The following is a 515,364-nucleotide window of genomic DNA, read 5'->3' as shown; positions in this document are numbered from 1 at the left end:
AGTCAGGTGCACAGTTTGCCGGAGATCTGCTAAAGGGTCGAAACCTAAAACAGGCTGCAAAACAGAGAGCAATTGAAGCTGGGAAGAATATAGGTCGAAATGTACTTTCCTCGGTTCAGGAAATGTCTCAGGGTAATACAAAGGCTTCTAATAAAAAGAGGAAAGCAAAGACTTCTGCATCCAGTCTGAGACAGGCGAAGCGACGGAGAAGATCAACAAAATCGTCGGCAGACATATTTGAATAAGACTGTCAAAATGATCAGTGTTGGATCCTGTGAGTGCACAAAATCCGAACTGGAACTATTTTCCCTCCCACCAACGCTGACTAGCATTGAAAAAGCGCAGCATGTTGAATATCTACCTTTGGGGTCATTAGATGATGATACGCCAATAGAATTTTTCATCTCTAATCGTGGTGATGAGTACATCGATTTGGCTAAAACGTACCTTTATCTGGAGGTGAAAGTCACCAAAAGCGATGGCACTAACTTGGATGAAAATGAAAAGGTTGGACCAGTCAACTATTTTTTTCATTCCTTATTTAGTCAGATTGACCTGTCATTAAATGGTCAATTAGTCACGTCCTCTAACAACACTTACCCATACAGAGCCTACATAGAAACCTTATTATCGTACGGTCTAGAGGCAAAGAGGAGTCAGCTACAATCGGCACTTTGGTTTGCCGATGACCCTGGCAAATTTGAGAAAAACGACCCAGCCGGAGCAGACACTAATGGCGGTTTCAAAACAAGAGCAAAATTTATAGCGAAAAGCAGACAGTTAGACATGTTTGGAAGGTTACACCTTGATTTATGTCATCAGAGTCGTTACTTGCTGAATGGTGTAGATTTGAAATTAAGATTGAATCGTACAAAGAATAATTTCAACCTCATGTCTGATGTAGGCACTGAAGTGACAAAAATAAAGAAAGCTGTTCTTCTTGTTCAACAAGTCAAGCCTAACCCTGCTGTATTAACCGCCCATGCAAAAGCTCTTAATACCAGTAATGCTAAGTACCCCATTAGAAGAGTTGAGGTGAAAACATTCTCAGTTAATGCGGGCACGCAAACTGTGACTCGAGATAACGTATATTTAGGTCAAGTACCAAGGCGAGTAATTGTTTTCATGACAGATAATGCTGCATTGGTGGGTGCAAAGAATAAAAATCCATTCAATCTTAAACACAATAATCTTAATTTCATAAGCGTTGAAGCAAATAGTCGCACATATCCTGCACAACCATTGACACCATCTTTTGGAACAAATAATAGATACATCAGATCATACATGACATTGTTTACAGATACTGGAAAGGTTCACGACGATATTGGCAACGATATTACAAGAGAAAGTTTCAGAAAAGGGTACAGTCTTTGGGTTTTTGACTTGTCACCAGATAAAGAGGATGGTGATCATGTTCATCTAGTAAAAGAGGGAAACCTTCGACTAGATCTGAAATTTGAGGAGGCTTTGACAGAAACTACATCCGTTTATGTCTATGCCGAATTCGATAACGTAATAGAAATTGATCGTGCAAGAAATATCATCAAGGATTTCCAATGAATACTTTAGATTTGATTAAAGTAGCAAAATTACACCCGAAATTGCGAAAATATTTCAAAGGTGTGTATGCCCTAGATCAGATACCTACATTTGCTGATAGTTATCCTTCAGCATACATAATTAATACACATCCAATGAGAAAAGAAGGTGAACACTGGTTAGCTATATGGTTCGATGGTAAGTGCAAGGCAACATTCTTTGATTCGTATGGTTTACCGCCAAGAAGTAAACTCATCGTTAAATTTTTAAAGAGAAATACTTCCTGGTGGACATACTCCAGCAAAGTTTTACAATATCCTTTCTCATTGCTTTGCGGTCAATACTGTCTGTACTTCTTGGTGAAAAAATCACTAGGTTACTCTCTAAAGAACATCTTATCCGGATTTCGAAATGATCTTGAAATTAATGATAAAAATGTTGTAAGGTTTCTAAAGAGAACATTTGCATAATTCTGTTATCAACAACCAATCAAAGCAAAGAAATGCTTATGAAAATTATATAAAATGAATATGTCTGTTGATAGTTGGATATTAGGCACTAGGTCATGGCACAAGCTCAGTTAACTTGGAACGATAAACGCTCAGTTGAAGTGATGATGGAGGAAGAACAACATAATGATGGGAAAAAGAAACAGAAAGCTGAGGCCAGGTCTAAACAGAAGTCCGCAAGTATGGTTTTGTACTTAACACCGAAGATCATCCTCGCAATTTGGAAGGAAAAGGAGCAAATAAGGATTCAGATCGATGATGGTGAAAAAAAGATAAACATACCACCTGAAGTTTGGAGGATTCTTCATTTATCGGCAGAAGCCATAACATTGCTTCTAAGTTTTGTAGAAGGACAAGGTGGAATTGCTGAATATTATGATTCGTATTACAGGACATGTCAACAAGGACAAAACCCTGATCATAAAATCTCCTCAGAACTTAGGAATCAGTTATCGATTGCAACTAGTGTGAAATAGTTTCAAGGTCAAGGACTTATATGAATGAGGTCAATCTTTGTTCTACTGACCTCATTAACAGCAACCAATCACAATTCGTTACCCGAATGACGTCGACCAATCACAATCACTCTTTCATCAGTCACGTGCAATATATAAGGACAAAACGCCATGAGTGCTCACATTCACTTCAAAACCTGCAAGTGCAAGAGAATGGAGAACCAAACTACCAACAAAAACCACAAAAACAACGCTGAAATGGATAAAGTAACGTCCACCCAGACCAAGTCACCTGCGAAGAATGAAACAATCATGGAAACTCCGAAAGTAACCAGGCGAAGAGGGGTACGGTCTACAGTCCTCGATCTCTCAAACGCTCCTAGTGCACCAAAGAAGGCAAGGAAAGCTGCAGCGCGTACTCCGTTCAATGAGAGGGAAAAAGAAATGCTGCCACAATGCTCGAGTCGTGTAGAACAAGAGACTGAATTGCGGATCCGATCCGATGAAAGAGGTGTTACATTCTCCTATGGTACAAAATGGATCCGTCTCAGTAAAACGGGTTTCCTGAATCTGAAGAATCTCGTGGATACCATCGATAAAAGGATCGTCGAAAGTCATGAGGAACGTTGGACTCTGGAGGACCACATATTTGTTCAAACGAGGTTCTTTAACAATAAAATGAATGTTGACATTCGCCGTTTTTTCATCAGCAATGACAACGATCCTGAGAAAGATTCCGAAAAATCGCAAGCAACTCTTTTCAGGCCGACTAAATGTGGTGTGTTCCTGAGCGTCCCTCAATGGAGGGAAATGTCGAGCAAGTTTAAAGAACACACATGTGAGGATTCATTGAAAATAACTCCACTCGGTCGACTCACTATTCAGGTACTAGGGCTGTACCTTTCAAAGATCGGTCAAGGTTTCGTGGATCTTGAGTGTGATGGATGCCTGAATGATTGGCCTAGTCAAACAGATCATGTTTGCTGCATGCAGGAAGACTTTGCTGAATGTCAGAAACAGATTCGAAGGAATCATCTAGACAACCTGAAAAAGAGCACCAGTATTCTTTATTTCACCCTTCGCCTGGCAGAAACCGCACTGGGGTTGGGCATTGAAATAAACCGCACGCCAAGATATCTGTTGAATAGAGCTTTTAACGATTGGACTGATGAACTTATCGCTGAAATTAAGTCGATTGAAAAGGCTGACGATGACGATGATGGTATTGTTGCTGATGAGGAGGAGGAGGAAGGAGAAGAAGACAAAGAGAATGCCATTGTTGCATCGGGAGGATTTAAAACGGACCACATTCAGTAAGACTATATATGGATATGTGCGTATGAAACATTCAAAAAGGTGTACAGTACTGTTTTTTCAACATAAAGGATTGCAGAGTGAAATTTGTTAGCACTTCATACAGACTTGCATGGGATTACTTAGACTATCATGTAAATATTTACCTGTGGACAATGCCTACACAATGCATTTGGAAGACTATTTAGCTCTTGATCATATATTGACTAGTATCGGAATATTATTAATATCACTTTTGTGCATGATAGGAAAAGAGAAGCAAGTTGGAATATACTTTTCCTCTTTTTGGTTTGTATAATATGTTTAAAATATGCATGCTGTGCTATGGTTATTTGTTTTTACTAATGCCATTTTTATTATTTTATATCATGTACAATGCTTTAACAAAAAATAAAAAACAGTAGCATGGGCTACTTGGGGAAGAATTGTGAACGATTGAACTAGTTGCAACACTGATCTTCAAACTCTACTTTGATGATGTGACCATGACCTCTACATACCCTATTTTGGATATTTTAACGTTACTCCAATATGGGCCATGGTCATAACCCACTTTGGATATTTCACTATATCCAAAGTAGGTTACTAGGCCATGACCCACTCTGGAGATTTTACACCATATCCAAACTAGGTCACTAGGTCAGGTCAACTTTCAAACTTCTCATACACAAAGTAGGTCAGTAGGTCAGTAGGTCACTAGGTCAAAAGTTCATAATTTTCCCCAAGTAGCCCATATACTACTGTAGTACCCTCTTATCTAGCTCGCACAAAATCACTGATAACCAACTGTGGGTCGTGGTCCCGCTCTCACGATCATGGCAGAGAGAGGTCAAGATTTTCCTCCTCCCAGCAACTCGACTTCGTAACCTAGGAAACCATAGGCGCTTGGCTGATTAGCTCAACACTACGCATGCGTCAAGTACCTTGAGTGCGCACTACGCGTGCGTGGAGGGTTGTTGTGAGAAGTACGCATGCGTAAGTGTGCCTAGATTGTGGGAACTGGCCACAAGTTGTCCATGGATCAGAGAATAAACCAACAGAGTTTGATCCCTCAGTGCTGCGTTATCACATTTCCAGAGATAGAGCATGGACGACTCTGTTGAAAGTCACTTGAAGCGCGCTGATAACGTTTTACTTTCAGCCGCAGTCCGGAAAATTTGGCATAAGGGCATCCCGGATGGGCTATTCCGCAATAAAAATATGCACCCAAATACTCATACCAGTTTATCACAATGGTTTTTCTTCCCAAGTCCGAGAGCGTGATTCATCATAGATTCTATATAGATTCATCATAGATTCTATGATGAATAATTCCATCACCGAATCTATGATGGACAGGCCGTCATAGATTCTATAATGGAATCCGCTAAAAAATCTATGACAGGCGGCCATTTTTTTTAATTTACACTAGAATCTGTGAATTTAATCTTATTTTCAAGTATTTTGAAGACTGTCACTTGAGTGGTTTATATACTTGTACTTTCACAGTACATGGATTTATAATATTTACACGCACTGTGATATAACCTACAGTATAGAAATCTATGACTGAATTCGCATGGAATCTGTACATGGGCATCATAGAATCTGTGATGAGAGATTCGATTTATAACGTGGTTTGTGATAGCCAATCCATACACTCTGCGAGGGAAACTTTTGCCTGTGATCGTAATCGTATGCTGAGACCTGAATGAAGTTGAGAAGGTACCTGTCTGTTCTTGGCAACGCCCGTAAGTAGTTAAATACCCTTTTCTGCGACACGTGGCCGTCTTGAATATTCAAAAATGAATATAGGATTAAAGAAGTGGTACATTCGACAAAACTGCAATTAGAATTACTGCCCAAGGCCGGAATATGGCCACAGGCGGCCATTTTCTCTATGTGCCACGTGATCTTTTGATGGCAATATGGCCGCGGGCCGGATGTGGCTTACCCGGGGCGTGGCCACCTGCAATATTGGCGAAGTTTTGTTTTCACACCGGCCATGATTACTCATTAGTAACATGACAGTGGTCATTTGACGATCATTAAAAAGGAATATTTTCTTGACAGTACACAGGTTTTTGAGTACTCATATCAATATAACGGCGACACATAGCAATAGTATCAAAGGTCAAAATATAACAGTATTCTATTGTAAAACACGCGGATAAAACATCGTCAGGGAGAAGTATGCATGTACATGTAACGTACATTGAGGAGGGATGTTCTCCTAGATGGAGGTGGCACAGTTCAAACAATTTTTGAAAAATGACCACCAATTTCATCTTGCGGGGTGTTTCACTCGCATCCAAGTCGGCTTCAATAGCACGACAACCAGGTTTCTCTGACTGAGTATTTAAAACACGGTGTAAAATGATGGTTTTGTCGATTTTGTCCTCATTTTGAAAGGAAGCGAAGTGGTTCCTTTCAGAAGTGAAATCATACCAATCAGTTTTCTACAGGTTAATATTCTTGACGCTGCAAATTCACTGGAAAAGAACGGTTATTATTTACCTGACTATGACTACTTAGAATGATATTTTGTATATTTTTCGTTATTAATCCATCTTTGTTCATTTTTAAAAAGCAATAAGCGACGACACGAAAATAACGTCACTCACCCAACACGTCCTGTGAAGTCGTTGGACTCAACATTTTGAACGGGCCGCGACAGAACTCCAGATTGAAAACGGGGTCTTTCCTCTCGATTGTGTATCCTTCCCTCGCGCTTCGACCCTGTTACAAGTCTGACTTTTGATATGTTGTCTCGTGCGGTGAAAAGTGACGGACCAGGACCGAGAGCCGCCAATAAGTTCCGTCACCATCACATACCTCGTCTCCAGGTGCTTGAGTGAACAACTCGGTCCATCAAAGTTAAAAGATACCAGGAAAACAACAAAACCTTACAATTTCATAACTCATGATCGGAATCATCCACATTATTTACAAACATATTTCATTTCTCATTCAAAATTGTATGTTTTGTGCAACTTCTTCTGCACTTTGTACACTTTGTATGACGATCATGGAGGCGAGGTCTACGTGGGAAAAAACAGCTGTGGGCGCGAGCCGATCGCGGATGCTGATTGGCTATTCAGATGACAAGCAGACGATATTCGGATTGTTGACGTGCGTTTCGCGGCTATGGGAGGCAGCGTTGCCTTGTTTTGTGAGCAACTAATTCAAGTGCTCCTCCATAAAGAGACCGGGATGGACAAATGCACAGCCAAAGTGCCGCTGAAGTTAGCGCGTTAAGAATTCATGACAATTTAAAGCAGCGATTGAACGCTCACAGGTTGAACAATAGCTGCAGTGTTCAAGAACGGTGTAGATATCAGGCCAAATGCTGCTTGGCATCGATTTCGGAACAAATTACTAGCATAGGACTTGTAATTGTCAGCAGTTTTTAATGTTTGAATTGTCCGGTGTAGGTTCCGGTGTAACTCAAATCCCGACCCCTGGTATCTCGCGGTCGAGGGAGTCATTGCAGGGGGCTGATTATCCAGGATGTTTTACGTTTTCGGGTCGTGTACCAAACGTAGAATGGAAGATGCAACCTAAAACGGAAGAGCCCGTTTTTACACCCTTGACAAGTGGCCAGAAGATTCCGAATGTACATTTATTTTCCAACTTAAAGTGGTGAATAGAAAATTGTTCTTAGTGTGAAATACTTCTGCCCGTGAGTCAGTTGAACCTGCTATTAAAGAATCACCCAAACCGGTTTCTCACAAAAGATCTACCGAAATTGAAACTCTTCAAACCTGTTCCAGCTCTCCGCCTCTTTCTCAATTCTGTTCTAATTGGTGTTCATTTAACCTAATAACCATTGAATAACCATTGAGCGCGACATAATGCCCTCTCACTTGATATTGTAATCACACGGTTAGAGCCGTGGTGATGGTAACACTATCTCCAGCCTCTTCCGTGACCGCTGGTGTATCCATTCAACGATCAGCGCGGGTATCAAACAGGTTTCTGGGGTAAGGGAAGTCTACCGCCGGAATAAGTTAGAAATTGCCCCGTGGAATGGCTTTTTCTTGATAAGTCGATCCCAAGTTATGTTCAAGTAGGTTATACACTCGGTAAATAATAAAATAGCCAGTCGCAACATACTGTCACTTTCAAAATATGAAATCTCCAGATGAGGTAAACAGAAATATGAAAAAAAGTTGGTACAATGTATTTCATATACAAAATGTATAATTTATTGCTGGCAGGTCCTCCATCAAAGTGGCAACCATAAAAAAAATTATCAACGAATTCAACATCATGGTGATCTGAAGCTTGTGTGAAATAAAAATGTCGCTCTATTTCACACAAGGTTGATATCGCCACAGCTTGGCTATTGCAGGCAAAGAAAATCTCCACCCCAACACCAGCTTAAAAACAATGTAGCTTTCAACATGAAAAGGTGGATTTTCTAAAATCCTCCTCTTCTTCGCTCTTCCCTTGATCCACTCATGTTGCGGCGGTCTTTGACAAAATGCAAACGATGTGTGGAAATTTGCGTGGACCGACATGTGTTTATCACTCGCGGTCCTCATTTTCGGACTTTTTTTTCGCGGATACTCGGCTGTGTAAATGCCCGGTATTTAATTGTCTCGCTAGTATTTGATACGATAATTGCATAGTTTGGTGCAGGCCAGGCGAAACTCAAGAGGATAAAGGGAATGTGAGAACAGGATAGTCAGCACAGCCACAGGTCAATGAGTAAACCGTTAGTCAGAAATCTTTGTCATGATCAAGATCGGAAATACGATTTGTAGTCGAAAGTAAAGCAAATGAGCATATACTAACGACAGTCGAACGACATTTGTACTGTTCACGCTTTGGTGTTTTTTTTAATTCTTGAGTTGAGTAAAGTATAAACTTGAGTAAAGTTTCAAACGTTTAGGATGGGTTTGCTTTGCTTTTAACATGTTTAATATAGTATCTTCAACTTCTGTCAGTGCTTTACGAAGCTATACTTCCGTATCGTTCTTTGCTTTCAAACTATTCTTTAGTTCAATTTCTTCAATTCCACGTCCATTGGATTCATGGCCGAGTGCAATGTAAAGACAAAGACTATAGACAACAGATGCCAATCTTTAACGGTATTCCTAACCAAATGAGATACTTAGTAGCATGCGGCTGGTCAAGGGCCTGAGGACACAGCTTACGGCTTCATGTGGGTAAAGATCCCGCCCCCAGGGTAAACCCTTGTACCCTTACCTTGATTTTATCCCCGAGGTATTGCCAACGGGCCGAAGGACAATCATAGACATTGCCGTTCTGTCCAAATCTGGCCTCCGGGATGCCAAGTGTTCTGTTTGTTTATTCACAAATTTCAATCCAGCTTCATTAGCGATTTTTAATTGTGTGGTTGGGGAGGAATCATCTGTCGTGGTCAGATATAACGATCGAGATACCTTCGACCCTTTCTTCGCAAACACATGAAGTATCATTGCTTTGAAGAAATTACAATACACATGTATACATACATGAACTTCATCTGTAAATTTCAATTTTAGATGATACTTTGAAGAATAGATGTAAGTACCAAACACACATGTATGGCAAAAAATGCTACCAACTCCAAATCACCAATTTGGGAAAGTTGCCCTCGTGCGTCTCATTTAGAGATTAAGTATAGTATTCGCCTTTTCAATACTAATAAATCTTCGTCGTTATCGTTATCGTCGTATAAATTGGTCTCGGTTTATTTTTAAAAATTATCAAAAATACAATGTTAGTTAAGGTAACCTTGGAATACAATTTTAAAAGACATACTTGGGCTTTCTGGATGTCCATGTATTTGGACTTATCTCCATCTTGTATGTTCTACATGCGCGCATGCGTATGTAAAGGATATCGCAGAACGATCGAGATTCGCCCTCATGACTTCATCACAAATTGCCGATAATTTCAAAGTGTCCTCCCATTAATTTTGATTTGATAAACAAAACCAATTGAAATTCCAATATCTCTTCCCTCATCACCTGCACGATCCCCGCGCTCATTCCTCGCACTTGAATGGTGAGATGGTTTAAGTGGATGGCCCGAGGATGCGTGATGTCCTCGTCGCGGGCGTGCTTGCGGTTGGGTGCCCGCTGCCCGTCGAGACTGTGGCGTCCGGAGCCTCGGGAATCGGGCTTGCGGTTGGAGCTCGTATGTTCAAGCACCCGTTGCATTTAACTCTAAGAGGGAACCCAATGATCCTGTCACGAAACACTCCCAAATTCGTAATTTACCAAACATTTAAATAAATAGAAATTGGTTAGATTGCGGTTTTACAATGAAATCTACTATTCCCCGGACTTTATTCGTGAGATAGAATAACTTTTACACCTCCTTACATTCAGGGAATTGTTCCGCCGGAGTACCTTTTTGCGATAAGGCAAGGCATCATCTTGAACGTATCGCTCAGAGCAACTCCCCAACCGTCCACCACGTAAATGACAACGCCCATGGCCTTTAAATGGCCATCGGACAATGTACTCAAACGGCATTTTTTGAGAGAACAAAGCTATAAATGAATTAAGATCTCAGGCTATGCCTTCAGCAACTTTGACGCGTCTTTTTAAGTGGCTTTTAAATGTAGTAATTCTTAATTATGCAATGGCAATTAAACGAAACCTATCACCAACCACAAAAAATGCCAAACCGCTTCCTGCCGTCTCCTGGGGAGTTTTCGGCCCTGCAGTCATTTTGATGGCAAGCAGTAGTTTGACGCGTTTCCTGGGGTTAGGTCTGTGACTGGAACGGGCCGGACAATAGCTTAAATAAAATTTTAATCACTGATCTCAAGATTGCGGCCACGGGGTTTATCCGTGGTGGTGATTCTGTCTCCGGGACGAGCGTAGTTACCAGAGGGTGCGGTGATCCGCGCCTGCGGTTTTTGGAAACCTCCACTTTGTACATGTATCAATTCCTTAAACAATATCATACATGTACATGTATTTCGTTTACAATCGACATCATTAAGCATTCTGGAAATTTGTTTTGCAAAAACACCGGTGTTATTACCAACTTTAAAGTTACCTAGTGCCATCAAGTACCTCTTTGCTTTGCTACATCAACTTGCCGACTTCAAACGAACAAACTCTCTGGCGTTCACTCTCGCAAGACGCACTCCGCCCCGCGACAATGTCTACTTGGAGCTCCTAGAAACTCTTGTTCTCTCACTGTGACTTCCGTGAAGGAGGCCAGTTGGTGTCGCTCCCAGGATAAACCGATACGGAAGCTATTCACCTGAAGTTCTAACCTAACTTGATACTTGCCGGGACTCCTGCTCCCTCCTCGAGCCTCCTCGGTGTTTGTCAGTGAGATGCTGAGGTTTACTCAACGACTTGAGAACATCGATTAGGCGCTTTCCCCGGGGCATGGACGGTAGCTTTATTCACTTTTCTGAATTTAAAGAAAATGAATACTCCCAAGAACGGAACAGCAAGATATGAAAAGATATTCAAACACACCTAAGGTTCTTCATAGCACCACGAATCCATGGTTGCTACATATAGTGATGGTGTATTTGGGGATTGGGATGGGGTACATGTGCGATCATTCAAAGGAAAGTACCCGGCGTGTGGAAATTCTTTGGCTACAAACTACATTTAAGAATGTTGGGCCGCTTGTATGCAATACATGTATGTAATACATGTAGCTGCTATTTGGAACATGACACACAAGACTCAGAGCTCGAAAAGACAGCATTTCCGTAACTGTGTTTCAACCCATCAAATAAATGTGTATGTAAGCATATTTTAACTATCCTGAAACTGTCTCTAGCGACATTAAATAGTTGCGATGGGAACCACAGCCTCATCCCGGGACGACTTGCGGCCGGTCTCTCGCTCCTTGAGATTTCATACGAGTCAGCCCCCTCCCTCTTGTGTCTTCGATCGTCGATGAGGGAAGAAGTTCCTGGTATGTTTACCTTACCCGGTGTGAATTACACTCTCTGCTGAAACGTACCCGGTTTCCGATGCGACTTGGAGTCGTGAAGATGTGCTTAAGGTGCGAGATGAGATGGGAACGTCTTTGAATGAGATGGTGGCAAGGAGTGGATCATGTTCAGCGAAGAATAATTCTGCTCCGCTGCTGTAATGTTTTCGAGTGTTTCCCTTTACGAGTTGTTTGGGAATGTTGTAAGTAAAATATAGATTGACATGTTTTTCTGTGTTTACCCCCATTAAAAAGTCATATAGTGCCAGTGGTCGCTGCATGACGTCATGAGGTTGGCGAAGGACGCAACAAAGACTTTGATATCTCTTGAATGGAAACGCTGTATCAATATGGGGAACAACCACTGACAAATGTTACACTGGTGTGGAAGTTTAAAATGTCCGCAGATATTATGTCCGGGGAACAAAGGATTTTATTTTGCGCTCATCTCTGAGCTATTGACGTTCGTGGCCTCCTTCGTCGCGATCTCCTTTTTCACTTTGTTCTGGGGTTTGGCAATCATGAACTATGGAATCATATTGTGCGCGGACTAACTCTCGCCGTACATGTAAGACACTTCAAGAACTGATCAGAAACTCTCAGGACTAAGACACGACCATAATCAACCAACTCTGTGATCCTCTTTCGTCACTAAACAGTCAAGCAAATCATTGCTCATCTGCAGTCAATGGACTGATTATTGGTGACAATCTCATTTTATCTTTCAATGCCACTCTTATGCTGTCAAGGGCTGATTAGAAACTGAGGACTCAAACAGTAAAACCAATTCGAACAACTTCGTCACATTTACACGGCGTTGTATATCATTCAACGGCCCTACATATGTACACACCGGCAACGTCCGCTGGTGTCCACCAACATCAATCTTGCAAGATTCGCCGGGCACAGATTTGCTTACATAGATATATAAGTATTTTAGGAGATAGCTGCATCATAATACATTCACTATGAAACCGCAAAAAGATGGACTTCTTCCCTAAATCTATTCTTCAATGCTCTTAAGAAAAAAATAAACGAAAAAAAGTAGGCTGCGATCGCGTTGGGCGACTTCGATGGTGAGTGAATGACAGCTTTCACCAGAAGAGCCCAAGCCGATAGTCTCGCTGAGAATGCGAACCGGGCCAGTCAAGTGTCGCCAAGGGTTCTTGACATGCGCTCTCGGGCCGGATATGGAAGTGCACTCTCGTGTAAACTGGCGAGATCGAACCATCGCGAGATGTAAACGGGCTCCTTGAAAAGTGATCGAAGTCATGGATGGAATTAATTTGTGGGTTTAAGGTTGAGGGGCTATCGAAGACTGGGGAAGGTAGTTTGCTTAGCAGATCAGAGCTCGGATCAGAGTTGCGGTGTTTGCAAGTTCGACCCGTTGTTGGAATTAACAAGAAGAGTTTGCGCCTGGTTTGTCGATGGTCTACAGAGTGTCTTTACCAGCCCGTATTCTTTCGATGAATCTTCTCATTGACCGTGTTTGGTTAGCCAGACCACCCACAGTCCGGAGATGGAGAGTCTTGCGTGACATCTCTAAACACGACACGCCTTCTCTCCCCTCCCATTATCTCACCTGCCCCGGCTAATTGATGTGGTTTTCGATAGTCTCACCTATAATCAGCTCTTTCACGCGCTAATGAGTCCATACGAATATCTTTGATAGTTTCTTCTCACCGAATGTACCTTCTGTGGACGCACGCGACACTCAATTCCTAGACGTTTATAGCAACGTTGCCAGACGCCTTCGGCGTCGCTGGAACACCTTGGTATCGTCCGTTGCGCGCGGAGAACTTGAATTATCTATTTTACTGGGCCTGGAGCGTTTCATGCTTTGGTATCATCCTTCCATATTGCGTGGTACCAGGCCAGGTGATATTGAACCCGGGTAGTTGTCACGAGCTCTGAACTTAACATTCGTAAATAAATAGCTTCCCACTTCAACAGGGTCACATTTGCAGAAGTGACGTTGTCAGGAAGTCGTCGATACGGCAGTCCCGCAGGAAAAAAATATCAAAATGATCACCATGTTCTTTTTGGCTCACCGCATGGGGGTCTATACAACAGCGCAGTGTCCGTCGTCGTCCGTCGTCGTACTCAGACTGACATTATCTTCCATGTCATCGAGACATTTTTCAAAATTTTTTGATATTTTGAGAGCATGTCCAAGTTGTCATTTCGTGATATTTGGAAGAATAAATGGTTAATTAGCATTGATATCGATATTTCGCTTTAGCATCAATCAGATTATGTATCTATTATTACGTTCCAAAATTTTCACCATCTTAGTGTCGCTCGTGTTTGCCCTGAACATCCATCCAAAAATGACCCAAAATGATATACAATGCATTGTTATAATTGATATCTAGACATGTCAGAACCAATAAAACACTGCCAGTGTAGTTGTTGATGTCGTACAGATGCTGCCTGCAAAAATCAGCTCAAAATTCCAACCGCTTCATGGTTTTTCAAATATTTGGTAAATTTTTGCAAAATTCTGCCATCAAACTCAAAAAGGGGCCTTGGATCCAGGGCCTATGTGACCATCCATGAGCATGAATGTATAGGACTGAAAAGCCTGTAAGACCTGGGTACAAGGTATTTTTAAAGTCGTCTGCATCCGCAAACTGTGCGAGATATAACGCTGAAAATGCGGGATATTGATGATACATACATAATCTGATAGATGTTAAAGCGAAATTTTTATATCAATGCTGGTTTGGCAGTAATTCTTCAAAATATCACGAAAACGATATTCCCTCTCAATCAACTAGACATTGATATTTTCACCCCAAATCTTGGTTCAGTACTCAGACCGACATTGTCTTCCACGTCCTCAAGATATTTTTCAAAATTTTTTGATATTTTGAGAGCATGTCCAAGTTGTCATTTCGTGATATTTGGAAGAATAAATGGTTAATTAGCATTGATATCGATATTTCGCTTTAGCATCAATCAGATTATGTATCTATCATTACGTTCCAAAATTTTCAGCATCTTAGTGTCGCTCGTGTTTGCCCTGAAAATCCATCCAAAAATGACCCAAAATGATATACAATGAATTGTTATAATTGATATCTAGACATGTCAGAACCAATAAAACACTGCCAATGTAGTTGTTGATGTCGTACAGATGCTGCATGCAAAAATCAACTCAAAATTCCAACCGCTTCATGGTTTTTCAAATATTAGATAAATTTTTGCAAAATTTTGCCATCAAACTCAAAAAGGGGCCTTGGATCCAGGGCCTTTATGACCATCCATGAGCATGAATGTATAGGACTGAAAGCCTGTAAGACCTGGGTACAAGGTATTTTTAAAGTCGTCTGCATCCGCAAACTGTGCGTGATATAACGCTGAAAATGCGAGATATTGATGATAGATACATAATCTGATAGATGTTAAAGCGAAATTTTTATATCAATGCTGGTTTGGCAGTAATTCTTCAAAATATCACGAAAACGATATTCCCTCTCAATCAACTAGACTTTGATATTTTCACCCCAAATCTTGGTTCAGTACTCAGACTGACATTGTCTTCCATGTCGTCAAGAAATTTTTTCAAAAAATTTAGATATTTTGAGAACGTGTCCAAGTTGTCATTTCGTGATATTTGGAAGAATAAATGGTTAATTAGCATTGATATCGATATTTCGCTTTAGCATCAATCAGATTATGTATCTATCATTACGTTCCAAAATGTTCAGCATTTTAGTGTCGCTCGTGTTTGCCCTGAACATCCATCCAAAAATGACCCATAATTATATACAATGTATTGTTATAACTGATATCTAGACATGTCAGAACCAATAAAACACTGCCAGTGTAGTTGTTGATGTCGTGCAGATGCTGCATGCAAAAATCAACTCAAAATTCCAACCGCTTCATGGTTTTTCAAATATTAGGTAAATTTTTGCAAAATTCTGCCATCAAACTCAAAAAGGGGCCTTGGATCCAGGGCCTATATGCCCATCCATGAGCATGAATGTATAGGACTGGAAAGCCTGTAAGACCTGGGTACAAGGTATTTTTAAAGTGGTGTGCATCCGCAAACTGTGCGTGATATAACGCTGAAAATGCGAGATATTGATGACAGATACATAATCTGATAGATGTTAAAGCGAAATTTTTATATCAATGCTGGTTTGGCAGTAATTCTTCAAAATATCACGAAAACGATATTCCCTCTCAATCAACTAGACTTTGATATTTTCACCCCAAATCTTGGTTCAGTACTCAGACTGACATTGTCTTCCATGTCGTCAAGAAATTTTTTCAAAAACTTTAGATATTTTGAGAACGTGTCCAAGTTGTCATTTCGTGATATTTGGAAGAATAAATGGTTAATTAGCATTGATATCGATATTTCGCTTTAGCATCAATCAGATTATGTATCTATCATTACGTTCCAAAATGTTCAGCATTTTAGTGTCGCTCGTGTTTGCCCTGAACATCCATTCAAAAATGACCCATAATTATATACAATGTATTGTTATAATTGATATCTAGACATGTCAGAACCAATAAAACACTGCCAGTGTAGTTGTTGATGTCGTACAGATGCTGCATGCAAAAATCAGCTCAAAATTCCAACCGCTTCATGGTTTTTCAAATATTTGGTAAATTTTTGCAAAATTCTGCCATCAAACTCAAAAAGGGGCCTTGGATCCAGGGTCTATATGACCATCCATGAGCATGAATGTATAGGACTGAAAAGCCTGTAAGACCTGGGTACAAGGTATTTTTAAAGTGGTCTGCATCCGCAAACTGTGCGTGATATAACGCTAAAAATGCGAGATATTGATGATAGATACATAATCTGATAGATGTTAAAGCGAAGTTTTTATATCAATGCTGGTTTGGCAGTAATTCTTCAAAATATCACGAAAACGATATTCCCTCTCAATCAACTAGACTTTTATATTTTCACCCCAAATCTTGGTTCAGTACTCAGACTGACATTATCTTCCATGTCATCGAGACATTTTTCAAAATTTTTTGATATTTTGAGAGCATGTCCAAATTGTCATTTCGTGAAATTTGGAAGAATAAATGGTTAATTAGCATTGATATCGATATTTCGCTTTAGCATCAATCAGATTATGTATCTATTATTACGTTCCAAAATTTTCACCATCTTAGTGTCGCTCGTGTTTGCCCTGAACATCCATCCAAAAATGACCCAAAATGATATACAATGCATTGTTATAATTGATATCTAGACATGTCAGAACCAATAAAACACTGCCAGTGTAGTTGTTGATGTCGTACAGATGCTGCATGCAAAAATCAACTCAAAATTCCAACCGCTTCATGGTTTTTCAAATATTAGATAAATTTTTGCAAAATTCTGCCATCAAACTCAAAAAGGGGCCTTGGATCCAGGGCCTATATGCCCATCCATGAGCATGAATGTATAGGACTGGAAAGCCTGTAAGACCTGGGTACAAGGTATTTTTAAAGTGGTGTGCATCCGCAAACTGTGCGTGATATAACGCTGAAAATGCGAGATATTGATGACAGATACATAATCTGATAGATGTTAAAGCGAAATTTTTATATCAATGCTGGTTTGGCAGTAATTCTTCATAATATCACGAAAACGATATTCCCTCTCAATCAACTAGACTTTGATATTTTCACCCCAAATCTTGGTTCAGTACTCAGACTGACATTGTCTTCCATGTCGTCAAGAAACTTTTTCAAAAACTTTAGATATTTTGAGAACGTGTCCAAGTTGTCATTTCGTGATATTTGGAAGAATAAATGGTTAATTAGCATTGATATCGATATTTCGCTTTAGCATCAATCAGATTATGTATCTATCATTACGTTCCAAAATTTTCACCATTTTAGTGTCGCTCGTGTTTGCCCTGAACATCCATCCAAAAATGACCCATAATTATATACAATGTATTGTTATAATTGATATGTAGACATGTCAGAACCAATAAAACACTGCCAGTGTAGTTGTTGATGTCGTACAGATGCTGCATGCAAAAATCAACTCAAAATTCCAACCGCTTCATGGTTTTTCAAATATTAGGTAAATTTTTGCAAAATTCTGCCATCAAACTCAAAAAGGGGCCTTGGATCCAGGGCCTATATGCCCATCCATGAGCATGAATGTATAGGACTGGAAAGCCTGTAAGACCTGGGTACAAGGTATTTTTAAAGTGGTGTGCATCCGCAAACTGTGCGTGATATAACGCTGAAAATGCGAGATATTGATGACAGATACATAATCTGATAGATGTTAAAGCGAAATTTTTATATCAATGCTGGTTTGGCAGTAATTCTTCATAATATCACGAAAACGATATTCCCTCTCAATCAACTAGACTTTGATATTTTCACCCCAAATCTTGGTTCAGTACTCAGACTGACATTGTCTTCCATGTCGTCAAGAAACTTTTTCAAAAACTTTAGATATTTTGAGAACGTGTCCAAGTTGTCATTTCGTGATATTTGGAAGAATAAATGGTTAATTAGCATTGATATCGATATTTTGCTTTAGCATCAATCAGATTATGTATCTATCATTACGTTCCAAAATGTTCAGCATTTTAGTGTCGCTCGTGTTTGCCCTGAACATCCATCCAAAAATGACCCATAATTATATACAATGTATTGTTATAATTGATATGTAGACATGTCAGAACCAATAAAACACTGCCAGTGTAGTTGTTGATGTCGTACAGATGCTGCATGCAAAAATCAACTCAAAATTCCAACCGCTTCATGGTTTTTCAAATATTAGGTAAATTTTTGCAAAATTCTGCCATCAAACTCAAAAAGGGGCCTTGGATCCAGGGCCTATATGCCCATCCATGAGCATGAATGTATAGGACTGGAAAGCCTGTAAGACCTGGGTACAAGGTATTTTTAAAGTGGTGTGCATCCGCAAACTGTGCGTGATATAACGCTGAAAATGCGAGATATTGATGACAGATACATAATCTGATAGATGTTAAAGCGAAATTTTTATATCAATGCTGGTTTGGCAGTAATTCTTCATAATATCACGAAAACGATATTCCCTCTCAATCAACTAGACTTTGATATTTTCACCCCAAATCTTGGTTCAGTACTCAGACTGACATTGTCTTCCATGTCGTCAAGAAACTTTTTCAAAAACTTTAGATATTTTGAGAACGTGTCCAAGTTGTCATTTCGTGATATTTGGAAGAATAAATGGTTAATTAGCATTGATATCGATATTTCGCTTTAGCATCAATCAGATTATGTATCTATCATTACGTTCCAAAATGTTCAGCATTTTAGTGTCGCTCGTGTTTGCCCTGAACATCCATCCAAAAATGACCCATAATTATATACAATGTATTGTTATAATTGATATCTAGACATGTCAGAACCAATAAAACACTGCCAGTGTAGTTGTTGATGGCGTACAGATGCTGCATGCAAAAATCAGCTCAAAATTCCAACCGCTTCATGGTTTTTCAACTATTTGGTAAATTTTTGCAAAATTTTGCCATCAAACTCAAAAAGGGGCCTTGGATCCAGGGCCTTTATGACCATCCATGAGCATGAATGTATAGGACTGAAAGCCTGTAAGACCTGGGTACAAGGTATTTTTAAAGTCGTCTGCATCCGCAAACTGTGCGTGATATAACGCTGAAAATGCGAGATATTGATGATAGATACATAATCTGATAGATGTTAAAGCGAAATTTTTATATCAATGCTGGTTTGGCAGTAATTCTTCAAAATATCACGAAAACGATATTCCCTCTCAATCAACTAGACTTTGATATTTTCACCCCAAATCTTGGTTCAGTACTCAGACTGACATTGTCTTCCATGTCGTCAAGAAATTTTTTCAAAAAATTTAGATATTTTGAGAACGTGTCCAAGTTGTCATTTCGTGATATTTGGAAGAATAAATGGTTAATTAGCATTGATATCGATATTTCGCTTTAGCATCAATCAGATTATGTATCTATCATTACGTTCCAAAATGTTCAGCATTTTAGTGTCGCTCGTGTTTGCCCTGAACATCCATCCAAAAATGACCCATAATTATATACAATGTATTGTTATAACTGATATCTAGACATGTCAGAACCAATAAAACACTGCCAGTGTAGTTGTTGATGTCGTACAGATGCTGCATGCAAAAATCAACTCAAAATTCCAACCGCTTCATGGTTTTTCAAATATTAGGTAAATTTTTGCAAAATTCTGCCATCAAACTCAAAAAGGGGCCTTGGATCCAGGGCCTATATGCCCATCCATGAGCATGAATGTATAGGACTGGAAAGCCTGTAAGACCTGGGTACAAGGTATTTTTAAAGTGGTGTGCATCCGCAAACTGTGCGTGATATAACGCTGAAAATGCGAGATATTGATGACAGATACATAATCTGATAGATGTTAAAGCGAAATTTTTATATCAATGCTGGTTTGGCAGTAATTCTTCATAATATCACGAAAACGATATTCCCTCTCAATCAACTAGACTTTGATATTTTCACCCCAAATCTTGGTTCAGTACTCAGACTGACATTGTCTTCCATGTCGTCAAGAAACTTTTTCAAAAACTTTAGATATTTTGAGAACGTGTCCAAGTTGTCATTTCGTGATATTTGGAAGAATAAATGGTTAATTAGCATTGATATCGATATTTTGCTTTAGCATCAATCAGATTATGTATCTATCATTACGTTCCAAAATGTTCAGCATTTTAGTGTCGCTCGTGTTTGCCCTGAACATCCATCCAAAAATGACCCATAATTATATACAATGTATTGTTATAATTGATATGTAGACATGTCAGAACCAATAAAACACTGCCAGTGTAGTTGTTGATGTCGTACAGATGCTGCATGCAAAAATCAACTCAAAATTCCAACCGCTTCATGGTTTTTCAAATATTAGGTAAATTTTTGCAAAATTCTGCCATCAAACTCAAAAAGGGGCCTTGGATCCAGGGCCTATATGCCCATCCATGAGCATGAATGTATAGGACTGGAAAGCCTGTAAGACCTGGGTACAAGGTATTTTTAAAGTGGTGTGCATCCGCAAACTGTGCGTGATATAACGCTGAAAATGCGAGATATTGATGACAGATACATAATCTGATAGATGTTAAAGCGAAATTTTTATATCAATGCTGGTTTGGCAGTAATTCTTCATAATATCACGAAAACGATATTCCCTCTCAATCAACTAGACTTTGATATTTTCACCCCAAATCTTGGTTCAGTACTCAGACTGACATTGTCTTCCATGTCGTCAAGAAACTTTTTCAAAAACTTTAGATATTTTGAGAACGTGTCCAAGTTGTCATTTCGTGATATTTGGAAGAATAAATGGTTAATTAGCATTGATATCGATATTTCGCTTTAGCATCAATCAGATTATGTATCTATCATTACGTTCCAAAATGTTCAGCATTTTAGTGTCGCTCGTGTTTGCCCTGAACATCCATCCAAAAATGACCCATAATTATATACAATGTATTGTTATAATTGATATCTAGACATGTCAGAACCAATAAAACACTGCCAGTGTAGTTGTTGATGTCGTACAGATGCTGCATGCAAAAATCAGCTCAAAATTCCAACCGCTTCATGGTTTTTCAAATATTTGGTAAATTTTTGCAAAATTCTGCCATCAAACTCAAAAAGGGGCCTTGGATCCAGGGTCTATATGACCATCCATGAGCATGAATGTATAGGACTGAAAAGCCTGTAAGACCTGGGTACAAGGTATTTTTAAAGTGGTCTGCATCCGCAAACTGTGCGTGATATAACGCTGAAAATGCGAGATATTGATGACAGATACATAATCTGATAGATGTTAAAGCGAAATTTTTATATCAATGCTGGTTTGGCAGTAATTCTTCAAAATATCACGAAAACGATATTCCCTCTCAATCAACTAGACTTTGATATTTTCACCCCAAATCTTGGTTCAGTACTCAGACTGACATTATCTTCCATGTCATCGAGACATTTTTCAAAATTTTTTGATATTTTGAGAGCATGTCCAAATTGTCATTTCGTGATATTTGGAAGAATAAATGGTTAATTAGCATCGATATCGATATTTCGCTTTAGCATCAATCAGATTATGTATCTATTATTACGTTCCAAAATTTTCAGCATCTTAGTGTCGCTCGTGTTTGCCCTGAACATCCATCCAAAAATGACCCAAAATGATATACAATGCATTGTTATAATTGATATCTAGACATGTCAGAACCAATAAAACACTGCCAGTGTAGTTGTTGATGGCGTACAGATGCTGCATGCAAAAATCAGCTCAAAATTCCAACCGCTTCATGGTTTTTCAACTATTTGGTAAATTTTTGCAAAATTTTGCCATCAAACTCAAAAAGGGGCCTTGGATCCAGGGCCTTTATGACCATCCATGAGCATGAATGTATAGGACTGAAAGCCTGTAAGACCTGGGTACAAGGTATTTTTAAAGTCGTCTGCATCCGCAAACTGTGCGTGATATAACGCTGAAAATGCGAGATATTGATGATAGATACATAATCTGATAGATGTTAAAGCGAAATTTTTATATCAATGCTGGTTTGGCAGTAATTCTTCAAAATATCACGAAAACGATATTCCCTCTCAATCAACTAGACTTTGATATTTTCACCCCAAATCTTGGTTCAGTACTCAGACTGACATTGTCTTCCATGTCGTCAAGAAATTTTTTCAAAAAATTTAGATATTTTGAGAACGTGTCCAAGTTGTCATTTCGTGATATTTGGAAGAATAAATGGTTAATTAGCATTGATATCGATATTTCGCTTTAGCATCAATCAGATTATGTATCTATTATTACGTTCCAAAATGTTCAGCATTTTAGTGTCGCTCGTGTTTGCCCTGAACATCCATCCAAAAATGACCCATAATTATATACAATGTATTGTTATAACTGATATCTAGACATGTCAGAACCAATAAAACACTGCCAGTGTAGTTGTTGATGTCGTACAGATGCTGCATGCAAAAATCAACTCAAAATTCCAACCGCTTCATGGTTTTTCAAATATTAGGTAAATTTTTGCAAAATTCTGCCATCAAACTCAAAAAGGGGCCTTGGATCCAGGGCCTATATGCCCATCCATGAGCATGAATGTATAGGACTGGAAAGCCTGTAAGACCTGGGTACAAGGTATTTTTAAAGTGGTGTGCATCCGCAAACTGTGCGTGATATAACGCTGAAAATGCGAGATATTGATGACAGATACATAATCTGATAGATGTTAAAGCGAAATTTTTATATCAATGCTGGTTTGGCAGTAATTCTTCATAATATCACGAAAACGATATTCCCTCTCAATCAACTAGACTTTGATATTTTCACCCCAAATCTTGGTTCAGTACTCAGACTGACATTGTCTTCCATGTCGTCAAGAAATTTTTTCAAAAACTTTAGATATTTTGAGAACGTGTCCAAGTTGTCATTTCGTGATATTTGGAAGAATAAATGGTTAATTAGCATTGATATCGATATTTCGCTTTAGCATCAATCAGATTATGTATCTATCATTACGTTCCAAAATGTTCAGCATTTTAGTGTCGCTCGTGTTTGCCCTGAACATCCATTCAAAAATGACCCATAATTATATACAATGTATTGTTATAATTGATATCTAGACATGTCAGAACCAATAAAACACTGCCAGTGTAGTTGTTGATGTCGTACAGATGCTGCATGCAAAAATCAGCTCAAAATTCCAACCGCTTCATGGTTTTTCAAATATTTGGTAAATTTTTGCAAAATTCTGCCATCAAACTCAAAAAGGGGCCTTGGATCCAGGGTCTATATGACCATCCATGAGCATGAATGTATAGGACTGAAAAGCCTGTAAGACCTGGGTACAAGGTATTTTTAAAGTGGTCTGCATCCGCAAACTGTGCGTGATATAACGCTAAAAATGCGAGATATTGATGATAGATACATAATCTGATAGATGTTAAAGCGAAATTTTTATATCAATGCTGGTTTGGCAGTAATTCTTCAAAATATCACGAAAACGATATTCCCTCTCAATCAACTAGACTTTTATATTTTCACCCCAAATCTTGGTTCAGTACTCAGACTGACATTATCTTCCATGTCATCGAGACATTTTTCAAATTTTTTTGATATTTTGAGAGCATGTCCAAATTGTCATTTCGTGATATTTGGAAGAATAAATGGTTAATTAGCATTGATATCGATATTTCGCTTTAGCATCAATCAGATTATGTATCTATTATTACGTTCCAAAATTTTCACCATCTTAGTGTCGCTCGTGTTTGCCCTGAACATCCATCCAAAAATGACCCAAAATGATATACAATGCATTGTTATAATTGATATCTAGACATGTCAGAACCAATAAAACACTGCCAGTGTAGTTGTTGATGGCGTACAGATGCTGCATGCAAAAATCAGCTCAAAATTCCAACCGCTTCATGGTTTTTCAACTATTTGGTAAATTTTTGCAAAATTTTGCCATCAAACTCAAAAAGGGGCCTTGGATCCAGGGCCTTTATGACCATCCATGAGCATGAATGTATAGGACTGAAAGCCTGTAAGACCTGGGTACAAGGTATTTTTAAAGTCGTCTGCATCCGCAAACTGTGCGAGATATAACGCTGAAAATGCGGGATATTGATGATAGATACATAATCTGATAGATGTTAAAGCGAAATTTTTATATCAATGCTGGTTTGGCAGTAATTCTTCAAAATATCACGAAAACGATATTCCCTCTCAATCAACTAGACATTGATATTTTCACCCCAAATCTTGGTTCAGTACTCAGACCGACATTGTCTTCCGCGTCCTCAAGATATTTTTCAAAATTTTTTGATATTTTGAGAGCATGTCCAAGTTGTTATTTCGTGATATTTGGAAGAATAAATGGTTAATTAGCATTGATATCGATATTTCGCTTTAGCATCAATCAGATTATGTATCTATCATTACGTTCCAAAATTTTCAACATCTTAGTGTCGCTCGTGTTTGCCCTGAACATCCATCCAAAAATGACCCAAAATGATATACAATGTATTGTTATAATTGATATGTAGACATGTCAGAACCAAGAAGACACTGCTAAAGGGATATTGATGATAGATACATAATCTGATAGATGTTAAAGCGAAATTTTTATATCAGTGCTGGTTAATTGGTAGTAATTCTTCAAAATATCAGATCTGGTCATTGTCATTTGGGTGTAGGCACAGGTGTAGCATAGCGGTCAACGAATCCGCAGCCTTCCCCCTGAGAGTTTTCAGTGTCCGTTCAGTTTATCATACAGCTGTTCAGACCAGAGGAGTCATGATAATTGGGTTCGGTAGATCATCTCCCACCAGACAGCTATCCCGGCAGGAGACTACAACTCCTCCCCAAACAGAAAATCACAACAAAACATACCAAACTAGTATTTTCACAATATCATATGAATAGTGTGCTTGGTTACCCACCCCAATATTGATCTTCGATTCCTTCTTTCTATGCACCCCAGGGCTGAGAAGACACCAAGTGTCTTGAACAAAGACGCCCCCTGTTGAGCACCGCCGCGGGGATTTACGCCGGGAAAATAACACCGGATCGAAAATATCATGAATGAAACGTCGCGCATTATGAGGTATACTGTCATTAAGTTCGGACAAAACAAAATACGTACACAACTATTATTAAATACATGAAAGATATGAAGGAATCGTTGGTGTCATTTTTTGTTTTGTGTTCCCATGATTCGTCAGACAATATCGCGGAATCATGGGGTCAATTACACCGTGAATGTCAACACCTGTTTTGGGTCCAGGGTTTTTGATATATCGTGACGCGAAGCGACAAATACTTCGCCGCGGGCGAGATGTGTTGTCGCAAATTAAAATTTCCTCATGGATGTTTTATCGAAAAGCCGCAAGTTTAATCGTAAACACTTGGAAACTATCAATGGCGCACCGCTGCCATGTTTAGAGGTGGACTCATACATTTGGAAGCTGAATTAAGTTAAAAACAATAAACTGAATTGAAAAAAAAGAACGACAAAAGTCTGGTGTTGGTTTAATAACGCACACTGTTATTAAGTGTATCAACTTTTTCCTATGAATTATCCGTCCACTTATGACTCGATGCGCTCGAATCAGACAATAATTAAGATCTTAATGATTATCGATTAATACATCAGAGTGATTTTTCGTTACTTGGCGTGTGTTTGGAGTGCTCACCACCCTTTAATGATCCGGTCACCACTTGTGTTAATTAGTGGTCAGATAATGGCGTGGCCTGAAGAACATCTATATACATGTAGCTCGAACGATAATCGAAGAATTTGCGTGAGGCGGGAGAAGCCTTTAATCCATTTTTTTACCCCAATTAACGACGGACGACAAAGGTACAGTAGCGTACCTTATGGTGGCTCTAATCAGCTTCGTCTTTTTACGGGACCTGTCGAGCCTTCGAGGACTTTACGCCGTTCGTTGGGAAAATACACCACCTTCAAAAGGTCGACAATCTCATCGAGCTCTACTCGCGAAGTAATTTTTTTAAGTCAGCAAAAAAAACAATTTCGGAACCATCCAGGTGACTGCATAGGAACACGCGATATTTTAGGCTAGGCTAATTGAGTCGGTCATCTCTATTTAGGAGAAATCAAGTCAACATTGTAAGCTAAATTGACTTTATTACGACTTCATTTTGAAATGATATGCCAATAGAACAGAGTGCCAAAGCAAACACGGGGAGCCACATAAAATATTTATAGGAATTGATTCGCAGCCGCGGCTCCCCAGCTCGTGATATTTCAGCGACTCATGTCCGATGGAAATAGAGGGACCCTCAAATACGAAACTAGCCCTCGAATGAACGGCTTATGATCGATCACGAGGCTAATTAGTCACCATCGATCTTTCATCAGTTAAAGACACCTGCTGGATTCCCAGTCATTGTTTCGACTCAAATAGGCGGATCGGTATTTTTCGTCCTGTTTTGTTTGAATGCACTTGATGGTTACTGGTCTCGTCGCTAGGATACCACGTGAAGTGATCTCGTGAGAGGGTGACATGATGACTGGGTCAACATGGTTACCAGCCATAGTCAACAACTCCTTGACAATGTTCGTGTCAATTAAACTGCACCGTTCGACTTTATTGAAAATCGTGTTCGACGCTGATGATAATGAATCATTAAGGTCTTGATTAGAATGGTTATGTTAATTTCGACTTTTAAAAATCAACGACACATATCCTAAATGATCAGTCGACGATCGATAGGGTTATGCCAGTACAATGTCTGATTACATCACAGGGGATTTTTGCCGCCGCGGAAAAAACAACCGATACCCGATGAGGCTCCAGGGTTTTTGACGCAATTCGAATTACCTGCTGCGTGATTAGTATAAACTGCAACCTTAGGAAAACGGGGGTTTAATGTTCGCTTTCTGGCGCTGCACACTGTGTGTGTGCTGGGCCAGGGAGGCGAACATTTACCTCAGGATGGATTCAGTCTCCTTAAAAGATGCCAGCCGCATCCGGGTTATAGTAAAACAACGCTTGGGACGAGCCAATACCGCAGCGGGAAAACGCTCCACCTGAACATGAAGCGAAATGAGGCCTAAATGTTTTCATCACTGGTCACGATATGAGGTATCCTCTTGGCCCCACGGACGGAATACCAGGCGTTCTTAAGGCAACTTGTACCTGCTGCGCATGAAGTCATAAAAGATGCCCCACCCCCGGAACAATACTTAGTTCGAGCCTAGTTTTCTGCGGCGGATATACCGCAGCGGGAAAACGCTCCTCGTGAAGTATAACGAGGCCTCAATTTTTTCATCTCAGGATCAGGAAGAGGTTATGTTGTGAAGTTCGCCCTTTACCCTACAAACGGAGTACCGCTGAAAGTTCAGAATGTGAAGTAGGTGGTACCTTTTCACAGCCGACAAAAAAGAGCGCCGAAAAATCTTATCGGAGACGTTGAGCACGTGAACGCGCGTACGTGTACGCGACGTCTATAAGTAATGAATCTACAGAGTTCAATCTAAGTAATGAATCTACAGAGTTCAATCTAACCACGCCAATGTTGTCCAGGGACAAAACAAAAACAGCTTTTCTTCCTTGCTAATCTATCATTGCCTTAAGTGTGCCTATGGTTGGGAGTGCATGGGCCTGTGGCTAGATATTTTCAGGCTTTCAATGGAATTTTAGGCCCTCCCATAGGCCTACATATCATGTATATACATGGACATACATTTAGTGATTGCTACTTCAGCAAAACTTTGCTTTTTCTTGAGCGCCATAATAGTTTCAATTATTCTGTATGATTCTCCCATTAGGTTCTGTCGAGTAAGTAATGTGTTGTCTACTCTAAACACGTAGAACTTTCCAGTGTGCAATGTGTAAGAACACTAGACTTTTCCCCATTTCGTGCAAGAACTGTCTATTCTGTGGAGTCACAATTACTCATTCGAACGAGTAGGAAATACGTTTTAGTCTCCATATTCACCGAAGAGACAGGACCAAACCGACCTTGAACGCATAAGACGTCCAGGGTAGATACGTAGTGTCGTCATCAACAGTGAAGTGGGTGTGACGTAATGATTCCCTGCAAGGTGCGCGGCGGAGATAAAATTCGTGATTTTCAAGGGACTTTATAGTACTGCCAACATCAGTTTGGCCACAAATCTTCTTGAGCAGAAAATGTGTAGAGAGGCTGAACTGACTGTCAAAGGGAAGACGGTCCACTTGAGGAATCGTCTGAGTGACCTGGAACACCGCGCGAAAGCCGTGGAGAAAAGCTTTGAAAAGCTCTCTGAGCAGACGAATGCGCTGGAGGGTGTGTTCTCAGCGTTCGAGGACCAAATAAAGGAGAAAAGAATGGCGCAGCGCGTCATGGATGTATTCGTTGAACATCGGTATTTTATGAAGTTGTGGGTACGATACGCCCAAACATTTATCTGGCATTACTTAGCTCGCGTTCAGGAAAGATGCGAGACAGAGTCGGTGAAAAATGGTACCTTGAATAATCTTCTGAACCGCCGCAACCAGAATTCATATTTGCAGACGACATGTGATGACGTGGCGGCTGCGTGCGGTTTGACGCCGACAATGCTGGAATATTTGAGGATAGTCGAAGATCTATTCTGTTCTCAGGCGAAATTCGATGTAGAGCTTTTGAAATTTGAAGATGCAAGTAACCATTGTGAGGTTCTAGAAAGACTTGTTGACGATTTTGACATTCGTACCGTGCTGCAGGCAGTCATTCTCTACGAGTACAAACTCCATCCGCCCGTGTTGGACTCCGGCGACGCACAGCCGGATGAGGGGCGGACCATCGACATTAATGACGAAGAAGACGGGTTCATCTCGGATGATTATCTGGTATAAAAACATGACATTGACCTCGCGTTTTGGATTTGGTAACAGCCCAAGGTGCCATGCCGATCTACCGTCGTTGTGAGTACTATCCATGAGGAGACTTTAGGATAGATGTGCACCGCCGGCAAGTCGGCATGGAGGTTGCAAAAGAAGCTTGCTCCATTTACCCGATATTCTGTTTCACGACAAAATGGTACCGATTATCAGGTATAAATATATACATGATTTTGTTCAACTCGTTGACACAATCCTGGCTATAAAAGTGTTCCTCCCATCTTGGGGTAGAGAACCAGGACACGCAAGATACATCCGGACATGCAAAGAATGTCCTCTCATTGCGCTGAACAACAGGGAGAGGTCACATGCTGGCTTTGAAAGTGTTCTTCCTATCTTGGCTGGGGGAAGACAACAAGGACAAGCAAGGGACACCCGGATATGCAAGGAACGTCCGTTCATTGCCCGCGCTGAACAACAAGGACAGGTCACATCCCGGCTTTGAAAGTTTCTTTCCATCTTGGGGTCAGACAACAAGGACAAGCAAGAGACATGCGGACATGCAAAGAATGTCCGTTCATTGCGCTGAACAACAGATACAGGTCACATCCGGATATCCAGGCCCTGAAGGAAGAAGACAAGGACAAGCAAGGGACATCTAAACATGCAAAGGATGTCCTTTCATTCGGCTGAACAACAGAGACAGGTCACATCCTGGCTTGGAAAGTGTTCCTCCCACCCTGGGCTAGACAGCAAGGACAAGCAAGGGACATCCGCACATGCAGATATTTAATTGACAACATGCTGTAAACTCGGCTAAGAGCAGTCATTCAAAACCCTGGTGTAAAACGCGTGCAGAAAAATGGATGAGAAAATGTCGCTTAAATATTCATGTTTTGCAAAAATAACTAGTTCATCGGAGCCTTGGGATGTTAGCCCATTCGCTCTACAATACATTTACGATATATTTAGCGATTTTAAAGAGGATTAATACGATTCAATTCTTTATTAAATAAAACAAGCCACGGCGTGCGTTTGCTTCGGATTAGTTCGGATTCTCCGAATAATGCCGAACATAGTTTTTGTTTTTCCCACTATTGATAAGAGCGGGACGGGGCAAAATCTATCTAATGCCTCTTTTAGGACCCCTCTCACAGTGACATGCCACTGATTTCAAAAACCTCTTCTGTAAGACTGGCACAAGCAAGGCGCGTTGCCTGAACTGGGTGGGAAAGGGACTTTCAGCAGGTCGAAATTTTAAAGAATGTACATGTATCTCAATAGACAATACAACTACGTGCACTTCCACACTGCGATCTGTCGAAGTATCACAACCGGAATTAGAGCTATAAATCCGCATTAATTTGGTACCAGCTCACTCCGTTTATGAATGATCATACACGCAACAAGACTTTAAAATATTTACATGAGTCCGGCCACGAGAAAAACTAAAACTATCGAGAGGAAAATATGTGGGCCTAAAGAGAAATGAAATAGCAGACGATGCCAATCGGTGCGCCCCCTATTGGAAAAGGTTAGCACGTGATATTATATCTAAATTTAGATTGGATTGTTTGATTGTGACCTTGAGCAAGTCACTTACTCAATGTGACACAAGCTGTGTCGTGTGCCCTCTCAACGGTGTTCTCATCCTTGGATTCTCATCCTTGGATAACACTTAGCCATTTGTGTTAATAACTATTGGGCTGCTCTGGAAAATGTCCTTTTCAGAAAGTTATACTAGCCTAAGCCTACATGAACACACATTGACACTAATTGAAGAGATTTTCTTGCCACCTGTGCGTTGGCCGGACGACCAGAGCAGCTGGGAAGGAATAATTCCTGGAATCCGACCCTGAACCGAGGACGACCCTCTGCGAATGATGGAGGTGTTGATTCTCTAGAGTAGCCTAAGCAAAGGGACCAAAGAACACAAGGGAAGATATCACACAAAGAAAAAGACACAGATCATCTAAATTTATGTTACATCTTTATTTTCACTGAAATTGTCGATAATTTAAATCTACCATTTTTATAGACCATAGGCTAGTTATGCAGGGCAGTGCAGTGCGCATCATAGTGAGATTGGGACATTCATAAACTATGGGCTGTATGTAAGAAATGGAAGTGAGCCCCAAATGACTTTTTGCATTTAAATATTCGATCATACCCCATAATGAACATGTAGTAAGGACAATCCTCATTCAAATTGAAAACCAAATAGATCAAGAACATTTGATGCCAGCAGCATAAGTTTTCCCAAAGACATTCATGAAGAGGTAAATCTATTCATGTTCTTTCAATTGTATTAACTGACTGATCAAAGATAAGAAGTGTCATATGATCAGATTTTCCAAAGTATTGCCATCAGATTCCAAAATATTTCATACAACAAAATAGACATAAGTTGAAGTGGTACAATCATAGCCCGTTATAATTAGCCTCTGTGTGCACTAATGTGCTTTTTCTACACTTATGGGGCTATTATTGTAAGGAGGCTATAATTGCACCACTTTACCTTACCCAAAATTGCCCCAGCAGAATTCCACAAACTGTATTAACCAAATTTCATTCAAACCCCATTCAAACCTGAAGAGGTTTGAAATGCATACCCAATGTGCTAGCCAGCATATTTTATGAATGTCCCATTTTAGTGAGTATTTCTACATGATGAAGACAAGCCTATACAACAGGAAGACCCCATGGATCAAGTTTGTACAGAACAGAGAAAAGATACAGAATTGGTCAAACATTGGCAACTAAGAACCAGTGCTGCCATCTATTGGATTACTGAGGAACATCCTTTTGGTTCCAGATTTCACCAGAACGGAATCAAGGCATCCGTGAATCGAGCGACCACACAACTCTTATGGCGGTATAATCAATTCTGTGACCAGAATACTCCACTTACCATGCAGTCGCTGCTTTCATAGCAGACAAATCACTAGATGGCAGCACCTGAACACAATGGCCATGCACCGGTTTGCAGTAGCTCAAACCCTAAACATGATCATGACTTCATGTTCCATTAGATACTACACCTGGTACCCTTTTAGTTTTTGCGGCCACATTTTGTCCAAAGAAACATCCTTTTCATATTTAGGTTTCATTAATTACGCAAATTGGTGCATTCTTCAACCCAAAACCATCTTTTGCAGAAAAATTCAAAATTTTTTTTCCATGCAAGTCTCTTAAAGGCCAGGGTATCAATATTCATTGTTTATATTTGGCCCACTGATACTAGTAATTAGACCTTAACATGGCTGTAGTACAGTTACTGGACACACCAGCATGATGAAACTTGGAATGTGTAGTGCTTTTATATTGGTGGACAGCTTAGCTTTGTTGAAATGTATTTGCAGGGCGTACTGTATTTACATAATTTGAAGTCTCAAATCCAATTTCAAATTTGTGAACAAATGAATCTGGCCTTTAATTTACAGAAATGTGACTGTTGTGGCAAAGAATGTTATGGCAAATAACGGTGTTTTTTCCCAAATTGTTATAACTCTCCATCTTCCTTCCAAATACCATACTTACATAAAGCAATCCTACTGCCTGACCAAGCACCACCGAAGTTACTGATCCTACTCAACAGAAATGATAATAAACAAAATGACAAATAGCATCACATTTAACCACAGAAACGGAGATATAGTTATAGAGGAACTGATGCTAGTGACACACAAACATGGTCAAGTGCTTTGTCCAAGACTACAACACTTGGGCAATTATTGGTATGAAAATGTGATCGGCAGCTTTTAAATGACTAGAAAACTTTCGATTTTAGTTTGTCACTTTAACACTCACGTTATCCTCACTGAAAGCGTTGATCAATTGTCAACTGCACATGTTGCAATATTTGTTGTATGAAAATTGCAGGATCAACTTTGCACACTGATTTATCACTGCACATGTTTCAAGTTTCGTCAACAAAAAAAACTCCAGTGTATCTGGCAGTAGCCCGCATCATCCCTCGCTTTAACTGTCCCCTCGCTATCAGGGATCTTTTCCTTGGATTGCAAGGAGTCGTTACAGCGAGGTTGATCCGTAAAAAGGATGTTGGGGAATTAAAGCTGCACTGCCACTTAATATATCAACTCATAATCCCCCGAGGATTACCAAGGCCAACAATGAAGTATGTACATTAATCAATGCCCCCCCCCCCCCCCCAGTCTCAGTCAAATTGCAAGCTACATCTATGCTGTAGCGAATGTTAACTTCTTTCAACCCATCTCAAAAAATCGGGCTGAAATAAATGCAAAGATGAGTCTTTAATCCAGCAATACACAACTAAAATCCCCCTCCCCCTCATCATGATAAAAACAAAAGGGGACCAATAACTTTCTGGGTTGCACCTACACTCTTGAATATAGAATTATACCTCCGTCAATCTGCAGGTGCTTTCACCATGTTGGAAAGTACCGGCAAGGGCAGCTTCATAATGATGTCACAGTAATTTGATTCAAAATGTACACAAAAACCCAATTTGTCAAATGTTTCTTCATCTCTGGTAAACTACACCCACCAGGAGCAAAGGGCTAAACACAGACAAGTCATGAATTCGTTTTTTATGTACACATGGTCGTGTTTAAGTATACATTACAATTGTACAAAGTCACATACAAGATTTCATCATCAGACCAGGCTTTGGAACAACAATTGTATAGGAATTTATGTCAATAACAAATACATTCGTCACAGTGCCTAGTTGATGATGATGATGATGATGATGCTGATGATTGTAAGTCCATAAAGAAACACCCAAGTTTTTCATTATCAACCCCTCTGCACTCTCGGGGTTAAATTATTACTGATCTGGAGAGTCGATCCACCCAGTTGTTTTGTACTTCTTGCATTTTTGAATTGCCAATAGAGGTCACCATCAGTCCCTCACCCCACATCTCACAGCATACGCAGTTGAATACAAGGAAATGAACAACCATACCCCATACCAAGCAAAGGTTATAGAGAATGTCACACGTTGTACATTTGCCCAAATGTACAATGAGCTGTTCAAAACGTGACTATGCAGTGATAAAAGTCTATTCGGTGTTTTATACAAATTGTGCATAATTTACATCATGGTAAACCATATACTTCCACCTCAGCATATAAAGGGCAGGTGCAAATCCAGGGCGGAGGCAAGCCCCTTTGATTTCAGAAAAATTTTGAAAAAACATCGACATCAGTGACCGTGGCAGAATATGACTTACCACAGCAATATGGATGATTGACACTGTGATTTGGACAACATGACAGTAATAAGGATAGGACCACAAGGCAGGGGCCTTTACGCAAGGTTTAGAGTTTTCCAGACGAATGGCAAGAAAAAGCGAATTTACGTGTTTTCAATAAGAGCACAGTTGACTAGAGGCAGTGTCCCCAACTGACCGACCAAAGGAAAAGATACACCTTGCCAGTTCTATAAGTCGCAGCAGTTCTGCCCAGATTGCTGCGCACTGAAACTTATGGTTTTCTCTCCGACCAAATCAACACACAAGTGCTAAAAGCCTGGCATATTGACTCAAAATTGAAGCTGATCTTGCAAATTGACAGATTCAGGGACCTGCTGCAAGTATAGAATGATATGGGGGGGGGGGGGGGGCTGATAGACAAGAAATCATGTCTCTAATGAACAGTTGCTAATGAATAAAATCTTTGGCAATGAATTCGCTTCATATCCCCTTAATGGACTATTTGTCGAGTCATATCAACTATCTGGGCAGGCCTTAGACTGGGAAACTCGCAGTCTAAATTTACCCCAACACTACACAGTCAAGCAGCAAAAGATTAAGAGCCATCACAAAGCATTATTCTCCGCAAACAAAACTGATATTCTGGAGAAATATCCCAGAACATTTTGGTTAAAAAAATTGGTCCAAAAACCGAGTAAGCCTATTGAAATTCAAAGAGATCAAATGAAATGGTCATAAGTAGAACTACGTTTGATTATAAACATAACTCCAATGTTATTTATATAATTCTGCTCATGGTAATAAGATTTCATCACATTGGCCTTGTTATTAAATATCATTAATAAATACCCATCATATTCACAAGCCATTATAAATAATTATATGCAACTAATGGTGCCATATAATGTTACCCTCAGTACATTTCATAAATGTTATGGTACCATCATATTTTTACACAGCATCTGCAGGGTCAATTTTGATGAGATGGCGTTATAGGTATAGTACATGATACAATTTAATTCAAGACAGAGGTTTTTTAAACTAATGTCAAAATGGGTCCTAACAGATCTTCCAGCATGATGATATCCAACATATTACGTCAACAAAATCATTCCGACGAGGGTCAATCAATTTACCAAAAGTATGAATTACCATTTGTATGAAATAGTACCATCCAATACATAATGTAGTGGTACTAAGTTAATACCATAGTTGTACCATCACGTCATGATGTTAACAGTATAATGTAATGGTACCAACATCATACCATAATGGCACCATTATTTACAGGTACCAATTGCAGCATTGTGGAACCTTTTGTCACCAAATGTACTACATAATGTTGAGTGTACCACAATATCATGTTACCATGTTACCATGAGATGTCACAATGGTACCGACCATATACATAATGGTACCATGAGGTGGAAGTATCAACTGTTAAATGATATGAGACCGCCATTACATTGTACCATAACTGTAACATCATGACATGGTGCAAATTGAAACCCAATGGCACAATCATATGTTATAGGAGCATATGTACCAACTGCATAACATAATGGTGCCAACTGCAAGATATATTGGTACCATCATTAGTACCAAATGTATAACATCACAGCATTATCATGTCATGGTACCAACTGCGTAACAAATTGGTAGCATCATGGCATGGGACCATTGTAACCCATTCATCCCACTAGATGCACGGTACCAATTGTAACCAATTGTAACAAAATGGTGCCATTATGAACCAACTGTATAACATAATGGTACCATCATGTCATGGTATCAATTTTAACCAAATATCATCATCCACACCATGGAACACAATAATGACACACTATCATGAGTCATGAGACCAATGCAATATTATGGTACCATCAGCCTAGCCTATAGCAAACCAGCCCTTAAAATAGTGATACAAATGGTACCATTACATCAAACAGTACCATGATCACATATTGCACAATTACATCAAAACGTTGCCGCTAAAATTGGGTACACTATTACATTATTTTCATGGAACTGTTCCATGGCATTACAAAGAGTATGTACACTGGAAATGTCTCAATATACAAGTACACATATGCACACATCCAGGACACAAAAACATTCATGTACATTTTCCGGTTTGAGTTCCAAAAACGATGCATTTTGGGGGAAACAAATACCCAAAATGCAACATAATTGGCAAATATGCAGCATAACGCATATCTCTCTGTTAATGCAACATTTGTTACATAGTTTAGAGGAATTCCATGAAGTTATGAATTTCCTAAAGAATAAATAAGGGTAAGGATTCCATAATTTTGAATAGGAATTTTCATGAATATATAGCAGACGGGTAAGAGAAGGAGGTTCTCAGTAGTTTCTTGGCCCCGAGACCCTAATCTTTCAGAAAAGCCCAAGGGAACTATTATTTGGAGCGGTAATTCTCAGAATACATTATCATGATTGGAATTTTTACTGAATACAGCTGGTTTTAACTTCAGGATTCAAACATAAAAATAAATATACATGCATGTATGATTTGGAATAATATACAGTTGGGGAAATTTGTTCAAACAGAACGTGGTGTATACAGCCATAGCAGACCATTATTGCAAACATTTTGGTTCTTAATTGCTCAAGATGATGCTGATAACACCATTGCTATATGACTAGAGGATACTGACTAGAGTTAAATGAATAGAACGGTGTAGAACTGTTGAAGGAAATAGGCGGGGTCTTATAGCAATTGGCTGATAGTCCAGATTGAGAAAAGAAACTGGCTCATGTAACTGGCTTTTTAAAGTCTCATTAGTGAGTTTCCACATCACTCATGAATTGTAAACGTTTTAATCTGTTCGATTACAAAGAATTTGTAATTCCTAATTGTAGTTTGTTACCATGCAGAAGCTCACTATTAACTGCCTCACATGCCTCTGCACACGTACACGTAGGCATACCTCTATACTCTGAGTTTGCCCTGTCACAAGATTTCAACAGGCACTGGATATTAGCCAATGCTTTGAACGTACCATAGTAATATGAACACATACAGTGCCTGTGGAACTTGAGCAACAATATAACTGAGGTCTAAAAAGCATTTATTACACAAATTTTGATTCGAAAGTAATTTCTCCTGGCTGCATAAAATAGACAAAGGAAATATATAAGGAGCCCATTTTTTACGAAAAGAAATTAATTACTGTGAGGAATAAGAAATAATACCTCAGTTCTGCAAAGCTTACTAAACAGACAGACGACTAGAGCGAGTTTCTAGAGTAATGTACATAAAGTCAATGTCACCAGTATGGTTACTGCATCCGAACAAGGAGCTGAAATTTATCTGACAGGGTATAAAAAGTTTAAATTTCTTGTAAACACAGCATTGGTTATGCTTTGATTGCTGATTTTTTTCTTCTTCATTGGTAAAACATTGAAATAGGAGTGCTTATTGCATACTACTGATTTGAAATGATACATGTAGGTTTCAGAAGTTTTCAAAACATTAGCATTTTGACAAAAGTGTGCAGGATTTTTTATACCCGGTCAATGAGGAACCCACATCTTGACACCAAACCAGGTGCTGTATTTCTTGTTCACGACAACCCATAATGATTTTCTTCTTAACAAAATATTCAGTCGTTGTTTTTCCATTTTGATGTCTTGCGGTCTAGTGTAGATCAGTAAAGGGTAGTATATGTATGTCATCGGTGATCAAAATGCAGGTTCCTCATTCCTTACTATAAACAGGGATAGTATTTCAGCTACAAATCGATGTCTGGCTCCACGACATGAGCTGGTCCATGTTTTGAGTGATCAGATTCAGTACCTTATCTTCCTGGTTCACCTGGAAAGGGTTAATGCAAAGAAATCATAGAAGGGAATTAAAGGAAACGTACGGGATCTCGAAAGCGAAATCATAAATACCAAGCAATAGAATACAAAGATTGATACCCTGTTCCATTGAATCACAAACTGCATATTCAAACGCTGATTGAGTACCATGTGATGTGCTCCACATATTATCTAGCGAGCCTGTTGGATATCAAATTTTACGAATGGATGATACCATCAGGGTGAGCAATGAGAGCCTAAATTTATTTCGATTTTAACTCTGACGCAATGTAACCAAAGCAGGACTGTCAGAGAGTCTCCATCATGGAATCATTGATGGTCATAGATTACTTTTGCCTGTGTATCATAAGTGTACACAAAAGCTCGGCACCAACAGCCACAGGTACCCAAAATAAACGCATTGGTTCGAATGCACACTAAATTCTAAGTTATTCTGGATCGGAAAAGTATTCATTTATTGCCTTCCGAAGGAAGCTGGCATCTTTCTTTATCTGTTTGGAGTTGATGTCGATCTTCTCCAATTCACGATTAAGTCTCTGCAAAACAATTTTACAAAAATGTCACATGACCACACAAACTTGGCAATTAAGTTTTTTGGAGAATGTGCCTATTGCTTTAATATGTCTGAGAGAGTACATCATCTTGACATGGTTATGATCTTAAAACCAAAACAGAATGTTTTTCTTATCTGATCTTGATCAGGATTTTTTTCTGATGAATTTCAAAGCTCATGGTTTCAAGTATAGGTGGTTTCTAGAGAATGTATGGATGTATAGTGTAGTGCAGTCTGCATTTGTTATATGCAATTAATCCAATTCAATGTGATGGCTCACATATTTTGCCATATTTTAGTACATGTAGTTAGCAAATCTTCCTGATAGTTTAGGTGAGAAAGCAGCCTTTGCTGAATCAATATTAAGAAGATGGTTTGAGCATCATTACCTGTACTTGTAAATAAAGTAATTAATCATTATTTTGGCAATTTCGAATGAAAATAATTAGCATCTGCGTTTACAGTTAGATGATAAATATTAGTAAATATCTATAAGAAGATATGAATATGACCAATAAAGACAGCTAGAGAGTTGGTAGGGGGACACAGAGTGAGGTGGAGAGGACCAGTGAATTAGTACCTACGTGTAACAAACTATTTGGGAAAATGCGCCGTCATGAAGCCAAGTTGTGTCAGGTCATGCAACATTGATGCAAAATTAGTAACTACCTCAAAATCTGAGGTTCGTTGGAAAAGAAAAAAAACGTTCAATCAGGAATGAAGCTCAGCCCAAAAAGCGGGTATCACTAAATCTAAAGCGGGATCCAAATTTGTCAAAGTTTAGATTTTCCGCTTTTACCACTATTTTTCCGAACTGCTATCACTAAATCTAAAGTTGGATCCAAATTTGTCACAGTTAAGATTTTCCACTTTTACCACTATTTTTCTGAACTGCTATCACTAAATCTAAAGCGGGATCCAAATTTGTCAAAGTTTAGATTTTCCGCTTCTACCATTATTTTTCCTAACTGGCCACATGGGATATACCCTAAGTTATAAAACAGCTATTAGTATTTGAATAACATGAACCAGGAATGTGACAGGTACCAGAGTAAAAAACTAAATAAGTTTCCATTTGGAAAATGTGCTCTGAAATGCTTATTTTTGGTCCAATTTCGAAGAATCAAAAAAAAGTTCTACACAGAGCTGAAGTACAGATTGTTCTGCTTCTGCTGTCAAATTGACCCTTCTCCAGAGGAGAATTGGAATCAGAATCAGAAATGTCACATCCTGGAAAAACCTGTAAGTTAGATTAGACGACATGTAACATGAGTTCCATTGGACGACATCGACGGTGCAGCTGGATCCTATCAAATCAAAGGTAATTAGCAGGCCGGACAAACAAGCGTTTTTGTTGCTGCAACCCACGATTATAATCGCTGCTGCGATGTGCAAAAACGATTTTCCGCCAGTGGGTAAAACTTACTGCGATCACTGACTCTTGGTGCAGACGCCTGCAATGACCACCGCACACAAGCAATAATTGTCGCATGTGATCATGATTGCAGGTTTCAGCAACAAAAATTGCTCGTTTGCAGGGAACTTCAGTGTAAAAACCACCAAAAGAAACTAAAAAAAAAACATGCTGGTGTTCTCCCAATACCCCTCGGCCCAAAAGGCTCAACCTAAGACATGGTTACATGACAAAGACAAGGCGACAAGGTACAAACAATACAAGCAGTTGCCAGCCACCTGAAAATGATCAAAATCTATGAGAGTAGGTCGTGTGGTGGGATATCAGAATAAGGGCCAATGAGGCACGATACTTTATACACCAAAAGTTGTCGTGAGTTAACTGGTCCAGTCTTGGAGTCCAGGTGAAAATGAGCTCAACTATTGACACGTTCCTACACTCAACTTGACTAACATTAATGTCCCTTTCAAATTAAAACCAAACAAACATTCGGGAGTGATGTGACATACGTTGGCTATAGGGCATGGCAGCTACCACCGGGTCCTACAGGGCTGCATTCTAGAGCCACATTTACATGTGCTGTGCAAATGCCCTAACATCAAGGATTTTAACCTACAGGTAGAAACAGTTTTCCTTTTGCCCCCAATTTATTTTTCATTTTTGCCCTCAATGCAAAAAATGTCTTGCTGTAGCAAGCACTAATATCAAATGGCAAAGCAAACACCTAAATTAACCAGCATCTGCAAGTCAAATTATGTCAGGCAAACATTGAAAGCCAAGCAAATTTCTCACCAGCTGTTTGTGGAAAGCACATTTGCAGAGTATTATCTCGAAAGTTTTGAAGTTTTGCTGCAATTTGTGACATCCCCTTTACATTTTACCTCCATTTCCAACCATGGTCGCAGTGTATCATTCTGCATTCTATAAGGCATCAATTCTGTCCCAATTTCATACTTATTTCCAACTAGGTGATAAAGCAAATGTTGCAGCACATGTAAATGAGGCATCTACTACAATATCTTATGGGTAAGGATACAATGTGCCCACTCACTGTGTGTATAGATGTATTAGTGCTCTCTTCACGTATCAAGGGGTTTCTGAAAAATAAGACAAAGAGGTCAGCGACAGGTTTTGAGAATAACGTCATTCTGATGAGAATATGATAGAAGTGAAAATGGCAAACCGTGAAGATAAGGCATTGGTATTGAAGATGAACCAAAAACAGCCTCATTACGGGGTTTATTTTGAGAACATTTCATTCAGACTATTGAGATTCTCACCCAAAGGAAAGCCTACTGTAACAATAAAATTGACATTACAAGAAAGGCCTGATCCAGCTAATAGTCAGGTTTCCACCAACAAGGGATCATAGGGCACATTATACACCTTGAGAAATTACAGACTGATGATTTAAGTCCCTAATAACCACTAAAACTAGCGCTGGTCCTTGTGCCCCTCCCCCTCCCCTGCCGAGGCGCCATCTGTACATTAACATTCCCACTATACATTGAACTAAGCCTATTTGCTACATACGAATATGCAGCATTCGGTAATTGTCAGACGTGGTCGTTGCTGTGTCCCCCGTTCGGCGTCGTCGGTGTGCTACTCTCCGTGAACGATTGCTTCGACGATGACTGTGATTGCGATTGTTTCGAACGGCCGTTGGCTATCACCCGTTGTTGTTGTTGTTGTTGTTGCTCGGGTCGCCGTGGCGACACCGGCGGTTTCCGTTCGCGCTCGAAGACCTGTAAGGATAAGATCTGTAAGTTCATAAAGTCAGCAGACCCAAAAATCTGGTGAAGATCTACAAACTACTCACAACATGTACATTTCAACTCCCCCTCATCGCTGTCAACATGGTCAATATGTGATTGTTGGCCCATGTCGTTCTAGCTACACTCTCACCTTGGAGAGGTGGGAGACCACTTCTGTTTACAACTCTTGGCAGCATTTTTCACACTCAAAGCTATATCTCCTTAAGAGACGAGGGTAACCCTCAAACAACTGGACCACAGTGCCCTCTATTAGATACTTACTTCATCATCTCCGGCCAGACTCGGTGAGCGCTCTGAACCGTACGAGGAAGCGGAACTGGTGCTAAGATCAGAACTGATCTTGCGATGGCTGATCTGCGATACGGACCGCGCGTTTAAAAGTGATTGAATCAGTTCACACACTCTCTTAAATCGCCTCACCGGACCTGGAAAGGGATCAAAATTATTGTCAAAATCATTAGGGAATGTCAACAAATGACACAAACATAAGAATATAGAATATATATATACAGATACAGTTCTAGATATTCAACTAGTCTTCAATGAGTCTTGATTCTATCAATATCAAAACTCGGTGGTATGGCTCAAGATGTCTTACCTGATAATAATATAAAGTTAACACAGTAGACCTCCTGGTCGTCCCCATGTTCCACATGTGCATGGATAATGTCAACTTGGAACTTGACGTTCCGTGAGAACATGGACGTGCCGCCCGCCCGACGATACTCTGCCCGAAATGATGCGGGCGATATGACACTGTGGATAAGATCAGGGGTCTGGAAAAAGATGTAAGAAATGTACGTCTTTTTGGTTATTTTTACATGATTATATCTTAAACTGGGTTAAAGAAGTGGTTGATACATGTTCCTAAAGCAGCTTCTTAACTACTAGAAACCTCAATACTGCATGGACTTCATGCAGCTTTTGATTCTTTGGAGTATATAACTCTATGAAACAAATTTCAACGATGAGTTACTTTTTTAACACACGGCAGAGGTTATCATCCTACTACATGTTTTTAAATCATGCCCCCTAAAATAAGTTTTCTAAGTGATATGACAGTTGGGGGCACTGGACCCTTGCTGTTCTGATAATGAGTCCGACAACTTTACCACTGGACCACACCATTCGCCCCTTGACACAGTGTGCCAATACGAGTCTCGCGACTTACGTTCAAGGCCCAATTGTGTTTTCTGGACCAATAAACATCTGGCTCGTGACAAATCGAGTGTGCGTGACCAGACATGTTTTCAACTACCGGTAAGTTATCAATTTTTTTAAAAGAGAATTTAATCCTAACATTGCCAACCTGTTTACTCACTGATAAGAATGCATGGACTAGATCAGCCTTGATTTGACTGATGGGTTTTCCTTTGATCATGATGAAGTGATGTTCATCCCGATCAGTTCCCATGAGAGCACCGAACCATGACCGCTTTGTTAATCTGAAATAAAGCATGATTTGTTTTAGTTTGTCAAGTGATATACTAAATTTGTTAAAGATTTTTCTTGATATTTCTACATGGTTATATCTTAAACTGGGTTTAAAAAGTGGTTGATACATGTTCCTAAATCAGCTTCTTAACTACTTGAAACCTCAGTACTGCATGGACTTCATACAGCTTTTGATTCTTTTGATTATCTCACTTTATGAAACAAATTTCATTCCGCAAAAGGAACTTGACCACAAGGTGGCATCAAGCTTGCAAGTCTGGATCCCTAACATTCATTTTTCATTTATCCTAATGCCCCCATCTTATGAGTTTGACTTGCTGCAGCGAATTTGTGGGCGACCAGCTTAGGCCCCGAGTTTTAAGATGTTACTCACTCTGGTGATGAATCTGGTGTCAAAGTGATGTCTTCCACCACAGGAACTGAAGATAGAAAACAAAGAGTAAAATTCAGGAGTCACTTTGATAGAAATAGGAACCGTGAGAGGGGAATCCTACATGGCTTAGGGGCAGTGTTCATAGGGGAAGTACATACCTTGCATCTTCCTCCGATGGAACCTTGGTGATCCTAGGAAGCTATTCTTGATTGTATTGAGCCGTGTCTTCCACGGTGTTGGTTGCTGGACGCCCGGCGAGCCTGGTGGCGTCTGCTGTGGGCTGTCACTTGGCGTGCTCAGACCGCGCACAGGCATCTTGGGACTATTGAGCGGTGATGCTGACGGTGTGCTATTAACTGATGACAAACTGTTCTTCCTCCTGAAGTCAAAATGAATATGAAATGTTAGGATGTGGTTTTATATTTTCATCAAAAACCATCATAGTTAGAGTTGCTGACATCATTTAGAATGAAAGTAATTTCACTTTGAATTCAAAATCGTATTAGGAGCCTCGTGCAATGCAGACATAGCAATATCATAACATGGACATGTAATGATGATTTCTTCAATGGGCAATAACAAATCCACAAATCAATGCAGGCTGGTAAGACCCCCCGCCCCCCGAGTGTGCTACCACCACCAGCATGCGCAACTTGGCTTCAAAGATCTTGTTATAAGACCAAAGTCATGCGTTAGTGGAAATTATATTAGAAACAAGGGGTTGCTTGAGAATCAGGGCTTCACCATAAACTTTTGTAGATCAGGTCATCGACAACTTGGCACTGATTCATCTCAATTTTATGTTGTCACTGTGAATGAGTAGGTTTCTTGCTTAGATTACTTCAGCCTTGAGTAGCCGAGTCAAGCTTTGACAGAGTTTTTTCACGTTCAGCACCTCGGGTCTCCCACAGCTTTGACTCAAACTTGCAGTACTTGACTTGAGTCCCAGTCCTTGTAGAGTTTAGAATAACTCAGTCTCGAGCAGATGAGTAATGAGCCTTCAGTTGTACCTGTAGTGTCAGCAGTTCCCTCAGCAAAGCCGACTCAACCTCACCCCCAGTTATATGGCACGACTTAACCCGCCGGCCATGGATAATGGTAGGTCCGTTGGCACGTGTTCAATACACTGAGTACTGGAATCTGAGTTTATGGTAAAGCCCTGCTGTGTGTTAGATGCTTACGCTTGTTGTACAGCGAGAGTCCTCCTAGAAGCCACAGGAGAGCCTTCACTTATGCTTCCTAATGAGAGCCGGCTGCAGGAATGCGGAGAGAGAAAGCGCATTAGATAGAAGAGGGTTAAATCACGGCGCCCAATCGATACGAACATACTGCGTCCGGGAGTAGATTCCAGGAAACTGTAGACTAGCTTTCTGGGACTGGTGAAATTGAAAAGTGTTAGGCGTGCATTTCACCCGACTAAGATTCTTTTGAGAAGTGATTTGGTCGAGTCTGTTTTGGGCTGTAACAAGTATATTCCCTCCATTGGGCACCGTGTATAAAATGATGCAAGTTAGTTATGGCGAAAAAATGACTTGGGCATTAGTTCTATGAGGGTGACGATAATGAAATAGACAGTCAAAGTAGGAAAACTGCAACCTGAATTTTCACATTAGCTAGCAAAGCACTGCCGACTCTGAATGAGCACATGCCCCATAAGCATGCAAGAATCTTTCGACTCACTCTAATATCAGACTCAAATATTGTTCATTCAATTTCCGTGACCTAAGAAGTTAAGTTTTATCTTTTACTACATATATATCATTGTGTCATAACATGCAATCTTAGTGTTGTTACAGCACTGGTCACAATTAATATACTGCAAGCAGCCTACACTTCCTTCACATGCAGGATGTGTTTAACCTCCATGTGTACTAAGCGCAGCCTGCTCAAATGTCGTTGTAGTTCCAAGATTTGACTGATATGACCCCTATTGTCTTCACCTAGATGTAGGTAATGCTCAAAATGGATATCCGGTACATGAGCTTCGAGCTTTGTGTAGGCCGGGAGCATGCTGCTTACAATGTGCACAAACTGAGGTATGTCAATTGTGACCTGTACTGTACATAGTCAAGGAAAGGTTAAAAGGTTAACTAATGCCAAGTCCCCATTCAACAGGCAACTGGGGACACGGGAGCCACTTCACTAACCTTGGTGATCCGTTAAGCTGAACTGAATCTATCCGCTTTCTCGGCGGGTCCACTGTAATAGAAGATGTGACTGTAATGGTCACACAGAGAGAGAGGGCGAGAATTACTAAAGACACAAAACAGAAAGCTCAACTGAAAGAAAGACACGTCAACACAGGTGGGACATGAGAATGTAGCAAACTATGTGCAGAATTGTTTGGTGAGGTAGCGCTATGTTGGCCAACGACTTCGAATGATGGAAAAAAGGCACCACGTAACTTATGATATTGTCGCTACCGGTATAACTATAACTCAGAGTAACACTCTAGTTTCGAGAAACTTGTACCAATAGACACCAAACTTCCATCTGGTCAAACTGGGACGATCGCACCAATCTTAACTAACTGTCAGTTATAACTAGCTAAGCTTATACATCAATAGATTATCTGCAACGTTCAGCAAAAAATTGTGAAAATGTCTTAAAAAATTGTGAGAAAAAAATGATCACCTTTTACTTCTCGACTATTTGGTATGGAATGAACTGTGCTGTCTTAGGAAAACAATGGAACAGATGTCACTGAACCGGTGACGGTTTGAAGGTTTGGGTGAGGGGATCCGAGGGCAGAACACCAATAGAGTTACTACAAATTTACTGTAATAGCACTTTAGGGCAAATGCCCAAAGAAGTCAAAAGCCAACAAAATCGACGAGAAAGCAGAAAATTAGCTGTGGGAGCACTCAACATTGACAATATTTTACGAATTACTTGTCACTTATTCCAACTTGTATAGCGAGACCAACAGAAAGATACACTCACTGCAGGTCTCACTACAATCTTTATTGGTCCTGGCGTCACGACCAATTTCTCAATCAAGGAACTGAGCTCGGAAGCAGAGTAACCAAAAGACCAAAGAGAAAGTCCTAGCTCGTAAGGAAATTCTCAAAGGCTGGTTGGTTAGAAGTGTTGGGGTCTGCAGCCCCACAAGTTGAACTCAAGCTCTCTAGAACAGAGCTAGAGGAACTCTAGCTCTCTCGGAACTCTAGCTCTGGCTCTCTAAGAACTCTAGCTCTCTGGAAGATGCCTGGGAACTAGATAGGGCAATGCACTGAGATTCCAGTCAGTAGGGTAACACAGGCTGTGTGTTCATTTATTCAAATTCTGATCAGACACAGGATTTCACTTGATACAGAAGACAAATGGATGAGCACACAAACAAATTTAGGCCTAAAAACGACAGATTGGAACAGAACGGGACTATAATGTTACCAAACTCATTGCGACAACACAGAACTTCCCAAAGCATTCCGAAATGAAAAGATGCGAATGTTGACACTGGGCAGGACAAGGATATGGATATGTGGTGCATGCCAAGGAAATAATATCATATAAATTATAATATCATATCCTTGCAAAAACCTAAATCTCAAATTTGTCTCCAAGTTGAAGCAGTCGAATGCAAAAAGAAGTCTTGAGAATTCGGAACGTTTTAATGATCAGTTCATTTCAAAAGATGTCTGCTTTTGAACGCAACATTTCTTAGATTGAAGATGAAGTTTTCGAGCATTCGTGTAAACTATACTGTAGTTCGTGGTGATGCACGAGGACAGCGCATCCATCTCATGGCGAGGTCATCAACAACACTCATTTGTTGTTGATCTTATTGAATGCAGGTAATGCCTTCATCCAAGGGAACTACCAATGATATGCAATACCAATTACATGATATTTTCCGCACTACCAATCAATCAGTTAACTGGTTCTGTTAGTGATATATTCAGTTCATTTTCCGTCGTGATTATTTACCTGTCTCTGATTTGCTCCGGATCTCTTCTGAATCTTCATGACAGGGATTTCGTAATTTTCTATCTAACAGCAGGAAGTAAACCACTTTTTCTGTATTATGACTGCAAAAGGGAGCAAAAATAAAAGAATGTATATATATAAAAGTAATCTATACGTGATGCGATATTGGATTGCAACTGCGAGAGCATGGATGGCAAAAGAATGGAGTAACATCAGTGAACCAGGAGTTGTGAAAAAGCTTGGATATTCTGGAACAACTGATGACATCACTGCATTCATAATGTGTAGATTCGCCAAGAACTAGCTCATATGAAGAACATCACAATGAGTAGGGCCCTTAAGTCGAAGTCACAAGTCTCGATACTTACACTGGACCTAACAGCTCCGATATCAATTTATCTTTATCTTTGAAACACTGCAGTGAGTTCATTGTGCTTAATACATCAGGATCCAAGTCCTCTACACCAGGAATAACAGAAGTCTGAAACAAACAAATCAAAAACATCTTCTCAAGCAGTCAAAATTGCAAGTAAGGACAGCATCAGATTTCCTTTGTGGTACCGGTTTTCTCCTACAATACGATACACTTTTTATTCTCTTCCAGTATCACTGAAGGTGGCAATGTGTATAACTGCAGCGGGTCCATAAAGACTCCAAGTGTCTTGAGTCCTATTCCCTCTGACAAATTTTTAATTGATGAGAAGGCCTACTTTCAGACAAGCTAATCTTAAATAACCATCTGCAATGCAACTGGGACACACAGAACCCAGTGGAACACCTCAAACCTACACTGGGGTGACCAAACTGAAGACATGCTAGGTTCAGAGATGCCGCCCCCATCACTGCACACATAGACTTCCCACATTCATTTATAGCAAAACCTAGAACGCTCTTATAGAAGACAGCAAGGGGCCCTTACTGCTCACTCGCCCTGCTATCTCACTCAACGTTCTACTCAAAGCAGTTCTCCTGTCTTAACAGCTCTCTATAACCCCTGAAAGAGCTCTGCGCTCTAACATACCTGTACAACTTGCGTCATTGGAAGTTCTAACTCTACATCACTTCTTGTGTCACTGGAAATGAAACCAGATGGGTTATCAAAGGAAATCAGATTGTTACAAGTCCTTTTCCAGGATAGTTTGACTAAACCGCTAGATCTATTATTATTCAGATATGTCTTACCAAGTGTGTGTCATACAGTCAAGAAGCTGTTCCACAAAGTGAAGGAGCAACAGGTTGGACATACATGTAAGAGAGTGTAACAACTTGGAGTATGATTTCATACTATTTGGTAATTTCTCCAGGCCCTTGCATATAGGTAGGCATGGTGATAATTTTGACATATCATCACAGATATCACTTGTGTTATCATTTGCACACAATAATCTGACCCTTGGCCCGATCCGGACCTCCGCTTGCAAGCCTCGTACTGTACAGGTACAGGTCACAACTGACACATATTGGACTTGTGACAGTCTACCCATAGGTTGTGTACAGCCTTCATGCAACCAACAGCAGCAGTACAGCACAGGTTGCACATAAGCCTATACATAAACTGCATTTAGGTTGCGCAGAACCTTACAGCTGATGATGTGCAACCAGTGCATAGACCACATGCATTATCTTGTGACAGATGCCCATAGGCTACATGTACAAGTAACTTAAGCGAAAGTGAACCGTTTCCTTCTACCTGATATAGCAAAAATGAGGGATAAAACGGTTTTGGGGATGGCTACATCTCTACATAATCATCAATCTCATAGCAATGTTGATAGACTAAAGAAGCTCTAGGCAGTTTTGACAGAATTACAACATTTCAAAGCGTTAGTTGGGAGTGCCACCTGGTGAGAAACAAACACAACATGAAGATGTAGTATAACAACACTCGAGGCACGTCCATAGACTGGTCAGCCAGACGGTAGATGACGGGCAGACGACATCGTCGCTGGGACAGCAAACATGTGGCCTTGCACTGACATCAAAGCGATGTCATTAATACGTCAATATGACAGCACTGGACTTTGTGACGTCATATACCAAATATAGCGGCACTGTCACCGATTCATGGTTTTGCTGTCCATGGTGACAAGTTTGCCGTCATAGAAGATGGCACTGCTGAACTAATTTGCCGTCATCAGCAACTGTACAGAGCGTACCACATGTACATGAAGATCAAAACTCCAGTCCAACCGACAACACTCATAAAATTTTGGGTCTTCATGTAGCTGTGAGCATATTTTTTACCAGCCAACACAGAACTATGAACAAACCTCAATGAAGAAACAAGTCAGGAACATTTTGAGGCAAACCAATGCCTTTTGATCTTTCAGTGAGTCCTGCTGAATGCTTCAGAGGGCAGGTGGGGTTTATTAGTGGCATGATTTTATCTAAATATCAAGCAACAGTATGACAAGAATTGGAAGACACTGATCAGACAGAAAATGGTCGAGGGGAAAGGTGTCGTTATAAGTGCATAGATAGTATAACTCGAACATTATTATATTGTTGATTTGGGTGTGATCTCTATTGAAATTAATTACGGCTGTCATGCTACTGTGATACATGAAGAGTGATAAAAGGGAACAGGGAGCTGCCCATCCATTGATCGTGGCCAGCACTATTTGAATTGATGGGCTATTTTCATAAGCTGTGTGAAAAAAACGGGATGGGGGACCAACTTGGTTAGAAGTTTCAGTATTTCACAGGTAACCATCATCAACATTTGATTAGGATTACAATGGTTGATTTGAAATAGTTAACACTTTATCAGGGCTGAGGGCAATCTATGGCATTATGAAATGATCCCAAAAAAGAATGCTCAAAGATTATTCGGCAAAAAATTCAAAACCAGCATTTGGTCATTGCTGCAGAAGGAAGTTTGGGTGAGCTATTTTGGAAACTAAATTTGGTACGTTCACCCATGCCAAGTGTACCAACAGCCCTTCTTTAGTTAGATTGTTAAGTTGAACAGGAAATCTTTGATTTAGTAGATATTTACTCTCCACAAGCCTGCGCAGCCAACAGCAGGGGAATAACACACTGCAGTGACCTAGATTTCCTGCAGAAGACGATGAAAATAAGGTATGGTGGTTTTTTTCAGATGCGGATGCTGCATCTCCGAAAGAGAGGGAAAACAAAGATACAGTTGATATGGCAATGTTATCATTTCACAAGTGACGTTCATGAAATGATAACCGTGCCACATCATACATAATCATAGCCAAAGAACTAATCTGTGATAGCTGGACAGTTTAAGTCATTCAGATTCACTTTAAAAAAACATCGCTGCTCACCTATGGAATAAGTTAGATGAGAAGGGCACAGGCTGGTTAGTCCGCCACCTATGGGAGAGATAAAAACTATATCGACTGTACTCTTCTTAAGCGAGACAAATACTTTGCACACTAGCACTAAGTCTAACCATACATGCTTCTGTGCAGTTATTTTAAAGCAGCCAGACAGACTTTTCATGCATGCTTTTTTATACCCTATCATCTTGAGAGTCCTTAAGCCAACATTACTAATAAGCCAATAATATGGTTGGCTCTATCCTAGAATTTACATGAGGCGTACTGGGCTAAAAATCTGTTTCACTGGCCTATCTTTATCATCAGCATTCTTCAGAAATCATTTCGCAAATTATTTCACACAAATATAATTGTGCAACACCGAGGTGAATACAAATATCGCTTTTGGCATAGATTTCAATTGCAGCAGGTAAAACGATGAAGTGAAATGCACAAAGCAGAAATATTGAAGAAAGTGGCATAAAATGGAGAAAACTATCATTAAAACTGGGTAAATAGTTAGTGAAATGGTTGATATTGGAGTCAGTAGCCTTTGTCGTGCTGAGTGCCTGTGCTGATTCCATTGAACGTCTGCCGGTGTACAAAGGTAAACAAACATTTCAAATGACCTTGACCTTCACTAGGGTGAACAAGCATTTCATATGACCTTGACCTCAAGCATTACTACTGCAGTCTACCACAATAAGTTACAGCGCCCCAGACGGTACATCACACATCAGCACAGTGATCCTACCAATATGTACAGACTGCATGGAGTAAGCGAGGGTGAGGGTTGGGGAGGTTGGCAGAGGGGGTCACTTACCCTAAAACCCAGGGGTGCTTGTGTATATCTTCAAGCTGAAATGTAAGGAAATGCCAAATACAAAGTGCCTTGCGGAAGAAAAACTATCAGTTACTTCATCTGAACCGGCCAAATTGAGCTGAAAATGCTCTATGCTGTTGGTCATGTAGACCTGGACCCAAACTATGGAATTCCAGGGGTAAGCAATGGATTTCCACTGGTAACCAGTGGCCTTCCAGTGGTTTCCATTGGTAACCAGTGGCATTCCAGTCTAGTGGTAACAAGTTGAGTTCCAGGTATATCCAGCCGACTTCCAATGGTAACAAGTGGCTTTCCATTAAGTCCTAATCCCAAAGACTATTTCATCTGAATTCCCTCATATCCTCTTTTCCTCACATCTCGCAGAGTGATTGGATAACCAGCTGGTAGAGTCTTACTTCAGCCTGCAGTCTGACTTACTTTCAGCCTTTTCTTTGGGTCGACCTCTATCATCCCCCGTAATAAGTTTTGACACTCCGGGGGCACGAAGTGAGGTATGTGGAACACTCCTTTCTTGACTTTCTCTAAAAGTTGTCTGAGGTTGTCATCATCGAATGGCAAGGCGCCCTGGAACAGGAAAACACACATTGAGATGGCACACCAAGCAAACCAGACGCAGCCAGGAAGAAGCTCCCTCTCTGGTCGTACCGATTTTCAGGGGCGCATCAAAGAGACTAACCAAGGGAAGGCACCATTGAGAAGGAGGGACACCCTGGTAGCTTTTAGGGTCAATGATACCAAAGTTTGTGCCCATCACTCTGCATCTCCCCTGGATCCGCTACACAGCTCCTTACCAAACATTTTGGCATTAAGTTACATGTTTTGCAAATTATAAGATTTGAGTTGAGACATAGGCTGTCCCCACATAACTGTCAACTGTGTATCCCCCTCTCTGGCATTCTGTTGCAGAAACCAAGTCTCAGTTAATAAATCATTACACCAGGGTTGCCATTATCGCAAACAACACAATTGCCGCTTCAATTTCCCCAAACCCATTAGAGCAAAATAGTGCCACACGAACTCAATCTTTTGTCGTGTAATACACCGCTCGATTACCATGTACGTGCCTCCCCGCAAGCAGTCCAATGAGTCATCCATTAGACACTGTATGCAGCATCCTATATTACCGCGGCAACCGTACAGATCCTCGGCAATCACCTGCAAATCCGTGCAATCACGATCTCAAACAACCGAAAGCGCAGCCGACATTCACCTCTGAAAATCCAGACTTCTTTCTGTATTCCCGAGAGGAAATTATTCTGAATTGATATTACTCAGAAACGTGGTTCTTGTTAGTTGTTCATTAACCCTGACAGATGAGGCAGGTTGACGAGGCAAATGACTCGCTCAATATCAGTGACAGCAGAGCGCAGGGGCAAAGAAGAAGTACTGCACTGAACCTGGGACAAATGGATTCAACCAAACAGAGTTGTCTTGGGCCCTGTGGACGAGTGGTTAGCGTCCTAGACTGCCGATTGACAATCGGTCCCATTGCCGTGTGATCCCCACTTGGATACATTCTTCACCAGTGCCGCTCAACTGGTTAACTCACCACTAAAAGGGCATATAATATAACACCACAACTCCAGACATCTGCCTTCCTACCGTCATACTTGTCGCCCTGAAACAAGACAAAAATTGAGACATTAAACGAATTTAGAGGAACGTGTCAGATTTTTTATTTCTTGCTCTGCATCTGGAACTGATCGATCTCACTAACATGTCATACAACAGTTTTCTCCTGGTTCTTGAGACTTTTTTCTATTAGGATGACTTGTCAGAGACATAATCGCAACAGGGGCCAGTCCACCTCTTGTACAAGTACAACCAAAGTGATGAGCTTTTGGTACAACATAAATAACCTCATGGGCATCACTGGAATTGTGTGTGCATTTTCGCAAGCTGGAGTTTCATATCTGGGCTGAGCCAAGGAACACATCTATTTGAGATGTAGGAACGTGCAATTGGAATCTAGCCAAGAAACAAAGAGATGAGAGCAAAAACTCTCTTTTCTCCAGAACATGGACAGAAGTATAGACTCTGTCGCATAGAGGCATTGAGTAGCAAGAGGAGATCCTATTTTTTCACTGCACACGCTGACAGCAGGTTATCTTAAGAAACCATCATAAAAGGCCAATCTGTTATGATGCCCATATGCCATATTCACAGCTTCCTTCGTATTTATAAAGTTACCATGGCAACAAGCAATTTCTTAAAATGACAAGCTCAATCAAAGATGGACAGATATCAGCTTGGTTGCAGTTCCAACTGTAAATGTCAGGGGGCTCTGAAACAACTATGAAACTCGGATCATGCTGTCTGATTGGAAATCAATTAAATTTTCACAAAATTTTATGTTTGGGGTACAGACGTTGTCGTTCCTCAAGTTTAAACCTGAAGACAAATGCATACATCAGAACACTGAGCACACACCATGCTAGAAAACAAGGAAATATCAAAACAACGAGCTAAGATTGTGACAAAATCTTTATTACTGACCAATTAACCCTTCTTTCAATATTCATCTACATGTATGTCTATAACACGTTGTCAGAATAGCATGAGAGCATGAGAGCAATATTCATCTATGTCTATAACACGTTGTCAGAATAGCATGAGAGGAGCTAGTCCTGTATTCAGCCCTTAATGATTAAACATGGTATTTTCTAAATGCATTCTCTGCGACGTTTCTATTTTGCTCTGCAGTCATGTACGGTTCCTGCATCAGAAGTGATGCTCCAAGGCACCGTGAGCCACTCCGTCATTTCCATTTGGTACATCACCGTCGCTGCCTCTGGCAGGCAGCAATTATCATCACCAGACTGGTATCAGAGGCAATCACGACCCTCATCAAGCCCGCTGCCCGTAGCCAACCTAGCATAAGACCCACCAGGAAATGTACATGATACAAAAAGTGGCTTATGTTCAACTGGTGGTATAGACTACATTTCGTCTTCTGTAAAAATTGTTAACGCGCAAAAAATTAAGTGGTCACGAATAATTCCTTCTGGTCAATAGCATCCTTTCTTCCCTCATGCCCAGAAATATCGTACTGCTAATGTCAGTCCTAACCTGAAGCCCATATCAGAATTGGTGAAGGAACGAAGATGGCAATGGTTGGGCCATGTGCTCTGAATGCCTGCAAACGCATTGCCAAGGAGAGCACTCACATGGACACCACAGGGGAGACGGAATAGAGGCAGACCAAGAGAGACCTGGCGGCGTTCCATGGCAAAGGAACTTCAAGAGAAGGGCCTAACGTGGGAGGCAGCCAGACAGCGAGCAGCCCTGGCGGCGTTCCATGGCAAAGGAACTTCAAGAGAAGGGCCTAACGTGGGAGGCAGCCAGACAGCGAGCAGCCAACAGACTTGAGTGGAGGACCCTGGGGAACGCCCCATGTGCCACCTAGGGCACGAAGGGTTCTAGGTAAGTAAGTAAAGTCAGTCCTGGCCGTTCTCTCATAGGTTCATGCAACAGGCGACTTTTGAGTTAGCCTATTTTGTGCATACAACAAAATCTCTTTGGTTAACTCGGTAAATGTACAGAGTACCAGTGGGCATCTCTCACCTCTCCTACTTCAAAGTAAATGTGCACAGTCAATTATTGATTTTAAGAATAATGAAGAAATTTGCACAACAATCAAATCAACAAAGCATGCAAAACTAAAAGTAAGACAACAGTGGTAGTGAAAATCAAAATAACGATAACGATAAGAATGATAACTGTGAAAATGAAATTTAACACTGCAATAGTATGAAATAAGGCCACAAGGGGGCTCTCTTACCCGTATCACTTCTGGGCAAGCATAATGTGGAGACCTGTGTGGAAAATATAGTCGGTTACGTCAAGGCAACAGCAAATCTGAGGGGACTTTATGAGGTCAATGTAATGGTATTCAGTTGGGGTTATCAAAGAAAGGCTAAGCGTCCTGCCCCCGATGAATGATTAAAATCTCACTCGTCTGCAGTTAACCCCTAATCACTGAGTTTTGATCGCAGTAATCACTGATCTTGTCACACATATCACCGCATTGACAATCACAAACAAGAGATTTTTGTCCCATGCGATTATGAACATATAGGTCGCAGTGATGAAAATAGCTCATTTGTGCGGTTGGAAATGGGACCAATAATGAATTGTATCCATTAAGTTCCCCTCAAGCTATAAACAATTAACTCTTGGTATAACTCTGTCAAGAACCACGTATGTTGTGCCACCTTTAGCAATTCCGTATACTCACCCACAACTCGTTTCTAACATGGACCCTTCGACTTGTAACGACGCCATTCCAAAGTCTGCAACCCTGATATTATTCTTTTCGTCCAGTAGTAAATTTTCTGGTTTTAAGTCCCTATGACTGAAAGGAGGAGTAAAGAACCATCAAAGTACACCACACAAATCTGCAGCAGCTTTTATATACCAGGCAGTCATTTTGGTACTTGCCACGAATCCGTAACAAATACGTTTGATGTTCTCAGTCTACAAAAGTTAATCATTACTTCAGCAAAAGAGCGCATGTTATTGTCAAGATGCCAGTAACTCAATCTCCTTCCCACAAAAAAAAGTCTTGAGCAGGCGATCGGATGCATGCGCTTATGCACAGAGTGACAATGAGCGGATTAGCATTCATTTGACTACTGACGGCAAATGGTGGTTGCTACGGTAATTGCAATGAACTCTAGGGTCTAGCCTACAGAGGTATGTTTATGACACTTGCCCCGGATGCTAATGTCATGGTTTTGAGATAACAACAGGTTATAATGCACTGTAGAATATTATTGTTGATTCACACTTTGAAGGGCAAAAGCTTCATATCGCGTGGCCAAAAGCATTTCATTTCAAATTGGACAAATGAATTATGCATTCTGTATAGTTTGGAAGGTCTGTTTATAATGATGACACTATTATGGCCTTGAGATGAAAATAGGTTATAATGCACTCTGGCAGATTATTGATTTCACTTTGAAGGGGAAAAGGCTTATCAATATGTGTGCACTGAGTTCGATATCAGGCGGGCCAAAAACACTTCATATTTCACATTGGGTTAACTAACTAGACTTGAGTCACTGAGATATAATTTATCAAGTGGTATAGAGTGCGGATGCAGACGCAGACGCGGGATACAGAGAATTTCCTTTTTGCCACTTACCATATGGAATGACTATGACAAAAATCTAACGCTGATATAATTTGTTTGAAGAATCGACGTGATTCCTTCGGCGTCAGTCGACCCTTTTTTACTAAATAGTCAAATAATTCACCACCGGAGACATGTTCTAGGATTAAATATCTGAAAAGGAAGGAAATATTGGTTAAATATGTTCAAGATATGGATGGATAAGATTGTCAGTATCGACTGCCTCCCTCACCATATCATGGTTTTAAAGTGTCACACCTAATGCAAGGGCTAGCCAGAATGGCTTATGAGACACTACTTCCAAACTCCTATCTCTAATGCCAGGCACCTGACAAGAAGGCAGTTTGTACCCTATATCAATCTAGCTAGCGGCCGCATCGGAAGGTGGTTACCTTGAACCTTCGACTTCGCAAGGGCTAGCCAGAATGGCTTATGAGACGCTACTTCCAAACTCCTATCTCTAATGCCAGGCACCTGACAAGAAGGCAGTCTATACCCTATATCAATCTAGCTAGCGGCCGCATCGGAAGGTGGTTACCTTGAACCTTCGACTTCGCAAGGGCTAGCCAGAATGGCTTATGAGACGCTACTTCCAAACTCCTATCTCTAATGCCAGGCACCTGGCAAGAAGGCAGTTTGTACCCTATATCAATCTAGCTAGCGGCCACATCGGAAAGAGGTGACCTCGAACCTTCGACCTTCCGTTCAGAAGGCGGACACCCTAACCACTTGGCCATCGAGATCAGCATTATTGTATGAACAGGATGATATTATTATTATTATTATTATTATTATTATTATTATTATTATAAAACATTTCTATAGCGCTCTATTCATAAAAACAATGCTCTAAGGCGCTTTACATTTAAAACATTCATTCATCACAGACATGACATACGAAATATAAAAACACAGCTCCGAAAGTTAAGAAATACAATAATGTTGTCTAAAAAGATGTGTCTTTAAACGATATATATGCATGCATCAATCCAAGCTGCCATCCATAGTCATCTGGCCTGGCTGTAATTATCACAGCCCTCAACAGTCGACACAGCATCTACTCAAGCAATGATCCTTGGCGTCCATGCAACGCGACGACATCACGAAGGTCGGCGATCAGATGCCATTGGTTGCAATCGATATATTATCGACCGTAACAAATTCTACTGCCTCGTTCTTTGATCGGCTGCGGAGTGTGTGGAGATATGAGGACACAAAGACAGGGATAGAATGTCAAGGGTTCATAGCGAAAGGAGGACGCAATACGATTTTGATATCAGTGCACTCAAGCAACCCTTTCACTAATATAATTTGACTTGTTAAAGGGGGACTATAGGCAGGAGCTAGCCAGGAGATCAAAATAATAGCTTTGAGGTGACGCCATGCGAAGTTAGGGCCCTGGTTTGTAAACAATTCTACAATGATTATACATCATTTACTTCGACTAACGATGTAGCATGATTCCCTCTAAAACACTTACAAATATTTGCCGACAAAATCCACGCATACTCACAAATATTTCTTGTTTTCGTAAACATCGAAGAGTCCAAGTACATGTGGATGTTCGATGAGTTTCATTATGGCTATCTCCCGCTCGACCTGAAAATATATACAGTAAAGGCGTGTAAGAGATTATGCCCCTACCTATCTACTCTTGATCCTAACCTGAAAATATCAACATGAAAATCGAGGGCGTATAATTATTGTGGATATAAACAGTGTATGGTAGCCCAAGTAGATGTGGATGTTTGATGAATTTCGTTTTGGTTATTGCAACTCGACTGGAAAATATACACTAAAGCGTGTTATCGACCAAGAGGCACTATGTCACTATATTTTCGTCTACCTTCAAACCTAGCGTTGGCAATGAGATCTTATGGCGGTAATAAATCATTATTTCAGCTGAGGTTTTGATTCCGAAACAAAAGTAGTGATATTTACAAACAGCAATTTTTGGTGGTTGCTCAGGGTTTGTGAGAGTTTACGTGTGTACGTGTGGAAAAAAGGTCTTGGTAGGTCTTGGACACAGCTCACAATCTTGCTTTTAAATGGAGTAAAACCAGCTGTGCCGAATTCAACAGGCGTATGTCCGATCATCAAACCTTAATCATCTCCATATTGAAGCAAGTGGAGATCCTATTTAGACATCTTTGATGTGAATGATATCTTTTAGGTGAGAGTTGACACATGTAAGTGTGGAAAAAAGGTATTGGTTGGTCTTGGACACAGCTCGCAATCTTGCTTTCAAATGGAGTAAAACCAGCTGTGCCGAATTCAACAGGCGTATGTCCGATCATCAAACCTTAATCATCTCCACATTGAAGCAAGTGGAGATCCAATTTAGACATCTTTGATGTGAATGATATCATTTAGGTGACGGAATTTACGGAGAGTTGAGTGGCCGTGCATGTAAGTATGTGTATTGATTGGTGCATGGTTGGATGCATTATTCGATCAAATGTGTAATTTTCCGCGACAACACAAGGTGTATATATCTATAGCCCAATAACCAATACGGAATATCACCAGTTGGGTATCTAAAGGTCTGAGCACCAAATTACTATGATATTTCTCAATCTGTTTATCTGTGGGCCAGTGAGAAAATTACTGGGCAGGGAAAATGGCAGAATCCCAGCTGAGTTCAACATCTATGGAAAGTCAGAAGTCAATTCCCTCGGTCTGTTTAGAAAGCACTAAGATAATTGTGGCCAATACTAATTAATGTAAATAACATGCTCGATCAATCAATTTACGTGACAGATCACCAATCAAAATCGACTCAGTCATGTCCCCGGTCGTTCATTTAGACGTCAACCTACAATGATATCATGATGAAAATAGGAACAGTCAAGCTTACTGTGGAGTGTGCTAGCTAGGGAAGGAAAAGCCTTGGAGAGCATGTGAAACCAGCACGTGATCATCAGTCGTGACATAATCATGATTGATGAAACTTCCAGGAGGAATGAAGGCTTTCTGTGGTATATGCTCTCAAATCAAATTCTGCCTTGAAAAAACAGTCTTAAGTTTCATTGATATCCCTGTACAGGGTTATCATCCAAGTGTGAGCCTGTCCCTAATCAGCTGACAAACGCAAAGTTCGTCACCCGACTGATACTCAAGGGAATCTTGGGCACCTGGTGTTTCAACTACATTAAGCAAAAGATTGGTTGAACATCTGCATGAAAATTGTTGATTTGGCACTCACTCGATCACTCTCTCCTGCAATTTGACATTTCAATGTCAACTGCGCAACCACATCCCGGTGGGCAATATGAACCTGAGTGTGTCTGTGTCAACACCTCCCGCAACTCCAGCGCTCTCTGCTCTAGGGCTACAACATCCATCTCAGCACATGAATTACACGGCGTATCTGGCATCGTTGATTCGGCTAAGACTTTCAAAAACTAGAACAGGCCCTACTAGCACAACACTGTCCTCAATCAGCCGAGAAAATGCAAATTCCGTCACCCGACAGATACTCGGGGCAATCTCTGGCGAGTCAATCACAACCAATCAGCTTGGTAATAACATACCCTAACCAGCTACTGACAAATGTATATATTCCGTCGTTGTGGAAAATTGCTCGAGCAATATGATTCGATGAGCAAATTACCGACAATGCCAACTTCATGCATATCTGCTGGTTACGACCTGAGACGGAATGATCACACTTGACTTTAGTCAATCAATTGGAGGCAGAGAAGTCATGAATCACCCGCCTGGTCACTGACTATTGGACTGAATGGCGAGTACAGAACAGCATGGACTCCTGGCGACTCACTCATGATGTGATTGGTTCGGTACTCGCCAAAGCCACATCACTTGAGACCTTGGGATAGTAATTTTACTTCAATTAACCATGACTTTGGTATGAGACACCAAACGGAATTCCTTTTGCTTGGGGCCTCTGCCATGGCAAATGAAAGACCTGAAACCTAACTGTCAGATGGCTCATCAGACACTCCTCCATAGAACCTTTCATTTTGCCCAAAAACTTGGCCACCCCATCTATTTTGACCTAAATTTTTGCTCTGCTCTTGCAGTGTTTGCATGGTGAGACAACAAATACCTCTAGTTTGATATCAATTCCTTCATTCAAACACCAACAAGTCACATTTATCACACAGATGATTCTGTCATGTGTTTCTCTCATGAATTGGTAAACTGAAGAATTGGGAAGTAAGTACAGGGGCAGCATTTACACAACATAAAATTGGCACCGAAGGAATATTTGCGTGAAGGGAAAAAAACACTTTAAACGGAGGGTTTCTAACTCGTACAACTCTGTTCAGATTCTTATTCAAGAATCATCGCATTGCACGGTTGATAACGACACTTCTTCACATCGAGTGACTCCTTCAATCAAAATGACTTGTCGAGTTAAAGCATACTAGAATCGGATGCAATTCAAACAGCGTGGGGAATGTAATCAGTTCAGGCAGCATCGTGTTAACAAGTGTCAATCTAATATCAGTAGAGACACTTCACCGAGACAGATGGGCTCTCTACATCATTTCCTTTTATACGTATTCAAATTACTGGCGTAGCTCTGGACATTTTCAATACTGTCAACCACTTTATTTTCCCGGCCAAGACCAGAAAAGTGCTGCAGAAGTGCCTCAGTAGCTTTGACAGTAGTCACTAAACTGGAGGCGACCATAAATAAGACAACCACGACCATACAAGCAAATCACATCACTCGATTCTCACATCACTTGATTCCCACATCACTTGATTCTTCGTTTTACCCCGAGGGCGACTGAGAAGTCGTGATGCCGGCCACTACCATCATCTTGATGGAGCGAGATGACTGGCCTAATGAGTGGGAGGTAATCTCCTCAGTGGTTGCATGTCCAGAATGGTAATAGCGTCGTAGTATAGGGTGGATGGGCCATCAGCGCAAAATTTTGGTCCCTAGCTTCATCTACAGGGTTAGGCATGAACACAGCTATGTTGCATCTGAAACTTCCAATTTGCTCAAAAGGGCCGCACGCAAAAGCAATTTTAGATGCTGTGACCTGCAACGGAGCCATATTTGCCCTCCAATGTCGCAGCGCTGCCGAGATCTTGTCGTATTGCCGTCCAAAACATCATCTTTAGACGCAGCCTCTTTCTGGGCAAGCAGCAGATTAGATCAAATCCAATTTTCACAACACCCAACACATAAAGATCTGAGAAGGCAAATGAAAATTGGATTAGGTTTGGCTTTACACCTTTTCACCACACTTTGACTGCCCGTGACAAGAATGCTGATCTTCTGCCAGAAATGTGCAGCCCTTTTACACCTCTCTCTTCCTCTTATCAAAGTGTAAAAGCGCTGCGCAAGCAAATGTTTTACTCGCTTTAATCAGTGACGGTGCATGACAACATGATGAATGTGGTCGGCATGCAGCTGCCGATTGGTTGAATTGCAATCAGTTGTAATGTCTTCATGGCTCCGTCTTATATCACAGCAATGAAATCATTTGTTTGTACAGAGCAGTAGTATATGGGCTACTTGGGGAAAATTATGAACTTTTGACCTAGTGACCTAGTGACCTACTGACCTACTTTGTGTATGAGAAGTTTGAAAGTTGACCTGACCTAGTGACCTAGTTTGGATATGGTGTAAAATCTCCAGAGTGGGTCATGGCCTAGTAACCTACTTTGGACCTGACCTAGTGACCTAGTTTGGATATGGTGTAAAATCTCCAGAGTGGGAAAGTTATGAACTTTTGACCTAGTGACCTACTGACCTACTGACCTACTTTGTGTATGAGAAGTTTGAAAGTTGACCTGACCTAGTGACCTAGTTTGGATATGGTGTAAAATCTCCAGAGTGGGTCATGGCCTAGTAACCTACTTTGGACCTGACCTAGTGACCTAGTTTGGATATGATGTAAAATCTCCAGAGTGGGAAAGTTATGAACTTTTGACCTAGTGACCTATTGACCTGTTGACCTACTTTCTGTGTGAGAAGTTTTCAAAGTTGACCTGACCTAGTGACCTAGTGACCTAGTTTTGATATGGTGTAAAATCTCCAGAGTGGGTCATGGCCCACTGACCTACTGACATACTTGAGATATCCGAAGTTTAGACGACCTTGACTTGGTAAACCAGTTTGTGGATATTGTGAAAAATAACCAATTTGGGTTATAGCCTAGTGACATGGTGACATAGTAGACCTAACTTGAAGATACTGAAAAGAATAAGAGCGAGTCAGCACATATAATACTAAGGGTGTTGTAAAATATCTAAGAATACCACGTCAAGTTCATGTACAGCATTCAAAAGCAGCTTTGATAAGGAACAACTATAGCATTACAAACATAGATGAAGTATTTATATATTATGCTAACCACAAGGAGGAAGACTTCATATGGCAATTGGCCACTCTGTTCTCTTTGGAACAAAAAGCGTTATTACATGGTACACCTATCACCATTCATAAGGAACAACTGTAGCATGACATGCATAGATGAAGTATTTACATATTACACCAACCACAAGAGGGCAGACTTCATACTGCAATTGATCAATCTGTTCTCTTTGAAACATGAAGCGATATCATAAGGTACCCCAAGCAACAGCTTTGATAAGGAACAACTACAGTATGACAGACATAGATGAACTATTTATATATTACATCAACCTCAAGGAGGAAGACTTCATATTACAATTGGCCACTCTTTTTCCCTTTGGACCAAAAAGCGTTAGTACATGGTATGCCATTCAATATTTTTCTATTTCATGCAACAGAGTCTGCTAAAACAATATTCAGAAAAATATCACATTCAAAGTTTCACCAACTCTGTACAGACTAAAGTCAACTGCCTAGAACTTTTCACAAAGCACTCTACTAAAATGCATGTATGACATTATGCAAATGATGATTGGTGCAATTCACCAAATGGTAGTTTGGGTATTATGTATAATTTTTTGTAATTTTTGTCCTAATCAGGTCATAAACGATGGAACAACATAATTGTGATGATCGACCTAAATGCTGCTACCGTTTTATTTAATGACCCTAATTTGACCATAAGTACTGGTAATTATTTTTTTCCCTTTGTTACATACAGATATTTTTCAACAACTTGTGTGATTCTTGTTTAAGATCAGGATTATATTATTGTTTAATCATTCTGTTACTCATAGTCTTTTGAGACGGATGTCTATTGTGTTGTGGCTTTGGTGATATCAGGAGAATCTCATACCCAGAAACTTCACGGATATTAAACTAAGGTAAGAATTTTTGATCTATTATTCCTTATTGTAGGCCTACAATGAGATTTATTTTTGGAGGTATATTTGGCCCTGAAAGGACCGTTTTTCCTGATGCCCCTGGGTGAAAAGTTTATGATGATGGTGTCAAACTTCTATGGTATATGATTGAAGCTTCCTCCAAGTCTAGGAATTCCCTCTCTTCATCAATTGTTCCACATGTACATAAACATGGACATGAATGTGCACACATATGGTTATTCAAAATTAGGTCCTTTTGAACATTTTTCATGAAGCAGTGTGTACATCTCTTTGCTTCACAGTTTGTACACTTGATGTGGTAGTCTTGGAAATGGTGATCTCCCAGAATACAGTCATCACACACACTGCCGTGCATAATTTCCAATCTTGTGCCAAATATAACTACGTTTGGTAGTTGTAGTGCTTTCCGCACACTTGCTTGCAGTTGTTCATATGTAGACATTGTGGTGCACTAATCTCAAATGAACTCTGATAGATGCTGTCCATTCTTTATCTACTATGTGATATTTGTGAGTGAATCTGATTGGATATGAGTGTGTGATTATGAGAGGTCACATGCTAAAGAACAATGACAAACTTGACCTTGAGCAAACTTCATTTGAATTTATCCTCAAAACACACCAAACACATTTTGGTTATCCATTTGGACCGAGATCGTCAACATGGAAGGACCGCTCCCCAAAACTGTGCTTGCAACTCTGAATTTCTGTCTGCATCAGGCATTCTATCCTGAAGGAAAGGATCCTGTTCATGGAGTTTTTGTAGTTGGGGAGAAGCTCTTTGATGAGCTGCTTGAGGGAAATGAAGAAAGAAAAATAATTTCTCATGGAAATGTCATGATAAATGATAATCTCTATGTACTTAATCGTACTATTCCAGCGAGGCAAAAATATGGCCCTTTTACCATGTATGAAATATTCAAGATGGAGAGAACTAATGTGTTCACTGCTCCAGAATGTTTAGAGATACTTGCTAAATACAAATCAATTCATGTGTTATCAAACAGCAATGGCTGGAAGTTGTGTCCAAATGGCGAGATTGTATCAAACATGCATCCTCCTGAATATGTGAGAAGATCATTTCAGTTCACTTTTTCAACATACATCCCAGAATTAAAGAACTGTGAAGGTGTTATAATTGTTCCAAGTACAATTTCACGAGAGCAAGTACAGGATCCGAGAATCACAGTGATAAAAAGGGACACATTTCACATAACAAAAGTAGAAACTGCTCCTGGAAAATGGTTCATTTTGCAAAGCTGCCGTACAGCTTATTATGAAAATGACCCCTGTTTTTATTTAGCATTTAATGACTCAATCTACTGATACCACGATAGGCATTGCATTTGCTCTCAACACATATGAAAAGGTTTGTGTTTTGGTTGTGCGCAATCTGATAATTTTTCGCCAAACTTGCCAAAGTCACAACTCTTTTGGCTCCTGTCATTGAAATGGAGTCGTATTTTTATTTGCTATACAATGAGTCAGAATCATTACCTGTATGCAGCAATGACATGCATTCATTTATCAACTCTTTCTATGACATGAACTCGTCAAACACAAAACTTCGCAACAAACACTTCTCTATTCCTGTATATTACTTATTTTCAGTTATAATAATGGAAAAGAAGACAATGGAACGGTCATGTGCAGCAGCAGCTGCTGTTAGTAATAAAAAATTGACATATGCCAATGTGGTTGCTGGAAAAAAGCCTCTTCCTATTCTTGGTAAGTTTTTCTTTCTTATTCTTCTTCATGCTTTATTTTTTAATGCTATAACAAAAAAGAACCCAACTTTACGAAGTTAATGTAATTTCATAATAGAGTACTGTCTTTTTTCTTTTCAGACGGACCTGATTCCGAGGAGGAGTTCACTTCTAAACCACATGAATGGGTAAAAGTGGAAAGGAAGAGGCCTAAAGAGGCAAAGAAAGGTGTGTAGTAAATAAATAAATTTGTAAATGTCTTGATATATGCCAAAAAAAGCCATATATATGCGTATATATATATATATATATTTATGCTTAATTTATTGAATGTGTATGATCTAATGATTACACCTTTTTTTTCTTCACAGGCCATTTGAAGCTCTATCTAAAAAAGAGGTCATTTAAAACTCAACTGTCAACTCCAAGAATGACAACAAAAAAAACGAGTAAGTGTGTTCATAACTGTTCGAGATCCTGATTTGTAATTTTTTTTCTAATTTTACATAGTCTTAAAATGAAAAAAAAATCTCTTGTTATCTAAATCACAGCAATAACATGATCTACACTATTGATAATAGCAACAACAACAACTGAGAAGGATGTTTGATATAAACTTTTTTACATTGTCCTGAATTGAAACAAAACTTTTTTTTATTTAGAAGTTACAAAAACGCCACCAGAAGAACCAACACCCTCACCACCATCACCATCAAGAACAACAACAACCCCTGGAAATGATGAAGAAAGAAAAGTTGGAAGAATATCCCCGCCACTCCCACCACCTGTAACGCAGTCAACAACAACAACAATGGGCGAAAGAACATACAGTGATTTTATAGACATTTTAAACGATTGGGTTTTGAAGAGAGCAGGTGTTGGGAAGATGTACCTCCCAAAATATTATGAAGGGAAGGAACGTAAGGAATTTCTTGAGGTAATGATGCCTTATTTAAATCCTACACTCTTTTTTTTACCATCGTCATCTGATGCTGGTTGTCAGGAAAATGTTGTGCAGGAAACGCCTCCTTCACCACCTCATCAATCTGTCATAGTGGTGACTGATCAACCGCATACGGTACGGGATAGTCCTCATTTAAGGGATCTGCTGCAACGATCCAGCAATATCGATTTGGATCATGAGGAAGAAAAAATACCTCCTTCACAAATTTATCGTCCCGATGGTAAAGACCTGAATGAGGTGTTTTTTGTTCCTGAATTTCATCAGTGTGTTGCTGGAGATCAGGAGGCGTTGGAACAAGAACATCTGACAACTGAAATGCCTCAACCATCTGATGAGGATGTTGTTCTTGTTCCAGACTCTCCTGATCTAGTGAAACAGATGCCTGTCCGGGAAGATAGCAAAGAAAAAATACCTCCCCTAAACAGAGAATTGGAGTGGGTGCCATGCACACCAGAGGATCTTGCTTTGCTAGACTTCTCGGACTTGCTATATTATGAAGAAAATAGGAAGTGCCATTCAAAAAGAGACAAATTACCAAACGGATTGCCTATGACAGAAAATTCGTCAGATGGGGACGTCCTGAAATATCTTTCAGGATCGTTTCCAGATAATGAATCAAATGTAACAGGCAACCAATCAGAATCACCACTCTGTACACCAATTGTAAACGTGGATTCTGATTCTCCTCTTCGAGGTCAAATAGTTCATAATCTCTTTGATGAGATTACGAATGGCAAAGTGCAACTTGAGGGGTTGCAATCATCACAACTTGGGCAGGATGTCCAACTCCAGCAGTTTCTGGAGTCGAACATCCTCACCAAGGCTGAGGAGCGTTCATCACTTACAACTAACAAGATGCAAGAGGTGAATGAACCTCATACCTCTCAAGTTGCATCGACATCCTCCGCTTATATCAGGTCTGATCCTACTAAGCGGAAGCTTGACCTCGATGGGGGGAATTCAAAGAAGCGACAGAGGAGGCAGGACAGGGACCCTGTCTTGAGATCACTTTTGAAAAGTCCCAATGAAAGGAGACCTCCTCATGCAATTGGTGTTCTACCGGGTGGTGATGTTGGAAATGGTGTACCCCAGAAAGACAATCCCAACATCCGGGCAATTTTAAGTGGCACACATTCTGTGGTACACCCTTTCCAGGATACCAAGATGGCGACGTCTTTTTTAGGGCTTCGTCAAAAGACGACAAAAAAAACGTAGCCAATACTCAGATTGGTGGTCACCAGGTCATCAACCAAAATGGCCCTTCTTCTTTTTCTTCTTCTTCTCCTTCCGATGATGATGATGATGATGATGATGATGATGATGATGATGATGAAAATGTTGACGAGTCGGACAATGAGATACATGGGCAAGCACATAACCATCCTCATGCACAGCCTGTTTTTCAAATTATCTCGCTCAAGGACATTAAAATAAGAAAATATGGCACGATGGGTCAAGATTTGAAAATCAAAGTAACTGGAATGGAGCGAGGTACCTCTTTCAATGATATCTTATTTCACATATCAAATGTTTTCGGAGAACTTTTGAATCGTCTCCTTCAGGATGTGCAGCCCCAAGACAGAGTCCGACTTGTCATATCTGGTCAAGGACTTAGACATATCAGCATTCCATTCATTTCACCAGATCAACTCACAGTCGAAAAGATCATGAGTGAAATCGAGAGAGTTACTCAATCAAATGACTCATGGCTTTTCGAGGGTGAGTTTTTCGTCAATTTCATACACGCCCCTCTTCCCATTGGCGGTTTGTATGCAAGAGGGATTGCCTCTCTTCATCAAAAAGTCCGCGAAAAGTCATGCTTCATCGAAATTCAAAACAAAGATGACGAATTATGTTTAGCCAGAGCCATCATCGTTAGTAAAACTCGTATAGATAACCATCCACAACACCAGTCAATCAGACATCCCAATAGTAAAAAACAAGGTGAAATGGCGGCCGAGCTTCATGAAAATGCGGGTGTTCCAAAATCCAAATGCACCCTCAAAGACGTCGCTAAATTTCAAGCACACCTTTCACCCGATTATCAGCTCGTGGTATATTCTAGTTTATATTTCAACTGCATGTGTTACAGAGGACCCCCTGCACCGCACCGCATAAATCTGTACCACTATGATGAGCATTTTGCTCCAATCATGTCTATGACAGGGTTCTTTGAGAGGTCTTATTATTGTCCGCACTGCGACAAAGGTTACCAAAACGATAAAACCCATGTCTGCGAAGCTACGTGTGCATGTTGTAAAACAGACACCGGTTGTGATATAGTTAAATGGACAAACTGTCCCAAATGTAGACGTCTTTTCAAAAGTCAAGCGTGCTATGAAAGACACCTTGTAAAAAATGATGCCGCTCATTCCGTTTGTGAACTTTTCATAAAATGCTTGAAATGTGATAAATCATATGATAAACGAAACAAACACCAATGTTTTACAACGTATTGCCATATTTGTGGTATGAATAAACCACATGACCACAGATGTTTCATCAAAAAACCAAAGCAGAAGAAGAAGGGTGCAATGAGAGATTTTATGAAATTTGTATTTTACGACTTTGAATCCACCCAAGAAAAAATTCTAGAAAATGGTGAACGAGAGCACATTCCAAACCTGTGTATTGCACATCGTTGCTGCCTCTTTTGTGGAATAGAGGAAAGTGCTAAGAATGATGATGAATTAAAATGTATTTTGTGTGGTGATGAACGAGAAGAGAAAGTATTCCGTGGGGAAAATACTGTCGTAGATTTTTGCGAGTGGCTATTCAACGGTTCAAATATAGGTAAAGTGGCAGTGGCACACAACAACAGGGGTTACGATGCCTTTTTCATTATTCAATACCTTCATAGTGTAGGGATCAAACCAACAGATGTTATTCAAGTTGGCCAGAAAATTCTTTCATTCGAAGCAGCTGGAGTGAAATTTCTCGATTCTCTTAGTTTTCTGAACATGCCTCTTAGCAACTTTCCCAAAACCTTTAATTTCAATGAGATGAAAAAAGGCTACTTTCCACACCATTTCAATACAAAAGCAAATGAAAAATATATCGGAGAAATCCCCGACATTAGATATTTCGACCCCGACAGTATGACCGTGGAAGGGAGAAAAAAGTTTCTTCTGTGGTATAATGGCCAACTTGGAAAACCCTATGATTTACAAGAGGAACTGGAATCCTATTGTCAGAGTGACGTCACCATTTTAAGAAGGTGTTGTGTTCGCTTTGTGGACTCATTCGAATGCTTGCTAAAGGTGAATCCTTTTAAAGAAAGCGTAACTATAGCATCAGCTTGTAGTAGAGTGTTTCGACAAAACTTCATGACCCCCTCTTCAATTGCTGTTCTGCCACCTCATGGTTACACATTTGACAAGCAGTCCAACATTGGAATAAAATGGTTGGAATGGTTGATGTTCAAAGATAAAGATATCAACATATGTCATGCCGGCAATGGGGGTGAAAAATCCATTGCCAATTACAAAGTGGATGGTTTCGACGAACAGAATAATGTCATTTATGAATTTGATGGTTGTTTCTGGCATGGATGTGAAAAATGCTTTCCGCACAAGGACACTATGAACCCCCGCATTGGTACAACTATGGGAGAACTTCGTGAAACCACAACGTTTCGGCGAAATTTCCTGAAAGGTTGTGGTTTCACAGTCATTACGAAGTGTGAATGTGATTTTAGAGAAGACATTAAAAACGACCCCCAACTTGCTCAATTTACAAAAGACATCATCATCAGCGAGCCCTTGAATCCCAGAGAAGCTTTTTTTGGCGGTCGCACAAATGCTGTCAAACTTCATCACAAATGTACAGAAAACGAAAGTATAAAATATGTAGATTTCACATCTCTTTATCCTTGGGTCAACAAATACCAACACTATCCACTAGATCACCCCAAAGTTTTTAGAGGTGAAAATATTCGGAAAATAGACCCAATGAAATGCGAAGGCCTCATAAAGTGCAAAATATTACCGCCAAAGAAACTCTATTTCCCTGTATTGCCTATGCGTAGAGACAAGAAATTGAAATTCTCTCTTTGTGCCAAATGCGCTCTTGAATCCTCCAAAATATGCAACCATTCTGATGAAGACCGAGCACTTGTGGGTACTTGGGTTATTTTTGAAGTAAAAAAGGCCATTGAAAAAGGCTATAAACTTCTAGAGACTTTTGAAATTTGGCATTTCGAAAAAACAACCAAGTATGATAAGGTTGAGAAGGAGGGGGGTATATTTGCGGGTTACATCAATCATTTCTTGAAGCAAAAGCAGGAGGCAAGCGGTTGGCCAGAATGGTGTCGTACAGAGGAGGATAAAAACAAATACATTGACGATTATGAGAAAAACGAGGGAATCCAATTGGACAGGGGGTTAATTGGTGTTAATCCAGGACTACGAAGTATCGCTAAAATCTGTTTGAATTCGCTCTGGGGAAAATTTGGGCAGAGATCTAACTTCACAAAGACATTATATACAGATAATCCAGAAGAGTATGTCAAAAAGTTGACTGACGACAGTGTTGAAGTAACTGATGTTCAACTTGTGAACGAAGAGTTTGTTCTGATGAAATTCAGAGAGAAGGATGACTTCATCGAACCATGTCCATACACGAATTGTGTTATTGCTGCATATACCACCGCTCATGCACGCTTAAAACTGTACTCTGAGTTAGAGAAGCTGGAGCGACAGGTATTATATTTTGATACGGATAGCATTATATATGTCGTTGATGAAACAAACGAACAACATTACAATCCACCCTTGGGTGACTACCTTGGTGACTTTAAAGATGAATTAGAGGGTAAAACTATAGAAGAATTCATATCCGGCGGTCCCAAAAACTACGGTTACAGAATTAAAGGTAGCGGAGAGACTGTCTGTAAAGTCCGGGGATTTACCTTGAACTATGCAAATAGTCAAAACATAAATTTTGACTCCATGAAGAAACTTGTGGAAGCATTGAACTTTTCGGACAAGATTACGATCACAAATCCTTTCAAAATCAAAAGGCGAAAGGACTTCAAAATTGTAACGGTACAAGAGGAAAAGAAATATGGCTTGGTTTATGACAAACGTTACCTCGTTGATGATTTTTACACCCTCCCATTTGGATATTGATTCTTCACCTCTTTGTTATAATAATAAGATTAATTTTGTTGTACCTATATTCTTGAAAACGACACTGATATCAACCATAGATTGATTTGAATTAAAATTTGCAAGGGCATATATCTGTGATAAAATGTTTATACTGGCATATTTTATGGTGATAAAACAATGTGATATTTATTTCATTCTGTGCATTGAAACTGTAAATATATGGTGATAATAATAATAATAATAATAATAATAATAATATGAATATGAATATGAATATGAATATGAATAATAACATTAACAACTGTAATAATGTTGATATTTTATGAGTTTAATCTTCGTCATTACATCATCATCATCATCATCATCATCATCATCATCATCATCATCATCATCATCATCATCATCATCCTGATTGACAAATAGCTTTTTCTTTCTCTAATCGAATCTCAAGAAATTCCATCCCACCTGCTCTCTCAAAGAAAAATTGTATGATATTTAAATATTTTTGCATATAAATGTATATTAATCTGTGTACGCGTATAGATGATGTATATATTTTGTAAATTTTCAATTAATTCATTCAAAGGATTGCTGTTTATGTTTGTGAGTATTGATGTATATGTTTGTAAATATTCGATTAATCAATTGGTTAATTAATTGCAAGGATCACCATTATGATATTTATTAAACTCGGTATAAAATCTTATTTTGTTCTTGTGTCAATCATTGTGTTCTGATGTTTCAACATGGATATTTCAAGCGATGACCTTCTTTTGAAGCATCCATTCACATGTCTTGTGGCTGGTCCAACGATGTGTGGAAAGTCTTTCTTTGTACAAAAACTTATTTCCTATGCAAGAGATATTATCCATCCACCCCCTCAAAGAGTTGTGTGGTGTTATGGAGGCGAATGGCAGGAGTCATTTGCAAATTTTCCAAATGTTGAATTTATCTCTGGACTACAGTTCACAGATAATTCATCAGGTGCACGTACCCTACTCATTATAGATGACTTAATGTGTGAAACAGATGAAAAGGTTACCAAAATATTCACAAGGGGTTGTCATCATCAAAATATGAGTGTAGTCTATATAATCCAGAATTTATTTCACCAAGGCAGAGAACAACGCACCATTAGCTTGAACTCGAATTATCTTGTTATCTTTAAAAATCCAAGAGATGTTTCTCAGATAGCACATTTGGCAAAGCAAATTTCTCCCGGCAACACCAAAGCCCTAAATGAGGCATTTAAAGATGCGACAAAGCCTCCTTTTGGTTACTTATTTTTAGATTTTAAACCTTCAACTTCGGAAGATTTACGATTGAGGACTAATATCTTTCCAGATGAAAACCGAATTGTATACTTAAACAAATGAAATACGAATATGACATCAGTTGTTGAATATTCACAGACACAGCCACATCACATAGAAATGGCAAAATATCACATAAAAAATTATGTCCACCAGCTTAAAAAGCTGAAAACTGCTCGAGCTAAAAATAGGAGAAAGATTTTAGAATCAGCTGATAATGGCCTGTTCAAAGCAGTTGGTGAGTCTGCAAAGAACTGTTTAAAAGGCAATGTCGCCCTGAATAAGAAACAGTTCAGCTGTTTGAGGAAACACAGACACTCTATTCGCAAGCTGGCCAACAAGAAAACATCGTTTAAGGAACGTAAAAGAATCATACAGCAAGGTGGATTTCTTGGTGCACTGCTAGGTCCAGTCATAAAAGCCATAGGGAGTATATTCGGTGTTTGATATTCAAAAGCAGACAGACAGTCTTATTCCAAAGATGAGTCAAATAAGGAAAATGTCTCTAATTCCTCATGAAATGGTGGACAAATATTTGTCTCAACAACGATACAAAGAGGACACAAAACCAGTGGCAACCCATGCAATGAGTATTGACAGAGAAATGCAGGAAGTGCTATCGAGGAAGGATATGAATGAGTATGACAAAGCTTTAGCATATTCACAGTTACTTCGAAAGTATTTAGGAGCAATTCACTCAGAAGGCTCAGATTTAACTAAACCTATTCCCACTAGTGTTCGCGCGACAACAGCCACAGCTGCAAACCAACCTGTTGTACAAGAAAGAGAGCCAGAGGCGGTTGTTGCAAGTGGAACCACACCACCTGCAACCTCTCCACTTAATCAGAAAACAATAGTCAACAATATACCGAACTACTCCAAAGCAAAGGCAAAAAAACTAGTCAATGCATTAATGAATGATCCTAAATTCCAGTGGGATGGAAAAGGTGAAATTTCAATAAACGGTGAGCCCATCAAAGGGAGCAATATAAGAACTATTGTTCAGAATGCCTCATCCAACAAGAGGCAGTCCTTTGCACCGGTTGGAATAGAACCTGTCCTGTCCTATTTGAACAAAACAGGTGGCATATCGGCTGATATGGTAACGAATAGGCAATGGAAAAAAGAACTCGGGGTGGGTGAAATGCCAAAATCAGTGAATAAAACGCCCAGGGCAAGAACCAGAAGTCCATTGGCCTTCTGGAATTCGAATTCACCTGTCTCTTCTCCGGGTTTTACCACACCAAGGAGACATGGTAAAAGCAATGACGAGTGGGAAGACTGGTAGTAAGAAATCGAATGAGTTATTGAAAAGAATATATTATGAACCAAATCATAGTGCTAGTTTTGGCGGGATAAATGCTTTAAAGAGAGCAGTTGGTAAGAGGATATCAACTTCTAACATAAAAAAATGGCTCCAGTCTCAAGACACATACACACTTCACAAACCAGTTAGGCACCACTTTATACGAAGACGTATCGTGGTTTCTGATATTGACGAACAATGGGAGGCCGATCTTGTTGATTTATCGAAAATTGTCAGGTATAATAAACCCTTTAAATATCTTCTCACTGTAATTGATACCCTGTCAAAATATGCCTGGGTTGTGGGTCTAAAATCAAAAAAAGGTGACGAACAGGTGACTGCATTTAAAAAGATAATTTCTTCCTCTAAGAGAAAGCCTAAGAATCTGAGAACTGATAAAGGGGGTGAGTTTGTGAACAAAAAATTTCAAGCCTATCTGAAAAAAGAAAATATTCACTTCTTTACCTCGAATAATGAAGTTAAAGCGGCAATAGTTGAACGATTTAATAGGACCCTTAAAAGTAAAATGTGGAAATATTTCACAGAGAGAAATACCGTATTTTCCGGATTATCCCCCGCACTGCCCTATGACCCGCACCCCCTTTGACCATTACCTAAAGCCACGCAAGACCCGCACCTGATTATGACCCGCACTGCTCCAAGACCCGCATTCTCCAAAAATAGTAAGCCATTCATTGATGTTGACATCCTAGAACCGCCATGTTTTTTTTAATTGTTAACCAAAGTGGATCAATTCCAGCATGGCCGTAACTATTTTCCCTAGCGGAGACATTACAAACTATGCGATCATGGCGGAAATATTGGTTGAAAACAATGCGAAAACGATGGACATAAATCCTTATCAAGTAACCAGTTTGGTCCCCTTTTTTTTCTTTGGGGTTGGGGCTTATCCCTCTCAGAATCCACGCAAGACCCGCACCTTTGTATTACCCGCACCCCCACTTTTTGGGCCTGTTTGAGGGCAAAAAGCCGCGGGTCATACGCCGGAAAATACGGTACTCTCTCATACGTGCCTGTTCTCCAAAAACTTGTGCACTCGTATAACAACACATGGCATCGGAGTATTAAGATGAAACCAAGTGAAGTGAACGAAGACAATGCTTCAGATGTTTGGCACACTCTCTACTCAAAAGAAAACCTGTCTCTGAAGAACATCAAATTCAAATTTCAAATTGGTGAAAAAGTGAGAATAAGCAAGGTCAAGATGACATTTGAGAAATCTTATCTACCCAACTGGACCATGGAAATATTCACCGTAAAAAAACAAATAAAAAGTAGGCCCCCTTTGTACGTGATTGAAGACGATGACGGAGACACCATTCAAGGGAGTTTCTATGAAACAGAATTACAGAAAGTACGCATAAGCCCTGATAAAACCTATAAAATAGAAAGAATACTTGCAGAAAGAGGACGTGGTAAGAGAAAGGAATACTTTGTTAAATGGGAGGGTTATCCATCAAAATTCAACAGTTGGGTTAGTCACTCGGACGTTGAACGTCGATGAAGATATCTTGCCTAAAAAAATGTCAATTGAACTTTCCGATGGAAATATAGAAAGAAATACACCTCTGTCTGAAGTAGAAAGAGAAGACGAAGTAGACAAGGGTGAAGATCGACAATCGGTGACTTCACGGCACAAAAACTGGATTATTTTTGGGCATAATGTTCCAAAACCAGAAATAATATTCTTTACTCAAGTTGTGATCATTTATATCGTTGTCATCACAGCTCTTTTTAACATTGCATTTGCAAATGGTGAGAGTAACCTGTGGATATCTCTTCTATGCAGCTGTCTAGGCTATCTGTTACCAAACCCGTCGTTTCCTACTGAAAATAATCATCATCCTCTGCAAAGGAATACCTTTTCCAATTGAAATAACATGGCAGCTTTTACGAATGACCACTTCTATGTTTCATTACCCTGCAATAGTTCGTTAAAGTATTTCCCTGATAATACAATTGGACACTACACTACAAAGCTGAGCACTGCTATACGATTAGATTCAACTGAAAATTGGGAAGTAGGATTAGCCGAGTTTCAATATCCACACACGTGGAGTAATATCAACCTTTCCAACAACAATTTTCGTATTTACATCCCTTCCAGTGACGATCCTGACCCCAAGACTGGAAAAATACCCATGACATGGAAAACATTAACAGTTCCAATCAAATACTATAATGACATCAACAAATTGGTAATGGAAATGAATCTCAAAATTCAAAGTGCACTCACTAGCGTTCAACAAGATACACATTTTTTTCTCAACTATGACAGGGTTGCAAAAAAAGTTAGTTTTGTACTCCCAGAAGGTAGACTGATACTATTACCATCACCACTGTCTCATATGTTAGGCTTTCATCAAGACAATATTGCCCTTAACGAGAACACAACCGCTCCCTATCAAGCAGATATACTCAGACATTTTCATGATATGTACGTGTATAGCGATGTATTACAATATCAACTGGTGGGAGATGTATTGACACCTTTACTCAGAACTGTATGTGCTGAAGGTAAAGAGGATGAGAGTATTCGCAAGTCATATAAAAATATTCATTATTTCTCTGTCAGCAAGTCTACATTTGAGACAATCGAAATAGATATAAGGAGTGACACAGGTGACTCCATACCATTTGAGAAAGGCAGAGTTGATGTTCTACTTCACTTCAGGCGCAAACAAAAAATATGAGAAAGGTTTATATTTGTGACCCTCATTGTTATGATGCACATTACACCCAAAAAGGTAGTGGTGGATTCCCTGTGTTTATGGGTGCCCCTGTACAGCGAGGACATGGCATAGGGGGTTTATTCTCAGGTCTGGCAAAAATGGCCATACCAATGCTTAAATCAGCTGCCAAATCGGCAGGAAAATCTCTCCTTCAGTCAGGTGCACAGTTTGCCGGAGATCTGCTAAAGGGTCGAAACCTAAAACAGGCTGCAAAACAGAGAGCAATTGAAGCTGGGAAGAATATAGGTCGAAATGTACTTTCCTCGGTTCAGGAAATGTCTCAGGGTAATACAAAGGCTTCTAATAAAAAGAGGAAAGCAAAGACTTCTGCATCCAGTCTGAGACAGGCGAAGCGACGGAGAAGATCAACAAAATCGTCGGCAGACATATTTGAATAAGACTGTCAAAATGATCAGTGTTGGATCCTGTGAGTGCACAAAATCCGAACTGGAACTATTTTCCCTCCCACCAACGCTGACTAGCATTGAAAAAGCGCAGCATGTTGAATATCTACCTTTGGGGTCATTAGATGATGATACGCCAATAGAATTTTTCATCTCTAATCGTGGTGATGAGTACATCGATTTGGCTAAAACGTACCTTTATCTGGAGGTGAAAGTCACCAAAAGCGATGGCACTAACTTGGATGAAAATGAAAAGGTTGGACCAGTCAACTATTTTTTTCATTCCTTATTTAGTCAGATTGACCTGTCATTAAATGGTCAATTAGTCACGTCCTCTAACAACACTTACCCATACAGAGCCTACATAGAAACCTTATTATCGTACGGTCTAGAGGCAAAGAGGAGTCAGCTACAATCGGCACTTTGGTTTGCCGATGACCCTGGCAAATTTGAGAAAAACGACCCAGCCGGAGCAGACACTAATGGCGGTTTCAAAACAAGAGCAAAGTTTATAGCGAAAAGCAGACAGTTAGACATGTTTGGAAGGTTACACCTTGATTTATGTCATCAGAGTCGTTACTTGCTGAATGGTGTAGATTTGAAATTAAGATTGAATCGTACAAAGAATAATTTCAACCTCATGTCTGATGTAGGCACTGAAGTGACAAAAATAAAGAAAGCTGTTCTTCTTGTTCAACAAGTCAAGCCTAACCCTGCTGTATTAACCGCCCATGCAAAAGCTCTTAATACCAGTAATGCTAAGTACCCCATTAGAAGAGTTGAGGTGAAAACATTCTCAGTTAATGCGGGCACGCAAACTGTGACTCGAGATAACGTATATTTAGGTCAAGTACCAAGGCGAGTAATTGTTTTCATGACAGATAATGCTGCATTGGTGGGTGCAAAGAATAAAAATCCATTCAATCTTAAACACAATAATCTTAATTTCATAAGCGTTGAAGCAAATAGTCGCACATATCCTGCACAACCATTGACACCATCTTTTGGAACAAATAATAGATACATCAGATCATACATGACATTGTTTACAGATACTGGGAAGGTTCACGACGATATTGGCAACGATATTACAAGAGAAAGTTTCAGAAAAGGGTACAGTCTTTGGGTTTTTGACTTGTCACCAGATAAAGAGGATGGTGATCATGTTCATCTAGTAAAAGAGGGAAACCTTCGACTAGATCTGAAATTTGAGGAGGCTTTGACAGAAACTACATCCGTTTATGTCTATGCCGAATTCGATAACGTAATAGAAATTGATCGTGCAAGAAATATCATCAAGGATTTCCAATGAATACTTTAGAATTGATTAAAGTAGCAAAATTACACCCGAAATTGCGAAAATATTTCAAAGGTGTGTATGCCCTAGATCAGATACCTACATTTGTTGATAGTTATCCTTCAGCATACATAATTAATACACATCCAATGAGAAAAGAAGGTGAACACTGGTTAGCTATATGGTTCGATGGTAAGTGCAAGGCAACATTCTTTGATTCGTATGGTTTACCGCCAAGAAGTAAAATCATCGTTAAATTTTTAAAGAGAAATACTTCCTGGTGGACATACTCCAGCAAAGTTTTACAATATCCTTTCTCATTGCTTTGCGGTCAATACTGTCTGTACTTCTTGGTGAAAAAATCACTAGGTTACTCTCTAAAGAACATCTTATCCGGATTTCGAAATGATCTTGAAATTAATGATAAAAAGGTTGTAAGGTTTCTAAAGAGAACATTTGCATAATTCTGTTATCAACAACCAATCAAAGCAAAGAAATGCTTATGAAAATTATATAAAATGAATATGTCTGTTGATAGTTGGATATTAGGCACTAGGTCATGGCACAAGCTCAGTTAACTTGGAACGATAAACGCTCAGTCGAAGTGATGATGGAGGAAGAACAACATAATGATGGGAAAAAGAAACAGAAAGCTGAGGCCAGGTCTAAACAGAAGTCCGCAAGTATGGTTTTGTACTTAACACCGAAGATCATCCTCGCAATTTGGAAGGAAAAGGAGCAAATAAGGATTCAGATCGATGATGGTGAAAAAAAGATAAACATACCACCTGAAGTTTGGAGGATTCTTCATTTATCGGCAGAAGCCATAACATTGCTTCTAAGTTTTGTAGAAGGACAAGGTGGAATTGCTGAATATTATGATTCGTATTACAGGACATGTCAACAAGGACAAAACCCTGATCATAAAATCTCCTCAGAACTTAGGAATCAGTTATCGATTGCAACTAGTGTGAAATAGTTTCAAGGTCAAGGACATATATGAATGAGGTCAATCTTTGTTCTACTGACCTCATTAACAGCAACCAATCACAATTCGTTACCCGAATGACGTCGACCAATCACAATCACTCTTTCATCAGTCACGTGCAATATATAAGGACAAAACGCCATGAGTGCTCACATTCACTTCAAAACCTGCAAGTGCAAGAGAATGGAGAACGAAACTACCAACAAAAACCACAAAAACAACGCTGAAATGGATAAAGTAACGTCCACCCAGACCAAGTCACCTGCGAAGAATGAAACAATCATGGAAACTCCGAAAGTAACCAGGCGAAGAGGGGTACGGTCTACAGTCCTCGATCTCTCAAACGCTCCTAGTGCACCAAAGAAGGCAAGGAAAGCTGCAGCGCGTACTCCGTTCAATGAGAGGGAAAAAGAAATGCTGCCACAATGCTCGAGTCGTGTAGAACAAGAGACTGAATTGCGGATCCGATCCGATGAAAGAGGTGTTACATTCTCCTATGGTACAAAATGGATCCGTCTCAGTAAAACGGGTTTCCTGAATCTGAAGAATCTCGTGGATACCATCGATAAAAGGATCGTCGAAAGTCATGAGGAACGTTGGACTCTGGAGGACCACATATTTGTTCAAACGAGATTCTTTAACAATAAAATGAATGTTGACATTCGCCGTTTTTTCATCAGCAATGACAACGAACCTGAGAAAGATTCCGAAAAATCGCAAGCAACTCTTTTCAGGCCGACTAAATGTGGTGTGTTCCTGAGCGTCCCTCAATGGAGGGAAATGTCGAGCAAGTTTAAAGAACACACATGTGAGGATTCATTGAAAATAACTCCACTCGGTCGACTCACTATTCAGGTACTAGGGCTGTACCTTTCAAAGATCGGTCAAGGTTTCGTGGATCTTGAGTGTGATGGATGCCTGAATGATTGGCCTAGTCAAACAGATCATGTTTGCTGCATGCAGGAAGACTTTGCTGAATGTCAGAAACAGATTCGAAGGAATCATCTAGACAACCTGAAAAAGAGCACCAGTATTCTTTATTTCACCCTTCGCCTGGCAGAAACCGCACTGGGGTTGGGCATTGAAATGAACCGCACGCCAAGATATCTGTTGAATAGAGCTTTTAACGATTGGACTGATGAACTTATCGCTGAAATTAAGTCGATTGAAAAGGCTGACGATGACGATGATGGTATTGTTGCTGATGAGGAGGAGGAGGAAGGAGAAGAAGACAAAGAGAATGCCATTGTTGCATCGGGAGGATTTAAAACGGACCACATTCAGTAAGACTATATATGGATATGTGCGTATGAAACATTCAAAAAGGTGTACAGTACTGTTTTTCCAACATAAAGGATTGCAGAGTGAAATTTGTTAGCACTTCATACAGACTTGCATGGGATTACTTAGACTATCATGTAAATATTTACCTGTGGACAATGCCTACACAATGCATTTGGAAGACTATTTAGCTCTTGATCATATATGGACTAGTATCGGAATATTATTAATATCACTTTTGTGCATGATAGGAAAAGAGAAGCAAGTTGGAATATACTTTTCCTCTTTTTGGTTTGTATAATATGTTTAAAATATGCATGCTGTGCTATGGTTATTTGTTTTTACTAATGCCATTTTTATTATTTTATATCATGTACAATGCTTTAACAAAAAATAAAAAACAGTAGCATGGGCTACTTGGGGAAGAATTGTGAACGATTGAACTAGTTGCAACACTGATCTTCAAACTCTACTTTGATGATGTGACCATGACCTCTACATACCCTATTTTGGATATTTTAACGTTACTCCAATATGGGCCATGGTCATAACCCACTTTGGATATTTCACTATATCCAAAGTAGGTTACTAGGCCATGACCCACTCTGGAGATTTTACACCATATCCAAACTAGGTCACTAGGTCAGGTCAACTTTCAAACTTCTCATACACAAAGTAGGTCAGTAGGTCAGTAGGTCACTAGGTCAAAAGTTCATAATTTTCCCCAAGTAGCCCATATACTACTCAGAGCTTTATTGAGGTGCTTCTGATGAAATCAGTCAACAGACAGTCCAACAATCCATCCCTTATTGGACGCCTGGATCACCGACAAGGCGACCTATGATCTTTAGCACGCCACCGGCAGTCCTAACAAATGCAATACACTGTCGGCCACAAATGACGTCCCAAGAGTCCAATTCGCATGTTGCACATAGCCATTTACTAGTGTACACCGTTGTTCTAATGCGTAGCTTGCACCCAGCACATGCGCTCGATACTGTAAACCTACAAATTTGTGGCATATACTTGGCTGCTGACCAGAACTGCAGTGATACACGTGCAAGAGGAATTGAACGATGACATATAATCACATCATTTGTGAGACTAAATCCAACGGCAAATCCTCATTACTCTTATTGCTCATTCCTACCAGTGGAATCGTATTCGCCAAACAAATCATAATCATGATTATCAGCGTGCTTTTTATGGTCCTTTTCATTTGGTTGAATTCCCCCCGGCACAGAGCGGAGTCAGAAGACTCCGTCATTTCCCTTGTGAATACAGGATCATGCCGTCAGCAATTAACTACAGGCTTACTGTGACTAGTGAAATTCATTTCAAGTTCTGTATGCAGAAAATCCGTTCTCTGGCGTGAAGAGAGTCTTGAATGATAGGGGAATATGCTTTTGATGGATGCATTGGTATTTTATGGTAGCACTTGAATTCATAAGTACACTCTGCGAAAAAAGGCTTTTTTTGCCTTTGGTCTTTAAGAGAGCTGGCTTACCTTCATGAGAACTGATTCACTGAGCTTTTCTCTGTTGACGATTTTGACAGCAACTTTCTTCCCTGAGATGCAATGGACACCGAGCTTTACAAGACCTGCAATGAAACGAGGGTATAAACTTTGTCAAATGTGGCAAAGAAAGAATGAAAATATTCCGACATAAAAAAAAATGCACACAATATACATTTTGAAGCTTCATTTGCTGAGAACTTTTGCCACATCGCTGACTGTGTATACCTAGAAGGAGAAAAGTTGAATTTCGAACTTCATCTGGCGAGCATTTCCCACAAAATTGTTCCAGAAGGGAAGGATTGTTAGAAATGAGACCTGATGTCATGCAATACTCGGACCAGAAGTTTAGCAGAACCAAAGATGCTATATTTTGAGACCGAGTAACGCTGCGGTGGAACAAAAGTGGCAGGTCCTATATTGAAAGCTAAATAAGACTCTCAGACATAAACAGAACTGTTTACAGCTCATCGGGATGACCGCATCTCATACTGATTGTGACATGACATTTAGTCAACAATGCGCATGCATGGAGATGATAAGCTGGTGACATTTGCCTCATCTTTATTAGTTCTAATATGACAGAGTATGCCTGCAGTCAGATCATTGGAACAATGGTATCACGGATACAAGAGACAAGTCACAAGTATAGGATAAGGATTGAGTTGTACTTATTCCCGAACTCCAAGGCATTTGATGATGCTGTCTTTGAGTTCTATTCTATCACAGACTAGGTCTTGGGAGGGGGAATCATGGTACACTGGCTTCATCTCCTATCATTCTTATATCATTGCCCTGAACTGTGTCGTGTATCAAAGTTGCGAGCGTCATGGCAGCCAGTGGAATGGTTAAGTCATACATGTATTTTGAAGTGATTGTCACCCTCGCAGTGGTGTGTACTTCTACAGGAGGTTGAATGCTATAAAGAAAGCACTGAGACAATGACCTGCTACATACAGACAAACGACTTCACCATCGTTCGAAATCACCGGAAAATTCTCCTTTAACTGGCATGAGTGGCTTCAAATTCTGTATGGCTTCATTTTAATGATCACAAATCCTTGTTTATTGCGGTGGATGGTAATCTACATAATGTGACAGCCATTTCAACGGCTTAGGCTGGATTAGGATGGTTTGGCATCCGGAAAACGCAGCGGGACTCCGGCACGGTCATGAGGATGTATTGATTGTTGTAGTTATGCCAGACCAAATCACGCAGTTGCAGTTAATAGTGGGCCAGTCCTGTTGGCCTGATTCCTCGAGCAAGACACTTGTCTGTTGGCTCTACCGTGGAATGTTTAAGAAACTCTCCTGAAACAGACTCTTGGGAATTCCTCTCCTGAAAAACATACTGATATATATCGTTTGTTGATTTTGATGCTGGGACATCTTAATCCGAAATGAGAATGTGAAATCAAACTAGACATGTGTTGTCTTCCTAATAATCGAGATAATAACACATTGAGAAGGAGGAAACCGGAGACCACGGAGAAGACCTACACTCTATCACATGAGTACACCAAGACCTACTGGGAATCGAACCGTGGACGTCAGAGGTGAAAAGCGCTGCTGTTTCCACCAATCAACACCGATCACCCTGCAGCAGCAGAGACAAGAAGTTCCACCATTTGTCACTAGGTGTCTCACATGCATCTTATTGATTTGAATTTTCATTCCTTCATGATTGTATGGAAAGAGCATGTACATGTACATGTACATGTACATTTTGCATATGGTGACTTTGATATTCACCATACTTCACGTAGAATTGAAGTTAATTGCTCCAGTCCATTCAGTACACTCCCAAGTAGAACGATTTTGCCTTCTCGAGGACATTTCTTGTTGCTGATTATTAACAGTGACAACCACAGCAAACCAATAATTCATTGCATGTAATAATTATTGCAGGTTGCAGAGCCGGAAATTGCTTTAGTTACTGGTTGGCTAATTCAGTTCGACTAGATGGCCAAAGCCAACACGTATTCGAGTGAACAGTGCAAACACACATAGTGTGTCCGCACATTCATTATTGGGACTCATGATCAGACTTTTTAGTTCCATCCAACACTGCAGCACTTACAAAGCCCGGCGTCATCCGCCAGCTACAACCTGTCCGTCTTAGGACACATGCCCATATTCCACCTGCCCATCTGTGCCGGCGGATGATCATAATAATCGAGATAATGGCTGCCTCAGACGAAAAATTCTCGTCCATTGTTCCAGGTCGTCTTATCTTACCAAAGTTGGTTTATCTATGAAAGCGGAATACTTCTTTCAATTTATTTGAAGAGAGTGGGTTTCGTTGAGAAAGTGAAAGAAATAATGCAATGCATGTCCGGAGGATTCACAACAAACTCAATATCTCTGGTGCGAAGTCTGACATTTAATATCAATGGAGGCATCCAAATTTCACACAAAGAAACTGTTTTTTTAACTCCCTCTGTCAATAAACAAGACCAAAGCGGCAGAACAAACTCTGTCGGCGAAATGTAATTTGCCAAAGAAATGACAAGACGTCATATCTGAATAAAAATACGACGGAAAAATAATAATCCAGACAGCATCTGTCATGTCTGATCTACAGACGTAGGAACGGCCCATAGAAAATCTGGTCCAGGATATTTTATGTGTTCTCAACAGCGGCAAAAAGAGCATTACGGTATTGAATAGGGCAACAGATAAAGGGATTTGTACAAGATTTGCGGGGCCGTATCATAATGAAACAAAGAAAGCCTGCTGTGATTTGTCAATGAATGACACATGAACATCGATGATGTGTGTAAAAGTGCAGCACACGGGCGACTGAATCAAGAGCAACTGTCGGGGAACTGGAAACTTGTTTGCGGAGACGATTTTAGAGGCAATCAGAGAACGCAGATGCAGTGACGAAAACCTGCATGATGTATAACCAATGTACACATGTACACTACCTGCCCCATCAATTCTGAACTTATAATTTTGTAGCGCCGCCAAACGTATCTACAAAACCCTGACAACATGACTGACATCACAAAGGCGTAATCCAATAATTTTCTTTACGTAATCTTGCGTTTTGACTTCGCCGACATTCTGAAGTTATCGCTGCCATTTTGCCGCCAGCGTACATTGGTGACTATACAATGTATCCTAGCGTATATACGTACAAACTCCTCTACATTGTGTATTGATCTTTCCAGCATAGGGAGTCTGTACAGACATAGCAACGGAATGCGCTAGTGCTCCTAGCGTCAATATATTATCTCAGATGAATTATACAGTTGTCTCATCGGACAAACTCTGTCTCCTTCCTCATCATTATAAGCGACTTGGACCACGGGCTAAATAGATTACCACGGAATCGTCGCATTTTTCACATAAGCCGTTTCTGAATCAATTCTGATAAGAAGCATTCAGAGAGCCTAAAATGCTACTTGATTCTGATGACATCGAGAGGTATAAAGATTATCTGTCAAAATGACCTTATGCCAAAACATCCTTGCTTTAGAGTCAACCATCAAAGTAATGTTTCCTTATGTATCTATATAAAATTTTTAAACTTATGTTTTCACTCCATAATATTTCTTGCCAAACAGAACAACCACGTATTTAATCCTTTCCAATTATCAATTTTGATGTAAATAAAGAACACCTCTGAGTAGAACCTCAGAAGTGATGTTTTAAAACCTAAAATTGAGGATGTTGTGACTCTTGCAAACCCAGGAACGTTTTGACCTGAGGACAATTTGATGAGACACCGGTATACACCAATCGTGGTGAAATCAAGCTTCTCAGCAGGTTGGAACAGGAGTAGGAGAGCCGGCCCTGCTTTGATGACATCCACATCTGAGCTCAGAGAGGTAATCATGTTATGTTATGTTGTTATGCTGTACCACTCCAGTCAGCTCTCAGCTAAGTAGTCTGAAGCAACTTTTTTGATGCCATATAGACCCTTTTTACTCGAGCAAAAACAGTGCAAATCCATTAGGTAATAGAGAAATTCTAAAGGTTCAGCGCAGTGCAGCCCGCTGATTTTTTGTAGAGAGCGACATGCAAAAATTTTGTTGTTGACAGACGCCTTCTTCTCTCTCCTCTCTCACAGAACATTAGAACAACTCGCACTTTTATCATCTCCCATAATCTTTTTATCATTCTGTTGAACCAGACCCACTTCCCTTAAAGGGACAACATGGGTGTGGGATTTACCAAGCCAGGAGGATAATACCCCTGCTTGCCACCATGCACCGCCACTAGAATCAGATATCCAATAACTATTTTCGCTGGGCAGTCGTTCAACACGGCTTGTGAATTTCAGACAGGCCTGATCTAGTACTCGGCTGGTATTTTTCAATTATACTATTTGGGGAAGTCGCGGTCCTGATGGGAGCCATTTTTGTATCAAAAACCAACATGTTGTCCCTTTAACTGTGCTGAATACTGGTCACCTGAGATGATGGGATCTCATAGCTCATGCGAATATGTTCCGTTTTCAAACAGTTCAAAAACTAACACCAGCCCCCATACTGTAGCTCCAGACAATGACGACATAGGGTGAACATAGCCTAAGGGCGTCTTTTAATGCGTTGGGAGTATGAAAAAAGTGAATGAATCATTCTGTTATAAAACTACCTTGTACTGTAGTGTCAGCACAAAGAGTTACAAGCTCTTTTCAGTTCATGGTGGCAGAAAGGGACTTGGTTTAAGGGGCATCGTCTTTGGCTTACTGTTCACGAAGAACTAAGCAATTTGGGCCAAAATCCTGACCTAACCACTACTTGTCACAAATCCGGCTAAAATATAACAAATATTTGTAAACCTGACAGCAATTATCAACCCATCCCTGCGGTTTTCAGAAAAAATCATTCCCCTTTATTGGAAGTAACGGAAACAATAACTCAATGAGAACAATGACACTAAATCAGGACTTGTCTCATCCCACTTCATTTCGCGGGAATATCCAATGTTGCGGTCATCATCGTCATGATCTTTTGTACTCAATAACACAGTTATTCTCTCCACCCACCACCAAAATACAGACGTTGTTTTGTCAGATGCGGCAGCAAAATATCAACCAGAATCCATTACGGGAAACTTCTAGTCATAGAGCATTGTATGGTCTTTTCAGGATGATGGCATGGGCCAAAATATCTGTCCAAGGTTCTAATACCAATGCTAGCGGGATGAGCAGTGCAGTGTGTTGGAATTGGCAAACATGATTCTGATATTCGAAAGACAAATCTCTCTGGCCGTTTTATTAGGTGACATTCTTTACTTTACTTTTCTTGCAACAATTCACTCAAATGAGCATCTTAACACAAACTTTTTGCATCTTATCAATATTCTATGAATTCAATATAATCTTGGGGGGGGGGGGGGGGGGGGGGTAAGACCATGAGGGTCAGGATGTCTAATCTTAAGAGCCAGGCCATAAATGCTAAGAAGGGCAAATGCAAAACAAGACAAAGAACGGCAATTAGAAGATCAAGAATGTCATCTCAGATAGACAAAGATAAAATAACCGTCACCTGCATCCTGTAAGATCTCTTCACACCTTCTAATTAATTCAGTTAAGATAATTGTCTTCTGCAACTAATGTACCAACTGTCATCTCCACAATGACGGATGATGAGTCAGCAGTTTAACTTCAGTGTGTCAAGGTCGCCATGGTCAATGGGACAAAGAACACCATGGTTACCACCATCCCTGGGGCACAGTGTTACAGTATCAAAGTCAATATTCAATATTTCCTTGAGACTACAGAAAGACCCTCCAATATCGCAGTAGCGAGCGGAGATTTCAATGATCTGTGGTAAATTGGTTGCACTCCACTGAAACATCTAAAATTATTTTGTTCAAATTGTTTTGACTACAGTCTTAAAGTGAATTGAACAAGCTACCAGACACAACAAATTTGTTTTCATGAGACATAATTCTAAAGGCATTTTGTAATTATGGCCTGTCTGTGGGTAATGCTACACTGATATGCCTTGTGGGGTAAATCTTTTCCCCAGATGCGAAACACACCAGAGTTCTATTCCCTTTGACTTCTTTGAGGCTCCTTCTCAGATTCCTGGAAGAAAACTGCATGAGTGGCAGATCCATGCACAAATCGCTCAAGATGATATCCTCCGGCCTGAACGCTCAATATTGTCAGTCAGTACATTTAACTTTGACATTCACCTGACCTTCACTCAGGTATCCCATTGTCCCCATGCAATGAAAGACCTGCTGACTCAGCGCATAATCCTCCAGCGCAATACACGGGATGAAACGGCTCATGCTACTTTTGTCTCTGATGGTTAAAACGTAATGCACTTACTGCGTCCACAAGGATGCTGACTTCATTCAACAAAGCTTCTGTCCACCTTACCTCCTCCAGTTAAGCCCATTGGACTTGGCAAGTTGAGGGTTTGCAATCCCAAGTTGGTGACTTACTTCTTTTGACCAACCAGGCCAAGGAATGCCCCTAAACGCGCTTACATTATCAGCCCACTGTAGACATCAACACCATCTGCACCGTAAGTTAGGAAGTCAAGACGTCTATTCATGCAACATCGTACCACTGACTTTCGACAAAATCGAGACAAGACGGCTACACTCAGCGGCCCTAAGGGAGCAATTCTGACAAGGAAATTGTGACCAGCATACTACGAAAGAGACTGGCATTCTTATCTCGTAAAAAATGTCCACCTGAGATTACAGAAGAGGTGGAGATAACTCTACATTTGAAGAGGTGGAGATAACTCAACAATTGCCACTCAGGATCTGCCTGCATTTACAGAATACAGCCTCAAGAGACACGACCATCTCAGTCAAATTTCTGCAAGTTGCAAACCTGCTGAAAACAGATGACAGACGATGAAAATAACCAACACATCGACTGATTTCTTTGGAAAATTGATACAGTTTCGATCAGAAATGCATCGAACATCAAATTACAGCTTTGAACTCTTTTGTTTTATATTTGTCATCCTAATTGATGCTACATCAATGTAGCCTCCACTTTGATCTTATGCATCTTCTCTAGCAATGACCTTTACATCACCTCTAGTTATTTTTGATTCATATAATTGATTACTGATTGATAGATTGCATACAAACGGATAAATGTTATATATATCCAACTTCATCATCGCTGACATTATACAACAGCACACCCCCGAACCAGGGACGGTAGATAAATGGCTGAGTCAAAAACATTACGTCATTTGCTAACTCTGTTGGCTGATTGCTCTTTATGGTTGTGCTATTGCAATCCAGCACAGGTGGCGACTGTCGTTTACATCCAGCAGCTTTTTTAACAGTCCAGGACCCTGCCATAGTGGTAAATGTCAATACTCAATAATACTATTTCCCTGAAACTGGCTGTCATCCAAAATCATCCAACTTCAAAACACCAACTGAAATCTCTAAGGTTGCATTCCTACCCAATGTAGAAAACATACAGCATTATATTATATCGGTTTGAGATACAAAACATCCCCAATATATACCAAAATTAGAAACCAATGACGTCAAAGAATGCAATATACCCCCCATACAAATTGCATGTATCAGTTTGCAATATGAAAATCTGTCATTAAAATTAGAATCATTCGCTAGCGGCGTTTACACGGGTTACAACCAGGACAAGTAACGGTGTCAGGTGTTTCGACAACCAATCAAAATAGATGCCAGGCCTGAAGGGAGAATTACAGAAGATACACAGCGCATTCTTTTCAACGCAACGTATCATCACAACCGAACCTCGGGTAGGATTTTCAATCATCATATTTGGGAAACGGTATCATCTTTGTGATAGAAGCTCCTTCATAAACTGACCTGCGTGGGCGTTATGTATACATGTACTGGTGGGTGTGTTTTGGTAGATCGAAGACCAGAACCTGATATTTATAGTTATAGAAACTTGATCACAACAAGCTCGGGAAATCTATGCGCACATCAGCGCTAGAAATAGATGCCCAATATGTTGGCTATATGCACTGAGAAGACCTGAAAATCCAATCCAGACCACCTGGAATGACCTGTGTTGGCTATCTGCAGAAGACTAGACAATCCAATCAAAACTCCACAGAATGATCCATGTTGGCTATGCAGAAGACCAGACGATCCAATTCAGACCATCAATAATGATCTGTGTTGGCAATGCAGAATACCAGCTGACAATCCAATCCAGACCATCGAGAATGATCTGTGTTGGCAATGCAGAATACCGGCTGACAATCCAATCCAGACCATCTAGAATGATCTGTGTCGGCAATGCAGAAGACCAGCTGACAATCCAATCCAGACCATCTAGAATGATCTGTGTTGGCAATGCAGAAGACCAGCTGACAATCCAATCCAGACCATCTAGAATGATCCATGTTGGCAATGCAAAAGACCAGACGATCCAATCCAGACCATCTAGAATGATCTGTGTCGGCAATGCAGAAGACCAGCTGACAATCCAATCCAGACCATCTAGAATGATCTGTGTTGGCAATGCAGAAGACCGGCTGACAATCCAATCCAGACCATCTAGAATGATCTGTGTTGGCAATGCAGAAGACCGGCTGACAATCCAATCCAGACCATCTAGAATGATCTGTGTTGGCAATGCAGAAGACCAGCTGACAATCCAATCCAGACCATCTAGAATGATCTGTGTTGGCAATGCAGAAGACCGGCTGACAATCCAATCCAGACCATCTAGAATGATCTGTGTTGGCAATGCAGAAGACCAGCTGACAATCCAATCCAGACCATCTAGAATGATCTGTGTTGGCAATGCAGAATACCAGCTGACAATCCAATCCAGACCATCTAGAATGATTCGTGTTGGCTATGAAGAAGACCAATCCAAATCGTGCCTTCCCAAGACATGTGATAAGATTATCCTAATCTTGTATAAGAGGTTATCTAGAAAGATGGACCAAGTGCCTGATCTCGTATCTCTGAATTCCGCCACACCTTGCAGTGGTTATATCGTATTGGCATCCTGAGCAAATCCAGGGTTAACGTTCGCTTCTGGGGGCCAGCACCCAAAACACTGTGACGTTTCTCCTCTTTGGCTGAAATAGATTAACACCCCCCCCCTCCCCCATTACCCCAGGATGGTATAGTGACCACCTGTCTAGCCTGCCTCCACCTGAGCAGCTACATTCCAGTCCTTATTATCTCACCTGGCCAGCGTGTTTAGAAAGCAGTCTGATTAGTTCCAGAGCTTATTAGTTCCAGATCATTAGAGCTTCTGGTAGGTTTGATTTGCCTTGGGGTATGATAGGCCAGTCTTGAAGCCAATAAAACACTTTCCACATCAACATCGTGAGGTGAAGATTCTGATCTTGCAGCAATTCAAATCACTCATTCACAGGGCACTTAACCCGTAACATTTGGATCACCTGTCATTTACCTTCTAACCCACAAGACACGGAACAAAATTTTATTAATAAGTTCTTATTTGATTTCTTATAGTCATATTATAATCGAACCACACCACATCTCAACAATTCTTTGATGTATCAGTGGCCGTCTCACCTGACAAGGCATTCTATGTGTAACTCCCCTGGGTAGTGCAAGTCTTCCGCATTCTATGTGTAACTCCCCTGGGTAGTGAAAGTCTTCGGCATTCTATGTGTAACTCCCCTGGGTAGTGCAAGTCTTCGGCATTCTATGTGTAACTCCCCTGGGTAGTGCAAGTCTTCCCAAGCCTGGTGATATTCTTTGTCATGGTTTTGACGCACAAGGCTTACACTGTAATCACCTTATCTTCTTTCTCAGTGTTGGAAGGTATAACATGAATAAGATGAGAAATCCAATAACATCCTGAAGTATATATGTGGAGGCTAGAATGAGATAAGAACACAATCTGACGTGAGATTGTCTATTGGGACTTTCTATGAAAAGAACAACTTCGGCAGGGGATTCAGGTGACCAAGAGGATAATTCCTTTGGCTCTGACACTGTGTAAGAAGAAAAGTGGTGACCTTGCAAGGTCAACATCAGTGACCTCCAGGTCAAAGGTCTTACAATGTGGTGGAAAATGTATAATATTCCATTAATATTCAAACTCTCCACTCCGTCAAAGCTCCTTAGGGTTAGTTGTATATAGCGCAGAGACGTGATGAAATCAATAACCGACTATACATCCATTCTACATAGCTACTCGCGCTATGACTCCCAAGCCGCCACTCTATATACCCGGTGTAACATGAGTATATAATGTTAGCCACTGCTAAGTTTTATGTAGTGAATACCATGTACTCTACTAAAACAAAATGTGTCAGGTTATACCAGCAGTAACTTTATGCACCATCTAAGACAAAGATTAGCCCAGTATCTGTATCAACTCAGTATTATTATTCCACACCGATTCAATTCTCAAGGGGAACCCATTCCCCAATGAAAGATATGACTTCCCAGTCCCATGGGTACATAGAACGGGGAACACGTGTTCGAGGACAGCCTCTCAAGTATAAGGACCTACTAAATGCATCCCGAGTGTCTCAAGATCCTCATGCAGCCTCAGCTCTGGTGACGCTGTAGTTATCTAAACTCGGGTGAGGGCAGAGCATGGAACTGACACACATGTCCAACTGCAAGGACAGCTTCTTGAGGAGTCTAAGGGCATACTTGATGTGTCTCCAACACATCAACATCCTCAGCTTCAGCACTTGGTACGTACCTTGCGACTGGCACATCTTCACGGGGCAGAATGAATCCACCCTCCCCACAACCCAACCTACCGCAGCCACAATTTTAGGTTCATTCCATACCCCTGGAAGACTGATTACACTACTAATCTGTCGAAGGAGACGACACCGCCATTTCGGTATTCCTGAGGTTGGAGGATATCGATAAGAGGAAGCATATGTTTTTCTGGCCTTCTGGCCCAGGGGTAACAGCATAGGGAAGATACCATCTCTCAGTATACATTATATTTGGTGACTTTCTTGACCCTTCCTTCCCTACATTCAATACTGACACCCTCCATGGTCCCTCACTAAAAAATATTCCTAGCAGAAACACACGACAAGTCTAGATGTAAGGAAGTAAGTCATATCAATGTAATACCTCAAGGGTGTGACCTAGCCATGTTTTCATGAAGGCGTGATACCCAATCTGCCTGAATGATGCCTTACAATCACACATCTATCACAGTGTACAATATTATCAGCCAATATTGATGTTTCTAATCCAGTAACGGTACAGATGATTTGTAGAACATCAACAGTATCCAGAGTCGTTTATAGTGGGGGGTCGTTTATGGGTATGCCTTGTGTTTCCCTCCAAAGGTCAAGGAGAGGTGAAGAAAACCTTCTTGTCCCGAAGACATGACTATGACATAAGATGCGTTGTGATGTCATAGCCTTGTAAGATGCTGAATGCCCTCATGTACCAGCTGGAGACCACTTGATAAACTCTCATCCATCCATCCATCCATGACCGATTATCCCCGCTGCATGCATCATCATTTGCAGAATCTGCACAGCAGAGTACATCCAAAGCACTGACAGATCCGTCTCCATTCAAAGTGATGCCTGTTGCTAAGGAAACACGTCTCCAAGGTGATTTAATTCAAAATTGATACAATTTGAGCTCGTGACTCAATCCGTAATGCAGGTTATGATTGTTTTGATGCCCAGGCAAATAACTCAATGCAAACAGACGAGTTTGAAAGCACTCAATCCGGGTGGGACTGCTACCTTTTTCATGTCAACATCTTGGACACTGGCAAATCTAAGGTGATTTCTGTAGATTATAGCTGCTGAATATCAAAGTCACACCTTGTCTAAAAGTACATATCAGAATAGCAGGAGATTAGTGGCATATTGTGTTATCAACTTCCCACCATTATCGTTATTATCAAATGTCACTTTCAGTGACAAAACAAGGGTGTCCATTAATTCTTTTTATATTATGGCACATCCTATGACAGACAATATATTTTTTAAACCAGGGAGTCAGATAAACTAATTCTGACAGCCCAGTCAGAGGTATATTGCCCTGGCCTGTACTGGTATTGATATCTCCAGACTAAATCAGTGGTGTTCTTGTGACTTCAGCGCCAAATCAAATATGGCGCCCTGTATATTGCGTCTCCGAGATTGCCCAAAATAAAGTAATTTTTCCATCGTTCTTGTCAGAGTTCAGAGTTAGGCAGTGATATATTTTGCCATCAAAGCTCCCTCCCCAATGCATAATTGATCGCCAATACCCCTCATCCACAGAGCGCAGGATGCCTTTGAATCTATTCAAAAATCAATTGAATCGATAGTCTGCGCTCGTAGAGTAAGTTATGTCCTACTACACGTACAGAGTCAGATGATCAATGGTTTGATCAAAGGGGTGAGAGAGCGTGTGGCATTCCAGACTGCGATGGGATCGATAGGTTACCTGCGAATTAGCAAAACATCCAAGTCCATCATTCTCGAGAACACCCAGTATGAACCCGCAGTGGACTTGCTATAGTATCCTTAGGGGATCATCCCACCATTTCATCAGCTGCTAAAGAATTCCGAACAGCCTATAGCCTACTGTTGGCTGCAACCAGTAGGTAGAAAATACCAAGTGGCCCGATCATCACTTGGTTGTTTTTTCGAGCAAGTACCTGACAGGTACTGGTATGACTAAATCAAAAGTTTTTTTGCAAAATCCAATTTTTTCACCAGCATTGGTATTTCTGTCATGACGTTAGCTCCATGTACATCGTATATCTTGTTTTCATGATAAATAAGTTTTTATTGATTGAGAAAACTTAGGCGCACTATTTATATCAGTACCAAATCATTACAAAATCTATTTGACTTTTTTCCCAATATCGAATATTATGATCTCCATATTCAATTCCCTATTCACGTACCACACGGGACCAGATATCCGCCATCCTAATTCTTGCATCCACTACCACGCTGTCAATATATTCAAACAGGAAGCGTCCTCGCTCGCTGTCCCTTGGTGACCAGCTATTCATGAAAATGAGGTTCAAACTAATTGAAATTGTTGACATTGGCTGTACTCTCTATTAGCCATCGCCTATGAGGTTGAGCAGATGAACAGAATGACAGAAGTTCACACTGGGCTTGGACAATTAAATGTCGATATCTGACAATGGGGGGAAAAATATGAAATATTCATCCTCCTAAAACCTGCTGTTAGCTATTTCCGATAAATTTTGTTGCTTTGACCAACAAAATCTGTGAAAAATGCCTGTTTGGGGAGAGGGGGGAGGGGGGTGGCTATACTTTGCTACTACGCAATTTATTTCTTTATTAACTACCAATGTCTGATCTTACTACTGTGAATCTATACGTTTGTTTTCCTCCCTATTGAGGTTCTTCACTGACGTCACATGATGACGTTGCCAATTGTTTTGCACTGCCATATTGGCCGTCACACGTGGTCACGATGTAAAGGAAATGCATTGGCAGGTGGCTGTCAAAACGTCACGTGAAGAACCTCCATAGAGTGTGCGTACAGATGTGGGAGTTAATATTGCTGTAACATTTTCTGTCCACCAAACAGCATATTGCAGGAACTCGGTAAGGCACTTTTGTCCTGGGGTCAACCAGACACCGGTAATTCTCTCTTTTCAAGGGTTCTGCCAGACTGTACTGTACATGTATGTCACTAAACCTGGTGAGGACCTGACATCCACTGTACTCATCAAGTTATAAACAAGCTTCACTATAGGTCAGGAGGAGACATGTGGTGGTCATATACACTTAAAATATACTATGCCTGATGAGTGAGACTGAATTCCAAGTACTCATCGTCTTTCATTGATATGAAAAAGAAGTAATTCACTCAAGTCAGCCAAAAACTGGACATGTTCTTCAAAACCTAGCTTTCCACACCAACCTTATCTATCAATATCTGATGAATGTTTTTGATCACCATGGCAACTGAGATGGATCAATGATAATTACACGATGTCCATTGTCAGATCAGACCAGCAGCTATCTAGACGCCGCACGGGAGTTTTTAGAATGAGATGGTGAGCTTGATGAGAAGCAAAGGAGACGTGAATAGTTATCCACCTTCTTGGTGGATATGAACATAGCTTCCACTCACTCAGATCAGCTGAAGACTAGACACTCTCTTTATGGGATGTCTAGACAGCATGACCATGTGCCCTCAGGTACGATCACACTTATCAATATCTTGAGGACAGAATCTGCCTGGTTCATACTTTCGTATAGGAAATGGTCACAATTTTAAGGCTGGGAATGACCATCTACATTTGCGAGCCTAATATTTTCGCAAGAGGGGGTACAATCACAACTTAAGAGGACAATTCTGTTTTTCTTTGGGCAGTAAATTACACAAAATGGTCCAGAATCCGACTCCTTTACAATGTTCGTTAATACTTGTTACATAGTTATTGAATACTTTTTATAACTTAATTATAACGTTTGCCAAGCCAGGTACACAGACATTTTCAGCCGAGTTTTTTACCAGGTGCCCGGCTATCATCGACGAACCTGGAACAGTCATCAAACCTTATTTATGCATAATTGGAGGAGAGACCTAGCTATTATTTGCAAATATTGATAAAAGTCTCATCATTTCATAAGAAAAATATTGCAGAGGGAGACAGCCACCCATCGATGGACCATTTATTGACAAAATCATCCTCAGGTACAATTGCAGACCAATATCTCGATGATGGTAACTGTCTACTCCATCAGCTCGGTGCAACCTACCCTATAATTACCTGGAGTAAAATCAATAACTGAGTCACCCTCATTACGTCTGCTTCCAACTCCACCCTTCTCGTTTTTTAAAATATCGAAGTATGTCTACCACCAAGGTACGGGTTCTAATTTATGTAGTGTGCACGATTTTTGTGAAAAAAATCTTGTCTCGTGACATTGATGGATGAAATTAAATTAAGTAGCAGTCAAGTCCAACAATGTAATTTTGTATAAAATTATTTTCTTTCCACAGGCTGCAGCAATATCCGACAAGTTGTTCTACAGTAAACATTTTAACTGCCATTTTTAAAGTGGTTGGTGTGTGTTTGTCAAGCCGTCATTATAAACCCTGGTTTGACAGGCATTCTTGGACATCTACCCTGGTTTTGTCATTCGTTCTTCCATATCTTCTAGGACTGGTTGCCGGCTAAGGCTGAGGGAGCCACTCTCCTCCAGATTCCCAAACAAACACCATGTTATTTCATGACCATCGTTAGTCATGACATATACAGCTGAACCTGCTTGACCACAGCAGTCAGAAACCACTACACCAATACACCGGCAGAAATATTGATACCTTGTGTAAATGGGACAACAATGATTATTCCTGTACCGTAGCCACATCAAATATTCATGGCAAACGATATTCGACTGGCACCACATCTGGAGAGGATCTACTCAAACCAAGAGACCACCGTCAAATATTGATTACCTTCACTTCAATATATGCTGGCCTGGTCTTGCAGTCCAGCTTTGAACACCTCTTCGGACCCCCCATGGTGACGCCCAGGTGATACTTATGAATACTACAGTGGAGTCACCATTAGCAGACTCGTCTGTTAGCAGTTGGACACCCTCTCCATTAGGGACACTGCTTTCATCCCAAGTGGGTCGTTTCAATTCAATTTGACCTCTGTAATCAGGACACCTCTCTATCAATGACATTATCTGTCAGTCCCGAGGGTGTTCTTGATAAAGAGATTCTACATGGTATTTGAAAAAATGGCTTTCGTAGATTTAAGGTTTGAAGAAGTACCTCATTTGTATTCATCTCATTTTGCATTATCATACAGTCACATTGCTTATCGAAGCAATTTGAAATAGAGCCATCCTCCATCATCATATAATTACCGGAGCCATCCCCGAAAGGTCAAGGCTGGTGATAGATTAGAGTACATGACGGCAGCCAATATTGGCAAAGACATCACGATAATACAAGCGGCCATAGGACCTGTGTGAGATGCAATGATAATGGGAGGGGAAACAAACATAGGAAGCCAAATGATCGATGAAACCTTGCTGCTGGCGATGTTTATTGGTGAGGTGATCGCTGACGGGACGAATGATTAGAACTCAACGATCTGGGTACATGCTTTTTCTCAGGATGATCATCAAGCATAACCTCTGATGTTTCTCCTGTTCAGTTCCGAAATCTATCTCCTCGACCATAGCAACAACATCTCCAAGTCCCTTTGCCTCTCTTAATCATATCAAAAACCAGCCTCCTCAGATCATTTCAAAGGTGTGTTGCCAAGACCATTTCAAAGAAACAATTCCTAGGCAGCTGTCTCATCATTTCCAAGACCTTTCTGAACCCTTATGGTCCTTAACGTTATAGCAAACTTGGGCAGCACTATTTCATTTTACCCGAAGAAACTACTACTACTAGTAGCCAATTTCATTTCATATTTATAGTGACTTTAAATGATATTGTCATAGCAACTGTTGCCAATGGTAGCAGTGTCAAATTGTGCTACAGAGACCGTTACCCATCTCCCCAAACACATCACCCTCAAGTAGTGGCTGTTGCGTGTTGTCTAATGGCTGAGTAATCCACCAAGACTAGCTTTTTTACAAGGCAATTTGCATCGATGATGAGAAGACCGTGACGCATTTGATGCAGAGTTGTTACTGAGGGCCTCATGCCAGGCATGGACATGTCAGCACCCAGCATGCAAGAAAAGGCTGAGCTGCTATGATGGAGGAAACTATGCAGAAGGTTGTGTGTTTATTCGAGTGCTCTAAGAAATATTTCAGGACGTTGTCCTTAAAACTGGCGTCACTACGTCCATGGACAACAGTGGCGTGTCCAGAATTTTGGGTAATGGGGCGCAGTCCAGTCAACACAGAGCTTTAAAATGATGGTCTGAGGGCACTCCCTGAGAGATCCACCACTTTGGGCAAGAACTTTACCACACACGTTGCTTCTCTCCACCATGGAATACAATCAAGTGGGGTATGTAGTCATGCCAGTAGTCCTGCATCCTGTTTTTGATTCGCTCTAAACCAGGAGCACCCAGAATGGGTACAATTAGGCCAGATTGTTTATTTTGACCCCATGAGTTTTGTTGACGACAGTATACTTTTAGTACATCATACAAAGCAACGAAGGAGTATTTGAAAAACCTGAATAAAGACACCAGAGTTCTATCCCTCAGACAGTTTTGCCAACCCGGCTTGTGATATTACCACTTTGCTAGTAACCCGCACGTGTCTCTCTATCGGGTCATGACATGTACAGCAACTTGTTTGCAGCGAGCGCAATCTTGATTTGAGATGCAGAATAATAGAATCATTCATGCAACAAGCGTGATTCATCCGACATGATTCACAACCAGTAGCTCTCTCAATCATTCACCCCTTCCTCCTTATAGCAGAATGAATAATTCAATGATGCAGTCTGATAGCTGTATATCAACTGGCAGTAACTGTCAGGGAGGACAACTTTTAGGCCCATGCAATCACCTGCTATATCACTCATGTCAGTATGAAAATAAAGAAGATATGATTTTAAACTTAATAAATAAGCAAAATCAGCAATATTCTGACATGAATTTCTCAAAGGCATTGGTAAAGGCTATCATCAATGACACAGCGGAAATACATTAAGCCCAGGTTCTTGGTCCGCAACCAAGAGCCAGTGCGTTTCATTTGATGGCAAATGTTCATTGTGAGACCTTTTAGATTAGAAAGGAACACCTTGCTAAAGTTCCTTGGTTGACAGACCTCAAACTTCTGCTAGTGCCTTGGGTTTTAGTCTACATTTTTAGTCTCCACTAGCAGTCTTGATTTTAGACAACCAAGGACTGCCAGTTTGGTATTTTTATAACACAAGTACCTGAATATCAAACCAAACAGGAAAAATACTGTGAATGTTTGTACCACCTTCGGTTGGTGATTTGCCAGAAGTGCCAATAACCAACAGGAATGCCAGTTGGCCTCAAGTTCAACTTCATCAGGTACATTTTGTAGTTATGATGATGATTACAGCACTGATCATCCCTGGGAATTTTGGTATCCCAATTATTGTATGCCATATCCCCATAAAAAGTGATGGATCTCACATCAGCAAGGTTGACTCATGGTGGATAGGGGAGACCCCAAGATAGACGTTGCATGGACGCTTCAAAGTATAAACCTGCAAAAATCTCAACGGAAGTTTTCCCAGATTATGACTCCAACTACTCAAGTAGGGAAAGCAAACCTCTTGGACCCTATGGCCCACCCACAACATTACAAAGAATTATAAGTAAGAATGATAATATTGTGACAGACCAATCAACACAATTAATATTGACAGCATCAATGATGCAACACCCTCTGCATTGGTACAGAGCCACATGCCAATACCAATTACCATGCAGTCATACCCGAGCACGGAGCGAAGTTAAAATTTTTTATATCATATCCAGTGTGGTGATTAAAATTACTACATTATACACGGACTGGTTATGACCTGCCAGAAATTAACAATAGAATAGCAGGACTGGCCTTTTCTTTAATCATTGTCATCAGTTGGGCAGTTTTGTACCACGCATGGGTATAGACCGACTTTAATAGAGAGGTTCTAATGTACATGATAGACAGTTCTGAACGATGATGTGCTCTGGCATATTCCCCAGCAGCAATAATTCAGGCTACACATCTTATCGTGGACAGCGATGAATCATCCTCATCAACACCATGGAGAGCGCCCGCTAGCAGCGAGGTCGAGGAATCAATGAATAAAAAAAATCATTAACATCACTTTCGACTTCATTCAATAAAAGCATAATGATATCTGTGAATTATTCTTATTATGAATTTAACAATGCAATTTTAAACAATTTCAATACATGCATACAAAGAGAATTATCTTGACATTAGCTCCATGTAGCATTACACACAGTGTACATATTGACATAGCAGAATACAGTGTATACAGCTATTGACTATCAGATGATTTGGGTGTTTTTACCTGTCTGCCCTTTTCCAAGCGTCTTCTCCAGCCGATAAGGCCCAATATATTGTTCGTCTTTATGATGAGACATTTTTCCAGGTTATAATCCCTATGCACGTTAGACGTTAAGGCAAAACCATGCGAAATTGTCCCGAAATTATCATTATAATCCGTCATGAAAATAAATTTTGAGATGTCAATCCGCCATGATGTTTATTGCGGTGCGGCACCTGGTGTGAAAAGATGGAACTGATCAACATTTTTCCTTCTCAAAACCAAAAGCAACCACAGATTATATATCCATCACATCTATTCAGGACTGAAGAATTGAAATGAAGCCAGGAATCTCAATGATTATCATCAATGTGGGGATGCACATATATATAATATCATCCTCACAGCAGGTCAAAAATATGCCTCCTTCTGAGTTGAAAATGTGCATGAATTGATTGACAGGCGACAGTTTTGGCATGTCCAGCTTGACAGTGAAGGCAGAAGACCAATAATAACAAGAGACAAATATTGACTTAATATCTTTATCATACAGATTACATATACAAAAGTAACAAACTGAGTCCAAGGACATGCATGACTGCATGCAAAGTCATAAACTCAATATACAGTAGATGACCTATTTATTCATAACAAAAGACTGTATTGTTGGGACCTCAAGTCAAAAGCCTTGTTTCAAGAGCAAATGTATTGTTCATTAGCAATGATCATAAATTCTCAACATTGCAATTCCAGCTGTAAATCTCACTCAGAACTCTTCTATAGATGGCGCCCTGTATCCCTGGAGTGCCTCATGGTGGCGGTTCGTCGAGAGTAACCGCAAAGCCATGGTATCAATGCCTTCGTCCAGACAGCCTTCAGTTACAATCTCTACATTGTAGTTGTTTGCCTGAAGAAAAAATCACTTTTACTAACTAAATACACAGTCCATTCGACATGAATGAAAACAGCTCATAGCAGAAATTGCAGATGCAGAGAAGTTGTCTTCTTCTAAACAGCTGGAGTGTACTCCAGTCTCTTAACTCAGGAACATGAATAGGTAGCAGCTGAAGTGTATGTATGTAACTCTTAAATCGGTAACTGGGAACTCCAAATTCGTTGACCCGCGACTGCTTCATTCAGGAAGCATGACGTCATGTCTATCGGAAAACTTGATGTCATCATCTCATTGGTTATTAAACTTTAAAATGCTGAACGGCATCGAGTGACAATTTGAATAATAACTTTGACTGGCACGTTCAGAAATGATCTTAGATTGGTGAAATTAGAGTATTTGATGAAAAGCATTGAACCCTGCAAAGTTGTTCTCCAAAAACCTTTCACAGCATACTGTAAACAAAGAACTTACCAGCTGCAGAGTAGCAGCAAACAACCGACACACATCTGGAACGTTCTTCCCCTGCGCAATATAACGGAACGGCATTTTTTCGTCTTCTCCAAAAGGCGAGTCGTCCTCACAGAAGGAGTCCAAGACGGATGACCCGTAACGATGGATGTCGAACACACCGTTCTCCTCCTAGAGAAATGGAACATAAAAGTTTTAACGACGATGCCAAAGAAACAGGGGGAGACACTGCTCTGTGCACTGATAAAAGTGAAAGCTGGATATACATTTGTGTGAGAATGATGGTATAAATGACGGAATTGGAATTTTCAACAATTTTTGTTCAAAAGCTCACCTCCTGTTCTAATTTTGGTAATATTTTTTCTTCCCACTCACTGACTCGCCGAGACAGCTCTGTAATCTGGGCATATTGCTGAGCACTGCTGATATAACTCTCCTGAAAGATGATGGAAAAAAATGTGAAAATTGTTTAAAAGGTTTGTTTGAATTCCTTTACCATATTGTTATAGCTTGAAATATGAAATCACCAAAGAATACTCAAATACATACCACGTGTTGTCTGACCAAATCTTCATATGTCTTTACCAAGGATGTATTCTGTGTAGCTGAATACTCAAACCCTGAAAGCAAAACAGAGAATATTATCTGCTTTTAAGCTTAACCCAGTAGTTTTTCCATCAGTGCTCAATAAAGAGACACAGATCTGGAAAAAAAGTGAAAAGTTTGTATACTTTTGCTTGCCCCGACGCAGACATCAGCTTGAAATCCACGCTTGTTCATCCAGAAATACAATCCTAGGTTCCCCCGAGCCCTACTATGTGGTAGCAAGCAGTCTCAACCAATACGCTATGAGGCTCCAGTAACTGTCAGTTGAACTGCACCAACTTACCTGATCCCTTGACAGCATCCTCATACTCTGGCCCGTCATCCAAAAGGCCGAGGACATCATCAGGGAATGGATCGACTGGTTGGTCGAATCCATAGTTATCGTTGTCATCATCATCATCTGCAGCTCCATCTCCGAGTCCTGGCTGTGGTGCGATATCCTCATCTTCCAAGTCTTCAAGTTCGTCGAATCGGCCTTGTTGAACCTGAAAGAAATCATTATCCCAGTGAATGGTTGGTTGGCTCGCAGTCTTTAAAATGAATTTATCAATGAGGTTTTTAAACATTTCATAATGCAATGTACAACATAATGCATCAGGTTTATTCACGTCATTGCAAATGATGCTGTAGAAAGCCACAACCAACTAAACAATGTCAAAGAACTTCTCGTAGTACAGTGGTTAATGGCTCAAAATGCGTGACTGACAAAAAAGTTATATCGAGATCAGTTGCACCCAAGACACCTACCAACATCTTTGCTTCTTTTCTGTGCATGGTCTGTCTTTTCTTGTATTCTTCCCAGTAGAGAGTCTCAAACTCTGGGTAGGATGGAACCTTCAGAGGATTTCTTGGGAACTTGGAGGAGTGAGAGAAGACTAGAAAAGAAAGACACAATGATTGAAATTGGCCCTCATCACATTGCCTTCAGAGAAAAACACCAAGCTTGTATACAACGCTCAACTAGACAGGGTGAGACAAGGTAAGAAGGTCCCCGCCAGGGCTTCCGTTAGACGCTCGCAAACTTGGACTTGAACAGGCCCCACATCATTTTTGGGAAAGTGAAGATTCCAAGTCCTTTATGTGTACTTACATGCAGTTGCAACAAATTCTCCTAGTGGTGGCAGTTTGTTTTCCTTGGCAGGAAGAGCCGGCGTCTTTTTACGTTTTCGTTTGGCAGTATCCTGAGCCAGTTCCGGCGGCACTTTGATCGTTTTAGACTTTTTGTTAAATTTTTTCTCTTGGACAATATCCGAGTGGGGATTCTGGTTGTCCCAGTGATTATGGACAATTTTTAGTGGCCGTCGTTCCTCAAATAATACAACTTGTTTTTTTGTCCTTTCGGATCTGCGCATCATTTGCTCTTGTCCTTCCTATAAAAGAGACGAGAAAATGGTATACCAGGATATTCAAAGGAAAGAATTAATGGATTTCATGTTGTAATGATGGAATCGTGGTTAAGCACAGTACTGGAAGAGCTTCTCCCCTGAGATCAAATGCCTCTAATCAGACATCTCATATAGACTATTTGAATGCCATCTATGAGAATATAGACGACGTCAAACATTAGGGTCAGTACGCTGAAGTGGCAATAGTCCAAACATCTTGAAAAACAGAAGGCCAACATCATGATTCTAACCTCACCAGATGATCGTTTTAAATTAAAACTATCATGCATTGTGCAGGTAAAACCCACAGTCTGTAAAGGATATGATAGTGTACCTGCTTTTCATCTGTGACAACGTTTGCCACCAGAACTATCGGATTTTCCTCTGCAATGCCATCAACATCGTCAAAGCCTCCAAGGTCATCGCCGCATGCACTGTCTGCAATGAATGAGCATGTTAAAATGAAAGACATACAATGACACATTTTAGTGCACCTGTAACTCTCAGTTATGAAACAGAATTCTTTTCCCAAACAAGAGAGTACAAGAAAATGTAGAGAGAACCTTTAGCAGGCAAATAGCAAAACATCTGTGCAGGTATATCTACAGATAACAAGTGGGGGTGCCCTATAGTTTTTAGGGACAATTTCCCAAAGATTACTACAAATAAAGGAGGGCCAACTCTCTGGCACGCTAACACTATCACTGCTATGGTAATTACCGTTTTGAGCATCCATGGGTTCTATGGTCGGATCACCTAGCAACACATCCATATCTATCGCTCCACTCCGGTTTATCTCCTGATCTTCTTGTAATAACGTCTGCGGCGTTGTAAACGTGTGTCGTATGGTAGCCTCCAGGAGAGCAAGGTGTGTCAAGTCTAACATCATGGTGCCAGTCATGTGAAGGTTGGAAGTATTCATCTTGAAGTCATTCTTATTGCCTAAAACTTCACCTTTTCGACTGAAGAAAAGTGTAAAATCTAGTATGAGGAGGATTGAAAGAAATAGTTTGTGTCATAAAGGAGTGGTTTTTTAAAAATGTACCCTTCAGGTGTCCCGAAAACGCACACCAAATTGGCCAATTTTTATATCATTCAGTAATGGTAGATGCCCGAGTCGACATATTTCAAGGGAAAATATGTCCATATCATGCCCCATCATGCCCTAAGGACGGATGTCTCCCTCCAACACACACTACAACTTATGTAGAATAAATATCATTAGAAATCATTCTCCTATGACAATAGTAGTGTCAGCATGGGCTGTGTATGTGTGGTCTGATGTAATTCATCTGCGTTCTATAGTTGTGGTAAAATGTGATAGAGAAAATAACAAATTTCATCGGTTGGCCAAATCTAGGCAGGCAGGGACAAGAATCAATTTGTCAATTTTCCTTGGCCTTATGAAAGAAAGAGTCATACCAACCTTAGTAATGAATTCTCTCCCTTCATATCAGCATCCAGCTTGATTAGAACCAAAGGTGTATTCGGCAAGTCTTGAATTGTCTGTGAAAGTCAACAATTTATTATCGTTACAATACATCGCTGAAGGTACAGTATAATTTGGGGGCATACCACCAGGCTGGGTTGATTTTTGCTTCATGAATTCAAAGCATTGAACATCCCCCAGAAGTAGCCTCTTATATTTCTTGGACGTCACAGAAAACAGTATCTGTTTGAACACTCTTAAACAGAAAAGGCCAACTTACCGCTTTCCCATCGATGCCTCTCTTGAGGTCTGTATTGCCATGTTCTGTGATGTCATCAAGAGATAAGAAGTCCTCCTCCACATCATTACGGAATGTTGTGTCCTTATCATTTCCTTGCCTATCAACAGATGCCTTCTGGTTTAGTTTTCTGTAAACGGGATTGGTGTGCGTAAGAAAGAGCATAAACATCCATTGGAAATAAGCAAGTCATTTAAGTTTAAAATTCCTTGTGGGAGTTTAAACTTTGAAACAGCTGACAAAATCAAGGACTTGATATGCCAAGGAGTGCAGCATTCAGGTACTAATTGTAACTGAACTTAAAACTTACTTTTTACAGCTGACAAGGTCGAGGACTTGGTACGCCAGGGAGTACAGGTACTCGACCTTCTTGCTGTAGACACACGCAGAACCCTGGACAAGCAGTGCTGCCTCAGCAAAGTTCATGATGGTTGAGCCGCCATCGAAGGATATACTGATTTGATCGACCTGCAAGTGAGACCGAATTAGTAAAACGACAAGGCTACAGCAGAAACCAAAGCACTTGTCAGGGAATCCTACATCATATCACTTTCAGTTTGGCATCCAAGTGACATCTCTACTACAGTTCAACATTCTCACTGAATACATCGTAAATAATTCATCTTCTGTGGACACTCTTCTTGTGACAGGGTGAGTGTTAAGTAACCAGCACTTTTAGGCTGAATGAGCCAGTCCCTGACAAGTGGTTTTTCCAAATGAAGTCAGTAGTGACAGGTATGCATCATGGTCACAAATGTGATACGATAGTACATGAATATTAGGATAAAGTTGTTCGAAGCAAACATCTTTACCAATTAGTCAGCCCCCCTCCCTCCCAATCAAAGAGTTTTTCTTACCTCATCTAAGAAATCCTCCAGTTCATGCGCAATGTCCACATTCCAATTTTTTGCCAAGTCTCGGATAGGACGAAGAAGATAAGAAAATCTGTGATCTGTGTCACCCTGTCCTTGTGAAGCCTGGGAGGCTGGTATCACCATTTCGATAAGTATTCAGCCTTTTTGGAGGGCTCTACTCTTTGATTTTTTTGAAAAGAAGAGAGTCTTTTACCTGCAAACAAAATACTGGGTATGAAGTTATTTTAAACATGTAACAACATGTAGAGAAGATGAAAATATAGGATTTCAACATTATTCACTGAGAAATAAAAGACAAATCCCGATGCTACTTTAGTACTTTATTATTGTTAGTTTTAATTAATGCTCATAGACATGGCGTCAGCTGAAGCATTCCCTTCGATCCTTGGCCTTGTCAGCCTTTGGTCTTACATAACAGCCGATACCCAACGGTCAGGCATATTGATTGTACCGGTCTGGTACTCACTCACTGGCGGAAGACCACCTACTTTCCGTAAAACGTACATGCGTGGGGAATAACAAATGGACAATCATGTCCATGCACAGCATGATGCGCTGTCAAGACGCATAAATGTTTGTTGTTACCCGCTCGTCGACTTTCGGACATGGTCTATTGTTAGTCAATGATTGTGAGTGTCCGATAATAAACGCATCCGAAATTCGGCATTACGTATACGTATATCACATATTTTCCACATGAAAAATAAAAGGAGACTTAGGCCTACTGACATAAATATCTAACGGAAAACATAAAGTACTCCAATTTAAAACAATTTACCAACCTCAAAAGTTGTTTGGCAATCTTATTGTCTCAAAGGTGGTTTGATTACGTGAAAAATCAAGAACATTTGGGACCAGTTTTTACTTTTTTTGTTTTTCGGCCATTTTGAATCAGGCGCAATTTTCTTAAAATGACAGAACCCTAGCGGCAAATCGAAGAACCAGAATATTATATATTGTGGTCTCGGGACTTATTGGGGGGGGGGGGGGGGGCAAATGTGGCAAATGGAAGCACTGGTTTACTTCTGCAAAAGTATTTTCAATTCAAAGTGTTGCATACTTCTGCCACATCTACTAAAAACTGGCACTATTGAATTACACATAACTGTGACGACGACGACGGACGACGACTGCAGTTTTTCAAAATTTTCAAAATCCAAAAAATTTGGGGACTGTAGTTAAAACGGCATGTGGGCGGTGGACGATAAACCGGATTATTCATTCCCATGGCCTTATGTTGTCAACTGTCCTCTTCCAGCAAGTTAATGAAGATAATGCCATTCTTCATGCACTCGCTCACGTAGGGTTAATACTGTCCTGGTAGTCAATAACCTTCATGGCATTGTGATATTCTACCCTACTCTTCTCCCACTTCTGGCATTTGACCAATAATTCTGAGTAAATAATCAAATCTTGGCTCTGGAATGGATTCTATGAATGACAACTGTCAATGGCAAATTCAACAGTCTTGGAATGTGACACAGCGATTGGCAACACCACCAATGAAAATACAATATCCAGATAAACCCTCTGTGTCAGATCTATGTCTTTATATAGTTTTCAGACAATCAAGTAAAAAGCACAAATTGAATGACAAAAACAACTTCAGATTTTCAATGCAATTAAAATTGTTTATTTTAGTTTCCGATTATAAAAATATTCCATATAATGGAAATGATAGACAAATCCAAGCATTAGACAGTACTATAAAACTCCACTAACCACTGTCAAGCCGAAAATCCACCTGTGTCGATCACGTCAGTTTATAGCTAATGTAGGTCAAGAACCGCATCTGCATTGTTGACTTGCCTGTTACTGTAGTGCAATAACAACATTTACATGGGCAGGGCTATTTAACTTTGTCACAAACACCTGGCTTATGCATACATGTACTGTACATGTATATCTTTTGCATGACGCAATGTTGGAGATGGCCTAACTTTGCAACAGAGTGCCATGCCATTCGGCATAAAACCGTGACATACAGCAGTGTATCATAAAGAATTTCTTCATGTATCTAGTTTAAAATCAACTTTTTTTCCTTTTTCCTTGTTTTATTTGTCGTAAAATGGGCATATTCTAACCTCCAGAAGTATAGTAAAACTGTTTGAATATTTTGTAAGTATTAGTATTAAGCAGAGTTACAAAACAAGGTGTTTAAAACTGGAATGTAAACAGCCAAATGAAGTCGAATTTTAAAAGTTTTATATAAGAGAAAGCCAATTAGGATCCCTGTACCAATAATTCGCTTTGTTAAATTCACCTATTACATCAGCTTCCAATAGACTATCTCAATATAACTATCAAAATCAGCACAAAAAAACTACCATAAACAATAATCGATTATTGTTTCTTTTTGAAAACAGTATCACGCAGATGATGAAACTTCATTGATGCGAGGTGATGCAACTGGCTTCAGATATCATGTCTACGCCTCAGGGTAAATAGTAGCAGTAGAGTTTGTGTTGCTAGGCTACGTATAAACTGAGTGAAAACGTAACACATGTGTATGCCGAGGCATTCACTGTAAGTCAACAAGAAATTGATTCTCAATTGGACGACAAAAACTTGGGAACTTTCTACAGATTTTTCGATATTGCCAAATCATTCAAAGTTGTGCACGAATATCATATCAGGAAATATACATAAAGTCGATTATTTTCACAGTAACTAAGATTTGTAGGCCAGGATCACCTGAAGACCAGCTTATTTTCCCAACTTTTAAATCAGTCTTTCGTTTTTCTTATTTTGACCTGTATGCTGGAAAAAAAGTATGCCAACATGTCATGCTCCGACACACTTCTTTGTTGTTGGCCTCTGCAAATATTATTAGCCAAATAAATCACAAATATCTTGAGTACATGTAGTACGATCACAGTGAGTCATACCCATTACCATGACTGGATTCCCAAATCAGAGAACCTCATGATTGACCAATCATATGAGTAAGCCAACTGTTTACGCTGTGAAAGTGGATTGCTCAATTTTAAAAAGGAAAGCAAATCGCATAGCTTTTCAAAAGTCCACCTGAGGACGTTCTAACCCACTTTAAAACAATGCCCGGTACCCACAAACATGTATAGGGTCTCGCAGACCTGATTGCAAGCCTGCTGGTAAACCATAAAATATATACAGAATCAATAAAATTACACATCAAAATGTATTCTAGCACATTTTGAATCGCGAAACACTTTACACCGATTTAAAGTTCATGCGCAAGCATTGTCCACATAAAACCGGTCATAGATCCGCTTACGGTGTTCAGACTGAAACACGTAACCAATGTTGCACTCCACGTCTGCGATACGTCTCTCAAAACGATGGCGATCCCGCGCCAACTCTTCCCATGGTCCTTTGCGAGCTTCTTGAAATGCCTGAGCGAGTGCCTCTTCCTCCTCGATGATCTTGGTGAGCTCTTCCACAGCGAAGGAGACCTGCAAGAAACAAAATGAAGGATGACTTTGGAATCATATGTATACCTGTAGCACCAAGAATCATGTAATGTCATTGATTATGTTCTAAGAATTATTATCCACATTATTATTTTCGAGCGATAGTGAGTCAAAGCCAACAAATGTTTTGGAAAGTCATTATTTCGCGTTTCAAATTGATTTTTATACTCTTTTGCAAACTGCTGCTCTCTGCATTAACTGGATTTGTGCCTCAAGGCCAAAGGAGAAAAATACTTTTCAAAACACACATGACATACAAGATTTTCCAATTAATATCAATGAAGTGATCATGTGTAAAAATGGATTAGATTTATTGATTTTACAGAGTACTGAAATGATGCAATATCCTTGTTGTTGACTGATTTTGGTACAATGTATTGATGGTAATTTCTCAGAGTTTCAATATACGTGTAGAGTAGACTGTAGTGTATTGTTATTTTTCATGAAACTGAGCAGTCTTTGATAAAAAAAACCCATGGTCTTCCAGTTCCATCTCTCTTGAATGCCTCGATCCGACCCAGAGAAAAGCTCCAATCAATTGCCCCTGGTACTTTCTTTTGAATTTTCAATTAAAAGAATGCTTTGAGGGGTAGGGGTACCTACTCTATGCCTGCTGGGGTCCAGTGCCCTCTTGATAGTGACATCAAAGGCAAATGCATTCGGTGGTGACATCTCGGGGGAAGAGGCCGACTTCTTCACTGGGATACTCGTACACTGCAGCTGGAAACTGAATGGACTGTAAGGATCTCTGATGCAGAACGAATCCAGAAGAACATCTTGGGCCCAATCGGTACAATTTTCATCAGATTCAAAGTCAGAGTCTGATCCCGATTCATCTTCACTCTCCGATTCAGAGCTCAGCAGATTAAATTGCAACTTGGGACAGGATTTCGGTGGCGAATTTTGAGGTGATTTGACAAACTCAACATCAAAGTCATCGCTCTCAGAGTCCGAACCCAGAATAAATGACACAGTCCGAAAACGTCCCTTGGCGGGAGAGTTTGGGATTTTTGTTGCAGAACTGTCATTCTCACAAACATCCAAGTCTGATTCGTCTTCTGTCAATTTCTCTGAAATGTCACAAATACTGACGTTGATAACTCCCTTCTTTTGCTTCATACGTTTTCGCTTTTTAGCGGATGGACGGCTTTTCTTTTTCTGCTTAGCACCAAGGTTACAAGATGCACTGTTTTCTCCTCGAGGTCGGGACATTGACGGGGTTTCGTCCCGACAATCAATAGGTTGAGCAGCATCATCAGATTTGTGGCAGTGATGGCCATCTTTATCAAAATGTTCCAACTCTGTAACATGAACAGAAAATGAGCGAGCACAGTCTGACAAATTGAGGGAGTCTTTTGACACAAGTTCGTCGGTGGTGCCACCTGTTTCATAAATGGCCATATTATACGCACAGATAAAGCTATCTTGCTCATCATTTTTAATGATGACAAAGTCTGATGCGGCACAACTGCCGGCGGAAGGGTTAGAATTCTTTTCATCTTTACTGCAAAATTTCTCAGGCACAATATCAAAATCTGCAAGTTCTGATTCTATCTGCTTTGATGGCGAGTCACCAAGTTTGAGTTCTCCAGTTTCATCATCCGAACAATTTTCAACATGGACACTTGGCTTAGTTTGGTTGTCAGAAAAACCACTATCAAAATCATTAACGTCACTGGGCACATATTTGTCCTCAGAACAATTGGCATTACTCCCCAGAAAGGTGACTGGGTCACAATGTTCTACAGCTTTGGCAGATTGCCCAGCAGTGACCTTTGACACACCACAATTAAGATTAGCTGGACATTGTTTATCCGATTGCACACTAATTTCATCAGAAATTTCAGTGCTGACAAAATCATTTCCTGAACTAACACCCAGCACACAGTTTTCGTCATTGTGACTTTCAACACAATCCTCACAATGTTTTGGCACCATCTCAAAATTGACATTTTGTTGGCCAATTTCATTATCAATATCAGCATTTCTATTATCACAACACAATGAGCCTTCATGATCCAAATTTGATGAGCACGTTGTCCTTTTTAGTCCAAGACATTTCTCCTCCTTCCCCACAATGACCTTTTGAAGGGACTCGGCCAATTTACCAACATCAGAGCTCCTGCACCTTTTCTTAGCCTTTTCCTTACGCCGAGACCTAGCTCTAGGCCTAGACCATGCATCTTCTTTAGGGTTGTGAGGCCTGCCCTGGAAATGACTTGCATCTCTCCCTGGCATAAATGGATAGGCTTGGTAAAATAGTGAAGGGTTCACAGGACACTGTTGTACCCAGTGCTGTGGTGGGTGGTAAGAAAAATATGGCAAGTCTGATGGGTATCCACACACTGGTGCTCGGAAACGTGACGTGCCCAAGGGCATCAGGGCAGCGTTGGGTGGATAAGTCATTGGGTTGAATTGATGAAATGGGTAACCTGTTTGAGAATGATGTGAGCTACGAACTGGCGAGTAATGGGGAGAACAGTTGCCGTAACCTGAAACGTAGTTCGTCATGAGACTATTCCCAGGAAAAAAGCCTCTATTTCTAAGTGCTCTACTCCTATTATTCGACGAACTGTGTCCTGCGTGAAATCGATTATTTCCACATCTCGTAGGTGTGGGACTGCGGTCAAGCCGGTTGGGGTGTTGCTGCTGTTGCATATTTTGCGTGATGTACTGCACACCAGACTGAGAACGATTCTGATTTTGAGGCGGCATCTTGTACCAATGTTCACCCGAATCAATCGTTTCTCCTGTACTATCTAATCGTAGAAGTCCTGGTTTCCCTTGAGAAACAAAATTAGATGATTCCAACTCGTCACTCTCTACCTTCTTGAAAAGTCTTGTCATACCAGTGGAATATCCACTCGTTGCAGTTGCACTATTACTATTGGAGCTTCCTCCTACACCGAGTAATGAACATATGGGACGATCATTTTCGGGAATGAAATTATTTTTGCCATGCATCTTGGCAAAATTGAAATGTAGAAATAAACTAAAGTTTAAAAGAGTTTGTCGACTACAGAAAGATGACACGAATATCTGTAAAATGTCTACATCGCGTCCATGTTGGGCGTACTAACACATCGCTGGGCGGTCAGTCATCTCTGCCATGTCTGCCAAAGCGGCGTAGCTGTTCCATGCGTAGCAGGTGTGTGTACATTTCCATGCATTGGCTTCCATGGATTCAGAAAATCGTCAACATCAGGAACGGATCCGTCAGGAAAAGTTCTCATTTTCGCAGAAATAAAGTCAATATAATGATAAAGGTGACATTCAACACAGCCTTGGGAGCATTTCATTTCAATATAACAATCATCGCGTATCCTCGTTGATTCCATTCTCGAGTAAATCAGATCTGAATCGTCTTATGTCGGTTGTCTTTCATGAATTTTGAGAATATGATATTCACGGAGGATTTCCCCACATCCGCTTTAAGGACATTGACGTCATTATCGCGTGGTCGCATCCGACCCTTCACTGCCAACGTAGTTCAAAAAAATTCCTCGGTTGATCATTACTTAATTAGAATTTATCCTTACAATGACACTATAGTAAAGCAAGTTAATGGTAATCAGTAGTTTTTGAGAAAGAAAAATAATGGATTAAAGCTACATTCTGCACAATCTCCCGGGCGACTAAACGAGGCCGATCCACTGCATCTGGAGTGTAATCACCAGGCGCAGTATGCGCCAATGCCATCTGATGGGACAAGTTGGTACCAATCTAAGAGAAGAGGGGGGCGTCTCATAGGCCATGCCGACTTGGGAGCAGTGAATGTCAAGTAATCATTGTCAACCTTAGACACGTCCCATTATGACCATTGTTGGCCAGCGATTGTTACCATTGTTGAGAGGTGACTGGCGAGCCAACTGTGGGAGAGGCAGTAAGTCGAGTGAGACAGGCTTGTGATCGATGATCACCATTGTTGAGAGATGACTGGCGAGCCAACTGAGGAGAGATAGTAGGTCGAGTGAGACAGGCTTGGCAACGATGATCACCATTGACGACGCTTGGAGATTGCATTCTGCATTGCGCATTATTACGGGTGAAGTCAAGGTATTCCCTGAACTACTTTTTGTTACTATATATAGAGTTTCCGCGAATGCGAAGGTATTGCATCAGAAAATCTTTAAGCAAACTTTCACACCCATGTCGACATGCATGTGGTCACATTTGGCGGTCCTTTTGAAATCCTTTCAAATATCCAGATTTTTTCCCGAAATATCTCGAGCGATGGACTTATTAGCTCAGTGTCTCAATCGATCAAAAATTATTACCTTTGATTGATGATAGATAATTATCTCGATCACCCATGGCCATGCCATGCAGTAGGCCTATGATGTAAAAGGAACTGGCTTTCGAACCGCCACGGTGCATGGGGCCATTTTTTCCGGTCTTATTCACACCGTCAGAAACACGTTACGGTGAAAGGTACCGCACCGTGATGGTGCAAATAATACGGAGTGAATAATGGTGGGTAAGGAAAGTAGGCCTATCATGATTGAGGTGGTGTTTGTTTGTGACGAGTGTTGGAAGTGCCTTTACTCCTGGCTCCGGGTGTGGGTAGGGTCCTTGACTTCTAGCCAGGCCAGCCAGCCCTGTCAAGGTACGAATAGCCACGGCCTATTTAAAATCTTGATTGAGCGAGAGTCAGTCGATCGAGATAATCTCTCGGTCTTCTCCGGGAACAGGTTGGGACACGATTCCCCATGTAGAGCTACAAATCTTCATTCCCTTCACAGATTGCTAACAACGCAAGAAATTTTGCTCTGAGATTATTGGAACTAAAACACCAACTTGAATTTCTCTAGAATAGTTTATTCATTTATACTATATTATTGTTGCACATTGCACGCGTCCTCGAGATTAGGACCTCTTATGAAAGCACCAATCAGCAAGGTACAAACGCCCCTTGTTAAACCCCAAACATCGACACCCAAGAGAAAATAGACCTATACACTATATTCAATTGCCTTATACACAAGAATCTCAGAAAGTTGGATAATACAATGTAATGTACAAAGAGACTTGGGACATTCAGATGTACACATAGGAAGGGGAATATACAGTGTGACAATGGTTTTGTCCAACTTCAGTTACAACAAGAAATACAGACAGCCATCGCCATGTTGTGTAAGCAGCCTCATTTTATGAATCCTATCCGGTCTCCAGCAGAAATCAAACTTGAATGTGAGCGTTACTCCGAATGAGAGTCTTGTGTTGATATTAACAGATCAGATGCTATTAATTCCCATAATTAATCTGGCTACACAGGCTAAAGCTCATTAAACTGTAGTTCAAAACAGCGACTTCAAAGATGGTCAGTGTAAAGCATTTTGCATACCACATGGACCCCAATTTCATCGGTAGCCAAAGAAAAGTGAAGCACCTTTAACGTGAAGAGAATGTACATGTAGAACCATCTCATTACTGGTAATTCCAACGCATCCAATTCATAATTGGTCTCATCACTATAAGCGAAAGACAGCAATTCAGAATATTTTGTTCATATCGACATATAGGCCTACAGGACAGTGAAGACTAGATGTGAGCATGCCAAGATCCGACCTCCTATTTGGGATTAGAATAATATTACAGGCTGCAGACTGCAAGCAAATCAGGTGAAATCATAGCAGTGACAAACTTTTCTTTATTCAAAATGCCACCAAACTTTAAAAGCGGCTTCAATAGGTGGATCAGTAATATAGTGGTTATAGTTGCAGGATCATAATCAGGAGGTCACGGGTTCAGCTATTGGCAGGATCACCACCCTTTTGTTTTAGTGTCCTTGAGGAAGACGCCTCACTCCAATTTGTTTCATCTAAAATGAGACGTGTAACCAAGGTTCCTTGCACCCAATGCCTTTGCCAGGGCATGCACCACACCTCACTGAATGAGCAACATACAAAGCTTTGACACATGCTCACGCCAAAGACGGAGTAACTACGCCAGTAAGCCCAAATGGCACCTAACGGTAGTGGCACACAAAATGCTTGTACCCTTTGGGAGGAATACTCCTTGGCAAAAATGCCGCGCATATGCTCAACTAGCTTCTATGATCGCACCCATTTTGATTGCGCAGCTGCAGCAGGATTCAATTTTTACATTCACACTACAGTACAGGTAGTATCAAGACAAAAGACAATCTCTACTCATATAATTTAGTATCTCGTACCGGTACTATAATACAACTGGTCAAACCAAATGTATGCCACCAAACACAAGACTAATTGGAGGCAGCTAATGTAATGAAATCTCATGATACTGGATCTCGCGTAGTATAATATTCTATTACCACAGTGAAGGCCGAACACCACGGTAGACTTCTGCGGCTGCATTCATTCAATCATGGGCCTGTATTATTGGTGAAAAAGGCACACTTTAAATAAAGACTCAATCTACAAGACCTTTGACCCCCCACATCCTATATTTACAGAATATACTCTTGATACCACCGATATAAAATATATACATATTTGGTCTGAAGGTGCCAGTATAGGACATCTGGCTTCTACCAACATGAATACAGTAAACTGGGACATTTTCATTGCACTTTTTCTTCCAGAAAGTTTTGAAGAAAACTTTTTCTGCCAATTTGTAGATTTCTGATGAACCATAAGGAAGTTCCTTTGAAACAATTATTGTCCATTAGGTTGTCACAAAAAGCTCTTGAATAGTTCCAGGTTTACAGTACTGTGTCCTTATCATTTCACAGCCTAGCAAATAAAAACCTTTTAGAGTTTTAATCTTGGCGCACAACGGGAAGTTCTCAAGTTTAATCTTTTCACCGAGGGCATATGACAACTTTACACACTGAGAGGAGGGTGCAGGATTACAATCTTCCTTCGGTTTTGTTTGTTACATGTATGACTCGGAGAATATGTTATTCAAACATAATTTGTCCATGGCTATAGGTGGCGTCACACAGTGCTGCTGCTACGTTCCACCTGCACTATTGCTGCCTCGACATGTGCTGAGCGAGCGTTTGAAGTCTTGGAAAATCTGGAAGTGGAGGTAAATAATTATAAAAGATCTATAGGAAAGTATCAAGTTTCTGGTCAGATACACTTTACCATGTAAGGCTGAAGCTACAAAGGGTTTGGTACACTTATATTTGCAACTTATCTCATCTTGCTATCTTCACTTCGCTCGTAAAAATGATCGTTACTTTGTACTGTTGGCCCTCTGGTGGCTTGGCATATAGTACATGTACATACCTTGAGCACCCAGTTTCTATTTTGTAAACACTGATCCAGTATTTCGTGACCCTTCACCTCCGGGTTTTCTTCTTTGATTAAATCAACCTGAAAAGAGGACAGAATTCCATATACATTCTGGATTTCCAAGTTCACCAACCTCTCAACGGAGAACAAAACCTTCGACTGAAGGATGGTGTGGACATTTGATCAGAAACGAGAAGGATGAGACCTGTATTTTTACCAGAATGGGCTCTCTTGATGCTTGGCATCTCACCTCAATCTATCATTGTAGTTGGCACGTCTGCAAAGATTCTACGTTTGTTGCATTTGGTGCCCAAGGTTTGACAATTTCTTAATACATGCCACTTTCGACTTTTTTACAGTATTATTAGTTTCAGCCATTGGCATTGCATATGTGGCACTTCAGCTTGGTTTCGGATTTGACGTGGAATGGGAAACTCACCTTAGCTGTACACCTCTTGAATGTGGAGAACTTGAAATGATGAAGCCCATGATACGTTGATAAATAAGTGGCAGTAAGTTCACCAATCAGAAACTCCTGAAAATGACAAAACGCCTGTCATAATGCACAGTCAAAGGATATAATAGGTCAATGCTATTCTGGTATGTCTATGTCAGGTAAAAACAATGCCAGACCAAATCAATGCAATATTAAGCCTCAACTCTAAACTGCCAAATTTCATGCTGGTTCATCTTTATAATTCACAAATATCTTTACAATTTTCATTTTGGACGATTGCAAATGTTTTTCTTCATTCTTCAATTTTTAAGTTTCTAACAAGAATCCATGTCTTTTTCTACTCACATCTGATGGTGGACATTGTACATAATCAAGAGTATCTAATGTATGTAGATTGTATGGTGTCCCGTACAACTCCACGGATTTGATGGCCGGTTGTGAGTGATCTTGACACGCCTGACAAGCCTTGCTCAGCCCGAGCCTATCAACACAATTCATGTAAGGCCGCCGTTCAACAGATTCCTGTAATGCAAGGAAGACAACAAGTTTATAAGCAAGAGGCCACATATATCAAATGAGGCGGCACAGACTTTACTTGTTAGATATCTTTAAGTGGCCTCTACACATGAAAACCTACCCTGAATTTTTCGGTCCAATTGACTCTTCCTAAAATGCTCTCTTTATTTTTCTCAATTAAGGCGTCAACTTTCTGCAAAGGCTGAAGGTAAAAGTCCTCTCCCTCTTCCTGCACGACCTGCAGGAAACTCGCCTCCAGCGCTCGACTGATGAGTATTTGCATGTAGACGTTGAAGTCCTCCAAGAGAGGGTCGTCAGGCACCTGGCCGTTTGGTTGAGATTTTTGGATTATTTGAACAAGTTCATATGAATCGCTTTGTATGGTTTGCACTTGTATAGCTTTGTACTGATCCTTGAGCTCAGGGGACCAACTTGAGTACTGAAAATAAGATGAAGAACAGTTAACGATCTTAAATTGTTCCACTGGTACTGGGGGTACCGAAATGTCACTTCTTGAAATTTTTCAGCCAAAAAAAAGATGGTCAAAAGCACATTTTCAGGTGAAGTTAGGAGCACATAGGTATTTGTTCCTCTCTGATATTTCAGTCCATCTTGCTAAGCGGTTATCTAGCTAGTTCAAGCCAGATACAAATCAAGGTTCTTCCTCAATTCGATAGCAGGCCCAAGGAGACCAAGTCAGCCGAGAGTAAATTTTCTCCTTCGTCATTGTACTTACTGTAGAAAGCCCCTTATGGCACTTGATTCCCATATAGTCAAACGGTTCAAACTTCTGCAGTAAGCGGCCAGCATCGATCTTCCACACGGGGTAACTATTCCCTACTAACACCTTGTTCTCAACAACAAAGTCTCCTTTCTGAAAAAAAGAGCCATGTACTCAATGGTAAACTGAGAAACTAAAATCGAAACATGCACATTTAAAGACGTAGAATATTGTGCACGGAAGTGGAAGGACCCGGTATAGTCCGTTGATAGATTGACTTGGCGGCCTATTTACCAACTGTTAGAAATAGAATACAGTCATCTTACATGTAGAGGTATATTTTTGTTTTGATCAGCACAGGTTGGTCCACAGGTATGATGGACTCCTTTCGAGTCAATCATAAGCCAAAGGATGGGAGGACACTTTGATACACACACCAACTCATCCATACATGAGAATGACCTCACTAATTCAGGATATATTTGATCAAAGAGCGACTCACCTGAAACTTATGCGAGGCTCCATCTCTTGCTGCAAGCACACCACCAATCGTATTAATCACACCAACATTTTTGTAAGTCTTTGATCGTTTACTGAAAGTAAATAAACACAGATGAAAAGCAATTCTACTTCCCATATCAAGCAAGACAGCGTCATAATAAGATTTTCACTATGCAGCCCAAGGATTCCCTGAACACAGTGTAGCAAAATAATTCTGAAACAAGACAGACGAAGTCACTAAGAGGGTTTGACCCCTCTCCTCCAAGAAAGACACCTTGGATTCAGCCAAGCCGACATTGCATCTTTATTGGTTCCAGAAAGACAGTTTGGAGATCCCTCCCCTTGGCTAACTAAGCGACTGTCTTTCTAGATTCCAATTCATTTTGCACCGCTCTTTTAAAATATCAACTCATATTCTGGAGAGGGCTATCAGATGACCGCTGACTTTTATTAAGTGGTTTCACAGAGCTCTGGCGGTGCTTGGAGGAGACTGGTTGTGCCCATCTCTCGCTTCAACAATCACAGACAATTGCTTTGAATGAAGCACAACTCAACTCGTCCAAAGCACTTAATGCACTTGAAGATACAAGAGGGCTGGGCATGAGTGGAGAGAATTTCTCACACGTAGTTACCTGCTTTTACTTGATGAAGATTTACGATCTTTTTTATTCTTTCTACCCTTGTTGTCGTTATCAGAGTCGGAGCTGGGACGTCTTTTTGTTCCTTCCTGAAATGTCAAATGGACCATTTAGTGTTTCGATTTCTCAAGAGAAAGCAAGAATCAAATATAACACCTTGTTCTTGCGCGAACGGTCCCAATTTCTGATCGAGATTTTGTAATTGATGGCGTGATCTGGTGCACGTGCCGTGTTGGGTGTTGTTCCTAAAAGCTCACTTACCGTTTCAAAAGGCATCCACACTGGATCCTTATCCGAATCGTAACCCTTTTCAGAATCAGATGAACCACTGGTGTCACTTCCTTGCCACTTCTTTTTTCGCTTCTCTGAAAAGAATCATGTACATGTAGCAGTTTGCAGTGCTTCACTCCACCGCTGAACAATGATGTCATGGCCAAGTTCTTCCCAAAGATATACACACAACATACAGGAGGAGTTGGTCTACCTCAGGTTTCTACATTGAAAGGAGAATTGGGTTTACTTTTAGCTTCTTGCCATGACGCAATTTATCTATCACCTCAACACAATTTGGATAAAAATAAAGGGAATAAGTCCATTTTGGCAACCACAATACCTCGTGAAATATTAAGTGAGTCAACAATATTCTTCTCTTATACAAATATGCACAAGTTAAAGGAGGATCTGGCTTACTTTTATGTTTCTTTGCCTTGACTTTCTTTTCTTTGGTTTTCCTAGCTGCCAATATTCGTTTTTCCATCAACATGTCATCCTCATTGACGACCACATCATTACTTGGAAGAAAATCTGCATCATTATCGACAACAGTTTTTGGCTTTGTTGCCTTAGGCACAGGAGGGTTAATGGCAACACTCTTGCCCGCACCAGAACTCGCATGTTCCGTAGCTAAAAATGAGAATTGCTGCGAAGTCTCTGAAGTGGGATTATTCAGCACCTGTTCACTTTTAGAGTCATCGCTCAGATTTGATATAACATTTTGTACAGTATTACTGAACGCCATAGAGTTATCCTCGTCATCTGAGAATGTCACCGCAGGCACATCAATCGATTTATCCAGTGCTTTCATCTTCAGATCAGACTCAGCTATTAAGAGATTCGGAGACGCCTCGAACGTGTCCGGTTGAAGTCGAGGCGCCTCCGGTGTGAAGTTTTTTGGCAGCGTGATAGGTTTTTTACTGACTACACTATTTGTGATACACGATAACGTCTCCTGTTTGTTGCCTTGAAGGAAGCTGAGAAATGAGGACTGGAACGACGAGACACCAGTTCCCTTTTTCGGCACAACTGTTTGTTTGGGCCCCTCATTCAGAGGATCCCGCTGCAGGTGTGTGAACTCATCATCTTGGATTATCTCCGCCTGCTGGGGGACTTGGAAGCCTCGCTGCTGCACCGGCATCTCCTGCGGTGCCATGAAATACGCGCCAGGCATCTCCTTCTGTTCAGCTTTTGTTCGATTACGTTTTTGCTTTTGTTGTTTCTGAAACACTAGTTCGTTCTGATAAGTCATTGTGTCTAAATTGTGCAATGCGCCATGACCGAACCCCGTGTCCATTAACGCATTGGGATCTATTGTCTGTATGCTATCAACCGGTGACTCCAAGTCGTGGTGCATAGGATGATGTTCCAATACAAGAGGGGATGTATCAGTCCCATGTGCGGACAATGGCATCATGGCATCCCCCAATAATTGAGAAGGCGACATGAACGTTTCTTCATAACTGTTGGCCATATACATGGAAGTATCCGATTCAGACATGGAGTAGCGATCGTTCGGTTCGGACAACATATGGGTTGTAGTCATCGAATGATGGGGAGTTAACTGCTGATGGGATGTCATAGGATGTGGAGAAGTGAGAGGTGGAGGCGGTCCGGGATACATCATCTTCAGATCAGGCGTTTTTTCCTTCTTCTTACGGTTACGTGATCGTTTTGGCTTCGTCGTTGAATCAGCAACAGCTTGGACTGGGATGGGTACAGGCGGGACAGACGAACTGGCCATCTGGGGACTGGCCATTTGACCACTCATATGATTATGAGGACTGGCCATAGGAACTTGTGGACTGCCAACACTAATCGGGGAAGGCTGCATGGGACTAGGAGTACTTGCGACACCTCCCATGCCCTGGATCTTATTTTGAACCCTGATTGGGGAGGAACTAGCCATGTGGCTCTGAGCATCCGTGAGGTGCAACTTATCTTGGTTGCTCATGTTTGTAAACTCTTGTAATGACAAGCCAAAGTTATGAGTGTTCGAGTTATGTGATCGAGAGTTTGGAAGATTTGAAGGCGGGCTGACAGGATCATACGTTAATGGCTCAATATTGGATCCACTGGTGTAAGTGACAGTGTTACTTGGTGCAGAACTGAACCCTGATGATGCAGGATAGTAAGGGTTGTATTCGCTGATGCTATGTTGAGAATGCGACACCTGTGGCTTGCGCATGTGCGGCGAACTTGGATACGTAGATGGATTGGAGACTTGTGGAGATGACGGGTATGATGAGTGCCGGGGAAGGCTCGACTGGGACTGATTCATGGCTGGCTGCATCCCATGACCAGTAGTCCGTGGTACAGAGTTCATTAAACTCTGCGAATGTCCGCTACTCGTTCTTGACTTCTTAGCTGCAGACTGGTATTCAGACTTGACATGACTACGAGACTGAAACTCCTGTTTTGAGGGAAATTCAGGCTGCCGATAATCCGGTTTTACACTTGGAGCATGATATTCTTGTTTAGGAGGGAATTCAGAGCGATATTCTGGTTTTAGATGAAAGTCAGAATTATTAGGCCTACTTGATTGATAATCGCTCCTTGAACTGTGTTCAGTTCTGACAGGAAAATCACTCTTTGGTTGAAAATCGTTTTTCGGCTGATATTCTGGTTTCTGGTATGGGTTCCGCTGTATAGTGCTTGGGCGAGACCCCGAATGCGCAGGAGGTGGTTCTGGGGTCAGACTAAAAACTGACGTGGGCGATTCTGAAATGCTTCCAAATGGATTTGACGGTGGAGGCACAAAGTTTGATAATCCCCATGATGATTTGGCATCTGACGGTGTGGACACTGTGCCATAAGCCCCCGCCTCGGATGCAGTTTCCTTCATAGTATGAGGGTCCGTGTTAAACAAGGACTGTTTTGTCATCTGACTGTCCCCCAGTTGGTCGGGCAAGAAAATAGATTCGGGTAATCCATACATGTGCTGACTCGTGGGAGGCAAGGACTTGTAGGTTGGTGCGTTCGGAAAACCCTGTCCAAGCGAGTTCATTGTATCGAGAAGCTGGCTCATGGAACTGTGTACAGGGTGTCCATAGTTGAGATTAGGCAAACCGGGCATTCCCCTCGCTGGGCTGAGGGTGTGGGCTGGACCAAGTGAGGGTGACAGGGTGCCGAGACCTGACATACCTGGAAAAGAAGAGGAGACATATAAAGATGCCTTCAGTTTGTATCACAAATCTTTCTGCATATTGAACTTTCATAGGTATCAGATCTTTTCTGTGCCAGCATTTTTGAAAATGGATCAAGAGCTGTCATGGCAAACCATTAGTTCTGATGCCACTCATTAAGCTTACAGTTTAAGAGTTCAACAGACTTGGCTCAACACAACACATCTACCTTGTTCTTTGTGAGAACTTCTCACCACACAGCAAGTGATGGCAATACCACACTGGGCCATACAGTGACCATGCACCCAATGAAACAAATCCTGAACTGATTTGACCGATTTCCTATACTCACCTGGTGTCCCAATGCCCGACTGATCCAACAAACCCAGGTCGTATCTGTTGAGAGGTGCCGAGCCTCCTGCCATGCTAGCACCAGATGCGAGGCGACCATAAGCCTGGTTGTACTGGTTCCAGTGGTTTGGGTCCATTCTGGAGGACTTATCAAGCTGTACACAAGGTACTTAAGAGTATCTTCAACAAAAGCATCTGAAAAGATACAAAAGTAACGGTGAATTCCACACATAGTCACACGTGGATAGTTATGGTAGTAGGCCCTAGTGCTGTACTGGGTAATTGAGATGGCTGGCAGTCGGGTTGCGGTGGGATAATGATCGTTGAGTGACGGCGGAATGTTTATAGGCGATATCTACGGCTGTGTTTGTGTAACTATTGGTTTGGATTTAAGCATGGCGGAGGTGAATTTTAAGAGGGCGGCTGCAAATTTAACAGGGCGGGCTAATTTTAGACGGGGCGCATTTTCACTGCTCAAATTTAAACGGGGCACCAGCGCCCCATTTAAATGGCCTGGCGAGAACACTGATAGACGTTCTCATTGTACAATTTATCTCCCCAAGGGATGGCAACCAGTGACTTGAAAACGAACAGCAAACCTATACACTATCGAGAAAAACCTTATTTAGAATTCGGGCACGTCGGGAGAGAGACTGACCAATGAGTAACACCTCATCACATGGCAGACTTTTGTAATTCTGATAGTCTAAATGTTCCGGTTACATTCGAAAATGTGATTACATTCTATAGTAACTGATGAAGTCTTAACAATCAAGTCACAAACATGCCTCCTCCCTTCCAGATCCTAGTGGAACTGCACCGCACTTAAGAGTTATTCCGTGCACGCAATATCATATCAATTCAATATGGTAATTGACTAACAGCATACAGGCTACAACATAAACACTTGACATGTTCACAGCCGAAGCAGTCCCACTTGCATGACGAAGAGGGATCACTTGTCAACATGCTTGTCATCAGCATTCTTTTGCAAGGGAATTGCAAGTGCCAGCCAGCCGCATTTACTGAATACTGAAGTCGCATACAGATACTGTTGCTTGGGTAACTTTCAGAAGAGAGAGGGAATATGATTCTTACATGATGAGAGGTCACAATGTGATACCTGATGTAAATGTATGATAATTACATGTATGATGTATGATGTTCATGTACTTTAATAACTAAATTGCCCATGAAATTCTGAATTAGTAACTACATATAAATGAATATTTAATTAATATGTAGGTTGGATACTAAAATTAATTCTGCAAAGAATATTAAAATAGGCCTAAATATGTATTGTACGACATAATGGTTTGTAATTTAAGTACGCATAGTTCATGAGGGTACATTGTGGCGGTTTTAATTTAGAAATAGTGGAGAAATGATAATACATGTAAGTAACTATAAAGAACAACGCATGATTGATACATGTTGTCCTGACATAACCAGTGATATTCCACCTCTTGATATTCATATTTGTATACGAGGTAGGAGTATCAAAAAGATGGATACATGATTGATAAATTCATGAAAGACCACTATACACATGTGATGTCAGTTGTCACCAAATCAAAACTAGGCAGAAAAGATAGACACAAACAGTTTTTGCATCTGTCCATTCACAGACAGTAGATCTTAAAGATATCCAAACACTGAGAAAAAATACGATAGAACATCCAAACTTGTCTTACCACTACCAATGGCAATACCAGACGATGTATCGTCCCCCCCTAGTCAAAAGTAAAAGAAATCGGAGCACTCCTTACTCTAGACGGGCCAGTGAAAAGAATCCCAGCATCCAAATCAAGTGGCTTGATGTAAAACGTTTGATGATGAAAAAGATACGAGCAAATGTAGCTTTCAGGCTCAACTAAAATCATCCACACCAACCATGAGAACTCTGGCACTGAGAAATCAGTGGATGAAACACATTGTGAGTGAAGGACCTAATCCCAATTCACCAGCAGTATGCAAATATATCGGAGGATAATGGCTGTACATTTCAGCATTCAGACAGATTGAATTATACATCATACGGGGATGGGGAGTGCATGATGCCCAGAGCTGGTTGTGAATGGTGCTGGAGTGATGACTGGAACCAGTATTGACTGGTGCTGTTGGATTAATTTAATACAATCAATGCTTGTACATGTATTTTTGTGTTCGAGCAAACACGATGAGCAATGCAGATAAGTTTACAACATGTTGGGTCTGTTAACTGTGAGTTGGTTGTGTCATCTTTTGAGGTTTGGTAACGGAGAGCACCCGCAACAAGTTGGTTGTCAGAGGAGAGGGGAAGGACATGTGTAAGATGGCTTGATGCAGTGAAGCAGGATGATGGCAGCTCTTGGTGAATACTTGATGGAAACTGCCAGGGACAGCAGACAATGGTGAAGGTCCCTCGCACTTTTGTTGGCTTAAACTATCATGTTGCAGTTAACTAAATAAGGAATGGCAAGGCAGAACAAGAGAAGAAATATGTCTGAAATCTGCGTTTTAGTTTTGCAAGACAAGGAAATAAACAACAACACTCACATATACACTTTCAATTCCAGATTCAGGCAATGCCAGCTAAGCCCACAGACAGATACTAAAATACGACAAAATCGGATGAAATATCAACCCAATTCATTCAAACAAAACAAAGTGCTCAAGTGAAGTGGTAATGACAGATGGACTCTTCTCTGTGGGTGTATAGCCTGGAATGTTCATGTGCAGCACAGGTGGTGATGGTCGATGACGATAATAAAACGCCAGCTTACTGTTGGCGTTACCCCTATGCATGCAATGATGATTGACGATGCTGGGCATGATAATTGGTACCATGGAGATATTGTAACTAACAGACATAAGCCCTTCAAACAGACAGACATTGATGACTCACTCAGTCTCAGTCAACAGACATTCTTTCCATGTCTTTTCCCAAGACGTTATGTTACCTTCTTTCCCTGATACATTCGAATTTTCCCTCACAGACACAGGATTACAACTGCAGCACTAGTATCATAGTCGAGTGAACACTGTGCACTCCTATGTACTGATGTTCTGTACTGTTCTACATTGTACAGGTGGGACAATGACTCAATGAATCAACCACTCAACAGGCACAGCCACGTTTCCATGGTTATGTATTACTTTCCGGGTACATTCATACATGAAGAAATGTCAGATTAATTGTCGGCTTTCATCAATAACAAAACGTAGGTCGTATAACTTGATAGACGGGCTTGAACATTTGAAATTTTATTGTATAATTCTATGCCAGAATGCATTCAGGGAAAAGTCATACTCTACCAGTAGTCCAAAACTATCTCTGCTACTGTCTGTTATTCTGTTAAATATAGTTCATCATACAACTGCAATAGTTCAGAGCAATGGGATCTTAAGCCAATGATGGTCAAACAAGGTTTACAATTTCAGTCAATCAGTGGCTACGAATCCAACTTATATTCTCACCTCCATCAACAGATCAATTATTGAGACAGCATTTAGACAATCAAACATAGTAAAAAAAGCCCTTCAGGTACATCAAAAATGTCCTGCCTCTTTGCGAAATGGCACCAGATAAGATGTTGCCATGGCAACCCATCAATTACCATTTATGATTCAAATAATTGTAAAACATCTTAAGACTAAGAGTAAAGCTTTGTAGTTGCCATCGCCACAGCAAATCGCCACGACGACGAGAACATCGACATAAAAGGAAGACATAATGATGGGCATGGTGAAGAAATCGGCAGTATGTTGAGTATAGAACATCATGAAAGATGGATAGGAAGCCCTGAATGCAGAAGTGAAGCCCCATTTACTCGACTGTTGAATGGTGTGCGCAGTATTGCGGCTGTGTAAAGGTTTTAGATAATGGCAGAACTAACATTAGTCTTTATGCAAATGATTTACAGATGGCAATTGACATTGCACTTGCAGGTAGAATATGAGTAGATGTAATTTATGCATAAAATTAAAAATTGCCAATTGCCAATGTCATTGTCAGACAACAGACTCAGAGGCTGAGTAAATCTTTACTTCATACTGAATGACCGAAGCTGAGTTGTGTTGCAAAAGATTATAAAGTACAACAATTGCAGTTATTTTTGGTTGTGATCAGTGCAAGAAGGTATTTGCCACGCCCAAGGAGCGAAACCGTCACGTGACGTTGCTGAACCAACCCACTTGTTCCTTATTTGGCAATCGTGGTGACTGAGGTGATGGCTAGGACTTCAATGCCAGTTAGATGTAGACCTTGTTAGGGACTAGTGACTTGACTCAGCCTGGAGTCATCATGCTTTACTCTTGTAGATGTACATGTAGATAGTGTTTTTTTGAGATGAAAATAGAAGAGTGGAGCACCGAGCCCCTCTACATTGTAATTTGCATTAAGTGCTCCCTGACTTTTCAGAACAACTGACTGAATAGCGCATTTTCTATTACAGATGCTCTTTTTGTGAGTTCACCCTGTCCTTTTCTTTGCTCACTCCCAAAATCCCTGCACTTCCAAATTTCAGGATGAAACCTATGTAGGTCAAGAAAGTTGAAAAAAATTTGGATGTTATGAAGCCTTTCTATCTTCACTCATTTCTTGTTGTCCTAAGTCGAAACTCACCCAAAATCAATTCCGTCTGAGACAGGTATTAGGGTGGGTATTAATCATGCTTGATTGATCACAAAGTTTCATCGTGATTAATGCAAAACTGTTCCCTACAGTTTTAACACGACTACACACAACATGAAGACGTGGCAGCAGAAGCACTGAATTACACATAAAGCCAATCTGAAAGGTCTTGGTCACAGGATATAAATGAAAAACATGTTAATCAACTAATTTTAGTCACACTGTTCTTTGGTATAAGTCATCAGAGTTCTCCACTCCATGGATGCTTTTTGTCCAGGTACAGAAACCGGGAAAGCAATCACTTTTTCCATTTTAGCACCCAGACAAAGGTAGATGTCACCATCTTAAAATGGCGATGGCAAATGGGATGACATCCACTCTGGTGAAGCCTTTTTACAGTGTTTCCTCCAGAGGGAGGCCGGAGGAGGGCGGGGTTTGTCCCTCCTTTCAAAAAGTCAAAGGATGGAAATTTTGTGATTATGACTGGAAAATTGCATAGTTTGCCAATTGGCAGTTTCACCACTGACTCAGTGACTGTCACCCAATGGAATTTATACCTTTTACTTTTAGGATTAGGAAATACGTGATGATGAGGGTTAGGAGACGTGACATAGGCCTACCTCACCTGGGCTAGAGTAGGCTTGGTAAATGACGTCCGACTGTTTTAAAATTACGCAGTCGTACATACATTGGGGTAACCGGTAACAACGTATAAGATGCAAGCGCCAAGCCGAACGGGAACAACCTAAGTGACGAAGCGTTGAACATTTGGCAAATTGTTCTGACAACTCAACTGGCACTGCCGTGACAGTTTCACTAGTTCTCTTTTATTCATCCAACCTGACACTACACAGATTGGGCCTACAGATGAAAAGCAGTTTTACATACATTCTGTCAGTGTCACTTTTCAGGTCTGTGAAGTACAACCGTGATGTACATTCTACGTTATACACAGTATACACAGTGCATGTCATGATGTAGACCTACGATGTACGCAGGTGCCCTTCACCGTCTCGACAGACTGATCATGAGGGACCTGGAATTTCACTCTTTTCGACAGGATGCAGAATGTTTAAACATATAAATTTTGTTGATATTGAAAGATGAATAGATACTGCAGCGAACCGGGCTGGTATAGAAGATATAAATAGCTGGCAAATAGTATAATTTTAATGAAATGTTAAAGCAAAACAAACCTTATTTTCGGAGCGTGAAACGCCATATTGGATTTAATTACCCACAATTCCACAGGATTGAGCGCCTCATGAATAATCGGAAAGGAGCGAAAGAAGCTTCAAAAAGGAAGAAAATACCATTCAAGTGTATTGAATATGAGTAACTGACACCTTAGGTATATTTCACTCGACTTTAAGAGGCCTAAAGTGCCCTATAAAGTTGTATTTCACCTGTTTTCGAACCCGCCGGTCGATCGGAAAAACTCGGGAACTTCCGGAATTTCAAAAGTAACAAAGCTGTACTGACGGAACTCAAACCACACATGGAAGGTGAGGGTCTTACAGGGTTAATTTCCAAGTCGTATGTCAATAAGAGATGATGTAAAACGTACCATCTCAAAGTTAAGAACCCCGATTTTCATAATAACACAACTTTTTAACGCAAAATGCCTGTTTTCTCTTCAGAACTCCAATCGTGGTGGGAGGTGCCGAGCATTGCTCACTTTTGTTCACTTTTCCGTGAGGCATTCAGTCTGCTGGATTTTGACATTGAGGTGAGCTCATTTGGACCATCTTTACCCACTAATTTCATATCTGTATTTTTCAGATTCACACCTTGAATCCTATGCTCGCTGATCAATATGATTATTATGTGGTAACAGCTGAGAATAAGCTACATTTGCACTGATAATTTACACCAAGTTTTATAGATTTATTTTCAAGATAGGCCAACCGTAGGCCTATAGCGTCGGCGTACCGTACCGGTAGGGGGTAGGCCTATGTCATTTGAATCTGATTCTCGCCATCATATCGACATCAGTTGAACTCTCCTGTGTTTTGAACAAAGATAGGCTGTAATGATAGGCCTACTGCTAGAGGAGATGCTGATGATATATCGTATCTGATAGGCCTACATGTCACAGAGATATGGATGGTCATCGTGCAATGTACATCGGTGCAGAGCGTCGTGGACGTGTTGCGTGAAAAGTCAAAAGATCTGAAACAGAATATGTTGCTAATTCTTACAATAGCAGCCTGATAGTCACGATACTTCCAGATGAGTAGTTAGTTTAGGCGCTGTGCAGTTTTCAATGATTCATGACGATTATGAGTGTCCTATCTGCATCATCCCCCAAACCATAAAGTAAAATATATTTGATCTTCTTTTTCAGCATTTGGAAGATGCCTTTCTCAACTCTGATGGTGAGAATCAACTTGTGTTGGAGCTTATGTGTCGACTCCTGGCCGGCTGCTATGGAAGGCAGGAAATCAGGTGGGTACTTGACCTCCCAAGTCCATCATCAAGGTCGAAATCTCTGCCCAGGTTGTCGATGGTTGTTAGCTCACTGACATGAAAGGCCTTAATATCCAACAGTTGTTAGAAGGTCTCGGTCATGTCATGTTTGCCTACTGTCCACTGAGTCTGTTAGTGTTGTGGGCTTAGAACTTCTATTTAATTTAAAAAATATGTAACTGTCGACTGTATTTCAGCCCTGAACAGTCAGAACAATACCTGAAGGACATAATCAATGCCAGGTATGAGGAGGTGGGAAGAGAGAACCCCCTAAAAGGAGAGGTGAAATATTCTGAGCTCCCTCTCAGGACCAAGGTGGAGGTCCTCTATGCCTTGACAGAGTATAGGCTTGATGCTGAGGATGTCCTGGAGGAGCTGAAGGTAAGATTGTGTTGCACTTTCCTTTTCTATAAGTTATAACTACCATTACCAAGACCTGGATTCACACTCAAAAACATGATAGAAAATTCTACATTTTCTGTAAATGCTCGCAGCTGGTGAGCCTTTGTTCTCTATGATAATGACCTGTGTAGTGCATGACACCTGGCACAGCCATCCGACTGGTTAACGCTTTTAATGTGGAAGGAGAAGAGATTAGTTGAATGATAGTTGGATTGATTTTAGATTTAATTCCGAATTCGTTTTTCTCCAGGGCTTGGAGTCTGATGGTATGCGTTTGGAACCATTTGGTGAGGATTCCAATGGCGCTGTCTATTGGTACTTCTATGGAACAAGACTGTATCGTGAAGATCCACTACCACGTCCTCCTTCAAAACCTAAAACGAAGAAACCAACGTAAGTATTGTGCTTTGATTGCCACAGTTGAGTTTAGAACATCAGGTAAGCTTAAGACAAAGCCCAATTCCAAATCAAACAGAATCCAGTAGTGTTTGTTTTGTATAGTGCTCTCTCTGTCTTGGTCTTCAAGTAAAATTATAAATTCTGAACATGTCTGATTGCAGTACCAGAAATCGTGGTAGGCGAGGAAGGAAAAGGCGGAGTGTTGCCAAAGTAAGGAAGAAGAGACGTGGACGACCTGCCGTGAAGGCCAAAGCCCAGACATCACCACCAGAACCTGAACTTGAGAATGGAAAGAATAGAGGTCAACCTCTACAGCAATCTGGTACACCCGTAAAAGATCAAAGGTGAGAGTTCTTTCTTTGGAAGGTTCATTTGAATGTTGATTTTTACGGATTACAGTAATACGCCATGAGAACTATGCGCTTGTACACCAGTTTGGTTTATTGGCCTGGTAACTCTGTCTTTGGCCAGGGTGCTGAGTCCATTTTACCTATTAAATGTTTTTGCCTGTTGAAACAAAGTACAGGTTTTATGCCTGTCAGAAGATCTTTTTGGTACCCTGTCATTTGTTTTTTATTGTTTATTTTTTTCAGTGACGATTCTGAAGACACTGATGTGTCTGAGAATGTTGCCAAGAAAGATCTTCAGCCTAGTAAAGAGGATGCCAAGACTAACCCTACAACAGAAGAAGGGTAAGCTGGGGTCTTGCTTAGGGAGCCCTCAATTTAGATATAGAATGTGATGCAGACAACTGTTTGATGTTGTAGCCTACATCTTGTAGTGAGGTGTCAGTATGACCCCAGAAGCATATTTCAAATATGTAAGGAGTAATCACATGTGTTGTGTGAAATAGGTTGGACAAGGGTGAGACCATTCTTGGCTGACCCAAGTCCGTGATTGCTGTGGTAGTCACTCTCAAACAGCATTGTGAAACTGGTCAAGTATTTTCTAAGTGCTTCTGATCTGTAAAAAAACCCAGAGCTTTGTCTCTCTCAAAGCATCTGCACACTTGCCTCTCATTTCCCTAGAAAGCAATCTCACCTATGAAATTAGGAAAATGCTACCATGGGACATGTATCTATGCCAACCTGTCTTAATCTTTGTTTGCCTTGGCAGAGAAAAAGCTGAAGGTGAAGAGTCTGATATGCCTGTCCCTGAGCCAGAGAATGGACCGAGGCGGAGCAGCCGAATCAAGACAGTAGCCATCAAGAAAATGTTAGAGGAGGAAGAGGAATCATCGAGGTAGTCCATCGACCATTGTATTTTTCTCAAGGACTCATAATTGGTTGATACCAATCATAACAGTGGTCCACACCATTGCTTTGTATGACCGTGGCACTGACTTAGTATGCAGATAATCGTCTGTTCAACCCAAACTTTTGTGACAATAACCAGTAAAAACTACTCTGTTGTAAAAACTGCTAAATTTCACACCAACATTTTAGTCCCGCTCCGCTGTCGCAATACACAATTGTTTAATAATGATGTTAATTTTGTCTCTATTTCAAAGTGAGGAATCTAGCGAAGAGGAGTCTGAGAGTTCTTCAGAAGAGGAAGAGGAAGAATATGATATCCCCCTGCCAGTGACACCAGGAGATGAAAACAAACAACGTTGGTTCGTACAATGTACAACGATAGAAGACTGGGAGGAACTAGCGCAGAAATTTGTCGGAAGCAAGATCAAATGTGAGCGAGAGTTATATTTGAGTATAACTGAGGACTTCATGCCAGAGTTGATCAAGTTGTTTGAAGATAAGGAGAAGGAATATCAGAAGAAATTGCTGGAGTTTTTGCCGCGGCGGACATCAAATCGTTTGGAGAAGAAACAGGCGAAGATGGCAGCTGATGAGAAGCTGCTGCAGACTTATGAGGATGAGGACCAGAAGTTCAAGAGGGAGAATGATAAGGAGATGGAAGAGCGTCGCCGTTTGATGTGGGAGACACAGAGGGAGGAGCGTGAGAAATTCCAGGCAATGGAAAGACAAAAGTTGAAGGAAGGTGAGGCATCTGTAAAGGATTTCGCAGAAGCGTTTTGCATTTAAAAGTTAAAGGTAGCATGCACAGCTTTGGCAATCATGATGAAAGACCTACTCCAGAGGGTGTTAAGGAAGGAAGAAACTGCTGAGTACATCATCATCAAGAGTTCAAGCCAAAGCAGGGTTTGCTTCTTCTGTTTTCATTGGTTCTGTGTCTTTGTTCTGTATTTCGGACTGTCGTAATAATCCCTATCCTCTATTTCTTACAGAGCGTGCCCGACGAGTTCAGCTGCGCGAGGAACGTGCCCAGCTTATCGCAGAAGGAAAGGAGATACCACCAGAGCTGATGTCAACACCAGTTTCAGGGTTTGTCAGGAAGAGGCGTGGTAGCGATGAGAGCGTCAGGTCGAGAGATTTAGACGAAGATGTTTTCATGGAGCTTTTTAAAGGTGAGTGTACTGTCTTTGAGGTGATGGTTTCTGGAAAGGATAATGTAGTGGAATTCTCTTCTGCCTTTGACAGCTCTGTAATTTGTTTCCAACCATTTCATACCGACTTGGCATCTTGAAATACACGGCCCATTTGACTGATACTCCATTGTTGTAGACCTCAATTCCCTCCAATGCATTCAACTGATGTTTTCAACATTATGTTTTTTCTCTTCCAGTGCTTGATATTGTGAAGAAGCATGATGATGCCTGGCTGTTTGCTGAACCAGTGAAAGAGGAATTCGCCCCAGGATATTTTGACGTGATTGATGTAAGATTTTTTATGAGGTTTTGAATGAATTTTGCAGTTCTCTTATCTGCTCAATTCTTTCTCTCTCTCCCAAGTTCTTAGAATTGCATGCCTTAGATATTTTCTTCTCAATAAGCTGAAACTATTTTCTTCGATTGACGCACTTAGTTTTTAAAAGCCAGTGTGTTACATTGACATTCTTTTTTCATCCTCAGGAGCCAATGGATTTCACGATGATCGAGAGGAAGTTGAATGAGCGAGATTATGGAAGCCAGGAGGAATTCATGAACGACTTCAGACTCATGTTTAAAAATTGTGCCAAATATAATGGATCTGACTCTGGTAAGATTTGTCTCATGATAATATCATGAGTAGACGTGGTTGATTTGAAGACTTACATATTGTGCCATCGTTGAGGTCCTGAAAGAAACTTGCATTGTCTGCAAATATTTCTGTCCCTCTCTCCCACCTTTTGTTGTTGTGCACGTTTGATATCTTGGTATGGAAAGAGTTCAAGTATCGAGTAGGTCATAATTGGCTCTGCATATCATATTGGGCCAAAACTATGAGTAGGAGGAAACTGGAGCCTATTTACTACATTAGGCAGAGGGGGAATGCCCTTACTCCAATCCCAAAGGCCTAGTGGTTAAGGTGTCAGCGTTTTGAACAGAAGATCGAAGGTTTGCTCTCTTTGTAGCTCTTTCCAATGCGGCCAGTTGGTTAGCTGCAAGCTAGTTGGGTAAATATAGGATACAAAAACTGTCTCTCGCCAGGCACGTGGGATTAGAGATAGGAGTTTGGTAGTAAAGAGTCTCAAAAACCAAAGCCTGGTTGGCCCTCTCATTATGGGCAACACTGAAATGAGCAGACTGTACTTTTACTATCATTGCAGTGACTTGTTTTGATGTTAGTTCCTCTTTGATCTAAGAATTAGCCATTTTGTGTGAAGTGTTTCAAGAGTTGGAGTAGATATGAGTTAAAGTCTGGTTTCGCTCAATTTGCAGTGTGTTACGACATGGCCAAGAGAATTGAGCGGTGCATGCGAAACGCTATGAAGAAATTCCTTCCAAAAGAGGAGCCGGAGGTGCCAAAGGAGGACAAAGACGACAAAGAGTTCAAAACACGGGCAAAGACAGCTGCGAAAAAGTTCCGTCCAAAACGAGTAGCAAGTACGAAGGCGCTCGAAAAGATGCAAGAGTTCACGTCGGTTGAGGAGATACAGGGGGTCACTTCAAGCGCATTCTTTAGGAAATATGTTTCAGTAAGGTTTCAGCATTCTAGAATGGATAACGTTTTTGAATGTTCCCTATATCTCAAAAATCCATCCAACAGAATTCAGTGGCGGAAGCCCTTCTCTTACTTGTAGTAAGATGTGTGATTCTGCTTATGTTTTTCTGCACTGGTGAGCAGGCAACTGGGAAAATTTACTATATTGTTTCCTTTTTATATAGCAATTTTTTATGTTTTCTTATTCTCTTTCAGCGGGAAGATTCTAATTTACGTGATTTGAAAAGACTGAACACGATTGATGGCAAAGACGAGGAGGAAATGATCGCTGAACCAATGGCAGTCGCGCCTAAAAACATTGCATGCTACAATCGCCAACGAACCAAAATTGAGAACAATGTCAAAAAGAGTGAGCCTCTGACAGCACGCATACTGGCTCAATATACTGCGCAGAATGGTGGGAGCAGTATGTTGAATGAAGTGAAACCGCCGTTGTCTATGCCAAACGGTGTGACTCAGCCCCTGACAGCAGCCCAGATTGCCCTCCAGTCCCAGCAGGACACAGCTGCCACATCTGCAGCGTCGAGTGCTACCCAATCTGCGTCAAAAAATCTTATGTCGCGGCAATACACTGTGCAAACGCCGTATGGTTCAGTAATGAGGTTCAGTAAGACAAAAGCGGCGCCCTGTTCTCGGAGTAGGACTTCCACCAAGACTTCTGTTAGTTCTGTGAGCGCAGCGCGTATCGCTGTCCAACAAGCACAACAAACGCAGCAAGTTCATAGTATTCGAATGACTGGTCCTCAGTTGAGTGCATTCTTGGCACAGAATCCTGGTCTTCAGAGTCGTATTATTGTTCAACAGACTGGAAGTGGAATGGCAACCGTTGTGCAGCCGACGACAGGAGGAATCAAACCATCGATTGTTGCGACGCCGGCTGCGGAGAGTGCGCCAGTTGCTGGCAGTATTGTGGCGTCTGTTTCAAACGAAGAGAATGCGGACACTTCCCAAAATCAGTCTAGTGCACTGAATGTTCAGCCTGTTGTCACCTCAGTTGATATGTCTCTCCAGCGAGTTATTGCCAGTATACAATCTCATGCTCTGTCTCAGAGTCGCCTTGCCACGTCCCCAGAGGAGGCTCACGCAAATATTCCTGCTGGGGGAAGCCGCGAAATCCCTATGAGTAACGTTATTGATGGGGCCATTTCTGCATCTTCATCAAGGTCATCTACTCCCCAGTTCTTACAAGAGGGACTTGTTCCCTCGGTGTCGGAGCTTCTAGAGGAGGGCCTTCTGTCTGCGCAGCCAAATTCGACAATCCGTGTTGGATCTCCACCGAACCCTACACAAGCGACTATACATCATCACCCTCCTGTCACAAACCAATCAAACGTGGATTTGACGGACTCAACAAGTCCGTACTTGCATGGTTCCATGTCGGCGGCAAAAATATTGACAATTTCTCGAGCAAGTGGTGAGGGTCAGACATCTGGATCGACATCGGGTGCTAGTATTGTTACATTACCTACGACTGGTCAGTTACAGACAATTCCTACCGTCACCACAAACCAAAGCTCGGGTTTAGATAAAGTCACAAGACTAAATACCAGGCCGGCGACCATCTCATACTTGCCGACTAGTTCCAGTACGACAGCTGTCCCAGTGACAATTGCCCCAAAAAGTACATTTACCCCTGGCGACAGTGATGCATTTTTAGGGGAATTTCTTAACTTTGCTCAGTCGCAACAAAGCAAACAGCGGTTTGGAACATTGAAACGAACAGCCGTAACAAATATACACGCGCCCACAACGGCGAAGGTTATTCGTCAAAGTGTTCCAGCTACTGTGACTGCTGTTAGCGCCGCGCCTCGTCTCCCTGTCGTTAGTGCCATGTCATCCACGGACATACAGGCACAGTCTGTGAACTGTTTGAATACTGTTGTGGCCGGCCTTGATGAAGGTGAAGCAAACTCTGACAATATGGCGACCGTTTCTAGTGTTGATGACCAAAATATATCAAATTATTTGGCGGATATCGGTGAGAATAGTGCTGATAGTGACAGTATTCGAGATGATATTCTTGGCCAGGCACTGAGTTTGAGTGAAATTGAACCAATGTCTCCATTGGATGGAAATGAATTTGCTACATTGGATGGGACAGACCTTGGTGCAAACACGGCTCCACTTTTGGATTCAATATCGACGAATACATTAGGTATCGGACAACAGACTAGTTTTAATTCTGTGATCACAACTGTTGCACAACCGCAGACGGTGCTTGGTGGCGATTTGCGTCTTATTCAAGGAACAAATGGACAGATCTTCGCATCGAATATCTCCTCTGGTCATGTGATCTCAACTCCTGGCAGTGCTGTTGCGACGTCGCTGCCACACATTCTCACACAAGGGGGCATTCAGCAACAATATGTGATCAGTGGACAACCTGTCCAAGGAATTCAGCAGATTCAACAAGTCATGAATCCCGGTGCGGTGCAACATGTTGTGAACTCTGGTGCTGTGCAGATGACACAGGGCATTCATTTACCCCAAGGAACATTACTTCAGTCCATTGCCACAATGAACGCACAACCTTCAATGCAAATTGTGGCGAACACTGGCCAAGTTCAGCAACCTGTTCAGCAACCTGTTCAGCAAGTTGCCAACATCAACAATGACAATCCTTCCATTCAAGCGTTATTACAGGTAAAACTGACTTATCCTTCTCTCTTGAACTCGGCAAGTAGGGGAACCCAGCTGTGACGTAATTCTCAGAGGGAGTTTTCAGTTAAATTAGCTCCTCTTTGAAACCACAAAGTTTTCTGTGGTGACCGGGATATTAATAACTGTCAAAAGGCTTTGCAAGGTTCTGCCACTGGATTGGAATTAAACTTGATGAATTCTGATTCCTTTGATAAAATCATTTTTAGGTATCTGGGGCGAGTATTGCACATGTACATGTAGCGCTCTTGTTTTCTTCAGAATGCACAGAGTGTGTCCAGTGCCCCGGGTGTGAATGTGCAGCATGTCACGATCAGTCCGGACATGTACCAGCATTTATTCGGCCAGCAGTTACAGCAGCAAGTACAGAGACAGGTTAGTTGTGTGGACCACTTATTAGGTTGTCAAGGTTTCAGGCTACTACATCATAACTTCACGTCATACATCAACTTTTCTGATGGAAATAGTATGTAGGGGATAGCAATTCGAGTCCAATATTGTAATGGGAATATTTTTCTGAACATGAGAATGCATCAATTTAATTACTTGTGTTTCTTTTGAATGTGCACCTTGATTTTTTTTTACTCCCTCCCTGCTTCTTTCTTCTTGTAGCTTAGTTAAGTCGCTCACATTACATGTACATGTATGTATGTCGTGTACATAAACTACAGTCACTTGGAAATATTCTATTTCCAATTTCTTATTTGATTCCACTAAAAAATGCATGCACCGAGCCCTGCTGGAATGAAAACAAAGTGTTCATTCATGTCTACTGAAATTTTCTAACTTTCCAGTTGGCGACATTTCTGTAACCAACATGATTATTGGCTGCCAATAGAAGAGATTTTACCTCTTTCTAGATTTTCCAATTCAACTTGTGCGACCCCGGCACTTCATGCATTTGAAAATTTATTTCGTACATTGTAGATATTGTCCATCGCTTTGCGTGTTCGCCAAACCTTAATCGTTGTGACTTTTTGTTTTCATCTGTGATGTTGTGGTTTCAGTTTCTTACCCCAGGGGGCATAGTTAGCTCCAAAGTGATGCCCAACACCCCGAGAACTGTTACACCTATAGTCCCAGCCGGGTACCAGATTGTTCAAAATGGTGCTACTGCAACCTTGCATAATTACGGTATGTATGAAATATTATCAGCAGAGTGGCGATCCGTTCCTCTATTGCATTTTGGTTTGTAGAACATTTATGGAAAACTTAGAAATGGGGGAAAAGTGGCATGAAATAAACCATGGTGAAACAAAACTTTATGAGTTCACAGAATTGCCCTCTGCATTGGTTTACAACAGGGGACCAAACCCTTGCTCCAGGAGTTGTGGTCAGTACCCAAAATAGTGATGGGTGAGTGAGAAAGTTTGATGATGACAAGAGCTCTGAAGTATGCATAATTGTCTAAAGTGTTGCTAGAAAAAGGCCACTAGATGAGAGAACTTCTTTAGATACGGCCTCTGTAGATGCGGACTCCCACCCTCAATAACGGCCAGGATGAATTGTCTAGAATTGATTTTATCATTGTTGCCTGGTGTGTTTTCCATCAGCTGTGTTTGGTGCATGGTCTGCTGTGCATGCCCTCGCCTTGCGATGGCTTTCTAAAGAAAATCTCAGCCTTGTTGTGATTGACAAAATATGAGGCACTTATCATTGTAGCATAAAGTGGCAGTAGATCTGTCAGCAAGCCCAAATTTGTTTTGAAATGAAGCATGTCCCATGTTATAATGAAATAGTACATTGTATCTGTGTTTCACCTTTATTTTTTATTCTTCTGTAAATAATGTTCTCTTCATTTGAATGAAGATGGTTTCTCTTGTGTGTTGTTCTAAGTTGTTTTATTGCACCGTGCTTTAGCATAGCACACGTAATTTCTATCTTTTATTGAAAGAGAAGCATGACTTTTCATCATCATCTCTAGTGTGTAGTTCCATCATAGCTGTAGCTGTAGCACACATTGTGATTTCCATCTTTTAATGGAAGAGTAGCATGACTTCTGTTCGTCATTTCTACATGTAGTGTCAGTTATTGCAGGATTCATAGGATCACAAAATGTACACAAAACTGCTACTAACTACATTTGAATGCTCTCGGCATTCACTGCACAGGATCCCTGTAAATAAATGCGAGATGTGGTGCAAGTTGCCATGATCTGTCCATTTAACATCATGCAGAAAATAGGTCCTGGCTTCTCAGAGATATTCAGTAATGAGTACACCGACATGTACTTGTATTACATTTGCAGCAAAAGTGGACACTTTGCTGGCCTAAATTTGGCGTGTTTCCCAATGAAATTATACCGACTGATGACAAGTCCCCTGATTTCCGATCAGACTTCTTTTGTCATTGTATCATTTCGAACTGATGCTTGATGATTTTATTTGTCACTTTCCAGGAGTCCAGCAAAGACCAACCGGGCCATGAGGGCAAGTACATGGTCTACCAGTTGGTGAACCAGACCAATAGCCAAGTCACTACAGAAGATCCTGAGCCAGAGGCGGTCCAACCAGAAGAAGAGTCTAGTCAGCTCAATGGATTCGATACAGCTGAGGTACTTGAGGCCCTAGGACTTGCTGATGCTGCAATTTGAAATTCTCAAGATTTCAGTTGCTGCTGGTGAGATGACGGGGACCTGACTTGCTGAAGTTAGGTACCAGGCAGGAGAGGTGCTCGTGGTCTGAGAACGATGCTTTCGGTTCTAGGTTGTGCAGTTGTTGCTAAGTGAATGATGTGAAAGACTCGTTGGCATTGAAATTTTTTTTATCACTGCCAAAAGAATCAGTTCCGTGTGGCCAACTTCTGGTCCCGATTTTACTTAGTTCAAAACACTGTTAATTCATTGACTCCATGTTTGCACTTTCTTGGTTATGGCTGAGTGTATGTAATCCAGTGGACTTGTGAAATGTTGTTCAGAGGTCCAAACTGGTCATTTCCTGGAGGGAAATTCCGTTTACAAACCATCCCAGGCTTTCACAGAACAAATGTGAGAGTAAAATTATCTGTATTTCCTGAGCTGGTTCTTTGGAATTAAGTTGTGGACCTGATGTGATGGGTTTTTTCTATAAGAATTACACCGTTCTTGGAAAGTGATCACATATGAGTGTAATTGTATGTTTTTGGTTCAACTTCAATATAATAATTGGCATTGGATTAATTGCAAAGTCTTGTAGTCAGTTTCAGAATGGCCAATTTCTTGTACATGTATGAGATTATTATTTTGTATTTATACAGGTATGTGAATATGGCCATCCTTTCATGAATTATTTCTGGTTCATGATCTTGGTCGCAAGACATAAATGATTTATATTTGTCGGGGTTTCCGATTTATGCCGGAGACTCAACAGACTACCGGTACTATACTGGTAAACTGGATATCCTGACGCATTTACTATAGTTCTTGTTTCATTTCTGGAGAAGACCACAACAATCAATCTGAAGATAATTATTGTTATTATTTTTTAAATTCCTTATTTCGTTTGATTATTCTAAGTCTAGACTTGCTCGACTATGACAATGATGCCATTTTTCGCGACTGCGAAACCAAAGGTTTATGTTGCTGTTTTCAAGTTGTCAATACTCCTCCAGTCTCGTTTTACCAGTAGTCATCATTGCATCTATTGGTTCATTACTCTTGCCTTAGTTAATTTCTGACCGTCTTTGGTAGACCCCCTGGTGGTGGGGGTAAGTTCATGCAGTCGTCTCCATAGCCTGGTCTTCAGTTCTGCTCCCTCTGGCCTTGTATTTAGCTGGTGGGCCGAGAAGAAAGGCAATCCTATGGTATGTGAGTATGGAGTTTGGATGGTATTCCCACACTGGCTCAGTGCCGTGTCTATCACCTCCAGTCTCTTGACCACAGTGTCCAGAACGGGCGATTTGGTTATCAAAATGGCATTTACTTTATAAGATGGTATAGCTGGGTCTTTTGACCTAAAAACACACTGTTTGGTATCTTGATTCTGCAGCACTGATGGGGTAATGTAGATGAATACATCACATTGGCACTGGCATGCATCAAGATGCTGGTATTTCATTTCGACAGGTCATCATGCCATGTTTTAGGTTCAATGGAAACATCCCATCTGGCATCCTGATATGGTAATTTTCAGCTGAATACATTCGCCTGGGGGTCAGGACTAGCATTAAGGTAGTGGTGTTTCACTTGAACAAGCAAGCATGCCATTTTAGTCCAACATTCTGAATGTTTGTCTTGCACTTATCAGGATAATATAAATGTCATTTTTGTGCAATCAAAGTATTATGTCTTGGTCTTGTTTGTACAATGTGCATGTACATGTAAGTGATAAAACTTATTATTTTTGTAAAAGAGTGAAAAATCATGTTTTAAAGCGAACTTCATATATTGTTTATACTGTGAACCTGAAATTGTATATGCTGGAAAAATTCCTAAAAATGTAAATTCTTGCTACCTTTTATTTTTGGTGGACAATGATAATTCTTCTGGTTTTTCCAGTAAATTTTCGCAAATCAATAATAATCATGAAATCTGCAAAAATCTGGTCATGCGACTGTGAAAATTGGATGGTTTACGGTGAAGTGGAGTTCATGCAATCCTGGTAAATTTGCTTCAGTATTTCCAGTATTTTCACTCGTAAATGTTTCTGAAAAACAAAAGTCAATACATACAACGCGTCACTGGGCCCAGTTGCTCGATAGGTGTTAGCAAGTCCTAACGGTACTTTTATATGTTAAGTTTACTTAACGAGATAACTCTTAGTTTAGCTAATCCTGGTGTTTGTCTCTTGTGCGATTCCAGCAACTGGGCCCTGGAGATCTGGCTTGTTTAAAAGCCATTCAGACATGGCTGCAGCTGTGAAAATATTCCAAACCCGACATTTTCATGGCCATGTTTATACCCCGTTAGCAATGAGTTGCCCAAAGACCATCTCAAAATTATATGATTCTGTGAAAGACTAGTCTTAGATATATGTTAATCTGAGGAAGGGCTTGGTGTTGTCAGCTAAGGTATTGCTGACAAACCTTCCTCAGTCTTTTGAGGAAGACCGATTGGGAGAAAGACTAAACACCAAAAAAACCCAACTCTGTTGTCCTACCACCTGGTTTGAAATCAAATTTCACTATGTTACCCTGGTAATTGTTTTCGGGTTTTCTGTATAACTTAATCTGGTTGCCATGGTAACTTGTTTCATGTTTGATTTCCATAGCAATGAGCTAGTGTTGCTGAGATCTGGTTTGGTTTGTTCAGAACCATATCAAAATTACTTCATGCTGAAACTCTCTCGTGGCCCTAAAGATTTTGTTTTAAAACATAGGAGGCATATTGGTGCCATGGGTTTCAGTTCCTGATATCAAGGAAGTAATTTTGAGATGGTTAGCAACCATCATTATTTTGGTAGTCGGAGAGGGAACTTTAGTTTTGTATGGTAGTCATGGAAACAAGACTGTCTGGGTTAAGAAATATGGTTGTCATGGTAACACTGTTTCCGTTTAGATCTATGGTTGTCCTGGAAACAACATGTTTTCTGATGGCAGTCATGAAGTGACATAATGTACTCTGTGAAGATTTAATTCTGGGATGGGATTTTTATGAAAAGGATGGTCATTGTGTCTTCCTTGTTTTCATGATACTGTAACAATAAAGTGATAATGTCTATTCATCTTAGATGCTTGTTTTTCTTTTCCTACTCTTGTGTTGGGGCATCTTGCTCCAGGTGCTGGCCTTGCTAGGCACAGGACCTGGTTGCATAATCAGCGTTAGAAGTTATGGTGTTAAGTCCGTCGCTATACAGAGTTACAGAAACGAGAACCAGATCTATTGGCAGCAACCTGGTGAGAATTCACTTGGTTGAAGACTTGTCGGAAGCTGCCAGTGACAGAAACCGATGGCGAGGGTCCCTCGCACTTTTGATGGCTTAATCCATCATGTTACATAAAAGAAGAAGATGAATCCATATCCAATCGCTCAGATGATCACATTCCATTGCATTGAATGGTTTATCACCAGTATGAATCTAACAAGCCCAATGCTGCGGGGTCACAAGTTACACAACTCGCCAATAGGGGTCAGGGACGTTGCAGGTCAAATGTCTGTGCTGCCATCTATAACTATATTAGTCCCCTCGATGTGTACATCGAGGATGTAACAAATCGCCTGCAATGTTCTGCAAATGAAAAAAAAGCAGACAGTTTACCACGTTGCTGAGTGTTTGGTCAATCGTTAAGGCATCCAAAATGGGTACCAACCCACTAACCAAGGATCTGTTTCTCTGGTTCATGTCAGTTATTTACCTTTTTGCATTTGCGTCCCTCTATGTGCAAATTCCAGGTGAGGATCCAATCAATGCAGCAATGCTTTGCTGCTATACTATTCTATTAGATTACTAGACCACGTCAGTGAATTGGAATTGATTATATATGTACATATAAACTCACTGCATAGACTATGTATAGAGATTCTTCACTGACGTCACGTGATGACGTTGCCAATTGTTTTGCACTGCCATATTGGCCGTCACACGTGGTCACGACGTAAAGGAAATGCATTTGCGAGTGGCCGTCAAAACGTCACGTCGTAACGACAACGTCACGTGAAGGACCTCTACTACATGATGTATAGGCCCTTTGTCAGATACACCGGTACCACCTAGGGTCAGACCAACAAACCATCTTTACAATATAGATCTTCACGGTAAAAGACCCTAGGCCGAGGTGGTACAGGCGTATCTGGAAAAGGGCCTATTCATATTGCTGAAGGTTATGTCTTGTGTCTACTAGTAGTACTACACTGTTAATAGTATTGCTGGGTGTCGCTGACCCCGTAATTTTGATATATATACTTGCACAATTAAGTCTTCGTGACTAAACTGTAATAAAATTATATCCTGCAGTATATCTTCCTCTATTGAGTATTGTACTGTACGTCTTGTCTTTATCTGTCTGCAGCATACGCACTAGTTTATTGTATTTCATCCGAAATAGATGATTGTATTTTTATAAGGTTCAATAAACTTAATTTGATTTTGAATTTGTCTTTGTCTTCTGTTCTACATACTACATCATTCATTTTATGCCACTTTGATGGTTACCCTACCCATCGGACCTAGCTTGCATGAGAGCGTTCGTCTTCAATTAAATACAGGGCTTGCGATTCAATGGGTGATATGAATAAAGACTAGCAAATGCTTTTATCTAAAACTCCATGTACATTTACACTAGGCCTTTCTGTACAAAATTGAAGTAAAAGCATTTGCTAGTCTTTATTCATATCACCCATTACATGTATCGAGACGTGAGATCTCGTTACGGTGCTCTTTCCAAAGTACATATGGTGCCAGTATTGCAGTGATCAATCGCACTGATGGGCTAAATGAAATTTCCTGTGACGTCACTTTATTGATGAATCGTCCCTGATGACCGTGCTGTGTCAGTGTTTTGTGTCCGTCTGGTCATGTTTCCTGGTCCAGGCTTTTGTAGTACTGTTAATAGTGTTATTAGTAATCTCATTATTTCTTGCTCGTAATCAGAGGGGCATAACAGCGTGCTCTGAGTTACGTCCTGCTAACCAAGACAAAGAGGCTTAATGGAGTCGATTGTATAATTTGCAGAGTAGGCCTAGAGAAGAGATGGTCATCTCCTTTTGTTATTCAGGTGAATAATCAAATCTTGTGGGTAGGATAACATCTGATTATCTTATTCCTGTTTTCAGGATTGTATGGTGATAATGGAATTCTGCCAGCAAAACTAGTCATCAAGGATGGTAAGGTTGTGATCTGCATGACAAAAATATGTTACATTTTAATCTTGTAAACTGTTGGGCCTGGCTAATAATTTCATTCATCAATCAAAATGTAAACATGGCAGTTATAATTATAATAGAAAAAACATGCTCTTCTACACCTTAAATAATCATACATTACAAGAAAAAAGCTGCCTTAATAGTTTTGAACCAAGCCATGACCGACAGTAGTAAGATGTGGAACTTACAATTTATTTGAAGAGATTCAGTTCACGTGGAGTGGCTGGGGAGACAGATATTTTCTAAATTGATACCGGTCCGATTGTGGAATTCATTCCAAGTCCAATAGAAGTTTAATAAATGTATTTTTCAGAGCCCAAGAATACAGAGGCTTTCTTCAAGGAGCAGGCGTCCTTACTACGACTGATGCCTTTTCTGAATCTAGATGTCCAAACTGGGATGGATCTGCTATGTGTGCTCGGAATCCTTGTATCCTTTCTGTGTTTCGTTCACCGGGGATCCAGAGACATGCTCTCTTTTTCTATTCTCTGGATACTGTACTACTCACTATTCCAGGTAAGTACTGGTTGACAATCTTGAAGTAGATGAAATTTCATCCAATAGCTTCTCGGGTGTCTTGTCAAATGTATTATGTTTTAGCCGGGAATGGTTTATAGTAATGAAATTGTAATTTCCATTCTCAAATTTTCCCATGCTAATTTTGAAAATGATCTCAAATGTACATTGATGTATTTCAGGTTGGTCAAACATTCCTTTGGTTCCAATGGTGAGTACTCTTTGTGAGGTTCATTTGGAGAAATTCTTGCCTATTTCCTTGTGGCTGAAAAAGGAGCTTTGCCCAAGCTTTGTACATCTTGAATCTGTTATAAATCAACACTCGGTCCCAGTCTATGTGTGAGGCAACAGATAGGGGGATGTTTTAAACCTGACTTTGATCTATTCTGTTGGGGGTCCAAGTGTTAAGCCAACCACCATTCTTTAAGGTCTTGCACTCGTTCTTTTACAGGGATATTCTACTGCTGGAGACCGGCTTCCTGTGTATCCTTGTGGCCCCGCTCCAACTGAGGCTACTGTGGTATCAGACATCTGCTTACAACAACCATGATACCATCACCATGTACCTGGTCAAGTGGCTACTCTTCCGGCTCATGTTTGCCTCTGGGGTGGTCAAGCTGACCAGTCAGTGTCAGACCTGGTGGGGTCTCACAGGTGAGCTGAAATTTCTTCATCCAATGAGGAAATGGTACCTGACTATTTTGTAGATCTAATTCCAAACTATTGGCCATGCCGGAGTGTAAGGCAGAGTGTTGTTCCATGTAAAAGACTGCTCACATTTTCGGGGAAGACTTTTGCATCCAGGCTGTCAGAAGGTGGCTCTCACATGACTTCAGTGCATCGCCAGTTGCAAGAAAGGGCGGAACACTAAATATTACTTTATGTGAAAGCGCCTGTGAACAGGACACTTGGATTTGGCAACATACATGACACTATTAAATGTTCTTAACTTTAGTTTACTTTTTGACAGCATTACCAAACGGCTGGAGTTTTATTTTAACTGCTGCCACCTTTGGTTTATACCCTTGTTCCCTTGTTTCAGCTCTGAACTGGCATTTTGAGTCTCAGTGTCTCCCGACTCCGCTGGCCTGGTTCTATCATCAGATGCCCGAGTGGTTCCTCCGACTCAGCACAGTGATAACATTTGTGATTGAAATGATCATACCATTCCTGTTCTTTGCTCCGATACGATCCATGAGGTTCTTTGCATTTTATGCTCAGGTGAGTCAATTTTCATTTGTCCAGGAGGGCAATTTTTCCCATGACATGGATTTTGTGCTATAAAAAGTGAAGACAATGCTGTGTTATCAAAAATCACTGATTTATTCAAGCATAAGGCAAAAGCCCAAATTTGGACGATGACACATAATTTATGATCATGACCATCAGAATGTCTAATTCCTAAATATCATAGCTATGTAGGATTTAATCAGTAGTTCTCTTCCTGTAACATCTAATTTTGCTTAAAGTGCCCTGCTACAGATATTCCTTTACTCCTAGTCGCACTAGTTTTTCATAAGTAGCTCATATGAAATTTCAAAAAAGCAGCAATATTGTCCTAACCTTCTGCTATCACAGCTTTTGACTTTGAAAATAAATTATACACTTATATACAAATTCTACACATGTATCTGCAAAAACGCTCTTTTCACATGAGAAAGGTCATTTGATCTTAAACATGAAAACCTCCTTTACAAGCATTAACTGTAGTGCTATTGGTTCAGCCACCATCAACATGAGACCTGGTAGTGGTACTCCTCAAACCAGTTTCTTCATTGAGAAAGATAATGAAAAGGGCAAGGCACTAAAGAGAAGTATTTTCCACTGACCTTCAAGTGAAAGGAGAGTACATTATCCATTGTAGCTTTTTGGTAAGTTCTGTCCACTTACTGAATCTTCCAAAATTATCAAAGGTACCTTACTTGACCCCCTAGTTTAATCGTCACTCAAAAGTCATCAGTTCCAAAGTTCGCAATTACCATCTGCAGGCGAACAGTATTAGAGTGTCAATCCTTCATTTGTTTAAAAAATGGCCTTCTAGGGTGCCGTGAAAAGGTAAGCAAGTGACGTCTCCCAGCAGATTTGTTAATCAACCCCGTCATTGCAGCCTGAACACAAATACAATGCCTACCCCTGTATTCATAGTTGCACGATTTCCTGCGGGAAACACACCTCCAGTGGAGAACTTGTGTTTGATATTTCGAACCTCTCGACCCAGAGCAACCCATGGAGTGCCTCTAGAATCTGCTTCATGTGGCTGTACAACTGACCAATCAGTGCCCGCCCTGCCTCTAACTCTCCGCGCACAGAAATAATGATCTGGAGATCGTAAGTTTTAGTATCAAGCGATCTCTGCACTAGGATGCTCTCTCCTTCAGTTGTGGCATACAGCATGTCCTGCCAGTCAATTCGACTGATTATGTGACTTTGTAAGCGCACGGAAAACTTCTCGAAGATTGACTCCGGGTAGTGAACGGGGAATGTGTACTTGATTCGCATTTCTGTTTGGCTGTTAGGGACTTTATCTGGCCAGAGGTCACTGATGTCCTTGGGTTGAACGTCCTTATTGTACCAGGGCATGACCACCAATGCTTCACGGTAAGAGTGCGATGATGGTATATCTGGTTGCGGGATATAATAAAACAAGTCTAACTTGGGCACAAGTTGCACCATATCTGCAAATTCGTCGTAGGTTATTTTGACATAGAACCACAAACATCTGAGTAGAGGGCGCGAAATCTGACCAGATTGAAAGAAATCTTCTTTAGCTTGGTCAAAGGTTTCCGAGTTGAACATCCCCCTGCTGTTGAACACCCGGTTCGTCTCATAGTCCATGTAATCTTTGAGGTCATGTCGGTACAGGCACTGGATGAGCTCGACCAGGTAGCCAGGTACGTGGAATACAATGTCTTGGAGAGTGGGGCTCTTGGCAAACCAGATGATATCACCAGTATCACGGAAGAATTGCAAGCTGGCCTGCAGCTCTTTTGGATCTGTGATTTGGAAATTGTGAGCAAGTTGTCGAACGGTGTCCATCGTGACGTAACGGCCTGGGTGCATGTTGAGTTTGGCGCGGAATCTCGTCCAGTGATTCGGGATAACACGCTGGGCATCTGGGAAGAGATTTTTGTTGATGACCATCGTTTCCAAGTCATTGATGATGTCCTCGATTCCAGGGGTACCCTCGTTGGAGTGGGTGATTGTAACATTTGACACAATCTTCAACTGGTTCTTCACGATCATCTCCGCCTTTTTCTTTTGGACTTTGAGTTGTTTACGTGAATGCCCAGAGGTGGTGCCCTCACTTCTTTCCTCTGCCATCATGGACTTGGCGGTTTCTCGCATCGTCTTCACTCGGGTCCGATGTTCCCGCAGATGATTTTCCAAATCATTTTTGACACTTTCCTCATTCTTCGCATAGAAATCATCGCAGCACAAATCACTCTGCGTCCCGACGATCTTCACGACAGCACCTGGCACATGCATTTGGAGCATGTCAATCCACTGACCAATCGTGCGCTGAAAGTTTGAGGAGTTGTAGAAGCGATGGTCGTAAATGATGATGTACAACGCCTTCTCATCCAGGAAGAGGGGATGAATGATGCGGTAGTTGGTATCCCCGCCAAGTTCAAGCACGATGAATTCGACATTATTGGCGGTTTTCCAGCGTCTTTCGCTCATCACTGCTGTCGAATCTTTGACGGATGTTGTCAAGACCGACTTCCCGAGTACCAGCGCGTTGATAAAGCTTGTTTTACCAGCTTGGTAATCACCCAAAACGATGATCTTCTGTCGTTGAAGATTCTCGGTCTGGATGATCTGCTGGCGGCGCAGGTGCGTCCAGATCTTCTGTGGGTTTTCGGTTTTCCAGATTTGTTCTGGCGGATTCTTTAGTGGGTTCTTGTGCAGCCACAAGCCGCTTTTCTCGTAGTGATTATACGTGTGAGCCGTCTTTAACCCCGTCATCTTGAACATGTCAAGAGGTAAGGATTTCAATTCGTTCTCCGTGAGATCAAAAGTCTCAAGCAAGCTCAAGTTACTAATGTTTTCAGGCAGCTCTTTGATTTTATTCTGATTGACAAATAACCTGCGGAGATTTTTCAACTCGCTGATCTCTGGGAGCAGTTTAGTTATCTTGTTGTTTCCAACCCGAAAATCAATCAAGTTTTGTAGATTCTTGATCGTCGTCGGGATTTTTGCAATCTGGTTATTGTCGAACTTGAGCGTCTCGATGTTAACTAAGGAATCGATGGCGGTCGGTATCTCTGTTAAGAAATTACTTGAAAGATTCAATGTACGCATGTTGACCATTTCCAAAATGGCAGACGGGAATGAATGAAAAAAGTTCTTCTGTAATAGGAACTCCTTCAGGGATGTTTGGCATTTCTGCGGAATATTATTGATCAGACACTCCTCGAGGTCAATCCGCTCTAACTGTGGGATCTCGTACAGTACCTGTGGTATGTGTTCCGACTGGATCTGACCCTTACTGAGTAAATTCTCCATGTACGCGTCCTGGACGACCAGCTGTGCGAAGCTGCGGTTGTTGATCTTCATGGTGTGCAGTTTATGTAACTCAAGCATAGTCTCAGGAAGGCTCTCCATGGAGTTTCCCCACAATAACAACTCAGCGAGCGCCTCGCAGTAAACGATCTCTATCGGCAACGTGACGATATTAGTCTGCTGCAAATTTAGCACTTCTAAATTGAAGAGATTTCCCACATCGGGTGGCAGCACATGTATCTTATTCCGGCTAATATCGAGATATCTTAAACTCGGGATTTTCCAGATGACCGGCGGAACATAGCGGAAGTTACACTCGGATGCACACAGCTGTTGTAGATTAGTTAGTTGCTGCATCTCTAGGGGGAGCCCCCCGAAGTCGTTCGGACTGTTGCTACGTATTCCGTTCTTGCTGATGTCGATTTTCACGAGGTTGGTCAGCTTTTTGATTTCAGGTTGGATGAACCTGATGTTGTTCCCGCTCATCAGCAGCTCCTGAATGCCGTCTTTGGCTGGAAGGAAAAGAAAATTGTTCATGATTACAGTAGGGTTTTTCTCACAAGCAAGAGGAAATGCACCTTGATAAATGTTAAATCTCACTGGCAAGTATCTATCATAATGTTTCAATCAGTCAATTTGACCGAGTTGTCAATGTGCTCTTACATTTAAAAAGCTGTGGCGGCAGTGATGTTATCCCATGACTCGTGTAGTCGGCCTTCCTCCATTCCGAAGAGTCCGTTGGCAGTTGAATCCCAACTTTCTTACTCTTCGATGAGCCTTCGGATTTTGCCGGTGACTTTGAGCGCGGGCGTTGCTTTCCTTTAATCATGGCTTCTAACTTTGTTTCGATCCTTTTCATATTCTTGAGGGGCGTACCAGACACCGCCATTGCCTGCACGATTTCCTGAAAGGAGAAAGTGTAGATTTGCATGAGTTGTGGACAGGTCTTTCTGATCTTAGAGTCTCAAAAGTGGTAAAAATGTTTATATTTTGGAGCAGGTGTTTTGATATCTCCTTTAGAAATACTCAATGTATTCATATATCAGGTTGAAATGCTCTTGATGAACGTTTTGAAAAAAATTATCAAGGTATTTTCATGAAATGCCTGGTTAATGGGTTATAATGATAATTCCTGTCTTGCCTGTAGGTTAAGATTATACAGCAATCTTCATTGAAATAGAATGAAAGAGACAACCAAAGAAGTTTCTAGTGAAATATTTTAAACCATTTGTAAAGGTTTTAGTGCTGTAGTTTTACTTAGCCATGGCAGTTTTGGAAGGTTTGCTCTTCAGTAAGATAGCATAGTAGTACATTCAAGGCTAGAAATTATAGGAGTTAAATGTTTATTGGAAATATGTCCAGGTCAGGTGACATCCAGTCTGTTCAAGACCCTCAAGTTGGAGTCAGTAAAGTACTTAAAGCCACCAAAGGCACATCCTCAACTAATGAACGGATGACCAAGTCTCAAATGTGTGTCGATGTATTGAGAACATGATAGGAAAGGATAGTAATCCAATTGCTGAAAAGAAAGTGTGAATGGCTTGACTACCAGTCAAGAGAACCAGTGACCAGCACCATGCCAGCAGGCCTTCAGATCGCAACCACAGGGGGAATGATGACCAGGTAGACCCCTCATCTCATGTGATGATTGGGGCCCCCTCCTTCCCCGCGAATCCAAGCAACCAACGCAAAAAAAACAAAAGCAAACCCAAGAATGTGCACTCACCTCAATCACAGTGATATTTGGTGAACCAGGCATATCAACCGAATCCATGTTTGATCGGTAATTCAATAACTAGTTAATAAGTAATGAGCTTAAGCAATAATTACAACACAATTGCACCCATTACACAGACTCTTGGAGAAAGTTTATGACCAACCCAGCAGGGTTCTTAATCTGACTCCAAGAAAAAATGCCTCAAAATAGTGAATCTATCCGTGTGGTTACCGAAATAGTCCCAACTTGTCATGCTTGTGACAGTATTCTAACGGGACATGAGATTAGGCTGTAATCCTTGCCACAGTTAGCCATACACCCAAAGGGGTATTAATAACAATATGCATTATAATGCGGATTAATATGAATAACTACATTTCTGTGTTTGGGACTTTTACCATGGTAGATAAGGCCGGGGATTAGAGGGTGACCCCATACTTTCACTTGTGTATTGATGTAAGCCTGATAATACTTTTAATTTTACTTCTGATATTAGGACAAGACGGAGCATGTTCATTTTTTATCACAGATAATATTCGAAGGAGCCGCATAGCCCAATACTGCTGGTTTCCACGGCACTAGGCATCCAACGAAGTCCAACCTTCAAAGACCATAGTTGAGGAAAAAAGAATCGATGAATGTAGCCGATAGAAATTGCTAAGTGATTGATTAAGTTTCTCAGGAAATATCGTGACTGCTGGGTAAATCAATGTTGAAAAGAAAGTCATGACTCAAGGTTGCTACTTAACTTAACTATAAAGACATAGTCTCCACATGCTTTACATACCGGATCTGCAAAATTTTAGAAGCTGTGCATGTTAGAAAGTTTCCAGAATTTCTTTGAAATAATCGTTTTTTTCGAATCATGATTGTCTTTACTATTCGAAAAGTGTGCACAAGTAGTGCAAGCATGCAGACTTTCTTTATACAAAATGGACTTATGAATAATTGATGACCAGTTGTTTTACAAATAGATTGATGGCTGTAACTACCGTAAACTGATCAATAGTTTTAATGGACCAACGTCATGGTTATGCATGCACATATTCTCTTTGAACTACATGTAAATGTTTTTTGAGCTGTTTTTTGGCCAACACAATATAAAAATAGAGGATTTTCAGAATTTCATTCCACCGAAAAACTTGTGTAAGCCTTTTCAGAAGCTTAAAAAATGTATTTCTAAGGGAATACCAAAGTCCAGGGCCTTTCTGTACATAAGGTTTTATCATCGATAGAATTTAAAAGAAAATAGTATAAACAGTTTTATTCACCTCGCCCTCCATATTCCGGATGTCTCCCATAGTTATGAAGAAACGCACACACCCATTTTCATATAAATCCAATTGGGAGAATGTGTTCCTGACTGGCTAGAGTATATTTGTAGGACAAAAGCAAGTGGCATCCGGTAACATGCATGGAGCACGGTTTGAAAGTTCCTTTTAGTATCAAGTCGAATCAATTTTTCGTATTGTAAATTTTTTTATCGGAATTCATGGGCTCCTGGCACCATAAGAATGACTCAAGTACATGTAGGTTGTATTCCTTGCGAGTTGTTTTCTAGTAATTGTATGGCCTGTGCGCCCTCGGGACATAGAAACATGGCTCTCTCACTAAAAATGTATAAGGCAGGCAATAATGGTCTGGACATGTGTTTGTTGGGATAAAGTACACCACTTGTATTGATGTGCAGGGTCATGATTGCATGACACCAAAACTGGTTACACTTGTTTCCAACTTATTTATCCTAACTGTGAAATACTTTGCGATTAGCATAGTTATATTATATGATTGTTTCACATGTATCTGTGGGATAATGATGTAAATATTGATGACAATTGTGCATGTTAGCGGGGTGTGTTTGGGTCTGGACTTGGATAATTACAATGTGCGAGATGATTGAGATCTTTCACCTTTTCTGCTTAAAGCTGGACCTACAGTAGATACTACCAAGTGATGGCTCATCCAAGTGATGGCTCATCCAAGTGATGGCTCATCCAAGTGATGGCTCATCCAAGTGATGGCTCATCCAAGTGATGGCTCATCCAAGTGATGGCTCATCTAAGTGATGGCTCATGATGTACAAGGAGAACCTCTCTACCCGGTGCTGAAGGAATAAAAGACAGGTGATCTGTGCAGAGTCTCCTTTTATAGTAAAGGCCCAGGTTCAACTTGAGACCATCCCTTGAAGGAAACGTTGTGAGAGTGGCTCACATCACTGCTCTTTTGTAAAGCCTTCATGTAATAAAGGAGATTTATAGGATGCATCAGAAAATGTCCACAATGTTTACAAGAGCTTACTTCTCCTCACTAACGTTTGTTGCACCCCAAACATAGAGCCAAAGTCCCTCTAAAACACCTGTTTCATTACAGATCGACCATGTTATTCTGAATGAATAATTTATTATTTTTTGGATTCGCATTAAGCCTTTGAGCAGTTAATCACATTTTACCAAAATAAATGAGCTGTGTGATTTTGTTTGTTAGTTCATTCAAAGCTAAGTTCAGTCCATTATGCTAAAGGGTATTTTATTGATACGTGCCTGCACATCTTGCGTAGCTGCATTGACTCAAAGGGCTCAGAGTGAACACTAGCCATCATATTCAAATTTCCATAACAGTAATTGCTACCGGTATTCCGTGACCGAGGCCTTTTAGAATATTGTCCCGTAAAGGTTTAAGCCTAGTTTTGTCGGTAAGGGAGTTACCCAGCAGGGTCCCCAATCAGATTATTATTGAACTCACTAAATCAGATCATTGCTGTACACAAGCTGTTTTGTCTGGACATGAACTTAACTGTAAGTCTATTTCATTGTTTGACCCTTTGTTGCCCCCTTAAAGGGAAAGTCCTCCTGCCTCAGATACTTTTAAAACGTGGCGCAGTGTAAAATACATTGATAACAACCAGGGTGTTCTAGAATGTCACATTATAGCTGTCATGAGTTTGATGCCTGTTCAGATTGGACTCTAGCACGTGATGGAGAGGACCACTTTCAACCTCTGCCACAGGAGCGCTATCGTGTCTATTTGTTTCGACTCCTGCAGAAAGTCTAGTAATCCTGGCCTTTTCAATAGAAGCCAAATGTGTGTTTGGTGTCATCCAGGACAGAGACCTGTGGAGCGACCACCTCAATTTCCAACTACAACGAGTGATGTCAGAACTCTGTGACAGAGATTGGTCTATCAGACAATATTCTGGGAGCAGCAGTTTCCTCCTACATGAGTTTTAGTAATTTCAACAGATGATGAAATGAATCACATGTTACTTTTTCATGTTTTGAGTGAATTTTGCATCGCATTATAGTGTCCCACCATTTCCTGTGCCACAGTTGGTATCAAAGCAGTTGATGCATCCAGTCATTACTATGGAATTCCCATAAACAAGTTTCTCAATGGAACCAAATTCATCCACATGATCAGCAGGCCGAATCTTACTTAAAGTGTTCTGTGTCAGAGAGAGAAGGTCCATTTTGTGGCTGGTGAAAGAGTATGGTAATAGGCAAAAACACTGATTGTGGGATATATAGTAAAGTATGACCAAAAACCAAAGAGTTACCCGAATGATCAAAACTTGATAAGAATCTTGAGTCGAGAGGTAAAATTTATGTAGTCCTTAGTTATTACCCCCCCCCCCCCCCCCCATCAAAAAAGAAGGTAAAAAGGGAGTATACTTACATTTTTGTCGGGAGGAGTAACTACTGTTATGATAAACCACTGGCACTACTGTTAATCCTCTGAACTGATCTCAGTTTATTTGCCCCACGACTCCTCGATACCAAATCATCAAATATTCTATTCTGATTAAATATTTGCTGTTGTATTTGCCAAAGATATTAACGGGAGCTTAAGCCACCCGGGCCAGTAGGCCTCTGACACTGCAGAACGAAAGAAACCATAAATCGTTGTCAAAATCAAATATATACTGTCCTGTTATGTTAACTTAGACATGGACTAGGCCTATTCCTAACAGGGACTAGGCCGCCTGGTTACCAAACAAAAGCTAGAGGTTTAGAATGTAATTGGACTCGTAAATGTTTTTATTACAGTTTCATAGACTTTCGTCTTAAGGTCGCGATATGTCTGTTGGGGGATATATAATTGACAGGATCGTTATTTATTAAATCCACATTCATTATTTTAGAGTCTTTAAAGGAAATGAATGGGTTTTCTTGCAAGATAAAGAGATATATGTGAAAAGCTATTGAGAGCTTTTGAAAAGGAAATCTCAAACTTACGGATAAGTTATTCCGGTCAGGCATTGAAGTGGCTCAGTATTAAACGACATCTTCTTTGAAAGTAAATCTTTTCAAAGGATAGTTCAATCCTCTGATCAGAAGAGCGCATTGTGTCATTCACATAAAACCTCTGACCTCACCTCGCTAGCTATTACAGATGTTTTAGTTACAGTTTTGCCAGAAAATTGTTGCCTTCCCCAGGACTGATATAATCATAGGGTTTTACAGTGATGAAACCAAGATATATACATTCTAGACAAAGTACAATGCCAGACACCCACATGTAATATGGTCCAGTCACATGAATATGGCTGATATTTTAGTTCCACTATCTTGGGTATGTATGTCGCATACTGTAAATTCTTCATACAGCAGAGATTCTCTTTCAACCAAACTTCCGCAAACTTCTCACGTCATGTGGTGTCATGAAGAGAAATTCCAGACCGTTAAGGGATAAAACCAATTATGTGTTCCGCACAATTTCAGGGGTAAAAATGGCACAGTCTGATGATTGCGGTTCCCTATTGGGCCGAGTGCTGGCAGGAACCCACCGTGACAGTTATAGACTGGTGAATTATATGAAAAACTTTGATGTTATTTCATGCTTGAAAAGCTACCTACAAGATTTGGCGTCCTCGGGACAATCTTTTATATCAGCCCATGTTGTGATGTCAGAGATAATGTTTTTGGCTTCAGTGGTCTCCATTCTCTCCACCTGTGTAGTCTTTTTAGACTGGAGGTAGTGCAATTGTAGTTTTGCCTGTTCTAAAATGTTCTCACTTGCTTATTACAAAAAGTTTTACTGAATCTCTACTCACCTCATCCGAGTCGCCAGCCTCGCTGAATGTGGAGATGCTCCATTCACCGTCGTCCAAGAAGCCGACAACTCGTTGATCCATCGCCATCCACTCCTCATCAACCTCGTCATCACCTCCGTACGGTATCCGCACAATCACCGGCTTCTTCATCACTTCCTCGTCACGCTCTGTCAGCTGAACGTTGTCCTCACTGCGTTCATCCGCACTGTCAACTTCACCTATCTGCGCAAGTCGCCCTGTATTCGAGTCAGAATCATGTCCAACTTCTACTCTTCGATTTTCAGCAAGTCCTGTTTCAATTTTGCCAACCTTAGCAAAGTATTCCATTTCACTGTTGTCAACCTCAGCTGTTTCTCTGTTGCCAACCTTAACCATTTTGCTGTCTCTAACCTTATCCATTTCATTGTCGCCATCCATGTCCTCACCTCCTCCATTTGACCGTTCTGTTGCATTTATCCCTACATCGACCTCGCTTTTCTCTCCCGTTCTGCTAATGGACTCATATTGATCCTCGGCGATTGTTCTCGTGTGTAACTCATCTGTATTTATCGCTACAGCGGTTTCTTTATTTGATACAATATTTGATTGATGGCTGCTATCGGGCGATGCAGGCGAATCAGATATTACGCCAATATCTTTTGAACTGTTCTCTGCACCTTTGATTGGCTCATGGCCTTCATCAATATCGACTGCTCGTCCCTTCCCATCCCGATTGGAATCCTGTGTGGACTTGCCCGACTGGTCAGGGAAATCTGAGGCACTTTCGGTCCCATCTTTCAGTGTCTCCGGAAGTGTCTGTGTGGCAGTGGTTTTCTTCTTGGTTGGGTCTGACTTCACCATCTTGTAGCGTTGTGTTTATATCCTATTAAAGTTTTAATGCATCCTAGGCGGCCGATTTCGAATTGAACTTCATGTGGTTTCTGCAAGAAGAAAAGTTGGAGTAAAGCTTAAGGATTGAGAATAGGTTGGAGTTAAGATTAATGATTGAGATTAGGTTGGTGTTAAGCTTCATGATTGAGATTAAGATGGTGTTAGCATGATAAGATTTTTACTGAAACCTTAACAGAATGCGACAATACCTTTTGAGTGGTACTGCATTGGCTGAGATATCAATGTTAGATCTTGAGAAATTTCTTTAAGTGGCTATCCCTGGTCTTGCCTTGAAAGCCACTGGTTTACAACAAACAAAGTGTTCACTATATCTTTCATTAGTTAATTCCACTAGTTTTGTAACTCTGAGTTGAACAAATTTGCTGTTTTACCTTTTTCTGTTTTACAGGTTTGTTAGTTTTGATAATATTTATGTTCATAATAGCCACAGTGCCTTTGATATAAAGCCTGTTGGGCTATGATTTTCAATACAATGTTTTACATGAAAATGTCACTAATGCTGTGCTTGTAAGAAATGACTTGTTGGCCTTTTGTTATTTTGTTTACTTTTGAAGACCACTGAATTGATTTTATGTTGACAGGCTTTAGGACGTGTTTGATTCGAAATCCAGTGCAAATATTCACACTTTAGTCACAGAAATTTAAAAATTGTTGCATTTCCATATTTGATAGAAAAACTGAATCGGTTGTCTGAGATTTTCATTACTTTTGACTGGCCCCAAGGTTTTCAACAAAGATGTTCAAATTTCTTTCACTGTTTACAGTTGCTTTCACTTCCAGTTTCGCAGAAGGCAATGTACCTGTTAGATATCTGCTGAGGGTATGGGCTGGGTTGTGAGCATATCCATTCTGCTCCCCAAGTATAAACTCATGACAACTTCTTTGGTATTTCTGTACCCACGTTCCATAATAATCCTCTTAATTCTGTAAAATTCTGTTAAGTTACCACATTTTGTAGTGGTTAAAGCCTTTGGCTTTTGTCTGCAAAATAGCCTTTTTTCTATGTATCATTCTATTAGCTAGTAAATAAATCACCCATTTGTAAAAACTTCTTTGGTAGCAGTAGAGCATTATCCAGACCCTTGGATGGGCTAGCATAGGCAATCATTACTTACTCAACAAGCATCAGGTATGAGTTGATAACACAAGCGCTTTATCTATCAATGTATCACAGAACTTTTGTGCCAATCCAAATGATGTTGCCCTGGACAAATAATAGAATTGCCTCTTCTGAATTATCTCCATCAGTTGTCGCATAAATCCGGAAAATAATCCAAAAATCAACACGGTTGTCAGTACGAGACAGTGTCTGCTTTGTTGCTATATTGGTGCTAGCATTTCTAACCTGTTATACCTGTTGCAAGGTGCCATCAGTGCATTAGTAACGTTTGTTATTCTGACAAGCCCGATATTTGTTCATCGTCACATAACTGATTGATTCTCAATACTCATGTTTGATACATCGGCAAACTCCTACAATGCAATATTCCAATGTCTTCAGGGCATATCTGTATTGGGAGCATTGCAGGAATAATAAAAATGTATACATTTAATATCTTATTCTGGTGTGCTATCTACCGTAATAGGGTTATGATGGGCAATTCTGAGTTGACAATTACCTGCCATTAACAGTGTATAGCTAATATGGCAGAACTCCTGGAGTTAAATGACATTGTTAGCAAGTTTACCTTCTTACCTGGGAAAGAAATATTAAATTTACCTGAGTTGTGATTTCGAAAGTGTAGCCTATGGATACATCCCTCAATCTGTCTTCTGTATGTGACTATCTGTGATACTCCTTTCACTGTCTGCATACAACATAAAATTGGGGAAAAAACCACACAAACACGTATGCGTTACATTGTCACGAAATGCTAACATAACATGCAAATATTGTGAGAAGACTTGGCCACTTGGATATCTAATGCCACCCAATTGTTAAAAGTATGTCAAAAACTCTTCAATTATCATGATCAGTTCTCATCTCTGCTTGGACACATTTTCATTTTACGAGGACAATCAAGGATGATATATTGTTCACGGTTCATGAGACCCAATTTAGGCGTTATCTCACTAGGCCTTTTTGGTGCTGCTCAGATTGCTGTCCGAATGCTATCTTATTTTCTGAATAGCAGTATTCAGGATGTTTTTTGGCTCCCCTCGTGAGCCTATGCGATGACGTGGCCTCCATCATCGTCGTCCAAACGTAACCATGATTGGTCGGTCCTGTCTGTGCTTGGACATGTTGGACACAATTCGTTCGGGACAACTGAAGGTGATTGTTAATGGTTCAGGGGACCCTCCTCAGGGGTTATCATCTCAATAGGCCTGGTATATCAATCTGGCACTGCTCAGATCGCTGTCAGAATGCAATCATACTTGATAAAATTTGGGTAAACAACCAGGGTGTTGTAAAAAATCAGGAAACTGAGATAAGTTTTAAGAAGAAATTCATCTTATAAGGACAATAAAGCTGAACACTGGTAAGTTAACAGTACAGATGCCCTCTGATTCATTTTTACCTGTTTTCAACAAGGAAATAACAAACTATATATGCCTCTGGCCTCATATCTTCCAGATCCTCCTTCAAGTTTTAATCATTCTGACGGGTAACTACAACTTCTTCAACCTGCTGACAATGGCGCTGTGTATATCGCTGCTGGATGATGGCTTCCTGCTGGCCTGCAGTTACAAACGTTCTCCGAGTAAGTCGACTTACCGTGGCAGAGGAATTGACTGGCGTTGTAGTTGATGGGACTTGCAGCAAATTGTAATTGTGAACCTATAACATCATTGTAGAAAATTTGTTTAACGATGCAAAATGGTAACTTCTGAAATGCCAAACCTGAGTATAAACTGTCATACTTCTTAAATGATTTCTTCCTCCAAAAAATGCTGAGTTGACAGAAAAAGAGACATTCAAGTGACTGATATATCATGGCTATTCTGTTCAATCAGGGATCAGCAAGAAAAGCAAAGTATGGATTATTCAAAATTTCTTTTTAAACCGCATATTCTCTTCGTTCAGAGTCCGAGACGAGCACATTGGAATCAATACCATACCTTGGCTTCATCCTGCGAATGTTCAAGAAGTTCTTCATGATCTCCACCTATGTCTACATTATTATTAACACGATCAGACACTTCAATTTGAAAGTGAACCGCGAAGACTATGCCATCGAGTCAAAGATAGGTAAGACTTGTTTGTGTCAGGTCTTGGGTTCGAAAGAGACGGAAAGCCTGTCTCTCTCATCATCTAATCAGCTTGAAAGTAGGCAAATTAAATTGATTTATTGTTAACGCCATTGTCAAATGATCTTGTGCGGGTGGGTTGGGACAGGAAACAAGAAAATGATTTCACTCGGCCTTGTAAAGTCAAATGATACAACATTTCCTTTTCAGCTTTCACCAAAGATGATTTCAACAAATTCTTGGAAAAAGTAGTGCCGTTCACAATCTATATTGGAGCAATTGGACTTGGTGTTGAGATTATTCAAGCAGTCCTAAGGTAGGTGTGATGCGCAGAATCGATATTGGACCAACTGGTCTTGGTGTACTGTAGGGATATACTGACAGTCATAAGTTAGGTGTTTACAGAGCATCCTGAGGAATTCCAGTGCCTTGCTCCATGGACATTAAATGAAAATGATGAGCTTTACTCTTCTTGAACGTGCATTTGACTACTGTTCCATTGTAGACATTGATTCTCCCAGTCACTTAGAGAGAACTTAAGTTGACGGTTTAGATTATAAGGCAGTTTGATCAATGTGTATGAGCAACTGTTTAACACTAAGACAACAAAATTGAAATGTGGACTTTAGTCACAACAAGCGAACAGTGTCAAATATACCGTAACTAACTTTCATATCTCATCTTTTTGCTTTTCTCTACACATAGGTGTTGGAGAGAGGATGGCATGCTGAAGAAACTCTGGTCGTTTTGTGGCTGCGTGGTGTTTGGATTTGCTGCCGCTGGAATGTTTGCGCTCAGTTTGGTACGTAAGGATGACCAAAGCATGTTAGGTGATCAACTCTTCTCAAAGCTTTGTGATCACTTGATAATGTCCATAATAATTAGTTCTACTCATCATTTATGTGAAAGATGGCTTGTTCTTGCTTTACAGTCTGGTAATTTTTCCGGGATCAGTGCTTAATTTGAAAATTCTTCTCAAACATATACTTTCTAAAGTTCTAATGATTCTCTAGGTTTGAAGGAGCTGTCTATGGTGTAGTTATCAATCAAATCCCCTTAGGTCGTAATTTGTCCAAGAAATTTACTGACCATCACTTGTTTGTCAGGTTCCATATGCCCCAGCTTTACACAAGAAATCAAAAGAGATCGTACATCCGTCTGTCCGGGATTTATTTGCGAGAACTCGTCAGTTCCGCCTGACAAGTTCTTACGGACTGTTTAGAAGGTAGCTTGTTGTTCAGGAGAGTTTTAGATAGATCATAAGTTGAGAGCTTTTTGCCAAGGTAAATCCAAGAAATTAGATAGAGTTGAACAGTGGTGAGGTTGCCTTGGATCAAAGGTTTCCTTTCACAGTTCAGATGATCCTCTGAAAAAAAATTTCTCTGATGGAGTCATTTTTGCCTCAGCTCCTGTATGTTAGAAAAAAATTACCCCAGTGAACATTATTTACTTGACAAACATTATGTTCAGGGCTATGAAACTCTCAACTCTTGTGAAGTCTTAGACGTACTACATTTCTCAATTGGTAGTTGTTGCATGCTTGCTTGCTTTCCTGCAGAATTCTTTTTCTCTTATGGACTGGTTTGGTGGGTTCTTTTTTCGTTCTGTTTATCAGTTTCTATGCCATTTGGTTTATACTATCTTGAGCACTGACCAGTCGCCTTTGCATCATAAAAAGGAATATTTCTACCGACTCATTTAAGCCGGACTAACCAAATTGCACCTTAAGTATTATGTACTTAGGGAAGCACACATACTCCTGATATCCAATCTTCTTTTGATTGAATAGCCAACCGGAATCTTTTTGTCTCCATGTTTTATGTTTTGTTTATCCTTCCTCTATTCTAGGTGCCTTACTCCTACATAGAAGCTAAAACCTACCACAGTCTTTCGCCCTCTGTCGTAAACTGGTATGAAAAAACTGAACGTTTTGAAATAACCAGCCACTACGGACTATTCAGATCGTAAGGGCAGCTTTCGTTTCGCTATAATCAACTTGATTGAGATTTGGATGAAAATGCTTTGATTAAAGCTTTTAGTGCGTGTTCTCTGGTCGACAAAAGGTTATAATTGTGTTAGACGCTTTGATTAGATTAGAGTAGAAACTCGATGAGGTGATATGTTTTAAGAAGTAGATGCATGTGCTGCTTGGTGTGGCTTGTACTAGCTGTGTCGTGTTGGGACGTTGGAGCTTCCTAGTTACTGTAAACTGCCAAATCTTTGCTAGTATTTTATTTTTGCAAATGATCTCCATTCACGAAGATTGAAATCGCATGTCTATTCTCAAAAAATAAATAAAGACTATTTTTATGAATTCGTGCTGTTATGTTATGTACGTGTCTTTGTATAGTACTTTATGGTGGTTTTAGTTATTTGTTTTCATTTTTCCTTAAAGGTCTATTCTGTTCATAAGAAATTTGAAAATTGAACTTGAATTTGAAAAGTTCTAATTAAATACAGACTGATTATGAATTTCAACAACTCTGTTGTGTGGACTGTTATACAAATACAAATATTAACTTAGGCTTAATAGTTTTAGCGACTTTGCATGCGTAATAACTGTGTGATGGCAAAGTATATTGTGAATTTGTGATGCACTAACCACTCATGACCGTTTCACCAATCCTATCATTGAAGAAGATCTTCCAACTTCATTTTTCAGAATGACTGGTGTCGGTGGGCGACCTGAGGTGGTGTTTGAGGGTAGCAATAGCATGAAAAGCGGTTGGAAGGAATATGAATTCCTCTACAAACCTGGCAATGTGTCCAGGAAACTTCCCATAGTGGGTAGGTAAACCCGGAGGTAGTTTATTCCAGAATGGCTGATGGCAGCACAGACAATATAGCAATTTGCCAAGGAATATTCAAGTTCTATCCACGCATTTTTTCATATTTCAATATTTTCATTGAATTTGTGTAACTCGATGCATAGCACTTCACCTTATGTGAATGATTATGTGCTGGACTTAATCATATTGATTAAAGTTTTGAATACCTTGAGTTGTGAAATCTGACAATGGATGCAGAATAGAGCAACATTGTAATAAAATGAGATTTGCCGAACTGAGTTGACAGATATTAGCAGCAACACATCTATTTACATACTTTTTCATATTTCATTGACTTTGTGCCACTCATTTGAATGATTACGTGTATGTGTTTGACTTAACTTCTGTTTTACCTTGAGTTGCAAAAACACGATTTTAGCAGCATGTAAGCCTCCAATTTGAGCACATGTTCATGGATTTGAGGTGAAATGTTCACAATTTGGTCTCTTTGCAGCGCCCCACCAGCCTAGACTTGACTGGCAGATGTGGTTTGCCTCTTTAGGCAGCTATCAAGAGAATCTCTGGTTTGTGAACCTCGCCTATAGGATACTGACTGGACAGCCGGAAGGTAAGAAACTCCACCGCAGCTGGGAATTGGTGAAATCGTCATCGAACTGCCAGCGCATGAGTGCCTCTTTGTGCTAACGTCGAAAGTTATCCTTCAATGATTGTGAAAGAGAAAAGGTTGCCAGGAATAAAGTCGTTGTTTCGGCCAAAACCTCAGCGAAATCCTGTGGCTTTTACCTACACAAGTGAGGGACGAATGTTTTGCAGTCTGTCCATGCCAAGGTTTATGGCACCCCTCAGTCTGTGTTCAATTAGTATTGCAGGACGCAGGCAGATTGGGTCAACCTGTTCTGCTGAATTCTTTAAGCAGCTAAAGCCAGGATAGAACTATTGTGAGTGGCCCACAGCTCCGTATAGTTTATAATTTTTCTGTATATTTCTGTTTATTTCAGTGATGGAGCTGATAGACCATAACCCATTCCCGGAGAAACCTCCAAAGTTTCTGCGAGCTCATCTCTATCATTACCATTTCACGTCTATAGACCCTTCTCATAAAAAGTAAGTACCGGTATATGATACCCTATCTAGGGCCCAGAAACGATTTCACTGATTCCCAGTTTGTCCCTAATAAAGGGCTCTTATTTGATAAAATGATGTGACTGGATGATATTCCATTGCAGGCATTCGCGTACCGACTGGTGGTGGAGAGAGAAGAAGGGTGAATATCTGCCCATTCTGACCAAGGATGAACCGACGCTGCTTAATTATCTCAGGCACCAGAAAATCTTTGGGGTAGGTAATAAACAAGAATTCAGACAAATTCAGTCGCAGACTTTCATAATAGCACCTTTGCCTGAATCATAGTTCTGGTTATCCCAACAGAGTTTAATTTGTTGTCTGACGTGTGGTCTTCTTTTCCAGGGGAAGCCCACCAAACCGCCTGGAGAAAACTTCTTGGCCAAGTACATCCATCTTCTACGTGACCACCTTGGCCAAATGGAAGGGTTTAACTTCGTTATATCGCTGTTCTTGGCCGGTCTGGTTGTGCGGTACATGATGTCTATCATCTGGTGATGAGACAGTGGAACCTCGGTTTAAATTGCGGACACCTCCATTTACAGGACACTACCTCTAAAGGACAACACTTACATGTATTCTGCATTCACCCCTGCCTGTACTATATCTTGATGAAGTTGCTTGTCCGTTTGAGGTCTTACTCTGTTCCCCACTGTTTTCTGTATCTGTGTGCCAGAATTGTCCTCACATATCCTGGTGTAGGGGACAGTATTGAAGGATGTGTACTGGTGTCTGCACTTCTCTCTGGCATTGGCATTATCCTGTAAAGAACAACACCTATTTTGTCCAAGATTTGTCATCTGTATTCGATTGGACCTCTATAACAAGGACACCTCTCGATTCAGAACAGCCTTTGTTAGTACCAAGAGTGTACTTAAAAGAGAAGTTCCTCAGTTGTTGATTTATTTAAGTGTGACGGGATATGTTTCAGTCGCAGATATTTTGATAGGGTACATGTAGATAAAGACTGGAAGTGTTATTTATTTGTTGAAAAAGTTTACCGAATTTTAACACTTTTCCCTCATATATAATAGTAGGGGTGCCAAGGCCACCCAGTCCACAAAAACTGGGTCACGTCATGACATACTTTTGTTTCTAACATTTTTTTGTAGAGTGGATCATTCTGCATCAGATTCCAGAGGCCTGCTCGGGCAAATCATCCGCGAAACTAATTTTTCAGCCTACTTTTGTATTTTCGGAGCAGTGGAAAATCGCCCCCAAATTTAGGGGTAGGGCAAATGTTATTGCATTTTTCAAAGGGTTCCGCATAAATGTTTCCATCATATTTGGTATCTGTGGAAAGCTTATAAGGTGTGCTACATTTTGAGATCAATTGTTTTCTAATTGGGTCAATTTGGGGTCAACTAGAGGTCAAAAGGTCATGGGCGGAAGGGGTAAGTCAAAATCCACGGCTCTCTAAACTCTATGCCATGCTGTGCCCAAGTGAGTTAGACTATTGGAAGCCAACTAATGCAGAATTCTAGAGCACTCCAGTGGGTAGTTTTTTGATACCTAACTAAGCAACAGGGGTAAAGGACTTTTATATTAACCCCTTCAGTTTTGGGGCAAAATTTTGAAAATTGCTAAAAAATGAGCACCTTTCACTAATTAAACTTAATGGTGCAGTTATTGATCACAATCACTTTCTATTCACAATAATGAACACTGGCAACTTTAATTCTATCATTTTTCACTTTATTAGACTAGTAATTCTTGTCACAGTTTTTGCAAATTTAACCCCTTATGCCCTCTTCAGGTTCAAAGACTTGCCTAAGTCAAAATTGACGACAGAAAGATCATCTCACGATCAATAAAAACTTGACAGTGCATGATATAGTATATTTGTTTCATATGAAAGCAACAAATGGTTATGTATTTATACATGTATATGTATAGCAGAGTATTATATACCAGCAGGACATGAACTTCTATCATCATAGTGGAACCAAAGTTTACAGCAATGGCAGATAAGAACAGTTAGCCTTGTTCTAAGAGTCAAGATACTCCTGGTCAATTTCACTTGTAGGCCTATTGTCACAGTTGCGAGGGTCTCCACAGCACCTGCATGCAAGAGTGCAAGCGACTCTTGGTTGTGCTTTTCTACAAGGACAGTTAGACCTGCATCTTCCCTTCTGACAATTGCATTTTGTGCTCTGTAGAGACGGCTTCGGAGCTTTTGTCATCAAGCAGGCCATGAGAGCGCCACCGTGAAGTGTTCTCCCAAAGTCAGTCGCAGTGGGAAGCATTGGTGATGCAAAGGAAGCCCTTTTCCAAACCAAAGCCTGGTATAAAGCCCTCCTCAGATGCAAGTTGAATGCGTCACTCGTTGGTGGCAATGACCTTATGTCTGACTTCTTCGTTTGAAAGAGGTGGCAGCGCAGTTCATCAATTGACCCAGAGAAGTTCTTCTTTCCATACAGAGCACAGATAAACTTCCGCGAGGCCTCTTGTACATCATCACTGATTTCAATCCCAGATTCAGGCATCCCAAATTGGGCAAGTGGTTTCAAACTCTCGTTGCATTCTAGAGTAACTTTCAAGGCGCGTTTCTTTCCACATCTGAAGATGTAGCTTACACTGTCACAACCAGTCATTGCATACGTGGTGAGCATAGTCGAAGTGGTAAGATCTGTGTAGTTAGTTGCGAGAAACACTGAAATCCAGTGACATGGTATGTAAGTATCATCTTGCTTTCTAAACTATAGTTCGGTGAGACCATCAATTCTGGAAACATGGTAAATGGCTAACAACAGCACATCAGTGTCAGTTGCTGAGATGATTGCTCTCTTGCACCCTTCATTCTGAGCCGAGTAGGCAATATGTGCGAATAACCTTGTGTCTGCCTCCTCGTGTTCATCACATACCAAGTCCTCCAGTTCTGTGGCACCTGCATTGGACACTTTCATAGCTGCTCCCTGAGACAGGCCTCCAAGAATAAGAGTACAGCCGCTGGGAATTTGCTGCCAATTGTCCGACCATGCCTTGCAGAGATATTCTTCAAGATTCTGTTTGTTCTGCTGGTTTGACACCAATATCTTCCAGTTTGGAAGCTTCAGATTATCATGCGGAATGTATATTTTGGAACTTTGAGCCTTTTTCTGCCTGCGTAACCTCTCTTCCATTTTCAAACTCTTCGTCGGGTCCATGTCATACCTATCACCTACTATATGCACTACTTCACAGTCTTTCGGCTTGATCATCATAATTTTATGAAGGTACTTGTTTGACAGCTCAAGAAAGGTTGTGCTGCTGCAGTCCTGGTACCGTTGGATGAATGCCATAAAATCAACAAAAAAAACTGTCTTCATCGAAGCTCCTGGCTCTGGTTCACTTCGTTCCTTCCATTCATCAGCCATTGCTGTCTTTAGCATCGTGGAATAGTCAGCCTTGTTCCCCTTTCTCATCGCAAAACCAGTGGGATGCTCCGTGTCTGGTTCAAATAGGGAGCTTGGGTATTTTGTCCATTCATGAGAAAATTGGTCAATCTTTTCCTTGTGGTCCAGATTCTCAGCAAAGCAAAGGTTACGCACTACCTGTCGCTCCTCGGCATAGAGCTCCTTGACTTGGGCCTGCTTCGGCTTCTTTGTTGTTTTTTCAACAAAGGTTTTCAACCTAACCGGAACTACCTTCTCTACGTTGCAATCTTGAGCCTTACCCAATGCATCCAAGCCTCTCTGCTTTGCTTCTACGAGTTCCTTCGATTGAGTGGCCTGTCCAGATGAGATGTTAACCAGATCATCACTAGATGGTGAAAAGGGATCCACCATAGCTTCTTTTATTAACGCCTTTTTGACTTGCATCAACTTTCTGTCTCTTTCTGATTCACTGGACTCTGAACGCTTTTGCTCGCCTCCCATGTGCGCCATTTCTAGGGTCTTCTCTGAAACTGATGTCAGTGATGGTAACGCTCGCAAATACTTAGCAATAGTGTCTTTTCTCTGGGAAATTCCCTGCAGCAATTTTGTTTTGGCATCCTTGTTGTAGGTTTGTTCTAGGGCCATGTCGGACCACACACCATTGAATTTCCCCTGCTGTCGCCGGACTGTGAAGTTGCCCTTCTGGAACTGTAATTGCACTGCAGTTGGAAGATTCCTCATAGATTCAAGGTAGTGAGGAAGACAAGCTGTGTACTTATTATGGCCAGCAGCCACAATATATGGCATCATTTCTTCAGTTGCTTGGATGTGCAGGTCCCAAACTCCTGCCCTTTCAGCTGCTATGAATTTATTCAGGATTTGCATCATGTCCAAGTACATCAGCCATAGTTTAGCAGTCGGCGAATCGATTGCTTTGGCGAAGGCATCCAATCTGTTCCTCATTCTCTCAAGTACGTCAGTGAAGTTTTCCGAAAAAGCTACATGCTCCCCATCAGCTAGTGCTCTGTTCACATCATCCAAGTGGGTGGACAGAGAAGAAAAGTCATCCAATTCCTGGTCTTCTGCACTAACCCATGATTCAAACGACTCCCAAAGCAGTGTGAAAACTGCTTTCTCAATCACAGCATGCGCATGTATCATAGCGTAGTAATCTTTTCCATCAAGTAACTTGTTTGCCGTACCCGTCTGGCATATGCCAGCCTCAACCATGATATCCTCTATACCTGACCCTTTCATCATATGACCAACAGCGCCAAGGAAATTCATGGCAATGTGGAAACCACCCATGCGCAGGATGATATGTCCGTATTTATCAGGGTGCTTCTTTTGAAGTGCCAAGACTATTTCATAGATAGCTTGGTCACAGGTAATGATACAGTGCTCTTGTCCAAGCTGTTTTGCAACTGCTGTGCAGTAATTGACGGATTCCACAATGACATCAGGATTAGTGGGCGACTCGGGGAAGAAAGGACCATAGCCAATGATAGTTTTCTCTTCATTTTCCCATACCATTGATTCATGGAACCTCCTCCAAGTGGTAGGCTTTGAGTCATCTACATCCAACAGCTCTGTGGAACCTAGTTGACACAGGTTGAATATGAAGTTACGTCTGGCTACTTCACTGTCATCTGCTTTCACATCTGGAACAAGCTTCATTCCCGCTAGAGACCGACTTTTTTGACGATCCTTCAATGTTAACATGCTTGGTTTGGTTTGGAATGAGTCTGCAGTGGGAAGAGACATCCTCCTTGGCTTCTTTAGTGGAATGGTGCATGATGTGTTAAAACTTTCAGCCTGGTCCTCTGCATATTGGTAGATTATGTGAGTGGTCCCATGGGTGGTTTTTCCGTCAAGCGTATTTTCATGGAAGTCCAGATTATCAAATGCGAAGTGGGAAAATAATCCTGGCTGGATATTTTCGGGAATGAAGAAACCGTTCTCCGACATTTGATCATCTGCTCTCTGTGCCATAGATGTGATGTACCGTTGAGCATCATAGTAACTGATAAGAATTACTAGTCTAATAAAGTGAAAAATGATAGAATTAAAGTTGCCAGTGTTCATTATTGTGAATAGAAAGTGATTGTGATCAATAACTGCACCATTAAGTTTAATTAGTGAAAGGTGCTCATTTTTTAGCAATTTTCAAAATTTTGCCCCACAACTGAAGGGGTTAATATAAAGGTCCTTTACCCCTGTTGCTTAGTTAGGTATCAAAAAACTACCCACTGGAGTGCTCTAGAATTCTGCATTAGTTGGCTTCCAATAGTCTAACTCACTTGGGCACAGCATGGCATAGAGTTTAGAGAGCCGTGGATTTTGACTTACCCCTTCCGCCCATGACCTTTTGACCTCTAGTTGACCCCAAATTGACCCAATTAGAAAACAATTGATCTCAAAATGTAGCACACCTTATAAGCTTTCCACAGATACCAAATATGATGGAAACATTTATGTGGAACCCTTTGAAAAATGCAATAACATTTGCCCTACCCCTAAATTTGGGGGCGATTTTCCAATGCTCCGAAAATACAAAAGTAGGCTGAAAAATTAGTTTCGCGGATGATTTGCCCGAGCAGGCCTCTGGAATCTGATGCAGAATGATCCACTCTACAAAAAAATGTTAGAAACAAAAGTATGTCATGACGTGACCCAGTTGCTCCTGTTTTATGCACATTTCTGAGGTCTGGCACCCCTACTATAAGGTCCTCATTTTTACATGTCTGGTTACTACCTAAAGGGATAAAACTGTCATATCAACTGTGAGCTTCATCAATTAAGAGTAGTTTGCCTTAATATTTGTGGCTAACTATTTTATAGAATGCTGTTCTGGGCAAATGGGTTGAACATGGAGTTTAGAAAATTCAACAAACTTCATTTGTGTTCATATCAGTGCCATGGTCGTGTAAGGCCAAATAATTTTTCTCAAATCATGTGACAATATATATCTAATATCAATATACTGTGAAGATACTTTTAAGCATGTTTAGCACGTTTGCTATAGGCTTTTTGTTCCGGCGCTATTCAACTAGTTACTTAGCGTCTACAAAGTCAATATAGTGTCAAAGGAGATGATTCAATATGGCTCAAATACTTCTAGATTAGAGACAGGTTAAGATGAAATTTACACCTCTTGACCCACCTTTCAGACTGAATTTCAAATTTTGAAAGAACAACACTGGTTTTTAACTCATCCAGTGTTGCACAGGTTTCTTCTTGGAGAGGATATAATGTGACTTATCCATATCATTTCTTAATTGATGTTTTCGAGAATAAATACAAACTAGTCTTTATTTCTTCTTTGATGTTTTTCATGATTTGACATAACTTTCTGGTCTTATGCTCTATTTTATGATGTATTTTCTAGTGTTTTAATTTACATATTCATGTCAATCTTTATGCCGTTCTATCGTCATTGTGCGTATATCCATCCTTCAAAGGAGAAGACTTTAGGATTGATGTTCACCGCCAGCAAGTCAGACTTTCATGTGATTGTGTTTCTGGTTTGTAATTTTAGGAGTCTGGAGGTATCGCACCATCAGACTCCCACTCCGACTTATGCACAGGTCAAATCTGACATTGAGGAGATTTTGTACATGTGTACAAGCAGTTTATCAACCTGAAAACTTTTGTCACTTCACTTTAATCGACAATATCAGATTCTGATGACCTCAGAAATTCATAGTTTGGCACTTTTGTCACAGATGGCATCTGTCAAAACAGCAACACAAGACAAGACAACTAGATGATTATTATTGGTAAATACATATACATGTACATGTACAGGTGCACAGTTTGATGTTGAATAGATAAACTAATCCCACTGACCTATTGGTAAAGGTGACTGCCTCGGAATTGAAAATGAAAGGTTTTAAGCCTTGTTAGTAGCTCTTTCTGATGTGGCCGGTTGGTTTGCTACTTATATTAGTTAAATATAGGGCACGGACAACTGGCATTGATTATTAAAGAAAAAGAGTGTTTTATGAACGAAATCTGGCTGGCCCTTTCGTTTATAAGGGTGACACTTTAATAAACAAGAGTCTATTCTACATGTTCTATATATGTATGTTACCAAAAATAGATTTACATGGACATTTTGGCGACTGTTTAGGCACACTTACAGGTGTGTAGCATTTAATGACAGTGCCCTCTGCAAAGAAACTATGTACACTACATTTGTGCGAGCCCAGCATTACCTAATGATGCGCCTCTAAAAACAGATTCACTCATAGCAAGAGATGTTGGATAAAACTTATTGATTGTATGTGTGATTTGTTTAAATTTGATATAAAATATAATATTGTAGACCTTTTTTTCTCAAATTCAAATCTTTGTTTTGTTTTCTTCTTCATGGCTGGCATGAGTATAACATCTTGTGAAAGCAAGAATGCTACAATTGAAACAAATTTCCTGATTGAAAAGCTGTTGTTTTTAAAAGGACAATACAGGCAGCAGCTAGGCAGGCAAGATAAAGTTACACAATGTCGCCAGTAGGGGTCTCTCACCACTCACAGTAGGTCGAAATGATTCCCTTCTTCCTCTAAACCAAAGAAAGACTGTTCCTTCTTCCCCTAAAGAAAGACTCTTCCTTCTTCCTCTAAACCAAAGATAGGCTGTCCCTTCTTCCTCTAAACCAAAGAAAGACTGTTCCTTCTTCCCCTAAAGAAAGACTCTTCCTTCTTCCTCTAAACCAAAGATAGGCTGTCCCTTCTTCCTCTAAACCAAAGAAAGACTGTTCTTTCTCTCCCTAAACCAAAGAAAGACTGTTCATTCTTCCCTTAAACCAAACAAAGACTGTTCTACTTGTCCTAAATGTTGACTCTGATGTAAACCAAAGGAAGACTGTCTCCTCTTCAAGACTCGACCCTCTAAACCAAAGAAAGACTCTTCCTTCTTCCTCTAAACCAAAGATAGGCTGTCCCTTCTTCCTCTAAATCAAAGAAAGACTGTCCCTTCTTCCTCTCGGTTCTTCCTATGAATGAAAGAAATCATGCCAATTCTTCCTCAAAAGCAAAGAAAGGCACTCGGTTCTTCCTATGAATGAAAGAAATCATGCCAATTCTTCCTCAAAAGCAAAGAAAGGCACTCGGTTCTTCCTATAATTGAAAGAAATCATGCCAATTCTTCCTCAAAAGTAAAGAAAGGCACTCGGTTCTTCCTATGAATGAAAGAAATCATGCCAATTCTTCCTCAAAAGCAAAGAAAGGCACTCGGTTCTTCCTATGAATGAAAGAAATCATGCCAATTCTTCCTCAAAAGCAAAGAAAGGCACTCGCTTCTTCCTATGAATGAAAGAAATCATGCCAATTCTTCCTCAAAAGCAAAGAAAGGCACTCGCTTCTTCCTATGAATGAAAGAAATCATGCCAATTCTTCCTCAAAAGCAAAGAAAGGCACTCGGTTCTTCCTATGAATGAAAGAAATCATGCCAATTCTTCCTCAAAAGCAAAGAAAGGCACTCGGTTCTTCCTATGAATGAAAGAAATCATGCCAATTCTTCCTCAAAAGCAAAGAAAGGCACTCGGTTCTTCCTATGAATGAAAGAAATCATGCCAATTCTTCCTCAAAAGCAACGAAGGGCACTCGCTTCTTCCTATGAATGAAAGAAATCATGCCAATTCTTCCTCAAAAGCAAAGAAAGGCACTCGCTTCTTCCTATGAATGAAAGAAATCATGCCAATTCTTCCTCAAAAGCAAAGAAAGGCACTCGCTTCTTCCTATGAATGAAAGAAATCATGCCAATTCTTCCTCAAAAGCAAAGAAAGGCACTCGGTTCTTCCTATGAATGAAAGAAATCATGCCAATTCTTCCTCAAAAGCAAAGAAAGGCACTCGGTTCTTCCTATGAATGAAAGAAATCATGCCAATTCTTCCTCAAAAGCAAAGAAAGGCACTCGGTTCTTCCTATGAATGAAAGAACCATGCCAATTCTTCCTCAAAAGCAAAGAAAGGCACTCGGTTCTTCCTATGAATGAAAGAAATCATGCCAATTCTTCCTCAAAAGCAAAGAAAGGCACTCGGTTCTTCCTATGAATGAAAGAAATCATGCCAATTCTTCCTCAAAAGCAAAGAAAGGCACTCGGTTCTTCCTATGAATGAAAGAAATCATGCCAATTCTTCCTCAAAAGCAAAGAAAGGCACTCGGTTCTTCCTATGAATGAAAGAAATCATGCCAATTCTTCCTCAAAAGCAAAGAAAGGCACTCGGTTCTTCCTATGAATGAAAGAACCATGCCAATTCTTCCTCAAAAGCAAAGAAAGGCACTCGGTTCTTCCTATGAATGAAAGAAATCATGCCAATTCTTCCTCAAAAGCAAAGAAAGGCACTCGGTTCTTCCTATGAATGAAAGAAATCATGCCAATTCTTCCTCAAAAGCAAAGAAAGGCACTCGGTTCTTCCTATGAATGAAAGAAATCATGCCAATTCTTCCTCAAAAGCAAAGAAAGGCACTCGGTTCTTCCTATGAATGAAAGAAATCATGCCAATTCTTCCTCAAAAGCAAAGAAAGGCACTCGGTTCTTCCTATGAATGAAAGAAATCATGCCAATTCTTCCTCAAAAGCAAAGAAAGGCACTCGGTTCTTCCTATGAATGAAAGAAATCATGCCAATTCTTCCTCTAAACCAAAGGAAGATTGTTCCTTCTTCCTCAAAACCAAAGAAAGGCTGTCCCTTCTTCCTTTAAACCAAAGAAAGACTGTTCTTTCTTCCTCTAAACCAAAGAAAGACTGTTCCTTCTTCCCCTAAACCAAAGAAAGACTGTTCCTTCTTCCTCTAAACCAAAGATAAGCTGTCCCTTCTTCCTCTAAACCAAAGAAAGACTCTTCCTTCTTCCTCTTAACCAAAGATAGGCTGTCTCTTCTTCCTCTAAACCAAAGAAAGACTGTTCTTTCTTCCTCTAAACCAAAGAAAGACTGTCCCTTCTTCCTCTAAACCAAAGAAAGACTCTTCCTTCTTCCTCTAAACTAAAGAAAGACTGTCCCTTCTTCCTCTAAACCAAAGAGAGACTGTTCCTTCTTCCTCTAAACCAAAGAGAGACTGTTCCTTCTTCCTCTAAACCAAAGAAAGACTGTTCCTTCTTCCCCTACACCAAAGAAAGACTGTTCCTTCTTCCCCTAAACCAAAGAAAGACTGTTCCTTCTTCCTCTAAACCAAAGAAAGACTGTTCCTTCTTCCTCCAAACCAAAGAAAGACTGTTCTTTCTTCCCCTAAACCAAAGAAAGACTGTTCTTTCTTCCTCTAAACCAAAGAAAGACTGTCCCTTCTTCCCCTAAACCAAAGAAAGACTGTTCTTTCTTCCTCTAAACCAAAGAAAGACTGTCCCTTCTTCCCCTAAACCAAAGAAAGACTGTTCTTTCTTCCTCTAAACCAAAGAAAGACTGTCCCTTCTTCCCCTAAACCAAAGAAAGACTGTCCTTTCTTCCCCTAAACCAAAGAAAGACTGTTCTTTCTTCCTCTAAACCAAAGAAAGACTGTCCCTTCTTCCCCTAAACCAAAGAAAGACTGTTCTTTCTTCCTCTAAACCAAAGAAAGACTGTCCCTTCTTCCCCTAAACCAAAGAAAGACTGTCCCTTCTTCCCCTAAACCAAAGAAAGACTGTTCCTTCTTCCCCTAAACCAAAGATAGGCTGTCCCTTCTTCCACTAAACCAAAGAAAGACTGTTCCTTCTTCCTCTAAACCAAAGAGAGACTGTTCCTTCTTCCCCTAAACCAAAGAAAGACTGTTCCTTCTTCCCCTAAACCAAAGAAAGACGGTTCCTTCTTCCTCTAAACCAAAGAAAGACTGTCCCTTCTTCCTCTAAACCAAAGAAAGACTCTTCCTTCTTCCTCTAAACTAAAGAAAGACTGTCCCTTCTTCCCCTAACCAAAGAAAGACTGTTCTTTCTTCCTCTAAACCAAAGAAAGACTGTTCCTTCTTCCTCTAAACCAAAGAAAGACTGTTCCTTCTTCCCCTACACCAAAGAAAGACTGTTCCTTCTTCCCCTAAACCAAAGAAAGACGGTTCCTTCTTCCTCTAAACCAAAGAAAGACTGTCCCTTCTTCCTCTAAACCAAAGAAAGACTCTTCCTTCTTCCTCTAAACTAAAGAAAGACTGTTCCTTCTTCCCCTAAACCAAAGAAAGACTGTTCTTTCTTCCTCTAAACCAAAGAAAGACTGTCCCTTCTTCCTCTAAACCAAAGAAAGACTCTTCCTTCTTCCTCTAAACTAAAGAAAGACTGTCCCTTCTTCCTCTAAACCAAAGAGAGACTGTTCCTTCTTCCTCTAAACCAAAGAAAGACTGTTCCTTCTTCCCCTACACCAAAGAAAGACTGTTCCTTCTTCCCCTAAACCAAAGAAAGACTGTTCCTTCTTCCTCTAAACCAAAGAAAGACTGTTCCTTCTTCCTCCAAACCAAAGAAAGACTGTTCTTTCTTCCTCTAAACCAAAGAAAGACTGTTCCTTCTTCCTCTAAACCAAAGAAAGACTGTCCCTTCTTCCTCTAAACCAAAGAAAAACTATTCCTTCTTCCTCTAAACCAATGAAAGACTGTCTCTTCTTCCTCTAAACCAAAGAAAGACTGTTCCTTCTTCCCCTAAACCAAAGAAGACTGTCCCTTCTTCAAGACTCGACCTTCTCCTTCTAAACTGAAGAAAGACTATCCCTTCTTCCTTTAAACCAAAGAAAGACTGTGTCTTTTTCCTCTAAACCAAAGATAGGCTGTCCCTTCTTCCCCTTAACCAAAGTATGACTGCCCTTCCTCTAAACCAGAAAACGACTGGCCCTTCTGCAACTAAACCTAGGAAAGACTCGTTTCTACCTCTGAACTAAAGAAAGGCTATCCTTTCTTCCTCTAAACCAAAGAAGTCTGTCCCTTCTTTCCTCTTAAACCAAAGAAAGACTGTCCCTTCTTCCTCAATATCACCCAAAGAAAGACTGCCGTTTCTTTCTCTGAACTAAAGAAAGACTGTAATTTCAGCCATCCAAACGAAGAAAGACTGTCCCTTCCTCTAAACCAAAGAAGACTGTCGTGTCTTCCTCTAAATTAAAGAAAGGCAGTCCCTTCTTCCTCCAAACAAAGGAAATGTTGTCGTTTCTTCCTCTAAACCCCTTCTTTTTCTTAAACACTGTCATTTCTTCCTCCAACCAAAGGAAGGCTGTCCTTTCTTCTTCTGGACGAGCAGAACGCTGTCTGTTCTTCCTCTAAAGCAAAGAGAGACGGTCCTTTCTTCAACTATAACAAAGAAAAACTTGTTCCATTTAAGATAATATGACCATTTTGGCAAAGTTCACTAAGACAAAGCTAGATCGGGATACAATCAGCTCATCGAGGGTCCTTCGAACAGAGGGCTGGAAGCCAAATGGAGTTCGGGGTGACGAGAAGTTTACACCAAGGAGGACCTGGGCAGCAGCGAGCTTTTCTTCCTCTGCTGAGATCCTGGGATGGCGAAAGGTGAAATAACTTTATTTGCTCTTTAAATGCATCAGTCGAAATATAAGGAAGGAGACAGTGACAGTTATAGAGAAAAGTGACTGGGGAAATGACCCCAGTCTCTTTCCATTCGAATGGTTCCAACCTGAGAAAATGACCCAAGTCTGTTTCCGTTTGATGGATTCCGAACGAAAGAGATGAATACAATATTACGCGAACCTTTTATTATTCAACACTTAGGCCTACACCACAAAATCTTGGGTGGGACCATCAGTCGATATGGAACGTACTTAGAAAGGTATTGGAGGCCGTGTTTTTGTTGTTTCGGTAGGAGTTGCAGACGACTGCATTTCAAGAAGCAGACGATACTTGTGCAAAATGGTCGAGTCTGTTGAATTCGTTCCCGATCTTCTTGTCAAGGGTCTTGACGGAAAGGTGTCATCTTACAGCACTTTCAGGTAAGATCTTCTCTTTTGAGTGGTTTGTGAATGTGAATTCGGCTTTGCTTGGTATATGGAACTATCCAATATCACCCATTACTGTGCGACAAACATTGGTCCTTTCTAAACAGTCGAACTTTCCTGCAAACCTTACATATACAAAATACTATAAAACGTTTTTTGAACCACCTACATCCCCACATCACTTGAGCCAGTGGATTGTCTGATGATGAAATTACATAAACACCGCATACATCATGTATATCAATACTATGTGAGTCCTTGAGTAAATGAGTATGAGTATCGAGGAAATAAAGGATGCTCTTGTGCTGCTTTCTGATTTTTTGACTGTCATGGTCTCTATAGAATAGCAAACCTTAATCCCTTGCCATACAATAGAAGTGACGGACACTTTTTTCAGAGGGTCATTTTAGACTGCTGCATTAGTACTCATCAATCATCAATAATTTGAAATTTCATGATATTTTTCAGCACTTTGATTGAGAGGGCAAACCATTGGCTTCGCCAGAATACCACCGCCAATGTGATCAACTGCGAGACGTTAGCCCTGAAACCCCGGAACGGCCAGGCGCGTAACGCTCACTTCGACCCTAACTGGACCGGCTCGTCAGAGTACATGGGAGGCACAAATGATGCCATTAGGTCTCCCGAGTTGAAGGCTCTAAGGTGAAGATCCTATTTAGCTAAATATTGGGACTGAATCTCTGATTCGTCGCTTTCACAGCTGCCGTTCGATAGGTCCGAAGGGGATGGTCAGCTCAGAGCTGCTCAGATGTTGTATGTCAAGCATTATGTAACTGCAACAGTTCAAGGGCTTATTTACAAAGCGAGTCATCAACCACTGAAAGAAACCTGTTGAAATTTGATAAGAAAATAGGCAACAGGCGAGTAAGTGTCTCTGCCCAGATGATAGACCGGAGCTGGGGGTTAATGGTAATATACTGGTGACTATAATTATCATGCACAGTGAGTTGAAGAACTTAGTCTGTGGTTGCCAGTGATAATGTTACTTCCTATAGCGTTGATTTCCTTCCTTTTTCAACTAATTAGATGCAATTGTTGTAGGCTATGGTATCGAAACACTAACGCCGGGAACGCTCAGAAGATAGGCGCCACACTGGTTGTGCCGCGGCTGACTGGCGTCGAGGATGGAACCCAGAGACCGGAGTACGAGACACTCCAAGACACGCTCAGCTCCGTCAACAGGTCCCTTGGCCACCATGCTATGCCAGGTAGGTAGGCCGGTGACGGTGACCCGAGACCGGTGAAACAGTTTTAACCCCCCCCCCCCCCCGGAAAGAGTGTCCTACCCTATTGTACAATGTATGACTGATGAAGATATGGTTTCATAGAGACCACAGACTTTCAATCTCAGTGATTAAGAGATTTCCTTTCTGATAATAAGGAAGGTAAGTAACCAGAGAATAGTGCTATACTATACTATGATATAGCAGTGAAACCTATCGACGACTTAGTGTAACGCAATCTGGCCGCCTGGCTTCTACCTATAGTATCCCTTTAACATTTTATTCCAGGTTCGCTGCTGGCGACAGAGACCGTCCGCCTCTTCGTTAACAAGGGGAGCAAGGACATTGATCCTGAGCTCACGTACAAGGTTTTTCCCGGAGATAGAGAAGAGGAGAAGATTTTTGACATAAACTGTCTGCGGCTTTGGTTCAGGGAGGGCGCACCACAGAAGGTCAACATTGGTAAGCTGATTCAACGCGATAAAACTCCGGTCGGCTCGAGCGTGGAAGACCAACTTGTCGGCTGGTAAAATCATTTCATTGGGATGGGCTTTCACACAAGAGATGATAGCTGATTCGGACTCGATTGGTGGAGACTTGTTTAAATAGAAGTGCTTAAAAATCATGTCTATTGTAAAACAAATGTTGGAAAACTCGTGTTACGGATTAACGACTTTCGATAACTGTTTCAGAACAAACAGTTTCTTCACAATTTCATGCAGTGGCGTCCTCAGGTGTACAGAATAAACTAAAGTTGTACACACAAAACAAAACAAAACAAAACATGCTTGATAATATCCTTGTGAGCGTTTGGTGATGTATTTTGCTGCCTTTTTGCAGTTATAAATTATCTACTTCTTCTTAAGGTTACGAAGACTTCGTGCCAGTTCTTAGCGCGAGGCGCACCCCACTCAGTCCCGTCTACGAGGACTACGTAGGCGTCTGGAGCAGAATGGAGAAGTGGGTCTACGAGAAAACCGACATCATGCTCACCAATATTCAGTCCCTTATTGTGGAGGAACTCAACGACGAAGGTAGGTGCCACAACACAGTGCTTTAGACTCCTATGCAGTCCATGTCATCCTAGTCGTCTTTCCTTCCTGTCTACCGAGCGAGGCGACAGGACGAGGCAGGTCCACTACATGCGTCCCGAGCGCAAGTGCACGTCGTCACTGTGTTTGTTTGTCAGTTTCCATACATGATACAGGGTGCCGCTTGGCCTAGGTTTCCTGTGGAGATCCCTACAACCCAGTCCATAAGTTACATTCCATGGCGTTGGCACAATTACCTCTTCAATCGCGTCTGTGTGGCGCTGAAACCCGCTAGAGAGGCAATTGTGCATACTTCTATACATTGTCGCGCCAATCGGCGCTCGAAGCAGTCCAGTCCACGAGCAAGAGACGGCTACGGTCTTTGTGACAACCGTTTCATAACTGGATCAAATCCTTCATTATTACAGGATCCGCGGCAGTAGCGACCTCTCACGTCAGTTTCCAAAAACAGTTCCGAGACCCCCACGTGCGCATCTTCCGTTTATGGTACCTGAACGACACGACCAAGCTGTACCGCCCGCCTATCAGGCTCCACGTCACCACCCTGCAGAGCAAGCTAGTCAACAAGCAGGCCATGTTCGAGATACGCTACGAAAATCATCACGATTTGGTGGACAGGATTGAGGAAACGGCAAACAAGATCTTCAGTTTGGGTAAAGGCCTTTTCCATACACGTTCCCTTCCTATTGTTCTTTCACGTGAGACACAACCTTTCGCGGAACATCAAAGAGGAGATCAATAGGGTAAAACCGGTACTTGCTGTGTTTGATATAAATCGCAGGTAGCAGTGACAACAGATTCATGTCGTAGGTCCTGCGATCGCAAGATATGCAATGAAACCACTTTCCGTCCAATAGTGGATGAATAACTCTGCAAAATACGCTATTCCGCTATCCTCCTTGGTGAAACGGAACATTTTGCAATCGCGTTTAGTGCGTTTAAAGAGTATATTTACCGCGAATTTCCCTTTCAGATCAAAACTGGGCTTTCCTGAACTTGCAGACGAACACAATCGAATGCACCAGTGCCGGCAACACTAATCTTAGGGAAATGAAAAGCCAGCATCTCCCTTTCGGCCGCAAATTCATCAGCGCGTTCTTCGTGATTCAGGAAGATGGAATGGAGTGTGAGGAGGAGTGGACTGCCAGGGTGAGTTGTTGGTTTGCCATATTAAATACAATAAACATAAATGTCTCACACCAATATCAGGAAAACTGACTTTCGTAAAACAGTCAGTCAAATCGCTATTGCTCTTTTTCCGTTTGGATTTGTGCTTCACAGCTTCCAGTAATTTATACGTTTATGGCGCCCTGTAAAGATATTATATTCTCAAAGAACTTTAGTTAACTTCTAAGGCATTCAATATTCTAAATTTTATTCTAGATTTTTCCTTTAAATTTGTCTTTAATCAGCTCTTAATGGATCTCGGCGTGTTTCGGGGCTGTCAATCTTAGGTCGCTTTGCACGCTTGCCGAACAGCATTGAAAATAAAACCCGGTTTGGCAAGCCCCGGCTTCCTTTCCCTTTAATACAGGTCCAAAGCGAAGAGGAAGCGGCCGAGGAAGCTCGAGTCATGGCCTCCATCCCTCCTCCTTCCCAAGAGAACAGCTCTATCTTGCGGACCATCAAGAGGTACGCTACAAACCTCCTGCCCGGGATGAAGAGAGCCCCAGCTTACAGGGATTTCGTTCCGGCGATGAATGATGATGAGGAATTTGAGTCTTTCAGGTAAGTTTGATTGTCTGTTTCTTAACTATATTTGCGTTCAATGAGACCGCAGTATACCCGCCAAGGTTGCAAGATATCCCGCCTCCGTCGATTCCTGTCAAAGATGTTCTTCCAAGCGCGAAGACTGAAAGATATTTCTTCAATGGGTATAAGCTACCATAACCATACATGTAGGTTGAGTCATCCATTTAGTCCAGTCAGTTCATGAAAAACAATATTGACTGCGTGGACTTAGAATGAGCCTGGGCGACAACATCTCGGATCAGAGATTGCGTTGAATCGGTTTTGCAGTTGAAGGTGCTGGTGCTTTACGGCTCACCCTTTTCATACGTCCATTAATTTTGATTGCTTCCCAGGGGCAAGAGCAGACTAATGGTATACGGCTTGCTAATTGTTTCATGTGCTAATGTTTTTACTGGGCATCGCTCTAATATTCCAGTTCCATCGTCGAGGAAGCCAATGTTTGGTTGTCCGCCAACCGCCAGGTCAAGGTCGTTAATGTGGAAACTAGGAATCTCCGGCCCTGGGGAGGCCGCGCGGGCACCAAGCCCACTTTCAATGGAGAGTGGACCATGTCGACAGACTGGGTGACCGTCAAGGCGGGGACCGCCGTCAGGCACAACAGGGCTCCAATCTTGAAAGCAATCAGGTAAGGTATCAGAAGCTAACCAAAACAAAATGATGGCTCCAATAATTTCTTCTTTTTTCCGGCTTTCCCGTTTGATCATTCGACCACACATAATTTAACACCAGTCCTCTATAAATGCAGAGTTTGGTACAGCATGGAAAACGAAGGCCCTCCCTTCCTCCTCAGGCAGACCCTCCTTCAGCCGGTCAAGGAGGGCGAGCACCCGGACCATACGCCAATCTATGAATCATTTGAGGAGACAGTCGATCGCTTCAACGAAAATACTCCAAGCTGGCCCATTGAAGGTACGACTTCTTGAAGAGGTGACGACAGTAAATGAAAATACGGCAAATTATAGTAAAGGAAGGATGTACGCCCTTCCTGGTCAGTCCGTTGTTTAGGAACTAAGCTAAAGTGGTTTCCTCTTTTACAGGTCCGATCCTAAACTGCGAGGTCGATCGCGTCTTCGTTGGACACCACGCGTGGGACCTTGACGCTCAGAAGACGTATGAACCCTTCTCCCACCGGAGGTTGGATGTCTACTGCATCAGGGTCTGGCATCTGGCGGGAGGATATCGTTATGAGACAATCGGTAAGAAGGGGATGGCCGATCGATCCCGGAAATCGACCCAACTCGTGATTCTTCGATTCACTTTAAAAGGAGTCCTTGCTTGTGGCAAAAGGAAGTAAGAACTCTCCCTTTGTGTGAAACGGAAATTTCAAACTTTCACAGTCGCTTCTACACCAACAAAAAATATTTCCTTGCAGGCTACGAAGACTTTCCTCCCATGAAGTGGGAGGATGAAACATTTGAGTCCGTATCAGCCACACTTCGGAGGGCCAGCAGGTGGGCGGCAACGAAAGAGGAGATTATCATCACCAACGCCCAGGTGGTTAGCATCAATGCCGGCAAAGGTAGGCATCCCTTTGAAGCATGCAAGTTGTCGGGTCTGCGCCCCGCGAAGTTGGGCGTCAACCTTTGACCAAAATCCCATGCAGTTACTATTAAAGTAATGCGTCTGAAAAAGGTAGTGAGAAACTGAAACGGGAATCAGACTTCTGAACGGAAAGACGAGCCAAAGGATCTGGGTTAAACATACTTTTATAGATACAAAAATATTTATGCGACACTTTTAGATGAAAGCATCATGACCTGGGATACAGCAAGCCGAGGTCCTGTCTCATCCGTGTCTGGTACAAGCACTCGGGCCCATTGCCAAGGCAGACGGATCAGCCAACATCTCTTCATGAAAAGCACTGTGCTTTAAACATTTTTTGGTTGACAAAATATTATATAGTATTTTAAACTGCAATTTTTTCAGATGAAAAACTCAAACTTGAAGAACCCGTCCTCTCACTCGAACACAACAACCCCTGGTCCCGTATCATTCGTGTCTGGTACAAGCGCCCAATGGCCCTGGCAGATGAGGTCCAAATCAAACCCATGTTCATTAACAGCACCGTGTTCATCCCCAACAAGAAGAAGGAAGATAACGAGATGGCAGAGATCAAGTACGACACTTTCGAGGAAACCATGTGGCGAGTGCACGAGTGGATTCGGGTGCAGAATGGGAAACAGGGTGAGTGAGCTGTGTGTTTTGCCGTAGCGCCCACGTTTGGTCATTCCAAGTATTTCCTTTTTCCGCTTGCTTACGAAACTACACTTGGCTTCATCAGCGCATACGTGTATTTAAGGTGTTGTCAGAATATAGTCCATAAGGACGTTAGTGTCAGATTTCCCTCTTCCCATGCTTACTATAAGGCAGTTTAGCGGGGAAATCTCTATTCCTCCTTACTGTCGTCTTGGAAAAAACACAGTTTCTTACGACTAAGGGCCTCACTAGCCAATACAAATAAGGAAATCAATGCAACTCAATATCTGTCATTCAATATCCCCACATATACTGTATCTGCTTTTTTCGATTTTAAGATCAAAACTTGTCGCTCTCACTCCAAACTGTCATGATACCATCCAACCAAGAAGGCGAGGTCGACCCAGAGGACCCATTTGCAGCATCCCACCACCACGCCCGGGCCTGTGTCACGCTTTTCCACGGATCATTCAAAGAACACACAGACGAAGAGGTCGCCGAAGAGGGTTGTACCATTCTATAACGTTGCTAAAACACTCACGGTCAGTTCTTCGGTGTGGCAAAAGACAACCTGATTACGAACAGTTGCAAGGGACATTTTGGACATTTCAAAGCATGGCATGAGATGCTTGGCCAAAGAATGATTTCCCCCAGTCATCTATTGTAAAAAATGATAGTCTTTTCAATGATGACAAGACTTTTCCGCTCGTTGCCATTTTCATGTCTTTTGTCGCGAACTGAAGCAGGTACATACCCGTTGTTTGCATCGGCGACACGTAAATTTGATAATTTTTTCTTCCAAAATCATAGTCAAAAACACAGTTTTTTATGCTTTCACAGGGCATTTGCCCCCTGCTCTCCCCTTCTAGCTGTATATGCGCCTGAATGTCAAAACATTAAGGGTCAAGTGGCAGTACCGAGTGAATGGTCTTCATACTAAGAAAAGTCCAGGACAACTCAAATGAAGGAACCAAGAATTCCAATCTCCTTTTTCTTTCCTCATTTGTATCAACCCTGATAAAAACAACGGGAAAAATTGTGCCCATAATTAAACTGTGTAAGACATTCACGAACTGGTAAAACTGTAGCAACAGAGACCAATAAAAACGAATGAAAAAGTCAATTATCAATCTCTGTCTGACAATCGATTTATCGTCAAAAGTGACAATTTTCTTTCAATGTACTTTTGTAGGAGTGAGATCAATACTCAGGGGTAAAGTTGGATTGCGGCGGAATTGCGGTATTAAAGTTTGCCGACTGGTCTACTGAAGCCATGAGACAGCTAAATGTACAACCAGACCGAATTTGGCCTGGTTGCTAAGCCGTGTCACCGTGGAGGTGAGAGGGATGAGACAGCCACAAAAAGCCAGACCTAATCAGACCTGGCATCTTGACCGTCTTTCCGCCACGCAGAGAATAAACATATTGAGCTGAGCATGATAGCTCTACCGTATTGTCGACTTGGAGAAAAACATGCGACTGTCACACCCAGACGAAAGTGAGCCTGGCACATCCTCCATCTTTCCAGATGGGCCATAGACGGTAATCCATCAGAATTAAAAATTGCTGGAGAATTTCCCAGGGAGACATTTTCTACTTCTACACCGTGAGGCTAGGTGACTTGTTTACAACCATACCAAATTGAACCAAATTGGAAAAGATGAGACATTCAAAACCATACCATATTGGGCTTATAGCAACAAAGTCGTGTCACCAACCCTGTGAGAAACCTTCGACAGACGAGACCGAATCTGATTTGTTGGCTCCACCGTGTTGCTGGACGATGAGGAAGATAAGACTGCCACAACCTGGGCCGAATCAGAACTGGTAATCTACCCTGTCGCCGACAAAAGGAGAGAGATGAGAGCGCAACAACCGGGCTGAATCGGTCCTGGCATCTCAACCTTGTTGCCAGCCTTCAAAAATTGACATGTGGAAGTAAATTTAGCCCCAAACCTCCTGAGCCAGGCCCTCCTACCACGGCCACTTGTCCCCAGGTTGTGACAATGTTTGTGATTGTGACTTTGTGTTGCTCGGATGTCAGTTGGCAAGTTATGAACGTACTGGTGTGACACTTAATACAGTCCCTAGTCTTGTGTCCCTGTTGCACCCATGTGGAAGGATTTTGGATTAAGGTAACAAATCATCTTGTAAGATAGCAAAGTATTCGACCTCTCGAGCCTTGAATATCCAGGTAATTTAACAACTGCGTACTGCCAACGGCCTGAGTGAGAAAGAGAATGATGTCCCAATGTTCATTCCAAAGCTGTGTCTTAAAGACAAGTCACCACCATGTCGGGACAGTTGCTGATGTTTCGCCGGACAAATTATGCAACTACATGTATTATATTGGCAAGTTTTGGGGGCCAAGATCTTGAGTTGATGGGGTGGGGCCGATAGCACAGTATGGCCAAGGAAATAAAGCTAAGTCGCGCGACGATTATGCATACTTTGGTCAAATTAGGGAGTGGACGTATTTCATTGCTTCAATAGACTTTTTGATAGGCCTATTATTTCTTTCAACTGATATTTGGATGGATGCGATACCCGCATGGCTTAGCCAACCCGCATGGGTTTCATTGCGGTCTCAGATGGGAGTCACATGGCTGAAAGTGATTCGGGTGTGTATGTCTATCGAGTTACCTCATGATGTTCGTTACAAAATAACTACCCCTGATTGGTCAATGATATGGCGCAGTGTCACATGATATGATTCGAGTGTGTCTATCGAGTTACCTCATGATGTTCGTTACAAAATAACTACCTCTGATTGGTCAATGATATGGTGCAGGGTCGCATGATATGACGTCAGAAGACATAGGCCAACGTGGCAAACAACGAACCCTGGACTTTGGCGGCGGCCATCAACTTCTTGAACACAAAATGCCGATTTCTCACAAATTTTGCGAAGAATATCAATAAATTCTGGTAAGTGTTTATAATTCTTTTATTTATTTACGACTTGACGCGAAGTACATCCCTGTCTTCACCTTTATCAAGGTGAAAGTTGATATCTTTCCAACATAACCCTTCTCAAAAATGCTTCACGAGGGTGTCTCTGTAAGACGAAGAATCCCGACGCTCTCCAAACTTCGATAGAGAAGCCTTGTCACAACTTTTACTATGAAGGACGTACGCCTGCAGACGTTGAAATGATTTAAATGTATTTTCGACAAATCGCAATGTCGGCATTTCCCGGTTTATTTTGAGACCACGTAAAATTTTCAGCTTTGGACAAGAAGGTTGACCGCCATTTTGTTGTCCGTGATATATAGCTTTGTACGCTAATCCGCGTAAAAGACGCCATACAATGGCGAGAGGCACAGTTTTCTAATGGCTTTTTTCTCTCCATATTTCGAAACAGAGATGGTTTGTATAGTCTGGATGCTGTAAACGAGATGCAGTCAGACCATCATAGGAAATGCTGAAACGAAAGGACGATGGGCGGTTCATTCAACATCAGACTCGAGGCGTTCAATAGGACCATATGAAAAGGACTGACAGAGCACCATTTGCATGGTAAGTGGTTCATTTCGGACAAACTCCAGCTTTGCTTCCCTCATCGAATTGACGGAATAAACTGAACGGAATGCCGCGGATCGACATAGTTACTGTTCAGATGACACCACTTTCGCGGACATATACGCCCCGCAATGAAAGAATGTATCGTAGAATGGTCCCGTTCTGCAAATATAGCTTTGCACGCTTGTTGTTCCTGACCGAGTTTACAGTAACTCTGATCCAAAATAATCTGTCGTTGATCTCGAAACTTCTTGGAACAAATATAGCTTTGTATGCATATCGCTAAAACTGTTGCATGTAGCTATCGTAGGTATCGCAGCCATTCAAATAGAAAACAAAGCTCTTGATGGATGTTTCAAATGTCTGTGGTCGTCAAGTCGATCATTTTCACCACGATTTCTAATGGGTATTCGATTTCTTTTTTCCATATTTTGCAACTGAGATGGGCTTTGCTGTAAGGCGTTCAATAGGGCCATATGTATAGGACGGGCCCGGCAGAGCACCATTTGCGTGGTAAGTAGTTCATTTCGGACAAACTCCAAGTTTTTTGGCCTCCTAGAATTGTTCAGATAACAGCACTTTCTCGGACGTCCTGCGATGAACAAATGTGTAGAATGGTCCCGTTCTGCAAATATAGCTTTGTACGCTTGTTGTTCCTGACCGATTTTACAGTAAAGCTCATCCAAAGTAATATGTCGTTGATCTCGAAACTTCTTGAAAGAAAATTCAGCTTTGTACGCATATCGCTCGTTGGATGCTGCCGTCGCAGCCGTGTTAAAATTCTGATAGATGTTTCTGACTGTTAAGTCGATCCTTTTCACCACAGATTTCTAATGGCTATTTGATTTCTTTTTTCCATATTACGCAACTGAGATGGGCTGTATAGTGAGAATGCTGTAAAAGCGCTGCGGAAAAGGAAACGCTCGAACGAAACGACGATGGTCTTTGATGACGGTTAACATCAGACTCAATACGTGCAATAGGACCATATGAATAGGACGGGCACAGCACCATTTACGTGTGGTAAGTAAATCATTCCATTTCGGACCAACTCCTATTTGCTGCTGGCCTCGTTGAATTAACGGAACTGATTGCCTGACTGACACTATTAATGATAGTATAGAGTTACTGTTCAAGTGGCAGCACTTATAGTATCCATTTATCTTGTGAACAATAATTGTATTCCTGCACTTCTATGGGCGGTTATTACCGCAAATAAAGACAAACCAAAACAAAGACACCTGTGTAGCATATCAAGGACACGTAGATTGATACTCCTGGGCGGTTATTACCGCAAATAAAGACAAACCAAAGCAAAGACACTTGTGTAGCATATCAAGGACACGTAGATTGATACTCCTGGGCGGTTATTACCGCAAATAAAGACAAACCAAAGCAAAGACACTTGTGTAGCATATCAAGGACACGTAGATTGATACTCCTGGGCGGTCATTACCGCAAATAAAGACAAACCAAAGCAAAGACACCTGTGTAGCATATCAAGGACACGTAGATTGATACTCCTATGTGTGCCACATCAAAGACATCTGGACCATACACCACATCAAAGATAACGATGCGAAGTCAACAGGCGGCGCCACCGTCTTGGGACAAGTAAAAACGATTTCGACAACTATAGGTTTTTGTTGATATAAGCGACTATTTTTATTTTTATAATCATTTTTTTCTCGCAGTGAAATTTTTATTAATTGATTCAACTTCAATAAGTTAAATGAGAAGAAAAATAAATATCTCGACTTGAAAAAAAAAATTTAATTTCAAATTTTTTTTCTTGACATGAAAAAAAATATCTTGACTAGAAAAAAATCATTTCGACTAGAAAAAAAATCATTTCGACTTTTTGAAGCAAACGGCTTGCCATAGGAGAGAGGTGGCAAATAACAACAACGTCAACAGGCAGCGTACGGCCGCCAGCAATCTACAGTGGCGCCGCCTGTTGACTTCGCATCGTTATCTTTGACGTGGTGTATGGTCCAGATGTCTTTGATGTGGCACACACAGGAGTATCAATCTACATGTCCTTGATATGCTACACAAGTGTCTTTGCTTTGGTTTGTCTTTATTTGCGGTAATAACCGCCCAGGAGTATCAATCTACGTGTCCTTGATATGCTACACAAGTGTCTTTGCTTTGGTTTGTCTTTATTTGCGGTAATAACCGCCCATACACTTCGTGCCAACCTACGGATGTATGTCTGGCGCCCTCTCCACAGAAGCCACGTCATCATCTCCCGCTGGTCCTCCCTTTGGAAAACATCTTCACAACTGTTTTAAATTTTATCATGTTCCATCATATTCCGTTCATTCCGTTCTGTTTCGTCAATTCAATGAGGCAGTATTCTTTCAGTCAATGCTTTAAGGCACGAAAGTAACACCTTTCAAAAAGCAAATGTGTTGTCTCAACAAAGCGTAGCCCCTCACAAGCGTCTATGCCCCCCCCCCCCCATCCTCTTTGGATCCCGAGGGAAAGAATCCATCGGAGATAGCTCAATAAGGTTTTGCTATCGCTTCCCAATGCAAGACCAGAGCTTAATGAATCAACAGAGGCAGATAAATATGCTCCCTAGGTGTATTTTATTTTTTAACGACCTCCTTTTCAGCACTCCCCCACTACCCACTCTCCAAAAACCTCACGAAGTCATCTGAGTGAACGCATTGAAGGAATCAGTTCTTTCATTACCCTGAAGATGGCGTTTAAAGCCTTCAGAAGAGACAATTTCTGCTGTTGTGATATTACAGTATATACTCTAAAACCTCGAATACAAGGTCTGAGGCTCCGCCTCCATTCATTACAATGGAGGAGGATGTTGTTCAAGGTGCAAGTCATGATGAAATTAATTTTCCCCAATATCAATTATAAAGAAACGACACAATGGGTCTCTTTTATTAGAAGAAATGGTCCTACTATAACAAGTTATGTTGATTTCGTTTCACTGTCCATGTCAGCCAAGGTCAGCGCGTGATTATAATACATGCGACTCCATTGGCATTGATAAAAGAATAATACCTGACTATTGGCCCATCTCCATTCAAAACCATTGTAATGAATGGGACCTCATACCTTGTATTCGAGGTTTTAGAGTACATCTTCATGTCCATTATGTACAATGTATCAAAATTTTGTGTACATGTATCGTTTGAGTTTGAATCGAACTGGCTGAAAATGCTTTGTAAAAAGTCCTTATAATTAACTTATAAGAAGTACTTCTCCATACATGTTCCCTTCTGCTTACTTAATTGACGTCCTATATAATGAATAACCTCCTTCGCGATAGGAGTGACCTTCTATCGTTACCAGTCGGGCAATGATTAACTTGGAGAAAAAAATGATTGACTGACCATGTGACCAAGATGTGGTACAGCAGTGGTACAGCTATTTTAATTGAGTTACTTATTAACAAAGACAAAACAATGATTGGTTGATCCTGCTGGCTAGACGTCAGATAGCTCTGATAATTAAGATACAAATTAACAAGCGCAAGGAAATCATTTGCACACCCTATTGCTCAGATGTCGTATGATTGGCTGATCCTGTTACCCAGGTCTGGTACAGCAGTGGTACAGACATTTTAATTGAGTTATTAATTAACTAGAAGAAATAATGATTTGCACACCCTATTGCTCAGATGTCGTATGATTGGCTGATCCTGTGACCCAGATCTGGTACAGCAGTGGTACAGAGATTTTAATAGAGTTACTAATTAACTGGAAGAAATAATGATTGGTTGTCCCTGTTACCCATCAGATGTGGTACACAAAGACAAGATACACATTTACAAGGGCCAAGAAATGATTTGCACACCCTATTGCTCCGATGTCGTATGATTGGCTGATCCTGTTACCCAGATCTGGTACAGCAGTGGTAAAGAGATTTTAATAGAGTTACTAATTAACTGGAAGAAATAATGATTGGTTGTCCCTGTTACCCATCAGATGTGGTACACAAAGACAAGATACACATTTACAAGGGCCAAGAAATGATTTGCACACCCTATTGCTCAGATGTCGTATGATTGGCTGATCCTGTTGCCCAGATCTGCTACAGCAGTGGTACAGAGATTTTAATAGAGTTATTAATTAACTAGAAGAAATATTGATTGACACATTAACAAGGGCCAAGAAATGATTTGCACACCCTATTGCTCAGATGTCGTATGATTGGCCGATCCTGTTACCCAGATCTGGTACAGCAGTGGTAAAGAGATTTTAATAGAGTTACTAGTTAACTAGAAGAAGTAATGATTGGTTGTCCCTGTTACCCATCAGATGTGGTACAGCAGTGGTACACAAAGACAAGATACACATTTACAAGGGCCAAGAAATGATTTGCACACCCTATTGCTCAGATGTCGTATGATTGGCTGATCCTGTTACCCAGATCTGCTACAGCAATGGTACAGAGATTTTGATTTTTAATTTTTTGATTAACTGGAAGAAGTAATGATTGGTTGTCCCTGTTACCCATCAGATGTGGTACAGCAGTGGTACACAAAGACAAGATGCACATTAACAATGGCCAAGAAATGATTTGCACACCCTATTGCTCAGATGTCGTATGATTGGCTGAAACTGTTACCAGTGGTACAGACATTTTAATTGAGTTATTAATTAACTAGAAGAAATAATGATTTGCACACCCTATTGCTCAGATGTCGTATGATTGGCTGATCCTGTTACCCAGATCTGGTACAGCAGTGGTAAAGAGAGTTTAATAGAGTTACTAATTAACTGGAAGAAATAATGATTGGTTGTCCCTGTTACACAAAGACAAGATACACATTTACAAGGGCCAAGAAATGATTTGCACACCCTTTTGCTCAGATGTCGTATGATTGGCTGATCCTGTTACCCAGATCTGCTACAGCAGTGGTACAGAGATTTTAATAGAGTTACTAGTTAACTAGAAGAAGTAATGATTGGCTGTCCCTGTTAGCCATCAGCTGTGGTACACATTTAGAAGGGCCAAGAAATAATTTGCTCAGATGTCGTATGATTGGCTGATCCTGTTACCCAGGTCTGGTACAGCGATTTTAATAGAGTTATTAATTAACTAGAAGAAATAATGATTGGCTGTCCTCGTTACCCAGCAGATGTGGTACACAAAGACAAGATACACATTAACAAGGGGCAAGAAATGATTTGCATGCCCTTTTGCTCAGATGTCGTATGATTGGCTAATCCTGTTACCCAGATCTGGTACAGCAGTGGTACAGAGATTTTGACAGAGTTATTAATTAACTAGAAGAAAGAAATTATTGGCTGTTCTTGTTGCCCATGAGATATGGTACACAAAGACAAGATACACATTTACAAGGGCCAAGAAATGATTTGCACACCCTTTTGCTCAGATGTCGTATGATTGGCTGAGACTGTTACCAGATCTGGTACAGCAGTGGTACAGACATTTTAATTGAGTTATTAATTAACTGGAAGAAATAATGATTGGTTGTCCCTGTTACCCATTAGATCTGGTACAGCAGTGGTACATAAAGACAAGATACACATCAACAAGGGGCAAGAAATGATTTGCTTATCCTATTGCCCAGATGTCGTAGAGCAGTGGTATACATAGATTTTAATCGAGATGCTAAAGAAGTGGGACAAAGAAGTTATTGTCTCATCCTGCTGTCAGACAGCAGCAGTATGGTGATTTGTATTCGAGTCAATCAACTAACAACAAATAAATAATTGGCTGATCCAGCTGGCTAGAGGGTAGCGACCTTATTGGCTCACCCCCATGCTGCGCCGATAAAAGACAGCAGTGGTACAGAGATTTTAATCAAGTTACTAATTAACTAGAAGAAAGAAATGATTGGCTGTCCCTGTTACCCAGATGTGGTACAGCAGTGGTACACAAAGACAAAACAATCATTAGCTGATCCTGCTGGCTATAGACGTCAGATAGCTGTGATTTAGGTATGGTAATTAAGATACAAATTAATGATATGTTCACCCTATTGCCCAGATGTCGTACAGCAATAGAGTTGATAATGAAGTGGGACAAAGAAGTTATTGTCTCATCCTGCTGTCCAGATGTCAGACAGCAGAATGGTGATATAAATCGAGTTAATCAACAAAGGACAAAGAAATGATTGGCTGGTCAAGCTGGTGAGAGCACTGGTTTCAGGATGTACTATTTAACGAGGCCTTATTGGCTCACCCCCATGCTGCCCCGATAAAGGACAGCAGTGGTACAGAGATTTTATTCAAGTCATTAATTAACTAGAAGAAATGATTGGCTGTCCCTGTTACAGCAGTGGTGCACAAAGACAAAACAATCATTAGCTGATCCTGCTGACCATAGAGGTCAGATAGCTGTGATTTAGGCATGGTAATTAAGATACAAATTAATGATTTGCTCAGATGTCGTAGAGCAGTGGTATACATAGATTTTAATCGAGTTGCTAATGAAGTGGGACAAAGAAGGTATTGTCTCATCCTGCTGCCAGTATGGTGATTTTATTGCTAATGAAGTTATTGTCCTATCCTGCTGTCAGACAGCAGTATGGTGATTGTGTTCGAGTTAATCAACTAACAACAAATAAATGATTGCCTGATCCAGCTGGCTCGAGGGTAGCGACCTTGATGGTTCACCACATGCTGCGCCAATAAAGGACAGCAGTGGTACAGAGATTTTAATCGAGTTACTAATTAACTAGAAGAAAGAACTGATTGGCTGTCCCTGTTATAGCAGTGGTACAGAGATTTTAATTGAGTTACTTATTAAGTAGAGGAGAAAGAAATGATTGTCACCCAAATGTGGTACAGCAGTTCCTCCCTTGACCCCCATAGATTTGTCTCCATTGATGCACCGTATGGCCATGTGTCCCTCAGTGGGAAGTTGCGGAGCACATGCTCTGGTGTCTGAGTTGCTGTGGCACCTTCCATCCATGTAGATCCTCTTTAAGTCTGCAGTGGCCTGACGGAAGACGAAAGATGGTAGTCGCCTTTTTTCTGTCTACATCTAGGAGAAGTTGCATTTTTGGTCCCCTCTTCTCTCTTGTCAGGTGTTTTTGTCAGTGACTTGTGGCATTATCTGTTGGCCTTGAGGGTTGACCATAGGCACCACCATTTCGGCTAGAACTTGAAGCAATCAGAACTTCTTCAAAATGGTGTGAATGGCGATTTCAAGGGTATGAGTCTGTTTTCTGTTAAACAAAGAACTGACTTTCATCCTTGATTTTGGCATTCACTTCGAAAGAGTAACTTAATTGCTTTTATCGAATTTCAAGTTCTAGCCAAAATCGTGGATCCTATGTTCAACCCTTATTTTGAAACAAAAAAACAAAAATGATCACCGGAAAAATTTAAAAAAAGATCTCAGTTTATTTTGACCTTCATTGATTGCAAACCGCGTACGGGGTTCGAACTCACGACTTCGAGCAATAAAAGGCTCGCATTCGTCCGCTCTAACCACTAGGCCACGAAGCCCTCCGTTAGGTAGGGCCATGTCTTTCAGACTGATTCTTGGACAATAACCATAGACGTACGTCATCAACACTTGCACGGGCCTAGTGAAAGAAATGATTACGTGTGCCATTCATGTCTGCATGCTTGGGTTGAGCGATGGTTAAATCTCATGTCCAGGTTGCCCCTTAAAGTTAATATCAGTTAACCATTATACAGAAGACTGACTGGAATGGTCAAGATTGACTCCACTAGTCTGAAAGTCCATACTTAACAGTGAGGTGTTAAAATATGACTTGTCTCATATGGTCCATCTTCAACAGTGATGACTCAGTGGGGCTTAGGGATCACCATTTCGGCTAGAATTTGAAGCAATCAGAACTTCTTCAAAATGATGTGAATGGCGGTTTTTGGTCAAGATTGACTCCACTAGTCTGAAAGTCCATACTTAACAGTGAGGTGTTAAAATAGGACTTGTCTCATATGGTCCATCTTCAACAGTGATGACTCAGTGGGGCTTAGGGATCGCCATTTTGGCTAGAATTTGAAGTCCTGCGAAATGATGTGAATGGTGGTTTTTACTCAAATCAAGTAAAGATAAACTGACATTATCTTTTTTTAATATTTTTTTCGCCGATCAACATATTGTGTCAAAATAAGGGTTGACCATAGGTATCACCATTTCGGCTGGAATTTGAAGTTCTGAAGCAATGTGAACTTCTTCAAAATAATGTGAATGGCAGTTTCATCCACTTCGTTTTGAAGGAGTTTTACTAATTGCTTTAGAATTTCAAGTTTCAGTCAAAATAGTGGAGCCTATGTTCAAGTTTTATTTTGAAACAATATGTTGATTGGAGAAAAAAATATTAAAAGAAGATAATGTCAGTTTATCTTTACTTGATTTGAGTAAAAACCGCCTGTCTTGATTGGAAACCGCGTATGGTGTTCGAACTCGCGACATTGAGCTAAAAAACGCTCGCAATCGTCCGCCCTAACCACCAGGCCACTACGCGCTACGAAAAATAGGGGCATTTCTTTCTGACCAATTCTTGGACAATTACCATAGACGTACGTCATCAAGTCTTGTGAAAGAAGTGATTACGTGCGCCATTCATGTCGGCCAAGTGACACAATAGTTCTCATTATATATCAAAAGCCTTTGAACTGTATGCTTGGGTTGAGCTTGGAGTAATTATCTTGACTCCAAGGGTTGAGCGATGGTTATATTACTCGCACAAACATTATAATAGTTTCGATATACTGTGAGATAGGAGCGACCCGCTATCGACGACTTCATTTAAATGGCCATATGATGATAACGACCAAGCTTGCCACAGTAATTGCTGAAATCTGATAACAATATTTGGTTTCAGGGAGGACTATTGTTACACCCCGTTCTAGAACAATATTTTATAGTTGCAGTTGAAGGTGTTTTCCATTATCCTTTTTTAAAGGAAGGCAATTTTGAAACACTAAGATTTCTCATGTCCAATGTGCCAAAGAAATCAAGGTCTACCTGCAGGAAGAAGATACCAAGTTCCCAGCATATTTGAATTGACCATGTCAGCAATAAAAAATGTCTAAAGTTTCTTAATGTTACGATTTCCAGGTGACGTCTTCGCTTGGTCTCGGCAGATGAACACTCGACCAGTTTCGGGCAAGAGGAACAATTCGTGAATCTAATACGTGTCATACTCGATCTTGAACAGCGAACGGTTAACAGATAGGACACACTTGTCTCGTATGCTACATCTCGACCAGTTTCGGGAAAGAGGAACAATTCGTGAAAGTAATACGTGTGATACTCGACCGTGAACGGTTAACAGATAGGACACACTTGTCTCGTATGCTAAATCATCGACAGTGAGGCATTAAGGGATCACCATTTCGGCTAGAATTTGAAGTCCTGCAAAATGATGTGAATGGTGGTTTTTACTCAAATCAAGTAAAGATAAACTGACATTATCTTTTTTTAATATTTTTTTCGCCGATCAATATATATTGTTTCAAGGGTTGACCATAGGTATCACCATTTCGGCTGGAATTTGAGGTCCTGAAGCAATGCGAACTTCTTCAAAATGATGTGAATGGTAGTTTCATCCACTTCGTTTTGAATGAGTTTGATTAATTGCTTTAGAATTTCAAGTTTCAGTCAAAATGGTGGAGCCTATGTTCAAGTTTTATTTTGAAACAATATGTTGATTGGAGAAAAAAATATTAAAAGAAGATAATGTCAGTTTATCTTTACTTGATTTGAGTAAAAACCGCCTGCCTTGATTGGAAACCGCGTATGGGGTTCGAACTCGCGACATTGAGCTAAAAAACGCTCGCAATCGTCCGCCCTAACCACCAGGCCACTACGCGCTACGAAAAACAGGGGCATTTCTTTCTGACCAATTCTTGGACAATTGCCATAGACGTACGTCATCAAGCCTTGTGAAAGAAGTGATTACGTGCGCCATTATAGTTCTCATTGTATATCAAAAGCCTTTGAACTGTTTGGTCCTTTGTCAAAAATAAAAGTTGATGCTTGAAATGTGATCGTAATATATTTTGGTGTTAGAACCGAACAGAAAAATATAGCATGCGAGGCCCACAGGAAAGCAGTAAACTTGTGGAAATCATTCACACTTTTTCAACCCTTAGTGGCAGTTGCCCCCCCCCCCCCCCCCCCCCCCGGTAATAGGAACAACTTGTGTCATCCATGCCCCAGGTTGAACTTGTGTAGGAGTCCAAAGATGTATGAGTGGCTCAGAACAATAGTGTCATGTTTTTTTGTTTTGAGGAAATTGACTTTGAAATAAATTGTAAAATTATTGATATTGGACTAGAATGTTCTGAGCCCCTGATATATCCTTTGGCTGTTACATTCATCCATGTTCAAAACTATTGCAGGTTGATGGGTACATGTTGACATCCATGCCAGGCTTCGTTGAACTTGTCCAGGACTCGAGAGACATATGAGTGGCTCAGAACAATAGTCTAATATTGGACTAGAATGTTCTGAGCCACTGATATATCCTTTGGCACAGTTTCGATTGAACATGGATGAATGTTGAGAACAAAGACTATTGCAGGAATATCCTGGGTCATTCATGCCAGGCTCTGTTCAACTTGTCCACTTGTGCTTGAGAACAATGTTTCTTTTGACTTTTAATTGATTGACATTTGAATATTCCTGGGTCATTCATGCCAGGCTCTGTTCAACTTGTCCACTTGTGGTTGAGAACAATGTTTCTTTAATTGATATTGGGCTTGAAGAATATCCTGGGTCATTCATGCCAGGCTCTGTTCACTTGTGGTTGAGATCAATGTTTCTTTAATTGATATTGGACTTGAAGAATATCCTGGGTCATTCATGCCAGGCTCTGTTCACTTGTGGTTGAGATCAATGTTTCTTTAATTGATAATGGACTTGAAGAATATCCTGGGTCATTCATGCCAGGCTCTGTTCCACTTGTGGTTGAGAACAATGTTTCTTTTGACTTTTAATTGATTGACATTGGACTTGAGGAATATCCTGGGTCATTCATACCGCTCTGTTCAACTTGTGGTTCAGAACAATGTTTCTTTTGACTTTTAATTGAGATTGGACTTGAGAGGAATATCCTGGGTCATTCATGCCAGGCTCTGTTCAACTTGTCCACTTTTGGTTGAGAACAATGTTTCTTTTGACCTTTAATTGATCTTGAGAGGAATATCCTGGGTCATTCATGCCAGGCTCTGTCCACTTGTGGTTGAGAACAATGTTTCTTTAATTGATAATGGACTTGAAGAATATCCTGGGTCATTCATGCCAGGCTCTGTTCAACTTGTGGTTGAGAACAATGTTTCTTTTGACTTTTAATTGATTGACATTGGAATTGAGAGGAATATCCTGGGTCATTCATGCCAGGCTCTGTCCACTTGTCGTTGAGAACAATGTTTCTTTAATTGATAATGGACTTGAAGAATATCCTGGGTCATTCATGCCAGGCTCTGTTCAACTTGTCCACTTGTGGTTGAGATCAATGTTTCTTTTGACTTTTAATTGATTGACATTGGAATTGAGAGGAATATCCTGGGTCTGTTCACTTGTGGTTGAGATCAATGTTTCTTTAATTGATAATGGACTTGAAGAATATCCTGGGTCATTTATGCCAGGCTCTGTTGAACTTGTGGTGGTTCAGAACAATGGTGTAATGTTTCTTTTAATTGACATTGGACTTGAAGAAATATGAGTTGTTTAGAAGAATAGGCGACAGGTAATTAGAACATCCTGGGTTATCCATGCAATTATTGTTGTAATGAATTAATAAAGTGTGTCTTTTTAAGTATATTGTATGGTTGTCTCCTGTGGAGAGGATATGTGTTGGATGCTGTGGACGGGTCCGTGATGGAGGAAGTGAACGGGATAGGAGGAGAAATTTTTTGGTGGATTTGCAGAGTATATATGTGTTGGCACCTGCCAAAAAAAATTTTTGCGTGGATTCGCTCCGTAACTTTTGCAAGTATTTCGAAGTAACGAGGGGGTGGTTAGAGGGTTTGGTAGAGGAAGAGAGGAATGGGGAGGGGGTTAGAGGGTTGGGATGAGGAAGAGAGGAATGGGGAGGGGGTTAGAGGGTTGGGTAGAGGAAGAGAGGAATGGGGAGGGGGTTAGAGGGTTGGGTAGAGGGAGAGAGGAATGGGGAGGGGGTTAGAGGGGTGGGTAGAGGAAGAGGGTGATGGGGAGGGGGTTAGAGGGTTTGGTAGAGGGAGAGAGGAATGGGGAGGGGGTTAGAGGGGTGGGTAGAGGAAGAGGGTGATGGGAGGGGGTTAGAGGGTTGGGTAGAGGAAGAGAGGAATGGGGAGGGGGTTAGAGGGGTGGGTAGAGGAAGAGGGTGATGGGGAGGGGGTTAGGAGCAGGGGTAGAGGGGGAGGGGGAGGGGAGGGGAGAGGGAGGGGAGGGTGGAGGAAGGGGAAAGAAATGAAGACTATTTTAATTCATGATGTTTAATGGAAATCATACAGAAATTGGAAATTGGAAATCGGGCTGCAAATCATACGACATCTGTCGCGAGGGTGAGGACGTCACCCTAGGGGGTTGGTTGGACCTGAAACGACACAAAGAAAAACAGACTTTAAGTTCAGGCAAAGTAAAACCGAGCAGCGAATGAACCAAAAAAACTATTATAAGTATGTTGAAACTCGCTAATGTTTAAAGCCAATTCAAAAAATCTCTTGTATGACCTATCCGTATCGAGTTTGCGTATAATGAAGGAAATTTGTGACGCTAAACAATTAGAGAGGTTCAGATTTTGATCCGAGAGCGAGAACGAGAGCGAGAACGAGAGCGAGAACGACAGAAATCTAGGAAAGGGCACATTCTTCCATGACCAGTGCACATCTTGGCTCTTATGAACGGATATCCAACATTCGATGATTCAATTCAATTCAGTTCATTTCAATGTATTAAAATCCAAGATCAACTATAAAAGGCCTATTACAGAAAGGTATACAAACTCATTTTGTTTATTATGCAACTGCAGTTAACCATTACATAAAATATTTTCGAGGACAGAACCTTACATCATGCAAATCACCTATTGAATTGTCAACTTACCATCTATAACCAAAGAGAGAGACGTTCCCCATCTTCAACAACTCCTAGCTAGACTCCAGGGGCAGTACATTGCGTCACCCGAGTCATCCTAATTGAGTATCCCTCGATCCACACGCACTGCGCCCGGCAATTAATGTCCTTAATAAGCGACAGCACTTCCCCGATCCACTGCGCCCGGCAATTAATGTCCTTAATAAGCGACAGCACGGGGCTAGTCCACTATGTCCGGAGTGTACTCATCATATTTGAGTCTCCTTAATTGGCAACAGCACTGAGTCCGGAGTGTACACATCCTAATTGAGTCTCCTTATTCGGCGATAGCACGAGGCCGATCAACTGCGTCCGGAGTGTCCTCTTCGCAAGACAAAGTTTTTAGACGTCTCAGTATATACAGTGGTCGTCGGTATGATATCGTCCCTGAAAAGAAATCGACAGAGATCTTTAATGACATGACTAGAAAGTGACATGGATTTAATCACAACTATCAAAATTACGCCATTTTGTCATGCCCTTGACAAGCATGTTGATTACATAAAGGTAATTTTTTTCTAAATATCAGTAACATTGGAAAGGATGGACAGCTTCAAGTAAATCGCTTTATATTGCAAAATCTTGGTAAACTATACGTTGCGTGAGAAAAGGGGTTAACAAAATAGCCGAAAGATATTTTAGCTTTTTTCCGATTTATGACTCCAAAAAGTGGAGCTATTTTCCTTTTTGATTTTAGGTCGTAATGCGGCGTTTTGACAAAGCCCAACTTACTGAACCAGGAATGTCGCACTTCGGGCAAGTTTTTTTTAGCTTGGGCAGGAAGGGTGCAACGGGTAGACATACGGACATGTTTGGAGGAGAAACGGCCATGACACCCATCGACGAAAAAAAATTCAAAAAGCAAGTTTCACAGACTTTACTTGGCGAATTGCCATTGGGTTCAATTCATCCTCAAGTCGAACATAATAGTTAACTTAATGATAAAGACTTACCACTGCAGCTGCAAGCTTTTCCGAGATATTTTGGATTTGAACAGATTCAACACACGTGGAGCTTCGTGTCCGATGGCCGACTTTTTACTCCTGACGTCGCGTCATGTGACCAGGGACAATGACAGAATGTTTGAGCGGTAACGAACATGGGTGACATTCACTTAGGCCTACAGCCCACATGCAGAAGAAGCGTCGATTTCGAGCAGTGAAACCTTTTTAATCACAAGTTTAAATTCAACAAAGGGAAAGCTACATGTTTTGAATGGGATGGGGGCAATAGGGTGATCATTTTCACGCATCCAGCCAACCCAGTTAAGGCACTTGAAAAATACAACATAATAATGATTTGAATAGTCCTATCCTGAATTTGCATGAGCATACTGAATGCCGTCTCTGAGCCGTCTCTGAGAAGATGCGATCATTTTTTGAACAATGCGTCCATGTTGTCTTTCCCAAGAACGTACGTTGTTGGGCTTTTTCACAGCAGTCTTTCCTAATAAAGGTGCTGTACTCCCGCGCAGGGACAACCAAATGAACCTCAAGTGACCCATCAGGGGTGACCCTGAACATCCCTAACGAGGTATCCATGAAAACCTTGCTTATGAAAGAGGTTGCAAGAAAAACGCTCGGCTGTGCAAGTGTTGTCCACGTCACAGCTTATCAATATTACTATTGATCCTTGGACTCTGCCAATTGTTTTAATAGGGCTATCCCGGTCTATTAAGCGCATTTGAATGAACATACTGCAAGACCGTCTGTGAGCCGTCGAGAAGCAAATTCGCACTTGCTGGGAATTTCTTTTTGCGCCCGTGTGTGTCCATGCTGTCTCTACCGTACAGTTCGACGATCTCATAGCAGTCTGTCCCCAATAAAGGTGCTACCCCTCGCAGGGACAACCAAATGATCCTGCCAGAGGGGAAGGCAAGCGGATGGGTGGGGATCTTCGAATTTGCCACTGAAAATCCCAAGTGCTGAAAGAATGAGGTTTCCATAATAACTTTGCCCATGAATGAAGTTGACGCCCGACCCCCGTCAAGAACGCGCCTGTCCTACACTCCGGACGCTGTGGACCGGCGGACCGACCTCGTCTTGTCAGGACGATCAGGATGACGATATGGACAAGTCTAGCCTACCCTTGCATTTGGTGGTGAACCCCCGCCATATCAAACCCTCCCATACCCTCCCACTCCCATTCAGATGGCCCTGAACTTGGCTGTGACTGTTACAACACTGTGACTGACATGCACATGTCCTTGGTATCTCTGTACCCTCCTACTCCCACTCAGATGGTTATGGACTTGGCTGTGACTGTCACAACAGTGCGACTGACATGCACATGTCCTTGGTATCTCTGTACCCTCCCACTCCCACTCAGATGGTTATGGACTTGACTGTGACTGTCACATTAGTGCGACTGACATGCACATGTCCTTGGTATCTCTGTACCCTACCACTCCCACTCAGATGGTTATGGACTTGGCTGTGACTGTCACAACAGTGCGACTGACATGCACATGTCCTTGGTATCTCTGTACCCTACCACTCCCACTCAGATGGTTATGGACTTGGTTGTGACTGTCACAACAGTGCGACTAACATGCACATGTCCCGGGTATCTCTGTACCCTCCAACTCCCACTCAGATGGTTATGGACTTGGTTGTGACTGTCACAACAGTGCGACTGACATGCACATGTCCTCGGTATCTCTGTACCCTCCAACTCCCACTCAGATTGTCCTGGAGTTGGCTGAGACTGTCACAACAGTGCGACTGACATGCACATGTCCTCGGTATCTCTGTACCCTCCCACTCCCACTCAGATGGTTACGGACTTGGCTATGACTGTCACAACAGTGCGACTGACATGAACATGTCCTAGGTATCTCTGTACCCTCCCACTCCCACTCAGATGGTTATGGACTTGGCTATGACTGTCACAACAGTGCGACTGACATGCACATGTCCTTGGTATCTCTGTACTCTGCCACTCCCACTCAGATGGTTATGGACTTGGCTGTGACTGTCACAACAGTGCGACTGAAATGAACATGTCCTTGGTATCTCTGTACCCTCCAACTCCCACTCAGATGGTTATGGACTTGGCTGTGACTGTCACAACATCGGACTGACATGCACATGTCCTAGGTGTCTATGTACCCTGCCACTCCCACTCAGATGGTTATGGACTTGGCTGTGCCTTTCACAACAGTCTGACTGACAAGCACATGTCCTAGGTATGTATGTACCTTGTCACTCCCACTCAAGACTGCCCTTGGCTGTGCCTGTCACAACAGTCTGACCGACATGCACATGTCCTTGGTATCTCTGTACCCTCCAACTCCCACTCAGATGGTTATGGACTTGGCTGTGACTGTCACAACAGTCTGACCGACATGCACATGTCCTAGGTATGTATGTACCTTGTCACTCCCACTCAAGACTGCCCTTGACTGTGACTGTCACGAACAGTGCGGCTGACAAGCAAATCTCTTCAGTATCTCTGCACTCACCACTCCCACTCAGACGGCCCTCTCATTTGCTGCGACTGTCACAACAGCGTGACTGACATTCTAGCAAGGCAAGGTGCCAAACATCATTGTGAAGGACTGATTGTGGATGTACCATCTCCTACTGATTTCTTCATGTTTTAGAATCGGGACAATATCAAAATTTCCTTCTTACAAAATGACTTTATTAATTTTATTCTCCTGCCTTATACATAACCGTATCATACTCTATTCAAACAGGAGTCATTAGACCGATACAACATAGAGAGTGCAATCTTCAGAGACGCACATCCATGGAAACTTTGGCAGAGGAAACGCACAATAAGTTCATACACCTGTTAAAGGAGGATGCAGACATAAGAACACATTCGAAACAGACTATACAGTTTGGGATGTACATGAAACAGTCCATTTTTTTAGTTGATACTTTTATAGTTGGTCAAGCTGAAAACAGCACACTTAGATGTAAACATATCAAATAACTAGTGGCTGAAGCCAATTTCTGCACTTTGATAGAGAACTGCTTTTTTTAGATAACGATTATTTTACTGTTTTATTTGATGATAAACTGCTCTTTACTGGATCTTTTCTTGATCTTGCAGGTGGTGGAAATTTAAGCGCCCAGACACTTTTGGGCATAATGCATTACATTTTTCAGTATCCATTTCTAATACTCTTACCTCAGAAGGAGGGGCGAGCAACTCAGACGTCTGTGGTACATCGCCAAGACGTATTAAATCTGACAGCACATATTACAACGAGAGTTTTTTATAAAATTTCCAAATACAACGACACATTGTACATGAAATATATGGCTACAGTTAAGAATGTGATGCCAGAGCTACAAATACATTTATGATTGTCCTCAACCAGTGGTTTGTATCAAAAATCGCTCTCGGAATAGAATGTTAGTCTCATCTCAATTTATCAGAAAGTCAAATTGTTTATCATTTCATAGAGAAATGTTACCAATATTTGGTGCAGGGACTAAGTGGTTCAAAAGCACGAAATTCTTACCTATGTTATGATAAATAATTCCTTAAAATAAAATTACAATCTCTTATTGATTATTTACTTCTTCATACTGGTCCCAACATTATCTAGTCTGGCAATTCCTTAGCTGTCAAATAATCTCATCATCGCAAAAATTCAAGGGAGTTCTATTAGAGTTCGTGTAAAACAGGTGAAGTTGAAATACATAATTCCTTAAGTTTATACATAACATTTTAATTTGTTAATCTAATACTTTAACTGGACACCCAGATTTACATTAATTAATGATCCATGATATCAAGTATGGATTAATCTATACTTGATGATATTAACAAAATCTAGAATCTTAACAGATTAAACAACTTTGGTCATGTCCTTTCATAGAATAATTCAACACTTAAAGGAGGAGTGTATCTAAATAAGGTCGGGTCAGCACTTGAATTAACTAATCACAGAGTTACTGTTTAGGGGGCCAGGAAGATAGAGTTTCTGTTCAGAGAATGGGACAGATAGAGTAACTGTTTAAAGGAGGTGACAGATACACTCAAGAAAATTGTGCAAGAACAGTTATCAGATTGTGGACATCTAATGACACATCCCATTGCCGCGCTCTATGCAAGAACTTCAGTTAATTTGATAACTTCTGGCCCATTATTATGATGCGATACACCCCTCCTTTAATTTGAAACAAGTCTGACTCAACTCAACACTCGGTAAAACTGAAAACATTGAAACAGTAATTTTGAAATTCATCAAATTTGTAATAGACTTTAATTTCTTCTTGACCAGTGATAACATCCAATTTTTCTAATCAATCATTCTAATCAATAACAAACTCATGAGAACTCATCTTACCAAAATCAATAAAATGAACTTTTGGCCTCAAACATTTTCGAACGACACATTATTCTGACAACATCCAATGACACTGATTTTGTGATCGACAAAATCACGATGTTTTGGTGCAGCCTGAATTTGTACACGGAGGCATTTGCTCCGTTAAACAATCACAAATAGTCATAGTCATTTCGATCAAGCAAGTAAGTTTGATTTAAGGGGCATGCAAACATTTTGAGGGGGTCTCAATGCCAACAAGACCATTTTTGTGAATTATACAGGTATTGGGAATTAGTCACAAAAATTGCCAAAAGAAACATAAACTTTCGGAGTCAGAAAATTTGTCACTTGCTTTGAGGTTGCAGAAGGTCAGGTTAAGGTCATGTGCTTTGAAGTGCAGCTGAACAATAAACTCTTTCGACTAAACTATATTCATAATAAATACACTAGGAAAACACCAAGCCTCTTCTTAAATGGCTTTATAGCCCCTTAAAGGACCAATAGAGTTATTAGAGGAATTATTAGCATGTTTTCAGTAGCCCAGTCACCTTTCACTGTAACATCCGATATCAACAACAGTACAGGTTATCATCCAACTTTAACCCTTGCACATGAATCTGGATTAAAAATAAAGGACTAAATGCCAGGCTGGGATTGGCAGCTTCTTGTGAAATAAGTTGACATGATCAATGGGCACAGCTGTCAGCCTAAGTCTCCTAATTCAGCCCTCAAAGAGTAGGCGCTGTGTTTTCCTATTGTGGGAAACCTATCAACAGGATAACATGCAACAGGACATCATACTGTATAAAACCCCGCCAAATTTTTGCTGGCGTTTTATTTTTGGGTTCACAGTACACTCAAAACAAAGTTTTAGTTTCAGAAGAAATCATTTCTATATCAACTTTACGATATCACAATAACAAAAGATCTGGTGCTGAACTCATACCACAGGGTGTCCAAGAAAAGACGCAAAGTCATTTCCATCACGGCCAGATATCTGTCAAGGCCTAGCCCCACATAAGCTTCTAATGCTGCATGTCGAGCACGCCACAATGCCTTTGTTAATAGGCAATGTGGTGTAAAATATAAGAGTGTGGTATGTGAAGACAGGCCTTTAAGACATGGAGACGTAAGATGTTTCGCTGTTTAAATTGGAAATACCTTGCCTCAATACAATTTAGATCTGACGGTGACTTGTATTTTCTGGGACATCCTGTAGTGTTACATCCAGCTAACCAAATTGATAAAACTTCTAGTACTCTGATGTACTTGCTGAGTAAAATAATTACAATACCTTGGTAGTCACAATTGGTCCAACAAGAGGAGTGTGCGTCTCTAATTAAAGCTTCAATAATTATCTAATTAATTAATTTACCTATTATTTAATTACTATAGTAACCAATCCGCAGATTCTCAACTCCAAAAGCGGAGGGAAGCAATCGGACAAAACCTTGGGAATAAATTAAGACATCATTTAAGTTAAATGCAGTAACAAGTTATACACCTTATGTCCTTGTCAAAATAATTAGGCAAAAATCATTTCACAATCTCGTGATATGGTCAAATTTGATTGTGTGTTTGATTTTCACCAAATTCTAGTAACCAGACAACATTATCCAAATGATAATATTTCACAAAAGTTTGCTGTTTATTGAAAATGATCTAGCATGCATTATATTATATAGGTATTCTTTTGGTATATTTTCAATATTTATGAGGGGTATATGGCCGACATGCAATTTGAGAGATTATTTACAGTCCTTATGATTGCTAAGTTTGAAGGAATGGTCCTATATTTATTGGATTGGTGGCAGGATTTCTTGCTTATCCATTAAATGACCTCACCATCACTTCGTGCATTGATTCATGATTCTGTTCTGCTGGTCAGGTTTTTTGGTGGGATCTTCCATCCAGATGCTCTGAACTGGATTGTGAAAAATTGGAACATTCTGGTACGGGGCGATGATGTGATGATGCAGATCGGGCACTACCTGCTGGCGACATACCTGCGGGTATATAAATGTTTTTACATTTCTAACGGGATATTTTCAGTCGACTGCATTTTCTACAGTGTCGCCCTTGGCAATGACGTAATGCCATGAATTGCATCTTGACATCATTCGACTGAAATATCGGTCGCGGAGAAGTGTTTTACCCGGATTGCAAGAAACTGGCTAAATCATGCTGAATAAATAATTATGATGATATGACTTATAACTGGTACTGACACAAATTAAAGGATTTCTAGGGGCCTGGTCACCGTATCAAACTAGTTGCTACATCTACATTAGGCCTACTTATGATAGAAACAAGGCTTTTTAATCACAAGAGTCATAATCATTGGTATTCCCTCAGATTTCTTTGTGGGAAATTTGTAAGAAAGGACTATCATTTTGTTTTTAGGATTTGTTGGGGCTTTTTGATGTTGATATTTTTTTACACGCTACACCTTTATACATGTACTTGCTCTGTCTTAAGTGTTGGTTGCTTATTTGGAGAAAGGACGTACTTCTTATTATTTTATTCCATCTTATTTACAAAGTGCCCTACTTTTTCAACTGGGAATATCCAGCGTCACTCAATATTGGCAAGAACTAGAAGCAAAAATAACAGCAGGCTTGGGTAGGAGACATTCAGAGAGGTATGAGAGGGTTATGTTCAGAGTTGATAACAAACTGTAACAGTTAGACTTTGAGCCACGTCCAGTCAATCAAGGAAGTCGTAAATCTTGCCTGATTCTGACCGCACTTGCTACTACACCAATCTTATTTTTTGTGGACGCATGCCGACAGTGGCAGCTAAATTAGCTAAATTACCGCCCCGACACCCAGTATTTTTTTTTCCCAATTACAAAGAACAAATCTTAAATAAAAGAAAGACACCTCCCTGACGTCTCCTATATCAATCTAACATAAAATAAACAAATTAAAATACAAAATACAAAATAAAAACTAAAATGTGAATTGAGCCAACAAGAAGTAACATAATGTTCCTACATTAAGTTGGGAACTTGTCATGGTATAACAGCATGTTTCACTCTCACAAGAACCGACATATGTCTACTACCATTGTACGAAATGTACAGTCATATAAGCACTAGTTGAGGTGAAACATGCTGAGCGATTTCACAACGTTTGAATCAGCTGCACGTGATGGCGACAATGTACAAAGCTGTTTGTGCCACAGTAGTGCAAGCCTGCCACAGAGATTTCTTCCCCTTCGAATGACGAACGCCCACTTAAACCAATTTTTGAACTTTTGTCTAATACAGTAGTTTCCAAATTTATATTTTATTTTAAAGTTTTTCATAAATTTAACTTGTGGATCATTCTTTCTGATTTTAATATTTCCAAGGAAACAGCGCTCTCTGACCCCTTCTTCTGCGGCAGGCTTCATGAGTATGCGTGCAATAACATGATTTTAAAGCTCATTACTAGAATCTGTAAGTGCTACACAGCATCAGTGCATCTGCTACAGTGACGCCACCTAGCATCAGATCCTAAGTCCGCAATCGTTATAATAACTGCATAAAGTAAACATAAATAAATGAAAATTCTACGCAGAAAAAATGAGCAAATCTAACAAAATAAAGAAAAATTCAGACAAACTATTGCCAATATTTAAGAGGCGTGTCATATATGCGACAGACCGAAGTAGCAGCCCACTACAACACAGTTTTGTACATTTTACACAAATTTTCATTTTCATGATTGCTTTAATACTAATAATTAGCATTTTGTTCGTTAATGGCAAGATTACGTGAATACTAATTAATTAATTAACCTCCAAGTGGCAGTGCCTTGGTATCACAACTAATCACACTAAAGCTTGTCAGGATTACAGATTCTCGACTTTCACGATTTCGAATGACGCATATCTTGCTTGACCCCCGAGTTTCGGTGACCAATTTCAGACTCTAGAATTCTAGAAATAATCTAAACGTGTAAAATTTAACATGGTGCCCTCATCACAAGTTTGTTACACAACACCTAGCAGGTAAGACTGTCGGCTTTAATGGAAATCGAAATTTTTTCAAACGTCAGATATTTGAAACAAAATCATTCAAATTACCAAGTCAATAGAGAAGTTTATGGCAAACACCTCATCCTGGGGATACAATGCCTTTATGATGGTACATGTACTAATAATTGTGTTTTTGAACAGGCTACACTTTTAATATGCGGCAATTTTAAAAGTTATTTTTAACAAGGATTTCTCGGTCCCCTCCCAATTTTGAATTCATTAATTTCAATCCATTAAAGACATCAACCGTATCTGACAATTTCTTCCTACCAACATCTTAAATTATAACCATAATTACACAATAGACCAATCAATCGTCAATTACACAGTCAATTAATTACACTAATCAATAACACTTAATTAAATCATGATATGATGCAATGATATCTCATATCGACGAGCTCGAATGAAGAATTCATCTAAAATCTCTTCATAGTCAACTCTAACATTGAACTAATTCTCAAAAGTTATTTTATCACAAAATTACTACAATTGGGAAACTTCCCCATAAAAATCTATCAAAACGTCAATTCGTTGTTGTGTTTTTTTACAAAAAAAGAAATAATTATAGAACCGGGTGTATAATTAAGTACAGGTGGTCAAATAATTACAATTGGCCCTTAAGACCAGGAAGATTGAAATCAGATATATTTGCAAATTTCCAGTATTCACTTTGTTTCATTTCACTGGAACATCAGTTGATAAGAATGTTCAAATCTTACCAAAAAATCCAATTCCTTGTATACAGAATCTGATTACGGCAATCTGATCTAAAAGGGTTGATCTAACATATTAACAGGCTACACCACAAATTGACAGGCCAAAGGTCAATTGAGTTCGTTGTCTGAGAAACCTGGAAGCAACTAACTATGAACACCCTGGGTGCGTGTAAATTCTGGAAGCTCCGAAACGGCACACGTCATCTGGAAGCCACCAATTCTAAAATACTACCAAAAATTTTGGTCGACATTCAACCAATCATCGAATTACTAATATCTACACTACTAATTACAAATTACAGATTCAGCCCAAGTAGGTTAAAATAACTAGCACATTTTAACTCCTAATTGTACTTAAATACAGAGTGCGCTCTCAAACCTACATGAGAGATGGACTTTTTTCGTCCTTCTTGAAAGCATAAATATTACAGCTGCAAGCGATAACGCCAGGTGGAAACGTAACGCCACCTGGCTTGTAAAAACATAATTAATCTGGCCCCTTGTAGCCATGGTCCGTTTTAGACAGAATGTGTTGAAAACAACATAATGGTTGCACCCAGAGTAGAAATTCATTTCCTCAAACATAGGATATATCCTTGAACCAATTACAGCTTCTTGAAAAGGATTGAAAATACGAAACCAAATTAATAACCACTTCAATTAAGAGTTTTGCATAAGATTTCCATTGACAAAACTCCAATTAGATTCCTCATAAGATTTCCAAAGACCATTCTCCAATAAGAGTTCTTCATAGATTTCCAATGACCACTCTAATTAGAGTTCTGTATAAGATTTCAAATGACCACTCTACTTAGAGTTATGTATAAGATTTCAAATGACCACTCTAATTAGAGTTCGTTATAAGATTTCCAATGACCACTCTAATTAGAGTTCGGTATATGATTTCAAATGACCACTCTATAATTAGAGTTCTGTAGAAGATTTCAAATGACCACCCCATTTAGAGTTCGTCATAAAATTTCAATGACAACTCCAATTCGAATTCTCCAAAAGATTTCTACTGACAACTCCAATCTCTACATAGGGTGCAGCCATAATGAATATACATATCATCTAGACCTCAACTATGCAGTGTCACACTGCTAACATCAGCGCGCATCACCTTGTAAACACACTCGTTAAAATCTCTGAATGTTTTTAACTAAATTGTCAAGCGTACACAGCCAACGGAAGTATAGTCATGTCCTGACTTCAAAAACACAATGAACCCTCTGATCAATTTATCATGCACTGTTATAAATAGTCAAATGTATGTATGTACACGCCTTATGGCCGCCTGTCGACAGCGCACATGTCTAAATCGTCACCGCTATAAAAATGACACTATTTCTACGACTACAGCAACCGTGGTGTTGTTTCATTGTCGAGACGAAGCTGATTTTCATCGTCAAGACAATGCTGAAGAACTCTACACAACCAGTTTCCACATCCAGATGATACATCGAGATGACACCCTGATAAATGTTCCAGTTGTTCCATGCCCAAGGAAGATGACAGAGCCCCCTTACAAGTTCTCGGAAAGATGTACACCATTCTCACTTGACACAAAATGCGAAAATCCAAGATGGTCACTCCATAGGGCATCTCTCCTGCTCCATCGCTAACAGAAATATACTACAGCTAACTTTGGTCATTGTGGCTGGTTACAGGACTGTCCATTCAGAAGCTCGGAGGTCCCATTGGTGTCTGAAAAATAGGGTTGATATGATAAATATACCTAACTATGATGGTACATTAGGTCCAGTGTTTGCCTGTTTTCCTTAAACTAGTGTCAAATGTTGTCTAACTATCCTTGGGATTAGCTGCAAGAGTCAAATTCTCAGATAACTCACAGGCAAGGGTCCAACTGGAAGAGACGTAGGACCTGGAGAAAAGAACACCAGCTGGAAGAGTCATAAGGACCTGGAGAATTGATAACAAGCTTTACGCACCTCTGTTCGGCGATTTCTCATGAGATTCTTGTATTCGGAGATCCGTAACTTCTTGCCGTCAACAATGCATGTACGCTTCGGTCGTGGCCTGAAGAGACAAAATCAGGACAGCTTTAGGAAATGAAAACGGCAGAATTTTATTTTAGAACATTAGAAGATTTCTACAATTTTCACCCAATATACAAGGTCCCACTCTCCTACAGTGAAATCTCGATCGAAATCCTCAAATGTATGAAGGATTTTCCATTGACAGAGCCAGGTTGGTTGGTTGGGACGTGATATCTGGCCTGAAACACTGACATTTCTTTCAAGCTATAAGGCTATAAAACATGATAAGCAAAGCACAAGAAGGAGATAAAATACAGCAGATTTGACAACGTGTGTTACAAACACCTTTCAAATTTGATAAAACATTCCCATTACCTTGAAGAAGAAGTAACATCTCAAACACAGGCAATGTTTAAGACTTGCTTAAGCCAGCACATGCTTGATTTTCAGGAGGAATATGGGCAAGGTTCTTGGGTGCCGCAGAATATTGTATTGAGTCTATAGGGTACCGAACATGCCTACATTCCCCCTTCGAAATAGTGTAGTGGTACGTCCTACCTTACTGTTACATGTTCTTCAATGAATGTTTCCTTGATCTCAATGCACGTTTCTGGAACACTGTCCATTGGGATTTTTTTTATTTCTGGATTCCCTAAAGCGAACTGTTGTAGGTGTTCCCCTGGACATGGTTAAGAAACATACAGAGGACCATTGGTATCCTAGCTAATCAGCACTCTCACAAACCGCGGAGGGCCCAATGGGAAGACAAGGGGCCTATGTAACAACCAACGCTTTCAAATACCAAAAATGCTTGAAATATATGAGTAAGTTTCTTCATTGATCAATTGTTCGATGTAATGACTTCAAAAGACCTGTCCGCACATTGTGGGAGTGCTGATGAGCTGGGGTGTTGTCGCCGAAGAAGAAATGTCTGACTAAAGGATGCATTTCCTGCATGCTGGAATACCAACCTGTACCTATAGTCCGGATGCTTCTCCATGTGAAGCTTACTCAACCGCGACTGCTCCTCGTAAAATGGCTGCTTCTCAGAATTAGACATCGACTTCCATTTGGCTCCTGAAGTAAACGATGAAATAGATTAAAACTAAATTTGTCATATTTTTAGAAATTTCCAATAGCCAAGTGAAAGTGTTAAAGCCACACTGAATTTTTGTAACTGCACATGCGCAACCACCTCTCATTTGTCTCAGGTAAAAACCGGAAGTTTTCTTTCCATTAGCACTTATGCCCCCAGACTTGAAAACCATTATCACTGAGGAAGTTTCTGCACACTTTGATCATCCCATCACGAGAAGTCGGCAACATCTTCTAACTTTTCAATCAATCAATAACAAACAACAAAATCGATCTCACCTAATATTTTACTTATGTTTGAATTGTGCATATCTGGACATGCTTTTAAGATTTTTCTCCTCTCCTCCCGGGCCCACACCATGAAGGCATTCATCGGCCGCTTGACGTGGGGCTTTTGGGGGTCCGGCTTCTCCTTGTGGGCACGGATGATTTTGGCACCAAACATCTTACCGGATACCACTGAAACCAAACAAAAAGGATGAGTTGATGCAAAACAATCTATATTTTACCCAAACATCCCCCTTGGAGGTGAAAAAGATTATCACCCCAGTCAATATACAATTTATCTGACCGACATCCGTCCTTGGAAAAGCATTGCTATGAATTTCCCCCCTGGCACGCTCTTTGTGGGGCAGAATATTTCACCATCAAATAACAACCAAATGGTTATCATCACAACAATCATATAATCCAGAGCATCACCCTAACACGTCCTTTGTAGATGCAAAAATTATCACCCCAGTCCATTGTATTATCACCAATTATCAATCATATCACCCCCTTCCTTTTAGTGAACGGAGCCTTATTGTGAATCAAATCCATTCTGCTTACTTTGTAAATGTTGCATGTAGCTTGCATTCGCCGAGCCGTCCGGTGACATTTCCGGTGATTCCTTCATAGGTGGGGTAAGCTGTGCTGCCTGTGACATCGATACGGGGGTGTACATCATGGGAACGTGTGACATAAGCGGACCGGCCAGACTATGGGGTGGGAGAGAACGCACCATGGCTTCTTGGACAAGTTTTTCCTAAAAGGAGAGAAATAAAATAATGCTTTATTCTGATCTTCGAAGTCATGCTTTACCTATTCTGACCTTCAAAATAATGCTTCACCTATTCTCTGATCTATGATCACTCTCTGAAGTGAGTCGATCCCACCCAAGGATTTTGTAAACCATGCAGCTCCTGCCCTTATATTTAATAACTCTAAGACAACAGATCACAATCGGCAGGTATAAAACAATGAATTGCTTGCACCTGAGCCAACGAATTTACGAGTAACAAGAGATACGATTGTATTTTTGGAAAAACAATACACTTGACTCAAATTTCTCCTGAGTAGCTGCCCTGTTTTTCTATATCTTAACATTGTTTCACAAAAAAAATCACGGCCAGGTGGTTATAAGAGTAAGGGTGGAACCAAGCGTGGCTACAAGTTCACTTGGATTATGATTACATGTAAAACAATTGTCTTTCTATTACTGAGGGTGTACATTTCAATTGATCTCTCATATATATCAGCTATTGTTTTTATTCACACCTGTAAGAATGGTTTCAGCTTCTTTTGAAAATATGGTTATCTGCACCTGATATTGTCATAGAAATTATAGCTGGAGTTTAAAGGTTCTTGAGATCTAGCTCTACATATTTGCTTATACTCAATGATAGACGTATAAACAGGTTAGGGAGTGTAACTGTTTTTAAGGTGTTCTTCTCATTTTGTTAAGATCTTTTAAAGCTGCATTTGGAATTAAGAAACCATGCGGAAATCTGCAAGACCTTTCAGACATCATACATGACCGACACTAGCTCGAAAATGAACTCGTGCAGGGAAAATATTTGGAAGAAAGAAGATGATAAAGTATGACCAAACTTACTGAGATTCCCGATCTGTACATCATGGGTAACGACATGAGATCTGAAGTATTAAATGCCCGGTGGGGGAAAGATTGTCCTGGACTGTCCTGGTCACTGTCATCCTGCAAGCAAGAACAAGAAGACTTAGAGGAAAGATTTACAAATTATACTGATTTAATCATACAAGGCTGAGTGGCTCATTCTTACCAGGCTGGGACATATCATAGTTTGTCTTGGCCCAAAGTAGCTGATGGAGATGAAATGTGTGGACATATCAACCTCTGTCAAATTGTGGTCCAAAACCATTTCATTATGGTGGCATTTGCAGTTCAGTGCACAACACACATGGTACACAATGCATTAAGTCATTAGACAAATTATGCGTCAGTTGTAGCATTAAATATTGTAGCAAAATGCTCCAAAAGTGGTAAAGTGAGTTTGATCTCTCCATGCATTGCTAGTTGACCTGATAATAAAGATGACGTACCTTGTCCAATGGACCAGGGGATGGTTTCCCAGTGGAATGAGGGCCGATTGGAACACTGGTGGGAGGTCGAATCTGAAGCGGCAGGCCCGTGTAAGGATTATTAACGTACGGTGGTACGATACTATATGCGGACTTGGCGGTCTGCGGGTCGTATGGAACAGTTGGATGGAAGCCGTTACGAGGGTGATTAGAATGTGCTGGAGGTGGCGCCGTTTGTCCGTCCTTAGATTTCCCGGAAGACTTGTTTTCGTGGCGTGATTTTGGGTCTGATCTTGGTTTGGTCAGATTTAGTGGTGCGTCTTGGTCGACTGGGATGGGTGTGTACATTTCTCGCATCCATGCTGCCACCTGGTGGTGCGGGGAGGCAAGGACAGCGTGTGGCGATGGCAGTGGCGACGGGTGGAGCAATGGTGGAGACGTTAGGCGGGGTGACGTGCTCAATGGAGCTGGCGATGAGGCTTTGGAAGATGAGGCGCATGATTGGTGGCCGTTTGGTCCAGAGGTACCTAGAATGAATAAGAGAGAGAAGATCATTCGGTACATGTTAGTTTCGACTGAATACGGCCGTATCCCTTCACCAATGAGGAGGGAGCATAACAGGACTCACCAATACATCCACTTGATTAAGTTTACTTCCCAACAAAGGGTATTTTACTGATCACAGCTAATAATCATCAATAGCATTTATTTCTACAGATCGGTTTACAGCTCAAAGTTGCATTAGGATTTGCTTTTTCAGCATCCGTTGCAATCGACAAACATCACCAGTTCACACGTCATACAACAGGTGGCAGCACCTAAAATCAATTGACCAGCGATCATTGATTCTATTGTCTGGATTGTTCTGATTTGCCACCGGCAATGCACACAACTTTTATGAGTAATCAATCGTTCCATGCAGTGCTGCCACCTATGCTCGTGGGATACGCGAGATGAACTGGGTTTTCCGTTGCAGAGACTTGCGTGGAGAAATGTCAGAATTTTGAACAGGATGAGTTGGCGCTAACAAGTCGGCAAGGATATGTAATATCTGGTGGACTGGACTTGACCATCCTTTAAACCTATTGAAATCATCAAAAGTTATTTTGACTTACCATGGATTTCAGTGTCCATGTCTTCATGCACTGAGGAGGCATCACTGCTCTGAAAAAACAAATTACAAGCATATGGTAATTTCAGATGATTTTTAATAAACCGAATTCATAATTTTCTGAAATATGATAAATTTGTAGACAAGTCGTTCATTCTAAATCCTGAAGAACAAGAAATCTGGAATAGATTAAACGATGAATTAGTTTGACCATTGTTATATTCATGTTTCATATCTCCTCCATTCTGCGCATGGACCGCAAATGGAAGTACACACGGTTTGATTACGTCAAAAATATTATTGAGAACAAAACACAACAACACTCTCTGAAGTTTGTTTACATTCAACAATACCGTTCTCAAAAGTGGTCTAAAAATCTGAGCGGCATTCCGCAAAGTGGGGCTGCAGCTATGATTAGCGGGTTAGCCGTCCCACTTCAGCCGCCCAGCCTCCTTTATCCCCAACACTTGAAGATAAAAGAACAATCTAGAACAATCCATCGCAGTTTACAGCTGGGTTTCTTCCACAGTCTCTTTATTACTCATTTCATATCTGCCCGCTTAGCATTTTTAGTTCCGTCGGGGCTAAATTCTGAAAAATCACTGTTTCCCAAAGTTAAGCTCAAGTTAACATGTATTTGGGATGTGGAGACAAACATGGGATACCGAAAAAGGTCCGACATTCAGGTTTGCTTTTGCTACAGGGCCATAGCTATAGAGGGGCAGGTCAAACGTAACCTGGGGGTCACCTTTAACACAGATTTTGGCCTAGTTCTTGTCTCTCAAATGATGGCGCTCTGGCTTTGGCACTGCACATCTGTACTGCCTGTGATGAGGAAGTCTCACAGTCACACTCTCCCATTTTCGTAAGTGGTAGATTTTTGTCGCAACCATTGGGCCTAGGGCCCCACACTCACTTCAGAGTGCATTATTAATGGGCTTCAGCTCCATGAAGCTTTCATCAGTGCACCCAGCCCCTGTGGATTTCATGTTCCCAAGGTAAGTATACGTACATTGCCACGTCATTTAGTTCTTGTCTCTCAATGGAAAAATAAGTATTTTGTCCACCTACCAAAATGAGTGTTGATGTCGAGCCCGACACCCCCAAAGAAATACAACTAACAAACCCTCCCAATTACATTTCTTCAATATGAGTTCATCAAGTAACCGAAGACGGATTCTTTTTGAAGTAAGAAACTTAGAAATCAATTCCTTCGCCTCGATTTATCAGCTGAGTAGTGATAATGGTGGATTGTAGTGCAGCCCTGGACAGCGCTGAAGAGAACCTTGAACTGATTTTGATGACTCATTGTCGGCTCTGAGTCCTCTGGAATCTCGCTGCTTCAACGGCTGCGGTAATTTGCCTGCAGATTCAGATGCTGGCATCGATAATTTGATAGATCTGTTGATTTGAAATCAAACGCAGGCCTCAGTATTATTCACCTATGTGAACCATCCAGCTCGGTGTTGTTTTTGTGCGAGGGAATATTGAGTATCGGATGTAGCTATACAATGGTACCCAATTAAAGTTAAAGGGGCGATGAATCCCTTTCCTTAGGGACTGATGTTGACATCTGCCAAGCAATGAAGACAGAAATTGTCCAAAAAAGTGTATGTTGGCAAAACTGACACGACTTGAGGGTACCTATCCCATAATACAAAAGGACCTCATCCTAATTCCTGATGAGCAATTTTGATCAAATCCCGAAGCAATCCACTACTCATCTTGAATTTTGTAAAAATGAGAGTGTCTTCTGTTGAATTAAACTGCAATAATCTGATACTGATACTTATACTGATCGTGGTCTAACACGACCATTTTCAGAAAAATCCTCATAATATCCCAAAGAAATTCTGAGTAAATAAGAAACTGGTTTGGAGACAAACCCACCCAAGCGAATGTAGCAACAAACGGTTGAACTGGTTTTCTTCATTATTCGAATAAAAACCAATATGGTATCCTGAGTCGACTGAACAATTTTTAGATTGAATAGTTTTAAATTTTGATAGGAAAATCTACCGTTGCCCAATCTCGCGATATCATATTGAATGGGACACGTCCACACCTTCTGGGTTCGCAGATAAATCAACAACCAGTGGCCATATTGAATTATTGCGCGAACAAATCATACGTCACTAATTAAAAATCTTTAAACAATTGAAGCAAATATTTTTGTGAAAGTAGTTTATCTGGTTTTTGATATCTGAATTCAATAGCAACAATATTTCTGAGGAGGTTGAATGCATTTTTTAATCTGAAACAAATAATCTGTCTCTCTTGGGACATTTAAAACTTAAGTTGAAAACTTTCTACATGAACCTTTAAAGTATTTTTTTCTAAATTAAATCAATGACTTTCTAAACACTAGCCAATCATGAACAATTTTGGCGAAGTTCCACGCAACCAGAATTCATCGGAGGTCAACTCATATTTGGATTCACAACTTCGTAAATGGCGATAAATTTCCAGCGTACTGAGAACTATTCAGAGTATGGTAACCCTTCTGATTCATCAGCAGTTCCTAGCTTCATCAATATCCCACCCTTCAGACCCTCGAACACACAGATTACACCCTCTTCCTCACCCCCAGGATCTAAATCCATCGATTGCACATCTACACCCTGCCAGATGCTGCAGCGTACATCATACGGAGATGATTTGCTACAGGCGTGATTTCGTGTGTTGGATCATCAGCGACGACCTCACTCAAGAATTAGTCAGAATTCCTCAACGTTTATTATCGCTTCATAGCGCTCTGTTGAGCAGTGCTCGTCGAATGATTGGAAATTTCGAGTTTCATTGTCAGAACCTAGATTCAGTGACCTCTATTGTCAGCTCAGGATATCAAATGACCTAGAGGAGAAATCACAGATTCTATAGGTCCGGGATCAAAAATATGATTAGAGTCGCGAATTGATGTTAAAGACTGTGATTATAGTTTAATTCACAAATCAAACAGACTTGTGGATCTGCATGTTGGGAGGCCAGACTCGGGCTTGAAATCGATAAATCTGACTTAATTATGTCTTATGTCCTCGTTGAATGGCATCTCTCTGAGAACAATCAGAAATCTTATTTCCCGAGCGCCAACGTTTGTATTGTGCCTCGGAGCACGCCATTGTGCTCCCACTTCGCTCAACAATAGTGCGATAATTCCGTCCCCGCGTTTTTTGTCTGCGTGTCGATAAATACATTAAGACTAAAGGTCACTTCTTTCCAGTAAATGACGATATTCAATCAAACATTCGTCACTGCGTACTTAATTTCACCCCAAATGGCGGCTCGCAAAGAGAATAATTTGCCCGTCGATTCAGAATCATCAAGAACAAGACACTAATTCTCAGTGATTGTGTCGCACAGCGCTCACTTTCCACCTCCGTCGCTATCTGGGAAATGCCACTACTGTGCACCAATTTGATATTGGGATAAAAGTCCATTCTTGTGAGTGTCAATCTGACAGTGTTTCTGTTGAGGAGTAATTATCGTTAAGACCATTTTGACAGTTGCAGTAATTAGTTTATAGAATAAACAATGAAATGTCACAATAAGCTCATCCAGTTCGTATAGATTTTTCCGCCGCCATTCCGAAGGAAATGATCAAAAGTTTGACCTTGGTAAGCAACTGAGTTGCTCTAATTGAACATGTGGCTCATCCTGAGCGCCGAATTATAACTGGTACCCTGATATTCTGAAGGAAAAATGTCAGTTTACTTTCTCACCATCAAACGCACCAACAGTACAATGATATGTCCTCCTCCCAGAACTGCAACCCCACTGTTCAATTAGACCAACTTATAAAGTAGAAAAATGGGCTTCTCAAATGTTTTTGTTCATTTTAGAAATAGGAATCATTGAAATAACATCATTGTTGCTTTTCTACACTCTCTGTAAAAAAAAGAACACAAGCCTTATTGCTTTTAACACAAATCTTGTCTCCATTTTCAGAGCTGGTCTTTTGGAAACTTTCGTTGTTCACAGCCTGTGACACGTACCTAATTATTGCATGAATGTACGAATCAGACTATCACAAAGTGGAATCAAGAACATTTCGAAATAATGATCTGATCATATATTTTTCACTTTGAATAATAAAACAGCCAGCTTTGTTACTGGCTGAGCCCGTGTTATGCGACAACAATCATGAATTGTCATAACTTCGACACCTTTTGTGCCAATCCCTTGACATGTTGCAATTCTCAGGCCCTAATTATCGCACTCCACTCATGGGGTGCTACAGTATAAGCACATTTTTTGATATCGTAAAATAAACCAAAATTTTTTTATACAACTCATGCCGTAAGCAGCAAAGGCAAGGTGTAATTCAACTTTTGTTTCTTTTTTTTCTCACTAGAGCATGTACTCCAGAACTGCCCACTCTAGGACACAGAGAGTCTGGCCACACCTCCCCCCACCCGCCCCCCACAAACAAAACTTATATATGGGCCTGGTAAACAATAAACAAGTTGCTTTTCGACCGATTCAAATCATCCAAATTTTGTGAGTTTTGTTACGGTAGAAGCAGCCGACGATTGACCATCAGACCCCAGCTCATTATAATTCCATTACACCCGGCTCTCCCGTGTCTTGTTCCCATCATTACAGATAATGGTCTTTTGTTTTACTTGATTTACCGCGCCTGGTGCTGGGGGCACGCGCTGGGAGTCCGCCGACACCGCCATAATGGGATATGCTCGTTTGGCTTTGGGTCATGTTGATGCCAGCAGATATGTAATTCTCGATCAATGATTAGTGATCAGCGACCACAGGCATTCATATTTGCATTATGCGATATTGCGTACTTGATATTTCCAATGCATTGATATTCCAAATGCAAAATAATAAGGTTAATTCAGTTTTTTGTCCGGCTAGAGGACTACAGGCAGGAGCAAGGGGTCCACTCTCCAGGTGACTGATGTCTACGGTTGGGGATTTTATGGTTACAAACATTTCTTAAATCTCTGAAAACTGTCAAATGTGATGTTTGACAGCATGAAGGATAGACCTTTTAGGCTTGAGGGGTACCGTCAATGTGACAATTTAGAATTTCACTTGGAAATTTTGCCTGCAACCAAATGCGTCAACTCACACTCCATTTCCTCAACAAGGCCTGGTTATAATTCAATGGTGTTGGTCTCTTTTGGTCCAATCTCGGCTCGTATCTCTGCTTGAAATCCAACCTTCGCGGCAAGCAAATGCTCTCATCGAGGGAGTAGCATATTCGAATCATTTCGTTTCTCTGGTCTACAATCTTATAACTCTCTTGCTCTGATGTCAAGCATATAAGGAAGGTCTCTGTTAACAATGACATCAACATAGGAATCACTGGACAAAGCTGCATAAAGTTCAACAAAAGGAGTTCAATTGCTTAAAAGCCTGTTAAAATTGTCATTGTTTCTGCCAGAGGAGCTTTCGGGTTGAGTACATGTTTGCATAATATTTGAAAAATAGTTCTAAACTTCACCTCAAATCTTTGTACAAGGGAACCAGGAAGAACCATTGCTAAGTAAGGTCTGGTTAGAATGGAATGATTGGAAATCATTGCGATTGTTCAATGGGAGGAAGGGACAATACACTTGAGCTCAAAAGACACCAAACTTCACTAAATATTGTTCTTTGTAAGAAAAGTGGACAAATTTCACCAATAGCAAATGATGCCCTTTTGTTACACAATGGCTTATTCACAAAGTAGACTTTGTTGAAATTGAAAACAGCCAGATCAAGCTTCCTTTTTGTTGAAGTCATTGTCACATTTGTTGCTTTTCCATCCCTTTGACAATTCAATTTCAAATGTAAAACATAATTTAATATCCATTCAGAAATCAGAAAACACATAGGAAGTCCAGGAAATCCTACTTAGTAACTATTTATAGTTGATACTTTGGAAATCCAAAGTTATTTCCAATATTTCATGAGATATTGATATTTCTTGGAAAAGGGGAAATTCTTCGCAAGTTTCTTGACTTTACATTTCCTATCATAAAAGCCTCTGTTTATAACCTTAAAACCTCTGATAAGAACAACAATAGGAAGCAGTTAGGTCTTATAAACATAAGGTATGTGCATCCTGAAGCCATTCATGACTCAACAGACAAGTAGGTACAGTAGCTTTGAGCAGAATTGCTTTTTTATTCATTGATGGATGCTGTATACCTGATTATGTAATACAAGGTATAGGTTATCCCTTTGTATTGCTCTGTTGATCACATGATTCATAAGAAACAGATTTTTATTTCTCCTGGTGATGGCCAAGCGATATCAAGTAGCCATTATGATGATGATAATAACTCTGAGATAACCCCTTCAGCATTTTGAATCCAAATGTCTGAACAGATTACACCCAGAAGGCAGCCTTTATTCCTGTATTATCATTTGTCCATTTCACTCAACAAATTACACAATCAAGGTATGCCCTCTTTCCTTTGTATATCTATTTTTATCACTACCAAGCAATTCTTCATTGAGATAAACACAACCTGAGAACCTTGCATTATTTCTTACATAATCTCACTCAAAACAAAATTCAACTCAACCTTAACAAACCTCAGTGCATTTTTGTACACATCAATGTACACGAATGTACACTAGATGTCGGCCATCTTTGATGACATCAATTTTACTGAGTCATGATTGAAATCATCAGGAACAGACTTGAGGAGGTCTGGTTGTAATCTTTGTTTAATCTGAACATAGGATGCTGCAAGAGATGATTGCCTTTGTTTGATGAAGGTTCAGACATAGAAAAACACAGGTGCAATGCATTTTGTTCCTCAACAAGTTTATAATAGGAAAAGGGCTTCAACAGATTAGGCTACACAACTTACAGCAGAAATTGGCAGTAGCACTGCTAGGATTAGGAAGGCTAATGAAATCGACATCCTGGGAGAGGCAAATATCAAAGCACAGAGGGCAAGGTTAAACCCTCATCCAAATTGTTGACAATTTTCCAATGCCTCACCAAGTTTTCTGGTGCTTTCGCACAGGCCATTGAACTGATTTCAGATAGTTTGTATTTCACCAGAAAATCGTGGTCTTACTGATGATGAAAGATAAGAGTTCAAGGAAAACCCTTTCCTGAATTTGGCAGACAAGAATCAGAGAACCAAATGTCATTGGCCTTAATCCCCTCCACTTTCTTTGTTTCTCCCTCCAACTGGGCGCAGGATACAGAGAACAGAGAACATCTGGTTTGGTTATAATAACAATTGGACTGTATGATGTGTATATAAGATCTAACATGGCTTTATAATCCCTACTCCTGCCTAGACATTAGTGCACCTGATGAACTGGTGAAATGCTCATGAAACAACATTACAAATGAAAACATCCTTAGTTTTTGAGTTTGCCACAGTCTTGCCTCAGAGAGTGAGGTATCCAAAAGAAGGGACAAGGAGAAAACAAAGCGTAAAATGACACTAAAATCGAAATGAAATGTGATTCTGCCGATGGTAAACATATGATTTTGATGGTACAAATCCACAATGAGACGCCATGGTTATCCTCAAATCATCACGAGATTCACTTATAAATCAAGAGATCTGTGACTCAAAAACTTGACAATAAATTACAAGTATCCTCAAAGAAGGCAAAAGTACTAAAATGGATCATAACAAGAAACCAAGTGTCTTGTTTCAAACCAAAACTGACAACCTATAGCCACATAAAGCATAAAACCACAGCTTTAAAGATTTTCAGATTTCGTTCTCGCCAGTTGCTACGACTTAAAACAGTGTTCGTTAAACCTCAAACCGTCCCAAGTTTTTAATTAGTACTTCCCTTTATTGTTTTGATTCTAATTCTCGCTGTTCTTCCGGTTGTCAGAATGGCAGAGAGATTCCACATGATGCATCTACGGAAGTGAGCTTTTTTTCGCTTGGGCTATCAGTGTCTTAATTCACTCAGTTTTTACAGCTTCAATTTCTGTATGATGTTGAAAGAATTAAATTGTCTATTTGAGTAATTCAGCTGCTCTGCTCTGTTAGACCGTGATTCATTTTTTTCTCGAGTTAAATGGCAGTTTAACGAAATCTAAAACGATCTGTATAGTCATACAAGTAGAGACTTCCTCCTGTCCATTGCTGTAGGAAGATGTGCTCAATCTTCCTCAGGTTTTTAAACTGGAAACTGTTTTGACTAAATGAAAAAAACACCTATTTTCCTTTGTATTTATGAGTTGTCTTCCGGCAACAATCTATTGTACTCAAATGACTCCATCCTTTCTCACGTTTAGCTGTCTTAACCTCAAATGCTGCAGAGTATCAATAGAAGAACTTGGCGAGGTAGGACAGGGGAAGAGCGGAGAATCCAGGACTTGGCAAGCCAGGAGGACAGGGGAGATGGCAGAGCAGAGGAAGAGGTGTTTCCCCCCCCCGGCCTGAGATTGAGAAGAACTATAGCAACTGATCCTACTCTTGTAAACCATGTTGCTGCATCAATTTCTTCTGCCGCTTACTGGGGTCAGATTTGTAGTCTAAGCAATTGCAGGTTCTCTGTATTTTTTCATCTGATATAGATATCCACCAACTTTTTCATCGAATGCTGTTTGGTTGGTTTAATGTGTAGGTTAAATTTAGTTTCCTCACATTGTTAAGCGATTAACTCCTCTGACACGGATGATATTTAGTGGATCATTGGAAGGTCAAGGTCAAAATAGGTAGAGGTCAGGGTCAGAATCATCTGATATAAAGCATGCTTTCAGGGGAAATGTTCAGCTAACAGAAGAGCAATTCTTTCATGTTCTTTACCATTTCCTTGTAGTATTCCAAGCAACTTTTGGTTCAACCTGATGTTATAATATGTTAGATATCAATTGCATACCTCAACCAGCACCATCCATCTCCACAACAGCTGACACATGCCGAATTCCAACTTTCATTCAGAACAACTCTGATCAATCTCAGCCCCAGGTGAAGACTTACACACGATAAGGACCAAATTTCGCACTACATATTTACCCTGGAGGACAGGCTGAAGGGCAAAGGCAAAAAGCCAAGGTTTTTCCATTCACCTTATATTACTATGTTAGTACAATTTCCAGGTTTCCTACTACGATGTGAAAAAAAGAAAAATGCATCGACAGGAAGAATTTGCAACTGTTCTGATGATGATATTGCTGGTGGTGATCATGATGATCATGAAAATAAAGATGATGATAATGATCGAAGTTGGTGACCCCTTACCATGCGCGTATAAAATGATATTGTAATAACGTGGATTACTGACTGACTCACGAAAACACCATCAGCAAAATGATTCAGAGATAGTAACAAAACACAAACGTTTCAAAAGGCTTCAACACTCACTGTTTGGCTGATTACGAAAAAAGCTGATGGCAACAGAAAGATGTTACAACTGATAATAGAAAATTCAGAAACAGCGAGCATCCCGGTAACAGACAAGGAAGTGTAACTTGCGGCTGAGCTATTTTAGCCTACGCTATCTTCTCCGCGGCTATTGCAGGATAGTAAACACAGAGTGCCAGAGTATGAACGACAAACGAGGTACTGAACTTGTTGAATTTACGGCTACAAATGCCAGATACGCGCTCTTAAATGCAAACAAAGAATTTTGTGTTATCTTCTGAAAATATCATCCTGGTTCAACTCAAGTTCGCCCAGACTTTCATGAGCAATTTCAAACGAGTATGCACTTGATCATGCAGACTTGATTATTACGTCGTAATGGTACGGACTTTACTTTGTTTTCTAGTTACCTACGCTTTATCTGAAAGTTGTAAATTGTTGAAAAGAACACTCTCGGCAAGCATTCTAAATTATCTTTGAAGTTTGTTGGTAACGAGCACTTCTTTCCCTATACATTTAGGTGGATTCCAACTTATCTTCGACAAGCCTGGAGGTCTGCAAACACCATTCTCACTGGCTATTGTCATTTTCTATCATTTACTATTTTCATGTTGTACTAGTTTAGAAATACATGTACTATAATTGCCTTGCCTTAGAAATTAGTTGATATCTTTGACATCTCCCCAAAGTAGGTCGAAGGGAGGAATTCAACTGCCCCTTCCACCCTTTCTCTGGAGGATGGCATGTAGTGTTCTAATGCCTCTCTTGACCTTGATGGTGACCTTTATTGTGACCCTCTCAAGGTTATATAAAGGAGGTCACCAGCCTTATCTCATGAGTATGATATCTGTAAACTATAAAATTAAGAGTCAAGCAGTATAACCAGCAATGTTAAAATAAGTTGCAGGTGTAAAACTTCACTTCCGAATGAATACTCATTATAGTTTGCAGGATTCTTCATATAATCTGGGATTGTTTTTACTGTAAAATCTACTTATTACCTTAAGGCAAAGGTTAACCCCTGCCTTGCTATTTGATCTTATCCATACATTAAATGTTATGAGATTAGGAATGGATGGTTTTTCAAAGAGATATTGAAAAGCCTGATGTCAATGTATGTGTGGCTTTTCCACCAGTATCACCTGCTGTAATCCATCATATTTGCTGGCATAAAAATACAACTGGTCAGCATAAACAAAGAGGGTTGAAGTACATAATGAATGGACGAAAGAACATAAGGATATATAATAAATTATGGTTGCTATCTCTGAATGGTGGCTGTTAAAGCTAACATCTAGGAATAATTTTCAGGAAACCTCCAGATGCACTTTAGCCTGGCGGCGCCATTAATCAGAACAGAACAGAAGGCTGACCAGCACAAGTTGATTAACTGGTTGCTTCTTGTTCAAGGGAATGGACATCTGAAACAGGCCATGCGTTATACCAGTCAGGCAAGCCTATAAAACTATAAAAGTGACATTCGGGGGGGGGGGGGGCGGATCCAAGACTCCGAGATGGCGTAGGCATATGGCCCTCACTTATAAGAAGTTCATGGGTCACAATTTCCACATACACGCACAAGTAAAATCACAGCAACTAAAGACTTGCAAGATATTGTCCAAGTGGGGAGGTCTGCTTATTCTGGAATGTTGATTAGAGGATCTCGTTCAAGCCAGCAGTTAATTATCTTATAGTTGTTCCCAGCACGTGGTCGAGGCACGTTTCACGCACAATGCCGGCTAATAACAATCCCCTGCAATTATTCTCCGAGAATAATAGACTCTCTGCTCCTAGAGGGGGCAGTTTTGACCTTTGTTGCTGGCATCCTGTGCTCCGTGATGAAAAGTCACTCAGCAATAACAGTTGGAGGTAATCACGATTCTGCTAATTATCAAAGTCTATTGTGGGTCTGTTTGTTTATATTGTTGGCAAGATGGAAAACAATACAAAGCGTACTATGGCGTCGTAATGATTTTTTCCTACGATGAAGAATGCGATTCATTGAACGTAACAACTGGGCAAGCTATTGCGGAATGTTTGTTTACAACGTTGTCATGAGCGAAAGAAAAGGAGGAATTATTGCTTATGAATTTCTGATAACACACTGGAGTACGCGATCGTACAATTTTTTATCATCAAAGATTCATGTGAGAAGTTCGTAGATGTTCTGGACAATTACCCCTCATGCAACATTATTGGCGTATGCTAATTATTTACACTCACTCCATTGTGAGAAAACGTCCGCTTTGTTTTCTTCTTTGCAATAATTGGCGTATAGTACAATTTCTTACAGTGACATTGATGAACTTATCGATATGTAGTAGTTATTTTGCTGGTAAATCAATGTCGGATTCAGGGTTACAGCGACTCTGATGTCACTCTTGCAGGCAAAACAGGCCAATTACAAAGGAAATCCTCATTTTATGCACTCAGATGCACTAGTTTCCTTCAAGACGGTTTAACAAACCAATTAGGAAAAAAATATATGATTCATTCACTTAAGTACTCAATAGGTATTCTCAATGATGCATTTCAGGTATAATCTACCGATAAAACATTTAAGCCCAAGTGAAATCCGAGTAATTATTTTAAGTGGAGAGTTTTTGGTTTCCTTTTCCCGCCTTGACAGAAGGCAGTGGCACCAGGTTGGCTTGCCTTATCTCTCTTCTTACTGTTTCAGGTGCCTTTGTTAGTCATGTTTAGCCATAAAAACAATGGGTTACTGATAATGAGATACAAACAGTGAAAACAAAGACGCGTCTGCCTGATTGTTACTACTACGAGTAGAACCAAACCCCATCATGATGCCAGACCATTTAACACATGCATAGTCCTGGTCAAAAGTAACATCCTTTCATCAGCAACCATACAGTCTGAGTCAAAAGTAACATAAATCCATAAGGAAAGCACCACGCCTATCAGTAAGATACTATCTACCATAAGGGAATGAGACACCTCTTCAATTGATATAGCAAAACCAAGGGGGTATCCCCTTTGATCTTTTGAGGGGGGGCATGACCTCCTCCCCCATGAAGCATACGCTACAGAATGCCTTATTTTTCATACGGCTTGGTATTCCTGTACTCTATGACAAGATTCCATCACTGATCTTTTCACTCACCTTATCCTGCGTAATCACATTAGAGAAGCCGTGGATTACCGTGAATGCTACGTTTGAGTGTGAGTCATCCTGCGAGGCCTCACAAAATAGAAGGGTTTAACACTTTGACCGTTACACCAGAGACCCTTTTTTGAGTCGAAAGAAATGCTAGGCACCCTCTCAATCATAAGCGTACATATTGTAGCACACCAGAGCAGTTACTTTTGACTAGAACTGTAGTGAGGATGGACTAAACTGCAAGGTTAAATATGGTGCAGCACACAGAGCAGTTTACTGTTTACTATTCTGTTACTTTTGGCGAAAACTGTATGAATGATGGCAGCACAAAGACGTAAACATTTCACCCTAATGAATATCTGAAAAAGTACCGACACTGCATAATGTATAGTTTTTTGTCTTGATCGACTGAAGGGAATGATTCATTGTTACAGGTAGAACGACTTGCACCTGAATGTGCGAGAGCTCAAGGAGTGAGCGTGCAAGACTCGCCGCTGTGCGCTGTCGTGCAAGACAAGGCCGCAGAAATCCTGATGCAATTAATTGGCGATGACTGTGCGCCGGGTGTTCCTTGCAAACAGTTGCCTCAGAATAGATACAGTTGTGCATGTTTTATCCGGTAAAGGAGAGTAGATGGTAATGTAAAGGAATTCGCATTACGACACACAAGGCTCTGAGACCCAAGGTATCTTCTGCAGTCTTTAGGGTGGGGATGGACTCGTGGGGGTGGGGTTAGAGTGGGAATGACAGGCCTTTCGGGGTGTAAGGAACTGCTTTTGAAAATAACCGTCCCAAAAGTAGCTATGAGTTTTTAATGACAGTTTGCAACTCGTGTTTTTAAAGGGAAGAGTCCCTTTGTGTCTTAGTGGTAGACTATGGTAAGTTCACTTTTTGCCAGATCCCTCCTCCCTCCCCCTAATATAGTTGGTAGGCCCATCGCAATTCTGAACGCAAGGGCCACATTACTGATTTCATTACTGGCAACAACACAAGGCAGCACAAAGGAATTCATAAAAAGAGCAAAGATGAAATGCAAAAGCCAAATGAAAAGAAAATATTATTCCACCAGAAACCAGCCATAATCAACAATGAACCAACAGTTAATGAAAAACAGATGCAACTCCCACTAAACAATGGGATCTGTTCCCGCAAACAAACAGCATGAGAGACTTTTCTTACAACAATGGCCCATTGTGAAAGGCAATTTGGTGCCTAGCCAGGTGAAAGAGACTGGCACCATAGTGAATCCTTGCACTAACACTTGGAGTGGAGTCTGGGGTCCATTCAGCTTTGTTTGTCTATTACTGATTACTATTAGGCCAAGCAATTTTCACTGTTTCTTGGATAAAACATTTCAAAAGCCTTATTTCGACCAGCTGGTTGTTGTTGATATAATCAGTTAGGAGATGATCAACTGCATTGATATGGTGGGGGTGGAAAAATTAGGCTTACTCACTTTTCAAAAGATTTTGAGACTTTTTTCGACTTGACAAGAAACAAACATAAAAGTATCATCAACTTGAGGGTTTCGTTTCACAGGAGCCCGAAATAGCTGCAGAGTGAGTGGAACAATGAAAAGCACATTGTGTTGTGTCAAGAATGAATGGGTCATTACAGAAGTGAGGTGGCTACCTGGATTGTTTCAGGGGGGACATCTCACAAATCATAGGGAACATGTGAGACTGAACGAATCAATAGACTTAGTGATACTGGAGTCTTGTCTGTCAAGATGCTTTCTAATGGCATATCAGATGGCTTGTTGATAACCCCCTCAGCCCCCTTTACCTGTTTTTGATACTTGTGTCATCCCGCCAAGTAGGATGGCCATCAAAATTAAGAATTAGCAGACCTATCTTCTGATTTCATTGTGAAATTGAAACTGCGAAATCTTGAAATGTTGTTTTCCTGTTTATCAAATGCTGTTTTCCGTTATCAACTTTTGACCTCCTAAAAGCCTCCACAAGAAACACTTTGCCCACAGGTTGTTTACCATGAGATCCTCACAGCTTCCTGTATTCCACTAAACAATGGCCATATTTTATAACCAACACCTCTGTGGTTCAATAGAAACCAAGATCAGTGTCAGTGCACGTGAACAAATCTAAAGCAGCAAATAGCTTGATTTTTCAAGATGGCTGCCATGGCAGCCATATTGAGAATAAGATCATGCTGATTTTTAAGAGGAACCTTAACCTAATGACTTGCAACACAACCATGAAATATTGGCTCCCTCAGGGGAAACTTTCTCCGTAAAATTGACTTAAAAAATTTTAAGATGGCTGCCATGGCAGCCATATCAAATAGCCAGAGTATATCAAAATGATCAAGAGAAAAGATGGAAGCCCATAAAACAAGAGGACAGAAATTATTCCATGTCGAAGTTCACTTCTGCATCCATCAAGTTCATGAGTCAACTGAACCATTAGTAGGGGGCTGTGACACTAGCATCTCAAGGGACAGATAAACGGTGTCATTTAAAGGCAACAAATTGTACAAAATACCCAACATGAACGAAGCAACCCTTGACATTAAGTTATTACCCTCTCTGGGTTAAAATGATGCTGATTCATGCTTGAGTAAGTAAAAGGGATGGAGCAGTTTTTTTCTTCAAATTGTTGAATTGCACATAAGAGGCAAAAGTAATCATCAGACGAACAATTTTACTTCAGATACAGTATGAATACTGACGGCATGGCAAATCTCACGTGCCGACACAACGCCGACAGCAATTGTTTTCTTCTCCGTTGGCAAGAGAACGACCAGTGACAGTGCGTGTTTTGAAATTGTTGCTTGACAATAACGTTGACAAGATTCCCAGAATCATATGCTGGGCAGTTCAATCCCGATTGCTGCAATGTGTCTAAAGGCTGCCCTTCTCTCCAGGGGTATGAAATAACGAGAGGCAAGGTATACCGAAAAACCCTTGTATTATGGGCTGCAGACTACCCTTGAGGGGGTGAAGGAGTATCACAGGTCAACCAAGATTTTCCCAAGGCTGAACCTGCTGACCAAATTTTGTGTCAAACCAATTTTCCATACTCTAAAAACATGTCTAGAGGAGAACACTATCTAAAATGATTTATGACATCAGCTTACCTTACTACTTTTTGGAACTAACGATTCCTTCAGACTTTGTAGATGTGCGATCATCTCCGAAATCTTTCGTTCTTTCTCTTCTATAGATTCCTCAGGAGTGGTTATAGAGTCCAACGCCTTTTGCGGACTTTCTAACTTCAAGTTCAATTTGTGTAAAACGGAGTCCATGGATTTTCTGTGAGGTTTATTATTGTTATTTGAGATATCAGAGTCTTCAGATTCATTCCCGTTCATAACACTTTGTAAAATTCGTTGTTTTTTACTTTTTGGTTTGTCCGAGGCTAAACTGTCTGCCTCGCTCAGTTCGTGATCGTCCGTGAGGTCCATGGAGTTGTTCATTGTGTGTAATTTCAAATTTGTTCTCAAATCTGTCTCCGAATCACTTTCGATTGGACTATCTGTATCCCGTTCGTCGTCACTCAAGTTTGAGTGAGCGTACATGTCATCCTTCGCTAATTTCGTTGGTGTGTTTTTGCGCTTTGATGACATCGCTCTGAAAGATATCATGAGAAGAATGTTAAGGTCTTTGTTAGAAAATCAGCTTCAAATTGGCATAACCTCTGGGCATCGTATGTGAACTGGTTCTGTGGGAAAGATGGCATTTCACGAGAATCTGAAAATAAGAGGAATATGAGAATCCTTGACATCGAAAAAAAACCTTGTTATTTGAAAAGACAGCAATCACAAGTAACATCACAGTATAAAAGTAGAGGTCAACCTTGTACCCTTGATTATCATATCTGGGTACAGGGTCTTACACCTTAGTCCTTGCACATGGTGTTGTCCAGGTAATTAAGTTGTTGACACCATGCATGCATTGTGATAATTCATGTTGCTTGGCAAATAACCAATATTTTGGAGAAAGTCATTTTTTTGCATTTATTCAGGAGACACAAATATTTTGACTCTCAAACACTATGGCGACTGTTACCATAAAGATGCTGGCATGGAGAAGGGTGTCATATGTTTAGTTTCTTTTTCAATTGGGTTTTCTCCAATACGTGGATACACAATAAACAGGTCATATCAAAGAAGATATGACACACTCAGAGATGGCCAATGAAAGTGAAGGACTATGAGTGATTCAATTAAAACACATCCTGGATTTGAAAACAATGGTTTATTCTTCTCGAGAAACATGAGGTGGCCACTAACAACAACAACTCAATTTTCCTCTGGAATTTCCAATTTCCAAATCATGGAAAGACTGGTAAAATTCCCTTCTACACAAGGATCCAAGATCTATATGTGGCCTGTCGGAGTAAAACCAAACCCAGGGGCACACAGCAGATGAGCATTTATTTTTCAAGTGATGGGCGCAGCAATGTTACTTCGGATGTTAATTACTTCGTACCAGCGCATAAAAACAATCGACAACAAAACCAGTTGAAATCAAAGGAATAATTGACCTATTTCAATAATTCCACAGAACAATTCAAAGTTGGGTGGCCGCAAGACAGAAGCAAGCAAATGCAATTTGAGAGGAAAGAATTCCAAAAAGTTATTGTATGGTGTAAACATTCATTTAAACTGGCAAGACCAAAAAAACCTATGATTTGTGGCTTTCAGCAGCACAGGTAGAATAGAAAACAAACAAAAGAAGCGTGGGGTTAGTCATTGTTAGAGTAGAATATGGGGGTTTAATTAAAATTCCATGAAAATGTGGGAGTGTCCCGTTAACACTTTGAGGGTAGGCTTATCTTGAGGAAGTAAATTATTTCACCTGAAAATTTACAACTGTATTTTAAAACTTATTTTTAAAAATATCAGAAAATTCTCATCAGGAGCAAGGTTACCTTATGACGAAAATATATACATGTTGAAAATTTGCTATTTTTGAAGGACAAATTCTGAGTGGTTGTAGATGTCACATTTAGTTGTATATCAAACATCATTTCAAAATAAACACTATCAAACAAAGTCAAATGTCATCATTTAGGGTTGAACCCAGGCACCAAAATTAATGAAGATGAGGGATGGCCATAAACATAATGTCTGAGCAGACTGAGAGTGTCAGTCATGACAGCTAGTGCCAATTTCAGGCCTGTTCAAAGGTGGCAAAACGTTAATTCGAAACGGCTACCCCATTATGTCAGGAACAATGGAAATCACTGACATCTCACCAATTGGTATTGTGATGCACACAGAGTTTTTGGAAAAAGCTTTCCGTTTCTCAGTAGCCTGTAATTCAATCTTTTTCAATCTCATTGAAGACAGCCCTGATGAGGCGATAACGCAATAGGAATATCCACAAACTGAAACAAATGCAAAATGTAAATTTACAAGTTGCTCGATAAAAATCGGATCAGATCAGTCAGGAGACTGCTGAATTTCGATACATGCCAGTGATCTCATCTGATCGATGCTAGATGCCGGCACTGCTGCAACATTGGAATGATGTTGAGCAGCAGTATACTGATCAAATAGCTCATGCTATTGAACTGTGCAGAACTGGACATGGATTTTACAGACATACATACTTGTAAACTGTTCAACAGTTTTCAACACCAAGACACCAGAAATTGAATACATCAACCAAGACAAGATAGATTTTGATGAAAACTTCCCTGAATTTTGACAAAACACTGACACAGATTCCCAAACAAACGTGACAACACTGCTTTAGATGATAATCGACCAGCTGATGAACACTGTTCAATGCCAGTAGTTATTGCTTAATGTCCAATCAGTCATAAATGCTAGCTTCATGCCAGTGGCAGCAAGGAAGATGAAATCAAAGTCAACAGATTTAGATATAGCCTCTGACAATGATCAACATTGTAAGACTGTTTCATGCCAGTGGCAGCAAGGAAGATGAAATCAAAGTCAACAGATTTAGACAGAGCCTCTGACAATGATCAACATTGTAAGACTGTTTCAACGCTAAAGTATATACCCAGCCAGCCGCAAAAACTGGCTGGCTATACTTTAAAGTCAAAGTTCAACAGATTTTGACAGAAATATCTCCCTAAATTAGGATAATCTGAAGGAGACAAATTTCCTAAACACGATGACACCACTTCTGTTTGATGAACAACACTATTCAATGCTACTAGTTGGTACAGTCATCCAGTTACAACGCTTAGCCGCTATGCTAGCAACAGTAGTGCAGCGCTGATCAATCAACAGCCCGGCAAACCAAGACCTGAGAAATTGACAAAATCATGAATTAAATCTCTCAAACAAACGCCCGAAATGTGAATAAAGCTTGCCTACCTGGTTGGTGCCAAAGGACTATAAAGTATCCAAGGACTGTGTTCAATCATTCCAGTAAAATAGCGAGAAAAACGATGACACTATACTGGCACGCTCCTGTTAGCACGATAGCTACACATACACTGACGGGATGCTGGGGCTGGGGGATTACTCACGCTGGTGATGGATTCTTCTCCAACCAATCAATGAGGCTGTTGCTGCTCTGGGTGAATGGACGTTATCTTTATAGTTGTAATGTATGATGTATGAGATCCCCGAGTGAAGTTGTTGCAATAAAATCGAAGAATTTGTAGCTTTGTGTCTGCGAATTGCCTAACTTTAAAGATTTCTGTTTCTTTTAAATCTTAGAACTGATTCCTAATCTGAAGCACCAGCAATCCCTAGGATTGGAACAATGGAGCTGATCTGCTCCTCCTGCTCAAGCACCCGATGTGTAATAGCCTACCTTCCTTGATAGAAAATCTGGTAATGAGCATCAGGCCAACCTCTCCATGGGGTCTTATGGGCTCAGCTCATTAACATATTGTATGACATAACATCTCTTGAAGGGGGTCACCTCGGCAGTACTTGTAGGCAGCCAACTTTTTTCCTTTTTACATGATATTTTATCTTATTATATACTCTTTTGAGAAGGGCAGAAGCTGGAACAAAATTTCCAGATTATGTAATCACTGACACATGCGCATGAATCTGTTCATAATTCTGTCGAAATCCATGATAATTTTTTCAAATTAGCACATTAACAAATGTCACTTTGATATTTCTTGATTTTCAAGAGAATAATCGAATGAATTATAGCGCGGTGATTTAAGTCATTATACCTAAATATAAGTGGAAATTATGTCAAATTTATGTTTCCTTGTAAAATGTGCAGGAAGACAATACGTCGAACATGCCGTTGTGAATTCATTGCAAGAATTAAAGTGACATAAAACCTTTATTGCGGATGATTCTAATTCATTCTGTTTAATAAAGAAAGATTAGCTAATCTATCTCAGTTTTAAAGGGGGACTATCGGTAAGAGTTGGGGGGGATCAAACCGGTCCTCTTCTGGTGACTAAACGTAAACGTAAACCATAAACGTCTCGGTTGGGGGACAAGCTACAGTTCTACAATCGATTCATCAGCAATCAGGAACTCTAAGACTGCAAATATTTCAACTCTAACATGTGTAACACATTGACTATTAAATCCCAGCAGCAAACGCAATATTTAGTCTACCGCCAAGTGAAAATGAGCAAATTATCCGATTAGCCAACTTTAAGCTTCTCAAAAATGTCACAGTTTTCATAATAACAATCACATCAGCACAGGATAAAGAATAAGGTAAACATTTCTAACCAGGAAAACATTTGACAAAGTGATTTCCTGTCAAATAAACAACCAAATAAACCCATCCTTGGTTGTTTTATGATCGGCAGCAAAAAACAGCCATCCAAATTTAGCACAACAGAAATTTATAATTCATCGAAACGTCCACATTAATTCAATAAAAGCGCAATAAAGCTGATTGTTCTTATTGGATGATGAATGAGTCTTCATTACATGCGTCGGAGGAAACTCAACAATTTTAATCAGCGAGTAAAATTCCCAGGAACGACTTTGAGGAACTTGCTTGTGCCAAAATTGGAACCGGGGGATGAAACGGATAAAATTGCCTATGAGTTATCGCGACCTTCAAACTCTTCGGAATTCTTGATGAACTGTATTGATGAGAGTATTTGGAACAAAGCCTCGGAGAGCTAGACGATATCGCCGCGTGATTAATAATCGCGCCGGACTACAAAATCATGTCCTGATCATTCATCATAATAATTTCTTTTAAAACTTTGATAAATGAAGCGATCACTTTGTGGTCGTAAAACAATGTCAAAATTTCCAAAGGGTTTTTATGATAAATTCTCCACCCGAGACGACTAGGGCTATTATTTTACGTCACAGTGAAGGAGACGCCATTGTTCTGTGTTTATTGCTCTGGGATTGGCGGGCGACACTGCTCTTAAATCAACCGAGTCCGCAGTTGGTAGATATCTTGGCCACTAGGCGGCAGAGATGACTTGTTTTTGAGCGTTAAGAAAATGAAAGGGACCTTTAATTTGACCATACAGGGTTAAAATGCTAAGCCGGTAATTGATTACTGAACAAACCTCTCCACATTATCCCTAATTAAATTCGAGGGTATTATTGGATTTAAAACAATTGCCATCCTGTTCGGTTTGATCTTGGCCATTATAGGCCTTGAAATATTCATGCAAATGAGTTTTGAACTGTCAGAGTGTTTACCCCGCGCGAAAGGCCCATCCATTATCTTGAGCGTGGACAACTATTTCATTAAAAATTTACGCTAACAAAGTCAATTCACAAGACAAAACCATCAGAAAATCGACTTGCAGGTTTTCAGATTTCATTTGGTCTGAGACGGTCATGTCAGGGTTACTTCACGGTAAAGAAGTCACTAAATCACGGCGTAACAAGCGAATTGAGTTGCCGCGACCTGAGAGAGAGCCATGGCAACATACAAATGTTGTCAACGCGACCACTGATTGATTCAATTGCAATCACTCGTTATGTTGTCTTGACTCCATCGAAGATGACTAAAATCACTTGTCTGCATGGCGCTTTATGACAGGGGATATGGAAGGATGGCATTTTAATGCAACATCATAATCCTTTTGTGTGAAAATAGGCGTAAGATGCGTCTATTTGGCACAATCTTTTTTATTTCTCGCCAACTTTCTGTGTATCGATTTTATCCTTGCCCACAATAGTCGCAGCTAACATAACAATAGAGCAATAAGAGACGAATAGATTGACACAAATTCACGCTGCTCTTACTCAATACTGCTCATAAATTGTTAAAATCTGGGATGATTTTGATCGTTTAAGTTAGCGGGAATCCAAATTGGGTGTCGAACAGTTGATTATCACCCTTCAGCCATTGGGTTTTCTTCGATTCAACAAAATAACCATGTCCCCCACCCCAGAGGCGACGGGATGCAGGACAATATCAGCCACAAAAAAGCGGGTAAAAGATTGTATTGGGTGTATTCAAAGTTTGGGATTTACGATAATGTGTTGCTGATTGTTCAATAGACCAAATCTTCCTCCGGAGGCATGATCTTGTCGCTGTAAAAAGTTCAATCATGCATCTCTTTATAGTATATGATTTATATTCAGTATGTATTTATAAAGAGACGATTGGACATTTTTTAATTTAAGTTCAATTTTCAGATCATTTAACAAATGGAGTAGGCCTTTACAGGGTTAATGAGGATGACACACCTGTATTGCAATGCAACAATCACAGACAACAAACACCATTATCTACTCATTACTGAGATTTAATTAAAATTGTATTCTCCGCTCATTGCGTGCTTTGTCAAGTCGTGATCGAATAATGGCGGACATGGCAATGTGAGATCAGCCCGTTCTCGGATGCAGCGCTAGCATTGTCCATTTCATTGATGGAATGCATTGACCGTGGTTGGTTAATTAATGTGATCTATTTCTCCTTCAAGTGAAATTGGAGATAGCTTTGTGAAATTTTTTCAGAATTTTGAGCTTATGACCCACACCCTAAAGAAAGTTCTTTGTCATTGAAAAATTTTTCAGAATTTTGAATTTATGAAAAAATTTCTAAGTCAAAATATTTTTTTCACTTTTTTTTTCTGCTCAAAATGAACCAACGTCATCACTCCCAAAATTTGTTTGTCTTTTGAAAATTTTTTAGAATTTTTAACTTATGAAAAATTTCAACTCTGAATGATGGTGAATACAGATTTTACCATGGTGAAGCTAACTTCACAAATCTGAATTCACCATGGTAAATCATCATTTCACCATGGTGAATTGGGATTCATTTACGTAAGGGATATACAACATGGCATTAATGACCAGGCATCCCATGAGCCCTAATAATCATTCATAGCAAAAACTACTGGTCCTCACAAATCGCCATTATCAGGAAACCCATCTGCCTAAAAAAAAACCTAAAAGAAACCAAATCATTGAAGATCAGAAAAGCAATTAACTTGGTTAAACTAAGCTCATTATGATGGTTCATTAGTCTCACCCTGACCAGTGGCAACTCTCAGACTTTCACCGTTCTTTTGGCAATTTCTATCACTTGATAATCAACCCTGGAACTAAACTAGTCACCTGTCTCACAACACTAATTGTATTATGGATTGAGAAAGCTAACAAGATTAGCCCCAATTAGTTCGCTCGGCCATTGCTTTTTTGTGGTGTCAACAAAGATGAAGGATAGTTACGTGACGGGGCAGATTTAGATATTGTTATCCGAAGGGGTCAGACTTTTTCATGTGACTTGCAACATATCCCACGGGGTTGGCCAACTTCACAGGGTCTTCATAAAATGTGGTAGTCCCCCAGGGCGGGAGTGTCCCCTCTTATGTAAGTCATAGGCGCAAATTTGTGGGGCAAGAATGGAATCCTTACACTGAACTGCTACATTTCTGTGGGTGATGTGCATCATGCCCTACTATAGCTTTAATTCGTCAGCACAAGGCCCCCCTAAACAAGCCGTACACACTCGGAAAACATTAGTTTGATCCAAATGCTATAGATGGCGGTGCTTCGGATATGATTTGCCCATTCAGATAACAATAAGCACCACAATCCTGGTGCAGACCAAATATCAGCTGATCTGTACTGTATGCACAATTTACGCACTTTTAGTAACGAGAACACTGACAATGTACTTGAGCCTGCTCTGCCAAATCTCGAGCTAAGTGCATGGCAGTCATTAGCATACAGTACCTTGATGATAGTACCCTATAGCCAGCACAAAGCCTAGCCTGTTTAAGCTAACAACACCATGCTAGCCGAGGGTAAATTATCACTGATTGCTATTTATATGAAAAGTCTTGATGAGAGAAGGAGGGTTTAATAAAAGGTTATCAATGTTTGTCCTGTATTTCATTGCGCAGATTCTAGCCGATTAGACGATGGGTTCCACATGCTGGTTGCAAGATACCGGGATACCGCTGATAAGGGGTATTGTTCACCTAGCTGAGTGAATGAATGAGTTGGCCATAGGTTGTTTCCCGATCATCCCACTTGACTGAAGCAAACAGCACTGATTGGTCCAGAAAGACATGGGAAATTCCTGGCCCAGGCCCTGACACTTTTGACCATTTCATGCACCAATGTCCACATTCTTTTTCAGCAGTGCTAGGGTAGTGGTCTATCCATGAGTCCTCGGGCTAAAAGTTGAAACATTCCACCTGGTATTCTATCCAAGACTGTGGTGGCCCACCTACAAAGTTGCAGCAAACAGGCAGAGAGCATCAATGGAGATAATGGACAGGGAAAAGATACAACCTATCACATGAGATAGGGACGACAAACAAACACAAACCACAGCCACAGAGATAATGGGAAAAACAAAGATAATTGTCTGATAGAATGTATCAAAGACTGTCCATGACACTCAGAGAGCCAAAGATAAAACAGTGAGTTGAGAGCTGAGCATCTAAGGACATTTATATCAGCTCCAGATTATACCATTTGTATCAGCTCGTGATTGGACAATATGAAATGTTAAGTAGGTGGAAACCGGAGACCCAGATGAAAGCTAAGCTGTCAAAGAGAGTCGACCTCCCTATCACACAAGTACATATGTGAACTTCTCCTGTGAGCACTTCAAGTGGGTCATACAAACAGCAGAAAGCATAGACAAGGAAAAAATACAACTTATCACAGCAGATAGATACTGACCACAGCTGCAGTGATAAAACTGGCAAAACAATGATAAATCTGCTGATACAGTGCGCACCAAAAAGTAATCTGTCTTGAAACTCAGAGTGCAAGCCAGGACACTTTGAATGCTCCTTCAAAGGTCACAGAATAAACTTGTCTACCCTGCTATAAACTGTTGCCTCCGAACCAACAGCAGATCAGCCTGAAGTGTCCTCACACCCGAGCATGACCTCTGTCTCAATTGCTCTCCAAACAACCCTCATACAGATATTGTATGCTCTTTTTGAGATCACTTGAAATGTTTCATTTCGCTACCGACGCCTTTGTGTCTTGTTTATTTCCCGACCTGGTCGATAAGTCCTCACATTCCGCCAATATTTCTGACAATCGCGCATGAACAATTCGCTATAGTTTCCAATTATTTTTCACAATTGCTCGATGACAATATGGTAAACATTCTCCCGCTTGAAAGAGCTTCTAGAAATGCTTGTGTGCATTTTGAAGGATGATATTAAAGTGTGGTGTAGTACAAGAGGCTCGATCTTACGTTTTGGAGATATTAGGGTTGAACTTTGTCAGTACATTCTTAATAGCTTTTTCTTTAATCTTTAAATTCTTCGGAGACCAAAAGTGCCTTGAGCAGTTGGCCCTTTAACATCCAAATTAATGGCTGACAGAGTACACCCACTCTCCGGCTTCGAAGAGTTTGCATCATAACACATATCCCTTGTACCACAAATATCAAGGCGATTATAAAACCACAGCAAAGTTTCACATTTATATTTCAATACTATTTTATTTTATTAATATCATCTGGCTGTGACGCTAGTTAAAAATATGGACTAGATCGATTAGTCTGCGTATATAGTTGTTGCTGCGATGATGAATGGTTTCTTATTATACTGTCATTTGGTATTATCTTGCGGAATAATTATGGCCAAAGTTAGGATTCTCGGTGTTGTATATAGAAAACAAATGATGACAACTTCAATCCTCGCACAAATCAAGAAAAGTCCTCTTGTGTTAAGAGAACGCACTCTCACATTGGAAAATGCTTTGGAAAAGGGAAGTTCAGTTCCATCTTCATGACACTGTATATGCTTGGGTTTTATGTTGGCACCAACACTGGCCAAGCAGTATGGTCAAGGCCTTGGAAATTTCAGGGCTTTAACGTGTACAAGTGTACTGCGAACCGCCAAATTTTTCGCTCTTCTGCCACGACAACCTTACAAATCCACAGACTTGACTTATATCGGATTGACAAACCATTTGCTTTTCAAAGAGTTGGTTTTTAGCAGACATCAGTATTAACAGTAAAAACATCATCCCAAATCAAGCAGAGTTACCTTCACAAATGAGACCGGTAGCCTTTCGCTCCTTACTTTCGATACTTTCACTTGTACTCAACAAATAACGTATTATTTTTCTAATACCATTTCGAGTCCCGCTGTCCGAAGACTTCTTAAGTATTGACCCAAGTCACAACTATAATGACAAAACCTCTTCAACTTTGGTTAAAATTCATCTGATGAGGATTAGACGTAAAGTCAGCCACACATTTGTCATCGAAGCTGACAAGAGTCATCCCGGGATTTTTCATTGGGCTTTGACAGTCCTCTCATTTTGATTTGATGCGTTTTTCATCCCGATTCAAAGCGCGTTATAATGTGTGAAAAGCACCGAGATTACTATTCATATCTCAGTGTTTATAATGGACCACTAATACCATCTAACAGGCCATCTCGAATGAGGTGAAGTTAACAGGCCATCTCAGGAATGAGGTGACATTGAGATGTGCCAATGTTTTAGTTGATCATAGGGTCACTATTTCAAACAACAACCCAATGAAACATCATAACCTATAAAGATAATTGTAGCAAAATAGGAAATGCTGTAAACTTGGTAATGTTCACGAATTTGATCATTTTATCAATCTTGGTGGACTAAATTCTGCATTTGCTGTCAAATCTAATATTTTATGCATTAGGAGTTAATATAAAAGCAAGTTTGAATTTCGCGTTTGCCACCAGAACCGCAAAAATGAAATGGTTGCAAACATTATCCAGTCTATAGTTAGCTTAACAAAACCTTGACTAGAACAATTAAATCTACCCAGCAAAAGCATCTGGTTTACAGAACATTGCAATCGTGCGCTATTCTGGTTTGACTGCGCGGGGTTACCAGATGGCATCGGACTACTCATGGTCAGGAAGATAGCCGCGATGGCATTAATTCTCGCTGAATGGCCCAAACAACTGCTTCTCGCTCTCAACATGATAGCGTACTCTGTTATCTGGCGATAAAAGTTGAATGGACGGGTTACAATGAGGTGTATCCTGGTCGACTGGAAGGTGTGGGTAAACAAGTGCAGGATGGAGAATATACTGTGTTGACATCTTTAAGCTAGTAGAGAGGGCGCTTGTATAAAAGTCTTAATAGGCCTGTGTGTAACAGATACACCTTCACTGGCTTAAAGGTGTTGGCACAGCATCTCCTGTTTGGTTACTGTAAACCTTGAAATGTTTGTTAGCCATTCATTTTTGTGATATTTTAAGTTTTTTGTGGCATTTAAGATATTTCCTCCTTTCTCTACTAACCTGTTTCCCCCTGTTGTTATCAACATTTATTTTGTTATTCGAACATTAGCCATGGTTTCAATGTTCTCAGTGAATTAGATTTGTAATTGAAGCCAATTGTGATTGAATTGGTTGTACTGAGGATGTACTTCATGGCCCAGATGTCCTGCTGACCAGAACCTCGACTTGGTCTGGATCCCACTTGCGAGTCTGTTCACCATCTGAAGGAAACAATCACTTCTTCAGTCTGGCTTATGCTGCTAACAGTAGTTTACAATATTATCACCCCAACTACTGATCAGCCATACATTCACCAAAGCTTTGTTAAACACTACTACTATTGACTATGATAATTTAGACACAATATAAAGACTCCCAGAGGATGTAAATGTTCAACTATTTCAAATGAAAATGCATAGTAATTTACTGCAATTCCCTGTAGAGCGGTGATGAATCGAATTTGGACACTGAACGCTGCCGGCTCGAAGAACAATACTTAGTGATTTTGACAAGGAAATGTTGATGGCTTAGAGTGGTCTCCAATGGTGAATGTCTAAGTATGGCAATGTGAGTCTTAAATGTTTTGAATATATGATGATAACAAACTGAAGCATTTTCTACTTTTCCTTTATTTTCCACAGAATCCTTTGCTTTTTGATTGTCTCACAAACTGTCCAATGCAACAGGAGGTAAAAACATCGGACATTTAATCAAATTATGATACATTCGTTTTATAAGTATTCCACCGTGGCGTAAATCAAATTCATAGGCTGTGAAATCATTCCAATATGTTATGAATAAAACATACGTCAGTACACCAGTACATAAAACGTTTAAAATCATAAGTATAAGAAATCGGCCGATGGTCGCCGAAAACATTGTGGACAGCTTAGACAGTTGAAGCTCTTCACCTAAATCTGTGGAAAGGAGAAATACAGTCATCATCTCAAAGATTGCGTTTGCTCCAAGAAAGTACTTCCATACGGTCAAGAAACTTTGCCACCAGAAGCCATTAAAACTAACAATTAAGAGGTGTTTTATTGATATGCATTCTTAGCTAAAAGCTATCCACCACTTCAGTGCGTCTTAATACATTTTACCGAATCTTGCCGGAAACGGTGCAAATAATGATGATTTTCAGTTCAAATGTGACTCTTCCGGCCCACAACACTTACCAAACGCTTAATTGTAAATGTATCGCTGCTTTGGTTCAGGACAGGGTTATTGACCGCAACCCTTGAAATCTCATACAAGTGTATCCCACTCTTTTAGGAGGTAGGAAATGTATAGAGAATGTACATGGGATGTATTGCCATTTTCGCTCTCCTGATTTGGAATGACTATAGGCAACAATATGAAAAGGTTTAATTCAAAGATAATGTGGCTAACTTCCGTTTCTGATATGAAGATGGGACACACTTCCTTTTAACTCCTATCTCTCGCATCCTTGAACGGATAGATGGCAATTTGATCTTGTTCTTAGAGAGTTATTTACAACCCTTCAGCTCTGCTGGGTCATTCCTTAATTTGTTTTAAGAAAGCCATTCAAACGTTGGACAAAAGTGCATGGTCAAATTACAGGGTGTACCAAAAGGAACCTTTGGTTGTATTATGTGTGGTAATCATCAGCATTTCACTGGGGTCCAAAAATATTGGCTCAACGTACTGGCAGAACCGGTACTATAAGTAAGTTCTGGTAAAGTACTGCTTATTTTCAGGATATGAAACCGAAACAGCTCAAGAAACTGAACCCCAACACGGTACACTTAGACGGCAGATCAATCGAACCCCCCAACCTCATCAACGTAAAAGGGTCGACCATTAACACACGGCTTTCAACAACAATAGAATCACATTTCTTTACAGCCACCTCATGCGCAAGGAATCCAGAAGAAATCTACAATTGTCAAGAGCATCTCGAAGATGTTTGTCGAGACCTCGCGGCAATCCCTACGACCTGAACCAATCACGTAAATTGTCAAAGGACAATGGCATGCCACTACGCAGACAATAGCCACTTTCGTACAAGCACTGTGACTCCGTTCAAGACCTTGCTCTTAACAATGCGAAAATCATCATGCCTAATGTACTACTATCAAGAGCTGACAGATTCCGATTGAGCAGTGCAATTTACTTTGAATAGAATCGTCGAAAAATTATAGGCCATAAGAAGAGTGGGCATTGATTGCGCGCAATCACGGTTGCTGAGACAATATAAGAATGGGTTGGAGAAACCCCGAGATAACGAATGTGGAATGCGGAGTCGTATATGGCATGCAGCGCTACTGGGCCGACGGCACAAGTCTGTCATTCTAAATCTCGTTTGTCATTAAGAAGCCTTTCATTTGGAAAGACGTCTATTGGAATCTGATTGGAAATAGAATAATGTTTAATAAATTCAATTTTTGATAACAGAATGTTTGATAACACGTTGATGTAGTTTTGTGTTGTGCCTTTATTGTGTCCCTGGAGACTTGAAGGCGTACTTGGGGGGCCGGGCTGTGCCATGGAGTACTGTGTCAAAGATGTGGCTCGAACTTTGGGGACATGAGGAATAATAGCTGTGCTTGAAACAGGGGCTACGCTGCTAAATGTGGTAGACATTCAAAGGCCAGGAAAAGTGCCATTATTTTGCCTTCAGACTCCGGTTCTTGAATGCTCGGAAAATACTCTCGATTTCAAAGCTCGATAAAACAAATAACCAACGCCACAACAAAAATACTGGCGAGGCGAATAACCCCATCAATCTCATAATACACGATTATGCAAAAATGATGACAGATTAACACATGCATAATGGAGACTCGAAAATGGACTATTTTCACAATGCTTCGTTTAAAATACCTAATGAGACTTTTAGTACCGATTAGAGCTCGGCCATGGTAACAGTTTAACACATTACGGTACTTTGTTCACCACTTTTAGAGCAGTAAACACGTGAATAATTCAATATGAAAAGTTTGCTACAATTCTGTTGATACAGAACTATAAATTTTTCATTGAAATTGAATAAAGAAAGGTGTTAACTTCTTTTTGCACTCTTTTTGGGGCAATTTTTCATGACACCTTTGAGATGAATATTGTATGTACTTTATATTTTCATATCTTGTCTGGATGCGATGAGATGAGTTGGTTGAACGATGATGTGTGTCTTCTACCAGAAGCCCTTATCATGCAAACATTTTCCATCTTTTATCAATTAGACACAATTTGATTTCAAAGTTGAAATTCACAATTTGTATCAGAAGAATCAAAAGCTTTCAAAAAGTGGTTAAGAGAAATTTTAAGCCACTTTGAATAAAATATCAGAAACAGAACACAAGATGAATGAGAAAGTTATATTGTCTTCAAACGTTTCTGATATCAGCTTCCCTTAGTTAATCCCTTATCTTGTTCTGAGAGACACTGTGTCATCCCATCAAGAACTGCGCATAGATAGGCTAGCTTCCCTCGCAGCGGTATCTAAACGTCCTGACAGCGCCACTCATACCATATTGTCTAAAATTGCGCCGAAGCCGAGAAATGAATAATTCCATTCAGCAGTGGCGTTACCGGTATCACATTGTCCGATCCTGTCCATGGAATAGGCGATACATTTTTGTACAAATCCCTCGATACTTATGACAGCCACTTTCTAAACGATAGTTATGAAACAGTGTCAAGAGTCAAAGATATGAATAATCCCTCATCGTCGTTGGATATTTCTGCATTGTGATATTGTAGTTGGTTATCAATAGCGACGGGCAACTGGGGTTTCTACTTGACAGCTCGGTAAACACGCTTCACACCATCGTCAGATAGCGCATGTCATTATTCTTCAACAGTCGAGAGATAGTGTCTTATTCTTCATACCGACATTAACACTGATGCCTGTTAATTGTTATTCGATATCAAAAGTCAGGAAGCCGCTGTAAACGCCAACGAGAAATTTGAAAACACGCTGACAATACTGCGATTGGCCGCAAAAATATGAATAAGTAATATTTGCGATAACAGTGATGTCAGACTTGAGCGTTATCAAAAATGTAACTTCAGATACTCATGGTGGAAAAAGCCTGGACACTTCTATTTGTCCCGGGAAACTTTCACGTGAAAAGAACTTGACATGGAGGAAATTGTGTTTTATTTTGTTCATGTTCATAAAAGGACTTGTCGGGTGCCGTGCAAAGTTGTTATTAATATGCGGAGAAAACTTTGAGAAGTATATGAAGGTTTCTCTCCTGTGCTACGTCAATATCGCTGGGTACTCATGATAAACTGGACAGTAGTTATAAGAGCTGTCTTTTGTCCAAGGATGACAGTTGTTTAGTACACTTCTGTTTTATTACTTTCATTTGAGCACAAGTTTTCGGTGTTTTCATTTATTTCTTCATATACCAAGTGTCAATTTTGTATTGTTGACTTTCTCGCAGTGCTCCAGGCAATATAACTATTTGTCGCAACTGTTGATATACTCTGTAACGACCTCAGAATACAAGGGCCTCGATTCCTAAAGAAATTCTTTTCGAAATACTCTAAAGTATGTTAAGTCAAATGCGAAACCACAGACCTCAGCTGAAGCAACAAAGTTCTTTCTTCATCTGGGACCACGATGTGACGAAGACAACACTGAGAATGTTGATAGCCAAACCAAAGATGGAACCCCTCAGGATTAAATTGTGGCAATAACTTGAGTTTTAGAGAATTATATCGCCAAATAGTGCCATATCCTGATGATCGACTATCACAATAAATGTGTGATACAATCATACATAGAATGACTTGACGAATCTATCATGCTAAGATATTGTAAAACGCGAATTGACAAAACTTAAATTGCTATTTCATACCTTTCCATTCAGTGCTAAACCACTTAGTTCTATTTCATCTTAAGATGTCGCACTAACAGTACATTGACCCCCACGGTCTACACATGAGAATGTGCAATCTCACATGAATTGGACCACAGCAATACTACCCCCAGGGGCGAAACATAACATTTCAAAATGACGGCATTTTCAAATCCAATTTCGTCAATTGAAGAATTGTTAGATATATCATTACTCAAGTGTCTGGTTTCTTACGATGACAAGTGACTTGGCCAAGAATTCAGATCAGTGTCCTTTATGAAGAAACGTAGCCCCTCATTGCTCCATCCCTTAAATGAGGCCAAAAACCAAGGCTACTTAAAACTGGTGCCTTAGCGAGATGAACAAAACAACACCCATCCAAATGGATGGAGCAGTTAAGCTCAAGATGGAGTCGCCCATGCCCAACTGTAGCACCACTTAGCCATTTATCAGTATGTTTTCTTGGGGAAAAGAATGTGTTGCAACAATTGGAATTGCCACAAAATTTTTGCAATTCTTCATGTTTTGAGAAAAAAAGATGTTTTGCAGTCCTAAAGAGTAAAAGTTATGAAATCCTGTCAAACGCTTGGATAATTTTCATCAGTTCCAAAAGAAGTGAACTGCGAACAAATGAACTGTTTCCCCAACAAGAAAACACGACTCAGTTGAAAACAGTCTCAATAGAAAACACACAGCCTTTGTAATAAAAAAACGATCTTACTTCGACTGGATGGCTGTCAATACGAAATCGACCGACCGAAACTAATAATTTTACATCGAGAATACTTTTCATAAGAAACGCGAAATTCTTTGTTTGTGAAAAACGTGATCTGGTAGGAGTTGACGGAATTTCAAACCCTTGCCATGGAAGCTGTCTAATGCATGGATTGTCCAATAACACATGGCTGTGACAAAGTAAACGCTACTCAAAAGTAACATGTTTTTTTCTCTCGAAGATTACTGATATTGTTTCGCGTTTCTGAGATGTTGGTAGTGGTGTAGTTGCTAGTGAAAGTTGTATGTCAACTCCTGATTTAACGGGGGGGGGGGGGGGGGGGCACTGTCGGTGCGATTGATATTCTTCAGGTGACCAATGATAAGCGACCCAGACCGCTTCCCACGACTCCTTATTTCTAGGGGAACATTCGACCTAACCAAGTTGATTACAGACGGATCTTGGCACTGCAGCCTTCAAAGGCGTGCACAACAACTTGATCATCTAAACATACGCTAGACTATAAAAGAAACATAACTTCCCAAGACCACGAACTTAGGACATGTAGAACGTCTCACGGTCAAAACAAAATGCAACCAAAAAGTTGTTGCCAGTTATCCAAGCTTCAGAAACGCCATATATCGTGAGGTCTACAGGTATTTAAATACCGCCTTTTGACAGATCATTGACAAGCCATTGATATAGGCAATGAGGCATTAGCCACAGAGCAGAGGGGTTATCGCGACTTATTGTGATGATGCCGATATGATCTTTTCTCGAAAATGAATCTATGTATCAGCGATAAGGCCAAAGTCAGAACGCGCTCGTTGAGGGTAGATCCATCATCTATCGGACGTTTATATGAATTGGTCTATGATGATGAATACGAAGTTGAGTCGTTAGGGAATTAGATGATAAAACACTAGTTAACTGTTGCAAAATATGCCAGCTTAATTTACCATTTTCTGTATGAGTTATATTAGTCTGTTGATTTTTCGGAAGTTTTTTTGTTTGAGAATTGAAGTGATGTGACACATCAATTTGGGCAGAAGCCTCCTGCAGATTGTGGATTGATTCATGGGTAGTTTGGTTCCCATACCACTCTCCGGCACGCAATGGTCGTGGCATGAACGGAAGGGATGTTACTTTGATCAGAACTAAGGACAAGGAGGAAAAGTTAGAAATCCTTCGACCTACAAACGAATTAATGAATAAAGAAACAGAAAAAGATACCCATGGATTTGTTTTTTTATTTCGAGAAGTGTATAATCGCTTGGTCAGATGGCATATTTTGTTTCACAGTGTCGAAAAGATTATGCATATCTGATGAACAAAAACACCTTCTTAGTTTTTTTGAAAGATGATAATTTTGTGAAATGAATCTATTCATAAGAGAAAACGATAATATGTCACTTTTGGAAAGAACCCTCAAGGTTTTTAGAGAATTGTATTAACTCTTTGTGACCAAAGATATGTGGTGGTTTTGTTCAAAAGTTATCTTTTGTAACAACTTATTTGCATTTTTTCCTTAAGCGTAAACGCCTTGCGGCAAAAAGGAACGATTAGTATTTCTTGCCGCTTTCCAAGTTTTACGTCCATTCCTGTCAACTGATATAGCACCAGAATGGCGCAGTCAGCCTTCATATCATCCATGGCTGCCACATCAGATGTGACCAAGAACAAAGCCCTGCCCGAGGGCCGAAACATTGGAGAACAGACTCGTATGAGATAAATATCCTTACTTTGTCCAAGTTCTATTATTAATAGAGAATTCTTCTATTACAGATGAGATCGGATTTAAATTGTCTTCTCGCATGCATCAGTTTGTGAAATTTTAAATCTTTGTGAAATATTACAAATCTGGTTGGAACGGTACTAGATTTCAAATAGAATCGAATACTGCCTCGACTGAGATGTGCAATTTTCTTCTCATAAGATATTCGATAGTATTACGGGAATTCCAATGTAACAAGCTATCGTTGTTCTAAGGTATCTTCAAAGAGACTGCATCATTGAAGACAACAAGGCCAATGCATCAACTTGAGTAAGCCTAGCTGAAAATTGGTGGTTCCACTTAAACCTAGGGCCTCTACTATAAAAGCGGGTGTGCATATCGCCTGTCATTCTTTCCTTCAGCACCAGGTAGAGAGGTTCTCCTAGTGCATCAGGTAATGCACTATAATGCAATAGTAGGCTACCTGGATGAGTCATCATTTGGCATGATCTATCGTGGGCCCAGGTCAGTGGAATATGATGTTGAAATGTGAGGAAAGGCAACCAGCTCATCAAGTTGTCATACCATGACTTCTTCAACTGGTGGATTAATTTAACAGTCCTTTATGATATCAGATTGTAATTTCAGCTTTGTCTCCGATGCTGCATCAAAGATGTGGATGACTAGACCCTCCTGCAGCAACATTCCGGTATGACTCACAGCCCAATGTGACAATTATCTTGGATCCTTAAATTGCCAGACCGTGTCAGGCTGGATATAGCAGCTTACTGAGCATGCCAAAGATGGAGGAACAGGAGCAAGAATTTGACAAATGCTTTCACAAATCTATGACTGCCTCCGAATATTCCAAAAATTGGAGATGCAATTGCACATGGTTGTTGATACCTTTCAAAATGTTCAATTCAGCGACTACCATCCATCACAACAGACTTTCCACTGCCTGTGCAACTTTTGGTACCTATGAGACGCACAGCGCAGTGAGCCCAAGATTGCCAGAAGCGACGACACAAACAAGATGCTGACCGCAACGTGACTAAACCCTCAATCGCATGGAATCCCTTGCTCATGACTGTCGCATCAGGCACTGAGTCATTCCATTCTGGATGTTGCTTCAGAATGGTGGTCTCGGTCTGTGAAAGTTTCCTGTCAAATTTCATTTCGTTTCCAACTTTTACATCCATGTAAAAGTGCATCCACCATTTTAAAACAGAATTCGCACGATAGGGCCAAATTAGACACCTGAAGAAGTAGGCCAAAGCTCATACTTGTGCAGTTACTAAATGAGTGCATGGTAGTGATGAAATTATCACTCACCTTGGGGTAAAATCACAGCATTAGCTTAATCATGGTGGGGATGATCAACTATTTGGTGGGAAAAGGCTGTCCCATGGTTTGGATTTTTTTAAACGTTCCAGACACTTTTTGATGGCGACATGTTAAATTTCCAATTCATGGCCCAGCATCTCAGTGTGAAAACGCAGCGCCATTAAAACAGTCGGGGTGAATTTCAACAAGTTTAATTTCCTACCATGAGAGAAGAACAGGTTGGAAAATACTCCACGCTCTTGTCGGAAGATTATTGTCTGTTTGGACAGGATTTCGGGACAATGTGGGTAAAGATCTGCCGATGCTAAGACAGTTTGAAATCAGTTGATCGTTTCTCCAAATATTTGCGTTGGGTTTTTCTCGGGCATGATTTCCATGTCTTTGTTGGTAGACATTAGGATGCCACCTTTGCGATACTAGGGCAACAAAATTTAACATCTCGTCTTTAGAAGATACCGGGAGTTGCTGATGGAGAAAACACGTTTGTCGTGTGATCTTCGGAAAATGAACGCAAGAACTGATCAGAGCGTCAGATTGGGAGATAATTCTGTTGTACCCGAAAGTAACAGTAGAAAAGGCAACAAGGACTAAGGGCCTTAAAGTTAGAACAAATACAACGGTTCACAATGTCACTGATTTGTTTTCAGCGATTCTGTTTTGCCTCTGAACCTGCGGATCCAGATTCGCTGAGATGTAAAAAGCAAATTTGCAGTTGAGAATCGCGTTGTGAATTTGGAATTTTCGTTGCTCGATGATTGAACAAAGTGTCGGAGATTTATTTGTCTTGTTCATTGTGAGCTTGATGAGATTAGCCTTTCTCTACCAGGGTAAATAATCGAAGGTGAGGCACTGGAAGGGTGGGCACTCTGGTTAACCCTTTATCTTCCTTGCCCAAGGTAAATAGTGGACGAGGCCGCTAAAGGGAGGACAGACTGCTTTTAAACGTTTCTTGAACTTGTGTCATGAATAAGTTTATCATTTGGGCATAAATCGTACATTCATTTCTCAATTCTTTGCCAAAACAGATAATCCTCATTCATGACAAGAATGCCATTAAAGTAAGCGAACAGGTTTATCACAAGGATTTTAAACTCTCTCTCTCAAAACTAAACTGAGAAGAATTCTAAGACCCGTAATGCAAAGACCTTCTGATACCCTGATTACTTTGCCCCCTCCTTCCGCTCCCAGAATTACAAAACGGCTTTGACACAAAAGCTTCATGTTATCCTATTAGCTGATGTCCTCGTTATCTAATCAAAGTATTCCATTCATCAAAACAGGCGATACTTCAAACAAACAAATATTACCATTAACTTGTAAATCCGCCCAAAGCGCTAGCCCATTTACGCAGAAAAAAATCACCAGTCTGTATCAGCGCCAAATTAGGCGGAGAAAAAACGCCACAAGAACTTGGATTAAGGTGATAACTGCAGTGTCACCGCCTCAAGCACAAATAGACAATGTCTAGGATTACAAAAGCTAACTGTGGAACCCGCCTCATTTTCCAATTGGATGTTTGGAAGAAATTCTTCTACAGTCGACGAAGGTTCGGTTTCAAATCTACTGAACTGGCCTTATTTACAGAAGTTTTGGTAATCTTTATTATGTTGCCGGGCAAATCTGTTATGATTTTGGTAATGTAAAGAGGCTTCCCATGTCTCTGATATCCCTCCCGTTGTGCCAGATTCCGTTTTTCTCAGACAAGTTCGGGTCATATTACCACCGAATCGAAAACACGACTAATTGTCTGAAATTAGCTTGGCAAGTGGACGACAGTAAATGAGAATTACAGAGTCAAAGAACTACTCTGGTTGTACAAACAAAGATGGCAACTTTTCAAAGATAATTAGGATAGCGTCGACTCTGACAATTTTCTCGACAATTTGCACGACTTATTCGTTGATGTCGTCTTGTTATAAAGGGGGTGTCAGCTGTCATGTGATGTAGACCATAATGGCTCAGTTACGTGGATGCGACTCGCCTTTATAGTGTGAATGGGTTTGGGAAAGTGACAACTGAAACACTTGGGACAATTTGCCATCTTTGACATCGGGCACTAACGTCTTGCTCTGTGAATGGTTTCTCTGACTTGATTATATTGGTATTTCTTGGCAATTTGCTCTTGTGACGAAACTTGGACAAGTGCTACGCTGCGATGAGCTGTCAGGATGGTTGCTTTGATATAGTTTAGAGACCGAGTTGGGCATTAGCATCATTCATTATGATGTTGCTTTTGATGTGACTGAGGAAACTACAGATGGAAATGGCCAAACATCAGCAGCCTCAACGTGCAGTCACCTTTGATTTTGAACTTATGGGGACTGAGTTATCAGGAACACAGTGGAGCGCAGTGGCGTACTGGTTTAGATGTCCGACTCTCAACCCAAGGTTGTGGATTCACACCCTGGTTTAGTCACGGAGCTCAGATGTGTGCTGAAATGATGGCTGCTGCTGGTACCCATGGGTGCTTCTGTGGAGACCTATGACACGTATGATAGTGGTAGTTCTGAAACGCTATGTTACAGATCCTGGTCAGTTGAAAGTGCTTTATAAAAACTGGCATATCATTACCATACACGCACACTACTGGGCCAAACCTCGCCAAAGAATTTTGATAAGTCCAAATATAAGATGTGTTACATTATCACCTTTGTCTCTGCACCTGACGTGCTCCTCTTGTCACCTTGCAAGATCCCCTCTTCACCTCGTCACATAACGAACCCTCGCCTCTAATAATCACCATTGTGATTGGTGACAATCTTGGCTATCGTACCCCACCACAAAGCACTTTGTCCAAGATTACCATTGTTGGGGCGTGAGCACGACAAACGCTCGCTCGATTAAATAAGAACAGTAAAGGCTTTGTAACAAGTTGAAAGCGAGCGAGGATTTTTCGATGGAGGATGATAATTGTGGCAGGGCCTGCCTGGTTGGCTGCAATTGAACACGGTTTCTCCCTTGTTCTTGGTTCTAAGAAGTCCATAGATTGTAGCTTCTGTTAGTGTCTTCTTTAGAGACTCTCATCAGTTATTGTGACACTCTCTTACTTTTTCCTTCTGTTGCAACAGAGAGACCAACTGGTAACTCCAAGAAATAGGTTCGATTTACATGCATGTGGACGGTTTTCCACATTAAAATCACAGCTCGACTGTCCTCCCCAAGCACTTTAAGATCCCCTCCCATATTTTCCTTTAAAATTCTCGAGATAATTATTCAAGTCTCATCCAGTGTACGTGAAATGTTGATCAGATAATGAACATTCAGATTATTTGATTAATTTACGTGAAATTCACGATGTGTCCATAAGAATTACTACGATTGTCAAAATCATAATTGCTTTCAAAGACATGAATTTCTATTAGGGCGGCCATAGAAAATGGAAGTCGTGACAAACTCGTGTCGAGAATTTTAAACACTGTGTCTGAATGCAACAGAATGGCGAATAATTCTATTGAACTCTCCATGGATGAAATTAATGAAACCAGCTGAAAAGTTTGATAACAAAATTTCCCGCCAGATTACCGATTGTCAGCATTCATTTCAAGGTAGTTTCCCGTGTGATTGTTGATCCGCTGGAATCTACGAAGTGGTGACGGAGAGTAATTTAAAACACGTCCAAATAATTCCAAGTCAGATGTCAGCGGTGTTGGGAATTTTAAAACTGGAACCACGAGACACCCTTGCATTTGTATTATATTCTGACTGATTAGTATTCTGGTCAGTTTCTTGATCTGATTTGAAGTTTGATAGAATTTTGGGAAGTTTCAAATCTCAATGTTGCTTTCAGCGGTATCACTTTGAATTTAACAGCAGATTTGCAGGTATAGGCCAGATGAATACTGCCTCTAATTCAGCATTGATTACTTGTCTAGTCCCAGACAACCCAGCTCCTCATTAGAGCAGTGAGGCGTACCTTACTCCATCCAGACCATTTACGGCGGTCGCGAGCTAGCTCAAGAATATCCCAATGGGTCAGCATTAGACGCTTTTATAAGCATTGATGGCATCCCTTTATCCTGTGCATTATTGAATTGAACCAGTGCCATTATCTGGCACTCCGACCGTGAAAATTGTGCGCGTCGAGAGTGCAGAACAAATGCTGTTACATTAAAAGCACGATTTATTGAACTATTGTTTCTCTGTATGACAAGGGTCGGCCATAGAGAGGCTATCGACGCAATTACGCCTGATATCAGCTCAACGACATATGTCACTCTCGAGCAATGCGATCACAATGGCATGCAGAATGCAGAGCTTTAGAGTGCTCTGGCCCGTCATGATGAGATACCTTTTGGATTGCTGGGTTATAGGATTTCCATGTATAACTCGAGTAGCGTAAGTGACGAGATATCGGGAGGGTGCGACTTCACAGCTATAGATATGGGACTTGACAATGGGAAACGATTGTCAATACATTTAGTGATAATAGCTTGGCAATCTCTGTATCGATAGGTTAGACGCTAAAAGGGTTTCATTATACTGCAGGGCTGTTGTTCTAGGTGTATAGGTGCATCATTCATTGTATTCACTCCTTTCATTTCATTTCAAGATATTCAAATCTTTTAAACACTTGATATAGAAATACGACGAGACAATGCAACATTTCTGTTTAGAAGATCTCACTAAACTCAAGAGTCTGTGTTCATAAAGCAGTGGAGCACGTCTGTGTATTCTGCACAATTTCAAAATGTTTCATATTATTCCACTAAAATCTCTTTGATTTAAGTTGCCAGTGAGACAAAATATTAAAGTTTTATTATCAGACAGATCCCACAATACGCATTTTTATAAACGTGACTGTCTTCCATTTAAATCAAATTACACTCACAGTGACAGAATACACAGACTGACTTGATCCATTTATCTCATTCTGTTATATTTTGCACAAATTATGTTTTTGTTTCTCGTCTGAACTTGAACTGAAATAGTAGTGGTCAAATGAAACAATCGTATGGACACATTGTTCAAAGATAGGGTGGAAATATCATTGTGGATGGTTCCTTTTTATCAAGACCCGAAATTCGTGTGTATTTAATGCTGGATTCTATTGTTGGAATGGTCCTAGTTAAAAAGAGCTTAATCATACCCGCAGCATTGTTTCCACTACAGGAAGCCCTAGCACGAAATATCTGCTGAATTATTAAAGGAAGATAAGTTTTATGATCCAATTCGAACAAAGTTAATGCAATAACGACTCAATTGTTAGAATAACACTATAATAGTGCGACGTCTCGTCAAATTTCGCTCTCAAAACAATATATTATTTATGATACATCAAGAATAGGGTATTGGGTTCTGCGCTTGATAGCAATGTGATTTTGATATGCATTTTTGTCCTGTTCCATTTGTCTAAGAATACAGAGGGTGTTGTTGGATTAACAAGTTATTCAGACAGATCTAATTATGTTGTAATTAGTTTGTAAGGTTAGATTGTCTAAACACGGTCGATGACACTTGAAACGCAATGATCAAAAGTAATAGTTTAATACAAGTCTACCTGTCCTGTCCTGATATCAGAGGTTAAATTGTATAATCATTATCCATTGGGACCAACATGACTGTCAACATCAAGAGTCCCAAAAGTTTTTTGTATTCAAAAATTTTTCAGAATTTTGAACTGACTGAATGATGAAAAATTTCTATAAGTCCAAATATTTTTTTCACTTGTTTTTTTTCTGCTCAAAATGAACCAACATCATTAGTCCCAAAAGTTTTTTGTCTTTGAAAATTTTTCAGAATTTTGAACTTATGAAAATGTTGGCCAAAAACCTAATCGTAATCTTATCACTCATTTGATTATCATTCTCTTGGTCTTGTCCAGAAATTGCTAACATAAAGGATACCCTCTAGACAACAAAAATACCTTGGCAACATACCATGCTAATTTGAAACTAATCAAAATATTATCTGAGGATACTTTTCCCTGTCAGAAGATGAACATAGAAATAGGACCATTGGTTGCTGATTGCAGTAAGTATCTGTTGGTTGTAGATTGCAGTAGGTAGCCTACATAAATTGTTACAGAAATTATGATATACTCAGGGTGACCCAAAAGGTTTTAACATTTCTCTACCGCAGAAACCTTTTTAGAAATCAAACCAGAGTCATTACGCTCCCGTGTAACAACACCATTCCTAGATGTGGGACAAAATTCTTTTTACATTCTTCAATTCAACCTCAGTTCAAAATAACAACTTTCAAGGTTTAAAATTGATTCAAAGACTGCACTGTGATCAGAAATAGTTAACACTAGTGCCTGTTAATCAGACAATTTTATCTAATTGTTCAATCACGATTTCATAGCCAGAGGATCCTGGATTCAAAATTTCAAGTGTTTGTGTTCTTACATCTCATATTGCTCTAAAGGTGAAAAATTGTGCCATGATAACACCTTGTTAAAGTGGGCATATTGAATTTCATAAATTGAAAACAATTATATTGTAATTTTCAACTTAATCAAAGTTTTAAACAGGACCTTTATTTATCCTCAAAGTGTTGGTTGGGAATTATCTTATGCCGACTTGAAATTGCCTCAAGAAATCATTGAGAAAACTAGGCGATGGGGGAACTAAACTAATCTGAAACTATGAGAAATGTGTGATTGGATAGGGGATCTCAGCATCTCATTATTAAGATCAGCCTTTGGCCATAATCTGATTTCCAAAGTAAATCATTTCCATCATAAATCAACGTGACAAGCGTGTCGACCCAAGGAACACAACGGACCTGATAACATCCTATAAGGTGTAATAAAAGGTGTCATCATTCATTCCAAGGGTGACCAAACATGGAATATGTCTATTAGCCACATGCCGATTTCCAATTAAAACCTATTAAGAACATTGGGATAGACAATTTGTCCCCTCAACAGCCATTAGGGACACCTTCTAGCCTAATTGTGATTTGTCAATGATGTCCAGGTCAGCAATGATGCCTTCCGACTGAGGTAGATTAATGACAATGGGAAATGCCAACGAGGTATTTCGGGTGGAGCATGAGGCATGCGCCCAATTTTCATGAGAGAGCAACAGTTTTTCAGCTAGGGCACGTCTTTTTTAAAGAAGCATGACTTCTTCAATCTAAGCCCTCAAAAACACATATTTGGGGATGTTAATTGTAGACACCGACCTGAAACAAAACGCATTCTTGATCAAAGCAAAAAGCAAAAACTGCATCACAAGCAAAAAGCTGCAAAACGAAAAGAAAAACGGAAAAAATGACAAGCCCTTCTTGTCAACTTGACCATTACTCAACCGAAGTGAGTCAATGACAAACGGGAAGCCGCAAGAGGAAAGCCGACATTACAATGGGACAAATAATAGGCAACTAATGAACAAGCTGAAAGCATTTCGACATCTGTCATCGAGGAACGCTCACTTGGTGGAAGCGGCAGCGAAAATGGAGGAAACCAGACCAGGAAACGTGTCATCTCAATGGCTGAATAATAGTTGGCCTAAAGAAAGAAGGGAAATTGTCATCATGGCTGGGTAATCTTTTTCTTTTTTCTTTTTCTTTACATTTCGCACCTTTTTTGTTGTGATGCACTTTTTCCTCCTTTCTTCGATCTGTCTGTACTTTTACTTATGCTGCATGTATACAATTCTGTTCAAAAGAAACACTCCGTGTCACTCGCAATGTTTCTTTACGAACATATGAATTACCAGTGTTACGTTTTATAGTCAATTGACTGCTTTTTTGCGATAGATATTTCTGCAATGGTCAAAAGCTTTGGTTCACACAAATCATTTTTTGGGTTTTCTCTCATTTGGCAGATCTTTTGTAAGAGAAGAAGTACCATTTTCTTATTATCTCACTTTACAAAAGTACTTGGCTAAGCCAAGACTGAGCAGTACCGGTTCTTATAGGCGGTTTTTTCTTCCGCCAAACAGGTACTGTTACCTTTTTGCAAGAAGTATTTCAATAACTCTATCTGACGAAAAACTTGCCTTCAGCATGAATGACTTGTCCTTTTCTTTGACTTGACAGCTCTTTCTAAGAAGTGTCTTGATGTAGAAAAGTATTTAGTCACTCTTTCTTTCACTTGCATTGTTGACTTCGTAAAATTTTCTTCTGAAAGGGATCAATCTTTCATGTGCATTTGCCAGCCTGAAATTGTAACAGTCTCATATTGTGCTTTACCAGCACTTTTTCTTAAACATGGAAAAAAAACCCACTTGAAATCGACAATAAACAACGGGTATGCACAATTGCAGAACCAGCATTCTTGTTAGTGATCATTTTGTTGAAATGATTTGATAATGTTCTCAATGCCTTAACTTTGTCACACAATGAGCCAGCAGCATCAAATCTGGCAGGCGGTTAATAAAATGATACCTTCTTTACGACATTATATCCGTTGATGGAGTTTTTGCCCTGGGAAATGAATGGTTTGGTTTTATTCGAAGAGTGTTACGTGCTAGATAGAGATGTCGCTAAACAGGCACTTTCAAGCTTGGTTCCTGTTTTTGAAAACTGAACACCAATGGCAACCTTTCTTTATTGCAAATTATAGAAAGATTCTGACCGACCAAAAAGGTTGTGATTCAAAAGTCAATACTGTCCCCATTGGCTACAAAAAATTCCAACAATTTTTTGCTATCCATCACGTTGAAAAAATTGGCCATCGTTGGTCACTAGAAACTTAATTACCTAGGACAGCTGGCTGGTACTTCCGAACAAATGTTAAAGCTATACAAAAAGTTTCTAAAGACTTTTTAGTTATCTAACGATGCCGAAAAAATGGGCAAATTACCCCACGTCAATAAAGGCTTAATTACCCAGGTCGGCTGGCATTAGTAAGGAGGAACAAAGACTTCCTTAATTACCATTTAGTCGCAATATAAGCCACATTCAGACTGACCACAATTTGATGGACTGTCTTGGTATCCTACGGTGAAAGACCGAGGAAATTCACGAGGAAGTCACCGGCAGGATTATAGGCTGTGGACGATCTTGTTGGTGACCATCCATAATCGTAATTAGGCTTTGATCGTCAGTAAGGGAAATGGTCAACCCATTGGCGGCCATTCCAGTAATTTATCACCCCCGTTGGTCTCACCATGTTCTCCCGAAAACAGAAAGGTTGGTTGCTTTTATCAATAGTTTTCACCCTATTGAATATCTAAATGAACTTTATGGGAACTTCACTTGTCTTATGACCACTACCGTATTTTGCTGCGTATAAGGCGCAACTTTTTGACCCAAGAAAGCCCTAAAATCGGGGGGTGCGCGTTATACGAAGGTGCGTGTTATCTATGGCCTAGCCCTAGGAAGCCACCGAATGATCACAAGATTTTTTCCATCAACTCATTTCTTTTGACGGCTTTTTTGGCTCGCAACCAAGTCGGCGCATTTTTATATTTTTGCACGAAAGAAAAATCGGGAATATCGATGCACTTTGCATAGTTCACCGATGCTAACTCGCCTGTTCTGTACCCAATACATATTAGTATCCTCATTATCATTTCAGTTACTTCTATAAATGTTTTTGAGGGTCCTTAGCGGCAATATTCAGAGCGTAGATGCGAGATAAATCCAAATCGATAAATCAGCTGATCGTGTGCCGCCATGATTTAACATCAAAGCGAGGCTTTGTTTGGTCTATTGTCCTTGATTGATGCAAAGTACCGTTTAATTACCTACCATAAACAAGGCATTGTTAAGGTGCTAATTGTGAATAATGGGATACTGTTTATGTGCTATTATGTGCTGATTAAACATCCATAACTTTATGTTTGGAAAATTTGACTTCTCTATTCTGTCGACCTATGATACAGCCCCCATACCGCCAACCACGTGTCAACACACGAAATTGTAGTTGAGCACAACACAGTTTTTCTCTCAATGAGAAAAGCTTTATCGGTTATATCCAGTACGAGCAAGACTACCGCTGTAGTGAGATAAGAAAGAGGAACGCAGTACAAATGTATCGGCTTTATTAGCAACTAGTATACAAGTATGTGATGCAGGGTCGGAGGTGTGTATGACCACTTTCCCTCTTCATTGTTACAACAGTCCTTTTCAACTAAAAAAGAAATAGGAAGTTCAATTTAAAAACCGGCAAAAATTGTTTATGGCCCAGTATACCCGGTACATTGTGTATACCTGTAGTATGTAAAATGTACTGCGTGTTATACGTAGGTGCGCCTTATGTCTGGATTTTGTCTACGGACTCAATGGGTGCGCTTTATACCCCGGTGCGTTTTATACGCAGCAAAATACGGTACATTTTGATCAGCAGCATGTACAGTGCTTTCGTTTCTGATTGCATGAGGAAAAAGCTGAAGAAGGTACTAGGTACAAGTTTAAATGGGAACATCCCATCTGATTTCACCAACCCACCACATGCCCCACATTTCAAATCGTGAAATTCAAATTCAAACTGTCTTTTCCACTCACAAAGGTTGAAGAACGTCAAAAGCCTGAGTGCATCATTAAGCATTTAGGACTTATTCATGGCACAGGGATCAAAGTATGTTTGAATTTTATATTACCGCCATCAATGACTCACGATTTGGCTCTGTTTTAGAGGGAACTACGATATTTGTTTAGTGTTCGGTAAATATCGCACAGAATTTGAGAAGAGTCAAAACGAGTGGAATCCTTTGCATCTTGTTCATTTCACTCATTTATTCTTTATCAAAGTCTGCATGTTTAAAAAGGTTTTGTGACTTGCTGCATTGATGAATTATTTGCGATGTGCACCAGAGAAGATCCTTCATCTGTTGGTAAAACTGATAATCACTGAGTTTGATATTGATTGCCTGTCACTGTGATCACCGATTTCTGTTGCAGGCATCTGCAATGACCACTGCAAACAAGCAATACTTGTTGCAGCGACAAAAACTGCTGGTTATTTTGACAAATTAGGACTTCTCCCAAGAGGCTTTGGTACCAAGCACTTGATTCACTCAAAGAATTATTCCAAAGTTCCAAAATCAATGTACGAATTGCTCTTCAAACACAGCAAAAATAGAGTCAATGAAAATTAGATGAATTTTCGTTTCAATCTCCCTGCTGACCAGATAAAAGTGCTGGCACAAATGTAGCAACTTGTTAAAATGCCCTTGTCGACGCTTTGAAAATTGTTGCCTGTCTGTGGCAAAAGTCGTCAATCTTTGACATCAAAGTCGACATGTGATGGATTATTCTTAAGGGAACAAACATAATGGCCAAACACGGACTCCAAACTCCGCTTCATCAAAACCGAAAATTAATTACGATTATTAGCTGAAGATTGGAAATAATTGCTTGAATTGGATGTAAATGCCACCAAAGTCATCTTCAGTTCTTCTTAAGATAATGAGTTCAATAGTTTAGGGCGACCCTTTCAAAGAACTACACTCAAAGGCTTTCCGTGGCGACAAAATCCATTTATATGAAATGTTCAGGGAATTTGAAGATTTTGAAACTTCAAATGGATTTATTCATGGTAAATATCTTTGCGTTCATTGTGGTCCGCGTAAATTGGTAATACACCTCAGCCTGAATCAAAGCTGCCCTAATACTATTTGGCAAAGTAGAACTATATGAAGTGGTTTCAAATGTGGGTGTGTGTTTTTAGTCGGACAAATAAGATTATTGTTCCCTGTTGGATCCGGAGCAACCTTCTTACTTGATCCTGTTAACCTTTAACCCTTTAGCATGTACAGGGTTTAATGACGAGGCGGTATTGCACAAAAATCAGGAATTGTCTCAAAACATTTATTAGACATGTTAGAAGGCTCTTTTTGATCATCATCACTTTCTTCTGACATTCCTGGTTCGCCCCTGACATGTCTGAAAGTAAAATCCACCCTCTGGTTCTCAAATAAACTACCAGCACACATCCTCATCGATAAATTCTTTCATACACTAACAAGTGATTGACTTTACCTATCCCATTGACTGCATAATGTCATTTCTGTGAGTAAAGGCAAGAACATGACATAAAACACACGCTGAGCAAACGATTCAGAAAGAACACCACTGTAACCAAGATAAGATGCAGTTTTATCATAAAGAGCTTGTAAAACCCAGAACAATTTCTTTCTATCTTCATTAAATATTCTGTCAATGGATGCACACATTTATTGCAGGTATTTTCTCCGCTTTCAGGTAGGCTTGGCCTTCTTTGTATTAACCCTAAACGAAAAATCAACAAACTTATGATTTTTTGGTCTTGGTTCATGGCTCGACCACGATTTCGATGAAAGATACAATCTAGATTTAAGGTTATTTATCTTGCAATGTTTGTCCTTCTGAGAGCTGTGATTCACTTTTAAGGGGCAACTACTGAATATAGCATGTATGAACATGCTTGTTTCCAGTTACTCAGAACAATAAGAAGCTATCTCCGCGGGATGCCACATGGTGGCCATTAAAGCCCATTACATGAGCCATCAGCCACGCCACGGTCCCGTTATGTCCATAATAAAGATAACAGAGATATTATAAAGGATGTTTATGCCATTATTGACACGATTATTCCAAAGGGAAGAGAGAATGTTCCGGGATATGATAAAGCCAACAGATTTTTTATATCTGAAATCCCATAACCCAAAGCCCCCTCTGGTCTTTCATTTTAAATCAGTATGATTTTCCTTCCTCAAAATCGATCAGAATATATTTCTAAGCTTGATCATGTTCCATCCTGTGACCTTTGACCCTCCACCCGACCACCGCACATTATCAAGTACCCTCCTCTCACCCGAATCACATTAATAGACCCTTAGCACAACCTGACCACGACCTCCCGCTCCCATCTCATGCCCAAGTACTCCACGACATTAATCTTTGACACAATAAATTATTGTTCCACGGAAACGCAGAGACAAGTCAAGTACATAAGGAGCCCCAAGGTCCGTCCTTGCCTCTAATGCGTTTTTCAACCTCCGAGATTGTTGTCTTTGTTTTTATCTTGAAGTGCCGAAATGGATTAGGGTGGTGTCCATGTTGTCTTTGTTTTCACTATCTCGAGTATGCAAATGGACATGGGCAGTAAAATGAAGTCTGCATCGAGTGTTAGTACAATAGGCTCATTTGGACGTTTATCTTGCTGTCGTGAACAACTATAAAATCTTCATCACAATACTATTAACGTTCCCAGAGTGTTTGCCTAGTTGTGATTAGCGTGAGCAGAGGGAATTTATCAATTCGGGCAGAGTACAGAGATTTTATAATCTAAATGAGTAAATGAGGTTTGGATTTCTTAACTAGAGTTATTCTTCATCAGGGTAGATGATTCCTTCATTGTACAGTTCATTTAATATTTCCCTTTTATCTTCCTGTTCAGATTTTAAGTCTGAAAAGTTTCAATTATTTCAACTTCTCATTATTCGAAAAGTTCTCAGGAGACAAACAAGACATCAACAAGGTACAAATTACATTCTCTTCAGGTAATTACAAATAACTTTAAATTCCACGGAGACTCTTACTTTTGGAGTTAATTGCCAAGCACACATCCCACAAATAAAACCATCACCATTCAAAACCAATCTTCAATGTCTGCGACAGAACGTCAAAGGGGAAGACAGGCCAATAGACTGAAAAGATGGGTTTTGTACATGTAATTGACCAAATGGACAACTCACATGTTCTGACGCGGCATGCAGAAAAAGGCGATGACATTTCATCATTGTAGTTTTAGTATGCTGAACTAGTTTAATTGCTGTTGAAGTAATTCCGATGACAATTTTGACTTTAAAGACAGAAATCTGGTACCATGGGCATTCTAAACACACCCAGATATTCTGGTGACATTTTGGTCTGCTTTTGTGACAAGGAATTTCTGATAACACAAATAAGTTTTGATAAAGCAGATGGTACAGCATTCGAAAGCTTCAAAGGCTCATTCTACATTTCCTCCTCAGATTCTGGCCATAGTTTCTGTACCATTGGTTACGGAAGAAACACAGTCCCTTATCCTCCAAATCAAGTGCTGCACCCTGAGTGATGCTGTCAGAGCCAGATAATGGTTACAATGTCAATACTTTCCGACAGCAGAACAAGTGAAGGGTCCGCGAAATGAGGTTTCCGATGATTGTCTCTGGCAACAATGACAAGCATTGTCACATCTTGTTCTCCTCTGTAACTTAAGATATATCTACTGTTGGTATGATGGGCAAGTTGTTGTTTGCTTAACTCTTCTATTCATTCGATCGGTTCATAATATTTGGTACATGACATTTAACATAAAATGTATTATTTGGTACATGAAATGTATTATTTGGTACATAAAATGTATTATTTTGTACATGAAATGTATTATTTGGTACATGAAATGTATTATTTGGTACATGAAATGTATTATTTGGTACATGAAATGTATTATTTGGTACATGAAATGTATTATTTGGTACATGAAATGTATTATTTGGTACATGAAATGTATTATTTGGTACATGAAATGTATTATTTGGTACATGAAATGTATTATTTGGTACATGAAATGTATTATTTTGTACATGAAATGTATTATTTGGTACATGAAATGTATTATTTGGTACATGGAACGTATCATTTGGTACATGAAATGTAAAGATGAAAAGAATGTGAAGGCGTAAATATAACATTTAAAGTATCACACATTTGGTGACCCACCTTACAAGGCATTCATCACTTTGTTTCTCCAAGCTACAGAATATCTCCTTTTTAAACTCCACTTTTACAACATTTTCGATACTTACCACATAAAGCAGAAGACATACCATAGTGCAGATACTAGGTATATTCTAAAGATGTGTCCACCCATGTGTGCAACATCCTCTAGCATACCAAAAAACTAATCTTCTGAATTCTTGAAAACTATTTTGACCTTTTTTGATTAATTTCCTTCTGGGCTACACGAACCTGAAAATGCTATCAGAGAATTCAATTGATTGAACAGAGTGAAGTTATCTTGGTATGCATGACTTGGAATTATAGAAAATATCAGGTTGTCCAATATCTGATTTTATCTTATTTGGGAAAGCGAGGTGTTCGTGTTTTGAACGCCTTTGGTAGATTATCAAGGTCTTTCGTTTATCATAGGATTGGGACTGAATGATGATGTTGAAAAAAAAATTTCATTAGTAGATTTGACCAAAATGGCAACCAAAGTAAGTAGACTTGACCAGAATGGCAACCAGTGTAAGCAGATTTGACCAGAATGGCAACCAGTGCAAGCAGATTTGACCAGAATGGCAACCAGTGCAAGCAGATTTGACCAGAATGGCAACCAGTGCAAGCAGATTTGACCAGAATGCTAACCAAAGTAAGAATATTGACCAGAACGAAAGGAACACATTGTTGTCAAAAACCCCAACTTGCAGGTTATCAGCAACTCGATCCAGACCATTATTCTACAAATTCTATTACAACAGCGTCTTCTGATAAATAGTTAGCGTGAACAAACCTCACCACTACAACTCCCTGGTAGTAAATAATTATTTGTTCACCTGAGCCGAAGATAATTCATCATTCTTAAAGCGAGCGAAATCTGGCGTAGCTTGTAAACCGTGTAAACATGGTATAAGACAATGGTGCTTCGGAATGCCAGAGTTTACGGATCGGTTATTGATTAGAAACTGTCTGGTTAGCCGCGATTGTTCAAAATCTCAGCCAGTTTTTTTCTCATTCTGGCTATCTTCTCATTCATGTAAGCGACTGAAGAGCAGGGTACGATGGGAACTACTGAAGACCCAGAAATATTGGTAGGCCTTTTATTTCCGTGCTTTTCACTTTTGAATGTAATCACCACAAAAACAGAAAGAAAATCTGATTGAGATTACCGTTACGGTGTCTATGAATCAAACTCTTTTACAAAATGCACAGTAGTCGGTTTCTTTAACCGACACTCCTCAAATCTGTAGCATACATAAGGGAACATTCCTTTCTCCCTTTTAGGTTTTAGTGCCAACACTACACTCCTAAAGACTGTTGAATATGTTGAACAGAGGAACACTCCTTCCACCACTGTCTGTGTCTGTTGTTTATCCTCCCTGCCAAAGACAACACCCTCACCCGATATTTCTTACATAAAGATACCAAGGATAACAATGATGTGATGCTATGAGAAAGTGTGTTAGGTTTGTGTTTTGATTGAGGACAATTATTGCTCGAGGCTCTATTGATCAGTCAAGCGCCCAGTAAACAACCAATTTTTGTAATCGGTGGGGTTTGATTACAATTGCAGGTCACTCGGTCACCAAACTCATGTAGCAGGTACATCTCCAGCACAAATGAGAGATTTTTGTCACATGTGACCATGATTGTAGGTCATGGTAGATACCTGCAATGACCGCAGCAAATAAAACCAGTGAATACTGTCACATTCACTTTAAATTGCAAGCAGCAGAAATTTAAATCCCTCGATTGCAGAGTACTTAACACAGAGGAACTACTTGTATGCATAAAATTTGGAAAAGATCACCCCTTTTAATTTCGGGTGAGAATAAGAGGCCATTATGACTAATATTTCAGTGAATTTGTATTATAAAGGCACCCACTTTTCAAATTATTGATTGTTTACTCGATGTAAACATGTCAAGTAATAATCAAATCGAATTTTGCATACATATTTCTGATGTTGATTAATGAACATAACCAATGTATTAAGAACTCACTCATAAGTGAATAGAGTGTATAAGTGAATAGAATGAGTTTCTGTGGGTTAACAGCTCTAGATATCAGCAAATAACAGGATTCATGCACCATTCAGATAATCTTACAACATTTCCTTTTCCATTCATTCGAAGCCACGGTGCTTGTCAACTCGAGTAGAATTAATATGCATAGGCGCGTTCAAATTATCTTATTTATGAAATGAAGTAATTATATCCTATATGAGATGAGATTGTTTCATCTGTAAAGTTAATTATCTCTTAATTACAAACACAAGGATGTGACGAACAAGTTTCTTTTGAGGTTAAATATTAAAATTATGAAATTGATTGTCCACGGCTTTTGAGGGAAAGTTGCGTATGCTTCAGGTTGGGATGTCTTGTTTGTAGTTTAAACGGGAATACAAGAATATGGATATGAGAATTGTGTAGAAATCTATTACATTCTCACTTCCACAATTCATTTTACTTTATTCCCAAAGTAAAGGCGAAAGTATAGGTAGAAAATCGCGCGATTGTTATCGATACGTTCGGGAAAACCAACAGCGGAAGCGAAGGTGCAACTGATTTAGAAGTTATAAACGCGAAATCGACTGAAAAAATCCACATCTGCCCCGCTTTGCATGAGCCAAAAGCATAACCTGAAACAAAAGCATTTCCTGCTGCAAGATATTTCTGATCGCTTTCCAATTAAATTTAAAGCTCTAATGTAAAACAACTGAGAAAAAATCCGACCGTGTAAAAAAAACCTTATCACCTTTCAGTGCACTTAAGAACAGTGGAAGAAAAAATTACTCATTCTTTGCGATCATTTGAAACGTATCGGCACAGCGGGAAAGCTATACCTGGCATAATAGAAACAACGTTACAGTTTCTCCATTCATCTTTTGGCGTATGCGTTTTTTACCAGGAAAACTCAAACGTGATGTTTCCGGTCTAAACGCTTCCTTGTTTTCACTCATTAGCATAAAATTGGTAATTAGATTTCCGACTTTAATTGGCCCCTTGCAGCCGTCCATTACGCGGGACAAAGCAACGTAGAATACATCAGTAGAAGCAGTATTGTTATTCCTTCAACGTAAAAAGATACAGGTTTCTCCATTTTTTGCTCCTACGATTTCCCAGGTTGTCATAAAAAGTAATCTTAAGCAGGAAGTGTGTAGTTCTTACAAATGATTTTTACTCAATCTTCTGTATCAATGGCCAGGTGGGATAATTTCTCATTGAAACCAACTAAAGCTATTCTGCCGCCTGAAAAGCAGTTTGAAACCATGAGATCTTGAAATCTTTTAACAGCAACTTTACTTGACTAAAGAAATGTCTGAGATTATCGCAACAGTACCTTAACTTCAAAATAATAAATTAAGGACCTTGACCTTAGCCAAAGTTGACTCTGCAGAATGACTTAGATCATGATTTGATTTACATGTAGGCCAAGTTTGGTGAGTCTATGACCAAGAGCCAAGGAGATATTGAATATTTCAAAAAGTTGGTGCCACTAATGACCTTGCCATTTGACAAATTTAATCTCACCAGTCTACATACGAGTCAAGTTTGGTGAACATCACACCACTTATGGTTTTTAACCTAGACAAATTCCACCCCTCATGGTAACCTTTGGGTCATCCTATTGTCCACTTGGGAAGGGTGGAGGAACAGACAAACAGACAAACAGTCTTCAATCTTAGTATGATAACACAAAAATATTTGAATATCTCTGCCCAGTTTACCTTTAAGACATTGAGACCCGACTTCTACATTATTCAGCAGATTAGTTGATTCCATCAAATAGATCAAAGAAACATCAGACTTGTGAGAAAGGCAGAATTACACAGACTTAAATTTGACTTTTTCAAATCTCTGAAGTCGTAAAGCAAGATACAACAACTATAAGGCAAGGTGGTACACTTATAGCCTCAGTACCATAATAGTCTTTGTGTGCATTACTGTGCACTGTCCTATTTTGATGGCACAACTGTCTCTCCCCCAACCCCCTTTGATGCCCATTAGCACTTCGACACTCCTAGATGAAACCTCCCGCTCTTTCATTCAATAGAAGAACCTTTTCTCTTCTCCCCAAGGCCAACGAGAAATAAAAAGGTATCGCTAATAATAGCTGGACTTGTCAATTCGAGCTTAGTCATAGAGCGTTTTTGCCACAACAGCTTGAACCTGGACTGGTCATGTTATTCTGCTAAGTAGATAAAAGAAGAAACGCTTTCAAAACAAAACTTGAGAATTTCTCAAATTCAGAGCAGAGTGATTGATTTCACATTATCAATTTACAATACTCTAGATTGGCCAATCATAAGCACTACAGTCCAAGTCACAAATGAGATCCGTCCTGTTTCGCGCAACTTATACCAATGACGTGCTTATCTCTCTGTGTTTTACGTATATGCGCTGGGTAGTGCGTCACTGACGTGCCACTGACGCGATTTACGGGGTGTCAATTGTGATTTGGACTCTACCATACAAGAAAGTTGCCTGTACCAGTATCTTTATATTAGTGTAATTTAGTAATAATTGCCCTGACAAACTATAATCGCCCTGACAAACTTTTTTCAAGACACCCAGGTGAAACTATTCGATCAATAACTCAATGCCCCATTTCTTTCCTGATTTCTCTCAGCTGCTAAAATCCTAAAGAATAATAACGGAGATATTTTTATTCGTCAAATAGCCGTCCCAAATCATAAGTAATTCAAAAGACATCTCCCAGCAAACAGACTTTCCACCCAACGATAATCGCAGCCCATCTTTTTATTTTTGCTTCATCATTTTCGATAGAAATGCCGACCATGCCTGGAGTCCTCCAATTCTTCAATCGTGGAGCCACACCTAGAACCGACCCCACTCCAGGCTAAATGGGATCCTATTCAAATACGGGAAAAGAATCACATAATAAACACCATTATCGCAGCTTTCTTCATTTTTTCAGCAACGATTCTAATTCACACCTCGAACCTGGCCACAAGATTTTTTGCCTCGCCACAATTATGGCCACACTTTTTGATTCCTTTTCTTGGCGAGTTCGATGGCGCTACTGAATCTTTTATAAACCTTCCTGAATGGCAAGTCACACTCTCTGATCACCTTGCATTAGGAGGTGAACACGATTTAAATTATGCAAAATGCTTTTTGAGAAGTTGGAAGATAATGGGTTCCAGGGCCAACCCGAGGAGATCTCGCTGTCAACCTCAGAATAGACAAGCGATTCAGAATTCACCTGTTATGCATTTCGAATTGGCTGAAATCAAGTGTACATATTGTGCAGTTTCTAAACAGAGTTTTGGTGTCAGCTTTGATGAAATGGACTTGAAATGTAGGACTTTAAAGGTAACTTTTCGCTTTTTGGAACCACAGGTTCTCCCGATCAGCCAAAATACCCATTCTCCATTGGGCAGGTTGAGATAGACTGAGGCGAGAGAACGTGAAACTTCAATGGTTCCCTGCCATAGCGGAGTCTGATCTTTAATTTATGCACAGGCATCTCAAGATCCCTAGACCAACAAATATTTGGGCCAGTGGTGAATTCAAACCTCCAAATTTGCTATGTGTCAGGTTATTTGATGAGTAAGGAATAGGCCACTCATTCCTAACAGCAGGTCTATCACTGTCCAGTTTTCTCCACAGCATCTTAGCTGAAAGGGATGCATCTAGTGCAAGAACAAACATATTTTAAGAAAATAATTAACTGTACAGTGCTCAGAAATTTAACACAATCCTAAAATTAAACAACTGTGCTTGGTTTTAGCAAGCTTAACAAGCGTTCGTAAACGTTACAACGAGTTTCAGTGATGGTTTAGAATTCCTGCATCTGGTATTCGTGGTCAGCTGTTGTGTGTATGTTAGGAAACTGATGAACAATGTCAGGTATTTACTACAAAACCTGTAAAAACCACATAAATCATTTCAGAGATAGCCAGGTAAACCACTACAATTAGGCTCTTTGCCAACATTTTACAAGAAGTGGGTTAAAGGCATCCAATCATTAGTGCAAACTCCTTATTAGGACCAGCTCATTGTAGTAAATATCGTTAGCTTTGAGATTACATCATATGCAAAGCAGTGGCATTTCGTGCTTGGTGTGTGTACAATACATTAAAAACAACCATTAGCCACTTGAAAACAATCGTAGCCAGTATTTCCGCCAAGAAAACAACAAAGATGTTCTCCACAGACAACAACATCATCCACCAACTCTCGAAAACATCGCCAAGATCATGAAAAACACACCAACATCTAAACACCTCCAGAAACAAATGGAAATACCATTCAAAGGAATTCCTTCTTCTTCTTTGAAGATTATCTTTCTAATGGTCAAAAGCTTTGTCTGTTTAGCACTGGCAAGAATTGTCTGAGTTAACTCAAAGTGGTGCGATAGTGTTTTTTCACACGTTTGCCGATTGAACAAGAATGCTATTTGCCTTTGGCCAGTCTTGGGATGAATTTGCCTTTGTACGCAAAAGAAATATCTTTTGTTGCTCACACTTGTTTCTCGGTGAAGAAAGGCATGTTCTGTTTGACGTTTCTTCTTTTTTTCGTGAGCGATACTGTTAATTACGATACAGGAATGCTGATAAGTTGCTCAATGAAGTTTTCTATTTGAATGAAACTTTGAAGATGATCACAGAATACCACTATATTCCACTTAACCAGTCAGAATATTGTCAATCCTCAATTTCTTGAGGTCTGCTTTACACCTTCTTTCTAACAATCCGGTCCCCATATTTACTTGATTCTGGAAAGCAGTTGAGACAACAAATAGATTGGTTAAACGATAGTCTCACTGAAATTAACCACAGTGCCTTAAAAGTATGAGATTTTTTGTGACTAAATTTTGGTGGTTCACAGTCCTGATAGGAGTTGGAGTGGATATATGGTGCAGAATTTCAACTCTATTGCCACAGCGGGTGTGGTTCACCACCTGACACCTCTGTATTTGCACTGACTCGATCTGCCCGAGAGAATTGAATGATTCAACTAGAGCTATTTTTTATTTCTGTCTTCGATGTTCGCTGGCGTTGCATCTGGTTCCAATCACCTTGTCCATTCTATGTGCATTTTCAATACCTGAGCACTTATACCTTCATTGATTGGTCCAATCTGGTATTGTTCCAGGGGAACAGGTAAATGAATTAGTTTAGCTTCTGCCGATTTCAAACAATATATAGCTAGCATTATCTGTGATATTTGCAAGGGCAATGATACGGAATGACATTTGTGATTGAACAATCGCGCAAACAAGTTAGCAATGTTACCTTTGGTAAAACATACTACCCGCCTGTTCATAAGACATACTTTCCGCCTGTTCATTAGCAGTTAACCATTTGTTCTGTGTGTAATCGTTAGGAAGATCTATCGGCTTCAAACGTGCTGCGTACAACATTGTTCTTACTTTATACGACTGTGGCTTTGAGACTGGAAGCTTTGAGACTGGAATTCTTGAACCGTAAGATGACAACATATTTCTATGACATGTTAACTATGTGAGCTATCCTTTGCATTGTTCTCAGCTTTAAACGCTTTTAAGACCTGTGAGCCGAAAACGGGTGTGACATGTTGTGGTGACACACCGACAATGGCAAAGACAAAATTTAGACTTTGTCATCCCAGTATCTGTTTGTACAACGCATTTTTCAGTTGGGTAAAAAGTTTTTCTTTCTGTTCATTTATTCTAGTTTCACCGATTTAAGACTGGTGGGGCCAACAAGTTGAAACCAAAAGCCAAGGGAAGACACTGAACAGATTCTTTTTCCACCTGAAATAATGCTGGTGAAGACAACACAGTGTGCAGAAAACAATTTTGTTTTGTTATCAACCAAATCTTGCCCATAGAGAGACAAACCAAGATCACCATCTGTCAGCATTGCCCCAAGCATTACCAACCATCGATGAAGGCTTTTTTCAACTGCTGAGGCAGTTTACTGGACTGATTGGTAATTAAAACAATAACAATGTAGCCGGGAGCTGTTGATTGAACTGATCTTAACCTGCCTTGGACAGAAATAGACTTTACTCACGAGAGAAGGTGCACAAGATGATGAAAGAAAGCGTTGAAAATCTTTCTTCGCTTCATTCATGTCTCCAGTTGATACCTGGTATTTACTAATTTGAGGCTTACCCCAAATGAAGACAAGCAAATATCATATACCCACTACCTACTACAGGGTCATGACAACATGACGAGTAAATGCATTTTTTATATCAGTTACATCAGCCTGGACCTAATGATCTAGCCTTACATCACCAATTGTCTCAGTGTCATGGTATGTCAGAACATGCCGACTGCTTTTTTCATCTATTATAGCATCTGATGGAGAGAACACAGGGATTCTGGGAGAAAAAATCGAAGTATCTTTTGAATATACAAGACTTGCCATCGCTAATAATGATCCTATTATGCTATTGTGATGATGACATAGCATGTCACATCCGTCTGTCTCCTTTTTTCAGCTTGGTGGATTGCAAAGGTTAGAGAATAAGGGATTGATTGTGGAAAAAATTCTAAGTATCTTTGGATAATACAAGGCACGTCCTTACTGTTAATGATCGGATCTTGCTATTGTGGTTATATCATTCTGTGTCACATCCAGCTGTTGGATTTGTGGCGGATTGGGATAAGGATGAGAAAAGGTTTCTGGATGTCATAAAAAATAGGATTTCAGCTACGAACTGTGTCGCTATCAATAGGACGTCTAAAAATGTTCAGTGTAGTATTTTGGACACCAACTGCTTACGGTTTTGATTGAAAAATGGAATCATAAAATTATCAGGGGTAATAGTCTTCATTGGGACGCCAAGATGGACCGAAAACAGCCAAGATTTTTGGGAAATACACCAATCTCCAAACAATCACTAAAATATCTCTTTCCCGAACAGCCTGACCAAATAACATCCCAAGATCTCCAAGAAAACACTTAAACACCTCTGGCCTGACAGATTCCATTGTACTACGACCTGCTACAACCACATTTTTTCCCCCATCGTCTAACCATCACTCTCACCCGCAGCTTCTTCTGACATCCCATAATCATCAAGACGGCGAGAAAAACGTGGTCACCGGACCTGTCAATGGTGCAAGACGGCGCATTGTGGCGTAGGAGAAACGCTCATTGATACCGCCGTAATCTACTCTGATCCCTTTGTCATTCTCGACAATAGTGGCTCCGATGGCAACAATTGGCTGTCATTCTTTGTCAATTGCATTAGAGTGGTATTGCTTGTAGATGGCGGGTGATTGTTGTCGATTGCACTCACTCGATCTTGCCAATGATGGGGATGGGTCTCTGTCAGATGAACTATTGTCACAGTAGGGGTGCAGAGCATGAAATGATAGCTTTCTTTCTTCACGCACTATAGGATAGTTTTACCTAAGATGTTTTTATAAGGAAAACAGGACACTCTTTTAGTCAGTTTATCAACAGCTCCTTTTTAACAACACCAACTTCTTCGAAGTCTAAGAGTTTTCCGCATTTCATAATAAACTTAAGGGAATGGACCTTGTGGTACTGTATGAACCACTCTCCCCAGCCGAGGGGAGTGAACTGCTTGAAAATATAACTATTGTTTCAACCACAGTTGGCAACTTACTAGTTTACATCTTTGTTTTTTTGTCGCATATTACTTCAAACTTTATGAATATTACTTCAAATTTGTGTCATTGATTTTCCAGGACACCAATTTCACTAGTCCTTAAACCTTACAGAATAATTAACTTAACAATAAGATATTAAATCTCAAACGCATGGGAACTTTGACAGTTGGTACAACAATTATATTGAATGAATCAAAATGTAGAACTTTCATTACAAAATCGATTACACGACAAATTCATATACGATGGAAGGAGACACTACTAAATCTATTTACACAACTAAAGACGAGGAATCTCGTAAATTTAAATTTCACAATTGAAGGTTTGTAACAAATTAAACTGCCTCAGTCTATTAAATATAACTTATCATTCTACCTAACAGCTGACTACATTACGAGATTACATGAGATGCGCACGCATATCAACCCAGAATGCAATTCGACGCGCAAGATCCAAGATGGATGCAACTTTTTTCTTAAGAGTTCTTTGTTCGATTGTTTTTTAGAGCCGTTCTCTTCTCTGCGGCGAAGAGGGGCTCACGTTTTTTCAGGTTGGTATCTTTAGATCACGGGGGACCGCGGTCGCCTTTTGGTCCAGTCTATTCGACTTGGTGTGATCGTTTTTTGGTGTGGCGTTACTCGTGCGCGGGTAGAGGTCGCCCGCAGTGCAGCAGCCTCGTTTTCACTTTGCCGCGATTTGTTACAAACACGTGAGCAGAAGCCTGGTTTACTGTCACTTTGGTCTACAAAAGACTCTGTTACCACTATGAATAGTGAGTTTAACCTTGCGGACGCTGTTTTCCGCGATGACAAGGGTAAGGCACCCAACCATCAATTCTCGTTTTCCTCGAAGTGGTCACCATGTGATGGGCAGACAACTAACACTGCAGGTTGTGACTTTTCAGGTCCCAACATGGCCGACAAAAGCAAGGCCCCCCCTTCGGCAGCGATGGGTAGTGCTAACGACATGTTAGACTCGGTGCGACGTAAGAAGAGGAAGGCTGCCGAGATGGAGCAGGAAGATCAGGAGTTGACTGAAGAGTTCGGTGACGAGGGCGAGTTTCATGACCATGATGACATGGATTTTGAGCTTGACAAGCTCCTCGATGATGGCAGTGCCGATGACAGTGAGCAGGTTGAGGATGATCCTCTTTTCCTTGAACTTTTACAAGCGTATAAAGCTCAGGAGGAGGAGGTCGGCCCCCCCATCATGGAAAAGTTTGGCACCCTGATCAACAACATGTTCTCATCAAGGATGCAGGACGAGCAGGCAAAGGTACTTTGTGAGAAGTATGTCAGGCCAGAGAATTGCCCCAGTATGGTGAATCCGCGTATTAACCAGGAGATCTGGGACGTCATCGTACAATCTCCCAGGATGCTCGACATCTCTATGAGCAAGGTGGGAAACAAGATTGTCAAGAGTGCTTTGCCCATCGTAAAGTTAGTGGACATTCTCTACGAGGCCAGACAAAGCAAGAAGATCCCCGATACTGGGCTGGCTGTCCGACTGGCAATGGATGCGTTGGCCATTGCTGGCAACGCACTGCACGAGCTTAACGGGCTCAGAAGGCAGGCTGTAAAGCGGGTTCTACCGGAGAGGGCCCAGAAGCTAGCAGGAAAGGTGAAAGAGGAGACGGCACTGCTGTTCGGCTCTGACCTCCAACAAACAATGAAGGACATTGTCGAAGGGGAGAAGCTAGGACTTTGTCTCGAGCCAGCTCGCCCGAAAAATTTTGGGCCTCGACACAATGCAGCGGCTAGAGGTCAGCGTTTCGGTCAGAGATGTGGAGCGTACCGTAGTAACTTTACCCAACGCAGCGCTGGGTCGGGGGACTGGCACAAGGGCGCCCAGTCGCGCCCCCACTATGCTCAGCAGAGGAGCAGAGGTTACCAGCCCAAGAACCTAAAGAGAGGCAAACCCCAAGGAGGGAGCAATGCCTCAGCCCAGCAGAAGAAATAGTTGGGGTAGGTAAGTGTGGTAAGTTTGATGAATTTCTGGGGCTTGCTGTGGAACGGGCTCAACGGGCGGTTGAGGGTTTCAAGGCAGGTAGAATCAAGCAATTTCTCCCTTTTTGGAGAACAATGACATCTGACTCTCAGATTCTTCATCAGATCTCGGGGGTGACCCTGGAATTCGACCAGATCCCTGAACAACGGTTTATACCAAAACCTTACAAATTTGATCCAGATAAATTTAGACGCATTGATGACAAGATTAAATCGATGTTGTCAAAGGCCATCATTGAGCCTACTTGGCATGAGCCAGGGCAATTTATCTCCAATATTTTCACCAGGGATAAGAAGGATGGGGATATTAGGGTCATCCTTGATTTATCTGAGCTTAATGATGATATTACCTACCACCATTTCAAGATGGAAACCTTCCAAGCCGCCCTTGACCTTGTTTTTCCCAACTGCTTCATGGCCTCTATTGATTGGAAAGATGCCTACTTTTCTGTCCCGGTCAGGAAGGGGGACAGGAAGTATCTGAAATTTATTTGGGGTGGTAAACTTTTTCAGTTTACAGCACTCCCCAATGGGCTTAGCTCAGCTCCACGTATTTTCACCAAAATTACTAAGGTAATGTTGGCGGAGTTGCGGAAGAGAGGCCATCTCATTACATCGTTTATTGACGACTCATTCCTTGTAGGTGATGAGAGCGGTTGTGAAGACAATGTCATGGAGACAGTGAATTATTCTGAAGAATCGGGCTGGGTAGTTCACCCAGTCAAATCTAGGTTCAAGCCTGCTCAACAGCGTATTTTCCTTGGTTTCATCATCAACTCAGTGCTGATGATTGTGACTTTGACAGAAGAGAGAATTCAAAAGATGTCCACTGTGGTGGAGAGGCTTTTGAACCAGCGGGGTAGAGTTACTATTAGGAGGCTGGCTGAAGCCATTGGCTTGATGGTTGCTAGTTTTCCAGCAGTGGAACTTGGGCAACTCTACTATAGGACCTTGGACAATTTCAAAACACTGTGTTTGAAGCTCAGTAGTGGCAATTTTGAGGCAAAATTTGAGATCCCGCAGGTTTGTAGGGGGGATTTGGCCTGGTGGAAGAGCAACATTGCCACAACATCAGCCCCGATTACCAGGAGACCACCTGATGTAGTTCTTACCTCTGATGCATCCCACATTGGGTGGGGTGGCACTTGCCAAAATAGAGAGACAGGGGGTAACTGGGGTCTAGAGGAACGTACTAGGCACATTAACCAGCTAGAGCTCATGGCAGCGCTCTTCACCATAAAAGCGTTCTGTACTGATGCATTTGATCAGCACATCCTTATCAAGAGCGATAATACTACCACGGTGGTTTACATCAACCATATGGGGGGTAGGAAGAAGGAGTGCAACGCTATTGCCAGAGAGCTGTGGATGTGGTGCACTGAGAGGAAGCTCTTTGTTACAGCTACTTATTTGCCTGGTGCACTCAACGTGCGAGCAGATGCACAGAGCCGTACGTACCATCACAATGGTGAATGGTCTCTAGACTTTATGGTATTCAGCTGTATAGCTGAAATATGGGGTATGCCACAGATTGATTTGTTTGCTTCCCGGCTAAATTACAAGGTTAAGCCTTATTACTCGTGGCAGCCTGACCCTGACTGTGAAGCAGTAGATGCATTCTCAGTCTCATGGGAGGGCAGGTTTGTTTATGCCTTCCCACCTTTCTGTCTGATTGGGAAAACGCTGAAGAAAATTCAGGCAGACGGAGCAGTTGCGATCATTGTCTTCCCCTTATGGCCGACACAACCTTGGTTCACGACAGTAAGCAGATTACTGATTGATTCTCCTGTTCTACTTTACAGCAGGGGACCACTCATCAGCCACCCGAATCCGGAAAAAGTAAACAAACTGCCGGGAATGAGACTGGTGGCAGCCTTGGTCGGGGATCAGGAGAGACTGATGAGGAGCTCGATCACATTGCCAAGGACGTTCTTTCGGCAGCATGGCGGGATGGAACGAAAAAGCAATACAAGGGTTACTTGCTTAAATGGTTCACCTTTTGTAACGAACGGAACTGTGACCCCATGGTTCCGGATGTAAACCTAGCCCTACGTTTCCTGACTTCCCTATATAAAAAGGGACTGGGGTACTCAGCGATTAACACCGCTAGGTGTGCTTTATCGGGCATTATCACTGTTGATGGAAAGCCGTTTGGGACTATTTATGTGGTGAATAAGTTCATGAGAGGCTTGTTTAATCTTAGGCCTGCGCTGCCTAAGGCAGTGGTGACTTGGGACGTTTCTGTGGTTCTAGCACACCTCAGGTCTCTGTCACCGGTGACAGAGCTGTCCCTAAAACAGCTTTCCATCAAAGTGGTAATGCTCATGGCATTACTTACTGGGGCCCGGTGCCAGACACTGCATCTAATAGACATCAGAAATATATCCTTATCAGAGACCGTATTAAAGATTCGCTTTGGTGACTTGCTGAAGCAGACAAGACCTGGGTTTCAGCAAGAAGAGCTTGTTATCAATGCTTATGCGCCGGATAGGCGGTTGTGTCTATGTGCAGCTCTATTGGAGTATCTGAAGCGAACGGAGTTCTTGAGAGGCGAGCATAAAAGCCTGTTTATTAGCTCCATTAAGCCTCATGGACCAGTGGCTAAGGACACTATATCCAGATGGGTGAAAGAGGTGATGAAGGAAGCAGGTGTGGACACCGATATATTTAGCCCGCATAGTGTTCGGGGTGCGGCAACGTCTAAAGCCAAGCTAGCTAAGGTAGCCATAGCTACTATATTGAAAACTGCAGGATGGTCTGGGGAAGGGACATTTGCTAAATTCTACGATAAGAAAATTGTTCATGAGGGACAATTCGGTGAGGCTATCTACAAGCAATAGGTAGTTTTTTTTTTTGAAGTAGTGAGTTGGACAATGTTGTAAGTGATTCAGTCACTAGTCTTTTCTCAGGTTTTGGCTAGATGGTGGCAAAGGTTGGTGCCTACACTATATAGGGGGAGACGCTATATAGTTTTTGTGGCCAATTGTAATTGTTATGTTTTGGATTACATTTATGTAGATTCTTTATGACATGTAGACGGGTTACAGGTTGGGTCTGATGTGAAGGACTCAGCGAGGTTGATCTATGGCATTTTCGAGTTAATAAAACAGTTGTTTTTTCAAGGAACATTGGTGTGTCTTATGTTTCTTGTGTTTATTTGGCTGATTGGTGCAACTTTGAATTCTCATGTAATCTCGTAATGTAGTCAGCTGTTAGGTAGAATTTAAAAATTAAACGAGACTTACCTGTAAGGTGAAGTTTGATTATAATTCTACCTATACAGCTGACGAATGGAGAGATTACATGCCCTCCCTGTTTGCTGGGCCCTCCCGGTAATCTCTCCTTGGGTTGCTTGCACCAAAATCAGCTGGTTTAAGGTTGCATTCTGGGTTGATATGCGTGCGCATCTCATGTAATCTCTCCATTCGTCAGCTGTATAGGTAGAATTATAATCAAACTTCACCTTACAGGTAAGTCTCGTTTAATTTTTAAATTTTAACTCATTACCACAGGTAGCTGTGATTTAAATTGCTCGTTTGATGGGCACTTTAAGGGCTCTGGTATTGTTGGGCTGGATAATCATGTAATAACGTACTATGGGCAAAGATATTGAGACGGTGCCTGTATGATAAAGTCGTACAAATTTATGGCAAAGTACCAACAGCAAATATTATTCTCAAAAAACTTCTGAGAACTGGAACATAAGTCACTTCTATCGATATATTTCTATAACACTAACTCTCATTGCAAAAACAAATGGGCCATTTTATTGAAACTATTTACATACAATAGTGGTTCACAGAAGCAACAATAGACACTGGGTCTCTTATCCGAAATAAAAAATGAATATGCCACTGAGAATGGTAATCGAAATCACTTATTTTCGATAACATAAACTCTCAAGTACAATAACAAATGAAGCTTTCTCTGGCAAATTAACCAAACTCCCATATCAGTGACATGTTTTCAGTTGATATGAGCATTGTTTATCAACAAGAACTTAGCCAATTATGACCTTTTTGTCATAGATCACTAATATTGTTTACAAAACATACAAACTGATTACAATGTCACTTACTTGCTTGAGAGGTTGGAACAGGAAACATTATTCGCCGCGTAGGTCGGGATTTATATCGAACATTATATTAATTATTCCTTTAGGTCAGTGGCTGAAGCATACAAATCAGTCAAATTAAAGAAAAAAATACTGAATTAAGCTCTTGGAGTGGGTTAGGAAGCACGACTCATTCACACTTTCGTGGAATTCAAGGAGTCGGCCCAGAAAACAAGAGGCCAAAGGGCCTGACGATCAGCTGAAATTAAGAATGCAAGCATATTTTAAAGACTTCCGCCCTTGCATTGCCCATAGGCTGACAAATACGAAAACCTTGTCAGTGAGGATCACATTGGCCTTTGTTTATAGTGTTGCATTTCCGGGATCGATGCCATGGCGTTGCGTCCATAAAAGTGTGAATGACCTTTAAAAGTACCTCATCTTCTATCTAAAGCCAGACTACAGGAAGTAGCTAGGGTGTGCTGCTTTTGTTCAACACCCAACAACAGTGCTTGTTGTGCTAAAATATTGTGTATTCAGGTTTAATAAACTTCTGATATGACATATCAAGTGTTGCATGATGTCATGGGTTACGGGCAGCAAGTCCATATTGTTTTAGTGCTCTCAAGGTGACAAAATATGGAAAGTTAACCCTAACTTGGTCTGGTTAACTTAGAGACAAAAATATTCCCTTTTAAAACTTGTATAGAGCTGATATGCTTTGAGAGAGTAGACACCTATTAGCAACTTTGTGTAACTTAATCTGGCCAATCTGGATTGTACCTACAGTCGACCTTTAAATCTGTCATTTTCATCTTTATTGTTCTGTTTTTCTTTGTTTAGTTTACGGATGGGATCACTGCCTCGGGGCCTGATGATAAGATATCAGACTAATCAAACTACAACTAATTGTGTGAGAAATGGGCCTCTGTTTTCTTTGATGACATTATTTGATGAGTGGTAAACAATGGTTCTCTGTTTTTCATATGTCATTTTGTTTGCCTCATGATATTCAGCCTCTGACCCAAGTTGGAGACAAAATAATTTCGGTGTTTAAACACTGTGTCAATGTTGTAGAGCCCAGCTCTGATAAGAAGTGATCATAGGCCTTAGTTATTATATCACCGAGACCTGCATTTTGAGAGCGGAGAGCGGAGTATGGAGAGTGATAGGTAGGCGAACGGATCGGAATCCCGTCTTCAAGGCCTAGCGTAACGACTCAATTCCCGATTCGTCTATTAAAGTGACCTTGAATCTGAAGATTGACGACAAGAGTATATATTACTGCTGATGTTCACCTCGGATCTTCTATCGTTCCGAGGGAGAACAAGGACCCATAGGCGAACTACGACACTTGTAGTGAGAAAATAAATCCCCCTATCCGTTACTTTGTGAACATCCATCTGGCTGACCTGTCTCTCCCTTTAATAATGGTCACACCCCGCCCAGCATCTGATAAAGCATCATCCAAGTGTGAATCACACAAAGCATTATCCTATCTTACATTCCTGTTTATATCAGAAGTGAATCACTTTCAACAGAGGTGTCCATTTTCACAGGAGGCCACCCCCTGGATGATAAACAAGGCAATCTGTGTTGATCTAGGGATCCTTTGTTTTAATAAGAGCTGGGCATGTGTTTAGGTGAGGGGAGGACAGTAATAAACAAAGACCTCCCACAGCGAGGAACAGTAGCAGATGAAAACTCCAAGTGGCTTCCTTTAACTCTTTCATACCAAAACCATCGAGTTGAATCACCTAACCTTTTTTTAGGATGAAAAGGCCTCGTGATTTAGCCATAAAGGAAGACTATGGGCAGTAGAAAGGTAAGCCAGATTGGGATACAAAAAGTTGCCAATAGGTGTCTTTACTATCTCACAGTCTTAATTTCATTTGAAACTACCAATTAGACCTGCGAGCTACTGCCTATAGGTGCCCTTTAAGTAACCGGACGTAGTACTTGACTAGCAATTTCACCCTGCACTCTGGGCCTATTGATTTGCTTCCTTCACCTATCTGTTCCGCTGACATAATGGTCCACGGCGGTTTGATTTTACACCTGTTGCGGCCGCGATACCGTCACTCAACACCCTGATCATGACGCGGCAAACATCCTATTATGCTTCTCAGATCACGTTAAGTATTGTCTTGGGAGAACAACCATGGTCATTGTTCATGACGATCGGCTTACTGGCTCTTTAAACTTTTCTCGATGTTAGTATGGCAATGTTATAATGGGCATTGCCGGTCGCTGATAACGCCAACGTGCATATAATATGTTCATTCCGATTCTGGACGCTTGCGGAAGAATGGATCCTGGCCATAAGCCTTTGCGCCGGGTCAATAAAGGGCTTTATACCGGCGCGTAGGGTTGTGAAGAATGGGGCGAAAGTGATCGGAACTAAGCCCCTGATCTCCAATGACGAGGCTACTGTGTGAATATGCTATGAGCCGATTGTTGGTCCCGCAGTGATAAGAGGCAGAATAGTTTGTAAAATCGGCTGATGTGACTTTGATGGTCAATTAGGTTTAGGTCGAACATGACCAAGATGTGGTATGCCAATCATAATTCTTGGTCCTGTTTTGGACAATGATCAATCAATGTCACAACTTCTTTCAATGTGTTCAACCTAATATCATAGTGCAAGACAGCTTCCAAAGACCTGCTATGGGAAGATGGAAAGGGCTACCTGTTACAAAAAGGCCCCATCCTTATCCCTGATAAGCACTTTTGGCCAAGAATCAAATAAGGCATGACCTGATACTGATAAAATAAGGGGAACCTTTCAGCCAATCCCAGATTCCTGACACTCTCCCTCACAGATAACTTGTAAAAGCATTTTACACAATCGAAACAATCCTGCAACCATCCTTGCCAAAGAATGAGTCAGACACAATGTAGTGATTAGATCATTTTTACCTGAAGTCTGATACAATGAGTGGCTTCATCTGCTACCACATTAGCTGTTACCGCTGGCGGGAGCACCCCCTCTGCCGGGGGAAATCGACAAGGCCATGAATGTTTGGGGGTCGCTTGGATGTGTCCCTTTCACCCAAGACTTTAATTACAGGAACAGTTTGCGTTGCATGAAGAGAGAGACCCGAACTCTGCATGTGAAAGAACCTATATTGTAACATATTGGCCAACAGTTGATAGGACTGATTCATATATTGGGCTAGCAAAGAGTTCTAATTGGCAAACTGCTAAGATAAGGATTGCCAGATCCATCGCAGAATGTGGGCTTCGAATTTAATACAAATAGTCATTTCAATCAAACAAAGTTTTGATATTCATAATATTTCTTTTCTACAACTAAAACTATCCAAAATATCATTTCTGAACAATAACAATCCTTCTCTGAATACGCAACTAAAAACGGAGCCTAAAACAATTTGTATCCAGAAAAATAACAAATCGGCAATTTACATTAAAACTTCTTTTCATTTATCAAAATGAAAATTTAATTCATTTTATTTTCATTCCAATGACAATTCCAATAAAGGAACGCATTATTCAACTTGTAATATTCGACTCAAAGTCATCGCGAATACGTTACTATGTTCGCTCCCAGATCGGCGCCATCCTACGATGCATTGCAGAGTAACGTAAACACGATACAATGCCGTCGCGTTTATTGAGTCTGACACCATGACATAAACCAGATTACACTCCCTGATGACGTTAAATTATTAAACAATGGAAGCGGAGAAAATACGACATGATTGTGGAACGTGATGCATGAATGGAATGTAGTTTTGCTGAGATTGGAACGCAACAGAACAAGAATGTGAAGGAGTTTCTTAATTTTTTCAGTTCTATCATATAGGCATTTCTTTTAGATATTATTATTTGATGAGTAGGCTAATGAGTGCAGCCCTGCTTTTTTCTGAATAGCAACAACATGTAAGATCGTAGTATCTCAGTGGTCTCAAGAACCAATCGTCAAATTTTGTGCCGGGGGAAGGCGGAGGAGGCGGGTACCTGTCCAAATGTTCAGTCACGATAATGAGATAAGACAAGTAATGAATACCAAACTGCCAAGAACTCGCTAAGATTCAACAAGTGGGTTCGAAAATGGTCAGTCTAGATCATTTATGGGTTAATCCAATCAACCAGAAAGATAATTACAATAAACCAGACAGTGGTCATCGATTTTTTAAACAAGCAAAGATTTTGTCTTCTTTGATTCAGATGAGGTTCGGGTCCCAATGCCGGGCTGAATTCCACGCACACCTAGGGACCCCTTTGTATTCGAGACAATCATTTAATGATCCATGGCTGCCCTGATTAGCCGTTATGCCTCAAAGAATACGCAAGATTATACTTCCAGCGCAGTGCCATTATTCCGAATAATTATTCAGCAAAGAAAAATTGATCGGTGAAATTAGTGGCGAGAATTGATTTTGGTGTTTCAAGCAAACTCCTAATTATTCTATTTCACGCACATAATCAAGTTTCGCTCGTATTGGAGAGAGGATCATGGGGTATTGTCTTACACTGATATCAAGTGCAATGAGTCTTGCGAAATATAAATATGTATAGTGTATATAACATAGAGTTTTGGATTAGGTTGATGAAATTCTTAAAACTTTGTTTGCAAACTTTGTTTTAGGGACAGGGGAGGGAGACACATTATCAGGAAAGGAAATGTAAGGGTTCGCGCAAAGAATTTTAAATATGAAACCTTTAACACAGTATCATAGAAGAATAATTTTAAGTTGATTGATTATATCCTTGCAAAGGGATATTGCATGGCATTGATATGACATTGCATAAAATTGATACCAAAAGGGTCTGGGGAACTTGTAGCGACCCTTGTTGACGAGTGTAATACCATATATTGATTAATTTCTTATAGAATTAAAGCTTAAACGCAAGACGATTAAGTGCAAATGTGTGTGTACATGTATATCAATAGTTTGGTGTATATTTCATTCTAAGATCTATTTCATAGTCTGTGTGTATGATTATCAATTACCTGAATGTATCTATTATACATATATAGCTTGATTGGCTAATATGATACCATTTAAGAGAACCCGAATTCTCTGATACCCAAAACAGAGCAGTGACAAAGTTTGTTAGGTTAAGTTTGTTCTGCTTATGTTGCAACATGAAAAATTACAAAAAAATACACAACACAGTTGACAGAAAGTTCATGATTATAAAATTTGAACAGAAAAAATCTTGATATCAAAATATCAAGGCAAAAAGAAATCGAACGACAACAGTAAGGCAGGCAAATGGTACAACACGAACATAGAAGAACAGGCCCTACATGTTTAGTTTCGTCACAAAATGAGATATATCTATTTTTGCCATTTTGAGAAAAGGGCTTCGAAGTTTAGAATTTTAGTGAAAATGTATTGGAAAGCTGCGGAAATTTTATCATGAAAATTTACAGTCCGCCAAATGCTTTGAAACTTTGAGGACATAAAGGGAAAGGCACCTGTTTGAAGTCACCACTGGTCGGCCCATATTACACGAATTAACAAAATTATGAGAAGTATCAAAAAATGTACATTTTAAATTTAGGAGAAAAATAAAGGGACCAAGGGGAAAACAACATTGAGATAGTTACACCATCACATAATAAACTTACCCTGATTTATTGAACGATTTATTATAGAAGTTTGGCAGTGAAAGACCTGGAACGACGGTATTAAAATAGCGGTCACATAAAATGTAGGAGTCAAACATGACTTTGAAGGAATTATGACTTGGAATGAATGTGACCGGGGGCCCTCAATTTGCCTCGTTCACGATCAGCGCCTTCGGGAGGTGGAGCATTGTTGTGTGGAAACAAGATGGCCGAGTAGTGGGGTCAGTCTTTGATATTTCCAAAATCATGAAATCGTGACATCAAAATCAACAGAGGCTGACCCAATAGCTTGGAGAAGTTGTGCACTCCACAATTAGATGCGATCATCTGGAATAAGGCGAATTATATGAGATGCGCATCTTTGTCCCCAGAGGTTTTATATAGACCCCCTCTAGCTTGTGCAACAGTTTCAAATCCGAACACCACGTTGCTGGCATTTTTTACCCCCACCCCTATTTTTTCACATACACAACCCTTTGTACTTAAGTAACGCCCAAGAGGATGAGATTGAGTTTGAATTGACCTCATCTCACTTTGTAGGTGTGATTTCGATCATTTGAGAATAGTTAGTGGTATGAGTTCTCACCAACTAGTTTGGACCCCTATCAACTATTAGGGTAAAAGTGTGATCAGGGGGTCCATTTTGTTTGTCCAACTGAAAAAATGAAATGGCCAGGGCCATTGTGCTCACCTCATGTGGAGGAAAGATGGATAAAGAGCATGGTATTGTGTCATGTAGTGTTAGGTTTGATGTAGGTCCAAGCAATTACAATTTCCCCAAAATGGCCAATTTACAGTACATTCGACCTCTGTGACCTTGAAAAGTTCAAATCAAAAAAGATCCGGGTGACACACTGAATGGTTGTTAGAATTAGATGTACCTACGATATAAAATTGGTGCCAATCGGGCAAGTAATTACTAGGAACAATGGCATTTTTAAGAATTCAGGATTTGGCCCCCTCCCTGGAGGCTAAACGGCAAATCAGATCGCACCAGACTTTGGTAACTGAAATCACCTGACCAAGGGGTACATGTGTACTTAATTTGTGATCAATAGTCATTGCAGTTAAGAAACGTGCCATAGTTACGGCCTGACGGCCAATTTACGCCATTTGACCTCTGTGACCTTGACAAGAAGGTCAAATTAAAAACCTGTGTGACATATACTGTATGGTGGTTAGATGTACCCATGATATCAAATTGGTGGCAATCGGGCAAGAAGTAAAGGAATAATCACATTTTTAAGGTTTTTGGAGTTTGCCCCCTAGTGGTCAAGTGGTGAATCATATTGGACCAAACTTCGGTCCCTGAGATCACCTTACTAAGGGGTAAATGTGTACCAAATTTAAGATCAATAGTCATTGCAGTTAATAAACGTGCCATAGTTACGGCCTGACGGCCAATTTACACCATTTGACCTCTGTGACCTTTAAAGGTAGGTCAAATCAAAAACCCGTACGATATGTGATGTATCCTTGCTAGGAGTACCTACCATAAATTTTTTATTGAAAACGGATCATTAATAAGAGACATATCACACTTTTTATGTTTTAAGTTTTGGCCCCCTGGTGGCCAAGTCATGAACCAGACTGGACCGAAATTCAGTGTCAGAGTACCTCTAACCTAGGGGGTCATGTGTACAAAGTTTCAAGTCCATAGCACAAGCGGTTAAGAAACGTGCCACACAGGATACGGACGACGACGACGACATCGATGACGACGACGGACACAGAGCTATCGTATAGACTCCCCTAACGGTGAGCCAAAAACGAGTGTTGCTAATATGCAAGTTGCAAGTTGCAAGTAGGAAATGCAAGTTGCAAGTAGGAAATGCAAGTTGCAAGTTGGAAATGCAAGTTGCAAGTTCGAAATGCAAGTTGCAAGTAGGAAATGCAAGTTGCAAGTTCGAAATGCAAGTTGCAAGTAGAAAATGCAAGTTGCAAGTTCGAAATGCAAGTTGCAAGTTGCGCAAGTTACAAATATATTTTCATCAAAATTACAAAGATCCCTTCACAAAGTTCAACCAGCTAAAGCCCACAACAAATAAAGGTTTGTTTTTTTATGTAAACAGTTTCTCAACCAAGTGATGAAGAACCTTGTCAATGAACAACATTCTAATTGTTTATATCGGCCAGTGGGTTATTTTGATCTTGGCAATTAAATGCTTACATTATGTAACCATACTGTGGTATCCATTCTAGAATTAAACCCTTGTATAAACAGATCTGAATTTCTTAGTACCTTGGGGATGGGGGTCAAATGGATATTTGGGTCATTTCTATGAGAATATATTTGTAACTTGCGCAACTTGCAACTTGCATTTTCAACTTGCAACTTTCATTTTCAACTTGCAACTTGCATTTTCAACTTGCAACTTGCATTTTTAACTTGCAACTTGCAACTTGCAGAAAAGAAACCCTTGCCAAAAACATGTGCGGGGGCTGTAGTTTTCCAATAACAACGGCATTAGATGGAGGGGGTAATGCTTTCACACCACCAGGGTAAATATTCATGGCCATCCCACCCAAGGAGTCACCACACAAGTCTTATGACCTACTAAGTTTTTACACTAGGGAGTTGCCCCCTGTGAGTCAAGGCTGACAATCTCACCTCGTATTCATTGACCTTACAGTTATGATACATGTATGTGCCAAATGCTAACAGACAATTTATATAAATGGACGTTATGAGCCGAAAAGGACCCAGACCAAAAAGTATCTCAACTTACCACAGAAGAAGTGGAAAAAAACTTGCAACCAGGCAAATATCCCTCCACTTGATGTGATAAAAGTTTGATAAGGAATCGAGTGAACTCTCAGATCAAAGTATGGGAAGTTCCTCGTGCACTACCTGGTATCTCGTTCTGCAGCAATATTTTCTCTTATAAACTGCAGCCCTAATGAAAGTTTACATCACCAAACAGACTGGGATTGTATTCTACAGGAATAAACCATTAGTAATGTTGTGATGTAAACACATAAATGAAAAGGTAGACAATGGTTGAAGGTAAGCTTTGCCCAGAAGCTTTTCCTTGCTGTGCCAATTTACTCTAGTAACTTAAAGCTGAACTACACATTTTCCAAAACCCGGTAGTCAGACTTACAGATAATCATCTATAAGACTGGAATCCAAGTCAAAAGGAATAAACCACAACTACACAACAGCAATGCAAAATTTCATAATTAGTAGGCCTACATATTTACGCAATTAGAAATATTCAAATTCAATTACAAATCTCAAATTTTCATCGGACAGCATAAACAAAGGTATATGTTTTGGAACACCCCATACAAGAATATCAGTCATTATTGGCTGCAGCCTGGATTCCATCACTGCTCGCTCGGCCGTCCTCGCATCCATCATCTGTTTTCATTCTCCATGTTATTTTTGGCAAGGGTATAATGACTATTGTGTTCCGTCAGTGGACGGTAATAATTAACAATTGATCCAGGATGATAACCGTCATTATCTCCGGCCCAGGGGATGGACGCCGCCGAGGGGATTCTGGGATAAGTGTTTGGATGATCCAGGATAAAAAACATTGTTGAGCAGGGACTCCTGTGGCTGTGACAGGATTAAGCCATTATGTTGATAATCTTAACGGGATCATCTGGTGAAAGTCTCATCCCTTGCTGGCGTTGTCTCAAGATGTACTCCGCACTTAAAGGCCCAGTCTACTCATAGAAATAAGAAATGCACATGCCCATGTCCATATGAGAGAGTGCAGGTATTGGTCAACTGGATCATATGGGGCATAGATACATCCAAAGTAACATCACAATCAATGGTCTAGTATTCTAAAACACTTAGGTTACAATGTTCGAATTACCTCGTTTTGAACACAGAGGTTTAGGTGAGACAACCCTAGCACCTTGGGTTCGTATAGAATGTGCCAAAAGGAGATTCAAGGTGGATTATCAATTCCTTAAACCAAGACAAGAGCAACAGAATAACCCATTAAAAAAACAGGCTGAGTCAATTCCATGAACCTCAAATCTTTCAACGAGAGTTTCCCTGCCAGCCCATTCTTTAGTGCCTTAATATGCTTATGTTGAGACACAGGCAACAGTGACAGCCTTAAATCATCATTAGCGGTGGATAGATGGGATCATTCCTTAAAAGCCTGGCATTGTTTCACGTTGTGGCTAAACCTATTAATACAAATAGATGCACGCGGTTTTGAGTACATTAACCCGTTCTATCTCAACCTTCTGATTTCAAGTCTCAGTTCAAAGTTACACACGACTATGTACTCAGTACTTTTCCATTTTTAATCATTTTAGTTATTGTTTTTCTCAATTTTAATTATATTTTTAAAAATCAGCAAATGAAATGATGACTTACCATATAATTGGCCAACACGACAGATCCTGTAGTGTCAACTCAACACTTTTTTAACAAGTGTTATCGAGAAATCACACTTCCAGTCAGCATTGAACAAAAGACAAACACCTCTTAAGGTGGTAAGTCCAACGGGTTACAAGATCTAACAACTGACTAAAATCCACATTACATAACTTGACACAAAGTTGAAGAGATTTTCAAACAGCCACAATCAAATTAGAGATTCAAGTTGTCAAATAACAGCTTTAGAGATACCTCTCCAACTAGCATCACAGCCAAGCAATGAAACCTTTTCAATGTGATGCAAAATAAAACCTGTGATTGTTGCTAGGTTTTTAGTTGTTGCCAGCATTACAAATCCATGATCAATTTTCACTTCAAATGTGCCATAGCTCGTGGCTGAATGTAACCACTCCAAATGCCGATAGCCAACGGCCGCGCATGAAAACGTCCCCACAATCGCCAATTGTACTTGGATATTTTCACAATCACGGGATTGTAGCCATGAATATTGGCTAAAGTTGCCGTTATTGTTCGAAAGAGAACTATAATTCCGCAATTTATTTTCATATAAAATCGCATGCTAGCCCAAGTGGTGTAGCATTAGCCTAGCATCGCAGTGTCAGCGCACTTAAAATGTCGCCATTCAAATATCTGACAAAGGTCTTATTGAAGCTTTTATCATAGGTATCGATTCAATCGTTGAGCCCGCGGAATTACTTAATGCCATTATTAGGGTTATTCATTGTAGAGCTAGCGGTGGCACGGCACGAGAATAGCGCTGTCCTGCTCCAACAAATGAGAGTTGCGATTCTGCTCGCGAGCCCATCAAGTGTCATTCCGTCACACTTTCTAAATAGTCACAGATTATTTCAGCCTAATTGGAACTAAAGGGTGTTCTGAAAAGTAGCCTAGTCCATCCACCACCAATTGCTTATTTTTGGTAAACGTTTGGTGGCAGTATTTTTGGTGCACACTGTAACCCATAGACCAACGGTTGCCTCGATCCATGCCATGACACTTGAGTACCAATTACATGACACGTGAAAACCGAGACACAGTACATGTCTAAAGAAAGAATACTGCGACAAGAAAAACATTCAAGACCCAACATCAAGGACCATCAAGTCATGATATTCATTTTATTCTACAATTTCATCGGGATTGTTTGCATGTTCAAATGGTGAATGGGCACAATCGTCTCTCAGGGCTGTCACGGTCCTGAAATAAATTTGTTTCGTACATGTGATAAATGACCAAACGCATGATTTCAAATAGGCCGTTTGTTATCCATGTGTCCCTTGGGACGGTAAAATGATGTTCAATTTTCAAGTTTGACAGATTCGTTTTAGACTGGACTGTGACTTTGTACTAATAATGTGAATTACAAATTATGTCGTTTTTTCAGTCTACACCAATTTTCATTTCAGAAACAAATTCTCTTATTCCATCGAGACTGGTTTGCCCAGTGGTAGATAGGCGGCCAAGTGCAACAAATGAATAAGTTCAACAATTTTGATGGGAAAACCTAATCATGCACTTTGCCCCCGGATTTTCAACCTCACTTACGCGACCGACCCGGTAACGCGACCACTCAACCTCAGTCCCATGAGTGGTCGTGTTACCAGGGTAACACTGTATACTAAATCTTTGTAACTAGAAAATGGCTACAAAATTTTCATCCTCACCACTCGCCCCCAGACAGACAATACCGTCATACCTTATTACATACATACATATCGACATTTAACTCTCATAAACATCTTCAGACAAAAGCTCTTCTCTGTTTTCTCTTATCCATGTACTCTAGTGTCATTGATCTAAGAACGGTCCTTTATATTCAATTCAAGTAATACATCATGCACATACATGTAGTTCTTCGATGTTATGCAGCAAAACTGTTTAATTTGGATAGGCAACACCAAGCTGTTCGATGTTCATGACGCCCGGCTTGACCTTACATTCAATTTCATAGTAATCTATCAATGAAATGGCCAGGGCCATTGTGCTCACCTCATGTGGAGGAAAGATGGACAAAGAGCATGGTCTTGTGTCATGTAGTGTTAGGTTTGATGTAGGTCCAAGCAATTACAATTTCCCCAAAATGGCCAATTTACAGTACATTCGACCTCTGTGACCTTGAAAAGTAGGTCAAATCAAAGAAGACCCTGGTGACACATTGAATGGTTGTTAGAATTAGATGTACCTATGATATAAAATTGGTGCCAATCGGGCAAGTCATTACTAGGAATAATGGCATTGTGAAGAATTTAGGATTTGGCCCCCTCCCTGGAGGCCAAACGGCAAATCAGATCGCACCAAACTTCGGTACCTGAGATCACCTGACCAAGGGGTACATGTGTACTTAATTTGTGATCAATAGTCATTGCAGTTAAGAAACGTGCCATAGTTACGGCCTGACGGCGAATTTACGCCATTTGACCTCTGTGACCTTGACAAGAAGGTCAAATTAAAAACCTGTGTGACATATACTGTATGGTGGTTAGATGTACCCATGATATCAAATTGGTGGCAATCGGGCAAGAAGTTAAGGAATAATCACATTTTTAAGGTTTTTGGATTTTGCCCCCTGGTGGTCAAGTGGTGAATCATATTGGACCAAACTTTGGTCCCTGAGATCACCTGACTAAGGGGTAAATGTGTACCAAATTTGGTATCAATAGTCATTGTAGTTTAGAAACGTGCCATTGTTACATCCTAACGGCTAATTTACACCATTTGACCTCTGTGACCTTGAAAAGGAGGTCAAATCAAAAACCCGGAGGAGAAATGATGCACCTTTGCTAGAAGTACCTACCATATTTTTTTCAAAATTTCCCGACTACTATTAAGGGAGATATTGCATATTTTCACTTTTAACGTTTGTCCCCCTGGTGGCCAAACCATGAAACGAATCGGACCGAAACTTGGTCTCCCAGGTGTCATTACATAAGGGTACATGTGTATTAAGTTTCAACTCAATAGCTCTAACAGTTACGAAACGTGCCCTGCTAACGGACGACGGACGACGACGACGACGACGACGACGACGACGACGACGACGACGACGACGACGACGACGACGACGACGACGACGGACGACGGACGCCACGGTATGGGATAAGCTCACCTCTGCTAAGAGGTGAGCTAACCAGTCCTATGTCGGTGAAACTAGTATGAACTGAGACAATTTGTTACTTTACATATGCCAATCTTGAGTGCAAAGTCGCTCAATAGTGTGCGATTCTTGAAAGCATTCATACCGGCACTGCCCAGGACATACCGTGGACAAGAACTCCCTTTCAGGTCTCAATAACTTAATCGACCGTTTTACTCTGTCTGAAGATGTTCCAAGTGCTCTCGCACCAGACAATAAAATCTTATCCCTAAGATATTATTGTTCTTGGTAAGAAACATTGGAAGAACGTTTTTAAAACACTCGAGATTCACTTGTATAAGGTCAGCGGCAAGTATTCAGTTCTTGGCGCTGGCATCGTCTTTACTTTGCTATCAGGTTATTAGTGAAAGAAATTCACCATCTTCATAGCTCCAAATGACTTCTCTCCTGCAACCACAAATCTGCATTCATCATTCTTGTCCCCAAAGAGACGTACCCCAGAGCTAAGGAAGATCAGCGTTTACAAATCTCCTACCGATACCTCTGTGGTAAACCCCCTTTGAAATCGGACCACGAGTTCGAGGGGATAGTCCCGTATTGTTTTTGGAACATTAAGCGCATAAAAAGGGGTTATTAGCCCAAGGTACCTTACCAAGGTGCAAATCTCCTTCAGTTAAGCCTTTGTGCTATAATCCCTTTGACATGTTATCTGAAGACCGAGGGGATTCTGTCCATTGTTTTTGGATAATTACCTACATAAGAAGGTGTTGCAAGCTATGAACTAAGATGATAAAAGAAGTCTGTACGGTTGATAATAATCTCTCTTTAAAGGTAAGACGTGAAGAGGGTATCTCAGAGACCACTATGTTATGAAGCAGTGTCTTCACTTGAATGCATCGGGCCGACACCTTTAAAAGAGCGCCACCTTGGGGCCTCTATAGCAAAATTCCATGAGCCTCTCTGGTTTTCATTTTGGGGCCGATTACTTTGTCGTTAGAAAGGTTGAGGCTACAAATCTAAGACCGAGGAAAGAGGTCAATCGCTTCTTGTGTGAGACGTCATCAGTTTCAGTGGAGTTGTTCCAAGTGTCACGACAGGAGGAGGAACAACTCCCGGGTTGTAAGTGCTTTCCAACTTTGATTAACGATCCCTTGCCACAATGTTGCCAACCTTTTCTTAAGCATGTTGCCCAGAGTACCAGAATCCAACACCCAACAGTATTAGCTAACGCAGAATACTTCAAAAGATGATAAAGGCCACGTCCAAACTGCCTAATTTTCATATTGTCTATCTCGAACCGCACAAAGACAATGCTACACCACACTCAACCCAATCAAATCCGACGTCGTATTAGCTATACTATTATCTTCGTGGGTCCTGAATTAGCCTGGACCTTTTTCTTCAAAGGCCGGTCAACCCTTGAGGTAGTGCGAGAAGAGCACGTAGCACAATCTGGCTTTTGACGCTCCGATTTCAGAACTATCATCTATCATGGCGGGATAATGACGCTACCGATCAAAGGATGCGCATCGGATCGCCATTTTTCTTGTGGTAATCTTCTCGGCGGAGAATAGAGGGGATCATATTCTAATAATTGCGTGTTGATGGGGTTAGATCTATAACTAGACAATTGTTGTCTTAATTGACTTTGGAAGATTGGGGTGGGAGTGCGGTCTCGCTTCGGATTCGGGAAATTGTGGAATGGTCCGCATATAGTTCTTATCTGCGTCATCATTTGATAAGAGGATTCGTTGCCTTGTCTAATATGCAGCATTATACATTATGCATCAATCAGCTATTCAAATTGAATGTGAGAACTCGCGTCACAAATCCACAACTGTACTCTGTTCCGAATGAACCTTTGCACCACAAGAAAGCCCCCTCTGACCTTTTTCTATATCGAGTAGAAAAACGCTCAGACTGCTTTGTCTCGTAAATGAACATTGTGTGATGCAATTGCAATCGGGCTAAATAGAGCTACAAGATGAATACTTCATTTATTGATTTCATTCATTGTCTCGCAAAAAGCATTTGATTGCTTTTACTTTTTCCTCTTTCGGTGAAAAAAAGGGAATTGTTACTGTGGTCAGTAACATGAATACTTGATGTAAAGACTACTAAGGAGCATTTTGCTCTGTAGCATGCAGGCAGGCGGGCTAGCATGAAGTTGTGATTACGGGACAATAGGGGTTCCCTGTTCTAGTAGGCTCTGGGGGATCCAGATTGAACAAAAGCGCCGATGATTTGTTATTGTTTTGTCGCATCAAATCCCCAAGAGAACAACAACAAGTCTTGCATGGAATGTGCAATCGGCAATACCACAACCTTTCGAATCAACAGCTTGTTTAAAATGAAATAGTCCAGGGACCATGTGCTCGCATCTGGTAATGTATAATACCTATCATTTGCAGTGGATATGGGGAGAACATCTCTGGCTAGTTTCACCATTTTTGATTCCATTGAATGATATTATTCTTCTCGGCTTAATGGCACAAAAGAAAAATTACCGGTACCATCTGAGTATAGCAATTTGGTTATAAAGTTGACTGAATTTTTCAGGTTATTGAAGAGTGTACATTGTCACATGGAAATTGGTTGACATCTGTTCAACAATTTAGGAGTAATAGGACTTAGTTGGATTTCCAAGATGGCGGCCTGGCGGCCATATTTGTCACGGGATTTGACTGAAAATTAAGGATATTGATGAGAGTATATAGATACATAATCACATTAAGTTTGGTTGCAATCCGATCATTAGTTTCGGAGTAATAGGATTTTGTTTACTTTTCAAGATGGCCGCCTGGCTGAAAATTTTGGAATATAATCATAGATACATAACCTGATTGATGCTAAAGCGAAATATCGATATCAATGCTTATAAATCATTTATTCTTCCAAATATCACGAACTGACAACTTGGACATATTCTCAAAATATCAACATTTTTAAAGAAATTTTCTTTATGACCTGGAAGACAACGTCAGTTCGAGTACTGAACCAAGATTTGGAGTGAAAACATCAAAATCAAGTTGATTGAGAGGGAATATCGTTTTCGTGATATTTTGAAGAATTACTGCCAAACCAGCATTGATATAAAAATTTCGCTTTAACATCTATCAGATTATGTATCTATCATCAATATCCCGCATTTTCAGCGTTATATCACGCATAGTTTGCGGATGCAGACCACTTTAAAAATACCTTGTACCCAGGTCTTACAGGCTTTTCAGTCCTATACATTCATGCTCATGGATGGTCATATAGGCCCTGGATCCAAGGCCCCTTTTTGAGTTTGATGGCAGATTTTTGCAAAAATTTACCAAATGTTGGAAAAACCATGAAGCGGTTGGAATTTTGAGCTGATTTTTGCATGCAGCATCTGTACGACATCAACAACTACATTGGCAGTGTTTTGTTGGTTCTGACATGTCTAGATATCAATTATAACAATACATGTATATTGTTTGGGGTCACTTTTTGGATGGATTTTCAGGGCGAACACAAGCGACACAAGGTGCTGAAAATTTTGGAACGTAATGATGGATACATAATCTGATTGAAGCTAAAGTGAAATATCGATATCAATGCTAATTGACCATTTATTCTTCCAAATATCACGAAATGACAACTTGGACATCTTTTCAAAGTATCAACATTTTTAAAGAAATTTTCTTCATGTCCTGGAAGACAATGTCAGTCTGAGTACTGAACCAAGATTTGGGGTGAAAACATCAAAGTCTAGTTGATTGAGAGGGAATATCGTTTTCGTGATATTTTGAAGAATTACTGCCAAACCAGCATTGATATAAAAATTTCGCTTTAACATCTATCAGATTATGTATCTATCATCAATATCCCGCATTTTCAGCGTTATATCACGCACAGTTTGCGGATGTAGACCACTTTAAAAATACCTTGTACCCAGGTCTTACAGGCTTTTCAGTCCTATACATTCATGCTCATGGATGGTCATATAGGCCCTGGATCCAAGGCCCCTTTTTGAGTTTGATGGCAGATTTTTGCCAAAATTTACCAAATGTTGGAAAAACCATGAAGCGGTTTGAATTTTGAGCTGATTTTTGCATGCAGCATCTGTACGACATCAACAACTACATTGGCAGTGTTTTGTTGGTTCTGACATGTCTAGATATTAATTATAACAATACCTGTATATTGTTTTGGGTCACTTTTTGGATGGATTTTCAGGGCGAACACAAGCGACACTAAGGTGCTGAAAATTTTGGAACGTAATGATGGATACAAAATCTGATTGAAGCTAAAGTGAAATATCGATATCAATGCTAATTAACCATTTATTCTTCCAAATATCACGAAATGGCAACTTGGACATGTTCTCAAAATATCAACATTTTTTGAAATTTTTTTTCATGATATGGAAGACAATGTCAGTCTGAGCACTGAACCAAGATTTGGGGTGAAAACATCACAGTCTAGTTGATTGAGAGGGAATATTGTTTTCGTGATATTTTGAAGAATTACTCCCAAACCAGCATTGAAATAAAAATTTCGCTTTAACATCTATCAGATTATGTATCTATCATCAATATCCCGCATTTTCAGCATTATATCACGCATAGTTTGCGGATGCAGACCACTTTAAAAATACCTTGTACCCAGGTCTTACAGGCTTTTCAGTCCTATACATTCATGCTCATGGATGGTCATATAGGCCCTGGATCCAAGGCCCCTTTTTGAGTTTGATGGCAGATTTTTGCAAAAATTTACCAAATGTTGGAAAAACCATGAAGCGGTTGGAATTTTGAGCTGATTTTTGCATGCAGCATCTGTACGACATCGACAACTACATTGGCAGTGTTTTGTTGGTTCTGACATGTCTAGATATCAATTATAACAATACATGTATATTGTTTTGGGTCACTTTTTGGATGGATTTTCAGGGCAAACACAAGTGACACTAAGATGTTGAACGGACTGACGCCATGGTATCGTATAAGCTCCCCGGAGGTGAGCTAAAAAAGGAACAACAGTTTCATAGAGCTGAAACAAAGTTTGGTATTGCAAGAATGTTGGGAAATAATTGCGAGACCTTTAATCAGGCAAAATGTCATGCAAACAAACCATTTGAGAATTGACCAAACTTGATGATTTCTACAGGGATTCTTCGGATTTTCAATTCTGATCATTATTACTCTAACCAGGCTTGTATGAGGACAGGGTTAATTACTTTTGATTATTAAGGGAGATCTGATTAAATTTGTCCAAATCAGAGAAGAAATATTTCTACTCTGACATGATTTCAACAGACAAAATATCCCTGCCAAAGTCTACATTACTCAAGTTACACCGATCTAAGACTATTTCTTAACAAATCGTAACGAGGCTCTATGGGAACAAGGATGTCTCTTGAAGAATTTCTGATCTTTCAATTTCCTTTCTAAAGAACAGAACTCAGCCCAGCATGCATCACTATAGTATAACCCAATCAGTTCTGCGTACGAGTGATTTCTAATGCTGCCACCTGCAACATATAAGCCATGACAATTGTAAATGGAAAGCAGTCATCAAAAGTCAAATCGTGATCAATTGTCACTTTGTCATGGCTATGTTGCAGGTCATAGTGACAGAAATTGTGCGTTTGCGGAGCATCTAACAGAGGAGGGCAAAACTTGTTTCCAGCATCATACCAACCTGTCACCTCTGATCCAAACTTGAGCTGCTTTGAACATCTACGTACAAGATGGTCTTCAAAACGTTGGCAGTGGTCAACAAACCCGCAGAAGTCATTAACCTCGATATTATTTCATTTAAGCATCAAAAGTAAATAGGCATATACATTTATTCAAAAATTGAATGGAATAGATGAAGTTTTCATCATTGAACAGGAGAAGTTTTCTTTGATGGACTGGTTATATACTCGATAAGACCTTATGAACACATATTGTCAAGTATAATCCAACAAGTATACTTCTCCTTGAGTCGTTATATGTATTAAACAGCCCAAAGCTTCAAAGGGCTTGATATACATTTGAGGTAATGGCGATGTGATTACATGTTGCTGCATTTGGAATAATTGGGTGTTGTGGATCCTGACCTTGCCGTGGTGCACTTGCCTGTGTGTCCATGTGACCCTAAGGGCTACGCTGACAGGAGCCCCAGCTCCTGGAAGGTCCAACCATACCAGGCAGATCTAAGGAACGGGTCCACACCAAAGTTTGATCCAAGAATTGGTGATGAGGTTTCAAGGAGGCAGCAAATTCTCATCTGCCGGGTGGCCATGGGCCAACAACTCATATTCCGTCGCTATAAAGAGTTACAGGAACGACAACCTCACACTTTTGATGGCTTTGAACCATCATGTTGTACTTAAATAAGTAAGTAAGTAAAGGTATTTAGACATAAAGCGATCCTGGTAAAGGCTTCCATTACTCGTTGCACTTTACAAGAAAGTGCTATCAACAACAATACAGCAATGTAGCAATTTTTGATCAGCAACATCTGGCTCAGTTAATATCCAAGTCACCCTTAAAGTTCAAGTAACCATGCTATTGTTTTTCATCTAACCGACTTGTTAGTATTTTCTTTAGCCATGATAAACAGACATGTCTTTGTTGTCATAGTATTCCTTGAACATTCCTTAAACAATCATTGTAGAGTTACGGCATACCAGGTGAACCAGTTCAACAGTCAAAACATTAAACACAATATCTGATATTTCCCGAGTTGAGGTTAGCCACGTTTTGTTTTTGTCCTATTTCTTCGTTGTTCATTGTCCTTGCCTCTTCCTGCTAAGTTTTGGCCATCTAGCTTCAGCAGTAACAAATCAAGCTTCGCTAATGGACGCTGACGGATGATGACGACAGGTGACAAGGACGAGCGCCTCGGTATTGTATAGGCTCCCAACAAGTGAGCTAAAAACTGGAGGGTATGTCACCAGAAACTATCAACGGGCCAGAATATCAATTCAGGGGTGACCAAATTTGGAATAATACATCAGGCTTCATTACACTGCAGACAACTTACTTTGGCCAGAGGAGATACCTTTCGATAGAATAAAGTAATAGGGGAGATTTTAATTCAACATGACTTGAGTTGAGGTAGATGTACATTCTTAAACAATCATAGTGGGTGATTCCGTGTATGTTGGTTGGAAAACTGATAAGATGCCAAATTAGATTTAGTGTCAACACTGCTTCATTCTGTAGCTGCTTCTACCCCAGACGGAGTGTCTCTTCATATTGGACAGATTTTCATTCTAACACGTTGTTGAAATAATAAATTTTCTTTGGCATTACCAACACTATCGGTATTGGTCAGCTCCGTTTTGATGGGCAATCTCGCAGACAAGGAGTTGCAATCGACAATCACTTCAGCGCAGGACAAGTATATTAGTCTTGTGTATGTATACATACGACGCATTATCTCCACATTCTTGAGAAGTTTCTAAGTAATGAAACCTTCAGAAACAGGATTACTTGTCGAAATATCGTGGGTACTTGTACTTTTAGAGTCGGATATAATTCGGTCGGAACACTTTGGAGTGGTTTCTTTGTGCAAGAAAAGGCGCTGCATCGGTTAATACAAGAAATGAATAGTAGTATTATCTCTCTCGGACAAGAAGACTTCGTCAGCTTTATGAAATCCACTTCGATACCTGCAATAATGAAATGCTTTAGAATACAGGTCTCAAGTGAGCGGCTAAAGGTTTCTCCAAGATGAACGAGATACTCAGGTTCCGAAGAGAATTTCATAAACACCAATTCATTTGTTATTCCATTACGTGTTACAAGTCCAGCTGAGATTGAGAAGCCAGATTTCGAGGGTTGGTGGACAACCTGATGATAGTTTAGCTGAAGGATTTGTAAGACTTGTTGAGGGTATAGCATTCAATTAACCATCAGAAAGTTTGGCTAGAGAAGGTGAAAGATTATAAGACATGAGGAAGCCTTTGCCAAAACTTTCACAGACTTTTAAAGGTCTACCCTGTCAGTTCAATGTTTGAAAATTGAACTTGAATTTGAAAATTTCCACATTTTTTTTTTCATTTTGCAAAAAAAGGTAGCTGCGTTTCGAAATGACACGACTTCCATTTTCATCTTAAGGTTAGAGTTGAACAATTGAACATTTTCAGGTAAATCCATTGATCTTTCAGACAAGGATCAGAACTGGCTTCACCTGTTTTTCTCCATTTACACATTTGTTTACTATCCCGCTACACATTCGGCTTGTAATGACCAGTTTGGAGTTAATTGGTAGCAGGTGATAGAGTAGGATTGCTTACCACCTATTGGTAGAAGATTGAACTACTGTAAGGCATGTTATCATTGGCCCTGAGTGAGGCGAATTTGTCCTTTTTAGCATTGATGGTTCATTGGTTCTTCCAACACCAAACATTCTAGGCACACCACAAAGTGTGAGACTTCTTATTTCCCGAAGCCACACTCTTGCGATCCATGACCATTGTCAATTATTGACGTGCCAAGTTCCCAAAACCGTTTTTATTGCCGCCATGCTGCTCTAACAAAGCTCAACCAAGCATTCACTTGTTTCGTTGAATACAAAACAGAACGGACCACTTTATTGGCAATTCAAATGCTAAAGGATTGTGCTAACGGAATGAACCGTGCTACAACGAATATATCGGAACGCGGGTGTGATTAATTACCGAAAATCTCATAAACTTTCCTAATTAACCGTACAAGACGAACTAACATTGTCTTTTGTCAATCAATGCTCGTTATGCAGTCTAACGCTTTAGGGTAATTGTTTTCCGACAATTGAATTGCGATGTATTGTTGGAGCTTTGACAATTAATTCTGACGATGTCAGATTCTAATGTAAATAGTCACGAAGGGTTCCTCTTGGAAGATTATTTGTGTGACAGTAACAATTAAATCGTGTTTCACTTGTTTTAGTGCGATCATTATCTGTGCGCCATTTTCTAATTGGAATAACTGTCAAGGTCAACATCACTCAAGGAGAAAGACAAGGCTGGTTGATGTAAAGATACAGTTTGATGCGTTTCCTATCAGATGCAAATCGGGCCCTCGAATTATAGGTCTAAGTAGGGTGTGAGCTTTTGGTATGTTTTTCTGCTGGGGCAAGTTGGTCGTGGCTTGTCAAAGCAGAAAGTGAAATACGTCATCCTGACCTTGCTCGATATCTTATGCTCCCTTTCCTTCCCACGAGCAACAATTGTTCACTTGCCCCGCCACCCATGACAACTTATGTCCTGGCATTTTCAGACGACCATCAAACAACGCGACCTCCATCAACAGACTTCCGACCCCATCCCATAATACTTTACCATTGCCTATAAAACCCTGCGACTCTTCATTAAAACTGTACATGCGCGGAGACCTTTATAAAATGGACATACAAAAGAGACTGGCGAAGACATAAATTTGATTTAGCAAGCATTGCGGGACCTTTTAATGTGCTAATGTTTAGAATAATGCCTTTGAGAGCAGCTTTGTTTCTTCTCCAATGCTACAGAGCAGACGGCGGGATATTTATAAAAGCGAAAGTATTAGGAACGTCAAATCAGATTACACCGGGAAGTGGTTCTTGGGAGGCCACAATCAGATTATAATGCTGTATGAATTAAACTTCATATAACTGAGACCTCTGGCATAAAAGCATTCCAAGGGCACAATTGAGAATTTTTCTCCGGGTTGCGAAGTTATATGATTAATTTTGTATCTGATTGGTTGGAGCTTTGTACACATCTCATCTCACATTGTGGCATCTTACATTGTGCTTTGATTACCAGTCGCATTCATTTCTTCAGGTTATCGAAGACGATGTCACAATCTTGCGGAATTCTAAGACGACGTCACAACCATGAAGAAGAGGTTGGGGTTCTGCGTATGCAAGAGATAACAGGGCATTATGTCGGACTAATTATGACCATCTCTACAGCGCCAAGAGGATTGATCAGGACAATAATGCATCATTCTCGTCATACCCCATCCGTATAATCCGGGAATAATAACATGGACAATTTTCATACACCGCGTCGTCGTCTTTTTCCCTCAACAGAAGAAACCATTCAAAAGTGAGAGAAAATCATAAAAAGGTGCTGGACATGCTGGAGGTGAAAAAATTGACTTTGTGTCATCTTTTTTAGCATTTTTAGCTTAAATCCTTCATGATGCATGTTACTACCGAGGACAAAAGTAAACATTTTCCCGCATCCTAACATATCATTCTCATCATCTGCAGTATCTCAAGAGACAGATTTAAAATGACAATTGTTTGAACAGAGCATTTTTCCCAACATCTCAGAACGACTCATCTGTGATTGTACATGCGACAATATTATTTCATCTGAAGACAAAAGGTTCACTCACCACACCCAATCTATTTGACCTCGACCCTAACTCTGTAGCAACTGTCTTCCCTTGCTTGTAGCAATCGACATGACCTAAGTAAATATTTTCCCACACCCCAACATATCTTCTCTTTGCATTGTTATCATTGCAATATCTCAAGAGACAGATCGAAGAAGACAATTGTTTAAACAGAGCGTTTTTCTTCCGACATCTCAGAACGACTCATCTGTTATTGTACACGCGGCGATATTTGTTTCATCTGGAGACAACGGTACAATATTGCCATGTCGAGCCCTCGGGGCGAGTGATGCGAAGTCGTATATTTCACCATAACTTGGAACAAGCAGCCTGTGCATTTCTTGCAACCACTGTACAGCAGTCGCTGTTCTATATGAAGTGAGCTTGTGGTTTGTTGATTTCACCTTCATGTTTTGTATGGACTGTGCAAGTAGGACTGTTATACTTGTATAAGCTATTGTCATAGACTTAAAGGTCAGCTATCAGAGGCATCGGTGTGTCCCTAACTTGAATATATCCATCTTGCCTACAGTTGGCTATCATAAATATGATTTCGTAGTCTTGAAATTTTGTCACAACTCAAATGTTTCACAGGTCAAGGCTTTTCACAGAGGCAAAGAATTTTTTTTCTCTCGAGACATTGAGATGGGCTGAAAATCTCTGTGGGGATTCAAGACAGCCACCCTTTCTCTTCAGGATGAGCAGTTGACTGTGTCTGAACGAGCAGTGGATTGCTTGCAGACGAAATTGTTTGTCAGGAATTTGAACAAGGCTCATGTATGACTGGATGATAGGACACATATCCCCACCTTCCTCCTCTTCAAGCACTGTTTGGTTATATACTTCTGATCCATTACTGGAGACCGCATCAAGATCAGAGGATACTCCCGGGGAGGAGGAGGGGAGGTGGGCCAGCAGTTTACGGTACAGTTAACAGAACAAAACAGAATACTACCTACAAACAGACATGGCGAAACAAATTAACAACCCTCGAACAATGTGTGGAATGACTTTGAAATTCTGCCAGCCGTTTTCTTCAAAGCACATAGACTTCAAACAATCACAGCCCAACACAGAATAAGATCGAGGAGGAAATCTCCTACACATCAATATGAAATCTGTCCCAGCTCAGAAACCTCTAGTCCACATTTTGCAAGAGTAAAATAGTAGACTTTACCAACCAACAAAAAATCGAAACACATAAACTTGAACGCAAATAGAAAGAACAAGACTAAAAGACAATGTCAATCAAACTGACAACTAATGTCATAACTTACCACATTAGAATATCACTCTTGCTCAATTACCGTGCAATCTCGAGCAAGAATTCCAACGCAGACTCCACACGGGTTGTGCACTGCTACAGCGAGATGCACGTTGGTATCTTCACGTATCGATTGGACACGACTTTGTTTGAACTATCTCTATCGGCGGTTCAATTCATTCCAATTCTTTATCACATTTAGAAGCGTATTATGATCCAGTGAGCAAATTATGAATAAAGAATTAGATTCTCTGGCTGGATTTTTTTGGTATTGTCAACCCTAACGTCACTGAGTACTGCTGAGAAACTTTGTATCATACTTGTTTTACCATAACTGACGTTAAAGGATATCGTGTCATGACCAGACGGAAAGGTGTCATCAACCAATTGTCTTTGCAAATTTAACATTTGAATGGCAAATTTCCCCCATTTGGTGAATATTCAGAACAGGTATTAGATCGGTGAAACTAGAGTTTGTACAAGGAGGGACTGTGTTCTAGGATGGTAAACCTTGTATTCCCAGTCACCAAGTCTCTGCCCAGCCATGTCTATTGAAAGATTGGACCTGAGTCACATGCTTACACGTATCGCTTGATTTTGCTCAAAACGGAGCATTGAAACACTTCCTGACGAGGAATAATGGTCCCAATTTGAAAGCAAAACAAGATAAATGCTGTTTCTGGAAGTGTGAGGTAGGCTATGAGTCAGAAGATCATACCAGCCTTCGGAATAAAACGATAAAATCTCCTGAAAGAAATACACAAATTCGTATAGGTCTTCTTCTGAATAGTTTGAAAAGAAACTTCACCTGAGAAAATAACGTAATTGTTGGCAAAAGAGCGTTTATTGTCCTATTTTGACAATGGCTGAAAATTGTCAGGGAAACCCTACAGTGGAGTCTGTGGCTAATGAATAAGCTCTGTCATTGTCAATTGAGAAAAAAAGACCCTCTCTTTCCCGCTAGAACTTTCCCCGTCAGATTTGTCGAAAATTTTTAGGACTTCTTCTTCCGATAAACAATGGCATTTTTTCTATCCCCAACGTCTCAGTGATCGGTGAGATTCGTGAGAATAATAGCAGCTTCCTGTTAAGATATTGAGTATATTATCTAACGCTGCTATCCCACCGACAGCATTTTTACGATTTCGTCTTTTGTGATATTTTTCTCACTCCTCGCACGGCACAATACCATTTATTCAAGACACCTACATAATATCACCACTTACGAATGTTCAGACGGAAAACTGTCGTATTTTTTTCTAAAAGTATGTATGTTCATTCACTGGGAAGCCATGTCTGATAATGTAGGTGTGACTTTGATTTTCGATGGAGGGGCCTTGAAGTTAAGAAACTTTGGATACGAGGGGAAGGTACCTGTGGGTGAAAGCACTGGGAGGAGAAGCGAAATAAACTGTCAAACGGTCCTTAAATTATAGCATGATCTCGGATGATAATAGGACTTATTGCTTAGGCTAGCTATCACCAGAAACAAATAGCAATCAAGAAACATCCAATTTGCTATCTATTTCTGGTAACGCCATAGCAGTTAGTGTCTTGAGTGACAGGCATCTTTGAGCTGGCGCAAGAACTTGAAGGTGTCACCAATAATATCATTTACATTTCATGATTTAGAATGTATTTGTCCAGAAATTGAAAAATTGAAACTAAAATCTCAGTAGCGACATCCTCTTACAACACGACTTCTCCTTACGCATGTTTCCGAGGGAGTAAGTATGTATCGAGTGAAATGGCCTGATATTATCAGGATGTAGAAGTGAATGGTACCAAAATTCCATTGCTTAAAACTATTACTTACTTACCATTAACACCTCTTCTATCACCCTGAGCAAGCATCATTCAAGACCAATGAAGGAATAACAGTTCTCGACCAGAGCCAGATTACATGTGCTAAGAGTGTAACCTCACTATGATTAGGTTACAGACAAAGCTAATAAGAAGTATATAGAAATTACATGTCCATCTCGTGATACCATTCTATGGTTACAAAGGTATGGACCCACTAGGAGTAGCATCACCTGGGGCAGTAACCACACATTTGATCCATTAGGGCTGTGCCAACCAGGACACACGCCCTCCGATTATCATAAGTCTTACTGCCGGTATCACAAAGTTGGATACCTGGGTTCTGAGTAAGGCTTAGTTGCTGGTGCGGTCTTGGATGTCCCTTCTTAACCTACAGTGTCCAAAGAGTTCTGGTTGGGTAACCCTACATATTACTTTACAACTTGGTCCAGATCAGGACTGACATCAATGCCATGACTGGTTCCTCTCCCCTCAGGTATCTAGTTAGCAGAATGATTGTGTCACCATTATTACAGAAAGGAAGTTCAGCGTCAGGGCCACAGGGGTGGTGCAGCGTACTAGAAATCTCGACACAAGACAAGGAGGCCAAGCAATGAATAGGATAAGACATAATTGAATACTGTGATAACTCACTATTATGACCTTTTGATATTGCGCAGTGGGTATCCAACAAGAGTCTGAGCGCGGAAATTCTCTTCTATGTGTAGACCCCTTGCGGAAGGCCGTGCTGTGAAGTCATCGTAATTAGAAACATTCGTCCATTGTGTCTGGATAATTAGGTGTTGGATCTACCACCCTTTTGAATGAAGCAATTTTCTTTAAGTCTAAGGGTGGCTAAGCACGGGCAAGACAGGATTCGTGTTCCAAGTGAGTTACAAGAAGGCTTATGTGGACACCTTTATTTCAAAATAATTGGATTTCGAAACAGATAATTGAAAATATTTTGAATGAGTTCAAATACTTATTGAGTTGTGTCTGAGGTAGATATTCTGTTCGCTCCATATTGGCTCCAGGATGGCGAACTGGTAGCTTGTTACACCCCTTGAAAAAACCCGTTCAACAAATTTCACACACTATACTGCAAACTGATGTCATTGTATAAATACACTATTTCGACTTCACAGTGAAGGCATCCGACACAATCTGATAAATTGTTTTACTAGCATCACAGCATAGATCACAATAGTGGAAACAATGTCCATAGATTGCATAGCGATGTCACAAATCTCGCTCAAGTGGGTATTCATGAATGGGCAAAATGGATGCGAAAACCCCAGGGACAGATCATAACACAGAATCAATGAGACCGATCACGCAGTTTTACGCCGAGGCAATCTTTCTGGCGATTGCTAGTACGCCAGTGAGCGCCACTACTCCGCCAGGGTTATGACAGATTTAGACTATTTGGTGAGTTGAAGATGAGTAGGTCAAAGAACTGATTCAAGGATTCAAGGCTTTCCTGGTTGGGGTGGTTGTTGGATGGCAGGTTGACCAATCATGCTGTTTGACATGTAATACGGTGTGGCAATCTTTTCCGAGAGTATGCCAGGGAGTGTCTCCGCTTGGATTGGGTTATGACAGTACAGCTTTATTAAAAAATCAATTCACTTCACTATGGAAACTCAGTTTTAAAATATCTTACAACAAGGCAGCAGTTTTTTTTCTTCATCATTCAAAATTACAATTACTTGACAGAACTAATGCACAAAACCATTTAATAAAACTGACAATATCTCAGAGAAATCTATGAACAATAAGATAGCAAATCTCAATTAATCCAAAAGAAAATTAAATTCTCAATTCTCCCCATGACAGAGGTTAGAAGATGACATAACAACGACGGATTTGACGGGTGTTGGTGGAGTTTTTACAATGGCAAATGTTGATCAAATTGATATGTTTTAATTGTTGCACCAAGGACTGATTTTTTAGGAAAAAACTGATAAAACCGTTTGAGTTGATTGCCATTTTCACATACAGGCCTGTCATATTTTCAAAGTCAATGAAAATTTCAGTTCTTGTTCATTTCAAATTTGTCTTATTTTCTGCAGCACAGCTCACTTTTCGAAATGTCACTAAACTTCAATGCTTTGCCCATTGTCTCTTTCTCTCAAAACCACATTTATCTCACAAGAAATGCATTGCCCCTTGTAACTGCAACTGCCAAGAAACCCTTCTATTCAGTTATCTATAGCATTCCCACACCCTCCTTGTCAATTGCTTTTCTGAGACGTGTGTCTTCAGAAAGCAAACAGCTAGCAATCTTCTCGAAATGCAAAATCTCTATTGTAGTTGTCACATGCCCCTCACTGTCGTGTACAATTGGGGCTGTCACATCCACACAATGCTACCACACCGTCTTGGCATCCCCTGAACTTCACTACGACACAACCATCGTTATCTCTCAAGCAACGCATCCTGCAGGATGATAATTTACCCTGTCATAGTGATAGATAAAGACTGTCATCTGCAATACAGAATCACCGCAGTGACTCAGTCTTGGTCCATTGTTTGCATCATTTAAGAAGCGCCCCGACCCCCAGATTCCATGATGGTATTCCGTCGAGTGGAAGTGTAGCATCTCGGGGAGCAGGAGCTAATCACCCAAGGTTCAATACGCTCGGCGTCCAAGCAGGCACGCTGAGTCAAAAGTACCCAAGCGTTCCCTGAAGAATTCAACAAGATGCTTTGTCATCAGAAATTGCATTGGAATGCTTGAATCTTAAGGTGGCTCACAGATGTTCATTTTGCTCCAACATGATGGACGGTATGACTCAACAATTCTTCCACAATTGTTGACTAATTCTCCTAAGAAGACGAAAAATGCGATCGTCGTACAGCGGAATGCAGAAAGCGTCACGGGTGTCGTGCAGTGATTGTTCATTTCATTTCAAGGGTCGGAACCGATGGTAGCTGACTAAATGCCAAGATTGCACGTTTGCTCGAGAAAAAAGTTGATTGGTTAGTGGCGAATCAATGAACGTCTTAACTGGTGAATTACGTAGAAGCAAAAGAGATACCGGTATCAGGTAATAGAGTTCTGGTAAAGACAGTTAAATAAGGGTTGAACTGTTGCCATCTTTAAACCCTTCTTTACTTCCCTCAATCACCTCAGAAGAAACCCTTGTCCATTCTGACACTCCCTCAGTCACCCACTGTTTCGTAATCTTCCAATCTCGCTTGTCCATTTCTCAAATCATCTCAAACGGCAAAGGGGTTAAGGGCCAAATAGACCAACATCTGGAAAACCCTTACATCCTTTACTTAATCAATAACAGAAGCAGTCCCTTATTTCTCGACATTTGTTTCCCAGCTGACTCATTGCCTACTAATGTCTTTTGAGCGACCAAATGGCTCTGATGCTGTGAGGATGTCATGGTGGCTATCAGGCGGATAAGGACTCTAATAAGGAAGGACAATTTGTAATGACACCAGGGTGTTATTGGCCATATTAGGCTAATGGATCTTGAGTGATCTTATGTGACCTGGGTGGACACTGGAGACAGTTTTTCAAGCCAGCTGTTCACCTGGACACTTGTTCTTTGACCCTGGTGCCTTCTTTGTCCAGTGTACTTGCTCTTAACTCCGATGATTCACTTCAAGAAATCATTTCGGCATCGACGTGCCTTAATCAGGCTGGGTGGTCATGAGAGACTTTCTCAGGTCAGTTGCTCACATGTTCTTTAATCCTGATGCCTTCCTTCTTCTTTTTTTTCTGTACTTGCTCTTAACTCTGTCTCCCCAGTTCAAGACATTTTTTTTCAAACCTGTTTCTGTAGACTCATGAAACCTGGACACATGGACTCAAACCTTCAGACATCTTTCTGATGGATGTCCAACTAACCTGTGGGAAGAAAGGGTATGCTTCCATACAAGTATCTTGTGGATCTCAAGCAACTGACTTCTACCTCCAGCAGCCATATCTTTCGGGAGAATGAGGGACTGGTCTCCTGAGGCTTATGACTACTACCTTCATGACAAGCAAGGCAGCAACAGCATAGATTGGCATCCAAACACTCACGAGGAATTGGAAATTCTTATTTCGTTCCTTGGGTAGAAGCAATTAGTTACGTCGGGGTGGGGACAGCCCCATATGACACAGAGGCATGAGTAGGACACAGAGCACTGAGTCAGTGAGGAAACATATCAGGAGAAAAATAATAATAAGACCATTATCGTCAATCAGGGAATGAAGCAAACATTCTAGACAGCATTCCTTGTAGTTTCGACACGCACCACATGACGACGGCCGCAGCCGACAGGTTTTTCATATGTGACGAAGAACTATTGCATTCTGGGTAGAATTTGACAGTTATGACGCCGAGGTGCGGAATCATTACCACGCTTGGCGTGAGTTTTGCTAGTCACCGTTGTTCTGATTCACGTCCCGCTCCCTCGGCGAGGAGCAGCCATTGGATGTCTCATCGGTCATGTGACTTGTTGGAGAAACGTCTCGGAAACGCGAAACCTTAAAAGTACAATGAGTTATCTGACCTGGCGATTGGAAAATTTGGAGACAAATGGAAATCAGTGATCGCATGTTTCGCGTGATTCAGCGAAATCAAATGATGTTTAATGTGAGGTCAGAGCTAAGTGTGGCTGTAACAAGCCAAGAGTCTCGTTTTTCAAACCATTTCTTTGTATGTCCATGCTGAAGGAAGCGAAATTGTCAATTATCAGCATTAACACTACATTGTACGGTTCAAAGTCTTCTTTATTTCTCATACATGTCATGCAAAAACTGCATCAAGAATGTTATCTTGCATTTTATTCCTAAACTACAAGAAAACGAGCCAAATCTGATTTCTTCCTTTCCATTCTGACGAACAAAAATCAATGGCATTTTTCCATCATTTCCATTTCATTTCTACATGCCTGACACATGAAAAACACCCTGGTAACCCTTTGTACTAAGCTTTTGGAAGTACCATTTATTATCCAGTAACAACTCATTTATCTCCATATCACACTGGAGAATAACATTGTAAAATATGACAGAAAAAATGGCTAATGTGGTCCCATCAGCTTGGGTTAACCCATGCGGAGCTAAATTTGAACAAAACTCGAACCGTAGTCTTACTATAGTCAGTTTTGAGAAGATAGGGTAACTGATGAATCAGAAAACTTTATCAAAGAATTTGTAACCCACTGATGCAAATGTCAATATGAAGGTAGCAGTTGTGACAGTAAAGAATTGCCCCAGATTGTTTATCAGCAACTGCCAATGCCCCCCATCATGGTTAATCAGTGGTGCTAAAAAATTGACGAACACCTTTAGACCTCCAGGTTTCCTGAGTAGTTTGGCACCACGACACAAACAGTCTTTGTAAGTCACCATCGGACGTCAAGTGAAAAGATGACAAAATCGTTGTAGTTACATGCGAAAAATGCCTCATTTGCGGTTGCCATGGAATGTGCCGGCAACAAGAAGTGGTGATTGTTGCGACCTGCTACCAACATCAAACCCAACGATTAGGCCTACCAGTTTTATCCGCAGCAGAGCAATGTTTCAATTACTCATTGCAGCATTTATTTTGCAGGTTGCAGCAACAAAAATCACTTGTTTGCAGGGCGCTTAAGCCCTTAAAGAGTTAAGCAACAATCCTAACAGTGACCGTGGAAGCCAATAAAGAAACCACTTGCTTAAGTGTTAATGTTTGAACAACCTTGTTGCATTATTACAAAAACTTCAAAAGAGGGATATTCGCATCAGTCACGGCCAGGAGGCCAAGATAAAAGCGTCAAGAAATGATAGCAAGTGTCCAACTCATTTGCATACTTATCAACAGAGCGTACGACTTATCCAATGAAGTTGTGTGTTTAAGTAGAATGGCATTATAATTCACATTGTCTAGTTCCAAGCAGGCCCTTATCTCGGTAGAAAACCTTACAGTTTCAGCATTGATCGTCTTTGTAACTAATTACAGTAAACGCATCCTGGGTACATCAAAATATAAAACGCATTCAAATTTCTCCAGTAAGTATCCTTACAAGTGTACTTGAAACATTTAACTATGAAGGAAATCAAAGTATTTATTTGGCTAAAGACAAGAGCGTCTTCATCTTGAATAATTCAGAGACTGGCGGAACACAATACTTCATACATACTTGGAGAGATTTTCGCTGCAAACACTATAGTTGATGCGCTGTTCTGTCATTCGTTTCACCCCACTTTGAAATTGACAACGTCAACACATGCTGTAGTTGGGCAGTTTCAATCATTTTTCGACTTACTTTGTACAATTCGCCAGAATTGAAGACAGTAAATGCGGGATTGATATTGATTGCACAGGGACAGGGAGGGGGGGGGGGTCGCACAACTAACAGACCAGCACTTATTGTTCTAAGGGGACGGGGAGGGGGGGGGTCGCACAACTAACAGACCAGCACTTATTGTTCTTAAGGAGACTCTCATTGTTGACATAAAGCTGCATCTACACGGCGATTACAGAAAAAATCCAATAGCACCCTAAAGCACTTCATAGCAAAAGTGTCTATTCCACGGCCCTGGTATTAAAATGCTAATTCTTTCTGGACTACTTGATAAGTAAGAAGACTATGCGAGTCAAAGGATATAGTCTTTGCATCGAATGTACAATGTTTGCAAAATATGAATATACATGTGACTTATACCACTTGTTTTAAGTAAAGCATACACAAATTCTAAAACTGAGCTATGGTATAATTTCCGTCTTCATCATGTGCAAGTCTGAAGTGCTGAAAAAAGTGACAAGAGACCCTCATCATAAGTATGAATAGTGCTTCATAATAGTCCTCTTATTTTAGAGATGATTGAAAAAGTTTGGAAAAAATTCAAATGTTGATTGGGGAACACAACAAACGGTGGAATAAAAATCAAAATAACGACGACGACGGCCATGACGATGACAACGACGACTTCTGTAGAGGGAGCACAGAGGAGGAAAAAATCAAAATAAAGTTTTATTTCAAAATAAAAGTTTCTGTTCTGCTTTATTAACTGGACATGGAACTTTTGTGCGGTGGCATGCGCTTTTGTAAAATTTTTGAGCAGAAAAAAAACAAGTGAAAAAAATATTTGGACTTAGAAATTTTTTTATAAGTTCAAAATTCTGAAAAAAATATTTCCTTGTGATGACTATCATAGCTAGGGGTCTCCGCAATTAATCCCTTATGGGTTACCAATACTTCAACGGGTACAATGACATCCATTTTTCTTATGATATCAGATGCTGCCACAATAGTACTTTCATCTCAAGCCCCATAACTTCTTTAAGACACAAATTGGCCCCAAGAGTATAAAGTTATAGAACTTTATGACTCCACTCCCACTATCTTACAACTGAAAATTGGCCCAGGCAAAAATCCTGATAAAGTACCTTCTTCAAGCACGTCACCAGTGTTACTCATCCCAAAAATAAATGATCTTATAAATCAACAAAGCTTCACCCATCATTTTGAACAAAGCTACGCTTTGCGTAATCTTCATTAGCCTATTCTTACGAACAAATAAAGCCGTCGCATGTTCATTAGTTATGATGGCAAATGACAAATGCGTCGCATGCCGCTAGACGATTCATCCTGTATCAACTGTTACTCTTGATCTCTCGCTTGGGAGAAGTTTGTCAAGTACAAATACCATGACTCAGGAATCAGCAAATTACATTTTACTTAAGAATTGTTTCGCTATCACAAGAATTTCCCAAAATCTAGTAAACTAACTCTGGAATGAATAGTTCCATTGGAAAAAAAGGTTTCAGACCTTTCCAATGAATGGTCATGTTACTTAGTTCCATGATTTTGAAAATTGTTGATTTTTTCTTGTGAGTGATTGAAACTTCTCCTCTGAGCTTTAAGCCATGGTGACTCAGGTCTGAACAGCGAAATTCCATTTTAATGGTATTTGAATGGCGCACAGAACAGTCGTCCGGGGTTAGGATCAACTGCTCATATGATGGGGCTTAATGTTTGATGGCACTTCGGGGGTTATCAATTTCGAAAAGTGCTTTGTCTTATGGCGAGTTAGTACAGCCTGGTTCCCCTAATCTTGGAATGGAAAAATGGTGACATGAACGGGTTCAATACTGTCATCAAAACTCTTCTTTTGGGTTAAGGATTGCATTACTAAACCACTATGTCCCAAATGTCCAGAAACTGACCCTGCACTCTTTGCGGATGGGTCCATCGTAGGAAAGAAACTAACTATTACACTTTCTGAAAAAACTTGAAAACTCCTCTCCACTGAGAGAACTTTGGAGTGTGAGCGCTTTTGAACATTGTATTCAGTGGGAAAGGTGCTATATAAAAGATAATTTCATTCATTCATTCATTCATCGTAAAATCCTCTGGTGCTTCAACCAGTATAAAAGTTAGTCTTGTTACTAAAACATTCCAAAAGGCAACAGTAACAACACTTTTCAGATACAACATCTTCAACAAGTTTGCTTTCATAAAAGAATATCGTTTTTAGTTTGTTGATAACTCCAGACAACCGCTCTTCTTCCGAAAACCATTTACTTCACAACTTTCAATCAAAGAAAATGACAAACAGAAAAAGAGCTAATGTTGCAAAAACACCCTTGCAAATTACTCCATTTAGAAACGGTGGAAAACGACAACTTATCGTCATGAACACGATGATGCAATCTTGCCCAATTGGGATGCATTACCATCCCGATTACTAGTCAATAGACTTTTAGTCAAACTGAAGTACTCCGCAATATTTAGCCAATCTATAAACCAATGTGAGAAAAAAATGCGATCCAAAGTCGATATGGGTAAAATGATGGATTTTGTTTTCAAGTACATTGCTCACTCAGGAATCGGTTACCTTGAAAAGATGGATTCAATCAGAGATTGGTTGATGACTCTTTATCGACAAGTTAAAAATTAGCAATGAGTTTTGACAAGTTTTGATAAGTTGTGTGACGATGGATGTTGTTCAGGTCAGTTTTTTCATGATTGTAATAGTTCTGGTAAGTTTCGATATGCTGTCCATCCATCGTCATCTGTTAAAACGTCTTAACATTGTTGGTGTTCCTAACTTTATTTCACCTTGAAAAGTTTTCAAAAATTTAACAGTTGTGTATGTGGTAAGAGTGTACTACCTGCTTTTACATGTACATGGCAGAACTACAGTAAATGTACAGTTACGAGTTCTACAACTGTAACAATACATCCCCATGCATGCAGCCTTACATTCAACAACTCAGCTGATTTATACTGAAGCAAATCTAAAGATGCTGCTATAAATGACATCTACTGCCATCTAGTGATGAAACGTACCAAGTAGTCGCAATTGTCACACTACGTAACGGAATTTGTGATTGCATTCCCTTGCATCGCGTTCAACAGCATGGCCATGACCGATGACTGGGGCAAATTTATGAATGTACAATTAATGACGTTTCGACTCCATCAGCAGAGATGAATCACCCCGCGTCACAAAGCGTTAGATTTCTATGCTAATTCACAATGGTCGGCTGCACCGTCATGCCGTGCATCAAGAAACAAGCGCATGTCGAGTGAAAAGCGAATCTTGTAATTTTATTTTCGGTTCAGGTCGTGGGCTTGGGACTTTGCTTTCTGAATGACTAATGCATCATGCCAGCCTGTGTGGAGGCTGGTATGACCCACTGCTTTCTGCCTGTCCTGAGAGGGTCCACAAAACAAGGACACGTCGCATGAGAAGAAAATGTTATGTCTACTTTCTTATCAGGTCAAAGCGATTATTCTTATGACATCCCTAACTACAGTCACAGATTCCATCGAAACTGCAAAGCGCCCAATGCTGAAAAATTCCAAAGTGCAAATTTCACTCGATTTCTTTGTTTACTTGAGTTCACATCACTGCTCCCTGTTGTTGATTGGTTGAAGAGAAAGGCTATTGATTGGCCAAAGAAGACAGTCTGTTCTGCCAACATCTCATCCATGCAAACGTTGTCGGACAGATGTGTTGTAGGCTAATGTCAGGGCGAAACAAGTGATTTTATTGAGAGTTTGTTGATTTATTGCACACAACACCCTGATACTGCTCCTATGCTTTAGCTTAACATTCGTTCTTGATTTCGTGGATATCGCAGCCCTCAAGCACAACTTAACAGCAAATTTTGGAACTATAATCGGAACCCCAAAGCAATTTCATCTCACACTCATGTCTGCTTTTACCATATGATGTTATGGTCTCCAGTATCAGTGATTTTTGAGATACTCCTATAAGCAACAGAAGAATTGTCAAATATATTTCCAAAATTTATTCCAAACCTATCAAGGAGAACAATGTTTATTACTTTTGTATGACTAAATTTATACTCAAAGTCACTCAAAATTGCTTCTAATTTCCTTTGTGAGCCACTCTATCATGTTTAGAAACACATTGCGATATAATGCAACATCAAAATGTGCTTGGCGATTATAAAATGCATACATAAGATTCAGCATCTTACGTCTATGTAAATAAAAGAAGAGAAAGTGTTCGATATAACGCTCGTTCTATTGTTGTGATACGAAGTGACAAAAGAAATGTATCCTCTCAGAGAGAAGAGCTATTTCAAGAGCACTTGCATCGTGAAGAAGGTCAGGATATTGCTTATAAGGCTAGATGGGTTTATTGGTAAGATATAGACATTTTTCTATGATAAAAGGTAGTCTGGGAGCATTATGAAGACTTAAGATGCAATTTCAGGCGACTTCGGATGACACAGGAATAGAAAAATTATTGGTCACCACGAGTAAGGGTTCCAACACTGCTTTGACCTGACCTGTTTTGTATATTTTTTGAAACACCCTGTACAGATATAGAGTTTTCAACAAAACACATCAACAACCCTTACCCAGTGTCAGAATTAACTCCAAAAAAAAGATAGTTCCATTGTTCAGTCTTCATTACCCTTTCTCGACTCTGACATTGCTAAATCACCAAATCATATGGAGCGACTCCCGCATAACAGGTAGAAAGTGATTCATGAGAAAGCTAATGCGATTTTAGTTAGCTGATCTAACAATTGTTAGAATCAGTAAAAAAAGTAATTTATTGGTATTTCATGGCTTTATGAATTGTTTGAGAAGAAGTGACATTTTGACAGGTGAGATTTATGATCAGTTATGTGTACAATGACGCATGAAAAATGGGTTGCTGTGGTTTGTTTTTTGAAGGCATTGCTGAGGAGTAAGACCAATGACCAATATGTCACCATTACAAATAAGGGTTTTTGAGCATTTAAAAACGTTTTAGGGTAATCTAACCAGCACAGATATGAACCCCCTAAAGATTTTTCAGGAAAATGAAATTTGACCTTGTATCCCTGAAACACCGACAGGACAGAAAGAACAGGCAAAATTCTGGTGACTTACCAGCATCATATTCGAATATCTATATAGGCACATTATTGAAAGCTCTTTGGTAGATATGATAAAAGATAGGACAATTGAAGATAACAAGCCAGGTCTGTCTCTGGTCCTCAACCCTTCAATCAAGACGAACACATTCAAACTAACAATACGCAATTACGGAGACAACGGTAGATTAGACCCAGCCATCTTCCCAAAAGTAATACAGTTAAGGCCAATGGATGATGGTTTTATGGTTCTGCGGTTTACAGCGTAGAGACTTGAGAGGCAAATGGATTTTGCTCATCATCGGAGTCCCTTGGCTCATCGCAAGAATGACCAATTATCGTAGCAAAGACGCTGGAAACGTCGGCACTAAGCGATGCTCATTAGTACACTGACCGTGATGCCATTGGTCACGGACAGAGAAAATATCAATACGGTTAATTACGTGGATATTGTGTGCAGCAGATGGATGGAATTCTCTTACACCTGTTTAGAGATGTCTTGTTAGAGACACTTTCAATAATCACAGCTGGAAAATTCCAATTGGACAGTGGATGGAATGCTTCTTTTTTGTTCAACTTTTTTCTGCGTATTTCTCAGCTGGACTTGGAGGGTACAGTATTTCTCTAGAAAGAAATTTCTCTAGCGGCAGAATACAGCTACTTTTACTTCTTGTAAAACAACCATCCACACTTCTGCAAGGTAGTTGCTTCCACTTTTAGCCTTCCTACTAAACAATACATAATCCAAAATGGTGTTGGGATTGTTCACATAATGTGATTACTTATGTAACAAATCATCGTAAGAATTAGGTTACGGCACAAAAAATTATCTTCTTATTCTTCCAGCTTCAAACAGAGTAGAAGACGTCTTCCAGTTTGATGCCTACCAACAATTCCCAATCAAGTTGCATCTACTCCATAATCCATTATTTCATTAGCACCGGAGAAATAATTGCATTGTACCACGTTTTCTTGATGCCTTGGTACCTCAAAACAATCGTCAATGTCAAAATCGTTCAGATTTTCTTCACTTGACAAGAAGAGATGATCTTTCCATTGTGTTTGCTTTGACTGATGTCGCCTCTTAGTCAATATTATGTCAAACGTTGCGTAAGTGTTACTTCTGATGTTTGATAATTCCATCTCATGCACTGATACCCTGTAACAAGTCTCCATTTGGGATTTGTGGTAATCCACTCAAATCTGACCTCGCAATTAAGAAAATTCCCCCTTAAAGGCTTACTCAGTACATGTGCATTCAAAAATTTGAAAGTTTAACCTTATTTTGAAATTTCTACAATACTGTTGTTGATCGACATACACATACTACAAATACCAAGTTTCAGTTGATTTGCATGCATATTCATGGCACAATGGCTATGTTTATTTTTATTTTAATAACGGAACCACAATTCTCACCAAAAAATTGTACTTTCTTGGGCAAAGAACAATTTCTGTGATTTTCTAACAATCCATGTGCTTCACGGGTAAACAAGATATAGCACCAAGCGACAACTTAATTTGGCCATCCACTTGTCCGCCATTACGACCATTGTCTTCTGACAAGTGTCTTCCCCAAACGGCGACAAATTTTCCACACGAGCACTCGCCGACAAAGTGATGGTCAAATTACACAATAAACGGATTAGCCGTTTACATTTTATCTCGTGAACCACGACAATGAGTACTAGCGCCGAGCGCCGTGTCACACACAACAGCGCGGTCAAGGATCAATCGTTAGTGTACTCCACAGAAATCAATGCTATATGAGCGACTAAGTATTGTTATCCCTGCTAACAATGAGAGGCTGCGATACTTTAGACTGGCTAGTTGAGTCGATGACATTCTTTAGCAGGGATTGCAGCACGGATCATTGCAAATATAATAACCCATTGCAGTGTTTGAAGATGACCTGTTAAATTAGTGTGGCTAGTTGCCTAATGATAATTGTCTACCCAAGCGGCTGAGTGTGGTTATCCTGGTTAACAATGAGAGGGTCCTGATGACTGGCTAGATGATTCAAAGCCAAATTGTGAAATATCATAACCATGCACATGGCGTGTTCAAATGTTAGAAGCATCGCCAACATCTCAAGCTTGAAGAGACATTTTGTGAAGCTGAAAAATCATCTTTCAGAGATGACAACGGCGGCAGTGACGACGACGATGACAACGACTTCTGTAGAGGCAGCTCAGAGGAGGAAGAAATGAAAATACAATCTTATTTCAAAACATAAGTTTCTGTTTTGCTTTATTAACAGGACATGGAACTTTTAAGCGGCGTCTTGCAGTGGATGTCAAATCTTGCACTCGGGCTTCATGGACCTGAACAGCGGCGGGCAGGATAACATTTTTTTCCCCTTCGTTTTCGGCGATTTTAGGTGCGACGGGCTTGCCATATCGACGACGACGACGAACACGGCGACGACCACGACCACGGCGTCGACCAAGACCACGGTGACCATGGCGACCACGATGACGAACACGACGACAACGACCACGACGACAATGACGACAGCAGAAAATGGTGCTTTACCACTATAACTGCAAGCTCATCCAAGAAAAAAAATTTGCTCCTCTTCAAGCAAAATCATCTTCACTGGTAATAAAATTTGAACAAAAATAATCTAACGGTAAAACTATCATGAAATCGTAATCCAACTTTGTGGATGTGAATTCGCCAAAAATGTGAAACCATTAGGAAAGTAGAAAATCGAAATGCTCCGTAAGAAAGAAAAAAACTTTCCAATTGGCGATTGGTTCAGAATTTTTGTAATATGCAAATATCATACTTACCACCAAGTCGAAAAGAAAGAGGGCGTCAAAAGCCGCCGTGTTGAAATTGCCGTCCTTGATATCGAAGTCTGCTCTGAAAAGACAAATAAAATGTGGTGGAAGTCATAACAATGAATAGGCATTAAAAGTTTTACGGTTCACAGAATACTGTTCACAAGCCAGACTCATATGATACATACATACAGGCAAACCTATCCTCCCCAATCCCTCCACCTCCCTCCCTCCCTCCACCCCTACATCAGCAAAGACAATACATTACTATCCATCAGCCGAGAATTACACACTTGACAAATATGATCAGGACACAAAGATGTGGCAATCTGTGAAGAATGATCTGATTTACCCACAAAGTACAATCAGCTATGACAGTGACTCGCCCATCAAAGTTCGTCTCGAGTCATTAGCCGCCTAGCTTGCATACTTCGTTACTTTGCCTAATTTGTTCATAAGTTTAACAAAGGGTAATCATCATATTGAATTTCCATTATGTCTAATATAATAATGGTGGGGTCCTGCTTCATTACTGAGGAGGCTACGCTGTCTGCTGTAGCAGCTGAGGAAAATTGTGTAGCAAAAGAGTTGAGGGATTGCCAAAGGGCTGAACCATTGGTAGATGTAAGTCACAAACACCCCTTTTTTGGCTTGGCGGGGGACTCAAGTCCCCAAAATCAGTTTGCCAATGTCGGAGACAGTTGACCTAAATGAGTGTGTTAGAAACTTCAGAGTGATATACATACCACCATACCACTGTGTGCAAAAACTGCAGTAATACACACCACAGTATCAGTGGACAAGACGCGACACCATCACAACTGATTAGCAGCATCTTCTAAATTGGCCACTTATGACGGATTTCGAGCATTAGTCAGCACTAGTGATCCACGAGCCCCTGACAAGAGGATGCTCTCATAACAGCATCTCAAGGTGCAACTTGCCCCAGGCAGGGAAGCCGCCTCTCACTGTCACTTAGAACCGTTAATTAAAACTTAATTAGATGCTTAATAAACAGAGCAACTCAGCGTCTTCGCCTTACATTATTAACCGGCCTAGGAATTTTTTCCTCGGATCGTTGTGGAGCGTGCGTGCGTGCATCGGAATTTCTGTTGTAGCGCATTATCGATCCAACCCAATCACAATTACCCGCTGCCCTAGCCCATTGTTGAGCAGTCTCTACAAGTTAAGGCCGCTAATCTCGTGCCCTTAACAACTGATTAAGCAGCAATGGCGGTTCTGCACAAGCACAGTAGCGGCGCTATTCTGCGCCGAGAGACCATGACAATGCCAGGTCCTGTTTTTCATTTACTTCAATATATTACGCACTCATAATCCGAGCGCTGGTTTACGCGACATTAATCAAGCAGTCTCGCTTTGTCATCGCGCACAATACCGACTTCGCCTGTTTGTCCATGTATAATAATGATGAAGTTCTCCGATGGATTAGGGGTCGTAGCCAGATACATCGAACTCTAATTAAAGTCAGGGAGGCAATTTGTATAGTTGTAATCTTTTAACCTTTTCGCTGGAGCAAAGAATCGGATGATTCGTTTTTGGCGGACAAACATGCGGCGCGGCGGGTGGACCCAATTATTGTTGACACAATGAAAGTGAAATTAGTGTGAATTCTCATCAGGGAAGTAATCATGTTTTGAAGATAACTTGGCAAAGCTGTATAGATAATCTTATGAAGCAATAATGGAGGGAGACTGAGGTTATAAGATGTAGGGGCGCTGGAGTGAATACAGTATCGATCTTATAAGGCTTTTTGTTGACAATTTATGAAATGATGTCACTTGGAATACATGTAGCAAGAATTGGTCTTGTCACTTAGACAAGTAAGAAAACTCAAAGTTAATTCGGTCGGCAAGAAAAGTCTAAAGTTGGCATGCCAATTAGACAAGCAAGAGAATTCTGAGCGGTCTCATCACCAAGAAACTCTACTTTTGTCTTGACATCAAGAAGAGCAAGAAAAGTCAGTATCCAATGAGTTCCAACAACCTCCCAAATATCATAAAACATTGTCAGAATCAATGGGGTTATTGCAACTCCAAATCCTCCAATACATATTGTCAAAATAAGTGTTGAGATAAATTCCATTCTGGAGTAATCTTACCACAAATGTGATGGAATCTCCTATCATTGTAACGATAATGACATCAGCCTGGCTGTAAGACGGTCATCATATCTGGTTACTTTAGACAGTGATCTCTTTACCGGCTGTCAGTGGAGATATATACCTGTTTTGGGGCTGATTGTGTCAACGTCTGTTGCTTGTCTCAATGCATTATGTGTCACAATGCAGCATCGTTGTGAAACCAATTATATTCTTTGTGGCAAAGTACAACTTTTTACACTGTCAGATTCCCATGACGTTGTGCACAATATGACTTTATTTTAATGGTATTGCAGTCACAATGACGTAATGTCACTGTTATATGGCGACTTCATTCCATTCATTTCGTCGTTTTAAAAGGAGATGTCCAGTATCAGCATCTCATCCAGGTGGAGTGATACCCAGTTGCGCAATGCTATGGAATCTGGAAGGTGGCTGAAAAACTGTTCAACTTGGGCTATAGCCTAGCAGACTTCGACTTTATATGACAGAGCCACTGCTCAAGGAAACTGGGACGTTTCGTTTCCCTGGAGAAAGTCGCGTCAAACAAATGTCAAACTCTCTTTCTTTTCTGATCCCCAGCCAAGATTAGGGATGGTCACCTCCAAACATGGCAATTTCTTCAGAGGTAAGTGGTTTCCGATATGATATCATCAACAGATCATGACATATCCGCAACCTGTCCAAAAACAAAGTGAAAATCTTTGAAGACAAATCCAGCAAGATCAAACTCATTTCGTCCGCAATAACAACGCGATATTCTGATCCGACGTACAGAAAAGAGACGTAACGACTGACAGGTCACATGGCATCGTCACACAGGGCTCAATTCATGGTTCATTGCCTTCCTACGCTACCGAAAGGATGCCGTGTCCCCACCTCGGATATATTATCTGAAAATCAAAGCGCTTATTATCACATGACTTGATTTCAAAATGCACCAATCGAATGTATGGTCCACAGAATGAAACAACCAATAAATATCCATTTTTCATTTGCGCAAGCTCCGCTGATCCGTTAATCTTCGCCGAGACAAATGGTACGATCTTCAATAACAGAAAGACATCATTCCGTATTCTTCCATATTTGGTTGTGCCCGATATCGTAAGACGCTATCCGATGTGTTTATGAATCCGCTAGAATGATGCAATCAGAAAAGATAGTTTTTAATTTACCTCAGTATATAGATTTGTATTTTTGCACGACAATCGAATAAGATCTGAGGTGATATCGGGCCGAGCTCAGTCTAACGATACAATATCTACCAATAGGTACCAGATGATTGGCTGCCTGTACCAAACTTTTCTTTGATTCCCATTCAAAGTTAGTTAGATTTTCAGATGATAAAAAGAAATACAAGTTTTGGCACCAAACATTTGACATGTTTGGGAAAATGAATGAGAGAGATTGTTGTTTTGTTTTGAGGCAATTCATGGAAGACTTTTGCAAGTAATTGTTGTGTAACTTGTGTCACTGTTGTTTAGGTGACCGTCTCGGACAGACCAGCATCCATTAAGAGGAGTAATGCTCCTAATTACTCAATTTTAACAGGACCAGTAGCAAACCACAAGTTGTGTTGCCCAATCCCCAACAAGCCTGTTTGCCTACATCCGGCAACTAAAAAAGGAAACGGACAAAATTAAACCCTGCTTTTTGTGGCTATGGGCAGTTTGCAGTAGATTCATTTTAAGCTCTGTGCCTTGTCCTCTCCTAGCACAATATTGGGCAGAAAATATTTTGGTCAACAACTCGCCACAAAATAACCGCATACGGTAATATTGTGTCGATTGTCCAAAGTCAAATGTATGAAATTGGCATGTGAAGTGCTTGGCATACAAAGGCAAGTATATCACCTATTTGATTATTAAGAGTACATTTCAACAATTAGATATAGAAATGCACACAATTCCTCCTTAGATACCGTCCAAAAGTATCTGGTAAATATAAAAACTACTTCATAACATGTATATCAAGAAATGTAAATAACGCATAAAAAATCCTCGTCGTATTTATGAGATGTGGAAAAAATCTCCATTTTTGCATCAAATATCATCATAAGGAAGCAACAAGAAATTCATATAATGCAATGTGAAGTAGGCTTGAGTATTCTCTTAAGAGCTGAATTATCATCTCGTGCTGCGGTGAGTTTTGTTTTCATAAAGGATATAATGATCGTGCTACATGTAAAATGTATGTTGTTGTTGGCTATTAAACTATTGTATACATGGTGAGCCAAAATATGTAACCCATGAAACCGTTGATAAGCAAATGTTAACGATGATGCTTAAGTTTTTATTGATTGCAAGGAGCAGAAACAGATAAGGTTGCAGCGGGCCACAGTTCTAGAAGACGTGGTCTTAAAGGGAAATTATAGGAAGGAGCCACTGGTAGGTTACATTCCCATATGTGTCTCTCCTATCTCACAATTCATCAAATCTATTCACTCTTGTGGAATATAATTGTTCCTATTGGTCACCTGAAGACTACCGATTTGACCCTCCTGCCTCTAGTCCTCTTTAAGGTAGTTCTCTATGGAAAATGACAATGTTGAGGTGTCCAGAATATCTTAAAAACCTCTTATTCTAATTAGGTACCAGTACCGGACTGGGAACGATCTTTCTCTATTTTTTTTGTGTCACCCAGTATATGCTGCAAAGAAAGAGCGCCATTGTCAGTTACAACTTTTCGGAAAGTATTGCGCAATTCCGTATCACATTAACATAGAACTCTCCTGTTGAGGAGGGAAGTAAAATATCTTGTTCGATTCATTTGTTCACAAGTGTTTTGAACAATGCAAGAAAGTTAATAAACTTTCTGTTGAATACTTCAGCATGGTCACAAAGTCGTGTTAAGACTTTTTCATTAAGGCACAAATGTAAACAAAATATTTCTAGGCAATATTTTCATTTATCTTGCAATTATCATGTTGGAATATGATATCATTTCACTGTGTGACTTCAAAAGTTACTGTCTAGAAGCTTACGTTTACTTGAAATCATCCAAACAAATCGTTATAAATTGCAAAGTCTGACACAAAGGAATTCACTTTTCTATCAAAAGTGTTTGATGCAAACTTATATGCTTTGTACTCCTTTTTCAAATAAGTGAAATCAAGAAATGATGCCGTCAAATCAACTCCCGAAGCCAATTGTGATATTGGGCATGAAAAAAACCCGATATCCATAACTGCAAATTCAAAGAGCACGAAAGCCAAATGTGCTAAAGTTCTTTTTAGGTCAGCAATACAAAGTTGAAAAGTTGTTTGACTGACAACGCTTTATGTGCAACTGATATCAAAATGATGTGTCAAAAATGAAAATATCTGAAATAATGAAGAATTTAATATTTGGCAATAACACAAAGCAGAGAAACTCGCACTTTCTTTCGCTTTATCTAAGAACTAGCAAATGCCATTTCTCAAAGCAGCAGGCATGAAATGCATAGCCCAGAGAACGGCAGCAAAAAAAGACAAAGTTTCCCCATGAGCGCAGCAGGGCTTTGAAGCCAACAATATCGTCGGTGTTTGCGTAGGTTGGCTTTACACATTGTTGCCTAAAATCAACAGGAATGCCGGACGCGCTCATGTGTGAGTTGCGATTTGTTGAAACAATGACTAATGAGCGCTTTGCATTTTCGTCATTTGAACAATCTGATTGGAGCGGCTTTGGGCGGTACCGTCTTTAAAGTGAGGCAACGCTTTGTTGTTACGAGGTGCGCCCAATCATGTGTCGGAGGATTTCTTTGGCTTTCTTTTGAGGGAGTTGTGGAATATTGCCTCACGGAGGTGATGGATTATGGATGTGATATCAGTATACTGAAGGAAATCCCTTGTAAAAATGAGAAGCAATCTCACTGGAATTACAGTGAAATGTACAAGACACTCATTAGCTGCATGCACTGAGGGTGTTTGTGGGGAGGGGGCTGCGCACCTCCCCCTTATTTGAAAATTTCTTTGAAATCGAATATGAATTATTGAAAAGTGATGAAAAAACACCGAGTTGCCCCTCATTCTCAGTTTCTTGGGCCCAACCCTGTAGCAAAGGGGAGACTTTCTGGTTAAGCAATATAAATGTACAATTAAATACAAAACATGAAACTTCCACAACCTGGACTAATTGAAATGCAACAAGGAGCTTCTCTCGATGAAATCTTTCCACCTCTTAGGTCCTGATATGGACAGCATCATTAATATTTTAAACACAACACTTAAACTCAGTCGGTGAACACTCGGAATGCTTTGACAATGCCGTGTGAATTTGGCAGAAGAAATGATCGAAAAGATTTAGCAGTGTCACTGTTATCTTTCAACGAATGTTGATTTCAACTTAAACTAACTAGAATTCACTCTTATTTTGGTACAGGTGCTTTATATTTATGTATGTGTTGTTTTCGTCAAATGAGGCTGGAATGGAAGAATGGCACTCAATCTCCACTTCAGCTTGTGAACACAATGAGGAACAGTTAGAATTTCACCTCTGTCATTTTCTGCAAGTTTTGCAAACATGGTCACTGCGGTGATGGCAGGTTTGATGTGCGAGGGCGAAATATTCCACGCTTACAGTATCAGATTGCTTCTTGAACACAAGAAGTTTTTTATGATTGCACAATAGATGTTTTAGACTGGCCACAGCAAAACTGATGGGTAAGATAAACTGCTAAACTGTCGCCGCAGGTGAATCAAAAGCATGATGGAAAAATTGTGAGTTCCCTACATCTGGTCCGTCTGGCTGCCATTTGTCAGTCCCTCTAATCATCTCGCAATAGCAGCCAAAAGATCTTTAATCAAGACCCTTTGGTGGCAAAAATTGTATCTTAATTGACAGATCTAATCAATATTTCAGATTATATGTCCAGAATGGTCAATTCTGAGACCGCCTTGTTTTGAGCACTCTTGCCGGGCAGCAATGACCTGAATTCAAACAACACCCAAGGACCTTCACGCACCTTGTAATTATTTTGCGTCTATCTTGGACTGGCGCACCGTCCATAGTCTCAAGCAGGTCAATACGAATATAATTACTGTTCATTATCAGCACCATTCAGTGCGTCTTCAATGGCCGCGTTTCGAGAAATAAAAAGGTTGTTCCTATCCAGTCTCCTGTGTAAAAACTAATTTAAGATTGCATGTTAATTAAGCATTATACGCAACTCGAACAGTGAATGCGATATTTTTATTGCGTGAAAGAAATTAGTCTTAAATTTTAGTAGAAAATGCCCAGCCTAATTGGTGTGTTTAGAAATGACATATTCTGGCGTTCATGACATGTTGTGCTAATGACGATGAAAAATAGCGGAGAAAAATACGAACAACACAATTTTTTAGCTCGCTATTGCCGACTTGATCATTATGAAGTTATTTGTTTGTTAAACGCTAGGCAACTGCTATTCAGTTTACACGCAATGTGTCACTAAAAAAATCATTTTGAAACAGAGTTTTCAAGCAGATCATGACATAATTGTTCTCGATCTTGAGTCAAAGAATCCTTGCTAAATTATTAGGCTAGGTTTTTTTTTAACATTTGACATTTTGAACACATTTTTTGATAATCAATATGATTATGATTTTTATTCTGTCACAGTCTTGACACAGTCCCTATTTTTTAACAAATGACTGGTTATACAGCTGTCAAAAACTTTTTCTATCATAACCCATACTCTAAAAGTTACTTTTTATTTGTCTGCTGTGAAAAGTAACCCAAAGTATAACTCGCATTCCATTTTTTCTATGCTGCCATTCCACCTGACAACAATCATCAATGTTTTCTATAATCGCTAACAAGTATGTGTAATTTCATTTCTTACTAAATGCCTTACGAAATATCACAAGAATAAAAACAAATCGTCGCTATAAAAAACTAACTTGTTAATCAAGTTTTTGTCCTCAGAATGCAGTACAAGCCCTGCGGGACAAAAAAGACAAAATGACATAATTCAATTGTTTCAACATACATGTAGCACATAATAAAATTGAACGTCAAAATAAAAAAAATTGGCATTTTCCATCCTCTTTTTATAGCAGGCTAAGAAAATTTACAGATTCTGACAGATTCCTGTTTAGAAGATTCCATAATCTAATTGTAATTCTTAATAAAGATTTATCAACCAGAACAGACGCGTTCCAGAAAAACCTCCGTGATCACCCATTTAGATTTTTTTCGGATAACGTGCAATATCGCGCAAAAACAATTTGCGGTAAACGAACCTTCTGAATAATACTTCAAAAGAATGAATTGCCACGAGCGCAGCCACAAGACGAAAAATTTGAAATTTATCAGGACACTATCAATGACACCTGTAATCAGTTTATTCAGATTCTTGGATTTTTCTGCGAGGACAACACCGATGATATTCTCGACCATTCGTAATTAAGACGTGCTGCGCACAGCTTCATCAAGAGCGTCCACTCTTAGCCATTGTCACGCGGAAGTACAAGTCAATAGCGCCGAGAAATAACACTTATTAGTAAGATTATTAACGATGTTGGAGCTCTTTATTATCTTGCGGCACATCTATTTAACCGTTGTATCATAAGAGAGAAAGTAATTACTGGATGCCTTATCCAACATGTACAGGAATGCACTCTCGCCAGATATGATTTCATTTAACCCCTTTTGGAAAAAAAGAAAAAATGCCCCACGGCCATCCGGTTGAACTTTGGATAAGACATGCGATAGTATCATGTATAATCACAAAAGTCACAGTAAATGTCATGTTATCTTTCTCGTGACCAATAGCATTTGGTCATGTTGGTTGCATGATTGTCACAAACATACTTGTAGCATTCTTGTCCGAGCACCAACAACTTTAATTTCACGTCATCTGTTTCTTTTCAGCATGGTAAACCAGCCCACAGGGGATGAATGTTGTCCCTTGATCACCCGTAGGGGGAGTGACCAGTCCTGCAGAGTGCCCAGTGTTCAAAACCGCAGTGATACACCAACACCTGCCCAACTTTGAGGAAGAAGACGGTTAACTGGCATACTATAATTCTCATATATCAATAAGATAATGATTTTGGCCGCAGGAGGTCCAGTGACAATGAGTGAGATGCTGGCCCTTTGTTAGGTTTCCATCAATCGATAGTGCTACGCAACATCATTAAAATGTCATCAAAGAAAACAATAGCCAGGTGACTCCCCAATTAGATACAAGTAAGATACAATGTCACTCTTGTAGCCATATTGATAGCGACTCACAACAATAAGGTATCAGCGGATATTTTGCAGCTATTGTGACCTTTTTGTCTCATTAGCTAGTGTGTAATTAAACGAGGAGGAGCAGTACCTGTGACCGTCAGGTGGCCCAAATGTATACAGTAGAACCTCTCTATTAGGGACACCCTCACCCTCAGGACTAACAAGTGCTGTCCTGGATACAGAGGTGCCCTGATTAGGGAGGTCGATTTGGGTCCAACACTAGTGTAGGAGGAATACTACCTGAAGATGAACACCTCCAAGAGCAGAGAAAATGCTGAAGAAGAAGAAGCCTGGTATGAAGCTGACGTCCAAAAATATCAAAGAACTTTTGAATATTTGATCAGACACCTACCGTACTTCAAATGACATCCAAGAGTGACTAGACTCCCAACCAGACCGTGTGACTTATGGAACAAGACACACTGAGCAGACCTCGTGCGCTCTGCCCATTAACTCATAGTGAAATCATACTTTAGAGAAAGTCCCCCTGGTCGAGCATCTTGACCCACAATGTCTTTGACAACACAACACGGCTCCTCAAAGCTATACAAGCCAATGGGAGGCTGGATGCGGGTCCAGAGGCTACTGGACTATAAACAAATTCAGATGCTGGTACAAACCTGTAATTGAATGATGGTTTAATGTCAACCGAGGAAAGAAAAATGGCAAATTTGGCAACTTGATTAAGGACATGGCCCACTTAAAGCTTTTTTTCATTGTCAAAGATGTAAACTGCCACCAGCAAACTCCAAATTGAAATTTAATGCAAAAAATTTTCAAAACACACCAATCAATGCTTCAGATGTCAATGTACTTTCTGTTTAATTGAGTTTATTGCCAAATTTATTTTAAAATCTTTTAGTTAAATGTTTAATTATAAAATGATTCACTTGACATCAATTGTTAGAGGAAGTGGAAGGGTCATTATAGTCATACTATTGGTGTAGGTGGCCAAGATGCCCGTATCCATAAACTTGATAAATGCCCAAATCCATTTACCACTTGTGTACTTTTTCTCTTTCTATGTGAATTGTTTGTTGGAGCTGTTTTTTCAGTGTCATAATGTCACATTAGGTCAAATTTGATAATTTCCTTGATAGGTATTTGTCCTGTACCCCAAAGATGGTGATGAAATAATGGCGATTCCTTTCTTTCAAGTAGGAATTTCCTTAGTGTTTCCTTAGTTCTAACTGCTGCATCGGCAGTGCCTCTTAAACTTTGCAAAGAGAGAGTTAGCTTAGAGTTGCATTTCATGATCTTCCAGCCCAGGGACTTGATTTCGGAACTGAGGCAGAATCTACCAAAGCTGCCAAGACTTAGTACGAGAACAACCAAATAATGAAATGGTCCAAGGACCATGCTCACCTCGGGTAATGTAATGCATGTCATTTGCAGTGGATATAGGGAGAACAGTTTCTGGCTAGTTTCACCAGTTTTAATTCCATTATTAGAAAGAAAATTATCAGTACCATCTAAGTATAGCATTTTGGTTATAAAGTTGACTCAATTTCAGGGTTTTTGAAGAGTGTACATGTCACATGGAAATTGGTTGATATCTTTCAACAGTTTAGGAGTAATAGGACTTCGTTGGATTTCCAAGATGGCAGCCTGGCGGCCATATTTGTCATGGGATTTGACTGAAAATTAGGGATATTGATAGGAGTACATAGATACAATATCACAATAAGTTTGGTTACAATCCGATCATAAGTGTCGGAGTAATAGGACTTTGTTTAATTTTCAAGAGGGCCGCCTAGAATAGGGTCCCTAGATATATGGCCTCACAAATTTAGAACCTTCTTGCTCAAATAGAAATGAAATGTGCCACCTATCGGTGATTTAGTGAACTTTGACCTCTGTGACCTTGAAAAGAAGGTCAAATCAAAAACCCGGATGATATGTCATTTAACCTTATTAGATACACCCACCATAAAAATTTTGTCACCCTACTACGTACAACCACTAGCTTCAATGAAAAGGCCAGGGGCCATTGCGCTCACCATCTAGATATTTGGTGGTAAGAATTCATGCTCTTTAGAGCCAAATGCAAATAGAGCAAGATGCAAATATCTTGATGGTCAAGATGCAATAATGATGACATATTCCCCATTTAAGAAAACTAATCTAATCATCATCCATGACAAATAGTTTTATTAAAAGAAGAAAGGCATTGTAAGGACAAGAATTAGAATAGTGGCATGGCTAGCTGGACCCCAGGACAATGGACAATGGACAATGGACAAGGGATTAGATTAGATTCAACAATACAGTCATCAGGACATGCCTCCACCAATGAAAAGACTAAGAGGGTCAAATGACCCTATTAGCTCAACCAGTTTTCTGGGGGGAATGAAATGGGGTTTGGTCACATGCTCATGACTTAATTAGCAGAACCACTTCTAACTGCTCTGTGCATTTGGAATCAGACAGAACACAGCTTGTGCCTGGGCTGAGGTGTGTGTAAAAAGGTGAGTGTCTCACATTTATGAGCTACAAGATCACATTTATGTCAAACATTTGAGATTTATTTGAAGTTGAAGTGTAATCAGCATTGCCAGGAACCCAAACAGGATTTCAACACTTGAATATTTCTGTTCCCTTCTCTAATTTTTACTTTCAGTTGATCATCGATTAGAGAGATGTCAGTCCACTGGTCAGCTGTACAAGAGGAGCAAGTATAATTTCTCTTCTATGAAGGTGTCTTTCAGTCTATTCTGCATCTTACTGAACTGCATACAACAAACCAAGATGCCTTTTTACTATATTTCCATGAAGTCTGAAGTGGTAGTTGAAGTGATAGTCGACAGCGATCATATGGCCAAGCACACACCAAGTTCGAAGTCTACTAACTTCCTTATTTGGAAACCTTTTTCCTGGTTTAGAAATTTCAAGACATAATAGTTGCCTTGTCTCTGCTAAAGCATGATTTAATACAGTCCATATCAATGTTTTTAATGGTCAGTATTCTGGTCAAAATATGTATACTATGCTTTGGTTTGCCATCTGACACGAGTGATCAGGTTTTAATCGTCTGATCAGAGTAGTTCTCTAATAGAGCAGATAGTGAGTCGAATGTGGTTCTGCCGTCTGACACAGGAAACCCAGCCGCAATCCTCTGGGCCAGTCTGGCAACCAGAGCAGTTCTCTAATAGAGCAGATAGTGAGTCGAATGTGGTTTCACCGTCTGATACAGGAAACGCAGCCGCAATCCTCTGATCAGAACCGATTATGCTTTTGATAGTGGTCTTTGACGGGCCTAGGCACTTCGTATCTTTATCAATGTTTTTAATGGTCAGTATTCCGGTCAGAATATGTATGCTATGCTTTGGTTTCCATCTGACACGAGTGATTAGGTTTTAATCATCTGATCAGAGTAGTTCTCTAACAGAGCAGATAGTGAGTCGAATGTGGTTCCGCCGTCTGACACAGGAAACCCAGCCGCAATCCTCTGGGCCAGTCTGGCAACCAGAGCAGTTCTCTAATAGAGCAGATAGTGAGTCGAATGTGGTTTCACCGTCTGATACAGGAAACGCAGCCGCAATCCTCTGATAAGAACCGATTATGCTTTTGATAATGGTCTTTGACGGGCCTAGGCACTTCGTATCTTTATCAATGTTTTTAATGGTCAGTATTCCGGTCAGAATATGTATGCTATGCTTTGGTTTCCATCTGACACGAGTGATTAGGTTTTAATCATCTGATCAGAGTAGTTCTCTAACAGAGCAGATAGTGAGTCGAATGTGGTTCCGCCGTCTGACACAGGAAACCCAGCCGCAATCCTCTGGGCCAGTCTGGCAACCAGAGCAGTTCTCTAATAGAGCAGATAGTGAGTCGAATGTGGTTTCACCGTCTGATACAGGAAACGCAGCCGCAATCCTCTGATCAGAACAGATTATGCTTTTGTCCACTGCATAACGTCCAGACACAGGACAGCCTAGGTCTTTCTTGTGGTAGGGATACCAATGTGTTGGGGCATATTCCAGGAGAGGAAGGACTCTCTTGTCGTTGTTGACTTAAGATCGATGCGAGTCTTACTGTATGTTTCTGCAGAGGAAACCCGTGGTCTTGGTAATTTTGGGATATACCTTATACATCCTATCTTTAACTTTTTATGAACTGCCAAAAGTGATTCGTTCCAACTCTATTGTTTTTATCGGCCTCAGCCTTCATCGGTGTGTAATATGACATAAATTTTGCCATATTTTCTTGATGGGATATATTTCAAATGATGTTATAAATCAATCAATATGGCAACCACTATACTCGCCTGTTGTGTCACACCGACTGTAACTAGCTAAAGAGGGAGGTAAGCTGTTATGGATGTCAGATAGTGGTCTCCCTGGCATTTGCTTGCAATTTTTGTTGACATTCCACCACGATCTCAAGGGCCTGGCTTTATCTAATGATACGTTTGCACGGGGGTAGTGGGGGAAGGGTGGAAGAGCCAGTCACCCCCGTGGGAATTACGATTCCCGAAAGGATGTCTTTGGAAAGGGTAAGCACTTGTTAGCCAATAAAGACAAGATTTTAATCCCTCAGCTTCTATGAGGCATTTGGAGAGACTTCTTGTCTAAACAGTATCATTTCACCACCTCTAAGGCATACAATGGTAACTTATAAACACAAGACCTTGATCCTTGTCTTGGAGGTCTTTGACAGGCCTAGGCACTTCAAATCTTTATCAATGTTTTTAATGGTCAGTATTCTGGTCAGAATATGTATGCTATGTTTTGGTTTGCCATCTGACACGAGTGATCAGGTTTTAATCATCTGATCAGAGTAGTTCTCTAATAGAGCAGATAGTGAGTCGAATGTGGTTCCGCCGTCTGACACAGGAAACCCAGCCGCAATCCTCTGGGCCAGTCTGGCAACCAGAGCAGTTCTCTAATAGAGCAGATAGTGAGTTGAATGTGGTTTCACCGTCTGACACAAGAAACGCAGCCGCAATCCTCTGATTAGAACAGATTATGCTTTGTCCACTCAGCATAACGTCCTGACAGAGGACAGCCTAGGTCTTTCTTGCATTAGGGATACCAAGGTGTTGGAGCATATTCCAGGAGGGGAAGGACTCTCTTGTCGTTGTTGACTTAAGATCGATGTGAGTCTTACTGCATGTTTCTTGAGGAAATCCTTGGTCTTGGTATTTTGCACTTGATACGTTTTGTCTATAAGCTTGTTAGGACTTGGTAATTTTGTGAATGGAACTCCATGTCCCACTTGATCGCCCATTGTCCCAGTTATTCGCAGGATCGATACGGTACGGCCGCAATCGGGATTGTGACATCAGAGGGACTAAAATGAGTTCAGGTGTTGATTAAGCAAGAAATCGTGTTGCCTATCAACCAACGGGCCTAGGCACTTCATATCTGGCCATGAGGAGGAACAGCCAAGGAAACGACGCTGACAAAACATTTACCACGATAACTATTCAGAATGGTGTCTGTTTTTCCATCCGTCATTATGGTGCATGTTTCTCTTTAGCACGATATCTTTTCAGAATGGTGTCCATCCGTCAACGCAGAATTCCGTCAACACAGAATGGCATCTTCGTTCCATCCGTCAACATGGTGCACGTTTTGTAACCGAAAGACGTAGGCACTTCAAAACTAGCCATGAGGGACAACAGAAGGACTAAATCGAGTTTCAGTGTCATGTCACCTATCAACCAAGGGGGTTGGCAGGCTTGTTTATTGTTACTACATGTTGAGTTGTTCTGCAGGGTTACGTCAATCGGGGATTGTAAAGTTCAGACAAATGTTTCTTTTGTTCTTCGTTTTTTATCTTCCAGTGTTTTAGTCCATTTGAAAGTTGTACTTACTGATTTATACTCCTGCAGTGTTGATCAGGTCCAGTCTCTAAATTTCGCAAGAGTTCAGGACCCCATAGAACTATGTCAGTGAAGAGAGAGGAATCAATGCCACACAATGATGACACTGGAGCCAATTTGATACATGTAGGTGGATCAGTAGCGTTGCCTCATATCAAACTTTAGACCCTTTTCTAAATTGATTAATAAACTCTAACTCAAGCCCTGACCCATTGTTAGTGATGAATAAAACTGTTGGGGCTGTGCCCAGGGTGGAAATGTCTGCTGAAGAAGCAATTTAAACAAAGTCGTGGGTGTTATGTCTAAACAAGAGTATTTATTTGTTATCTCTTCTTTTCAGGCAAGAATCAAATTCTGAAAGCATCAGCCGACCACTACAGACCGAAGAGAGAATGAGGTTTTTTGGTTCAAATGGTGGCAAATTGGTCTATCAGCCTGGGTTACGGAGTAACGGCATCATTGGTTTCAAGTCTGGAGCCACACAGCGAGATTAATGCACGAAGTCTACCATGAAAGGACACAGGAAAGATAAATGATATCCAAGGTCACACAGCAAACCTGCCCCTGACTTCAGTCACAATGCAGCTGATGGCTTTGTCAATCGTTTCAGGCCATTTCAATGCTGCACAAAAGCTTTTCAGTGAGATTCTTTCAATCTTTTTCACATTTTTCAGTAATGCATCACAAGTATTTGTATTCCGCTAGATATTTGGTGGTTAAGAATTCATGCAGAGATATTGCACTTTTTACCTTTTCAGTTTTGAAGTCGAGAATCAGATCGGACCGGAATTCATTGTCCGAGGTTATCTGACGTGGGGAGTCATGTGCACCAAATTTCATGTTCATAGCTTTAGCGGTTAAGAAACGTGCCATATTTACACTCAAGCAGCCAATTTACACTATTTGACCTACGTGACCTTGAAAAGTAGGTCAAATCAATAACCCGTATGATATGTGATGTATCCTTGCTAGGAAATATTATCGAAAATGATTCACTTATAAGAGAGATATCACACTTTTTAGGTTTTCACTTTTTGCCTGCTGATGGCTAAGTCAAGAATTAGATTGGACAGAAATAAGTGTCTGAGGTCATCTGACTTGGAGGGGCCTGTGTACAAGGTTTCAAGTTCATAGACTTACTACATGTAGCAGTTGAGAAATGTGCCACGGTTTTTGAAACAGGATACAGATGACAACGAACGACAGACGATGACGGATGACTGATGACTGACGACTGACGACTACGGCGACTGTGATGACTAGGGCGACAGATGCCGGACACTGCGGTATTGTACAGACTGTGGGACCTAAACATGAATTATTTGCTGTGCAGTTGCAAGAAGGAGTACCTCCCGTAACAATATTATTGAAAACGAGTAATTGCACTTTTTACCTTTTCAGTTTTGAAGTCGAGAATCAGATCGGACTGGAATTCGTTTTCAGAGGTTATCTGACGTTGGGAGTCATGTGATCCAAATTTCAGGTTCATAGCTTTTGCGGTTAAGAAATGTGCCATACTTACACTCACAGCCAATTTACACCATTTACACCTCGCAATACCTACCATAAAAATATTATTGAAAACGATTCACTTATAAATGAGATATCACACTCTTTAGGTTTTCACTTTTGGCCTGCTGATGGCTATGTCAAGAATCAGATCGGACCGAAATCAGTGTCTGAGGTCACCTGACCTGGAGAGACCTAGCAGTTAAGAAACGTACCACTTTTTTTGAAACCTGATACAGATGACATGGACAGTGAGGATCCTGGCTCTATTTCTGGACGTCTCATCAGAAAGATGAGATCTATGGTGGAGCATCTTCACAGTTAGAATACGCAGTCACGTCACACTTGGTAGCGACATGAGCTTCCAATCGTTCAGTAGCCAGGGTGCCAGTGATTATTGTGAATGACAGACTCCACTATAGAGCAGTCTGCTCCTTTACTTCCCTTCAACCATGTAAACACATCTATTTTCCCAACATCAAATGACTTTTATCAAAAACAGCTCATTTCCACAGACATTCCTTTTTTGATTTCATGGTTTCTACTGTAAAAGTGAATGGGAAGCTTCTCCTATTAAATGCCTTACTCCATTGAACATTCACTATAAGTCAATGCATTTTCAATCTGTGCATAAAAACCCTCCCCATTTCACCAACTTGTCATTTTTGCATCCTGCACTTCACCGCCGCAAGCTCTTGCTGAGAGCTAGTTCATGTTTTGAATGTATGTGTATTTTTGCAATATCTTCGTATCAGATTGTTACCTTTCTCTGTGCCAACGATGTATTCCTTTGTCTCCTCAATGAATAGTTAGTGTGCAGAAACCTTGTGTAATTTGTCAGTTTTTCTATACAAGGGGTAGGAGACTCGAATTCTAATTGTATTACTTTGTTTTGTCATCTTGAGTTGTATTGCTTGATATAATAATTTGTATTATTGTAAGGGGCCGATGGCCTTAATCATTAATAAAAGTTTATTATTATTATTATATTATTATCATCATTATTATTATCATTATCATAGTTAAATAAGGAAATGCAATAATGCGAGCATCAAGGATCTGGGCATGATGTACAGCCGCCCAGACTGATACTGTAAAATAGACAAATTTCATTTCTCCATTGATTCCTCTTGATGTTGTCACCAGACAAAGTAAAGAAGACAGAGGTGGATTAACATTCTTCATCTTCATTGTTCACTGCTGTAATAGACTCGACATTCATTTCATTAGATAAGATGATGTAAAGAACTTCTTCGGTTCAGGACCAGCACATCAGATGCTGCTTGCGTAGTTGACATTGTTTCAAAGAGAGGATTGCAGCAGTCATGCCCCCTTACTATTCCACACATGACACACTTGTAGAAACTATCTCAACTGTCCTAAATACATTCTACTCTTTAGTAAGCATGTAATTAAGTCAAGAATCAAATCAGACCAAAATTCATTGTCAAAGGTCACCTGACCTGAGGGGTCCTGTGTACAAAGTTTCAAGTTCATAGCTCCAGCAGTTAAGAAACATGCCACTGTTTTTGAAACAGGATATAGATAATGACGATGATGACAACGGACACAGCGGTGTTGTATAGACAGTGAGCCAATGAGTACAAAATGACATAATAAGGATTTTCTAGTGGCCAAGTTTTAATTAATTCATCATAAGATTCACGGACAATCATAAGAAAGTCAGATGGAAATATCTCTCAAGAAACCTTTATGACAATGAGACCGCAATTTGGCCTCTGAGTAGCAATCACCCAGGGGTACATGTGTACCAAGTTAGAGTTCAATAGCTTCAGCGGTTACAAAACGTGCCACTGTTGTCTGACGGCAGTGCCCCTGGACGACCTTGACCTTGTGACCTTGAAAAGTAGGTAAAAAAACTGCAAATGATATATGATGTAACACTGCAAGAAGTACCTATCATATTTTTTTTCAGATTTTTCGGACCAGTATAGGCAAGTAATCGCATATTTTCACTTTTAACGTTTGGCCTCCTATAGGCCAAACCATGAATTGTATTACGCCAAGATTCGGTCTCTGAGTAGGGGTCACCCAGGGGGAACATTTGTACCAAATTTGAGTTCAAAAGCTTGAGCGGTTACAAAACATGCCCCCCATATCTAACGACGACGACCGACACTGCGTGATGGTCAAGGCTCACAGGTGAGCCAAAAATGAGTGGCCTGCATTGCCACGGGAGGTCACAGCAAGTCATACTTCGGTAGTGTCTGTCCTGCCCTCGAGGACCTAAATCTTTCTTCCTCATTTCCCTATTGTGAAGTTTCAGAAGCTGGACGACTTTCCTGATAAATTCAAATTGATGACAAAACTTTCAATGCAGGTTGCCATGTAGTGAAAACCAAAACATTGTCGCGCCTCAAAATTTTTGCGATTCAAGAAAATGTCTTTGAAAACAAGACTCAGTGGAGATAGGAGATGGAGGCCTGTTGAGCCAAACATGTTCTTTCTAACTTAAGTTTTCGTATCAGATTCATATACCAAAGGTGACTAGAATGATATACAAACGACATAATTTCAACATTTGACATTTGATTTCAGAAATTAGCACCTCATTGCAAAAAACATAGGGCTAGAATTTAATGCCGGCACAAAAACTGAATCAGATTGTATGAAAGAAAATGCTGACTGTCACTTTCGATTGAAGTTTTGTTTTCCCCAATGTAGTTGAGGTAAACCATATTCCACCCCAAGTAGGAGATATTTCCCTGTGTCGGTCCGTACACAATGTACTGCTTATTACACTCATATGTGAACTGGAAACAAATATACTTTATTCATTCACAGAACAGTCACCAAATCTGCTTATTTCTTGCCTTTTTGCCCAACATTGAATTTCGAAAGTCTCAAATCTTGTAATGGGCTTCTTTTACTCGATGATGTTGTTTTTTTGCCGGCGATCTTGTTAGCACAGGTTGACAGAGCATCAGGGGATGGCTTATAAACAAAGATTTGATTCCATACAGAGTCAAACTTTGGAGTTTGAATACTTTGAAAAAGATTGTAAATTTGCCGCCCACCTTCTGGAAATGTGCCCCTTATCAAACCAGTTAGCAAGAACCATACATCTTTTAAGAACATTCTCAAGTCCCCTTTTTTAAGTATTGTAAAAGCGCTCTTGAATAGCAATTATCTCCTAATTTAAGCACTATTGGAGTGACTTTGATGATGATGAAAACTGCATACAGTGGGGCTTTAAAAGCACTTGAAACCTACATCACATATCACTTCAGCGAAAAATGGTTGTTCCTTTTCTCCTGGTATGACCACTGAAACACGACTGACAACACCGAATCAACATCAATGCAAAACCAATTAATCTTAATGTGCGGGAAAGAGCCCTTAAGATCCACAGGCTAAAGAAAACACTGTGGATTGCCTCAATAACCAACAACTGTCTCAAATGCCAAAGCGAGATAGTCAACTGCCAATAAAACCGATCGTAGAATTCTAGAAAGACATTCTCAATACTTGAAAACAACAAAAAGCAATTCTCTGCCGATCCACCAGAGAGTCTCGGTAAGCTCTTCGGCTTTTGGAGTGTCAGAAATACTGTATTTGTATCCCGCGAATGCCCACTGAGTATGTCCTCTGAGTCGCTTCATAATCTTCTACATAATGCATTGTCATTTTGTTTAAGATCGCTGACGGAACATGATGTATTATGGGACGGGACAGTCACCGCATTGTATCGCAGTGATACTCCATAAAATCCCCAATGAGATAGCGTTTTTATTTGAATGCGGCGAATGAAACTTGTTGTTGGTGAAGAAGTGAAGTCTTTAAGCACATTTGGGAAAAAAATCATGAATGAATAATCCAAGTAGTTTAAGGACTCCATTATGTAATTGTTTGATTAACAATTCGAGAATTTCACTGCAGATTTCAAATAAAATTAAGTTTAACAAGAGGCCTGAGGGCCTAATGCTCAGCTGAAATATTTCAGAATTCATAGTTTGGGATTCTTCTGCCCTCACCTCTCGAAGGGGGAAACTAACATCTAAGGGTATCAAAACCAAAGGGTTAAACCTTAGAGAGAATCGGCTGATAATACAATGATCTCTAGATAACACTTCTCCTTCCTCGCCTCTGGAGAGGGAAACTAACACAGTAGGCAATTTCCTGTGCTTATATTGTCAGAGATTTCATCATTTCTCGTACTAGCTTCAGGCACTTTTGATTTCTTACATGACTGGAGTCAATTTCTCACCTTAATTTGGGATGAAGCGCCAACCATATACAGTATATTGAGATACGGGGCCGGTTGACAAACTGCTTAGCATGAGAGGAAGGGGGGGCGTGGTGATTTCTTTTGACCGTAAAGAATGCCAAGAAATCAAGAAGAAGTTCTACAATTTTGATTCAGTTAACTTTGATGACTTTGGCTGCAGCTTATTATTAGGATAAAGTTTAGAAGTATAGGATCCCAAAACTATATATACTTCCATCATTGACTTTATCAATAGAAACTTTTGTGAGAATAGGGCAACAATCACGATGGCCAGCTAGAGCCAAATCATTTCCTGATGTCCTAAGTTTGATACTTTGTTAGTTCAGGTTTGGCAACTTACAAAACCATAACACTTGCTATCACCTTTTTATGTCCAAAAGGCAGAGTCACGTGATCCTCTGTGAGACCCTAAAGCCAAACAGTGCGTTACCAGAGAAAGTGAATTGTCTTTCCCCACAAGCGCATCCATAACAATCCCGTTTGCTTAAAGGCATATCACTTGCCACTAAAACCACCATAATAAGAAACAGCAGAATTTGATTTAGGCCACTTTGCGAGAGATTGGCTTTAACCAGGAGACTGCTGCGGGCGAAATCGTGCAATGAAGTGGAGAGGACGAACACCGAATCTGAGAGTGTTCGGCTTTTAACACTGGAAGCACTTTAATAGCATTTTAGAATCGACCTGGGGAGAAAAATAGCCAGGGGGCAAACTGGCTGTGCCCTTGGTGGGCTCAGCAACTGACAATGAAACTGGCTTAGCTGATTTGTTCTCGGGGCATTTTTCGAGGCAGAACAGATAAAAAAATTGTCCACTCTTGGAGAAAAAATCTCCCCATACAGTATGCATGGATCGATCGTTTGAAGATTTTGCCAGTAACCCTACTCGTGATCCATATTTATATGAGAAATTAGCAATCATGACAGTGTGGGAATTCTCTAAAGACTTGTTTTTATAAGAACTACCGTAAAGAATCTTTCTGCATGGAAAGGGTCAAAGGAAGCAATCGCATACCATGCTATGTGTTCATCACTTAACGTCCTCAGGCCACCTATTGTTTGTTTGCAGGCTATCGCTTAAACCGTAGCTGCAGGGCATGATGGGAAATAATAAGGAATTTGTCTCCAAGCGAGCCATTATTGCCGCCATTATTTCAAAGATGAGGAACATTTTTTGCATTAGTGTCATCAATTTAGGATCGGTGAGATGACTACTAAAAGTTTGTGCAAAGAAAATATATACCTTAACATGTTTAACCATCTCAATACAAGGAAGCGGTATTTTGATCAAGAGCATCATGACGCTTGTTATGAAGGACTGAAACACTAGTCTGATGATGTCATAAGGCTGTGTAGTGATGTCATAAGGAGGACAATTTTGTATCTTGACCTTGCCAACTTTGCCAAGAACCAGTGCACCATGAGTGCAAAACGTCACGGTTGATGCCGCCAAACTTCACAACTGCCACTGTTGCGCCGGTGACAAATGGCGTCTTTCGCTGTGATGACGTCATTTTCACAGGCTCTACACTCTAAACAGTGTCTGTTGTCTCTAACCACAATTTCGAAATCCAATCTCGACTGAGTAACTAAGAATACAAGTTATCAAGCCTGTTATGATCTTTGACCAATCTTATTCAATATGATGGGATTTCAGTAAGTAACTTGCAGATCGAGTTCTATATACTTCAGTTCGAGACTTTTCAAACCAATTGACAATCAACTCCTCATGTCAAAACCTTTTATTCATGGCTTTTATTTTGTAACTGGAGGATTTTGGGAGCAAGGATACAGCCCTATGGTACCATCTTCAACCAATCTCATTTTCATGGACCTTGCTAAGGGGTTCATCCTTCACACTCCTGATTTCAGGAAAGTCCTGATTTCATCCCTTCTTCGAAGACTTCAAAGTCCAAAGTATCTACTTACTTTCCCAGAATCGGACAAAGCATGAACAAGAATGAGAAATTGGAAGGGAAAATACTGATAGCCTTTCCCAATCATTTTAGTTTTCTTTGCGCCAGAGCCATTTTTTCGTGAAATGGCGTATGACTCCACTGAATGGACAAAATGGACAAAGAAGAAAATTCAATAAGCTCATTATCCTGTTGTGGACGTGGGACTAGGATACTATGGACTTAGAAGTTTCAGATTTTTAAAATCTTGATGTTAGAGAGCCACAGATAACATCCATCATTTGATACCCATTCAAAATCAAGCAACGCAGATCACAGCATCGCCCCTCAGTGTGGGATCCTAAACACACCAAATCATCCTCATTACTACATTGTATCATCTCCCCCCACTTGTTTTGCCAAAGATGACATCGAGGGAATTCCAACAAATGTTTGCGGCTGTATTGTAAAAGGAGAAATTATCCTTGGGCTTACCCTGGTGATGGATCCTACGCCAAGGAGCTCAGAGGTCAACTCGAGATATCTAGCCATGACAGCAACACAATCCCAGAGGCTTTCGATTTTTTGTCCGTGGATCAGAGAATCCCACGGCGTTTGTGCTTTCGTGAAATTAAACGTTGGCTTGACAATAGTATGATCTTAGGATTATAGAGTATTCGATACGTATCTTGAGATGGATCAAAGTCCAAGTCTTTTGTGCTAGTCTCTCGGGATGTGCTGGAAGTCCTCTACGTTGATAGAAGATCTAGTTTTATTCTTGACAACAGTAGGTTGTTTGGGGTACAAGAATTACAAGTCCTGATTGATTGGAGATTCCTACTGATATGGATTTGATCAGGTTCTGCCTTTTGTCTTGTACCATTAAGCAGGGATCAAACCTTACTCAGGGATTGTGTTGAAACCCAAATGGCAATTTCAAACAGGAGTTCACTGAGAAATTGATATCTTTCTCAAGTTACACCGCGTGTAAATAATCAAAAGTACAATGTAACACAAAAATATCTCAAATTTGACATTCTGCCCTCCAAGAAATGGCCTGGATCCAAATTCAGGCACACAGTTCAGGAGAAGTCGTCACCAAATCAACATATAATTCCATCCAGATATACGGCTTATCTTCTCCCTTACAATCGAACATCCCAAACCAACGCGGTCATCATCTTTGGACATATTGACAGCCACATACATATTGGCATGTCCAAATCAAGCAAGGACTATGAGTAATTCATTATTGGTAGAAGCAAGCACCTGTCAATCAAGAACAATCAAATTACAAGTATAGGATTCTCGCTCCTTGCGACATCAATACTCGGACAATAAATCCATGACCAAGATCGGGGAGATCAAATCCACTGGCATTGGCCAATATGGTCTTAACTTTGTGGTCATGAGTTTGACCGCATCACATCTGCGAAGTCTTGAAAGAGGAACAGCCGAGACAAATCTGTTGTCTGAGTCTTGGCTGTCAAGGCTGATGACCAGCCTGAATACAATCAGTGAATTTGATATCAAGCAAATTCAACCACAGCCCTTTGACAGATTACAACACTTTAGGAATGGAAATTACACGTTTGTGGAAACTGCGACGATAAATATGAATTATTATGACATTTCACATCACAGGAGAATAAAGAAAATTGTACTGTTCTGTTTGTATTAGACTGTAACAATCATCTTAATGCGTTCTGCACAAGTCAATCTGTCAACCCTGCTAAGTCTTTTGACGCGGTAAGCCCCAAATCTGCCGTCTGGTAATGTGAATATTAGACCTGGTGTCAACCCCAGTCAAACAACGGTTCGAAAGGTAGAAATTATGCAAAATTACATTGTATGAGCTCGAAATTACATTGTATTAAAGTTGGGGTAATAGCAGGTTTCGGGGACAGGAAGTTGGAGTCTGGATGGCGTTGTCATAAAGTGACATGGTGCGGTTTGTGGCAGCGTCTCTTGGGAAAAGGGTGGCGATGTTTCGTGAGGAAAATATAATGCGTTGACGGCTTTTATGGATGATTATGGATGATTATATGTTATTGTTTCGTTATTGTATGATGGGTGTCCTTTCATATGTTATGTGGTGATGATGCCAGTACAGATTTTGAGGGAATATCAATAGATAAGTACCTGAACATGGCTGAAAACCGCCTCAGAATATGTCAAGAGAGTGTAAGGACTAATTTAGCCCGTATCACCAAAAAATACCAGTATGGAACCACACCATGATAACCCGTGAACTAATTTTCTCCCTCAAGACTCTCCTACAAGATTACCGCTTTCACCTGACGACAAGTTTTTTATCACAAATTGCAGCGATGATGATTGCAGGTCGCAGCAACAAAAATTGCGGTGCTTATTAGGCTTGTACAGAAGTACCCAATGCCACATCACAATTCAGTGGTTGTGGCAGATCCGTCAAGGGTCTGGCGAGAGAGACTGGTGAGAAAGGTGTCCCTGACTTCATAATAATCGAAAATATCAAGGATGTCTCCTGCAACGCTGACTTAGCCCAGATCGCCTTAAATCGCTGCACAATTAAAACAATTGTGATCAAATTACAACAAGTGGCTTGTCTACCGATTGACTGTGGGACAATCACCATTTGTTCTTGATTTCAGCGAAACCCTCAAACCTAGATTGCACGTTATTGGGTAAGAAATTATTGAGAAACGTATGGGGTTTACCACTTGTTGTGGTGCATGAAAGCCATTGTAAACAAATTGTTTTCTGATGGCATATTTGTTGAGATGGTTTGGTGGTGAAGGGGGTAGGGTAGATGGTTCCTGGATGGTAGTCAAGATGGAGTGGGCCGTTCTTGAGGAGAGAATGAAGTCAAGATACTTACATACGATATTCCTACATAATTACGAATTAAGCTAAGATAACAAGGTGGTGTGCAAAAGAGTTTGCAATTTGATGCGAAGTGTGTTCACAGACGATCTGATAACCCTGTGAAGATTCCCAAATCCCCGCTGCCTTAATCCAGGTGTCGATATAGTAACTCAATTTTATGCTACTTGGCAGCCATTTTGGATTTCGGTGCCCATCTTGGATTTGAGACAAAATCCAGTGATTTTATCTCTAGCTTACGTGTTTGTTAGACTCTGTTGGTGGATTCGATACAAATGCGAACAGCCGCAGCAAAAGGGTTAATCTCGTCACAGCAACTAAGATGGTACAGAGAAAACTCCAAACACACAATTCATCCTCACAGCCTCGAGTGTTCCTCATTCAGGCCAAACAACAATGCAATCTTTACCAACATTATGACAGACTTTTATGAATGGGTTCCATTTCCTGGTTCCATTTGATTGATAACTTCAAGGTGTGGGAGCTGGGCCATTCTTTCGGTTTTTTATGACAGATGCAGCACTGCTGACAACACAATGAGTGGGATGTATTTTTATAAAGGGGATGAGCATTATTTGGAATATCATTGTTACATCAAAATTTGACCGATTCCGGACTATAGTAACAGTACACGACAACAGAGAGCCCTGTGTCTATATTTATCAGGTGGCCCAAAAACGGCTGATCGGGTAAAGCGGTACAAGGAGCGATATTTACAAAATTCGGAAGCTTAAAGAAGATTTTATATGCTGGGTTATTTACAAGTGTTAGACAAGAACCTTGCAAGACCCGACGATCTTAAGCCATGTTCCCTTTCCATCGATGGACTGACCAGCTGCTTCTTGGAGCCCCTTATTTTCAAGGCCCAAAAAGTTTGTGAAAAGATCCTTTTCAGATTTTGCTTCCACTTATTTATGCAAGTGGTTGACTTTTCGAATGATGAAACTTGTCGTTAAACAGTTCTGAGTCACATCCCCAAATAAAAATTCGATAAGATGATACCTACCTCGCTGTGGTGAAGTATCCAAAACGGACCCGAAAAGATTCCCTCTGCAGTTGAACCCTGTCGTTCAAATAAGTTAGTCTAAGTGCTGAAGAGGCACTGAAATAATAAAACAGTGAAAACCTGTTAAAATCTGAATGAAGTCAGATGCAAAAGTGAAATTCTACCGTCCGGCCAAAAAATGTTTAGTCAGAATTTCCTGTCAGCGAAGGCAACAATTGAGTCTCCTCCACATCAATTTTTTGTGATCTTGCAGAATTTGCTGCAAATTCAGATTGTTTGTTTTAAGGCCAGAGAACTGTTGCAGAATTGGTCCAGTTCGTCTCTTCAAACGCTTTTCAAAGTGAACTAAAGTCGAAGATGCGTTTTCTCTTCGAGAGCAATATGGCTAGTTTGAACCTCCTCGGTGACTGAGAGTAAATTCCTTCATCCCAAATTCTCTCAAAGGGGTCCGAAAACAAATTCTCATGTTGAAAGCCATGCTTCTACAGACGTTAAATTTGAACAAGCCTGCTATGCAACGTGGGAACTGTCAGACAGGTAGTTTGATAAGGTGCGAGAATCGAGTACCGTATATTACCTAAAAGACCATGTTTTGAAGGACAACATAAGTGTGAAATGTAGGTGGCCGAGGGGATAATATCCTTGCTTGCCACCATGCTTTTAAGTACTTAAAATTATCATAATCTGCATCATGAGTTGCTAGGCACTGTTAGCACCTTCAAAAACATGCCTATATATACATGCTTGATATTGTCTTATTTACACCAATCAAATGTTTGGGGATGGGGGGGGATGGGGTGGTGGTAGGCCAGATCTGTTGAGTTTTCAAACAGTGGCCTTCAAGTCTCTGATATAAGCAATAAGGAAACTGAGTCTCAGCAAGATTTAATAAAGACTAGTATTCTTAAATTCTTAATAGATAAATCTGCTGACCTTGAGTCAATCAAGTTGTGAGTCATATCAACAATAGATGATGCTTCAAGAAATGAATTAGGCACAAGACACTGTTGTCAGTCCCCAAAAGGATATCGAATCAATGTGAAGCGGCTACGGTCAGATCAACATTTACAAAGTCAACCCACAAAGTGATCTCCAACAGAAATCACCCAATGCAAAAAATCGCATTGGTTATGATTCACAGAAACAAAAGATCACTCTTAAGCGCCGGAATGTTTATACAAATGTGGATATCTTCCCTCCTGATTAACCTGCTAACCCTCGGGTATGACCTAGTCAACCTCGATCTCACACCCCACGTAACTGAGGGGCATTCCAGAGTCATCCTCTACATCCCTACGTCGAATGTGAGCTGGTTTCTGCCTTCAACAGACGGTTACTCCCTCCCACCAATGGCGAGCAATTACCATTCTAAGCTGATTTTCCTTTCTTACTCATCCAAGTATTTGCTCCGTGCTGCATTAAACGAAGCTTTCGGCGAGAACATCGATTCGTGATTCAGACCGACCCCCATCTCACAACAATGGACGACAATTACGGCGTTGTATTCAAATGTGGATGCTGATGGTGGTGGCGATGACACATGGCCGAGGGGCCCACTCACTGTTTGACGACGCAAACGTTTATTGAAGGATTGTCATAGCATCATGCCTTGACGAATGGCATCCATCGGAGAAGCGTCGCTCGATGGTAACACTCAAGGTGTTGGTCGACCATTAGATGCACTATAAGTACAATGTGCTGATGATAGTAATGAGGTACAAGTACAATGGTACTCTATGTGTTAACCCCCAGTTTCAATTTTCCATCTAACTCAAGCTCCAGCTTTAAACGACCTTAAAGTGGTAATATTAGTGCCAGGGGACGCAAAAAATGTGCCGAATACCCATGCTCAAAATCTCAACTACTTTATTCTGCATTTTAATACAGAAAAAAAAAGGAATTCTATATTAGGTTTGTGGAATAACTGGTGTCAACAAGCAACTATAGTAATATACCATTTGTCTCTGAACCTTTGGGGTGTATTCTTAAATGTGAAGATAGGGAAAATGCTCAACCCAGTTAACAGCCTATACAGTCAGTCAGTATACTTCAAGAGACATCTTTGATGGACATGTATGGTTTATATTACTGAAACTACGCCAAACGTAATGTTTTTCTAAGACCTAAAACATACATTGTATGCATTAAGGCAAAAGGTTCAATAAAAAAGCTGTGATATAAAAATATCCATAAAAACATTAACCTTAATCCATTTTGAGTCAAACAGTCAAAAGAAATACAATATTTTTTGAGTGCGTCCAACAAAATCTTACAGACTCCTCCACCTAATTCAAAGAAGATTTTTTGTAAATGTATACATGTTCTGTAATAGGTTTTCACCTTCTTGAAAAAATCTGACTTTCATCGAGTCAGATGAGGGCTATTATTCAGACGAAATCTCTTTAAAAGTCATAAGGGATTATTTCATGCAGTCTCAATAGCCCTCAGACATCAGATGAGGTGAGGCTTCTTCTACATTTATTGAGGGTCTCGTGAAAAAGTACTTATTTTGCAAGACATGAGTAAATATGTTTGGAAAGCATTATGTCGTTGGCCGCCATTCAAGTATGTGTCCATTATGTGTACTTTCTTACAGACAGAAGATTGCCAAATATGAATTCACCTCCTAGTATTGGACTTGATCAATGTCCCTAAGGTTTTGAAACTTCCCTCACTTTTTCTTCCCAGATTCAGACAAACCCTTTTAATTATGCCGACTTCACAACACAATTCTGCAGCAATTAAGCCCACAGTGACACTTGATGTGCTCATACTGATGATACAGAAAGTTAAGCAATACGTCTAGACGTTTCTGGAGGAGTGATCTTAAAGGGACAACTTGTGCGTGTGATTTAGGTGGCAAGGAGGACTTACTTGACTCATACCCTGTTACTCCAAGTGGAGCATAGGTTGTCCTCAAGATTCCTCCTGTCCTGGGCAATTCACTCAACCTGTGTCCAGGACATCAGGTGGCCAGAGGGAGATGAGCTAGCCTGCCACCATGCAGAGTGACCCACTAATGATCTTTGATAATGATTTTGGCTAGTGTTTCGGGGCAGTTTAGGACATAGCTGGCTGCTTTTAGGTTGGCCTTCAGCTACACTCACTTGGTGGAGAAGTGATTAATGATTTTTCAATAATTCAGTTTGGAGAAAAACATATTTGTTTGTGCAAGCTTATGAGCGCCTGTGAACATTGTTCCAGTGATACGGGCGCTATATAAATGACAATTTCATTCATTCATTCAAGATGCCCGAAGAGAAAGCTGTCAAGACTTGAGCCACTTCCTTCAATCCAGATCGGATCATCCTCTGTTACTCCCTCATCTCAGGTTCGAAATCTTGGTGCTGTTTTTGATGCAAACATGTCTATGTCACAACAGGTGTCCCAAGTGGTGAGGGGGGTTTACTATCAGATCCATAGAATAGCAAAGATCAGACGATACCTGGACAATACCACCTGTGCCAGAGTAATAAATGCGCTAATAACATCTCGCCTGGATTTCCAAAACGGTCTTTTGCTCGGATTACCGGGCTGTGAAATCCAGCGCCTTCAAAAAGCACAAAATGCTAGTGCTCGCCTCTTAACCAGGTCCAAAAAGAGAGAGCACATAACCCCTATTTTAAAATCTCTTCATTGGTTGCCGGTGACATCACGTATCGACTACAAAGTTCTTCTCACAACCCACAAGGTCATCCATCATGAGGAGAGCCCACAGTATATGAAGGAACTTCTCAGTCTCCGTGCGCCCGGCCGCAGACTTCGGTCCTCGGATGACCCTTGGCTCCTTGCCATCCCACGTTCAAATGGGGTCTTCGGGGATCGATCTCTGTGTGTCCGGGCCGCGGGGCTGTGGAACGCCCTTCCAAGCTGGTTACGTGATGTCACTGTGCTAAACACTTTTAAGAGTAAACTCAAAACTCATCTTTTTATCCTAACATATTCAGAGTAGGCCATACATGTTTTAAATATTGATATTTTCCGGATGTTTTTAAACTGTTTTTTATCCTCATGAAATCACCACTTTTAATGTACTCATTTAATATTATGTACAGTGCTTAGAAAATGTATGCACCATTATTTTAGCACTTTAAATCAAATAAATTATTATTATTATTATTATTATTATTATTATTGTCCCTTTAAGGTAGATGGCTGCATCAGGAAATGGCAACACTCGATGTCAGCGCTTACCAAAGCGATCCTTAAAGTAAATGGACATAAAGTACAAGATCTTTCACAATGGTCTACGTACAAGTGCTTAGGTTTCAAGTTTGCCTTGTTTCACAATAGAGTACAAGAAGTACAATCGATATGAGGTGAAGGGTTTCAAGTCAGGCAATAGCCATGGATATGAGGGGCATTGCTGGCTGTTTGGTCCTTCTTCCAGACATGCTGTGAACCAACTGAGCTCACCTATCGATAGAACAAACCCTACATTAGCTGTTGCTGAAAGCTACTCCAGATGTCGTAAGAATGACCAGCCTGGGATTTGGGACTTGTGAGATGACAGCAAACCAACAAAAAATTAACATTTCAGTTGATGTTGGACACTAACATGGCAGTCCAGTGGAGAACCAACCAAGCCAAGCTGCTTATCGAGTAGAAGGACCAATCATAAACTGGTCCTGTTAGTACTGAGACCGACCCAATATCAGTCCTAGGTTATGACAGCAAACCGACTAAAGAAATACCAATTCTGTTGATGATGTTGGTCATCTGTGGTGATTATCCGGCATTTGTCTCAATGACTCATACCAGATGAAAAAGTGATAACCAGAAAAAGATGCAACAACTCTAATGGAGAATTGGAACAATTCTGATGGAAGGGACGCTACGATTAGTCGCAACAATATGCTTTTCCAAGCAAAAACTGACATAGATGATCAAGTCAAATAATTGACTGAGTTGGTCAATTCGAATCCATTTGCTTTTGGTGACACATTTGTGATATTTCTTATTGTTGACAAAAATTTGATGAACAGCTTTTTTGATGGACAGCACATTACCATTAGTCACTACAACATGCTTTTTACCAGCAAGGATGAGACCCCTTGGCTCCAATCCTACCCCAAATGAATTGGTTAACTGATGGACGGACCCATGAGGTGGTCAATTTGGGTGCAAGTATTAAAGACACCCCAAGAATTGACAAATGCTAGAGAAGTGTCCTGCATACAAAGGTTAAATTGAATGAAAATGACTAATTTGGGACCAAAATCAGTGTCCTTAAAAGAGAAGTTGTCCTGCTAACAGAGGTATCCACTCGGAGAGCTCCCACTGTACTCCCTGGTGACACAAAACTAAATATTTGATATTTTTTGATGAGCAACATTTTCTAATGGACATGACCTTTATGACTTAGTTTTTTCCATGCAAGGACAATATCTAGTACCCCAAATGAATTTGGTCAACAAATGGACGGATCCAAAAGGTGGTCAATTGGGAGAAAGTGCTTCGGTGACACATTCTCCACATTCGACAAAATGGTGATGACCAACGTTTTCTGATGGCTTTGTCATGACTCAATACAACATGCTTTTTCCCAGGTTGAAATTAGTCGGTCAATGAATTAGTGATAATGGTCAATTCCGTGTGTCATATCCATCCTTTTTTGCAAATTCCTTTTTTGGGAAGTGACAATATCTTCTTTTGCAGAATGTCTGTCGTTAAACCATTGGAAATATGCCCCATTTCTTTAGGTTAGCATTTAGAAGTTTGGGTTTGCCAAATATAGGTGATGACCATGCACATTTGAATACACCTTCTAAGCATAGCGTGTATCCTATATCAATATTTCACAACGGGCTGGAAGCTTTCCAGACTATCTTTAACTACAGCTATCACCAAAAGAATGGTAACCTGGCAAACAATACACAAAGCTTTGCATCGAAGTAAGTCAGAAACACTGATGACTATTCTTACTCCAAGTGTCAAATATGTATAGAAATTGTGGCCTTTCTTTTCAGCGAATTCCATTCAAAAAATTCATTATCTTGGCCTTTGAGATTCTACAAAATTCTTTCTACTTTTAAGAAATTTGTTGTCTCTTTAACAATGGTTATGAGAACAAAGGGGATATTAATAAAGAAATAGGGCATGTTTTGTCCGCAGTTATAATCGGGAATAATTGTAAGCATGCACAGAGAACAAAACTTTTATTAGAATTGGGGCAAGCATTGTGATTATAACATCATATTGGATAGCCTTAAATGACAGCTTTATGCATTCAAAATTTGAAAATCGAACTTGAATTTGAGAATATTGTATTATGAAAATGTGTACTGAATACAACTTTCAACAATGTTGATATGTAGACTGATACACATAAGCTACACGTGCCAAGTTTCATTGCATTTGCATGCGTTATAAATAAGTTGTGGATATGTTTATTACCGATTCCCGGTTGGTGACATGCAAACATATGACGCTGGCCTTTAATATGTCTACAACAGCAATGTTATGTCCATGTATCCAAGAGAAGCAACCTAAACAAGGCTTGGAGATGGTTAGATGTCTTCTGTGAATCTTCAGATAACATCTTTTTAGTTTCACCTTTCAACAAGAGGCCCAAGGGCCTGACAGTCAACTGCCTCTTTTGACATAAGAGCCTATGGTGGGAGTTCTTGTTGTGGTTCAAAACAGCTTGATGGGATTCCCTCTGACATCTCAACTAAACCAAAAGCAGCGCTTCTGTCATCAGAATAAATCAAAGCAAAGCAGATCTCTGACACTAAAGCCAGTTAATGGGAGGAATACTCATACTTGATATCAGTTTGTCATAGACTTGTTTTCACAAAATCAGTATCTTTTTGTCAGTTTTGCCTACTTCTGCTACAATAGATGGTTAAATCGCTATTGCCTGAATGCTCTGGACGACCATCTCATTTAGTCTATATGTCCAGGTGGACTTCTCTAATTGCAGAATGTGAATATATAGCACATTACATGAAACTTAGTTGCGATTCCATTCCATTCTCAATTAAAGAGGTTACAACTTGAATCTGTGGCTTTTAGCATCCTCACCCACCAACTCCGCCTTCAAACTTGCTGCTTCCTCCTTTGGTATACAGAGACACTTTAAACTAAGATCGCCCACCATCCACAAACGATTGCAATGAAATCTCAAGCAACACACCTTCAAGGTAACAGCCCGCTTATAAAAGAATAGCATTACAATCAAAACTTTCAAAATACACGCCGTAATTGCGCATAGTCTTATTTCATCACCTTAAGCAGTTTAAGAACATTGACTTATTGAAGCAAATGAGTTCATTTCGGCGAATCAGATTATGAGACAATTGGCTTCCATCGTTGTTGACGGTGTGCCGCAGGCTACCGTCGATTGAACTGCAAATAAATAATCTCATATTTAGAGTTAGATTCCGAAAGGTCAGAAATTACATCAAATATCTTGATTGTGACTGCGGCGTTTTTGCCCAGGAGCCGCAAGCAGGGCACCGGGTCAATATTAGATAATGGAGTCTGTAGAACTCGGAGCGATCTAGAATCAAGATCATTGAAATATCTATCCTTTTTTATTCCGCTTTATGTATCTCACATACCATGTAATCAATAGGATTTAGGTATCGCTGGATGTCTTCGCTTCGTTAGAGTCCATTTCAAGCCCTTGGAGGACTTGGTGATTGTTTGGCCAGGATGACGAAATCTTCTGGAGCCGCAGATAGCTCGCTAGGGATTTCTGCACTATCTTAAAAAAACTCTGCCATTATGATTTATGAATCACAACAATGTATTTTGATAGCTTCGGTATTCTTTTAATCAAAACTGACAATTTTGTCGAAAAATACTTAAAGAACATCCAAATTAAACTGTAGCTAACCAGGACAAAATGCATACCACCAAGAATTACTTGACACCATTTATCATGAACAGGAAATTTATAGCTGCTTCTGCATGACTTTGAGCAAGAAGATGTCAATGTTGAACCGTTAAAGGACAATGTTTTATCATCACAATGACAAGGAATGACTTAACCCATAAATCTCAATAATGGGACCTCACTTGTCGAAAGTGAAATCATTGGCACCAGCGCAAACCAAAAGTTCAAAATTATGCTATGACCCCTGATGAATATAAGGTCTTAACAAATGTTTAACACGAGAAGTTCAAGATGATTGGCAGACCTGTGTTATCGCCAAGGCAGACCCTGGATTCAGGGAAAGAGGAGGAATCTGACCCAATTCTATGGTCAAATTTCAAAAGGTTCTGTAGAACTTACTTTTAGGCAAAAAGTACAATATGAACACAGCTCATCATGTCTTAGATTCTGCATTTGATGCAGATTTTGAGTAAAAACAGTCAAATAAAACTGTGTATAAATAGGGATGCTCGATCCTGTCATTTTGGCCAAATCAAACAGGAGGACAGGGCCTTACTATAGGACATCCAGCCAAATAAACCTGGGATGATCATATCATTTTATTGGCACAATCAAATATGACTTCACAAACAGACGAGGCCTAAATATATCACTGAATTAAAAGATGGGAAATTGTACTCACATCCTAAAAGGCTATGACCAGTCACCAAGCAAATAATCCACTTAATACTTAATACTTCGGACTTGTCCTTATACTATCATTGTGACAAAACCCATCAGAATACATTTGGAACATAGGCCCTATTTCCAAAGCCTGCAATGCCAACCAATGTTAAAGAAGGATGACACTGTCAAATTGTTTCGGTCATGCACCCATAGGTCACCGGCAATTGTGACGTGGAGACACAATAGTGATCCCTTTGTCATTGGTGATTGTGCCTTTGTCTTCGAGACAATCTAATGGAGTGTAAAGACACTTTGTTGACAAGACAGCGAGAAATTCAAGTGTGACTGCTTTCTCAAGTATGAAATGACAGTGACCTGGGCACAGACAATCAAGATCTGCTGATAAAGAAATTTGCTGAATAAAGGTAAGACAGTCAAAGAAATTATACTGGGCAGCTCAAAAAAAAGTTTCGAAGTCATGCACTGAAATTATCTTCTATGACATGGTGGGTAAAGGTATTGGCTTTCCTCTCAAAGACGTGCTTACCTTGGGAGGAAATGACAACAAAACAGAAACAGACAAAAGACAAGTTGATCTTGAGGGGCGTGAAGCCGGTATTTTGTAGTTTCATTCCATTATACCCATCCAACACTGCAATAGGAGGGCGTTGTTTCTAAATGCAATGGTAAACTGATACCTTTACATGAAAGAAGTCCCTAAGATACATTTAAAACGAATGCAGAATATAACTGGATTAAAAACCTTGCTTTATGGTATCAACTTTTGCATAATCAACGAGATTGCTTAATTTCAGAGCTGCTTAAATCTAGATTGCTTAATTCAGGATTACAAATTCTAGAATATGACATTGCCAGACTGCTTAAGTGCACATCGCTGAATTCTAGATTGCTCAGAGCTTGTTGGCTGAATCTTACACTGCTAATCACCGACTTTCACAATCATATCTATACACACGTTCAGTAAACACCAATCGGTTTTCAATTCCTGCCTTTGTTGAACAATTAGATTTGCGGCTGTCACAATCACGGTGAGAAATTCCCCAAGTTAGTCGAGGTTGCCACGGTAATGAAGAGACAATACAATTATATGATTCAATATCTTCATAACTAGATTTGTGTCGGCTACCAACAAAATCTCACGTTACTAGTCACACGCTAAGATTGTGTACAAAACGGACATGTCCATTTAGATGACGGAAAATGCATCTGTTGGAATACAACGCAAACAAAAATTCATTGTCTTAAATGGCTGATCTTGAGTCTTGTCATACAAACCAAGTTGACTGTGTTATCTCTATTTTTACCGTTTTATGAAATCGTCCACGAGACCCGTCATTTAAGTGCCCTGCAAACAGGCGATTTTTATCTGCAGTCCTATTTTCCTGAGCCAACAGTTAATACGTACGGTGTACCCCTTTAAAGTACACCTGAATCTCCCCAAATCTAAAATGGAGAATGATTTGCTTTGATAAACAGTAGCATTCATACCCCGACATGAGGACAAACCATCAAAGGTGTCTCCAAATTTACTCAAACAAAGGGGTTCATTCCGAGCCAACAACATACAATGGCAAAAACGACATCAACAGGCCCATAAATGACCAAAACAAAAGGCCTGAGAGATAATGCATCACACCCAAACATAACAACATCACCCATAAAACAATACAAACACCAATTCTCCGTGATAAACACTGATATTCATGTCCCGACATGAAAACAAATCCGATGGGTTTTCCTAATTTACTCAACTTCACAGCGGCTATTATGCAGCATCAATTGTCTGTCGAGCTTAGTCATTGTCAGTTGCAATCCCTGCGTAGGAATTTCATTCACATGCCATAACTCACTGTGGCAGTTGCAGCTAAATCGAATGCACAAATACTAATTTCTCAATGACTAAGCGGGGGAGCATGATGTGTCACACATATCCTATTATTTACGCGATTCCCGAGGTAGCGTTGTCATGAAGGGCTGGGCGCTCCGGCGTAGGATTCTGCATGAGCGCTGTGGCTGTAGTAGTGTTTGTGGAGCAGTGGGGCCGCACTTGGGTGCTCCGAGGTGAAAAAAGCTCGAAGCTTCGTCGGTTATCGATGGCACTGTCATAATGGACGGAACAAAGAGTTTTAATGGCACTGGGGGTATAGCGATTGCTCTGATGTGATGACGGGGAGACAGGCTGGAATGCTGCGTGTTACAGCCGGGTGTTAGTAATTGGACATTGGGTCAAACTAGGGTTGTTACTAAATCACGGAAGATACTGACCTGGGTCCAAGCCAAAAGCACTTTAGAGCTGTGAATGTTTAAGGGCTTTACACAGGAACTCTGTGCTATGAGGTGGCTGAGCATGCAGGTTCATGCAAGGCATCACTTGAGCCGCAGATTTGGGTACCAATCTTGGGCGGGGAGGGTGGGTTGGGAGGTATCTCAGTTTCAGTAGGAGACAGAAAATTATCAAAGGAATTTTTGGTTGTTGGAAAGTGTGGAAAAATAGGACTACAGCAGTGCTGGTTGAAAAGTATCTCAACAAAGCTTTATAGATACTGATAAAACAGAGTAGGGACTTGATTTGATTGCGAAAACAACCAACAGTGAACTCCTCAACACGACCTTACTGATATCCAATCAGACCAGATTCACACCGCATTCCGATGCATCCGAACTGATTGAGTTCGCCATTGTGTACAACGCTAACCCATACATTCAACTCTATCGATTTATAACCGTTGTATAATTAGACATCTATGAAATCACAATAATCCTGGTGGCAGTGCTTTCTTTCCTATCAGACGAATCAAATAGGATTCATAAAATACCAGTTTTCCTCCTCAAAGCACATTTGAATATCCACATAGAATGACAATCAGTGTCAGCCTCGGTAGCAGGCACAAAATGAGCAGCACAAATGACTTTTTTCGGATAGATCAGAAAGTGTATTTTTGACATTTTTAATTGTAAATTAGCAAAACAAGACGAAAATCTTTTGAATTTTTTCTTAAGGAGATTGTCAACATCTAAAGTACACTGTGTAAATGCCAACGATGAGACCATTTAAAAATCTCATCCCATGTTATCGATAAATACACAATTGTATATAATCCACCTTAATAGAGTCCTTGGGACAAGATTGGCATCACCGCTAGATAGCGGTGTGGGATTAGAGTAGATGACTAGATTTCCTGAGGCAATTTTTTAAAACTCAACTGTCCCTTCAGCCCCTTGAGGAAAGAGTACGATCAACCATTGCAGTATACTAATGGCGGAATTTGAGTCCAGCGGCCATTTTACATCGGTTTTTAAAAAATTGTGCACAGATCAAGTGGTTTTAAATAATGAATAAAGAATTCTTCAAGGCTATTTTGAAATGGACTTAAATTGGAAAATGAGTTAAATAAATGAACAGTTTCACAAAATTTTATTCTAATTCGTGATCAAGTTTGTATGAATTCCCATCATCACGATCATAAATCCAAAAAACTTCTTCGATCTTCTATTGTTTGGAATAAAATCTTGTTTTTTACATCTCCACCATGAGCAGTTCAGAAATCTACAAGAGGCACATGGGCCTGATGCTCAGCTGACAAAATGAAGATGAGAGGTTCTGTTCGAACTCGGGGAATATGAATTGAAGTGACTGACCTCGCTTGACTTGGAATATGACCAAACTTTCAGCTACATGTAATAAAACACCCAAAAACCAAAACCTATGTATCAAATTCTTCGTAATGTTACCTATCCTAAGCATTGCAAGAATTCTGTCATGACTGCCTGAGAAACGGTAACAATGAGTAAAAGAGTCAATGGCTGAACCTGAGAACTTTGTTGAAACAGGAAATTAAAGATTGGTGCTTTGTCCTATCCTAATCTTATCGAGATGTCAATACCCTTGAAGATGCTGATGAGACAATTGAACATTTGTCATTGTTATCGTCATCCTTTTGTTTTAAAGGAGAAGCCACTAGTACATGCACACATTGAAATGTACAATTATTTTGAGGAGAACTATTCACTGACTGCCACCTGTGCGATCTCATCACAATCTTTATGTGGTGGTGACCCGGACTGATTTTTCAAAAGGCTGCCAATGAATTAGAGGGACTACTTCCTCAAATCTCTTTCCCAGGTAACCCGACTAAGGTTAAATTGCATTCGGAGATAGGGAGGGATACACGAGTTGTATCAGAATGCAATGTTGTTTCAAAATACTGATTTCTAAGCCTGACAGCGTTGTCATGGTTCGACTATGACAGAAAACAGCGAGAGAAATGCCACGCCAATATTGTCACGGTCGCATAATGAAAGTTGAACAATGTCCCGCAAAGTGCATACGATATTATATTGAGCATATGAAATAGTAAAGCAGGATTGCCGAGATTTAGTGAATTGCACCATTGAGGTTCGCATAAACAGGATACGCACTATGGGTGGAGAAAGGAGAATGACCATTGTATGTATACGCTTAACAGAGTTTCGCCATTATGTGGACAATGAGGAGGACAAGTACCGTATTCAGGGATAATACGGCACTCACTATGGTTAACATCAACAATATATTTCACATTAGGTCACTAATTGAATTGCTCGAGACAATAGTAAATGTTGGTGCATTATGCTGCGGGAGCGCTTTTTTAATCAGCGCATTGTGGCATTTGTGTGTCCACGGTTTTAATATTAGATTATGAGGACTCGCACAATGATCACAGCATTAACGCAGCCACTGCAATCGCATGCTATAACGACAAACAGACTATTCTCATTTATGTATTCAATCACGCTGCGTTTTGTTTGAACTGATGCGAAATTATTTTCCTGCCATTAATTGTCTTAGTGTCTTGTATAATACGATGTCAGATCAGTTTATTCGTCGGCATGCCTATAGTTATTCATCAATTGTTTTTGCCGGCGAGGCTTTTTCAGATCAGTGGGTTCATTTGAGCAAATGCATTATCAGGCCAGCTGTGTCACTTTCGTCGTTTAATAGTCACACTCCCACAGTTGTTACTGTGAAAAATGCCCAGTGAGATTTCTATTACTGTTTTTCATCTCTCATTATGTGCATAATATATCTCACATATATCTCTCACAATAAAATAACATGGTTTAAACTTATTCTTCATTGTACATTGTATAACATGATCATCTAAGATATTTTTTAGTGACATGATTGGGTACCTAACTGATTGGTGCCAGGTATGTGAAACTGTAAGGTCACAGCACCAACTTGAGAAGTACCAAGGTTCATTTTTAGTAAAGTATTAGTAAAATGTTCATGTTCATTTATGGATGCTGGATGCATAAAGGAACTGTCATCTCTGAGGAACTCCGTAACTACACTTATATGAATGGCCTCCAACAGAATGATACTGCCATGAAAGTTGCATGCAAGATGCAGGATTATCAACCCTGCCCCGATCTGATATAAACGAACACTACAAAAGGTTTGGCCTGACACTCTCACTGGGATTTTCACTCACAATGGAGACTGTCACTCTCTGTAGTCCCCTACCCCTCAAACATAATTTGTAGCCAGTATGATTCATGGCTGCCATGTTTGTTGTTATTCACCAGATCAGGATGGATGTTATTATGTTTGAACACAGGGTATTCAATCACATTTCAGTGTCCACCATGTTAGTTGTCTTGCTAACAACACTTAACGACTGTAGCATTAACCCAGCCCTCGCTAGTACTAGCACCCCACTTGCATTGATGTTTCAATCCAAAGTTGCTAGATCAGGATGGATGCTAATGTTTGAAGACAGGGTATTCAATGACATTTCAGTATCAACTGTGTCAGCAGTCTTGCAAACAATGCATAGCTACGGTAGCAATACACAGCCCTTGATGGCAAAAGCCCCCCCCCCCCCCCACACACTCACACTAATACTTCTCGACAAAAGGTGCTACATCAGGATGTTGTTAGGTTTGATGACGGGTATTCAATGACATTTCAGCAACAGTTGATGACAGCAATCCTTATCATCATCATCATCATCACCATCATTATCATCTTTTTTTAAACAAGAAGTTCCATTCTTCCAAAATCAATCCACGCCAAAAATCATAATGAAATAATGCATCCCAGAAAAAAACTAATCCAGCTATTGGTCAGGGGATGAATAGACTAAGTAGACAGATTTCCTTTTTTCTCACCACGCATTCTCTCGCTGTGCTTTTTTCCCCACAGGTGGAATATTACAGCTGTCTCGCGTCTTTGCCTTGTAATCTAAGAAAACAAAGAGCTAAGCCGAAACCTTAGGGCAAGAGGTCGAGAATGGCACAACACTATTATTATCTACTTTTCTTTGCACACCTTTTTTTTGCGGAGAATCATCTTCAATACCCTTACGAAAATGAATCCCAATTCACCATGGTGAAATGATGATTGACCATGGTATCTCTTCAATTTGAGCAGAAAAAAAATTGGAAAAAATATTTGGGCTAAGAAATTTTTTCATCTTTCAGAGTTCAAAATTCTGAAAGATTTTCAAATTTTTGAGATAATAATAAGAAAAGCTATGTAGGCCACACTGACCTACTTTTTGTCCAAAATTATGTAAAAACAAAGTTTAGGCATGGTGGAATCAGTTTGGGAACTCCAAAGGTTAAGCCAGATTGTTTTCCTTCTGCTTAACATTCTTCACCAAGTACAACTAATACCGGTGTACACTGAAATTCATACCTGAAAAGTAGGTCACGCTGACCTAAAACAGTCCATATGTAATGGAATGTCATCATGCAAATCAAGGGTTAATTCCCACTATTATTTTCCTCGCTGTCACATCAACAATGCTCTACCATTCTACTACTCCATTCTTCATAACTGCAAGGCAAAATCCTTCAATTCAATTTTGAATTTTCATTTATGGATCACGCATGACTGCTACAGATCAATCATGGCGTGTCGATCACTCACAGAAATATCACACAGCGTTCGTTTCAATTCGGAGCGCGGTCCTCAGGTCATACTCATTGTTTTCATCAATCAATACGCTTACAAAGGATGCGCCTTGTGCAGTGGAAGATACAGCATTGTAGCATGATGATGAATATGGAACAATCTGATAATACCCGCATCCCAGGTCCGTTGTTCCAATCGTCAATAAAACGTCGAAGAATCCATACAAATTTTCAATGCTTGAAAAATCAACAATATTGAGAATTAGCCTGTTCGGTGCTCCCGAAAAGATGCTACGATCACGACGAACGTCATCAATTTCGACAAAAGAATGTAATGATTTTTTCGTCTCGCTCATTATTGTCGACTACCCTTTTTATGCATATATCGCACCGATGCAGTCAGGCGGAAAACCTCCACTATCACTCTCTTCTGAGACATTAGGTACGGTTCCTTTATTCCAGCGTTTCTTATACTAGGAGGAGCAGCTGCATTGGCACACACAGATTGTGTGCAAAAGGAAAATGGATCCGCGAGTCCTCCGAGGCAGAACGCCGAGAATAACGACGCAAATTCTCACCAGTCACAAAACAAGCATTTATGAGCACCGCGATTATTACCAATTTCTTACTTTCCCTGATTCATAAACTACGCTGAATGGATGCAGCCAAGCTCTATACTCTCACAACAGAAAATCAGGTTTAGATATAACGTTTATTTGGCCGAGGTTATTAGTTCCATGTCCCACTGGAAATATTCTGTAATATGGCATGGTCAGTCACGCATGAATTTTGTATAACGTCAAACGCAACTTGGAATGAAAATTGTAAGACGTTTCAGCTATTGTATTTGTCAAATAGCATTTTTATAATCAGTATTCGGAATAAGGGAATGTGCTCTGGCATCTCTGTGTTTAGCCGATTGAAATATCGACATGTTTTTTCGCAGAGCGATATTAAGATCAGTTTTGCGTAGAGTTAGACGTGTGTGTTGAAGTGGATTAATGAAATAAAAGAGTGTATTATTGCTTAGAGAAATCAGCGTGGAAAACAGAATTTTCCAGAGTTGGGAGTTTTTATGATTCGATTGTGAGCATTTTATTATCACTACATTAGCTGCTGGTTTTATTCAAAATACAAGATGTGTGGGAACAACAAGGTTCGGTGCTTTCCGCATTTGTTAAAAAAATTGCTCACAAGCAAGACAAATTTGTTTTTTCTTCAATTCTTTGGGTGAGTTCAAGGAAAAGTAGTTTGTTACATGACAGGAATGGATTATGACAATCACAACAGAAATTTATCAGTCTCTTTTACAATATGGTCTCGACCTTCTTCACTCCTTTAGATCATTTATGCCAAAATATAACTGAAAGGCTGCATGGCAAAAAACCCTAAATCATCCGGTGAAAGCATATCATAGATCACTTTGGTAGGAACCCCTTTTCATGGGAAAGCATGGCGCCCAATTTGAGAAAGATAAGCGTATTGAGCATGGGCCCTGATCGTTCAGGCACCCGCAGAAAGTCTACCTTTAAAAGGGTTAAGTGAACTTTTTCCATACCAGTACTCTTATCCCAATACATGTATTATCAAGCTCACACAGCAGCAGATATGCAACCTTTCTGTCCTATAAAGACTTCCGCATACAGCCTCATCCCCCATTGACACGGACAAAACACTGAGAAAATTCACAATAATTCACCGCCCATCCCATTGTTGCTGCATCCAAACTCAGGAAATGGCACTATCCCATCTCGCCTGACTGATTCCGAATTGTCACCTGTGTCATACAAGTGTTGCAGTTTCAAATAGTAATCATCTGAGAAAAAGCGATAATGATAATTACTCTAAAATTGCCAACAGTGAAAGTCTTTTTGTGGAAATTTCCAAGATTTTCAATTCACTTTTTAAAAGAGGATGATTCTCTTTGTGCAGTAGCCAATTTGGATTTCTTAAGTTTTTCATCCTATATGTGAAAAAATATAATCTCTTCAAACTATAACAAAAACTGACATCATGTTTTTATGACACCGATCTCTCCTTCAGTGGCATCAAACTTCAGAACTTTCTCAATGAAATTGGCTTAAAGGGAGCTATAGGCAGGAGCCAGGGGGTCAAATTGATGGTGTTCATGTGACCTATAGGCAAAGTTGGGGCCGATTTAATTCAATTGGTGAAGCAACTTAACCAGGCCCACATGAATCCTGCCTAAAGTCTTCCTTTAACATGGTTAAAGAGCTGACCAGGGGGCTCAGAATAATACTATTTTGGCTCAACTCACAACAGGTGTTTAGCGTACACTCTACTGAGCATATGTGTGCCACTACAATTAGGCACCAATTGCTGTCCTCAGCCTATTCAGTGACTCCATCTACGTCCAGAATGGGTCAATATGAATGGACCCACTCTCTTGTACCAATTGGGATCCCACGGGATAGCCATGATCCCAACCCAAGATAATGCTCCGTGCGTATTTTCTTCGCAACCTAGCACATCTGCCTGTTAGAGATTATGGATGAAGGGGCCAGCACAGGTCAGCGCCAAATCCCGCTTCAAGTTACGCATCCCTTATTCCAAGCCTCCGCGCCAAGATTGAAGTGGTATTCTTTTTCCTAACTCAATTTTCTGCGCTCATAGGAGATTTCGCTTCCCATTATTGGCGATGGGTATCTCGTTGTGTTCTATTTGTCCCGCCAGAATAATACAGGGATCATATTGTCGAGTTGACACCGAGTTACAACAAAAGAGAGATTAATTACGTGGGTCTCATCCGAAATAACCAAATGTATTTGCATATAGAGTCCATGATGGAGATGAGCCTAAGAGGATAAGCGGAATGGGACGAATGCCACCACCTGAGACTGACGACATTGCCCAATCGATGGGAACTCAACAGAGTGCTGCTGTAACAAGAGAGACAGGCTGCACATCAAAGTTAAACTTTTAACAGAACTTGCCTGCTTACAGTGGAACCACCCTCAGTGGACACCCCTCTATTTAGGACGCCCTCTCCATTAAGGACACTACTTTTGGTTCCCTCGTCAAAAGAAAGATACAATTTGAGGTCAGCTAAAAGTTTTAACAGATGTACTGGGTCTTTAAAATAAGCAAAGCACCATTTCTTCATAGACCACATTGCATTATGAGAAAGTAAACAGAAGATATCATTTTGAAAATAAAGCCATGAAACTATTGAAAGCAAGAGAATGGTTGGTTTGTCTTGTTACTATGAACAGGGCACAAAAACTTTTCTGCTACAAAAGCTGGACACAATATCGACAGAAGAATGAGATATGAAGAGTACACAAATACCACCATAAGCAAAACCTCAATAAAACAACTCTCAGGAATATGACAAGCACAACTGCTCTTGAATCCCAGTTTTAAAGGGAGACTATAGGCAGGAACCAGGTACATGTAGGTCAGATTAAAGTTACCCAAAGTTGCCGTCAGGGGTCTCTTCTATCTCTAGAGTGGCGTACATTGAAACTAGTCCTGCTCATAGGAGGAATGTAATTACAGCAGAACCTCTCTATTAAGGACACCCTCAGGACTGACAAGTGCTGTCCTTAATAGAGAGGTGTCCTGATTAGAGAGGTCAAATTGATTGGAAACAGCCAATTTGGGACCAAACCTAGTGTCCTTAATTGAGAGGTTGTCCTTAATAGAGAGGTGTCGGCTAAGGGAGGTCCCACTGTATTGCTGAATTAGTGCTCCTGCCTATACGGCCCCTTTAAAAACCATTGTGCATTTCAACTCATTACATATCATGATGTCCTCAATTTTGAGCAGGTTCCAATATTGCAAAAAAATAAGAAACAGGACCAACACTAAGCACAAAGTTCATTCAAGTTCTTTATTCAACCAGTTGCACAAATTACATGACATTTCTGGACAAGATGTTTAAAAGACAGGTTCTTACAGAGTTGAAACATCCTGAAGCAACTTTTCTGGCTCTTACTCAAGTCCCGGCAAATACATGAGATACATTTAAATAATAAGCAGTTAAAAATTGATATTCTTGATAAAGAGGTTTTTGAGTATAGCAAAACTTCCAAATAGGACAAACATGGAAATTGTCACAACCATGTACAGAGGAATGTCTTCTGAAAAGGTCTTATAGATAATAACAATAGGCCTAGGACACTGCACTATCTCACACAATGCAAGATGACAATTTAGTTTTGTTTGGCTCTAAACACCCATAACCAGAAGAAGACCGAGTAGAGTGTACTAACATACATCTTGAGACAACAATGCATACATACCTAAACGAAATAAACCAACAAAGCCCGATTTCTTTATTTAGTTGGTTTCTAATTTAAAGTGCAAATCATATGAAATGTGTTTGATATAGGCTGAAGGAGGATACACATAACCCCTGCCCCCTCCTCATCTCCCATCGCAGCCTATCCCTCCTATACCCCTACTTTGAGAATACTAATCAAATATTCCCCCAAGAGAGTCCACTGTGACAAATCCATCCTCTTGCAAACAGGGCCTACCATATGACTTCTTTAATATGCATGTCCCCATATGAATGTAGCCTGTAGAGAACAATTAACTAACTAACCAAAAAGAAATTAACAGAGGGGAGCTAGGGGTATACAATTACCCAGATATTGTGACTATCTGTGACCAAGACTAGCAATGAACTAGTCTTTCCCTAAATGAACAGTCACCCCCCCCCCCCCAAAAGAAATATCCAAAGTTACTGGGCTTTTGACCTTAGAAATATTATCACATGCCACATACCTTCACACAACAGTCAATCAGAACTGGAAATTTTCTTTGATTGGGAGAGCGTAAAGTGAGGAAAATCAATAACTTAATAACGCTAAACAATGGTTTTGCTAGCGGACTGCTTAGTGAGATGAGGAGATACCTCACTATGCAGGACATGCATGCTGTGTACACGCGGGAACTAAGCGACGGAACCCCTCAACTAAAAGCTTAACACATACTGGTAGATAACGAGAAGGACAAGCCGTATAAACTTGCATAACCTAGATAAATATTCAATACAGACTTACCTAGTGTCGTGAGAAGTTTGCTGTCATGTTACTCTAAGATTCTGGGTCCAAATACAGTTAGTTATGTCACTGTACCAGATAAGCATGTCTAAAATGTAGCGGCCATATTGCTTTAGCGGAACTCCCGCGATCAATTTGTGTCGTCTGCTAGAATGACATTTTCGAAAAAAAGTGTCCTGTACTCAAAGTGAGTACTAAAAGATGACAAAATGCCGAACAAGATTGAATGGTTGGGGAAAGACAGTTTCTTTCTACTATTGCCTATTCAATTTTACGAAGGTACGAAGGAGTGGTTAGCCTATATAGTTTATATTATATTTAGTACGAACGTTGTAGTTACATCTTTGAGTAACCAGGCTGGCTGGTTACTCTCAAGGTTATATCAGGATCGCATATTAGTCGTTCATGCATGAATTGACTGGATATCGTTATCGTTGACCGGGGGGGGGGGGGGGGGGTCACAATAGCGAGCGCCTTCGGCGAGAGAAAAAAATTCGCACGCCGTACGCGCGCCGTACGCGCGCATTTTGGCGGGGGTTGGGGTCCTTCCCCAGTAAATTTTGAAACACAGATGCTCTGAGATGCGATTTCAGACCATTTTCGACATTAAAAATTTTGAATTTTGAAATTCTATGAGCTAATATTGCGGTTTCAAGGCATCTTGAGGGATGTACTTGAAGGAAAAAAATGTATGTTTTGTGCGAGCGGGGGGGGGGGGGGGTCCGGACCCCCTGGACACGCCCCTGTTGACCCCAGTTGACCACATTGATTAGCCACGTGCTAAAATTACTGGACTAGGCCGGGAGATTTTAAAACTTCATATCTTCCTACATTAGCAAACCAATGGTTTAACTGGTCTTAGTCTTTTGTGGAGACCAGCCCTTCATTTCGAATCTGGTCACGGGTCAACCGCAGGCCGGGAAGCGAAAGAAAGTTTTCCTGTGAGCCTACCATCAACATCCAGGTAAGATTATAAAGCTGATGTTGTCCGCAAGTTGAATACCAGTAATCTCATCCAGGAAGACAAGAGACCTGATTTGCCTTGAGTGAGGACAGAATTCAGAGTGCAGCTGCACAACGACGGTGGGTCGGCATGAAGAAAAAGGGCTGATTGTATTCATACTGGTGAAAAGCCATGCGTTGCAGTTTGCGTCAATAGCCACTTCTTTCGTGCTTGTGATACTGTCGTACAGCTGTCAAATAATTGCCTCCAGGTCGTCATTTATTGCTTGCTGCATGGCGCAAAGGGGTCGCCACAAGCCGGCTGTCTTCGGTCTTCGGTCTTCGGCCGCATTCGCCGGCTGCTTTGGAGTGAATAAAAGTGACAGGGCGACAACAACAACAAAAATGTCAGCCCCCATGAAAAATTTTCCCTTCAATTAAAAAGTTGCTTTTTCTGGCAATCATCAATGATAAACACCTCTAGAAATGGCACTTAGGATGTTAACTAATCAGGCTCACCGTAGCCATCTACATTTGTTCACCACCAGTGCTGCTACTGTAGTCAGGTTAGCATCAGACGGAGATTTAATGTGGAGTAGGCTACGGGTACAGCACTGTGGCAACTGCGTACACGTCTACACTACAGGGTGTCCCAAAATATACTATTGACAAATCTTATTCTTCACTGTAAGAATTATATGGCATAAGTGCCGATATTGACTGTCAAACATGAATGACAAAACAAAGTATTTTCCTTATCCTTGCTGTTCGTCTAAGGCGATGTAATTGGAATTCTGCCTGTCAAAAGTGTCAAATGTCTGTTTCCGGGGTCTGTTGTAGGACGTATGTACAGACATAGGACAAGCGTTAGTTTGAAGACTTCAGGCTCTTTGGTGTCATCATAGTTACATGTTGCCATTGCTTTTCTTAGGCTCTGTGTTGCTGTTTTACCTTTTGGCCCTTGATCCTTTAATGGATTAGTCTTGGTTTACAAACATACATGTGCCTCCTCTGTTGAAATCTTTGTTATTTAAACCACATTTCTCTTCTTTTTACTCCCAGAAATCATGGTGGATCAGGGCAAAATTTATGGCGTCTGCGACAAATGGTCAAACCTTCTAACCAAACGAGGGGCTTTCAGTTTCATACAGTGCAATCCAAAATAGATCCCCAAAAACTTCTTAACCAGAACAGAAAATTCCTACAGAAAGGAAAACAAGGAGTTTTGAATATCCTCAAATCATCTTTTGCAAAACCTGTCATTGGGTTTGCCTTATCTGGAACAGCAATTGCTTTGGCAAAAGAAAACCATAAACCGAAACAAATTTTCGTGAATGATAATGGAAATGGTGACACAGAATGGTCAAGAGTCGCTGAACAAAAGGATGACAGTGGACAACCCGAGCCAGATTTTGATTGGAAAGAATTCTGCAAGATGCTGTGGCCTGAGTGTTGGTATCTTCTTGGGGCAATTGCCGTAAGTTCTCTTATATGTCTTAGATCAAGATTTCAATTACTTCTCTTAATCTTGTGAAGCATTTCATTAACTTGAAAAAGGCTACCTCTCCATTGTGTCTAACAGTAACAGAGAATAAATTTTGCTAAACTGACTGAAAAGGTCTACTTCAAATATGAATACTTCCAGGGTATAAAAACACTTGACCATGTCCATAAATTTGTTGACATATTTTCAGAGTGCATTTGCAGTTGCTGTGGTTAACATCCAGATTCCAGCACACCTTGGGGAGCTTGTCAATGTCGTCTCGGAGTTTACGAAAGGGGCCACAGAAGACTATATTGCAGCTATGAAAGAGCCAGTTATGAAACTTCTTACTGTTTATGGACTCCAGGTAGATTATTTGAGTAAAAATTAATTTCTGACAATGGTCGGAGATGGTTGCCTTTCTACCACATTTTTAACTGGGTTAAGGAGTAAGTAGGTCACATTTAAGATTGTTAGAAATATAGTTCACTAGTTGTTTTAAATTGCTCACTATGACTACAGTAATGAAAAGGAATGCAGCTCTAATCTCATTACTCTTTAAAAATCCCTGTACAGGACATTTGCACTCTACTACTCCTACAGGCTGGCCTGACCTTCATTTACATCACCCTGCTCTCCTCAATTGGTGAAAGATTGGCTGCTCAACTCAGGAAGAAATTGTTCCATTCCATTATCCAGCAGGACATGGAGTTCTTTGATACTCATCGAGGGGGAGAAATTATCAACAGGTTAGTAAATGCATTGATCCACATCACTTGGTTGTATTACCTGCGGGCCTGCTGTAATTTGACAGCCCAAGAACAGCCAGGTTCACTTCTTCAGCTGTATTGGCATGAGCTGTAAATATCTGAGTTCTTTAACTTAAGCTACAGACAAGCTATAGATAGGCATGTAGTTTTGGCTTGAAATCATATTGTCCTTATCTTCTTTTTCAGACTTACTTCAGATGTTCAAGATTTCAAGAGCTCTTTTAAAATGTGTATATCTCAGGGATTAAGGAGTACAACTCAGGTAAATATTTCACTCTCAGAAAGTCTTCATTTGATTCTCTAAAGCCAAAAGTTCAATAAATGTCAGTAAATATTTCACTTTCAAGGGTGATTAGCATTTGTCCTTCTTCACTCATTAACTTCTCTTTATCCCGACTCCTTCAGGTAATAGGATCTACCGTAGCACTACTGATGATCTCCCCAAAGCTGACTGGAGTCATAATCGCAGTCATCCCATTCATCGTCCTTACTGGTGCACTGATCGGTTCGTCCTTGCGGAAGTTATCAAGAGCTGCTCAGCAACAGGTATGTGTGAGAACAACTGTAGAACACCCTCGGGACTGACAAGTGCTGTCCTTAAGAAAGAGGTGTCCTGATTAGAGAGGTCAAATTAAATGGGAACAACCACTTGGGACTGACAAGTGCTGTCCTTAATAAAGAGGTGTCCTGATTAGAGAGGTCAAATTGAATGGGAACAACCACTTTGTTCTTGTAAATGACGTATTTGGTGGTATTTGAGCTCTAGTTGAGTCTAAAGTTTTATCGACTATGAATTTGAGATCTGAGTAAGTCTCAAATCAGTAATTGATTTTGTTTGCAGGTTGCTAAAGCAGTAGCAGTGGCCGATGAGGCTGTAGGAAACATGAGCACGGTACGAGCATTCGCCATGGAGGGGATGGAGACAGAGCTCTACAACAAGGAGGTGAATGAGTCTTGTAGACAGAACCAGAAGCTTGGCTTAGGCATTGGAGTTTTCCAGGGCCTGGCGAATTTTGCTCTTAATGGTGAGTATGATATATGGGGAGCCTTGTGGTTAACACTGCTGGCTACCACGCAATAGGGGGCTTGGTTCGATCGTGGGGAGTACTGAAGATTGTAAGTCTGGATGAACCAGCATGGCTTTCAAGGAACTGAAATTCCTTGTTAGAAATATCTGCTGTCAATATACGCCTATGCTATTCCCTTTTCAGGTATTGTTCTTGGGATGTTATTTGCGGGTGGTTGTATGTTGGCCACTGATAAACTGTCTCCAGGTGATCTGATGTCTTTCCTCGTCGCCACTCAAACTATCCAGAGATCGTTGGCACAGATGTCGTTACTGTTTGGTCAGGCAGTCAGAGGAATGAGTGCCGGGGCACGTGTGTTCGAGGTTAGTTCATAGAGATACATCACCCTTGACATGAGTGCTAGTTGCTTGTAGCTAAATCCTTCACTGTTTATTAAATTGTGGTTTGGGAATTAATGCTGAAGGTTTCCAAGGACACAAATGGTGCCATCATAGTGTGGTGATAGAAGTTCATGAGATGGTGCTAACCTTTTCTGAGATACTCTATAATAGTATAAAGAATGCGGCAATTGAGCGAACTCTTGTGAAGAGGTACTGCTATACATTTTACAATAGTTTTACTTCAACTTTCAGTACATAGCTTTACAGCCCAAAATTGCTCTCTCTGGTGGTGTGCAGGACAATCAACTGATTGAACTGGCTCGATCTAGTCAGGAATTCCATTGCGTTCAGTTTGAAGATGTTAAATTTGCCTACCCATCTCGAAAGGAACAGGTTGTCCTACACGATTTCAACATCAACATTCCAAGTGGTAAAGTGGTTGCACTTTGTGGATTATCAGGGGCTGGTAAGTAAAAGATCAGGCCCCTTGTTGGGCCTCAAGAACCTGACTTGTAGCATTAGCTAATCACTGTATGCAAGTGAGAGTTGCTGAACAATGATTTGAGCAGTAAGGCCACTGTAAAGTAGGTCAATGCACATACTTGAAGTGGAAACCCACTAGTAAATATTTGGTCAATTTTAAAAGTTTTTCAAACGAGGAGGGGGGGGGCCTGCCGCTCTGTGCCATTCCAAGATCCTCCACTGATATATCATAACCTTCCTATTCCAGGTAAATCGACTGTCGCTGCCCTCCTGGAGCATTTCTATGACATTGACTCGGGGACCATCCATATATGTGGGCGGGACATTAAGACTCTTGATCCAACGTGGCTACGAGGGAAGGTGCTAGGGTTCATCAAGCAAGAGCCACAACTATTCGCTACATCTGTGAAGGAAAATATAAGATATGGGAAGCCAGATGCATCAGATGAGGAGGTACGTTTCTACATGTATGCTATGCTACCTAATCGGAAGTGTAACCCTTTGTATGAGTAAAGTTGGTTGAAATGGACGATCAGAAAAGTACCAGGCTTCAGGTTGAACAGGAGAAAATGCATGGTGCATCATTGGTCATTTCATGTTCCTCATTTCAGATTTATGAAGCAGCCAAACTAGCCAATGCTCATAAATTCATCGAAGGCTTTCCGGACGGTTACGATACGATAGTTGGTGAACGTGGGACGACTGTATCTGGTGGACAGAAGCAGCGGATAGCCATTGCTCGTGCTTTGCTGAAGAACCCCGCCATTCTAATCCTGGATGAGGCAACGAGTGCCCTGGATGCAGAGTCTGAGAGATTGGTACAGGAAGCTTTGGATAGAGTAATGAAAGGTGAGATATAAGATGTAAATGACCTCATCATTGAATTTATATACCAGGGAGATTCTAGGAACTAATATTTAAATATTCACCTGAGAAAGTAGTCACAATTGGGTCAATTGCTGCAATCCATTCACTGCTATCTTAGGATTAAGGTCACCTCAATTGGTGTTATCATTATTGTGGTCATTATCAAATTATCAAATTATTCCTTTCCAGGTCGCACTGTGATAATCATTGCCCATCGCCTCAGCACCATCAAAAACGCCGACTTGATAGCGGTAGTGGCCAAGGGATCTGTAGCAGAAATAGGCAATCATGATGACTTGATGAGGAGGAAGGGACTTTATTGGAACCTTGTCAAACAGCAATACTTTGAACAAGAGAACGAATGATGATTCTCATCCTTCTCCCACATGAAGTGGTCTGTGGTCTAGTATGTAGGGTTTAGACTTTCAAATCTCAGCTGGCTGTGATAACAGTGTTACGCAGTTGTTATTTTGATTCAACTTTTGAATGTGATATATGAATGAATGTTTTTCTAAATAAAAATATTGAAGTGAATATGAATTAAACATCTTGCTATTGCTGTTTCATATGAATAACAATGTTGAGTTTGTTGTCAGGAGGAATTGTCCCATTGCCCTCGGTTACAATTACAATCTGCTACGAAAGAGGGGCAGCATCAAAGTCAGCTGAACTCCAGCCCAAGCCAAGAATGGTGCATCAGGCTGGAGCTTGTCCCATATACTTTAGCATTAAGCCACTAGGCATATCACTCCCAGTCCCACTGGATAGGATGCTTACAGCAGGTTTTAACTTTCCAGTCGGAACCATCCATATACATGTGCTCCTTGGTCAGGAGAAGCATTGTAGAGTGAGGTGTCTTGCTCAAGGACACAGAGAAGAAATGGTGGTGATCCTTCCAAGAGTCAAACCCATGACCTCCTGATAATGAGACCGGTGCTGTAACCACTATGCCACTGATCTCCCTGATAGTGGAGTCTTGTGGCTAATGTGTCGGATTCATTGGGCAAAGAAAGTGGATTTGATACCCATTACTGACAAACCTTGTCATCTTGGACGAATTGCCTTATCAGTGCTTCAATTGTGATGTGAATACACTGTAACCAAATGTCCATTCACCATGTAGGGGCCAATGTGTAGGTGCAGTGTGCATTCAAAAGAACCTATCCAAATGGACAGTTACAGTGGCGTGTGAGGAAGATCCCTCCCAATGAAATATTGAGTGGTTGGCCAATATCCCCAATTACTAATAGTAGGCCTCATGCCCAAATCATAGTCCTTGGCATAAATTTGTCCTTCACAACCAATTCCCATTGTCACTTAAGTGCCCTCAGGTGAAGAATACACTGGACACACATGTGCAACATGACAAATTATATGATGGCTGTCCACTGCAAGCTACATAAAGATTAAGTTCCAGTAATTACCAGACTGGTCTTGTATCAAAAGCATGTCTGGTTCCAAAATACTGTGGAACCTCTGTTAGCGGACACCTCTCTATTAAGGACAACCTCTCTATTAAGGACACTAGTTTTGGTCCGAAATTGGTTGTTTCCATTCCATTTGACCTCTCTAATCAGGACACCTCTCTATTAAGGACAGCACTTGTCAGTCCCGAGGGTATCCTTAATAGAGAGGTTCTACTGTAACTGCAAACATGGGTAGAAATGAATCATAGACACAAAAGTAAGATCATGGTATTTTTATTATTTCATAAAAATCCGCTTTGTATAAACAAACTCCATGTAGATGAGAGGAAACTGATCTTGTCAATTCATTAGTTATAGCACCATCTTCTCTTCAATTCAAGGCTGTACCAAGGTCAGAAGTTTTTGGAATTTTTACAGAATCTGGGAGTTGTTATTGATATTGAGACATAAAATCGAACTTCTACACTTCTGAATTTGACTTTCAAATTTTCACAGTAACCCCCACGGAAAAATTTACAAGGCCAAAACTGGCACAACCTTGTTACAAAATTAAACACATCCTGGAAAAGTTGTGAAAACAAAAGGAACAGAACTATGATGAACACAACTGTCTTTCACTAAAACATATATTTTATACCAAAATCTTACCGATTAGTCTCTTTAAATGAAACTAATATCTTTAAAACGAGACAATTTTACATTTCCCACTCATCTACACAGAGCAAATACAGTAGTTGAGGTCAAGGAGATTTTAAGAGATCGTCACGCCAACGGTAAGAAAGGATCAAACCATTTTTCTTCTCATCAGCAGAAAGGAAACACGTGTCAACATTAATGCAATGTGACAATCTCTTTAACTCTCTATTGTCACTGTACATAGTTACACTATTCCTATACAGATGAATATGCTCAACTTGTGACGGCACCAACTCTGTGCCCACTCATTCCAACACATAAGTTACATGTAATGCCATTTACAAAGTGTAAAATTTACAAAGTTTTCATTTTGTTTTGGTACACCAAGTTCATCAAATGAAAATAAGTACAAAAGAAGCTCTAGAATACTCACAAATGCTTACCCTATTCATTATCATCAGCTTAGTCGAACGCTATTACACAGAACATGATTTGGCTGATGTAATGTTTTGGCAAAAATTATTTTCATCAGGAATTTTGATGAAAATCTTATGCGTTTTGCCCCAGCTATCTTGTTTTAAACTTGGGGCCAAGCTTGATCCATCCCTCAGCCCCCAATACTTCCACCAATTAAAGGGGGAGTATCTCCAGATAAAACTGGGCTAAGTTCCTGTTTAGAGGACAGTTCATTGATGCATTGAAAATTGTTTTCTACTTATTCTACAGATGCTTTGTCTGTATTTTCGGATGCATATCTACTGCGCTATCTACACAAAAACTCTGAAACAACCATTGTTAAGGGCAGACAAGAACTAGGTACATGCCCTTCTTGACGCCAAAATTGAAGAGATCAACACTATTCCTCGCAGTACATGAAACATACTATCTACAAGTTTAAAACTCAAAGAATACATGTAGACATTCCTGAAAAACTTTACAATAGAGACATTGTACAACAACAAAGAATATTACAAAATACAATTTGGTACAGTGTAAACCTTGCATATGCCCGACTCGCATAAACCGGATCCTCCCATATAATTGACAGGTCTTTTGAGACCCAAGTCAAGTCTAGCAGATTTCATTCACAACAGACAAAAATGCTGGCCCTGTTGATTAGAGTCCAATTCATGCAAGGTTTACTGTATTCAGATTTAAAAACATCCCTAAATATCTATATACATGTACATGTCTTATGCTCCTATCATCAAGTATGGATTAATGTGGCTTATTAATCTATACTTACTATTATCTAAGACATTTGGAAGCAGTGTACATTCCTTTCCAGTAACATTAACTTTTTGTTTGGTTCTGACGTCTCTTATTTGGGCAAAGGTTGATCATAGAATCTATGATGGCCAAAGGTAGAATCTACGATGGCCAAAGGTAGAATCTACGATGGCCAAAGGTGGAATCTACGATGGCCAAAGGTGGAATCTACGATGGCCAAAGGTGGAATCTACGATGGCCAAAGGTAGAATCTACGATGGCCAAAGGTGGAATCTACGATGGCCAAAGGTGGAATCTACGATGGCCAAAGGTGGAATCTACGATGGCCAAAGGTGGAATCTACGATGGCCAAAGGTGGAATCTACGATGGCCAAAGGTGGAATCTACGATGGCCAAAGGTGGAACCTACGATGGCCAAAGGTGGAACCTACGATGGCCAAAGGTAGAACCTACGATGGCCAAAGGTAGAATCTACGATGGCCAAAGGTAGAATCTACGATGGCCAAAGGTGGAATCTACGATGGCCAAAGGTGGAACCTACGATGGCCAAAGGTAGAACCTACGATGGCCGAAGGTAGAATCTACGATGGCCGAAGGTAGAACCTACGATGGCCAAAGGTAGAATCTACGATGGCCAAAGGTAGAATCTACGATGGCCAAAGGTAGAATCTACGATGGCCAAAGGTAGAATCTACGATGGCCAAAGGTAGAATCTACGATGGCCAAAGGTAGAATCTACGATGGCCAAAGGTAGAATCTATGATGACTAAAACAAACCACATGATTATCATCCATCTTAGATTCTATGATGGAGAGTTTGCCTATGTTTTCCAACTGGCAAGGCTGCGGTATATACTGACCTGATAATGAAAATAAACAATCCAAGCTGCTTATGTTCTTATCCCTCAAGAGATAAATCTGTACAGTATTAGAGAAAAATCTTTTCAGGGAATTAGATAAATTGTGAAATCATGGTGATACTAAAAGTTGGCGAATTTGCTCATTTTCAATTCGCAGTAGACTTCATATTGCTTTGTAATGGTGATTAAGCATTACAGTTGACTGTTTTTGTGCTTTTTAAGTTCTCCTCTAACATGGTTTTGAACAACCCAGCCCAGATAACATGAAGAATCTGATGCGTGAAACTCTTTTCATGGACCCTGGTTACCAGCCAGTGTGTAACAAGCATAACATTATTCCACAACAACAATAAATATCAAAGTCATCCAACTACTTGCGTATTATACTCTGAAACAAGTTGATAAGGACACACTCCCAAAATAATAACACAAACATGGACAGAATGATAAAATTTCACAGACAGATTTCCCCAGGAAGGAAATTGCAACATCTCCTAAAATGCATTGCTTGAGCACTGGCCTCCTTTGGTTCATCTCCTCAGCTGTTTCACTTCATGGCACCTGGTTCAGACACATTCATATGCACCATAGAATTCTGTGCGTTTGCCATCATTAAGGTTGCTTCGTTCGTCCGCTGAAGGATGTCTGCAATATTTGCATGTCCATTCTGAAATTACAACAAACAGCATGTAATTCATTGAATAACACCAAGGTATTTTAACATGAAGCGAGAGCCAATATTAGTTCACAGCAACCACTGAAATCACATAAAACTTTGCAATTTCAACATACAAAAGCTCAAAGATGATGAACTTTAGTGAGTCAAAAATTCTGACCAATGAGGAGAGTTGCTAGGCCTACATGTCCATACATGTACATACATCATGACACGATGTGCATTGTCGCCAAATTGGACAGGAAACACGTGACCATGCATGAACAGTGCAATGATGGTGTTGCTTCAGTGCAACACCACTCGCACACACACAAAATCGAGCTGCATCATTTAGTAGATGACGTCCGAGCACAGAGCTGTTCATGGTTACTATACAGATAAAAGTGGATCAGTTACTAATGGTACTAGTGTGTCAATTATCATGACTTAATATGTGTACCAGGACCAAGCCTAAAAATAATCTTCTATATTCTACCGCTAAGATGATGCATACCTGACTTAAACCATTATTATCCATCTGCGACTCCAATGGGGCATGCACATCCATTCCAGGGATATTACTAGCCATATCTCCATTTTCCTGTTTGCACATGGCCATGGCCGCTAACTGTGCGTCCGTATAGAATCGCCCGCCCTCACCACGCACTCGATTCATTGCATGCCGGTGCCGCGACTCGTGGAGATATTTCTGAAAAAGATAACAACGACAGCTCCTTTTAACGATCACAAAAGAGGAGGACTGAGCCAAAACTAGGCAATGCAAGTTATGCTTTTAGTGAAATTGAGCATAACCTGAATACCAACATTGAACTGAAACGCACCTTTCTTTCCTTAGGTATTTTTCCTTCCGCTTCTAATTTTGCTCTAGCCTGCCGCCGCTTCAATATCCGATGATACTGTTTGGCGTTGACGTACAGTGGCTCCTCCTCCAGAATTTCTGTTGAACCGGGTAAGGGTATCCGCTGCATGGTTGTCACCCCACCAGACCCTTGAACCATCTGTAAGAAACTATATCAAGTTAGTAAATTCACCAGGCGAAATCCTGAGAAAACCTTTGTGAGAGATGCAAAATGACGGTGGTAGGCATGCTTTATTACAGCACTTTCTCAAAAGGAACTTCCACTGCCGATGTTCCTGATCAACTTGGCAGATATGTCCTTACCATAATCATTTGTCCCTGTCCAGGTTGTCCTGTTGTTGGTAACGACACGGCAGCTGGTTGCTGGGCCAGTTGGGGTGTTGCAGCTTGTGTTGCAGCTTGTGTCGCCTGTGGGGCTTGCTGCACTAGCGCTTGGTTTAGAGAACTTAATGGCACTGTGATTAAGCCTGAAAGACAGACACAGCCAAAGAAAAATAATGAAATCAATAGTCTAAAAGCAGATGATCTATTTTATGTCTTGACTCAGAAGATATTTATCCTACTTTTTTGAAGGGGACTGAGATGGCATACCACTTTGATCTAATTTTCATACCAATTGAAACTGAGAACACATTGTACACTTGGCACATAGATTAATAGTTTTAACTTCTTAGATTATTAGATAATCCCATAAGCTATCGTACCTTGTGGCGTTTGAATTTGTATTGACTGTTGTGCACTGCCACTGTCACCTGCCGCATTGACTGGCTGATAGATCATGGTCTGTCCATCGGCTGTCTGGATGATTTGGCCTGCCTGCAGTTGTTGCTGTGTTTGCTGCTGCACCTGCTGCTGCGGTTGCTGGATCAGAATCTGTTGGAAAAAAGACGCCAACGTAAGATTATGCAATAATAGGATGAATGCTTCAGGATTTGATTCCTGTAGAATACCAGATGTGAGATCTACACTTCAGTAGGGTTTCTGTATTCAGTTGCAACCCCCGATGAGATTTCATGATCCCTAGCCACTGACCTCTGGTTTGATTTCCTGTTTTAGTTTCAAACTATTGGAGAATTTAGCTTTACCTGTTGCTGTGGCTGTGTCTGTTGTATAGCAGGTTGTTGGGCGACTGTTGGCTGCTGGATGAGAGTCTGTGGGGAAGAAAGATTCGGAACATAACTACAAACCTAAACACACCCTCCCCAGCTTGACAAATTTTGATTTTATAGACCATACCCAATTAAACGAGGTATATTAAACTTTGGAAGACTGTTCGAAGCCATTCGTTTCTTTGCAAATCGAGACTGAACTGAAAACTAACTGAACATCTCCCGAGTAATTTTATCACAGGGAAAAATTTGCAAGAAGTTTTATATATTCTGATGTGGCAAAATCCGAATCCGATGGACCAAAGTACTTTTTTAAAACTGGGACAAAAATGTAACAAGCAATGAAAGCGAAATCTTTTTACCTGTTGGCCTTGTCCGGCAGAAATTAGCTGGAGCTGGAAGAAAGAAAGACGGGAATGACTTGACAAATAAGACCCTGAAGAAGCTTTTTCTTTGAAGAATAGCCAATTTCTAATATCATCATGAATATAACACGCAAGATTTTAGGCAATTTCTGTCATTGTGTAACTGTATGTACCTGTTGGCCATTCTGTAGCTGAATTGTCTGTCCCTGGGGAAGCCCCTGAATCATAATTTGCTGTCCATTCACTCCAGATAGGAGTTGATTTCCTTGTCCTGTCATGCCGGATAGCTGTATGACCTAGAAAATAGAACAAGTATTTACATTATGCTAAAAATGTTTATTGGGGCTACACTTTTTATCTTTTGTGTACACAGCAACTTCTGATTGGCATTACAAATATTTTAATTCAAAATGAAGCTAATATGTGATAAGATTGTGGTGCTGGAAGCTGACTGATTGTATAATGATGTCGATGAAGTCTTCATGCTAATTTTTCTATATTTTTACTTTATTCAATATACACGCACTTCACTAACCTGTTGTTGTAACTGTGCACCAGCAGAGCCCAGGGAGACGGGCACTGACTGTAGAACAAGGTTCTGGTTTGTGGCATTGACAGCCTGCTGGCCATCAACCACTTGAAATTGCTCCATACCCTACACTGGAAAAATTAACAGAAACAATGATAAATAGGCTAGAGCAGGAAGTGAATTCATATCACAAGATTAGAAGACATACAATGTGACAATTTAGACTGTCCTATATTAGCCTATCTCAACATATCAACTACTGGGGTACATTTACTGCAAATTTACAGAAATGTTTATTGTTTCTACATGTCGATGTTTTTAACATGTTTCACCAGGGTACTTCAGTTCAATTTTCACATGTTTCAGTTACGGTAATGTATTTTTTAGAGGCGCCTTTTTGGTGTTGTCATTGGCCTTGTTCTTTAGAAGGGGGAATTTGCGATAGCGCTCGAGCTCACACTAGTGACATCAGAGATTAGACGTTACATTCCCGGGATTTGCTCAACTTCGACAAGTCATGAAGTGCTGTGTCGTGCGACAGAGAGGCGACATCAATTTTGAGTTCTGGGGAATTTTTTTTTTACGACTACGTTTCTGCCGTCACAACATACTTTCTGGGCTACTCTTTTTTAGCCCGAGAATAGTGTGCTAGGCCTATTTGTCATTCAATGTTCCTCTTCATACGAGACATGCTTTATTGGTCATATTGGTACATAATGCAAGACGTAAACTCAAACTGTACCATCGTCATATCATCCGGCCACCCATAATGGTCAAGTAAATAAAGTTAACGAAGAAATTTTGCTATTTTTTCATCAAACCTTTATTATCACTAAAATGATGGAGATATGTACAGAAATTAACTTTTTGATCAGTAGAATGAACAGTGTCACTTGTAGCATCTGAACACGTGGAGTTTGATGACATCAAACAAGCAGAAGTGGGCAAAATCCCCTGCTGAAGACAGCAACATTCTTTGTTCAGTCTGAACATGGTGTAATAAACTCTTCAACGAAACGGGAGGGTTCGAACGGTGTGAAAACACCGTGGGAAGTGTCCCCTGGCTTGAATTTTACCGCAAACTAGCTGTTTACAATTACAACAAATGGAAAGATAATTCGTGGACTTACATTGGGCCAAAGTAGTCTCTCTTCAGAGGTGATTGGTTATGGAAATCAATCCACAATGGACAACGAATCAACAGCGAAAAGGTCTCGCAGCTTCCAAACCATTGGTGCTCTTCTATCTATGCCAGACCCTCCCTGATTAATTGGGGTGCGGACCCATTCCCGCTCCAGTAATGTGAGAAATTTCGCAAAAACACCTAAATTTACTGCCAAAAATGATATTTTTCATTCCCATGAATATCTGTTATAGCAGTTTATCTTTATCTAATGGCAATTTAATGTGAGATTTAAGTTATTTTGCGATATAACTTTGGAGTACTTAAATCTTTCAGTGGGAGGCTAATTATGTTAAATTATTGGAAGAGCTAGATTCCTTCTTCGCGAGACTGACCAATCAAGCGAGAGTGTGCGTGTCAGGTGACCAAAATGTCCAAAATGTCAGCCCCCATGAAAAAGAAAATTTAGAGAAATGGATCTCTATTCGTGGGTAATTTGAGTATTTGTCGCTTGGATCTGTTTGGTTCAGTTACACGATTTGATTACTTTATAACAAAAGAAGCGATTAAAGTAATTGGTTCCAGAAGACATCCTGCAGAACCTTTGATTTTCCACTGTGATTTGATAGGCAGTGCATGATGCTGTGTATTTACATGTACATGTTATGTATTGTATGTATTTTATGTTAAGAAAGTTATATAGATGCAGTATCATCATCATCATCATCATCGACCTGATCATCTTCATCTTCAGGGGGCGAACAGCTATGGTCAACTGAGTGCCAATCACAAAGACGATATTTCCTATCCATGTAAGGTGAACATTCCAACTAGATGTCTTCCAGTCAAGCAAATCTACGGAGGAGGAGGGCACACAATATTCCTGTCAGCGTCTGGGGAGATTTGGAGCTGTGGATGGAACTCGAAAGGGCAGCTTGGGCTTGGTCACAAGGACGATATCCAAGAGCTACAGCTTGTCCCCTCATTGAAGAGTAAATCTGTGAAGGCGGTGGCATGTGGATGGGACTTTTCTTTAGTTTTAACTGGTGAGTATGCAACAGCAGGTCTGACATCAAGAAAAAATAGAGAGTTTTCTTGTATATTCATAGTTTTGTGAGCCAAACAGTCCTTTGGGGTACCGTGTAACTTCCTCACAAAGTATAGCCACCGACTATTTACGAAAGGATTCTCTCATCAAAAATGACTTTTACTGATAAAGAAAGAAGAGCTGGAGCCTGGTGTGGTGCAGCATGATTATTCCTAACAAATAAACCCAGCTACTCAATGATTTCAGATGATAAGACTCTGTATATCTGTGGTTCCAATGCCTTTGGACAACTTGGAGTTCCCCTGGAGAAGTCCAGCATTCTCTCGTTGGTAAGTCATCATCCCTGTTTGCCACTGGCTGGAGAAAAAAGGAAGGACATGAAGGACCCCAGTGGTAGCATTAAGGACACAATTCTAGTTCACCAAAGTGAAATCTGTAATAAATTGTACAATCTGTAAACTCTCTCTTTGCCGACTAGTTTATTTGACTGAATTCCTCTTTTTTTCAGGAGCCATCTCTTTCGATGAAGAATGTTGTTGATATTGCTGCAGGTCTTCGTCATTCTATTATCTTGACTGCCAATGGCGATGTTATGACCTTTGGAAATGGAAAGAAAGGGCAACTTGGACAGTTGTGTTCGAAACCTGTAGCAAAGCAACCACTGCCAGAGAAAGTGACATTTCCAGCTGATCATGCAAGGATTACTCAAGTCGTTGCTGGTGCTTATCATTCAGCTGCTTTGACAGGTTAGTATGGCATGTCTTTTGCTGTAGTTAAGGGCATATATAAATATCGCACCGTGCCAGTTAAGTTTGGTTCATGTACTAAGTGGCAAAAAAAGATTATACACTTTTGATTTTGAATAATAGGTGTGGTCCAGTATCGCCAAAGAACAGTTCAATGATGTGATTCATGTCAGTATCATATTAAAAGACCGACCAGAATATCTTAACAGAATGTTTCTTTACAGAAAGTGGTGAAGTTCTGTTTTGGGGATGTAACAAATATGGTCAGGGTACACAATCGGCCGGTGACCCTATTCAGTATAACACTTCACTGATGATACGAAGTGGGACATTTGATGGAAAGAAAGTTGTGAAACTTTTTAGTGGTTGGACTCATCTTCTGGCTTTGACAGGTGAGGCATAACCGTCAAAGGGAAGACTATTTGCAGGAACCCCATTGAAAAGGAGTTAGTCAGAATGAGCTGCATTTCAAAATGGCTGACCACTTCAATTTGCTGTTATGTTGATCAGACTAAGTATGATAGGCCTATAAGGGCAACACTTTGATTTGGAAGGACATGGATTTGTCTTCATTATCAGCTCTCAATTTCTTTTTCAGAAGATGGATTGGTATATTCCTGGGGCCGAGCGGACTATGGCCAGCTGGGGAGACTTGTGACAGATCCCTGTGATCCAAAGCCTCGACCTATTCCTGGCCTGAAGGTCACACAGTTGTGTTGTGGGTCAGAACATAACCTAGCAACCCTGGGTAAGTAAGACACTGCTGAATTTTGAATGGAAAGTTTCACTGCAGAGGCTGTGACCACAAACATTGACCTATTCTTAAAGTTCTTATTCTTTGTTGCAGAGTCTGGCAATGTTGTATCCTGGGGTTGGAACGAGCACGGCATCTGCGGTACGGGAAATGAGGAAAATGTCCCAAAACCTGAAGTCATTAGTGTCTTCAAGGACTTTGATGTGATAAACATTGGCTGCGGTGGCGGTCACTCCTTTGTTGTGTGTAAAAGGAGCTGACAGGACATGTCATTACTGAGACATTCTAGACAGATTTGTCCTACCTTGGCTTCCCTGCACAGTGCAGGATGAGGAAAAGACTGATGTTTGATGACGGGATACATCGACTAAGAAATTACCAACTGCTCGATGATGTTGCTGGCAGCATCTTGGCAAAACAGTGCCAAATACATGGACCAGTTTTAGTTTGATGAGTAGGGTAGACAAGTGATACTTCAGTTCTTGTGCAGGATTACTGTGTTTATCTGTTATGTTGAATAAACACCCAGTTATTCAGAACCAATGTTGTTTGTTTCACTGTGTTTCCAGCCTGATCCAAGATATTGCAATCAATGAAATGGCCAGGGCCATTGTGCTCACCTCATGTGGAGGAAAGATGAAGAGCATGGTATTGTGTCATGTAGTGTTAGGTTTGATGTAGGTCCAAGCAATTACAATTTCCCCAAATGGCCAATTTACAGTACATTTGACCTCTGTGACCTTGAAAAGTTGGTCAAATCAAAAAAGACCTAGGTGACACATTGAATGGTTGTTAGAATTAGATGTACCTATGATATAAAATTGGTGTCAATCGGGCAAGTAATTAAGGAATAATAGCATTTTGAAGAATTTTGGATTTGGCCCCCTCCCTGGAGGCCAAACGACAAATCAGATAGGGGGACCTAGGGGGTCAGGTTTACAAAGTTTCAAGTTCATAGCACTAGCGGTTAAGAAACGTGCCACAGGATACGACGACGGACACAGGGCTATTGTATAGACTCCCCTAACGGTGAGCCAAAAACCAAGGCAATGAACTTTGATGAACCAAAAGATTATGGCGTATCTAACTGTGCCAGTTAAAGGATTTCAACACTCCAAGAGCCAACTGCCTGACTGGTTGTGTCATTGTTTCAATTGCTTACAACGATATTTTGAAGCTTCAACAGGAACACATGCACATTTCTTCACTACTAAATTCCATGGATTTTTATACATGTATTGTCTCAATGATTTTAATATGATGACAACCATCGACTTGAAGGTGACTGGGCAGCTGACAGCTTGGCATTAGTGCCATTAATAGCACTGTCGGGTCTTTAACAGTAGATCTTTCTTCATACAGTCGGGAAAAAATTCTGATCAAACTCATAAGATACTAAAACTATACTCTTTATTTTGGGTTAACTGACAAAAGTCTATTATGACCGTACACATGGCATAATAACTGGGGAATGTTCAACGTGGGACAAGCTTGCATTGTACAAACATCACAAGACCACCCTGGCATGCTGCTAGTGGGAGAAATTAACCTCTTATTTCCAGTAGGCACCATCAGACACGGGAAACGAAGGGATCATAACAACTTCCTCTGCAAAGGATTGTGATACAACATGACATTGCTGGAGAAGACTTTTCAGAATACAATCTGTTATCCGCCAAAATAAGAATTGTGAAAAAAAAAATTGTCCAGGAATCTTTGCTAAATACAGGGGCAAATATATTGGGGTATACAGTAGTCTTGAGGTTAAATGTGTCTTATACAATCATCAACTTGATTCCACTAACAGCAGGCCCGGTATACATAACATGACCAACCAACTAACAGGGTTTCTTTGAGTATTAACAAACGTAAATCACTTCAGCATCTTGACACGTAACATTCTCACCATTGAGGGCAAGAAGAAGAATTTTGATAACTTCTTTCTGGGGAAACTGTCACAGAAGACACAACTCAATTCACCCCAATCACGTAACAAACAGAACAAAATTTCAAAACACAGTGAAGCTGAAAGAGACTAAGTTATCTATTCTCTCCCTTGACCCCTCATGAAAGACAGCGGCCTTTTGGATTTCATTCAAGGCCTTAGATACCCAAAGAGACTAAATTTCAGACAATGTAGTCAAGGCCCTTAATCCTTCCCTCCCCTGAAGACAAAACTACTTGGTCCTTTTCAGCATCAATATGTTTTGAGATGATCCCACAGCAAATATCTTGCAAGGGGGTTGTTATAAGAAATATGTGCCAGGGGAGGAGCATGCGACTGACCCTGGTATTTATGGATGAGGGGTGGGTGGCAATCGCATACCCTGATCCCGTATTCTAGTGCCAATCACCAATATCAAAATCTTGAATAAAATTGTTCTATGAACTCATTACGAATTGAAATATAAAACATATACAAAAAGTCACAGAAATCAATGCTAAAATTACGAACAAATTCCATTTAATTAGAATGAAACAAACATGACACTGAGATCAAAATGAAATAATTAATAAAAGTTTTGCCAACCTGAACTAAATTTTCTTGCAAACAATCTGAAGCACATGAAAATGTTTCACCTGTATATTTTTTATTGATCCATTCCAGCCCTTGTTGTTTCCAAACATGATGAGATAGAATCTGGCCCCCAGACAGACCATAATTATATTGGTACCAGTATCAAATCAAAAACATTGCTGAAGCGAAAAGAGATTCAAACGTAACAATGTTAGTTTGGAAGAACTTCATGATTTTGAAACTGAACTGAATACACTGAATCTCTCTTAACGCGGATAAGCAGCAAGTAACCGCACCCAACTAATACATCACATGAGCAAAAAAAGACATCTACAGAATAAGATCATGAACACAGAAACAAGCAAAGAATAATAACTTAGCGAAGCGATAAAACAAAACTAACGCATCAATGCCTTAATAGGAAAAAAAAGAGAGTTGACAGACTACTTTTCCCGTAACACAACTGTACCATTGGCCATAGTGACAACATCCTACTACCATGGCAGTGGTTTTGGGTGCAGAGACGTGCAAAAGAATGCACATACAGAATGCAGATACACTATGTGAGGAGTGTATTGTAGACAAGATTAGGAAAATACAAAAGAATCAGCTTGAATTCCAAACACGTTCATGATCAGACAATCACACAGGTTAACAGTATAATATATTTTGTCAGTTAAAGAGTAATAAGGGAAGACTTTATAACATGTTGACAAAACTTTATGAGGGGAACAGATGTGCCACAAACTGAGTGACCACTACCGAAAACGACAACAATTTTAATGTTGATTGTTTAAAATAGCATCATCACATGATGAGCCATCAACATGGTTTATAGAAACAGGTCATCTGGTGAGTCTTAAAGGGGGACTATAGGCAGGAGCAGGGAGTTAAATCGTTTGATTTTGTGTCAGCTCACGACAGTGGTCTAAATATAACTACTTTTTATTTCACGGGACGTCAGCTGATAACTATACAAACCATACAAATCTCATGATGATACAATATAAATACAGTGCTTGTATACAATATAACAACAGTACAAAATATGGACAACTGCACAGGCCATTTACAGCTGGGTAAAAACGATTGGTGTCAAAAATTGCCCATTTATGATTTAGGACAATATTGTCACATTGGTACACAGGTGCATCTGATGCCGCCTAAATAGTACAAATATATACAAAAGGACGCTTACAAAATTGTTCGAACAACTCGCAATAATATTCCCCTCATTCAGGTAGGCTCCTTCATTTGGCTCAGTTTGAGCGCTCAGGTGGGTGTCACCACTGTCAACCACTGCTCAGCACAAGGCAGTGCACACCAAACGGTTCAAGATCTAAAAAGAGCTGAGAGGCTAATTTATAGCAATTTTTTTCACACCATGATAACTAGTGTGACAAACTATCTAGAAACAGCCTACCAAATTATCAACTAGCCAAATCTCAATTCAGTGATTATGCATGACATATCAATATGATAGTATGTTCATTGTTTTTGAAAACATGATGTGTAAATTAAACAGTAGAACTTGGTCATCACCCAACTTCATTTCGATGTATATGATTGACTACACTCAACAAACCAAATAGTACAAATGCAGCCAAATGCTACAAACTGCTACCTTCTGATGGGCATTTTTATTTTTGTTTGTTCAATAGCAATAACCCAGATCTGAGAAAATCAAACTAATAATGTACCAAATTAAAAAATCATGAAGTTTTAATTTTCTTGAAAATTTTGCACATCACAAAAATAAAGTGGTGTGAATGTAAAGCGGCACAAAAATTTGGCGGTTCATAGTAATTTTTTTCTAAAATATATGACCAACAAAAAGATGCACAATTTCACGAAGTGTCCCACCAGAAGGTGACAACGATAATGTTAGCAGTCGTCAGCAGTAAAACAATAATAATGTTAGCAGTGAAAAGAAAGTTTGGCAATATGTAGATTGTTCACAATAAATTTGTGTTCTAACAGTTTATGGAGTAGCATAACACACTCCGTTGACATTCAAGATGCACCGACGCGGATGAGATGTTTGAACGCTGATACGTATGATGTTCAAAACGGTGATATGCTTGATTTTTGTTTGATCGATGATTGAGAATCTGAATATGTTTAAAAAATAACACAATTGTCAGATTAATGGGCAGATATTGATATAAATCTCTTATGGGTATGGCACAGTATCTCACACGAGGGCTGATCAGTATGTTTTGCTACCAGGGCTAATTGCACATTACACTGATCTCGATGTACTCCTGGTACCCTCCTTGCAGAGCAAGGTAAGATACGGCACCCTAAGCCACTCAAGTGTTTCGCACCAATGGAGAACTTCAGTGCTAATTTGGCTGGGCAGCCAAAAGTGACCAAACTTATTGATCAACCCTCGCACACCCTTAAAGCAGCAAATGATTTTACAACTTGTGACCAAACAACACGTCAAATGAAAGCAGTGAGCTGGTAAAATATGCATGTATTTGTGACCAATAAATTCACTTACATGTAGAAGTGATCCTTCCAACTTTTGAGAGATTTAATTTTTTTTGCCATACTTACATCAAGACCAATTTGACCAATGCATTTTGAAAACATAACTATATGTAGACCCAACAAACTCACAATAACATTTGTAAGTAGCAACATAACTGTTCAAATAATAACGCAGTGCAGTTGAATTTCCCCAAAGCACTCGTTACAACACATACATATTTAAACATGTTTTATTCAATATTCCTGAAAAAGCCGCTGGTTTATAGGTCCTGAGGTAGACGCGTACATTAGGTATCAAAAGGGGACAACAACAAGGAACCCTCCAAATGATGCTTGGTGCTTGATAGGATTAACAACATACATGTAACTGAGTCAGTCCAACCCACGTCCGTTTTATCTTAAGTTAACAGGCAATAGGCCAATCCTAAATCTCGTATCAAGCTCCTAAATTCACTCAGAAATCTCAGTTAGTAGCTACATGTAAATTAGAAAATGACAAAGCTTAGAAATATTGCGCACCTCGTTAATAAATAGCTATGTACATTTTCAAAAAGCATTCCGATACAAAATTTGTGCTACTCCTAGTAAAACCCATAGCAGTGTTGTCAACCCAGCAGACAATCTGTTTCAAGATACCAGTCAAAACATATTCCTTCAAAGAAAAAAACTACTGAATTTGCAAGTTCCAAGAATTCCTATCCCAAGTAGGCCTATAAACTCAAACAAAATATCACTCGCCATGGGAACGCCCAGAAATTTCAAAAGGTCAACAAATTTCAAAACAGTCGAAGAACAATCCAGCACCTTAACCAGTGCTTGAATCGTTCATGAAAAAATATGAACTGTCAGGCGTCTGTAGTATTGTGGAGAGGTTCATGTCACTGTCGACTACGGCAGGCGAGCTCGGTGGTGCTGGGCAACGTCCCTTACCCTTCATAAAGTACCCTTTACCCTTATCTGGTGTTGAACACTTCAGAGGGGACACCTCAGCACTAGTACACGGCTGGTTAGGGGTCCGTTTTTTGACAAATTGGAGATACGATTCACCAAGGTCTGACGGCTCCAAAGGGTCTTCAAATGATCCAGAATCACTCAGATCTGGGATTATTTCAGATTGTGATCCTGGTTTGGCATTTTCCATAGCTTCCATGTCCTCTCGCTCGCTACTACTCAGGACAAACCGCTTTCGTCCCAAGGTGCAAGCTGGTGGCCCGGCACTGCTGTCTGATCCACGTGTTGGCAGGACAGGGGGTGCCACCTTTTTCGCCTTCCGTAACGAACTATAAATATCCGTCCCCTTCGATGAATCACTTCCAATCCTTGCGTGATGATTTGAAACACTTGATTTTGCTTTCGATGAGTCACTTCCCATGAACGTCAAAGGCGGTGAATTTGATTTTCGACTTTCAAGCGACGAATCCATGAAGACGTCGTCCTCGAGATTGTGTCGTGGATCCATGAATATCTCGGCGGGGTTATCAGTGAAGACCTCATCATCGAGATCGTCTGTATTGACAGGGAGGTGGAAATTTGAAGAAGAAACACCGGGACGGGGACGTATTTTATACGATGGTTGCATGTAACTGAAAATCAGAAATTGTTGTCATTAGTTCTGCTAGTGCTAGTTCCAACTGGCAATGACACAGTATCAAGATAAGACCACAAAATGGAAATTTCCAAACTTCATTTTCATCGTTAATATTTAAAAACAATAGGATTAAGAGAACAGCATGTGTCCTCCTGCATGGCTGAATTAGGTGACACAATGATCTTTAAGAGTCAAAGAAACCTTCTTCAAAAAAAGACGCCGAGAGGCGAATACCATACCTTCTCACTAATGGATTCTCTGTAATATTCATCTCGGCCGCCTCCGCATTTTTATTTCGGATGAGTGTGTGGATTGGGACATATTCATTTGTGACTTTCTTTGGAATTTCAAGGTTGTTGGAGACCATACGGTGGATGGCAAGTTCACCACGTTTTTGTTTATTCCGCCTGAAGTGAAAAGAGGAGACTCTTTATGCGCAAACTACGCAAATTTCCAAATTCTCTCAAGACAGCCAAAAATTGAAATGTTGCCAAAGCCTGTTTCTAGAATAGCGCTGAAAGTGCTAACCTACCTCCAAAAGTAAACACTGGCCAATATAATTAGCATTAATGCGAGTACAATGCTAACACCCAGACAGATCCAGACAAGATCCTCGACGTTCTCCGGTTCAGTGTTGCGATCTGACTGCATAGCCCACGTATAGTTACACGTCAGACCTCGATACGGTAGTTTTCCATTCTCACAGATGCACTCTGCTTGATGTTGATCACAGTAGCTCTGGTTGACAGGACAGTGTTCATTAGTCTGACATCCCTGGACTGGGAAACACGCTTCACCATCACCTGAACAAGAAACGATTTTACTCTTAAACATGTTAAAAGATCGGTTAAATTTCTTTGTCACATAATTCAAATATATCTCCAATTCTGCAATTGGTTGAATTAGAGACAGAATATTCTTGTATGCACAGGCAATGGCTACACTGCAATTGATGTCATATAAATCCATAACAGACATTTGAACTTCTCAATCAAAAACAGAGGAGGCCAAGTCAAATACAGGTCATGGCTTGACATGGCATTTTAAGTCCAAAATACACGTATCGTATTCAATTCTCACCTTCAAATCCAGGCTTGCATTCACAGCTTCCACTCAAAGTGCTACATTCAGCAAAATTTGGGCAGGGAAGGGAGCAGTCCCGTCTAGCCAGGGGTATCCTACTCTCCAGGCATCCACCATGAACCCGCACACCACCTTGTGAAACACAGAACACACCCCTTGAGCTTGCTCCTGGCCAGTCATTCACAATCCACTGGAAGGATGGACATGACATCTCGTTGCCACCACATTGACTGGAAGGGAATGCATAAAATTTTACTCGGACTTCAACAAGAAATGCATCAGACACAGCAACCCATAATGGTAAAACCTTCTCTTCACACCAAGGTTACAGAGCCATATGTTTTGGTGGCAGGGCCCTTGGTCAGTAGCCCCGGTACTCTGGAACAGTCTTGACCATAGTACACACAAGATACACACTTTCGGCAAGTCTGAGTCTTTTCAAGGGGCCAATTTCCTATGATTTCAATACGACACCTATTGGGAAAGGAAAACTACCTGATATCAACGAGGTCAGTAGGGCAAGGTTGCCCACCCTTCTCTGCAGGTTTCACAATAGCCCGCGTCCTGACCTTAAACCCATGGGCACTGTAACTTGAGCAGTTTCTGTAACAGGGTCCGAAGCTGCTCCAGGGGGTGGTCTGGCAGTCCATCGGACAAGGATTACCGCAGGGTTGGGTTGTGTCCAGATCGAGGGCTGTCATGTCAAAATTTGAACGGTGCTTCATGTCTGCAAGTATAATTCATCGTACAACATCAATTGAAAGGTTAGCAAGGAAGAGAAACAATAGTGAATTTATGAAAAGATACAGGGTGTTGAAAAAACACTGCCATATTGAAAGGGGGAAATATCTCACCCCACAATATATGCACATTCAAACTATCCCCTATGTTCATCTGCATACTCACCTTTCAGGAGGCAGTGAAGATTTTTGACAATGGCATCGTCGCTGCGGCGACACTCGACCACACGATGGCGTTCACCGAAACCGCATCCATCGCCTTCGATGTTACACTCACTCCAAGGGCCCCTGTACCAGTTGTATGTATACAGGTTACATGGCTCAAAATTACACGTTCGATTCTGTAAAATAAAAGACAACGTAAGAGGTTTTTTCACACTGGGTCATAAAGAATATGAGGCATCGACTATACATGTAGCTAGGCAATTCCAAAAGTTTCCCTGCAGGATAATGCATTCAAACTTTATTTTCTGGGTTAATTTCTAAAGGAAGGTAAACGATTTTTATCCATCTAATTGGTCAGTTCTTAGTTGGGAAGTCTACATGTATGCCACGTCATTCCTTTCATCAAAAATTTATAAGGCTCGCTTGTATATTTTTCGCTTTCATACATGTAAGTCGAATGTAGGGTATCATCTCAAGTACATGAGCATCCAAATGCAGACATCAAATGATTTGAACTGAATTCATACCTGGCTCAACTGGTCTTTCCTTGGACATCTACGACCATAGCGATTCGGGTCAACGATAATTGGCCTTGACCGGGTCTGATAATTTTTGGCACACTCCAGGCAAGGTGACCAGAGGTCATGCTGGCCGACTTTGCAGTCGATCGGGCAGTGGATATGACAACTCATGCTCGTACGAAACGATATCTTGGGGCAGTTATGGAGCGGCACAGCAAGGCCATCGTCTCTTTGGCAGATGACTGGTCTTAGCTGTGAACCTGGAAAGATGGGTCAAGTCCTTTAATTAGTCAAACTACAAACAGTGGAGACATTATTTCTCATCAGGTCATCTCCGTAGCCTTGGATATTCAGACAGTAGTTTCACTGCTAGCAGCGGCACTTTTCTAAAAAACCAATTTGCTTGAATAGTTCAGCTTACCAGTGCCACACTCTGACTTGTTATAGGGTTGACATGTCGTCCAGTCACCAGCGACTAATGTGTAGTTGTAGCACGAACAAGGTTGCTCATCTTTAACCTTGCCACAGGGATCGCCGATCGGACTAGGCTCCCGTATCACTTCTCGAGATCGTGACTTGGTCCCCGCTGTTAAGTTTGCATCTTTACACTCACACGAACCAAAGCTTGACCATGGGCTCATTACGCAGTTGCCTTTGAAAGGATGAGAAAGTCTTAATCATTACATTTAAGTGCTTGCTTCAAAACTAGCGAGCAATTTTCGATCTGATTCTGTCTTTAGCCTGCTTTGAGTGTAAAACCAACAACTTGCCCAATATTTTTCTGTCCCATATGCGAGGGTCCTAGAGGTGACCTCTGCCTGCCAAAGACACTCAGCTTGGAGCAAGAATATTTTTATGTCTCATACAAAAGATACATCAGTATGAGTTAAGTCAGAAAACCAACTCTTATTAATACGATGGCCAAGAACTTACCAACGCAAGGTATGACACAGTCTTGTTTTGCAAGTGGCTTGGGATATCTCGCCTCACATTCGTGCTCCAACCTCTCCCCAGCAGGACAAGTGACACGTCTCTCCTGATGACCCTTACCACAGGTGAAGTTGTAATTGACATTGCAGTTCCCCCACTGAAAAATAGGCGAACTTGATTAAACATCATAGAGAATTCGATCTTACTCTAAACACTCAGCTCTAGGGCAAAACCAAATATTTTTTCGTCGGGATATCAGACTTAAATGTTTCAAGGAGAAAAATATGCGCTCACTTTTGTCACAGTCCACATGAAATTCTCGCAAGGCCTAGCGGTACAGAGAGTCGTTTCTTCGAGGTGAGTGCATGGTCGGCCATTGTTTACTGGTCCCTTCACCACTTCTCTTGTCCTTTTCATCATTCCTGCAGAAGGAGCAGCAACATCACTTATAAACAAAATTCATAAGAGCAAGAATTTTTTTGTTTCGTAGCAATATTACATGTATGGTATGAGGAGGCAAACTGAACGTAAGGAAACTTTAATTACCTCTTTGTGGACGAAATTGGATTTCAAAAGTGGTAAATAGAAATCATCCAATAAAAAAAAGAAATTTTACTTTGGCACCGAAATATCTGTGTTTATTCATCATCTTTTCAAAGTAGGTTTTCACAGAAAATGGTCATACCTTCCCCACATATTGCCGAGCATTTACTCCATGCTGACCACCGGCTTATCTGGCAGTCTTCAGGGCAAGGAATGTCACACGGCATGTACGTAACAGGTATGCCTATGTCATGTCCACAGTGGTTCCTTGGAACGTACTGGAGGCTGTTTTTCTTGCAGAGGTATGCACGCCATTGTGTACCACGGCCACAGGTTGCATCATCTGGATGAAGTAAGGGGGACCAGTGAATGTCAATATAACTGATGATGGATTCAAACTAGTCTGGTTGACAAATTGTCCTTCAAGATCAAGTTAAAGTAGAGAACCTACTTATTCACCCAGAGTGGTTCTGGCTCATTTTGGACCATTCTACCTCTGAATTCTCTCACATATTACTACCATTGAGAGCATTTGTAAAGCTCTGTCTTGATTATTATTCAGCAAAAGAAAGGAATGCTCAAATACTGACATGCAGAAGACTTGGATTAATGGAAGAAGGTGGATAAATAACCAGACAACCTACCTGAGTTTAATATACAGCTTCCCCATTCTCCAAGCTCCCAGCTGAACTTTGGACACTCTCCTTGCCCACACAGGATAGACTGTTCCAGATCAGACTGTTTGATATGTGGGCAGGCCATACTGGTATTATCAAAGTGATCTGAAAACAAAACAACATTCTGTTTGTTAAAACTCCCTCTAAATCGAACAATAAGGATGGTTGATTTATAAAGGGAATTCAAAAGCTGAGTACCTAACTGAAATTGGCTGCAGAAACTGAATGCAAAATGATTGGGTTGCTTTTTATAGAGCAAAGAAGATGTCATGAGAGTAACAAATGTAGCGTAAACATCTTTTGGGACTTCTTGGAATAAGGCTCACACAAGAGAAAAAAAACAAGTCTTCAGAAGCAAGTTGTTAACTTATTTCAGATTACAATCCTGGACAGGACGACTGATTGGGTTTTGCCAATCTTGGAATGGGGATAAAAGCAATACTAGATGGTGGGTTAGTGAAAAACTTACCAAGATTAGCGAGTTTTCTTGCCCTGACTCTGGTTCCAGGGTTGGTCCCACAGGACTGCGAGCAAGGGCCAAAGTCAGACCATGGGGAAAGTTCACAATCCCCAGCACATGGAACAAAGCACTTCTCCTGGTTGGCAGGTGGTTCGCCATCATTTTCTAAACAGAGAGCTGAAAAAAATTCAAACACATTTCATAAGGCTGTTTTGTCCTAAACCATAGTTTGGGAAGATAAATGCAGGGAGCTTTCATTTCAATGATACTAGAAAAATTTGTTACAGGTCACTTACATTTGGATGACACAAGGAGAAATTCATTTCAAAATTAAAGGTGTGCCAAAGGAGGTTTCTGTGCAGAACTAACCAGCGGTTAGCTCCAGGAACCATATTGGGTCATGGTGTTTTTAAACCCTTGCTTTCTACTATACACCACTGCAATTCTTTGAAGATCACCCAAATTTATTTTACACCGAGGAACTGGCAGTACACACAAACCTTGATCAGCCTTTCGTCTCCTATCCCTGCAGACTAACTTCCTTGTCCTGTAACCTCGGCCACAACCAGTCTTTGGCACATAGCACACACTCCAACCCCTGTTGACATTCCATTTATAGTTTGGACACGATGGCTGCTTATCGCAAAATCGCTCCTCATGGATTTCTCCATTTTCATTACCCTGCGCCGGGCAGGGATTCCCGCCATTTTTTGATCTGATGAGAATCAACTGCACACGCATCTGCTGTCCGCTTTCCCCACATGTCTTACTACAGGAGGTCCAAGCTGACCACGCGCTAACAACACAATCCTGCGGTACAGGTAAAGTACAGATCTGTTCATTCACTGGTTTGGAGTCTTGATCACAGAGTGCACCAGGGGATATTTCACCAGTGTCTGTCTTGCAAAATACTTTTCGTTTCTGCACGCCGTTGTTGTCAGTGAGTATTCCAAGGAAACGGTAGAGCTCGATGCTCGTGGCCGTTAAATTGCTCTCACACTTTCCCCATGCAGACACTTGCCATGTGTACATACTACACGATATCTGATTACACGGCCGCGTTTCTAGGAGCTGGTCTGGCCGCACACACACAGAATTGTTGTTGCCATAAGCTAAAAAGAAATTTGAAACAATCTGAACACTTTGTATTAGTTGAGAACAATCATACTGATATATTCAATTGTATGGCAGTTCAATAAATAGACAATTCTGGATGTGAAATTCAATCTCTCAGGTACAACTTTCCAACCAGGGTCAACAAGAGGTGTGATAGTATGGCCCCATACCAAGGATTCTTCTTGTCCTGGACTGAGTGCCTCCCTTGACCCCACACGTCTTGCTACAGTCACTCCACGCAGACCACCCCGACACAACACAGTCATTAGGGCAAGGTACGGTACAAGTTTCTGACATCACAGGCTTTTCTGACTCGGCACAGTATCTGCTGTTGATCATCTCATCCTTGGCACTCTGGCAGTAGACAACACGCGTCATCTCTCCAGGTCCACAGTCGGTGTAGCCGGGGGAGAGATAACACTTTCCCCAGGCACCTGGAAAGAAAACATATTGATCAGAGAATACAACATGAGCATGATTTTTAACTTCAGGTACATGGTTATGGTTAGACTTAGGAATCTATGTATTGGTCGTCATTCAAAGTATAGCGCAGCGAACCAAGAGTCCTTATCCCTAGAAAAAGATGCCAGGAGATTATACACAAGAATTCGATTTGATTCCTATGAAGCTACAAATGTACTAGAATTCATCACCTAAACAGTGTTGTTTTTTAAAACCAATTTCACTCACCAATGAACCACCACTGACACTCAACCTGCTCACACTCCTTGGTCTGAACCAGTGCCGGGCAATCCTTGCCACCATACATGTCAGGAACAAGAGTTGGGCGTGTCCTCGACTGTACTCCGCCCTTCCCACAGCTCATGGAACAAGGCGACCAGTTCCCCCACTCCCCGACCTGGCAGTTTTGGGGACATGACACCTCACATGCACGCTGTTTGGTTGGCTTCAATGGTACAACACCGTTTACTGAAATAAAGACATGGAGGTTTGATGAGGATGTGTTCTCTTAACCAAATCAGTGGGAGTTTTCCCAGCATCAAATAGAAGAGACGATTTTTGTCATTCCTGGCCAGGATGCCTCGGGATATCTACAGGAAAAGAGTTAAAGATAAAGCTAAACTTTACTCATTCTATGTCTGGCCATGGTATAACTTAGGCCGATGCCAAATCACTACAGAAAATGAAAACAAAATTGAGTCCTGAATTTGGTGCTGCAATACGGATGCTGAATATTTCACATGAATTTATAATGTTCTTGGTGAAATTGAATAGCATACATGTGCACTTGACAATATTTTTCTTTACTTACATGTAGACCAAAGAATTAACCCACCTTCCAGACACTCCTGTTCAGGAATCCTTTTGCGTTGCACGTCTGCCTCCACAGTACAATACACAGCCCTGACTTGGGTCCCAGGTCCACACAGGTGACTAGGGTCCATCAAACGACATGAACTCCACTCAGAATAATGCCACTCGTGCCTAGGACATCGCTCCAAACTCTGATTCTTACAACTTTGGATATCTTGCAGCAGCGGGCAACCAATGCCACTATTTGATGGCATCTGCAGTATCTTTCTGGTTCTAGTTTGTTGCCCAAAACCACCAGTTTGGCTGTGGTAGCATGTCTGTGAGCAAGGGCTCCATGTTGTCCATTTGGATACTTGGCAGTCCATTGGGAGAATGCATGGTTCATAATCTAGGGGTTTTTCACCTTTCAAAGCTGCAACACAAATCATACCCTATATAATGTCTACTTCTAGATTATGTAAATTACATGTATGCGTAATGGTATTTGTATATTGTTATTGTATGTTCATGGTTTGAATAGAGTAAAACGTCTCTAAAAATGACAACCTTGGGACAGACAAATGCTCTCCTTTTGGAGAGGGGTCTTGATTACAGAGGTCAAAGTGAATGGAAGCAGTCAATCTGGGACCAATATTGGTATGCTGCTGAACATAACAGAAGTGTCTCCTGAGAGAAGCTCCACTGGGTGTTGCAACACTTCTTTGTCCAGCCTCTTGACTTAAGTCGCACACATGTCATTCTGAAGACCATTAATGATTAACGAGCCAAAATTATTAATTACATGACTGCCTCATGTTATCTTAAAATCATTTTAGAATAATGAAACAAGTTTACCTTTTCTACAGAATCGTTTCTTTACAACTTTTCCATGCTTTTTTGTGCAGGAAACTTCGCGAACCCGTATTCCTGTGGTCCGTGACTTCATAACCGAGCTCTGCAAAAACAAGCATAAGATGCATAATTTCGTCAAACATGTATAAGAGATCAGAACTTATCAAAATATTTGTATACAGTCAAACAGTGTATTAAAGAACATCTGGAACAACTATTGTCACGAATCATGTGAACTAGATTTGCATGTAATCATTCTCCCCACCTACATGTACATGTAAGAAAAACACTTTCAAGACTTAGCTTTTTTTACAAATGGCCTGCAGACTACTTACCGGTCTACAACTGGTCCATTCCCCAATCTTCCAGCGAAAGCGAGGTTTATCCTGAACTGAGCACAAATCATCTTTCACACAGCTTTCAACTTCAATTGTTGAATTACAGGGTCTACCACCGCTGAAGGCTGTAACCAGAATTTGCCGAGTTCGAAATCTTTTCCTATTGGTACAGCTACCTGTACATTCCGACCAGCCACTCCACTTCGTCAAGACACAATCCTGTGGACACAAGTCACAGGTCTGCACTTGCTTCGGTCGTTCCAACCCGGAACAAAACCGAGCAGGAACCCAGACGGCATCAATCTCTCGAGCACAATAGACATTCCGCTCCTTTAAACAGATGCTGCAGCAGGTCGGGCTGTGCTGCATCTCACACTCTGACCAGCCACTGATCTGCCACACAAATTCCAAGTTGAACACATTTTGGTAGGGAGTAGTATCGTTTTGTGGTGAATATGGCGTAACTAGTTTGGCTTCATCTGCGGTGCACCCCAGGAATATAGTGATGAGAATACAATGTCCAATCCATTTCTGACCCATTTCTTTAAATGTCACATGGCAAATAATGTCAGCAGTTGGCCCAAATTATATCTGGAAAATGAATAAAAACATGAAAGTTACTTCCAAACCGAACATAGGGCCTACTGCTTATCACGCGCTTGCACCTGCACGTCATTTCACATAGAAGGCCAAGAAGGGCTAATATCTGTGCCGCGCGCGCCCAACTGATTGTATTCGAGGTTGTACTAGTGTGACAGGACAGGACAGACTTTGTTGAGTGAAGACACGACCGTTGACACCATGACACCAGACAAAGACAAAAAAGTACATTTTAAAAATCTGTAACAGCAAGATATCTATATAGAGAACAGGACATGAACTTAGGAAAGCTAATGAAAAATGTAAACAAATAGGGCAAACGTACTGCAGCACTACATAACAAGCACTCCGTGTACATTCTTGTGTACATCCGTGATCGTCCCCAGAAAAACATACAACAAATTTACCTCTTATTCTTGGTACCCGATGGGTAATCAAGATCTAATTACGGGTCATCGTACCTGTGAAATATCAGTTTACATAATGAATAAAACTTGAACACAAGTTATTTTACTTTTGGCGAGTTTTCAACACTTTCTTTTGTAGAAATTTAGGAATTTTACCGCTACTTGCACGTCTTGTCATCCACCGAATTGCGGTTGTTTCGCTCCCTGACCTATTCGGCCGCAGTCGTTTCGCTCCAAATCGTAGTCGTTTCGTTCCATTGGACATGTTGGAGTTGTTGTGCGACGATGCCGAAGTGAGTTCAGAGGAAATATTTACCCAATTTATTCCTTTTATAGAACTATGAATGAGATACTGTTTCATTCTGATGATAGTTGGAATTCGAAAGAACAAATATCTCTGCTCCGGTTCCCACTAAAATATGGTTAAATATGTAGAAATGGTGATAACCGATCGCGTGTCCGACAAAAGATTATAATGCAAACAATTTTACGTGCTTCATTTTGTAAGCCCTGTTGTCGGATTTATGGTTTTCTTTGTTGGTAATTTAGAGTTCTGTTTCTGCTGTTATACTGTTATGGAACTAACGGTAACTCTGAATTAAGCACAATTTTCTGCGGCAAAGGTCACAGCAGCACCAGCTGATTTCAAATGAATGAAACTAGTAGTAGGGCTATAGCCCGCTTAGGGCCTCGGCTTTAACAATACTAATACTAATAGGCCTAATCATTTTAGTAATGAACATTCTTTTTTTTTAAATTTCAGATACTATTGTGATTACTGCGATACATATCTCACACATGACTCGGTAAGTGTGATGCAAATTTTGTGTGTGAATGCAAGAGAATGTGGTGTTTGGCTGTTGTCTGTCGACTTTTAATAAAACTTCTTATCATTTTGTCATCCATTTTTCAGCCATCTGTGAGAAAGACACATTGCAATGGTAGAAAGCATAAGGAAAACGTCAGATTATATTATCAAAAATGGCTGGAAGAACAAGTACAAAAATTGGTAGATGACACAAGTAAGTCATATAGTAAGTGATAGTATTACTGTAGAACCTCTCTATTAAGGATATCCTTTGGATGGATTGACAAATGCTGTCCTTAATAGAGAGGTGTCCAGAGGTTGAATTCAATAAAAGTACCGGTATCCAATTCTGTAACAAAATAAGAGTCCTTGTAAAGATGTCGGCGGCAGCCAAGGTTTTGAGCAAAATTACAGAGCTCTCCATACGAGTCTAAAACACCCTTAACTTGAAATATTTGAGGCATAATCCATGCTTTTGACACATCATTTTATACCAAACCAAGAGTTTAAATGGTCTCAGCAAAAGCTCTGTGGTCACAAGACAATTAATCCATGATGAAAATGCAACATTGTAATGGAGGTGTTTTAGAATATGTACTTTGTTGAGACCATAACTGGGGCCCACTGATAACTCTCAGATGGACATTGTTCAGGTTTTTCACTCTCTTTTACTCTTTTACAGCGGCACAATTCAAATCTGGCGGCGGTAAACCATCAGGTGGAGCCGCTATTCCACCACCAGGTCAGGGCATGGGGCCATCAGGACCACCACAAGGCCCCGGGCCCATGGGTCCAGGTCCAATGCCACCAATGGGTCCACCAATGATGATGGGCCCCCCGGGCCCAATGCCACCTATGATGGGTAAGTTTCATTAAAACAAATTATTAGTTACTTTCTTGGCTTGCCCAGAATCAGGCAGGCCTTCCAACTTGCCTAGATGGTCTGTCAGTGGCCAAAATTATAAGTACATCTTTGATATTGCTATCTTTACCAAAGAATGACATTGATGAAATGAGCATTTTGATGCACAGAAAACGCTTCAGGAGAATCAGTTATCCCTTAAAACAAGATTTTTACGAATTAAGGGATATGTTGTGCTCTCTTACATCATTGATGGTGCAATTGAAAAGTTGGGGGTTTTCCTCATGATATTAAAAACATCTTGTTTCTTTTCAGGTATGAGACCGCCAATGGGCCCGATGGGACCTTTAGGGCCCATGGGTCCAATGATGGGCCCGCCAGGACACATGCGACCGCCACCAGGTGCTGTCATGAATGGACCGCCGAAAAAATAATCTTAGCGAAGCAGCTCAAAGACATTTTAAACTTAAGAACTTTCTAGGGTAGTTTTTATCCTAGCAATACAATATACAGTGTTCATTCGATGAATGAGATCTCCTTTACGTGGTGAAATGGGACTTCTAACAGCCAGTCTAGATGGCACCACCTTAGTTGTGCAATTTTCATTCATTGAAGGATGTTCCAATGCAGTAAAAACTGTGTTATTTTAGCATGAAGTGTTAACCTCATTTTATATGCCTGACGCTGTTTGTCGATGGCCCACAGAGCACAAGAGCATTTTACTTATGGAATTGAACCCGAGGTGGTGGGTCCATGTTGAGATGCTAAAATCCTGAGCCCTCGGCATGGGTTTAGACAGTTTTTAAAATGTCTCCTAAGTGAATAATATTTGTCATAACCCAGGAGGGTTGGTTAAGTTTCAAAGATTTCTGCACTCAGAATGAGGCTAAGAATATGGCTCCCTTTGAAGTAACAATTGGAGATACTAGGGTATACTAGAATCCATTTTCAAATTGGTCAATATTGGTTTTGAGTGGACGATCGCATTCAACTCGCTAAAGAAGGTCACCATGGAGTGTGATCATTTCGAAAATTTTATTTCTCTTTTGACGAGGTGGATCTTTAGCCAGAAGTGCTACACATATCTTGATATTTGATACCTCCCCTTGCTTTGGTCCTCAACAAATTGTCGGCATCATGTCATGTAAGATTCATCATTGTCAAGAAATCCATGAAAAAATAGAGCATTTATGAATAAAAAGTTCACTCTTCTTTGATTTATTAGGTGATATGAATAAAGACTGGCAAATGCTTTTATCTGAAACTCCATGTACATTTATACTAGGCCTTTCAGTTCAAAATTGGAAGTAAAAGCATTTGCTAGTCTTTATTCATATCACCCAACATCTCTAGTGTATTTTTGCCGTTCTTGGATGGAGGCAGGGTGTGACATTTGTATCCATGGTATTAAGCACTTGGTGATATTTGTTTATGACAGCGGAACTGGTGGTATTTGGGCAGGTTGTGACAATGGTCCTTGTGGCATTGGGTAGCTAGGCTTTGGCAGTGGAACATGCCGTAATGATGATGGATGTCGCATTAATTCCCATGGTAAAATGTATGTGACGGTGAATCCTGTCTTGTGTTGGTTGTGACACTGGCCAATCTGGTGTATAAAACATGTTGTGACAATCTTTCCAGTGGCAACAGGAAGATTTTTTGAGGACAGAGTCACAATCGGCCAGAGTGCCAGTGTAAGACCTGTGGTTGTTCCCCATTCAGTTACGGAAACACCGAAACAATTTAAAGACATGCATATTCGATATCATCCACAGGGCTTTAAACATTTTGCATTACATTTTAAACATTTTGTATTAAGTTTGTGCAACACACAAATTTTAAATCGCTCAGAGACAATCTTTTGGTTAAGAGTCTAGGCGCCTGCGATTATGGCTATTCGAAGACTTATGAATTTATGACAAAGAACAGAAATGATTTATATATTCCACGTGCATGGTGAATGATTAAGTCTGGAAATCCGGTTCAATCACAACATTGTGGTTTAAGCTTTGGTCTCGTTGGATTAAACTCCCACAGTCTTAAAGACCAGTTTCGGACGTGCATACGTTTTTGTGTCTCCACTGGTACGAAATGAATAGATGACCGATTGAATTATTAAGCAGGCAAATGCGATAAAACTTGACATGCACATATGTAAACCAGTCTTCACAGGGGTGTTTTTGATTGATATTCAGAAGTCCTGCGTATTCAAATTCTCAAATTCAATTTCAAATTTCAAATTTTGAACGAACGACCGTGGCCTCTTTTACGTAGAGTGCTGAAACAAACTCAGCAGGATCGTTGTAAAAGGTTTAGAGACGCGGGCAACATTGCAGGGGATACTTCGGCAAGGGCGAAACTGTGATCGCGTGAGGGCTTCTTAGGAACACAGGGACACGGAAAAGAAAAAAACGGAACTCAGAATGTAAGTGTTTTCTTCATTTCTATGAGAATTTTGATAAGTTCCGTCCACCTATCTTCAGCATTGTCTTTTGATGTAGTCTCGACCGGCCTTGTCGCCTGTCTCCATGTTGGTTCTCTCCGCAATGGTCCCAACTCCTTCCCGGGAATTCCTTTTGACAGTTTCGATCCCTCTTGCTTGTCGATCTTTCGACGTCGTCTTCTTTCACAACCGACTTCTCCGCTGTGGACACTGCGGACTCTCGGCTCCCGGTCAATAAGTCCCTGGTTCGAACCCCACAGTAGTCGGCGTGGGACTTTGAGCAGTTCTATTTTAACATTGCTCCATAGTGATGCTCACGTTATAGCGCAGCCCATCTGTGTTGAACTGAGTGGGAGAACGTTCATTGACACCCTGAGCAAATTGGAGGCTTATACTGTTCACTTCTCCGCCCTTCGTATAGTAGGCAGGAGCGGTAAAGCGACCCCCCCCCCGAGAATTTCCTTAAAGTGATTATGGAAAAGATGGACATCTCAGGTGCTCGATAAACATCCTTACCAACTGCACCCTGGATACTAATCGTTTCAGCTAGTTCCAAAATGTCCGGAGGCCGACCAACATCGACGATGTCTCAAGCGACAGTGACATCACACGCGCCAGCCCCGCGAGCAGAGCAGTGTTCGTATGGGATACGGCAGGTCATTTTCACAGGTGAGAAACTATGTAAGGTTATCGGCAAGGACGACGAAAAAGACTAGGACGAATTAGTAGACAGATCGAAGGACGTAATCCTTTTTGGAGACGCCCATCTCTGCTCCGAAACGTATTGAGACAGTTTCGCTAATCTGTCTCTACTTGGAACTCCGGTACTGAAAATATTTCCAGAAAACAGAGGTCTCTAATATATACTTGACCAGGGAGGTCTCCTTCAAGGACTTATCCCTCCGGGACACACTCCATCAGACTCGACTTCGCAGCCGGCATATCCTAAAAGTCATCTTGTTCTATTCCGTCTTTCAGGCCCTGACGGCATCAGCAATCATCGCATAAAGCGACCGGACCAACAATTCGTGGGTGAAATCGACATGTCCAACGAACGCACCACCGAGACCTCCTATCTGTCTTCCATGCCCAAAAACGTACCATTTCCCAAGGCGAAGAATGGCCGCTGCGGGGAAATTGGATGGAATGCTGTGACCTTCAAACCGAAATATCCATAGGCTTGACGGAAGGTTACAACTTGTGAGCAAGGACAATGTGGACGACACAGAGAACAGTTTCTGTTATACTCATTTTGGTCATCCGTTCATGTTTTTGCATCTGTCGCAGGAAGCCTAGCTTCGTTCATGAGAATGGGCCCATATGAAAAGAAGTAGACGAATTCATTTTTGGCGCCAACTATAGAATTTAATAAAATTGCAGAAATGAAAAGTATTTCAACATCAGAGCAGTATAACAAAATCAATTATAACGTGTTCAACGATCTTGGCTTATCTTTTTATCAAAGTTTAACAAAATTGCATGGAAATATCGGAATAACACTGGGAATGACTACAATAGTGCAGTGGGGAAAAAAATCACATTGTCTCGGAAAGCTAATCCGTCGCGGCAGTCTGATGAAACCATGTCGTAAGCATTTAACTTTGTGATTGTAACAAATATCCGTTTGATAGGAAAGGGGACTCTGAGCCGCCCACCCCAAAGCCGATGAGGTCAAGAGGACAGCTCAGGACAAATCACAGACGTTTGATGCAGATGAAGCAGATGAAGATGTACAAGTAGCGGTCGTCTCTTGCTCGATTTTACAGCATTGTATCCAAGTCATGTCTTTATGTTGGTGCTTTCTTGAAAAGCCATGGGATGGACAGTCCAAGGAAATGTTTACAGAAAGGCGGTGAAGGATACTGGACGGTTAATTTCAGAAAACAAATATGGTCTTGTTTGTTGCGTATACAGCCGAATTCCTTGGTCCACAATGCAGCCTGCAACCATCGTTGTTTACCTCGTCACAACAACTGTGGTTGTAGCAGCCTGGGGCTGGAACATCACCATGCCACGTCCCTTCCTCTTGAGGGAACCGTCTTTGATTTTCTGCGCCACAATCCACGCACAGTAGATAGTCAGCGCCTGAAAATGGAAATTATCGTTTTGGCTTGAGATGCGAATGAACATGGATTTAATTATTTTGATGATCATGGGCTGGCGACTCATCGAGGCTACAAAGGTGTCACTCTCATTGTTTAGGGACTGACACATTTTTCTCCGTTTCCCCCTACTGAAAAGTCATGGTCTCTCCAGTTGTCTATTGTATGGAAACACTGAAAAATGGGGGAAAACCAAAAACGTTACACGGTCACGGACGAGATTAAGATACAACTCCACCTAACAAGACTTACCTGGCAGAGTGCGGCGAAGATGAACACCCCGGCGACTGGAGACGCAAAGTCATACAGCTTGACGACGGCACCGCAAAGCTGAAACAAGACGGAGCAAGGAAAATGTAAAAGGGAATGCAACGCAAGTACTGTAAACTCGATCGGCTCTGAAGCATCCTCCGTACGAAGCACACGACTCATCTGGATGTCCTCCGGTTGAATCGATGATTCAGCGTCAATAAAGTTGACGTCGCATAAAAACGCATCCTCAGATCAGGCTTTTTTACTCTTATGTCATTTTACAAAGTTTGAAATATCAAGGGCGGATTGATACCAGGGTGGGCACCAGGGGTCGGTTTCACGACATGTTTCATTCGAATGACGAAGCAATTTCGGGTTAGGTGTCTTTCTTAAGGACACAAGGACACGAAGACTAAACTCGCTTATTTTGGCGGCGATTTACTTACTTCGCAGTACACATCATCTTTGAGCCAAGAGACAAGCTGGAATAGTCAAGCGTAAATAAATATAACTCTCTGGTACAACATATACAGTGCCGAGGCAGTATCAAACTTCCCTGGCTTTTTTAGGGAGTTGAGTCTGCTGGGTCCACAGCCCAATGGCTCACCAAGCCGGCGTTTCTTCCAGATTTCACAGTATCACGAGGGCAGCATCAAGCCACCAGGAGTGGAAAACCCCTGGGGATGACATGTTTTTCCAACAACGAAAAATTTATCTCCGTCATGAATGTCTTTAGAAAGGAAGCACATTTTGATATCATGACCATCCATGACCATTTATGTTCGTCTGCTTTGATATGATCGTAGTAAATAATTTAAGTGAATAAAACCGATCTTAACAACGATAAAATTTTACTTAAACTTGTCAAAATTGTTTAAAATAGCTTTTTTAAGCGGTGCTCATCATGCTTATGATATACTTTAATTAAAAATGCCTCACACTTCCTTGGCCAACAAACAAAAGAACGGCTATGGCAATGCTCACACACATCAGTAGGATCTGGCAAACGAAATACTGAAACAAAGACAATTTTGAAATTAAACAGGGTGCCCCCAAAAAAAACGGCGACCATATACTTCAACCACCCAGGAACTAAACGCATCATTAGAGTGGAGCCTCCATCAGTGGACATCTCTCAGCAGGACACCCTCCCTACGGTGACTTTGATCCCAATAGTCAATCAGTACAATTTGACCTTAGTAATCAGGACACATCTCTTAAGGACAGCTTTTTCAGTTTCAAGGATGTCCTTACTATAGAGGTTCAACAGAAGCAGTTGTTGGAGAGCACTTCCAGACGATATATTGTATGAGATCAAGATATCTAGATTCGGTTGAGCATTTTTAAGTAAAGAAATTAACTGAATGTACTCTCGATGCATGGTTTTCCTGAGAGTGTTACATGGTGATCGGAGCCCAACGAAGAACTGAACTGGAACAACTGCTTGAACCCGACACGGTTGTATGTGGGAAATCATGTCGTTTTTACAAATAGTCGCCCTACTCACGATGTATGTCATACACAGGCTGCTGCACAAAGCACCATAACAACCGATGAAATTGGTCAACATAATGACACATCCAAGGGCAATGAGAGAAGCTGTAAAGAGACAAACTGGCTGTAAAGAGGCAAAATAACTATAAAGAGGCAAATAACTGTAAAGAGGGCAAATACATGTTACTATAAAGAGGCAAAATAAATGTTAAGAGACGAAATAACAATTGTAAAGAGATTTACTAACAGCTGTAAAGAGACGAAATAACTCAGTATAAAGAGGCAAATAACTGTAAAGAGGGCAAATACACGTTACTATAAAGAGGCAAAATAAATGTAAAGAGACGAAATAACAATTGTAAAGAGCCGTACAAACAACTGTAAAGAGACGAAATAAGTGTAAAGTTAGAGACGAAATAAGCGTAAAGAGGCGAAAGAACAAAAACATGCAACTCCAAAAAGAGACAAAAACATGAAAGATAGTCGAAAACGAAAGCTGAACGGGTTGCTAAATAAGTCATCTTAACCTCTCTTTCTGAACGAAGTAAATTACAATGTACTTACTGACAACTATTTCCGTTGTCTTGAATGCGGTTGCAACATGCTCGCGTCTCTCAAACATTGAAGTCCTTTCAGCCTCGCTCATGGTTAAGCTGAAGAGAGTCTCGGCGTCATGGTAAATCGCTTTCCCTAACACGGCAGCCTTGAAGGCATACCTTGCAGCAACACCAATGATCAGTACAGCCAGACCGGCCAGCTGAAAAAAGACGAAGAGGTTACAGAGGTACTCGTCCATTCACATCTACATTTGTATTCTCATAATCATTCGCCTGTGGTTCAACAATATACATGTATATCCATTACCTTTTTCTAAAACCAGGCGATGCCATGCATACTTACAATGTCTATCATCTACTCAGTGTACACTAACCAAAAAGGATTCAATATTTGTAGCGATTAAAACCAATTTGACAGAAAAACCGTAAATTATTATGAATTGTCAATGACTCGGTCCTCAAGATTGTGACGAAGACTGGGTTCTATTACATCCCGTGAGAATTAAAGCTTTTCGAAAAGTTTTTCAAGCTATAGACCTATTTGGAAAACTTATTTTCGTCGAGTACAACGAGGGAGAAGAGAAGGCGGCCATATCTGATATACATACTGTATGTAGACCATACGTATAAATTATACTTACAATCCCAAAAATTGCTGCAATTACTATGCATGTCTTCTGACAAACGGACTGCGCCATTTTCCTGCTTTGCTTGCAACACGAAAACCGTCCGTTTCCTTCACCACCTTTGGCGCACTGACCCACAGTTGAAAACCAGCAGGGGCTGGTCCTGTATTGCATAATGCGTGACCATGCAATGTCATGTCAAATTTCAAGCTCGGTTCGGTTGAGACCATCATCTGATGACTTGTAAGGTAGAATGGGGTAATTGTAGCCTCGGTTTAATTGGAGCCCCTGCCTATGATATTGATTGATATCCCCATGCATCGAACAATGCAGGGGCTACAAATAAACCGAAGCTACAATTACCCCATGCGATGTCAAATCGCGCAGATTACTAGTAGTAATACCCATTCCTTTTCATGATTGAGTAACATACCGAGGCAGTCATTTATCATACTGAACTGGCTTCCTTGAGGGAGAGAGACAAGGCCGATCCACTGCCTCTGCGTGAAATTCCTATATATCAGATGCACACACATTAATAAACGTAAGTACACTCTGTTCATTATTCTCATTTAGTTTACCATCCGAAAAATTACAATTTTATATGCTACATTGCACCTTCATAAATTAACATTCATTCAAAAAATGTGTAGTGTGTAATAATGTGTATAGTAGACGTTTTATACACTTTCTTAACAAATGTTCAAGTTAACGTCAAGTAGCCTGGCTGGTACCGAGACAAAAAGCCAAAATGTAAATAATTTCGTAGAGAGGCGAGGTACATATGCCCTGGAAGTGTAACAAGTAGGGTGACCAACTTGTTTTGAACAACCAAGCCCAGGTATTGTTCACATATTAATCGTCAGAAATCTCATACAGGTGACTATCATCTTGACCATTCCGTTCACCCCGCGGTATCAGCTCCGTCATGGCCCCGTCCTCCCTTTCAGGAGGCAAAGGTCCACTGGCAGCGAGACGGCGAAATATAACAGCAACCAAAACCATCCCGATGAAAATGAACCACACATGACAAGCAAACATCTCAGTCACGCTTAGTAATAGTTTGGGGTCCTTCATATCCCAGTTGAACACTTTCATAGGCATTGGATTGCACAAAATGGCACTGATTTGGAATGTCCAGGTTCCGAGCAGTAGAACTAAGAAGGCACGACCTAAAGCGAAAAGGACGTTTTTCGGCCATCGCATTTCTGCCAAAAGGCATAACGCGGTGCCGAAGCAGATGTAGACGATTAACAGATGGAGCTGTTCCTCTACTATAGGAGTTCCATACAAACTGTTGTACTGCAGGAACCCTTGTGCAAGGAAAGCTAAAAGGAAGAAGACATAGTCAGTATTCCGTGGTAAGAACGTCTTATGGGCGACCATGATAATGTCTATTACTCCACTGAACCCGAAGAAGAAGGCGACTACGAGGTATTTCACAATGCTGGGGTTAAGTTGTCCATCCGCCTCCCTGGAGAGGAAGGCTGCCACCAATGATGTTATACCTAAGGAAATGGAGAACAGCAGCTTGAGTATCCCTTCTAGCTGCCAATGCTTTGCCCGGTGGCAGCAGCAGGGGAATGTAAGGGAAGACATGTAAGTAGGACCCCGTTCAAGTCGGCCTCTATAGTATCGGCGAAGGATCTGTGTAGTCCACCACACCCCGAATAAGAGGAAGGTGACACCTTGGAAGGCGTATTCGGCAACTTTACTCATCTTGCTCTTCTACGGTTGGCGATGTTGATATGACCTGAAAGATGAAAAATATTTGACACTGGTTAGAACAAGGCCTGATCACATCAAATCAAAGCTGTTCCGGGAGGAACAGGACGAATGCCAAATAGTAAATCTAAAGGTGCCCCGGATTTCCTTAATATGGGAGCATACCTATGTTTTCAAGTACCTATGTTCCCCGAAGAGGTACCTATGTTCCCCGATGAGGTTCCTATGTTCCCCGGTACCTATAATGTTCCCCAGGTACCTATGTTCCCATTACCTATATATGTCCGCAAAGAAAAGTGTGTTTTTTGTGATACGGTTTGTTTCCACAAATTCCTGAAAGACCTCACAGAATGAAGTCACTGAATTCCAGGAAATTGCAATTCTCAGAAATCCTCCAAAAAGCAGAGTTTCAGTATTTTTTGTTTGTATTAAAAGACGTTTTTACTCAGCATAGATTCATGTTTCGTGACTTAAAGGCCAAGGTGCACGCGCCTTTGCTTTCAATTGGTACATACACTGTATCATAAAAACTATGGGGGAACATAGGTACCGGGGAACATAGGTACCTCTTGGGGAAGATAGGTACCGGGGAACATAGGTACCGGGGAACATAGGGATGACACCCCCTTAATATCACTATTAGCCAATTTGGAATGAAATATCACATTTTGACTTAGATAATCGAATTGAAGATAACAATGTCAAATATCTTTTTCGAGGGAGGCTGAGCCATAGATGCAAGGAGCGCTACGATTGGTGCATTTTCTTTGACAGACAGACGAACGGAAAATCTGACTATTAATGACTAAGCGTTCACCTGATATTCAAATAGGGCCTATCGGCTACCTGCTAACAAGGATTGTGTAGCGCTAACATAGATCTGTGTCGCGCTGAGGCACAATTTGAAAACCGTTTAATGTTATTTAGCGTTCAATTAGTGGTTAACGCAGTGCATTAAATAGGTCAACGAAACAAAATGCTGTTCAACGGGAATTCATTCCCGTTCAACGGTTAAGAAATATAGCGTTGAACGGGAGTTGGGCATTTGTGACCGCAATGGACCGCCATAGCTGACAGCATGAAGTTTCACTATAGCCTATTTAAGAGACGATAATCTCCACCATTTACCTGCAGATGACTCTATAGCCAGATAGCCATGCTCGCATCCCGGCTTGCATTCTTGTACTGTACAAGAAAAGGCATGCAGGTTTGCATTGAACCGCATGAGCTGCATAGGCCGAAATAAGGCCAAGGTCTATTAACCGAACTACCTGCATTTAAAACCTACCTTATTTTCTATTTTCTGCCTAAATTTCGAACAGCACAACGGTGCATGTCATTTCAGCCTTTAGTTTTACACTATGCACTTGTAAGAGCGATGCACGCAGATATACGTTTTATACAATAGACTTGCCGGATGATCGATATATGCACAGCTTTTGCGAAAATGAGGTCGTGGCAATATTAATGATATCAATGTCTCTCGTGAATTATCATATTCCACTCGCGGCACATTTGAATGGCATTCTATGATGATTTATATACTGCTGATGATACGTACGGTAGATCGCAGTGCATTGTAGAGCTACTTGTACATTAGCCTATATATTGCATTATCGTCGGAAGTACACAGCATGCAGTGTTACAGGCTGAACTTTCTTGGACATGTTTTTGAGAAATATTACAATTACTTCATGAGACGTCTCATCAATACATGTTCACACGTATGCTGGGTAGGATTTCGGTAAAATATTACATACCATATAATGTATATGTATAAAACTTCTTTCAGGTGATCAGCTCATCATCACGGAGGCAGTGTTACTCTCGATCGTTCTAGATAATAAGTCAATCGATCGATCGAATAAAAAAATCCCGGAAAAACAATGTGTTTTCATTTATTCATTGTCATTTCCCGAAAAAAGGGATGACAGAATCGTGTAAGGAAAAAATACCTTTATTTATTTGGCACAAATCATAGGGAATTTCAGCGACAAAGCCAATGATGCGTTGGCTCCCAGGTGCCATGACTGCGGTGGCTGTGAAAGGGCCTCGCATGATATATTTTGGAACATGAAAAAGATTTCCTGACCTCGAGCGATCGCGATATCATTTTCGATCGATTGACTTATCATCTCGATCGTCCGAGATAAATATGTCGCCGATCGCCTAAGATAATCATGCCATCGATCGAGATTTTAGGGGGGAAAATCCTTTAAAAAATCATGTGATGACCTTTTCCAGCCACCGTACAGCCACCGAAAGAGGAAGCATTTTTTGTTTTTGCGGCCTTCTTGGAACTGAGGCAGAATCGAGGGTGGTTCCATATAGCTTATCTAAGAAGTGTTGTTTCTGGATGACAAAACCACCTTCACGAGAAAAACGGAAGGTTTTCCTTGGCTGGGACCTGTCTATTTATATTGTAACATTTTAAAATGGTATATACTGTACTTCCTAACCTAAGGTTAACAGTAAGGATTATGTCCGCCAAGAATAAATTATTTCCGGTAATGCCCACTGTTTGCAATTTCCCTTTGATAGGGGTTTGAGGGTTCAATTTGCGTTTCAATAGTGATTTTAATTCAGTAGTCATGCGTGCCAACAATGGACGTGTGCATTACAGGAAATGTTATCCGAGGCCTGGTGGTCATTTCCGCATTTCTTGATAATCGGGCTGGTATTGTGGCTAGACAGACACTAGTCATTAACCATTGTACGCTCGTGCGAAAGCCCCTGGCTTTTCAATTGTTGGGTGCTCTTAAGGAGCAACTGTTTAATCATTGAGGTAAAACACTTGAACGAAATTTCTTGATTGCAACCTTTATTGACAAATTGGCGTAAATAGGATCGCTGTGCACTGAATCTTTACATTACTGGAAAACGTCGGCCTATTCTCAGTCTGTAATTACTCTATATCCATGTCAAATTCAAGGCCGTCTTCATCATCCAATTCCTCATTGCCAATCAGTAAATCATCCACATCAGCTGGATAGTGCAAGAGCCCTGCCGCGCCCCAAGCTCGGACAATAGCCTCCAAGGCAATCCCATCCCATGATGCAGACACAATTTCAAGGACAGCTTCCCATGGAATTCGTGGACACTGACCATCCTCACAGTGCTGGTTGTTTTCCATGCTTTCCACGCATTGCGTGCCCTGGCTTTGAATGCGCGCATAACGGTGCAGTCTAACGGCTGCACAAATGCCGTACAGCCAGGTGGAATGAACTGCACTAGTCCACCTGCTTCCCCGACTGCTCTTGATGTTGATCTGTGGAGAACATGTTTGTTCATACGTCCTGTTGTGTATACTGTCCATCTGCATGAACGTTTCGTCCATGTTGCCGATGATGCGGAATGCCATCTCTCCAACTGTTTGAAAAAAGTTGGCACGGAACTCGGCAATGAGATTCTCAGCGTCCTAGGTATCGTCCTGGGGCCGTATTTACAAAGCCCTCGCATCTCTGCGACCACGCAAATCTATTTTTCACCTGCATACACCCTATTGTTCACTGACTGTCAGAAAAAAGATTAGCGTGGTCGAAAAGTTGCGAGGGCTTTGTAAATATGGCCCCTGGTATCTTTCGTCACTTTCCGCAGGGAAATGTTTTGTCTAGAAATTGAAATAGCAGATATGTTAACATGATTGGGATGAACATGATGAAAGCGCTATACACTTTATTTAACCATTTTAGCATTAAGCATTTTGAGAGGTATACTATAAGAGAAACAGCTTATCAGCAGAATTGTTGTTTCACTTGAAAACAATAGACTCATTCTGAGTGTATCTTTTCTTGAAACCTTCAAACCAACCATTTGATGCAGCAAGGTTTGAGCGTTCAGGTTTACTAGTTACAATGTCGGCTTGGGTTTCTTCAGGAAGCTGGTCCCACCACTGTTGAAACTCGATCATCGCCCTCTCCTTTAGATCTTCGATACTGACTAGCATACCAATTTGTCTTTTATCACGAAACCACTCCGACATCTCAACTTCCATCTCAGGCCAATACCCTGAAAGACAAAACATAGTAATTCATTATTTGCAACCTGACAGCCATATTGAATATCGGATCACGCCAAATTTCGCAAGGAACCTTCCTCTATAGTCACCCCAAGATACACAACAACAAGTTTCATGGCAAAATTCTCCACAAACGTACAGACGGACATCGGACGCTACGACAATACCCGTCGGGCTGATGGGTAAAAAAGGTGCTATACAGCAAAAAATTGCTATACATGTACACGCCATAGCACCTCTATTGTACCCCCAGTTTTCAGAGTGAAGGGTTAAAGTGCAACTCACCGACATCGTGGTCCTTGACCTTGCGCTCTTGGCCCCTTTTTTTGCTGTGGTCAAAATTGTGGCGAATTGTCTCCTCCTTGCGCAACCAAGACAGGAACGTGGCCTTCTTGATGTTGTGCTCTTCTGAATACAGCCTTACGCATCTTTGTTGGTTTCGGTACCCGTCTATGTACTTCAGCTTTTCTTTTAAAGAGTAAGACGCGAACATTCTGCGTGCCATGATTATGCAAGCTAAGCTAGGGCTTCTATGAAGTCTTTCAAGTAGTCATGGTCTTTATACCATGCAACAATGTTCATTTCCACTCAAAGCTCGTGACAGTTGTTAATTTCACTCTACTTCAGATTTGTTAGTTTCACTATTGAAACACAGATTGAACCAGTCAAACCTCTATCACGCCACGTGATGGCCTTGGCTATCACTAAATTATAAATGGGCATTACCGGAATAAATTATTCTCGGCGGCCATATTTCTCACTGTTAACCTTAGGTTAGGAAGTACAGTATGTTTCAGCGCCGAGAATATAATGTAACCATGGTATTCGGTTTACAATTTTCAAAATATTGATTCCTGACTTTTCATTGATTCCAGTATGTAGGGAGTCGCTACACCGAATCAATTATATGAAATTATATTTATTGACATACTCTTACACATGTGGCCAGTTCTAATTACCTGTAGTGTTGTCAACAAATCGCAGCAAACATGGATCGCTTTAATTGAATAGCATATATACATCATGATGTATAAACATATAATATTAGGCATGATATATATATATAACTAGGTTGGCAGCTGTCGCCAAGGGGTGTTCACTCAATATCAGCACAAACCAATTTTTATTAGTGATAAATGCATAATAGCACACGACAGAGAACAATATGTATCAGCCTTGGTCCAGTCTGAAATCAGATGACCATCAAGATCCGGATATTTGATAGACTACGAAATACATATAGATGAAAACTATATAGCGTATGAATTTAAGGGCATTTCCTGTATATGACCATATGGTAAATTATCAGATTCTGTTCAAACAGGCGAAAGAGAAGGAGATCCAACACCACGCAAACGAGCGATTAAAATCACTGCGACCCATGCGATTATAATCTCTGTTACAAAATGTACATGTACATGTATCTTGTCTGTGAGTAAAACGCGGGGAAAAGTCGGCTCTCGCAGTTTGATTTAATTTGATCGCAGGTCGCCGCGATCACCAATTCTTGTCGCAGGCGCCTGCGATGGCCATCGTGTGTAAACGAGCTGGGTTTTTTTTCCATTCGAGCCTGATGGCAGGTTGCAGCGACTATAATCGTTCGTTTGCTAGGCGCATTATGAGTTTCATAACAACTTACCACATCTGGCGTGACAGCTTAACGTCATTCTGAAGTGCCACTCAGTATCAGTTGAAAGTTGACCACAACTTGGTTGATACCGAATTGAACCGGGCGCAAATTCTGGATACTTGGTCACTTTTTTGATATTACACGCAGTAACCCTCACGAAGACATGGACGAGTTGAGCTTTTGCGATCGACTGCTGGGAAAGAAATCCTTTCTGGAGAAAGCAAGAGAGGTCAGCGCGAATGTGGCGGAGGAAAGTAGGTACGAAGGGCTGAAGATTGACTACGATTTTGAGAACCTCGTGTTTGAAGGAGGCGGTGCGAAAGGAATTGCTTACGCTGGTGCGATAAAGGTTAGTGATTGTCTCAGTCCTTCCCGCCTATCTACCCGAGTTGCACATTTCAGAGTGCGGTTGCCGAAACGTCCTTCGAGCCTAAAATTCACGGCCGCTTGTCCTCGCCACTAATTCAATGTGCAGCTTTGATGAAATCTTCTGTCATTTTTTTAAATATGTACCAGAGTCTTTCAAATTGTTTTATTTGGAAAGACTCTGATGTAACCTTCTGCCTAATCAACTTCAATTTTTAAACGAATTTTTCTTTAGGGCGGGGTATCGCAGACAGACTACCGCCACCACGGCAGCAGTACGAACCGCCGAAAACCCAGCTTTGCCCAATCCTCCTTGGCGCGGTGACAAGCCACAGGACTATTACTTGTTCTTGTGATATTTATCATTTATAAAAACTGGGGTGGGCTATGCAGGAGGAGGGGACTGCATGGTGCAGTTCGAACTACTGCAATCGGACGGGGGGCTGTGCCGCGACATTTATGACGATACGTGTAATTTTAGGCACTCGAGGATCTCGGAATAATGAAGAAGATTAAGAGGGTCGCCGGGGCGAGTGTTGGTGCTTTTTCTGCAATGCTTGTGGCAATTGGAGCGAGCGTCGATGAGCTGATAGTACAAGGCTTAATTGATATAAAATATCTTACAAACGGTAGGTTCCTTCGGATGCGAACTGCCCTTGAATTTTGTGAAAACCCTTTGAAAATAGATTAGTATAGTTTAATAAATTTTCATTTGGCAGGATACATATTCATGTTATTGCAGATTACCAGCGCTAGAGGTCTGCAGCACTTTTGGCCCCCTTTCTAGAATCCAGGCAACGCCTAATTATATATATATATAAACTTACCAATGGTTATGGAGCTGAGTTGGCTGGTCAAAGGTCATTTTATTATGCGATCCATGATAACAGCTTGCTGTTTGCGGAACATACTTTCGTATGCTGTAAACCGCCATAAGGGCCTAAATCAAATACTGACCAAAAACCTCACATTCTTGCTCTGCAGATGCTGGCGGTCTCTTTAATGTTATCATGAACTTGTTCAAGAGATTCGGAATGAATCCGGGGAATAGGTTGCTGGACCACATCCGGAAAATGCTGGAGAAATACACAGGAAACCCGAACATAACATTTGAGGAAGTAAGATTGCGAAACAATAAATAATATCACCCGGTCAGAGGTCCAATCATGATCAGTACACAAGAAAAATCATGAAGACACGGGCCATAGTATCATGGATCCTAGTTGGAATCGTTCCACTTGCCAAAGGGGACTTTGCGTACGGTAAACCCACTCGAGAGTGATTTAATTTCGGGGATTTCGATTCGCGAAAATAAAAATCGCGAAAATCTGATATTTTGTAGTGAAAGTCGTAAAGACTTCATCTTGTCCGAAATTGAATAAAAAGGCGCAAAAATCTTCGTGCGGTTACCAGTGTCATGGTGCATCGTATCATCTACATGTAGCTTTGTGATTTGACGCGGTAGTGACTTGGTTTACATGTGGCCTAACTCCCCGAACTGATTGAATCTGTGTCTGTCCTTCAGCTCTACAAGTTACGGGGAGTAGAGCTGTGTGTGGTCGTCTCGAATCTCAGCATCTCCTCCATCGAGTACTGCCACATGAAGACAACGCCGGATTTACCAATTGCTCTTGCTGTGAAGATATCGATGTCACTACCATGTAAGTAAAATGCAGTTTACATATATGGTAAAGTGGTACAATTCATTGTCTCAGACTGAGTGTGCACTAATGTAAACACTGTATAGGTGATATGAATTTTACTGTAATTGTAACGCTTTACCTTATATCTTATTATGTGCATTTTGAGTATAATTTCCATGTAAAATCGAAGACCCTATAAAGAATGGACACAATCAAACAATTTCTCCGTTTCGATTTCAATACATTTCGCAATTGCTTGCAAAAGTGTATTCATGCTCGTGTCCTATCAAGAATACCTTTAACTGGAAAAAGACAAAAGATAAAAAACACATTTTTACAGCAAGTTGGTTCCATGCTTTCTGAGCAGAACAAAACACGATAAGCATTGTGTTGTTGGCCAATACACTAGATCAGTAGCTCCGAATCCCTGCTTGATTAAAATGGCGCAAATGAAAATAAAGATAAAATTGTATTTTTCCAGTTCTATTTGAGCCGAATAAGATTCCAGTTGGGTTCACTCGTGGTCTGAATGAAAATGAGCTCTACGTCGACGGTGGCGTGCTATCGAACTATCCAGTGAGAGCATTTGATGGTAAGGCAACCAAATAACTTGACGCAATGGCCAACGCTTTCTGAACAACCTTGTCGTCCAGTATCCATTCCGATATCACTGAGTAACAAATAGTCGTTTCATAGTATTTGCTACAAATTGATACACACCTTTGGAATAAAGAATTTACCACAAAGTTTTATTCTTTCCCATGGGAGAACAATCCAATACAAGTACACGTACATGTACGTGTATATGAGTATACATTCCGAAAGATTGTGTCGCTACTCTGAAAAATAAAGCTGACAGACGATTCCAAACTAATCCTACGAAATTTCTCTCCGAAACAAGGTTGGTTCCTCAGCTTGGACGTGGAGCAGTCATTTTTTCACATGGTTGGCAGCGATGTGCCAATGTTTGAAGGAGAAAACAAGAAGACACTGGGTCTTAAAATTGTAGGTATTTTATGTCATCCAACTACTAAAGTTCATTCGTGGATGTTTTGCCCGCACCATTTTGGGGTTCGGAGCGCGAACAACTTGTCGGAGGTTTTATTGATCTTTGCTTCAAATCCTTCTGATCCTTGCGACTGAACATGATTTAGTTTCAAATCAAAGGAACCATGAGAAATAAATAACTTTTGCATTGGATGTATTTGTGGACATTGAGTGATTGACGTAGTGCGTTGAATGTGGACATTTTCCGCTCTGTACGGTTTATTTCTAGGTCAATTTGGATGAAATATTCACGTTCTATTTTTTTGTGTTTTTGTGTTCATCCGCAAAGCTGGTCATTATTCATATTTCGTCAATGAATGTCTATGATAGTTCCTAAAAATATATCATGCATTGACAAGAGGGCTTGTTACATTTCAGTTTGATGCTCGTGAAAATGATGCGGATGAGTTAATCTACATGCGAAGATACGGAGAGGAAAAACAGAAAAGACCCCGGACTGCTCTTAGCAAGTAAGATTAAGCCAGACATTGACATTGGCCAGTTAATTGAGTTATATCAGATTCTGAGCCTGTTGTGAACACATTTGAAACGTTATGTGGTCCAAGCAGATTTCCAGCCTGTTTTGAAGACATTCGACCAACTCTGTGGTTCTATCTGATTTCCAACCTATTTCAAACAACCTTGATCAATTGGTTTCCAAAATAATTTGATCAGACCGGGCATGGAAGAAGTACCACTTACGCCAGCTGTCATAATTATGTAGTTTGATCGCAGCTGTCGGGCCGATCATTGTAAGTACATTTTTCTGTATAACGCATTGTACAATAAATTGACAAAATAACAAAAATGGATGTATATACTGTACTTCCTAACCTAAGGTTAACAGTAAGGATTATGTCCGCCAAGAATAAATTATTTCCGGTAATGCCCACTGTTTGTAATTTCCCTTTGATAGGGGTTTGAGGGTTCAATTTGCGTTTCAATAGTGATTTTAATTCAGTAGTCATGCGTGCCAACAATGGACGTGTGCATTACAGGAAATGTTATCCGAGGTTTGGTGATCATTTCCGCATTTCTTGATAATCGGGCTGGTATTGTGGCTAGACAGACACTAGTCATTAACCATTGTACGCTCGTGCGAAAGCCCCTGGCTTTTCAATTGTTGGGTGCTCTTAAGGAGCAACTGTTTAATCATTGAGGTAAAACACTTGAACGAAATTTCTTGATTGCAACCTTTATTGACAAATTGGCGTAAATAGGATCGCTGTGCACTGAATCTTTACATTACTGGAAAACGTAGGCCTATTCTCAGTCTGTAATTACTCTATATCCATGTCAAATTCAAGGCCGTCTTCATCATCCAATTCCTCATTGCCAATCAGTAAATCATCCACATCAGCTGGATAGTGCAAGAGCCCTGCCGCGCCCCAAGCTCGGACAATAGCCTCCAAGGCAATCCCATCCCATGATGCAGACACAATTTCAAGGACAGCTTCCCATGGAATTCGTGGACACTGTCCATCCTCACCAGTGTTGGTTGTTTTCCATGCTTTCCACGCATTGCGTGCCCTGGCTTTGAATGCGCGCATAACGGTGCAGTCTAACGGCTGCACAAATGTCGTACAGCCAGGTGGAATGAACTGCACTAGTCCACCTGCTTCCCCGACTGCTCTTGATGTTGATCTGTGGAGAACCTGTTTGTTCATACGTCCTGTTGTGTATACTGTCCATCTGCATGAACGTTTCGTCCATGTTGCCGATGATGCGGAATGCCATCTCTCCAACTGTTTGAAAAAAGTTGGCACGGAACTCGGCAATGAGATTCTCAGCGTCCTAGGTATCGTCCTGGGGCCGTATTTACAAAGCCCTCGCATCTCTGCGACCACGCAAATCTATTTTTCACCTGCATACACCCTATTGTTCACTGACTGTCAGACAAAAGATTAGCGTGGTCGAAAAGTTGCGAGGGCTTTGTAAATATGGCCCCTGGTATCTTTCGTCACTTTCCGCAGGGAAATGTTTTGTCTAGAAATTGAAATAGCAGATATGTTAACATGATTGGGATGAACATGATGAAAGCGCTATACACTTTATTTAACCATTTTAGCATTAAGCATTTTGAGAGGTATACTAAGAGAAACAGCTTATCAGCAGAATTGTTGTTTCACTTGAAAACAATAGACTCATTCTGAGTTTATCTTTTCTTGAAACCTTCAAACCAACCATTTGATGCAGCAAGGTTTGAGCGTTCAGGTTTACTAGTTACAATGTCGGCTTGGGTTTCTTCAGGAAGCTGGTCCCACCACTGTTGAAACTCGATCATCGCCCTCTCCTTTAGATCTTCGATACTGACTAGCATACCAATTTGTCTTTTATCACGAAACCACTCCGACATCTCAACTTCCATCTCAGGCCAATACCCTGAAAGACAAAACATAGTAATTCATTATTTGCAACCTGACAGCCATATTGAATATCGGATCACGCCAAATTTCGCAAGGAACCTTCCTCTATAGTCACCCCAAGATACACAACAACAAGTTTCATGGCAAAATTGTCCACAAACGTACAGACGGACATCGGACGCTACGACAATACCCGTCGGGCTGATGGGTAAAAAAGGTGCTATACAGCAAAAAAATTGCTATACATGTACACGCCATAGCACCTCTATTGTACCCCTAGTTTTCAGAGTGAAGGGTTAAAGTGCAACTCACCGACATCGTGGTCCTTGACCTTGCGCTCTTGGCCCCTTTTTTTGCTGTGGTCAAAATTGTGGCGAATTGTCTCCTCCTTGCGCAACCAAGACAGGAACGTGGCCTTCTTGATGTTGTGCTCTTCTGAATACAGCCTTACGCATCTTTGTTGGTTTCGGTACCCGTCTATGTACTTCAGCTTTTCTTTTAAAGAGTAAGACGCGAACATTCTGCGTGCCATGATTATGCAAGCTAAGCTAGGGCTTCTATGAAGTCTTTCAAGCAGTCATGGTCTTTATACCATGCAACAATGTTCATTTCCACTCAAAGCTCGTGACAGTTGTTAATTTCACTCTACTTCAGATTTGTTAGTTTCACTATTGAAACACAGATTGAACCAGTCAAACCTCTATCACGCCACGTGATGGCCTTGGCTATCACTAAATTATAAATGGGCATTACAGGAATAAATTATTCTCGGCGGCCATATTTCTCACTGTTAACCTTAGGTTAGGAAGTACAGTATATGTATTGTAGACTTTTTTTAAACATGAAAAATGGCCTTTTTAAAATACCTGACCAACCATGGAGTGCATTTCGAACATACTGAAGACTTTCATGAAAAAAGGTGTACTCATTAATACGCATGATTGATGCGAACATTTCATTAAAACCTGATATTGTTCTGTATATTCTTCAACAGAAAAAATGGAAAGAAAGTTGATAAAGTACTAAAGGCGAAGACACTGAAGCTGAGGATGGCCGAAGCGGCTACCAAATTCTTGACGTTCCTCAAGAAATGTGATACGGATGGCAGCGGGACTATATCCCTTGAAGAATTCAAAGCTGGGCTGAGACGTATTGGGGTCGGAGACAAAGAGAAGGAGGAGCAAGAATCTGCATGTTCTTCCGGTGAATCTTCCTCAGCGAAGGTTAGATTTTGCATTTTGTCAAACCATAGTCTGGTTCATAAGTACAATAAATCACACTGTCCATTTGGGCTACTTCGCGAAAACTACTGGACCGATTTTTTCAAAGTTTGCTTTTTCTTAAATCTTATCTAAGAGAATATTTTGCATTTTATTAACCTTTGACGAAAAAATTATTATTATGTATTCGTTTACATGGACTTAACCTTTTACGAGAGAAAGGTACGCATTTGCCCATTTCCGAAAACAGATTTGATCGGAACCAGCTCAAAAAAAGAGATTTATGATCAGCTGTTTGCTAACGAGAGTGCGGGGGTGCAAAATTCAGAAACATCGACACAAACATCAAAGTTTAAATGGACTGACGTTTTAAATAATTTTGTAATACAATTTTCTTCCTTCAGGATGGCGAGTTCAGTCTGGCAGACTGGCATCTCCTCTTTGAATCGGAATCTCTCAAGGCCGGCATGGATGTTGATGAAATATTTTCCGAAATAGATAAAGACAGCGACAAGGAGGTAGGATATCTTTGTGTTAAATCCCCATGAACCGTACATGCCAACGCTTAAAATCTTGATAAGATCCAAAAACCCTGGTGGTAAAGATTCCTTGGTGATGAACGGTCGAGATATTGCCATCATTTCTATTTGCAGATTACCTTTACCGAAATTGTGTCCTACATGTCGAAGAAGGGCGTGGCCCTCCGTCGAATCATGATTAAAGCCCGCGGCGCCCACCGCCCAGACTTGAAGAGTCTACCGGATTTCATCTCTGCTTTCACTGATACATATGCTATCACGCTGACACAACTAAACAGTCTGGTAAGAGCTTGATAGAGTACACTTTGTACGTACATGTACATGTCAGAAGTGCAGTGTTGAATGAAAAATACAGCACCTGCGAAAAAGGCCTACGACGGTGAGCGGTATCACGGTATTTACCCACTTCATACTCAGTAGTTCGTGGAGATATTCGTAGCTTTCGAAGCCTCCCTATAGATGGATATCTGATTACGTCACAAAAGTTGTGCAGCCGTTGCGCGCGCACTCAAGCTGTTCGTTGAGAAAAGCTGCGAGAAACCGGTATATGATATTTCTCTCGATAACCATGGCCTGTCCTTGATAACATAAAAATGATTTTGCTTTCAGCCGAATGAGAATGAACGCACTATTGGCGTCTTTACCGATTATGTGGGCACACTTGATTTTGAGCAGGAACTGGCGGACAGCAGATATGTCATAAAGGTACCGTAAGGTTAATAGTGATTCTGATAATATCATATGGTTTTTTGTAGTAAATTTGCGAAAATCGTTCAACACAGCATAAATTGTTACATGTTCATGCCATTGTGTAGGATCAGATGCCACACTTGAGATATGCTTCGATGTAGTCTACTCTTAGAGTAACCAACCTAAGTGCGTTCAGAGTCTTTCAAATAAACTATTTTATTTGAAAGACTCTGGTGCGTTCAAGCCTTTCAGGGTTAATTAGCGACAAACCTTTTGCCACATCGTTGATGAAATTGTTAAAAAATAATATCCATACGGTTTTCTTATGGTAAATTTGGTGAAAATCGTCCAGTGTCACTTGTTATCGTTACGGCATATAGAGCAACCAACAGTGTATGAAAGTGCAATGCAACACGTGATAGATGTTCAATGAGTATGCGTACCAACTGTGGAGCCGTGCAGCGTGACCTAATGCAAGTATCAATTCGTTTCTTGTACCCCCCCCCCCCCCCCCCCCCCCCCTCCTCAAGGGTAGTTAAGCTATCACCACTAATCTTTGCCGATGCTTGAGTAGTATTTATTTTTCCTTTAGTGAAAATTTGGCGAAGCTGGAAAGAATAAGGATGCTAATGTGTCGATGTCTTGTCGAACATACAGCCTTACCCAGTAAAATTAGTTCGGTTACTTTATATGACGGTGATAACTGATATATTGTTGATGGTGATGTCTTGACGAAAGAAAAAGTAGCATTGGTGAAAAAAGGGTGATGCTTGAGCCTTAAGATGTCGTTATAGGGTGATAAGGTGTCGTACCCTTGAGGAGGGGGGGGGGGGGGGGGACAAGACACGAATTGATACTTGCATAAATAAGGCTGCTGTTCGCCACTGCGTGGATGAAATTGCACTGTGTACAGTCCTCTCACCAATGCTACAATTCTTGAAATATACAACATTGCTGAAAGAATGGAAGAACGTTCTCTATCCTACAGACATGTACTGTACATTCAGTGCTGTACAACCATTGCACGTAAATATGATATGATAGATGCCAACTTTTCATTCAATCGAATTCTTGATCGTTTTTCAGCAAGGATGGTTAGCTGCTGTCAGCTTCCTCAAGGAGAGGAACGCTAAAAAATAAAATGGACCTAGGATGGAAGCCGAGGAACTAGAGGCGAAATGATAACGCGAAAACTACTTTAATTTTGAACATTATATTTTGTGATATGACGTCATGCACATGAGTCGGAAATCTGCAGGCCTACTATTTATTTTGAACATGCATTATTTGTGATATTTAGTGTAACATGTGCATGCACATGAATGCGAAAACTTTACTTTGATTTTGGACGTATTACATGCACCTGAATAGGAAAACTGTTCTTTGATTTTGAACATGCACGTACATGTTAATGCACATGAATACTGCACTTCTTGAACTATAATGGGAAGACCCTGGCCGGTCTAAGATCGGTAGGGCATATACGGCAGTATCGACGAGTAGGGGCGTCCGGGTGTTTATTTAGGATATAATTTCGACCGAAACTACGTGTAACATTAAAAGTATAGCGTTTAAACGAATACTAGCCGTAGTATATCCGACATCATGGCATGCGTTGATATAAAAAGCGCATTAATGTACACCCAGTCTCTTTTGGGCATTAGTAAACTGATTCAATGCACAGACAAATCAAGCCGAATTCTTGAACGTAATCATTAGTAATTGTAATTAAATATGTAAATACTTTTTTTCCGAAAATTAGAAGAAAACAATCATCTGCACTAATAATTTAGGTTCTTGGCTTTATTTAGAGTGATTTCAATATAAACATGTACTTGTATGCGTGAAAAGCAATAAACATAAAATCTGATACCAATCTTGAGTCATCTTTTTTACTCACTGCAGATGAGTCGTGCACAAAAAAATCAAATTGTTATTAGTCTCCGCCATCGGCTGAGACTTTTGTATTAGGGTATTATTCTCTTCAAGAAATTATTCCAGCAAACTCTCGTCCCCAGGTGAAAGCTTCATATGTACATGAACACTGCAATGCATTGCAAAACATCGATAAAACGAGGGTGTCCATGAACTAAGAAGTCAATCTGGGTTACAGCCGCGAAAGTGCTATGGGCATGCATAGCGCAATACATGTAAATTTTTAACCAATAAAGCTCGCCATACCGGCACGATGACTGGTGCCCCGCGTTATGTGTATTACATATTGGCTGCACATATGGAGGAACGTTATGGATAAAGACCAGGGACTAGTCTACACCATCGAAGCATTTTCTGTAATACCTAATATAATATTTGGAGTTTATGGGCTATGAAATAAGAAAAAACGACAGTGAATTAAAGCAGCTGAGTTTCAAGAATGCGTTCTTCCCTTCTGGACACTTTATGTTGCCTTGATCAGTCGTATTTCGCACATCAACCATCGCTCCGCTGAAGTGAAAGTGCGATGTTTTTGTTTTGTTTTTGTCAACATGCATGGCTGTGTGCATATGAGGCGGAGACTCCAGAGTCTGCTAAGACTCAACTGACAATTCTAGTTATTATTTGCATGCATTTACATTGTTCACCAACAATAGGCACTTTTGAAAAAAGTCGTTGACATGTATGTAACTCATCAGAAGTGGCGATCACTGCCAACCAAATATTATTGTAAAAACCACACCCATAATCCTATATTTATAGAAGAAAACTGATTTTCATCAATTCTAAAACTCATTACAATATACACAGCAAACAAGATATAACACGAATGATCATACGAAAGTGCACCCCCGATTTATTTATAAAGGTGAAGATTAACACAGCTAAATGTTTTTGCTGAGCTTCCAGCTAATGCATCCGATTTCACACTCCTGGAAATGATAGTTTTCGAATTTAAAAAAGGACCTTTAGGGTTTTTCGGCTAACATAATTATGCACCATTAAAATTTTTGTCAGCGAAATGATAAATCATTAGAGGTTTTTCGTAATCTCAAAGACAAGGGTTTCTTTTCTTTTGCTGCGAAAACCCTTCGGCGAGTGCATATTTGTGTCAACGGAAAAATGTCTAACATTGTATATTTTTTAAAAGCTCAAGAACCTTTATTTCGAAGAGTAGCGCAGCTATCACGGCCTTGGAAATCTATATACTTTTTTACCCTGTTACCCCACCCTTCACCTAAGGCACCACCTCCTAATATATCACAGTTAATACTGAGCATATGAAAATTATCATCCTAAAGAAACTGATTAGATCGACATCACGTGGCAAGATATTTTTATTTCTACCAGCTACTGTCTACCCGGCTTACGTGTGCACATGGGTATTTAATCAGCAGCTGCTTCTTCTCCCCTAACTTCCGCAGCTTCCTCTTCTCCCTTAACTTCCGCAGCCTCCTCTTCTCCCTTAACTTCCACAGCCTCCTCTTCTCCCTTAACTTCCGCAGCCTCCTCTTCTCCTTTAACGTCCGCAGCCGCCTCTTCTCCCTCTACTTCCGCAGCCGCCTCTTCTTTTTTAACTTCAACAGCCTCTGCTACCATCTCCGTTTCTTTAGTCTCCACTTTCTCTTCTGCCTTCTCTTTAACAGCCTCCGCCACGATGGCCCCTAATCCTGCCTTTATCTCGGGAGCTTTGGCGTATTTTCCACCATCCTTGTTGAGATGCTTGAAAAAGCCAATGGCAGCCAACCAGCCCAGCTAAAACAAGATGGCAATAACGCAATCACAATTGAAATACAATGACAACATTATCTTTATTTCGAGTGCTATTATTCGCTAGAATATTTTCCATGCGTTTTTACAGAACATAACTGAAGATGTCCATGCAAGAATGTTGTCAAGTGCCAGTTTTGTTGGGTAAAATTTGAGACAATATATTCGATAACTATGGCCTTCTCCAAATACATGTATATGAAAGGTTGACATGGACTAGCCATCGAGTGCGAACCACTGAGATTGGCAGTCCTAATGCATTTCCAGTCGTCTTATCATTTGTCCATTCTCTCGTGATGGATTAAGAAACTTCATTGATTCAAACCTTAGCGACTTATTCCTTGTCTTTGATAGTCCGTGATCTACTATTGATTGAGGAGTTTTATTAGTACAAACCTTGGCGACGTATTCCTTGTCTTCGATAGACATTGCCATGTCCGTGGTGCCAACGTAATCCGTGTAGACCCCGATCGATCGCTCAGGTTCTTCTGCCTGTGAACATATAATGGACAAAATTTAATTGGAGAAAAGTACATTATGCACTTCGCAAAATACATAAACACGCCAGCTTACAAGTTAAAGACTCCAGTCGCCTGTGAAAGGATGCTGAGTATCAATTAGCCTAACATACAGTCCGCGATCACCCGACGACTAGCTAATGATTCTCATAGTGCTCTATGCATTATGATATCAGTAGGCTATATGATTGAGTCATCAAGAAATTTGAACAAAATATTATTTAGCACACTTGTAGCCTGGATCTACTACAATGAGAATTACTGGTTGCAGAGGCTAGCTTCCGGTGACGTTCGCGTTTGCCCAACAAATGGTACTATGGCGATGACATGCGATGATTACCCTTCTTATTCGCTTTGTGAACTCATGTCACAACATCTTTGTTCTTTGCAGTGTGGCTTAGTCTCTGCTGCATGCGTTGAGAAACGGACATGCTTTACACGTACATGTACATGCATAGCCCATTATAAACCATTCCACATCAAATGTACCCGTAACTCATCAGTCCCGAAACGTGAACGACCATTCCCAACTGAATTAACTCATGATAAAGATATTGGTGCTGGTTTGGAGCTTGGCTGGATGCACCGCCGTTTGACAATGAAAATGTCACTGTTGCCATTGCTCATCCAAGACTTATAACTTGTCCTTACCGAGCTCGTAAGAGCCCTTATCCTTTGAGTGAACGTCTCTATCACGTTCCCTACGAAACTTCCAATGCTGTCTATCTCCGTTCTTGGACAACCACGCATCATCATCTGTCGGAGTGGGACACCGTTTTTTGACATGAATGCAAGCAACTCCGGGAACTCAATCTAGAAAAATATGCGTATCGTATGCGTTGTGTTTATGATTTCAGTCGAATGGTCAATTGGAGAAATATGATTGTTAAACAAAATGTAACAAACTTTAGCAATTTCAAGTTAAATTGATTTTAGGCCAGCCATTTGAAAACTCAGCTTTTATCTAAAAGTACCTGTTGGTCGTTGTCAGCATCTATTGCGGCGAATATTTCTTCAATAGATTTTCCAGCAAGCGGTCCGTTATCAAAAAGCATTGCCCAGTCAAGTAGGTCAAACTCATCATTCTGAAAATAAAACATAAAACATGTTTCAGAATATTTTCGGCACCTTTGATTTCCTTAATCTTCTTGGTTACTAAGTATCAGGAAAACAATTACTAAGTTCTTAGACAGAGCTAGTGAAATCCTCGTTTTTAAGATACTGTTGCATAGATCACAAGAGCTTTAAAAATTGTACATGTATGTACATGTACACTATCACGAAGGGTTTTACTTTTTAGAGAATTGATGTTGTGATTGGCCAACAGCGTCGTAAAACATTGCACCATCATACATGTACATGTACATGTACGTGATAATAAATGGATGGCGTGATTTCATACTTTAATACGTGTCGGTATAGGGCATATAAATGCTGCCTTTCATATACTACTTACATGTATAAGCAAAAAGGCACTCAAGCTACCAGTAACTCATGCCGATTTACCGTCGTTGTGCGTTTCATCCATCCTTCAGGAAAGGAGGAGGATTTGGGATTTAGGATTGATGTTCACCGCCGGTAAGTCGGCATGCTATAGTCCTATCACCACTTGAGGAACATACATTATTATATAAAGGATTAACGCAATAAAAGACTTAACAACGTTAAAATAAAGGGTCAACCACGGCCAGGAGGAACGGGGTGACGATGCAAGTGGCATCAAGAATCATTTCTGCAAAAAGTTGTGGAAAACTTGGTTGAAGGAGAAACTAATTGTTAGAATAAATTACCATTCTGTTTTATTTATCTAAAAAGTACTGCATCATCATCTTGTCGCTCCTGACCAGGTATCCTTTGCTATAACACATTGGCCATGTATTTTCCTGAAATCAATCCCTGAACCCAAGCGCATGTTACCTCCGAAGCAGCCGCTGAACCAGACACAACACTCGAACCATCCTGTAAAAGTTATGGATAGAGATATATCCGTTATTACTTATAAGCAATATAAATGCACTTTAGCCAGACTTTGACTATTGCAAATACTACTTGCTTTATTACAACTTTCACTTATAGGCAATCTCGCAAATAGCCAGCTAACTTCTAGGGGGTCAACTGCCTTTAAGATGAAATCCATCTTGGATTTTCGGAGAACACATTTTGGCTTCACTTTGCCAATAATTTCTTTCTCCGATATTGTTTTTGCATGCCAATCCCTCGATGCACTAGAGAAGTGTGTACATTGTAATTGTGGGCGAATGATTGCTTTTGAAAGGTGCTGTAAATCGCCGGGACTAAGAGGACATGGAATCATGCTCCAAAAGCAATATTTTGCCCCAAATTGTGTATGTATACCTTCTATAACCTTTGCTTCATTGCCTCGGGGATAATAGGGGTGCAATAATAATGCAAGAGAGAGAAATTATGGGCAATAGTCCTATTATGACCCAGCAAAATTTGAACCAAAATGGCTGCCGGTCGCAAAACCCGTAAGCAAAAAGCTGTTATTTTCAAAGCACTTTCTCGATTGTTAAGTTCCCTGTTGGAACCCTGGAAGTGGGCAGAAAGCAATAAAAGCTTTGGCCCTTGCCCGCAATATTGAAGCGACCGACGACGTCAAGAGGGTTCTCATCAGATACGGTAAACGTTAAAAGGTAAGAAGGCGAAGTCAGAATTAAACACTGATTGGCGTAAATTTGTTCAAGACCGCGATACAGGAGTGCGCTCTCAATTAGTAACTGAAAATTAACTGACTTTCTTACCCCTCTCGAATCCAGCTTCAATGCCTTGGTCAGCCCCGTCTTGAATTCAGGCAATGATACAGTACCACTGCCAGTCTTGTCACATTCGCCAAGAAACTTCAAAAACCTGGCTGCTGCATCAATCATGCGTAGCTTTCGTTCCTTCTCCGCAAGCTGATGGTCAACAAGTTTTCCTTTTTTTCTAAAAAAAGTGAATACATGTATATCTATTTCATTGAAAATAACAATTTTAATTTCCTCCGGGAATGAAATGAATACCTCTCCCCATCAAAGTAACTTGAATTTACTCTGGTAACGAAAAGCATAGCTTTCTCATTATTTGTCTCTACAAGAAATGTCGTTTCCTTTCTCATCAACCATGTAAGAGACTTACTCGCTGAGGGCTGTGTCGGGTCTCTTTGGCTTGTTCACACCGTAGCGGCCGAGATATGTTAACTCGTCACTCTCATTTTCAAATGCATCAAACTGTTAAAATAAATACAGTTAGTAATAGCTGGTAATAGTTGATTCTAGTTATTAAAAGCGAAATCTTAGTACGTGTTCTCAATTTCACTCGGGCAGCGTCACGGATTTCGAACATTACACTGCTTTTCATTGCATACATTGGTCATTTCAACTCTGTTACATGTAGTTGCTGTTGATGAACAACTATAGTAATTGTAGTGCATCACTTTGTGATATATCCGCACTTTTGTTACAACTTGGACGAACTCTCCCAATCCTTTTCTATACATTAGATTTAAGAGACTGTGGATTTAAGAGACTGTTTCGGGCTGAGCAAGGTTTTGCTAGGCTACTTACCACTTTCATTCCTAGACTTTTTTCATTGATTGGCTTAAACACGTCCATATCACTTCCAATCTTATGGAAGAACGAATCTTTTGGTTCCGTGCTTAGGAACCAACCTGAAATAAGGTTCTCCATCAACTACATGTCGGCAAGAACAGAGTTCGAAAAGATCTTTAACGAGCTGTTTCTCTTAGTTCTAATTCTGATTAGAGGGTTTTTTTATAATTAAATCAGCTCTAATTCATTAACCGCTGAACTTATTAGAGATGTTCTGAGATGTTCACTCTTCTCTAATGAGTAGTAAAAATAAAGTAACGCACTGATGTATATACGGTGGGAAGACTGAGCACCATATAGCGCAATAAACGGTTGAGCAAAATTTACTTTTTAAGTCCACTTACCATCAAAAACAGTGACAGGATAGTTCAGACAGAGGCCACCGTCAATGAAGACGTGTTTCTGATTATGTATCGGATCAAATAAAATTTCAGGCTGGAACATTACTGGAAACAAACATAACGATGTGTTCATGACTCGAGGTAAGTAATACGTATCAATGCTGACAATAATTATTTCGTTAAAGATTTGTGATATCTGGTGCTCAGGGGTTGAGTTCAGAGCAAGTTATATATAGACGTGCTTTAGCATTAGGGTGTTTTTTGATTCCTCGATTTTTCGACAGTTGGTCCTAACATCCCCCCCCCCCCCAAATGCCACAGCAGCCAATCAGTATCAAACTTTGTAGAGTAGATTGTACATGGACAGATTAACACCCCCAAATAAAATTCGCCGTGATAAATTTTATGGTCCTTCTTACTAGGAAGTGTCATCGACATCTTGACAGCAATAACAATGGGTAAGTCAGGCGTGGTCTTCAAATGGCAGTATTCGATGTTGCACGTGCTTATGTTGGTTACGATCACACACAGTTCAACTCCACGCTTGTCGTACAGCTGCAGATGAGAAAAAAGAAAGTTGAATAATTTGAAAGACTCTGTGCAGGGGTAAGCATACTAATGCCAGACACACGCTTTTCGTCGATAACATATATTTGCATTCTTTTTTTCTTCGTCGTTCGTCGGCCTATAGCTCTTCGTAAAGCTTGCGAAACCTGTCTATTAATGTGCGTAATGTGCAAGTCCTTTCATATCAATTCGCTTTCCTCAAGCAGAAATCGTGAAGGCCCTCCTGTCAGGTGACAGGTTTTGACCAATCAAAAACCCCGTATGTGACCATGGCCGTGCTGTCTGTGCCGAACAAGCATGGAAGCTCTCGTCTGATTGAAGATTAAATACCGGTCGGGATGTCCCAAATTGCTGCTTGAGGAAAGTGGCGAATGTTTGATTGTTTCGATACAGCACAAGTCTAGATGAAGCCGTCTCTCCATACCTGCTTGAATGTGAGATTTGGGTTTCCAGTGAAATGCTTGACCCTCTCCTTCAAGTAATCCAGCAGTCTTCTGCCAGGATGCCATCCAAATTTTGCGAATATGTTCACCAAAAGTGAGCCTTTACAGGAGTCTAGAGTGAAAAGGACAAAATGTTGGAAAACAATATCAACAAGGAACAGATTGAAGGATACAGACTAGTAGGTTTAAATGCATTATGCGCCTACGAAACCTCGATTTGAATTCAGAAGTTATGGTTAGACAACCAAAACCGCTTGTGTTCGTGCAAAATATGGAAGCAGTCAAAAAGCATTTGAAAACACATTATTCGTTCTTTGATTTGAGATGTTTTAAAATAGAAATTGATACCTCGTCGACTGAGGACTAACTGGTTCAATGTCCAATTTATAAAAAAAACAGTACTCGGCAAAGAGACAAGAATTTCTATGTCCAATTTAAAAAAACAGTACACGGCAAAGAAACAAGAATTTCAAATTCGAATTCTTGTTTCTTTGCCGAGTACTGTTTTTTTTAAAAATTGGTCATTGAACCAGTTAGTCCTCAGCCCACGACCTCACTGTCCATATCGATTGTCTCGCTCTCACCCGAAACTAAATTATCCAAGTTTTCCAGGCTTTCAGCTGCCATGTCATTGGCTCCTCCTCCAACGGCCATTATCATAGCTGAGAGAGATCCTATGCTAGTTCCCGCAAATCGTTTGATCTTCTTTAATATACCAAGATCCTCCAATGCCTATATGAAGAAAATAAGGGGAATAGTATTTGGAGTTCGTACGTCGATTTGAATGTAAGACATCCGAATTAACTGAAAATACGACATTCATGTTCATGCATGCCGACTTACTGGCGGCATTAGTGCTAAAGTCTCCTCCTTTCAAGGAGATGCAATTTAAGATTATTGGGGATGTTTACATCTTCGAGCAGGGTTGACTAGCTTGGACATTGGTCCGTAGTGTTGACCGATGTTGAATATATACTCTTTAATGTGACGCCGTTTTTATGTCTCCCTGACGATGACATTTCATGATGTTTACTTGGGCCGTAGGCCTATAATAATCTATATCATAATACTATAAGGCGGCTCGATAAAGTGCCATTTGGGGGTAGCGTTTCGTCTCGAAATTTTGCACGTTTGCAGGTGATATGGTATCCTGATGCAACGTTATGTTTATTTTCGGAAATTTACTTCAGCGGAGCAGTAATGAGGGATTTTTAATCGGACACTGTCAATTCTCCTTACCACTCACAGAAGCCAATCATTGCTGTTTAGTTATGCAGGGGCTTAATCAATCACCTGCACTCCCTGTGGGGTGACTAACATTACCTGTTGAACGGCTGGCTGTAAGGGGATGATTGGAACAGCCTGTACCTGTTGACCAGCTGACCCAGGTTAATGTTATTTTCAATCCACGATTGCAGGTCACCTGATCTTCGAGATTTCGCGGGGAAAGAAATTGTAAACAAACGCATGTGTGCAGTTCAAATGTAAACAAAAACGTATTTTTGGTACTTTTGGTTGCTGGACTTGGGTTTTCCCGCAGTAAGGAGCTGGGGTCAAATTGATGGTCTATTGTATATGGGTGCTGTATTAGCCAGAGCTAGCCCTTGATTATGAAGGGATTTTCAAATTAAGGTTACCATGGTATGTTTATGTGCTCACCACAGCTTTCAAAACTTGATGTATCTGAAGAGGCACTCTGAACTTGGCATGGCCTTATCAAGGAGCTGCTCACGGTGCTGAACTTTTAGCTTGCCTGTCGACTAAGTGCCTTGCCTGAGATCATGCTACATGTAGGGGGAGCACGCATTTTAAAGTTATAGTAGTGATAGTGCAATTGGTATGAGCCATTTGGAGGCCGACATGTGAAGGCCTATCTGGGTTCTCCTTCTTCTCCGTATAAAAAGGGGCATGCCTCGTTCCTGCCTCATCATCTCTATCGGACCAATTGATTTACTTTTATATGCACGCATACAGCACGCCACAGGGTCAAAGTCTGTGGACAAATGGTTGGTTTAAGTTGTGTCTTCGATATTGCTCCTTTGATATTGCATTAGATTTTCATTGCAATTCAATCAATTCAAGGTATAGCCCATTTGAACCTGCCTGCGCCACGGGTACAATGCTAGTCGATTTTATTCATGAGGAAGCCACATTAAAAACAACACTGAAACTCAGCAGGTTGCAAAATGATTGTTCCTATGCCTTCCCTGTTTAACATAAATGCTACATCAAGCAACATCATATCATGTTAGATTGGAAAGGCTTGGTTAGACGGTTGGCATTTTGTCATATGGGTCCGATACAGTATTACAGTGTACAATTACAACAGATTGTATCAAAATGTGACGAAACACTTCAAAATAACTTGACCTTGAGAGATGAAGCACTATCAAATAACATTCATACATCAACAGTTCTGAGTATAAAATCATCAATAATTCGACATAAATTTTCGTATGCTGTATGTAAATTTTAACATTGCCGTTGAGTTCACAGATATACAAATATCATGATTATACTTAGTTTCAGGAAACTTGCATTCACGATTAAATGCATTGTGTAAAACTGCATTTCAAATCATTTCCTGACCCACGATTATCCCCTTTGATGCTTCGATGTGGTCGCATTCAGATTGGTTAATTCAAATGAGACCTAGATACACCTATACATCATTATTATCATTTTCCATCAGGAAAATGATAAATAGCAATCTATGGAGGCCTAGCGCAGATGTTTTCCGTAATAGTCATATTATACCAATTGATATCTACATAAAACCGAATTCACGTGCATGAGCGCTGAACTTGATACTGTCGAAGGTCCAACCTCTTTCAACATGAAACCTGATATAGTAACATATGTTTTGAAAGGGAACCAGATCAGACTAAGCCGTCGTTGTGCATCCTGACGATATCATGTGTTAACTGTTCGCTTTTACACTCTTGAAATTAATTCGTGAAAATACTAACTACATGTATTTCGTCCTAATTTTTTACTATTCTGATACATGCAGTTCCTATTGCACCGACTTTGATATTAGTTGTTTTAACTATCGAAATTAGTAATTATTAACCATTTTAATTGTAATTTTTTAGTACTGACTATATGGTTAGTTATACTATTTCAACTAATTTCACAATCGGTGCTATCACAATCGGAACTACCAGATTACCTGTATTTAAGACGTTGAAAGAAGTATCCAATTAAAAAACTTATCATATACCTCGATAGATTATTTTTCATTGTTCTGTGCTGGAAGAAGCATTATTCCAAGTCTTGCCCGTTAACACCGGTTAGCAGAGCTGACGAAGTGTTCATCAGGGTTCGGAAAAGCTATACAAGGAGCTGAACCTTTTTTTTCAAAACATTGTGTTACTTGCCTTTACTGCTCCACAATAACCGACACCCTTCGCTCCTCCTCCCTCAAAGGCAAGATTTTCATAAACATAATCCTTCCTCAGGCCCTCATACTGCGATTTATCTACAATCCTCTCTAGCATGTCATTCGCGAGCTCCTCTTTTGAAACCGCCTTTCCCATTTCGCATCCTTCTGTCACCAACAGGCCTCGCTCGATGTTGGCACTGAAAGAGTTACTCGAAACAAGTACTTAGTTTCATGAAAATAACACCACTTCATTAACAGCCGGTGTCGCCGCCCCTGACTCATAGGGTGGCGAACAGAGCTGTTGAGAAGGCCGATCATTGGCTGGGATTCCAGAGAGGGTTGTCCAGGCCTCATATCCAATATACTTCAGTTTCGAGTCCAATCCTTATTGTTTGGGTTGTTGAAACCGATTCGTAGGTCTCCTATGAATGGGATAATGGGATCGGGCCTTCGGCCATTGTACTGAGTGTCCCAGAACATTTTCAACTAATCGTCATTGGTAGTGTAAAGGGTGTCCCAGTGCTAATGGCTGATAGTGTACAGGGTGTCCATGAAAAAAGTCCAAGTGTCATATTGGCTTCTGCTGGTTTTAGGGACTGACCTGCCCTTTCAAAGTGAGGCACTGCTCAGGGAGGTAATGGAGCATGTCTTCGGGTCTTATCATCCCTAACCAGCTTCGGGCTTTCAAAGATACTTTGCAGTGCGAAATTGGTAAGAATGAGAAGTTGTCCGTCACATATCGGGAGACAAAACCGAACATCCCTCTGAATGTACAGTCTTGTCCGAAGTGATCAGTGAAGGAATAAAAAAGAACGATGCAAATCCCGATTCAATTTTTTTTCAAGCTAAAGATACACATTATTAGATTGTCCAGCTTTCAGAATCGTACCCACAATCATTCACAACACCCACAGTCAATTCAAGTCCATCACAATGTCCTCCTCGACTACATTCACGAACTCTGGTCCATCCACGGCAGTCTCCTCTTCTTCCTCCAAGATAGCATGTGGTCCAGCTTCGATTGGCCTTGGTCGAAACGATGCTTTAAATCAGTTGACGATAACGTCCTCATCAACACCATCCCAGGTAATTGGGTAATCTACATCTGCTGGTGGGTTGTCTTGGAGGGCTGCAAACACCCGGACGAAACCTCTTCTGGGGAAGGTGATGTGCGCCGGCAACTTTGCTCCAGCGGCTGCGATGCAGAGGGTGACGGTGTATCCCAGCTTCGTATTGGACCTGGATGATCGGACGTCTATGGCCTTCTCCCCGTGGTGTTGGCCGTGTACATGGTTCTCATATCAAACAGGACAAAGGTTTGGTCCATGTTAAAGAAGAACCGCATTTGTATATCAAGACGATCGATGCTCCCAGTAACCGCATCTCGGAAGGTCTGGATCCTTGCAGCAGCATCAGCGGGGACGATCGTAGTATTCTTGGTCACCTTCCGTAGGGACACCTGGCGTCTCTTCATCAAGCACTCCACCCAGCCTATGGATGCGTTGAAATCCCATAGCTGAGGGCGACAATGCTGAATCCCTTCTCTGACATCTTGGGCTAACTCATTCCACCAGCTTTGCCACACTTCCAACGCCTTATCTTGAATGTCGAGAACGGAGACTGCGAGGCGACGCTCTCTCATCTGCTGCAGCCATTGGTAAAGATGGTCCTAAACCTGTGGCCATAACAGATCACGGGGCTCCATTACCGTCTTCTTCCGGCCATGCCCTTGTTCTTGCTTCTGCTCGAGGTCCTCGATATTACACCTTCTAAACGTCTCCCAGGGGATGTTATAGTGGGAGGCGAACTCTCTCATACTGCGCACCGTACCGTTCACCAGTGCCTCCTTCTGGTCTCTCAGGTAGGCAAGTTTTTCTGTCACGATGTAGCGCCGGCGTCGTTTTCTCAGCAGCTCTACAGCATCCATTGTCGCACAGGTTGTCTGCAATGTGGGTACCCTCAGTTGGGCTTCATTTATAGGCCTAAGAGGCCCTAGAATTACACAAGAAAACCACAAATCCTAGAAACTTCGATTCCGTTTTCTCCCACGTAGGCCTAGGGAGTCTAAATAAAAAAGAGGGTTGTAGAAAAACAGAGGATGAGCTCCTCGTTTTTCTTCGGAATTTCGTGACTACTATCATTGCCTGAATCTCACTTTGCTTTACTAATGCAAGCATTCGTAGATTTTCCTTCAGAGTTTCAATAAGGACCTTTTTTGTTTTGGGGGGTTTGGATCAATCTAAAAGGTGCTTCAGTTTTATGAGACAACCTGTATAAACGGTCGGCGAGTGGCGTTACCATTTACGTCATTCCACATGCGCACTCATCGACCAGTAGGCCCACAACACTTCGAATCAATAGGGCTGCGGTAATAAGTGGTTTAGGGTAACCGTGACAGCTCGGCTGAGCCATCACAAGGGCCAGCGAAGTCACTCATTGGTTACCTCTGGTGAATAGACTCGAGAGAAGAGGCCGGGCCTTGAATATCCCAAAGTGGTGTTATTTTCATGAAACTACAGTATATTTCATCTGTGGGATATACGTGATCTATCTCACCAGGAACATCTGGTATATCAAAAGACCTATTTTAGGCCTACGCTGTTGATAAAAATTATTGTATATCGTGGATTTCACCCAAGCCATGATCCTCTCTTAATCCCCTTTATTGTTTGAGGTTACGTTCAAAATTATTATGAGACCCAAAATGAATTTGGACCAACTGGTGTAACAGGAATTCGAACCCTGCAAAATGTTCATCAAACTGGAAAAAGTTCTAACAAGGGCACGAGAAGTAATTTCAACTTCAATATACTTGTAACGATGATTATACAAAAATGTATTAGGCACCATTCTTTTGTAATATCAAAAATATGTTTTATGTTCATGAATTAAATATCGATAATCGCATACTGTTTTTAGGCTTCTGCCGCCAAGTTAAGCTTAATCGTAATGGCCCCGAGTAACGCATCAATCATCCATGGGTCCATCCAAGTTATACATTTACATCGCAAAATGCAACTTGTGCGTGGTTTCTAGACACAACTTGTCTTCCATTATCAAGTGAGGATTAAATTGCTTTTTTTAATGAAAGATCAAATAATGAGCCGCCTGGAAAAAAGTGACGATAAAGCTAATATTGAGAACAGGGCGTATTGTTTTATTAGACTCGGTGCAAAAAACATGACATTACAGTGGTTTTGTTTCTATATGTTTTTCTTCTCTGACTTAAAAAAAATTGGGAAAGCCTTTAACTATTTATGTTGATGACCACAGCACCATCCGCAGTCGGGTGCTATTTTACATATCAATCAAAGGCAAGTTTTGTAACCCTAAAGAGCTATGAACAACGAAGTACGAAGTACTGTATGTAAATGTACTTTATTGACGCGGACTTTTTGGAAATTTTCCCGATTATGACCGGATGACACTGCCGACCTTTATACTGCACACTCGGTCGTCCGTAGGGGTTGCAAAGGGTGCCTAATGTCTTTCTCATTTCTTGATGAGACACAAATGCAGTGTCAGCAATTTCAAATGACTTATTCATTAATTTAAACTTGCAAACAAAGATGAGAGATCGTTATTATACCTGAGCACTTGACTTCACCATCAAAAGTTATACAGTGTTAAATACTTCCTATGATATAGTAAGCTGATATGTAGTTCAGATGCTTTGTTAAGTTTAACATATTTTGACAAATGTTTTCAAGCCACCATTTGGACCACCTTCTTTTGAGTACATGAGAGTACAGAAGTATATACAATAAGCCGAAAAATGAACATCTCGCTATCTTATATGTTTTTGACATCTACAACTTCCTCTTTCCCCTTCTCTTTGATCTGTTCCGCCTTCTCCTCGAAGAAAGCTAGTGTCGCCTCATAGCCTTGCTGGAAAAGAAAAGGAAAATTTTTATGCCTCATAAGAAAGTTCAGTTTTTGTACACTGACGTTTTATCGTTTTGCAATTTACGAGAAGTGACTGGGGAGTATTTTGTTTATTCACAAGACCAATTTGACACCTTTACACTTAACACACTGTAAAGGCACAGTGAAAAAGTAACCTTGACAATGAATTCCTTATCCTTTAGCGTCATCCTGGGCCCAACCATGCTTATGTAGTCGGAATATATGGGAATGGTCCTCTCTTCGTCCTCTTCCTGAATATAAATGGAAAATAGATAACTTAATGGAAACGGGCTGGTCTTTCAAAATGTTCAAGTTGTTTGTGTGTCTCAAACCAGTTGCAGGCACATGGAATTTCGTTTTCCCTTTTGTCAACACATGTAACAACCTGCACCAAGACACAGCATTGAGGCAGGCGTTCACAAAATGGCTAATGATAATGTGCATGACTTTTATTAATACGACACCCCTTTTGAAATTCACTTCACAGTATCTGGACTACCAGGATTTTTTTCTGGTCTGCTAAATGATGCAATGCTTTGACATTGTGCTGTAAAGAAAGATAGTCATCACCTTATGCGACATGCACTGGAGCTCATGGTAATACGAATCGGAGATCGAATGAGCGAAGTCGTAGAGAGAGTTGATCTTCCTCCGGAGCTGATGGATGCTAGCTGGCTTGTTTATCATGAGGCGGCGCAAGAGGACCCCGTGCTTGCTGAAGTGGTTCAGGAGTTCTTCGTTGGAGATCACATCATCTTCATTGCTGTTAAGATCGCTCGTTATCTCGGCTATAGTTCTGTTCTCACCGAAGAGAAGATTCCAGTCCTTCCCGTTGAAAGCATCAACCTGTGAGGTAAAAAAATCAGCATATCCTTAGCCATTCGATGTGACATCCTACTTTCTATTTTCGTAAATATCAAATAAGAAATGTGGCATTTGATAATCCTGACGATATCGTATACATGAACTCAAATGACTTCCTTCCAGGCAGTTGTCAGCATCTTTACCACCAACATAGTTTTACATATTGCTCTCTAATTCATCTTTACGTTATACAAAACACTGTTGAGTCAGGATACACTATCATGGCCATGCACCGTCATTACTGAATTCATCTGAAAGTCAAATATTTGGCTCTGATGTCAAGACAACACCCCACCTGGCACAGCAGTGTTCATCCGGTTACTTTTCAGAATCACTTACGCTGTCAGACGTCGGAGCAAGTCCCTCCAAAGCCAGCTTGAAGCCTTTGGTCAGAATCCCCTCTTCGTTGACTGTCGAGAATTTGGAGAGAAAGGTGATGAAACGAATTGCTGCCTGCATCATATCCATCTCGACCTCACGGGCATGGCGGGCAGTATCTTCTATTGGACCCCGCAGTCTGAAAGCAGTCAAAATAAACAGTTTAAGACTAAAGCGGCTCGAGGGGCAAAGAAAGTAAAATTAATAAGTGAGAAAACCATGTTTGGAGACGAAAATGGCCTATTCACAAGACCCAAGATTTCGATATCGTACTTACTTGGCGTAAGAAGTGTCAGGCCGTGTCACCTCCTTGCTTTTAAAGCGTCTAATTTCAGAAGAAAAACTTTGATCTTCCATCAGGGCACTAAACTGAAACAGTAAATTATGAAAACGTCTCTTCAATAGCATACTAGCTTACTATCGGATTTTCGTCTCCGTATTCTAATCTGTAGAAAGGCGGAGACGCAGTACCCATGCAGGTCGACCTGGATGTTCAATATTTGCGCTTGCTTTGGCTGATAGCGTGTCAACGCAATTCTGCGAGTGAGGGTTCGATAGGACCTCAATTAAACTTCAATTTAAATGTAAGTCTCGTTTAATTTTAAATGTTCTCCTCAAACGCGAACTGATTCACCGTGAATGGAGTTGAATAGACACTATAAGCAAGTCTCGTCAAAGCTTGGAAAAAGGGCGGGCACGTTGCAAGCTCCAAAGGCTTTATGATACATAGCTTTATGATACTGGTACATTATACGCGTCTAATTTTCCATTTTGTCACCGCACGTGGCAACATCATTGTATTTTACGCTGCACACTTATTACCCAAACAAAGCTTTCGTGGCGTGCGTTGACAAACCGGACAGCAAAAACGTGCCTGATGACTCACAAAGCTTTCGTTGCGTGCATTGACAAACGTGCCTGATGACCCCGATTAGAAAAGGTACCCATATCAATTCAACTATAGTCTTACTACTTTGATGCCCAGTGTTCTCGGATTGACCTCTCCGAGTGGCAGGTCCTTCGAGCCGATCCTATGGAAGAAGGAATCCTTGGGCATCAATGAGAGGTACCACCCATCGTAGGCATTGAGCGGGAAGTTCTTCAAGATTCCGCCGTCAACGCAGTAAATGGAATCCCCGGTCACGATGTCTTCAACCTGCGTCGGTTGGAAGAGAACTGCAAAAAAACCTTCGGTAACAAGAATACTCGATCATATTGTCACTTTTGCCAGAGTCTTTCAATGAATTTGAATTATTATAAGACTCTGCTTTTACCAAGTAGACATACTTACTTGTTTTTACTTACATCAAGTCTATGTGAAGGTTTGTCACTGGAAAGAGACTGGTGGCCATAACTATAGTCCTTACTTTGGAGAGAGAGGGGGCTCTGTATAGGCTGCATCTCTCTTTACAGCAAAAGGTGCTTTTAATATGTTGAGACACTCAGAAAGAGATTGGGTAACACTTTCAGTTATGTTGAAGTGAGCGACATGTCAAAAACGAAAAGCAATAGAGGGTACGAACATGGGAGCGATACCGAAGCCCTGACTGCGACGGCTATGGACATGTCAGGCTGTGTCTTCGGGTGCCAGTACTCCACGGACTGGCTGGTCAGGTTGGTAACTACCACGCATAACTCAATCCCACGCATCTTGTAAAGCTGGAAGAGAATGCAGAATTTAGGCGTTACACCGACAGGTAGAACAAAAGTACCTCCAGAAAATGTCATATTACATCAGAAAATATGTATGATTCATCATATTCATCATAACTGCGAAACCCGCCTCTTTGCTAACATTTTTTGTGACGGCAATCGGACCACAATCTCCCCTGACCAAAATATTAAATCAATGTCATTCATACCTGTTCGAAGGTCAAGTCCGGATTGCCTGTGAAGCGGTTGAGTACCTCTCTCATCTTCTTGGTAACGGCTTCACCCGAGTGCCAGCCATACTTGGTGACTACGTTGTAGAGCTTCGTTACACTGGAACTATCTGAACGAAAAGAACAAAATCAGCGAATCTGGCCCGAAAATAGTAATAAAACATGTTATAGTGTTGTCCCCTTCATTCGGGGGACACTACAATAGTGAGTTTTCGCAAATCCCCCGAAACGCAAGCGCAAACGCCTATCGCAGTGTTCGACATCTTGATCAGGAGCTCAAACAATGGGATACGCGTTCACGTTGGGGTTTCGGGCGATTTCCGAAAGCGCCCTATTACTGACTTCTCTTTTACCAACTCATGACAGTCATTGGGGTGACAATCTGATACAAAAACTTGGATGTTTTTATTCTACCTACCCATGACAGTCCGATCCAGATCCTCCAGTATGAAGGCATACAGGTCTACTGGTGATGCTCCGACAGCCAATGTTGCCGCAATGACAGATCCCATGCTTGTTCCAGCAAATCGCTTGATTTTTGGAAGGATACCCAGATCATCAAGAACCTATTCGATCATAAAATTGTATTTGATATACTACACTGTACGCCACAAGATTCCCGTGACTTTTTAATCTCGCGAATTTCTGGAAAAACGACATCACGATTTTTACTCTGGTGGATTACCAAAATGTATGTACCCAAAAGAAAACATACTGGGCACAATACGTGCTGACATAAAACAGGCCGGACTCAGACCCCTTTGTACGGAGAAATAACTCCGGTGCCTGCGGTAAACGCGCTCTTGATAAGGTCAGGTGGCCGAAGACAAACGCAAAGGACTGATCGTGGCTACGGGATGTCATCTGGAGTGACCACCGTAGCTGCAGCAAACAGATAGTTATACTCGAAGGTTAGAACAGGTCATTGTGGTACTATTAGGATGACTTAGTCCTCAAATGGCAACAACGTTTCGTATACAAACTAAAAAGAGGATATCGAACGGTTTAACAAGAAAGCCTAACCTTTGCTGCACCGACGTATGTGCACGCTCTGTCGCCGCCTCCACTTAATACGAGATTCTCATACTCGAAGTCAACATCAAAATCCTTATACGCCCTCTCATCCACAATCTTCTTGAAGTACGCTTTTGCGTATTTTTCACGTTTTGACAACGCAGAATTTCCCATCTTACTTTTTAAACTGACGCGTTGTTGTTCAAACTCTGTCGGTAGCAACCAAAGTGTCTGAACCAGGAGTTTTGAGATGTCTGATGAAAGCTACTAAAGGTAAATTGTATCGTTCGCCTCGTATCTTCTTGTCCACAAGTCCTCCTTGTTCGGAGTCAAAATGCGCCTGAGAAAAATTATTTCAACATATCAACCAAGCAATGGGCGGATGCGTTACACCAGGGGCATTTTGGCAGCAAATATATTGGTAACAACTTGTGGCTGTCCGCAGGGGCTGGGATCGTCTCCTCATCAGGTTGCCTTTGGCTACATGGACAGCTGTCAGGGAATCTATATATCATAATACTATAAGGCGGCACGATAAAGTGCCATTTGGGGGTAGTGTTTCGTCTCGAAATTTTGCACGTGTCATTATGGCACTGCAGGGTCATGGTTATAAATTATTTTACTGATATTTAACTATAATGACAAATACATAGATAGGCCTCTCTCAAGAGGTAAAGCCCTTGGTTAGATCAAGCACAAACTGTTTGGTCACCATGGCATGCATACATATCTTAGAAATAATTGACTATGCTGCATTACGTGATTGTACGGCGAAATAGTCAAAAGTAGCAAAGATATGCTACAAGGGCAGCAGACGTTCGTCAATTACGCGATCACGACTACTTGACCGAGATGTGTCGATCAGAGAAACGAAAGTTTGATACCTAACTAATTTTTGATTGATCAATATATTGGTTTTGCTAATGTGCCTTTATTATTAGGTTTTTTCATTTTCATCTCAAGAAATATCAAATTGGAAGTGATTTTGATTTTATGGATTGATACCTCTTACACTAAAAAATATTTTTATAAAAATATATTTTTTTAAATACATGTACATACTCATAACAATTTTACATTGTCTCATCTCTCTCATCATGTTGCAAACACGGTGGAGCAGCCAGGACTGATTCGGCCTGACTGTTACACTCTCATCTTTCTCACCATGTTGACAACTTGGCAGAGCAGCCAAGACTGATTCGGCCTGGCTGTGACTGCCTCATCTCTCTCACCATGTTGACAACACGGTGGAGCAGCGAGGACTGATTCGGCCTGGCTGTGACTGTCTCATCTCTCTCACCATGCTGTCAACACGGTGGTGCAGCCAGGACTTATTCGGCCTGGCTGTGACCGTCCTATCTCTCTCATCATGTTGACAACACGGTGGAGCAGCCAGGACTGATTCGGCCTGGCTGTGACTGTCTCATCTCTCTCACCATGTTGACAACACGATGGAGCAGCGAGGACTGATTCGGCCTGGCTGTGACTGTCTCATCTCTCTCACCATGCTGTCAACACGGTGGTGCAGCCAGGACTTATTCGGCCTGGCTGAGATCGTCCCATCTCGCTCATCATGCTGTGAACACGGTGGAGCAGCCAGGACTGATTCGGCCTGGCTGTGACTTCCTCATCTCTCTCACCATGTTGACAACTTGGCAGAGCAGCCAAGACTGATTTGGCCTGGCTGTGACTGTCTCATCTCTCTCACCATATTAACAACTAGGCAGTGCGGCGAAGACTGATGCAGCCTGGCTGTAATTAACTGTCTCATTTCTCTCACCATATTAACAACTAGGCAGTGCGACGAAGACTGATGCAGCCTGGTTGTGACTGTCTCATCACTCGCATCATGTTGTCAACACGGTGGAGCAGTCAGGACTGATTCGGCCTGGTTGTGACTTCCTCATCTCTATCATCATGTTGTCAACACGGTGGAGCAGCCAGGACTGATTCGGCCTGGCTGTGACTACCTCATCTCTCTCACCATGTTGACAACTTGGCAGAGCAGCCAAGACTGATTTGGCCTGGCTGTGACTGTCTCATCTCACCATAATTATTGTCAACACGGTGGAGTGTTGTTTTTTTCACATACATTGTGCTCGTGGTTTACGGAAAAGTAGGCCCAAAATGTATATACTGTAGTGTCTAAAAACAATATTCAGTTAATGGAATTACACTTTTTTCAATTACTGTACTGTTTGCTTAATATTGCCCTACTGCCTTTTTCATGAATCAATTTTGAGCATTATGTTTACAACGTAGTTATTATAACACGAAATATGACTCTAAAATGCCAACTACTTGCAACTATTACCGTAATATACGCATATTGTACGTCCAGCACTGAAATTTTAGTGTACTAATTGCTCGCTATAAGCTAGGTCATTGCGCCCCTAAACCAACTGACAACTCTACCTCCACGGAACCATACCAGCAGACCAGCATGCGTGTCATCTTTTTCTGACGGACCACGGGAGGCCCACAGGCGGCAAGGTGGGATATTATTTGGTAATCTTTTCTAACACGGGTCATTTCTTAAAGTGGGACTAAAGGCAGGAGGAGGCGGTCGTCCAAAGAGAAATTGAATGGATGTGACGCACTGGACTGGAAGAAAGACGTACCAGTGACCTGATCCGCCTCGCCGACGTGGTGTCACATCGTTCAGCTTAGGGTCGCCCCAATGGTCGCAAGGCGTCTACGGGACATGATGATGATGATTCATCCGCATTTCTCAGATGACTACAGTCACTTGAGTTTACATTGTTTATCACCAGTATGAATCCATCGATGAACGCCTCAGATGATCAAATTCACCTGAGTTCCCATTGAATGGTTTATCTTATCAACAGTATGAACCCCCCCCCCCCCTCCACCAGGACCCCCTTCACAAATCCTACAGGGGTCCGGGCAGGCGGGGGTCATCCCTTTTTTAAAGTCTAAAACTGTTTGCTACTAAGTAACTAAGGCCACACGTGCGCATTCGTATTTCCCGCGTATAGGAACTCATGAACTAATGGTGGCGTCACCTGTTATTACCAGAAGTAACCAAGTCCACACGTGCGCATTCGTATTTCCCGCGTATAGGAACCCATGAACTAATGGTGGCGTCACCTGTTATTACTAGAAGAACTCCGACATCCCTCAATCATACGACACGTCGAGGATGTAACAAATCGCGTATCTTTTCAGGACGTTTTTGGAAAGTTATGACCCTTATCGGCTCTGCATCTTAAATGCAAGTGAAGCCATCGTCATAAGATAACTGTATTCTTTGGATTATTTGTGAGTTGTAATTTCCCGCGAGTTTGTACCGGATAAGCTATGCAAGCTCTTGCCTAACGTTGGAATTTTTTCATGACCTATATATTTTTGAGCGAGTCTGTGCACACACACTGACACAGTACTTCTGCATGTATGCATATCATGGGTGTTTGCACTACGTTATACCCACATTGGCCACAATGCACGTAATAGGCAGAAAGGCTATTTACTGAACTGTAGTGTTGTGTAGACATTGACTATGATATGTATAGTATCGTTCCACAAAAATGCATCGCCATGTTGTGACTGTGAGAAGATTTTCGCCACAGCCTGCGAAAATAAATATCAGCCATCACTAGGCCCAGACTCGACTAGTGGCGGACTAGGGCTAGGCAATCGAGATAAACTCAAAAGCCTCATAAATTATTCAAAATCAAATTCAGTTTCGATGACGCCTCTTCTTTCAGTTTCAGTCTTAAACTTGAGTGACAATGGCGGACCACACAGCAAATCCAAATGATGTGGAGCTGGGGGAGCGCAACCCAAACATGAACGAGTCGTACGCCGACAGCGTGTCAACAGTTCATGATGAACCTGCCAGAAGTGACTTTCTTGGGATGCGGTACGCTGAAGACGACCCAACAGTTAGCAGTATGGGACATGGCGACTCGCAGACTGATCTGGGAATAGAAGAAAGACATAGAGGCTATGGAAATGAAATTGGGCAGCGTCTTGCCTGTCCTCCTGTGGGATGCTCGTCAACAGATGGAAAACCGGCAGTGTATTCTAATCCACGTTACACTTCCCCACAGAGATCTAACTTGCGTCGCTTACCAAGTTTGGATCGTCTCCCGTCGAGGGCAGCCAGTAACAGTACTGTTAACGCACCATCAGTGGTAAGTCGTTAACTTGTGGTGGCGTGTCTCAATATGTTATTATTATGCATCAATTCTGTCCCCCCCCCTCTCGTTTCCTCACAGTCTGCGGGGAAAACTAAACAATCAAACCAGGAAGTCTGGGCTTGGTACCTGGGCCCTGGCACCCAGACTTAAATTGAAGACAGAAACTGGAAAACGTTGCAATAAAACCTAAGGGAAGAGGCAGCGCACTAGCCATATCTGCGTCGGTGTATACGTTATGTGGGCAACAGCCAAAACGCGGTACTGTTGTTTATATTAAATTCTCATTTCAAAATTCTCCATACATGAAAAATGTGTAGACATTCGGTGTATTGTTTTTTTCTACGAGCCTTGTCTCTGAAGCATCAATACATCTGTGATCATGGATGGTCAACAACAAACCAAACACACAACAAATTAGTTTGTTTGAATTGTGGGCGGTCTAGGTCATCCTGTATAAATGCATCTTTGCGCTTATATTGTTGATCTACTGTGAATCAGATGCCAGAAGTGGTTGCAATCGCCATTGTTTGATATTAGTCACACTGTCACTGGGTGTAGTATTGGAAATATGAATAATGTAACCATTGAATTGCTTAGTGGGATGAATGTATTCGACTGGGTTGTTGCATTTTGTTGGTGTGGAATTTTTTGAATCCGCAAAAAAACTTGCAAAAAATGTTACGCCCATGAAAATTTTGCATTTTACAGTATATATTGCATGTATTGTGTTCATTATTTGGATTGAACATGTTGAACAAGCACCTGAAAACCATTCAAAGTCTGTGCCTTCAGGCCGTCCATGTCTGAGTTAAAGAGAATAGATGAACAATAGTTTGCCTCAGGCTATTGGCGATTAGTGCAAGTGGCACACATATGTGCATAAAAAGCATGAAACTACTGACTGGAACAATAGCCTGCCATCCCGGTAAGGTTGTGTCTGTCATCATCATCATGAACTCATAGCTCGGGCATAAGGCGTCCATGAGTGGAGGGCTTATGACAACAATATTTACTGAAGTCTGTGTCAATATCGAACTCTCTTAACTTACACAAACAACAAGTCAATTTTAATCTATCATGTCAATTCCGTCTTCAATTCTACATTTGTGTGCATGTTCTATTTCTAAGAAAAATTCCTCGATTAATTCCAGACTGCCTCTAATGCGGAACTTGTCGATGGAAAAGCGGAAAAGCCAAAAGACCCCAATTCTCCAAAGGCAAAAATCGTTGAATTCTTCAATAACCCAAAATATGAAAAACCACGAGCACTACTGTTGATAATCCTACTCTTAATCCTGTTGATTATTATCATCGTATTACCAATCGTATTCACTCGGCGAGGTGGAGAACCACAAGAAAGCAAAACACCGGTTGCCAGACCATTGGCCCAAGTCAGCTGCGCGTGGATAGCGGGAGTTTATGAAAAAAATATATCCGTTTTTAAGGTGAGAATTTTCTTCTCACTTATCTTAGTGTCTACATTTGATTGCATAAAGGAGGTTGATGATGTATCCTTGATATGAGAATGTATGTAAAATGTACTACAGTAGAACCTCTCTATTGAGGACACTCATGGGACTGACAAGTGCTGTCCTTAACAGAGAGGTGTCCCGATTAGAGAGGTCAAATTGAATGGAAACAACTAATATGGGACCAAAACAAGTGTCCTTAATAGAGAGGTTGTCCTTAATAGAGAGGTTGTCCTTAATAGAGAGGTTGTCCTTAACAGAGAGGTTGTCCTTAACAGAGAGGTTGTCCTTAATAGAGAGGTTGTCCTTAATAGAGATGTGTCCACTAAGGAAGGTTCCACTGTAGTGTGAATCTTAAACTGAAACCTTTTTGTCTTGTATTTATTTACCAATTACATGTACTCCTATTGTAAGTTGTCTGTGGGTCTTTTCAGGGTATCTCGTACGCCTTGGCTCCAGATGGCCGTAATCGTTGGACACCCCCAAGAGAACTCCATAATGAGGCGTCCTGCAGATTAAAATTTCCAAACAGTACTAGTGAAATTCCTACCGCGACAGATAAGTTTGGCTCACGATGTTATCAGCGAATCAAAAATGGTTATAAAGGTGGCAGCGAGGATTGTTTGACTCTGAATGTGTGGACATCAACAAATAAGACAGATGCAGGGTAAGTTATCGAAATAACTGTTTGAAATTGAACACTTGGCCGTTTTTACAACTGATGGGAGATCAGGGGCTTAGTGGATAGAGTGCCAGGCTCATTATCACTCAGGAGGTCATGTGTTCGACTCTCGGAAGGATCGCCGCTGTTCTGTGGTTGGCAGGTCTGCTTGTTTTGTATACATGATTTTTGGAATCGAGACTTTAATATAAAAATGTCTCTATCTTCAGGTTGCCAGTTATTGTCTACATTCACGGCGGCCAGCTAGCCTTTGGTGGTGGAGATGAAATAGCAAGTTACGGCGTCCACGATTTTGTAAAAAAATACAAGGTGGTTGTCGTCTCGATGAACTACCGATTGGGACCGTTTGGTTTCATGGCGCTGAAGGAGTTCCCAGATTACCGCAGTACTGGTATGACCGGGAATTACGGCTTGATGGATCAGATTGCCGCCCTTAATTGGGTGAAGGCAAATATAAAGAAATTTGGGGGTGCTCCTACTAAGGTAAGAAGATCAGTAGGAATGTTAAGATATTCAACCAATACTCTAAACCGCAAAACTTTCATAGGCATTTAGCAGTTCAGTTAACAGCATGTGACTTATTTTACCCATTGACATTTCCTATCCATATTTAGCTAAAAACCTTCACATACATGTATCTTTTGTCTGAACATGTCCTCCACACTACATTGTATCTTCAGGTAATGAATGCATGTGCTGTGTCGTCTACTCTATTTATACTGTAAAGTATGATGCCAGTGCTGATACAAATATAATCTGTGAACATGTGTGAATTTCAGGTGACCCTTCTTGGTTGGGAGTCGGGTGGTAGCAGTGTGCTTGCCCTGTTAAATTCAGCGAAGGCTTCGAATCTGTTCCACGGCGCTTGGGTAATGGATGGAGGATTCATTCGCGATCAGACCCTCAATGAAACTCTGAATGTCAATGGAGCTTTCCTATCGTAAGTAACATTGGGTATAGTTGTCGGCTGTTCTTGAAATTACCCGATTTCATAATGCCTCATTTACTGTAAACGCCATTATTTGTGAGGTCCTATATGTTTGCGAAAACATTGTGTTCAGATATTGCGTCCATTTATTTCTGCGAAATGGGTGCAATTTTCAATGATAAAACCATTTCATGTTTTAAGTTGAACTTTTTCGCATCGCTAAAGTTTAGCGATTCTACCCTCTACAATCATGAAAATTTGAGGTTGGCGAAAGGCATTTTCAAAATAGAAAACCTTGTTCGAGACTAGCAAATCATCGCCTTATATTTCAGCAACACTGGTTGTTCAACCAAAAGAACACCCAGTGACGTCATGGATTGTCTGTATGCGATGTCATCGGATGCAATCACGAACTCTGTGTCATGGAATGACGGCTCTAGGTGGACACTACCTCAGATGTACGCCGTACCCAAGAAGGATGATTTCATGGCAGCGATGATAACCGTCGATGGTGAGTGTGTAAAAAATAATCAAGGAATTGAGACCGAATCAGTTGCAAAAATAATGTCTCAAGTGTACATGTTCCGTACGTGTGTAAATGTGATTCTATTGAGATTTTGTAGGTTTTGTTCGTAATGACTCTGGATACCAGCTGTTGTCATGAATTTTGAATACAGTGTTTATTGAATAAAATGGCATGCATGTTCATGTATGTACAAACACATTCACATGCTTGGCATGTTAGGTAAAGGTGTGACATGCACAATGACGTATAATATTTGGCACGACAGTGACTGTGTTTACAAAAATGAATTGTACATTAAAAATGGAAGTTTGTGAAATTTGAAATTAAGAGTCAGTCTAGACTCATACAGACCTGGCCTCCTTCCCAAAGGCTTTGAAATATTCACCTTTTTTTTACTTCAATGTATTTCAGGTAATATTGTGAAGCAGTCCACACTCCAAATGTTCAATACCAGAACCCTTGTAAACCATGTGCCTATTGTCTTTGGTAAGTTGTGTTAATGCTGTAAATTTTCTAAATCATGTGTTTTGTTTTTTTGCTGCAAATACTAATTTATCAGAGAAGTTATGACAGTTACAAATGTATGGGATCCCTAAGAATCATATCATTGACACAAATTTTTTTGATTTGATAACGACAATTCAAAGAGTATCACAACCCTTTGATAACCTGATGATAGTTAAGCTGTTCTATGGTCAGCTAATGCATTGTGCTCTATTTTGCCCGGCACGATATGAATAGTTGATATCAGTTTCCATTATCAGATTAGTTAATCAGCTCTGCCATTTCGCAGATGATGTGTCAACAGATCGATAGACTGAACCTCTTTTAATGAGTGAGACATGGTCTACGATGAGTGTATAGTAGAACCTCTCTATTAAGGACACCCTCGGGACTGACAAGTGCTGTCCTTAATAGAGAGGTGTCCTGATTAGAGAGGTCACATTGAATAGAAACAACCAATTTGGGACCAAAACTAGTGTCCTTAATAGAGAGGTTGTCCTTAATAGAGGGGTGTCCGCTAATAGAGGTTCTACTGTATTAGCCCTGCCCCTGAGCATGGCATGTTTGTCTTTATATCAAACATGTCAAAGGGACTTTATCCCAGATAATCGTCTGATAAATAATGTTGCCTTCACTATAAATTATGCTAAATTTTTTTTCAACAACCAGGTCCCCAGTGTATGAGAAAAGAATTACTATTATATGGCATACATGATTCAGTAACATTCAACAATGTATAAGTGTAAAATTTTCATGTTATTGTTCATTGATTGCCAATAGTAAATGCCATATTGTCAGAAGAGGTACAATTCAATTAAATAGGCCTTTTGAGATACCAGTGTATCACTATCAGTTAACTGTGGCACAGATTGAGAATGAGACTACTGTATAAAAGTAGGTAATATGTGATTTATATCTCTGTTTTTTATTTTTATTTTATTTTCTGTTTCAAGACGTTCATGTCTACCTGAGAGTGAGAGGGACCGTTCTAGTATTTGGCTGTGATCATGAATAGTGAATAAGGACAATATACAATGTACAATAATGCTAACCTACAAATGAATTTTTTATATTTTCAAAGCACAACTGATCAATAGCTCCTACAATGTAATACATCATGCTACTGTGTAGTTATCATTAGGGGATGAAAACATTTTCTCTGTAAGAAATTGGCTTTTTATTGTACCCTTAAACGCTACTGCGATGATGATTGCTTGTATGCCACTAGAATTGGTGATGGCAGTAACTGCCTCTCAATATCAAACCTAGCCCAGACAAGTGATCCTTTGTCCGATGTAGCAGCGATTAAAATCGTAGGATGCAGCAATTAAAATCACTTGTTTGTGCTGTGCTTAAACAGGAGGGATTTTCCATTGTATTCATAGCTGTTATTATTCATATTTTGCACATATTCGAAAGGCTTATCTTATCGATCATTTTAATTTCAGTGCAATTTGTAGTGCAAATTGACATGAGTGTTTGTTGTACATATATTTTGCTACTCATACACATGGTCACAAGTTGTGCACCATCTGCCACACGTACAAACACCTTTATTTACTTTGGACCCGGGGATTTTGCAGCACATCAATATTCATGTTGGTGCACACTCAGAAATTAACATAGGCCTCCGGGTATTGTTCAATGATGACTAAATCAGTAAATGATATGGAAAATAATGCGCCGGTTGTGGTCTGTGTCATGTACCAGAAGAAGTAGAACTAACAGTACCGGTGGTACAAGGGCGAGTCTTTTATTGGTGTTATGGAATCAATAACGAGAGCATTTTCACCCTAGAGAATCAATCAGTTCTCCTAGCTTACCGCACCCCGGACAGGTCTTCTAACTTGCTAAGCTAGTCTGTCATGAGAAAGGAAAAAGTTGTTCACTGATTTTGGAAAACTTTGATTGTACCCCAGCCCCATCGCAAAAAAGCCCTAAAATATTTGGCTCGAGTAGACAAATTACTGCTAATACTAATAGAATGGAGGTGTTGGTACATGTACAGTAGAACCTCTCTATTAAGGACACCCTCAGGACTGACAAGTGCTGTCCTTAATAGAGAGGTGTCCTGATTAGAGGTCAAATTGAAACAACCAATTTGGGACCAAAGCTAGTGTCCTTAATAGAGAGGTTGTCCTTAATAGAGGGGTGTCCGCTAATAGAGGTTCTACTGTACTTATGACTGTACATATTCAGTACCTAATATCAGGTATCTTTATCGATAACATTTCTTTCTCATCTTTATTTTTATAGGCAATGGTCAAGAGGCCACAGATTTGGATCCACCATACTTTGAAAGGGGCAGTTACCCCTCCCTGAGTACGACGGAGCGGGTATTAATTAGCTCACAGCTTGAAGAATTTAGCAACACACTCGCTACCCTGGTAGATGATTACGAGAAGACCGCCAGAACTCACGAGCAAGCTTACATGTTGATGGTTACGGACATGCGGGCAAGATGTCCGACAAACCAGATGGTCCAAGTTTGGGGGGGAATGCTGGCGCAGCCTGTTTATCGTTATATATTCTCGACACAGCCTTCTAGCCGAATAGATGCATTGGCAAGAGGATTCTGGTCGCGTTACGCCTTCCGTGGGGTCGACATGTTGGCAGCTTTCGGAGCCTTTGCCGATTACTATTCTAATTATTTTACCGGCCAGGAACAATTTCAAGTAAAGTTGCAGGAGAAATTAGCCGAATTTGCCACCACTGGTAAAATAGCCGCTTGGAATAGGGCACCGAGTGAGTATATGGTTTTCAATGCGACAGCGTCAAGAAGTATGGCATATGATGATATAACATTGTACAAAGATTGTACTACATTTACCAACGCAGGCATCGACTGGAAGTATGCCTGGATGAATTAACCTATAGAAAACAGGAATTAGAATGGTGGCGTGTTAAATTCTGCACCTAGTGTACTAAAAGTATGTTTGTCATAGTTTCAGCAGTACATGGCATGATTTTTTGGGAAGTGTCTGGCCACGGAATAAAATTCACTGTGTGCTGTACGTCCTCGTAGAAGTAGTCAGTTTGAATTACATGTGATGCTTAACATTAACAAGGCATATTTTAAAGTACACACCTCTTTCTGTCAATATTGGTCTCATCCTTGTACATTTCCTAGTTGACTGTTTGACTCTCTAAATACAGTAAACCCCTTTACTTTTGCAGCCCTAAATCTTTGTGAAAACATCCTTAGCAGTTACTGTGTCTATTTTGCATCCGCAATGGGTCCATTTTCAAGGATGAAACCGTTGTTTGCGATTGTACCCTCTTGGCGTTGCCAAATAATAGCAGGCTTGCAAAAGTAAAGTGGTTTACAGTACAGTCTATCAATACTTTTGTGATTTTTTCCTTTCAAAGTGCTCAGTGTCTTTGCTGAAATAGAGTACTAAAACGATTGATTTTAACTAGTAGTATCTGAATACCTGATGAATTGAGATTATGAAAAGGGGGAATAATTCAATTGATTTTATAAATTGGATCACATTTTAAAAATTTATCTTTATCACCAACAAAATGATGTAATTTCTAACTAAAAAATGTAAACACCATTATATGTGTCACTCTTACTTACATTACATTCCATTATGTCTGTTATTTTCTTAACAGCAAGTCCATGTACATTTTAAAGCATCTCTATTATGATTAAGGATTCCGTCCTTGAAAAAACATTCCTTCTTCAGTTTCATTTCCGCTTTTATACTTAACATGTGCTTCATGAGCATATTGTTACATACTGTTACATAGTGACACCCTCCAAGTTGTTGTATTTGGGTTTCTATTAAAAAAGGGTGAAATTTCATCAAAAACCAGAGCAAAGAGCGCAGAAGCAGGGAAGTTTTCTTACTGTAACAGAATATTTCAGGCAGATTGTGTTCAACAAAACATTCCAGTTGTAATACTTTATATCATATTTTTTGTTAATTCTCCTGCCATAAAATCATCATATCTTTGTATCATGGTTGATATTCTTTGTTTACCCAGGGAGGGATATTTTTTGTACAGAACTCGTCCCTGTTGGAATACATGTATGTATAAACAGATGTACATTGTTTGTGTGAAAGCCATTTGGGGATGAGAAGGTTTTACGATATCTCCAGGTCTTTTTTTTTGTTGATGTTGTGATCAACTCCTGTGCGCAGAAATTGCTTCCTCAGTATGATATGATTAAAGGTCTAGAAAATGTCGGGCCAACACTTAAAGTTCCTGTGTTGGTAGAGTTACACAGACATAGATATGCTCTTGTCGTCAGTCACCTGAGACACGAATGTATCATACACTTGCTAGCAATTCCTGTGCAGAGTAGTGTACATGTTGTGATTATACCCTGATGTATTATGAGATATTGATTAGAAATTTAACGCTCATAGTGCCCCGCAGACAAGCAATCTAAATTGCTTTGGTGTGCGATCTTAATCGCATTGTGACTAAAATCACTTATTTTCAGTGGTCATTGAAGGTATGAAAAGAATCGGTTAGCGCAGTGTCCAAACAAATGTGCTGTGGGTGTTGTTAAAAGTTGCAATAGAATTGATAATTCTCATTCTGTATATTTTTGAAGGCTAGTTTTACATCCAATGTTGGTAAAGTGTAAATACTTTTTATCAGATTGCCATATTTGTATTAGTGGAGGTCAAGTGTAGTAGATAGTAGAATAGCCAAGCTCTTTGATAAAGCTATGAACATGATAAAGGAAAGAAGTTAGGTGTATTTTCACTAAGGTTGGCCTGTATAGATAGCTAGCTGGTTTGAAAAACCCCGAGATTATTTGAGAATTATAAATGATTACATAAAAGTCGCTGTCACACCATTTGATATTCGTTTTCCAAGACACCGTGGCATTCACAATGGATAGGTTTTATGTACTAGACTGTGCACCAAATTCACCAAGTCTTAATATTTTTGAATTGATATTACATGTATATGGCACTGGCTGGCACAAAAAGAAATTTTTGTTAAAAGTAATTTCATCATCATGTCAGATGAAATTTGTATTTTCTAACAAATTAAGTGCCATTTTAAACTTTTATATTTAGTGTCTTGGTCCTGTTGATGATATAATGATGTCAATTTGTGTTGTGAATTTAGTTTAAATTTGAGAGAAGGGTTTATAATGCTATACAGATATTTGAGATTATAATTAGATTACTTTCTCGAGGATTTTGTGGTTTCATTCGAAGCCACGTATGGGCGTTTCTTTTAGGAGTGGTTGTCACCTAATTTGGCCAGCGTACACCAAGCTTTTAAATGCTAATTTGAAGAAATGTAAAAGGAATTTGGAGTATATATTAACATCAAATTTATCTGAGAGAGATTGTGCATTGCTCTTGTGAGAACTATGATAAAAATTTGTAAGTTTTTTTCACAGTTATTCACTGAAGTTTAAAACAAAAGTGTAGGACGGAATGAACTTTTTGAAACTCGCCCATGTATCGGTCAAGTTTGCGAAAATATTGGTTGATCTCCTTGGATGGTGACATCATATGACTTAAATCCGACATCATATTGTAATGTGATTATAACACTGATAGTGTGCATGTAATTGTTGCATTTCTCATTGGATGTACATAATATTTCTCATAAATTATGCTTAATATTTTCTCTGTAGTTGTAGAAAATCAAACATCTTATGACGGCCATGGTTTCCCTTTTGCTGTTTTTACAACCTCATTTTTTCTAATCATCTGTGTAAATTTGGGTTTGGGGCAGTCATGGCCTTCTTTGCATTAAACCTTTGTAGAATATCTCTGTTTGCTGCATTCACTTTTGACATGGACACTATTAGATTGCACTTTATTGAAAACCAAGACTTACGAATTCATTTTTTATGTATTTTCATATTTGACATGCATGGCTTTGAGTTAAGCTTGTATTGAAGTTCATTAGTTAGGTTACCTTCTCGTGGGTCACGATTTTTTTTTCCTTTTATAGGAATCAAAAATGAGATCGATTGGTATAGTGAGGGAAAAAATGTAGGCCCTGTAAATCTGCAATGTGCATTTGCATGAATAGCTCAGAATTTTAGAAAAGATATTTGAAAGTTGGCTGCTGACATTTTAAAACACATTTGTATAATTCAGATTTATTTTTAATACACTCTAAATGACTTGCACAGTGTAGTATAAGGTGCCTTGCGCATTGAAGATACACCGGCCTGTTACACTGCCTGTTACCTCTGGTACAGGGAGGCACTAACACCTGTGCCTTGGCCGGCGTACTGTAACAAATCCAATGAAATCAACAGCGAGGTCTGTATAAAAAAGTTACTCCGATATACAATGAAGGGCTAAAATTTGAGTCCAGTGTGCATTGTCACCTGTAATTTTTCCATCCAGTAGGTATATAATATTTTGTGGTTGTTACAGTCCATCATATAAGTTCTCTTATATTTGCACTTGTACATGTATACATGATTATTATAGTCCAGAATAAATTACATTTTTATCAAAGAGAAAAACTGGGTTGCCAAGTTGTTGTGGATCTGTAGACCCTGTAGACAGTCACACTCCTAGAGCGGACACCACAAAGCGTTCTTGATATGCGAGAGTTCGAGATTCTTAGTCACATCCTAGTCACATATTGAAGCCTGGAGAGACAGAAAGAACAGCGACAGTTTTCTTTTAGTGTGAACTTTTGACACCAGATGGCTCTATGTTTAACCCGTCCAGAAGATGTCGTTTTTCCCGATAATGGATGGAGTAGCCAAAAAAAGCGTGTAGGCGCTTTTCGTTTATCATGATATGCTATAAATGTTATCATATCAGGTTATTGTATGAACGGAATTGACATGTTCGGAAAGAGAGTCTTGTGTTATATTCACCTCAAATTCGTCTTTTGGGGACAAAGTCACAACCAGAATGAAGGGATAAGGTCACTTTAATACATGCATTTCACTGCGTCAATTAAAGTACCGTTATTTACATTCCAGAAATAGATATCATAATCGTAATCTGTTATAAATATAAAACACAAGAAATGGTTATTTTGAGTTTACCACTATTGTCTAGATTGTTCCACAAAACAACAACCTCTAAGACAATGAAAAACTACAAGGCCACCCCTTCGAGATCTCATTCGACCTTGATTACATATATATTTGTTAATATCGTTGTCATTGTCTGATTACGTAACAGACAATCATATACTTCGTCATGTACATAATATGTGCAATCTTTGGTCTTAGTCGATATTGGCCACGCCGACATTAGATCCGTGCCAAAAGACACCAAAAACGGCCAAATAAAGTAGCCTCACCATGATGGGATTATACTTTGCGATCTTCTTGGCGATATTGGCATCAGGTAAATATGTTATGTTTGGCTTTTTTAAAGAAGATGAGTTCTCTGTCATTTTACCAAACGCTCAGGACAAGGACATTTTGTCAACAGAAAGTGGTAACGGGGCGTAATGTTCGGTAACGCACATAGCCTTGGTCTTGAAATAAGGTCAAATACACATAGTTGTAGTTGTACCGACTTCCTTTACATTATTTGACTACCTGACATTCCCAGTGTTTCTGCCCAAAGTGATCCGGGTTCAGATCATCTCGGGCAAGCTCCCAAGGATCTGTCCCCGGACGGTGCAAAGGGACGGATTATCCTTGGCAGGCTTCCGACGACACAGGGTACTGGTCATCCTCGGTAGGCTCCCTTACCCTGCGACGATCCGTATACACCCAGGTTACAGATCAGATCATCCTGGGCAAGCTCCCGACAATCTGTACCTCGACTCGTGCTTACATCAGGATTATTCTCAATTACAAAAAAATATATTTGAACCATTGTTGTGTTATTCAATCGTCATTCTCAGGTGCTGTAAGTCAGCTGGAGTGCAACTTTGACAAAGATCTCTGCACGTGGAGTCAGGAAGTGAATGATGACAACTTCGATTGGATACGTCAGCAAGGCAGCACGCCTTCTGGCGGGACTGGGCCGTCGAAGGATCATACTTCTGGTGGTAAGTATGCAGGATGTGCGCTGTCAAAACACTGCGCTAGCCATCTGAAGGAAGGCAATTGAGAAGCTTCTATCTCAACTCAAAGACATTCTTCCATCTTTGTGCAAATCAACTGTACTGAAACGTTATGTTTTGTTGTACCTCATATATCGTCATTCGTTGACCGGCTATAGGCAGGCGCTAGGAATTCAAACTTGTTATCAGATGAGTAAAAGGAGGGTAGCGTGGATGGAGAACGTTATTGGGTTTGTAGAAAGATGAAAAGTCAAATGAGCAAAAAGAGGGGAGCCCGTATTGAGAAGATCATTGGGATTGTAGAAAAGATGCATGTCAGATGAGCAAAAAGGGGAACGTGTATGGAAACGTCCAGCGTTCATTGGGGTACATTTGGCGATGCAAAATGCATTTCCTCCTCGAATGTCAAAGCATTTCGATCTATATACTTTGGAAGATTTTTGAATGGATAAAAACGCTGTAAGATGAGAAAGAACACTGGCTAGAAAATTTAATTTTCCATTTCAGCCGGATCGTATATATTCCTCGAGACGTCCGGAGGAGCTCGGGGCAGTAGAGCCAGGCTTAACAGTCAAACATTTTCCGTAGAGGGAGGTCCCAGCCTGTGTTTTCAGTTTTGGTACCACATGTACGGCGAGAGCATTGAGAAGTTGAATGTCTATTTGAAGAACGGCGCAGGTTTTGAAACACTCGTGTGGACTAGGAGTGGTGACCAAGGGGATAGATGGGGACAGGGTGAGCTCACCATTGGTCATGGTGAGAAACATCAGGTAGGTTTTCATACTGTGGAACTTCCTCTCAGCCGTCGTTGCTGGCCTATCTTTGTAATGCACTCCTTTACTATGATGTAAACGCTGTTTCATCGGCTCATGCATTGACTGCTTTCCTTATAAGCCATTTTTAAGACTTCCTGCCGGTTTCATCGGCCAATCAGAAGCCCTCAATCCTGTACCTGCACCAGATTAGCTAGAAGTGGGGGCTTCCAAATGGGCCATACATACAGGAAGTCCTGAAAATGCCGCAAGTTGAAAGTTGTGAATGGACCCCAAAACGTCATCATCTTCTTCAGGTTATCATCGAAGCAGTTAAAGGTGTCACCTACAAAGGCGATATTGCTGTCGATGACATCACGCTGACCAGTGGCCCCTGCATTTCCGTCAGCAAACCTTCACCCGACGCCGACAAGAAGTGCGACTTCGAGGAGATCGGGCTCTGCAGTTGGATGCCTGGTGAAAAAAACGATTTTGATTGGTCGCGATTTGGAGACTCGGAGCCAATCAAAGGCGCTGGACCTATGGTTGATCACACATATGGAACATCCAAAGGTATAAGTTGTGGATTCTTTCGATAGCCAAAACACATAGTAAATGTAGACCAACGGATATTGATTTATGCATAATGTGAACTTCGCTTTGCAGAGACTGTAATAACGGTCACATTCTGTGTTGCAGGACATTTTACGGCTGCCCCAACATCCCGAAAATGGCAAACGGGTGCGAAAGGGAGCATAGTATCACCAAGTTATATAGGAGGAAAGCAGTTCTGCTTCAGGTTCCACTACTTCATGTTCAACGGTACCACGGAGACGCTGAACATCTATGGGCGGAGTTCCGGCGGCCTCGGCGGGGCGCTGTGGAGCAGGACAGGACCACAAGGGGACAAGTGGCTCCTGGGCGAGGCCACAATACCAGCACAACTTGGTCCGCTGCAGGTCAGCCTTGAGGCTGTAGCTGGTACTGGCGGTGCGGACATTTCCGTAGACGATCTGAGTCTGGATGAAGGTGCCTGTATTCCCGGATCGTGCGATTTCCAAAGTGACCTCTGTTCATGGATCAATGATAACTCCGATGACTTCGACTGGGCGAGAGCCAGTGGGTCCACAGGCTCAAAACATTCAGGGCCACCAGCTGACCACACCATTGGGACAGAGGCTGGTTACTATGTGTTTATAGAGGCCAGTCCCTCTGAGGCTGAGGCCGAAAAGGCCAGGTTGATCAGTGAAACCTTTCCCAAGGTAATGCAACCGATGTGTCTGAACTTCTGGTTCTACATGAGCGGTATGGATGGAGGCTCTTTAGAGGTGATATTGAAGCACAGGACGCGGGAACAGATCGTATGGAGCTACGGAAAACCAATGGGAGAGATGTGGGTACAAGCTTCCGTACCCATAATGAAGACACCCTCAAAATACAAGGTAGGAAAAAGGACTACGAAATGAAGCTGTCACACCAATGATCCATAAAACGACTCATATCGTTATAATTGTTGATTTGCCCATTTCTTTGTCCATCGTCTTGCACTAATATCTTCAACGTGCTTTGCTTTCACAGGTGATATTTGAGGTATTCCGAGGATTAGGACCCTCAAGTGGCGTTGCTCTAGATGACATCATCATCACCAATGGTCCATGTTCTCTCATGCCATCGGATGCTAAGAGAACTACCCCGCCAGCTCCAACTACCACCACCACTACTCCAACTCCAACTACTAAAAAGACTCCAGCTACTGTTACAACTACCACTGCGGCCAAAACTACCAAGTCTACTAAAACTATCCCGAAGACGCCAGCGGTACAAACGAAGGAGGATTTATCCGGTAAACAACAGAAACTTCCTACTTTTTTTCTTCTGAACCGTTGTAGTTGTCAAACTATTATGTTGAAATACAGACAGAGGTTTGTCACTTCTAAGAAATAAAGGTTTTGTGAAAACCTTTAAGGCTTTTCATTTCTAAACATCTGGTTTTCATTTCAGCAAGCTGCTCTTTCGAGTCAAAATGTTCTTGGATAAATACGGACGGAGACGAGTTTGATTGGCAAGTTGTCTTTGGGATCATGGGTGCCCCGAGCAGAGGACCCAAGTCCGATCACACCATCGGCAAACCCGGCCGGGGGAAGTACGCGTACATTGGAGCTGGGAGACCCAGGTCCGCTGGAGACAAGGCATGGACTACTACGATCGAGAGCTCCAAGGCAACCAGCGGACGCTGCCTATCGTTCTGGTACAACATGAATGGCCGACAGACTGGAACTCTCAATGTGCTCCTGCGGTCGTCAGGTAGGTCAGGATTTATTGTCGCAAATAGTATTCGGGTAAGAAATTGACAGTTGCTAATACCAGGGTCGTGATGCAGTCGGTAAGGCTCATTATCAGTATTTACCGAATAGTATAGTGTTATAACTCTTAACATCGTTGTTCCTTACGTTTACGTACTTTGTGGCAAAGTGAAACCTATCTATTATTTCCTTAAAGTTGATGGTAATACGACCGACCGAATCATCTGGCGATTAAGTGGAGACCAAGGAGAGAAGTGGCAGAAAGGTCAAACACCAATCTCCAGCAAGGTCGCCTTCAACATCATATTTGAAGGAATTATAGCAGATGGCATCGAAAGTGCAATCGCTTTGGATGACATCTCATTTAAACAAGGCGTGTGTCCAGGTGCGTAGATAACTGATACAGAGAATTATGTCAACCGATGAAGATGAACGATGAAGACTTCCCTCTTCTCCATAGATCTTCCCTTCTTGTTTCACATTTGGCATCCGAGCATTTTCGTTTTTGTCTCTCACTTTCAAGGGTAGTGTTTAACTTGTTCGATTTCTAATTTGCAGTTCAACCAAAAGCCGCATATCCGGCCAAACCGACAACCCGCCCGCCGACCACAGTGGATCCTTCTATCAACTGCGCGTCCGAGGGCCTACTCTGCCCAGGACAGGAATCTAGCGGTGATGGAGAAATCGAAGACGGGAGTGGCGCACTTCCGACTGAAGAGGCTGTGAAGATGCCTAAACCAACGGAAGGTATGCCTGAACAGGGCCGGTCATGCCCAATGCCAGACTTACGGGCATTATACCGTTATCGTTGCGGGAATGTTTGATGGTTCAGAATCGAACGTGGTCGTGGTCGAACTACTGTTGCCAACGCCTTGCTATTCTCGAAACAAACTGACTTGTCTCAATTTTGAATATCATACCAAATCTTTTAATAAGCTAATTTCTCGACTTCATTTCTCGAATCATGATGAGAAGAATGAACATACATGTAACATATCCGTCGATAACTGTCACCAAACGCATTCAAAGGTCCATGAGGCAATGCTTGCTACTTTGACTGGCATGTCCCATTTAGTCAACCGTAAATGAAATATCAATACTGATATTGTACATGATTTAAAGGCCGATATCTTTTGGGATGTACGTGTACAAAACTGTTTGCGATAGTCCTCTTAATTACCCCAGGTATAGAACCACCGACGCTCGACTGCGACGGAGATGACTGTGGTGCGAAGACGCCGGACACACCCGCATTCAAACCATTCAAATGCGATTTTGAGAACTACACGATTTGTGGCTTCATTGCCGACAAATCAGCGGACTTCCCTTGGAGGCGAGCCAGCGGGAGGACGGAATCCAAGAACACGGGTCCAGCCAGTGACCACACCAACAGTACGAAAGACGGTAAGTAAGAGGTTGCTCGCTTTATTCATTTCTCACACAGTAGTTTCGCTAACTATCGCTTCTTACCAAATCGAATGACCGACTGACTCTACGACTATGTGGTGTTCCGATTGTTCACTAGTCATCTCTTGACCAAGACCAGTATGATGATAATTTTAGTCTCCATGGATGTTGGTCATGCCTCTTTAGTCGCATAACATATTGTGCATGGCTATAGACACCAATGGCCTTGAGTATCGGCGCCTCAACGTTTCATAAACAACCAAAAATAAGTTTCACTCATTTTGCCCTAAGGTTACTACATGTTCATTGAGACGTCCTACCCCCGACTGAAGGGAGAATCGGCTCTCCTCCTCACGCCATCATTCAGCCCTTCCACCGCGTCCCGGTGTCTCTCGTTCTGGTACCACATGTACGGCTCCGACACGGGCAGCCTCAAGGTATATTTGGACGAAAATGGTGATAGGGGCGAGGCAATCTGGACCAAGTCTGGTGAGTTGTTTGCTTAATAATGTATGTACTATATGCATAGTGACTCATACTGTGTTGGGTGATGCCGTTTTTGTGTTATTCATTGACATTGAGTTTCATTTTGCGCACGTACATATCATCACGAGCTTCATTTCAGGGAACCTCGGTGACCGGTGGCACCAATCCTATGTTAGCCTGCCGCTTAGTAGACTCAACGTGCCCCACCAGGTAGTTATGGAGGGCGTGGTCGGCACGAGTTATCATGGAGATATCGCCATCGACGACTTTGAGATTAATGAAGGTCTATGTCCAAATGCCGGTAAGTGATGCAATAGAAAGTTCTCAGATCTGTCCATTCCAAAGCTATAAGGAAACTATAACCAGGTGCAAGGTGGGCTAAATCAATTAAGTCGTTGATAGTGTAACGTTACTTGATAATTTTAGTCACATAAATTTGAGACACGTGTTTGTAACGTCTGCACACAAAACCTTTTCCGTCCAGACCGTGGTATTACCCAGAAGACAGGTTGTGACAAGCACTCCAGATAGCTGTCTCGCATCGAGCACAATGCATCGGAACCTTTCACGTCTGGATAAATACTTTTATCACCAAGTCAAACATGATCTAGTTCTCTAACTCTGCATAGTTTTGATATTCGGATTACCACCAATAGGATATACCCTACGTATATTTTGGCTTTCCCAAGAGTACCCCCAATGAAGCAGTCAGCGGAAATCTTAAAATCGAATTCTCCTATGGTCTTGCTGGTGAATGGTGAAGAAGAAATACAACAAGAACTTGCACAAGCTGTTTTAGTTGACAGCCGGGGACGACAATAACACCAGGGACCGCATATTATAGTGTCCTTTCCGAACCCCATCCGGTCGATGAAAATTCAATGAGAAAGGCGGTCTCCTGTTTCTTCAGGAACACAATCTTCTGCCCAACACCATCGTGTTATGCGCGAAAACACCAGCACCTTATTGCAGTCGATCAAACATCGATTTCAGGGGCATCGTGCGACTTCGAGTCCGATACTTGCGGTTACACAAACTCAATGAGAGGCAGTATCGCTTGGACGATACGGAAGGACGATGAGGGGTCTGAAATGGGCCGTTCTTCCACAGGTAAGATAGACGAAACTGGCCGACTATGCCTCTTCAAGTTATTCTTTTACCATTTCTATGCAGCTGTGAAACCCAATTGGAATTTGTTGGGGTAAGGTTATTTCCCTTCCAGTGACGTGTCATTGGTTTGAGCTCGGAAAATGGTCCTTTCCCAGCTTCGTTGTGACATTGTCCTCATACCACCGATTCGGGATAAATTGAAATTGGTCCTATCCAAGCCACTGGTTGTGGCTTTGTGTCTTCACAAGACCGATTTGAGATAAATGGAAATTGAACGTGGTCCTATCTCAACCTCTGGTTGTGACTTTGTCCTCATGGACCGATTAGAGATGAATGGGTAGTGGTCCTACATCAGCCTGTGGTTGTGACTTTGTCCTCATAAGACCGATTTGGGAGAATCTCTCCATGTCCAACAGGGTCATTATAAGGATTCTTTTCGAATGTTTTCATAACAATTTGGGTAATGTTGGGTACAATAGACCTATTATTGAATGAATCATTTTCACAGCCCACACACTGTAGCCTACCACTAGTCCTGAGGCTGAACATCAAATCATTCTGTTAGCTATACTCCATGTCTCTTTTAGGTGGTTCACAGCTGATCATGATGGCCGACAAAAAAGGTTTTAATGCTGTGCTTGTGAGCCCCTTGATCACACCATCCCCAGAGGGTGACTGTCTATCCTTCTGGTACAGATTGACAGGTCCGGACACTGCCAGCCTTGAGGTCAGTCTGCAGCAAGGAGAGACTGAAGGAGTTCCAATATGGATGAAGAAAGGCTCACAGGTTGACAAGTTGGTCAATGCTAGGGTTACAATTTTAGAGAAGAAGGAATACAAGGTACATGGCAAGAATTTCGGAAGTTTTGTCAACAATTTTTCATCACATGTGGCCAAATAAAATGTTGGTAACACACGATTTTTCAGTAAAAAAACATTCTTTTTTGCAACTATAAACTCATTTACAGATGCCAGGATCGGAAAACGCATCTATTGATCTATTCTAAGCACTTTAATTTTCTACTTTTCTGTGGGGAGTTTGTTTCAGATTGTCTTCAAAGGTTTAGTTGGTGATGGAGACGGAAATGCAACATTAGATGACATCGCATTTACCACTGGTCGATGTCTCAATGAGGGCAAGTACCTGTTAGAAAAAATTGAATCTTCAGAAGACATTTGATTGCTTTCGTAGTGTCTAGAATGGGTTGTGTGTCTGAAAATAGAGGACAGCTGGAGGACACTTCGTGTAGGCCTACCTCGCCTATTCTTTTGAAGTCAAGTGCACCACAGTGCATCAGGGCAGCCCTAGAATATATGTTCCAATTCACGATTACAGACGCAGCCGATTGTGACTTTGAGGCCAGCAACCTCTGCGGTTACACCCAGGAGATGAAAGATGACCTTGATTGGACATGGAACTCAGGATCAACAGGCACATTCATGACTGGACCCAACATGGACCACACATTCGGAAGGACCAAGTATGGTACAACAGTGCAAGGTAGACGTTCAATCCCCAAGTCCTATTTCTTTTTGATGGGGCCATTTTTGCATTAGATTCAACTCTTTTGGGATAGGGTGTCAAATTCAAGTGCCTTTCCTCTTCTCAATGATTTAACACTTTACAGTAGCTTCAATCTAATCAAAGCATCATTCCTCTCAATACCTCAATTGAACCCAGAGTCAGTCAATAGTTCATGCTATTGACCCTCTCCTCACACTGGAAAGGGGACAAATCAGGATGTTCTAAATATCAGGATCAGATTGGGCAAGATGATATTACTAGCATTCATGTCTTGTCCGTGGCGTAACCTGTCTGTTACTTCAGGACACTACCTGTACCTCGAGTCCTCTCCTCCAGCCAAGGAGGGCGACAAGGCAGTCATCACCTCACCCCCAATCACTGGAATCTCGGACATGTGCCTGCAGTTCTGGTACCACATGTTCGGCCATGGGATAGGTACAATCAATGTTTACACCAAGGTAAGAAGATATGCTGTATTTGCACACAGATACAGGATCCCCATCAATTTTTTTCCGAGCTTCTTCAAAGACAGGGCCGACTATGGACTCAGAGAAGGCAATTCTGACTGCACAACCCCCTGACCAGACAAGACCTGTCCTGTCTCATTTAAAATGATATATCACAGTGTGTTTCGCCCAAGGTCACAAAGTAACCAACATCCACTTTATAATAGAGAATTTTATTGGTTTCGTCATTTCAGGTGGCTGAGAACATGCCAGAGTTAATTTTCTCAAATTCTGGTAACCAAGGCAACCGTTGGTTAAAGGGCGAGGCGACCATCTTGTCAGCAACAGTATCTCAGGGATACCAATTGGTGTTCGAGGCAACGAGGGGCAGAAGTTTCAGGGGAGACTTGGCAATTGATGACATCAAGGTGAACAGCGGGCAGACCTGTGTAGTAGGTGAGGTTCAGAGTGTACTCAGGCACCCCCCTACATAAAAGACAGCCTACTGAAGACTCCTCCCTATTGAGGACAGCACATATCAGCTCCAACGGTGTCTTTACTTGAAAAGTTTTAATACAGTACTTCATATTCTGGGTTCTGGTCGAGTTGATCACAGCCAGCAATGACGTCCAATCTCAAAATAACTTCACTGCCTTTCATTTCCAGGTTTAAATACATCATGCGAGGACCAAGACCAGCGATGCCCTCTGTGGGCAGAAATGGGAGATTGTTTGAACAATGCAGCGTTCATGCTAGAAACATGTAAACAGGCTTGTGACAATTGCGGAAAGTAGCTTTTACAGAACCGAATTGTTTTTCAAAAAACAAGAAAAGAACATAAGGCATAACAGGGTATATGTATAAAAAGAACAAAATAAAGCTTATTTTATATTCTCAGCTCATATTCATTTATTAATTATTAATCTACTGCACATTCCTTATCTGTGAAATCGCCTCTCAATTACACAAAATACACATCGTTTGATGGTGTGTGCACCCATCAAGCACGGTAAGTTAATGTGAACAGCACATCGGTACTCAATAACACAAGTAGCACAATGGAAGTAGCTGCCGCACAAATATATCTACACTCTATGAACAACTTCATTAGTAATATTGTCTTACACATCGTGGGCTGAGCGCAAAACTGTTGTAACTGACAAATTTGAAAAAAATGAGTTAGCCCCAGAAATTTATGCAAAAACATCATATCCACAATATTATTGTGTTGATTAGTGCTGCCTTCTATCATACGCCCCTAAACTACTAATGTAATACTATTGTATCTGCAGATTACAGGAAAACACGAGTGCAAAAACATTGTATCTGCATTCAAAATGGCTTCCTCAAAACAAACGAGGCTGATGACTGCTGATGAAGTTCAAATCTTTGAAGTCATTTTCCTCAAAACCTAAGGAAGTGTAGATACAACAGTTTTGCACTCAGCCCACGACATGCAGTACATATCATGAACAAACTTATCCTTAATATACCATGCAGTCAACAGTCAGACAAAGATCCTGTTATGCAAGTTGTCGACTATTAACTGGTCTACAACACTTCACCAAAATGCCTTGATTCGCCTAAGCCAGGAGTTACCACAGCACAGCTTGAGTAGTGTCTTTGACGGAGATAGCTTGATTGGGGTATACCAGCACGTAGCCGAATACCCAAAATGTGCCACATTTTACATACAATGTACATAGAGAATTTGTGATATCTCCCTGAATCGGACCACCACCACACCACACCAATAGACAGAGCAGGGACATCAACAAGACCATGAGCAGATGTGTGGCATACATTATATCGTTGTCTTGATTAATCAATAATTTAGCTAAATGTTAACAATTATAGGGGAAAAGAGTTAGCGTAAATAAATGACATTCCTGTACTTTTCATCAAGTTTCAACAAGTGTAATAAATTTGTAGGTTAAATATATCTACTAGATTAACTTACTACTCAACTATGCAGATGTTGAATTAAGAGCATGTTTCACAGGAGAAGATGAAGCTCCAGTTATTTGAAAGCTGGCCCCCAGTCATTGTACAGCATTCCTGCGCTGAGGGTGCTGGAAATAAACAGCTACTCCACACTTTTGAAAATGTTTGAAAATCTTTTCAAAAGCACAAGATGATTGCTTTCCATAAACGAGCAATTCAAATGACTGCTCACTGCGATTATAACACCCTGTGAATAATTCCGAACAGTCCTGTGACTCGCCACTATCAGTGACTGCTCGCGCCACTTGTTACGCTATCCTGACTCTTGATCTCCAGCTCTCTCAGTTCCTCCTCCTCCTGCTCCGAGTCGATCTCCTCATCCTCGTCATCCCCGTGCTCAGAAGGTGCTGGCGTAGATGCGCGGGAGATTGACGGAGAAGGCGGCTCTGATGCTGGCTTAGGGTAGCGGAACATCATGCCCTAGAAAAGAATCGAGTTGTAGAGTAAAACAGTGCTAAGACTTATCTTCATCTTCCAATTTTCTAGTGAAAAACGAAACTGCTAAGCTTCATGTACATGAAGCACAATAAACAATTGATTTTAATACGAGTTGTTATGAGGGAATTCTTTTATCGACAGTGGTCATTCTACAATGTTGAAAGTGGTCAAATGAAGGCCTCAGCTGTGAAAGGCCAAACTGTTTTCGATTCCTTTTGAGGCATTTCCTGACAGCACTATATCCCCGATGAAAGATGATGTTATTTCAGATTACATGGGTTATACGATACATGTATGCTTGGTCAGTATACTGAAAACCCTGATATGGGTAAAGGGCTATAGAGGGTGAGTATAGGCAAGAGCTGAGAAGCATGGCATCACACACAACAGACATAGTCACACAGAAATTAGATGATGAAGAAAATGAAAATGAGATTAAAGGAGGATGAAACTGCCACCAATTGATATCGAACACGCACTGAATTCCCTGGAGATAGGTTTTGCGAAAGCAACATAAGGAAGACTACCACAGCCTGGACAACTGTCAAAGGTCGACAGAAGACACCTTAGGATAGAAGACCAAGGACTGAGGACTGAGGCTGCATGACATAACATACACATTACCACTGATCCCAAGCTCTCAGTCCTCCACATTTAAAATTCTACTGACCTTAGGTTTTTCAGACACATTTACGTTAATAGGTTTATCTTCCTCCTCCTGCATAAACAACTTTCTACATTCACATACATGCCACAACATTTGGATAAGCAGGGAACAAACTAAAAAAGCTCTATTCTCCAAGCAAATCAAAGGATTATTCTCTCTGCCAAAACAGTTTTCCATTACACCCTGTGCTCACAGGGGCATGAAGATACTAAAATACAACTGATCAATCAGACCCTATAAAAGATTGAGAAGTGTTTTGTAGGCTGTGAAAATCGGTTGATTGGGTCTAGTTGATCGTAACAATTCTGGTATCTTCACATGCCTGTGATTACTAAAAGACTCTTGCAGTAGAATTTCGGTAATGGCTGCCAGATGAAGGTGATGGCTGCAATATATAAAACAGCCATCCTTGCCCCTACAAACAAAATTAAGCCTGATATGAAGCACATATAAAGTAGAGCAAAGGGATGTAAAAAAGAATCTGAATGATAATTAATCCTGACTTACCGCTGGTGAGTCATCAGAAAACAGTTCCGGATGCACCTTGACGAGAGCTTGCTGACGAGCCTTTCTGTAGTACTGCAATGATTGAAATTAAGAATGAATTCTTTGACCGCCAAAGACAAAAATGGCGGTTCCTAGACCTTATACCGTACCTGGTGGTCAACAGATGACTTTCAAAACCTAAATTTACGACCATGTTGGTCAAAGGGTTAACTAATACAATGGTGGCAATATCATTTATGAATTATACGATTCAAACAGGTAGCTAAAGCCTATTACTAACTGATGTGTGAGAAAACATTTTCACCATGTTCTTTACAATGCAAGTTTATACAATGTAGCAGCAAATCCCAGAGCAACTATTTGCCTTGGAACAGTAATGCTCTAAACTTACAATTCCTAGATTTTTCCAGTCGAGCAACTCACTGAGCCGCTCTGTCCGATTCCTCTGGATGATTCGTTGTCGCCTTGATAAGCACGTAAAGTCAAACATGTACTGAAATCAAGAGAACATGGAATCGTAAATTTTATTTAGGCCAAAATCACCAACATAGATGTACACAGGGCGCTCAATTACATTAAATGTACATTGTTTAATGATGTATGGGCCCCAAGTATGCTAGTTCTTCACTGACCTGTGCAAGCTGCTGAACTGACTCTTCCGGAGACTTGTATCGTCTGTCTACGATGTAGATACCATACGACATCGGGTCGGCAATGTGCTCGGCCATGAAGCAACCAAATCCGGACAGATTGGTTGAAATGCTCGGGATACCCATAACGGTACATTCAGCTGAAAATGGAATGTACAAAATACGATTATCCATCTTGGACCTGGATTTGAACTCGTGCCTTACTCCACCCGAGTGTATCAATGGGTACCGGTCGGGAATTGTTAGGTTGTAGCGCTGACTGATCAGCTTGCGTGAGTTGTTACTCACCTGGTGTGTAACCCCAAGGCTCATAGTAAGAGGGAAACACTCCTAGATGACATCCTCGTACGAAATCTTCATAATCCAGTCCGAAAAGTGGGTTAGTGGAGTTGAGAAACTCAGGATGGAAGATGATCTGTAAAAGCAGAAGGCAATATGAGATTCGCTACAAAGTGAAACTAACACTTATCAGAGAAGACTTTACTAATGTTACAACTTCATTGTGGCAAAACTTGTGTTCAAACATTTCCCGACATCAGGAAGTCAAGTCCGCTTAAAGGAAGTCAAAAACATTCTAACACTGCTATCTATCTTTACTAATACACCTAGAACCCTACCTGTTTCTCACCACGACATCAGTGAGGACTCGTCTGGCAGGAAGTGGACTGATACGAGTACTTGACAAGAGAACCGGATATCCCTGGCCAAAACAGCAGCAGTCAAATGGGGATAGAAACCGGAGCAAACCAAGGGATATGAAGCACTGAATCTATTTGCTTCGGTGCTCTCTCTGACTGACCTGTTTTCCATTCACTACATGTATACCGCACTGAGTATCCAGAACAGTAAGTTTGACTAAAATAGCGCGAGTGCCTCCAGAGTGTAAATATTTCAGAATCATTCAAGATGTGACCTAAAGCAGCTAAAAACTGATATTGCTGACCCGTGGCTGCTAGTCTCCAATTTTTTGGTGCAGCATCTCATTTCAAAGCAGGGACATCAATAACTGGTAAGCATTTCATGCAAGCAAAAGTTAGCGATACTTCAGGATCCAGACCTACTAACCTTGACCCGATCAGTTTGGGTGTTGAACATTTGGACCCTCCGGATGCTTTTTAGCACCGGGTCATGTTCGTCATTAATGACGTTGTGGGTACAAACCGGAGGCAGCGAACTCCGCTGAAGTTAAAGAGTGAATCTACATGTATAAATAGCCTAGGAACTGAAACAGAACACCACACACTGGGTTAGCTGGTTTGGCTGTGCAGGCTCAAGTCAATGTTCACCATCCCTGCTTACCAAATGTTTACCAAAACTTGTGAATCGAGAACTTCAAACTTTTTCCTTCAAACAATGTCAAAGGAACATAAACCAAGAGAAAATGTCCTGCAACATAGGAAGTTTTAGACGGGTGTGAATTTTTTCCTTAACCTTGAAGGAATTTGTGAAGAAGTGGATGTCCAAATCCTACGTTTGTGTACAATTGGGACCAGTCTTCACTCCTTCCACCAAATCTGACCTGAAGATAGAATTTGTAACTCGATCTTAACAGGGAATGGTAAACATAGATCAAAACCTGCACAGAACACACCAAACGTGAGACTATACTCCACTTCACGAAAGAATGGCCTTCTGATTTCTGGTGATTTTGCTCAGAAAATGACACATTTGAACATAATGTTGTATTTCAACGGACCAAGAACCATTGGAAACAAAGTACTGACAACTTCTCCCAGCCATTGAGGCTTTCTTTGCATGCAGTGGCTTCTTTCGTGAAATGGAGTTAAGGGAACAATCAATCACTCTTTATCGTTAGTACGTGTAGCACTCGGCTGCATTACTGTACCTTCACACGGTCGATGCTATTGTTAAACAACTGGCACCGTCGTATAGCATTCAAAACGGGATCCTTGCCGTCATCGCAGACATTGTGAGTGCATACAGGGGGCATGCTATGTCTCTGCAAAACAATCATTAATCAGAAGGTTTGTTAGTGACAGACAGCTGAAATAGAATTGTTTCGCACTTCATCATCAGGTTGGCAAGGATAACATCTGAGATCTAACAGTACCTAAGGGCAGAAAAAAATTTAAGCCAAAAACAGACGCAACAGGCTGTCATAAGTCATTGTATTATGTACACAAAAGTTTTTTTTAAAAGCGAACACAACACGCCAATTTCTGGTATAGTTTTGAATCACATGTCCACATTATTTCGAATAGAAATGCTGCATGCCAGCAAATGCTGTTAAACAGAAGGATCGAACATGCACATAGACCCAGGATATGTTAATTCAACTTAACCTCAGTGCTCAATCGACTAAGAGTAATAGAGAGCCAAATAGATTTCTCGAGCGGATCTACTGTTATCTTTTCCCCACTCTAGAATTATCAGTCGACTGGGTACCACGTTAACTCTTTTGTGTCAGTCATTGAACACAGGAGACATTATACAGAGAAAAAAAATCAAACAGAAAAACAGTCATCAATTCCATAAAGATGCCAAACGGGTACAAATATGAATTGAACTTCTGTGATATCTTTCGACATCAAGACTGCATTGTTGCCACTAGGAAATAGATAATTATTTTAGTATAGCAGAATCATAGAAGATGGATCAATGTATCAAGGTTGAGACCAATAGTTTTTGTTCAAAGTTCGAAGTCTACTTAACCAAGAACCATTCGATAAATACTGCAAAAGTCTAGAAGTGGTTTCGCCCTGTCCTTACCTGTGCCGCAAAGATACACCTCTTCAGCTTGACGATATCATCTTGGACTAGAATTTCCGCACCAGATGGGATATGACCCCTACAGGAGAAAACGTGTTTTTTCATATACCTCAGAGATACAATAAGGCAAGTGGATTGTACACATTGCGTACCAGTCAACTAGCATGCATTCAGACAGAGCCTACAAACCTCAGACTACGGGTTCAAGAAGCTACATCACTGTACTTGGGCACTAGCCATCTAGGGTTGTAATCAGCTGAGGCCTACTAATGTTTAGCTACGAGCTTAACAAGCTACATCAATGTACTAGCATATGTATCAGCACACATGTACTCAGCACCCAGTTTGATATTTGACAAAACTGCCAGCAAGAGTCAACAAACCTGAGACATATTTCGAATATTCTCCTTCCTAAAGTTCCCTGGACCTGAGCAACTGTATCCTTCAGCTGTTTAGCAATGGCCTGACCTCTCAATGATTCCACATTGAAGTTGTTTGTTCGGGCGGGGAAGATCAAGAATGCCACTACGGTCATTTCACTACCAGAGGACTGAAACAAAGAATGAAAAGGAGTTACAAACTTAGTTTTGAATTACAAAGTAAATAAATGCTTAGGCAGTAAATAATCAGTGACCCACAAACTCAAGAGGAGGGAGGGGACTCTACCTCTGGCCGAAGACTGAGTCACCGGGCTAATAAACCGCACTGGTGCCTTACACTCATCCTGCCTGGAGGAGGAATACTCCCTGGAGAATAACATCTCCAAGTGCTGAGTGAATGCAGAGTGAAGAAGAACCGGTCTCCACAGAGGCACTCTGAGGTGTCAGTAGCAGCCACAATTTCAGCGCACACCTTTTCCCGACCACTTCAAGGTATCCGAGATTCAATCGCAGTGGTGGACTGCCAATGAGTTTACAACCTACCTAGTAATCAGAACAATTAGCGCTCTCCTACCTTTAAGTAATGGTTAAGCCTTGCCAAGGCCTCAATGAAGACATCAGCACCTTTATTAGAAAACTCATAACGTCCGGCAATGAAGAAATACAACGTCTTGTCAAGGTCGAAATCATAATGACTGAAAGGGAGATTGACCTTAAAAATATCCATTGTCTCAGACTTATTCTATATACGCTAAGATAAATTGATTTGTAAAATTGGCACTATTTTGAAATAGTTTACATGCACGCACATGTTGAAATGTTGTTGTTCAAACGAGCCAATCAAACTTCTCAGATTAGAAAGGGTCAGGGGTTAAAAAAAGCCCAATTACGTCTTTGACGACAACAACAACAACAACAGCACCTACCTATAGAAGTGACCACGAATGAAATCGTTAATCTTTTCCTTAGACTTGGCGTGCATGTTTTGAAATTCGTGAACGGCTGCATACTTGGTGACATTCAGCCCATTTGGAGTGATCACATCTTAGGGCGCGAGAAGCAGAGAAAGGGACACAGTTTACCACTCGACTGTCACCCAGTTGTTTGTTTAGATATGAGACGGATGGTGAGTATTCAGTAGCATGTAGGACTGGAACTGTCGAGCCAACAGAGTCACCCCTTTTGAGTTTATTGTTGTTACTGACCTGCTCTTGATAAATACTCAGTCCAAAGCATCTTATTCTATTGTATACACGGTTTGAGACAGCACAAGTTTTTTTAGTTAGTTTTTTGGCAGTTACCAGTCCAAGCGCCAATTCAAGCAATCACCATCAGTCACCAAGTCAATACAAATTTTATGTTAGGAAATAGAAAGTTATCAGAAAACTACAAGCAGAAGCATGCAAACTGAAAAGATACCAAAGCATGGAACCCCAGAAGGAGATTTCAAATGAAGGGAACTCAGTCATTGGGGAACCAGCCTGGACTTCTTTGGCAAACCAAAGAGGAAGTGCACTCTGACCCATGCTGAAGAAACAAATTATGCAATAGAGGGAAGAAAAGAAAAGGGACAAACATTAGCAATAAGTGAAGCGGGAAAAAGCAGTGGTAACTGTCAGAAAGAAAGACATGTGAAAGGCGCAAGGAAAAAGCACTGCAAACCGTAAATTCTTTGCTCCTCTTCATTTTTGTGATTCATGAAAATTTCTAAAAGAAATTTCGATTTCAGGGTTTTTATTCTTACAGTTTTCTCTTTTTAAATCAAAAAAAATAATCGAGAAGACGTTTTACTTGAAAATAAGATACTGGCAAAAATTTATCGGTTGACAGTAAGGCACATGATGGACTGAGGGAGGGATGGAAACTGGTTAGAAAGGGATGAATTGACACTTCATCAGCCCCTCAGAAACCTAATCCTGTAAGCCACACCGGAACAATAAAAACTGCTCTGTGCTTGTTAGTCTGCTTAGAAAGAAAGCATTCCTAACTTCAACCTACCCGTGGAAATGACCACGAACAAAGTCATGGATCTTTTCCTTGGACTTAGCGTGTAGATTCTGGAACTCATGCAGGGCGCTAAATTTGATGACGTTCAGACCATTGGGCGTTATGATATCTAGCGGAGGCAAAAAAATATATCATGATAAAAGACAAAAGTGAGGACTTTCAGTCTGATCTGTAATAGGTTTCAGGCAACAGGGCACTGACTTGAACCAGGGAGGCAGCCAATAAATCTCACTTGGTGAATTTTTTAGAACCTCTTACTGTGTCAATAACATTTTACTTCAATTTCTGTTCCATCATTGCCGTTGGTGCAGGTGAATGATGGTTACAAGTGCTTCATCATTTACGTGACTTCAACCTGGAGGCAGCCACTGCATTTGAATGTTATGATCAGGATAGTTAAATGAACTAAAAGTCAGTTATAAGACAAATGACAAATGAAACGGTCCATATTTTTGCATGCTTTTAACAGATTTCTGATTATCGCACTTTGTCATGTGCAGGTGAATGATGGTAACAAGTGCTTCATCATTTACGTGACTTCAACCACGAGGCAGCCACTGCATTTGAATGTTATGATCAGGATAGTTAAATGAACTAAAAGTCAGTTATATGACAAAGGACAAACGCATAAAGGGTCCATAGCTTTGCATGCTTTTAACAGAAACCGATACTGGGGAGAAGACACACAATTTTTCACTTGTACGGTACACACTGCTCAAAAGAATTACATGTACAAAGCAACTTTTAGCAAACTATGCGTTGAGAGAACTTGTCCAAGTTCAAAGCTAGATAGTGCTCAGCGGTGGAACAGATTATTTTGGAATCTAATGCCTACTCTGCATTGATGCTTGGCAGTGTCTACATGTATGTACAGGTCAGTAAAATTCTACTATATGATCGAATCTAATATGGACTCGGTTCGATTCATCCATTAGTAACAATTTCAAATACGTGTACACTTAAGCGAAAAAAGGCAACTCATTACATTTAGCAGGGTAGCACTAGCACTGTAACAATAGTAATAATGGATAATTTTGGAATCTAATGCCTACCCGCATTGATGCTTGGCAGTGTCTACATGTATGTACAGACACTAAAATTCTACTATATGATCGAATCTAATATGGACTCGGTTCGATTCATCCATTAATAACAATTTCAAATACGTGTACAAATAAGCGAAGAAAGGCAACTCATTACATTTAGCAGGGTACATGTAGCACTAGCACTGTAACAATAGTAGAAAGTAAGAACGGTTGAGAGAAAAGCTGATACGCCCAGGTTTTCATGTCGGTACTTAGTTAGAGTAATACTTTTATCTGAGTACATGTACATGTACATATTATGATTTTTAAAGTTCTATTTCTCTAACAAAACTTTTATTAGCATTAAGCTGTCTTTATTACGGCAGTCGGTACACCAGCTAACGAGTTTTCAAATGAAATTAGGGCATGAATACCAAACAAAACATGGTCAAATTCAGTACAGCGAATTCTTACCAGGTTTTCTCTTCAATAAGTGCTCCGCTTCCAAACCCGTTATCTGTGACACGGTGGTGAAGACGTGGGCACAGTGCACAGCTGCGCGTTCCATGCAGTAGCGATGATAGATACCACGGTCGCCAGCTTCCTTGTCTACATTGAACTGAAAATACAAATTGGCAGATTAGGATTATACAATTAATTAATGCCAATTATTTCATCTGTACAGATGTTGATTTAGGCATTTTTGGAGATTTTCTTTTGTTCTTGATCTGAGCATTGTTATACACACATGAACACAGGAAGGAAGTGAAAACCAGAAGTTCAGAACTTACATTAGCTAAATTATTGTAGAAATCCACACTCCCAGCACAGAGATATCGTCCTAAGAGTGTTGCGTGCGTCGTAAAAACTGTCGATATATCTAGATGTCTCATCCTGCACAGGATCAAACCTACTCCGGCCAACCATTCATGGAAGTGACCGATGATGAGAGGTTCTCCTATACTGTTCTTCCGGAACTGGAAAACACCAAGAAAACACCAATAATTTTGTCTAATTATTGACTCTGACATCACATACAAAAATGGGTATAAACATATTTTGACCATTCACACCATTTACACCACATCATCATTACAATCTGCTCCATACAACATATCATTACATTTAATTTCCAAGCCATTTTTAGTTTTTTCCATGGCACAGTGCAATTTTCCTGTCCAATTGACTAATATGTCTATTTAAAGAGATTTGAATCTAATCTTCTTAAGGGGTAAAGATACTATTCAGGAGATGGATGCATAATCAAGACGCAAACCTCTTCTAAAAACCATGCCACCAAAGCTCCGAATATAATGGCATCATTAGCTTCTCGATCGTGCCAGGGGAGTCCGACATGGCACGCATCCCATAATTCCCTCTTCCATTCGTCAAGTTTCCATGCAGCCGAGCCAATGTCAAAGAGAACAACTTCAGGATAACCTTCAATGAGCCATCGTCCAAACGTAACCTGAAAAAATAATGACATATTTCAAGGTCAGATGTCTGCATTTTTTAGGATGGTAACCCTATACAAAGACGGCAAATGAAGGTCATAGATTTACCAAGGGGGTAGAGGGGAAGCAAACCTGACCTCATTGTGGGAGAAAATCTTTTAATTTGACAGGAAAATCTTAACATTCGGAGTAAAGTGAAGTGATGTGGTAGTCCACTGGCATCTTGAATTCTCCTCCTCACTTACAAACAGGAAAAGTTTGACACAAGTGCCAGTACTTCCAAGACACCTCAGTATTAAGAAGGCCATCCTCACCGAGGATACTATCACTTTGTCCCAAACTGGTCAATACACATAGACAATTCAAATCAGGACAGTCTGTGTATCAGAATTGAGGACAGCAGGCATCAGCTTTGTGGGTGTACTCCACAGAAAGGTCATTCCTACCACCAACTTGCCTGTCAAGTGAAAACTGAAGTCTATAAGTTCTGAAACTGCATTTCATTCAAGTTCGAAAATATCAATTTGGAAAAATGGTGGCAAACATCTTTCCCGTGGCACACATTTTATTTGGTCAAACCCTTACTTTTATTCCATGATCCCTCATCTGGTTTATGGTGTCCCTCAAAGCAGGCACAGACGGCTCAACAATCTCAACCTCTGTCCGGACACACGACTCATTGTATGGTCCAAGGAGGATATATCTTTCTCCTAGTTCTTCAACACTTACTCCAGCCTTGGACCGGATTACTGTGTAGATACCACCGACTGAAAGCAGAAAAAATTAGATTATTGTTACTGTTAGGCCTAGGTGTTCAGTGTAATCCAGAACCTGGCTGAACTGCTCAAACTCTGACAACATTTACTTCACATTTGAAAAAAAAATCATAACAAACCTTACTCTCTCTCTCTCATGATTGGATATGTGTTACATTGGGGCCTAACAAGCTAAACATCATTGACATTGTACTCATTGTTACATCATGTGACTCAAAAACCATGCAACCAAACAATGTAGGGACAAAGTCACAACCAGAACAACGACCTTCAAAGAAGGATACGCCAAAAATCAAAGGGAAAGGAGATACCATGTCACTTGACACTTCTATTTTCCATGTTAAAACTGAATTATAACCATTTTAACACGGCAAATTGTTTGGCTAGTTCATGTAGCCTAGTTGTGCCATTGTCTCTAGTAAATGTTCTGTGGTTGTGACGTATTGACGTCATTCCTTGGTATTTTGAAGTACGCTATTATCAAACCTACACAGAGCGATAGGCTTGCTATGGGGCAAATGCAAGAAGCTGAGTAAGTGCTCAAGTCTAACACATCACCATGATCATTTAGTAGGCTATAGCAGCCTAGCCCTGCCTAGGCCAAAATACTAGGCCTATAGGCCTAGTAAATGCAGAAAATCTAGCAAAATAAGAAAATTGGGTGAAGTTTGTCACTGTCAGCACCTTTATTGGCTACTTCCCAAGCAACTTCGAAAACCCATTTGTTGAGGTGCGTGGCATGAACACCATAATCAAGACAGTCGTCAAACTCGGGCTCTATGCTTTTGAGGGTCCGAGCAAAGGACCCTCTTCTTCTAAAATCTTTGGACCCTCCTCCAGCCATCATTTGTTGTCACCCTTGCACGGTGTCGTTCCTGGTGAAGGACAAGAGAACTAAAATTATCCCTTGACCTTCATCTTTCCGTTAATAGACGGCGCCACTGAACGGACCCGATGAATGAGGGGATTCCCCAGAAATAGAAGCGGATTGTTTTACCCCAGACAAGGTAAAGTTTACCCTAATTTCGACTCTTTTCGCCCAAATTGTCTTCCTGTTTTTGTCAATTATTTTTATAATAGGTTTTTGTGATGTCGTTGCTAGCATTGAATGTCAGAAATATATTCGATTTGATGCTTAATATCGCAATAATGAGGACACATCAGTTTCTCATTCCGACATTTGTCCACTCGTACTCATGCACTGAGTGAGTGTGTAGTGTATATGAATAATAGCATTCATTAACATTGTTCGGCCTAACTACAGAATAGCCGGACAGTAGTAGCTCTCGAGTGTCCTTTGTACATTATGTACACGATTCCTATCATTTAGCACAGAGTGTCTCGGCTATTCTGCAGTTGCTCCAGTCTGGTCAAAATTAACACTGTTTTCTTTAACTTTTATAGTTTTAGAATATTCAGTGACAACATGATGTTACTTCCAAACCGGTAGTCAGATGAAATCTGCTTGAGATACTTGACATAATGTCGAACCAACAGATGGATTGGAAGGACATTTCCTTCCGGTAAGTAAGAGATGTACGGGGTGAACCAAAAAAGGAACTAATAACTCTGTGTTGTCAGATGGCTTTTTTATCAAATAGACTCTAGATATTCATTACAATTGTACTTGTACTGGTACGGTCCCCTATTACAAATGTGGAGAGTGGCAGGGGTGGCCGTGGAGAATAAAATACATTTCTGTGCATTTTTTCTCTCTTACAGGTTTTGTCCTCCATCAGTGTATCGCGATTTGGAGGCAATATTGTTGGTGAGACGAAACGGAGAGAAGTTGCTTGCAGAAACCCTTGGTGTCCCTAGACAAACCATAGATGTAGGTCTACAATACAATATCCTCCTCTGAATAAACTACCAACCACTTGATTCAGAAAGTCTTGACCTGTGTATATTTAAATAAAGTGCATGATATAATGTCCAACATGTCCAACATGTCCAACATATGCAAAACCAACCGATAGGCGATAGCCTGACCCAGTTATTCTGCATTTCTTAGTCATATTGTTAGTCATCACTATGACTATTGTTAGTCATCACTATGACTATTGTTAGTCATCACTATGACTATTGTTAGTCATCACTATGACTATTGTTAGTCATCACTATGACTAACTGCACTGGGTCTTGTCTGAAATATTTCCCTTTCTGTAGTTGGAATACCTGCACAGCTATTAGGGACAACCTCTCTATTAAGGACACTAGGTTTGGTCCCAAATTGGTTGTTTTCATTCAATTTAACCTCTCTAATCAGGACACCTCCTTAATAAGAACAGCACTCTTCAGTCCCAAGGGTGTCCCTAACAGAGAGGTTCCACATGTACTTGTTTTGTCAAAACTTCAAAATTACTTTCGCAAGAGTGGTGAGGTACTGAACCTATATTTTTGCAAATTTTTCAGACTGCGGGTCGTCGAACTCAGAGTTCTTCAAAGGACATCCTAGACTACCTCAAAGAAGATGGTCAGACAACGTGGAGAACATTTTACAGTGCTGTCGGCTCTCACCATAGACATGACATTAAAACAGATGTATTAGACAAGCCAGACACACAGAAAGGTGAGGTGCTGTGGACACATATACAGTCCATCAATAGTCATGTCTACATCCAGCCCTTAGTCTAAAAACTCAATGAACATATCACTGACTGCTTCTTTTTGTTCATGTCTTTAGCAATCCTGGACTACTACAAGAACAGTAAGGAGTACACTTTGAAGATTCCGCCAAAGGCACCGACTGAGGTTGATGATCCGATGCATCATCTTCTAACCGGAAAGGATCATGATGAAATTGGGAGGAAAGGTAATTGTCTACCCTCGCCCTCAACTGGAACATCACCTACCGATATCTCTGTGACAGCAACAACAGTGAATATTTATGTGTCAAGTCCAGAGGCAAATTTTAAAAATTTACTGTCATTTCCATGCAACGATGGTTGCCCTCATCACGGACCTTATGATCAAACTCCAAGAGAACCTGTTAATTCAGGTACCCTGATGTCGGGGGTATCTATGGAAATTGGCGCACCTTATCAAAACCCGGTGAAAAGATCCAATTCGAACGAAGAGGAGAATCAGAATAAGAAATTGGCGGCTGGTGGTGATGACATGGAAACTGACGGACCTGCTGGTCAAACTGTTGCCTCTGTGGGTTTGCCAAATATCAGTTCGATCTGGGAGCATAATGCTGTGGACCTCCTTCGCCAAGAACAAAATGGTGAAATTTGTAAATTACGAGTTAAAGCTGAGCCAAAGTCACCCAAGCGAGAATTTGTGCATCGCCAGACTACTGCTTACGAGTCCAGATATGCTTCCGAACAGCGAAATGGAGTCATGAATGGCTATCATGAGGGAGATGCGACTCTGCTCCAAAAAGACACCATGCAGTGGCAGAACCCCGATAAGCCTATTCAGCGAGGGAGAGGAGATTTGCCGCGATCTGCATCAGCTCCTGAACCATGCAAAGGCAACGTGAAAACTCAAGTGCCATCCCTTGGCAGCAGTGAACCACCCAACAGATCGCAGTCTGTGGTCGAGTCTAGGGTACCTGGCATAAACATGGGTCCACCGATGCCGACAGGAGGACCGGAGCCTGGCGGTACATGGCCTAAGTCTGGTCTGCGAAGTACCCCTACTAATGGATCACAGACTCGGTCTGAACCACGAAATATGCAGTACAGTGAATTCCGTAGAGGTTAGTATGAGAGTTGAATAACAGAATAAAAAGTCCCGATCTGATACTGTTAAATTTTGCCCTTCTTAATTTTTCTAAAATAAATAGTCTGTTGTTAGCAGAAATCTATTCCCTACACAATACGGTGGTATGATTGGGTATCTTTGATAACTCATACATTGTACAGCAGAGGTTTATTCAACGCCAACATGGGAAAATCTTCCTCTGCACATTGAGCAAGAAATGAGAAACCTAACCTGTCTGAGTATAGAGCGGTAGCATTGTAATTGCCATGCTAAGAAGTACCCTTGCTTTTTCAGGGCGCCTCCTCTTTCTTTTTAATGCCTGTAGCCAGAAAAGGGCTTGTGCGATGGGGAGGTACTTCTACGATCAGTTCAAAATTGGTGTGAAGCTCGGGTACTGGTCCCTAAAGAATGAAGGTTGTGAGGAGATAGGACAAGAGATTATGCAAGATGTTGTCAAGGTATGTTGGCTTTTAAAATCATGTGACTTGGGGGGGTTTTGATAAGTTCACCCCCTGTATCCTTCAGTGCTGACTGCCAAGGTTTCCTCTGGGAGCTAATCCAGAGTTACTGAGTTCCTTTCTTACATAGTTTTAGCTTGAAACCCAGAGCTCATCAGTGACAAACTGTTGTGAGATGTGAGATACAGTTTTGTCCTGAGATAATAGTTTACGATATAACACTGCATATTGTAAGATCATTTTGGGCTAAACGGTGCTCATAGTACAGCACTCAATACTTGTATCTAGGCATAGTGTTTTTCTTTGGGTTTTTTATAGTCTGAAGAAACTTGGTGTCTATAAAAATAAATGGCTTTCGTGTCTTTCTATCTACATGAACAGTATACCAGGTATTGCTTTGATAACACAATAATAAAGCTTGTTCTTGATGATAAATATGTTGAATTATATACCAGACTTTGCTTCTCAGGAATTTGGCATCATTCCAGCTTGTCAATTGTTGCTGTAATAAAGTCATCTATAAAATATAAACGGTTCAATGAACTTGAACTTCCTGGTTCAATGCCATTCAATTCAAGGGCACTCTGGGGGAAGGGAGTGTGTACATGAAGGTGCACCACAATACACAGCATGTATGGCATGCTGTCACTTTAGTCTGGACGATTTTGCACAAAAAAATTATGTCATTAGCATGGGTCGACCGGGTTTCTTTTAGTATTCTGGAAAATGGAATTGCCTATCCCTTCTCCCATCTGAGACAAGACCACAATTGATTTTTTAAGCCTTTTAGCAGTTAAATTGTCAATGTTTGACCGCGACGCATCAAAGAATGCGTCAAGTAGTGAAACTGAAATTCGGATATGATATACGGGTTAGTCTTGCGAGTAACTGGTGCGATTTAAATTGGTGATTGACCACGGAAATTTTTTTTTAATCGACGAATTAGACAGACTTTGATATTTCCACTCTTTTCAGCCAACTGGCAGAAAAAACTCAAAACACGCCCCCTATTACCCAATTAGCAAAATTCGAAATTAATTTTTTCATCAAATAATTTCTTTATATCTGTAGACTTGCCACAGCAAATATTTTTTCAATACCTCTCCAAATATGTACTTGAGAGTAAAAAACATGCACTCGTCTAATTGATAGGCCTCGACCCTCCAACCTATGAATATTCATTAGTGGTCTTGTCTCATCTAGGGATGTACTTCTCTAAACTTAATTATTATTTGTGTGCCTTTTATTTTTGTGTTAAAAATGTTGGAGATAGACACCAAATATTTGTCTGTGAAAAAGCAACTCCATTTGAAATTACTCTTCTTGGTTTGTCAACGCGCTAAATTAATCTACATGTAATGTAATCGAGTTTAAACCAAATTGAAAAAATGGTTTCCAAAAAATAGATTGCTAATGAAATAGGGAAATAATAAACATATCAAAGGGATAATCTGCCTGGAGCTTTTGGCCAGTTCCTGTAGGTACAGTAGCGCAGAATGCCTCAAACACTGATTCCAACAGCGGTACCGGTACTCCTTCAAATCATGTATCCTTGCATTTTTCAGAGCAACTGGATTGCTATATGTTTGGACAAGCCGTATGTGCAGGTCATACGGGACTTCGAAGATAGCCGTGAAAAATACAGACCTCTGCCGCGGAACAAGAACTTCAACATTCGTTACACCTACGCCCTGCTGAAAGCCGAGTATCAGAGACATGGACCAAGTGCACACCAAATCCTTCTCTTTTATACACCAGACATTGATCTGAGGCTCCTCCCCGAGTGGCTGTTAAATGCTTCGTCGCAAACCCGATACAAGCTTCCAGTTTCATCGAATCTATTGCTGACCGAAATGGATCAGAAGAATCTGTATTGGATCTTTCGACAGGTTGGATTGTTGAGTGACCATATTGGGCAACGCAGTGATCAAGCAAGACTGTATAAGCAGAACGTTTATCAATAGGGGAGGACTGTTACTGTCCAGTTCTCCCAGTGATTGTTGCTATCAGCATTTGATAACCACTTCACCACCGGAATGTTCGTCGATGTTATATGGTTGATTACGGCTTGCTGCAGTGTCATTGTCATTCGCGGCAATGATGTCATGCAATGAAACAATGCATCATGACGTCATGTGACCGGTATTAAGGTCCGTCGTAGCGTATGTAATTACATACGCCCCAAAATATCAGTCCATTGAGGCCCCTGCCCCCGTTCATGTAGCTACCCCCTGGTGCTGTTGAGTAGTTGGTGCTCCTCTAATGTAGAGACCTTCTGGACTCGCAGTATTGTGGTGGCATCTGGGAGAAGAGTATCTTGCCATATTATCGGCTTCCAGTTTAGTACATTTAAGAGTTGATTTTTAAATTATACATGTATTAGTATCGTTGCTTGGATCAGAGTGTGAATGCTTTGTAATGTAAATGTATTGCACAGACATAGCCAGAGTTTGAATACAATGTACCTGGCGGTTCAGTATGTTTCCTTTTTAAGGACAACTCTTTTGAATTTGCTGAGAACTCAAATAAGGCCGTGGTTATATAGGATTCACTTTGTTCATGTACATGTATCATGTTGTAATATGTGAAGGAGTTGTGTACATGAATTTCTCCAATCATAGGTGACGTCCACTGACAGTGCCATACCTTGCGTATTTAAATTTATTGGTCTGGATGTGCTACTCAACTGAATCATTGTTTTGTGAAATGACATCATGTATTATTATTACCGGGTTACAAAGCCATAACTTTGCCGAGGGATTTTACGAAAAGAAATGTCAGACTATTTTTGTCTGTTATGTTTGTCAAGGGTGTTTGTATTTATATTTTGTGTTTTTAAAATGTGTCGAGTTCAAGTGGTCGGTCGGTGTATTCTTAGTACGACCAATCAAACATTGTAGATTTTTTTGATTTCAAATATCTGCTTGAGAAAAAGTTTGATTCTGGTGAGGAGGAATGTTAGAGGACAAATATCAAGTAATACCTGATCAGCGGTTTTGATGATTTGCAGTGTTCTTGTATCATTTGTCTATACTCTTGGTTGATTATTTTTAGACACTCTTGCCTTTCAAAGAAACTATATTAAAAGCCACCTGAAAGTGGTTCCTTACACTAGCTTTACAATTCTAAAAATAGTTTTCTCACTGGATTTATCCTATGTTAAATGTGTTATTTGTTTCAAAAGACTTATTTGTTTGTACTCAAAATTCAAAAAGGCAGAATTTAATGAATTTATTTCATCCTAGTTGAAAGATGATCATTTTTTGATAAATGTATATGTTAACAGGAATTCATAAAGACTTTATTTATTCTTGATGTTGATTATGTCAGTTAACGTAATGCCCCATTGTTGAAGTTGACTTTTTGGTATTTTTTAAAACAAAAAAGTTTTGAAATTCCATGATACATGTTGCTAAACAATGAATTTGCACTATTTTGTTAGTCTATGATTTTAGGGAATCGCTTGTTAATGAGTTGTAAATAAGATTTCTGATTATAATAAGCAATTTTGTACAGTTACAGAATAAATCAATCTACATTGTATCATTAAACTTGATTCTTGTCAGTCCATCCGTCCGTACTTGTATTACTTGTGGAAGACATTGTGGCTTATAGCGTTGTGGCCTACCTGAACTATGATGCTCCAGATCCTAGCTCATGAATGGTGGACTAAGCACGTTTGAACCTTTGGAGCTCATGATTTGAGGTTTCTCTGTACAGTATTAGACGTGTTGTTGTTGCTGGTTTGACTGCCAGTCCCATAATTTTGTTGACTCAAACCAATGACTTGGTGACTTTATCTCTCTCTGGCGTTAAAATATCTTTACACTCCCTTAGGAATCTTAGTGCCATAGGTGGTACATGGGGCTTCCTCCAGTCCTGTGTGTCTGTCTGAGGCCAATTTCTTCGAGTCCCCTTTTCATGCATTGTCTCCAAGTCTGTCCGAGAGGACTGCATGAAGAACTCTCCTATCTGACATGCTTACTTAGCAAGTACAGGACAACTGATGGGCCTCTTTTGAAGTCCAGCAGCCAGGTTTGACCTAGTGGATGTACCACAGCCTTTTGCTTGTGACTTTGTTCTCAAAAGGATTTGGACTTCCCAACTAGCAGATACAGTACAAATGTACGTGTATTACGTTTTTTCAGTAGTTCGAACTTCCAAAAGCAGCTCCTCCCCCTAAGAGCAATTAGGATGCTCATCTCTGGCTGGGTGGCTTGGACTGGACCTAGAGGGTACCTTTGTTGGAGATGACCCAGTGTACCCTCCAGCTCTAGCTATTGGCGATATGGCCATTGGGCACGAGCAGAAGAGAAGACGGGATTATCAAATCCAGTGTGTTGGTGGCAAATGGCATGTGTAATCGGCAGGAGGTTTGTGCACATTTCCGGATGCATCACAGTGGTACCCTCTATACAGTTGGTAGTATATAGAATTTCACATCATTTCTCCTTTGAATACATGTACAACAGACTAAAAAAGTTCAATTCAGTATATTGGAATTTTATTTACAAGTGGTCACATTGAAAAACAACAATGCAAAATATGCGACAATTGATTTCGAAACAACTGTCTGCCCGTACAGGCACGACTGAACACCTTTATCTTTCAAACAATCTCAGAACACTAAACATTCTCTTCCTCTCGATAACAGGTCAGGGATCATCCATAATTGATCAACACCATTCTTTCAAGCTCATGAGGGAACATGTCAAAATTATACAAAGCCAAAAAATGAAGACGAACAGATGGGGGTCATTTTCTTTGACCATCCCCCCCCCCCCCCCGAGATGAACAGTTTCTTTTTTAAATTCATGATAACATGCTCCCTCACCTGAACTCAGTGTTGAACCACACACTGTCATTTACTCAATAATCTCAAGACAATTTCTGCAGTCAGACTAGTCAATTCTACAGAGCCGCTTCAGTTAGCTTGCTAGTTCGCTGCAACTTTGGACATGCATTCTGAAGTCGAACCTCTGAAGAAATGTTTCTCCACACTGCTTACATTTCCAGGGGTTTTCAGTGGGATGGCAGATATGCTCATGGCTGATCCTCGCCCTTTCCACTTTGAAAGTTTTTTCACAGAACGTACATTTAAATGGCCGGTCGCTGAAGTGTATCACTTCATGGTCCACCAGTTGACACTTAAATTTAAAGACTCTATGACAAACTTTACACATCAGGGGGTTTGCGTGACGACCTAGATGCTTTAGATGAGTTTTCTTTCCCTTGGATTTTTTACCACAGTATTCACAAACATGAAAAACTGGATGAAATTCACGCACATGTTTCAAATATGATCCTCTTTTCTCAAAAATCTCATGACAAGCTCGGCATTGGCGACAGTTCTTGGCATGCTGTACAAACTTCGCCTTGAATACAAAGTTTTTCAGGCAGATTTTACACTGAAAATACTCCGGTTTGACATGTGATTCCTCATGCTTCTTCAAAGCGTGTTTTGCCATGTATACCCTTGGACACATGCCACATTCATGAACATTTCGAAATGCATGCTTCCTCGCATGCAGCAGGAGATTTTCCTCGTGGAAAAACTCCATGACACAACTCTCACACTTATGTCTTTTCCCCCCCTCCTCTTCGTGTTCCTTCATATGGCGCTGCCAAATATCCAAAGAACGAAAGTTCAAATCGCACTTGTCACAATCATATCTGATCAGGCGATGACGCTTAAGATGCAACCGGAATTTCACTAAGTCGTTAAATTTCTTTTCACAGTGTTTACACGTAAGTGGCTTGATTGTCATGCAATCATGGGTAATGAATGACAACTCATTCGCAAATTCTTGTTTACATAACACACATCGGAGATTGTTCACACCTTCTGTCAACCCACTCGTATCGGAGTCATTTGCAACATCATCAGTGTTCTCCACTTTCCTCTTTTTAGCAACTTTATCCGTCGACTTCTTTTCCACTTGTTTTCCCTCGGCAACATCACCAGTCAACTGTATCTCCTCTCGTTTCCTTTTAGTAACCTGAAATGTGATACAAAAGATACCAAAATTTGTTATAGAATTTTACTGACATTAATTTGCTATCCGTTCAGTTCTTCTTCATATTGAACTTTTGTGAGTGTTGGTGGTGCACCTGCACCTTTGGGCACCAACTGAAGTTATTGGCAGTCAGTCAGTCTACAGCCAAGGAGAACTCACTCGCAATGGCACTTGCAGCACAAACAAGGAATCTCAGTTTTACAAGCTCACTAAAAATCTCATGGAGGCAAAATGAAGGAGCAGCACGTGGTTGTGAGAAGTGGAGTGAGACTCTTGATAACCTATGCTCCAGATGGAGCCATTTGTAATAAGTGCATGTATGTCACTAAATGTGGCAGGCAGAAAGTCATTCTAGACTCTATGTTAAGCCTTCGAGGATAGGAATTTCTTACAAGAAGTATACTGATGCCAAGTTTGAGACGCATAGCATGACAATGGAATCCAGCTCACCTTCAAGTTTACTGCACCAGTTGGCATCACCTCTGCTACAAACTGCACCTCTTCTGGCTCCGCGGTCTCTCTCGCATCGCTCTCATCAGGGTCTCGTCGCTCTAACAGTAACACAGCTTCTCTAATCATGGCCAGAGTGTCATCCGAATCCTCTTCACTGAGCTGCCCAGATTCCTCATCACTGTGATGCTCAGTAGTGTCTTTAGAGGTACCAGCGCTGGCAGCGGTCAACATGGTCTCACAGTCTTGGAGGTCATTTGGTTGTTCATCACCGCAAGATACAGAGGCAGAAATGTTCTCTGTCATTTTCACTTTTGTCCATTTAGGCTTACGTACTTTACTTGGTCCTACTTCATGAATTTTCTTATGCCTCCTAAATGATTCAGGCCAAAAAAATACACGATCACAGATTTCACACTTCTGGTTCGGTCTATTCGAAGATTTCTTAACCTTTGGCAGACGCATCGGTCGATGCGCATGACGTCGATGACGGCTCAACTGAACCCTTGTGACAAACTTCTTATCGCAGTCTTCACACGACACAGTCGGGTTATGATGCATCATGTGAACCTTCCAGATTCTTTCAGTTTTACAAATTTTCCCACACAGTGCACAATCGTCTTTACCTTCATGTCTACGTCTATGATGCTCGAGTAGGAACTCCGAGTCATATTTCCTATCACATTGTCCACAATGAAACTTTTGCCGAAGTTTCTGCTCATGTGACTTCATATGTGTTTTCCAACCGGAATGAGTCTTACACACCTTGCCACATATTTCACATTTAGACTGTCCTATATTGTGTTTGTCATGCTCATGCCTTTCCTTCCAACCTTTTGTATGGAATACCTTGTAACAGTACTGGCAGCGTTTATCATCATGTCCAACTTGATGGGCGATGAAGCTCAGCTCGGATCGAAGAATGCTGCCACATTCCTGACACTCACGCTTTTCATGTACTTTCTTTCTTGTCTTTTTGAAAACGTTGTCTGAAAACGAAACATAAAACTGACTTAATCAGGTGGAAATAGTGCCACATTGTAATCCTTTTATTCCTTTTTCGGATTGATTGGTTAGACTGAAAAAGAAACAAAATAGTAAATCTATCTGTTGAAGAGGATTAACATGACAAACGAAAAATGACCTACCATGCTGTCCTGGATCTTTTTGGGTTGATTTCACGGCATTCTTCACCAAAATAGACAGATCCTTGAGGGAAATATCTCTTTCAGTGGGCTGCCAAGTTTCATGGGCCGACTTCAGGAAGAAATGGGCTTGATTTATTGGTATATCGGTTTCTCTATCCTGATCAGTCAGAACATCGCCAACCTGTCCTGGAACCAGTTCACTTGTATCAGCACCAAACACACCGCCAGTTTCACCAACTTGAACTGAATCAGAAACCAATACAGCTGAACTGGGTACTGACTGAACCGGACTTGAAGGCTGGGCAGTCAACGCCCTAGAAGGATAGAGCACTAATAGTGTCTGAACATCTTCCACAGTTTTCCTGATCTGTTCTTCTGAAGGCTTCTTAGTTCCATCAGGGTTCAAGAAAAAGGCTCCTTGGTTTACAAAATTTTCGTGTTCAAAGATTTCAAGGTTACTATCTGGCCTACTTATTACGGAATCTGGAATATTTTGACGACACGGTTGTGACTGATTCTCACCCCAAGTATTTTGCACGGTATCCCCAATAGTTTTTGAATTGCTGATCAATGTATCTTGATTCCCCGGCATCAAGGCCCCAGTGTTCACTGCAGTAGCAGTACCAGCTGGTTCCGAGAGATCCAACCCGGTTGTCTCTTGGGCTTCTGTGTCAACGTGCCCAAGCTCTGGATCCTTCGCATGAACTGGTCTTATCAATTTCCTCTTTTTCTTCGGTTGTGTTTTAGCCTCTACAGATTCTCCATCATTTCCTTTGGCTGGCTTCAAGAAAAATAGCGCTTGATTGATCAACTGACCAACTTCACCTTCCCCTTGTGTACAAGAGGAATCCTTGCTTGACTGGATGCAGCACAATCTAGTTGGGATATCTGAGACATACCCTCCCGCAATACTTTGCGACATCTGGCTTACTTCCTTCTTCACCTGCTCATCATAGAACTCTTGAAGCACAATACTTTCCTCAGTTGGTTTTAAGAATTCCAAAGCTTGATTCAAAGGCCCATCTTGCTCAGGATGAGAAGTAGCACCAAGATCCTTGGTGGCAAACTCATCCTCAGAAGTGCCTGCAGGCAGATCGTCAGTAATATATAGACTGTCACAACTCAACTTTTCCCTGATCGACTGACATGACTGACTGCCCTGAGCAGGTTCAACAACAACATCTGATACAGTAGCAGTGTTCTGAGCATCCAAAATGTGGGCCTGGCTATATGGTTGCCTGGCTTCATGGACTCCAGGAGAAGAACTGGCACTTGTCTTTAAGAACTCAAGAGCCTGATTGATTTCCTGACTTGATCTTATTCTGGACAATGTTTGTGATGGGAAAACAGCTTTCTTAGTTGCATTACCAACTTGGAATAGAGTTGCTCGGTGAGTTCTCTGCCCAATTAGCGATTTCTGCTGGATGTAACGAATTGGCTGCCTAACAGGCGATATCTGTGGAACAGCTGACGAGTTTGGGACTGACTGCACAACTGATGAATTTTGGGAGACAATGTGGCATCGTGGAACAGCTGGTGAAAACAGAGGGCCAAAGCGCATTGGCTGTCTGCCCCCAATTGGCGATTTCTGATGAGTGGATTGGACAACTGGTGAAAGCTGTGTGACACACTGGATTAGAGGTATTGGTGGTGAATTCTGGCCGACAACACGTACTGGTGACAGAGAACTTGATTTAATTTTGACTTGACTGGACTTATGAACGTGCATTGCTTGATTAACCAAGTCCGAGCCTTTGTTAGTTTTCCCTTGTGGCTTCAGGACGAGAAGAACCTCCTGGCCTCGATGTTCGGAGCTGTCTGGCTGTAGGAATAGACATGACTTCTGCTTGTGGTGAATAAAGGACTCTATGCTGAGAAACTCCACCTTACATGAACCACAAGTATGGACATCATACTGGGTTGCCATTGCTGAAAAAAACAAAGAGAAATCTTCCATACGTACGGGTACTCAACCACATTCAAAAGTCAACCAGCGGGAAAGAACAAATGCTTGATGCACAGGCCAATGTAACGGAGTAAATTATTGGAAGTGTTCTGTCCGAATCATCAAGCCCTTTGCTGTGATGATCAGAATGCGACGTCATGATTGTTTCTGACATTAACGTACACGTCGTATGTCGTTGGCTTGCGAAACTTCTCTAAAGATCCATGCACTGGATTGGGAACAACGTTTACATAACGTAGTGTTGGCCGTCGTCACGTCACCCTGCATTTTTACATTACTGTAACGTAACAAGATGCGACGTCTTCGTAAACGTTGTTCCCAATCAAGTGCATGGATCTATAGTAGCCTACAGTCTACTTCCGAAAAATCCCTTGGCCTTTGCGGATCACTTCTATGGTTTTTTGGCCCAAGCCTGCCATCTTCTGGATCGTTCTAACATCTTTGCAGTAGCTACCTGGTCTGAAATATCTTTTAAGCTTCTAATGAACACTTTTTCAAAGCAGGCAACAGCATAATCTCAGTGTTTTTAGGCTAAAAAGGCTTGAAATTGCTCAAGCTTTTGTTCATAAATTTGACGACGTGCTCAACACTGAAGTGCCAATAGAGTGGATAGTGTACTAATTGCTCGCTATAAGCTAGGTTATTGCGCCCCTAAACCAACGTACTGGCAACGCTACCTCCCCGGAACTCAAACTTTAACGTGAGTTAATTGTAATCTTACTCTCTATATACCAAAGTGATTTTTCTAGGAATACAGTTGAACTTTAATGAAAACTAATGATGTGTTGATGAGTTCAATGAATCCTTCGATTCCTTTGGCTTTCTTGGTGAACTGACGTCCGACAATGAGAATGATCCGTTGACGTGTACCTGCAATACGCCATTGCCTTAGTGTGTAAACAGATCTATTTTTGGACGAAACTCAACCCCTCACAAACTTTAGTCGATTTCGCCAATGATGACACTGCTTCTAGGCTGTACCACATCACTTTAGCTGTAGCAGCGCCAAGCAAGAGTCAAGACAAATGTCCGCTGCCAGCCGCTGCTGGATCAACCCCCTCGCCCGCGCCCCATCAATCATCAGATTCAGAGGCCTGGCTGAGCCCTGTGAATTCAATATGATTCTTTTCTACTGTGATGTTAAGGCCCTTGTGTTATACAGCGTATTCCGTAGCTCCGGTACACAACTTATGTTAAACTGCAACGTCCGCTGCAATTCAAATTGCATATGACGACTTGTTTCTCCAATCTTTTAGTGAACAGTGACCAGCCCACCAGGTAGAATGTCCACCATCACCCAAGGAATTGATCGCATTCACGATTCTCTCGGCTTTCTGGTCCTCAATGAAGATGGTGCTGTACATACTTTGTGTAAGTTTCTGGCAGATTTGTGAAGCCTGCAAAACATAAGTAATAAACATGATTATCCACAGAATGATGAGTCAGGTTTTTATGTTGGTACAAGCTGAGCTGAGTTGGATAAACGGATTTTGTAAGGGAATTGAACTGTAAAATACAGTCTGTTTGATTACTGTAATCAGCAGTATATGACCGGTAGTATGTTGAAATGTATGTCTTTCAACTGTTTTGCTGATTCCACAACATTGCATGACCTATATCGGGGATTTAAATCTACCTTTCAAGGTGCAAATATCTGGGCACGAAAAACAGACGTCAGCCATGTTTTGGAAAATGACGTCATACCATGTAAAATACGCAATCGTTAATTAGAGAGCGATTTTCAAGATTTCTGAACATCTTAGACAAGACTATAATCTATATATTAAGGTTGTGACAATGTCTCAGGCCATGAAGCAGATAGGTCTGCTTGCCTTGTGGCTTCTTCTCATTGTCAATTGTCATTGTAGGTTGCGCTGATGCCTCGTGATGGTAATATGATTGTGAAGTCCAGAAGGAGACAAGGCAGAAGAGGGAGTGTAGCGAGTGTGGAACGTTGAGCAGTAACTGTGCCAGTCACACAGGATAGACTCGACTGTCATGATGGAGAAACGTGGTCACTCCGTTGATGTCAAAATTGAGCAACCAGACTCTGATTCTGATGAGACGGATTATGTTATTCATGAGATCCGCATCAAGTCAAAAAGAGGAACTGGGGTGGCCATTGGGGTGTACAATCCTAATAGTGATGAAAAGCCCAGTTCTCTTTTGGTGTGTACTAATCCTAGCCTTGGTGCCGCTGCTAATGTGAACTTGCCCGGGTCCGAAGGGAGAGAGCCGAAGGTTGATAAGATAAGATGGGAAGACAAAGAGTCAAGTAACATGGTACGTGTGAACAATATCAACATGTTTAAGGTGGAGCCAGGAATTTATTCAGTAGTGGCTGACGAGGGCGATAAGATGAAGGTCCAAGTGTACGAAGCGTTGGATGTGGACGAAGAGGAATCCGAAAGAAGACCCCAGGAACAGGTCAGGGGATTGGTGGCGCCACAAAATAGAATGAAGACCCGTAGAAGTTGGCAAAACCTCGGTTTTGAGCAAGACATCAATAAAGACCGAGGAACTTATAGTGCAGCTGAAAAATTCAAGTCAGTATTTGACACTTCTCTACAAAAAAATATAACACTGGTAGACCATGGTGTTGGACCTTTTGTGACTGGAACTGTAAATGCGACAGTTGATTCGATAACACCTAGTTGTGTGAATGGTAATAATCCTAACTGGTTTGGTGTGAGAGACAGAGGACAATCGGAGAATCCTGACAAGGAATCTTCTGTTTATGTTGGTCAGACAGTGAAAATGGTTAGCATTGTGCCAAAAAGATTAGTCAACAATGTTTACCAAGATAGGGCGAGCAATGCGAGTGACGATGGCCCTCTTGTTGGTGGTGCCGCTGACAATCTCAGTGAAGACAACGATGGCATTGATATTGGTGATGACAGTTGCAACTTTGGGAAAGAAACTGAAAATGATGACATGGCCTCATTGAGTGTAAGTATAAAATGAAAGCCTTCAGTTCAACTTTAAATCTTATATCCACGTGTTTCTCCATTGCAGAGCCAACAGGTATTTTATCGGAGACAACTCTTGCACTTGCTGCAGTGTATTACGAGTGTACATAAACATGTACATAAGTTTTACCTTTGATAAAAAGGAACGGCGTTATCTGTATGGAGAAATGATCCAGTGTTACTTCTAAATAAAAAAAGAAGGGTGCTGAACTTATCCCTCTTAAAGTGCTCCCTGCCTTTTTGAGAACGACTACATGCATTATTACAAAAGAAACAAACCTCTCCCATTTCTTAGTTTACCTTCCCTTTTTTTACTCTTTGCAAAAATCCATGTCCTAACCTTCCAAATTTCCTGAGAAACACTTCCTGTATGATCTGATTGTAAGCTTGGTGATTTGCATTGGTTTTTCAGATTTCGCCACAGGTTAAGGATGAACCGTTGACGATTGAGATATCTAATGTCAGAACAACCTCGGGTTTCTTCACCAAACAGGGGGAAAATGGAAAGGGTTAGTATGGAATTCATGTAAATATAGAGCCCTTGATCAACATGATCTCATTTCCAATGTGTGCCAATACCATATTTAATGCCCTTTGATACTTTTAGGGGCAACTGGTCCCTATAATTATAATAGTCATGTTTTCATGACATAATGGCTAACATGTGTTGGGAAAGACGTACGTGTCTATCTCTGTCCAGGCTCTCAGTCTTTTCCAATCTAATCCACCATTATGCCAACAAAAATATCTAAAGCAAAGCTGGCAAATGTCATTACCCCAAAAACAGGCATTAATGATGGGCACTTTCTCCATGGGCAGTCACTAGGCCAAGGTGTTACCATTAGGCCCCAACTTTGGTGCCACACAACGAACACAGGAAAGAATGAATAGTTAGAAAGTGCCATTGAGTATTTAGGCAATATACTGTTACTGTACAAAAAATGAAAAGTATTTTATTCCTTGATTTCAGGTGGCCAAGGTGCTGCAGGCGTTGATTGGTTTGACTGTCAAAGGTGTAACAGGAGGTTCAAGTATTGGTTTCGACTTCAAAAACACTACTGCCTTCGACCAGGAACTGTTGAGACATTGTTGGAAGCAAATACCAAGGACAGCATCCACGTAGAACCCGCAAAAGCAGGTGACAGTGCTGATAAGGTACACTCAGATTCGGTGGCCGCAGCGAAAAAGCCAGCAGCAAGTCTGAAGAAGAAGGGTATTGCAGCACATAAGAGTCATGAGAAGACAGGAAAAGATGCAAAGTCTCTGAAGTGTGATCATTGCAATGATATCTTCGCGCAAAAGCTTCATTTGGATGATCATAGGAGGACTGCTCATTGTGCAACCTCTTCTTTTGTTTGCGATCAGTGTCCGAAAAGTTTTGAACACGATGCAGCTCTTCGTACGCATCAGTTAATGCATTCAGCTGGCAAACCTTTTGAATGTGCCCAGTGCAGCAGGAAGTTCACTAGAAAACATAGCTTGAAATTTCATTACATGAGTGTTCACATGCCACAATCAGAAAGACCTTTTAGGTGTAGTTCTTGTCCGAAACGATACGCAAGACTGGTCGATCTAAATGTTCACCTCCGAATTCATACAGGCGAAAAGCCTTTTGAATGCAATCAATGCAGTAGTGCGTTCACAAAGAAAGAATCCTTGAAAATTCATTGTATGCGTGTCCATGGGTCACAGTCCGAAAGTCTTCGACCGTTCAAGTGTAGATTGTGTCCAAAAAGTTACACAAGAAAGTGTTTTCTGGATGTTCACCTCCGACGTCATACTGGTGATAATCCGTTCAAGTGTAAACATTGTGGTGTTGTTTTTCCCCGAAATGAAACATTGAAAAACCATTGCCTGCGTGTTCATACTCCTGATAAGTTGTTCAAATGTGGGGATTGTGACAGGCGTTTCGTCAAGAAAGCGTATCTTGAAGTTCATCAGCGGCAACACACCGGGCAGAAGCCATTTGCGTGTAATCAGTGTGGCGATGCATTTCATCGAAATGACCTCCTTAAAGTTCACAAATCCCGGGCTCATGGAGATGGTAGTACGCCCAAGAACTTGTATAAATGTGAAGATTGTGACAAGAGTTTTGTCAACAAGGTTTATCTGGAAGGCCATCAACGGAGACACACTGGGGAGAAACCGTTTGCGTGTGATTTGTGTGACAAAGCATTTTATCGGAATGAAGGTCTCAAAGCTCACAAAATCAAAGCTCATGGTATCGGAACTCCTCTGGAGAAGTTGTTCCAATGTAAAGACTGCGACAAGAGTTATACCAACAAGAACTATCTAGAAGTTCATCGACGAAAACACACTGGTGAACGACCATTCAAATGTGATCTGTGTGAAAAAGCGTTTCACCGTAAGGACCTACTTCATGACCACAAGTTCCGAGCTCATGGGGATTGCACAGCATCATATAAATGTCACATGTGCGAGAAGCATTTTTTGAGAAAGGCCTACCTTAAGGAGCACGAACGTGTTCACACTGGTGAAAAACCATTTTCATGTTCTCATTGTGATAAGGCATTTGGTACGAAATACAGCCTGCAGAATCACTTATTTGAGAGCCATGAAATCGGTGAACCAAACACGACGCGGGTTAAGGTTTACCAAGCTGATCTCCCCTACAAGTGCACAGAGTGTGAGAAATCGTTTGCGACGATAAAAAAACTCCTCTCACACATGTGCGACTCGCACGACGTTGAAGGCAACATTGAGAAACCATTCGTATGTGAAATATGCGGTCACGCCCATGCCAACAATACACTACTCAACTTGCACTCTCGCACACACTCCGACGATGAAGAAGCGAAATATTTCGTTTGTCGACTTTGCATGAGGTCTTTTGAGGGGAAAGCTGAACTTCAGTCGCATGTTGAACACCACAATGGTGATTGCACTTTCAGGTGTGAGTTATGTGGGAAGGGTTACGCGGGGAAGGAGTCTCTCAAGCACCATCGCCTCACTGTTCATTTTGGTGACCTGCCTTTTCTTTGTGAACACTGTGGGAAGGGTTTCTCCCGCAGAGGGAATTACAATATTCATGTTAATACGCACACAAAAGAGCGTCAATTCAAATGTGAGAATCTGCAATGTGGCAAAGTGTTTAATCGGAAAACGGACCTCAAAAACCATGAAAAAACGCACAAAGTTGAGTTATTCACTTGCGAGTACTGTAAGAAAGACTTCCGTGTTTCCAGCAGAGAAAGACACATGAAAAAACATATTGGTGAAAAAGCTTTTAAGTGTGGCTACTGTGATCTGGCATTTCGGGTGCAAAGCGCCCTGAAGAGACATGAGCGCACACACACCGGCGAGAGACCATTCTCTTGTGTGATATGTACCGCAGCTTTCCCGCGGAAGGATCGGTTATTGATTCATTTGCGTAAGGTGCACAACCAAAATATATGAGCTTTTGACCGTCGGTGTGTTTTGATGAGAAGAGTGTACTATTAGACAGCTATGGGGTATGATTATGATGATACAGATGTTGTTCATCAACTCCCATTCCCACTCGAAGGTGATTCCTTTTCCGCATGTTATGTCATCAGTTCACGTGTGTTTTCCCATCCTCCTTGGTGAACTCTGTTTGGAAAGTGACTTTGCCGCTGTTAAGTTGTCATAAATATGTATATGGTGTAAAAACCATTACTGGTCTTTCGCCACCTCAAATTGTTCACTATTTGTGCTGTTGCAGGTGCTACAAATAAACTTAAGTGCTTTGTCTGAACTTGATGAGAATAGCCAGATTTTTGGAGGGAGAGCTTTAGTTCTTTAAAAAAACTTACCTTTTTTCATTTAATTGAGGTTCATGCAGGTGTAACAATACGTATGACCCTATACTGATCTTATCACCAGCCAAAGATCATAGTGGTGAAATCCTTTTCATTGCATTGCTGTAAATACTTTCGCAAATACAAAATGCGTGTCAAATCACTGAGTAAAGATATATATAAGGCGAGCTAGAATGTATTTGGTTAAGGGGAACTTACTTTTGTTGAGGTAAATGTACATGCATTTAAAAGGCAAATTTCCATTTCTTTATCATTGTCCTTTGGTTATGGTAGAAAGTTTGCTAGGCAACCTCTGCAGTGTAAATTGAATGTTGTAAAAAAGCCTGGATCATCATGATTGTAATAATCTAAATCTTATAATATGCAGCCAATTGTAAATTTGGGTTGTAGTGTGTATGGTTACAAGTATGATATTCTTTGATAGAATTGTAGTTTGTTTATACAACCTTTTTTTTGTTATCAGAATTTTATTCTTAAACACCTTGGTTAATCATTCTATTTCTAACGCCAATCAAAAAGTATGCCGACTGTTAGCTGGTCGCAAACATTTCATAGTTAACAGTAATTAATCTAAGGTTTGTTTTCTCCTTCCTATCATATTTCTCAGCATGGCTACAATGTATGGGCGCAATGATTTTATTGCATGCAAAATAAGAGTGTTTAATGATTAGTAATAATGTTGATGTAGTCTCTGCATGGAGTTATATAGATGTATCTAACAAATATATATACTCAAGCAAGTTTTAGTCTGTTTTTCTCATACCCAGTATAAGAGGTTAAAGGTTGCTAATACATGTACTGAGATAAGAAAGGTCCCCTTGTTTGATATTCCTGTATGTGACATGCACATACCATGGATGTGCCAATGTCCTCTGGCCTACTTATTCCTGAGAAGACACATACACATTAGCTGGATGTGCCAATGTCCCCTGGTTCACTCATCTTGGTTTTTCTCATACCCAGTATGGGTAAAAGGTTCCTAATACATGTACTGAGATAAGAAAGGTCCCCTTGTTTGATATTCCTGTATGTGACATGCACATACCATGGATGTGCCAATGTCCTCTGGCCTGCTTATTCCTGAGAAGACACATACACATTAGCTGGATGTGCCAATGTCCCCTGGTTCACTCATCTTGGATGTGACACATTCACCCTCATAAGACGAGAAAATTACCTTGACGAGCCAACGCGCCTGACTCACTAATCTTGGATGTGATTGTGACACATATACATTCCCTGGATGAGCCAATGTCTCTTGGTTCACTGAAATATTTTGGATATGACACATTCGCATTGCCTGGATTGCCCAATGTGCCAGGTTCACTAATCCTTGATGTGACACATGCACATTAGATGGATGTGCCAATGTGACACAAACCGTATACATGACAATGTCCCCTGGTTTATTGGGGATGTTACCCATTGATTGCACAATACTCGACCCAAACTCTACCATTTACCACCACTACGGTGCATGCCTCCTCAAAATACCCACTGTAAGAGGCAGTAGCCTGCCTCCTTCACCAATCCTGGTTGTGTCTCAAAATAAGAAGCCAGTGTATGAGAACTAACTAACGCCTTCACCACTAATCCTGGATGTGACTCAAAATAAGAAGCTGTATGAGGCAGTAGCCTACCTCCTTCACCAATCCTGGTTGTGTCTCAAAATAAGAAGCTAAATGATACAGTAGCCTACCGCCTTCCCCGCCGCCTTCACCACTAATCCTGGTTGTGACTCAAAATAAGAAGCTGTATGAGGCAGTAGCCTACCTCCTACACCAATTCTGGTTGTGTCTCAAAATAAGAAGCTGTATGAGACAGTAGCCTACCACCTTCCCCGCCGCCTTCATCACTAATCCTGGTTGTGACTCAAAATAAGAAGCTGTATGATACAGTAGCCTACCACCTTCCCCGCCGCCTTCACCACTAATCCTGGTTGTGACTCAAAATAAGAAGCTGTATGAGGCAGTAGCCTACCTCCTACACCAATCCTGGTTGTGTCTCAAAATAAGAAGCTGTATGAGACAGTAGCCTACCACCTTCCCCGCCGCCTTCATCACTAATCCTGGTTGTGACTCACAATAAGAAGCTGTATGATACAGTAGCCTACCACCTTCCCCGCCGCCTTCACCACTAATCCTGGTTGTGACTCAAAATAAGAAGCTGTATGAGGCAGTAGCCTACCTCCTACACCAATCCTGGTTGTGACTCAAAATAAGAAGCTGTATGAGACAGTAGCCTACCACCTTCCCCGCCGCCTTCATCACTAATCCTGGTTGTGACTCAAAATAAGAAGCTGTATGAGACAGTAGCCTACCACCTTCCCCGCCGCCTTCATCACTAATCCTGGTTGTGACTCACAATAAGAAGCTGTATGATACAGTAGCCTACCACCTTCCCCGCCGCCTTCACCACTAATCCTGGTTGTGACTCAAAATAAGAAGCTGTATGAGGCAGTAGCCTACCTCCTACACCAATCCTGGTTGTGACTCAAAATAAGAAGCTGTATGAGGTAATAGCCTACCTACTTTACCAATCCTCGTTGTGACTCCCTGTTCCGCCAGTTGAGGTTACTCACGTTCATGTCACTCACACACACAATTACCTCAAGGGACGTTCAGAAAAACAAGTGTCTTTCACTAACGCTGCCGTTATCTATATATTTAGACATTGTTAGTGGCCCTGGTCACTAATTCTGGTTGAGCTCAATATTGTTAAGAATCCATCAAGCCCTGATGAAGTCTGGATAACACTCTAATGAGACTAGGCCAAAAACTGGGTAAATTTTGAATCGCCCGCTTACTTTAGACCTAGCACGTGGTTTCTAAAAATAGAACGAACCACTTTAATTAAAGGTCCGAGATAAGATGGTCAATGTGCTATAAGCCATTCTCAGCTGATGCGGGCGCCAAAAATCGTAAGAGGTCAAGTTTTTGGCATGGTATAACCACTTTCAGGTTTGTTTTGCTGCTACAAGTGTGGTCACGAAGCCAATTCAAGGACGGTAGGGCATTTGTTATCATTTTGGTTTGAGTTATTGGAGGTGGGAGATAAAAGAAGCCCCTATTCGGCTGACTGAGTTAGTGATGCATTATTGTCCTTATTGCAGTTGCCACACGGCCAATAAGCGCATGCTCAAATAATGTGAACATGGGGGAATCTGTGGATTCCTTGTTCCCTCTTGCTTCTACCTAAACCATTTTACAATTGCTTTAAAATCCCTTTCTGTATAATGCCTACTGCCTCACTGGCCATCTCTTAAACCATCCTGAGGAAATTGGGAGTTAATTTTCAATTCTCTGGCCCTACACACAAACTTGCACATTAACCCCTGATTTCCTCGGGATGCTCTTATACTGGCCCTCTATTTTAGGGTAGGGTGGTGGAGGTGGCAGGGTTCTCCACGGGGATTTCTCAAGGTAGGGTGGTACCCTTGATATTCAAGAAGTTTTGCCGGATTGCAATACAAGGTAGGGTGGTCTGCAATTTAAGGTAAGTTGGCCCTATAGAAACCCTTTAGAAACTCTAGACCAAGGTAGGGTGGCTCTTTCAAGGTAGGGTTGTAGGCTGTCAAGGTAGGGAGGGACGCCCTGACAAATGGCCTTGTGCAGAACACTGGGTGGCGGTGGGGGCGGCTCTAAATTATTTTATTCACCTTATTTCATGCTCAGGCCCATAAGAATAATTATGAAGTTTACCATCCTTTTTACACTTTTGAAGGGGGCTGTGTGCCGGAGCTAGGGTGTCAAATTTGGGCCTGGTCATTTTGTCAGTTGTATCTGAATTAACGATAGTTATATTCCTCATTTAGATCAGAAATGTGAATGGTTTTGATGTGATATGAGATAGGAGAGTACCCTTTGGGTGACTTCTTGAAACTTCATCTGACCAACCTGGCCCCTGTCTATAGTCTCCCTAGTTATATATTTGGGTGGGTTTTTGGCTCACCATTGGTGAGATTATATAACGCCGCAGTGTCCGTCGTCGTCCGTCGTATCCTATTTCAAAAACAATGGCACATTTCTTAACCGCTAGGGCTATGGACTCAAAACTTTGTTTGCATGACCCCCTAGGTCAGATGACCTTTGACACTGAATTTCGGTCCGGTCTGATTCTTGACTTGGCCATCAGGGGGCCAAAACTGATAATAAACTGTGTGATATCTCACTTATAGGTGATTTGTTTTTCATGAAATTTTTATGGTAGGTACTCCTAGCAAGGATATATCACATATCATACATGTTTTTGATTTGACCTACTTTTCAAGGTCACACAAGTCAAATGGCGTAAATTTGTCGTTTGAGTGTAACTGTGGCACGTTTCTTAACTGGTAGGGCTATGAGCTTGGAAGTTTTTATACATACATACATACCCCCTAGGTCAGATGACCTCTGACAGCCAACTTGGTCTGATCTGATTCTCGACTTGGCCACCAGGGGGCCAAAACTGAAAACACAAAAAGTGTGATATCTCACTCATTAGTGATTTGTTTTTGATGAAATTTTTATGGTTTGTACTCCCAGCAAGGATACATTACCAGCAAGGATACATTACATGTTATACAGGTTTTTGATTTGGCCTACTTTTCAAGGTCCATTGTCAATTAAGTCGTTACCTAAATACCGGTGAGCACAATGGTCCCTGGCCTTTTCATTAGTTCACATGAGTGAGCGTGTGTCATCACCTCTTGCCCAACGTCTGTCGTCTGTCCATTGTGCCGGAAAATTTAGATTTCCAGTTTTACCGTACAAACACAGGCGGGTGAAAAATACAAAAATGAACCTGTCAATCAAATTCATCAATAAACCCAGTTCTGGGGTGAATCCAAAAGTAGCTTATCATGACAAAACTGAATTTGATGGACATAATTACCTTCGGTCTATAATCAAAGCTAAAATTGGCATTTTGTTTGTAGGGACAGACCTTCTGACATTGTTTTAGCACTTTAGAAATGGCTGACTACAATATTCTTTCCTGTAACATACTAAAATAGGACAAAGAAACTCAGGAAAAATAGAAATTTAAAAAAAGAAGCTTTTTTCTAAGACACTATGTCACCCTCAAAGTCAAAACCTACAGAGAGCAAAATGATTTAGTTAAAACCTTTACAGCTGGGATGGGTACAGAAAGTTTTGACGTGATTTTATCAATTATCTGATGAGGTTAGATGATTTTTATAAATGAGTGGAAACAAAGCTGGCAAGAAACAGCTTTTACTTGACACTGCCTTTGCCTTGATTTCAGTGTGATGGGTTAGGTTGAGGGGATTACCAGGGGCGGGGGGGGGTTAAGGATTAGGGCTGTGGTTTTGTATCACGCTTGCCATATTTTCACATTTGAAATACAGGTCACAGGTCACCAAGTCCAAATATTTTTTTTCACTTGTTTTTTTTCTGCATTAAATGAAGAAACATCATCAGTCCCAAAAAATTCTTGGCTTTGAAATTTTTCAGAAATTTGAACTTTATGTATAAGTTCAACAATTTTGGCGGGAAAACTTAATCATATTACCAGAGAAATACTGCTGCCATACACTAATGATACCCAGAATTTACCACACGAGCAGTAAAAATCAATTCCGCCCCATCACTGCAAAATACACATTTTATGCAAATAAAATGCCCACAAAAGGAATGAACTGAAAGTTTTCCAAAATAATATTATTTGGGGTTGTTGAAGTAAACTTGTTTCAGGTTTTAAGGAAAATGAAAAGCTTTTATAAACATGTATTTAAACATTGAAATTCACAATTTTTTACACATTTTGGATTTGCCTGGCTGCGCAGGAGTCTAACCGCGTAATCGGATCCATAGTCCCTTTAACATCTTAAAATTGCCCCGCCTACTTAGAACAAGTCCGCATGTCTGCTGAAAGTGAAATAACTGAAGATACTAGATAAGAAGTCAACTTTTTCCGATTTGTGTCACTACTTTCAAGATTATACGGCTGCCATTCTGGAGAAATGAGGTATGTAGCCTATGTTACATGTATCTTTTTGGTTTGGGACAGTTACTGCTGAAGGTTGGAGAAAAGTGGTAGGGTGACTGCTGTAGGTCTAGTCTCTGCATTGCCAGATGCCATCATAATGATGATGTGTTGTTTTGAATAAACTTGTAGGTCCATGCACATGCCTAGACATTGCCATAGCCAGGCCTTCTTTTAGCCTAGGGTG

The 515,364-nt window shown here is 40.7% G+C and overlaps 29 protein-coding genes and 2 long non-coding RNA genes across 57 annotated transcripts in view; 15 read left to right on the top strand and 16 right to left on the bottom strand.

The window, feature by feature from the left end:
- The window catches only part of LOC135492647 (photoreceptor-specific nuclear receptor-like), a 58,039-nt gene extending 51,505 nt beyond the window's left edge, over positions 1 to 6,534 (bottom strand). Inside the window, exon 1 of the mRNA XM_064779212.1 lies at positions 6,424 to 6,534. Within this exon, the coding sequence (XP_064635282.1) occupies positions 6,424 to 6,457 (34 nt within the window). The 5' untranslated portion in view covers positions 6,458 to 6,534. The remainder of the gene's footprint in view (positions 1 to 6,423) is intronic.
- Positions 6,535 to 31,061: 24,527 nt separating this feature from the next.
- Positions 31,062 to 101,853, bottom strand: LOC135492901 (serine/threonine-protein kinase BRSK2-like). 7 transcript variants are annotated; one of them, XM_064779614.1, is made up of 23 exons: positions 101,672 to 101,853; positions 82,772 to 82,866; positions 58,411 to 58,496; positions 56,910 to 57,050; positions 56,001 to 56,117; positions 55,545 to 55,578; positions 53,313 to 53,381; positions 52,181 to 52,327; positions 51,743 to 51,777; positions 50,926 to 50,973; positions 48,654 to 48,705; positions 48,001 to 48,113; positions 47,633 to 47,733; positions 45,850 to 45,919; positions 44,884 to 44,955; positions 43,861 to 44,081; positions 43,703 to 43,748; positions 43,196 to 43,319; positions 42,473 to 42,650; positions 42,136 to 42,299; positions 41,633 to 41,859; positions 41,151 to 41,196; positions 31,062 to 38,124 (listed from the first exon to the last, which is right to left on the bottom strand). In XM_064779614.1, exons 1-21 carry the CDS (start codon positions 101,742 to 101,744, stop codon positions 41,656 to 41,658), a joined length of 2,190 nt encoding a protein of 729 aa, XP_064635684.1. In that variant the 5' UTR covers positions 101,745 to 101,853; the 3' UTR covers positions 31,062 to 38,124; positions 41,151 to 41,196; positions 41,633 to 41,655. The 7 variants fall into 7 exon arrangements, with proteins under 7 accessions (XP_064635684.1, XP_064635686.1, XP_064635687.1 ...); XM_064779616.1 differs by having other exon boundaries at positions 41,633 to 41,844; XM_064779617.1 differs by having other exon boundaries at positions 45,850 to 45,901.
- Positions 101,854 to 102,229: 376 nt separating this feature from the next.
- On the bottom strand, positions 102,230 to 107,755 carry LOC135492599 (condensin-2 complex subunit H2-like). The gene is made up of 13 exons (XM_064779148.1): positions 107,586 to 107,755; positions 107,039 to 107,196; positions 106,711 to 106,858; positions 106,428 to 106,507; positions 105,722 to 105,963; positions 105,336 to 105,439; positions 104,707 to 104,986; positions 104,364 to 104,491; positions 103,900 to 104,101; positions 103,560 to 103,630; positions 103,345 to 103,446; positions 103,014 to 103,181; positions 102,230 to 102,554 (listed from the first exon to the last, which is right to left on the bottom strand). Exons 1-13 carry the CDS (start codon positions 107,724 to 107,726, stop codon positions 102,414 to 102,416), a joined length of 1,965 nt encoding a protein of 654 aa, XP_064635218.1. The 5' UTR covers positions 107,727 to 107,755; the 3' UTR covers positions 102,230 to 102,413.
- Positions 107,756 to 109,213: 1,458 nt separating this feature from the next.
- LOC135492332 (uncharacterized) lies at positions 109,214 to 114,444 on the bottom strand. Its single transcript, XM_064778735.1, has 2 exons — positions 111,659 to 114,444; positions 109,214 to 111,037 (listed from the first exon to the last, which is right to left on the bottom strand). The coding sequence occupies exons 1-2, from the start codon at positions 114,017 to 114,019 to the stop codon at positions 110,813 to 110,815; spliced, it is 2,586 nt and encodes an 861-aa protein (XP_064634805.1). The 5' UTR covers positions 114,020 to 114,444; the 3' UTR covers positions 109,214 to 110,812.
- Positions 114,445 to 115,852: 1,408 nt separating this feature from the next.
- Positions 115,853 to 130,716, bottom strand: LOC135492256 (uncharacterized). Of its 2 annotated transcripts, none has more exons than XM_064778601.1 (12): positions 130,672 to 130,716; positions 124,862 to 125,055; positions 121,802 to 124,528; positions 121,373 to 121,476; positions 121,106 to 121,200; positions 120,475 to 120,565; positions 119,988 to 120,125; positions 119,373 to 119,690; positions 119,081 to 119,257; positions 118,718 to 118,813; positions 118,273 to 118,359; positions 115,853 to 118,057 (listed from the first exon to the last, which is right to left on the bottom strand). In XM_064778601.1, exons 2-12 carry the CDS (start codon positions 124,995 to 124,997, stop codon positions 117,992 to 117,994), a joined length of 4,035 nt encoding a protein of 1,344 aa, XP_064634671.1. In that variant the 5' UTR covers positions 124,998 to 125,055; positions 130,672 to 130,716; the 3' UTR covers positions 115,853 to 117,991. The 2 variants fall into 2 exon arrangements, with proteins under 2 accessions (XP_064634671.1, XP_064634673.1); XM_064778603.1 differs by lacking the exon at positions 130,672 to 130,716 and adding an exon at positions 127,399 to 127,531.
- Positions 130,717 to 130,945: 229 nt separating this feature from the next.
- LOC135492316 (uncharacterized) lies at positions 130,946 to 145,048 on the top strand. Of its 2 annotated transcripts, XM_064778703.1 has the most exons (17): positions 130,946 to 130,980; positions 131,116 to 131,204; positions 131,823 to 131,923; positions 132,142 to 132,325; positions 132,597 to 132,739; positions 132,907 to 133,089; positions 133,339 to 133,437; positions 133,862 to 133,987; positions 134,256 to 134,743; positions 134,991 to 135,170; positions 135,389 to 135,480; positions 135,675 to 135,801; positions 136,464 to 136,720; positions 136,942 to 139,389; positions 139,666 to 139,779; positions 140,412 to 140,538; positions 141,803 to 141,967. In XM_064778703.1, exons 1-17 carry the CDS (start codon positions 130,974 to 130,976, stop codon positions 141,829 to 141,831), a joined length of 4,794 nt encoding a protein of 1,597 aa, XP_064634773.1. In that variant the 5' UTR covers positions 130,946 to 130,973; the 3' UTR covers positions 141,832 to 141,967. The 2 variants fall into 2 exon arrangements, with proteins under 2 accessions (XP_064634773.1, XP_064634772.1); XM_064778702.1 differs by lacking the exon at positions 140,412 to 140,538 and having other exon boundaries at positions 141,803 to 145,048.
- A 484-nt stretch (positions 145,049 to 145,532) lies between these two features.
- LOC135492375 (lipase maturation factor 2-like) lies at positions 145,533 to 167,986 on the top strand. Of its 2 annotated transcripts, none has more exons than XM_064778819.1 (16): positions 145,533 to 145,711; positions 147,092 to 147,142; positions 147,495 to 147,697; positions 147,880 to 147,908; positions 148,149 to 148,351; positions 148,740 to 148,918; positions 162,437 to 162,563; positions 162,887 to 163,051; positions 163,261 to 163,366; positions 163,756 to 163,852; positions 164,899 to 165,014; positions 165,713 to 165,837; positions 166,333 to 166,446; positions 166,838 to 166,943; positions 167,066 to 167,177; positions 167,307 to 167,986. In XM_064778819.1, the coding sequence occupies exons 1-16, from the start codon at positions 145,618 to 145,620 to the stop codon at positions 167,457 to 167,459; spliced, it is 1,980 nt and encodes a 659-aa protein (XP_064634889.1). In that variant the 5' UTR covers positions 145,533 to 145,617; the 3' UTR covers positions 167,460 to 167,986. The 2 variants fall into 2 exon arrangements, with proteins under 2 accessions (XP_064634889.1, XP_064634888.1); XM_064778818.1 differs by lacking the exon at positions 164,899 to 165,014 and adding an exon at positions 164,157 to 164,275.
- On the bottom strand, positions 149,002 to 161,757 carry LOC135492652 (malignant fibrous histiocytoma-amplified sequence 1 homolog). 2 transcript variants are annotated; one of them, XM_064779217.1, is made up of 4 exons: positions 161,579 to 161,757; positions 158,968 to 159,887; positions 152,864 to 153,104; positions 149,002 to 152,712 (listed from the first exon to the last, which is right to left on the bottom strand). In XM_064779217.1, the coding sequence occupies exons 2-4, from the start codon at positions 159,805 to 159,807 to the stop codon at positions 149,837 to 149,839; spliced, it is 3,957 nt and encodes a 1,318-aa protein (XP_064635287.1). In that variant the 5' UTR covers positions 159,808 to 159,887; positions 161,579 to 161,757; the 3' UTR covers positions 149,002 to 149,836. The 2 variants fall into 2 exon arrangements, with proteins under 2 accessions (XP_064635287.1, XP_064635288.1); XM_064779218.1 differs by lacking the exon at positions 161,579 to 161,757 and adding an exon at positions 160,974 to 161,239.
- Positions 167,987 to 180,069: 12,083 nt separating the features above from the next.
- Positions 180,070 to 187,487, top strand: LOC135492701 (uncharacterized). Its single transcript, XM_064779293.1, has 14 exons — positions 180,070 to 180,200; positions 180,675 to 180,869; positions 181,269 to 181,435; positions 181,739 to 181,912; positions 182,317 to 182,484; positions 182,910 to 183,155; positions 183,476 to 183,651; positions 184,037 to 184,230; positions 184,670 to 184,879; positions 185,000 to 185,163; positions 185,292 to 185,450; positions 185,627 to 185,773; positions 186,181 to 186,438; positions 186,789 to 187,487. The coding sequence occupies exons 1-14, from the start codon at positions 180,121 to 180,123 to the stop codon at positions 186,971 to 186,973; spliced, it is 2,523 nt and encodes an 840-aa protein (XP_064635363.1). The 5' UTR covers positions 180,070 to 180,120; the 3' UTR covers positions 186,974 to 187,487.
- A 14,881-nt stretch (positions 187,488 to 202,368) lies between these two features.
- On the bottom strand, positions 202,369 to 204,044 carry LOC135491990 (uncharacterized). Its single transcript, XR_010448006.1, has 3 exons — positions 203,964 to 204,044; positions 202,981 to 203,397; positions 202,369 to 202,471 (listed from the first exon to the last, which is right to left on the bottom strand). It is a non-coding gene; the product is annotated as an uncharacterized LOC135491990 (long non-coding RNA).
- A 2,589-nt stretch (positions 204,045 to 206,633) lies between these two features.
- Positions 206,634 to 373,255, bottom strand: LOC135492103 (transcription factor Sox-6-like). Of its 5 annotated transcripts, XM_064778283.1 has the most exons (13): positions 373,152 to 373,255; positions 352,692 to 352,787; positions 326,036 to 326,108; positions 291,044 to 291,089; positions 235,084 to 235,576; positions 219,575 to 219,623; positions 218,481 to 218,986; positions 218,014 to 218,115; positions 216,969 to 217,164; positions 216,417 to 216,596; positions 216,014 to 216,119; positions 214,995 to 215,082; positions 206,634 to 214,749 (listed from the first exon to the last, which is right to left on the bottom strand). In XM_064778283.1, the coding sequence occupies exons 5-13, from the start codon at positions 235,570 to 235,572 to the stop codon at positions 214,723 to 214,725; spliced, it is 1,743 nt and encodes a 580-aa protein (XP_064634353.1). In that variant the 5' UTR covers positions 235,573 to 235,576; positions 291,044 to 291,089; positions 326,036 to 326,108; positions 352,692 to 352,787; positions 373,152 to 373,255; the 3' UTR covers positions 206,634 to 214,722. The 5 variants fall into 5 exon arrangements, with proteins under 5 accessions (XP_064634353.1, XP_064634351.1, XP_064634352.1 ...); XM_064778281.1 differs by lacking the exon at positions 291,044 to 291,089; XM_064778282.1 differs by lacking the exons at positions 291,044 to 291,089; positions 373,152 to 373,255 and adding an exon at positions 361,217 to 361,319.
- Positions 280,294 to 281,340, top strand: LOC135492551 (uncharacterized). The gene has a single exon (XM_064779096.1). The coding sequence runs from the start codon at positions 280,294 to 280,296 to the stop codon at positions 281,338 to 281,340; it is 1,047 nt and encodes a 348-aa protein (XP_064635166.1).
- LOC135492550 (uncharacterized) lies at positions 281,463 to 284,227 on the top strand. Its single transcript, XM_064779095.1, has 2 exons — positions 281,463 to 282,995; positions 283,190 to 284,227. The coding sequence occupies exons 1-2, from the start codon at positions 281,463 to 281,465 to the stop codon at positions 284,225 to 284,227; spliced, it is 2,571 nt and encodes an 856-aa protein (XP_064635165.1).
- A 1,246-nt stretch (positions 373,256 to 374,501) lies between the features above and the next one.
- Positions 374,502 to 379,628, top strand: LOC135492338 (mitochondrial potassium channel ATP-binding subunit-like). The gene is made up of 12 exons (XM_064778745.1): positions 374,502 to 374,659; positions 375,156 to 375,570; positions 375,788 to 375,943; positions 376,180 to 376,325; positions 376,533 to 376,608; positions 376,752 to 376,892; positions 377,188 to 377,371; positions 377,558 to 377,736; positions 378,007 to 378,220; positions 378,485 to 378,690; positions 378,849 to 379,086; positions 379,294 to 379,628. The coding sequence occupies exons 1-12, from the start codon at positions 374,580 to 374,582 to the stop codon at positions 379,467 to 379,469; spliced, it is 2,211 nt and encodes a 736-aa protein (XP_064634815.1). The 5' UTR covers positions 374,502 to 374,579; the 3' UTR covers positions 379,470 to 379,628.
- Positions 379,629 to 380,788: 1,160 nt separating this feature from the next.
- On the bottom strand, positions 380,789 to 388,037 carry LOC135492731 (nuclear transcription factor Y subunit alpha-like). Its single transcript, XM_064779337.1, has 10 exons — positions 387,926 to 388,037; positions 386,802 to 386,926; positions 386,440 to 386,562; positions 386,264 to 386,296; positions 385,878 to 385,943; positions 385,497 to 385,665; positions 385,096 to 385,259; positions 384,755 to 384,931; positions 384,427 to 384,621; positions 380,789 to 383,924 (listed from the first exon to the last, which is right to left on the bottom strand). Exons 2-10 carry the CDS (start codon positions 386,916 to 386,918, stop codon positions 383,805 to 383,807), a joined length of 1,164 nt encoding a protein of 387 aa, XP_064635407.1. The 5' UTR covers positions 386,919 to 386,926; positions 387,926 to 388,037; the 3' UTR covers positions 380,789 to 383,804.
- A 264-nt stretch (positions 388,038 to 388,301) lies between these two features.
- LOC135492533 (secretion-regulating guanine nucleotide exchange factor-like) lies at positions 388,302 to 390,998 on the top strand. 2 transcript variants are annotated; one of them, XM_064779050.1, is made up of 7 exons: positions 388,302 to 388,409; positions 388,673 to 388,964; positions 389,213 to 389,295; positions 389,475 to 389,712; positions 389,937 to 390,104; positions 390,311 to 390,460; positions 390,560 to 390,998. In XM_064779050.1, exons 1-7 carry the CDS (start codon positions 388,392 to 388,394, stop codon positions 390,724 to 390,726), a joined length of 1,116 nt encoding a protein of 371 aa, XP_064635120.1. In that variant the 5' UTR covers positions 388,302 to 388,391; the 3' UTR covers positions 390,727 to 390,998. The 2 variants fall into 2 exon arrangements, with proteins under 2 accessions (XP_064635120.1, XP_064635121.1); XM_064779051.1 differs by having other exon boundaries at positions 390,541 to 390,998.
- Positions 390,999 to 391,859: 861 nt separating this feature from the next.
- LOC135492005 (thrombospondin type-1 domain-containing protein 7B-like) lies at positions 391,860 to 406,925 on the bottom strand. Of its 3 annotated transcripts, none has more exons than XM_064778055.1 (20): positions 406,755 to 406,925; positions 405,745 to 406,338; positions 405,413 to 405,512; positions 404,577 to 404,990; positions 403,994 to 404,233; positions 403,474 to 403,737; positions 402,688 to 403,299; positions 402,197 to 402,364; positions 401,695 to 401,832; positions 401,193 to 401,393; positions 400,802 to 400,929; positions 400,511 to 400,664; positions 399,999 to 400,229; positions 399,584 to 399,837; positions 399,058 to 399,232; positions 398,647 to 398,878; positions 398,149 to 398,381; positions 397,601 to 397,871; positions 397,308 to 397,475; positions 391,860 to 397,063 (listed from the first exon to the last, which is right to left on the bottom strand). In XM_064778055.1, exons 2-20 carry the CDS (start codon positions 406,285 to 406,287, stop codon positions 396,286 to 396,288), a joined length of 5,304 nt encoding a protein of 1,767 aa, XP_064634125.1. In that variant the 5' UTR covers positions 406,288 to 406,338; positions 406,755 to 406,925; the 3' UTR covers positions 391,860 to 396,285. The 3 variants fall into 3 exon arrangements, with proteins under 3 accessions (XP_064634125.1, XP_064634127.1, XP_064634126.1); XM_064778057.1 differs by having other exon boundaries at positions 404,601 to 404,990; XM_064778056.1 differs by having other exon boundaries at positions 406,809 to 406,925.
- An 87-nt stretch (positions 406,926 to 407,012) lies between these two features.
- On the top strand, positions 407,013 to 409,641 carry LOC135492007 (U1 small nuclear ribonucleoprotein C-like). Of its 2 annotated transcripts, none has more exons than XM_064778059.1 (5): positions 407,013 to 407,047; positions 407,518 to 407,560; positions 407,668 to 407,776; positions 408,245 to 408,424; positions 408,740 to 409,641. In XM_064778059.1, exons 1-5 carry the CDS (start codon positions 407,040 to 407,042, stop codon positions 408,856 to 408,858), a joined length of 459 nt encoding a protein of 152 aa, XP_064634129.1. In that variant the 5' UTR covers positions 407,013 to 407,039; the 3' UTR covers positions 408,859 to 409,641. The 2 variants fall into 2 exon arrangements, with proteins under 2 accessions (XP_064634129.1, XP_064634128.1); XM_064778058.1 differs by having other exon boundaries at positions 407,668 to 407,788.
- A 1,084-nt stretch (positions 409,642 to 410,725) lies between these two features.
- LOC135492503 (uncharacterized) lies at positions 410,726 to 411,927 on the top strand. Its single transcript, XR_010448083.1, has 3 exons — positions 410,726 to 410,849; positions 411,414 to 411,536; positions 411,846 to 411,927. It is a non-coding gene; the product is annotated as an uncharacterized LOC135492503 (long non-coding RNA).
- Positions 411,928 to 412,301: 374 nt separating this feature from the next.
- On the bottom strand, positions 412,302 to 416,120 carry LOC135492502 (uncharacterized). Of its 2 annotated transcripts, none has more exons than XM_064779017.1 (7): positions 415,914 to 416,120; positions 415,280 to 415,472; positions 414,729 to 414,820; positions 414,206 to 414,235; positions 413,668 to 413,703; positions 413,222 to 413,299; positions 412,302 to 412,952 (listed from the first exon to the last, which is right to left on the bottom strand). In XM_064779017.1, the coding sequence occupies exons 1-7, from the start codon at positions 416,070 to 416,072 to the stop codon at positions 412,824 to 412,826; spliced, it is 717 nt and encodes a 238-aa protein (XP_064635087.1). In that variant the 5' UTR covers positions 416,073 to 416,120; the 3' UTR covers positions 412,302 to 412,823. The 2 variants fall into 2 exon arrangements, with proteins under 2 accessions (XP_064635087.1, XP_064635086.1); XM_064779016.1 differs by having other exon boundaries at positions 414,161 to 414,235; positions 415,914 to 416,118.
- Positions 416,121 to 416,753: 633 nt separating this feature from the next.
- LOC135492548 (transmembrane protein 45B-like) lies at positions 416,754 to 417,617 on the bottom strand. Its single transcript, XM_064779091.1, has one exon. The coding sequence runs from the start codon at positions 417,615 to 417,617 to the stop codon at positions 416,754 to 416,756; it is 864 nt and encodes a 287-aa protein (XP_064635161.1).
- A 5,674-nt stretch (positions 417,618 to 423,291) lies between these two features.
- Positions 423,292 to 432,378, top strand: LOC135492023 (uncharacterized). The gene is made up of 12 exons (XM_064778104.1): positions 423,292 to 423,620; positions 424,119 to 424,266; positions 424,622 to 424,755; positions 425,163 to 425,298; positions 425,762 to 425,872; positions 426,182 to 426,285; positions 426,706 to 426,797; positions 429,688 to 429,916; positions 430,318 to 430,431; positions 430,567 to 430,734; positions 431,062 to 431,157; positions 432,229 to 432,378. Exons 1-12 carry the CDS (start codon positions 423,435 to 423,437, stop codon positions 432,280 to 432,282), a joined length of 1,572 nt encoding a protein of 523 aa, XP_064634174.1. The 5' UTR covers positions 423,292 to 423,434; the 3' UTR covers positions 432,283 to 432,378.
- LOC135492022 (uncharacterized) lies at positions 432,362 to 444,064 on the bottom strand. Of its 2 annotated transcripts, XM_064778102.1 has the most exons (13): positions 443,705 to 444,063; positions 440,909 to 441,056; positions 440,306 to 440,436; positions 439,734 to 439,869; positions 439,318 to 439,419; positions 438,929 to 439,032; positions 438,501 to 438,592; positions 438,128 to 438,308; positions 437,283 to 437,324; positions 436,340 to 436,450; positions 436,017 to 436,178; positions 435,244 to 435,339; positions 432,362 to 434,832 (listed from the first exon to the last, which is right to left on the bottom strand). In XM_064778102.1, the coding sequence occupies exons 1-13, from the start codon at positions 443,861 to 443,863 to the stop codon at positions 434,464 to 434,466; spliced, it is 1,833 nt and encodes a 610-aa protein (XP_064634172.1). In that variant the 5' UTR covers positions 443,864 to 444,063; the 3' UTR covers positions 432,362 to 434,463. The 2 variants fall into 2 exon arrangements, with proteins under 2 accessions (XP_064634172.1, XP_064634173.1); XM_064778103.1 differs by lacking the exon at positions 437,283 to 437,324 and having other exon boundaries at positions 443,705 to 444,064.
- Positions 444,065 to 446,845: 2,781 nt separating this feature from the next.
- On the bottom strand, positions 446,846 to 452,102 carry LOC135492024 (uncharacterized). Its single transcript, XM_064778105.1, has 10 exons — positions 451,764 to 452,102; positions 451,159 to 451,306; positions 450,720 to 450,850; positions 450,381 to 450,516; positions 449,828 to 450,033; positions 449,135 to 449,226; positions 448,819 to 448,996; positions 448,186 to 448,461; positions 447,771 to 447,866; positions 446,846 to 447,597 (listed from the first exon to the last, which is right to left on the bottom strand). Exons 1-10 carry the CDS (start codon positions 451,926 to 451,928, stop codon positions 447,502 to 447,504), a joined length of 1,524 nt encoding a protein of 507 aa, XP_064634175.1. The 5' UTR covers positions 451,929 to 452,102; the 3' UTR covers positions 446,846 to 447,501.
- Positions 452,103 to 454,907: 2,805 nt separating this feature from the next.
- On the top strand, positions 454,908 to 466,486 carry LOC135492140 (cAMP-regulated D2 protein-like). 2 transcript variants are annotated; one of them, XM_064778345.1, is made up of 9 exons: positions 454,908 to 455,036; positions 455,489 to 455,911; positions 457,069 to 457,362; positions 457,821 to 458,053; positions 458,278 to 458,551; positions 458,848 to 459,008; positions 459,329 to 459,507; positions 459,934 to 460,008; positions 462,283 to 466,486. In XM_064778345.1, the coding sequence occupies exons 2-9, from the start codon at positions 455,507 to 455,509 to the stop codon at positions 462,894 to 462,896; spliced, it is 2,235 nt and encodes a 744-aa protein (XP_064634415.1). In that variant the 5' UTR covers positions 454,908 to 455,036; positions 455,489 to 455,506; the 3' UTR covers positions 462,897 to 466,486. The 2 variants fall into 2 exon arrangements, with proteins under 2 accessions (XP_064634415.1, XP_064634414.1); XM_064778344.1 differs by having other exon boundaries at positions 454,919 to 455,036; positions 455,483 to 455,911.
- Positions 466,487 to 470,395: 3,909 nt separating this feature from the next.
- LOC135492544 (MAM and LDL-receptor class A domain-containing protein 1-like) lies at positions 470,396 to 475,244 on the top strand. Its single transcript, XM_064779085.1, has 10 exons — positions 470,396 to 470,601; positions 470,760 to 471,062; positions 471,258 to 471,446; positions 471,620 to 471,808; positions 472,247 to 472,465; positions 472,760 to 472,957; positions 473,094 to 473,255; positions 473,948 to 474,064; positions 474,652 to 474,905; positions 475,113 to 475,244. Exons 1-10 carry the CDS (start codon positions 470,424 to 470,426, stop codon positions 475,242 to 475,244), a joined length of 1,941 nt encoding a protein of 646 aa, XP_064635155.1. The 5' UTR covers positions 470,396 to 470,423.
- A 20-nt stretch (positions 475,245 to 475,264) lies between these two features.
- Positions 475,265 to 476,900, top strand: LOC135492543 (MAM and LDL-receptor class A domain-containing protein 1-like). The gene is made up of 4 exons (XM_064779084.1): positions 475,265 to 475,565; positions 475,893 to 476,047; positions 476,290 to 476,491; positions 476,702 to 476,900. Exons 1-4 carry the CDS (start codon positions 475,265 to 475,267, stop codon positions 476,827 to 476,829), a joined length of 786 nt encoding a protein of 261 aa, XP_064635154.1. The 3' UTR covers positions 476,830 to 476,900.
- A 32-nt stretch (positions 476,901 to 476,932) lies between these two features.
- LOC135492896 (glycogen [starch] synthase-like) lies at positions 476,933 to 489,542 on the bottom strand. 4 transcript variants are annotated; one of them, XM_064779594.1, is made up of 16 exons: positions 489,358 to 489,542; positions 488,483 to 488,664; positions 487,720 to 487,911; positions 487,235 to 487,420; positions 486,918 to 487,062; positions 485,410 to 485,527; positions 483,986 to 484,106; positions 483,415 to 483,581; positions 483,032 to 483,110; positions 482,148 to 482,261; positions 480,590 to 480,716; positions 480,284 to 480,441; positions 480,043 to 480,144; positions 479,652 to 479,723; positions 479,148 to 479,195; positions 476,933 to 478,459 (listed from the first exon to the last, which is right to left on the bottom strand). In XM_064779594.1, exons 1-16 carry the CDS (start codon positions 489,518 to 489,520, stop codon positions 478,265 to 478,267), a joined length of 2,169 nt encoding a protein of 722 aa, XP_064635664.1. In that variant the 5' UTR covers positions 489,521 to 489,542; the 3' UTR covers positions 476,933 to 478,264. The 4 variants fall into 4 exon arrangements, with proteins under 4 accessions (XP_064635664.1, XP_064635663.1, XP_064635665.1 ...); XM_064779593.1 differs by lacking the exon at positions 482,148 to 482,261 and adding an exon at positions 481,367 to 481,480; XM_064779595.1 differs by lacking the exons at positions 482,148 to 482,261; positions 485,410 to 485,527 and adding exons at positions 481,367 to 481,480; positions 484,338 to 484,455.
- A 57-nt stretch (positions 489,543 to 489,599) lies between these two features.
- Positions 489,600 to 496,384, top strand: LOC135492897 (uncharacterized). Of its 2 annotated transcripts, none has more exons than XM_064779600.1 (7): positions 489,600 to 489,680; positions 490,078 to 490,196; positions 490,396 to 490,504; positions 491,086 to 491,242; positions 491,357 to 491,485; positions 492,676 to 492,839; positions 494,405 to 496,384. In XM_064779600.1, the coding sequence occupies exons 2-7, from the start codon at positions 490,156 to 490,158 to the stop codon at positions 494,801 to 494,803; spliced, it is 999 nt and encodes a 332-aa protein (XP_064635670.1). In that variant the 5' UTR covers positions 489,600 to 489,680; positions 490,078 to 490,155; the 3' UTR covers positions 494,804 to 496,384. The 2 variants fall into 2 exon arrangements, with proteins under 2 accessions (XP_064635670.1, XP_064635669.1); XM_064779599.1 differs by having other exon boundaries at positions 491,357 to 492,376.
- A 962-nt stretch (positions 496,385 to 497,346) lies between these two features.
- Positions 497,347 to 502,988, bottom strand: LOC135492836 (uncharacterized). Of its 2 annotated transcripts, XM_064779503.1 has the most exons (4): positions 502,875 to 502,988; positions 500,455 to 502,383; positions 499,307 to 500,295; positions 497,347 to 498,838 (listed from the first exon to the last, which is right to left on the bottom strand). In XM_064779503.1, exons 2-4 carry the CDS (start codon positions 502,379 to 502,381, stop codon positions 497,768 to 497,770), a joined length of 3,987 nt encoding a protein of 1,328 aa, XP_064635573.1. In that variant the 5' UTR covers positions 502,382 to 502,383; positions 502,875 to 502,988; the 3' UTR covers positions 497,347 to 497,767. The 2 variants fall into 2 exon arrangements, with proteins under 2 accessions (XP_064635573.1, XP_064635572.1); XM_064779502.1 differs by lacking the exon at positions 502,875 to 502,988 and having other exon boundaries at positions 500,455 to 502,422.
- A 73-nt stretch (positions 502,989 to 503,061) lies between these two features.
- On the top strand, positions 503,062 to 509,927 carry LOC135492760 (zinc finger protein 585A-like). The gene is made up of 5 exons (XM_064779398.1): positions 503,062 to 503,120; positions 503,677 to 503,791; positions 504,289 to 505,369; positions 505,802 to 505,898; positions 506,360 to 509,927. Exons 3-5 carry the CDS (start codon positions 504,419 to 504,421, stop codon positions 508,804 to 508,806), a joined length of 3,495 nt encoding a protein of 1,164 aa, XP_064635468.1. The 5' UTR covers positions 503,062 to 503,120; positions 503,677 to 503,791; positions 504,289 to 504,418; the 3' UTR covers positions 508,807 to 509,927.
- Positions 509,928 to 515,364: the final 5,437 nt, after the last annotated feature.

This window comes from Lineus longissimus, chromosome 8 (assembly GCF_910592395.1).
Source record: "Lineus longissimus chromosome 8, tnLinLong1.2, whole genome shotgun sequence".
NCBI classification, from domain to species: Eukaryota; Metazoa; Nemertea; class Pilidiophora; order Heteronemertea; family Lineidae; genus Lineus; species Lineus longissimus.
Note: the sequence above shows the minus strand (reverse complement) of the source record. Positions and strands in the feature narration are given on the sequence as shown.

Bases quoted from the DNA above. Each gene is read 5' to 3' on its own strand.
- LOC135492332 (XM_064778735.1), bottom strand. From the start codon at position 114,019: ATGCATGGCAAAAATAATTTCATTCCCGAAAATGATCGTCCCATATGT. The intron at 111,038-111,658 runs GTAGGTACCCCT...TGTTTCTTGCAG, and splicing joins TGGACCCCAGCAGGCATAGA to GTCTCCTTCGCTGTGGAAGA.
- LOC135492599 (XM_064779148.1), bottom strand. From the start codon at position 107,726: ATGGTGATACCAGCCTCCCAGGCTTCACAAGGACAGGGTGACACAGAT. The intron at 106,859-107,038 runs GTAAGTTTTAAG...TCCCGTTTACAG, and splicing joins GACCTTGTCAGCTGTAAAAA to AAAACTAAACCAGAAGGCAT. The intron at 104,492-104,706 runs GTAAGTACACAT...TTTCTTTTCTAG, and splicing joins AGAATTTGTTGCAACTGCAT to TCTTCTCTCACTCCTCCAAG.
- LOC135492760 (XM_064779398.1), top strand. From the start codon at position 504,419: ATGATGGAGAAACGTGGTCACTCCGTTGATGTCAAAATTGAGCAACCA. The intron at 505,370-505,801 runs GTAAGTATAAAA...TTGGTTTTTCAG, and splicing joins ATGACATGGCCTCATTGAGT to ATTTCGCCACAGGTTAAGGA. The intron at 505,899-506,359 runs GTTAGTATGGAA...CCTTGATTTCAG, and splicing joins ACAGGGGGAAAATGGAAAGG to GTGGCCAAGGTGCTGCAGGC.
- LOC135492551 (XM_064779096.1), top strand. From the start codon at position 280,294: ATGGCCGACAAAAGCAAGGCCCCCCCTTCGGCAGCGATGGGTAGTGCT.
- LOC135492007 (XM_064778058.1), top strand. The intron at 407,561-407,667 runs GTAAGTGTGATG...TCCATTTTTCAG, and splicing joins CATATCTCACACATGACTCG to CCATCTGTGAGAAAGACACA. The intron at 408,425-408,739 runs GTAAGTTTCATT...GTTTCTTTTCAG, and splicing joins CCCAATGCCACCTATGATGG to GTATGAGACCGCCAATGGGC.
- LOC135492005 (XM_064778055.1), bottom strand. From the start codon at position 406,287: ATGGGTCAGAAATGGATTGGACATTGTATTCTCATCACTATATTCCTG. The intron at 402,365-402,687 runs GTTTGTGTGTAC...AATTTTTTTCAG, and splicing joins GAGACGAAAGGCTGATCAAG to CTCTCTGTTTAGAAAATGAT. The intron at 400,230-400,510 runs GTAAGTTCTTGG...ATCCTTTCAAAG, and splicing joins CTGTGTCATACCTTGCGTTG to GCAACTGCGTAATGAGCCCA.
- LOC135492338 (XM_064778745.1), top strand. From the start codon at position 374,580: ATGGCACTTAGGATGTTAACTAATCAGGCTCACCGTAGCCATCTACAT. The intron at 374,660-375,155 runs GTTAGCATCAGA...TTTTACTCCCAG, and splicing joins AGTGCTGCTACTGTAGTCAG to AAATCATGGTGGATCAGGGC. The intron at 376,326-376,532 runs GTTAGTAAATGC...CTTCTTTTTCAG, and splicing joins GGGGGAGAAATTATCAACAG to ACTTACTTCAGATGTTCAAG.
- LOC135492897 (XM_064779599.1), top strand. From the start codon at position 490,156: ATGTCGAACCAACAGATGGATTGGAAGGACATTTCCTTCCG. The intron at 492,377-492,675 runs GTTAGTATGAGA...TTGCTTTTTCAG, and splicing joins GTACAGTGAATTCCGTAGAG to GGCGCCTCCTCTTTCTTTTT. The intron at 492,840-494,404 runs GTATGTTGGCTT...TGCATTTTTCAG, and splicing joins TTATGCAAGATGTTGTCAAG to AGCAACTGGATTGCTATATG.
- LOC135492502 (XM_064779016.1), bottom strand. From the start codon at position 416,072: ATGCAATACAGGACCAGCCCCTGCTGGTTTTCAACTGTGGGTCAGTGC. The intron at 414,236-414,728 runs GTGAGTAGGGCG...TCTTTGTTTCAG, and splicing joins GCCTGTGTATGACATACATC to TATTTCGTTTGCCAGATCCT. The intron at 412,953-413,221 runs GTAAGTCTTGTT...TTCCATTTTCAG, and splicing joins TCTTCGCCGCACTCTGCCAG to GCGCTGACTATCTACTGTGC.
- LOC135492896 (XM_064779594.1), bottom strand. From the start codon at position 489,520: ATGATGGCTGGAGGAGGGTCCAAAGATTTTAGAAGAAGAGGGTCCTTT. The intron at 487,421-487,719 runs GTTTGCGTCTTG...GGTGTTTTCCAG, and splicing joins TGGCATGGTTTTTAGAAGAG to TTCCGGAAGAACAGTATAGG. The intron at 479,724-480,042 runs GTAAGTTTAGAG...CAATCATTGCAG, and splicing joins ACTGGAAAAATCTAGGAATT to TACTACAGAAAGGCTCGTCA.
- LOC135492701 (XM_064779293.1), top strand. From the start codon at position 180,121: ATGGTCGAGTCTGTTGAATTCGTTCCCGATCTTCTTGTCAAGGGTCTT. The intron at 180,870-181,268 runs GTGAAGATCCTA...CAATTGTTGTAG, and splicing joins CCCGAGTTGAAGGCTCTAAG to GCTATGGTATCGAAACACTA. The intron at 185,451-185,626 runs GTAAGAAGGGGA...ATTTCCTTGCAG, and splicing joins ATATCGTTATGAGACAATCG to GCTACGAAGACTTTCCTCCC.
- LOC135492023 (XM_064778104.1), top strand. From the start codon at position 423,435: ATGGACGAGTTGAGCTTTTGCGATCGACTGCTGGGAAAGAAATCCTTT. The intron at 423,621-424,118 runs GTTAGTGATTGT...GTGTAATTTTAG, and splicing joins CTTACGCTGGTGCGATAAAG to GCACTCGAGGATCTCGGAAT. The intron at 425,299-425,761 runs GTAAGTAAAATG...GTATTTTTCCAG, and splicing joins GATATCGATGTCACTACCAT to TTCTATTTGAGCCGAATAAG.
- LOC135492652 (XM_064779217.1), bottom strand. From the start codon at position 159,807: ATGGTGAAGTCAGACCCAACCAAGAAGAAAACCACTGCCACACAGACA. The intron at 153,105-158,967 runs GTGAGTAGAGAT...TTCTCCTTTCAG, and splicing joins AGGCTGGCGACTCGGATGAG to GAAATCGTGCAGGCAATGGC. The intron at 152,713-152,863 runs GTAAGAGCACAT...TTTTCCTTCCAG, and splicing joins GCCGCCACAGCTTTTTAAAT to CCAAAGACGGCATTCAGGAG.
- LOC135492316 (XM_064778702.1), top strand. The intron at 135,802-136,463 runs GTAAGATTTGTC...CTCAATTTGCAG, and splicing joins ATATAATGGATCTGACTCTG to TGTGTTACGACATGGCCAAG. The intron at 139,780-141,802 runs GTTAGTTGTGTG...GTCACTTTCCAG, and splicing joins AGCAGCAAGTACAGAGACAG to GAGTCCAGCAAAGACCAACC.
- LOC135492375 (XM_064778818.1), top strand. From the start codon at position 145,618: ATGGGTACCAACCCACTAACCAAGGATCTGTTTCTCTGGTTCATGTCA. The intron at 147,143-147,494 runs GTAAGGTTGTGA...TGTATTTTTCAG, and splicing joins AAAACTAGTCATCAAGGATG to AGCCCAAGAATACAGAGGCT. The intron at 147,698-147,879 runs GTAAGTACTGGT...GATGTATTTCAG, and splicing joins TGTACTACTCACTATTCCAG to GTTGGTCAAACATTCCTTTG.
- LOC135492256 (XM_064778601.1), bottom strand. From the start codon at position 124,997: ATGGACCCAAACCACTGGAACCAGTACAACCAGGCTTATGGTCGCCTC. The intron at 124,529-124,861 runs GTGAGTATAGGA...CTTCTTTTCCAG, and splicing joins GTCGGGCATTGGGACACCAG to GTATGTCAGGTCTCGGCACC. The intron at 118,360-118,717 runs GTGAGTTTCCCA...TCCTCTTTTCAG, and splicing joins TCAAGAGGTGTACAGCTAAG to GTTGATTTAATCAAAGAAGA.
- LOC135492731 (XM_064779337.1), bottom strand. From the start codon at position 386,918: ATGGAGCAATTTCAAGTGGTTGATGGCCAGCAGGCTGTCAATGCCACA. The intron at 386,297-386,439 runs GTACATACAGTT...TCTTTCTTCCAG, and splicing joins AGCTACAGAATGGCCAACAG to CTCCAGCTAATTTCTGCCGG. The intron at 384,622-384,754 runs GTGCGTTTCAGT...TATCTTTTTCAG, and splicing joins AAATACCTAAGGAAAGAAAG to AAATATCTCCACGAGTCGCG.
- LOC135492543 (XM_064779084.1), top strand. From the start codon at position 475,265: ATGGGTTGTGTGTCTGAAAATAGAGGACAGCTGGAGGACACTTCGTGT. The intron at 475,566-475,892 runs GTAGACGTTCAA...CTGTTACTTCAG, and splicing joins GTATGGTACAACAGTGCAAG to GACACTACCTGTACCTCGAG. The intron at 476,492-476,701 runs GTGAGGTTCAGA...TTTCATTTCCAG, and splicing joins CGGGCAGACCTGTGTAGTAG to GTTTAAATACATCATGCGAG.
- LOC135492836 (XM_064779502.1), bottom strand. From the start codon at position 502,411: ATGGAAGATTTCTCTTTGTTTTTTTCAGCAATGGCAACCCAGTATGAT. The intron at 500,296-500,454 runs GTAGGTCATTTT...TTTCGTTTTCAG, and splicing joins AAAAGATCCAGGACAGCATG to ACAACGTTTTCAAAAAGACA. The intron at 498,839-499,306 runs GTGAGCTGGATT...ATCACATTTCAG, and splicing joins CTGGTGCAGTAAACTTGAAG to GTTACTAAAAGGAAACGAGA.
- LOC135492024 (XM_064778105.1), bottom strand. From the start codon at position 451,928: ATGGGAAATTCTGCGTTGTCAAAACGTGAAAAATACGCAAAAGCGTAC. The intron at 449,227-449,827 runs GTAAGACTATAG...TTACTGTTTCAG, and splicing joins GAACACTGGGCATCAAAGTA to TTTAGTGCCCTGATGGAAGA. The intron at 448,462-448,818 runs GTAAGTGATTCT...TTTACCTCACAG, and splicing joins TTGCTCCGACGTCTGACAGC to GTTGATGCTTTCAACGGGAA.
- LOC135492901 (XM_064779614.1), bottom strand. From the start codon at position 101,744: ATGTCTCATCATAAAGACGAACAATATATTGGGCCTTATCGGCTGGAG. The intron at 58,497-82,771 runs GTAAGCCAGCTC...ATATATTTTCAG, and splicing joins GTGAATCAGTTCTCATGAAG to GTCGAGCGGGAGATAGCCAT. The intron at 43,320-43,702 runs GTGAGTAACATC...GCTTTATTTCAG, and splicing joins ACACCAGATTCATCACCAGA to ATTAACAAAGCGGTCATGGT.
- LOC135492544 (XM_064779085.1), top strand. From the start codon at position 470,424: ATGCCATCGGATGCTAAGAGAACTACCCCGCCAGCTCCAACTACCACC. The intron at 470,602-470,759 runs GTAAACAACAGA...TTTTCATTTCAG, and splicing joins AACGAAGGAGGATTTATCCG to CAAGCTGCTCTTTCGAGTCA. The intron at 471,447-471,619 runs GTGCGTAGATAA...TCTAATTTGCAG, and splicing joins TAAACAAGGCGTGTGTCCAG to TTCAACCAAAAGCCGCATAT.
- LOC135492548 (XM_064779091.1), bottom strand. From the start codon at position 417,617: ATGAGTAAAGTTGCCGAATACGCCTTCCAAGGTGTCACCTTCCTCTTA.
- LOC135492103 (XM_064778280.1), bottom strand. From the start codon at position 238,349: ATGATTGAACACAGTCCTTGGATACTTTATAGTCCTTTGGCACCAACC. The intron at 219,624-235,083 runs GTAAGCTGATGT...TTGTTTTTTCAG, and splicing joins TAGTTCCAAAAAGTAGTAAG to AGCAGTGATGCCTCCTCAGT. The intron at 217,165-218,013 runs GTAAGTTTGGTC...CTCTCCTTTTAG, and splicing joins TGTACAGATCGGGAATCTCA to GAAAAACTTGTCCAAGAAGC.
- LOC135492550 (XM_064779095.1), top strand. From the start codon at position 281,463: ATGACATCTGACTCTCAGATTCTTCATCAGATCTCGGGGGTGACCCTG. The intron at 282,996-283,189 runs GTAGATGCATTC...TCTACTTTACAG, and splicing joins CTGACCCTGACTGTGAAGCA to CAGGGGACCACTCATCAGCC.
- LOC135492533 (XM_064779050.1), top strand. The intron at 389,296-389,474 runs GTAAGTCATCAT...TCTTTTTTTCAG, and splicing joins AGTCCAGCATTCTCTCGTTG to GAGCCATCTCTTTCGATGAA. The intron at 390,461-390,559 runs GTAAGTAAGACA...TCTTTGTTGCAG, and splicing joins ACATAACCTAGCAACCCTGG to AGTCTGGCAATGTTGTATCC.
- LOC135492022 (XM_064778102.1), bottom strand. From the start codon at position 443,863: ATGGGAAAGGCGGTTTCAAAAGAGGAGCTCGCGAATGACATGCTAGAG. The intron at 439,033-439,317 runs GTAAGTGGACTT...ACCTTATTTCAG, and splicing joins TCCTGTCACTGTTTTTGATG to GTTGGTTCCTAAGCACGGAA. The intron at 434,833-435,243 runs GTTTGTACTAAT...ATCTTGTTTTAG, and splicing joins ACAAGGAATACGTCGCCAAG to CTGGGCTGGTTGGCTGCCAT.
- LOC135492140 (XM_064778345.1), top strand. From the start codon at position 455,507: ATGGCGGACCACACAGCAAATCCAAATGATGTGGAGCTGGGGGAGCGC. The intron at 459,009-459,328 runs GTAAGTAACATT...CTTATATTTCAG, and splicing joins GTCAATGGAGCTTTCCTATC to CAACACTGGTTGTTCAACCA. The intron at 459,508-459,933 runs GTGAGTGTGTAA...AATGTATTTCAG, and splicing joins AGCGATGATAACCGTCGATG to GTAATATTGTGAAGCAGTCC.